The following is a 576,716-nucleotide window of genomic DNA, read 5'->3' as shown; positions in this document are numbered from 1 at the left end:
AGGAAGAAAGAAGGAAGACAACGTCACTCCATGTGACAGCAGCAGCATACAATGAAAACTCCTCTGTCACTCACTTAAGTGTATTTCATTCTACTGAGACAAATTCTGAATCTCTGCAATCTTGACTTCAAGCTATTAATAAAACCATAATTATGGGATTGCATCCTGGCTTGTTTGTAGCCTCCCTCCTACACAAGCCATAGAAACAGCAGCGTCAAGGAGCCTTAAGTAGTAAGATCACTGTGTGGGACAGTGGGAGGACAGAGGAGAAGGGTGCTGAACAGAGGTGGGGGGAGGGTGTCTTCATTCTGTGGCTTCACTGAACCCCAGACAGGTAATGGGAGAAGCATCCCTTCCCCTAGAAGCTGGAACAATGACAATGAAGAGACAATTATACAAGTGGGAATGCTGGACAAAATTAGGCCAGGAGGGGCACCATGCAGTTCTCTCTGCTTGGAGGGCTCTTCCCTGCCCCTCCCTTTAGGAGAATTCTTTCTGCCTTGAAGGATCAGTTCAGTAAATATTCCTCCAGGAATCCTTTCATAATCCACCTTTTTCTATCTGTCTCCCTTCTTCTTCTCCTTCTCCACCAGCAGGTGCTCAGAATTCATCTTGACTTCCTCTGTGATGTCAACTGATATTGCAGTTACTCCTCATCATCAGTGCAGATGCTCCTGACTTACTATGTGTCTGATAAAACCATTGCAAGGCCGGGCGCCGTGGCTCATACCTGTAATCCTAGCACTTTTGGAGGCCAAGACAGGCAGATTGCTTGAGTCTAGGAGTTCAAGACCAACCTGGGCAACATAGTAAAACCCCATCTCTACTAAAAATACAAAAATTAGCCAGGCATGGTGGTGCACACCTGTAGTCCCAGCTACTCTGGAGGCTGAGGTGGGAGAATCACCTGAGCCCAAGAAGTCAAGGCTACAGTGAGCCCAGATGGTGCCACTGCACTCCAGCCTGGGCAACCAGGAAAAAAAAAGACATTGCAAGTTGAAAATATTGTAAGTGGAATATGCATTTAATACACCTAACCTCGCAAACATCATAGCTTAGCCTAGCCTACCTTAAATGTACTCAGAACACTTACATTAGCCTACAGCTGGGCATAATCATCAGGCAGTACAGTATACTGTGGAGTACTGGTTGGTCACCCTCATGGTCACATGGTTGACAGGGAGCTGTGGCTCTCTACCACTGTCCAGCATCACTAGAGAGTATCTTACCACATATGACTAGCCCTGGAAAAGATCAAAATTCATAATTCAAAGTATGGTTTCTACTGAATGTGTATTGCCTCCACAACTTCATAAAATTGACAAATCAGAAGTTGAACCGTTGTAAGCCGAAGACTGTATTTAAGTGTCTTTGTTTATTGTTGTTTGTCTCCCACATAGACCAAGACAATATGAGGTTGAAGACCAACCTCCTTCACCCCTATGTAGCACCAGTACTAGGCACAGTGCCTCATTCAGAGCGTAGAGCAAGTCTTCATGCATACTCTTCCATCTCCCTCAAACACTTCCTATTTTTCCAATGACCTACTTCCCTTAACCTAGTTTACTCCTACTTGTTAAGATGGAAACAGCAGTCTCCCTACCCTGTTCACGAGGCACTCCCATAGTGACATTTATCACCTTTTGTCCCACTCTGACTCACTCCTCTGTCCTAGGACAAGGAGTATCTTATTTGATTGAAGTGTTTGCGAGAAAGTGTAAGCATGCCCAGTCCAGTCCTTATCTCACTCCTATTATCTCAATACGAGTCATACTTTGGATTATAACAAATATATCATTTCCTTGGAAACTCTTCCCTGACCATAGAAACTTGGTTGGGTCCTCCCATACATTATATAGGTTTTTATTTTTCCTTCATGGCACTTATTCAATAACATATTTGTTTGTAAAATTGCCTTCTTAAGCTTGTTATCATAGAAAATTTCAAATATATACAGAGGTCGATAATAGAGTATGAATCCCCCACATATCCATCAACCAGCTTTATCAGTTACCAACCTGTGCCCAATTTGATTTCATCTCTACCCCACCCCACCTCTACAAACCCAAACAACTTTGAAAAAAAAAATCCCAGACATCACATTATTTTATATGTAAATATTCAAGCATATATTTTTAATAGATAATCACCTCTTTTAGTTTTTTACTTAACCCATTTGTGACACTTTTTTATTTTAATGATTATTTCTACACACACTCACTTCTTCCCTGAGATTATAAACTATGCGTCAGAGAATGCTATAGTTTGAAGGTGTCCCACAAAATTCATGTGTTAGTAACTTAATCCCCAATGCAACAGTGTTGGGAGGTGGAGCCTAACTGGAGGTGTTTAGGTCATGAGGGCTCCACCCTCATGAATGAATTAAAGCCACTATAAAAAGGGGTTGTACGAGTGAATTCTTTCTTCTGCTCTTCTGCCATATGAGGACATAATATTTCTTCTCTCTGGAAGATGCAGCAATGAGGCACCATCTTGGAACCAGAGACCAAACCTGCTGGTGCCTTGATCTTGGACTTCCCAGCCTCCAGAACTGTGAAAGAATAAATGTCTGTCTTTATGAATTACCGAGTCTTAGGATTCTGTTACAGCAGTGCAAAAGAGACTAAGACAGAGACATTGTCTGTTTTGCTCTGATTGCATATAGGCACATATTAAGTGCTTAATAAATCAAATGAACAGGGAAATTAAAGGCAATACAGAAAACCATTTGCAACTTGGGGGCCAGCTGGCTTCCATTCCCCTTCTTTTGATAATAATACTGAGAATTTTCCTCAACTTTCCCTGTGATTCAAGAATGGCAGCCTCCATCCCTGGCTCCAGGAGTATGGCACATGGCTCAGGTTTGATAAATAAGAGCAGGGCAACATCCTAGCCAACATAATTGGCTTAGTAATGGACACATGATTCAATCAAAGAACAATGCAATACAGGGAGACTTGCTGGGCAGATAGGAAGGAGGCAAGCACTTTCTCCAATTAGACGTGAACCTGGAGAAGGAGAGGCTAATGTCACTGTAAGGGCAGAGTGTATTTAAAAATGAACCTGACATAGAGAAAGCAGAACAAACAGATGGAGAAAGAAATCAGGCCCTGCAGAAGGTACTTGAGTACCTGAGTCAAACCTTGCTGGAGTCAAACCTACCCGTGAATTTTTAGTTATATTGCTCAACAAAAACCCTGTTGGCTTAAATGAGTTTGAATTACATTTTCCAAGATTTTCAATGGAAGTTTCCTGTATGACTACAGGGGAAGGGGGAGGGGGGGAAAGCATAATTAGAAACTCCAACATCACTTGAATGATAAATGAAATATTTCTTGGTCTAATGCTTAATCTAATACTTAATATATCTTGAGTTCTCATGGCAGATCAAGCCTCTAGGCCTCAGATTCCTCATTTATAAAATAAGAGCAATAAGTGGTCTCTAAATCCCCTTTGACCAGGAAATTATGTGTTTAGTATAGAAAGCCAGAGTGATGGATCTGGACGTTCTTGCTGGAAATAGCACCTGCTTACTAGCCTATCTTCGTTTTTGTTTTAATTAATTTTAAAAGCATTTTGCGTCTTTCAGGAAGAAAATAACTTCCAAAATGAGAAAGACTCCTGCTCAGTATTTCTCTGTTGCACAGTAGATACTCTGTAGGAAAAGTAAGTCTTTCCTCATTCACCGTGGCCCAAGGTTGTAATATCAGCATTACGAAAACACATTCACATATTAGGCATGATCAACAGAGAGCCAGAGATAAGCATTTTTAAATTTTCTCCAGCAGAAACTTTGCCCTCTCCAAGAATAAGCTCACTCTAACTGCCATGGAAATCACTTGTTTCCTCTTAAATACGCTTATGTCTTTATTTCACGCTCCTCATTTTGAAATAGCATAACAATGTTCACCTGGTTGACAGACAAATCTCAGAATAATACATAAAGAAAACAAAATTCAGCTATATTTAGATGTCTCTTGGCTTTAAAATCTGACATCATTCTTAAATTCTGTTAGGTAAAAATATATTTATGGAAAGGCAACTGAGAATTTACTTTTATTGAAGGTGGTCAGAATAAACTGGGGTGGGAAAAGAAAATGGCCTCAGGAAACATGGGGATAGGTCCTTTGATGATTGTCCTCCCATTTTCTACCTACCCTCCCACCATGTCAGAAAGGAATACACCTAGACAATTAAATAGTCTACTTCCCTTTTCTATTTCTTCCACAGGAAGATGCATGGGCTGGAAATATTGGTCATTGGAAAGACACCTTCTCTGGTCTCACTGAATCTGTTTTATCTAAATTTTTAGTTGTAAAGATTCATACAATATACATAAGTGGCAATTGGAAAATATAGATATCAAAATCTTAAAAGTAGGCACGCTCTTTGTGTTAGACAGCACACCCAAGATTTCTCCAAATGATCCTTGCCTCTTGGTATTCATCCCTTCTTACTGTTCTCTCCCACAGTGAATTATGTACCTGTGACTGCATTAGTGTCCTATTGCTGCTATAACAAACTATCACAAACTTAGTGGCTTAAAACAACACAAATTTATCCACTTAGAGTTCTGAGGTCATACATTCAAAATGGGTCACTCTGGGCTATAATCAAGGTGTCAACAGGAGTGTGCTTTCTCTGGATTGTCTAATAATCTGTTTCTCTTCCCTATTCCAACTTTTAGATGCTGTTTGCATTCCTGGCCTGGCTGCCTCCTCCAGCAAGCAGTCATTCTGTTATCAGTTCTGTAGCCACATCTTCATCTCTGACTCAAATTCCTCTGCTCCATCTTTTACGTATAAGGACCTCTGTGATGACATCGGACCTACCAGGATAATGGAGGATAATCTCTCCATCTCAAAATTCTAATGTAATTATACCTGCAAATTCCCTTTTGCCATATAAGATAATGAATTCACAAGTTCCATGTTTTAGGACATAGGCATCTTTAAGGGGTCATTTTACCTTCCACAGTGACTGATAAAATATGGCAGAAGGAACAATGTGTGATTTCCTTTGCATTGCAACTTCTGTTTTGCTTTCTGGAATGTTTTGTTCTGGGGAAGTTAGCTGCCAAGTTTGAGGACGCTCAAGCAGCCCTGTGGAGAGACCATACAGGGAAAAACAAAGACTTCTCTGCCACAGACAGCACCAACTTGCCAGTCATGTACGTGAGACTCCATGGAGTGGGTCCTCCAGTCTTAGTCAGATCTTCTGACAAACACAGCTCCAGCCAGCATCTGACAGCAACCTCATGAAAGACCCTGCCTAGACACTCCTGAACTCTGACACAACAAGAAAGGATTATTTTTTAGTCCACTAAATTTTGAAATTATTTACTATGTAGCATTACAACTAATATACTCTTTTACTCAGCTATTCCAGTGCAAAGAACAGTCAGTTGCATATAGAAAGAATCCTGAGGAAAGAATCAGTTATATTGCACAAATCAATTACATATAAGCACCAAAAATTCTGAATAGAGAAGCTCATCATAGTTGTTTATTTAGCGAAACATTAAAAGCAACCTGAATATTTAGCTATGAAAGATTGTTTAAATACAGTAAGACACATCAATATAATGGATAATCATGTATCACTAAAAATCATGGCAGGGTGCGGTGGCTCATGCCTGTAATCCCAGTACTTTGGGAGGCTGAGGCAGGAGAATTGCTTGAGCCTAGGAGTTCAAGGACAGTCTGTAGTCCTAGCTATTTGGGAAGCTGAGGCTGGAGGATTACTGGAGCCCAGCACTTCGAGGCTGCAGTGAGCTATGATGGTGTCACTGCACTCCAGCCTGGGCAACAGAGTGAGGCCCTGTCTCTTAAAAAACAAAAAACAGTAATGTTGTAGAACAGTGGGTTTTCAAACTTTTTCTGGGTAGAAACTTTTGTTTAAATAAAAAGTTAATAAAAACCAGTATAAATAAAAGCATTCTTTCAGGTGGATGCTCTGGTTGAAGTATGTTTAGCTTCCCAGAGCCAAGCCCTGGCAATGTTGTACTCCAGGACACCTAGGATTCTGAGAGCACCATTTGAAAGCCTGTGTTAAGAGAATCCTTAATGACACCTGAATCAAAATACCAACTGAAAAAGCAGGTTATTGAGAGCACAAGATCCCATTTTTGTAATACATTCGTCTGCTTTGCCGGCTTCATCTTCGCCACTCTGCCCTTGATATCTATGCTCTGGCTTTCTGGTTTTTTTCAGGTCTCAGCTCAAATGACATTTCCTCAGTAAAAACTGACTTGCCCACCCCTTCTCTTCTCCCAGCCCCACCACACGAACCCAGACTGGATCAGGTCCTCCTGTTTGATGACCTCACACTCTCTGTAGTTTTCCCCCCACCACTTATCACCATCATTATTTCATTAATGGCTTTTTCTCACATGAGACTGCCAATATCCAATAGATGGGGTTTGTGTGTGTGTGTGTGTGTGTGTGTGTGTGTGTGGTAGTTCTAACAGACTAATACAAAGTTATAGACAGGATAGCTTAAACAACAGAAATGCTCTGGAGGTTAGAAGTCCAAGATCAAGATGTCATCAGGTTTAGCTTCTTCTAAAGCCTCTCTTCTTGGCTTCTTGCTAAGGTTCTCAGTCTAGGTATGTTTGTGTCTTAATCTCCTCTTCATATAAGGACACCATTCATATTGTATTAGGGCTGTTATGGACTGAATGTTTGTGTCTCCTCCGAATTCATGTTGAAGCTCTAATGCCCAATGTCATAGTATTTAGAAGTTGGGCCTTTGGGAGGTGATTAGGTTTATATAGGTCATGAGGGTAGGGCCCTCAAGATGGGATTAGTGTCTTTACAAGAAGAAGAGATCAGAGCTTTCTCTCTTCCCACTATGTGAGGACACAGCAAGAAGGCAGCCATCTGCCAGCTAGAATGAGGGCCCTCGCCAGGAAACGAGTTTGCTAGCACCTTGATCTTGGACTTTCCAGCTTCAAAAACTGTGAGAAATAACTGCATTGTTTAAGCCACCCAGTTCACATCATCTTGTAGCACCAGAAAGTGAAGAAGTGCTAAAACAACAGCAATTAAAAAAAATGGGGCTACAGCAAAGGAGCACCGAATCTGCCCTGAAGGAGCTCCCAATTGCCAAAGGTGGAACAATTTGAGCAACAAAATAAAGCAGTATTGGATTATAACCCAAAGTATAAAATAAATATAAGAGAATCCATACTGATGTAACTAAATTGTTGCAAAAATAAACTGAGTAGAAGAGACAAATCTTCCTTATAGAAGAATTCTCAATAGTGTATGTAGATATACCTCTCCCTTTAGGAAGTGGAGTTTGATTTCCACCACCCCCTGTTTAGTATTGGCTAGATATAAGAGACTCCTTTTCAAATAATAGAGTAGAGAAAAGGAAGATAGCAATTTTGCAGTGGAAGCCTGGCAGACACCACCTTAACCAAGTGATGAAGACTAATGTAACCAGTGATGGTATGTGGATATCATCTATCCCTGATATGATGTGACAAGAAGGCACTTTGCCTCAGTGGTGGTCTTTACAAAAACCCATCATCCCAGTCTAATCATGAAAAAAGAATCAGACAACCCCAGATTTGGGACATTCTATTGGGTACCTGGCAAATATTCTTCAAGACTGTTAAAGTCTTAGAAAAGGAAAAAAAAAAAAAAAAAAAAAGGAAAGACTGAGGAACTGTCACAGACCAGAGAAGATTAGTGAGAGAGGATAATTAAATTCAATGTGATACTCTGTATTGGATCCTGGAACAGAAAGAGGACATTAATGGAAATCTGGTGAAATTCAAATAAAGTCTGGAGTTCACTTAAAAAAAGAAAAAAATGTCCATCAAGAATAGAAACTTTATTCCCACGTGTAACTCAAAAAAATTTTTAAACTCACAATTCCCTAGAATCAAGTAATTTATCTGCTCAATATACCAATGGGAAGAAGGGGTAATAACCTCACCAAACCCACAGGCAGTCCCTATTACAATCCAAAGTAACTTGTTGGAAAATTCAGCTCTTATGCTATGTGCATTAGAATCCTCCTGATAGTTCTTGTGTAAGATACAATTTTAAAAAATGCATTCCTTGCCATTCTCCCTTATACATGCCACAACCAGAACGCCAGTACAGTCTGAAGCTGTATTATATTAAGAAACTATATTATTTACTTAAAAAAAAACTTAAAGCTTCAAGTTGAATTAACTGAGATCTAAAACCATTCAGCTAATATACTCAACATTAGCATAGCTTTAATCCCTCTAAAGGACATAGTCAAGAAGTACAAAACTTCTAAGACAAAAATGAGTAAATGATTTTTTTAAAAAAGAAAAAGTCGCATATAATCTTGCACAATTCTATCAAGAGAGGTCTTCTGTAAATTTACACTAATAAGCAGGCCAATATTCTTTCATTTCCATGGTACTATAAAAAGCCTCCAAATTTAGAAACTTTTAGAGGACTATTTCAGGGAGGGAGATACTAAAAAAAAAAAAAAAAAGTTCGTATATTGTCTTTTGCTCAGAAAATCCTTTATGTTGTCCAAGCTGCTGTTCCCATTTTCTGGGCCTTTCCTTTCGTAATTCCTTAAATCTATCTTTCTCCTCCTTGTAAGATCTCAGAGCATAATTAGAGGGCATATGTGGCCCCACCTTTTATGGAAATAGCTATATTCCTTATTTGCATGTGTTTGGACCCATTGCCAGCTGTCCATAAAAGCAGGAGGGTGACCATATCTCCTTGTTATCCAGACAGATTTTGTTCAAAGCCAAAGATTAGGAACAGTGCAAATGGTAGAAAATAGCTTTTTTTCTCTGAAAAAATACAAAAGCAGTTTAAAGTGAATGGAAATTAGTGGATCAGTGAACTGGAAGGAAACGTTATAGCCTCTGAAATAGCTTTGCTCCCACCCAACTTTGCATAACAATATTCAATTTGCTAGTAGGCAGCGCGACTTCCAGTTGGCTTCCCAGTCCAAATCAGTAGAGTTCCCCCTCTGCAGTTAGATTTGTGGGAATGAAATGCACCATGCAACCAAACATAGTTAAACCTTCCAGAGAGGATTTAAAAAAAAAAATCCTAGCAATTATTTCTGCCATTGACAGGTGTAAAATGTCTTCCAACAAGAAAGTGAAAAACCACAAATGTGCTTTTGAAATATGCATCACAAGTTGCATGTAAATAAGATATACTAGGAGTGTATTTGCTTCAATTTTATAAAGCAGATATCTGCTGTCCTAAGCAAATAGTTCAAGTTGTTTCCAAAATACTGAGGCAAAATGCAGTAGAGGTAGCATTTACACACTCATTAGTTAGAGAGGAAATGCATCTGCTTTGGAAATTGCTGTTCACTAAAAAGCAAGTTTCCCTAGCAACAGCTACATCGCACAACTCTTAGACCACTTCCAAGCTATGAAAAAAATTATAGGGAGTTATATAAAAAGATTTTTATCAAATATTTTTTATTTTTGTCATGGGAACATTTCCTTTAAAGCTGAGATATGCCTAGGGAAATTGAAACTTGCCTCACACATCCCACTTGTACTTCTGAAAATTGGATGTATCTAAAATTACTCCTCCTTTGGTAAAGGCAAATCAATGTCTAAGAGATAAAAAGCCATTCATTGTATATCATCAGATGACAAAGGGAGAGGAAAAGAGAGAGGAAAAAGAGGGAGAGAGATGCTATGTAAAAACAAAGAAATAAATGGGGAAGGGATACCCACCTCTGGCACCATCTCAGTATAGGATATGATTGGCTTGGTCACCCCTGACTCCAAACTTTTCTTTGTGGCTTTTCTTACTTCCTTCTTTAACTGAAGAATTGTTACAAATGAAAGAATTCCCAATTGGATAATAACAGAGTCAATAGATAGAGACTCTAAATCCCATAATTCTGCTTACAGTTAGTTAATCTCACTCCCCATGCCTCTTAGCTGCAAGGGGTAACATCAAGGGAGGAGGTGGGCATTTCTCTTGCCATTCCTCTGTCTGAAGGCTCTCATTATTCTGACAGGCATTTAAAATTCTCTCAAAGTTCATCCAAACCCCTTGGGGAATACCTTTATTTTCCCAGGAAATAAAAAAGCTCTAAAATATGTATTTCAGTCATGAGTATTAAAATATGCCTAAAAATAAGGGGGAACATCTGAACTTGCTGGCATTTCTGGATTGTTCTGATATGTGTGTGTTGTTTTAACTGAAATGCTGCTTGAGAACAGAGCATATTTTTTCTTAGTGAATGGTTACTTGGGAATACCATATTTGAACTTATTTCATTGCTGACTTCTGTCTTAATCCCATAAATAATAGCTTGTTTGAGATGTCTCTTAATTATACCAGGTATCATTCAATACAGCTTATCTCTTCCTGAAGGATCATTTTCAGTCCAGGACCTCAAGCAGCAGGCATGAGAGAGCCAAGACAGTAGGAACAGTCTTCAGCCTACCATTTTTATGGTATTATGGAATGAAAAAGAAAAAGAAAAAGAAACAAAGCAACAAATATATAGATTTAAATTCAAATACACCATTTTGAAAAAACCAAGATGATATTAGCAGAGGAAGAGGGAGCTAAGACATTCCCAGGTCTTGTTCTGTGCATTGTACCTATATTCTCTCTTTGGTCCTCACATCAACTGCCTAAGAAATTATTACAAGCCTTTTTCAAATGAGGGTTTTGAAACTCAGAGAAGTAGTGGTTTAGTTAGCATCACATAGGAGTGGTGCAGTAAAGTCTGTCTGAAATCAAAGCTGTGTGCTTTCTGTGTATCTCTCTGTCCCTTCAATGGCAGGGGTTGTAGTAGTCAGCTGTTCATTTTTTCAACTGGACTTTCCCTTGGCAGAACTCACAAACTGTTGAGTCTTTGTTCTCTTTAGCCAAATTAGTTTTTTAAAGATGTAAATTAATTGCCAAATTTAAAGCCAGAAGTTTTCATATAAAATCCTAACTTCAGGATTCTCCTTAAAAATAAAAACATAAAAGGATCTGACGGCAGCAGGAATCCCTCATGGTATCTGTCAACCAGAGCCGAGGTAGGAATGTGCTCTTCCTTCAGGGTTGCTAGTGCCCAGGTCACCCCAGCCTGTCACACACATTAACTGCCTGGCTCCCGTAGGCATGTGAGCTTGCATCCCTGGATAAACAGTATCAAATGAAGCTACCTAGTTTTCACTGGACATTGTCTACCAGCAGGGCCAGTGCCTTACAACTTGGAAATGGGCACAGTGGGTATGACCAGGAGCCATAAACAGAAGGAAGGACATGGAACTGAGGAGCAAAATTGAACCTGGGGGGTTGTTTATATTTGCTCATCGTCTAACCAAGAAAGATAATGGGCTAAGATGTTTGAAAATTAACCATAAAGCACTTAAAAACCCATCTTCCACTGAATTATGATCTTCTAAACATTTCAGCTAAGGAGATAGTAAGAGCACAGGCCCAAGAGTCCAAAAACCCAAATTCACATCTTCACTCAGTAATTAGCTTACCTTGCCCTCTGTATGCATCACTAAGCCGTGGTGGGCTTCCAGTCCCATATCTATAAATGGAAAGAACTGGGATATCGTACGGTCAGGAGCTGTGCCAGTAATATAAATAAAGGCAGACAGTGATGGGGGCTGGGTCTAACCAGAGGACACCAGGGGGCAGCTGCTCCACTCCAGACCATTGTCACCTGGGAGATCTGGGCTTTGTGTTGCCAGATTGCCCCACTTTCACTGTAGCCAGAAATATGTATGAGTCTGTGTTTTATATTTTAATTTGAAATATCTGACATTTGAAACCATTAAAAACTAATTCAAAATTTTAAAATCACCACTTGTGCCAACCCTGGGCAGGTGAAACAAAATGTCTCTGGCTGGACTGGCCCCCAGGTTCCCAGTTTCCTACCTCGGGCCTAAACTCTAGCAGTAGGATTCTGTGATTTTAAGTACTGAGTAATCATCTTTGGGAAGAAGAGAGGGGTGTAGGTGGGTATGTTTTCAGTGGGAAGGCTCAAGAAGATGAAATGTGTGGCATTCGCTAAGTGGCCCATCTTGCCATCCTCCTTTGAATCTTGCATTTCATGATCACGAAGCAAGAGATGTGGGCAGATGCACTGTTTGAGCATCACTTACAGAGACTGAGTGAGGAGACGTTGTTGGAAAGGAGAAAAAGAAGCAGAAGGTGGAAATTACTCTTGAAAGAAGTATGAGAATGCCACAAAGAAGGAAGAACATTTTTAAAACAGGTACTATGCGCTAAGTGCTTTATATATCTCATTTAGTCCCTAAATCTTTTGTTTAGTGCTGGCATTCCCCATCGTTATAACAACAACAATTTACCATGCATTTTTATGTACCAGGCACAGTACAAAGTAATTTAGCTCATGCCTTATCTTACCAGTGCTGTAACAGGAATTTTTTTATGGCCAATATACAGATGAGAAAATTAAGACTTTGATAGCAATTCAGGAATATGGCCCCAAATCTATAGCTAATTAATTAGCAGAAGGATTTCGTGGGAAGTCTCTGCTTACACAGCATTTGCTCTTCACTGTTTTCTACTTCTCTAAGAAGTCAGGGGACTGATTGAAGGTCGCATTGCCAGGAAGCAGAGTCCAGATTCCATTGCAACGTTGAGTGCTCACAAGTCTGGTTACCTTTTCTGCTGTCTCTTCCCTGGTAGCCCCATGCCAGACACAAGTCCCCAGGGTGCAATGCACTTGAAAACCGTTCCCTCAAATTCTTTACTGAATTCACAACCCCATCCTTTTTTTCTCCTTTCTGGAACGCAGTGTACACAGTGTACATATCCCTGGCTCCCCTTGAGTGAAAACAACACCAGGCTAAGGTAATTAGACAACATTTAATAATCACTGTTTCTCTTTCTCTAATAAGACAAGAATAACACAGTACTTAATTAAAAAAAAAAACAGAGAGAGAGCATCTGTAAAAGAATGCAAGTACATTAAACGTCGTTTCTATTCAGTTTGCCATTTGCTTCTCATGTGAAAAAAAATATATAGACACTATTTTCAAATACAAACAAATCCAAAAACAAGTAAATCATAGAAACTGTTTTGGGCTAGGTAGTGCCCACACCAGCACTGCAACTGATGAGTACATTCCACATTCCAGGCACTGTCCTAAGCACTTTGTATGTGTTTTTTCATTTCATTCTCACAACAACTCAAGTTTTCAGATGTGGACACTGAGATACAAAAATACTAAGGAATATGCCTAAAGTGACACAGTTCGTAAGTGGCACAGCCAGCATTCAAGCCCAGGCATGTGCTCCCAACAAGCTAGTAACAGCCTCTAGAAATTGGCAAGGGACAGAAAGCATGGCCTAATTTGACCAAGTACATCACGTGTAGGATTTGAAGATTTCTCTCTTTTTTTTTTTCAGTTCTTTCCCATTCTTCAAAAGCACATGATACTGTACTCTTAGTGTTTAAACTATTCCAGTAGAATCTCCTTAATATGTATTAATTCTTACAAATCAGTAGGGCCTATTAAATACAGTGAATTGTTTGATAGATTATCAAACAGATACTGAAAATCATAGACTCTTTGGACATTAGGGTACTTGGAATTGCATATTTAACAAAGTAAGTGTTAACAAACCAAGATATGTATTTATATGAGGCACGGCACACAGTATCTGCTTAATAAATGTCTGTTGAACGAATAACAGCTGGGTCTCTTTAAATTCAATTTATTCATTCAACAAATATTTATTATTCAGTGCCAACTATGTGCCTGGCACTGTTCTAGGTCAACACCACAGTGAGCAGAACAAACATTCCTGCTCTCATGGAGTTTACATTCTGATAAAAGAAACAGGAAATAAACACAGTAAGCAAGATATTTAATACATTAGGTAGTCCCAGAAACTAAGAAAAAACAAAGAAAGTTTATAGGGAAAGTTGGGGGTGGTTTGCAATGTTAGATAAGGTGGCAAAATAGGACATCCTCGACATGCTTTTAAAATGGTGACTTTGGCAAACATTTGTAAACATCACTATTAAACATTCAAAATTTTAGTTCTTCTATGTGTACAGGAATATATATTCAGTTAACCATTGTTGGGTATTTTTAATACCCAACAATGTGTGATTTTTCTGAACTCTACCAGAATAAATTGTAGAAAGTCACAACGCATGATAGAAAAATAGAATACGTCTCACAAATCACTAAAGACAGCTCTTGATCACTATTGTTTTGCTTTTCTATATCAATGTCTGACAAATGGGCTACCATTTCAAAACTGGATATATCTTCAAATGAACTCTAAATAAATAAGTGAAATTCCATCTGAAGCCTCCTTAAAAATAATATACTCTTGCAGATTCCTGTTGTCCTTGCTTGACCCCTATGCAGCCTGAGTAGCATTTGAGGTGGAGACTGCATGACACGGTCTGTCACTCACACACAACAGTCCTCAGAGTCAGCAAAGCAAATCATGATGCAAAGCACTATGGCCACCAAGAAGATAAATTAGTTTTGATATTTTTTCTCTCTAAAATGTGAAGACTCACTAGTGAAACAGTTTAGGAATAACTTCACACTATGAAGGCCTTGAAAGTAGATAGTATGGAATTGAGGTTAAAATTCAGTTTATCACTACACAACTATCTGGGGCTTATACTATATAAATGAGAAAAAACCCTAATCACCTTCCCAAGGTTCACCAACCTTACCAGTGCTAAGTACAATGAAATTGCACACTGGGCTCAGCAAAAACGTTTAAAGGTTCTTTTTCTCAATTTTTGTTATTTTATTTCTCCACAAACTTTTATCAAGCTTTCAGTCCGTGACTTTGTCTTCATTTGTTCGTTGCTTCCTACAACGTGCATCCTTTTTAAAAATAAATAAATATTTGGAATTGTTTTGCTTTTCTAAAACCTGCTAAGCATGGGCCAATGTCTACCCCCTTTGTCACGTATTTCAGTTATTTACCTGAAAGACACAATATACTCATTTTCACACACAATATATGGCTGCATTCTGATAACTGAAAATGTCCAACTTACACATTTAAAAATATATCCCAGGCCGGGTGCGGTGGCTCATGCTTGTAATCCCAGCACTTTGGGAGGCCGAGACGGCGGATCACGAGGTCAGGAGATCGAGACCATCCTGGCTAACACAGTGAAACCCCGTCTCTACTAAAAATACAAAAAATTAGCCGGGCGTGGTGGTGGGCGCCTGGAGTCCCAGCTACTCGGGAGGCTGAGGCAGGAGAATGGCGTGAACCCGGGAGGCGGAGCTTGCAGTGAGCAGAGATGGCGCCACTGCACTCCAGCCTGGGCAACAGAGCGAGACTCCATCTCAAAAAAATAAAAAATAAAAAATAAAAATAAAAATATATCCCAAATTTACTTATCTGACCATTAAGCCTTCTAAATCCATTTAAATAAAGATCACATATTTACTATCTATAAAGTTCTTAATTATAATCAGGCACAAATGCATTAAAAGTGAAACCACTCAAGTATTCGGCCCTCACTCCTTCAGTGCTATCCAAGATGCTTCACGCCAGCCTAACAGCTAAATGTCACAGTTCCATGCCAAATACATCAAGGACTTTCCTGGCCCCAATGTGCCTTTTTCAGAATGAGCAATATTTCAGCATCATCAGAATTAACCATCCACTAAATTCAATTTAATAAGGCTGCATCTTCCTCAGTGTTTCACCTTCATGCACAATTTATTATAATTTCATATGAAAAGCTACACGCTCAGAGTATATATTCGCTATCATACTCTTCAAAAGAAAGTCCTTCTCTGGAGCAGTTTTAGACTCTGGATAGCAATTGTTGTTGGGTGTCTTCTCAGAGCATCTGACAGAGTTCACATTGAGGAAGAGATTAAAAACAAAATGTCAGGGTTTACCAGTTGTGAGAAATCTCCAAATTCTCCTTCAGGCCTTCAGCGATGAGATGAGAAGCCTCAAATAAAGACTCCCAGGGCCTTTCTGAATGCAGTCACTGTCCCCGGTTCTCCAGAGCTCCCCACACAAACTGACAGAGGCAGGGAAGACAGCCACTTCCCTGTGTAATTTCAAGGTTGGACTGGAAATGCACCTAGCTTGCATGTATATCTTTTCTTCACTTTTTTTTTTATAACTTTCTTCTGGTTTATAAGAAAAATATGATACTACAGTTGTATCTGCTTTTTCACATAAAAAGTGAACAAGAAAGAAGTAAACTGTAAGTGGAAACTCTCAGGTAAAACCTAATATAGGTATTAGATATAGTAACAAGGATGTTAGGCTGCTCCTCTACATCATTTTCTTGGTCTATGATTAAAATGGTGCATCTCAGGTTGTTTTAAATTCAGGATAAAAGCTAGCCTGAGACTTCATAGGCTAGTCTTAGTTAGACGGAGATGGTACAGATACAAAGCTCCCACGTTTAAAAAACACAAGAGCCTTAGGGATGGAGGCGGGGAACTGAATCATCTCCATGCTGGTCTAATTCATTAGGTCCATCACTTGTCACAAACTAAATATGCTGGCTGTGTTCTCATCTTATAAAAAGGCTTATGTGTTTCACTGGAAAAGCAGAAATCAACTACAGGAGTGTTACTTTTCAACAGTAAGTGTGCAAACAGGTATGTACAGTGGGCCAAGGCAGTGCCCCATCCAGCCAGGTTCCCATAAGTGTTGCTATGATGTTATGGTACCCTCCCTAGTCTCACACATTGAACAATAACTCGAATACATCACAAGATCACTTGTCAATCCTCCTTGGTTAAATGGGTCTTTATTTTTAGAGAACAATGGGGATTATAGGAAACTGGAGGCCTTCCATCACAAAACTATAAATAGTTGCTGTTAAATGCAGCCCTATGTTTTTGGTTTTCAATTTTAAAATGAAGAGGATATTTGAGAGGGGTTATTCGTTTGTTGGACAGTTTATGATGCCCCAGTGATGTCATCTTATCTAGGTGATTAAGGACTTATTTAGTTTTCCAATCAGACAAATCGCTAGCTCTCAACAGGAATTTTAATCAGAAGGATTGTTAGCTGTGCTGAGATTGTCCCCAGTGAACAGAATATGACTGACCTTTCCTCCACAAGAAATTTAAATTTGTATCATTTGGCTGGTTAGGAGTTCTGCCATTTCCCTGTGGATCAAGATTAGAGATGAACTTTCAGGTTCAGTCATACATTAAAAACACAAACACATAAGCTGTGAAAAGCCAGAAGCAGAATGATGTCTTTCCCCTGATGCAAAGGTCACTGCTGTTTTCTCTCATTCATTCCAGCTGACCATAGGTTTCTATGCTTACTGCCCCCATTTACCAAGCTGAAATTGGAAAATAGTCACGCTTTTGGGTCCTCAGCATGGTCACTGCATTAATATTATCTACTATATTTAACTTTTCTCTCTCATTTGTATGTCAAAGGAAAAATGATTTCCCTTGTGACAGAATAGACCTTCAATGACTTTTTTTTAAAATGTGTAAATGAGGTTATATTTATCAGAACAGTTCTGGTTTAATCTAGAAAGTTCCTGGCTTGTCTCATGAATAAAAAGGAAAAAAAGTCCTCAGTAAATATTTCTTAGAGAAACCTGATGTTTGAAAAATAAGCAATTTCAGGGCACAAACTCATACAACTCCTGTATCAGGTATTAATTAAGTAGATTAGGGAATCACACAGAAAACAGATCCCTTACCCCAATACAGTCAATTAAAAAAAAAACTTAGAAAATAACAGGAAAGTTAGTTACCATGATCTCTAATATTAAATTCACAATTGCTTTTATATTTCCAAAACTGGATTCATAAATTGATGTAATTATGAAACACAGCATCTATTTAATGATCCACACCACATCCTGACTTGGGACTGAGAAGGGAGAAGATGGAAGGTCTCAGCCTAGAATCATACCAAAACATGAAGCAGATTTAATAACTAAAAGACTTAAAATTAAAGCTTTATTATACCTTATTTAAAAGGTAATGCCTGAAACCAAAGTAAGGCTACATTTTCACCTCAACATTTAATCGCTAACTTACTTTTCAATTTAATTTATTTAGCTAAACTACATCTGATTCCAAAAGGATATGCACTTAATTATCACTACATATCAAGAAACATTAAAAAATACTGTAAAAGTCTAACTGGTTGTAACTAACCTATACATTTAGACCTGGAAGCAATTTAGAAATGCTTTTTAACATTTATATATATAAATTATGTAATTTTATTATTTCACAATCTGAGTAAAGGATGCTTTGTAGTTTAGCCATGGAAGGACAGGGTGTTTTTGTTTGTTTGTTATCAAAGAAATTTAAATTAGTGGGCTAAAGGTTGTTCTACCTTGATAGGTTTGATTATGCATTATTTTTATAAATTGCCTTCACCATTAAAATGAAGTACAAATATGAAAGAGAGAAAACTTACTTCAAAATTCAGCTAGAAGCAAACGCACAATGAATAGACACTCTTCTTGGAAACTCAATTTAGATTTGACATCAGCCACATCACTTCTATTGCACAATATTAAATATAAAAGATATCCTGAAATAACTTGTTCTTTAAAGCAAGAAAGAAATGCCCCAAATTGTTTATAAACTGAGTTTTCATGGTCAATGACATGCCATGGCATTTTTTCATGATAAAAAAATGAAAATTCAATTAAAATGAATGATGCAAATATCCTTTATTACTTGTCAAAGGTGAATGGATGTCTGTTCCTTTATCCTAAGTAAGCTGGAAAAAAAAAAGGATTCCACCACTGTGCTATGCAGTTACATGTAAACCTAGCCCACATTCTCAATGATTAAAAGAAACAAAAACAAACAAACAAACAAAAAACAACTGGGTCTCAAAGACAGTAGCTCAAGGTGATACAGCTAAAAATGTCAGCACCAGGGTTCAAGCCCAGAATTCAAACCCAGGTTTGGTCTGATTTCAAGGCGCATGTTCTTTCAGTTGCATATTCTGCTTGGTTTCAGATTGTCCTGGCTCCTTCTTGTCATGGAGCTTTCAATGTGATAACCAACCTTTGCAGTGCTGAATAGCAGAAATGCATGCAGAACAAAGATAATTGCTTCCCTAAATTCATATTGCTCTTTCTTGGGTGGTTTTCTTGCACAGCCCTACTCTGGGAATTCTGGGAAGGACTTTCTGGTTTCTCTCGGAGGAATTACAAGACGTGCCCAAGCTAAAAGTGCATGCAAAGAGATTTTAAAGTCATTCAGCATAATTGTCCTAATCCACAAAATCCAACTACAACACAATCAAATTTTCGAAAAGAAAAGATTGTGTGGGAGATAAACAAATTAAAGCATAAGGTCAGGCTTTTATAAGGTGCTCCAGATCCTATCACCTTGCTCTAATTTCTTGCATATTTCAGCAGTCGCTTTTTTGTGTGACTTCACAGAAATAACAAGACATTAAAAAAATCCCGAGATGGTTACAAAAGCACTGTTAACACACACTGTGCATCCACGTTGACCCCACAGTGCTGAGAACATTGAGATAAACTTGGAAGTCTGCAATTGAAAAGCTATTTTTAAATCTAAACCAGGTGATAATTTTCTTTAAAAAAAAAAAAAAAAAAAGGAGGAGGTGAGTGTTACTGAACGAACTCATATTTTTTTCTCAGTTTCCATATTGTTTGAATTGCTCCTTTCATTTCTGACACTACCAGTTTTGTAAGGGTTTGAACAAATCTAGAACAATTATCTCCAAACCCTCATACATAGGTTAATTGTGCAGAGATCTTTTGTCCACATACTTTAAAAATATTAAGTGAAATTATTTATTTGTAAAGATTATCTCTTTTTAGAACAATAATTTCGGTTTCTTCCTTGAATCATACATTAATAATAGTACATAACTAGTATCAAATTGTCAAACTGATGATAAAGCTATCGTGACAACCCAACTCCATAATACCTTTGGTTATATTTACACAAAATAAAAAGCATGCAATATTTAACTCAAGGAAAACAGGTATGCTTCTGACCATTTACTCTCATCTTGAAGAGCCATCTACTACCTAATATGGTTTAGTGCCCAAAGCGTTCTATGCATACCATAGGTTCTTAATATATCATTTGAATAAAACTAAGTACTTTTAATATAGGAAATGGTCAAAGGAAAAATATGTATACTCTATAATAGTAACTGATTTCAAAACAAAGCACTGATAGGATCAGTATGATGCATGGCACCTATTATCAGCAGGCCTTAGGAGGGGAAAAACAAGACTTCCCGGGTATGCTAATACAAAGACTATGAATGGGCAGCTATTTATTATACAGCCCACATAAAGAAACTTGTTAGTACAAATTTTTGATGGAGCCACCAACTGCATCCAAGGTTGTTATAAACTGTGATTGCATAGCTAAATTGTATGAATGGAATGCTGCTTTGAAAAGCCTTTAGGTACAAAATGTTTTGTGAAAACTTCTGTAATTCCAAAAAGATCCAATCACACGCTCACAAAGCCCTCCTCTGCCCCAATTTTCCATTGCCACCACCGTTTTTATTAAAACTAACAGCTACAGAGGTGTAGTGAATGAAGATTTAACAGACAGGCTATTTGGCTTTTTTTTATTTGCAACCAGATAAATAGTGATTGTGTGTGTGTGTGTGTGTGTGTGTGTGTGATTTCTCCATCTTTTAGATACATCATGACACCTTAAAGGGAAGAATTAATCTCATTTTGAGGCTTTGCCACAAAATGAAGAATTCTACAGTTGTGCATAAAAAAGACAAATTTGTTTTTACTTCAGAAGCAATGAAAAAGTAAGCGGCACCAGTCACAAGAGATTTTTGGAAAAAAATATCAAAAGATAGTTAATATATTTCTTTATGAAAAACAAAGACAAGCTGAATTCCCAGCAGTCTTTGTCAAAGTCGGTTTACACAGTGGCTAGACAACAAATAGGGGCATTGTTGACAACTCAAGAAAATTTCAGCAGAAATAATTGAAAATATCCCCCCTGGGTTCTCTATTTACCCTAGGCAAAAACAAAAAAATACACACTAGAAACCAGATCAGGCATTGAGATGACAGCAAAACAAGTCTAATGGGGAGATGTAAACACATAGGTTATGATACGTAGACTAAAAAAGAAAAAGGAAATATTTTCTTCTTTATAAGGACAGTAAGGAAATAATGAAAATGGATCCCTTTTCATATTATGTAAAAGTAACGTGTAATTGTGCCTTGCAGCAAGTTGGCTGTAGTTAACTATAGCAAAGTTAACTACAGCAAATAATTATTTCTGGGGTACTACCTAGTTTGATGAGAGCCAGCTGGTACTAAAGATGAGGAGCAGAATGTATGGGTTACCGGAAAATAGCTCCCTGGACCACATCTAACCCAGTGCCTTAAATGCTGTGATCCAGCAGCCTGGGCCGAGAGGGTTGGGTCAACTTTGTCTCTTAGAAGTTGTGGCAGCCATCAGGAAACAGACAGGAGGAGTAAAAAAAAGGTGAGGGAGAAGGGAAGGAGGAAGCCACTTTCTAGACATACTTTCGTCATTCATGTTATTTACGCTTTGGTTGCCAAAATTGCTGACAACAAAGTGTATCAGAACACAGTCTTTGGTTTTACTGCCCCCTCCCCCTAGTATAGTATGCATAGTATAGTATAGTGTAGTATAGTATAGTATGTATAGAAACTATATGAACCTTTTACCTGTCAGTGCAAGAGAATCAACCTCTGGAGACATATTATGTATGGGTGTCATGGGCCAAAGAATAAGATTAGGAATTCTGCTAATCCTCTTTAAAAAGGGTGTTTAAATAATCAAAGAAATGTGGATAAGTAGGAAGCTCTGCTGAGTAAAGAGGTATCACGCTCTAAAAAGACATGACTAAAAAAACCATTGCCAAGAACACGACCTCACTCCAGGCACAAATAATGGATTCTGCAAATGGGATATTCAGTAAATGTTTCACTGCATGGTTCAAGAAGTCCCCAACAAGAAATACAATGAGTGCCGAAGAAAAGGTTCACAGATGCAAACCTCAGACACCTATTGAGACAGGTGGGTTCTGTTCTAGTATCTTTTATTTCCCAACATACCAAGTCCTCAGATTTGGAACCAAAAGCAAATCCAAACAATTAAAGAACCACTGCACATGATAGAAAATTACTAGCAAAGATATGTAGAATAAGAATAAAAATAAAACTGTCCATAAATATCTAAAAATGGTCACTTTTAAAATCTTGCTAAATCTCAAACCTATGTTCAAACATTAAATAAGATAAAATTCCAAGAAGGTAAATTGGACTCAACGAGAAGGACTTTCATGTTATAATGGATTATTGCCAAGGCAGGAGATCTCTTGAGTCTAGGAGTTTGAGGTTACAGTGAGCTATGATTGCACCATTGCACTCCAGCCTGGGTGACAGAGCAAGACCCTGTCTCTAATTTAAAAATAAAATATAACTTAAAATGATTTGTCATAAGTGTTATGTTTATGTTATAAATGGCCATTTAGACCAGTGGTTGTGAAGCTCTTATGAGATTTTTTTTTTAGTTTAAAACATTGAGTTAATATCTCCAATATATGTTATTTATGTATTTTATGTATTTACTACTATACTAGCTAACTACATAATGTACACATAAAATAAAAATTTTAAAAGGATAAAACAATTTTATAAGCACATCTAATATTTTCTTTCCATACCCAATTGGATCATCTCTACACCCCCTGGCATGTCAACACACACTCAGAAAACACAATTTTAGTTCATTAATTAGGTATGAGGGACAACATATATTCACACATCATACACGTATACACATTTCATTTTATCTTTAAAATGCTTAAATTTAAATATAGTGCTTTTATTTTACTATCTAGAATTTTTTAAAAGCAGTTATGAGAATAAAAACATGGCAAATTAAGGGTTTCAGATTCTGTTTTTATTACTACAAATGGTTGCTCTTTATTTGGCAACTATTACGTCACAGATATTTTATATTACGTATACCTAATTCTCATAAGAACTGGGAAGTAGAAATTATTTTTCCCATTTTATGAACAAATAAAATTAAGGCTTATGTTGATTAGCCGTATCTTGCAAAAAAAAAAAAAAAAAAAGTGGTGGAGCCAGAGTGGATGAGACTTTATCTTTAAAAGCACAAAATCTAAGCTAGGCACGGTGACATGTGCCAATAGTCCCAGCTATTTGGGAGGCTGAGGTGGGAGGATCTCTTGAGCCCAGGAGTTCAAGGCCAGCCAAGGCAACACAGCGAGATCCTATCTCTAAATAAATATACAAAACCACAATCAAAATGGTCACAACTATCGGACATTTTATATGAAGGTTCTAGCATTTTAATATTTATAAGTACCTTTATTTGTAGCTGGCCCCTTAAAGAGAGAAAAATTGAGCTGCTGGCTTCTAAAAATTACTTTTAGATTAAAAAAATAAAAACAGCCCCCAAGTATTTCCACTTGCTGCTTTCTTTCCCCTACCCCCGCAGCAAAATTATCTTTTTACATCTTCAAAAGAGGCCTGCAGAGAATTCTGGAGGTAATGACAGTGGTTAGACACACTCAGCCCAGGGTTAAGAGAAACCTTAGAGCCTCAAGAGCACTGTTCCGCAGAACAACATCCTCTAATCTTAAAAGAGAACTTGTGGAGTTTGGGAGCTTGCAGAGCAGGGCATTCTACTCCACACTGGGAAAGAACAAAGGCAGTGGAGAAAAAGAAAACTGGATTCCCTCCCCTCTTCTCACCAGGTGAATTTTGCAGTGGAGCACCTCTGACTTTCTCTCGGGGCCCAGAGTTGCCAGTTATGTCCCCAAATAGGGCCCAAAACTGGCTACCTGGTCCAAAAGCTTGTCTTCCAAAGACAGCAAAAAACTATTATCTGTGCAAATTCTGGAGCACCAGAGACCCACAAAAGATGAGAGGCTCTTTGAGGCTGGGAAGTCACTTGAAGGTGAAAAGGTTGTTGGATTAAGAGAAATGCTGACTGCAAAATTTTATTTGGCAGTTTGAATACCATGATTGGAAATTTCACCACTGCTAAGTTCTTCAGATAACAAGGGTCAAGCTGTATTTCCTGTTTTGGAGATTTTTAGAAATATAAGTGACAGACAGACTTCTGTCCAGGTTGTTTGGATAGTAGGCAAAGTAGAATGGAGTTGTGTGTTCCGATATAGGCATTCTTTTCTGCCTGGTAGGCCCCCACCCCTCCTACCCACCTTGCAAACTCCTCTTCATTTTCCAGGCTCAAGCATAGTTCCCTGGTGAAGCCTTACCCACACATGAGGTGAAATTAGCAACTTTCTCCTCTCCTCAAAAGTCGTAAAGTTGTAAGTCTATGTTTATTGAGAAGCACTTGTTTAAAAATGTAACTATTTACTCTTGACTATGGGTTTTGGATCTTACTCCTGCACTATTCCCATGACTTATGCCTGAGGCTGGCACATAAAAATATATCACAATAAATATTTGGTGGATGAGTAAATAAAGGTTGAATCCATGGACTTTAAAGAGCATCAGTCCCCACAGATAACTTGCTGTAGTTTAGTCTTGGTGGTTCTTGAAAACGATGACTTGTTTGTATACATTTTTATATAAAATCCATCACAGCCCTCTGAACATTCCATTTATAACTTTCTAATATCACTTCATCTAGTTGTCAATAAACAAAGAAAACTTATCTCGTTACTAATTGGGTTGTATATCTAGCATAACACAAATGAGGTATCTCATATCTTTTCTATTCATAAATTAGGAAACATTATAATCTGTAGCATTTCCTACGGTCTCTGCAGAAAGTCATGCTTTCAATGTTTATTCTCTGGTATCTACCCTGGTCAAAAGTTTCCTCTAAAAAATTCAAGGAAAGGCCAGGCGCGGTGGCTCACGCCTGTAATCCCAACACTTTGGGAGGCTGAGGCAGGCGGATCACAGGGTCAGGAGATCGAGACCATCCTGGCTAACAGGGTGAAACCGCGTCTCTACTAAAAATACAAAAAAATTAGCTGGGCATGGTGGCAGGCGCCTGTAGTCCCAGCTACTTGGGAGGCTGAGACAGGAGAATGGCGTGAACCCGGGAGGCGGGGCTTGCAGTGAGTCGAGATCGAGCCACTGTACTCCAACCTGGGCGACAGAGCAAGAATCCGTCTTAAAAAAAAAAAAAAAAAATCAAGTTAAGATTTAAAGAAAATTGAAGAAAAAAAATACAATCCCCATCTCTTTCACTTTGAGAGCCTGTCCCAGAAAACATTTAAGAAATGTACTTCTAGGGAGTGGGGGGAAGGTGACCAGGCAATGTTATACCAGATGCAATATAATAGGTCATTTTCTCCTAATAAAAAAAGTCAATTCATACTATTTAATGAATATCTTTTTGAACTGACTAGATTACCTTATATTGCCTACCCCTAAACAGTATTTCAATCCTATAAATATCCTGATCCCTTAAAAATGTTTCCACGTAAATGCATTAAAATCTTAGATCAGCATGACACTGAAAATATATGCAAAAACTAAGAAAAGAAAAAAAGCCCAAATTGTGTTTTTAAAAATGCCCAATTGAAAATAAAATACATAAATCCACCAACTAATTCAGGGTTCTATTTGATCATTTCAAAAGATAATCTACATTAGGAAACTTTTTGAGCAAAATACTTTCCATATAATTTTCTTATACAAATTATATCAAAAATATACATTTTTAAATGTGCTTCTGACACTAATTAATTAAATAAACCTCTCTCTGTCACTCTCACCCCACCTTGCCCCAGAAAAAAAGGGAAGGGTAATGCAAAGGGAAAAAATATCACTTAAGTATCCATTTATTTATTCATTCTCTCACAGCTCTTGCCTTCCCTGCCTGCTAGCTCCAAGGCTTCAGTTCTTTAACACTACCTCTCCACCTTAACTCTTCTCTTCTAGTTCTCTTCAGTTCATCTCCGCAGCCTACTGAGGAGACGGGGAGTTAACACCTGAACATCACTAGCATTCCCTGGTGCTCCTCAGATTCAATTATTTTGTTAAGATGCTGATTTTCCCGTATTTGTCATCTCCCCAGGCTTTCCAATGAAGGTACTTTCAAGAAATATATCTTTACATGTCAACTTTTATACAGATCAGCAATGTAAGTTAACACATCCAATCAGCCAGCCAGGCAGAGAGAAAAATAAACAAGATTGTTCTTTCTTAAGACTTCAGCTCCATGGGATTTAAGCTCCCCTCTCTTAAATTGTTAGTCTACAAAATATGTGCTTGGGGTGCCTCTTATGCTATCTTTCCGCTTTCCCAATAATAAGCACGTTCTTGAAGGTAAAAACTGTCTTAAGCCCTTCTCTTCCCAAAGTACTGGCATGTGCTCAGTAGATGCCTTATGGGTCACAGTGTGGGACCATTCTCATCTGTTCTCTGGTTAGAGGACAGGATCCAGAATGGTCTACAGATTGGTCTACTCCAAAAGCTTCAGACTATTTTTTAAATTTACCTTGTAACCCACTGCAAGGGGTGTGGAGATGTGATAGGCAAAACTCTTATGTAATGCTGATCAGTTCAGTAGCAGCTGCCTAAAGTGCTAAGAAAGATAATGCATCCACATCTGGACTCTAGGGGGACTGTGCTCTGATAGATTAGTGATGTCTGCCACATGCATAAGCGAGGAGCACGGTGGTCGGCATGCTCAGTATTTGCCATCCCAGCTCCAACCCCTTAGCCAAAACCTGAACTTCTTTAAGTTCAAAAACTTCTTACTGTGTAAGTTCCTTTCCCTAACTGAGGCATTAGGCCAGGGACAAAAGATGATTCAAAGTCTTCCAAATATATATTTAATGCGTAATCCTTTTACATGAAAGTTTGGTGAAGAATAGTTTTCCTGGCCAATCAGGCTAAAGGTCACTATCATGAACCCAGCGTTCCCTCCTCTTTCCACCGGATCACCATAAGAATCCTCTCTTGAGAACATTCAGAAGGAACTTTCAAAGTGCAGGTGGCTTTTTCACAAAAGCAAAAGCATCAAAGCTCTTCTCTCCAGAAGCGACTCCAGCCAGGATCACTTAAGGATTCCACCAACTGCAGCTACTCTCTTCCAATCTAATAGATGCTGAGTTCCCTTTTCTCCTTCTGTGCTTTCCCATACATCTATACATCAAGCACAACCCCACGGTCAGGGGTGACAACATTCAGACTTGGTTTCAGACTTTCTCTCTGAAACCATTTAATAAAACGTTGCACAGCCGGGCACGGTGGCTCAAGCCTGTAATCCCAGCACTTTAGGAGGCTGAGGCAGGAGGATCACCTGAGGTAAGGAGTTTCAGACCAGCCTGGCCAACATGGCAAAACCCCATCTTTACTAAAAATACAAAAACTAGCCAGGTTTGGTAGCGGGTGCCTGTAATCCCAGCTACTTGGGAGGCTGAGGGAGGAGAATCACTTGAACCCAGGAGGTGAAGGCTGCAGTGAGCCAAGATCATACCACTGCACTCCAGCCTGGGCGACAGAGCAAAACTCTGTTTCAAAAAAAAAAAAAAAAAAAAAGGAAGAAGAAGAAGAAAAAAAAAATCTTGCACAAAGTCATTTCACAATGGCAAGAATACAAATTCAACATCTCTCCAGGCTAAAGAAAGAAGTGTCCTTGGGGGCTCAGCAAACTCAAAATAACAAATCAAGCTCATTCTTCTTTTCTTCTGTTTCCAGTCTTCTCAGCCAGAAAAATCCTTAACTTTTTTCCAATGTAAAATATCACAGAAGTCCATTTCATAATTCTTATCTAAAGACGTATATTACAAAGTGAAGTGCATCATTAAGTGCTGACAGCCTCCACTTCCAGCTTCATAATCACACTTATTATATTTCCAAGGCAATCTTCCTCATCAATTTCCATTTCTCTAATCAAATTACATTGTTTAAAAAGGCAATTTTACTTAATACTTGCTGTCCTCTCTGCATTACAGTAATGTACATGCTTGCTCTCTTTCAACCCCAACTCTTCTAGAGCATTTATGCCATTTATAAACTGTGACAGTCTCCCCTCCTCTGTTCACTGAATGAGAACCACTTAGACCAGGGTCACTTAAAAGTTCCTTTAAAAAAGTTCAATGATTATAATAGAATAAAAGCCTTTCTGAGACAAATATATGCTAGAATAAAAAACTAATAAAAAAATAGGTTGCTTAAGATTTGAAGAAATATTTTCTTTAGTGGAAGACTTATTTGCCTCTAAAACTTAACTCAGAATCCTCAAAAAGCTTCTCAAACCTCAAATATTGAAATCACCTAAATAAAGTATCCCAGGGAAGGAAAAAGACACAGTGATCACAGATGGGCATTATAGGGCATAAGAAGCAATGGACAGGACATGATGGCTCTGGAACAATAGCCCAGCTGGGCTGGAGTCCAGAAGATCTGGGGGTTCTGAACTGGTTTTTACATGTTAAATCCATCCCCATAGAGCCTCTTCTTCCATGACTACTGACTATGGGAGCCCTGCACCCAGAGGTGTAAAATGCAACCAAATGGAAGTCAGAAGAGCAAAAGAAGCTCACCTCAGATTGAGGCAAGGAATGAAATTTTACTGCAACTTTATGCATCATCTGAGCTTCAAACAAACGGTACTTTTGCAAAAGAAGAAAAAAATTAAAGTTATATAGTGCTGCAATGTTTAAGGGCAAGAACAGTAAGATAATATCATCAGGTATATTCTGGCCAAGTGTGCCCCATTTAGTGTGGAATATTAAATTGAATAAAAAATGAAAAAGTTAAAAAATAGAAACCATGTCAAAAGGGATTGTTTTTCAACTAAAAGAGATCCAGCCTACCCTTTTTTTAAAAAAATTGGTTCTTACCTACCATAGGCTACAATTCCATGGGGTGCAGAGAAAGTAAGACTGAACTAATAAAGGGGTTCTGCAAACACATTGTGAAAATTACTGGCCTAGAGTTTTGAAACTTTCTTTCTAGAAAACCAAATTTAAAATTATATATCTTTACTAATCAAAAAAGAGTAAGTATGCCATATCTTATACTATTAACCCCCCTATTTTTGCCACAGAGTTTCACCTGTCTTTCAGGAAAAAACAAAACAAAACAAAAAAAGCTACAAATTTTTATTTAGCTATTATTAAGGAACGTAGGCACACGGACAGAACAGGTCTCATAGGTAACCAGTTGTGTTTCCTAATAGGGTGAATACATATCATTGCCATGAATACATCTTTTATCATAAAATGCCAATGAGCATCAAAAGTAAATGGTTTGATTGTTGTTGTCACTGTTTTGTTTAAGAAAAATAGGGCCTTAAAATAAGTGCTTCAGTGGAATTCTTGAACAGTAAGTAGCCTGTTGATAGTGGACCTAGTTTAAAGCACCACACAACAATGTGTGTTTACATCACCCCTTTATTTCATAGTTAGAAATAATACAGTTCCACAGGGTAAATTGTCAATAAATAATGGTGTTTAATCATTAAACATAAAAATCCCACTCTTTGGCATCTGACAGGATTCTATTTCTTGTCAAACTAATGACTGTATAGATATAGCTAATCTTAGTGATCATTCGTCAATACAATATGTTACAAAGGTGCAATTTACTTTAAAATATACAACAGCGAAACATTTCCAGCCCAACGAGAAATCTGATCAACTTAGTAAGATATGGGCCAACTTCCCCAAGGCTCTTTCACGTAGTTTGCCTTAATGAAAGTGTAATAAACGTTGATTAAGAGTTCCTAGGGTTTTCTAATACTTACTTTGCTCTAAATAGAGTTTGCCATTCATTCTGGCTAAAGAAAAATCACAATTGCACCAGGAATGACCCACTCATTAATTAAAAGGTGTTCTTATTTTATAAGCAAGATTGCTAATACCTAAGAAACTCACAGACCCCAAAATAAAAAGCAGTTCTGTGCTGCCAGAAATCCCAATTCAGTAATAAATTGCACCTTTAAGAGTCAAAAATGAGGGAAAAAAGAAATGGAACGTTTACAAAAGGTAAGTTACATACATTTTTTTTTCAAAATATATTCAAGAATAGTTGAGCTGTATTTGTTACTAAACCCAGGGCATTATTTCTTTAGCAACAAATTAAACCAGTGCAATTGACATAAATTGTTAAGTAATCCAGGATTAACCCATTAAAACAGTAGAAGCACGTTAGGCTCCTACACTAATCCTAGAAACTGGAATTTCAGTGAGTGCTTGTGTTACACAGAACTAAAACTGCAATGACCTGATGCCATGCTGAATGGTATCACTTCATACTTAGTTTAATCATTCAATAGTACAAATCATGAGTTCCTCTATTAAACTATTATTCACTTACAGAAAATTCAGATGCAAACAGTATTATGCCTATAATCCACAATTAAAAGAATCCTTTCCCATTTAAAGTTCCAGGTGAATTTTAAGTTAGAAAATAAGCACTAAGGAGAGTTTTTTCAACTTATGAAAACGTCATATTGGAAACTTTCTGGAAAAGTTTCCCCCGCCCACCCATTGTAAAATAAATACTTTGTATCCCAAATTTAATTTTATTAAGACACACTTTAATAACGCTATAAAGAAATATTTTACAGCCATAGAGATCAATAACTTTCCATGCGGAAATAAAAAATTCATTGCTCAATAACATTATTGAGGCAAGTGAAGAAAGATTACTCTCTTGTCAATCTGAAATGTTAATTTTTTCAGTGCAAAACCAGTTATAAAATATTTAAACTCAATATTTAAAAATAAAAAGTGGTCCAATTCAGCAATGTTCAAGTTCTAAATTTCATAAAACAAATCATTACATACATTTTATAGTAAAATACAGAGATTCAAGAAGTACTTGAGTACTGAAGATATAAATTTCTAATGAATCATATCAAGTCAGCAACAACCAAGCAGGTAACATTCCCAATTTGAGTGTCAGAATCATAAAGATGAAATTACTGTACCAAAGCCTTTTTTTCCTAGCTAAAAAGCTATACAAACTAACAGTCAACATTCTGTTTTCTTTGCAGTTGCGTGCTCTAGAATGATATCCCCCCCCCAAGTACCTGTGATTTCATTCCTGTATTCAAATTTGACCCAAACAATTTTTATGTTCCAGGAACACTTAGCTGATATAACCATCTATAGTGTGAAGAGTCATGTACAGAGTACAGCAGTGGGTTTTTTCTAGCCAAGCGTAGGCTGACCTAAATTGGTTTAAGCTCTCTCCAAGTCATTCATGTATTATTCCTAGCAAACACACGGTCCCCTCGGAGGGTTAGGTGTTGAAGCTGGTACTGTAGCACTTCTGTATCAGCTGGCTCCTTGATCATTTTATCTAGATTGAGGTAGTCCAGAGATTTGGAGTGAGCCCTCTTACCTTTAAGAAGACAAAGAGGCAGAGGCCCATGGAGGGCCTTGTAAGGTTCATAAGGTAAAGATTTAGTGCACTTGTCTCCTGAGCTTGGCATCCGCCTTCGCCTCCTGCCATTGACAGCTGGAATCTCGTATGGCTGGTAGTACCTACTTCTGGTTTTATACAAACGAGAGGAACGGGCAAGTCCTGCATCTAGCTGTTTGGAGCGTAAGGATGGCATGGCTTCTGCTTTGCTCTCTTCACCTCCTGTGCACTTCTGAGCTAACTTCAGGAGTTCCTCGCCAGTCGTGAAGCCAACCAAATAGTTAGAGTCCATGTGTAGGATCTGGTAGCCTGACACGGTCCTCCGCATCGGGGAGCAGGGTGTGCTGGAGCAGCGGGGCTTCTCTGCCTCCGCCTTTCCCGGGGAGTTGGCCTCAGCCCCAGGGAAGGGCAAGGTGGTCAGGGTACTTCTAGACTCTCCATTAATATCGACTTCCATTTTAAGCACCAGTCTGCACAATCCTAAAAGTAAACAGACTTAGATTAGAAGAATATAATGCACAGAGACTTGGGCCAGGCCAGGTCCTTTTAGAAGGCTCAGGGAGCATGAAGTAACACTTGCCTGAAAGACAGTCAATGTACCACTGACATGTAACTATGTCTACTAAACGTTTCAGAGCGGGCATGAAATGACAATACCTCTCTGCCTTTAAGAACTGAAAGGCAAGTTAAATTAAAGTCTGATGTACTACCAAAAAGTTCAGATGGAGAAGCAAACAGAAAACAACAACAACAATACTTCTCTAAATTCCGCACTCTATTCAATCACATAAAGTTTATTCCTTAATGCAATATCAAGCGAGTCAAATACAGATCTCAGCATTAAGCAAATGAAAGCCATCATACATAGTTTCATAAGAACACACAAAATATTTCTGGCTTGAAAGTTAAATTTTTCCATTATTTAATTTAAAGTAAGTGCTTAGCTCTTGACACCTGCAATTCTTTTCAATTTGTCTTTAAGGAACATATAATAAAGTTGATTGAGCTGACGAATTTCTGCAAGGAATCCAATTTAGACCTAAAAAACTATTCTTAGAGTATGAGGAGTCTTAGGGGAAGGTTCCCCCAAACCTTGTAAATGTTCTTCCTTCCATATCCCCAATGAATTAAAGAATATCATTTTGTAGTTTAAAAGTAATCCTAAATCCAATATATCACATAATTTTTAATACTAAAAATGTATAAAACATCAGATGTCATTTTAATTGACTACTTAATCATAAAATACACCACAGGCTTGACATTCTGTTTTTCAATACCCAAGACGTTGTACTTTTCAATAGTTTCATAAATGGCAGAATAATTCACAATGAATAGTAATATTGTTCCTTACGATTATTACATTACATAGTTTGGAAATCTCCATTGACAAGAAATAGAACAAATGGCGGCTAGGTTCCTGAAAGCTACAGATAGATCAAATTTGGGAAGCTAAAATACTAAGGGAAATAGTGACAGTTTCATTTCTGAGAAACTATTTGTACTTGCTTTTTAATTGGAAGTAGATAACACGGTTTTAAGTATCTCAGATTGCTAATCAAAATGACATCAACTGATTTTAAGATGAAAAATTTACTTAAAAATTAAATAACTCTTACGAATCTTCTCACTAGACAAATAACCACTTCCTATTGAAGTATTTCTTAAAGTTTGGGTATTCATTTAAAATCCAAGCAATTAGAAAGCTTTAAAAAAAAAAAACAGCACTTTATTCCACCACATGCATGTTCTAATTTCCTTCATTAGGAGATTGTGAAGTTACCAGATACCACGCTGTCCTTCCTATGATCCCCACTGAAAACAAACATTTATTACAATATTTGAGATAAAGCAAATGCCAAAGGATCTATATAGTATTACTCACTATTTATTCTCAACCTTAGACTATTTGCCATTTTTATTTCACCAAAATACTCTAGTCCCTGAACCCTTTTAGATTTAAAGTAATCAGCTTTATTATATTTTTAATGTAAATATTTTTATTTATATTATTTATATAAAATAAATTATATTTGAGGAATTTATTTCTCTGTTGATAGTACTGGAATATCAGGTGACTACCAGCTACTCTGATATGCATATAAGACTTCTTAGCTAATAAACTTTAGAGAGCCATGTGAAGCCTCAACAAATTTTTATGCTAAACAAACAAATATTTACTCGGAGTCGAATGACAAATTTATCCTTCCTTTCTCACTAATTTTGTAACCCAGAAAGAATGCAAGAGGACATAGCCAAGGCCTCCAACCTACGTAACCTGACTGGCAGCTACAGGTAGTAGCTGTTTCTCTGATATTTCATCCTGAGAAGGAAAGGAGGGTCAGTGAGGCAAAAAAAATAACCAGGGCCATTGAGGAAAGGGCACACACTCACACCAAGACTGGGCACCACACTCAAGGAGAGTCACCAAGGCAGTGACACTCAAGCAGTCTGTCTACTCTGAGACTCTGGTCTAGGTCTCTTTCAAATCTGGCACTCCATGACAACTCTTGGAGTCCCACCACGCAGCTTACTGCATTCTCATTTAGTATATTACAAATTTCTTTAAATCTATGACTTCAGACCCCACACATTCCAAATTGGGTAATAATTCATACAGAGGTGAGGCTAAAATTCATCTTTTTTGTCTACGAGGGAAAAAATTTGCTAAGTAAGTTAATAATGCACAAAGTTACAGTAATGAGGAGGAGGCACAGGCTTCTGAGGGCAACAGAATCATCAAAAGTTTTTCCCCATACTAAGCCAATCCTGCTGCATCAAGGTAAACTGTCAGAAATTCTGAGAATCCTTGGGGGTTGAAGATAAAGCCTAGAAGGAGACAACGGTTTAGAGAAATAGGCAGAAATAATATATTAGCTAGAAAATACCTGGAAGTACCTGCAAAATTAGAAATGTGAAGACTTGTGTAAAGGTCAAAATCTGATTTGATAAGAAATAGACACTATTGTTAGACAAGTAACTCATCAGTTAAGTTTCCAACAGCCAATAACACCATAAAAAAAAAAAAATCAATTGGCTTGGGAAGAGAACAATCCAAACAGGATCTTCACACATCAACCTGGTAGACAATGATTTAACCTAGGTTGTTAAGTAGAAGATACAGATGTGGTTTAAGAGCTCTGGAAATTTCAACCAGGCAGTCTGGTGTATGAAATCTACCATATTTTACTGAGGTAGACAAAACATTCACTATGGAAAACAGAATCTAATCAGAAAGTTGAAAGAATAAGCATTTCTAATATCCTCCAACACAAATACTCAGTGGAGCAACTAAAGCCAATGCAAAACAGGTCAGTATTCTAGGGAGATTCCTGCGGGAGAGTCTCAAGGCGCAGGAACATGAAAAGGCTGACTTTAAATATATATAGCTGCTATGTGCTGAACTTCTGATGAGCAATTCTCAGAGCTGGAAAACTGTTTGCACTTTTTGGCTATCAAACATCAGTATTTTTGCTCCAAACTACAAATAGTGTATTCTCAAAACTAACAGCTCATTGGGTGGTTCATTGGTCTCTGCAATATACTGCCACATGTACAAGAACAACTTCAGGTCTCGATATTCACGTAGGAACATGAACGCTGGAAACAAGACTCTCACAAACGGCTTCTGTTTTTCTAAAGGATTCGTTTTACTTATATATTGCCCTTCTACACACATCTACTATGCTGCACCAAGAAAGCTAGGTAGAGGCTGGATTTCAGAAAAGACAGCCCTCAATGTCAAATATTTCATTTGTAGTTGGGCTGAATGCTGAATAAGCAGCATACCTCCCATTCTTCTGTGTGACAGAAAACAAAACTTCTTATGCTACTACATTCCTGAGAATTTCTTGACTAGATTTACATATTGAAGCAAGATCCTGAGAACAGTTACAGAATCAACTTGCTCAGGTTATTTTTACAATGGGCAGAAGCTCTTTAGACACTGTCCCATCTGCAGAGGAAGAAGTCTGGGTACCTCCTAACTCCAGAATTCTGGAAAAAAAAAAAAAGACACTAAAGACAGTAAAAACTGAACAGTCTCAAAGTCAACCTATCTTGATATACAGATGTCCAACATTTTCCACAGCAAAATTTCTTACTGAAAGACATCCATCAGGAAACTCAGCTATGGTGACTATAACTAGAGATGGCCTGTGTTTAGCAGTATATTCTTCAGGTTTTACCATGAAAAAAACTGCTTACAGACTTGTTATTTTTAATAAGTCTATGCATGACTCAGCATTTTGTTTCATATTGTCAAATAAACCTTGTATCCAAAAAGCTTGCTGCCAAGATAAACAATTACAAAGCACTCTCACAAATTACCACTACAGGTACCATGCAACAGGTGCCACACTTCCCACTACATCAATAAGAATAACCTGTGAGTCAAGAAATCAGGTCTAATGCCAACTGCTTCATTCCAGAGCACTAAAACCCAGAGATCAAAGATACCTTTCTTGCTTCCATTAATGCCTTTCATATATAATTTAAAGCAAAAATAGACTGTAAATAGAAAATAGAAAAAGTATTAATTTTATAATTACAGAAGCAGCAAAATGTGGAGAGAAGAAGCTAAAACAGAAAATGAAACAAGAATAGAAACGTCAACTTGTAATTGAACAATGCTTTTGAAATTGAGCTTCTTAAAAAGTACCAGGAACAATACAATTTTTCAAATGACACCTAAGGTCTTCAATATCTAATTCCCTCACAATCCAACCAGTAACAATAGCACCAATGTATTTATAAAACATGAAAGATTTGGCAACGTTTATAGATGCTTCTATATTGCTGAAATTTACGTGGATCCAACTAGATGACATCAGACAAAGGTAACAATAATTCTTTAAAAATGTACACAGTACATTTTTAAAGCATTGGGTACAGAATGAAATTGTAAATTTTGGCTAAAACTAAAGCAAATAGGTCCAAATCACAACACATGTATAGGAGAACCTGGTGCACCAGGATAAGCACGTTCAAAAGCCTGTAACCCTTATAGAATCTGCATAGGTCTGAATACTCTCTGAGAGGCCAAACCTAAATTTGGAGCATAAATACCAATACTTTCAAAATATAACCTAAATGCCCTTGGCTCCTTAGACCAGCTTTGAAAACAGGTGGTAAATTTGACAAATGGTATAGAAAGAATTCTTTTTGAGAAACACCGTATCCTAATACCTGTATTTCATTTAAGAAACTCAAAAAATTAATTGCTTCATTAGCTTTCCTATATATAGAGTTCATTTATACATCAGCAGCATGCCTGTTAAAAAAAATTCCAACTCCCCAAACCTTTAGCTGAGATGTCAAAGGCATGAAATTCTATTGTTAGACTCATTCCGCCAAGTTTAATATTGCTCTTTTTTGCTGTCTTCTCTTAAAACACCTTTATTTTTCTCTATTACAGACTGAATTAGTTTATCAAACATATTTTTCATGATAGGAGGGATATGGTAAAGGTAGGGTACAATGTAATTCTCATGGAGAGAAAGAAAAGCAAAGGTTCCAAAAAGCTGAGAATGTGACTTAACACCAAGATACATCCAGATATTGCCCACAGTCAGCTCCTATGCTATAGGGTGTCTGAGTCAGTGACACACTCCTAGAAACAAAAATTATTTCACTAGGCTCTAAGCCTGGGGCACCATCCTACTTGCTAATTTCTTTAACCATACACAGAGATATCTCAAAGAGGTCTTAGAGTCCATGAACATTTTTTATAACCACCTTTCCCTTCCAGAAGATACTTTCTATCTTTTTCTTACCTCAATAACCTGCTCAAGTGATTGTTTTTCCTTGTTATTGTTTTGAAACCGATAAAAGCAATGCATGCAAACTGAAAGCTCTCCAGTCCAAATAATTCATATTGATGTACTATAAATGGCAAAATCATTCTTCATCCCCTACCAATGCCGGACATATCTTGAGGAAACCCCTATTAATATTTTGGTATATCCTTCCTTTTTCCGCGTATTTACAAATGTAAGAGTGAGTGATTACTTCTTTCTACAATGAAAACATGCAAGAGTACACATAGGCACACATGAATATTTCTGCAGGAAATTCCAGAAGTAAAAATGCTGAGTCAAAGAACATGTACTTTTTAGATTTTTATAGCAAGCACCACAAAACCTTATTAATAATGTTTCTGGTTTTTATATGGATATTCTTTTATATAACTAAAAATTAATGTAAACACTTTTAAAGAGTATCATCTATACACTCACCAGAACAGTGCCTGTTTCTCCTCTTATTGCTTAGAAACAGGAATTATCAAAAGAAGAAAGGAGATGATGTACTTCCTTTTGTTTGATGTGTTTGATTTTTCCAAGAAGAAAAAGATAAATGAAAGGGACATGACTGCCATTCTTTGACCTCAAATCTCCTGATATTATTCTCACTTAAAACACTTAGATACCTCTTTAAAGAAATTTACAAACTAAATGTAAACTTTCCTTCAAAAAAGGAAAGATAACATTTCATTCATTTATATATATTACAAAAATATATACAGTGTACATTTCAAAAGCATTAGGTACAGCATTCAATACCCCAATACCAGTATTCTGGCTGAGACTAAAGCAAACAGGTCCAAACCATAACACACGTGAGTGGAACCCCGTGCACCAAGAAGAACAGTCAAGAAAGTAGACCTGTATAAAATCTGCACAGCTTTGAACACTCTTCAAGAGGCCAAGCTTCCTATCTATTTGGCACAAAGAGCAACATTTTGAAAATATGATCTAGATGCCTTAGCTCCTTAGACCAGCTCTGAAAATAGCTAATAAATTTCAGAACTGCTATACGAAGAATTCTTTTTGAAATTGCATTCTGAGAATTTTTAAAAATAAGATTATAAAAAAAATTCACTCCCAGTAATCAAAACACTGCTCCATATGCTTTCACTGTTTTTTTTAGCAACATACAGCAATACCATATAAGAGAAAACAGATATCAACATAACCATTTTAAATATGCAGAATAAAAATGTCATCATGTTAAGAAAATCCTTTTCAAGAAGTACTTGAATCAAACCATTTCTTATAGAGCCATTTTTGGGGAAACAGGGTCTCCTAAGCATGGCTAATACCAGTCTAGTGATATCATGATATCTAGAGCCACCTATTTTTGTGTTTTTTGTTTGTTTGTTTGTTTGTTTAGACACAGGGTCTTGCTCTGTCACCCATGCTGGAGTGCAGTAGGGCAATGATAGCTCACTGCAGCCTCAAACTCCTGGTCTCAAGCGATCCTCCCACGTCAGCCTCCCAAGTAGCTGGGACATAGGTGTGCATCACCAAATCTGGTTAATTATTTCTTTTATACTTTTAGAGATGAGGTCTCACTATGTTGTCCAGGCTGGTCTCAAGCAATCCTCCCTCCTTAATGTCCCAAGTAGCTAGAATTACAGGTGCGAGCCACCGCCCCTGGCTAGAGTGGTATAGTTTTAATGCCAGAATCATCTTGGACATAACCTACCTGGAACATCCACCTTGAAATATAGAGAAGACACTGAAACCACCAAGACAGGGTCCTGCCCAGAGCCACATAGATAGTTAATGCCCATAATTACAACCCAGGCCCCCTGGCTCCAAGTCCATGTTGTGCTTCTAGCATGTGGTTCCCAAACTTGTCTACACCAGAATCATGCAAGGAGCTTCAAAAACTGCTGATGTCTGTTTTCCATCCCAGATTTGTGATTTAACTGATCTGGGGTGTAGCCTGGGTTCTGCAAGTTGTAAAAGATTCCCAGGTGATTCTAATATGCATATAGGTTTGGGAACTTGTCAGATAGAACTTATCAGATAGAAGAGTTTCACTCTTTTAAGTCCCTCCTTTGTTTTTAATCAGTAATTACTGTATAGTCATGTTGGTGAACATAATTTTTGGCTGCTTATAATTGCTAACAACCTACCCCTAGGCCTTCTAATTTACTGTTCCTAATCCTCTGTGGGCTGGAAATATCTGCTAACCAAACGTGTTAAAACTGCATATAAAATAAAAATAAATCTGTGCTGAATGAGAATCGGGCTCCTTCATCTGCACACACTTTGGCGTAGTTATTTTAGCTACTTAGAAGCCTTTGTCAGGTGCAGCTACGTTAGAGAACAGTTTGGCATTTACTTATAAAATTGAATAAATGTTCATTAAACAACACAGCCACCATACTCATAGATATCTAACCCAAGAAAAATGAAAATACACGTCCATACAAACACCTGAATGTGAATATTTATGACAGCTTCATTCACAAACACCGAAACTGGAAACAATCCAAATATCCATCAACAGGGAAAGAGATAAACAAACTGCAGTCCATCCCTACAATGGATACCACTCAGCAATGAAGTGGAACAATCTGGGGAAACATTAAGTGAAAGAAGCAGACATTACACCTATATACTACATGTTTCTACTTACGTGGCATTCTGGAAAAGGCAAAACTATTTGCCAGAATCAATCATTAATTGCCAAGGCCTAGGGTGGGGAGAGGGGATAACTACAAAGGGGAAAAAGGGAATTTTGGGGGGTGATGAAAATGTTCTATTTGTTGACTGTAGTGGTCATTACATAACTGGATACATTTGTCAAAATGCATCAAACCGTACACTTTAAAAGGACGGATTTTACTAAGTTATAATAAACCTGACATTAAAAATAAATGAACTCTTTGTCACATATTTCCACGTTTCAGATGGTCCTCCAAATTTTAAATTTTTTTGTACCGTATAATTTTGGAATCAAAAGGAATCTTAATAGTTTCCCAGTGTATGTTTGAACACCTTCAGTGACAGGCAACTCACTGCCTCCCAAGATGACTCATTTCACCTTGTGCAGCTCTGCTAGAATGTCGATTTATTTACACATATATCTGTATGTACATGCATATATACAGTCAACCCTGTCTCCACGGGTTCTGCATCCATGGATTCAACCAATCACAGAGAGAAAATATTTGAAAAAGCAAAAAATTACATCTACACTGAATATGTATAGACTGTTTTCTTGTCATTATTCCCTAAATAATACAGTACAGCCACTATTTATGTAACATTTACATTGTAATAGGTATTATAAGTAATCTACAGATTATTTAAAGTATACAAGAGGATGTGCATAGGTTATAGGCAAATACTATACCATTTTTGTATCAGAGACTTACGTATCATCAGATTTTGGTACCTGGGGGAAGTCCTGGAACCAATCCCCCAAGGATGCCAAGGGACAACTGTATAAATATAGGTATATACAGAGATAGATGGATAGACATAGATACACATACATTCCTGTAGTTTCTACCCATTGCTCTAGTTTTGTGCTTTATTTCTATTAGCTGAGTCAGTGACCAGGCCACATTGTTTTTTATTCAATATCCTCTCCAAGTACTTTGTACTATGGTTTTCAAACTTCTTACTCTTTTCCTCAAAACTGAAAATTTTAGTAACGTTTCCAATTTTCCAATGTTCGAAAATGCATTTTCATAAATGTAATAGGTTTTATCTACTTAATGAGATTAAAGTATTTGTTTTTCCCTACCATTCCTTTGAATCATTCTGCTGCTGACTAGAAATTTAGAAATCACTTATTATGAAACTCCGCTTTCTCTAAGGATTATGATCTCTTTACATAATTCAAGGCAAGGATGCACAAAGATAATGGCCAAGTAGAATGACACACCAAAGCATGAAGTCACACTAATATAGTCTTAAGGATGCTAAAGAGCTACCATAGCTCATTATGAATTTCTTTTTTCCCTTCAAAGACTTCGAGACACATGGACAACTATGTCAGCAAAGATACACAGATGACACACTGAAAAAAGACAACTAAAGGAAGAAAACAGCATTGCATATTTTTAACCGTTTAAATTCAGGGTGTGATAAAAAGAATGTCACATTTTCAGTGAACTGCTGTACGACTAAGTGAAAATAATGCTCCTTTCAGACACCTGTTGGCTCATTCTTTATGTATGATAATATATAACCAGAATTTTTTGCAAATTATTTCAGCAATGTTTGGAGATTAATGTTTTTACTAAAATTTGCCCCAAATTGGAACAGTTACCTCTAACTACTATACTTTGAAATATTATTTCATAAGATCTTTACGTTGAAGAAATTTAAAGGAAGGAAAACTTAGCCAAACATTTCAAATAAAATAATGTTTGCATATTGCAACAATAAGTTCATTTCTCACCATTAAAAATTTGTAATTATAGTATACATATTTGCAATAATACACCAACATTTCACATTCACTTGATTAACTGACATTTCACATTCACTTGTTTATTTATGTAGTCTTTAAAAAACACATTATGGTATTGTGTTCATACAACTGTTAACGAACGGAAAAAGCAAAATATAACTTACCAGACTAAATCCCAGAAGATGTCACTGTACAATTTCCAATGAGTCCCAAGGGAACACAGACATAATAATTTTTCTGTTCTACTCCAGGTACTAAACATGAAATACAAAAATAAACCTTTAATTTAACAAGTAACACAACTTATAACATGATATCAATTCTAACTGCAAAAGAGAATAAAACTAGCAGGAGGTAGTAACATCAAGTATAGGTTATATAGGACCCAATAATTAATTAATTCAATTGATGTTGAGTTTGTTCACCTAAATGCATCCTCAAACATTTTATCATGTGTATTTCTCTGTACTCTGTTACTTAAATTCTACCTAGAGACTAGGAGTACCTAACTGGGCTAAATAAAGAGACAAGAAAAAGTAAGGTAATAAGTATTGGTTTCACCATCCTAGTCCTATTCATGTGTTCAACCGATTCACAGTACTCTATGGAAAAAAAATAATGCTTAGGCTAGGATCAAAAGCACAGGCCATAGTTCCTAGCTCTGGCCTTGCCAAGAACTCTGCCTCTTGACCCTGCATAAATATCAATCTCTAAAATGTGGACCGTAATAACCCCCCTTCCTCCCTAATACAGTTGTTAGATGGATCAAATGAAATGAGGTAGGTGAATGCTTTACATGCTGCAAAGCTCTTTACAACGTGTGATGCTATTATTATGCAATTAATTTTTGGTATCGACTCATTGTAGCCATAAAGCAGCAACAATGTAAATCTTTCATAAGACTGATGCGAGGCAAATGATTAGAAGTCTCTTGGATAACACAACAAAAAAAGAGAGTGACTGAAAAAGCACTTTTTTATAGTTACCACCTTACTTAAGGTTTCTAGCATCTCCTCTGTGCCTTCCCTCTCTTACCTGGGAAGTTAATGTGTAAGAGAATCTATCTTTATCTCCTACCTCCCTAGTTAATAGGGTTAATTTGCTGAGACGAGGAAAACCCTCCAAAGTCCTTTTCCACCTGTAAAAGTTTCTTTGGTTGTTGGTTTTCTGTTGGGTTAAACAACAGAAGCAGTTGGAGGGGTGTCAAATGAAGCGAGTAGATTCATTTTATCTATGTAGGTGCACAGAGCCCAAGAAGTGTCAACAGTACAATACCTTATCAAACAAAAGACAAACTGCAAGAAAAAAGGCAAGGAGTTTGTAACTTTATTACTTTCCCTACCAGTACAGGAGAGTTTTATCCAAAGGAAATAGATAATTACTGAGTTTAATATGTGCTTCTTTAGCTTGAGAAACTGGAAGGAGCCAATGCACCAAGAACTGTCACTCCAAGAAACTAGCATGTTTATCAGCCTTTGCAACTTCTTCAGATGTAGATAACAGAAACACTCCCTTTCATGTATTTTGCCACCAACTATTCTCAAATTGGGGAACCAAAAAATCTTGAAAAGTAAGCCTTGATTCTACCCCACCAATGAAGCCTCTGGTTTTAACACACAGTAAATTGTAACAAAAATTGTTACCTACAGACAAAATGTTTATTTAATATAATTATCCCAAAGAATTTCCCCAATACTAATAACATTCATCTGCATTTCTTATTTAATGGATTTTTAATGGGAAAGAGGAGTTCTAAAAACGAACATTTCTTTAGCATCTTCCTTATGTCAAAAGTGATATACAATTTATATCATTTAATCTTAACTACTCCATGAAGAAAATATTATTATCCCATTTTTAAAGTACTCTTTAGTAGTAGCCCTATTTTAAAGTACTCTTTTAAGTGATACTACATGAGAGTCACAGCAGGAATTGGAACCCCAATTGGTCTGACTCCAAAGATCATTTACTTTACACTCTGGCCTCTGTTCAATGATAAGACAACATGTATAGCCTTTTACACAATAATCATGATCCCGCAAAATGTATATCAAGTAATTTCTATAAGTGAAAATCTATTTTAAGTGTATGGGTAGGCACTTTATCTAAAAGCTTTATTGCCTCATTTGTGAAATGGTTGGGGGAACTACTTAGCTGCATGGTTATTTCCAACTTGAAAAATATTAAGATTTGGTGGCACATCGTGGAAAGTCTTATACAAAATCCTTCTGAATCATGGACTCTTTCTCCTATGAGCTTCTATTTTCTAAAATCATAAATTATGCGACAGAAAAAAAGGTATCAACCAATACCGTCTGGTTATATGGTTGGATATCAAATACAGTTATATATTTCCGCTTTATTTCTCAAGACTACATCTATCACAAAGTGGGATAGATTTCATTTATACTTTTATAAATGTCAATTTAAAACAAGCAGGAGGAACATTAGAAATATCTGAATGTCTTAATCCTAAAGAATAGTTTTGACAGTCTTAAATCTCATTCAAACTTTCATATAATTTGCCTCATGTATTTGGTGACATATTCTTCTTTTTAAGCTTTTAAATGCATTAGAAAAATATTTACACTTTCAAAGAGTTTCTTTTTCAACATCAAAAGAAAGAAATCAACTAAAACTTTAGTCTGGATTTGAAAGCAGAGGAGCCTTGAAGACATTACCCAACTCTTGCACTGGAGCTGATGTGTAAATCTAGGAAATGATCGGTAATTTCATAGTAAACAAAGAGTAGTAACTGATTATTCCTATTATGCCAGTGCCAAGCCAAAAATAGAATATAAACACAATGTCCAAGGGAGCAACACAAGAAAACCAAGGTGCAGAAGCTCCATTACATTCTCACTTTTTCTAATTTTGACTCTGCTTCCTGCTTTGTGGGAGGAGGAGGAAGAGCAGGAGGAGGAGGAGGAAGAGCAGGAGGAGGAGGAGGAGGAGGAGGAGGTATATGGTGAAAAAGAGGGAAAAATAAATAAAAAGAACAAGACCAGAAACTAACTAGTATAAGATTATACGTTTTCTTTAAGACATAACCCATAAAGAAATCTACTACAAAATTACAGTAAGGGTTCTACCCCCATCTCCCACTTATAACAATTAAAAGATTGTAATATAAAAATTCCCAAAACATGTACCTTTCAAATAACACACATTTTTAGAATACTTTAAAAATCTATAATTCTCTAACGCTTGCAACTGATTTTGGCCAATGTTCTAAACACTGAAGGCTTGGAAAGATATCAACAGATTTCCTCTCCAAAACAGTCAGCAAGAGGAAAAGGAATCCATGTGAAATTCTTAGAAGATAGACTAAATGCTGCATAAAAACAAAGACTGAAGTAAATAGAGCAAAGGCTACAAGATATAATAAATGCTTCCAGTTATAAGAAGCTGAAACAGAATGCAGTGGGACATTATCCCATAAGCAATAAAAATAGGAAAAAACCAAGCAGTGGCCAAGAGCTGCCCACAGACTTCTGGATAAGAAAGTCATGGGTGACTAAGCAAAAGACACCCAACATTTCACTGCAAGTGGAGCTTCTACAAATAGAAAAGTTTGCAAACATTAACTACCAAATGTATCGAATTTCTCAGGTGATAGTTATTATCACAGGTAAATAAGAATGCCTTTCAAAAGAAGAGTGACTATATATCTCAATTCATAGTCAATACCCTGGCATAATTATTGAAAGCAACCCCCTTTAACTCTCAAAAGTGTCTCAGTTTGGCTGTTTCATTTGTTATCCTACTCAAAAGCAACATGGAAAGGCAATGACTTTTTTAAAAAGGGAAACACCCTTCTGCTTGAACGGTGAATTCCCATACAGGTCTGAGTTCTTTCTTCGGGTGTACCCACTTAGATATTCACTTATTCAGTCATTCAACAATGTTTCTTAAGTCTTATTATATATCCCCACACTATGCAGGCACTGGTGCACATATAAAGAGATGGCCTGAGACTGGGTCAGAGGGGAGGGCAGACATGGAAATAAATCCTTCTAATAACAGTAAACCTGAATGGCACTAGGAACCCAAAAAAGGGAGTGCCTTTCCCAAAAATATACAAAGCTCCATTTGGAAATGTTTATGTCCATACAAAATTCGTAAACACACAAAAAAGTCGTGAATCTCAAGCTTCAGCACAGATCACTAACAAAACAGCAGTAAGAAAAAATTTAACAACATTGATCACAAATCATAAGACTATAAATATGAGGACCAGCACATAGCCCTTTCAAATATTGGTAAATAAAAATCACATTCATCATTAAAGTTTATATTATGAAAGGACAAATTTTAGGCAGAGAAATTGGTACAGTAGAAGCTGTGAGTTCTAATTCTAGCTATCAAAACATTTATTTTCATTTTTTTCATGGCCCTAACCTGAAGCCCACCAAAACATTTTCAAGAAAGAAAAGAAAGAAAGAAAGAAAGAAAGGAAGAAAGAAAGAAAGAAAGAAAGAAAGAAAGAAAGAAAGAAAGAAAGAAAGAAAGAAAGAAAGAAAAAGAAAAACAGGTAGTATTTTCAGAGTGGCTATTTAAGAAGAGACCACTAATGGAAAAGCACTTGGAAAAAAAACATCAATTTTTAAAAATTCTTTCAAAATAGTGAAAATATTTTGTAACCACTAATCTCAAAGACCACTAAAAACAAGTAAAAGATGAACCAAAACATCTCTGGAGGAATACTAACTGAACACTAAGCAGAAATAAAATGGCTTAACTGTCAAAGTACAACACAACAATGAAAACAAAATGTTTAGCTGCACCTAGATGCTCATCTTAGAGGCTTCTTTCAAATATTCTTACTTTACCATTTGCAACTTGCAAAAAGTAAGTCATCAATACTCTTTAAGAAGAGTTAACTAGGGTGTGACTTTTCTGAAACCATCCTTGACCTTACAAACAAACCATTAACCTTGCCAACTTTGTAAGATAACCCATAATTCGTTCAGTAAGACAAAAATGTGTTTCTCTTTCTAGTATCAGTTCTTTTAATAGCAATCCACCCCCTTAAAGTGCAGCACTCATTATCTTTCCATTTCTGCTAGTAAAAATTAAACCTAGGTTACTAATATCTTCTTATCACGTGGTGTCATCCTTCTACTTTTAGAAAAATACTCAGTTTCACTGCAAATATGACCGACAGTAAGTGGAACTAAAGGTCAACATGCAGCCTTTACAAGAAATTTGTCTCTTAGGAAGTATCATCAAAATGGAACAGGTGTACACTGTGGAATTGGCTAATCTTTGGGAAGGCTTAAAACCAGGTACTCATTTTGATAGGCTGGTGACAAAATCAAAGTTCTCTCTGGAGGAAAGGAGCTGATCCCCCACCTCACCCCCAGCTACAAATCAGCAAAGAAATTTTAAACCCTGTACATAAAGCTTTATTACTCTAACCATATTAAGTACTTTTGAGTTAATTTTATAATAGCTCTCTAAAATACACAGAAATATACAAAGAAAATAAGCAAATTCATTGACTGTTATATAATATCAATAAATATATCTTATACACTGAAATAATTACTAACACTTTCATTTGCAATTAAATAAACTGTTAGCAAAAGCATATTCTATACATCAATTATTATCAAATTAACAGGTCTCTGTATTCATTAACTCTTATATTCCATCCTGTTCATTTTACTTTTCAGTTTATAATGCATTCACAGTTACATAATTAAAACACTGAGGATTCTGTGACACATTCATTAAACTTAATAGTGTAATCATAAATCGCGGCCAAAAGCTTCTGCCGTAATAACCAATACTATATTTTGAAATGACTGGGAAAATAAACTTTGCAAAAGGGTCATTTCTACCTCTATAGTGTCAATCCAGCATTACAGGATTTGAGAAAATAAAACAACTAACAACCCTAAATTGTAGGTTGGCTCTTCGGAAAAAAAAAAAAAAGGAAAATGAGTCTAGTAACATCAGAAATATGCAAGAATTGTTCTTTCAGCTAGGAGCGGCAAGCACACTGTAAAATGCCTCCATTCTTCCTGCTCAAATAAAAAGTTCCCAGCTCCAGCTTTACCTGTGCACCACACACACACAAACACACACACACACACACACACACACGGAAATCTTGGTTCCACCCAAATCAGTAACCCACTGGGTTGAAAACTGAGGTGGAAGGAGAGGCAGGGAGTCCCTAAGCGTGTGGAACACTAGCAAGGGGAAAAGGACGGGGCCATCATTCCCTTCGCGTTCCCATCTCCTTTCTGGCGGAGACCTGCAGATTCCACCACTAGAGAGAGTTTGGCAGCTTCACAATGGGGCCGCGTTGCTGGAGGTCTGACTGCCACCCGCCTCGAAACCCCTCTCCTCCGCTTCCCACCTGCCCCAAAGTCCACCCGCGACAGGTGGGGCGAGGGTGGCAATGCCCGACATCTGCCGCTTAAGCTTCTGGCTCGGACCGGGCCCCAATCCACACGCGCACACACGGCCACAGCCGGCCAGTCCACCCCCACTGCACCGGCAGACACTCGGAGGGCGCGGGCGGCCTCGCACGCGGGTTGCAACCAGGACGAGGAGGGTCGGCGAGATCAGACCGCCGGGGCTCGCCCTGAGGTGCTATCTGACCCGGGCAGTCGCACCCTGAGCGCGGCCGGGCACGCAGCCAAAGGTGCCGCCGGCCGGGGAAAGCTACTTCTCAAAGGGGCCTCCAGGCCCGCTGCCCCGCGGTGCGGGAACAGCGGCCAAGGGAGGGAGCGAGCGAGCGTGCGCGCCAACGCGCCCCGACTTCCGCACCGCGGCACCGCGGGAGAGGCGCTCCGGGTCGCCGAGTCCCCGCACCTCCCCAGCGAGCGCACGACGCGCGCACACGGGGGCGCACGCCCCCGCACACTCACACGCGCTGCACACTCACGGCGTCTGCGGCCCCACCCCTGTGCCAGGGAACCGCAAGCTCCCCGCACCCCGCGCGGGCCCCACCCAGTTTACCAGACCCCAGTCCCCTTCGGGTGCCTGGGAACCGGTCCACCAAGGCCAAGGGACGCTGGGGCCGCCCCGCCGCCCATCGCAGAAGCTGGTCCGGCCGGGTTTCCCCAGCACCGCGGGCATCGTGCGCCCGGCCCAGACACGAGGCGGAGAGGAAGGGGCGGCGCCGCGATTAGGGCTGGCACTGGGGATCGGAGCCTGGGGCAAACCCACTCCCCCAAGCCCCCCATAACCACCACCTTTTCTGCAGCACAAAAGGTTACAGACGGAGCCGTCGTCCCCGTGCAACCTACCGATGGCCCAGGGCTCCGCTGCCTCCGCCGTGCCCGGGGCTGCGGAGCGGGAGACAGGGGCGGGAGAGGCGCAGGACTGCGGCGCCGAGATCCAGGCAGAGGCCGCCAGCCGAGCCAGCCGGGTACCCTCTCCTCTCCCACCGCGCTCGGCGCCAGCTACCGCCCTGCTTAGTCCCCGCCCCCTCCTCCGCCTCCTCCTCCGCCTCCTCCTCCGCCCGCCTTCCCGCCTCCTCCCTCTGGCTGCAGAGGCGCAGCCCGTCAGCGCTGAGCCCGCCTCCTGCGCCCAGCTCTCAGACACCCGGAGGAAGGGCGGGCCGGCTGGCTGCAGAAAGGCGCTAAGAGGCCAGAAGAAGTTGGCGGGGGTGGGCGGGGTTGTTGACTGGTGGTGGGGAGGAGGAGTCGCAACACCCGCTCTCTAGTCTAAACCCAGCACTCCAACTAAAGAGCTCCAACTTGCGGACCTGGGAACACTCCGGCTTCCTCAGTTAAGTGGTGTGCTGATATTTGTCACTTGTGAGTCTCTGCTTAAAGGGCTCAGCACTAAGCAAAAGTACAGAAAACTAGAAGGCCATGAAATTAAAAATTATAGGATCAGTCTACGAAAACTCGTAATACCCAGTGAAGGTGGCGGGGTGGGGCGGGGGGGGGAGTTCAAATTCAGATTCTGATTGGATTAACTATTTTTTAATTTGCACAAATGTTGATCTTGTCTATTATTGTAATAAATTATTTTCTTTGATGAAGATTTGCTTCTCTCAATTCATGTACATTTCTGCCGAACTGGTTAAGCTCAGCAATAAGAATATTTACTGGCATGCATATCCAAATTTACATCTCTCAATAACCATTCTGTGAGGAAGTAACCAATTATGATCCACATTTTAAAAATGCAGAAAGTTTAGGTCATATGCCTACTGAGTGGCTAAGGCTGAATGTGTACGCAGTCGGTGAACCCCAAAATTGTTTATAAGTGTTATAAATTTCGGTACCAGTGTCCAATCAAGAGAGTTTTATTTTTTAAAAGACAAAATGCTTTATCTTAACATAAAAGACATAAATCTGGAGTAGATTAATATAAGTTTAAACGAGTCTTGATTCACACTTGTTCCAGAATCTACATATGTTCCTGATAATATAAAGGCAAAAAATATATAAACACCTCTAGTCCAACAGAACCACTCCCGGAGGCCGCTCAGCTATAAGCCATTTTATGCTACTGCTTATGTGCCCTAAAATAAGTAAAGGAAGGTAGAGGGAAGAATAAGTTTTAAGGAATGTTCCCTAAACAATTTTACAAAACATCAGTTACTTTTTTTCCCGACATAGATTTGCATGTAATTTCAAAAATATAGAAGCTAGCACAACATAATATGAATAAATAAATGAAGAAACTTTTTTTGCATCAGTACATTAGGAGAATACACCGAGAATTATTTCCGATTATAATCTGTTTGACACAATAGTGTATTGTCCTGATGATCATTCTCATAAAACCACCTCCAAAACATTGTATATTTTATATTAAGAGACTTAATTTCATTTCTTCCTGTCTGAAATCTTATAACTTTTTCAGAAGAATGTCTTGTACTTGCCCTTTGCGCTGAGAGTTTGGCAGTGTGCTTTGGCCAAAAGCAATAAAGTTCCCCTCTTAGTTTATTAGGCTCAAGGCTAGCTCTCTTGAGGGCATTGTCTCCAAATTGCCTCCCTCCCTGGGTGGTGTTCTATGCTCCCATCCTAACCCTGAATCTTCACCCAATCAGAACCTAAGTCAGTTCTTGAGTGTCACAAAGAACACCTAATAAACCAATTCACCATGCAGTAATGGTTGATAATAGCTTTATGTGTGGCTCCATCAAGGATATGTTTATGCCACCTAGAGATACTGACTGGGTATTGTCTTCACTCGGATTGGATGTGGGTTGCAAGTGCCGTGGCTGAGGGGCATATAAGAGGTGCAAGTTAATGCAGAATCCCTTCCCAGAGCTTTTTAGTGTTTTAGGAAGATCTCTTCAACCTATAAAGAAAAATGGCATTCATATAAAGGGTTAGGCCCAAATGTAGAATAGACCCAGAGCCCTGAAAGGCCTTCTGAATTTGGGGACTCAGAAGCTCCATCTCACACACTCCTTGTGTAAGTTATGTCTTTGCCTCAAGGCATCCTTTCCAGAAAATCCCTTTAAAATGACTTTAAAATGTCAGCTGCCTGGGAAATATTATACTACGTTGATGTAAATGATGTCGGCTAGCAAACAACCAGCTTGAGAGAACAGAATAGGTGAATTTGATAACAACATAATGATGTAAAACAGAATCTACAAAGACAGGTGTGCAAGAAATACCACATTACCTTCTTTTCTATAAACTCATTTGTTTCAAGCAGGGTCTAACCAGGAAAACAGAAACCATTTTGAGTATCTACAGAAGTAATTGAATGCAAGAAATTGGTAACGTAGGTGATAGGAAAAGTCAGAAGCTAATCAGGAGATGGCACAGTAATCCAGAAACTAGCAACTGCGACCTCTAGCTGGAGAAATAAGAGAAGAGGCAGGGTTATTGGAGTCCAGGGCCCAGGCAGCATGGCCAGCCTGGTGAGAGCTGCGGCCATAGAGGAGAAACAACCACTGCCAAAGAAGCAATCTAGGGAGGGAGAAGGGGGAAATGTACTATACGTTCTCCTCTCCTGCCCTCCAATCTCCTTCCAGTGCCTTGCATTGGCCAAGTCTGATACACCTGCCATGGGAGCCAGGGAAACAGCCTACGGGGATCAGCCCTTTGAGACACTGAGGAGACTAGGAGAAGAACATAGAACGTGAATCTGCACTTGATTTTATTTCTCTTTAAAGGCCTTACTCTTTTGTAAAGTTCTTCCCTCATTCCCTCGAGCAGGGTCAAAGTTCCAAGAGCATATGCCAGACCAGACCATGAATGGGTGATGATGGCAGGGAGTGGAGGGGAGGTCCTTCGGATTGCAGTCATCTGTCCACAGAGGTTTCCTTTGTTCCTTCCTGGAGCTGCCACCTATGGTTCCATGATACAGTGCACAACCTGCCTATAGACGAGACGGCCCTGCCCTATACACTGGTTCCCTCCCTTTGGCTCCGGCACCACACCTGAGGCCAGAGGAATTTCCTAGATCTGGGACCATCCTGCTAAGCCTCACACATCCTCGGTCATTTATGTTTAGGGTATTATGGTGGTCCAAGTTCAGGGCTCAAATCCCACTGCCTTGGGACATACTGACTTCTATCCTCTTCTTTCCAGATACAAGGGAATCACTTCTTAAGGAAAATCCTTCCTCTTCATTTTTTTTTTCCCAGACACTCTGCCATTGCCAGCAAACTCTATTCTGTCTCTGGGGGCTCAGGTTGTTTTCAGTAAGAGCCAGAATGAAAAAATGATCTGCAGGCAACTCCTCTCTACCCTGCCACATCTCTCCCGAAGGCAACAAGGGGGTAAATACAAGTTGGAAAAAAAATCATAAATTAGTATCTCAAAATATTATCCAGCCATAGAAGTAAGAGACGGTTAGTATTGTGGACCAAGCTGAGGAGGAGAAAGGTGGAAGGAGCTTACTTTGGAATATGTTGAATTTGGTGACTCTGTGGCACATCCTCATGGAGGTGTCAAGCAGAAGGCCAGATATGTGGAGTGGGCGCTCAGGAGGGAAATTCAGGCTGCCCTTCAGCTCTTGCTAGACCACTTCTAACTCCACACTCACATTCTGCTTATTCATTATTTAAGCCTGTACATAATTGTTTCCTGTGGAGCATTCTTCTCCACCCCTCCCTCTCAGTCTAATTCTTTGCCATTCCTCAGATTTCATGTAGATGTCACCACCTCTAAGAAGAGTTTTCTGATTCCTACTGATATTTCTCATTTCCCTGGCCTAATACCACACAGTGCTGAAATATACTATCTCCCCCTCTAAACTATACATTCCCTGAGGTCTCAGACTATGTCTAACCCCCAAAGAAAGCCCAGAGACTGACATATAACAGGTGCTCAGTAAATATTTAGCCTATTTTTACTGCGAGGAGTGGGAGAAGAACCTGTAGTAAGGTCTGCTGAAGCCAGCTTGTATCTTGTATCTGGCTCAGAAGTACTGATTGCTAAATTTTCAGGAACTTTGCAAACTGGTTGTTAAATCATCAGTAGCTTGAAATCAGCTATGGTAGGAGTATTTACACCATAGAAATTGGCAAATTCTATAAACAGGGCTTCCCATTTCTCTCTAATCTCCCCACCCCCCAGAAAGCCAGTTTACCAGCATACCATTTGATAATCTTCAAAGGGCCCCTCCTGTGTGCGGAGGAGGACAGCAGTTCAGAGAATTAAAATCTGTGCTTTTAGAAATATTCTTTCATAGAAAGAAAATGTAATTAAATTCCATAATTTGCATAGAAAAGCCTATTTAACTCAATTATATCAATAAAAAAAGAAGATAGAAAATAGAGGAAACAAAAATATAACAGCATTATAAACAACAGAGAAATCACTTCTCAGTTCCAGCTTGCTGTGGGACCTCCGGTTGGTCACTAAATTATAAGCTTCTTAAGAAACTTGAGTTGTGTTTATACGTGTATCCTTTACAATATCTAGACTGGCACAGAACAGGTACTCATAAACTACCACTTGAATCTGGGCAAATTAAACTTTACTTCTGTTGGCCTCAGCCCCTTCATTCATAAATTAAGAGGTGAGAGAAATGGTTTTCAAGAGGGCCCAAGTAGCACCCCCTTTCCTGCCCCATTCCAAACAAATTGAGAAATAAAAGGCATAAAGGTGGCGCCAATTGTTTCTGTAACATTGGAGGACATAGTTTAATGTACAATTACAGTGGTTCTATTTTTTAAATCCCATAATTAGACTGATATACCTACCCAATAAGAGGCAAAACCGGGCCAGGCAGGCCTCCTCACATCAAAGCCTGCCAAGGTAAGACTTAGGTTTTAAGGAACAGAGAACACCTACTCCCACGCAGGCACTTTATTGCCAAGAAGGTAATGAAAACAGCTAGGTTGAGCATGCCCAGTTTAATTCTCCAATGAGATACTCTCCTCCTGCCTTGGGAAGGATATAGTGGAAAGGAGGTAGATCAGGTATGTAATTACCAGTGATACTTTCTCCATTAAGAATGAAACATTAGGAGTGAGGAAGAAGTCCTCCCCCTAACAATAGTCTTCAAGGTCCCTTCCAATTCTTATTTTTTAAGACATACTATGTGCCACACCTGTGTTAGAGTCTGGGAACCCATAGACAAGAGAAGATACAATCCTGTACTCAAGGACTTTAAGACTAAGTGAATAGGCAGACAAGTAATTATGCAATTACAATGTGATGTCACAATATTTCATGATTCTCTGAAGACAATTCTATGGGAAATTGAAGTCTAAGATGTCAAACAATTGATGCACAAACTTAATCAAGGTATACCAAGACCTCTGGCTTCTTCCCAGAAAGCTGCTAAATATCAGCAAGGACATGGCTAGAGATCTTGATTCTCGCTTTTTTTGATGTTTCTATGAAAGAACCAAGAGAGATTTCTTCAGCAGACAGTGTTTCCAATGAGGTAAGAAAATTACATTTGTATATCAGCCTTGGCCTATGATTTCTTTCTTGGGAAAAGCTAAAAAAAACAAGTCAGTACCCCTCACCCTCAAACTTACCTTCTGCAATTCATAAACACACACACACACACACACACACACACACACACACACCATCCTATACAGACATTAGCCAACTCAGGTCTACAAAAGCTGGGCAGGCAGTAAAGACTGGGCACCAACCCTTGTCCATGAGCCGAACCAATTCAGGATTCTAGAACCATTTAGAGAATCGAAGAATTTTTCCTTCAGGCAGAAGCCTAGAACAGTTAACATCAGGATATTCCTTGTCATAGCATGAGATGGGAATAGAGACCAGGCTCTATCTGTAGGAGTCCTGTAACTTCCATTTTATTGCCATAAAATAGAAACAGAATATGGTAATTTCAGTGGCTCTCAAAAAAGCCCCCTGTATTGCTAACTTGCTATACTGCATATAGCTGTGTGTAATATTCTGTAAATTTTTATTGAAATCACTGCAACAAAATAACACATGCAAGGTTATTCATTACATTATTATAAGAGAAACAACTTAAAATTCGTTAATTGGAAACTGATTAAAGAAATAATGATACAACTACTTAATAAAATATCATGCAAATATTTTAAAATGAAGAGGCTTTTTATAAACTGATACAAAGTGATCTCTAAAATATAATAGTAAATAAAAGTATGATGTAGAGCAAAGCGTTTTGCATGCTATAATTGTACAAAAAATGTGATGAAAAGAGTTCAATATGTCGAAATTAAATGGGGAGACTTCTCCTGGAAAGGAGTAGATATACTTTTCCCTATTCCTCCTGCAAAGTACAACCAAGAGTTGAGAAAATTGAGTTTATAATTTTAAAACTTCCAGAAAAGCAATTTCTGGGCCTAGATGGTTTCATTGAAGAATTCTACCATACATTTAAAAAAGAATTAACACCAATTCTGCACAATCTCTTCCAGAAAATACAAGATGCATGAACACTTCCCAGGTCATTTTATTAAGCTAGTCTTATTCTGATACCAAAACCACAAAAAGAGAAAAATCTAAAGAACATTATTTCTTGTGAGTGTAGAGGCAAAACGCCTCACAAAATATCAGCAAACAGAATTCAGCAATAAATAAAAAAGAAATATACATTATGACCAGGTGAAGTTTATTTCAGGAATCCAAGGGTGGGTCAATATTCAAAAGTCATTCATTGTTACCCACCATAGTTGCAGACTAAAGAAGAAAAACTACATGATCTTATAATTTACAGAAAAGCATTTAACAAAATTCAACACCCATTCATGATTTTTTAAAAACTCATAGAAAAATGAGAATGAAGAGGAAGTTCCTCAATTTCATAAAGAGTATCAACAAAAATCCTCAGCAGACATTATATTTAATGGTGAAAGAGTGTTTTCCCCCTAAGATTCCAGAAAAAAACGAAGTTGTTTGTTCTCACCACTCTTATTCAGCATAGTGTTGGAAGTTCTAGCCAGTACAGTGAACAATAAAGCAAGAAAATGAAATACAAGGCATACAGATTGGAATGGAAGAATAAAACTGCCACTGCTTGCAGATGATACGATAGTCTATATGAAAATCCCAAGGAATCTAAAAAAAAAAGTAAATAAAAATAAAAAAACATAAAAATACCTAAAACTAAAGTGAGTTCTGCAAAGTTACAAGAGACAAGGTAAACATACAACAATCTAATTATGATAAAAATGATTATCATTTATAATCACTCAAAAAAAGATAAATAGGCTGGACACTGTTGCTCATGCCTGTAATCGCAACACTTTGGGAGGCCATGGTGGGAGGATTGCCTGAGCTCAAGAGTTCGAGAACAACTAAAAATCAAAAAAATTAGCTGAGCATGGTGGTGTGCACCTATAGTCCCAGCTACTTAGGATGCTGAGGCAGGAAGATTCCTTGAGCCAGAGAAATGAAGGCTGCAATGAGCTATGATCACACCACTGCACTGTAGGCTGGGCAACAGAGTGAGACTTTGTCTCAAAATAAATAAATAAATACTCAGGTGTAAATCTAATCAAAGATGTACAAGATTTGTGTGCTGAAAACTACAAAACCTGGATTAAAGAAATAAAAGAAGATCTAAATCTAAATAAATTGGGAGATATGTCATGTTCATGGATTGGAGACTCATTTAGTAAAAACATCAGTTCCATAATTTATATAGAAAGGCACAATTCCTATAATGGCTAAAATAATCTTGGCAAAGGAAAATAAAGTGAGAGGAGTCAGTCTACCCTATTTCAAGACTTACATACCTATCATAACTAGGTGTTAATAGAGGAATAGACATATAGATAAAGGAAAGAAAATAGAGAACACAGACTCATGCAAATATGAAAAATTGCTTTTTGACACAGGTGCAAAAGCAATTCAATGGAGGAAAGATAGACTTTGCAACAAATAGTGCTAGAAGAACTAGAAATCTATAGGCAAAAAAAAAAATTGAACCTTAACCCAAGTCTTACACCTTATAACAAAAATTAACTCAAAATGAACCAAGAACTTAAATTTAAAATATAAAACTATAAAATTTTAGGGAAAAAATAGAAAACCTTGGGATCTAGGGCTAGACAAACCGTTCTTAAACATAACACAAAAAGCATGATTCATAAAAGGAAAAATTGATAAATTGGACTTCATAAAAAATAAAAATCATTTGCTTTACTAAAGACCCTGTTAAGAGAATAAAAAGACAAGCTAAGCTAAGGGCAAGGCATAGTATCTCACGCCTTTAATCCAAGTGCTTTGGGAGGCTGAGGCAGGAGGTTCACATGAGACCAGGAGTTCAATACCAGCCTGGGCAACATTGCAAGACTCCATTTCTACAAAAAAAAAAAAGAAAGAAAAATTAACCGGACATGGTGGGATATGCCTGTAGTCCTAGCTACTGATGAGGCTGAGGTGGGAGGACTGTTTGACTCCAGGAGTTCAAAGCTGAAGCGAGTTATAATTTTGCCACTGCATTCCAGCTGGGAAACAGAGTGAGATCTGGTCTCTTAAAAAAAAAAAAAAAAGACAATCTGACTGAGAGAAAACATTTGCAGAACACATATTAAACAAAGTAGTAGTATCTAGAATTTATAATTAATGGCTTCAAATTCAAGTTAAAAAAGCAAATAATACAACTTGAAAATGAGGCAAAGATACAAGGAGATTTCATCAAAGAAGATAGATCAATGGCAAATAAGCATATGAAAAGATTTTCAAGATCATCAGCCATTAAGGAAATGCAAAGTAAAACCACAATGAGATACCACTATACAACTATCATAATGGCTAAAATAATAAAAATAATGACAACAACAAATGCTGATGAGGATGTGGAGAAACTGAATCACTCATACATTGCTAGTAAGAATATAAAATTGTTCAGCCACTCTGGAAGATACTTTAGACAAGCAATCTGGAAAAAAATTAATATGCAACCACATACAACCTAGCAATCACACCCTTGATCATTTTTCCTAGGGAAAGAAAAACTTAAATTCACCCAACAACCTGTACACAAATGCTTAGAACATTTAGCCTTATTCATAATATACAAAAATTGGGAAAAAAACAGATGTCTTTCAACAAGTGAATGACTAAACTATGGTGCATACACACCATGGAATACTGCTCAGCAATTTAAGAAAACAAACTATACATGTAACAACCTGGATGAATCTCCAGTGAATTACAGTGAAAGAAAAAACCCCAATCTTGCAAGGCTAAAAACTGTATGATTTCATTATAACATTATTCCATTATAACATTATAGCATCACTGAAATGACAAAATTATAGAAATGCAGAACAGATTAGTGTTTGCCAGGGTTTAAGAAGGGAGTAGGGGTGGAAAGGAAGTGGATGTGGCTATAATAGGGCAACATGTGGGATTCTTGTGATTCCATAAATATTCTGTGTCTTGGCTGTATCAATGTTAATATCCTGGTTGTGATGTTGTACTATGATTTTGATATTGTACCATAATATTAACACAGTATCATATAGTCCTATACTATAAGTTACCTTTGGGGGAAGCTGGGTAAAGGGTATATAGAATCCTATTATTTCCTGTAACTGTATGTGAATATACAGTTATCTCAAAATAAAATGTTTTTTAAAACTGAAGAAAGATAAAAGCAACACATATGCGTATTTAGAACATATCTCTAGAAGCATAACCAAAAAATGGACAATATAATTTTTTGTTTTTTTTTAATCGAGCTGGAAGTGACAGAGGCTGTTGGAAAGGATTTGGGGGTTTACCATGTCTCCACAAAATCTAAGAAGGAGGTGATGTGGTACAACAGGAAATAGGCACAGATGGCCATTGACTTTTAAAAAATATTTTTCTTCCATCTTTTGTTTTAGATTCAGAGGGTACATGTGCAGATTTGTTATATGGGTAAATTGCGTGTCGCTGGGGTTTGGTGTACAAATGATTCTGTCACCCAGGTAGTGAGCATAATACCTAATAGGTAGGTTTTCAATCCTCACCTTTCTCCAACCCTCCACCTTCAAATAGCCCCCGGATCTATTGTCCCACTCTTCGTGTCCATGTGTACTCAATGTTTACTCACTTCTAAGTGAAAACACAAGGTATTTGATTTTCCATTCCTGTATTAATTTATTTAGGATGATGGCCTCCAGCTGCATCCATGTTGCTACAAAGGACATGATTTCATTCTTTTAATGGCTGTGTAGTATTCCGTGGTGTATATGTACTGTGTATTCTTTATGCAGTCTACCATTAATGGGCATCTAGGCTGATTCCATGTCTTTGCTATTGCAAAAAGTGCTATGATGAACATACATACGATTGTGACTTTATGGCAGAATGATTTATATTCCTTTGGATGTATACCCAGTAATGGGATTGCTGGGCCAAATGGTAGTTCTAAGTTCTTTGAAAAATCTCCAAACTGTTTCTGCAGTGGCTAAAATAATTTACATTCCCACCAGCAGTGTGTAAGCATTCTCTTTTCTTCCCAACCTTGCCAGCATCTGTTATTTTTCAACTTTTTAACAATAGCCATTCTGACTGGTATGAGATGGTATAGAAGAATCAATATTCTTAAAATGGCCATACTGTCCAAAGCAATTTACAAATTCAATGCTGTTCCTATGAAACTACCGATGTTATTTTTCACAGAATTAGAGAAGACTATTCTAAAATATATGTGGAATCAAAATGAGCCCAAATCACCAAAGCAATCCTAGGCAAAAAGAACAAAGCCAGAGGCATCACACAACCCAACTTCAAACTATACTATAAGGCTACAGTAACCAAAACAGCATGATAGTGGTACAAAAACAAATACATAGACCAATGGAAACAGGTTAGAGATCCCAGAAATAAAGCCACACACCTACAATCACCTAATCATCAACAAAATCAACAATAAGAAGCAATGGTGGAAGGACTCCTTATTCAGTAAATAGTGCTGGGATCATTGGCTAGCCATATGCAGAAGATTGAAACTGGACTCCTTCCTTTCACCATATACAAAAATCCATGCAAAATGGATTAACTACTTAAACATAAAACCTAAAATTACAAAAACCCTAGAAGAAAACCTAGGAAATACCATTCTGGACATAGGCCTTGGTAAAGATTTCATGATGAAGACTCCAAAAGCAATTTGCAACAAAAACAAAAATTGACCAATGGGACCTACCTAAACTAAAGAGCTTCTGCACAGCCAAAGAAACTATCAACAGAGTAAACAGGCAACCTACAGAACAGGAGAAAATATTTGCAAACTATGCATCCAACAAATACATAATATCCAGAATCTAAAAGGAGACCTAATAAATTAACAAGCAAAAAACAACCCCATTAAAAAGTGGGCAAAGGACATGAACAGACACTTTGCAAAAGAAGACATACGCATGGCCAACAAGCACATGAAAAAATGCTCAACATCACTCATCATTAGAGAAATGCAAATCAAAACCACAATGAGAAGTGGAAAATATTAGTTATCTTTAGGGAGAAACAGCTGATGGCCTGGGGACAGGGTTGGGAGGTAAACTTTTCATTATACATTCTTTTGTATGTTTTGAATTTTGATTATGTAAAATAAATGCCCATTTTAAAAAATTAAAATTTTAAATGTCAATGAAACATTCTCAACCAAAGCTTGAGACTTTCCAATTGCTAACAGTCTTGATTAATCTGTTAACTTTCTAGTCAGAAATTATATGAAGTTTTTTAGCTTTCTAATAATGAAGCTACTACAGTATTGCAACTTGTTACTCTTCCCAAGCACTTAGCCAAAACCTTTATCTTTTGAAATTATGATTTCAAAAGATCTCTATACTCATCTCTATACTCATTCTTTTCCTGAAAAAAGGAAGTTAACAGAAAAAAAAAGCTTTGTTCCTATTGCTGTAAAATATTTGCACATTTATGGGTCAGTTGAAGCAGCCTTGACATCTTATCATGTCACTCAATTACTTTACAAGATACAATGTGATACAAATCTCAGATGATAGCATGGACTTTGAAAGCATACAATCTAGGATTTCTAGACATGTGACATTGTTCAAATTATCTGACCTATCTAACACTGTTTCCTTATCTAGAAAACTAATATTCATTTTTCCAGATTGCTTTCAGTATTAATATAACTTATATACCTGAAATGTGGGAGAGGCTTAAGGAGAGCTAAAATTATAGAAAGCAAAAGGCTTAGTTCTAAAAAACAGAGACCCACCAAGACAACTAATAGTGGGAAGGCTTTATGGACACATACGTCAGAAAACAAGGGCACCTGTGAGGTAAGCTAGGGAGAACAGACATGGCTCTATACAGCAATGTAAAGTGTGTCCCATCTTTCCATATTATACTGCAGTTAAGAAATAGTTTATGTTCCTTAACATGAATTTAGACTAGAGAAACAAACATATTTAGGGTACAATTTAAAAGGGTTTTCCCCTCTCTGTTGTAGTGAATTTTCTTTAATAACTCCAAATTCTTCAGGGAAAACTTCCACCCACACAGCAGTGATGACTGCTGGTGCTCTGAGGGAATTACGGCACATAGTAATAAAAGATGTATAGAATTTCTACATCAGCAACGTGAAGTCCAGCCCAGCACCCTAGTATGGAGAACAGATGGAGTTCCAGAAGGTAGAAGCCCATACCGGAACTGGGGGCAGTGGAGGGGATGCCATGTGGAAAATTGGTTGCCAAACTGAGGCCTCAGAAATGAATGTGAAATAAACCTTCTCCTTCACAAATATTGTAGAGAGAGTAGAGCCTATGAAGTTGGAGGAGGTTGCCACACGGATTATACTCAGTAGACACAAAGCATCTCAACTTACTACAGGAAAACCACCTTTAATGAAAGCAACCACAGTTCCCACATTCACCTCTCCCCTTCTTTTCTTGGGTGCTTTCATTAATTGCAAGTAAACTTTCAAAGTCAGAGAACTATCAGCCGTATAGCCACCTAACGAAATAAGACAACAAATAAATGTGAATTCATTTTAACAAGTGAATGCCTATTAAATCAGTAGATCAACACTGGCAAAATGCTGTATCTATAGTGCTCCCACTTTAATTGAGGATGGCACCAACAGAGCCCCAGTTCCTCAAGACATCAAGTGAGTGTACATAAAACCAAACTTATGAACATATAAGTGACATTTCCTTAATATTTCATATTTCCATATTGCTTCAACAGCCACATGTTAGATGTGTTTCTGAAATAATGTTGGTAAAGAAGAATTATTCAAAATAAATATTTTACCATAAGTTTCCAGTTGCTATTTAAAACTCCCCACAATAACATATAATAACTTGAACATTCACGTCTCAAAGTATTCTGCCTTTGTCAATGCATAATTTACATGCACTAAAGTTCAAACTATAATTTAGTTGAAAGGACAAACCCAGAACTTTCACATACACATTTAATAACAGTACACATAATGTACGCTACAAGGTGATTATCATATCTCAGACTTCTTCCAGTTCTGAGAGACTTTTATATTTAAGCGATCATCCTACCTAAGCTTTCAACAGAATTCATGACTAGAAGACTCACAGGGACATAATGGTACGGATCCTGATGTTCACTAATCTCAATCTCGCTACAGTTATTTATGAATAAGATAGTCGTATTACCTTCTTCTGTTACACGAGACAAAGGCTTGGAAGTGTTAAGAGGTATGCAATTAGGAAAGATGAACTAGTGTTCAAAATCACCTTGCAGTTTCTTTTCTCTCTCATCCTAGGCTACTGTTTGTGATTGTCTAAATAAAAGGATTCATCCACGCATTCCCTGGAAAAATTTACTACCCAAGTTCACACAGGACAAATTTGGAGTAGAAAATCCATTTAATTACTTCTCTTGGGAAATATCGCTTCTGGCAGAGAAACTAATGTGATATTAGAAGGCTGCTTATTCGGAATTTGTGTAAGAACTACACATACCACGTTGGGTTTGAGCAAATTATCAGGGTCTCTTTGTTGGCCCACTGGAGTCCTTTTTCCTGGGAAATGCTGAAGACAAGAGTCCTAAACTGTTCCCAAGCCCAGGTTTTCTCTCCTCCAAGTTACCCTTTCTGTTCTTTGAACATCTAAATATTTACTCAAAAAAGACTCCTTACTGTCTTACAGAGAGAGACTCTGTATTAACCTCTTTTAACATCTGACAGCTTCTAGCCTTTTAAGGAAGTGATACCTCCACCTATCACAATTTAGCAAGTTTAATCTATTATACAAGTTATCATGTTAACTACCATTAGCAAACAGTAGGACAACTGTGACTTCCTTACAAGGCATTGTGATTTTTGTACTATCACCTTACTGATTACTCTTGAAATGTAAGCCCATCTTTAATACTTAACATCCACAACATCCACAAGTTATAAAACTGCTTTTTGGTTCATGTGTTCTTCAGTAACAGTAAGTAAAAAACTGTCTTTAGAGACACTCTACATATTTTTCAACCCTTTTGTCATCACCAGGAAAACCTTTGCAAAATGAAAACCTTTGTTTCTCAGTGGTAAATCATCATAGACAGAAAGAGTTGGTTCTTGAAATCACACTGTGTGTGCTTTAGGTTGGTCCTTAACTCAAACCTGGTGTGTATTTGCGCATGTGTGTGTGTGTGTGTGTGTGTGTGTGTGTGTGTGTGTGTTGGGGGGGCTGGGCGAGAGAGAGAGAGAGAGACAGAGACAGAGAGAGACAGAACAAAACAGAAAGACAGACATAGAGAAACAGGCAGAGAGACAAAGAGACAAGAGATAGTGCTACATTCCTGGAGTGTAAACATCTTTTCTTCCTTTAACCTAGCGTAGCTTTATCATATCTCTTTAGTCACAGTTTTTGTTCTTGCCTTTCCGTTGCTGCAAATCCTGGACTGGCAATTTTCTTTCTTCCCACAACCTGGTCAGATACAGCCAATAGCTTTGTGGTCAGATTCTTTGCTCCCTGAAATCTCCTAACCCTCAAGATATTCAGCACAGGCCTGATAAGCATTGAATCACTGCTCAGCAATCCTCCAGGTCTTGTGAAAAGCATAGGTCTGGGACCATAGCTTTTTTTTCCTTTCTTTCATCCACAATATTATTCTGTGCTAGTACATAGTAAAGTGCTCAATAACTGTTGAGAGAAGGAAAGGAGGAGGGAAAGAAGGAAAGCGAGCACATTTGGCAAGTGATTTGACAAAAACCAAAAATCTGGGTACTTACATTTTAAGACATGGTATAAGAAAGTTGATAGAAAGAAAATTCTGATACTTAGGCAATCCGATCCAAAACTTTGCTGTTTTGTGTATTTGTGTGTGTGTGTGTGTGTGTGTGTGCGGTGTGTGAGAGACAGAGGGAAATACTAACACCAGTTCCGGGGTGGTGGTGATGATGATGATGATGATGATGAAAATGATAATTCTTTCTTAACTGAATTTTAATAGGAGTACCAAAAAATGAGAAGAGAACAAAAATTGTGGCTGGCTGTAATATACTACTTACCATCATCTACATGAACTGCTTGCTGTCTGAGCCAGGTTACTTTGCAATATAATTATCATGATAAACACACTTACATCTTCCATATCCCTCCTAAATGTGTTTCACAAGGTTCAATTTCCAGTCTTATGCTGTTTTTAAAACATATATTGTTTTTCTTGGAGATTTAAGAATCAACCATGATAGTGCCTCTCAAAGTTCCTTAAGTATACAAGTTTAGTAAATATTGAATGTTTGATGAACTAATTAAATATAAGCTCAAGGCTAAATGGTGATTTTGGAAATTACATATTTAGTATGCATATTTAGTGTAATCTTTCAAACTTAAATAGTAGAAACCTTCATTATTCTACCTCCTCTTTTTCATACTTCTTTCCTCTCCATTTTTTAAAGCTTACATCTTAACTTTACTATTAAAAAAATTAACTGTAATCCCAGCACTTTGGGAGGCTGAGGCGGGTGGATCACTTGAAGTCAGGAGTTCGAGACCAGGCTGGGTGACATGGTAAAATCCCATCTCTACTAAAAATACAAAAAATTAGCTAGGCATGGTGGGGCATGCCTGTAATCTCAGCTACTCAGAAGGCTGAGGCAGGAGAATCGCTTGAACACTGGAGGCGGAGTTGCAGTGAGCCGAGGTCTCACCATTGCACTCCAGCCTGGGCAACGAGAGTGAAACTCCGTCTCCAAAAAAATAAAAATAAAAATAAACTCTGCAGTGAGCTCAGTCCTCTGATAAACCAGAGTTTGTGAGTAATAACAGCATGATATTTAAATTATGAAAAAGTAGATAAGAGATAGGATTATTTTTTATTTCCTGATATTAAATCATTAAACTTGTCTTAGTCCATTTTATGTTGCTGTAACAGAATGCCTGAGACTTGATAGTTTATAAGAAAATAATTTTAGTTAGCTCATGGTTCTGTAGGCTGGGAAGTTCAAGAACATGGCTGTGGTTTCTGGTGAGGACTTTTGTGCTGCCTCATAACATGATGGAGAGGAAGCAAATATGTAGAAAGAGAGAATACTTGAGGGATGCCCTGGCTTATAACAAACCACTCTCTCAGGAACATTTCTGTGAGAACTAATCAGTCTTGTCAGATGGAGAACTCACTCACTACCAGGAAAATAGACACCAAGCCATTCATGGGGGATCTGCCTCCATGACCCAAACACCTTCCATTAGGCTCCATCTCCCAGCACCACCATATTGGGAATCAAATTTCAACATTAGTTTTGGTGGGGACAAACAACCCATATCCAAACTGTATCAGTGACTAACTTTATTTTTAGTTGTCTCTAATTAGTGTTACACAAATAATGCTAACTTCAATGACAAGATAATTTTGGAAATAGAATTTATTTTATTTAGCATTTTCAACTAGAGACTATACAAAGAGTGGTGATTTTCATAAATAGCAGCAACTTTCTGGCTATGGGATCAAAACCAACTTTTTTAAATATTGGAAGTTATTTTCATTAAAAGGCTTTTACATGAATATATAAATAATTTGAGAAACAAGATTGTGCATGGATTCATCTTTTAAAAATATTCCTTGAACAATAACTGTTTCATGTACCTTGTTAATAAATTAACTTTGAAATCTCTACCTTTTAGATACCATGAATAGATTCTTCAAAATAAATCTAATCCACTTAGATGGATATAAAATCCCTGTAATAATACTGTATGAATGTATATATACATATATGCAGTGGTCTTTTAACATTTTGGGCACCAGGGACTGGTTTTGTGGAAGACAATTTTTCCACAGATGAGGTGTGGTGGGGGGATGGTTTCGGGATGAAACCGTTCCACCTCAGACCATCAGGCATTAGTTAGATTCTCATAAAGAGTGTGCAACCTAGATCCCTATTATGTGCAGTTCACTATAGGGTTCTTGCTCCTATGAGAATCTAATGCTGCTGCTGATCTGACAGGAGGGGCAGCTCAGGTGGTAGTGCTTGCTTGCTGGCTGCTCACCTCCTGCTGTGTAGCCCAGTTTCTAACAGGAATACACATATCCAGGGGTTGAGGACACCTGCACATATGTATATTGAGTATATATAGAGGGAGAGAGAGAGAGGGACAGAGAGAGAGAGAGGTATGATTGTGGCTACTGTTCTTACTGTTTTTGTCATTGGGTTCCACGTGTAAGAAAGCCTTTTGACCAGGTATTTTTTTGTTTAGTCCAAACATGTATCAAAGGGAACCTATTATTTTTATATGTAATCAGAGATAAAATGTTTACTATATGCCATTGAAAGAAATTTTATATAAACTGGATTTATTTTCAACTAATATTTATTGAGTACCTAAGTATTGTTCTAAATATGTTTATATATGTCTTATATATATTATATAAAGAACTAAAAACAGTGCCTGACATTTTAAAAGAACACTTTGTGTCAGCTATTATTGTTTATTGATTTACTGAGGTACAACTAAAATATAATAAACTGTACTTATTTAAAAGTCCAACTTGATAAGTATGAACATATGTACACACTCCTTAAGCTGTCACAACAATCAAGATAATGAAGATATCTCTCAATCCCAAGAGTTGCCTCCTGTGTTTTTTTTCTCACAGCTCCCCATAATTCTCTGAACCACCAACAGCCTTTCCCCCAACCCATCCAGGCAACCAGTGATCTGCTTTCTCTCATTAGATTTGTTTTTATATTCTAAAATGTTATATAAATTAAATGATATAGTATGCATTCTTTTTCACCTGGCTTCTTACACTCACAATTATATGGAGACTAATTCATGTTATTGCATGTAGTTATAGTTTCTTCTATTTTAATACTAAATAGAATTCCATGGTATATCCATATCACAATTCACCTGCTTACAGACATTACAAATAAGGCTGCTACGAACACTCCTGTCCAAGTGTTTGTGTGTATATGCTTTTATTTATCTTGGGTGTTACCTAGGAGTAGAATGACTGTGTCAAATAACAGGTATATGTTTAATTTTTTAAAAAGCTGCCAAACTCTTTTCCAAAGTGGTTGTACCATTTTACATCCCCACCAGCAGTATATGAGGATTCTCGTTTTTTTTACTTCCTTGCCAGCACTTAGTATCATCAATATTTTTAATTTTAATAACTCTAGCAAGGATAGTGGTATTATATTGTGGCTTTAATTTACAGTCCCCTAATGACTAACGATGTTATGCACTTTTCATATGTTTATTTGCAATCCATACATCTCTTTAGTAAAGTATACATTGCAAACTTCTGCTTATTTTCAATTGTATTTGAGTGTTTTTAAAAAATATACTCTGGATATAAGCCCTGTATCAAATATATGATGTATAATCCTTCTCCTGGATCATAGATTGTCTTCATTTAGTTAATAGTTTCTTTGGAAAAGCAAAAGTTCTTAATCTCGATGAAACCCAGTTTAAATTTCAGAATCATCTTATTTCTATAAAATAGCCTCCTGTTATTTTGATTGGGATTGTGTCAGAGTTATAAAACATTTTGGGTATAACTAACATATTAATGATAGAGTCTTCCAAACCATGAGCATGGCATATCTCCCATTTATTTAGATCTTCTTTAATATCTCCTAGTGCTATTTGATTGCTTTCATGGTATAGGTCTTGAGCATTTTCTGTCAGATTTACCCTTAAGTAATTCATATTTTTTGTCTTGTGAGTTGTATATTTCAATGACAATTTCTAATTTTTTCTTGATAATTTATACAAATACAACTGCTTTTTAAAATACTGACCTGGTGTCCTGCCACCTTAGCAAACTCACTTTGCATTCTAGAAGAATTTTGTTGAGTACTTATAATTTTTTACTTAAAAAATAATTTTTTCTGCAAATAATTTTTATTTGTCCTTCCTGACATAGATTTTTTTTAAAATTTCCTTTTCTTGCCTTATTGCACTGGCTAGAATCTCTAGTAAAATGCTGAATAGAAATGATGCTAGTGAACATCTTTGGTTTGTTCCTAATTTTAGGGGGAAAATACTGTCTTTCACCAATAAATATAATGTTAACTGTAGGGTTTGTCATTCTTTATTAGATTGAGGAGGTTCTTTTCTAATCCCAGTTTTTGAGAGGTTTTATCATAAAGAGATGTTGAATTTTGTCTAATTCTTCTTCTGCATCTATTGAGATGATCATAATTTTTCTCCTTTAGTCTATTAATATGGCAATTTACAATGTTTGATTTTCAAATGTGATTCCAATCTTATATCCTGAGATAAACTCCATTTGCTCATTATATAGTGTCTTTTTTTAAAGTATTATTGGCTTTGATTTGCTAAAATTTTGTTTAAAATTTTGTATCTATGTTCATAAAGGATTTTGTATCTATGTTCATAGAGGATGATTTTCTTGTGTTGTATCAGAGTGGTTCTAGCCTCACAGAAAGAGCTGAAAAGTATACCCTTCTCTTTGGATTTCCAGATGACTTTGTATTGGTATTCTTTCTTTCTTAAATTTTAGATAAAATTTACCAGTGAAAATTTTTTATGGGAATATTTCAAGCTAAAAATTCAATTTTTAAAATAAATATAGTACTATGCAGGTGATCTATTTCTTCATGAGTGGCAAACTTTGGTAGTTTGTATCTCTCAAGGAATTTGTTCATTTCTTCCAAGTTGTCAAATGTATTGGCATTAAATTGTTCATAATAATTATCCTTTATTATTCTTTGAATATCTATAGGACATCTAAGTATGTACCTTTCTCCTTTCTGATATTTTTAATTTGTATTTTCATTCTTTTTATGCCAATTAGTATACATAAAAGTGTATCAATTTTGTTGATCTTCTCAAATAACCAGATTTTGGTTTCATTGATTTTCTCAATTGTTTTTCTGTTTTCTATTTCATTGATTTCAGCTCTGATCATTGCTATTTTCTTTTCTCTGCTTATTTTAGGTTTAACTTGCTCTTCTTTTTCCTAGTTACTTAAAGTGGAAGTTGGGATTACTGTTTTGAGGCTTTTATTCTTTTCTAACACAGACCTTGCCTTCTAAGCACTGCTTTAGCTGCATCTTACAGATTTTGAAATGTTGTATTTTCATATTTATTCCACTCAAAATACTTGCAAATTTTTCTTTTGATTTCCTTTTTAACTTGTGGGTTTTTAAAAGTGTGTTATTTTAATGTGCAAATATTGAAAAATTGACTAGAGATATTTTTGTTATTAATTTCTAACTTAATTCCACTGTGTTCAGAGAACATACTTCATATAATTTGAATCATTTAAAATTCATTGAAACTAGTTTTATGGCCCATAATATAGTCTATCTTAGTAAATGTTGCCTGTGCAAATTAAAAAGAATGTGGACTCTGTCCCTGTTGGGTGGAGTGTTCTATAAACATTGGTCAGGTCAAGTTGGTTGATGATAGTGTTTTTCAAGTCTTCTATGTCCTTACTGCTTACTGATTTTTTTGTCTTTTTTTTTCCTATCAATTTTTCTGTTTGATGTTTCCATATGGTTAAATTGAAGTGAAATACGATTGACTATGTGATGTTCTGTCTTCCTCAAGGTATCACATCTGGAGACACATCTGTCCTTCACTGATGATGGTAATTTTGATCATTAGGTCAAAGTGTTGCCCAATGTACCCATTCTAGAAGTACTGCTTTTTATTAATCTGCCTTGCAATTAATAAGCAATTTATGGGGAAGCACGTTAAGATCATGCAGATATCCTACTCCTCATCAACACTTCCTCCTGGATATAGCACCTGCTGATGATTCTCATCGTCTTCAAATAGCTCGGGGAAAAAAAGTATATATTTGCCTGCTCTTAACATTATGTGTTTGTATGTGTGTGTGTGTGTGTGTGTGTGTGTGTGTGTGTGTGTGTGTGAGAGAGAGAGAGAGAGAGAGCACTCAAATAGGATAAAATGTTAAGAGTAGGTGAATTTGGGTAAAGGTTAAGGAGTGTTTGTTCTTTATACTGTTTTTATTTTTGCAATATATTATATGTTTAAAATTCTTTCTGTATAAATTAATCACAAAATTTATTGCAAATGTTAATTCACCTTTAAATAATACATATATGCTTTAAATATATCTTTAAAATATGTATAGTAGATATTATATAATAAATATATTATACATAATAAATTATATATAATTTAATTTATTTTAAAATATATAATATAAATATATAATTTAACATGTATAATATGTATTACATATTAAACATATATTAATGTATATTATATATTTAATATATTATACATATATTAATGTATATTATATATTTAATATATTATACATATATTTATATATTCTTTTAATTTATTGAAAAATAAATATATTAAAATACATATTGATATTTAAATATATAAATATATATTGTATATTTATATTTTTCAATATATATTTTTATATATATTTATAGGACTTTTTTATATAAAAGTTTTATATCTATCTTTAAAGATACATTATATCTTTATAATCTTACAAATAAATATATCTTTAAAAATATATGTTTACATATTCTTCATACAGATATACATAGTTAAATAATAGTTTAAACCCCAAATGATATTACCAGAGATTAAGGAGTGGAGGAGGACAAGTATGAGGAAATAAAAACATTCTCATCTGTTAAGGTAGACTGAGTCGAAAGTCAGTTTCAATCTTGACTTCCATAATTAGAAACCTCTTTGTTCAAGAGTAAGTACAAACAAGAACGGAAAACCATACAAATCAATGCAGAAGATAAAAGCAAAAGAAGCCTATTCTTTGTATTGAAAGAGTAAAAACTGGCACTGAAACATAATAAAAACTTAAAACAAGATGGCAGACATTAGAACAAACATTATAGTTATACAAAGATTTTTAGAGACGTCGGGATTTTAAGAAAATGTTCATAATATAACATTAAGTAAAATGTGTAAGATGTGAAATATATTCAAAATGACCTCAGTTATGTTAAACACACACGCATATATTCAACATGGAAAAAAGGACTATAAGGAAATAATCAGTGTAGTTGTTTCTGGCTAGTGGGATTTTACATATTTTTTACTTGCTTAGTTATAATTTTATGTTTTTGAAAATTATCTGTAGTGTGCACAAATTACTTTTATACCAAAATATGAGTTATATTTTTAAAAAGAAAAATATAGCCTTTTCCATTCCTATTTCTGAAGCTAAATCTGATTAAATGGTGCAAGAAATGACATCAAGACCTTCTGCCTAACATTTTTCATGAAATATGTAAGTCTGCCCCTCAGGCAACATTGCTGAGGTAACATGTTTTATCACTTAAGTTGTTTTACCTAGAACACTATCCTCCACATCGATTTTAGTTTCATCTTGGGTATATAAAAGGTTATATCAAGAAGCTACAGGTATAAACATTAATGTCAGTCACTTTTGATTAAGGTGAAGAATTGTCTCCCATTTCAGAGGACACAGAAGAGGGGGAGTTTTCTCTTTATATTTGCAGTTGAAGTTTGCACTACTCAATGGTATGGGATCACCCTCAGCAGTGTCTTGTGTTCCACTTGATGGATTTGAAAAGGCAGCATACAGTGTGGGCACTGGAGTCAGGTGACCTGGGCTGGCGTCCTGGCCTGTGAGTTAGTAAATGTATTCATGCCTCAGTTCTCTTATCTGTGAAATGGGGGTGACAATAATAGTACCTACCCTATAGGGTTATTTTGAGGATTTCATGAATTAATATTTGTAATGTGCTCTGAACAGTGCCTGCCACACAGTGAGCGATGTAGAAATCTTAATAAATAAAATTCACTATTACTAAATTACAGACTAAGGCACTTCTTCAGTCTTTTGTTCCCTATAGTAACAAGAAATAGTTCTGAGTCTTGCCTTACTCAAAATTGTGAAACACTTCATTTCTCCATTAGGCTCCCACTCCCTTTTGGCCTTCCCATCTTTTGGGTACAGTGATTTTCAGTCCTTTCTTGATTCTTCATCACTTCCTCAGAAGTTACGTCTCCTCATGAATGCTGCTCTCTTGCAGCTCTGCTCTCTACTTCAGAGGACTGTGGCTGGTGATAATTTCCACACTAACTTACTTACTGTTGCTCCATTGCACAGGGCCTTTCTGGAGACAAGACCTTCATCTGTCTTTTCCAGAATTTTGCTAAACAGAACACTAGTCAGAGGGATATTGACAAGCATGCTGAAAGAAAAAGTATTCTGACCTCCTATAAAGTTAGTAAATACACTGGGTTTAGCAAAATTAACCTTTGCAATTTCAAAGACTCCATAATATGCTAATATATATATCCAAGTGGGGAGGACAAAGTGTACAGCATTTTCCAAATAAAAGTCAAATTAGCCTTTTATTTCTTCTATATATTACTATTAATACCTGGAAGTATTGGCAGAACATCACATTGAAAAATGCCGCCTTTACTGAAAGGAGTGGCATTCTACAGTGAAAACACCCTATGCCTATGGTCTTGTGGAAAAGAAATGTTTCTGAAGGCACGATTCAAATTACTCCATTTTGCTTTCGTGGCCAGAGCTGGTTTACCACCATAATCCCAGAAGTAATCCAATCTCCCTCATGCTGCCACAAACATCATGCATGTACTCATTCTACAAATACCTAATGAGGGCTTGCTAGTACCAGGAGCTGTTCTGAACAAGCACCTCTGACTTTTTTCCTTAATTGAAACAAATATTCTTACCTGTTGTTCTTTCTGCTCACAGGACTGTGTGCTGAGGATAGGAAAAACTGAATCAGGCATTCAAGAAAGAGATTTTCCCCTCCCTTTGGGCCCTAGAGGGCTGAGCCAGCCCCGAGGTGTGGATGGAAGAGTATGTGAGTTCTGTTTGGTCCACTCTTCCCAGTACACTATTTTGGCATGTACACCTTCATTCAGTCCTCAGTAGGAGGGCTGTATGACTCAGAGCCAAGAAAGTTACAAGGGCTGATTAGAAGGAAAATTATGAAAACAGAAAATACCATGTTAAGCACATTATACATGTTAAATCTGTTTTCACTCTACTTGAAGAAGACAAAGTATTTTCCTGTCTCTGGACCAGACCCAAGCAAGTTACAAGGGCTGATTAGAAGAACAATGATGAAAACAGAAAATATTTACCATGTTAAGTACTTTATTCATGTTAAATATATTTTCACTCTACTTGGAGAAGGCTAGGTATTTTCCTGTCTCTGGATGAGAACTTAGGCAGGTCCCATAATAGTTTTCATAACTTCAGTAATAACATAAATTGTCTAATCCCCTCTAGGTACAAGAATATTCTTGTTTTTGTAATGAAAATGTTTGGTGCAGTGTAACAGTTAACGTTCCAAAGTCACTTCAGAGTGAGCGTTCCTTCCCTGCCCCAGCATGGCCTGCTTTGGACTGAAAGTCGGCAGTGAAAAAGCTGGGACTGGTCGGGCAGATTTCTTCCCTCTTGCTCTCCATGAGTCTTATTTCAGAGTTGGAGTTGGGGTAAGGGTGGGAGGAGAAGTAAAGAACAGGAAAGTTTTACTCGTCTGGCACAGATCTATCCTCTGGGACCACCCTGGGGTGATCTCTCCGTGCTTATTGTTTCTCTGGTTGACTCCTCAAAGACACTGCTGCTGGGGCCCTTGGACTGTGAGGCTGGCAATACCTCGCCCCAACCAGAAACCACTGTTCTTTCCACATGCCCTGTGCATGTATCTGATGGCCCATCCCCTTTATGGGTATCACATTGTCCTTTCAGATAGGGATTCTTAATACCCTTGGAGTTTATTTCTGGTCTGTGAGAAACACTTGTGCTTTTTTGCCGGTTAGCCATACAAGTGTACATTACTTCCAGTGCAGCTCTTTTCTCTTGGCCCTGTGCCCTCAGCCTTAAGCAGCCATAACCTCTCACAGTTTTCATGTGCTTCATTGCTAGGGGTCTCATGTCAACAACTCCCAGTGACTCTCTTGAGGATCCCTTTCTCATTTAGTTGAGAAAAAATATTACCCACCCTGCACTATGGTGATTATGCACAGTTCTCCAACAACTTTCTCTCAATAAGTTGTCTTTTAAAAGAATCCATTCATTCACCTGTCCATATTCTTTTATATGCTTGAGGCATGTATTGAGCTAAAGTTTGCAGTTGTTGACCATCCCCTTTGCAAGTACTGCATCAATGGTCTATCTAACACATTGCTACAAAATGTAGAGGTACTCTGAATCTGTCATTTCATTCTGGGCCTTTGGGGATTCAGTGAAAACTGATGTAGAGATTTTCACTTTAACATCCTGGTACACAATCTGTCTCTGCTTTTAAATGATAGGGGTTCTTTGGTTAATCACTAGATTCTAGTCAGTAGAATATAAGCTTCATAAAGGCAAGGATTTCCGTCGTTTTTCTAAGATGCTATCTCCCCAGCTCGTTGAACAAATGTGACGTATAGAAGGAATTCAACAAAATTTTGTTAAATTCATGTAGTATTTTACATATAAGAAAATTTAAGCTTATAAAAGATAAACTTTTCAAAGATTATTCAGACAGTAAACTATAGATCCAGGATTTGAATAGTGACAGAAAGTAACTAATGGTGACAGTAAGTAATAAATCAGATGTTTTATTTAAACTTTTATTTTGTGAATATTTATGTGACCTGGTATTTGCATAGAGATTTTAAATTCATCTTATTTTCATAGAAATCTTCTGGAATTTGGTGGTCCTGTATTTCAGACAGTCATGCTAGCGCGTCTACTGGACTACATAGCTATCTAACCTTGGGTGGCCACACTGTCATCTGGTGTTAGATATATGAATTGCAAGTTCATTGTCACTATATTACAGGCTGTTAAGGAAATAATCATAATTTTCTAAACTTTACATTCATCAACTCATTTAATCGTCATAACAACCCTATAAAATAGGTTATGTGCCCATTTTATGGATTAATTTACAGAACCACAACATGATTCCAGGCTATCCAGCTCCTAAAGTTACTTTCAACTCTTATATTCTACTATTTCTCTAATGTAGGAGCATTCAAGATTTTTAGATTCAGGAATCCACTTCTGAGTTAGCCAAATATATTTTTATTAGATAACAATAGTATGCAAGAGATTTGACTAAAACATGAATCAAGTACAAATAGACAGAAAAGTTATTCATGGTTATTTTCCTTTGTTCTTAATTCTTAATAATGCTCTACTTATTGGACACAGATTCAGGGAAAGTAAACTTTAAAAGCACAGAATGAAATATTGAATTTTTATATTAGTTTTCTAGATCTGCCAAAACAAAATACCCGACTGGGTCGCTTGAACACAGAAATTTATTTTATCAGAGTTCTGGAAGCTAGAGGTCCAACTTCAAGATGTTAGCAGGTTCCGTTTCTTCTCAGGCTTTTCTCTCTGCCTTGTAGATGGCCACCTTCCCACTGTACCCTTATACAGCCATCACCCCTTGGTTTTTGTGTGTCTGTGTCCTAATCTCTTCTTATAAGGACATCAGTCATATGGATGAGGGTCTACCCATATGACCTTGTTTTACTTTAATTATCTCTTTAAAGGTCCTGTCTCTAAGTACAGTCTCATTTTGAGGTACTAGGAGTTAGGACTTCAACATATGAATCTGTGGGGAACACAATTCAGCCCATAAGAAATTTTATTCTAAAGGACTATCATCAACCAGATCACTCTATTTCAATAATGTCTAAGGACCTCTGCTTTCTTACTCTTTGCTATGGTTTCAACGCTTTTGTTCCCTCTAAAACTCATTTGTTGAAAACTTAGTTTCCAATGCAATAGTGTTGGAAGGTGAGACCTAATAGGAAGTGTTTAGGTCATGGGATCTCCACCCTCATGAATGAATTAATACCACTATAAAAAGGGCTTCTTCGAATAGGTTCTCTTTCTCTTGTTTTTCTGCCAAAAAAGAAGTTCCTCCTTTCTGGAGGATACAACATTCAATGCACTATATTGGAAGCAGAAAGACCAAGTCTTAACCTCCTAACACCTACATCTGAACTTCCCAACTTCCAGAAATGTGAGATAATAAATTTCTATTCATAATAAATTATCTATCTGTTATTGTGTTATAGTGGTACAAAACAGATTAAGATGCTCTTCTACAACCTGCTTATTTGATTTTATGGGGTTATAAACAAGTCCATTAGCTATCTAGCTAATGCTGGAAGGAGGGTAGTATGGTTTGGCTCCATGTCCCCACCCAAATCTCACCTCGAATTGTAATCCCCATAATCCCCACATGTCAAGGGCAGGACCAGGTGGAGGTAATTGGATCATGGGGGTGGTTTCCCCATGCTGTTCTTGTGATAGTGAGTGAGTTCTTACAAGATCTGATGGATTTATAAGCGTCTGGCATTTCCCCTGCGTGCACTCACTCCAGTCTGCCACCCTGTGAAGAAGGTGCCTGCTTCTCCTTTACCTTCTGCCATGATTGTAAGTTTTCTGAGGCCTCCCCAGCAATGCGGAACTGTGAGTCAATTAAACCTCTTCCCTTTATAAATTACCTAGTCTTGGGTATTTCTTCATAGCAGTGTGAGAATGGACTAATACAGAGGTGAAACTGAAAACTATTATACTATTTACTCACATAATTTTCTTCTTCATTTCTTAGTATTTTACTGCTGATCCAAGTCAGAAAAAAAATCAGGTATTTCACCAACTATAATGAAGCCTACTTTTTAATATTTATCATCACTAATTCAACAAGCAATATGCAAGAATTCACATGTGATACTGTTGTAAAATAATGAGCCAGCTGGAAACATCTACTTTTTTATGTTTAATTTCCATTTTTTCTTTGTTTCGAATTTTTTATTTGTGATTATTGGGGTACATGTACAGGTTTGTTACAAGGGTATATAGCATGATGCTGAGGTTTAGGATTTTATTGATCCCATCACCCTGATAGTGAACATAGTATCCCACAGAAAAATTTTCAGCCCTTACCCACCTCACTGCCTCCCCTCTTCTGGAGTTGCTAGTGTCTATTCTTCTCATGTTTAGGTCTGTACGTACTTGATGTTTAGCTCCCACTTAAGAGAACCTGCAAGTTTTGGTTTTCTGTTTCTGTTAATTTGCTTAGGATAATGGCCTCCAGCTGCGTCTGTGTTGCTGCAAAGAACATGATTTCATTCTTTTTGTGGCTGTGTAGTATTCCATGGTGTACATGTACTACATTTTCTTTAAGCTACTGTTGATGGGCACCGACATGGTGATTCCATGTTTTTGCTATTGTGAATAGTGTTGTGACAAACATATGAATGCAGGTGGGTTTTTTTGTAGAACAATTTATTTCCTTTGGGTATTAATCCTGTTAATGGGGTTGCTGGGTTTAATGGTAGTTCTATTTTTCGCTCTGTGAGAAAACTCCAAATTTCTCTCCTTGGGGGCTGAACTAATTTACATTCTAACCAACAGTATATAAGTGTTCCCTCTTCTCCACAGTCTTGCCAACATCTGTTATTTTTTGACTTTTTAATAATTGTCTTCTTTTGAGAAGTGTCTGTTCATGTACTTTGCTTCTTTTTAAATGGGGTTTATTTGTTTTTCACTGGATTATTTAAGTTCCTTATAGATTCTAAATATTAGACCTATGTCAGATGCATCATTTGCAAATCTTTTCTCCCATTCCATTTATATTTATATATAAACAGAGCAAATGAGTCTTAAATATTCTCTCAATTCATATGTTGTCTGTTTGTGTGTGTATATAAGTTTTTAATATATATAAGTATATATATTTATATATAAACAGAACAAACAGGTCTTACATTTAAATCTTTAATCCATCGTGAGTTAGTTTTTACACACAGTAAAAGGTAAGGGTCCAGTTTCATTCTTCTGCATGTGGCTAGCCAGCTAGCCCAGCAATATTTATTCAGTAGAGAGTCTTCCCTTATTGCTTATTTTTTTCAAGTTTGTCCAAGGTCAATTGGTTGTAGGTGTGTGGCTTTATTTCTGGAGTTTCTATTCTGTTCCATTTGTCTATGTGTCTATTTTTGTACCAGTACCATGCTGTTTTGGTTGATGTAGCCTTGTAGTATAGTTTGAAGTTGAGTAATGTGATGCCCCTGGCTTTATTGTTTTTGCCTAAGTTTGGTTTGGCTATTCAGGTTCTTTTTTGGTTCCATATAAATTTAAGAACACTTTTTTTCTAATTCTGCAAAAAACGACATTGGTAATTTGATAGGAATAGTATTGAATCTATAGATTGCTTTGAGCAGTATGGACATTTTAATGATATTGATTCTTCCAATAGCATGGAATGTTTTTCCATCTGTTTGTGTCATCTGTGATTTCTTTCAGCAGTGTTTTGTAGTTCTCCTTGTAAAGATCTTTCACCTCCTTGGTTAGATGTAATCCTGGGAATTTATTCTTTGGTGGCCATTGTAAATGAGGTTCTGGTCTTGATTTGGCTCTCAGCTTGAATGTTATTGGTGCATAGAAATGCTACTGATTTTTGTATGTTGACTTTGTATCCTGAAACTTTACTGAAGTCGTATATCAGGTCTAGGGGCCTTTTGGCAGAGTCTTTAGGGTTTTCTAGGTATGGCATCATATTGTCAGTTAAGATCAATAATTTCACTTCCTCTTTTCCTATTTGGATGACTTTTTCTCTTGTCTGATTTCTTTGACTTGGACTTCCAGTAATATGTTTAATAGGAGTGGTGGCAGTGAACATCCTTGTGTTGTTTTAGTTCTTCAAGGAGATGCCTCCAGCTTTTGCCTGTGCAGTATGGTGTTGGCTGTGTGTTTGTCACAGATGGCTCTTGTTATTTTGAGGTATGTTCCTTCAATGCCTAGTATTTTAAGGGTTTTCATAATGAAGGGATGTTAAATTTTATTGAATGCTTTTCTGTATCTATTGGGGTGATCATATAGTTTTTGTTTTAACATTCTGTTTATGTGTTGAATCACGCTTATTGATTTGTGTATATTGGACCAACCCTGCATCCCAGAAATAAAGCCTACTTGATTGTGGTGAATTAACTTTTTGATATGCTGCTGGATTCAGTTTGCTCATGTTTTGTTAAGGATTTTTGCATCTAAGTTCATGAGACATATTGGTATGTAGTTTTCGTTTTGCATTGTGTCCTTTGCCAGATTTTGGTATCAGGATGACACTGGTTTCATGGAATGAGTCAGAGAGGAATCTCTCCTCCCCAGTTTTTCAGAATAGTTTTAGTAGGATTGGTACTCGCTCTTGTTTATACATATGGTAAAAATTGATTAGGAATCCATCTGGGGTTCCAGAACTTTTTGGTTGGTATATTTTTTATTACTGATTCGATTTTGGAACTCGTTATTGATCTGTCTAGGGTTTTGATTTCATCCTGATTCAATCTTGGATATGTGTTTCTAAGAATTTATCCATTTCCTTTAGATTTTCTAGTTTGTGCACATAGATGTGTCAGTAATAGTCTCTGAGGATCTTTTGTATTTCTGTAGGATCAGTTGTCATATCACCTTAGTTATTCCTTATTGTGCTTATTTGGATCTCTCTGTTTTTCTTTGTTAATCTAGCTAGGAATCTATCAACCTTATTTATCCTTTCAAAGTACAAACTTTTCATTTTGTTGATCCTTTGTATGTTTCTTTGAAGGACTCAATTTCATTTAGTTCTGCTCTGATTTTAGTTATTTCTTCTACTGGCTTTGGGATTTGTTTCTACTTGATTTTCCAGTTCCTATAAGTACAATGTGAGATTGTTAATTTGAGATCTTTCTATCTTCTTGATGTAGGTTTTTAGTGCTATACACTTTCCTCTTAACACTGCTTTTGCTATATCTCAGGTTTTGGTATGTTGTATGTCTATTTTCATTTGTTTCAAAAAGTGTTTATGTATGCCTTATTTTTATATTTACCCAGAAGTCATTCAGGAGCAAGTTGTTTAGTTTCCATGTTTTGAGAGTTTCTCTTGGTGTTGATTTTCATTTTTACTATGCTGTAGTCTGAAATGCTTGGTATGATTTCAATCTTTTTTGAATTTACTGAGATTTGCTTTGTGACAAAGCATGTGGTCAATCTTAGAGTATTTTCTATGTGCACATGAGAAAAAAGTATGTTCTGTTGTTGGTGGGTGGAGTATTCTGTAGATGTCTATTAGGTTCAATTAGTCAACTGTTGAATTTAAGTTCAGAATTTGTTAGTTTTCTGCCTTGATGATCTATCTAACACTGTCAGTGAGGTGTTGAAGTCCCCCACTATTATTATGTGGCCGTTTAATTCTTTTCCTAGGTCTAGAAATAATAGTTTTAGAAATCTGAGTGCTCCAATCTTGGGTGTGTATAGGATAAATCTTGTTGAATTGAACCCTTCTTCATTATGTAATGCCCTAGTCCTTTTTCTACTGTTGTTGATTTAAAAAGTCTGTTTTATCTGATACAAGAATAGTGACCCCTGATCTTTTTTTCCATCTGCATAACAGATCTTTCGCCACCCCTTTACTTTGAGCCTATGTGTGTTATTACATGTACTATGGTGATATGTGTCTTTTGAAAGCAACAGAATGATGGGTCTTTTTGTTTGTTTGTTTGTTTTTGTTTTCTTTTCTTTTTTAAAATAGAGACAGGGTCTTGCTATGTTGCCCATGGTGATTTCAATCTCCTGAGCTCAGTCAATCCTCCTGCCTTGGCCTCCCAAATTCCTGGGATTACAGGCATGAGCCACTGTGTCTGGCTGGGTCTTGTTTTTTTAATCCAATTTGCCACTCTATTTCTTTTCAGTGGAGCATTTAGGCTGTTTACATTCAAGGTTAATACTGATACGTGGGGATTTGTTCTTGTCATAGTGTTGTTAGCTACTTGCTTTGTAGTATCAATTGTGTAGTTGCTTTATAGGATCCATGGGCTATGTGTTTATACATGCTTTTGTGGTAGTGTATTGTTCTTTTGTTTTTATGTTTAGTACTCCCTTAAGCATCTCTTGTAGGGCTGGTCTGGTGGTGGCCAATTCCCTTAGCAATTGCTTGTCTGGAAAAGAGTTTATTTCTCCTTCGCTTACGAAGCTTAGTTTGGTGGGATATGAAATTCTTGCCTGGCATTTATTTTCTTTAAGAATGATAAAAATGGGCCCCCAATCTCTTCAGCCTTGTAAGGTTTCTGCTGAGAAGTCTTCTGTTAGTCTGATGGGTTTCCATCATAGAAGTGCACTGTTAGTCTGATGGGTTTCCTATCATAGCCTGATATAGTCCTTTTCTCTAGCTGACTTTAAGACTTTTTCTTTTGCATTGACCTTGGATAGTCTGATAACTATGTACCTTGGAGACAGTCATTTTGTATAGTAGTTCATGGAGTTCTCTGGATTTCCTGTGTCTGCATCTTGACCTGTCTAGCAAGACTGGGCACATTTTCATGAATTATATCCTCAAATGTGTTTTCTAGGTTGCTTACTTTCTCTTCTTCGCTCACAGGAATCCCAATAAGTCATAGATTTTACCACTTTACATAATCCCATATTTCTTGAAGGCTTTGTTTTAAATTCTGTTTTCTTTATTTTTGTCTGAGTTGATTTGAAAGAGCAGTCTTTGAGCTCTGAAATTCTTCTGCTTGGTCTAGTCTGTTGTTAAGGGTTCAAACTGTATTTTGAAAAATCATGTAGTAAATTTTTCAATTACAGAAGTTCTGTTTGGTTATTTCTTAATACAGCTATTTTATCTTCCAAATCCTGCATCTTTTTTCTGTTCTCCTTGTGTTGAATTTCAACTTTCTCTTGTATCTCTTTTAGTTTTTTTGTCATCAATATTCTGAATTATTTATCTGTCATTTCAGACATTTAATGTTAGGATCCATTGCTAGGGAGCTAGTGTGATCTTTGAAGGTGATGAAACACTCTGGCTTTTTGTACTTCTGGAGTTCTTATGCTGGTTCCTTCCCATCTGAGGGAGCTGACACTTCTTTTTCTGAATTGTTTATAATTTAGATGGAGTTTTTTGATATTTTATTCCTTTTTTGCCTTGAGGTTATGACTGTGGTGGATGTTGTGTATGATCTGTTAAAACTTCAGACAAATTAAATTTAGCAGCGTTTAACTGAGCAAGAAAAAACAAACAAACAAACAAACAAAAACCTATTCACAAATTCGGCAGCCTCCAGAAACACAGCAGATTCAGTGAGACTCCAGGGATGCCTCATGGGCAGAACAAATTTATAGACAAGAAAAGGAAAGTGACATACAGAAATTGGGCGTGAGTTACAGAAATAGCTGGACTGATTGGCGTTTGCCTTATTCTAACACAGTTTAAACACTTGGCAGTGTATGAGTGGTTGAAGTATGACTGCTGGGATTGGCCAAGACTCAGCTATTGTTACAGGTGCATACTGCTAAGTTAGGTTGTCAATCTTGTCTACCTATTAAGTTAGATTACAGTTCATCCACAAGGTCTAAACTACAGAAGTATGGAGTCCTTCTCCGGCCGTATTAACTCTGTTTTAACAGATCGATTAGCTTTGTTTCTGGATGCTGTTATGGGAACAGGGCTCTGTAGAGTTCCTTGGTTGCAGATAGCTTCATATGATGGGTTTTTCAGACTTGCTTGGTGTAGCAATGTATTCTTATTTGGTGGTGTAATTCAGGCTGCAGTCCAGTAGATGGTGCTTAAGAGTAAGAGATGAGCTGGCAGGAGGCTCTTAACTCTGCTTATGCACGCCTTCAGCAGGGGTGGAGGCAACAGAAAAGCACGAGTGCCCTCCCACCTCTTCCCCATACCGTTTGTCTTCATCGGGGGTGGAGCCCCTGGAAAAGCCTGAGAGGCACCTCTTTCACCCTACACTCCCTGGGACCCAGCAGGAAGAGGCGCTGCTATGTCCACGAAAGTACACTGGGGAGGCTGTCTGGAAGTGAGAGATGACCCCCATCTCCAAGTCTGTTCCCAGGCTTTGGTGTTGTGCCCTTTGGTGGCTGTCACAGCACTCATAGTTCCTTTGACCCCAAAGGGACTTTGGCGGGCTGCACTCCCCCTTCGCTTAGTGGCAGTTCACACGGAGGGTTAGATCTCCAGGTGAGTGGGGTCCACCTCCCTCCTACTCCTTGCAGCTGGTGAAGCACTCTCCCTCAACTGACCAAGGAAGCAGTCTGAGGCACCCATCAGTGACCCACACAGACCTGCTTCAGGTCGCAAAGCTGTCCCTGGCTGCAAGTCATGCTGCTCAGGAGAAACGCAGTAGGCTTCTGCAATTCTCCTCCCATTCCAGTCTTGGGATGAGAGAGAGCTTAGTTTCAGCACCCACTGCTAGGCACTCTCCAAACTCACTGCCCATTTCCGGCTGTGGGGACCTTTCCCTCGCTCCAAAGCAAATGCTCCAATCTCTGGCCCAAGACTAAAATGCCTGCCGTGGCTACCATTGCCAGGTTACCAAACAACGACCGACTTTGTATGAGCCCAGATTTAAAAAAGTATCCTCGGCCGGGGGCGATGGCTCAAGCCTGTAATCCCAGCACTTTCGGAGGCCAAGGCAGGTGGATCACCTAAGCTTAGGAGTTTGAGACCAGCCTGGCCAAAATGGTGAAACCACATCTCTACTAAAAATACAATAATTAGCTGGGCATGGTGGCGGGCGCCTGTAATCGCAGCTACTGGGAAGGCTGAGGCGAGCGAATCGCTTGAACCCGGGAAGCGGAGGTTGCAGTGAGCTGAGACCGCGCGATTGCACTCCAGCCTGGACAACAGGAGCAAAACTCCGTCTCAAACAAAACAAAACAAAAAAAGTGTCCTCTCAGTCCCAGGTCTGGAAAAATGCCTGCAGCTTTTCCCAGTGTCTTTCCCTCTCGGTATCTCAGCCTCTCCCCAAACTAGCTCCCGGGCTTGGCAGAAACAGGGTGCTCTCCCTTGGCCTGGGCTGCACAGATCACTAGCGGAAAGGCGAAACGCAAGGGGAGACTGGCTGTTCCTCTCACATACTAGGGCTTCACACATTATCAGCAGAACGCCGACGTGGGGGCTGCTTGCCCACCTTCTCCACAGAGTCTGGGGTATCCTTTGCTATTCTAGTGAACTGCTGCTTCCCTTCCTCAATTAAAGCTCACAGAGTTGACCTTTATGCACTATGTTGCTAATTCCAAGCGGAGGAAGCCCGCTGAAAGCCTCCAATCTGCCATCTGGGGCGCTCATGCTCCACCAGCCATGTTGGGTACCTCCACCTCCTCCACGCAGGCCGCAGGCCAGTGTGGCTTCCTCCTGGCCCGTAGGCCCCCCACCCCTGTGACTTGGACCCAACCAAGGGGCAACTCCAGCTCAGGGATTGCAGGGCTGGGAGGGGGCTGCACGCAGTCTGTGCAGGAGCCTGAGGGCCAGAGGGGGCAAAAGAGGAAAGTGTGTCACAGACTGGGAGGGGCAGGGGAGAGACATTTGCCTTATTATGTTTTAGTTATTTCTCCTAAAATTAATATTTCTGTATTTGAAAGGTTTCAAATAGAACAACTCACCTTTACAACATCAGGAAACATGATTACTACAGATCATTAATCTAATGTCAAAGCACATTTAAAAAAATGAGTAGGGCAAACATTCTTAGATCAACTTTTAATGCTATACTAATTATTTTCTTAATAGTTTATATCTTTAAAATACCTTGCAATTTACATGGCCATTTCTCAGTTTCTTCTAATCTTCAAAACATAATCTGAAGTATTCCTGTTCTCATTTTACAGCTGAGGAAATTGAGGCTCAGAAGGGTGTTTGCAACGTGTCCAGGCACATAGTTAATAAGCAGCAGAGCCCAGATTGGAACCATGTCTGATTCTAATGCAGAGTCAACCTATTTTAAAGGCTTTCCTAATGTTCATGCTAATATCAATTTCTAAATTAACTTTCTTTCCCAAGAGATACCTTCATGAAAAAAGGATTTCATGGTCAAGTTGTTGGTGGAGGGAAATATTGCCCATTAAATTTGCCATTAAAAGAATCACAGACATCATTTTTCAAGGCTGCAACGACTCCTGCATTAATGAAGCCTTTTAACTTTGTTAAATCTAGGCTTATTCCTTGATTCCACCGATCACTCAACTTTTTTTTCCCCAGTAATTGCTACTAACACCAAGAGGACCTACATTAATAACTTTCTAAAAGAACAGCTTATTATCAACCATTCAAAAGGCCTGGGTGCTACCAACACTACCTGTGGGCAAGCAGTATTTCAGATGTGAGTTTAGCAAAAATTAGAGCCAGAAAGTAGTCTTGAAATAACAGAAAATGTATGCCTTTGTTCTTTAGTTCTAAGTTAAAGGACATGGTACACTATAAATGCCATAAAAGTAAGAAACATTTCTAAACTTTTATCTGAGACATATAGTGCAATCCACTATCAAAAAATGTGTTAGATGCACATTTATTTCTCAAGTCAGTTTAACCATAAACAATGGTTTATAAGAAAACTGAACAAGTTAAGTCTACTTTCCTTCTCAGTAAGCAGCACAGCACTGGGGTATTCTGCTGCAGAAAGATCATTTGAAAAACCTGCTTTATGATTAAGGGACTTCTCAACATCATCACTTAATCACTTGGCCAATATCCCATATAGAGGCATATTTTCTTAAAGGGCCACTTGCAAACCAATGATATATTAGAGAGTATTTAAATATATTTGAAAATAAATTATCTTGCAAGTGGAGAGAGGAATAATTATTTTCTATGGTAATTTTCTGACAAATCAATTCTCTTTCTGTTTTCTCCCTCTTTTCTATTCATTTATTAACCTATTTTTATTGATCCAAATTCTTTATTTCAGAACTATATAGTAAAGGAATATCAAGAGCTGAGCAGAATGGGTAGAAATGGATAAGGGTCATTTACATCTTCTTTAGTGCAACAAAAGCACTAGGACATTTGGACAACCTCAAATATAATCCCTCATATAGATGCATATTAATTTGGCAGATTCTGCTCCCCTCCTCCCCACCAGAATGGAACAGAAAAAATCCAAGAATCTCTTATTACAGCACATTTCAGTCAAGTCTTTTAGATAAGTATTTCATATTGGTAGTAGATTGTATTCTTGGCTCCATGAATCTTCCTTGAGTAACTGCTTGTGATAAAAAGTCAAAAACAATTTTGAACAATTCAGTTTGCCTCTAAACATTTAGTTCTTGCTTGCATGAGTGCCTAAATATACATGCCCACCCGCCCAGCACCACAACTCCCTCACGCACATTTGCCAAATTATTTCTCTTTCCAAAAACTGAATTCCTTTGGTAAGAAAATTTGAAAACCCAGCAGTCAGACAGAAAGTCTGAAAACAACTAAACTACTTGTAAACTACTAAATTATAGTGAACTTGGATTTAATCCTACAGTTTGCACTCTACTCTCATCCCTAAACCTTGAAATTTCACCTTGCTGTAACTGATGTAACTTTGTTCCTGAGGAAGGGGCACCTAGCCTATTGTAAACTGCTACCCTTGAGTTGCTTTCATAGTGGCAATTTTTACTGATGGTCAGCTTGTATTGTTGGAGCAAATAAATGCTAACAGCAGCTAAGGCTGAAATTTCATAAATGGCCTTTCACTTTCTTCCTTGAATTAGCCTAAGTGGTATCCTTTCACCTGTTCTGCAGTATTGAGGAAAAATATTATTTTACTTTTCTGATGTGCTTTGCAATTTGCCAAGCACTCTCTCATATATTATCTTATTGTTGCTTATCTCACACACACACAAACACACACACACACACACCTGGCAAAGCATGAAAAGCAGATGCTATTCCCAGTTTTACCAATGAGGCAACTAAGGTTAAAGGAGGGTAAGTGGGCCGGGCGCAGTGGCTCACGCCTGTAATCCCAGCACCTTGGGAGGCCGAGGCAGGCGGATCACGAGGTAAGGAGATTGAGACCATCCTGGCTAACATGGTGAAACCCCATCTCTACTAAAAAAATACAAAAAAAAAAAAAAAAAATTAGCCGGGAGTGGTGGCGGTGCCTGTAGTCCCAGCTACTCAGGAGGCTGAAGCAGGAGAATGGCGTGAACCCGGGAGGCAGAGCTTGCAGTGACCCGAGATCACGCCACTGCACCACTGCACTCCAGCCTGGGCAACAGAGCGAGACTCCGTCTCAAAACAAAAAAGGAGGGTAAGCGATTTGCCCAGGGTTATGTACCACTACAGAAAAGGGATAAGACAGACAAGACACCCAGATTCTCATTCAGTTCTCTTCCCATTACCACACTACAGTTAAAGAGTTAACTGGCTAGCCACATGCAGAAAACTGAAACTGGACCCCTTCCTTACACCTTATACAAAAATTAACTCATGATGGATTAAAGATTTAAATGTAAGACCTAAAACCATGAAAACCCTAGAAGAAAACCTAGGCAATACCATACAGGACATAGGGATGGGCAAAGACTTCATGACTAAAACACCAAAAGCAATTGCAACAAAAGCCAAAATTGACAAATGGGATCTAATTAAACTAAAGAGCTTCTGCACAGCAAAAGAAACTATCATCAGAGTGAACAGCCACCTACAGAATGGGAGAAAATTTTTGCAATCATTCATCTGACAAAGGGCTATAACCAGAATCTACAAGGAACTTAAACAAATTTATAAGAAAAAAACAAACACCCCATCACAAAGTGGGCAAAGGATATGAACAGACACTTCTCAAAAGAAGACATTTATGCAGCCAACAGACACATGAAAAAATACTCATCATCACTGGTCATTAGAGAAATGCAAATCAAAACCACAATGAGATAACATCTCACGCCAGTTAGAATGGCCATCATTAAAAAGTCAGGAAACAACAGATGCTGGAAAGGATGTGGAGAAATAGGAATGCTTTTACACTGTTGGTGGGAGCGTAAATTAGTTCAACTATTGTGGAAGACAGTGTGGTGATCCCTCAAGGATCTAGAACTAGAAATACCATTTGACCCAGCAATCCCATTACTGGGTATACACCCAAAGGATTATAAATCATTCTACTAAAAAAAGATGTGTCTGAAAAGACACATGGACACATATGTTTATTGCAGCACTGTTCACAATAGCAAAGGCTTGGAACCAACCTAAATGCCCATCAATGATAGACTGGATAAAGAAAATGTGGCACATATACACCATGGAATACTACGCAGCCATAAAAAAGGATGAGTTCACATCCTTTGTAGGGACATGGATGAAGCTGGAAACCATCATTCTCAGCAAACTAACACAAGAACAGAAAACCAAACACCACATGTTCTCATTCATAAGTGGGAGTTGAACAACGAGAACACATGGACACAGGGAGGGGAACACCACACACCAGGTACTGTTGGGAGGTTGGGGGCTAGGGATAGCATTAGGAGAAATACCTAATGTAGGTGATGGGTTGATGGGTGCAGCAAACCACCATGGCACATGTATACCTATGTAACAAACCTGCATGTTCTGCACATGTATCCTAGAACTTAATTATTATTATTATTATTTTTGGGACAGAGTCTTGTTCTGTCGCCCAGGCGGGAGTGCAGTGATGCGATCTCGATCTCGGCTCACTGCAAGCTCCGCCCCCCGGGTTCATGCCATTCTCCTGCCTCAGCCTCCCCAGTAGCTGGGACTATAGGCACCTGCCACCACGCCCACCTAGTTTTTTGTATTTTTTAGTAGAGATGGGATTTCACTGTGTTAGCCAGGATGGTCTTGATCTCCTGATCTTGTGATATGCCTGCCTCGGCCTCCCAGGAACTTAAGTATAATTAAAAAAAAGAAAGAAAAGAAAGAGTTAAGATGTAAGCTGAATAAATAAAAAACAAAAATGAACTATATTTCTTGAATGAAGACTATTGGTATCCAGTCAAGTTACTTGAATTTTTGTATACTAACTAAATACTGCTTTTAATTTGGAAAATACGTCTTCAGTTATTTGTATCATGAACTACAAAAATCCCTAAGAACTATAGCCACGTAGCAAGGTTTGAAAGTTAAACATAAATAAACCTGAGAGAGAAATGTACAAAGGTTGGGCAACTTGAATTCTTTTTCTAGTTTTGTCAGTGACTTACGTGTTTCCTCTCTGGGTGTCGACTGTCTTATCTGTCAAGTAAGAACAATAATACATACTTTGCTAACTTCCCAGGGCTTTTTGTAGAACTCAGCAAAACAATTTATGATGCAGCTAAAAAGAATGTCTCCATACAAATAAAGGGCCAGCAGTTGATTTGCTTGACTGCTTTAACGTTAATTTATTTATTTTAGAGACAGAGTCTCACTCTGTCACCAAGGCTGGAGTGCAGGGCATGATCTCGGCTCACTGCAACCTCTGCCTCCCAGGTTCAAGCAATTCTCCTGTCTCAGCCTCCCAAGTGGCTGGGATTACAGGTGCCTGCCACCACTCCCAGCTAAGTTTTGTATTTTTACTACAGACAGGATTTCACCATGTTGGCCAGGCTGGTCTTGAACTCCTGACATCAAGTGATCCTCCCATCTCAGCATCCCAAAGTGCTGGGATTACAGGGGTGAGCTACTGTGCCTGGCCAGCATTTTTTAAATTGTGTGTTTTATTTCTGGTAAAATGTATAAAGTTCTGAAAATGTAATTACATAACTTTATGTTCCTTCCTGATCTTCTAATGACTACCCTCATCTATGATTTTGCTTCTACTTTTGTTTCTCATAAAGTTGTCATGGAAGGTGAGATGTACACACAAAATATTTAGTGGCTCATTTTTAGTGTGATAAGAATGAATCAGGTCACTAGAACTTATCAAGTCTTTAAAAAATAATAATAAATCAGGAATCAAAAGTTTGGCATGTTTCAATCCAAACAGATTTTGTTACAAATTAGTCTCTTCCAACTGAAAACAGAAACAAAACTAGGAATATATTCTGTGCAGTTTTGGCAATTAGCTTATTAGTAATACAAGTAGAACAATGGGTCAATGAAGCTGTCTTCTCATTCATACTAGTTCAATGTCATATCTAAAAGCTGGCAAGATTCCAGAAAGGTAAAATAACTTTATATATGGATTACAAAAGCCTGTTAGTGAGACTACTCATTTTTATAATACCAATTGTTAAGCTCTAGTTAGATGCAAAAAGCACTGTTCAACTTTCAAATGCTTAGCCTGGAGAGCCTGGGGTGTTTGCCATTTGAGAAAACTTAGAAGTAATTTGATACATAGCAATTTTCCAAATCTTGAGACTTTTCAAGGGTAGAAATGGTAAATGTGGAATTACAAGTTTGTTAAGGAAGTTATATAACAGGATATTGACATCATGGTGTCTACTTTCCTTTTTATTATTTTAAGTCATATTTACAGCTACTTTAAATTTTATTTATTTCCTTTAATTTTACTTAATTTACTTTGCAGAATATTTTTGAGAATAAATATTGTCTCTTAATCTAGAATTTGAGTATTGAGACTCAGATAGACTTAAAAAAAATAAATTGGTTATCATGTAGCTAGCAATTAACATAACTAGGAGTTGAATTGTACTATCTTCAAAGCCCACACTTTTTCTACTATTCCACACCGTATCCTTTTACAGCTTTTCACCCCATAATTCTACCTCTTGTGATTTACTGCGATGAAGTAATGTATCAGAAGAAAACAAACAGTGGGGTGCAGGGGAGGGGAGGGAAGAAAGGAATTTAAGTGCTTTACAATAAGGGATATTTAAACAAGTTACAGTACATCACTTAATGGACTATTATACATGTTATAAAAAAATAAGATTTCCCATTAAATGAAGGTTGAACTTGTGCAATTTATCTATACTTCCTTCCCAAACCACTATACACCAAGAAAAAAATAAAATAATATTAATAATAAGCTATAAAGAGAATGTGAATAAAAATAATATCACATGAGGGATGTCAACAAATTTTTGGAAAGTAGAAAGCTCAACACATTGTGATAATGAATTTAAAGAGCAGAGGCAACTGCAACCAAAGACACTGCAGACAGGGACACCAAAGAAAAGCAAACTGAATGCTCCAAGAAATGCCTAAAGGCTTGGGGCATATGGTAACTGGGAAGCAAGGATGATGGCATGGAACTTGAATGAAAGCTGTGTAAGGGACATCAGTGGTTTCTAGGCTTACCCTTCCTCCTTCCTGGAAAAACACTGTGACCCTGTCACCACGTGATTCAGAGGAAGGTACGGGCAGAGAATCTAAAACACACATGAAGTAAGACAGGAAATTAGGGGAAGCAACTTAGAGAGAATTTGGCCCAAACTGGAGCAGAAGGAGGTGACCCTGTTAAATGTTTTTTAAATGGCCTCAAGGGCAGTTTGGGGACACAAAAAAGATTAGAGAGTAGTCTGTCTTTTAAAATGTTTAATTTACTAAAGTTACAAATTCAAAGATAACATTTTCTATTTGTAAATCCAGCAAATTTTAGTAGCTTTTTGAAGGATCTTTTGATTGATGTTCAGTTCCATTTTCTTGATGAGTTCATAATACCCATTTAAGCACTTTAAACTGCATTATAAATGCTTTAAATGTCAGAAAACCATTCCTAGGTGCTCATGGAATTCTTATAATGTGAAAATAAATTAAATTTGATTTGAATTTTAAATCAAATTAAATCAATTACATGTTTTAAAATTAGAATCACAAGGCTGATCTGTTAGCTACAGTTGGCTAAATTTTTAAAAATATTACAATTAGGCAAGGTGCCATGGCTTACACCTGTAATCCCAGCACTTTGGGAGGCCGAGGTGGGCAGATCACTTGAGGTCAGGAGCTCAAGACTAGCCTGGCCAACATGATAAAACCCTGTCTCTACTAAAAATACAACCAAAAATATCAGCTGGGCGTAGTGGCGTGTGCCTGTAGTCCCAGCTACTTCGGAGGCTGAGGCAGGAGAATCACCTTGAACCTGGGAGGTGGAGGTTGCAGTGAGCCAAGATCGTGCCACTGCACTCCAGCCTGGGTGACAGAGCAAGACTCTTGACTCCAAAAAAAAAAAAACAAAAAAAACAAAAAAAACTTAGTTACATAAAAATACAAAAATGTAGTAATTCTTTAATGCAAGAAATATTGTTACTTTAGTTTGAATCCCTTAAATATTGCTCTATTTAATTCTCAAGCTTCCCATTGTTAGAAGATAACTCTTTCCCACTAAGGAATAAATTATGTTACCCACCACCACCACCACCAAAATTTTGAAGCTACCACTTCATGCCATTATAGTGGCCACCTTTTCAGCTCAAAGTTTCTTTTTTTTTTTTAACTTATATTTTAGGCTCAGGGGTACAAATGCAAGTTTGTTATATAGGTAAATTATATGTTATGGTGGTTTGGTGTAGAGATTATTTCATCACCCAGGTAATAAGCATAGGTAGTTTTTCAATCCTCACTCTCCTCACTCCCTCCACCTTTACGTAGGCCCTAGTGCCTATTGTAATTCTTTGTGTCTGTGTGGACTCAATGTTCAGCTCCCACTTCCAAGTGAGAACATGTGGTGTTTGGTTTTCTGTTTCTGTGTTAGTTCGCTTAGGATAATGGCCTTCAGCTGCATCCATGTTGCTATTAATACAGAGCATATCATCTCATTCTTTTTTGGGCTCGGTGGTATTCCATGGTGTATATGTACTATATTTTCTTTATCCAGTCTACCGTTGATGGACATTTAGGTTGATTCCATGTCTTTGCTGTTGTGAATAGTGCTGCGATGAACATACACATGCATGTGTCTTCATGATAGAATGATTTATATTCCTCTGGGTATATACCCAGTAATGGGATTGCTGGGTAGAATGGTAGTTCTGTTTTAAGTCCTTTGAGAAATTGCCAAACTGCCTTCCACAATGGTTGAGCTAATTTACATTCCCACCAACAGGGTATAAGTGTTCCCTTTTCTCTGCAACCCTGCCAGCATGCTATTTTTTTACTTTTTAATAATAGCTATTCTGACTGGTGTGAGATGGTATCTTGTTTTGGTTTTAATTTGCATTTCTCTGATTAGTAATGTTTAACATTTTTTATACGCTTGTTGGTGACATATATGTCTTCTTTGGAAAGTGTTTGTTCATGTCCTTTGCCCACTTTTTAATGGGGTTATTTTTTGCTTATTTAAGCTCCTTATAGATTCTGGATATTACACCTTTGTCAGATGCATAGTTTGCAAATACTTTCTCCCTCTCTGTAGGTTGTCTGTTTACTCTGTTGATAGTTTCTTTTGCTGTACAGAAGCTCTTTAGTTTAATTAGGTCCCATTTGTCAGTTTTTGTTTTTGTTGCAATTGTTTTGGCCTGAGCAGGGACTGGATTCATGTTCTTACTGAGAGCATTGTTTATAGTTGCTATGTTAAGCATTCTATGACCCAAAAAAGGAGGTTGTTGTGTAGCATGAATGCCTTAGATTCAAAATATACATCGTCTAATTCTTCTGTCTACTCAGAGAAATCTTCAAGTTTGCCACCTCTATCTAATTGGCTATATGCCTTACTGGATTTTCAATTTTTTTGGTCCTTTTTAAAATATAAATGTCTCCATGCCTAACATTAGAAACTGAATTTTATGAATCCTTCATTCATTTCAAATTCTTTCAGTGGTTCTGTGTAGGGCCACACAACTCTTAACAATAATAACATGACATTGATTGATTTCTGAGAATCTGCCATTGTTTTTTCCTAGTTTTTTGGGCCCAGCTTCCATTAACAAGCAACAGGAGGAAATATTCAGGGAGAAAAAAAAGATGCAAATGGTTATCTATAATGTTGAAAATAATACTGAGCTCTACTTTACACATTCATTGAAGAATCTAAAGAATCTGAAATATGTATACAATGAAAACCAAATAAATAATTAATTCCAAGCAGAAACAAATATGGTATAAGAAATGACCGTAATATACTACTTGGCTCAGCAATAACAATATTTACGTAGCCATTAATACTATAAGCATTGATTAATGACTTAATAATATTAAATTATTGGAGGAAAAAGAGGAAGAGTAGAGTTTAGAAGGTTAATTTCTTACTTACCAAAACAAGAAGTCAATAAATAATATCTAAAATTGGTAAATCAAAATATAGATGTATAGCATTACTATATAGAAACATGGTGGTAAATATCTGAAGAAAAAGCTAGTACTCTTAAAAGGAGATCCTTTTAGAAAATGGGACTTGAGGTAGGTGTGGGTATAGGTAAAGGGAAAAAAAGAGGCAAGGAACCAAAGCACTTTGACATACTTTGGTATGTCACTTAATTCTCAAGCTTCCCATTGTTAGAAGATAAACAAGTCTTTCCCACTAAGGAATAAATTATGTTACCCACCACCACCACCACCAAAATTTTGAAGATGCCATTTCACATCATTATAGCGGCCACTTTTTCAGCTCAAAGTTTCTTTCCCTTTTTTTTTTAACTTTTATTTTAGTTTCAGGGGTACAAATGCAAGTTTGTTATATAGGTGAATTACATTTGACCTTCTAGATTATATGTATGTATTACTCTAATAAAAATTTTAAAATTTTTAGAAAAATGCCAAAATTTTAAAGTGATATTTATGAACTTTATAAATATTTTGTAACATAGGAAATATTGTCCAATATAAAGAATTTAGGAAAGACAAATTTTTTCACAATACAATGATTGCAACTACATTAACATGCCTAAGGGTAATGGAAATAAACAACTAAAAGGGATAATGGAAAAATGAAAACAGTTTTACTTGGGTAATGAGATTACAGATGACTGAAAAAATTTTTAACTTTACAATAGTAGCTTAACATCACTTTATTTTACAAAGCTTTTATAACATACACAATAACATTTTAGAATACACACTTCCTTTGGGATTCTATTAGCATTTTATGAAAAATCTAAGAGAGTCTATTAAATAGCATCCTTATTTCCAGCAGTTTATACTCCAATATTATGAAATTCTTTAAGTTCCCTAAATTAAAGCCTTCCATTAAAGGCCAGCCCAGGCACATTTATGAAGTCATCATTGAATGCCTAACTTTGCTTTTAAAAACCTCTTCCTACCCTCATGTCTTATTCTGTTCCCTATATGCCAGAATAACATACCACCATCTAGTTCCTCAGGCAACAACTCTCCTGGGATGCCAACTGTTTCCTGTAGTTTACAACTTGTTTTAAATTGTGAGAATGTCTTCAGTGTGGTTTCCTATTGCGGGAGTCATGTGTGTGCCCTGGATTGTGAAAGTGTCCTCATGGTATGTTTTGGCATTTTATTTCTTTTATGGACCTATAGGGCTTATCAAGATAATGAGAGGGCATGAGATTTTATATTTGTGGTCCAGTCAAGAGAAACCCTTTCCTGCTCCCTCCTTTGTGAATGGAGCCCAATTCCAGCAATCTGTCATGCATATAATCTACAACCTAACCCCCTGTTTATCTCTTCCCCTAGCTATAATTCATGTTGACCAAAAAAACAAAACCAAAACCAAAACCAAAACCAAAGGTTGAGGTACCTTTCATATCCCTTGGACAGGAAGACTTTAAGCTTGATTTAGCCGTTGATTCCTTTTACATTCAGATAACTAGTTTTAATTCTTGCTTTTCACCTGTAACATATATTTCCAAAATAAATATTTTATCTATATTTCCAAGTTTTTGTAACAAAGCAGTTAATTATGTGGGTTATTTTGCCATGAACTTTATGACTGCTTTTGAGCACTTGGTTCCTCATTAGAAAGTAAATTCCCTGGAAACAGGACTTTTCATATTTGTATCATCAGGGCTTAGTGTAGTAACTGGTTTATAACCAGCATTCAGCACACATTTAGAGAAGGAATGCCTGTTTTCAGGTCACTGTGAGAAATGCATATGATTAACTATGGGGTTAATGGCAAGATTAATAAAGCTGGCCTTCAAAGGGCATTTGCATTTTAGAAGGGGCTACCTGTGTGTTTACCTGGGAGTTCTCTGAGCTTTCTCAATGATATTTTTAAGGTAGAATCTCCAAGGCTAACATTACAAACACTATATCTAGTAAGTAGGTGAGAGTTTTTGAGCAGATAAATTCCTCCCAAATTCCCACACCATATTTGGCAACTAACTTTTCTATGTATATGGTAGCTTCCTGGCTTCACCCAGTAACATGTCATCTGATCCCTATGATCACTCTAGTTTTCTAGGGACAATTTTTTTTGAGGGAGGAGTGGTCAAAATGAGTTATAATAAACTGTTAAGATAAAATGAGTATAAGGTCTAGTCTTTCTCATAGGGTAAGTAATGTTTTTATTTGTGGTTGCAGCATTGGTCAGAATGGAGGGCAGAAAGCAGTAAGGAATGAAATATTCTTAGAATCACAACATTATGGACTGTAAGAGATAGGTCAGAACCCAGATCTCACTTTACAGATTAGTTTTACAGATGTCAGTTTAAACAACCACTCAGACAAGGGTAATAATGCATATGCAGTGGGAACACGAAACACATCCTATACACTCAGATTTCCACTCACGGCCATCTGCCTTTACAGTCTAGAAGACTACAGCACCTCTAAATATGTATACTAGTTGTATGTAATTCTTTTCTTGCAGCAGAAATATTTCCATAACTGTATTTCATTTTATTTAGGCTAACACAAAAAAATAGTTTGCATTCACAATATCAAACAAAATCCAGAACTAAATGTATTCTGGATAATAACAAAAAGCTATTATGCAAATAAATTGTCTCATGCTGATAATTCTCAAAATTGTTATTATAAGTATTATACTATTAACTGTATTAACCAAGTAAATTCCTCAAAAGAGCATCCAGGGAACAACAGAGCATGATAATGGGAATCAGTACTAACTTTTAGGGTATGTTATTTACCTCAATAATTGTTCAAAAAGCACTTGTTGACTATGAAAGAAAAGGGAGCTAGGAATAGTAGAGGGAATGGTAAAGATTCTAGAGTCTCCCAGATAGTCTACCACTACATAGCTCTACCATGTAGTGGTAGAGCTGAGATTAATACCCAGGTCTCCTTTCTCCCAGCTCCTTATTCTATCCATTAGAGCAGACAACTTTGCTCTTTTCTGAAGAGGCTTCTCAAAAAGTGTAGAGAAAAAATCATCATAACCTCATGGTTAAATATAAATATTTTCAGAAGCACAAGGTTCATTGTCAAAAATGGAATTAAAGCATCTATTCAATGATCTATCCTCTTGCTCAGCCTGTGGAAAGCATATGGTAAGATTTTCAGCCACATGATTCCAAACTAGACATTTATCACTTCTTACTGGAGTTCTGAAATTACTCCATGCTTTCCTTGAGTTGTGAATTGATCAGTTTTCACTTTGAAAAGTAATTGCTTTTCCCACTGGTGAAGTCAACTCCATTCGCTTCCAATATGAGTGTGGCTCATTGATTCTCTCTTTGTGGCTTTTACATCTATTTCACCGAGGAGGCAGGTATGGCAGTGGGACTTTCAAAAAGGCTTCTGGATGACCAGTGAAGAATCAGTTATATAAAATTGTGGTAGTTAATAACATTTGGGACTCCCAGGTCTCATTTTATTGTCATGACTTTTGAGTACAGGCATTGTTGGACAAATCAGCATATCTATGTGGCATGAAAAAAAAGTCGTAATGATATGACTTCCAATTTATTCCCCACACATCAGCGATGCTGCTTTTTGTTAACAGTAGAGCCTGTGTTCTTTTGTTCTCTGTCTCACCCCTCCTCTGCTTTCTCTTTTCTCCTAATTTTTCCTTCATTCATCCATCCATCCATCCACCCACCCACCTTTATCATCAAGCTTTCTATTCAGCATTGACTAACTTAAGACAAATCTATGGCTTTTAAAAGCAGCAAAAAACTTTCTGAAGGCATATTCATTTTTCCTTTTTTTTAAAAAAATCCTTCCATATATCAAGTACTCCTGAAGCACTAAATGTAGAATGACAAAAGAGACTGCTTTCCTTGTCAAGTTACATCTTTCTAACTGCTTTAAAATGGGTATCTAAACTGTACATCCACTATCCTACCTGGGTCACACAATGGTGCCACTCATACCACACAAAATGTAAGATAGGTGGGTGGGATGGTATCCTTGATTTTATTTAAATACTTTTTTTTTTTAAACACTGCTTTGGGAAGAACTGAATTCTCTTATTTTAAAGATTTTTAAAAGGAGAAGATGCTAGAATAACCTTTATTTTTTGGTTTTTGGGGGGTGTCTGTTAGATTGTTACTAGGCAGGCTGTTGCCCTGGCAACAGGAGCAGCCATAAAAGAGCATTAGGAGCTATCTTGTACATCTTTGACTATAAAAATGCTGAAGAGGCCTGGTTGACATCTGGACTATATACAACTCTATTACAACAAAAACAAATAGTCCTTCAAATTTGGTCTTCACTTTATAGTTTACCAAATATTATTTCATTTGATTCTGACAACACTACTGTTAGCAGGACAGATATTAACTTCATTTTTAAAATATAATTGAGATGGGCAGTCTAAAGAGAGGCAGGCTTCTTTTGTTCTTCTTCCTCCTCCTCTTCCTTCTTGTCAAAGAATATTAACCACAAAAGAAATGATATCCAGTTTGAAAATGAAGGAGAAATTAGGTCTTAATTTAAAAAATTATCATCAAATATGAAGAGAAACATAAACTATCTTCAACAAAACTAGAAGACACTTTAACCTCAACCCCAAAATAGGAGATAGAGCTGCCAGGTGCAGTAAAGGTCAGATAGCTCCATATCGCAGCCAAAGTCATTAGACCAAAATACTCCAAAATAGATGACATAATCTGAGACAGGGAAAAAAAAACAACAACAACTAGTTCCTTCTCTAAAACAATGGAAATGGGATGAGTGTCAGTAGTAGGGGATTTCCTGGATATTGTCTGGTACAGTGGCAGGAGGGGCAAAGCTGAAGAAGAAAATACATGCATATCACATTGACAAGCAGTAGTCTGTAGACGTGGCAGACAGGAGGAAAGAGACTCCAAAGGTGGTAACCCTGTAGTTGCCAATCTTTGTTGACTGGAGAGAGTAAAAGGCTACAACAGCTCTCTCAGACCCACAATCCTGTCATAAGGAGATTCACTGTCACCTTGGTAGGATTGTGTGAGCTTAAAATGCCAACCTACGGCCGGGCATGATGGCTCATGCCTGTAATTCCAGCATTTTGGGAGGCTGAGGCAGGAAGATCATGAGGTCAGGAGTTCGAGACCAGCCTGGCCAACATGGTGAAACCCAGTCTCTACTAAAAATGCAAAAATTAGCCAGGCGTGGTGGCGGGCGCCTGTAATCCCAGCTACTCTGGAGGCTGAGGGAGGAGAATCATTTGAAACTGGAAGGTGGAGGTTGCAGTGAGCTGAGATCATGCCACTGCACTCCAGCCTAGGCAACAAGAGTAAAACTCCATCTCAAAAAAAAAAAGAAAAAGAAAAAGAAAAGCCAACCTACCTAACATATGAAATTGCATTTTAAAAAACAACAAAAACAAAACAAAAACAAACAAAAAAGAAATTGTATCAAATAGATGAGCCAGAAAGAAATTTATCTCATATAAAGGTAAGTAATACTTGAAAATAAACCTGCACAGTGTTCATGCACAAACACTTCAAGAAAAGGAGAAATGGAACAAGCAGAAACAATTAGCAGATAAAAACCACTCAACAGGAAAGAATGAATCAGCTGAGCACATGAAAAATGTGACCAAATATACTGTCATAACTCAAAGAACTTAAGGAAATAGAGTTCATAAAGAAATGTAGTTGATCAGAAACACCATAGCAAAACAACCAAAGGAAATGCAACATAAGCTAACAAAGTTCAGAAAAGAAATGAAAAGGAAAAAATAATCAACCAAAACTGTGCAGTAGAGGAAAAAATACACTAATTGGATATTGTTCACAGCAAGGAGTCAACAGATAGGATCTATATATATATATATATAGACTTTAAAATTAAATATAATTCAAAATCATAGTGAAGGAAAAAACCATTAGCACAACAAGTGAACTATAGCAAATGTGAATAACATAATGCAAGTGTAGTATACAGCATACATTGCTGATTATGTATCCATTATCCATGCCCTCACTATCCAAAATGATGATTTTGGTCATATATCCTTCTTTTCCACAGAATCATGTGCTTTAGGGCAGTGGTTCTTAACTAGGGTCAATTCTTCCCTCACAAAAGACATTTACTAATGTCTGGAGACATTTTTGACTGCCACAGTTTGGAGGCGATGCTGCTGGCATTTAGGGTGAGGAGATATGTTCCAGGCCAAAGTCTGATGTGTGATCTTTCAGGCCTGACCATAAGCAATTACAAAGGCTTTGCCTGACAGGCTTTGTAGGGGAAAGGTGCCCTTCCCACATGAGATTTAAACACAGCCAGTCTCTGGAGGGAGTTGTATCTGGTGCTCAGGACCCCCTGGGCTGGCCATGTCTATAAACCTAGCTGCATTCCTAGACCAGGTACCTCCATGCTGAGTCTTCCTTATCAGGGGGCCTTGGTTGAGACACTTTTCAGGTGCCTCCACAGAGACCTCGCTATTGGTGGGCCTTGACTGAGACACTCATCTCCACTCTGACTCAGTTGTTTTCTACTTCTAACCCTTCCCTGCTCCCTGTCCGCAGTCCTTGAGGTCCATAAGATGGCAGGAACCTTTTGTTCATTGCTCCTTAGCAGTGAAACAATTTCCTCTGCCTGGACTGCATGTCGTCTGATTGACGCATGTCCAGTGCTAGTCCATGGTAGGGGAAAAATGGAACAACAAGGAGCTGGCCCTACTTTCCTTTTTGGTCTCTTGCTTATAATTTTATCATAGTAAGTGAATAAAGATGTGATTGTTATTTTCATTTCAGCTACTTACCTTAACTGACTCTCAACACTTCACAGCTAGGTACAGAGATCCTACTAGACATGCTGCTATGCATGGAACAGCTTCCTATGATGTAGAATTTTATGGTCCAAAATGTCAACAGTGCTGAGGCTTTTCGGAAAAACTGACTCCATCATCTGCTCTAGGGTCAGTAAGGTCATGGGAATCTCCTGGAGTATTCTATTTATCTAGGGGTGAGTAGATGATCAAAGAAGTTGGCTCAATCACACTGAAGTAGATGGCTTAATATTAATATTCCAGGATTGGGACAGAACTTCCCTCAATTTTTATTGTGTTGGACATGAACAAAAAAAATATGTAGTCCTCACTGAAACCGACAGCAATTATTGTTAACACGAGAGAAAACAACTTTGGGATAAAGTTTATACTATGCCAGAGGTGACAAGGGAGGTCACTTGGGCTTTTGATGACAATATGGCTAATGCAACTGTGGCTGAAGCCAACCCCACCTTTGGACCTTCAGAAATGTGTAATAATACATTTTCTGATGATTTAAACCAGTTTCAATTGGAATTTTCCTACTTGCAGTGGAAAGTATTGTTACAGAAAGACAAAAGAATTTTAAAGCAATAAAAAAAGCAAGCACAATCTAAAAGCAAAGATACATTACATAAAACAGACTACACTAATCTATTAAGTAAAAGGGATCTTAAAATTGAATCACAAAGCAAAACCCAATATATACTATATTAAATAACCTAAAACAAAGTGACACAAATACCAAAAAGTAAAAAGATGAATATCAGGCAAATGCAAGCCAAAATAAAGCATAGGTCATAATCTTAATATCTGACAATTTATAGAACAAAAAGTATCCAATGGACAAAAAGGACATTTTAATAATGATAAGGTAAAACCTATAATGAAAATCTAGCATTCATGAATTTATATGCACCAGAAAACATACCCACATACTATATAAAAAGTAAAGTAAAAACCATTGATAATAAAAGGAGAAATTGACAGTGATCCCTAAGCGAAAAGATGTTTTTCTCACAATCCATGACAAAGCACATGAACCAAAAGAAAAGCAGTTTATAAAAATCTCAATGAGATATCATCTTACAAATGAGATACCATCTCACGCCAGTTAGAATGGCGATCATTGAAAAGTCAGGAAACAACAGATGCTGGAGAGGATGTGGAGAAATAGGAACACTTGGTGGGAGTGTAAATTAGTTCAACCATTGTGGAAGACAGTGTGGCGATTCCTCAAGGATCTAGAACTAGAAATACCATTTGACCCAGCCATCCCATTACTGGGTATATACCCAAAGGATTATAAATCATGCCACTATAAAGACACATGCACACGTATGTTTATTGTGGCACTATTCACAATAGCAAAGACTTGGGACCAACCCAGATGTCCATCAATGATAGACTGGATTAAGAAAATGTGGCACATATACACCATGGAATACTATGCAGCCAAAAAAAAGGATGACAAGGACATGGATGAAGCTGGAAACCATCATTCTCAGCAAACTATCACAAGGACAGAAAACCAAACACCGCATGTTCTCACTCATAAGAGGGAACTGAACAATGAGAACAGTACTTGGACACAGGGCGGGGAACATCACACACTGGGCCTGTCAGTGGGTGGGGGGCTGGGGGAGGGATAGCATTAGGAGAAATACCTAATGTAAATGATGAGTTCATGGGTGCAGCAAACCAACATGGCACATGTATACCTATGTAACAAACCTGCACATTGTGCACATGTACCCTAGAACTTACAGTATTAAAAAAAAAACTCAGTAATATATTTAGTTAAGGAGCTATAATTCACATAGATTATATAGTACACAATACTAAATAGATTTTTTAATGTGCTCTGTTCTCTGAAAATAGAAATTAGATCTTCCACAAAAATTGACCTATATAAACAACACTTTACACAGTAATATTTTGGTACCTACGATTATGTACAGAGGGAAACCTGTTTCTATGTGGACTCCAATCACAAATGACTCCTTCTGAAGGAGTGTAAAAATTATTCCCATGAGCTGGGTGTGGTGGCACGCACCTATAGTACCAGCTATTTAGGAGGCTGAAGCAGAAAGATTTCTTGAGCCCAGGAGTTCAAGGCTGTAGTGAATTAAGACTGTGCCACTGCACTCCAGCTGGGGTGACAGAATGAGACCTTGTCTAAAAAAGAAAAATGTTCCCACTGGCAAGAATTCTGTTGTTTTGATATCTCCCAACACAGGAAAAGAGAATTAGAGAGGGGCTAAAACTGCTGGGCCACTCTAAGAGAAGAGATCCCAACCCCAACTAAGAATATAGGCAGTCTACACTGTCCAGATAGTAAGGCAAGGATAAAATGATGTAAAGTTAATAAACACTGTACACTATGTGTAAAGCAAATTCTTATAAATACACAAAGACTGAGAAATTTCTACCAAAGTATGAATACAAAACAAAAATGTGAAATCTTGGTTCAAACTGGCATGGCACTAGTTAACAGTGGACATTTAGGTCAGACAGAGTCAACCCAAAAAGAAATCCGGGTGAAAACAGAAACTTTTTCCTTGGCTAGTGAGTTTTAATTGGATATTTCTTGAAGAACTTTAACTTTTCTCTCATAATTTCCATCTATTGCCTTTGTGCTCTATGTTTATGCTAAGCACACTGCCACATGTTTTTGTTACTTTACTGTATTCCCTTCAGCCTCTATATCTTGTCTATCACTGACATAAGGTGTTCAGCACACTTTTCTTCACCCAAAATTGCTGTACCACGCCCCCCAAATTTGCTAGTATTTGAGAATGGACTACGTAACTCATTTAAACCAGGGCAGCAGAATCTGCCAGCACTAGACTTCAAGGGCTAAGTTAGGTCTGAGCCTATTATATGGCTTTTAAGGGTGAAGGAACTGAATAATACATTATGAAGATTAATATCTCAGGGTGACTAGACAATTCTTCATGCTGGGCTAGTTCACCTCTTTGGGATGGAGGACTGGGCTCTAAGAAGAAATATCTTCTAGTATTTAAAACCAAAAAATCCCACATCTTCTCAGGACAGAATCAAGTGAGAAACAGATGCTTCAGTCAAACTGCCACTAAACAGTGATAACTATAACATTTTGCTCTGATACAGTAGACTTTTTATTTGTTTTGGAAAGTGATTCTAAGATTTTTACAAATAGAGTGTCTAGTCTACAGAGCAATACTACTGAGTTTGGTGACTACAGGAAAGTAATAGTTCTTGCATAACAATGGAAAAAGTTAGTTGTACTGTACTTTCTAGTTTGGAAAGTAATATATTGCTATGTATATAGCCAATAATAAATTTTATTTAATATGTAAGTACTAGTTAATAAAAAAATTCCTGATTTTTTCTACTTTGAAAACTAAAAAGTAAGAGATAAGAAAATTTTAAAAATTTACCATTTAAGTCTCTTTGATTCTGGAAATATTTTAATTAGGTTCCACTTTAAAAAAAAAGTAGCTTCCTTATGACCTCCACAGTGAGTACATTAACTACATTTTCACAAACAGAAAACTTACATACATTCAACTGTTTACAAGACATGTCTCCATATAACACATTTACATTCATGTGAAATCTATGAACTTCTTTAATTGCATATATTTATGACTCTTACATCTGGTACCTTTTAAAACAGCTAACATATAGTATGCTTATTTCCTATAAGTTAATTAATATATGACTATTTAAGGTGAGAAGAGTCTCATTTGAAGAATTACAATAGTTATATTCATACCATGGGAAATCAATAGTTTTTCTAAACATAAATTTCAAGCTAAAGCTTTAGCAATTTAAGTTATTTAACTACCAATGCATGAAATTCTTATCAGATTGTCCCATTTGGATTACAGTTTAAGTCATTTCAAGCTGTTCACAATTATTTGTGCATTGGTGGGGGGGAAAGCACCAAGGATAATAAATTGATTTTTCACATCACAGATGAAATCACAGCGCAATGATTTCAATATCCCTTCAAAAATCTAATCATTTATAAAGAGCATTTATTTCAAATGCTCAATCTTTAAGCTTTCTTAGTGTGATCAACTGATACACTAGGGATAAGAATGGAAATGGTTAAAAACAGATGCTATACATAATACTTACTAACTTAACAGAATTCAGATTTCTCCTAACATTGTTGATTTCCATTTTTGAACTGACTTCTTTAGATCTAAAAAGAACTCTGAAAGTAAGTGTAACATTTATACACTTGTCAACTATACTTAAAAAGAAACTCTGAAGGTGCCTTTCTTGTCAAAATACAAAACAAAAGTTTTCCTGATGAACAAGGCACCTTGTATGGTAAGGAAATATATAAAGAAAATATTTTCTACAAATTAATATATAAATCTATGTGCACAAAGGTGTAGTTCTCCCAGCTGCATATGTAATATTTTAAATAACACACAATAAAAAAATTCAAAACACAGATTGAAAAAATAACCCATGTGGCTAATACTCCAGTTGTTAAATATTGCAGCATATATGTCACTGTAACAATTGGGAAAGATATTCTAATCTAAACGGTTAATGAAATCTCTTTGGAAAGACACTTTAAAAGTCCCCAATATGTAACCCTGGCTGTCAAATTTCAATCTAGAAGTTTTAACAGCTAAGATGCAATCCCATGAAAATAAAAGTGTGCACAAAGGCCAGCTCATCAGACTCTGCAGTACATAGCATTACTGCTGTGACTTTGGTACGAGCCTGCTGGGCTTTTATGTTCCTTTTCATTACTATGTGCACATGGTAAACATCATATTAACAACAATCGATTTTTATCACTATAAGTTTTGCTGCTCACAGAATGCTAACAAACATTGTTTTAAACATTTCCAGATCATGACAACAGTTCCTTACCTGAACATAAACAAAGAAAACCTTAGATTTAAAAACATTTTTAAGTGAACACATAAATGCATAAGGAGAAACATAAGAACATACTATTTTTATAAGTATAAAAAGTTCCAGCTTCTGCTAAGATTTCATTTCTTTTTCCCAGTGTTTTTTTTGTGTTCATGCGTTTCTGTTTTGCTAGTTATATTCTTTTTCCGAGATGAGGTATTAGGAACAACTGCACTAGAAGGTCCACTTGTAGCTACATAAAACAAAAACAAAAAAAAAAAACTATTGCTTAAATTTACACAAACAATCCAAGTTCAAATAATACTGCTGATTGACAAAACAATTCTTGTTATAATTGTGATGTAAATGAAATGTAAAAATTTAATATAGCATTTTTAACCTTTTACTTTTCAGAATTCAACACAAATATAGAAAGGTAATGACAATGGGCTGTGTTCACAAAATTAATTTCTCATTTTACTCTACATGCTTCCTAGGAAATGAATATATTTTCATAATTTTTAACTACCATCCATTGTGCTAATGATTTTTAAATTTATACTTCTGGCCTGGGCCTTTTCCTTTAGCTCAAGATATGTATATACAACTGCCAATTGAAACTTTCTTTAAAGATATCTGACGAGAAAGACAAACTTAATATGCATAAACTGAACTCATCATTTTCTCTACAAGCATCTATTTCCTCTTGTATCTTCTATCTTATCCCTCTCTAAAAAGCTAGAAGGTAAGAAAACTAGAAGCACGCTTGACTTAGGAATCATCCTTCTGTGTCTAAACCAACATGAAGTCTTCATGAATTATCAAAAAACTATTCTAGGCCAGGCAGGGTGATTCATGCCTGTAATCCCAACACTTTGGAGGGCCAACGTGGGAGGATCGCTTGAGCCCAGAAGTTCAAGACGAGCCCTGGCAACATAGTGAGACCCCCTTCTCTACAAAAAACTTTAAAAATTAGCTGGGTGTGGTGGCACACACTTATAGTCTCAGCTACTCAGGAGGCCAACGTAGGAAGATTGCTTGAGCCTGATAGGTTGAGGCTGCAGTGAGCCATGATTGCACCACTGCAGTCCAGCTTGGGTAACAGAACAAGACATTGTCTCAAAAGAATAAATAAATAAATAAATAAATAAATAAATAAAATAAAAAACCATTCTAGGTGGCATTACATTATTACATTTCTACTATGGATGAATAGATGTATGGGTAAGCTTCTATCAGACCAATCTTCCCACAGATAACAAATATACACTCTGTACTAAATATGAGGAAGAACTACCTGAAGATACTAAATAGTGAACAAGAGCAGGCCGTTACTAGATAAGAATCAGCACTTGGAAAAAGGGAATAATATGGAATAACATTCCCCTTCTTTTTAGCCTGAGGACAGGCCCTAATATGCACCATGTACAATGGCTACAAGTCCAACATAAGAAGCAGAAGACAAGTATTGCAGCAACTACAGCTGCTAGAAAGTAAGGTGGAAAATCTCAAAAAGGATGAGCCCACAATTCTATTTGTAAATGATGGTCAAATGTATGGCATGAGCAGAGTAAAGTCCAAGGAGCCCAGCTAAAGCAAAAAATGAACTGAAATTTTTGCCAGCCACTTCACGGAACACCATATTTTACAATCTGAGCTCAGCCAAGGCTAACTCTTTGTTTAAAAACAAACAAAACAATATTTTTTGGAGGAACATAACAGAAATAACAAAATCCAGAGTTTCTATAACATACCATTCACAATGTCTACAATATAATCCAAAATTAATATACTAAGAAACAGAAAAACATCTTTCCTGCTGAGAATGCATAAATTGATACAGATCACTTTGGAGATGAGTCAGATTAACAGACAAGAATTTTAAAGCAGCAATTCTAACTATGCTCTAGGACAAAGAAACATAAGTTTATAACGAATAAAAAGAGAAAAATCCCTGCAAAAAAACTATTTAAAAGAATCAAACAGAACATCTAAAAGAATAAATATCTGAAATAAAAGGTCTGAAATAAAAACTAGATGGGTTTAACAACAGAATGAAAAGTAGAAGTAAAAGTAAACAACAACCAAATCAACCAAATCAACATCAACCAATGAACATCTTTTTTGGAGTATTACCAAAAAAGAAAAAAAAAAATAGACATAAATATGCCTTAGTCAACCTGCTGAAAAGCAAAGATAAAGAGAAAACATTGAAAGCAAGCACAGAAAAACAACCCATTGCATTTATGTGGACAGTAATTCAAATTAACTAAGTCTTCTTATCAGAAACAATGGTAACCAGAAGACAGTGGAATATCATTAAAGTGCTGAAATAAAAAATTTTCTACCCAGAATTCTCTATTCAGCAAAAATTACACTGCAAGAATGAAGGCAAAATAAAGCCATTTTTCAGACACAAAAAAATGAATAGAATTTGTTGCCAACAGACCTGCAGATTAAGAAATGCTAAAAAACTTCAGGCTGAAGGCAAACGAAACCAGATGGAAACACAGACTTCAAGGAAGGAATAGAGAGCAAAAAATATGGCAAATATATGGATAAATATAGAATCTTTTTCTCCTCTAAGTTTCTTTAAAATACATATGACTGTTTAAAGCAAATATCATAACACTGTATTGTAGTGTTTATAATATATGTGGAAGTAACACATAAGGATAACTATGTGTAAAGAATGGGAAGAGGGTAAGGTAAATGAATCTATACAGTGGCAAGGCTTCTACATTTTACTTTCAGTGGTACAAAATTAACCCTAAGTAGATGGTGAAAAATTAGGAATATATATTTAGAGCAACAAAAAAAAATGCAAAAAGATACAGCAAAAGTCCATAGAAAAAGTTAAATAAAATTCTTAAAAATATTGAATTAGTACAAAATGAGGTAGAGTAGGAAAGAATAAAGGTATAATAATCAAAAGGAATAAACAGAAAACATAAGAAAGTAGTAGACTAACCTCAACATATCAACAATTACATTAAATGTTAATGAACTGTAAACTGCAACCATAAGGCAGATATTGTTAGAATGCCTTGCATAAATAAAGTTTGTTGAGCTATATCACATCAGACAAAATAAAACAAAACATTACTGGAAATTAAAGAGAAAAAAGTCATGATAATAAATGAGTCAATTTATTAAGAATATCCAATAATCAAATATGCATCTAATTATGTAACAGAGCTCCAAAACACAAAAAGCAAAAATCTACCAAATTAAAGGGAGAAACAGACAATTCTGCAGTTGTGAGTGTAATCGCTCTCTGTACAACTGATAGCACAATCAATCCCTTCCTTGAACACCCCTCTGCCAAAGAAAAACCAAATAGTAAAGACAGACTATCTGAACATTATCAACAACCTTCACCTCATGCATAATGATAAAATAGTGTCCATTAGGATCAATGAACTATAAGATAAACATTTGGGTTTTTTTTTTAGTACACAAATTATATTCAAAATATTCCAGATGTTAAGCCATAAGTCCCACATTTAAAAGACTGAAATCACACAGTGTATGTTTTTATAACTGCAATGGAACTAAATAAGAAATTGATTAAAAACAATAAAAAAACCCTGAATATTTGGAATTTAACCAATATACTTCTAAATATGCAATGGATCAAAGAAGAAATCACAAATAAACTAGAAAGTATTTCTAACTGAATGATAATGAAAATACAATATAACTTTTGTGAGACTCAACTAAAATGCTTAGAGGGAAACTTAAAGGTTTAAATGTTTGAAATAGATAACAATCAATGACCTAAGAAACTAGAAATAGAGGATAAAAGTAAACCCAAAGTAAGTAGGATGTAGAAAATAATTTTTAAAATAATTAAAATAATTAATTTAAAATAATTTTTTAAAAATTGTGTTTTAAGGCTGGGTGCGGTGGCTCACACCTGTAATCCCAGGACTTTGGGAGGTTGAGGCAGGCGAATCACCTGAGGTCAGGAGTTCGAGACCAGCCTGGCCAACATGGTGAAACTCCATCTCTACTAAAAACACAAAAAAATTAGCCAGGCGTGGTGGCAGTCACCTGTAATCCCAGCTACTTAGGAGGCCGAGACAGGAGAATCGCTTGAACCCGGGAGGTGGAGGTTGCAGTGAGCTGAGATCACACCACTGCACTCCAGCCTGGGCAACAGAGGGAGACTCCGTCTCAAAAAAAAAAAAAAAAAAAAAAAATTTGTGTTTTAAACATAAAACCAACAGAAATACAAAGAGCCAAAAGTTGGTTCTTTGAAAAAGTAAACAAAATTGATAAATCCCTAGTGAGAATGATCACAAAAAAAAAGTAGAACACAAATTACCAGTAACATGAATAACAGAAGTTATTACCACATTCATTAAAAAGATAATAAAAGAGCAACAATTTGACAACTTAGATAAAATGAACAAATTCATAAAAAAATACAGCTACCAAAAGTATCACAAAAAGGAAACATAAATTCTATCAAAATTAATTGATATAAAATTAATTCTATCAAACATTCAAGGAAGAAACAAAAATCTTATAAAAACTCTTTCAGAAAATAGAAAGCACTTCCCAATTATTTTATGAAGCTAGCATTACTCTGATACCAAAACCTGGAAAAAGGCATTACAAAAACAGAAACAAAAAAAACTACAGACCAGTATCCTATCTTTCACAAACGCAGATGCAAATTTCTTCAAAATCAAATTTAACTATCTTTTGTCAGCATTTTTCTATCTTAACTTCGTGGCACATCTGATTGTACTGTCGATCCTTCCTGAAATGCTCTCTTACCCTGACTTCCAAGATATTACTCTATCATGATATTCTTTCTGTTTCTCTGATCCTTCTACTTTCCTGGTTGATGATCCTTCTTTTTCCCACTTTCTTATCCCAGACAGTGACATGCTACTCTGTTCATTTGTCTTACCCTATGTTTTTTTCCTCAGAGAATTTTATAGACCTTCATATATATAATATATCATAACTGAGTAGAGTTCATCCTAAGGATGCAAGGTTGACTTAACATTTGAAATGTCAAATATAACACCATTTTTAGTTTATTACTTAAAAATGTATATGAACTAATGCATTTATTATGTGTCTAAAGAACAATGTACTATGAGTCAAAATGCATTCAAATCCTAGGTCTACTGACTACTAGCTATGTAAGCTGGGATTAAGTTACTATCTCTGTTACTTTTTTCATCTGTAATGGACATAAGAATGGTATTGACCTCTAAAGGTTATGGTGAGAACTATGAGAATTAATAGAAAAATGCTTATAATATAAAGAACTATACAAATGTTAGCTTTGTGTGGCATATGGGATGCATCACAACTTATGTTTAAGATACTTATTCAATTGTCTGTTGTTTCACATACTTATTAGTTGGAATGTGCAAGGTTCAAATCTGTAAGATTTGTGGTTTAAGATATTGCCTCTGACTTATAAGGCCTTGTAATCTGATAGAGTTATAATCTGGTATAATAGAACAAATCAGTAGCACAGAGTGTTATTGAAGTTCTTGTTTTGATAATCATATAAATACATTATCAGTGGAAGAGGTTGGGTTGAGTCTTCAAGGACGTGAGGTAAAAGGGAAAACATTTTAATAGAAAAAAATGGCATGAATGCTAAGGGAATTTATTTGGGGAGAAGTAAAGAGAACACTGGATACAGTATAATAATTAATAGCAGTTACCATTTAGTAAGTGTTTACAATGTGTGCCAAGTACTTTATATACAAGATTGCAATCATTTCTGACAGTTATATGAAGAAGGTACTATTAACCCGATTTTATGACTATAAGACTAAGGATCAGAGAGGTTAAGTAACTTGTCCAGAGTCACATAGCTAATAAGTAGCAGAACTGAGATTTTAATCTAGGTTTCTCTGACTGTTAAGCACAAACTCTTAACCAAAAGAACATTTGAGAGCACTAGAGGAAAAGAATGAAGACATCTGCAATGAGGCTGTTGTCAAAGCCTTGGAGGTATATGAAATTCTCTGAGGAAAAAAGATATATGGTAAGAAAAATGAATATCATGAGTATCATGTTCTTGTCTGGGATAAGAATGTAGAAAGAAGAAGGATGATCAAACAAGAAAAGTAGAGGAATAAGATAAATGGATAGAATATCACAATATAGTAATAGGGTAAGAGAGCATTTCAGGAAGGGTCAAAAATACAATTAAATGTGCCACATAATTAAAGTAGAAAAATGCTAATAAAAATTAATTTTGGTAGTCACATAGTCAGACTGAGAATGGAGAGATGAAAATATTATCAGGAAAGAGAAATTTTTTTTCTTTTTTTAATACTTGAGACAGGGTCTTGCTATGTTGTCTAGGCTGGACTTGAACTCCTGGGCTCAGGTAATCCTCATACCTCCACTTCCTGAGTAGCTGGGATTGCAGGTGGGCACCACTATGCCTGGCCTATAGAAATTTTCATGTAAGATGATGCCTTAAACTCAAAAGAAAGGCAAAAGAAGACAGTCCGTAAATTAGTTTGGGGAAAAGTGTGACTGTGAAATATATTTTGTTAACAGATGTGGGGAGAGGGGAAGACAACAGACAAAAAACAAATATATATCAATTGACTACAATAATCGATTTTTAACCCTTAGGATCATTACGCTCTAGGGAAGTGCAAAGATACTAATTAAAAACAAATTTGACATTTAAAAAGCAAGTTACTATTCCTCTAATTTCTGTGCAAATCCACAAACTCAACACACACACCCCTTACCTGGTTTGCTGCTTGCTTTAGTGCTCTTTAAGGTAGCTGGTGGTGTTGGGAGGATCTTTGCAGGTGTATACGTATTTAAAGATACTTTTTTTCTCATTATTGGACTGGAACGTAAAGCTGTAGAGGCTGAAAAAAAATAAACAAACATGTTAATTTAATAATTTCCTGCCAATTATCTCTTAACATCATAGAAAGTTTCTTATAATTTAGTGACCCTACGAATATTCATAATAACAGAAGAAAATGGTCAAGGTAAATTCAGCAAAATCACCTTTTTTTAATAAAAAGATAGTTCTGTTATGGCCTTAGACAAATAGATGTTTGTTTATACTGTAAATGATAAGCATTTAAATAGTATGCACCAAAGGAATGCCAAGAATAGAGCGACAGACTTTATCCTTTCCTTACAGAAACTGAGGTTTTTAAGGCATGGAAAAGAGCTAATGGCATAGTTTTCTTGCCTGGTAACAGAATCAGTAATCCCCTCACCAGGCGTGGTGTTTCATGCTGGAATTACAGGCATGAACCACCGTGCCTGCCCAGGGACTAGGAGGATAAATTTCAACTGGCTAATACAGAAAAATAATTTGACTTATTTATTACTTATAATTTAGTTAGGCAAGGCAGGAGGATCGCTTGACCCCAGGAGTTCAAGACCAGCCTGGGCAACACAGGGAGGCCTCATTTCTATTGAAAATTTAAAAATTAGCTGGGCCTGTGGTTCCAGCTACTCGGGAGGCTGAGGCAGAAGGACTGCTTGAGCCTGGAAGGTTGAGGCTGTAGTGTGCCATACTTGTGCCACTGCACTCCAGCCTGGGCGACAGAGCAAGACTCTGTCTCGGGGGGAAAAAAAACAAAGAGACAGAGTCTCAAACTGTTTTTGTCTTAAAAAAAAATAACAATTACAGATTCAGGGATGTTTCATCTACAAATATAATGGTATACTAAACTATCATATTTAGGAATAAACTAATTAAGTTATAAGTAATAAAAGATACTATTTTCCTATATTAGCCAGTTGAAATTTAACTAAATGAGAGGAAGGGAATTTTAAAGTTGAGTCTTTCCGGTTTTCTTTCTAACTAAGGCAGAGAAATTGAGAGGTGTAAAAAGGAGAAGTAGGGATAATTCTTAAGTATGGAATCCTCTGGGCAAGGACAGGCCAAAGTAGGGGAGAAGGAGACACTACTGGCATGAGCTTCTAGACTGCCTAAACAAAGGGAGAGGCAGCATGCTTTTGAAAACCAAGATGTGGGCTAGTTATGGCAAATGTGCCTTTGCTGGTTGACACCTACAATGAATGATTATTCATTTAACTGAAAGAGCTCAAAGTAGTCACTAATGAAAATAAAAAGTAGTCACTAATGGAAATAATCTAAGAGATAAAAAGTCCTTAAAACATCATAAAACAACCTAGCTTTACTTAGCCCTTTTCTGCTTGCATATTTTTACCCTACTCTATGAACTTCCATCACTAACTTATCCTAATTAATATACCTACTCCTTTTTCTCCAATCTGATATTGTCACTTCCCCATTGTAAGCTATCTTTTAGTATTAATATTTATTAATTTTGTGTTAGATGAGGAAAAAAACTTGGAAGGACAGACAATGATTAACAGTTCCTTTTCCCTTGTTATAAACACCACAAAATGAATATAATTGTATGTATATGATACTACAGCTTGATAACTCAGGGAACTAACTGTAAATAATATAAATATCCTATAATTTAATAAATAGTATTCCTACAGTTACTCTATAAAATACATGATTCAAAAACTTTCATCATAACTGGCACCCTATTTTCTTTGCTATTCAAAAATAATGAGAAAAATAGAGGCTTTAGAAGACCTGGATTTTAGTCTTGCTTGACCACTAATTTATTGATTTCCTCAACTGTGTCTTTCTACGATTTTTTCTTTAAATAGTAAAGCTGTTCTTAAGTGAAATCTTAAATAAAATAGACCAAAGGAGATACTCTGGTTGAAGCAGCCATGAAAGACACAAGCCCTAACTATTCAGCATCTTTCTCTTCCTCATGGAATTTCCAAAGACTCTTGGGAATACAGTTTGAAGACCAATGAACTAGATTATCTCTAAGGTTTATCCAATTCTATGAGCCACATTAAGTACATTTACTTTCTCATCTAGTTCTGTTAGTAACTAATTGCATGAAATTTTAAGAGAGCTAGAGGGACTGAGGTACAATTTGTATCCATGATATACAGAAGAGCTAATTAGAAATTAGCACAACTGGAAAAAGAATCTAATATCCTTTGCCTCATTAATATCCTTCAGTAATACACTCTGATGAACTGAATTCACTAACTACAAAATGAATCCATCAAGAGTACCACAGAACAAACCTTAAAATATTATCTTTTTGTAAATATTCTACTAAAATTATCCTTTCATAACAAACATGTCACTACTATTTCTATTACCTTCAAATCATTCATTGCAAGTCTTCTACAATCTAAATAGTGTTGAGATCTACCCCTAAACTCTTATTTACTAATTAGAATAATTCTTTAATCTCTATTTTAAGATTTCAAATCCTTGCCCCAGGGAAGCAATGAAACATCATTAAGGGTGAAGGGGTAAACTAGAATTTATTCAGGTTCTCTACTGCATTCTGAGGTAACAGCATTGTCCATTCTAGCAGGTTATAGAGAATATAAAAGGAGATTACCACCTTCATTTTCCTGTCTCTGACGTTTACCACTTGGAGAAGTTATTTCATTTGAAGTATTATCAATTCTCATAATCGGACACATTTATATGCAAATTTTTAAGTTAAGACCTACTTCCTAAAACCATCCCTAAAGTGAAGTATTTTAGAACACTCACCAGTATACATCTCTATTACTGTTAATGATTGAAAGCTGGCCTCTACTACCAAAAATGGAAGAAAAGGGAAAGGTCACTACTTTGTATAAATGCAGGGGGTATCATTTAGACAAAATATAAAGAGAATAGAGCTCTCTAGAATTATACGATGTGATGGCCCAGGAAAGAGAAGAGAATGACAGTCAGACATAAAAGTGGCATTCATTCCGAGAGCTCTAATATCTCATTTTATTATTGAGCAAAATTTATTTACAGCACTCAGAAAAAGAGGAATGATACACAAAGAAAGTTTGTCACTTTCTAAGATATGACTAGAATAGTAAGATTCTTAGCTCTAAGCAAAGCACTCTCTCCCAAAACTAACTCTTTCTAAACTGGAATTTCCAAAGTACTGAGGAATCCTATAGAGCTGAAAACGACAACTGGCAGCTGACTTCTCACACCTAAAAAGGAAGCCCTGAGCATTTCCCCAAATGATGTCCCTCAGAATAGAGCCACATGATATTTAATGTGTTACCATAAAAGTGTTTTCTAAAAAATAAGTTTTGGAAAATCTGGGTTATACAGCTTTCTTTACAGAAGAACGTCAGCCTTTTATATGCTAATGTAGCTATACCTCTCCAAAGGGAGGTGGGATATAACATAGTTTCTAAAACTTATTTAACCATGAACATCTTTTCTTCAAACACACAAATTAACCTCTTCAGAATGTTTTCTGAGATACACAATTTGAAAAATTGTTGTCCTAATTTGCTGTCTTTAGTTAAAAGCTCTTTCTAACTACTTACCAAAGGTAGTCAGGAGATGAGTGTGTATGAATGGGTTAATGTGGACTGATATTTTGCAGTTTTAAAAAACTTTGCTATAAAATGATATACAATAGGAATATGAGATTTCTAGCAAACATAGTTTTAACAAAAGACCACAACCCTATATTTTGTTGACTTCTACTGCTATTGGTTTTTTGTTTTTTGTTTTTTTTTGGTAAGAAGAAAAGATTTTGGCAGAGTAAAAAAAAGAGGTACAGTTCACATTACACCAAAGAATTCCTAATAATGTCCCTTTACACTCCCCTTTGTACTCCTACTCATTACCACTACCTGCTTTTATGTTGTTATAATTCCTGTTATACTCAGATAGTATGTAGTTGCCCAGCAACTAAATAATAACAATGAAAGAAAAATTTCCTACAAATTTCAGCGGTCTTCCGTGGAACGTCAGATGATGGAGAAGCAATGGAAGCAAGAAATTCATCCACTTGCTTTAAAGATAGGGCATTATGAAGAGTTTCTAGAGGACAAATAGATGGCACCATGGAATACAATTCAAAGCCTAGAAGAGAAAAAAACCAAAAACAAAAAATAAAAGATGGATATTTTAAAAATCAGTAATTAGAAAGGAAGACTACTGCTTAGAACTGGACAGTTTAGGTCTTTTCAGTCTATCACATGCAAACACACAATATCTCTGAAGTCATGACACCAGATGCTATGCAATATGGAGCTGGAACAAGATGTGACAAAGATTTCTTTTTAAATGTAATCACGTAGTATCGCATGCACACAATTTCATTCTATATTGGTAAAATCTAAGAATAATACTTTAAAAAACCTAGGGAAAAAAAAACAAAGAAATACAAGTTTTCAGTTTTTATTTTTTGAAGTCAGGTCTATTCAATAGGTGAATAAACTGATGCCACATGATGTATCCCTGATGCCAGGACGCTAACAGTAAGTTCTTGTTGAAAAATTATATAATTACTTGTGAATAATTATTTTAGATACTTTTCCAGGTGTGCCAAGACCAATGATACTCTCTAGTATGAACCCCAAACAACATTCATTCATTCATGCTGGAATAAAAATTCCAAAACGTATTTCACCTACCTTTACTGAATTAACACATAATTATATTACTAGGAATCACTGGCTGTGTAAAGTTAGGCCAAGTAAAAAGCAATACAAATACAAATATGTTCCTATTTAACAATGGCACAGAAATACGAAAATTTTATGAAACAATCATGCAAATATGTATTAATACCATCAGTGAAACAAAAGCACTTAAATACACAGTTTATGTTTTTAAACAAATAGGATATAGGTTATTCACTTTTTTAAAAAAGAAAATTGCCTGTTTATTTAAACTTCATTCAACTGAATGGCTTTTAAAATTGCTTTCATATACTGTTAAAAATAACGAGTCTTTCTGCATCTACTCTTCCAAAAATTCAAATTAATTTCCCGCAGTTAAATACTTATAATACTCAAAGTTTTATATAAAGTCAAATATCATTAAAAGTACAAAATTAACCTCAGACTGCAACATTCTGCTTCAATAGGCGTGTGCTCATTTTTAAATTGACTGATGTTTGATTCATTTAAATATTGAAGGAAATATTGACCCAAGAACTGCCTAATTCTCAGTTAGAATAAGGAAACTTTGGTTAAAAGAGAATCTAATCTTCCTAGGAAAATAACCAAAGGACTTGCAAAAGTGATATGTCTGATTTTCAGGTGCAAACCAAAGCATGACAGAACATTACACATACTTTAAAAACAAAAACAAAAACAAAACTATACTATAACAGCAACTAAAGCACCTAAATTAAGCACTAAAGAAATTAGGCTTGCACAACTGTTACATTTTTTAGAAGTACAAGATTCATGCAAATGAGCGCAAACCCTTTCTTTGCATTACACTAAACTTAACGATGAGATCTTTTCTTCTTTCCTCACAAAGTTTATAAATCTTTTATAGCAATTATTTTATTTCATTTGCCTGCTAGATTTTATAACAGGCAAATGACAATATAATTAAGTTCCTCTAGACTACATTTTTTTCCACTTATCTTTAATAAACTTTTCCTTTAATGCACAATGAAAGGGTTAGCGCAGCAATTTAAAAAGCCACCCTGCTGACATGTTTAGAAGCTATAAAAACATACCACTGGAGCCTAGAAATTCCACAGAGGAAACGGACCAGCACCTATAGAGGTGTAGGTGTTCTGCACAGAGGCCCAGAAAATAAGGTAAAGCACTGTCAGAAGATACTTGTTTCACCATGTTCCTTGAACTAAAGATGAAGGGAGGGGTAAGTCCATGATATGTGTTAAAGATGGAAATAACATGAAAGTTAGGGGAAATAAAAAGTAAAAGGAAGAGTCAAATGACAATTCATAGGACAGATAAGACAACACAATATTAAAAAAGGAAAAAAGGAAACCTTAAAACTCAAAAGAAATATTTGTAGAATAGAAAAGAATGCACCTTATGTGCATTTGTATGTGCGGAAAACCCACATTTTTAAAAAAGAGCCTAAACCAAAGGAATATAAAATTACTCTATTTTCTATTAAATTTAACATAAATATTTTTCATTTTTAAAAACCTTCAGTTAAACACAGATTCTCCTAGATAATAATACCTCAAATACTGGTTTTAAACACACAGCATTCAGTACAAAAACTATGGTCTTAAACCTGCAATGTCTCTTCTTAGAATTTTTGTGGCTTCTGTTTTTCTTGTGACTTCTGTGTTTCTTCTAAGAGGTTCTTAGGCATGCGGTTTCTTTAGAAGCTGCAGCTGTATCAAATAAGAATCACTTTCTTCAAAAAGTAGCATTTAAATAGCTACAATGAAGGGAAAGCACATTAAGCTTTAAGGCTAAATTTTTACTTGTTGAGGATGAGATCTTCTTATTCCACCTTCAAGAATTATTAGTGCACTGTTATTTAGATGTGTTGTTAAAGGATCCAGAAGGGGGAGAATGACCATAAACTTGTGTTGAATCCTTTAGCTTCATAAAAATTTCTGAAAGATCTGACTTGAGTTTTTGAAAGACTTACTTGCAGTTAAAAAGAAAAAGAGTTCCAGGGATAAAAGTATCTTCATTCCATGTATAATACAAGCAAAAATCTGTAAGTGCTCTTTTAAATTCTTTGATCCTGAATTATTGTAAAATGATCAGTAAATATTCCCTCTTGCCCCACAATATCAAGCTCTATGTTAGAAGTTGTAATGGCAATAATTCCTTTTACAATAATGGTCATGAAACACTTTCCTATTCAGCCTCAAAAATGGAATTTAACAGAGCTGGGTTTCTAGATCTTAACTTAATCTTCTTCCTATCAGGAGTCCTCTAAATTTTAAGAAAAAGCAGTGGTACTAAAAGGAATTAGTTGCTTGATAATAGCAAACCACATTGCTACACAAGAACAAAGTGAATGCTGGACAAAGTTTTCAGAGTGCTCCAGACCGAACAGGGTTTTGCTTTAGAAAAATAGCCAGGAACAGACGATGTTATACAGTGAAATATGCATCACCAGGTGCCCAGGAATTTTTCAAAGACACATCTTATTTGGCTATTTGACATGGGTGGCTCTGTATTTTTGTTTAAATATCTCAATAAAACAACCATGTGATCAGAAAATTAGGAAGAAAAAAGTTATTGAGAATTAAGAAAAATTAAAGAATACTAATTATAATTTAAAAATTTGTGTAGACTGATCATCTGAGAAATTAGATGAAATTTTCAGGTGTTAATTTAGCATTAAAACTCATCATCATTGTGGTCATTAAAAGTTTGATGAGTAATGTTAAATTATTATGTGAATTACAGCTGAAAAGGGAGCTAGACAGTATCAATAATTTGGGTGAATAACAAGTTGGAATTGTACGCCAATTGACATTAAGGATGAAGAAATGAATGATACTGTATACCCCACATTTTGAAATAAAATAAAAATAAAAAAGGGATGAAGCAGGGGAGTATCTTTTAAAATAAAAGCAAAACGTACCATTGGTTGGGTGTCGAGCAAATGAGATAGAAAACCTTTTAACAGCAGAACCGCGTGTGGCGTCTAAGAAAGAGAAAAACAGGTACCTGAAATTCGTAACAGCTACAAAAAGAACACTTAAAAGAAAGAGGGGAAAAACAAATATATGAGGAGGTTAGAAAGGTGACATGCAGAAGGGACAATGAGAGAATGTAATAAGGTAAATATTGGTTAAAAGAAGTTAACTAGCTTGATGACAGAGGAAAAGTGTCAAATGAAATATACAAAAGAAAGAAAAGCAAGATGAGCTGGCAATTCTGGTAAATCCATGTTTTACTGTCTAAAATAAATTTGTTGATAAATAAGAAAATGTTTTAAATAAAGACGATCCTGAAAGAGCTAGAGCCACTTCTCTTAACAAAAGGGACACGCTTCCATGAGCCTTAAAAAATTCTTAATATTAAAACTTAAGGTATATTAACAACATTAAGAGGATCTCCTTCAGCTAGTGATCCTAAAATATTCTCATCCTGTGTTTATTTTTATAAAAATATTGCCAATATGATATTGTCCTCTACTTATAAACATTCCACTCACTTTAATTAGCTCAATAAGTAAAATAAGTGTTAACAATAAATAAAAGTTTAAAAGATCAAAGAAACGCTTGCTCTTTATAATATAATCAATTATCTAAAAGAAGAATACACATAATACTCTTCTAAGTTTTCCATTTCAACAAACTTATTGTACAAGTACTGTAAATCTAACTACAATTAACTGTCTGATGAAACATGGATCCAAGTTGTAGATAACAGAGAGCACTGATAGTCATTTAGGCAAAAGATGACAGGATTTCACTCGAATCAGTCAGTGGCCTTAGATTTGCCTTTGAGAAATACTGCTCATGGGTGTGTGCATGGGTGTAGGTATGAATCTGTGTGTGCATGTGTGCACATACCATCTATGCAGCCAGAAGAGGTCAGCTTTTTACGATGAGTACGAGCATAATCCTGTAGGTTAGGTGCGCTTGAAGAACCCCCGAGCACCGAGGTGCTAAACAGGCCCGCACAGTGAGACCCTGATGGGAGTTAGAGAAAATACATACACAACGGGTGTTCTTCCATTCACATTGGGAATTCATGCAGCATGCAATTAACATGGCTCTTACCACATATAAGGCAACCTTTGGAAGTGCCTTGAACAGGCTCACAATATTCTTGTAATTTCCTAATGAGGTCAGTTTTAATACAATACTTCTAAACACCACTATCATTTATCATAGGTACAAATGGGGTAATTTAACATTGGACAAAATGTTATCTTTGAGAAAAAAAATATGTCCATATAATAATTAGACATATACATCCTAAAGTATTAAAAACACTGCCATAAAAATAACTTAGGACAAGAAAGGACTCTGTTAATCAATTTCCAAGGGCAAGCCATATTTAAAGAAAAAAAAAAAAACACTCCTTCTAGCACAAATTAAGTCATATAAAATCAGTATTTTTAATGTATGTCTATAAATGACAAATCTTTCCTGATGCCCCTGAATTGAGAATTACTACTCTTTCTTATGAAATAAAGTATATCAAAATTTATTTATTTGTGAGACCAGGTCCTTTTCAGTCATTCAAGGCCTAAATCACTTTAAATACTTAACAAGTGACTTAAGATCTTAATTAATAAGACTCCCAATGAAAAACATTATAAGCAAATAAAACAGCCAGTATAAACTGATGCTCAATTTGTAGCAAAAGTTTTTACATCCAAATAACACTTTCATCACTGGGGAAGGATTAAATAAATTTCTATAAAATATACTATGATACATCAATAAGAAGGAGTAATATATAAATTTCTATAAATATACTGTAGGAATATTAAAAACTATCATTACAAGCTATATGAAATTAAAGAGAGATCCTCAAGTATGTAGGTATCAACAGTTCATATACTTAGTACAGAGATCACAGTACATACATAAACTTACAACGAGATCTGTTTATGCCTTTATTAAACCTATTAGGACAACTATTTACAGAAAATAATACGCCACTATTTCATAGTTTATCAACCATGAGCTTCAAACCAAATGAGTTTAGAAAGGTCTTTTTCAATGTTGCTTTGAGTGTTAGCAAAGAACCAATTATGTTCTATAGGTTAATAAAGACTGAGACTGCCACTGTGCATTAGTTTTGCTTGGTTTTCCTTACGAGCTGCTCAAAGGAAAATTAATATATTCATATAGGGTTTGAAGTATTCTGTACTTTAAAAATATTTTTAACCAGAAAAATGGAAAGTCCCTTTCTGCATGCAATAGCATCTTTTCATCTTTATCAACTGGGAAAATGAAGTTTCCTTCATAAATTAACTTACAGAGTACAAGATTAAAAACTAGCATTGGCAAGTGAACTAAGTGGTTATCATTGCAGGCATCCAAAAGGGTTATGTAACAAAATTAAATGCTATCTCTTCTTCATTTTATCAAAACTTTATTTTGAGTTATACAACTCAACATTTCTGAATTAGTACACATTAAATAAAAACTACAGCATAGCATTTGGTCATGCTTTCACCAAAGAGTTTTACATGTGTGCACAATAGTGAGTTTAAGAAGGGTATGGAACACAATTTCCTTTACACCACATACCTACAGTAGGATTCTGCTTCTGTTCCACAAGAGTTCTTGGTGTTCTCAGGTAATTAGCATTTTCAGATACAACCTGCATAAGGAATCCAAAATAAATGAAGTAAAAGAGTAAAATAAATTCATAAGTCTATACTTCATATGCAGCCTGTTCCAGACAGACAAAGGTTAATAAGCTGTATGATAAATATTAGTAGAAATACATAAAACATGAAAGATCATGCAAGATCCCCTTTTGAAGGGAGTCCATTTCATGAGGTCCTTGCAATGAAGTGGTGCGAAGCAGGCATTCAGAATGAAACATCATGTATGAAACAAGACAGATGAAAAGAAGCAATTAAGAGATTGATATAATTTCACTCTTAAAAGAAGCCAAATGCCCACTCTTAAACAGCTCCTGTATTTGAAGGGGGAAAAAACAACTACAAACAAAAGAAAGGACAGACAGAGACTCTTGAGATCACCATACAATTATTGATCCATGCATGGGCTTTATCAGAGTAACCTTTAAATATTCACAGCCTTAATGGATACCATAATCCCTTTTCCTATAGTCAAATGCATTATATTTCCAAAAGGAAATTGCTGAAATTATCAGAAACCTCATGTGTGACAGTAGACCTTCCAATGTAATAGAAATCATATATATTTTAAGTTTCCAAATGTCATCACAGGAAGTCCTTCTGAAGTCATTTTATTTTGACCCATATTGTTGATGGGCACATATGCAATTGTTCCCTCTTAAAGAGAACATTAAAATATTAAACAGTCCAAAGAAAAACAGACTATGTATTCCTTAAATTAGATACTTCCAAATAATGGAATAATGAGGAAGAAAATTATCAATATTCGATATATCCTGCTAATTAAAACTGGGCCACATAAATTCTGATATTTTAAAAAATGTTTACCTTCTCAGCAAATTCCAAATTGAATCTAATTTTTTCAATTATGGAAGAAAATATTAATACATTTTCTTACAATCAAATTACATAATTTGTTTCTGAAAGTTTTAAAAGACAAGTCAAAAAAGATTTCTTTCATTTTTAAATAATTTTATTAACAAGGTGAAATTCCAGGAGAATAACATCTATTGATTGTTTTAAAATCCTGGATATTTGGAAACTTCTCAGTAAAAATACTAAACACATGCCATGTAAGTGATTTCTTTCCCTTGAATATTGGCAGATATCATTAAGTATTTTTAAATGAACTCAAAATTAAAAAACAGAAGGATTTACTCTGATGTGAAATACAAGGGATTAGATGTCCTCAAAGACAGCTGTTTGTTGCTCTGAATGCAGGGAGGAAAAATGTTTAATGAAGTAAAGTTTAAAAACCTGTTGCCATGAGCCAAAAATACTGGATGTGAAAGCCAATGATTTGGGGGAGACAGGGGAAGAAGTGATTTGTTCCCCTGATCTGCGTCTTCGACGCCCAGTACCCACACCACTGGTATAATGCAGCCAGGTACCAGTACCCTCTGGGCTAGACACACTCAGGGGGCTCTCTTCCTGGAAGTGAGAAAGGGGGCAAAAAAAAAAAAAAAAAAAAAAAAAAAAAAAAAAAAAGCAGAGCATGCAAAGTTAGATACAACAGAGCCAAATGATCAGAAAGAAAAAAAAATACAGTTTGTTCATATTTGCTTATTAATTTTTTTAAAAAACCATTACACAGCAATTTGGGAGCCAAATATTTCACTATTTGAGAATTTGATAGGAATGACTAATAAATCTAATTGTATGTGATAACAACTATGGAAATATTTTATTACCTTAAAAGACATAAAATACTTATACTGCTTCATAATTGTCCCTTCCCTGTTAAAACTGGAAATATTTTAGTAAGTTTCTTTTTTTAGCAACTTTTAAAATATACAGGTTTTCTGCTTAATTTAAGATATTCAAAAGATTTTGTGCTATTTTGGGTGAATTTTTCAACCCGAGACACTAAAGAATTGTGCAAAGGGTCAAAGGGATTTCAATATACATAACTTAGAAAACTAAATCTGTCTCCCTGATATATTTAAAAAATTCAGAAATCATAAGATGGACTCAAATTGCACCTGTTTATACTTTCAAGCTATCTATTTGCCCCCTCCAGAGATATTTACAGATTCAGTAGGCAAAACATGCAGCAAACATTCTCATTTTACATGTTTGCATGTTCAGGTTTCAGAGAGTGAGGACAGAGTAAAATCTACTTGCACAAAATGAAGAGAACAGTCTTTTTCTCTGTGTGTCTTTTGGAAGTACAAACTTCTTATATCCATGGAGATGATGGACGCTGGAAAAAGTCTTCAAGATTTTACTTGAATAATTTACCTTATGGAAGTAAAAGTTTAGCATGGCATAGAAATAATCTCTTGAAATCAACTAAGTATTTATGAGAAAAAGGTTTATAAATGTGTTTTGCGTTTTAAAGATTAACAAGGGCAGTGATTTTGTTAGAGGTTTTATAAATATAGATGAGTTGCAAAATGAAGACTTACAATACATTTTGCTGTATTCAGTGTTATATAGGCTTTTTGGAGGGCAGAGGAGAGGGTTTAATGGTGAAATTCTGAATAATTTGATGAACTATAGATTGCTTATTCAATAACACATCAAAATCACTGCCCTCACACAAATAGTAGTGTAGGTTATATTAATTAATATAGCTTATTTCCCAAATTTTCTGAAATTAAGGATACCTGAACATAATCCCAGATTTTTCATTTTTTCCATTAAGTTATAACAGAACAAATAATTCCAAGTTCTATAATTGTTAAATACCCTCTTTAATAACCCTTTTCTTTTGTAATTAAAATATCACATTCAAGGGAACCTTAACGACTATATGATTTCCATTATAAAGTTATAAGGATCTACTTTATGGACAGATTTTTGCCTATACAAAATTGTCAAACTGGAGCACATATATATTTGAAATTTGAGAATCATAAAACACATATATTTGTATAATTCGGGGCTGTAGAAATGAGCACAATTCTTTTCATTGTTTTTATTCTCACCCATTAAATGCTAAAAAATGCTATACCTAATTCTTCAGAACTGGCATATTTAAATAATGCTTTATTCTAAAAGTTGATGGTTCTATCTTAATTTCTTCCTTTACACACATATACACATATATATGTATATATGTGTGTGTATTTATTTATTTATTTATTTTTTGAGACAGAATCTCGCTCTGTTGCCCAGGCTGCAGTGCAGTCAGGGGGGTGGTCTCGGCTCACTGCAACCTCCGCCTCCCAGGTTCAAGTGGTTCTCCTGCCTCAGCCTCCCAAGTAGCTGGGATTACAGGCTGGCACTACCAAGCCCAGCTAATTTTTATATTTTTAGTAGAGACGGGGTTTCACCATATTGGCCAGGCTGCTCTCGAACTCCTGACCTCAGGTGATCCACCCACCTCGGCCTCCCAAAGTGCCAGGTTTACAGGCATGAGCCACCACGCCAGGCCCCTCTTCCTTTATACTTTTACTAGAGCATTTAGAAAACAGTTAGAAGCACTGACCTCAATCAGTGCTGGGAGACTCATCCTACAGAAAACAGAGATAACCCCAAATAAAACTTATTTAAAGTATTAAAAATGTATACAGGTGCTAAAGCTTTATTTAACAAGCTTCATTCTAACTGCTAAACTTTCCTTTTAAATGTTACTTTATTAATTATTTAAATGTTTTTCTATTAGAGAGCATAAGAATTATTCTAACCTATTTATAGATCTTAATATAAAGGTAAAATTTTTTATTATATTATCAAACATTCAAATTCCTATATAGACTTTGCAATTAGGCTAACAATTTAGAATTTCATTTCTTTACCTATAGTATCACTTGAATCAGTTATTGCTAAAGCATCTCCAGCAAATGTTCTCTACTTTTTTTTTTTTTTTTTGGGGAGAGTCTTGCTCTGTTGCCCAGGCTGGAGTGCAGTGGCGTGATCTTAGCTCACTGCAAGCTCTGCCTCCTGGATTCACGTCATTCTCCTGCCTCAGCCTCCTGAGTAGCTGGGACTACAGGTGCCCGCCACCATACCTGGCTAATTTTTTTTATGTTTAGTAGAGACGGGGGTTTCACTATGTTAGCCAGGATGGTCTCGATCTCCTGACCTCATGATCCACCCGCCTCGGCCTCCCAAAGTGCTGGGATTACAGGCATGAGCCACCATGCCCGGCTTGCTCTCTAACTAAAATTATTCTTGATCCATTAAATCAGGCTTTTAAAAAAAATTCATTATTGAAGATCAACCTAATGTAAATATTCCTAATGTAACAAGACAAAAAAAAAGCATTCATTTTTCAAGTTCCTAGAAACAGCTTATTTTATATTTGCATCCTTTTTTTATGAAAACTATATGTAAAGCTCAACATTCTAAAGCTAATCTATTTTTGAACTGCCTCTATATTTTTTGTAATTTATTTAAAAATAGATTAAATAACATTTAAAAATTTGTTGGTTTCCCAAGCTCCACAATTAAAGCTGTATTTTCTTTTCTGTTTTATTAAAATATAGTTAGTTTACTGTATGAAAAATGTGTTCTGATACATATACTTACATCATTTGTAGCCGTCTTCCTAGATCTTGGAAGTGGAGACTTCCTGTGTATATGAATTGGCTCTGATACCATTGGTTTAAACAATATCACAGCTCGATCAACTTCATCTCTTTTAGAAGTATGTGGTTCATCATCATTATCAATTTTAAAAGGTCTCCTGCCTTCATTCTGTGAGCAAAGAATATAAAACACTTTTACTATTCAGATTTAAGAAATCTCTTCTGATGAACAGATTCAACTACCACTGGTAGAGGTACTTGAAATACATATACAAGTTTGTTTACTCAGATGAATTAACATTAATTGAACTCTTCTAACAGCTTAGTATTATGCTGTGTACTATGAGGGAAAAGGCAGAGTCTCTGAGTTCAAAAATACATATACTCTATGGAGAAATTAAACAGTAAAATGACAATTAAAAAACCACATAAGACAAAGCGTTTAATTACATTTCATCAAGTGCAAGAATAAATAAACAATAATAATAAATGACAGTAAGAAATAATAGAGATGAGCTTTGTTATATAGGAGTCTCATCAACCTGAGCATGAACTAAACAGCACTTGTATTTATATATTTTAGAATATTTAAATCTATTCCAAACATTTCTAATAAATGTGATAACTGCATTAAAAGTAATAATCATTCAGTGACTCATTAAGCATTTACTAAGTGTATAACATGTGCCATGAATTGTTCTAGGACACAGATGAATAAGACACAGTCCCAGATTGCAAGAATCCTCCAACACAGTATGGGAGACAGGCAAGCTAAAAATTTTTATATCAAATATCCAACTATAAGATAATGCATACGTTGGACCATAGTAATACAGTAAAACACATATTTTAAAGCAATAAGAACGCACAAACTAAAACTAAATGCAACTACATTGATGAGCCTCATAAACATAATATTGGCCAAAAGAAAATAAACTGAGTACATAAAAACCCTCATCAAATTAAGGGTTACAGAGAATAAAAAGGTACTTCTTTAATCAAATAAGGGATATCCAAAACTTGAAGGGCTCATCACAGTTAATAATAAGACACTGAAAGATAAGAATGTCCACTATCACTAAATCTATTCATCATTCATAGATGATGTTATGATCATATACATAAAAAATCCAGATGACTCTAAGGGTAAATTATTAGAATGAATAACAGCATATATCAAGTTATAAGTTTGCTAGCTATAAAATTTTTATACAAAACTGAGTTAAAATTTAATATGACAAAAACAAAAAATGAAATTTAAATAAATCATAAATGAAATTTAATTTATCATAAATAAATCATTTATGACAGCATAAAAAACTATAAAGGAACTAGGAATTAATATGACAAAGATGGTGTAAAACAATTATTTGGTGCAAAAGTAATTGTGGTTTTTGCTATTATTTTTAATGAAAAAATAATGATTTTATCAAAAAATATAAAGTATAGTTAAATAAACTCAGAAATATACCAAGTCCTTAGACTAGAAGACCCAATACTGAAAAAGTATCATTTTTCTCCAAATTGATCTGCAGAGTAGTGGTAATCTCAATCAAAATCTCAAAGAGTCTTTAGAATATTATAAAATGATTATAAAATTTATATGAAAATGCATGAAACATGAAATATTTAACATAATCTTTAAGAACAACAAAGCTGGAGGAGTTCTATACTCAATATCAATATTTATTATAAAGCTATAATAATTAAGACTGTGGTACTGGTAGAGAGAGAGACAAATAGAGCAATCAAGTAAGACTAAAAATTCAGAAACCAACCAATCAAAATACAGACACAATATATGTCTGCAGTATCAGATGTAGTACTATAGGTGGCAGAAAAAGTATGAACTCTTGAATCTATGATACTGGGGTTTAGTTATTCATAGAGCGAAGACAACAAAACTGGACTGCACATCACATGTACTACATCCAAAAAAGTCAATTTTGGTGAATTAAAGGTTTAAGGTTATCCATTCTAAACACGGCCTTAAAATTCAAACAATCTAAACAAAAGATAAAATTCCTAGGTATTGCAATATGCATAAAAGTACAGTCTATACAAATCACACTTTAAAAAATTTAAACCATTTTCCTGCTTAGAAGTTAAAATAAGAATTATTTATAGTACATTATAAAAATCTCTTATAGAAACCTCATGAAAATCTAGAACTGTAGTAACTAAGCACTGAGAGTTCCACCTTCATTACCTCTCTGGAAGCTGGTCTATATCCATAGCCAGATGGCAAATTTTTGTCTTCTTCACAACCTTTGGCTCCCGGACTAAAGTGTAATTCAACATGAAAGCGTTCTTCTGAGGAAAGATCCTAAGAAATATGACAGAACATTTTCAAAATGAGAAACTTTAAGCTCTTTATTTATGTCTGGTAAAACACAAATCAAGAGCTCTGTTTACCTTATTAGGATCCTCATAAAGCATGATAACAATCTGAGTCATGTAGTTGAGCTCATTGACAACGTTTAAATAATCCATAGCTCGTTTCCACTGTTCATCCTTTGATTCCTGAACAAAAGATACATGTGGTAATCATTTTCTCAAACTGTGTTACTTGAAAGTCACTTTATTGTCACTATGGTAGCTTGTTTAATCCTAGTGATACCACATAAAGTGAATACTTATCATATGCAAAATTTTAAAAAATAATTCCACTACATTTAAAAGTCTTAGTATGTTATTTAAGCTTGTTTTGATAAAATATTTTTAAAATCTCTACAAGTTTGAGTATCCCTAACTTGAAAATCCAAAATCCAAAACCCTCCAAAATTCAAAACTTTTTGAGCACTAACATGACACTCGAAGGAAATACTCATTGGAGAATTTTGGGTTTTCAGATTAGGGATGCTAAACCAGTAAGTATAATGCAAGTATTCCAAAATACAAAAACAATTCCAAATTCCAAAAAACTTCTGGTCTCAAGCACTTCAGATAAGAGATATTCAACCTATATTAGAAGTTCTAGTGGTAACCTTTTTTAACTGCTTATACAAAATGAAAAATAAATAATTTCTTGAAATATGACAAACACTAATGAATTCTGAGGGTAAGAGACCGTTTTTAACTTTGTCAGGTTCCAAAGTACCTAGTATAGTATCATATTTCATAACCACAGAATACTATCCTATAACAGGAATGCCATTTTTTCCCACCATCATATAGTTCATGTATGCAATATAGGCCTATCAACAAGTATCCCTATTACACTGAAGTGATATTCAAAAATCAGAAGAAGGAGGCATATGTAAATTCTATTGATCTTACCATCTCCTTCACCATTCCTCCATCTTCATTCTGAGAATCATTGGTCTTTAAACATGTAATCATAGAGCATCAGAACTGAAAAGGATCTTAGAGAACATGTACTACAAGCATTCAAAGTAGAAAATTCTATCTGAAAAGGCAAAACTACTCAAAGTAAAGTCTATAGTCAACAGTTAACAGGATCTACTTAAATTATACGTACATCACAGATAAATTTCCTTTGTTGTATACTATGTAATTACATTACAAATATATAAAAGGACAACATTTCCTTTTTGTATACACTAAGAGTATACAATATTATGGACTTTAGTACAGAATGCACCTTGTTTTAAAAGCAAATTATAAGACCACACATTGACTGTATGCTTTTTAAAATTCAGCGTGTATTTTATTTCTGTTTTAGACATTATACATTCCGTGTGTGTGTGTGCGCACATGCATGTGTGCAAGTTTAGGAGGTAGTATGTGAAAAGATGTATTTTTTTCAAAATTGATAAGGGAAAACATAAATTAGCATTACTGAGTTTCACTAAATGTAAGTTAGCACAAATGATGAGTTTAAATACTGAAAATTTTCATTAGGTGAACAGATAATTGATCTTGTGATTTTGTGATACTCCAGTATTAAGAACACCATTTAATATCTAACTCAGTGTTGCAGTTATAGATTTTGCTAGGTCTTCTCTAATAAATAGATAAAATTAAGTAATATTTAGTAGTAACTTCCAGAACGTAATTAATATGTAAGAAGACACAAAAATATCTTTTTAAATTAAGGCCCCATTACACATATTCCTGAAATCTTATTTATAATCTTAGTTCCTTAACAAACTTTACAAATAATTCTACAGAAAGATTTTACCCCATCCATTCTGAATAATTAAAAATTACAAAGGGGAATATACTGAGTAAGATTTTAATTATATTACTTACAGATTCTTACAAGGATAATAAGAGTTGGGATAATGAAAACAAAACATTTTGGCAGACTTTAATTTTCATCTTAGTAAATACATGTAATTATTTTTCCCCCTGGAAGCACTGATTTTTAAAATAATGAAGTTGTTCAGTTTTTGTTTTAGAAATGCAGCCTGAATTCAATATATGCCCAAAAAACTCTAGATCCACAGCTACCACCCTAGTCCAAATGACATCTTTTTGGACCACTGTAATAATTTCCTAACTGGTTTCCTCATACCCACTTTCACCTATCTGCTGTCCACACAATAACCAAAGCCACCCATTTCCCTGCTTAAAACCTTTAAATGGCTTCCCAATCCAATTAGAATACAAGGCACTGGCTCTTCAACCATATCTGCTGTCATTTTATCCAATACTTACTACTATTCTCCAACTACAGGCTTTCTATCAGTTCCTATATTACTCATGATCTTTATACCCTCTATGTATGTCAAAAAGGACCATGTAAGAGATGTATCGCTCCTCTTCACAAACAATTCCATCAATACTACTGGATATACAAGCTTTTTTGCCTTGCTAATTAAGGGTCATTTTTTTTCCCACTAATCCACATACTTATGTAAGGATGTCACTTTTCTATTCTTTAGTGGGACAAAGAAGAAACAAAAAACCAGAAGAAAGAACATATGGATTTGGAATTTTAATTGGAACAGAACTTTGAAACACCCTTAGGATCACTTTGATAATAATTACTCTCAAGGACCAGTAATAAGATTGATTAGGAAACAGACCTATACCAAATCATCACTATATATGTCACTGCCCTTCTTTTAAAAGTACATTAAGAAAACAAAATTGAGTTTTCTTTTATAGATCACTTTCTACACAGACGTGCACAGATGCGTATACCAATATACGCACAGAAAAATAAAAGAACATTCTTATCTTTTGGCTAGTTTAGAGATGACTGATTTAGATGAGATTCTGGACTTCAAGTAGTATTACTCTATTACAGCATGGCACTGAGTGGAGGGGGTGGCACTGAGGGAGATGTGAATTGAGTTTTGTATGTGGGAAGAATACAAATTACTGTGGCAAATAGGTATCACTGTGGCAGATTTTGTCTTTTCCAAAGATGGCTGACATACACATTCAATGCTACATACTCTTCTTACAATAGGACAGGGACACTCAGCCCATCTGGTGCTGTGGGTTGTTTCCTCTCCTTCTGAACCTGGATGAACCTCTGTGATTGCCTCAACCAAGAGAGCGCAGCAGAAGTGATGCTACATGATTTTAGAAGTTAGGTCATAAAAATGCCATGCACTTGCACCTTGCTCTCATAGGAAGCTCACTCCTGGAACTCAGGTGCAATATTTTGAGGAAGCAGGCCACATGAAGAGGCCAGATGTAGGTGTTCTGCTTGATAACCGCAGCTGAGGTCCCAGCTGACAGCCAACATGAAGCACCAAACATGAGAGAAAACCCTTGAGATTATTTGAGACCCAGCCACTGTCTGACTACAACCTCATGAGACTCTAAGAGAAACTTCATAATTGATCCTAGTCAACAATCTAAACTGTATGAGATAAAAATGAAATGACTGTGGTTGTTTTAAGCCACTAAGTCTTGGTATGTCATTACGTAATAGTAGATAATAGTAGATAGTACATAATAGTAGATCAGTGGTACAATGTCTAACCAAACACCAAGTTCCATCAATTCTGACCCCTAAATGACTCAAATTCATCAGGCTACTCTTTACTGCCACCAGTCTATAAAATCACCTAAAATACTTTATATTATTGTTTGCTTAAATGTATCTTCTCTGAAGAGAACATCTTTATCCCTAAAATCTAGCAAAATGCTTGGTATATAGTAGTCCCTTGAAAGACGACATTAAGTAGTAAAACTTAAGGATGAATTACTAAAATTTCACAGTAAAAATAGCAGTTAGTGATTTAATTACAAAATTAAATATATTTGTTAGACTGAAATAACTTATTCTACTTACATTGCATAAGGCACCATAGCGAAGAATAGACAGCAAAGAATGTACATGACTTTCACTGGTAAAATATAATCTAGTACGAACATGACGTTCAGGAGACAGAACACCTCTAGAATACCTAAAATTAGAAGCAGACAGTGTTCAAACATAACCATATAATCAAAAACTCACTAAATATTGAAATTATTTTCTAAAATTAAATGTAATTTCACTAGAAGTAAAAGACCACAAAAATCTATTATTCTTCCAACCACAATAGAGAATTTATCTTAGTATATATTCTTCTAACATGACACAAACTATAACTAACTAGGACCTCTGAGAGTAGTCAAAGAATAGACTTAATATTAGTCAAGTACACTGTAAATAGGTTATTTTATCTCCTTTAGTAGCAATGACAGAGGTTATAGACCTAAAGATGCTCACAGACATTAATGCTGCTAAATGGGGTACACATTGATGGTCCATGTGAACGATGACCTATATTCCCTTTTCCCCACTCACCTTAGTTTTCTCTAAAGTGGAGCCAAAAATAACTTTGGTTGGAACTTAATAGAAATACCTAGGTAATACTATTTTCACAGTATGCCAATGACACACTTCTGACTTCATAGGACCATCAAAGTATAATTTAAATTTGAAGTATGCAAAAATAGATGCCTAGAGATTTAAATAACCAGTACAGTTTCTTACACAGGATGAAGTTTATTTACAGTGTCATCATCTTGTGTCCTCTGAAGGTCTGAGCGAATTTTTCTAACCAGAGGAGTACAGTAGCCTTTGGCAATCTCCAGTTTTTCAGCTTTAGTTATACCATATTCCTGAGCAAAAAATACATGACATTAGAAAAAGGATATAATGACAAAGTACTCTAAAAAAATACACTCCTAAATTAGTCTAGTGAGAGACAAATATTTTATCAAGCCTTTTTTGAACGTTGGATAACTCCGAGTTTGCATTTTTTGCAACTGCAAATGTATGATTTTCAAACTATTAAGTATAATTGGAAGGATTTTGTGGTGGAACTGAACAAAAGCCAGTAATTTCTGAAGGCGGAGAATGAATGGGTGAATGTAATTTTTATGACTAGTATTCACTAAATCAGTGGTTTTAAATGTAAAAACAACCCTAAAAGAAAGGTGGATTAAGGCCACAAACACTAAAGCACAATATGTAATAAATATATGAAAAAAATTAAACCTTGAGATTTCTGTTTTTCCAAATGTCAAAGATTTAAAAGACTAACACATTCTTCAAAAGGCTTTGGCCAATATTTTTAAAGTTTTAACTGGAAGTGAGCAAAGATTCCATGAAATTATCAAATTTAATGACATAATCATTATGAGTTAATTGGATTTGTAAGGAATTAGCACAATGTGAAGTGTCCAGAAAACATGGCAATTTTAAGAGTAATTGCAATGAAAATTATAGTTCAAAGCAGTAGAAGAGGAGAAAGGAAGAAGGCAGAAAAGTGGGGGTAGAGTGGGAAAGAGGGAGAAAAGGGAAGAGGAAAGAAACACATATACCTTCTCTCTCCAAGTTCATTCTAGGATATTTCAACTTAAAGGCTATTTCCTGCTACTAGATACCTCCAGAAAGATTCACATGGAATAACATCAGTACAGACAATAGATCTCAAAACTGCCTAATAAAGAAAATGCTGACTGATTACAGATGAAAGACCTAGGAAAACAGGACTTCCTGTGGTCATTTACCTTAAACTAAAGCTAAGGTGGTTCAATAATCTTGCCAATGTAGGTGACTATATAGTGAATATGCAACTGTGTATTTATGTGTAAACAAAAGAAAAATGTTGGAATTAAAAAATCATCAGGGAAATAATTTTTTTTTAAATTTGTTATTAGCAAGATGTGAGGAAACAGGGATTTTCATACACTGCTGGTCTGGGTAAAAACTGATTAAAGATTTCTGGAGCTACAGAAATGATCTTGAATGAATGGAAAGACATGTGTAAAGAGAGTGAAACAAATTTTAAAAGTCTAGATTTCCAAAGACAAGTTGGTTAAATAAATTATTCTTACATTCACACCACTCAGACATTGGGAATAATAATGTATATATAGCCTTATTGGCATGGAAAGAAGTTCTTTATGCTAAATGAAGGAAAAAATTAGGTTGTAAAATAGTATGCTTTTTCTGATTCAGTTTTCATAAAGAATGTATTTGCTATATATACGCATTTATGGAAGCAATTATATGTAAATAAATTTAAGGAAAGAGGCCTTTAAGAATATTCCAAAACATTGATATGTTTTTCTTTTGTTGGTAATGTTATAGTAATTTTTTTGCTCTATCTGTATTTTCTAGTTTTATCACAAAGATATATTACTTTTATAATCAAGAAATTTCTCTCTTCAAAACAGTGACACATTTTGCTCATCTGCCTCTATCAACTAGGACCAAACAATTTTTTAGATATGCAAGTCCTCATATGTAGTTTCAATATTTGTGCCACAAATAGAACTGATTAAAATACCAGCTAAGGCGACTTGAAAGCTTTCTATGGTGATTTCAATGAGAATGTCATTGAACTGTCTTTGGGAAATGCTACTATAAAGAACTGTCTGCATTTCATAATCTACAGATAACCAAAGAAAACATCTTTAAACTTCAATTAATATGTGTCATCTCAATTAATATAATTTTAATATCAAATTTAGTCTTTAAATGTTTTTATTTACCACTATACCATCATGGCTATAAAGCATCATTTTTAAACCAGGGCCCCAATTTTCTGAGGATTAAGCCTGGTTAAAAAGTGAAAATTTGATTCTATTGTAGCATAAACACCTATCAGAACTAGTTTAACTGTTAAAATAACTAAAATAGACCATATGCATCATTTAAGCCTAGAAATGATTGGAATTACATAATTCACATAGCACAGACATAAAAATTAATCAATCAATGTAAGAGTAGAAACTGATTTTTTAAGGCATAGTATCATTTTGAAGTACACCAGAACATATGTATATACACTTCTCTTTCACAGTGGTACCCTGTTAATCTACATTAAATTATTCTAAACAAGTTAAAACTTTGTATTATTTGGCTGAGTCAAGTCTTGAAGCTGGAAATATTATTTGCTTGAGAACTATGTATGCAAAATTTTATTTTTTTCCATTACAAACCACATTTTCATTATAAATTACTGCAAATATGTTTATAATTGTTAGTTATATTTTTGGTGATTGAAAATACCTGCCTTCTGTCCACAGTTTTTGTATTTATGAGGCCTAAAGTAACAAAGCAAGATAATATTTATTGAACTGATTCAACACTCTGAAAAAAAAAAATCCAAAGTTTCTCTTACAATAAAGATTGTCATATGAAAAAGTTAGGGAGATAAACCCAAAGTTGTCCTCTCCTCAATTTATAAAATAATCTCAGGACACCAGGGAAGCATATAAAAAGACCTTTTGTTTTAAAACTATGAATTTACCAAAAATAGAACTGATTTATGTAAACTTGGGCATAATTTTATCTGAAGAGTCAAACGATTTAAAAAATAACTTATCCGAGAAAAATAATTTTAGAGTTGTCTTCAAATAAATTCTCAGACCGTCATGAAAATCTAACCTAATTGCAGCAAAGAGAATCACCATAACATACTGAGAACAGCTGAGCTTGAAGAATTACTTTGATAGATACAAATGGTGACTCAACTCCTTCGTAACATACTAATCTTTAGTGCTTCTTCTGGTATTTAAAAAAATTTATTATGAATTTATTTAAGTTACAAGGACATGGTGAGAAATGTCTTCAACTATATAAACAATACACCTGAAATACATACACCATGTAAGGAGGAGAAATGACCATCTACAATACTGTTAACACTTGAGTTTTCTTTTCGGCTCAACTCTCAGGGACTAATTTTTCATTCCCAGTTGTAAAATATTTAGTATATATAATGGAAACAGTAGAGGGGTGAGATTAAATAAGCAATGCAATGGCACAGACATGGTTATGCTAAAGATTAGACAAAGCATTGTGTATTTAGCCTCTGAGTAGGTGATACATTTAGATATACTGACAGCCCACCTTGAAAAGTGCTTATAGCTGCCATAAATATCTTAAAGTCTTGTATTCACAGCTAATTGTTAAAAAGCATACTTACAAAACCAAAACATTTTTATTATGCAAAATAAAACTTGTCTTTTACAGAATAAAACTTAACCTTTTTCATTTGCTAAATGAAAGAAATTGTCAGGGAATGAGTCCTGTTTCCTAAGTAAATGTTTCCTAAAGGCCTAAAGACGTATTCGTAAAGTCTGAGATATTTTCATACTCTTCTAAAAATAATTTTTAAAATCACAGATTCATACAATATACCTAAAATTGTCTATATTATATATCTGATCAAATATATAGTTCTCTTTCATGTTGAAGAAACAAGCTAATTGTTAACACGTATACAAATACCTATAGGTAAGTTGTACAATTGTATGAATTCTCAGTTTTTCAAAATCTATAGGTTTTCCTGTACTGTCTATGAATATTAGGAAAGGGACAGTTATTTTAACCATTCTTATACATGTGTATTTATAAGTTAGGCTTTTTGAACTTTTTTTTCATAATCTTTATCTTTTTCATGTATTTAATATTTTCCTGCTTTCAAACTTTATGTAGTCCACGGTTGGAATACCTGATCTACTCCAACCTCCTCTTTACAATATCCAAATAATCTTGTACTGAGTTGAAAAAAGGTCCAAAAGTGACATCTGGAACTTTGTTCTTCTAACATAGTCCTGATCTCAATATGTTTTGCCACTTACCCCTTTATTATCAATCCAATTCTCTGCTTAATTGCATTTTAGTTAATTGAATTCTTGTTACACCTTTATTTTTATTCTCCTATAATGAAAAGACCCATGTCCCCCAAAAGAACAACTACATATATCTTGACCTCTAAACATTATTTTCAAAATACTTTTGCATAAAGTAAAAAGACTTGCAAAAAATTTTATATAAGACCGTAATTCTTTATGTGTTACTCTCCACATATTTCCATATAGAGATGGCAGATGCAAAACAGGTGTTCAATAAATGCTTAATTGATTTATTCCATACTGTTTTCCATTCTTTAGTTTGTTCACATATTATTATTCTCTAAGAGTATCAATTCTTAAATTAAAAAAAAACTTTACTACCTTCTTATGGCAGTGAAATACTCTGTATGCTACTATGATGATACATGTCATTATAAATTTGCCCAAACCCATATGTACAACACCAAGAGTGAACCCTAATGCACTATGGACTCTGGGTGATGTGTCAATGTAGGTTCATCAGTTATAACAAATGCACCATTCTTGTGGGGGACAATCATAATGCGGGGGAGGACGTGCTATGTATGGAGGCAGGGGCATATGGGAAATCTTTGTACCTTCTGTTTGATTTTGCTGTGAACATAAAACTGCTCTAATAAATATAGTCTACTAAAAAAAGTCACTGTAGTCAAACTATTAGAAAATCAAATAATGTGATCAATACAACCATAAAAACCTTAAAATATAAATTCATAATTACCTAATTTCCTGTTTAAAGTTACTGGTTTTCCAAGGACATGAAAACCAACTACCTTTTTATCCACCAACAGACATTTTAAAAGTATTTTTTCAATATTATAAGAAATTGATTCTTAAGAATGACTTACCTGAGGGATAACAATATCTGCTAATGCCTTCGAAAGCCTATATAATTCCATTGTGTTTTCTAATTTCAAGGAACCATTATGCTGGACATCATATTTTATACAGTCATATATGTCAGGGATTTTACTAATATCATATCTTCCATTCTTTGTTTTAAAGTCTTTCTCTAACTTGGACCATCTACGTAGCATAAGCTCCAATGTTTCACTATGGTAAAGCTGAATATCTAAAACAACATAACATTTTTAGTTTATGCAACTTAAAAATCTGATTTAGAATATATATTAATATGTTAATAATTAGAAACTTTTTAAAGTGTCAAAAATACAACTGTATGAAGTTAGAGAGTTACTTTAGGCATACGCTACTAGCAACCATATATCTTTTAGACTTAAAGGGTTAGGAACTAGGCTTAGACTTTTTCCATATATTATAGACTTTAATAACAATAAGAAGAAAAAGAGCAACAATTTTAACAAAGCTCTTTTAAGCTCATATATTTTCAATTTTCAATACTGTTATTCTTATTAGACTCACATAACTAAGTGAATAGGCAGACTAGCAGAGGAACATTAGACATTAAAAATAGTCCAAATGATCCATTTTCTGCCAGAAAAAAACCCAAGATGCCAAAGTTGTCTGAGTTACTAACCAAGTAAGCTTTGGGGCCAGAGCCTAGATCACTTTCCTGTTGCTTGCTCCTTCTTATTACCCTGTCTACTCACTGCTTAACTATATAGCAATGCTGCATAATAAGATAATCAAATGAGAATATTTTATTTTCTCTTTCATGCTGTCATGGATAAAAACCACTATAACTTAGCCATTATTTTTTTGCTTGATATACATTAACTCATACTATACATAGCTCTCAAGAGAGGCTTGATTTCTTACAACAAGATTGGTGCATCATATATTAAATGCTTAATTGAATAGTAACTTTTATTTGTTCTATGCTCTAAGAAAAACATATTTACCTGATGATTTAGGATCTTCCATTCGATGTCTGATTTGAGAAGTCAAACTCTGAATTAAGGAATAAACTTTATCACAGGTCTTCACAGGGTTTTTAATTAAATGCATTGATTTGATAAGAGAAATGCTTCCAGATGGAGTAAGCTACAAATGAGTAAAGTATATATTTTATATCTGGTTATGCCTAATTGTCTAAGAGAACAATATATATATACAAAATTTTCCAGTAGCTGGAGAATAATTCCATAGCAGAAATTAAAATGACCACAAAATACAGTTGACCCTTGAACACCACAGGTTTGAACTGCAAAGGACCACATATATGCAGGGTTTTTCCCTAAAAGTTACACCAAAATGTACTGTTTCTCCTGCCTCCCCTTCCACCTCCTTCACCTCTTCCACCCTTGAGACAGCATGACTAACCCCTCCTCTTCCTCTTTCTTTTCAGCCTACTCAATGTGAAAATAAAGATGAAGACCTCTAAGATGATCTATTTCCCCTTAAGGCATAGTAAATATATTCTCTTCCTTATAATTTTCTTAATAACATTTTCTTTTCTCTAGCTCACTCTAGAATTTTCTTAATATTTTCTTTTCTCTAGTTCCCTCTGTTGTAAGACTAGAGCATATAATACATATACAAAATACTGGGGAACTTCCAGAAAGTATGTGGAAAAATTGAATTAAAAGATAAAAGTAAAAAACTTTATTTCTCAACCTAAGGTCTGTCAGGGTCAAGACACTTTTGTAAGCGATGATACCAGCCATTTAGTCTATTCCTAAAATATGGAGGATCCTGGGAATTTACCCACGTCAATGCAGACTTTTTACATTATTAACTGAAGAAAAATGAGTGCCCCTTAAATATTTTTTTAAGATTAGGAAACAAACAGAAGTCAGAAGGAGCCACATCAGGACGACAAGGTAGATTCCTAATGATCTCCCACTGAAACTCTTGCAAAACTGCCCTTGTCTGAGAGGAATAAGCAGGAGCATTGTCATGATGGAGGACTCTGTAGTGAAGATTTTGTGGGTGTTTTCTACTAATGCTTTGGCTAACTCTCTCAAAACAATCTCATAATAAGCAGATGTTATTGCTTTTTAGCACTCCAGAAAGTCAGCAAGCAAAATGCCTTGAGCGTCCCAAAAAACTATTGCCATGACCTCTGCTCTTGACCAGTCTGCTTCTGCTTTGACTGGACCAATTCCACTTCTTGGTAGCCATTACTTTGATTGTGCTTTATCTTCAGGGTCATCCTGGTAAAATCAGTTTCATCTTCTGTTACAATTCTTCAAAGAAATGCTTTGGGATCTTCATCCCACTTGTTTAAAATTTCCATTGAAAGCTCTGCTACTGTCTATAGCTGATCTGAGCACAATGGTTCTGGCACTCTAAGCAGAAAGTTTGCTCAACTTTAATTTTTCAGTCAGAATTGTGTAAGTTAAACCAACTGAGATGTCTATGGTACTGGCTATTGTTTCTGCTGTTAATTATTGGTCTTCTTCAATTAGGGCATGAACAAGATTAATTTTTTCCTTGCAAAATTGATGTGGATGGTCTGCCTTTGAGGGCTTCATCTTCAACATCATCTCGTCCCATCTTAAAACGAGTTATCCATTTGTATACTGCTGATTTCTTCGGGAAACTGTTCCTATAAACTTTTTGTAAAGTGTCAATGATTTCACCATTTTTTTCACTTAAGCTTCACCATAAATTTGCTGTTTGTTCTTGTTTCAATTTTAGCAGAATTCATGTTGCCCCTCGCAGGGGCTCTCTTCAAACTGATGTCTTACTCTTGTTAGTGCCTCAAACTAAATCCTGTTCAGACATGTCATAACAAGATAATACAAGATTATTTTAGTGTAAAAAAAAGTTGAAATTTGTGTATAGTTTTTTCATAATGAGCATTCATATATGTTCATTGTTCACATTATTGCTAAGGCTTCCAGTCAAAGGTAGGCTTAACTTGGTAGTTAAGTTTTTGCAGAGTCAAAAGTTATACACGAATTTTTTTACTGTGAGGGGGACTGGCACTTCCAACCCCAACATTGTCTAAAGGTGAACTGTATAGTAATGAGATCAAGGAGGAAGTAAAAGACTCAGAATTCATGTTAAAAAATATTAAACCTTAGCTGTCTTATCAATAAAGAAAATTTAGCAGCAACACTCTAACTTAATGGAATTTGATGACAATCTGCTGACTCTGTTAACATGTGTAAATATGGTTCTGACCACTTGACATATATTTACATGTAATAACTCTAGGCATCTATTATTATCTTTTCCCAGATGAGTGACTTACCTGAGGTTAAGCTACTTGCTTAAGATCAAACCACTAGGATGTAAAGGAGTAGGACTCAAATGCAGGTAGTCTGGCTACAGACTGGTGCTCTAAACCACTATCCTGTTATGCCTTTGTAATGAATTTGTAATGAATTTTTTTGAATAAAAGCCATCAATAAAAATATAGTTCCACATTCCAGTTTTGACATTTAGCTTGGCAAGTTATTTAACCACATTAAGTAAGTTTCTACAATATAAAAAATGTCAAGTGCAATTCTACTTCTGGTTATAATAAACTAGGTAGTTTGGACCAATATATCCACTGAAGGGAAGTAAAAATTCTGGGCAAAGAATATCTATATGTATGCTTTAAGGAATCTGTGAAATAACAAGGTGGTAAAGAATTATGGAAGCAAAACTCAAAGGTCAGTGATCCAGAAAGTGAGCCTAGAATTTAAGGCTGTTTCTCCACTGGAAACATTTATATTTATGAATATAATAAATGACTCCAGTCAAAAGAGTGCATAAAGGAAAATATACGGCCTAGGGTGCACATTTTGTAAAAGACAGAACATTAATAACTTAGTAAGTATTCACCTGGTGTTATTAATTTCGAGAATCAGAAAAATAGCAAAATAAAACTAGAGAGGTAGAAGAAATAAAATATTAAGCAATGAGAATTAATCAAATGGAAAATAAGCATATAATTCAGAGACCTAACAAATCTTAACAATGGTTCTTTGAAAGGACTAATAAACTAATCAACCATGGTGAAACTGATCAAGAAGAAAAGGAAAAAAGTATAATGTTATGAAAGAAAAAGGGAAATCTCTATAGATCCTACACAAATTACAAAGAAATTATGAACAAACTTCTAAAAAATATAATTTAATAATATTGACATAAACATAACTGAGAAGTACTAAACTATTCTGAATTCCATAATTAGAAACTTTCCCACAAAGAAAACACCCACAGGATTTACCATACTATTTACTAGTAAAGCTTACTAAAAATTTAATGAAATATTTGTACATATACTATTCTCCTCAAATAGGAAGCATTCCCTAACTAATTTTACAAGACTAGCATAATCCTGACATTGAAATAAGACACAACAAAAATAAAAAAGTAAAGGCCAATCTGACATGAACATAGATTCAAAATTCCTAACCAAAATTTCAGCAAACTAAAATCAGTGATATGAAAGAAAAAGATCATACATGGAAAAGCTGAGGATATTCTAGAACCAAGGTTAGTTTCACATTCAAAAAACTGTAAGATATAATAGATGAAAGAAAATATGATAAAATTCAGTACGTTTTTATAATGGAAACTCAGCCAAATAGAAACAATGAAATTTCCTTATTTTGAAGGGCAGCTATATAAAATATCTACAGAAAACTTTATATTTAATGTACAAGTGTTACTAGAAATGCTACTTTTATTTAATATTATTTTGAGGGTCCTACCTATGGAAAGCAAGAAAAAGAATTTTTAAAAAACAAAGATTGGAAAAGAAAAAAAGTATAGATGTGCAGTTAAAGAATGAAACAAATCTAGATAAATTATTAGAACTAATGAGTTCGACAAGGTTGATGCCTATAATCTCAATATTTTAAAACTAATTATATTTCTATATAGCAACAACAGAGAATAAAACTTTTAAAGAGGGCCCATTTATAATTGCACAATATCAATCACCTTAGCCTAAATCTAACAAAGATGCACAAGAACTCTGTGAAGTAAATTATAAAACATTATTGAAAGATATTAAAGAATATCTAAATAAATGAGCTACACTACATTCACAGATTGAAAGACTAGAGAAAAAAATGTAAATTTGCACAAACTACAGATATCATACAACCTAAATAAAAAAATCCCAACAGTATTTTTGACCAGCTTGTTTTAAAATTTATATGAAAATGCAAAAAAAAAAAAAAAAAAAAACACTTGAAGAAGGATCCATTTGGGGTGTTGGGAGGTATTATTCATTGGCACACGGATCAACAAACAGAATACAGGGTCCAGAAACAGATCACACATATATAATAAATATGGTACTTCTGAGTAATGGGAAAGAATAGTCTTTTCAGTATGTTCTGCTGGGACACCCAGATGTATATATAGTTGCAGGGGAAATAACAACCTTGACATTCTTAGCTCATAGCACACACAAAAGTCAATTTTATCTGATATACAGATAAATGTGAAGAGCAAAACAGTAAGTTTATAGAAGATATATATATCTTATGGCCTCTTCTCCGAAAAAGATATCTTAAACAATATATTAAAATGCATTGACCCTAAGGGGAAAAAAATGAACTTGGAAATCATGAAAAACTATAACTTTTGCTTATCAAAAGATATTATTGGCTGGGCATGGTGGCTCATGCCTGTAATTCCAAAGCCTTGGGATGTCAAGGCAGGAGGATCACTTGAGGCCAAGAGTTCGAGACTAGCCTGGGCAACACAGTGAGACCCAGTCTCTACAAAAATTTAAAAAGTTAGCTGAGCATGGTGGCGTGCACCTGTAGTCTCAGCTACTCAGGAGGCTGAGGCAGGAGAATCACTTGAGCCCAGGGGTTTCAGGCCACAGTGAGCTATGATCACACCACTGCACTCCCGCCTGGGTGACAGAGCAAGACATTGTCTCTACAAAACAAAAAAACAAAAAAAAAAAAAAGAAAACACATCATGACATCATTAAGGCTCAGAGTAGGTGGTGTTAACTTTATGTTATCTACATGTAACAAAGAACTCATATCCAGAATATATAAAGAACTTCTACCATCCAAGAAGAAAAACATAGACAATTCACAGAAAAAGGACAAGAGACTTGTCCTCATTCAAGAGGATATCTAAATGGTCAATAGACATTGAAGCCACAATAAAGTAAATTCTAGGTATATCCACCAGAATGACCAAAATGGAATCATCTGAGAATCCCAAGAATGGAGAATATGTGGAGCAATGACAACTATCATTGACCTCTGGTGGGAGTGTAAATTAGCTCAATAGCATTAGAAAACACCAAAGGCAGTGGCAACAAAAGCCAAAATTGACAAATGGGATCTAATTAAACTCAAGAGCTTCTGCACAGCAAAAGAAACTACCATCAGAGTGAACAGGCAACCTACAGAATGGGAGAAAAGTTTTACAATCTACTCATCTGACAAAGGGCTAATATCCAGAATCTACAAAGAACTCAAAGAAATTTACAAGAAAAAAACAAACAACCCCATCAAAAAGTGGGTGAAGGATATGAACAGACACTTCTCAAAAGAAGACATTTATGCAGCCAACAGACACATGGCTCATCATCACTGGCCATCAGAGAAATGCAAATCAAAACCACAATGAGATACCATCTCACACCAGTTAGAATGGCAATCATTAAAAAGTCAGGAAACAACAGGTGCTGGAGAGGATGTGGAGAAATAGGAACACTTTTACACTGTTGGTGGGACTGTAAACTAGTTCAACCATTGTGGAAGACAGTATGGCGATTCCTCAAGGATCTAGAACTAGAAATACCATTTGACCCAGCCATCCCATTACTGGGTATATACCCAAAGGATTATAAATCATGCTGCTGTAAAGACACATGCACACGTATGTTTATTGTGGCACCATTCACAATAACAAAGACTTGGAACCAATCCAAATGTCCATCAATGATAGACTAGATTAAGAAAATGTGGCACATATACACCATGGAATACTATGCAGCCATAAAAAATGATGAGTTAATGTCCTTTGTAGGGACATGGATGAAGCTGGAAACCATCATTCTCAGCAAACTATCGAAAGGACAAAAAACCAAACACCGCATGTTCTCACTCACAGGTGGGAACTGAACAATGAGAACACTTGGACACAGGAAGGGGAACATCATACACTGGGGCCTGTTGTGGGGGTGGGGGTTGGGGGGAGGGAAAGCATTAGGAGATATACCTAATGTAAATGACGAGTTAATGGGTGCAGCACACCAACATGGCACATGTATACATATGTAACAAATCTGCACGTCGTGCACATGTACCCTATAACTTAAAGTATAATTTAAAAAAAAAAAAGAATGAAAAGACAAAAAAGAAAAAAAAAACAGTTTGACATTACCTGCTAACATTGTAAATAAGTATACCATGGTCACAATAATTCCACTCCTACAATATACCCAAGAGAAACGTATGCTCATTGCACAGGTGCCATACCAGGATATTCATGGCAACTTTAATCCTAACAGTCCAAAACTCTAACAATAATAGAAAGCATATATAAATTGTAATATGTTCATAAAGTAGTACATGGATCAACAAACTATAGCCTGCAGGTCAAATGTGGCCTGTTACACAGGCCATGAGCTAAGAATGGTTTTTACATGCTTAAAAGGCAGTTAAAAGAAAACAAAAACAATATGCAACAGAGACCATATTTGGACTGCAAAGTCTAATTTTTTTAAATAAAATATTTACTATCTGGCCTTTTACAGAAAAGTTCTGCCAACCCTGAAATGGAATACAGCAAACACAGCAATGATTATTAACTAACTATGACCATTACTTAATATGGTTGAATTTCACAAATAAAATATTAAATAAAAGAAGCCAAATATAAAATAAAACATGTTCTATGAACCTTAAAAAATAGCCAAAGTAAATTAATACTGTAGAGCCATTATAGAAAACAGTATGAACATTGCTCAAAAAACTGAAGACAGAAAAACCATATGATCCAACAATCCCAATACTAGGTATACAGCTAAAGGAAATGAAATCGTATATCAAGGAGATATTTGCATTCCCATTTTTATTGTAACACTGTTCACAATAGATAAGATCTGGAATCAACCTGTCCAATAACAGATGAATGAATAAAGAAAGTGTAGTATATATACAAGATGAAGTATCATCATCTAGCCTTAAAAAAGAAGGAAATCCTATCATTAGCAACAACATGGATGAACCTAGAAGACACTATGTTAAGTGAAATAAGCCAGGCACAGAATGACAAATATGTATAATCTCACTTATATGTAGAATCTAAAAAAGTTAAACTTAGAGAAGCAGAGTAAAATGATGGCTACCAGAGGCTGGAAAAGGAAGGGGTTGGGAAGATGTTGGTCAAGGGATACACAATTTCAGTTGGACAGAAGGAATAAGTTCAGGAGCTCTATTGTACAACATGGTGATTATAGTAATAGCAATATGTTTTATCCTTGAAAATTGCTGAGAGTAGATTTTAAATGTTCTCATCACAAATAAATAAGGATGTGAGGTAATACATATGTTAATTAGCTTAAGTTAGCCATTTCACAATGCATATATATTTTAAAACATGTTGTGTCATAAACATATATAATTTTAATTTGCCAATTAAAATCAATAGATTTAAAGTTAGAAAAAAGCCAAAAATTAGACTACACTGGTTAGAGACTATACTTATTATTCAAGTAAGTATTCTGGATATGAAAAGAATATAAAAAGTCAGGACAGTAGTTTTTTTGAGGAGGTAGGGAATGGGTTGCGATTGAAAAGGGGCATACAGAAGCCAAAGTTGTTCCAATGTTCTATTTCTTTACCTGGAGGATGATAACATGTGTATTTGCTTTATAATACAATAAGCTCTACATGTATGTTTTATGCACTTATCACTTTTCTGTGTGTGTGTAATATTTCACAATATAAGAGTTTGCTAAGACCCACCTTTTCATAATCTTCAGCAGTAAAATCTCTGTCTTTCTGAAGTATTTCATGAAGCCTTGCCTTCACACGTTGCTGACAACTGCTCAGAGAGTCACTATCACTATCCAAAAGACCGTTCATATTTGCACTTTTCACCATTTGAACAAGAATGGGTGTAAGCTCTCCTTCCAAAGCTAAAAGCCCCTAAGCATATTAAATAAAGAAAACACGAATTTAAAAAATTAATACGTAAAATAATATTTTGTTACATACTGATTTTCATAAAGTATAAGTTAAGTTTATCATAAATAAACTTTATTAATACTACAGTTCATTATTGTCATTTTAGAGTTTTACTTGAAAGTTCCAAATACAGAATTTTTAAATATTCCTTGGTTAAAAAAATTTTGGTTTTTTTTTGAGACAAGGGTCTGACACTGTTGCCTGCGGTAGAGTGCAGCGGTGTGATTTTGGCTCATTGCAGCCTTGACCTCCTGGGCTCAGGTGATCCTCCCATCTCAGCCTCCTGAGCTGCTGGGACTACAGGTGTGAACCACTACACCTGGCTAATTTTTATTTTTTTAATTTTTTTGCAGAGACAGGTTTCGTCATGTTGCCCAGGCTTGTCTCAAACTCCTGGGCTCTAGTGATCTGACCACCTCAGCCTCCCAAAGTGCTAGGATTACAGGTGTAAGCCACTGCGCCCAGCCAAAAATGTTTTAAGATACAATATTAGATTAAAAACTCTAATAATTCTAAAAAAAAATTATTTATACCTTTGCAAAAGCAGCTGCAGTCATCTGGACTCGTCCTTCATCAGAGGCATATATTTTGAGGTCATGTCTGTAGGTGCTATGTAATCTAAGTAAACCACAACCAGGAAATCCTGCATAATCTCCTGAAAATAAATCCTCAAATCACTTCAGCTATATTTTCATTTCATTGTATTTCTATAAATGTTTAATAACATCACAAATGAGGATTTCAAAATACAATTTATGAAATTAGTCAAATTAAAGAAAACTCTAAGATTTACCTTGACCTCCAGGATACATACACCTGAAGGCTCTTCCAAGTTCTTCAGCCTGGACCCTGCCTGCAGGAGTTAATTCACCTCCCCATTTTAGAACCAAAAGTAAAGATGGTTCTTCTCTTCGGCTGTCTATGACACATATGAATGAATAAAACAAATGTTAAGTTTATTTCTTTAAACAGACTTAAGATTCATTTTTTTCTCTGTGCTCTCTTCTGCAGTGAAATATGGCCCATATGTAAGATATTTTCTTCCTTAAATGCTGTTGCATGTATGTTCCTTAATGCCGTTTGTAGGCAGTTGCTTCTGTAAGGAATACTCCCTTGCTATACCTGTTTAAATCTTACTGAAATTTGAAAATCTCTCTCATACTTTAGAAAAATGGCTCCCAATTTTCTTCAGGGATGTAATGTTTCTCCCTTGCCTGCTCTCATAGTAATTTTTTCATTGTACTTAATTTAGTTGTGCTATGTCTGCTGGATTAACAGCTCCTTGATGCCCGAATCCAGGTTTTATCTGCCTTGCTATCAAGCACCCTTTGCAGTGCTGTCCCATGAAAGAAAATACCTTAGTTGAAGTGAAGAAGATATATATATTTTTTTGTTTTTTTTTTTTGAGACAGAGTCTCGCTTGGTCGCCCTGGCTGGAGTGCAATGGCACGATCTTGGCTCTACAGGCGCCTGGCTAATTTTTGTATTTTTAGTAGAGACGGGGTTTCACCATGTTGGCCAGGCTGGTCTCGAAATCTTGACCTCAGGTGATCCACCCACCTCGGCCTCCTAAAGTGCTGGGATTAAGGCGTGAGCCACTGCGCCCGGCCAGATACATATGTTTTTAAGATTGGAAATCGGTGATTTGCATCATTTTTAGGAAGATGTGAGATGACAGAGCCTAACATTTATTCTAATTTAAATTTTATGCAATCTAATAAATTTTACGCAAACAAAAGGTATTCAAGAGCAGCTTTTTAAATTTGAAATTGTGGAATCTCTGCATGTTACACATCAGAGTATTTTCTTGAACAAAGAAAATACCATAAGTTAATGAGTTTCTGTACTTAATTTTGACCTACTCCTTTTCATGGTATTAAGATCTGTGTTGGGTTCTGAAAAAAAAAGTAATTCAAAAATAAGCATTATAAGCACTAAAAGAACTTAATAATCATTCTTTAAAGGTGAGAGGAAATCACCCCTTCCCCTGCAGCAAGTTAGCGGTTCTGTGAGCTTTGTCATGTAGACCAATATTAATTTATGGAAAGAAAGTTAGTTACCTAACTTTTTAAATTATTTGCTTATAGAATGTTTTTGATGATAAATACTAAGATATAGAAAATTAACCTGTATTACTATTAACCACAAAATGTGATAAGAGCAATATATCAAATGTTAAACTAAATATATAAAGATTATTATAAATATGTGTCTGCATTTAAGATAATCATTAATTTTTGCTACTATAAATAATACCACTATGAATATCCCTATAGATAATCTTTCCCTGAACATCTGATTACTTCTTTGGGTTAGATCCTGATAAGCAGAATTCAGGTCAAAGCATAAGTACATTTTCTGAAGTTTTTGATATATTGCCAAGTTACTTTTCAAAACACTGTGCCAATTTATACTTCTACTATAGACTGAAATCCTGTCTCAATGAATTCTCATCAGCACACTTTATTACCAGTTTAAAACAGAAACGAAGAAAACACTTTGCCAATATGATAGGCAAGACAGATTATTATTACTATCATTATTATTTTATTGGTCATCTGCATTTCTCTATGAAATGACTTCCCCAATCCCTACCCTTTTCTTTTGTAAGGTAAATGCATTTATGAATGTGGATACTGACTGCTCTTAGGAGACCAAACTTGTTTAAAGACTTACTCTGGTTTACTGGGTGGAAGAAAATACCCATTTATTTTAGAAACAGGTTAATTGTATATTTTTTCAAAGTCTTTTTGTACTTCTTGGCCTTTCTTCTTATATACTCTGCCCTCTACTATCAAAAGGTGATGTAAGGAGCCCATTAAATAACACTTAGTTATAAACAAATAAGTTTTCCGAAACAATCCCGCAGTTAAAAGGAATTCCTATGCAGTTTTCAGAACAATAAAATCTATCCTTTGTTTAAAGAATAGGTAATTTTAAAATTGTATCCTTTATTTAAAGAAAAGGAAGCACAGCTAAGATAATTCCACTTTATTTTTCCTCACCATGCCATTCCCTAAACTACTAAGCAAAAGATGGTCCAAAGGTAATCAACAGTGAATAACAAGTTACTACATATAAAACTACTGTATAAGCATTAAGAATAACATACCCTCCTCTTCACTAGATGTTTTAGGACAACCATGAGGGAGATAGGTCAACTGAACCTTACGATTTATTCCAGAAAAATGACCATACCTGAAAAATAAAATGATAAACAGAATAGAACATGTAGGGAAAAACTAATTCTCACATATTCATGCTCCCTTTTATTTGTAACCGCCTGTTTAATTCTTCGAAATATTCTATCAAAAAAAAATTGTACCATATATAATCATTCTAACCACATTAAAAACAAAAATGTTTTTCTAAAAATTACAGGCGTGGGTGCCATGGCTCAAGCCTGTAATCCCAGCACTTTGGGAGGCCGAGGTGAGTGGATGACTTGAGGTCAGGAGTTCGAGACCAGCCTGGCCAACATGGTGAAACTGTCTCCACTAAAAATACAAAAATTAGCCAGGCATGGTGGTGTGTGCCTGTGGTCCCAGATACTTGGGAGGCTGAGGCATGAGAACTGCTTGAACTTGGGAGGGGGAGAGGTTGCAGTGAGCTGAGATCACACCACTGACTCCAGCCTGGGTGACAGAATAAGACCCTGTCTCAAAAAAAAAAAAAAAAAAAAAAAAAAAAAAAAAAAAAAGACAACTCTGAAGAGATAAAGTACAGAAATATGTAAAAACACAGATGTATGTGTTTTAAGAAATAAAGGAAATAAGATTGTAAGAGATTAAAAATGTAAAGCTGTAACAGGAATATTGGTGGGTATCCATTTTACTTGATTAAGGCAAAATTCAAATTTTTTATATTTAAACTGCAATGAATCTATGGTCAAGTTAGCAATGTGGCCTTCATTCTAAGCAGTATTTCACAGAAGACACAAATTTGATGTCCTTGTTTAATCTTCTCACCAAAATTAAAACTAAAGCTAAAACCTTCAATACAGCAATCTATTTTTTTCACATTAGATTTTCCTTCATGTCTCAACTATAGTAACAAAGAGTAAAAAGATCAGACTGTGAAAGTAATTAAAATGGAAAATCACATACATAAAAAAGAAGAGCTATATGTAGTACCACAATTAAGCGTTTCAAAAAGATACTCACATCTCTAATACAGTCTTAAGTTGTTCAAGTTTTGGCTTGTTTTCTTCAATTTCAGAATCATTATTTTGCCCTAGCTCCATAAGAAGCTGTCGTGCAATATCTAGCACTTCCTATAAAATAAATTAATAAAAAATTGAATTTTTATGTAATTTCACCACTAAAAAATTTAAAATTAAACAAGAAAGCAAATACACTTGCCTGTAACTGTTTTGGTTTTTTGAGTTTTAATTTCCCTGATTTATATCCATCACACTTTTCAAAAAGATCAAAAAATCTTATAAAAAAGACAGAACACTGTTAGTCACTTGCAATAATTAACATTACCAATATATGTTTAAACTAACAAATAATAAATGATAAGCTATGGGACTAGAACTTGGGATCTAAGGATTTCAAGTACTGTGTTTCCTCTTTCACTGTACATGTTGCTGCTCAACTTTGATTGATAAAACTTAGTACTTTCCTAAATGATACCAAACTAATAATCACCATACTACTTTTCAAAGTTTTTTCACGGAAACCAAACATACAATTATAGTTCATAATATTATATATTTTCTGAAGTCATTGCATATACATTGAAAATTACTTGTGTCAACACATACTTAATGGCTCAGGGTTTTCAAATTTTATCATCTCCAAACCAAACACTGGATAGAAATAACAGAAACTTTCATTCTACTAATTTTCTTCTAAAAGGCTGAGGGATTACTCACTCTCAGAATGCAATACAAGAGAGTGATAAGCAAAGATTAAATAGAACACCTTTATGACAATAAATGAAAGCCAGGGCAGACTGATGATATTTATGAATATTGCCACAATAATTTTAGATGCTAATGAACATATTTTAAATGGATTTTGTACCCACCCACTGGTTTAAATATAAATGGCCAAGAGACAGTAGATAAAAGTTTTTCTATATGATGTATTAATCAAAAGAGTTGATCACTTATCAGAAATCTTAAAATTGTATCATGCATGTTAAATTATTCATCTGAAAACATACTTCTGATGTCTCACTTCCATTTTCATTTTTTGTTTTGGTGTTCGATCCCCATGACGTATAACAGCTATGACACATCTAAGTTCCATCCTAAAATGAAAAAATATATATGTTCTTAATTCTCTAAAAAAGATTTGTGTTGTATAATTCAGATTAATATGAACATTTAGTCATCTATTTAAAGCCATCTTTTACCACTTCAAGATCTTTCCCATGAAGAATAATACTTATAACAATCTAGTTTTAACTTTATGAAATAAAATTCAAAAAGAACTTAAGAAGCTGGGGGAGGGAGGTGATATTAAGCTATATAGTAGAATACAACCTTTTCTTCTCTAGAAATGGCTACATTAACTCTGGGATAAAAGTAGATGGACTACAATTTCTGAGCTTTCTTATATATCTGATCCATAGCATTAGGTCACTACAGACTGAGACTTCATTAAATCAAAATAAAACTTTACATGATGGTTGCTATATTTATATATTTGCTAAGTTTTGCCCATGTAAGGAGAACAAGTATTTACAACTCAAATTACTGGAAGATAAAATCATCTTAGAAGCATGCTAGAATTCAGAGGTATAATCTAGTGTGTGCTGAAGTGTGAACTGCAGAACATAACCCTGCAGGATTATCAATTGAGTTACCTGAAAAAAATTTTATTTAACACTTGCGTGTTAAATCAGTATGAAAAATGCTGATTAAAAACAAAATTAGTTCCCCCCATCATCAGTACATCTCAGGATATTTAACATGTTAATATAAATATCTAAGTTGTGAAAAAAAAGCATTCAGTCAACTGACATGAATTTAAAGGAATAATTTTCAGTAAGAGAATGTTATAAAACATTTTGGCAATACTGGTATAATTATGCAAGATATGACTTGAGAGAGCAAAAGTTGTAAGACCACTATGAACCTTTAAGTAACATTCCTATTGGTACCTTTTTTATTTTTATGGCTTGATTAAACAATTCTATAATTATCCAGGCATGTTTCAGTAGTTTATTTGTAACAATTAGTGGACCCTTATAAATACGTATAATCTACTCCTCTATCTTCAAGCTGAATCATATGAAATCATACACACTAAAGTGTCTAATCATCATTCAGAAATTTAATTTTTATCCTAATAGCACAGATGGCAAGGAAAACTCAATTTCTAAATGAAAATAATTCAGACTTACATAGTTCCAGATGTAGTTGGTACAATTGGGATATCTTCAGCTTCTAAGGGTATTGACCATGGAATATGAAATTGTGGAGCAAGTTCTCGCATTACAATATTTCTTCAAGACAAAAAAGAAAAGATTTAAAATTAGTACGTTTTAAGACAAAACTGGGTACTTAATGAGGATGAGAGAGAATCATAAGAGTTAAACTATCTAGTGATTACATCACATAAAAGATAACCCACAGAATCCATTCTGATCAAGAAAAAATAAAAATCAGCAGTTCCAAATTGATGTATTAGACACATCAATGGGATTTCACAAATTTGAGATTATTTACTTTAGTTTTAAAATATCAATCAACATTGGATTCAAAGAAATCACTACAATTACATCACATCTAACTACATACATTCTGAAATTCAAGATTGTCTCTTCTGTGTGGCTACTGATAAATTCTTATCACTTTATTGAACATCTATAATGCTACTCTAAATATTGTGTTCATCTTAACAAATCACTACTATACTAATAGGGTTAAAAATGGAAAAATGTTTACTTTTTGGCTTTGTTTAAATTTAGCATTTATTTATGCTAAAATTTAGTAAACTCTCCCTTACATCACTTTAAGGGTAAGTTTGTAAATCTTTGAAACATACTGTGGGTTAAATGTTCTTAATCTGAAAATCTGAAATCCAAAACACTTCTGGTCCCATGCATTTTGGATAAGGGATACTTAACCAGTATAAAAGCTAGCTCCAATTATCGAACATTTTTTAATGTAAGTTTCCTATGGATTTGTCATATATACCTGGAAATGTCTTAAAAATAGTTATTGCCTTGCTAGTCTTCTGAATCAAGGTATAAAGAAAACAGGTTGAAGAATATAAAAATGGCATTTCTACCTACAATAATTTTTTTACATTCACTTGATAATCTTATGAAAATATCATCAAGTAACATATGCTTGTAGAATGAATTGTCATGCAAAAGAGTCATGAATTCTAAATATTTCTATTTTACTCTGTTTATTTCATGAATGTTAATTTTGTCCATTAAGTAGAAGAAAACCTTTTCCACTATAACTACATGGCAAAAATTTGAGGAATAAAGTATTCTAACAAATAAACTTTTGACTAATAATCAGCATGTTATAGTATTTGTAAACATATGAAGTTAAAGGTTTTCATCTATACTGATCATAAATTAATCTGTCTTTGATAAGCCAAAGTATAATTCAGGATCTGGCATAGTCTCTGGGGGTATCATTTTATGAACACTGATCTTTACTCTAGAATGCTTAAAAACCCTGATCATTTAATGTTAACAGTTATTTGGTTTCTGAATAACTAGTATATGAAGGTAAAAAGAAAAATTTAAAAATTCTTACCCAAGTATTTTTGCACAGTCATCATAATACTTCATGGAATTTTTCACAAAACTGAAGCCATTGACATCACAGACATAGGACTGTCCATTGGCCCGTAACAAATCAAAGCCACAAACTGTTTGCTATTTAAAATAAGTTATAAACTTTAAGGTTTTATTTAAATTATTAAGATTCACAGTTTTCTAGTCCTATCAGAACATATCAAATTTTATAAATGCTTAAAAGTATATTACTATATAGTGGTTTACTTCATAATAAGAAATGAAAGAAATTACTTATTTATAACTTGAGTACTCTGAAAATACATTATAGAGGCTATATGATTATTTAAGTCTTTCATCATAAAGTAGATGTACAACAATAACGCATAAGGGGCTACAGAGGCCCAAAAATAATATATTTGATCACAAAGTTCTTCAATTAACATTTAATTTAAAAACAAAAGCAAAATTTTTAAAGGATCTGATAAAAAAAAATTGGCTCTAGCAGAAATTACACCATGTTAATAAAAAAAAAAAAAAAAAAAAAAAAGGAGGATGGACGTGGAGAATAGTTTTGAGGACATATTCCAGAGGAAATCTTGTGATCTGTTTTGTTTGGTTTTGAGAGGTAGTGTCGCTCTGTCACCCAGGCTGGAGTGCAGTGGCACAATGTTGGCTCACTGCAACCTCCACTTCCCAGGTTCAAGGAATTCTTGTGCCCCAGCCACCGCAGTAGCTGGGATTACAGGTGTGAGCCACCACAAGGCTAATTTTTGTATTTTTAGTATAGACAGGGTTTTGCTATGTTAGCTAGGCTGGTCTGGAGTTCTGGCCTCAAGTGATCCACCTACCTCAGCACCCCCAAAGTGCTGGGATTATGGGTGTGAGCCACCACGCCCAGTCGAAATCCTGTGATCTTTTAAACCCCTAATACCACATATTCGTGAACACCTGTAATAAATTTACTTTATCTGGGTGAAGAAAATGGCCAAAAGGCATGAATTTGCCACTCAGGCTCTAAGAACTTTCTGATCTACATTTTAAGTTCAATCATCAGGTATTAGTATAATGTGATTTTTTGTCACAGCTTTCAGAATCCTGGCATAATAAAAGGATTTCTATAAAGCTATTAAAACTTATTTACAGGCTAACATTCCTTCCATGAAAGACACTTCAAATTATTAAGGCACAAAATAATTATTTATTATTTAACAACCAGTAATATATACTAGTCTTTAAGATTTCAAGAAGGTAAAATTTTTATCCTTCATTAAAGGAAGGTTGTAGTACTTCTATTTAAATCTTTACTATACAGTAGTTAGGAAGAAACTTAACAATATAGATTGAGAGAATTAGTCAAATGTCAGAAGTAAAAAAGTTTTTTTCAAGAAATGGTTTTGGCCGGGTGCAGTGGCTCACACCTGTAATTCCAGCACTTTGGGAAGCCGAGGTGGGCAGATCACGAGGTCAGGAGTTTGAGATGAGCCTGGCCAACGTGGAGAAACCCCCTCTCTACTAAAAATACAAAAATTAGCCGGGCATGGTGGTGGGTGCCTGTAATCCCAGCTACTCTGGAGGCTGAGGCAGGAGAATCGCTTGAACCCGGGAGGCAGAGGTTGCAGTGAGCCAAGATCCTGCCACTGCACTCCAGCCTGGGTGACAGCGAGACTCCGTCTCAAAAAAAAAAAAAAGAAATGTTTTTATATTGTTTTCATGAACATAGACCACTGAGAACTGTTTTCATTCAACAAAAAAATCTTACCAATTCTATGAAAGTAACACTTAAAGCCAGTTTCAAAAAGTATGCTAGACAATAACCCTAAAACACTGATCAGCTGAGTCATTTCTGAATTTTTATTTTATTTTTAATTTCTGAATAAATTGACCAGGTTTTCTTTTATATAATACAAAAGAATATATTGGCACCACAAGAATCCCTTGAAAAGTACATGAACCATTCAGATGTATTAATTACTTTCTCGGTTTACTTCTCCAATTATAAGCACCAATAATGTCTTAGTCAAAAAAGAAAATTAGAATTTACCTTTATAAGGATCTATAGGCCTGTATAACATCTTACCTTAAAAGCAAGGCAGACTTTCCAAGCAATTAATTTCTCTCGTGCATTGAGAATAACAGGGTATCTTACTTCTTTTCCTTCACTGTCTCGTTCCACCTTGCCATCAAGTGCTGGAGATTTTCGAGCTTCAGCATGGGCATAATCTGGACCCACTGTATAAACCTTTCACAAATGTTTAATAAATGTATAAATATATATATGTATGTGTGTGTGTGTGTGTAACCAACAGACAACAAATACAATGAAAAAATTACTAAAAAATAGTTCAGAATCCAGGCTAGTAGACACATCTTTCTATTTTACATGCCCAAATTTTCAGTTCATTGGGAAAGGTTGTAAGTAATCATTATATAGCAAAATTGGTAAAGTGAAGTTTCATTCTCTATAGAAAACTATTATATTGAGTATTACGAGGGAATACTAGGATGTATACAATGTGATCGCTCTCCTCAAATTGTTTTAGTTTAACAAATGAGAGATGCAAATAACTATAAAACTTACAGGAAAAAAAAAACCTTCCAAAAGAACATCTTTAAAAGGGTGAGGGCATAATCTGAGTGCAGGTAAGAGAAGAAAAGTAAAGGAAAGAGGCATGAACAGCATGATGTATTCAGGTATCGGCAAGTTATCTGATGTAGTTTATACTGTAAGAAATGAGGTTTATAAGACAAAGAGAGGACAGACTGAAATATCTTGTATGGCAGGATTATGAATCTGGTTATTATCCTGTGGTCAATAAGGATCCACTAGAGAATTTTTAAGGATTCATACTCAGATTTATACTTTAGAAAACATTCTGGTTAGAGAGAGAATGGCTGAAGGTAAAGCGATTAAGACCTATTTGTCACCAACTAAAATGACAGACATGTTTTATATCACATCACAGTTGTCACAGATCTCAAAACCTCACTTACACTAATCACTGCTTGGAAACTGTGGTGGTTATTAGACCTTTATCCCTGGTATCTTATTATTTAATGCCCCTTTAAAGACATATTATGTGTAACACAAAGTTGGTTTTTAAATATTTTATTATATTTGAATAAAATTTGTCTCCATCATAATCTTACATGTTTAAAGCATTTAAAAACACTACTCTTAAAAAAGAGTCCATAGGCTTCAGACTGCTAAAGATGTTGTTGTTACAAAACATGAGGAATCCCTAATCAAAAAGAAAGAGATCCAGAATAAAGGTTAGATATAGCTAAAGATTAACTACTTTTTCTGATATCATTGGTAAACTTGAAATATAAAACTAAAATCTATTTTAATCAATCCTACCTTAACATCAGTACCATCTGTGGGCATAAACTCTTCATATATATATGAGCCTGTTTTTCGTACATTGCTTTCTGGAGAATAAACACTACTTCTACTGCCAATCTGAAAACAAAAGATGTCCATCGATATAAAAAAGCAAATTATTTCCCTCATTTTTATGATAAAATGACAAATAGTTTATTTACCATCTATTTCCATCTTAGACATTTTCAAATACATTTTTTAATCCACAAATATTTAACAAAACTTACTATATACTTGGCACTATAGTAGTCTCTATTGTTACCATAACTTATATATTAGAGAACATAGAAATACAATGAACATTAAGAATTATGTTCTTAAGATTCATCCAGGTTGCTGCATGTAACTCAAGCTTGTTCATTTTTACTACTCTAGAATTTTCCATTGTGTAAATACACCAGAATTTATCCATTCTCCTATCAATGTATGTTTAGGTTGTTTTCCAAGCTTTGGTGATTACAATAATGTTGCTTTCAACATTCTTATGTGTCCCAACGGCAAACATGTATGAGTGTTTCTAAGGTATATAATAAAAGTGGAACTGCTCATTAATAGAATGTGCTCATATGCAACTTGTGAAGATAATGAAAAATCTTTATCAACTATTTTAACAATGTAGGGTCTCATCAGCAATGTGTAAGTTTTCACTGTTCTACATCCTTGTTTACACTTGTTATTGTTAGGCTTCTTAATATCTGCTACTTTAATGGATGTTAAAATGGTATCTCACTGTGTTCTTAATTTGAATTGCCATCAATTTCTATATGTATATGCATTTTACATTCTGATACATTGCTAAATTATATTGTTAAGAGGCTACATTGCTTTGTATTTCTGCCAACAATGTTTGGTCTTGTGCTTATTTCTCAACTAGCTCAATATTTTTTATCTTTGTCAATCCAAAAAGTAATACAATGTCATTATATCTCAATTTAATTTGCATTTGAGTACAATTAAGTATACTTTCATGTACGTAAAGTTATTAGTGTTACTTTTTCTATGAGCTGTTATTTTTCTGGGCCATTATTCTAAAAGACTGCTACTGCTTAAGTGAATTTCTAGTTTGACAGATGTACAAAATGGGAGGGAAAAGAAAAGTCAAGTATCTTTCCTGGCATTCTGCAGGCAGAAATTCTGCTTAACAACATTAAATAACTAAAATGATGCCATGCTTTTCTAACAAAGTATATCAGTTTCATAAATTTACCTCTAAATGATACATTTTCAAGAGTTCAATATTTAACGGTAATTAAATGCTTGATTGCTTTTAATAATACACGACAATGTACAAAGAAGAGTATTCATACAAAAGTTACAAAGGTGTTACCTTTCTAAAGAGTCTTTGACTTCCACCACCAGCAGAAGTTGGGTAATAAATGTAAACATTGTGATCTTCTGCACTGACTGGCTTTTCTACAAATGGCTTTTGAAAAACTTCCCCATTTACTTCTACATGATCTTCCCCTTCAATCAGATTACATTCTATAAAACAAACACGATTGCAAGAAATATCACATATTCTTATTATATTATCAGGACACCACATTATTATCGAGGACTTTTTCACTAAAAGACCATAAAAGAAAACTTGGATAATGTACTTACTTGATTTTAATTATCCATGTTTATGTAAATAACATGTGCCAACATTTATGATACGTATGGCATTAAAAGCTATAGTTCTTCAAAATTTTACAGACTTACCATTTCACACTACCACACCACAGAATTCAAAGTTAGATGTGAAATTATTATATCAAGAAAGACTGAGAAGTAACTCAAGAATGCCACCATCTTCTGAAAACTGTGAGATTACTCATATCACAGATATCGTAAAACATGAAGTTATTTAAGTTAGAAAGTAGCTTATATGCAAAGTAAGCCAGCAATTCAATTAGAAAGTTAATTTTTTACCTCTAGACAAGAAAAGTTTCTTGTTTCAGATGATGATTACTTTATATCTTTTTTAAATGTTATTTTTAATCATCATGGGTACATAGTAGTTGTATATATTTTTGTGGTCCACGTGAAATTCTGATACAGGCATACAATGTGTAATAATCAAACTGGAATAGTTGGGGTATTCACCACCTCAAACATTTATCATTTCTTTGTGTTAGGAACATTCTAATTTCACTTTTAGTTATTTCAAAATATAAAATAAATTATTGTAAACTATAGTCACCCTATTGTGCTACCAAATACTGGATCTTATTTATTCTATCTGTGTTGCTATACTCACTAACTATCCTCACTTCATCCCCGTCATCCTTGCAACCCTTCCCTCCAGTAACAAGTATTCTATGCTCAAGCTCTAAGAGTTCATCTTTTTTTTAAGCTCCCACACGTGAAAACATGCAATCTTTCTTTCTTGCCTGGCTTATTTCACTTAACATAAGACCTCCAGTTCCATCCATGTTGTTGCAAATGACAGGATTTCATTATTTTTATAGCTGAATAATATACCATTATCTATAGGTACCACATTTTCTTTATCCATCCATTAATGGACCCTTAGGTTGTTTCCATACTGGCTATTCCAAGTGGTGCTGCAATAAACATGAGTGCAAATATCTCTTCAATATACTGATTTCCTCTTTTTTGGACATATACCCAGCAGTGGGATTGCAAGATCATATGGTAGCTCTATTTTTAGTTTTTTGAGGAACCTCCATTTTGTTCTCAATAGTGGCTTTACTAATTCACATTCCCACCAACAGTATTCCCTTTCTCCACATCCTCACAAACATTTCTTATTGCTTGTCTTCTTGATAAAAGCCATTTTAACTTGGATGAGTTGATATCTCATCACAGATTTGATTTGCATTTCTCTGATGATTGGTGACGTTGAGCATATTTTCATATACCTATTGGCCATTTGTATGTCTTCCTTTGAGAAAAATCTGTTCAAATCTTTTGCCCATATTTTAATTAGATTTTTTTTTTCCTATAGAGCTGTTTGAGCTTCTTATATATTCTGGTTATTAGTCCCTTGTCAAATGGGTAGTTTACAAATATCTTCTCCCATTCCGTGGACTGTCTCTTCACTGTATTGTTTCCTTTGCTGTGCAGAAGTTTTTTAGGTTGATATGATCCCATTGGTATATTTTTGCTTTGGTTGCCTGGGTTTCTGAGGTCTTACTCAAGAAATTTTTGCCCAGACCAGTATCCTGGAGTGTTTCTACAATGTTTTCTTTTAGTAGTTGCATAGCTTCAGGTCTTAGATTTAAGTATTTAATCCATTTTGATTATGTATATGGAGAGAGATAGGGGCTTAATTTGATTCTGGATATAGATATCAAGTTTTCCCAACACTACTTACTGAAGACACTGTCCTATCCCCAGTGGACATTCTGGTCAACTTTGTCGAAAATGAGTTAACTGCAAATGTGTATATTTTTTTCTGGATTCTGCATTCTGTTCCATTGGTCTATATTTTGATGCCAGTACCATCCTGTTTTGGTTACTATAGCTTAGCAGTACAACTTGAAGTCAAATAATGTGATTCCTCCAGTTTTGTTGTTTTTGCTCAGGCTGGCTATGGCTATTCTGAGTTTTTTGTGGTTCCATATAAATTTTAGTATTTTTTTTCTATTTCTGTGAAGAATGTCTTTGCTATTCTGACTGCATTGAATCTGTAGATGGCTTTGGGTAGTATGGCAATTTTAACAATACTGATTCTTTCAATCAATGAAAATGGAGTATTTTTCCATTTTTTTGTGTGTTCTCTTCAATTTTTTTCATCAGCATTTTATGGTTTTCATTGTAGAAGAGATCTTTCATTTCTTTAAGTGAATTCCGAGGTATTTAATTTATTTGTAGCTATTGTAAATGGGATTACTTTTTTTTTTTAGTTTCTTTTTCAGATTGTTTGCTGTTCGCATATAGAAATGCTATGGATTTTTGTAAGTTAATATTGTATCCTGCAACTTTACTGAACTTGTTCTAATAGTTTTGTGGTAAAGACTCTAGGATTTTCTAACTGTAAGATCATATCATCTATAAACAAGAATAATGTAACTCCTTTTTTTTCAATTTGGATGCCCTTTATTTCTTTCTCTTCCCTAATTTCTCTGGCTATAATTTCCAGTATTATGTTGAATAAAAGAGATGAAAGTAGACATCCTTGTCTTGTTCCAATTCTTAGAGGAAATATTTTCACCTTTTCCCTGTTCAGTATAATGTTAGCTGTGGGTTTGTCATATAGCGCTTTTATCACATAGAGGTAAGTTCATTCCATACCCAGTTTTTTGAGAGATTTTATCATGAAGGGATGTTTAATTTTATCAAATGCTTTTTCTCCATCAATTGAAATGATCATATGTAGAGAGTATAGAGTTGGATCTTATTTTTTAATCCATTTAGCAACTCTAAGTGTTTTGTTGCAAGAATTCAGCTCATTTGCATTCACGTTATTACTGATAGGTAAAGACTTGCTTCTGCTATTTTGGCATTTGTTTTCTGAGGTTTCCATTATTTTGTCCTCCCTTCCTTCCTTCCTGACCTATCTTCCTTTGTGGCAAAGTGATTTTCTGCCGGGGCATGATGGTCCCCAGCACTTCTGGAGTCTGAGACAGGAGGATCACATGAGCCAAGGAGTTTTGAAACCAGCCTGGGCTACACAGTGAGATCCTGTCTCTACAAAAAATAATTACTTGGGTCTGGTGGCTTGTGCTTGTAGTCCCAGCTACTCAGGAAGCTGAAGTGCGAGAATCACTTGGGAGTCGAGGCTACAGTGAAAAGTGATCACGCCACTTCACTCTAACATGGGTGAAGAGCAAGACCCTATCTCAAATACTACACATATGTAATTCTCTCTGGTAGTATGTTTTAATTTCTTTTTATTTTTTGTGTATCTGTTACAGGTTTTTGTTTTGTGATTACCATAAGGCTTACAAATAACATTTTATTACAATTATTTTAAATTGATGACAACTTAACTCTGATTACAAAGAAAATAAAAAGAAAATTTTAAAAACTCTACATTTTAACTCCATTTCCCCCCATCCATGTTTTGACTTTTTGTTGTCTCTATTTTTATGTTTCTATACTCGTAAAAAGTTGTTGTAGTTATTATTTCTGACAGGTTTGCCTTTTAGTCTTCTTATGAAATATATAAGAGGTTTGTACACCACAATGACAGTGTTAGAGTATTATGTATTTATCTGTGTACTTGCTATTACCAGTGAGTTTTACACATTCAGATGATTTCTTGAATTTTTTTTTTTTTTTTGAGACGGAGTCTTGCTCACTCGCCCAGGCTGGAGTGCAGTGGCGCCATCTTGGCTCACTGCAAGCTCCGCCTCCTGGGTTCATGCCATTCTCCTGCCTCAGCCTCCCGAGTAGCTGGGACTACAGGCGCCCGCCACCACACCCGGCTAATTTTTTTTGTATTTTTAGTAGAGACTGAGAGGTGACAGCGTGCTAGCAGTCCTCACAGCCCTCGCTCGCTCTTGGCGCCTCCTCTGCCTGGGCTTCCACTTTGGCGGCGCTTGAGGAGCCCTTCGTCCCGCCGCTGCACTGTGGGAGCCCCTTTCTGGGCTGGCCAAGGCTGGAGCCCACTCCCTCAGGTTGCAGGGAGATGTGGAGGGAGAGGCGCGAGCGGGAACTGGGGCTGCGGGGCGGTGCTTGCGGGCCAGCTGGAGTTCTGGGTGGGCGTGGGCTTGGGCTTGGCGGGCCCCGCACTCGGAGCAGCCGGCCAGCCTGGCCCTGGACAATGAGGGACTTAGCACCCGGGCCAGTGGCTGCGGAGGGTGTACTGGGTCCCCCGGCAGTGCCAGCCCACCGGCGCTGCGCTGGATTTCTCACCGAGCCTTAGCTGCCTTCCCGCAGGGCAGGGCTCGGGACCTGCAGCCTGCTATGCCTGAGCCTCCCACCCACTCCATGGGCTCCTGTGCGGCCCGAGCCTCCCCAACGAGCACCACCCCCTGCTCCACGGCGCCCAGTCCCATCGACCACCCAAGGGCTGAGGAGTGCGAGCACACGGCGCGTGACTGGCAGGCAGCTCCACCTGCAGCCCTGGTGCGGGATCCACTGGGTGAAGCCAGCTGGGCTCCTGAGTCTGGTGGGGAGGTGGAGAGTCCTTATGTCTAGCTCAGGGATTGTAAATACACCAATCAGCACCCTGTGTTTAGCTCAAGGTTTGTGAGTGCACCAATCTACACTCTGTATCTAGCTCTCTGGTGGGGCCTTGGAGAACCTTTATTTCTAGCTCAGGGATTGTAAATACTCCAATCGGCACTCTGTATCTAGCTCAAGGTTTGTAAACACACCAATCAGCACCCTGTGTTTAGCTCAAGGTTTGTGAATGCACCAATCGACACTCTGCATCTAGCTGCTCTGGTGGGGCCTTGGAGAACCTGTGTGTCGAAACTCTGTATCTAACTAATCTGATGGGGACGTGGAGAACCTTTGTATCTAGCTCAGGGATTGTAAACGCACCCATCAGTGCCCTGACAAAACAGGCCACTCGGCTCTACCAATCAGCAGGATGTGGGTGGGGCCAGATAAGAGAATAAAAGCAGGCTGCCCGAGCTGTAACACTCACCGCGAAGATCTGCAGCTTCACACCTGAGCCCAGCAAGACCAAGAGCCCACCGGGAGGAACGAACAACTCCAGACGCGCTACCTTAAGAGCTGTAACACTCACCGCGAAGGTCTGCAGCTTCACTCCTGAGCCAGCGAGACCACGAACCCACCAGAAGGAAGAAACTCCAAACACATCTGAACATCGGAAGGGACAGACTCCAGACGTGCCACCTTAAGAGCTGTAACACTCACCGCGAGGGTCTGCGGCTTCATTCTTGAAATTAGTGAGACCAAGAACCCACCAATTCCGGACACAAGACGGGGTTTCACCACGTTAGCTAGGATGGTCTCGATCTCCTGACCTCGTGATCCACCCACCTCGGCCTCCCAAAGTGTTGGGATTACAGACGTGAGCCACTGCACCCGGCCCAGATGATTTCTTATTTTTAACGTCTTTTTCTATCAGATTGATGAACTCCTTTTAGCATTTCCTGTAAAAGATCTGTAAGATCTTTTTCCTATCCTGTCCTATAAGGACAGAAAAATTCCATGATACTGGTAATTCATGAATCCCTCAGTTTCTGTTTAGTAAAGTATATTATGTCTTCATGTTTGAAGGATAATTTTTTTTTTTTTTTTTTTTTGAGACGGAGTCTCGTTCTGTCGCCCAGGCGGGAGTGCTGTGGCGCGATCTCCGCTCACTGCAAGCTCCGCCTTCCGGGTTCACGCCATTCTCCTGCCTCAGCCTCCCGAGTAGCTGGGACTACAGGCGCCCGCCACTGCGCCCGGCTAATTTTTTGTATTTTTAGTAGAGACGGGGTTTCACCGTGGTCTCGATCTCCTGACCTCGTGATCCGCCCGCCTCGGCCTCCCAAAGTGCTGGGATTACAGGCGTGAGCCACCGCGCCCGGCCTGAAGGATAATTTTGCTGAATAGAATATTCTAGGTTGGAAGTTTTGTTTTTCCTTCAACACTTTGAATGCCATCACACTCTCTCCTAGCCTATAAGCTTTCTGCTTAGATGTCAGCTGCCAGTTGTATCAGAGCTTCTTTACATGTTATATACATCTATTCTCTGGGTGCTTTAAGGATCTTTGTTTATCCTTGACCTTTGAGAGTTTAATTAATATATGCCTTGAGATAGTCTTATTTGGGTTAAATCTTCATATTCTTCTATGACCTATGCATATTCGTATCTTTCTTTAGGTTTGGAAAGTTCTGTTATTGCTTATTTCAATAAACTTTCTACCATGATCTATGTTCTCTTTAAGAGCACTAATTCTTGGATTTGTCCCTTTGAGGCTATTTTTAAGATTTTTTTTTTTTTTTTTAACATTTTCCCTTCCCCTTATTAACTACGTAGGTCCCAAAGTTCTTAAAGAAAAACGAAGAAAGGAGTGGGCTAAAAAGATGAAAAGTGCTACCTGGGAAGTTTGTTCAAGCTCCTCTCTCAGGTCTCTTTAGTCCTGTAAGTGTGTTTCATTCTTTTCCTCTCTTTCTCCTCTGGCTATGGATTTTCACATAGCCAGTTTTCAAGCTCACTAATTCTTCTACTTGATCCACTTTGCTGTTGAGAGGCTTTGATATATATTTCAGTTTGTCAACTGAATTTTTCAGTTCCAGAATTTTGGCTTGTTTTGAATTATTTCAATCTCCTTGTTAATTTCTCATGATACAATTCTGATTCCTTCTCCATGTTACACTGAAGTTCTTGAGCTTCCTCAGGACAGCTATTTTGAATTCTCTGTCTGAAAGGTCACATATCTCCATCACTCCAGGATTGGTAACTGGTACCTTATTTAGTTTGTTTGGTGAGGTCACATTTTTCTGGATGTTCTTGATGCTTGTAGACATTCACTGATGTCTGGGTATTTACAAGTTAGGTATTTATTTCAGTCTTCACCGTTTGGGCTTGTTTGTATCCATCCTTCTTGAGAAAGCTTTCCACATATTCAAAAAAGACTAAGTGTTATGATCTAAGCCTGAGGTCACTGCAGCTGTATTAGCACTAGGGGGCGCCCTAAGTCCAGGAATGCTACAAACTCTTGCTGACTCCTAGAGGCACCACCTTGGTGGACTAATTTTTTGGTTCTTATGAAGGTGCATTCTTGCATGGCTAGTTTATAATTTGGTGTTCCTGTGGGGAGTGGGACAATCACTGGAGGGTATATTTGGCCATCTTGTTCTGCCTCCCCCCTAGTTTTTAATAAAAGATGGTTTAAGGTATGATAAATTCATCAAAATTCCCCACAATACTAAGTGTGAACAGAAATGTTAACTCAAGACAAACACGTATTTTGCCTTGTGACTAAGTTAGGTATAGCTTCCATGCTATGTTTTAGATAACCAGAAAAAAAGGAGCAAACAGTGCTTTAAAATATTAATAAATACTTAGAAGTACTGTTGCCCCTTGTCATACGCGGTGACTGGTTCCAGGAACCCCCTCGTATACCAAAATCTTCACATACTCAAGTCCCACAGTTGGCTCTGCAGAATCCATGTAAATGAAAAGTTGGCTATCAGTATATGTGGGACCCACGAATTCCGTATTTTCAATTCATGTTTATTCCATGAATAAGCAGACCAGCACAGTTCAAACACATGCTGTTCCAGGGCCAACTGTATTTCCAAATTCTTGGCCAGTATTTAGTTTTTGGCATTGTAGCATGAAGTTTCTAATACTTAATTCAATAGTCATAGATAAATCACTTGTTCACCTTTAATCAATACACATTTACTTGTATGTAATTTCAAAATTCTAACTCATGATTCTTAGAGATATGTCAAAAGTAGGCCAAAGAAGAGAAGGATAAATAATTCCTAAATTATTAGGTAGCCTTTTAACTCAGTGTCACCTTTTAATTGAATATGTTTGTCTGTTTAGATTATTTTTTAAAATGGAATAGAATACTATGAATTCTTTAAATTCCTTCCAGTTAATTATTGTAAGAATGTGGCCCAAAAGTATGTCAAGTGGCAAAGGAAGCTTACCTAAAATCTCTTACTCTTACCTTTGGGATTATTTGGGTCACGGTTCAAAATAGCATAACGAGGAAGTAAAATACCTTCAGCTTGAAGAATACTATATACTTCTCTCCTGAAGAAAAAGGGAAACATCCTTATTGTTTTATTGCTCCATTTCACAATGAATATATTATTGTAGTTTTCTTAAAAGACATTATTGTTGTTCTATAACTAAAAAGGGTATATATCTCAACACTTTTTATTTTTTAAATAAACAAATGTCACTTCGAATATTCAAAAAAGGTATTCTGAGGAAATATTCAGCAATAAGAACACAAATTTATGCACAATTCTTTTCTAGCTTATTGAGAAACTAATTATTAAAACTGAGAACATAAATGTATTTTAAAAATGGCTGAATAAAGTTGATATTATCACAATGATAGAACATTACCTAAGCATTAAAAGCCTTATGCTTAAATAGTATTTAATGACATGGAGAAATGTTCACAGCATACTAGAGAAAAGTGATTCTAATTTGGTAAAATGTGATTGTTATGTATGTATTGTTTTCTATAGGAAAAAAATATGATAGATACAGTGACGATTAAATGGCTTTCGGTACGCTTTTACTTTTCAAACCATTTAAAACGAACATACATTTCTATAGCTATAGCTGTATATATAAAAACACATATATATGAATTAATATGTAAATGTAGAGAAAATGTTTTAAATTTTAGATATTAATAATGTTACTCTCTGGAAGAATAGAAAAAAATAAAGTGAAAAAACCATAAGGTCTCATATTTACAAAGCATTTTTCATACACATAAAATCTCATATTGTAATGGTAAAACAAGAAAATAGAATGCTGGTGAGATTATGAGAATAGCTATAGGAGTGAAACATTGATTGAATGAAATACATAAATACACTCATATTTTATAATTTATTAGAAATCCATGCTTTTTACCTGTTAAATGAATGCTAAGATATACAGTATAATATTTTTCAAAATAGGTATACTTTACCATTTAAAAAATCTAGTTATAGGCCGGGTGCGGTGGCTCACACCTATAATCCCAGCACTTTGGGAGGCCGAGGCAGGCGGATCACAAGGTCAGGAGATCGAGACCATCCTGGCTAACACGGTGAAACCCTGTCTCTACTAAAAATACAAAAAATTAGCTGGGCGTGGTGGCGGGCGCCTGTAATCCCAGCTACTCGGGAGGCTGAGGCAGGAGAATGGCGGGAACCCGGGAGGGGGAGCTTGCAGTGAGCTGAGATCCCGCCACTGCACTCCAGACTGGGCGACAGAGCCAGACTCCATCTCAAAAAAAAAAAAAAAAATCTAGTTATAATGAGTAAAGTCCTAATTTCATCATCAGTCCCATGACAGAAAAAGTGCTCATAAGTTTGAATGGTTTAGTAGGCTCTGGAAATTAAACAATCTCGGTTAAGTCTTTGTCCTACTACGTGGGGAACTTGTGACTTTGGGTAGATTAATCAATCTTCCTAATTATCAAGATTCCTCATCTGTAAAATTAGGTAATAAATAACTATTTCTGAGTATTATTTTGAAAGTACAATGAATTAATAATGCAAAAACACCTGATGCCATGTCAGTGTACAGTAGGTACTAAATTAATGTTATTTTTCCTTCCCTTAATTCAGCCAACTTCACCACTCACCTATCTTGTATGAGATACTGCATATTCAAGTCATTGATTACAAATGGATTCCTGAGTTTTGCATAGGCAACCGCTTTGTCCAGTGGAAATCCTAAGAACACATATTATTAACATATTCTGTATTATCTCAAGATAAGCATCTATACTTTATTAACTTGAATTGATGCCACCTCCCATAAAAGATTCATTTCATTAACACATAACACCCTTCTATAAAAGGTATGGAATATATACATAAACCTTGATTTAACTTATATATTAAATCTTATTTTTTCATAATTTGATTAAGGCACAACAAACCAGTGGTTATATAACCAAATTTGGAGCACTGACATGTGAGTGAAGGTCTGACTAGTCAGTCACCTGAAATAAGGTAAGATTCACCTCATACACAAAGAGAAATCTATATGTAAATAACATGGGTGTATCAGAATCACCTGGTGATTTTTAAAAAATGTATTCAACATCTCTTCTTTTCACTTAGATATTTTGATGCCTACACACATAAATTAGCTGATATTCAAAGACTTATGTGCCTTTAAAAACAGTGGGCCAGGCATGGGGGCACACGCCTATAATCCCAGCACTTTGGGAGGCCGAGGCAGGTGGATCACCTGAGGTCAGGAGTTCGAGACCAGCCTGGCCAACAGGGTGAAACCCCATCTCTACTAAAATTACAAAAAATTAGCCAGGTGTGGTGGCGCACACCTGTAATCCCAGATACTTAGGAGGCTGAAGCAGGAGAATCACTCAAATCCAGGAGGTGGAGGTTGCGGTGAGTGGAGATCGTGCCATTGTACTCCAGCCTGGGCAACAGAGCAAGACTCCATCTCAAAAAAAAAAAAAAAAAAAAAGCTACAGAAGCAAAACTTAATTCATATATGACATATATGCTCAAAATATATGAGCAGAATCATGCTATTGCTAGGTCAACATTAAAATATTAGAAATTAAGTCCCTAAAACTTGTAGACTGGTAAAAGTACTAATTACAATGAAAACAAATCAAATAGTAGATATAGTGAAGAACAGGTCCCCTCCCCCAAAATCTAAAAAATTTTAATGATTGTATTTTATTCTCTATATTGGCACTAATGCCAGGTGCAGTGGCTCTTGCCTGTCCCAGTACTTTGGGAGGCCGAGTTGGGAGGAGTGCTTGATGCCAGGAATTCAACACCAGCCTGGGCAACATAGCAAGATCCCATCTCTACAAAAAATTCAAAAGAATCAGCTGAGGGTAGTGGTGCAACCTGTAGTTCTATCCTTCAGGAGGCTGAGGTGGGAGGATCACTTGAGCCCAAGAGTTTGAGGTTACAGGGAGCTATGACTATACCACTGCACTCCAGCCTAGTTGACACAGCAAGACCCTGTCCTCCAGGGGGAAAAAAAAAATTGACACAAAGTCTCCAATTTTATCCATCAATACACATCATCAGTTGTATACCGTAACAGTTAAAGACATAAACCAGCGTTCAAATCCTGGTTCCATCTCTCACTAGCTATGTGACCTTGGGCAAATTTATTTAACGTCTCTAAGCCTCTGGTACCAGCACAAAAGAGTAGTATACCAGTCTTACCTAGTAGAGTTTTGAGGAATTAATAATAGTGTGGATATAAGGCACTAAGCACAGTACCTGGCATAGTAAGTGCTCAATAAATGTTACCTGTTATTATTCCTTAAGAGGCAATATTTTAATAAATATCTATGGAAAAGGATAAAAATCAGCAAGCATACATAACTTTAGTATTCAACTATGGAATACTAAGTATACCTGTGAAGAGACTATATTTTATAGTACTACCAGAATAGTTAAGAGAAAAAGTATTAAAACATGCTGAAATTAAAACAAAAAGCTGTGGCCAGTTAAATCAGATTTATTCCTAAACTCCTCTTAGTTTTTAAAATTTAAATACAGATACCTTATATCAAGAACCACTTAGCCACAAATTACAAATCCTGAAAGTTTTATAAAGACTCTCAGAATTCATCGCTTGTAAAGATGTCTCAATGTCTATGATTTGAAGCCTCCTTACAGAATTCAGCAAATAGAAAACACCTACACAGTTTCCTGCTTTTGTTTTTGTTAAAGAGAAACTTTTTCCCTACCAAGAGATGGTATGTGGAATATGACATTAGCTATAACACCCAGTTTTTACAGGCAAATATAACACTAATAGGAAGAACCATGTGAGGGTAAGGGAAGAATGCTTTACTCTCAAGGAGGAAGAAATTTTAAGGTTCTCTAAAATGAGCAGCCTGAGTCTTTGAAGATCAGTGTCTTGACTTCTCTATGAAATAATGAACATCAATTTAGGCTATGGTAGCAAAACCATGCTCCATCTTCTTCTTGCTGAAGTAAGACTTTAACATAGCTCAGGAGAACATATTTTGGTAACAAGTGATGATTAAATATGAATACATTTACAACTGAGAGCACATCTTTTCAATTAATAGTTCTTAGTGGGAAATTCACTTAATTCACAGATTCTTAGGCTATCAATTTTCAGATGTACCCTCAGCAATAATTTTGATTAGTGGAATTTACAATGACATAATACTTAAGCTGAAGTGATATTTCAGTTTGATTAATAAGATATAGCAAGGAATGTCTAAAAATCTCAAATTATTAAGTTCTTAAAAATAAAGTATGAATATGTATATGAAAAATGATAGATCTTGTTCTATAAAGCATAGAAAGGGGCTTAAAGTATTCAATAATTCAAGAACTTGTCCTAAGAAACTTAGAGATGCAAACAAAAATATGCAGTGAAAAAGATCACACAACCTTATTTTTAATAGTGAAAACTGGAAACTTTCCAAATGTTAGGATATTGGATAAATTTAAATATGTTATGGTATATCCACACAATGATATACTATGCCACCATTAAAAACCACATTATCTAAGAATGACATGGTAGGGGAAAAAAACTTCTTGATATAATAGTGAAAAAGGTTAAATATAAAATTACACATACACTATGACACTAAATTAAATGATAATACACATAGAAGACAAACACTGGAAAGAAATATATCACAATGTTAATATTACCTGTCCATGAAAGTGAGTTAATGTTTATTTTTCTGTTTTATCTCATAGTCTACAATTAATATGTATTAGTTTTATAAACAGAGAGGATAAAGGAGTTTCTCCCCCACTCCCCTTAATACCTTTAGAATGGAAAGAAATAAGACAATCACATAAAGGCCAGTTTTCCACTGGTTCATTCAAAATAACCTCCTCTTCAAATACTACTACTGTGATATATTTAAATAAGGAGATCCGTTCAAGAATTTCCTTCATTGGTTTGGATTTGGATTTCTTTGCCATGGAACATATTCCAACCACAATCTGCCTTTCTGGTGGCTAAAACAAAAATGAAACAAAAAATCGGGTTAACTTTACATGAACTCCAAAGTACAGCTATCTTCATTTGTTTTCCAAAAGTAGATAAGGCATGTGATTAATAAATAAAAGTGACACATTAACAAACAAAGGAATTTTTAAAAATTATATCATTGTTATAATAAACATTTAAAAAACAGTTTTCTACAAAAGTCTGGAAACAAATTTAAAAACAAAAACACTTTCAGAATAAATATGGTTGCTATTTTCAATGAAATTTCAAACTAAGAAAGTACCCCCTCTTTAACTACCTCTAGCATTTATTTATCCTCCTCACACCAGTAAAGTATAATAACAGTCAAAACCCATCCACTCTATGTAGAAAGATAAAGAATTCTCTTGCCTAAAGTAAGACATAGTCCTGACTACAAAGCTATAAGTATTAAACTATTATTGTAGTTTGCACTTGAATATTAGTTGGTCACTGATGACAACTTGGAAGAAAATTTTAAAGAAAGCCACACTGCTAACAGAGGTGTCAAGTCTCTTTGCCCCTCCTGTCTTCATAGTCAAAACTCCTACTCATTGGTGTTACTGATCTCTGGCATCCTCGTAACAGCTCAAAGGCCACAATTCAGCCTAAAACTTAAAAAGCAGGATATAGAAACTGATTTATGAGTAGCTCCTAGATTTATAAAATTACTCAAGATTCATTTGGTGATCTTTGCATTTAAGTGCTTGAGAGTTTTATCAAATATACAAAAGCTGTGTTGAGGTTCTCATTTCAATTTTTCTTTCTTGCATGATACTTTATATATTTCATACAACATTATAATCTAGGCTTGAAAGTGCTTTTCTGGGCTTTTTCTTAATATAACTAAAAATAAAATTGGATAACATCAGAATTAATTAATTAATTTTTTTTTTTGAGACAAAGTCTCGCTCTGTCGCCCAGGCTGGAGTGCAGTGGCGCAATCTCAGCTCACTGCAACCTCCGCCTCCCGGGTTCAAGCAATTCTCCTGCCTCAGCCTCCCAAGTAGCTGGGACTACAGGCATGCACCACCACACCCAGCTAATTTTTTTTTTCGTATTTTTAGTAGAGATGGGGTTTCATCGTGTTAGCCAGGATGGTCTCGATCTCCTGACCTCATGATCTGTCTGCTTCGGCCTCCCAAAGTGCTGGGATTACAGGCGTGAGCTACCACGCCCAGCCTAAATTGTTCTTTTTTTATGCCTAGAACAGTATTTCTGTATTGTCTCCTCAAACTCATGAAATGTAGAGTTCAAATTGTACTAGAGTTGATTGGTAAATCAAATAGATTATAAATGCTAACTCTCCTGGAATCTTCTGTATTTATCCCTCTGAACATCCACTTTTATATGCCCTTATTCAATGCTTTCCTGATCAAAAGTTTTGGTACAGTTCATTATAATGTTCCTAAAGTAGATTTCCCCAGACAACAAATGTACTCTAACCTAACATTTCACATTGCTTTACAATTTTTTTAAATGCTAATATATTGTCTTATTTATTATAAATCTATTTAATGAATATCTGCTCACTGGCTAAGATGAATGGGAACCATTCAAGTTTAAAATGTATAAATAAACTTACATTCTTAAGGCACAATCGCAGAGTTTCTCTGTTAGGTAAAACCTTAAAATCATGAAGATAATTTTTTAAACAGATCTGAGGTATTTTGTTAGGTTGAATGTCTAAAAAAACTATAGTCACATCTTTGAAGTCTTAAAAACAGGAGAGAAATCTTAAAAACAGGAGAATGATCTGGAATAAATAATTTTATAAATATAAAGCTATACATCAAATGAACTAAATCAAGCTTCTGTAAAGTGATAATAGTGCATCATACTATGCACTGAAGATTAGATATACAGAATTACCTGTCCTTAACAGGGAACACAGTAATAATAAAATAAATTGTGATACATGGAATAGAAGTACAGTTGGCCCTCCATATCCATGGGTTTTACATCCATGGATTCAATTAATCATGTATTGAAGATATTTGGGGGGAAAAAAAGCATCTGTACTGAACATATACAGACTATATTTCTTATTATTATTCCCTAAATGATACAGTATAACAACTATTTACACAGCATTTATATTGTATTAGATATAAGTAATTTAGGGATGATTTAAAACATGGGTAGATGCAGCTTACATGTAAATATCACATAATTTTATAAAAAGAACTTCAGCATCTGCAGATTTTGGTATCCACAGGGAGTCCTAGAACCAATCCCCCATGGATATTGAAGGACAACTGTATATACAGCAACGTAAAGACACAGTAATGAGGAAGAAGTATTCCAATCTGTGATGGGAAAAAGAGCAAAGAGAATGGAAAGAGTCAATGATGTGAAATCTGGGGAGGGTTTGGAAGAATGAAAAATAATTCACAAGGTATCCCAAAATAAGGTCATTTCAGAGAGGTAAAAGAGTACATACAATAGCAAAGACGCATGGTATGACAATAAATATGTGGAAATAAAAATTTTGATGTTACTAAAACATAGAGGGTAGAAAGAATGGGAGAGAGGTATGGATGTAGATATAGATGAGACATAAAAGCCTTTACATGTAAGAAGCCTGGCTTTGATCTGCTAGTGGTGTTCATACCATGTTCAGAAAAACTCTAGAAAAAGGGGACAAAGGTAGTAGAGGCTGAGTCAATAGTGCTTTCTAGTTTAAGTGAGCCAGAGACGCTCTGCTTTCATGTTTTACTTATAGGACTTCTAGATAAAACTTCAGATGAAGAAAAGTTTGAGCTGGTAAGAGAAGCCTGCCTGAAAATCTAGTTTTTCAGGGGCAGGAGGTAGCAAAGGTGCTCTGCGTTGAAGGTTTTAAATGAGTTAACAGTAGAGTTTGCATTTCAGATATGTGTAACTCCACTGTGAAAGATATTGTTAATATAAAAAGGGGCTTAAAGAGTCATCTAATCAATATTTTTGGTTTGTTTTTACTATTTTTACAAAATAGAACAGGTTTTTCTCTTAAAACTAAATTCTCTTTCCAATTAGAAATATATGAAAAACAAACACATACTGTAGGTCTGTATTTTAAATCAGTATTCACAGTAAAGCAATCTCTACTTAAAAAATTAAATGATGAGTAAGAAAAATATTGGTCTAATGTAACTATAGCAAAATGAGCATAATAAATATATATCATTCCTAAGATCCAGTATGGATAGAACATGATATCAGAAAGAGAACAAGTTTTAGACACACACACAAACACATAGATACTTTTTAGGTAGCCTACCCTTCTAGCCACTCAGTTTTCAGACTTCTGAAGTTAATAAATATGAGTATCTTCGGTTCAACCAGAACTCACATTGGTAACAGAAGCTTAATGAATCTATTTAAGTAATCCTTCTTCTTTTGTAACTTTAAAATTATTTCCTTCCACCTATCTTCAATTATTTGTTATGTATTTCTACATACAAGAAAGCTTTTGGATTTATGGCCCAGATTACTGTTTCTCTTTGCCACTTTTGTTACCTAACACTGAGTTACACTATGCGTATCACTGAAAGAAACTAAAATAGGCATCATTAAACAACATAAAGGTTTGACCCATAACTGTATTTATTGATTCATCATAGATTCAACAACATCAGTCATGAAACAAAATATACTTTTTCAGTTCAAAAATTTTCCAACAAAAAAAGACTAACAGTGATTAGTAAAAAGCCTATACTGTATTGGTCTTCTCTCGCCAAAGGAAAAACAAACAACTTACAGAATCATCTTCCTCCTCATCGTCTTCATCTGCATGGTGGAAGAAATGTCGATAATTTCCAGGATTTATTTCTGTATCTTCTGGTCCAACGAAGAATCTGGGGGCTTCACTCATTTTTATTTTATTTGATGTAGATATAATTGAAATGATTTATATTAAAACTGCCTCTAAGTAAATAGTATCAGAAGAAAGCATTCTCCATATATTAGCTGACGCACAGGTCTGTGACAGCTTGTTTCTGCTTATACAATCACTTGATATTATGATGACTGTTGGCAAATACTCTTTTGTTCTTAGATATCATTGCTTCATTGTTGATATCAAAGTTGTTGTTGCAATTCAAAATACAAAGACAGTGAAGTTACTGCTTTCTTGAGTTGATACAGCAATCTTCTTACCTAAAATGCAATGAAAAAACTAATTTTGGAGAGTGCACTCCAAAAACATTCATGTAAAAAATAATTTTTAATGACACTTGTAAAATCAGCCCAATAACTTGATGTATATTGTCAAAATGAAAATACATTTTCTCCCATAAGAAAATTACTTATAATAAAAGCAAAAAAATTAAGAAACTAAAACTGATCTTCAGTAATATACATCTTAGCAATTTGACAAACATATGAATTAACAAAAAGACTACACATTAAATTCCTCATCCCAAAATAGCTAAACTAATTAAGAGAAAATTACTCAAATTATAACAAAATTATATTAAAGCTAAATCTCTTAGCACATAGTTATGAAATATCTGAATGGAATGGAAAAGAACAGACAAATGGAATGCAGCTTTAAAAGCCACTGACAAATATTAATCTGAAATTACATTAAGTCAATTTGTAAAAGTTGTCTGTAAACAGTTTTTTTAGGGAACATAACAATTCTATATTCTGGTCTCATACATAAATGAACAAAAAAAGATTAGAGTCAGAACAAGATTTCATTTAACAGCAGCTCTTAAACATGTAGAAGTCAAAAACTCTTTAACAAATCTAATAAAATCTATGGATCTCCTCCCCAGAAAAAAAAAGTACATGTGCACTAAATTCTGCAAGAATTTTATGTGATTCACTGACATTCAAACTCTTCCACATAACCAGGCGTCCATGAGTATCAGTTAAAGAACTATCATAGCTGGACTCATTGGCTCACACCTGTAATCCCAGCTACTTGGGAGGCTAAGGTGGGAGGATGGCTTGAGCCAAATAGTTTGAGGCTGCAGGGAGCTATGACTGTGCCTCTACACTCCAGCTTGAATAACAGAGAAAGACTCTGTCTCAAATAAATAAATAAATAAATAAATAAATAAATAAATAAGAACTATAAGAGCAGTAGCATCTCAAAATATTCCTTACCATAGTTGTTTACATGTACTTGCTTCCTGGTCATATTAAAATTAATTATATACCAAGATGAAACTACATAACAAATGCTTCATTTGATTACTGGTAGTACAATAAATTACTTGATCAAATATTCTTAAAAGTCAAACAATATGCTAGGTAGAATTAAAAGCATAACTCCAAAAGTTCTATTCCTAAAGATCTAATTCCAGTATAACTTGGTGACTCCCCAGTAGACATTAAAATCAATTTGCCCAGTCAGCCTTCACTTTAACCATCTTTAAAATACAGCGTTACATTTAAAATAATTTGTAATTTAAAAATAAAAGCAGAAATAATTTACTTTATAAATCAATGCCTTTTGTTCTATTCCTCTGTACTGTTTAACATGTAAAAATGTTTACTGAAAAAAAAAACAACAACAACAGAAAGTTTCCAGTGGCTGTAAAACTTCATGTTGGTGGATAAGTTGATCTCAGTTCTGTTTCCTATCAAATGGCAAATATCTCTTGGTTTCTTTCAATTTTTTTACTCTTTCCATCTAAAAACAGCTCAAATATTTCGATAATGGAAGGGGAATGTTCTGGAGTCAGGTACATCTGTTTTAATCTGTCAGTGCTTAACTAGTGACTTGTGCTAGTTGCTATTAGTCTATAAAAAAGGGAGTATAGTAACACCCTGTAACCCTGTAAAGACTAAGTGAGATAGCATAAGTGCTTGGCGTATATTAAACACTCAATAAACCATAGTTTCCATGAACACTCCTGTAAACCAAACTCCCTACTGACTCTAACATGTAAATCTAAAAGAATGAATTGTTCATTATTTGTTGAAATGAATATAGTTATCCAACAAACACTATTTACTTATTATAGAAGGCATAGTATTAAGTGCTGGTTATATAAAGTCAAAGTAAACATGGCTCTTTTCCTTAAGGAGCTTTTAGTCTAGTAGGAAGATAGCCAAATAAATTGACATTTTCTGTTTTAGTGTGATAAACCACCAATAAAAAAGATAATAGAAACATGTAATAATGTAATAAATGTCTATCTACTTCAGAATGGCAATGATAGGAAATGCCAGGTCCAGTATGTCAATGCAATATATAGGTATGTACTTATATGTATACATACATGAATATGAGTGTGTATACACACATTTTATGACATTATTTTAAAACTGTATTGTACTTCCTTCTAGTTAAAGTGTTCTAACAAAGTGAGAACAATACTGTTTTAGAGGTAAAGCTGAAAATTAATTTTTTTTAGCCTTTTAGAGTATTCATTGGAAAAAGTCTGGAATACATACAAATAAAATTTAAAGAATCAGTTAATAAGTCCATGACACAATGGCAGAACTAATGGTTGTAGCTGTGCAGACCTATTGGGCTGTGTTTCCTACTATTCTGTGATGGTTAATACTGAGTGTCAACTTGATTGGATTGAAGGATGCAAAGTATTGATCATGGGTGTATCTGTGAGGGTGCTGCCAAAGGAGATAAACATTTGAGTCAGTGTTCCGGGAAAGGCAGACCCACCCTTAATCTGGGTGGGCACCATCTTATCAGCTGCCAGTGCAGCTAGAATATAAGGCAGACAGAAAAAAAAAAAAAAAACGTGAAAAGGCTAGATAGACTAGCTTAGCCTCCCAGCCTGCATCTTTCTCCTGTGCTGGTTGCTTCCTGCTCTTAAACATCAGACTCCCAGTTCTTCAGCTTTGGGACTCGGATTGGCTTCCATGCTCCTCAGCTTGCACATGGCCTATTGTGGGACCTTGTGATCGATCGTGTGACTTAATACTACTTAATAAACTCCCATTTGTAGCTATATCTATCCTATTAGTTCTGTCCCTCTAGAGAACCCTGACTAATACATAGTCTTTTCAATATAATTCTCCCACATTTTTGAAATACTTTACAAAATATGTGTGTAAGTAGAAATCAACTTTCGGGGAAAAAAAAGTATGTATCCAATAGATTTTTTTTTCCCAAGGGTATGAATTAATGACTGGTCTGTCCCCTTTTGTTAACTTATTCAAGTTCTGTTTAAGTCTGTAATGCTGTATGAAGTATATAGATATATGTCCCTCATTTGATTATGACCTTAGGTCTGAAACATGTCTCATTCATTCATTTGGTGAGGGACTAGGTAAATCAACAAATAAATACATGTTAGAAAGACCTCTTTAATAAGGTGACATTTAAATATAAATTTAATTTAAATGAGAAACCAACCATGGGGTTATATGGTGTGAACATTCCAGGTAAGAAACATCAAGTATAAAGCCTCTAAAGCAGAAGTATGCTTGGCATATTTCCCATGTTCATGAAAGAGTAAGGTGGAGCAGAGCAGGCAAGCAAAGGAAAAATGGTAAAAAATCATGTCAGATAAGTAGCTAAGATGCACACAAAGGACTGAGAAGCCATAGTAAGAATTTTCAATTTGTTAAATGTGATTGCACTGCATTTAGGGAAGCTGAGGCAGGCGGATCACTTGAGGCCAGGAGTTCAAGACCAGTCTGGCCAACATGGTGAAACCCCGTCTCTGCTAAAATATAAAAATTAGCCCGGCATGGTGGCATGCGCCTGTAATCCCAGCTACTCAGGAGGCTGGGGCAGGAGAATCACTTGAACCCTGGAGGTGGAGGTTGCAGTAAGCCGGGATTGCACCACTGCACTCCAGCCTGGGCAACAGAGTGAGACTCTGTCTCAAACAAACAAGAAAATAGAAGGAGATGAAATACAGACAAGTTATACAGACAGTTATTTTGAAGAGTTTATAAAAGATGGACAGAGGAATTGGACCTCTAAAGGACATAAAGTGAAGGAAGCCTTTCTTTTTTTTTCTGTTATTCCACTTTAGTATATGAGAGATACTTAGAGATGTCATATAAAAAAAAAAAAACTGAACAGGCTAGTGGTTAAGAGCATGGATTCAGGGGTTAAAATACCTGGGTTTAAAACCTGACTGACTCCAATTAGCTGATCTTGAGCAAGTGAGTTAACTTCTTATGGCCTCAATTTCCTCATCTGTAAATTGTACATAGCTCATAGGTCATTTTAATGATGTTATATGTAAGATAATATACTAAGAGTGCTTGTATCCCAACGTCTAGGCTATACTCCACATCACTTAAATCAAAATGATTGAGAGTAGAGTTCGGGTAATTTTAAGTCTTCCCAGGTAATTCCAATGTGTAGCCAAGTTTGAGAACCAGTTTTTGAAAACAAGTACTATAGGAAATTTCCTATAATAAAAAGGAGATAAAACCGATGAAGCAGAATTTTTGTCTTCTGGTGGTTGGCACATCTCAAGTATCCAATAGATACTCCTCTACAAAACTTGCCTTAACAATTTACAAGACCTTCTCCGAATCATTCGTTTTGACCTTTGGTCACATATAACCTTGTTATTTAACAGCTTGGGTTATGTATATCCCTCCACAACATAAATCTCAAGGGAAGGAACATTTATTAGGCACTGTTACCTAGTAAGTACCTTACTTGTAAATTCAGAGCCTCCCAACATGTTGTCTCACCATAAATGAATTGTAAGTATGCCAAGAAATTAATTGCCTCAGCCTTTAAGGCAGCTGTTATACCCTGGCCAGTTGCTTCCAGTAGCACTCTCTTCAGTTTCCCCAGGATACTGTACAAATACTACCATTTTCTAGGTATGCCTTAATATGAAAAAAGTTGGGAAGAAATTACTTACTACTTTGTGATTTAACAATCTCACAGCCATCCTGGAATTAGAAATATATTCTTCATTTTATAAATGTTTTATGTATGTAGATATGTGTCCATTTTGTCATTATAAATTAAGACTTGAGGTTCAGAAAGTTCAGGTAATTTGATCATCATCACAGAGCCAATAAGGGTTGCAAATGGAAGTCAAACCCAGGTCTGTTTAAACCAAAGGCCATTATACTAAAGAGCAAAAATGAGGACTCCACAGTCCTTATGACAGCATGGCAAATATAAATTCTCAGAAAACTAAAAATATAAAATAAATTCAAATACATTTCTGTCACCTAAGTAGGATATATGTCGTAGTACAAGAGGAGATTTTTTTTTTTTTTTTGAGATGGAGTCTCGCTCTGTCCCCAGGTTGGAGTGCAGTGGCACGATCTCGGCTCACTACAAGCTCCTCCTCCCGGGTTCACACCATTCTCCTGCCTCAGCCTCCCAAGTAGCTGGGACTACAGGCACCCACCACCACACTCAGCTAATTTTTTGTATTTTTAGTAGAGACGGAGTTTCACAGTGTTAGCCAGGATGGTTTCAATCTCCTGACCTCGTGATCCTCCCGCCTCGGCCTCCCAAAGTGCTGGGATTACAGGTGTGAGCCACCGCGCCCGGCCAAGATGAGATTTTATGAGCATCATAAGAGATGCAGGACATTCAAAATGGTTTGTATTATTTCACTTAAAGCGCTGATACTTGAACGAAGTACAGTTTATACATATAGCACTTCCATATTATTTAGCATTTTGATCAATGTTCAGTCATTAATTTCAACATATGCTAACTGTCTGGGCATAAAGATACATACATTATTCAAATATCAGTGTTGAACCTTACTTTATTTTTAGAATTCCTTCTATAGCAGTGGTCCCAAAATGGACTGGTTACATCAGAATTATCTGGTAGACTTGTAAAAACACAAGTTACTGGGCTTATCACAGATTAGGAATTCCTAAACAGTAATTCTTAACTAGAAAAACTGTATTTTTACAAATGGATGAGCAGCCAGGTTTGGGAATCTAACTGTACAAAAGACAAATATCCCTTAAACCTGATTTCTAAATCTGAAATGAGTGTTATGCTACTAAAAATGTCCACACTCAATGCAGTAGTTCTCAAACATTAGCATGCAACAGAATCACCTGTAGGGCTTGTTAATACTAATCTCAAAACTCTGGGGGTGGGGCCCAATATTTTGCCTTTCCAAAAGTTCCAAGGTGATGCTGATGTTGCTCGTCGTCCTGGAATCACACTATGAGAACAATTGCTCTAGACTCAAAACTGGGTTTGAAAACTTTTTCTGCAAGTTGCTCAGCTCTGTGTCCTTAGTCAAGTTATTGAACCTCTCTAGTCATCATCTGTAAAATGGGATTATGAATCTCATATATTGTTTTGACAATTGCAATACAGATGCCACAGCAAATAGCACATATTAAGCACTCAGTAAATGTTAGATGTTTAATATTTTGTTAAATGTTGTTATGACAGTTTTCTAGCAAATTTAATTGGCAAGGAACAAATATAAATAACTCAATTTAGAATGTATCTACTTACCTCTTGTCTAATGAAGCCACAGAAACTCCCGTTTGCCACTGCTGTTGTTGGAGACCTCTTTACACCTTTTCTAGTCTTACCACACTGCTTGAGACTATCATGAACACTACTGCCTGGGATAATCATCTCTTCCATACCTTTACTGGTCACGGCCAGAGCTACCTGATCCTCAAAATAACACCCTGGATCATCCATCAGTCCCACCTAGTATTCAGATCCCCCTTACCTGAACTTAATATTTCCAAGCCATCACTGTAGCCCTTTTCATGGGTTCCCTCAGGAGCCCAACTATAAACTAGTAAATCTCTGCTCTCAAAATCAGAGGAAATGGGAGCTCCTGCTCCTGCTGCTTAGCCTAAACGCAAACACATAACCAGTTTTCCTGAAATTCCAAAAGCATTTTCCAATGGAAACACTGTTATAAATGGTGTCTCCTTTCCACCAATAGTACATCCAGGTAATAGGGAATAAATAGGCTTCTGCAGGCTGGCAAAGGCAACCTGGCTCATTTATAAGATTACACAAAAAAAGCCTATTCCAAGTTCCACACAACCTTCTTGTTGATTTCTTTTTCCTTCTTCAAACGTTCATTTAATATCTTTTTGCTGAACCTGCATTTCCTTCTGCCTGGAATTCACTGCTCTCCTTGAAAGTTCCTATCCGCCATTCAAAAACCAACTGAAAGGTCTTCAGTGAAGGTTTTCCTGAGAACTATCACACTTCTGTTAGGCCCCAAATACACATAAAAACCCTCTCCCATCTTCTATGTTCCGCAGCATTTTGGATCTATCTTTTCACTTATCTGTTTCCATCAGGGTTGGGTTTTTTCCTCCCCAACTTTTTATTATGAAAAATTTCAAATATTCGGAAAAGTTGAAAGAACAGTTTGTTAATCATCTATATGCCCACCATTATACTCACAATTGCCAACATTTTGCCATATTTGCTATTTATACACACAGACACATACACACACATACACTTGCTGTACCATTTGAAAGTACTAGATATCAACACACTTCAACTCTAAGTACGTTAGTATGTATCTGCTAAAAATAAGAACACCTTCCTACATAACCACAATTCCTTTTCCACGTGAGAAAATTAATAGTCCATAACATTGTCTATATTGTGGTTGCATGGGAGCTTTTAAAGAATGAGGACCTAATCTATATATTCCCACTACTTAACTTGGTTCATAGCACTTATTTGGGTAATCAACAGATGTTCTACCAATTGTTCAGTTTAATACCCTCACAACAACTACTCTGAAAGTCATATGAATTTAACATTTAAAACAGCAACCTTTGATTTTAAAATTTTCTGCAAATCAGTTTAGTCATTTGCTTTAAATAAACCTGTGCTGCAGTAAGTACAGTATTCTGGGTTCTGCACTACTTAATTCTGCATCACAATGCTCCATAAAGACAGAGATCATGTCTAACTTTTGTCAGACATATAAGTAGGTACACCAAAATTTTTTAAATGAATGGATACTTTCAGACACTGAAAATGTTAGTGAAGAAATTGAAATCGAGGAAGAACAGGACAGGACAATAGAATACAGATTTTGAAGGCAGACAGATCTGGTTTTTAACACAGATTCAAACGTTTACTTATAACAAATGTTTAATAGAGCAAGTTGCTTGACTGTTCAAAGCCTCCATTTCTAACTCTGTAAAATGGTGATAATAATCTAACATACCTCCTGGAATTGTTGAGAGGAATAAATGACAAACTATGTAAAGCACTCGGCACACATAAGACTCAGTTAATGGCAACTATCGTTATTATTTTATCTATCTGAGACAAAAAAATTATCTATTTCATTTAAGAATTCTCAATAGCAAAACAAAATCCTGTCCCAGTGTAGAGCGAGGATTTTACGTGCTAAGGTCAGCTATGCTTCCCACTTCCACAGTTAAGCCTTCCAGCAAGACAACTACTAGCCAAAGGACACCAAGAGTCGCAATCTCCCAGGAAGTGGTCAAGAACCTCGTGAATGAGATCCAGGGATCATCACCCTGGCCCCTTCTTCTTCAAGGCGCAGAAGGCTGCAACGACCTCCAAATGACTAGGTGCGGCAGTGCCCTGCAGCCTCGGTCCCTACTATGAAAAGCTGCAACACATGAGGCTTTTGTTATTTTAAAGTGGGTGTGGGGTTGACAGAGAGAGGGATAAAGACTAAGGCAGAAAATTTTTTAAAAAGCCACCTCTACCCACAGCAGTCCCATAACTCGAGGCTAATCACTTCAGTGGAGCCAGGCACAGCGTGGGGTAGAAGCTCAGCGGTTCCCTTTTAGCTGATCTTCAATTTCTGGCGTCTCGAACCCAAGAAATGAAAAAGGGAAGCCATGGGGGAGCAGGAGGAGAAATCAAGGCGCGAAAGGACCCTCAAAGCTGTACTGTCACTCCACGCCCAGGCTGTCATTCTCTCCAGCACAAGCCCCTCGGTGGAGCATGTGTTTAGGGTCTGCAGAGCACAGGAGACAAAGCAGAAGCCCAGCAGCCGCCTCAACCCTGGCATGATCAGGTTCCGCATCTCCGGTTCTCCTCCGGTTTTGGGCCCTCACCTGCCACGAATGCGGTCGTCACGCGAGCAGTTGTGAGATGGTCAAGCCCATTCAGGTCTAGGTTACCCCCTTTCATCCCGGAGGCAGGGGTGAGGTGTTTGTCAAGAGACTTCAGTTGTAGGCGTGGACGTAGGCTACTTCCTTCAGTAACAGCTATAGGGCCACATAAGGGAACCTCAGGCTACTACACCTCAGGAATCTCCGTCACGCCTCTTCCCCGCCCTCCTCGGGTCTCACGCCGAAACCTCACCGGGCGGAACGATTTCCGGCAAGAGCCAAATGATCAGTCCTAACCTTTCTGACCGTGGTTCCAAGGTTCCCCAAAGGACTGCCCTCTAAAGGACCCGGGTAGTTCCGCTTCCGGCAGCGCGAGATAAATCACGAGAGGAAGCTTAAATCTGTCGTTTGAATTTAGGACCACCTCGGTGAGTGGTCGTTCTGGTGTGCTGTGTCATACCTACTGTTTTTTAAAGTGAGGCGTAACCCGACAGTAATTTCAAAACCATTCGCCTCGACCGGCCTAAGGAAGGGTTTAATTGAGTCTGTGGGGAGATTTTGCGCAAGCGCCTTTGAGATAGGAGGGCCTTGGGCGTTGCGATGTCCCGCGCTAGCTGAGCAGAAAGGGCGAGTGCTGTTTCGGGCCTGGGGAGGTGCCTACTGGGTGTAATTGAGTTTTACCAAACGGTCATTTTCCTGCTGATTCTGAGTGTGGTTGGACCTTGCCCTTAAGATTCCGTTAACGAGTCGCCCAAAGCTTAGGAAATGCTCCCTCACAGCGTTTGAGACTAAGCACTTTTGGCCGGCGTTGAAGAATTCTCCCCATTACTTTGATCAGTCATTTAATCAGAAATTTTGCCCCAAATTTAAATACGTGGCGGGGAGAAACGTGAGGTCAAGAGGGAATCCTGTCACGTAGTTTTAAAAGAAAAATGTCCACTTTATCTCAGTGTAGGTTTTTCTTAAATGGGCATTTCTGAACCAAAGTAGATACTTTTTAAAGTGGAAATGCATTTATCCCATGTGGCTTCATGTGAATGCATATGGCGATGAAGGCATTTTTTTGTTCAATGAATTTGTACTCTGAAGTGAACCAGATTACAGAGAAGTGTATTTAAATTTACAGGTCCTTGACGTTGCATAAAATTGTGCGTGTCCATTTTTTGGAGCTTAAAATAGAATAATTCAAATGTCAGAATTCCGATCCAAGTTAACATGTTGATTGAAAATTGCAGATTTTAAGATGGAACCAGCGGGTATTATAACCTTTTAGGGGCTTAAATTGGTGGCTTTGTTTTTAACCCTTGGTGAAACAGTTAAGTCCTAATCTTGACATAATACCTAACTGCCTTACTTTATTGAACACAAAATTATTAAAGGAATTAAGCAATGAGTTGATTTTATTTGCTTTTATGGAGGGGACAAAGTGTATAAAGCTTAACCAAATGTGACCCTGACATTCCTCTTGCAAAACTACAAGTTGTAATCAATCACTTTCATTTTTTCTTATTCCTACATGTTTAAGTACATTAAGTAATGATTTTAAGAGAAATTCTTGAAAATATGAGCATATCCAAAGAAGTCCCAGGACAGTCTTTCTTTATGTAGTAGAAACCACTTAATCCCCCTTGTAAATGATACCTTTACTTAGCAATCAGAGTATAAGAAGATATTTATATTTGTCTCGAATATTACAGTTTCAAGCCATTTTCTCATATGTATGGGCTTTGAAAAAAAAAAAACAACTTTCATTTACGTTACTTTTGTATATGAATACCAATTATTAGCAGTAAAACTTTTAACTACTTCAAAGGCTATGCTTTTCGTGAACTGAGTTTTCTTTCTTACGCATTTTCTATTTCTCCTTGTCATCTGTCTCTCTACCTCCAGAACCAGCAGTTTGTGAACTGCATTAGACTGTTATATCGTTATAAAAGGATACAATTCGTGAGTCTTCTGATTATTTTCTTCTTAGCACTGAAGCTTTATAAACATTGCTATAAAACATTAACACCATTAATGAAAGGAAAGAGATTTTAAAATATTTTTTCATGTAGGTGAAGATTTTGGGAAAAGAAAGGGTTTTATGTTACTTTAAACAGCCTGATATGGATGATAATACTTAGATATGATAATAATTATACATTACCATATACAAAGGACTTTTAATCATCCTCGTAATTGCAAAAAAGGGATAGATATTATGTCCTTTTCCAAACATAGATACTAAGGCTTAAGTCTATACCTTCTTAGACACAGTTTACTTATAGTGCCATGTATGTGAAAGTGAACTGTAATGTTTTCAAAAGTGAAATAATTTACCTCTGGAATATTTGCTATAATTTTTAATTCTCCTTTCAGGAAATGCAGGTAATTCTTTATTCATTCACAAATAGTTGAGTGTCCACTGTGTTCTGAACATTATGTTAAACAATGTAAACATAAAAAATTAATAAACTCTTTCCATTCCTCATTTATAATCTAAATTATTGATTACAAAAATCACTTTATAATTTGTGTAACAGAGGCCTGAACCAAGTATTATAAAAGCTAAGGATAACAAGTAATTGACTTACTGGTATAGCAGGGGGGAAAAGCGTGAAATTTGAAGTAAGAGACACCAAGTTAAAAGTGTCAGCGCATGTACTCACTTTATTACCTTGAGTAAATTGGACAATCTCTGAACCTCCATTTTCCTACCTGTAAAATGGATATAAAACTAATACCTACTTCATGAAGTACTGTGAGGATTATCATAGTAAAATACTGCATAACTATTTGCAGCTGTAGTCGTGAGTCACTTAGCAATGGAATAAATTCTGAGAAATGCTTTGTTAGGCAGTTTCAGCATTGCACGAATACAGACTCTACCTACATGAACCTAGATGATATGTGTGTGTGTGTGTGTGTATATTTTTTTCTTCATATAGAGAACCAAATGTCCCTGCACATTATTGGGTATCATTTATTTCTCCTACTTGATCTGCAGTGCTAATATCAAATGACCTATATCAGGTTCTATATATGCTCTGCTATCATCTTACGGGACCAATAGGCAGTCCATCCTTGACCAAAACATTCTTATGCAGTGCAATTGCGTTGGCATTGTTTTTAAAATTTTTAATTTTTTAAAATTATTTCCTCTTCCTATACTTTTGGCTTTTCCAGATGTCATATAAACAGAAATATAAAATATATAGCCATTTGTGTCTGGCTTATTTCACTTAGCATAATGATTTTGAGATTTATTCATATTGTTAGGTCTATTTATAGTTTGTTCCTTATCAATCCTTAATAGTATTCCAGTATGTGGATCTACTGTAATTTGTTTATCCATTCACCAGTTGATGAACATTTGTTTTCAGGTTTTGGCTGATATGAATAAAACTTCTAAAAACATACACTTACAGGTTTTTAGGTGTACATATTTTCTTTTGGGTTAGTATCTAAGATTGGTATTGCTGGACCATATGGTAAATTGATGTTTAACTTTATAAGAAATTGCCAAACTGTTTTCCAACATGTTTACATCATTTTCTATTATCACCAGTAAGAGCATCCTTGGTAGTACCTAGCATTGTTAGGTTTTGTTTTATTTTTGTTGTTGTTAGTGTGTAGTCATATCTTATGGTAGTTTTAGTTTACATTTTTTATTATCTATTGATGTTGAGCATTTTTTCATGTGTTTATTTGCTAATCATATCTCTTTAGTGAAGTGTATTTCCAGGTTTTAAATTGGGTTGTTTGCTTTCTTGTTAAGCTTCGAGAGTTCTTTATAAATTCTAGAAAAAGTTATTTATCATATGTATGTATTGCAGATATTTTATCCCAGTGTTATTTCTCTTTTTTTAGCAGTTCTTTAAGGAATAAAAATTTTAATTTTTTCTTTATGCATAGCTGCTTTTTCTTTGCTGTCTGGGAAGCCATTACCCAACCTGAGCTCACAAAGATTTTTGTTGTTGTCTTCGAGAAGTTGTATAGTTTTAAGTTGTACATTTAGATCTGTGAGCCATCATGAATTAATTTTTACATATCATTTGAGGTATGAGTTGAGGTTCATCTTTTTTCAAAGGATGTTTAATTGTTACAGCATTTGTTGAAAAGATTATCCTTTCTTCATTGAATTACCTTGGCACCTTTGTTGAAAATCAGTTTACTATAACTGAGTGGCTATTTCTGTCACTATTCTGTTCGATAGATTTAAGGCTGTCATTTTGCCATTATAACACAGTCTTGATTACCATAGTAGTATAGAAAGTCCTGAAACCAAATAATGTGAAATTCTTCAACTATATTCATTTCTCAAAGTTGTTGTAATTATTCTGAGTCCTTTAGCTTTCCATATCAATTTTAGAATCAGCCTGTCAGTTTCTGCAAAAGAGCTTGAGGGTTCCTGATTGGGACTGCATTGAATCTATAGATCAATTTGGAGAAAATTGGCATTTTGTCCCACTTTTTCTCAGAGGTAGAGTGGGAGTTACTCCAGCTTTCTGCATTCTAGTCAGAAGCCTATATGGGAATGTTTAGTGGCATTTCAGAAAGAAATAATTTTCTTCCATGGTTATATTCACTATAATATCTTTATTGGAAGAGATCACAGGACGAATCCCTCTATTTGTGAATTGGATGTCATCCCCTGCTGCCATCTCAGGACATCATACCATAAGTTTTTTCTCCTTTGTTTTCAGTGGTCTTTCTAGAAGCCCTTCCATTAGCATTAAACTTTTTGGGTTACTCCCTTGTCGAAAGCAAAACAATCTTGTTCAAAAAAAAAATTGTTTTAATTGTAGTAAATCACACATAACATGAAATTTACCATCTTAACCATTTTTAAGTGTGCAGTTCAGTGGCTTTAAGTACATTCACATTTGTTTTACAACTATTACCACCATCCATCCCAAGAACTCTTTTCATTTTGTGTAACTGAAACTCTTGACCAGTTAAATAATAACTCTTACATTCTCTCCTCCTCACCCCCTGTTCTATGCAACCATCATTATTCTTTCTGTCTGTATGTATTTGACTACTCTGACTACCTCATATAGGTGGAATCTTACAGTATTTATCTTTTTGTGACAGGTTCATTTCACTAAGCTTAATGTCCTCAAGATTCATCCATGTGGTAACGTGTGTTAGAATCTCCTTCCCTTTAAAGGTGTGTGAATATATACACCGTATTTTGTTTATCCATTCAGCCATTGATGGACACTTGAGTTGCTTCCATCATTTGGCTGTTGTGGGTGATGTGGCTATGAACATGACTGTCAAAACTTTTAACCCCACTAGAATGTAAACTCAATGAAGGTCAAGAGAATCTACATCTTGTTTATTATCCTGTCTCCAACGTTGTAACTGGCACATAGCAGTTACTCAGTCACATTTTTTAGATCAATGAATGAACCTTATATCTGTCTCTAGCAACTATCTTGTAGCTCCTTGCCTTTATAGCTAAGCCCAAGTTTCTAAATCCACTTTCTGAATTTCCATTCATTCCTTGTGTCATTTCAGTCTGGTTGCCAACTGCCCTGCTATACTGTAACTATACTGTATACTGTTGCCAAAACCACTAGCTACATTATGGTTCTTATATCACTTAGCCTCTCTGTGTACTTCTAAGAAGTCTGTATTTCCCAGACTTCTATTACCAGAACCTCTTCTGGCTTTTTTCCTGTTTCTCTGGCTAGTCTCATGTCCCTAAAGATTTACAATATATTTGGGAGAGAGACATATAAACTAATATATTCAATAGAGTGTTTCAGATTTTATGATAAAGGTTGACACATATTACTGTGAATGTACCAATGAGGGTGTGCACAATTCTCCCTGAGATTGGGGATGTGGTCAGAAAGGATTCATGGATGAATGAACTCATTAATGTGAACGTTGAAAGATAAGGATATGTTCACTGCACTTCCTACTGTGTACACTTTCCATCTGATCCTTCTTCCATTGCCTTAACTTCACCTACTTTTTACATGCCGAGTTCATCCATGAAGAATAGAACCTGCTTAATATTGTCATCTTTCTCCCTAAGCCAGAGCTTCAGACAGAAGTGATCCCAGATTCTTCTTTGTGTTTACTCCACACATCTAGTCAGTTACAGTTCTTATATAATGTATCTATCCATTTATACTGACACTGCTTTGGCTCAGAATTTCCTCATTTCTTGCTTTAATTATACAGTAGCTTCCTAGCTGACTGGTACAGGTATTCCTGTCTCTACCCCAATCTCTATTCCATATTGGTGCACAATACACTTTATAGAATAGAAATCTAATCTTGTAACTCCAACTCATTCTTAAAATTTTAAGTTATTCCAGGTTGGAGTGGTTAGAAGACACTCTGCAGGAAATTACACCTAGCCAGAGTTTTGAAATATGATGAGGGGCTGGAGAAATAGCAATAAAAGTTCATTCCAGGCAAAAATATCAATGAAAAGGTGTGAGCACACTGCATGGGATGGTTGAAGAACTGTGGTTATGTTTTGAATTGAGAATGCCAAGAGAAAAAGATGGAGAGATTGATAAAAACCATATCTTATAAAGCCTTGTATACTGGCAGAGGTATTTAGATATCATTAGTGCCATGGTCTTAATGGTTGTATTCTCCCAAAATTCATATGTTGAAATCCTAACCACCAAGGTGATGGTATTAAGAGGTTGGACCTTGGGGCTGGGCGCGGTGGCTCACACCTGTAAGCCCAGCACTTTGGGAGGCTAAGGTGGGTGGATCACTTGAGGTCAGGAGTTCGAGACCAGCCTGGCCAACATCGTGAAACCTCATCTCTACTAAAAATATAAAAATTAGCTGGGCATGGTGGCATGCACCCGTAGTCCCAGTTACTCGAGAGGCTGAGGAACAAAATTTGCTTGAGCCTGGGAGGCAGAGGTTGCAGTAAGCTGAGATCATGCCACTGCACTCCAGCCTGGGCGACAGAGCGCAACTCTGTCTCAAAAAAAAAAAAAAAAAAGAGGTGGAACTTTGAGGAGGTGACTTGATCATAGGTCAGAGCTCTCATTAATGGGATTAGTGCCTGTATTTTAAAGAGTCTGAGAGAAACCCCTTTCCCCTTCCCTCATGTGAAGTTACAGTGAGAAGACAGCTGCCTATAAGAAAGTGAACCCTCAGTAGACACTAAATTTGCTGGCATCTTGATCTTGTATTTCCTAGCCTCCAGAACTGTGAGAAAGAAATTTCTGTTTATAAGCCATCCAGTTTATGGTATATTTGTTATAGCCGCCCAAGTGGACTAAAACAATCAGGAATGGCAAAAGATGTATTTCGAGTTAAGTGAATATTTTGATAAGATTTGTGTTTTAGTGTGACCTCTGTGACTGCAGTGAGGACAGGGACCATATTAGAGACAGAGGAGGCAAGGTCAGATAGAAGGTGAGTGTGAGCTAAGGCAGTGGCAATGGAATAAAGTTCAAGGTTCTACCTCATCTACAATCAGTGCTTTTCCTCCTTTTCCAGGTGAATCTGGGTCTCTACACATCTGTTTTGATAGTACTCTTTGCATACATCTGTTAAAACACCACTCTAAACTGTATAAATGCTGATTTCCTCCTCTTTTCCTCTCATTTATACCATAAGCTCCGTGAGGACAGGGATTTCATTTTATTTAACTTTGTATTAGTATCATCTAGTATATATAAGGGTTTAAGAGCTCAGTAACTGAATGAGCAAATTCAAGGTTATATGGATGAACAGGCAAAAAACTATTAAAAAGGGTAAAGCATGGAAGTTCTACAGTAGGCACAAAGAAGATTAGGAGAGGTCAAGATCACTTTAGATTCAGAGATCATGGAACACTTGCTTCATTGAGATGCTAGAGCTTGATTTTGAAAGATGGGTAAGGCTTAATCAGGTGGAAGGATATACCATTTAGGGGAAAATGATGTAAACCAAGGTATAGAGAATGGTTGGGGATATGGCCATGGGTATAGAAAGGAAAGTAGTGAGAGAAGAAGCTGTATTATGTTCTGCCAGGTTGTAGAGGGTAGGCTAAATAGTCTAGACCTTAGCCACTAAGTGGAAGATAATGCCCAGAGGCAGTCTCATGGTGTCCACTCTGTCAAGTAAATCATTTGTAAGATAAAAATATGCTAGGGATAGTCTAAATTAAAGTTTCAAGGTGACTATGTCAAATAACTACACCTTTAAGTCTTAGTTCTGTTGAGCCAAGACAACTCACCCATATAAAAATGAAAATAATACACTTGTGAAAGCATTTGTGAAATATGAAAATCTGTAGGAAATAGATGGTTTTTATGTCTTCTCCCAATGATGTTTATGTCCCTCTCCCTAACATAGATATATGTTAGTCTTCTCCCACTACTTTGATGAGAAAAAAACAAACCAAAAACCTTAAAGAGCTCAGTCTCCAAAGATTTTTGTAGTGCTTTCCTTTTCTCCTTGTCCCTTGTACTATAGGTTTACTCTGAGGAGAGCAAATTTCTCTATTTCGATCTACTTTCAATTATTCAAAAGTTAAAGATTTCAAAGCAGAGAAGTTAATTTCAGTAAATAGACCTTTTCTGAGAAGTTTTTGTATATTTATTATAAATAGGAAAACCAACAGTGTCCTAATGGCACGTTAACTTAATATACTGAAGACTTCATCTTACATTAGATAGAAAAATTTTCTGGTCTCTCCAGGAGGTAAATGGGTAGGGGGAGGAAGACAAGAGATGGTAGGAACTTGGAACCAAGAGGTTTTTAAATATAAAAGCAAAATACGGAAGCTACTGTGGATTATGCAGACTCACATTTTTTTTCCAATGGCTGGTTTGTTTTCTACCAGTTCTGGTTACCCACATCCCTCTGTGTTTTGGGGCCTGTACTTCCTCTAAGGTGTGAGAGTTTGGTCTTTTCCTTCTGTGGGCTTTTACAGGCCTGAAAAAGCTCCTCCCCTTTTCTTTTTAAGGTCCTTCAGGAGTTTTTGCAACCTTTACTGGTCTCTAAAAGGAAGGAAATACACAATTTTTATCTTCCTTTTATAAACCTCGTCTTCCTACAGATACCATCCTCCCAACTGGCTAGTATGGGATATTTCTAGATTTTCCTTTGGATTGCTTAGACGATTTGTGACATTGATAGTTCCAAAAACTATTAAGGGAAAACTATAACAGGAGGTTATATGTAGTATATTATTAATTTTACAGTATGTATAGTCTATATATTGATTTCATCTAAACTGAGAAGGGACAGGTTTCTGTCCCTTAGACTTGAAAGAATGTGTTATCATTGTAGTATAGAGATGAAAATAGAGGACACAAAGAAAAAATGATTTTGGTTTCTTTTTTTTTTAAGAGTTGAGGACGATTAATGCAGAGCTAGAATGATAGGCAGGCAAATGGATGGGTAGACAAACAGGTTCTATATTCCCAACTTGAAACGACACAAGGCTTCATGAATTGAAAATTGATTAGGAAGTAAAAGTTTGCCATGGAGTCCTGGCAGAGGAGAGAGTGTAGTGAGGATGACATGGAAAGTAAAGGCATCAGGAGGTCTTATGTGGCAGATTGGAGGGCAGTAGGGTGCCACTAGTGTTTCACCACAGATGGTTTGAAAAGCACTGACCTGGAGCGACATGAAACTTGGTAACAATAGAAGTGGCTACAGGACCAGAACAGAGTATACGCATGGTAAAACTTCTTGATACCTTTACTGTTTCCATTTAGTGGCTATTATGACTATAAAATATCTATGAACATTTTTGTACACATATTTTGATAGTCATAGACTAATTTCACTGGAATATAAAATTAGAATTGCCAAACCTTTAGGGTAAATTTGTGCTCAGCTTTAGAAGAAACTCAGTTTTCCTAGGTGGTTGCAACATTTTATCCTCCCACAATGTATGAGAGTTCCAGTTGCTGCCTGTCTTCACCAACACTTGGTGTTGTCTTTGGTTTTTAATTTTAGCCTGTTCAGTAGTGTGTAATTCTAAGTCATCGTGGTTTTATTTGCATTGCCCTGTGGAATAATGATGTTGAGCACATTTTCACGTGCTTATTGACCATTGGATATTCTCTTTTATGAAGTGCTGTGTAGAAATTTCCCCCCATTTTTTGAATTGGGTTTTTGTCCTTTTCTTTTTGATTTTTAGAAGTTCCTTGCATACACTGGGTCTGAGTCCTTTGTTAGATATATGTATTACAGATATCTTCTCCCAATGCGTGTCCTATGTTTTCACTTTCTTAATGGTGTCTTTCATGAATACACATTTTTACTTTGATAAAGCCCTATTGTTAATTTTTTTTTCTTTTAAGGATAGTGTTTTTTTTTTGTGTCTTATTTAAGAAATCTTTGCTTAGCCTAAGATTTGAAAGATCTTTTCCTATGTTTTCTTCCAGAATCATTGTTATTTATCTTTCACATTTAAGTTTATGATTTATCTGGAATTAATTTTTGTGTAAGATGTGAGGTAGGTAGTTAAGGTTCATTTTTTCCCCTAATACAGTTATCTAATTGTCCAACATTATTTATTGAAAAGACCACCTCTTTCCTCATTGTGTTGATATCTTCATTGTAAACGTATTGACTTTACATGTGTGGATGTAATTCTGTACTCCTTGTTCAATTACAGTGATGTATTTGTCTGTCCTTATGCCAATTGGCTTGTCTTATTTACTTTATTTGTATAAAAAGTCTTAAATCTCATCCATTCATCTTTGAGATGATTCAGAAACTGTGATAGGCTGCATTTGTTTGGTTTGGGATGCAGCCATCTATTAGAAGATGAAAAAAATCATGTATTTAATAATCAATTGGAAGTGAATTAAACTTAGAACAAACTGATTGTCTTATAATACTTTATAGAGATAATTAACCTGTTTTTTAGGTTATGATGGGACTGTGTTAACATTTCAGAACCTTTTCTTTTAAATTGACATATACTTTATGTTAACCTAAGGTAAGAAATGTACTGTTACTCTCTCTGGAAGTTAAAAGTAGATCAGAAAGACGGTTTTACATTTGCAAAGAGCTGTGTCATAGGGAAAGTGAATTGGTAAGCTGTTTAAGCCATGACAATAGGCACAGTCTGTTTCTGCTTTGTTCCAGCATTCTCTTTCCAGTAAATACTCTTAGTCTCATCCCTAGATCTTCCAGTGGTCAGTAAACATCTTTTTTTAAATGTAATTTCAAAATTGTAAGATTTATGTCAGAATCCTAGCAGGAAACAGAAGACATTCTGGTGGGATTTTAAAGAAAATTTAATGGAGCTCCTTTCTATAGACAGACAGTAGCAAAGTAAACAACATGGCACCTGGAGACTAGCAAAAGCAAAAATAGTTACCACCTTAGGGCTGAGGTGACAAGAAGAAGAAATAACCATGAATATATTTAGAAATAATATAAAGCTATATTTCTTCTCTTATAACTTATTTATTTAAATGTCACATGACAGGATCCTCCTGTGTTACCATCCTGTGAATGTAACATTTCAGTTGATAGCAATGAAATTTTAAGCAAAACTTTTTGAAGTGTACTGGTTCATTTCCTTTTTTCTCAGTATGTGGAAAATTTTCAGCATTTCTTATCAAATGGAAAGAGACAAGATAATTTGTCATGGGGTATATCAAAAATAGCATTTGAGTATTTTTGTTCATATACATCGCTGTTCCTTTCCTGTACTGCAATTATCTCCCTCACAAATAAATTCTGGGAATTCTCGGTTCATATGTAAATAGAAATATGACAGAAGTCTTAACTGAAATAGCAATTCAGTTAGCTTAAAATTTAAGTTATCTTTTTAAATACCTTTTACCTAGGTTCACAATGGTCCGTAGTGGAAAAAATGGTGACCTTCATCTTAAACAGATTGCATATTACAAACGAACTGGTGAATATCATTCAACTACACTGCCAAGTGAGAGAAGTGGCATAAGAAGAGCAGCAAAAAAATTTGTCTTCAAAGGTAAAATTAATGTTCAAATTTTGATTATTGAGTTGTAGATTCTTCCCCACATTCTTCCTTGTGGAAGTTTGGGAATTTCTGTAGTAGTTGGTTGTTGCTAAACAATTACCAGTTGAATTGATGATGCCACTCAATCAAAAGCAAAATAAAAATTACACTCAAGCTAACTGAAGGCCAATAAGCGTGAAAAGGGTTGTTTAAATTATAGACAGAATATGATACCATGAAAGAAAACAAAACATTTTTCTAAATTAACAACTTCTGCTTTTACCCTCTCGTGGTCTCTAATGGTGCACTTTCCAGCACTGTTGCCAATTTCAATGAGGAACTTTTTTGATGCTTAATATGAAAATGTTGACAAAGTTAACTGGTTTGTTTACTAAAATGAAAACTGGAAGGAATTAACTATATTTCTGTGATCATGTCCCCTTGAACCCCACCACTGCCATTAAATATTCTCAGGATCACATTCATTTTAGGACCCTTGGATCTTCCTGAATGGATTAAATATTTGAAAGGCAGTGGGATATTTATCTTGGAAGGTCATGATAATTTTTGCCTCTTTTTCCCCTTATAAAGGGGAAGAGAAGTTTGGGATGAGATAAACAACAAGTAGTCACCAGATAATTGAATGAATGTTTGTGTTACAAATGGGAATTTTGCCTCTTAGGCTTACCCCAAAACAGGTTAATAAAACTCTAGGATAATAAATAAATGTCTGCTTGCATCTCCCTGTGTATATCCCTACCAATAACTCCCTTATACTTAAGATTAGGCAGACCTATTACCTCTTAAACTAAAGTGAGGATTCTTTCATTCATATATTTGATAATTTATGTAACAAATGTTAACTGGGTTTCTGCTGTGTGCCAGTCACATTCTAAGCCTTGGAGATACATTGATGAATAACATAGATAAGGTTCCTGCTCTTAGGTTGCTTATCTTCTAATTCTAAAAAATAAGGAGTGTTCCACTCATCAGTTGGCTTACTCATATTAGTAGCTGAATGGTGTATTTTGGAGTTTGAATTGCTAGCCCATTCACATTGGAAAGGTAGATGGTGATTCGCTTCATACCCTGGTTACTTCCTAGCTGCAGATTCTTCTCAGGTGTCCTCCTAAGGAAACAGAGAATTGTCTTGAGGATTACAGTTTTTTCCACTTGCCCGCTTCACCATCCCTACCTTCTCAAATATAGAAGAAGCTGAGAGAGCTGTTTGCTTGCAAAAATACAGTGATGATAAAACATTATTTTAGAAAATTCTGTTCCAGGAAGTTGTTTTTCTGTACATAATTTATTTGCTAATCTATGCCATTTTTAGGAGGTGCCTGCAAAATCTTCCTACTTTGAGTACTCCCAGAGAGAGATAATTTCATATTTCCGTACTTATTACGTGCTTTGGTGAACAAGCTTGCTCTACTTATATTGATAGCTACAGAATTATAGCAGCTACTGCCCTTCCTAAGTATCTAGTAAGTGTAACAGCTAAGAACCTTTGTGTTGTAGCATCATTAAAAATAAATATTCTGTTTTAAATGCAGTAAGATTTTACAAAACAAAACAAAAACCTTCATGGTTTAAAGAGAAGGCTATGATTCTCTTAAAACTACGTAGATCTCTAAAAATTGCAATTCTATCTTTTGGTATCATTTATTCCAGAAAAAAAGCTGTTTTATGTTGGAAAAGACAGAAAACAAAATCGTTTGGTAATTGTTTCAGAAGAGGAAAAAAAGAAAGTCTTAAGAGAATGCCATGAAAATGACAGTGGAGCTCATCATGGTATATCCAGGACCCTCACTCTGGTAGAATCCAATTATTATTGGACATCTGTGACCAATGATGTCAAACAGTGGGTATGGCTTATGTATTTAGAGTATTATGAATAATGTCTTTCTGATAGATACTTAAAATTTATTATTTCTCCAGATTTATTCTGGGTATCACCTCTCATTAAGTATTTTTGGCAATCACTTAAAGGGAGTTGTATTTCCCTTCACAGTTATTTTAAATCACTTAAGTATAATTTGAACAGGAAAGAAGCATTATTTAAACACTTGAAAATACCATATTTAAATAAGAGATTATTTAAAAAATCAGATTTGTATCATTGAACTTTTTTGTGTAGGCAGAATTTAAATGGAGCTGGAATTCATTTGACTAAATCATTACTTCTTCAATGGCAGTCATACAAGGTTTTCTTAAGGGGAGAATATGTTCATAGTAAGTCAAGCCCAGTATGTGCTCTTATCTTTTGTGCCTGTTCCATTTTGAGGTAGAATGTCATACATGACAGAAACCCAAAACCAAATATAACCAAAATCAAATTTTGAGGATAATGAAATAAGTCTGAGTTTTGTAACTTTATGACCCATTGGGACCTTCAACTTCTAGTAGAAAATTCACCTATAGGAATTTTGGGGTTCTTGCTGGAAGTCAGCTGATTCTACTCTTTCCAGTGTACTGTATGTCAAATGGTAGGAATTCCTTGGTATATCTGTGAGATCTCCTTAATAATTGTAGTAGTACATCAAAAAGAGTGGCATTTCAAGCATAAAGAATTAAACCAAAATTTCATAAGTATAATTTGTGAGTTATCAGTTTGTGGGTCTATTCAGGTATTCCAAAGACCTTCATAATTTATATATTTTTCCTGCTGTGCATTTTTTACAAACATTCAGTGAAATCTTTGTCAAATTGTTATCACTGGAGAATGAATATGATTTTTGGAAATAATCAGAAGTTATTTGTGATAAAATCCAACAAATAAGTTTAAATTGGAAAGTGAAAATTTTGATCAAAAGTAACTGTGACTATAATGGGATTAAATGGCTTTTAAATTTTTCTTCAGAAGCTAGTTTGAAAGTAGTTTCTAGAGTGGAATTCCAGAGATACATTGAGAAATGGCACCCATCCATAAATTGATCAGTTGATCTTGTCTCACCTCACTCAAATGAAAGCTGCAGGACAGCATGGGTTTTGTGTATGTTTATTCTTTTCCCACGATTGAGAGAAATTGCTCCATCTATACATTTTATATGAATGAAATTATATTTCAATAAATATGGTTGGAATAGATTAATGAATAAGCTTCTTAATGTGATAACTTTAGAAGGAAACATTTTATGTATATAGAAATTATTGTAAATTTACATACTGATTTAATAGGAAACTTAAGATCTTTTTAAGTATTTAATAAATATTTATTGAATGTGAACCAGATTTATGTTCCATGTGAATAAGACCCAATAAGATGGTCATTTGGTAGTATAGTCTTCCCTCAGTATATGCAAGGGATTGGTTCCAGCACCACACTCCTGTCACCAAATCTACTCATACCGAAGTCCTGCAGTCAGCCCTGTGAAACTCACATATACAAGAAGTCAGCTTTCTGTATACTTGAGTTTCTCATCCCTCCCTATCAATAGAGTACTTTTTATTTGTGTTTAGTTAAAAAAAAAAAGCCATGTATAAGCTGACCTTCACAGTCCAAACCCATGTTGTTTGAGGGTCAGCTGTAGTGGCTACTACAGTTGTTTGTTGTTGTTTTATTTGTTTGTTATTCTAAATAGGTTTAATCCAGTGATTCTCAGTCCAGAAGTTTCTCCTTCAAAACACAAAGTATACCTATTAACCATTTTAAAATTCAGATTTATAAGACTGCTTTTATATTGTGTTGAGTGTTAACATTTGTATGTGTTTTCTTTATTGTGTGCCTGTTGTAGGTATATGCTTGTCAGCATTGCCAAGTGGCAAAAAATACAGTTATTGTAGCACCGAAACAGCACCTTCTCAAGGTGGAAAATCCATGGAGTTTAGTTACTGTTGATCTGATGGGGCCTTTTCATACAAGCAACAGAAGTCATGTATATGCTATAATCATGACAGATTTGTTCACCAAATGGATTGTGATTTTGCCTCTATGTGATGTTTCAGCATCAGAAGTTTCTAAAGCTATTATCAATATATTTTTCTTATATGGACCTCCTCAGAAAATAATAATGGACCAAAGAGATGAATTCATTCAACAGGTAAGACAAATAAACTACTTAGGTCTGGGAGCATATCTTACTTCTTTTCAGTGTCCAGAACCAGTGCCCTCTGCATTATATTACAGAGTGCTTAATAAGTTCAGATAAATTTCTGTAGGTATAGAGGTATGATATTAAATACTACAAGGATAGTTGTACTGGAAATTAGGAGATTAGGATTTTAATACTTACTGTGGGTTATTGTAAACCTATCTTCAGATATCCTCAAATTAAAATGAGGAGGTTGGACCAAATAATCTTTATTTACTTCTAGATTAAAAACCCATGATTGGTTGGGCCTGGCTCATGCCTATAATCCCAACAGTTTAGGAGGCTGAGGTGGGTGGATCACTTGAGCTCAGGAGTTCGAGACCACCTGGGCAATAGGGCGAAACTCCATCTCTACAAAAAATACAAAATTTAACTGGGCATGGTGGTGGGCGCCTGTAATCACAGCTACTCGGGAGGCTGTGGCAGGAGAATCACTTGAACCTGGGAGGTAGAGGTTGCAGTGAGCCAAGATTGCACCACTGCACTCCAGCCTGAGCGACAGAGCGAGACTCCATCTCGAAAAGAAAAAAAAATTAGCCAGGTGTGGTGGCACACACCTGTGGTCCCAGCTACTCGGGAGGTTGAGATAGGAGGATCACTTGAGCCCGGGAGGCGGAGGTTACAATGAACTGAGATTGTGCCACTGCACTTCAATCTGGGCAACAGAGTGAGACCTTGTCTCAAAAAATAACAATAATAATAATAACACTATGATTGACAGGTAAAGGGAGACTTAAATAAATGGAAGAATACATTTTCTTCATGAATAAGAATAGTCAGTATTGAAAGGTACTTTCTCCCTTGCTCTGGCCTTTTCCCAGTTAAAATTAACCTGAAAGGATAAGCAGGGGAGAATATATATGAAAACTTTTTATAAGAAATACAACAACTGCTAGACTTAAGGCATATGTTAAAACTTTTTGTAATTGACAGGGTATATGTTTAAGAAAAATCAGAGATAGCCAGACTTGGTTGAAAGCATCTTTGATGGCTCAGTCCAAAAGAAATACCTAAAGTTAATATGTATTAACTAGTAGATAGGACATGTGCCATGGCACCCCAGGATTATTCCCAGTTTCCATAATTCTCTAGGAGGACTCAGCATATAGTCATACTCATGGCTAAGATTTATTCAGCAAAGAGAAAAGACACATTGGGAGAACCAGGTACAAGTTTCCAAGATCTCCTTCCCCAGTGGAGTTACACAGGACGTGTTTAATTCCTTTAGCAGAGTTGTGACAACATAAGGAAGCTCACTAGAGTCTCAGTGCCTAGGGTTTTTACTGGGCGCTGGTCACATAAGCACCTTCTACCTGGCATGTACAAAAATTCCAGACTCTCAGAAGGAAAGATTGTGTTTGGTCTTATAACCAAAATCTAAGCTCCTAGACATTAGCCAAGGTCCAACCTTGTAAGCATGCCTTTCAAAGAACAGCAGTCACAGATCTGCTTTGTTAATATGTTAAAATTAACTGTCAGGTTAACTCTTTTCTTCACAGGTCCATCCAAACAACTTAATAAGTATTTATGTTCTAACCACTTAGTAGCAATTTAAAATACTCATAAATTGAAAGAAAATATATTTTTGTTCCATTCTTTTCTTTTTTTTTGAGACGGGGTCTCATTCTGTCACCCAGCCTGGAGTGCTGTGGCACCGTCTTGGCTCACTGCAACCTCCACTTTCCAGGCTCAAGTGATACCCCCACCTTAGCCTTCTGGCTAATTTTTGTACCTTTTTTCTTTTAGAGACAGGTTTCACCATGTTGCCCAGGCTGGTTTTGAACTCCTGAACTCACATGATCCACCTGCCTCGACCTCCCAGAGTGCTGGAATTACTGGCGTGAGCTACCGCACCCAGCCCTTTCATTTCATTCTTAACCATAATTACTTGCTAATGGGTAATGTGTACCTGTTGACCACTGCTTAACTTCTCAGACCTTGGGATCATATTGTACACTGCCACCCTCATTTCCTGTTTCACACTGATTTTTACATAGTAACTGCTTTTTATCACAGCATTCGATGAAGAAAACAGTTCTGTAAAGATATGATGTCATCAAACAAATTGTAACCTGATCTAATGTTGAAACTGAACTACCTTAAACTGGTAGTTTTCATGGTGTCAAACAGATGTTAAGGGGGCAACTTGGCACAAAGTTTGGTAACAATGGTTTAAATGATAAAGCTAGTGTCACAAATGTGTCTAGTAGAGGAGGATCATGTAATTAATTAACAGGTAACAATTTGCTAATTGTTTAAAATTATATCTGTAATATGATTTTAGAATCCAATACCAAAAGTATTTTCAGGTAAATTAAAAGAATTTTAATTTTTAAAGTAGAAACAGAAAAAAATATATTTGACATTTAATCTCTAGAAATGGAGGTCACATTCTAAACCTAGGAATAGTGGTATAAACTTCAATGGAAAAACATTAAATTTGGCTGCATAATAATAGGAGATTTATGTGGTAAAGTAATCAACATATAAAAGCCAATCTTGCAAATAAAGCAAGATAATTTTGTAAATGAAGGCAAGGTAGTCTTGCCTGCCTTGATTGACATAGCAGTGGTCTGAGCAATGGAGTACGTAAAGGCCATCCAGTTTGGGGGAAGGCTATTGGAACTTCTATTTATATTTTTTAAATCCCAAAAATAAGAAATGAAGCTTTATTAATAATGTATACGATTGATAATAGCATTCTGACTCAATCAACAAGACATGTATGTCACACATGCTATGTGAAGGTATCCTGAAAGAAAAGTGAGAATCCACATGTTTCCTCACCCATACTTTTGCTTTCAGCAGTTGAATGAAAGTATGGATATCATCTAGCATTCACCACACTACTCACAAAATGGCCAGGGAGCTTAGATTTTTGCAGTGAAAGCAGATAATACTAAAAGGCAAACACCCATCATCAACCACAAGAAAGTGATAGCGCCGGCACGTCTATTTAACTTCCAGCTCTTTGTTAGACACATCAATGAGATGAATACAAATATTAACTACAATAGTCCCCATTTATCTGCAGTTTTACTTTCTGAGGTTTCAGTTCCTATAGTCAACTGCAGTCCAAACATATTAAATACAAAATTTCAGAAATAAATGATTTAAAAGTTTTTTAATTGCACACCATTCTGCGTATAGTGATAAAATCTCATGCTGTCCTGCTCTGTCCAACTGGGACGTGAATCATCTCTTTGTCTAGCATATCTTCATTGTATATGCTACTCTCTCCCCATCATTAGTCACTTCATAGCTGTCTTGGTTATCAGATCAAATGTAGTGGTTAGTAGTGTGTATCCAAGTTACCCTTATTTTATTTAAGAATGCCCCCAAAGTGCAAGAGTAGTGATGTTGGCATATTGTTAATCGTCCTATTTTATTTTTAGTTGTTAACCTCTTACTGTGCCTAATTTAAAAATTAATCTCTATCATAGGTATGTATGTATAGGGGAAAACATAGTATAAATAGGGTTAGGTACTACCTGCAGTATCAAACATTCACTAGGGGCCTTGAAACATATTCTCTGAAGGTAAAGGGAGACTATAGTTATCAGATCTGATAGGAAATTAGGCATCAAAATTCAAAATTATCAAGAATACTCTTTGAAATATCAGTTCACTTCCACTTTTATTGATGGAGAGCCTTACCCTAAGTGCATATAATGTTTCAAGGTATTTGCTAATGATAATATGAAGCCATTATGATTAGCTAGCAGTTTTTCCAGTCGTGTTTAAAGTCATTTGATAACCAAACCAGGACTTTGAAAATTTTTCTAAAGGTAACAATAGGGCCAAGCATGGTGGCTCATACCTCAGCTTTTTGGGAGGCTGAGGTGAGAGGATAACTTGAGACCAGGAGTTCAAGACCAGCCCATGCAATACAACAAGACTCCGTCTCTACAAAAAAAAAAAAAATTTTTAATTAACTGGACGTGGTGTTGCACACTCATAGTCCCAGCAACTCAGGAGGCTAACGTGTAAGGATTGCTTAAGCCCAGGAGGTGAAGGCTGTAGTGAGCTATGGTTGCACCACTGCATTCCAGTTTGGGCAACAGTGAGACCCTGTCTCAAAAAAATAATAATAATAATAATAATAGGCTGTGCTCAGTGGCTCATGCCTGTTGTAATCCTACCAGCCAGATTGCTTGAGCCTAGGAGATCGAGACTAGCCTAAGCAACATGGTGAAATGCCATCTCTACAAAAAATGCAACAATTAGCCAGGAGTGGTAGGGCACACCTGTAGTCCAGCTACTTGGGAGGCTGAGATGGGAAGATCGCTTGAGCCCAGGAGGTTGAGATTGCAGTGAGCCAAGATCATGCACTCTAGCCTGGGTAACAGACTGAGACCCTGTCTCAAAAAAAAAAAATAAAAAATAAAGGGTAACAATAAATATTTGCAGGCCTATTTTGTGAGATTGCTTAAACAAAAAACCAAAAAAGCGACATATGATTGGGAAAACTTGTTCTTTTTGCTGTGATTAAAATGGCTTCACTATTACACAGAAAGCATAACGATGACAGTACAAAATGAACTCTTTTGTCAGCAAATACTGATGCAGAAAACACTGCTAAATATTATAACATAATACACAATGTGGGAGGTTTATTGTATAGTTGAATAAAAATACAGATGTTTCTAATGGCTTAGCTTAGAGTATTTGCTAAATTGTTCCAATAAAATGCACAAAGAACTTTTTGTAAACCTCTGAAGGAAAGAGAACAAACATATTCAGTAGGAAAATTAATTTTTTTAAATGTCTTACAGAAAACTAAAATTGTAAGAACTGACGGAATATCTGGTTTGATGGTTGGGGGGCTGACAGAGTAAGGATGTCAAGATACCATTTCACAAATGGATTCCCTGGATCATTCCTAGGCAAGCTTTTGAAACAAAGAAGTTAAAGCCTTTTTCAAGGGTCATTTCAAACCATTAATCAAGACTCAGATTGAAGCTGACCCAAATGACACCTATTCTTTGGGATTTCTTTCTAATTTTGAATTAAAAATAGTCACCCTGAATTAGTATGTATATCAGCTAGGAAGTGTATTCAATCCAAGTAACAGACTTCCTTTCCCTATCTCAATATATTAATATATATTGTATATATATTATCCCAATATATATTGGGAGTGATTGAGAGTCACTCCTATTGTATTCACAACGTGGCTGCTGGAGCACATGCCACAATGCCTACATTTCAGTCAGAAAGAAGGGAGAGAGTGTTGGGCAAACAAAGCTAGTACCAGCTGAGTTTGCCTAACAACTTTTACTTACAACTTTTTGGCTAGAATTATGTCACATGACCACCCCTACCTGCAAGGGAGTTTGGGAAATGTAGTTTTCTTTTTATTGCTTTCCCCTCTTGTATTAACTTTGCCTATTTAGTTATTCTGATACTACTCGTCTGAAATATTCTTTTTTAAAAAGACAAATTTATGAGCCAAAGGTTTACTCAACTAAAAATAATAAGGAAAAAAAAAGTCTGAAAGGTGAGGTAGGAAAAAAATATTATTTTATATTTAATGGGTTTACTGTTAAAAGTTTTGTAAACTCATTTTAAGTGCTACACATAATATAGTAACACCAATAATAGTAGTTATAAGTTAAAAGTTATAAAATGCTTATTGCCAATAACTGTTTTACATGCTTTTTAAACATTAACTTATGACCTAGTGGGTTGTTTTTGAGACACTGTCTACTGAATTAAAAAGTTACTTGAGGGCCGGGTACAGTGGCTCATGCCTGTAATCTCAAAACTTTGAAAGACTGAGGTGCATGGATTGCTTGAGTCCAGGAGTTTGAGACCAGCCTGGGCAACATGGTGAAACTCCATCTGTACAAAATATTTAAAAATTAGGTGGGCATGGTGACACATGCCTGTAGTCCAAGCTGCTAGGCAGGCTGAGGTGAGAGGATCGCTTGAACCCAGGTAGTGCAGGCTGCCCTCCAGCCTGTGCGACAGAGCAAGACCCTGTCTCCCACCGCCCCCCACCAAAAAAAAGAAAAAAATTAAACTCAAAGTTAACGTTAAGTTCTGTTCTTCCATTTCCTTGTTGTATGTGTGTATTTGGCAAGGCACTTAATCTCTCAAAGCTTCAGTATCTTACCTTTAAAATGAAATTAATAATACCTCAAAAACTTGTAAGGTTTAATGACAATAATGTAAAGTGTCTAGTGTGATGGGACCAGTGTGTAGTAAAGACTCAATAAATGGCAATCACTATTTTATACATAAAATTTTACATATTTTATGTATGTGTTCATATAGAATGTTATGGTCAATAAAAAAGCAAGATTCAGCCAGGCGCAGTGGCTCATGCCTGTAATCCCAGCACTTTGGGAGGCCAAGGCAGGTGGATCACAAGGTCAGGAGTTCAAGACTAGCCTGGCCAATATGGTGAAACCCCGTCTCTACTAGAAATACGAAAATTAGCCGGGTGTGGTGGCGCACACCTGTAGTCCCAGCTACTCAGGAAGCCGAGGCAGAAGAATTGCTTGAACCTGGGAGGCAGAGGTTGCAGTGAGCCGAGATTTTGCCACTGCACTCCAGCCTGGGTGACTGAGCAAGACTCCATCTCAAAAAAATAAATAGATAAATAAAAGGCAAGATTCTAATTCTTTTGAAGCTTTTTTTTAAGTCAATGGAAAAATAAAACACAAATTTTAAAAAGCCACCTTTGTTTTATATATTTTTCAGATCAATATTGAACTGTACAGATTGTTTGGCATAAAGCAAATTGTAATTTCTCACACCTCTGGAACTGTTAACCCAACGGAAAGTACACCTAACACAATCAAAGCATTTCTCTCCAAACACTGTGCTGACCACCCAAACAATTGGGATGATCACCTATCAGCTGTTTCATTTGCCTTCAATGTAACTCACTTGGTATGTGCCTTTTTATAATTCTGTACTTCTGAGTTATGACTATTTCTTGGCCAGATAAATGTTTTATTACAAAATTGACGTTTATTTTCTTTAAAATAGGAACCTACTAAAAATACACCATATTTTCAAATGTTTAGTCGAAATCCTTATATGCCTGAGACTTCAGATAGTCTTCATGAAGTGGATGGTGATAATACAAGTATGTTTGCCAAAATTCTAGATGCAATTAAAGAAGCTGATAAAATAATGGAGAATAAGACAACTTCACTGGGCCAGGTGATTCTATTCAATAGAAAAACTGTAATCTAAAACTTTATAAAAGTTATATTTATTTTTAAAATTTCAGCATATACATGTGTGCATGCACACACACACACATACTTACTTGCCATAATTTTTTATCTATCAGATTTTTCTTGTCTTGATTAAATAGTTGGTTTACTAGCTATGAAATGCTGAGAGGCAATAATGAGAAAGCTATGGATTTTGGAATCAAGTAGAGCTGGATTCAAATCTGTAGTCTTAACTGCTTTTGAGTTGTTTGACTTCGGCAAATTACTTAACCTATCTTAGTTTACCTTCTATATAAAGTAGGAGCTAATAATACTGACTTTGAAATGTTTTAAGAATTAAATAGAATTCATACCTACCTTTTAGTAGCATCTCAAGTACCATTTTGTTACAATATTCTCATTATTTGCATTTACCTTCAAGATATTATAGCTCTTTCATCTCTTTGTTCTTTTTCTTTTTACACTTGTAGATGGAGAACAACAATTTGGATGAACTAAATAAAAGCAAGATCATTGTTAAAAAGAAACCCAAACAATTAAATCCATTTCATTTAAAAGTGGGTCATGAAGTTTTAAGACAAAGGAAAAATTGGTGGAAGGATGGTCGTTTTCAGTCTGAATGGGTTGGTCCTTGTGTCATAGACTATATTACAGAAAGTGGATGTGCTGTCCTGAGAGACAACACTGGGGTTAGACTGAAAAGACCTATCAAAATGTCCCACCTTAAGCCCTACATAAGAGAATCCAGTGAACAAGGTAAATATCTGTCACTTCTCTACATTTTTATTGCTTTAGGTAAGGAGAATAGTTAAAAATAACAGAAACCTTTCTCCCCTCTTTTGTTAGGTTTTCTTTTCCCTTCTTCATAAAATTTGTTACAGTTTTAGCTATCCCAGGTAGTCTGTTTTATTACAGTGTCTCTTCTGGAACTGTCAGGCCTGTGAGATTTTTTTTTTGAGACAGAGTTTCCCTCTTTCTGCCCAAGCTGGAGTGCAATGGCGCGATCTTGGCTCACTGCAACCTCTGCCTCCCGGGTTCAAGCAATTCTGCCTCAGCCTCCCGAGTAGCTGGGACTACAGGTGGATACCACCATGCCCAGCTAATTTTTTGTATTTTTAGTAGAAACGGGGTTTCACCATGTTAGCTAGGCTGGTCTTGAACTCCTGACCTCCCGTGACCTGCCCGCCTTGACTTCCCAAAGTGCTTGGATTACAGGCATGAAACAGGGTGCCTGGGCATTTTTATTTTTATTTCTAGTATGTTTTTCATAGTTTATGTGGGAGATACTGAACTTGTTTTCCTCTGAAGGAAAGATAACATCTTAACATCATCTCTGTTTTTGCTTTCTCAATGTTTTGTTTGTTTGTTTGTTTGAGACAGAGTCTCATTCTGTCCCCCAGGCTGGAGTGTAGTTGTGTAATCTCAGCTCACTGCAACTTCTGCTTCCTGGGTTCAAGCAATTCTTGTGCCTCAGCCTCCCAAGTAGCTGGGATTATAGGCACATGCCACCATGCCCAGCTAATTTTTTTGTATTTTTGGTAGAGATGAGGTTTCACCATGTTGGCCAGGCTGGTTTTGAACTCTTGGCCTCTAGGGATTTGCCTGCCTTGGCCTCCCAAAGTGCTGGGATTGCGTGCATGTGCCATTGCACCTGGCCTTACAAATGTATTAGTCACTTCGTGCCTCTTTTTGGCATGAAAAACAGCAACTGTGATCATTAATGCCAAAAACAAACATACTGTCCAGAATCTAGTTGTGAGATAAATATTAGGGTACTTTAAAAATGACATTAATTTTTAATATTGCTTTATAGTTAGGTCATGGTTGGGGGCCAGGTGTGGGTGCAGAGTGGGGAATCCTCAGAATGCTATAAGGTGCTGTAAGAAGAGGTGACAGCACTCTAAACAAGTTATATTTGCCCCTAAATTTGACTCATTCTGAACAGTCAAGATACCCTAGTAAAGTGATGTTTTTGCCATGGCTTTTAGATTATGTTCCCCACTTTATCAAGGCTTTTATTTTGTCCTAATGTGTCTGCTTCCTAGATCTTCTCTGAGGTGGATAACTGAGAGAGAGTTAATGAGTAACTTAGCCAGGTGAAACATTAATATTATTTGGATATAAGTAACATTTAATGGAAAATATATTTATAACAATATAAACAAGTTATATGACAGGCTTTAGCAAATATTAATAACAAAAAGAGTAACAACAACAAATAACCTACACTTACCCTATGCCTTTTCTTGAGTTCTAAAGCCCATGTGGGCTGCTTAGTAATGATAGCTCAACTCTGCTTCTAATCTGGGTTACAACACTCATGTTAAAACCTCTTAGTACCTTTCCTTCTTGTGACAGACCGAGTTGTTTAGTCAGTAAACTTATCTTGAACTACATTCTAATCCTGAAAACTCACAAGTGCTTTCGTTCTCTTTGTTAGAAGATAAAAGCTTGCATTGTTTGTACCTCTTCTCAGTTCTGAGCTACCTTTAATGATCTCTCTCTTCTGCAAGTTAAGTAGGGAAAAAAAAGGTTATACAAGTATATGTTGTTCTAGCTTCTTTAGCATGATTTTCCCCTTAATCTTTGACATTCATGATTTGCTCTCTTCTAAAGTGTTAAGCTTCTTTAATACAAAATTTAATTTAAAATTTTGCTAAACCAGGATCTATCAACATTTTGTAATTTGTTCTTGTCAAAGAGTTTCTCAGAAAAGAAGTCAAATATTGTGCTTCTTCTGAACATTCAGAACTCAGTATTTCAGAACTCATCTTCTCTGTTTGAGAACAGTCTCTAAACAGAGGCAGTATAATATTTGCCTCATACTTGAATTCTTTGCACAAGATTCTTCCAGTAATATAAGGACAAATAATATTGCAATATGACTACTGGTGTATGCATAAGGAATTTAAGACTAATTAGATGAGTCTGTTTTAGTTTTTCTTGTTAACTAAAGGAACTACTGATCTGGCCATCCTAGAATCTGGTTCTTATTGCTTGATCCTTTTTTTACATTTTTCTCATTTGTAGAAATTAAAAGTAAATGTGATTTCTGCCATCTTTTTCCTCAATATTACATACTTTCTTGAAAATCTTTTCCATGATTTTCTTGAAAATCACCTCACAAGTTGATTTGAAAGAGTCCTTGAGCTGAATTAAAGCAAACAAAATGATTTTGACTAATCATTGAAGTTTTTATTTGACATAAATTTTGACATGCTATAGCCAAAAGAACTATAAATTTATTTGTCCACATTTGTCATTGCTGCTCTTTGCTAGCCTTGAAATTTCATAGCTCTGTTAAAAACTCACTGTCTAAAGTAGATATACTTCTATTGCCAACTTCTTATCCATTCTTATCTAGAACTAAATGTAGAGTGAGCACATTCAGTACTAGGTATACAATATTTTTCATTGCTATTTTAAGCAGGCCTGTTTGTTTTTTTGTCTAGTTCATTGCCAAGCGCTTTTTCAGACTATTTAGACCAAGAAATCTTAAAATACCATAGTGTCTTTTTGTAATCATAATGCTCCTCTTTGAAAGGAAAAAATAATCTGACATAGATTTTGCACAGTTTTGAATTTATTTTGTTTGTGATAGATTTGGATCTGCCTCACCCAAGGTTTTAGCCTGATTTCCCTTCACAGTTGAAAGCCCCATTTGTGAAACCATTTTCATTATTGTATAAGTTTCCTCTTGTTGCTGTAACAAATTACTACAGATTTAATGGTTTAAAACAACACACATTTATTATATTACAATTCTGAAGGTTAGAAGTTCAACATAGATCTTACTGGGCTAAAATCAAGGTATTGGCACTGTTGTGTTCCTGTCTGGAAGCTCTAGAAAATAATCCATTTTCTTGTCTTTTCCAGCTTCTAGAGGTTACCTTCATTTCTTGGCTTGTGGTCCCTCTATCTTCAAAGCCAACAATAGTGGGTTGAGTCCTTCTTACATCACCTTACTCCAACCTCCTCTTCTGCCTCCCTCTTCTATATTTGAGGACCCTTGACCTTGGCCCTGCCCAAAAAGTCCAGGATAATCCCCCTATTTTAAGGTCATCTGATTAGCAACCTTAATTCCATCACTACCTAAATTCTCCTTCACCATGTAAGATTACATATTCACAGGATCCAAGGAGTAGTATGTTGACATCTTTAGGGGCCTATTATGCTGCCTACCACAATTATGGTCTGCATTCATGAAACAAAGCAAAGCACAGTCCCTATAGTGTCAAGACCATGATCTTGACGTTAATATAGTTTATGCAGAGAGCCTTTTTTTGGCCTCTTAGTTATATCTTTTTTTTTTCTTTCTCTTTTTTCCTTTTTTTTTTTTTTTTTTTTTTTTGAGACAGGTTCTTACATGGTTGCCCGTGCTGGAGTGCAGTTGCACAATAATAGCTCACTGCAGCCTTGACTTCCTGGGCTCAAGCAATCTTCCCACATCAGCCTCCCAAGTAGCTTGGAATGTAGGCATGCATCACCATGCCTGGCTGAGTTTTTCGTTTTTTATAGAGACAGGGTCTTACTATGTTGCCCAGGTTGGTCTCAAACTCCTGGACTCAAGCAGTCCTCTCACCTAGACCTCCCAAGTGTTGGAATTACAAGTGTGAGCCATTGTGCCCGTCCAGTTATATAATTTCTTAACCAATAGTTACTCAGTTATCTGTTGACAGTATTAGTTATTATAATGACAGTGATTTAGTATCAAGTTATAGTTATTATTTTATCTTGAGAAAGGATATACTAGTATGGCAGCACATTCTAATAGTTTGAGGATTATCAAACCATATATAGGATTAGTTTAGTCACTTCTCTTTAAAATAAGAAAATTAAGTAGTCTGAAACCTTTATCTTTTTTTTTCTGATTGAAGAAATACATTAATCTAAATCAGACTTTTTTGAAGCTGTAATTTGTATTTATTTTTCTCAGGGAAATTTAAAAATTGATTTTTTAATTATTATTTTTATTCCTTAAAACAACATTAAGGCTGGGCACAGTGGCTTATGCCTGTAATCCCAGCATTTTGAGAGGCCGAGGTAGGATTGCCTGAGCTCAGGAGTTCGAGACCAGCATGGGCAACATAGTGAAACCCCGTCCCTACAAAAATTAGCCGGGCATGGTGATACGCACCTTTAGTTTTAGCTACTTAGCGGGCTGAGGCAGAGGATCACTTGAGCCCGGGAGACTGAGCTGCAATGAGCCAACATTGCACCGCTGCACTCCAGCCTGAGTGACAGAGTGAGACCCCATCTTTTTTTTTTTTTGAGATGGAGTTCAACTATTATCACACAGGCTGGAGTGCAATGGTGTGATCTTGGCTGCCTGCAACCTCCGCCTCCTGGGTTCAAGCAATTCTCCTACCTCGGCCTCCTGAGTAGCTGGGATTACAGGCGCCCACCTCCACACCCAGCTAATATTTGTATTTTTAGTAGAGACGGGGTTTCACCATGTTGGCCAGGCTGGTCTCAAACTCCTGACATCAAGTGATCCACCCGCCTTGGCCTCCCAAAGTACTGGGATTACAGGCGTGAGCCACCATGCCTGGCTGAGACCCCTGGGATTATAGGCGTGAGCCACCATGCCTGGCTGAGACCCCATCTCTTTAAAAAAAAAACCTACATTAGAAATGGATATCAAAACTGCTGATTAATACCTTCCTGAAATGTCTTGAAAATATTTTAATTTCAAAGAAACTAAAGACTTATTCAGTCTTGTCAAAACCAAAATGATGCTTTCATCAAACAGATGTCATAATCATAACTAAATTAATGGAATGAGAAAAGATAAATACTTAGTGAAATGTACTGTGTAATGTAGCTGACTAGAAAAGACCTTTAATATGATATGTTTGCTTACTCCCCGCCTCTGTTTTGAGGGCAGAAAGTTTAATCATATTCTTTTCTGTATCCCTAACTCATGATTGTTTTAGATTAGTGTTGTCCAATAGATGAATAATAATACAAGAGCTATGTAATTTAAAATTTTCTAATAGCCACATTTTGAAAAGTACAGAAATAAATGAAAATAACCTTAATAATATATTTTATATAATCCAGTGTATCCAAAATATTACTTGTTCAACATGTAAGGCCACAAGAGTCTCTTTTCTGATCTCTTTACTGAAATTAAAGAGCATTTCTCTTAGCTCCAGTAGATTTAGACCATAGTAGGAGTTGAAACATATTTGACCTTTGCAAATGAATGAGAATTTTTTTTGTAAACAAACAGGCCTTTGACATATTCAGAGTGGTTTTCTATGTGTATAAAGTGATTTATGTAGAATTTGCTGTGTGTAGTCCTTGTTCTCTACAGTTTTATTACAATAAGTTACTTTAAAGGTTAACTTTTTTTAGAAGAAAAAGAGTGTGTGTGTGTGTGTGTGTGTGTGTTCGTGTGTGACTTATTTTACTTACATACAGAAGCTCTCTTAAAATCAAGTGAGGTTGGTATGTCCATTTGTTTCTAACCAGTGTAACTAGGAGGTACTCAAGTTCAAGGTCTCTGAATCCATTTCAGCAAATTAAAATGAAAATTTCTAAGAGCTTTACATCTAGGCATATTTTTCCCTATTGACATATGTTTACTAGACATATTTTTCTAAAGTAGTCCTACTTCATCTGTATGAAAAAACTTTTACAGACAGAAAACCTCCTTCATTAATCCTCTGAAAGAGTCTTTGGGCATTTCTTAAATGCCTATGGTAACTGCCATCACTGATAACTTTGTAGGAATGTACAGGCCTTGAACCTATGGAATTCTCCATGACTTAGTAGAAAATTTCATCAGCAACATGTTTACCCTATCTAACCTTTTAATGTTCTCTTATAAACTACCGCCTAGCCTTCTCTCGTATTAACAGTAGGGTAGTTGCAAACTTTGATGTTAAACCTCTAGCAACACATTCTGAAAGTGTTTCAATGTTATTGATCATGTTTTCTTCCCTCTTGCTGCTATTGGGTATAACACATCTCATGTGTTGCATGATTTTCGTTGTTGTTGTTGAGACAGAGTCTCGCTCTGTCACCTAGGCTGGAGTGCAATGGTGCGATCTCGCCTTACTGCAACCTCCACCTCCTGGGTTCAAGCAATTCTCTCACCTAAGCCTCCCCAGTAGCTGGGATTACAGGCACATGCCACCATGCCTGACTAATTTATGTATTTTTAGTAGAGATGGGGTTTCACCGTGTTAGCCAGGTTGGTCTCGAACTCCTAACCTTAAGTGATCTGCCCGCATTGGTTTCCCAAAGTGCTGGCATTACAGGCATGAGCCACTGCCTGGCTGCATGATTTTTATTTTATTTTATTTTTTTTTGTCTTTCAGAATTATGGGAGAATAAATGGCCATACAAGCCCAAGCCCACTTATGCCATCTTTTGGTAGAGAGAATAGCTTTGTGTGATCTGTTAAAGTTTATAAATTGAAAGTTGTTAAATGCATGAATTTCTGGGGTTGAAATAGGTTCAGTGAGCTATTTGTAATAATGTTATGAGGGTGAGTACAGTAGGATTGATTTTCAAAATATACTACCAAATTCATCTGTTCTGAGACACTTCCATTGGTCTCTAATCTAAATAGGCAATTAATCTTCCTTTTGCTTTTTTGGTCTTAAAATTTGAGGGCTCCTTAACCCATTAACATCTTCAGGAGACCAACCTAGGCAACACAATTAGCCAGGCATAGTGACATGTGTCTATGGTCCCAGCTATTTGGGAGGCTGAGGTGGGAGGATCACTTGAGCCCAGAAGGTCAAGGATGCAGTCAGCTGTTATCACGCCATTGCACTCCAGCCTGGGTGACAGAGCAAGACCATGAATGAATGAATGAGTGAATGAATGAATGAATGAATGAATGAAAAATAAGTAAATAAAGATAAATAAATATATCTATATCTATATTCTGATGTTTTGGGGGAACATTTAGAAAGAGAAGGTAGGGATCCAGGAAGTTAATCAGCTTTGGTAAAAGAGTTTCTTATTGTAATGAATTCAAATATCAGAAAGGGAGGAATCCTTTTATACATATTAGTCTGTGTATAGAAGATTTGCCATCAGTTTAACATTCATTTTAAACATTTTTTTCTTGATGGTGATGATAAATTTGCTCAACATACAATAAAACACTGACCAGGAAGACTCCCTGTCAGTACTTCAGTATGGCTTAGGTAGACCTTAAAAGTTCCTAAGAATTTTGGTATCAAATTAGATTTAAATAAGCTAAGCTTTTTAAGCTACTCCATGGCAGCCTGCCTTCTTACACATTATCACATAAGCCTCAGTTGGCATGTTGTTTTTAACTTCATACTGTAACAATTTGATGATATTATCTTTCCAATATGGGTTTTATAAAGATTGGAAGATTATCTCAAGTTGTAAATGCAAGGATTTAATAATTCTATTTGTTAAAATAATTATATGACCCTATTAATTCACCCAGAAATGCTTTACAGAAGCATATTAAGGATAACATTATCAAAAATAGTTTTATAATTTTTTTTTTAAGACAGGGTTTTGCTCTGTCACCCATGCTGGAGTGCAGTGGTGCCATCATGGCTCACTGCAACCTCAATCTCCCAGGCTCAAGTGATCCTTCCATCTCAGCCTCCTAAGTAGCTAGGACCATAGACACCCTTAACCACACCTTGCTAATTGTTTGTATTTTTTGTAGAGAAGGGGTTTCGCCATGTTGGCCAAGCTGATCTTGAACTCCTGGGCTTAAGCAATCTACCGGCTTTGGCTTTCCAAAGTGCTGAGATTACAGGCATGAGGCACTGTGCACAGCCTTATTATTTTATTTTTAATCTATACCATAATTCTCACTCCTTCTATCCCGTTGTCCGCATATATACATATCTACCAAAGACAGGTTGAGGGAACAGGAAAATGGCTGTTTTAAAATCCTTGACCTTTCCTGCATTGTTTATGTATGAACTGTCAAATTTATATGTCATTTTTTTATTCTTTGACATTCATATTTAGTAGACAGTATAACTCCCTAGAAGTTAATCTTGATAGTTAATTTTTATTACTTGGGATTTTGTTCCTCACTTAAAATTGTTTAATTAAAAAATATGTTTAATTATAATTCTAAAAGTCAAATGTATGATTTTTCTTTTTTCAGAAAGTCTTTATCTCTTGCAAGGTTCAGTAGTGGCAGATCATGACTACATTGGATTGCCTGAAATTCCGATTGGAGCATATCAAGCAAATATTCTGGTGGAAGATGCAACTATTGGTATAGTCGATAATGAATTACTGACATCAAGCAAGGATCGTGAACTATTAGAATATAGAAATACGAAAATCTCTCCATTGATAGACGATCATAGTTCTCTTGAAAAGCAGACTTTCAGTCTGTTGGACTCTTCAAACCAGGTTCTTGAATACTTAAGTTAGTAAATACCAAAATTTATTTAAATTGTTTGTTTAGAATATAAATTCTTAATGATATCTTATTCATTAAAAACGTTGTATAGAAGAAGTATCTTGACACATTCTTAATGACTATATTCTGAAGGTTTATTTTATAGTTCTTATCTAAAATTATGCCACATTTGAATATCAGTATACGTACATATGAAGGCAAAGGAAGCATGTAATATATAGAATTCACTTTTTCTTCTAAAAAGAGAACAGGCAAAGCACCCCTACTTCTTGGGAAATAAATTCCAGCCCAAATCTCTCAAACCTTTGTATGGTTTTGGCACCGTTTCTAAGTTTTAAATTTTCTGAAATTCTCTACCATTTAAACAGTAAGTTTGAACTACCTTGAATGGAATTGATAAATACTGAATCAACTGTAACAATGAATGAAATGAAGCTTCTTTCTGTTTCATTAGAACTTCTAAAAACAAGATTGTATGAAAAAATATAGGGTTATTTAATAGGCTTTCACAGAATATTGGTAATTTCAAATTATCTAATTGGTTAGATAGGGTCAGGATTAGGGTCTGAAACTATGTATTGGTTGGGAAACAATTTGTTTATTTTCATACTATATATTAAAGATAAAACCATCGACCAGGCATGGTGGCCCACACCTGTAATCCCAGCGCTTTGGGAAGCCAAGGCAGGATGATCACTTGACCCCAGGAGTTCGAGACCAGCCTGGGCAACACAGGGAGACCCTATCTCTACAGAAAAATGTTTAAAAATTAGCCAGGTGTGGTGGCACATGCCTGCGGTCCCAGCTACTCAGGAGGCTGAAGTAGGAGCATTGCTTGACCCCAGGAGGTCGAGGCTGCAGTGAGCCGCGCTCATGCCACAGCTCTCCAGCCTGGGCGACAGGGCAAGACCTGTCTCAACAACAACAACAAAAGTATCCGTTAAGAATTTTTTCTGCAATCATAAAATCATAAAATAACCAGTATCAAAGATTTTAAACTGTAATTTCTATGATATTCATAAATATAAAATAAATATTGTTCAATAAATATTTATTCTAAAGCACTATGAAAAGAACTGTGGGAAAAGTAAAAGATGAGTCAAACGTGTACCTCATTCTTATAAAGGACTTACTGTCTGGTAGGTAATAAACTATGTAAGCCATGTACAGCACAAGTTAAGGCATGCTAAATTGCAGAAGACAGGTGTAGATAATGTACTTAGGGAGGCAAAAAGAGAGAAGTTGTTTTTACATAGGAAATTTGTGTTTATCCTTATGGAAGAAGGATCATTTAAGCTTGACCTTGAAGAATGTATAGGATTTGGTAAATGGATACAAAAGAATTAGGGGAGAAGTAATACACAGAAATGGAAAAGTATTGTAATGATTCATAAAAAGGCAGGGCTTCTTGTTGTCTACACTGCCTCGGGTATAAAGTGAAGAAGCAAGATAATGAGGGATAAAGCTGAAAAGGTAAGTAGGAAACCTTATGGAGAGCTTTGAATACTATTAAGGATTGATATGTGCCCCTCCCAAAATTTGTGTTGAAGTCTTAACCCCCACCACCTCAAAATGTGACCTTATTTGGAAATGAGGTTGTTGCAAGTGTAATTAGTTGAGATCATATTTCAATAGGGTGGGCTCTAATACAGTATTACTGGTGTTCTGATAAAAGGGGAAAATTTGAACACAGACTCAAGGAGAATGCCATGTGAAGATAAAGGCAGAGTTTAAGATTATGTTTCTATATGCCAAGAAATGACAGAGATTGCCAGAAAACTACCAGAAGTTAGGGGAGAGGCATTGAATACATTTTTCCTCATTCCTCAGAAGACCAACCCTGTCAATACCTTATCTCAGACTTTTGCCTCCAGAACTGTGAGACAATAAAATTCTATTGTTTCAGCCATCCAGTTTGTGGGACTTTGTTACAGTAGCTCTAGCAATAATACAAATGCCTGGCTAAATTATTTCTTTTCTGAGAGCAAAAACTTTGTATAGGAAACTGTCATAATCAGAACTGTGTTTTTGGAAGTTTAATCTGGCAACTAGTAAAGAACAGATTAGAAGAGGAGAAAACAAGGCATGGAGATTAGTTGAGAGGACTTCGCAGTGATGACGAATACTAAAAACCTAAACTGGGCCTGTAGCATTGGTAATGAATGGAGTCTGTCTTAAGATCAGTACAGAATATCGCACATATTATATTTCACAACCATACTGAACAGTGATGTGATATCAAAGATGGAGACCTGGAGTATTCTGATTACTCATTTAAGAAGAAAGATTATGTTTAATATAGGCTAAAGGAAAAGTGTTTAGGGTAGGGTGTGAATCTAGGACCTCATCTTATACCACAGACCAAATAAATTTCAAACAGAATTCCAGGAAGAAAAAAACAAAACTTTTTTTAAAAAAGCGTAATTGTATCAAACAGTGCTACCTATCCTGCTTTCCTCAGAAGAGCAAAGTTTAGAAAAGAGTCATATTAGAATATCTTTTTGGTAAATATAAGTGACTTTTTCTTAGCTCAAATGAAGTAACTTCTTTTTAATGATTATCTGACTCAAAATCAGCCTCTTTTCCCCCCATTTCAAGAAGGTGATTAGTATTCAGAGTCATTTTAAAATAACCAACTCTAAACATATTTTTTTTAATTTTTGCTTCTCCTAAGTAGTTTCTCATTAAACAGACTTTTATCCTGTGTTTATTAGTCATGTTAGGCTAGATTATTCTGTGTCTGCAAACCACTTCCAAAATCTTAGTAATTTAACAAAGCTTTATTTCTTGGACACCCCACATATTTCTCTTAGTTCATCAAGGGCTTGTCTGCATTTTCATCACCACTGCTGGATGTGGGGCCATGGTTCCCCATCTCTGGAATAACAGCTCACCATGACAAGGGAAGGAAAACATGAACTGAGCATTAGATCTCAAAAGTTGCTGCAAAGTTATGCACATCTTTTCTACAAAGGTGAAACATAGCTACACAGTGCTAATTGGTATGGGGTTTCTTTTTGTGGTGACAACAGTGTTCTAAACTTACTAGCGATGGTTTCATAACTTTGAATATACTAAAATCTACTGAAATGTACAATTTAAAATGGTGCTCCAGGTAGGCATCCACAGTTCCAGGCTCCAGGACAGTCCCTGTGGTTCAGGGTCCAGGTCTTCCCCAGTAGACCTCAGAGGGCAGGCTGGCCCCTGAGGACCCAAGCATCAGGCCAGCCCCCCATGAGGACCCCACTAGATTGCCCACCATGAACCTCTAGACTGGCAGACTGGTGAAGGGCTTTCTCTGCCAAAGCCAGTCTATGAAGACTGGAAGAGGTGCCTATTTTTTTTAATGTGCAGGTAGCAACACAGACTGCAAGAATCCTGAATAATCAGGGAAACATGATGCCACCAGAAGAACAACAACAAAAAAGCACCAGTAAATGACCATAAATAAATCGCCATCTAAAAACTGCCTGAGAAAGAATTCAACACAATTATCTAAAACAAGCCAAATGAGCTACAAGAGGGCACAGACAACTAACCAAAATCAGGAAATTTACATGAAGAAAATGAGAAGTTTAACAAAAAGAGAGAAAACATATTTAAAATTAAACTTTAGAACTCAAAAACACAGTAACTGCACTGACAAATTCAACAAAGAACTTCAAGAGCATACTTGATCAAGCAAAATAAAGAATCAACAAGCCGAAAGACAGAGCCTTTGAAATTACCTTGTTAGAGGAAACAAAAGTGAAGAAAGCCTATGGGCCTTTGAGACACCATCAAGTAAACAAAAATGTTCATTATGGGAATTCTAGAAGAAGCAGAGACAGAGAAAAAGGAAGAAAGCTTTTTAAAAGAGATAAAGACAGAAAACTTTCCAAATCTGGAGACGGAAGTGAACATCCTTATCTAGGAATCCCAAGGAACACCACATAGAAGAAGTATAAAGAAATCTTCACTGAAACATAATCAAGTTCTCAAACTTATAAAGCAGCAACAGAAAAGCAACATTACATGCAAAAGAACCTTCATAAAACTATCACCAGATACCTTGCAGACCAGGAGAGTGGAATGAGATATTTAGCCAAAGAAACTCAACCAAGAATACTATACCCAACAAAGCTGTCCTTCATAAATGTAGAAGAGACAAAAACTTGCCCAGAAAAAAAGCTGTGGGAATTTGACACACTAGACCTGTCTCACAGAAAATTCTAATGGGAGTTCTTCAAGTTGAAATAAAAGATGCTAGCTAACAACATGAAAACATATGAAAGTATTAAACTTACTGTAAAGGTAGGAACATAGTCAAATTCAGAATACTGTAATGGTGGTGTGTAAATTGCTTATAACTCTAGTATGAAAGTTAAAAGACAAAAATATTTCTTAAACTAGCTACAATAATGTGTTAATGGCTACACATTATCTAAAGATGTGATATTAATAACAAAACGTGGGGAGAGAAGAAATTTTAAAAGTGTAGTTTTTGTATGTAATCAGAATTAAGTTGTTATCAGGTTAACATAGACTGATATAACTATAAGATGTTTCAGATGTGCATCATGGTAACCACAAAGGAAAAACCTGTAGTAGATACACAAAAAGGATAAAGAGAAAGGAGTCACAGTATACCGCCGCAAGACATTGTTATATCACAAAGGAAGACAGAAAGAGGAAGAGAGGGAAAAGGACCTACAAAACAGTGAAAACAATGAACAAAATAACAGTAGCACATCCATAGCTATCAGCAGTTACTTTAAATGCATTAAATTCTTCCATCAAAATACAGAGTGACTGAATAGATTAAGAAAAACAAACTCTAACTATATGGTGACTAGAGGAGACTTCAGATTAAGGATGCACATAGACTAAAAGTGACAGGATGGAAAAATATATTCCATGCAAATGGTAATCAAAGGAGAGCACAATGGCTACACTTACATCACACAAAATAGACTTTAAGTCCAAAGCTTTCACAAAAGACGAGGTTATTATATAATGATAAAGGGGTTAATTCATCAGGAAGATACTGCAATTGCAAATATATATACACCCAACATTGGAGCACCTAAATATATAAAGCAAATAGTAACAGAATTAATGAAGAAATAGCAATACAGTAATAGTTGGAAACTTTAATGCCCTACTTTCGCTAATGGATAGATCATCCAGGCAGAAAATCAACATGGAAACAGCAGACTTGAACAGCAGTATAGACCAATTGGATCTAACAGATATATGCAGAACATTCCTATTCATTAGTAGCAGAATACACATTCCTTTGACGTAAGTACAGGACAGTCTCCAGGATAGGTCATGTTAAGCCACAAAACAAGTGTTAATGAATTTAGGAATATATTAAAAGTATATCAAGTATCTTTTTTGACTCAAGTGGTATGAAACTAGAAATCCAAAATGGGGAAGACTGAAAAATTTGCAAGTATGTAGAAATTAACATAACTCCTGAACAACCAGTGGGTCAAAAAAGAACTCAATACTGAAATGTAAAAATATCTTGAGACAAAAGGGAAACAAAATAACCAGACCTTATGAGAGAGACCAAAAGCAGTTCTAAGAGAGTAGGTTATAGCATTTTTTTTAAAAAGAAATGACCTGACTCTACATCTCAAGGACTAGAAAAAGAACTTAAGCACAAAGCAGAAAAAAGGAGATAAATGACAGAGCAGAAATAAGCAAAATAGAGACTAGAAAAATAGTAAATGTCAATGAAATGAAGAGTTAGTGTTTAGAAAACATAAACAAAATTGATAAGCCCTTAGTGAGACGTAAGAAAAAAGAGAAAAGACTCAAAATTATAAATGTGAGAATAAATATGATCACTGATATCAGCAAAATAGAAAGGAGCATAAGACTCTACTGTGAAAAATTATATGCCAACAAATCGGATAACCTAGAAGAAATTGATAAATTCCTGGGAATATACAAACCATCAAGATTGAATCATGAAGAAATAGAAAACCTGAACAAAGCAATATAACAAGTAAAGATATTGAATCAGTAATCAAAAACCCAGCAAACAAAAGACCAAAACCTGATGGTTCCACTGGGGAATTCTACCAAACATTTAATGACGAATTAACACCAGTCTTTCTCAAACTCTTCCAAAAAATTGAAAAGGAAAAAACATTTCCATACTCATTGTGCAAAACTACTGTTACCCTGATACCAAAGCTAGATAAGGAAACTACAAGGAAAGAAAATTATAGGCCAATATTCCTGATGAACATAGATGCAAGTATTCACAACAAAATACTAGCAAATTGAGTCCAATAATACATTAAAAGGTTTACATACCATGAACAAATGGAAGTTATCCCTGATGTGCAAAGATGTCTCAATATACACAAATTAATCAGTGTGATAGAATTGAATAGAATTGAAGGATAAAGTTATATGGTCATCTCAATCAATGCAGAAAGAGCATTTGACATAAATATTTTTTCATGAGCATTTGACATAAATATTTTTTCATGATAACATCTCTCAACAAATTAGGTATAGAAAGAATGTACCTCAACATAATAAAGGTCATGTATGATAAGCCAAAGCTAATATCATACTCAGTGGTGAAAATCTGAAAGCTTTTAAAGACAATGGTGCCCACCCTCATGACTGCTATTCAATACAGTACCATTGTTTCTCCATATCTGCAGGTTTTACATCCATGGATTCAACCAATCATAGATGAAAAATATTTAAACAAAATAACATACAATAAAAAATACAAAAATACCTATTTAACATTTAGTTATAAGTAATCTAAAAATTAAACTATAGAGGAGGATATGCATAGGTATTTCCAAATACTGTACCATGTTATATAAGAGACTTGAACATCCACAGATTTTTGTTATCCTTGAGGGGTCCTGAAGCCAATCTCCTGCTGATTCCAAGGGACAACTGTATTAGAAGTCTTAGCTAGAGCAGTTAGGCAAGAAAAAGAAAAAGGCATCCAAATCAGAATGGAAGAAGTAAAATTATTTGTTTGCAGATGACATGATCTCATATATAGAAAATCCTAAAGACCCACCAAAAGCTGTTTGAACTAATAAACTTAATACAGTTACAGGATACAAACTCAGTGTACAAAAATCATTATTGTTTCTATACACTAACAACCATCTGAAAAAGAAATCAAGGAAGTCCCATTTACAATAATGCAAAAAAATACTTTGGAGGTGAAAGTTCTGTATACTGAAATCTATAAAACATTGAAGAAAGAAATTGAAGAATATGCAAATGAAAAAATATCCCATGTTCATGGATTGGAAGAATTAATGTTTAAAAGTTCATACAACACAAAGTGCTGTATAGATTCAGTGCAGTCCCTATCAAAATTTCAACAACATTTTTCACAGAAATATGAAAAACAATTCTAAAATTTGAGTGGGACCAAAAAGAATGAATAGTCAAATCAGTCTTGAGCAAAAAGAACATAACTGGGATTAGTGAGGCCAAGATGGCCGACTAGAAGCAGCAGCAATTGGAGGCTCTCATTGAAAAGAACCAAAATAGCGTCCGAATCCTGCAATGGCAAATAAGATCCAGGTTCTGTCATCAGGACTGACTAGGTGGCTGGCACGACCCATGGAGATGAAGGAAGATCTGTGTAGTGTGACGGCCCACCTGAGAGCCACATGGGGCAGGGGAGCCCTCATCCACAGCCAAGGAAGGCAGTGAGTGAGCATGCTACCAAGCCTGGTGAACCATCCTTTTTCCACGGAACTGTACAGCACCACCAGGACCTTGGGTTCCAACCACAGAGCCATGCAGATTCTCAAAAACCACTCAGCTAGAATCTGCCTGTGCCTGCTGAGTTCCTGAGGGGAGGGACAGCTATTGCCACTTCTGTGGCTGCCTGCGGTCTAAGCCATCTGAGCTCCTTGGGGAAGGGATGGCAGCCAACACTGCAGCTGCTAGCTACCTAACACACTAAGCTCTTTGTGGGGAAGGGCAGCAGCTATCACTATAGCTCTGGGCTGCACTTTTACCCTGCTGGATCCAGGGAGGCTGGATGGCTGGACCCAAGAGGTATCCCCACAGCCCAGCACACCGGTTGTGGCAGACCACGGCCAGATTGCCTCTTCAGGCCAGACCCTGATACATCCCTCCTCCTTGGGCAGGACTTGCCTGCAGGAACTCCAACAACTCCAGCCCAGGGCTCACAGACAGAACTCTGACCTCCGTGGGCCTGAGCCCCTAGTGGAAGGGGTGACCATAATCTCCATGGACCAACAGACTTAGTCTTTCCTCCTGCTAGCTTTGAGGAATCCAGGCAGCCCAGACGAGTGGGTATTCCCTCAGCACAGCACACCCCATCCACTAAGGACAGCCAAATTGCTTTGTTAAATGGATCCTGCTTCCTGTGCCACCCAACTGGTTGAGACCACCCCAACAGGGGTTGTCAGACACCCTATAAAGGAGCATTCCTACTGGCATCAGGTAAGTGACCCTCAAGGTCTGAGATCCCAGAAGAAGGAGCAGGCACCCATCTTTGCTGTTCTCCAGCCTCCTTGAGTGACATCTCCAGGCATGGAAGCAAAACAGATGACTAAGGCCTGAAGTGAGCCACCAGCAAACTGCAGCAGGCCTACAGAAAAGGGACCTGACTATTGAAAAAAAAAAAAAAAGCAACAACAGCATGAACAAAAAATGTCCCCACAAAAACCTCATCCAAGGGTCAGCAGCCTCAAAGATAGAAACTAGACAAATTCATGAAGATGAGAAAGGATCAATGAAAAAAACACTGAAAACCCAAAAGACCAGAGTGCCTGTTTTCCAAATAATTGCAACACCTCCCCAACAAGGGTGCAGTACTGGATGGAGAATGAGATGGATGAATTGACAGAAGTAGACTTCAGAAGGTGGGCAAGAACAAACTTTGCTGAGGTAAAGGCTCATGTTCTAACCCAATGCAAAGAAGCTAAGAACCTTGATGAAAGGCTACAGGAGATGCTAACTAGAATAACCAGTTTAGAGAGGAACATAAATGACCTGATGGAGCTGAAAAATAAAGCATGAGAACTTTGTGAAGCATACACAATATCAATATCCAAGTTGATCAAGCAGAAGAAAGAATATTAGAGATTGAAGACCATCTTGCTGAAATAAGGGAGACAGCCAAGATTAGAGGAAAAGAATGAAAAGGAACGAACACAACCTCTGAGAAATATGGGACTATGTAAAAAGACTGAACTTATGACTGATTGGAATACCTGAAAGAGATGGGGAGAGGGGAACCAAGTTGGATAACACACTTAAGGATTTTATCCAGGAGAACTTCCCCAAACTAGCAAGACAGGCCAACATTCAAATTTAGGAAATACAGAGAACCCCACTAAGATATTCCATGAGAAGATCAACCCCAAGACACGTAATCATCAGATTCTCCAAGGTCGAAATGAAGGAAAAATGTTATGGCAGCCAGAGAGAAAGGTGAGGTCACCTACAAAGGGAAGCTCATCAGACTAATAGAAGGCAGATCTCTTAGCAGAAATTCAACAAGCCAGAAGAGAGTGGGAACCAATATTCAACATTCTTAAAAGAATTTTCAGCCCAGAATTTCATATCTGGCTAAACTAAGCATCATAAGCAAAGTAGAAATAAAATCCTTTTCAGAGAAGCAAATGCTGAGGGAATTCATCACCACCAGACCTGCCTTGCAAGAGCTCCTGAAGGAAGCCCTAAATATGGAAAGGAAAAACCAGTACAAGTCACTGCAAAAACACACAAAATATAAAGACCAATGACACGATGAAGAAGCTGCATCAACTAGTGTGTAAAATAACCAGCTAGCCTCATGATGACAGGATCAAATTCACACATAACAATATTAACCTTAAATGTAAATGGACTAAATGCCCCAATTAAAAGACACAGACTGGCAAATTGGATAGAGTCAAGACTCATCAGTGTGCTGCATTCAAGAGATCCATCTCACATGCAAAGACACACATAGGCTCAAAATAAAGTGACGGAGGAAAATTTACCAAGCAAAATAGCAAAATAGCAGGGGTTGCAATCCTAGTCTCTGACAAAACAGACTTTAAACCAACAAAGATTTAAAAAAAGACGAAGAAGAGCATTAACATAATGGTAAAGGGATCAATTCAACAAGAAGATATATATATATGCACCCAATACAGGAACACCCAGATTCATAAAATAAGTTCTTAGAGACCTACAAAGAGATTTAGACTTCCACGCAATAATAGTGTGAGATATTAACACCACACTGTCAATATTAGACCAATGAGAGAGAAAATTAACAAGGATATTCAGGACTTGTACTTAGCTCTGGATCAAGTGGACCTAATATATATCTACGGAACTCTCCACCTCCAAACAACAAAATATACATTCTTCTCAGTGCCACATGGCACTTATTATAAAATCGACCATATATTTGGAAGTAAAACACTCCTCAGCAAATGCAAAAGAACTGAAATAATAACAGTCTCTCAGACCACAATGCAATCAAATTGGAACTCAGGATTAAGAAACTCCCTGAAAACCACAAAACTACATGGAAATTGGACAACCTGCTCCTGAATGACTCCTGGGTAAATAATGAAATTAAGGCAGACATCAAGAAGTTCTTTGAAACCAATGAGAACAAAGAGACAATGTACTAGAATCACTGAGCTGTAGCTAAAGCAGTATTAAGGGGGAAATGTATAGCACTAAATGCCCACGTCAGCTAGAAAGATCTCAGGTCAACACCATAACATCACAAAAGACCTAGAGAAGCAAGAGCAAACAAGTCCAGAGCTAACAGAAGACTAGAAATAACTAAGATCAGAATGGAACTGGAGGAGATAGAGAAACAACTCTTCAAAAAAATAAATGAATCCAGGAGTGGTTTATTTTTTTGGAAAAATTAACAAAATGGAACACTAGCTAGATAGTAAAGAAGAAAAGAAAGAAGAATCAAACAGACACAATAAAAAATGATAAAGGGGATATCATCACTGACCCCACAGAAATACAAACTACCATAAAATATACTATGAACACTCCTGTGCAAATAAACTAGAAAATCTAGAAGAAATGGATAAATTCCTGGATACATACACCCTCCCAAGACTAAACCAGGAAGAAGTCAAATCCCTGAATCGGCAAATACCAAGTTCCAAAATTGAGGCAGTAATAAATAGCTTACCAACCAAACAAAGCCCAGGACCAGACAGATTTACAACCAAATTCTACCAGAGATACAAAGAGGAGCTGGTACCGTTGCTTCTGAAACTATTCCAAACAATTGAAAAGGAGGGACTCCTTCCTAACTCATTTTATGAGGCCAGCATCATCCTGATACCAAAACCTGGCAGAGACACTACAAAAAAGAAAACTTCAGGCCAATATCCCTGATGAACATCCATGTGAAAATCCTCGATAATATACTGGCAAACTGTATCCAGCAGCACATCAAAAGGTTATCCACCATGATCAAGTTGGTTTTATCCTTGGGATGCAAGGCCGGTTCAACATACGCACATCAGTAAATGTAACCCATCACATAAACAGAACCAATGACAAAAACCACAAGATTATCTCAATAGATGCAGAAAAGGCCTTTGAGAAAATTCAACATCCCTTCATGTTAAAAACTCTATAAATCAGGTATTGATGGAACATATCTCAAAATAATAAGAGCTATTTATGACAAACCCACAGCCAATATCATACTGAACAGGCAAAAGCAGAATATTCCCTTTGAAGACTGGCACAGGGCTTTGAAGACCGGCACAAGACAAGGATGCCCTCTCATCACTCCTATTCAACATAGTTTTGGAACTTCTGACCAGAGCAGTCAAGCAAGAGAAAGACAGAAACGGTATTCAAATAGGAAGAGAGAAAGTCAAATTGTCTCCGTCTGCAGACAAGATGATCCTATATGTAGAAAACCCCCTCATTTCAGCTGATAAGCAATTTCAGCAAAGTGTCAGATACAAAATCAGTGTGCAAAATTCACAAGCATTTCTATACATTAACAATACACAAGCAGAGAGCCATATCATGAGTGAACTCCCATTCACAGTTGCTACAAAAAGAATAAAATATCTAGGAATACAGCTAACAAGGGTTGTTGTATTAGTCTTTTCACACTGCTGGTAAAGACATACCCAAGACTGGGCAATTTACTAAAGAGGTTCATTGGACTTAACAGTTTCATGTGGCTGGGGAGGTTTCACAATCATGGCGGATGGCAAGGAGGAGCAAGTCACATCTTACATGGATGGCAGCAGACAAAAGGAGAGCTTATGCAGGACATCTCCCATTTCTAAAACCATCAGATCTCGTGAGACCCATTCACTATCATGAGAACAGCATGGGAGAGACCCACCCCATAATTCAATCATCTCCCACTGTGTCCCTCCCACAACACGTGGGAATTACGGGAGATACAAGATGACATTTGGGTGGGGACACAGAACCAGACAATATTATTCCCTCTCATATCTCATATCTCCACATTTCAAAACCAATCATGTCTTCCCAACAGTCACCCAAAGTCTCAGCTCATTTTGACATTAACCGAAATGTCCACAGTCCAAAGTTTCATCTGAGACAAGGCAAGTCCCTCTGCCTATGAGCCTGTAATATGAAAAGCAAGTTAGTTACTTGCTAGATACAATGGGGGTAGAGGCATTGGATAAATACAGCCTCTCCAAATGGGAGAAATTGGCCAAAACAAAGGGACTACAGGCCCCATGCAAGTCCAATATCCAGCAGGGCAGTTAAAGCTCCAAAATGATCTCTTGACTCCATGTCTCACATCCAAGTCACACTGATGCAATAGGTAGGTTCCCATATTCTTTGGCACCTCCACCCCTGTGGCTTTGCAGGGTATAGCCTCTCTCCCAGTTGCTTTCACAGGCTGGCATTGAATGTCTTTGGCTTTTTCAGGCACACGGTGCAAGCTCTCCATGGATCTACCAGTCTGGGGTCTGGAGGATGGTGGCCCTCTTCTCACTGCTCCACTAGGTGCTCCCCCAGTAAGGACTCTGCACGGCATCTCTGACCCCACATTTCCCTTCTGCACTGCCGTAGCAGAGGTTCTCCATGAGGGCCCCACCCCTGCAGCAAACTTCTTCCTGGGCATCCAGGCATTTTCATAAATCTTCTGAAATCTAGGCAGAGGTTCCCAAACCTCAATTCTTGACATCTGTGCACTTACAGATTCAATACTGTGTAGAAGCTGATAAGAATTGGGGCTTCCACCCTCTGAAGCAACAGCCTGAGCTGTACCCTGGCCCCTTTCTTCCATGGCTGGAGCAGCTAGAACACAGTGTACCAAGTCCCTAGGCTGCACAGAGCAGGGGGGGTCCTGGACCTGGCCCACAAAACCATCTTTTCCCCCTAGGCCTCTGGGCCTGTGATGGGAGGGGCTGCTGTGAAGACCTCTGAAATGCCCTGAAGACATTTTCCCTATTGTCTTCAGAATTAACATTCAGCTCCTCATTACTTTTGCAGATTTCTGCAGCCAGCTTGAATTTTGCCTCAGAAAATGGGATTTTCTTTTCTATTGCATTGTCTGGCTGCAAATTTTCCAAAGTTTTATGCTGTGTTTCACTTTCAAAACTGAATCCTTTTAACAGCACCCAAGTCACCTCTTGAATGTTTTGCTGCTTAGAAATTTCTTCTGCCAGATCCTAAATCATCTGCCTCCAGTTCCAAGTTCCACAAGTCTCCTGGGCAGGGGCAAAATGCCACCAGTCTCTTTGATGAAACATTACAAGAGTTACCTTTGCTCCAGTTCCCAACAAGTTCCTTATCTCCATCTGAGACCACCTCAGCCTGGACCTTATTGTTCATATCACTATCAGCATTTTTGTCAAAGCCATTCAGAAGTCTTTAGGAAGTTCCAAACTTTCCCACATTTTCCTGTCTTCTTCTGAGCCCTCCAGACTGTTCCAACCTCTGCCTGTTACCCAGTTCCAATGTTGCTTCCATATTTTCAGGTATCTTTTCAGCAATGCCTTACTCTACTAGTACCAATTTACTTCATTAGTCTGTTTTCACGCTGCTGATAAAGACATACTCCAGACTGGGCAATTTACAAAACAAAGAGGTTTACTGGATTTACCGTTCCACGTGGCTGGGGAGGCCTCACAATCTTGGTGGAAGGCAAGGAGGAGCAAGTCACATCTTACATGGATGGCAGCAGGCAAAAAGAGAGCTTGTGCAGGGCAACTCCCATTTTAAAACGCATCAGATCCTGTGAGACCCATTCAGTACCACAAGAACAGCATGGGAGAGACTCACAGCCATCATTCAATCATCTCCCACCAGGTCCCTCCCACAGCATGTGTGAATTATGGGAGCTACAAGATGAGATTTGGCTGGAGACACAGAGCCAAACCATATCAGACATGAAGGACCTTTGCAAGGAGAACTACAAACCACTGCTAAAGCAAAAAGAGAGGACACAAACAAATGGAAAAACATTTCATCCTCATGGACAGGAAGAATCAATATCGTGAAAATGGCCATACTGCCCAAAGTAATTTACAGATTCAGTGCTATTCCCATCAAACTACCATTGACATTCTTCACAAAATTAGAAAAAAAAAAACTACTTTCAAATTTATATGGAACCAAAAAAGAGCCCATATAGCCAAGACAATCCTAAGCAGAAAGAACAAAGCTGGAGGCATCACACTACCTGACTTCTAACTACACTAAAAGGCTACAGTAACCAAAACAGCATGGTACTGGTACCAACACAGACATGTAGGCCAATGGAACAGAATAGAGACCTCAGAAATAAGGCCACACATCTACAACGATCTGATTTTCAACAAACCAGACAAAAACAAGCAATGGGGAAAAGAGTCCCTATTTAGTAAATGGTGCTGAGAAAACTGGCTGGCCATATGCAGAAAACTGAAACTGGACCCCTTCCTTACACCTTATACAAAAATTAACTCAGGATGGATCTAAGACTTAAATGTGAAACCCAAAACCATAAAAACCCTAGAAGAAAACGTAGGCAATACCATTCAGGACATAGGCATGGGCTAAGATTTTACGATGAAATTGCCAAAAGCAGTTACAACAAAAACTAAAATTGACAAATGGGATCTAATTAATCTAAAGCGCCTCTGCACAGCAAAAGAAACTATCATCAGAGTAAACAGGCAGCCTACAGAATGGGTGAAAATTTTGGCAATCTTCCCATCCAACAAAGGTCTAATATCCAAAATTTACAAGGAACTCAAAGAAATTTACAAGAAAAAGACAAACAACCCATCAAAAAGTGGGCAAAGGATATGAGCAGATGCTTCTCAAAAGAAGACATTGATGTGGCCAACAGACGTGAAAAAAGCTTAACATCACTGGTTGTTAGAGAAATGCAAATCAAAACCACAATGAGATAACGTGGTGTATATATACCACATTTTATTTATCCAGTCTGTCACTGATGGGCATCTGGGTTGGTTCCATGTCTTTGCTATTTTGAATAGTGCTGCAATATGTGTGCATTTATCTTTATAATAGAATGATTTATATTCCTTTGGGTATATACCCAGTAATGGGATTGCTGGGTCAAATGGTATTTCTGGTTCTGTGATATGTATGCATACAAAGGAATATTTTTTCAGCCTTATATGTAAAATCTAAAATACTATGCAGCCATAAAAAGGAATGAGATGATGTCCTTTGCAGGGACATGAATGAAGCTGGAAGCCATCATACTCAGCAAACTAACACAGGAACAGAAAACCAAACACTGCATGTTCTCACTCATAAGTGGGAGTTGAACGCTGAGAACACATGGACACAAGGAGAACAACACACACCAGGGCCTGTCAGAAGGGTGGCTGGTGAGGGAAGGGAGAGCATCAGGACAAATAGCTGATGCATATGGGGCTTAAAACATAGGTGACGGGTTGATAGGTGCAGCAAACCATCATGGCAGATGTATACCTATGTGACAGACCTGCACATTGTGCACATGTATCCCAGAACTTAAAGTAAAAAAAAAATTAAATTAAAAAATAAAAGAACAAAGCTGGAGGCATTATACTACTTGACTTCAAAATACTGGCATAAAAAGAAACATACAGATCAATGGAACATAATAGAAAGCCAAGAAATCTATGCATTTATGGTATATCTTTGACAAAGTTTGCAAGGACACACAATGGGAAAAACACACTTTCTTCCATAAATGGTGCTATTAAAACTGGATATCCACATCCAAAAGAATGAAACTGAACCTATACCTCACACCATATACAGAAATCAGCTCAAAATGGATTAAAGCCTTAAATCTAGGGCCTGAAACTGTGAAACAATTAGAAGAAAACAGGGGAAATACTTCTTAACAATAGTCTTGATAATTATTTTTGTACATTATCTCAAAATGAACACAGGCATCGAGAGCAAAAATAGACAAAGATTGCATCAAACTAAAAGCTTCTGCACAGCAATGAAAACAATATGGAATGGGTGAAAATATTTGCAAATCTTGCATCTGTTAAGGGGTTAATATCCAAAATTTCTAAGGAACTCTGTTCAATGGCAAGAAAACTAATAACCAGATTTAAAAATGGGCAAAGGGCTTGAATATACATTTTTTCAGACAAGACATAGAAATGGCCAACAGATGCATGAAAAAATGTTCCAACATTGCTAATCATCAGAAAAATACAGTTTAAAACCAAAATGACGTATAGTTTTACACCTGTTAGAATGGCTGTTGTCAAAAAGATAGCAATCTCTGGTGAGGATTTAAAGACAAGGGAACCCATGTACATTTTTGGTGGCAGGGCGCAATGGTATAGTCATTATAAAATACCCTATGGACGCTCCTCAAAAAATTAAAAAACTAACATATGACCCACAATTTCCTTCAAAGGTACTGAAATAGGTATGTTGAAGGGATATCTACACTTCCATGGTCATTGCATCATTATTCACAATAGCCATGATATGGATCAACCTAAATGTCCACTAATGGAGGTATGGATAAAGAAAATGTGATATGTATGCATACAAAGGAATATTTTTTTCAGCCTTATATGTAAAATCTAAAAATGTTGAACTCAGAAGCAGAGAGTAGAATGGTGGTTCCCAGGGGTTGGGAGTGAGAGGAATGGGGAGGTATTAGTCAAAGAATACAAAGTTTCTGTCAGAATGAATAAATTCTAGAGAGCTAATGTACAGCATGGTGGCCATAGTTAATAATACTTTATTGTACATTTGAAATTTGATAAGAAAGTAGATCTTACGTGTTCCCACCACACAACCCACACAAAAGTTAATTATGTGAGGTGATGGATATGTTAATTAGCCTGATTATAATTACTTCACAATGTATACATACATTAAAATATCACAGTGTACATTCTGAATATTTATAATTTTTATTAATCAGTTTTACCTCAAAGCTGGGAAATACAGAAAGAGAAGTTATGAAATAAAATAATTCTAGATTCAACAGCAATTTATATGAGAAATAATAAAACAGCCATAGAAACTACTTTATGGTTATCTCAATTACTATTTATCCTAACAGCATTACATCCAGACCATTGATGATATTTATTTATGTCACTCCTGAATATTTTTATGAACTTTTTAAAAGTGAGCTTTATGGTAGATGAATTATGGCTTATAAAGCTGTTAGAGTCTAAACCACAGATTGGAAAAAATTAACTAGCCATACAGCCACCCTAATACCAAAGACAGGTAGGTAAGTGCAGCCCTACCATATTCCTGGAAGGAGAAGCAGAATATTAGTTGATAGCTTTAATAGCTGTCACACTCATCTTTTTCGTTTTCTTTTTTCTTTTTTTTTTTTGCAAATTCTGTTATAGGCAATTTATTATCAAAGTTCGTTTTACTTTTATTCCCTGATAAATAGCCAATATATGCCATTCAAAGAAATCGCTGATTTTATTACTGAAATTTCAGAATTCTAATGCAGAGATTCCAAATACAATTTTTACATTAACAAATATGCAGAGAAAACACTCAGAGATTTGTTGTTGTTGTTGTTCTCGTTTTTTGTTTTTTGAGATGGAGTTTCACTCTTGTCACCCAGGCTGGAGTGCAATGGCGTGTTCTCGGCTCACTGCAACCTCTGCCTCTGGGTTCAAGCAATTCTTTTGCCTCAGCTGGGATTACAGGCGCCTGCCACCACACCTAGCTAATTTTTTTGTATTTTTAGTAGAGACAGGGTTTCGCCATGTTGGCCTGGCTGGTCTCCGACTCCTGACCTCAGGTGATCCGCCTGCCTTGGCCTCCCAAAGTGCTGGGATTACAGATGTGAGCCACTGTGCCCAGCTGAGATTTTTATACATACAGTCTTTAGCTCTAATGTTTATGTTTGCAGTGCCCTGTCAAGAGTAAAAATGGAGGTTCACATACTGTATACCTGAATATTTAGGAGGTTTAAATCAAGCTAAGAAACTTTTCCTACCTCAGCAAATATACCTAAGGTTCCTAGGATTCTTGGACTCCTTAGAGCCCCACACTAGTGAATGGCAACTTAGGGAGAACTGGTCTCTGTCTCAATCCTGTTCCTTCCCAAGGATAAGTGACCCCAGCTTCTGTAGAGGTGCCCCTTGACCAGCCCAGGCCTTTTAGAATAAGCTTTCTCAATTGTTCATCCACCCTCTGTAGACAGACCAGGAAGGAGCTGAAAGAGGTTCTCCAGGTGAAGAAGAGTATATCTCAGGGCCCTGAGATCTTACCCAGCAGGGAGTGGCATGAGCTACAGGAGGATACAGCCTAGTTTTCAAGAAAAGGGTCCAGAATGGGATCCCTCTTGCCTGGATTTAAGGGAATTTTTCTGTAAGTATGTAACAAAATTTTGACCAAAAAAATCTAGAAATGTCTTTATGAGGTTTTGTATGACACCTTGTGGTACTGTTCAAAGCATTATATAGAAGGAAATGGAGATGCTGAACTATAGTAAATGAAGATTCTATTTTGAATGAGAATAATTTCCTTGTTTAAAAAGTTATTTTAAAATATGATTACCATTTCAAGTATAAAATCTTATTATATTACCATTAAAAAGAGTAACTCACTAAGATTTATAAAAGAAAACATATTACATTTTTAAACTATGCAATTCATTTATACATTCAAAGAAGATACACATTAAATGCCTACTATGTTCCAGATACTGGCACTGAGATTATATCAATTACAAATAAAAATTTCTGCCCTCCTAGAACTTATATTCTAGTAGAATAATGAAAAAGTGACCAGTAATTCTTAGGAATACATTTCTTCACCTACATCTAATCTGAAAATTTTACTTGTAGACTTTTGCACAGACATTTATTGGGATCCCTATCTTAAGCCGTAAAAAGCGTAAGTATTCCATTCTGCTGATTTTTGACTGCTCAGAAAGCTGTAACAGAATATTTTGCTCAAATGTCTAAAAGTGACTGAGTCACTTCCAGTTTTGGAGTTTCTAATCATTATAATTAATAAAAACCAAAATGTGCATTAAAAAAAGTAGTTTCAAACTTTTGTTTTATACAAATGCATTTATTATTGAGGGAGAAATGTTAGCTTTATGCATTGTTAATATTAAGCAGGGAAAGATTAGTTAAGTGCCATTAAATTAATAAGTATTTAAATTGGTAGCTTAACCAGAGCTTGAGGCCTGGGCCAGATGATTCTTCTACTTCTAATCTGTCGGTGTCCTCCTCACCCCTTCCCTTACTTGCTACCCCTATTAATGCTTCTTCCTTTGTTTCCCCAAGCACATTTTGTTTGTTAGTTAAAGAATATTAGGCCCAAGGGATTTCCCTTATCTGAGCACCTCATTGTCTAAACTTTGAAGGGATTTGTCAGAAGCAGACAGAGGAGAGCAAATTATTTGGCGTGGTTAGTAGCTGGAGGAGATCACATGTCAACTTCTCCCCTACATCCCCTCTAAGCTTCTATTAGTTCCGAGAGAAGAGGCCCCAGGTGTTGAAATGGAGAATGCGGAAAAGGCTAAAGAGTAGGGAGTCTGGATTCTCTTCACTTCTTCAGTAACACTTTCATATAGTGGTGGAGGGAAAAATACTAAATGGAATGGTTCCCTTCCTCCAAAATCATGTTTTCTGATTGCACAGTAATATATAACTTACACTCTCTGGGTTTCTGGGCAGTATTTTATCCTGCATTTTTTATATGTCCATTTAGAATTTCATCCTTATAAATATATACATATATTATTAATTTTTCAATTTTATGTGATGAATAAACAGTAATAAAATAATCATAGGGATGGTTTATGTGACTTGCTCACAGCTTGAAGCAAATCAGTGGCAAATCTGCCTAGGCTTTAAGAATAGAACTTAAGAGTCAGTCTTCCGTTAATCTGTACTGATCACAAATACGTTAAAAATCACAAATTTTGGCCAGGCACAGTGGCTCATTCCTGTAATCTTGGCACTTTGAGAGGCCAAGACAGGCAGATTACCTGAGCCCAGGAATTCGAGACCAGCCTGAGCAATGTGGCGAAACCCTATCTCTACGAAAAAGACAAAAAATTACCTGGGCATGGTGGCATGAGACTGTGGTCACAGCTACCTAGAGGCTGAGACGAGAGAATCACCTGAGTCCAGGAGGCTGAGGCTGCAGTGAGCTGTGATCGTGCCACTGCATTCCAGCTTGGGCAACAGAGTGAGACCCTGTCTCAAACAAAAAACAAATGAAAATCCCTGATTTTACTTGAGGTAGTTACAAAAGGGGTAATGTTTTTTAAAAATATATAATGTGAAAAAGGTATAATATCCTGAATATATAAAGAACTATGACTCAATACACAAAAAATAACTCAAGCCCTTTATTAGATATTCCCCCCAAAAAAGATGTACAAATGGTTGATAATCACATGAAAAGATGTTCAACATGATTAGTCATCAGGGAAATGCAAGTCAAAACCACTATGAGATACCACTTCACACCTACTAGAATGGCTATCATATCCTACAAAAAAAAAAAAAAGAAATATGACAAGTATTGCCTAGGATTGAAATCACCTTTATAGAATTGTAAGTGATGAGAGAAAACTGCATGACTCTGTTTTGCTTCTATCCTCACAGGTTAAATTGGTTTTTGCTTATTCTAGCACAGAGGCCAAGATAACCATGAGTGGAATTAGTTTGGTAGTTACACTTTGAGGCAAGGAAAAATGACTCCCTTCCTTGTTCAGAGATTGAAGCTGCATTCACGAGGCAAGGTTAGAATTATGATAGGAGCTTGAACTTTGCTAAAGAGTAAGCATAAACAATGACCTGCCATTGCTTAGCTTGCTTTGCTATAAGTTGCTTACTGCCCCAGAGTCACTTAACCAGAGGTTGCAAGATTTGTAACTTCCCCAACTACTCACATAGATAACATCACTATTGTGAAACTTAATTAACTGGTCTTTGAGGTATTCTTCAGATTTAGCATTTTGGCAGACCAAGAGACACCACCTAGTCCTGAGACTCTCTCCTGAGAACTGACTCAGCTGCACAAAGACAGCCCTGTCTCAATAACCCTGTGATTTCTTCCCCACCCAACCAATTATCTGAGTTCCTCAGCCCCCTACTTGTCAAAGCACCCTCAAAAACCCTAGCCTCGGCCAGGCACGGTGGCTCACCCCTGTAATCTCAGCACTTTGGGAGGCCGAGGCGGGCAGATCATGAGGTCAGGAGTTCAAGACCAGCCTGGCCAATATTGTGAAACCCCATCTCTACTAAAAATACAAAAATTAGCTGGGCGTGGTGGCATCCATCTGTAGTCCCAGCTACTCGGGAAGCTGAGGCAGAAGAATTGCTTGAACCTAGGAGGTGGAGGTTGCAGTGAGTCAAGATCATGCCACTGCACACCAGCTTGGGCAACAGAGCGAGACTTCACCTCAAAAAAAAAAAAAAAACCAAAAAAAAAAAAAAAAACCCCAAAAAACCCTAGCCCTCTAGCCTCTGAATTCTCAGCAGGGGCAGATTTGAGAATTATCTCATATTCTTCCATTTGGTTGGCCCTACGATAATTAAATTCTTTCTTTGCTCCAATACCTACTGTCCTCAGTACACTGGCTTTTCTAGGCAGTGGGCAAGATGAACCCATCGGGCTGTTACAGGATATGGAGAAATTGGAAACTCTCATGACTGATAGGAATTTAAAGTGGTGTGACAGCTATGGAAAACACTGCCAATTCCTCAAAAAGTTAAACAATTACCATATGATCCTGTAGTTCCGCTCCTAGATATGTATCCAAAGGAATTGAAAGTAGGGACTCAAACAGATATTTTTATGCCAATATTTATTGCATCATTATTCACAATAGCCAAAAGGTGGAAACAATTCAAGGATCCATCAATAGACGAATGGATTAACAAAATGTAGCATATACATACAATGAAAGATTATGCAACTATAGAAAGGAATGAAGTTGTGATACATGATACAACATGGATGAGCCTTGGAGATATTATGCTAAGTGAATAATAAATAAAAAGATATTGTATGATTCCGCTTATATAAAATATCTATAATAGGCAAATTTTTATAGACAAAAGTAGATTAGCAGTAATCAGGGGCAGAGGGAAAGGGAAGTGGGGAGTTAATCTTTAATGCATAAAGATTACAAAGTTTCTCTTTGAAGTAATGAAAAAGTTTTGGAAATAGATACTGGTGATGTTTGCATAATATTGTGAATGCAATTATGTCACAGAATTATATACTTTAAATGGTCAAAATGGTAAATTTTATGGTATGTATATTTTTACCACAATTTTAAAAAATTAATAATATAAGTACCCCAAACCATTGAATTGTGAGTGGATGAATCGGGTGGCATGTGAATTATATCTCAATAAAACTGCTTAAAAATTTTTGTAGGATGCAACTAAAACTGCTCAGAGAAAAATTTATGTATTTTGTGCTTATATTGGTTAAAAATAAAGGTCAAGAAGTAATGAGCAAAGCATCCAATTTAATATGGTACAAAAAGAACAAGTGAATAAGCCAAAAGAAAGATTTGAAATCACAAAGATAATAGAAATTAATAGAATAGAAAATAAACATACACGCCAGGCACAGTGGCTCACACTTGCAATCCCAGCACTGTGGGAGGCTAAGGCAGGCGGATCACCTGAGGTCAGGAGTTCAAGACCAGCCTGGCCGACATGGCGAAATCCCATCTCTACTAAAAATACAAAAAATTAGCTGGGCGTGGTGGAATGCACCTGTAGTCCCGGTTACTCAGACAGGCTGAGGCAGGAGAATTGTTTGAACCTGGGAGGCAGAGGTTGCAGTGAGCCGAGATCACACCACTGCACTCCAGCCTAGGTGACAGAGTGAGACTCCGTCTAAAAAAAAAAAAGAAAAAGAACAAGAGAAAAAAGAAAAGAAAAGAAAAGAAACATACAATGATGAGGTGAACTAGAGCCAAAATTTGGTTTTTAAAGACACAAATGAATTGACACAAAACTCGCAAAACTAATAAAAATAAAAATAAAGAGACAATCCTACAGAATTTATAAATAAGCAATATTGTGATGCAAAAAGTGTTATAACCACACATGATGCAGATACTTATAGAGGATATTACAACTTTATTCTAATAAACCTTAATAAAATTGATGAATTTTAGAAAAATTTCACTTACCAAAGAGGTTTAAGAAGAAATAATGTCAGATGATTTTACCAAACATTTATAACAAGATTTAAGAAGTATGTAATTTTAACTTTATGCAAATTATTCATAGTGTAGAAATGAAACATTTCTTAATTCATGTTATGAGGGTGGTGTAAACTTGATATCAAAATATGGAAATGACAGAATGAGGAAGGAAAATAACCGGTTTTTCTCTTGGGAACACAAATACAAAGATGCAAACAGAACAATATGCATTATAACCAAATTGAGCTGATTCCCAAAATGTCAGATTGATTTAATGTTAGAAAAGATATATACAATTAATGACTACATTTTTAAAGAGACCTGGCAAGAGAGAGATGAAGTACACAAATGGTTATAACTGAAGAGAATTTAAGGAACTGTTCAAAAGGAACAAACCAAGGATGGTAACTAGCAATAGCCAGAAACCTCTACACCTGAAGGAGGAAATACCAAGTGAGAGATAGAGTTATGGCAGAGAGTCTAACCATCCCAAAACAATAACAAGTTGTAACTGTGAAAATTAAAAATTACTGTCAAACCCGTGACCAATGGCATACCACCCTCCCATCTTCTACTATTGCCTCATTAGTCAGCGATCATGGGAAGCCAGAGCAAGGGGGCTTGGAAACACAGGCAGCCAAAAAAATCAGCCTCCTAGGGAACAGAGCAGAAAAGGACAGAGAATTAATTTGAGGTGGGTAAACTGAGAATAACTAGTAAAACTATATGTGTTCATATATATACAATTATCTCCTTGGCAAAAGTTTTCTGCAAAGAGCTAAACTAGGTAGTAAATATTTTCTGCTTTTGGGGCTATACACTCTTGGAAATACAAACTTCTGCCATTTTAGGATGAAAGCAGCCATATACTCAATAAATGAGTCTATTTTCCAATACAATTTTATTTACAAAAATACATAGTGGAGCTGGATTTGGCTTGTGGGGTAGTAGTTTGTGGACCCCTAATCTAGTAAAGGAGAAAAAGTATTTGCTGAACATTACTATTCATTGGAAATTTTTTTAAAAACTATAGTACACAATGGAGAATTCATTGAAAACATATTTTTAAAGGTAATGACAACTTACAACTGTTTTGGTACTGGAGCCTCTATTCAGCATATTAAGGCAAGAAAAAGGAAAAATCATTAGGATTAGAAAGAAAATTGGCCTTATTTGTTATAGGAATAATTGTTCACATAAAGAATTCCTATAAATATAAATAAGCTAATATTAAAATGGTCAAAAGTGTTGACTAGGTACCTCATAGAAAAGCCAAATTGCTCATGCATTTATCTGTTGTTTTGTTTTTTAAATTTATTATTATTATTATTATTGCCTCTATATACCTACCTGAGACTGGGTAATTTATAAAGGAAAGAGGTTTAATTGACTCATAGTTCTGCATGGCTTGGGAGGCCTCAGGAAACTTAAAACCATGGCAGAAGGGGAGCAAACATGTCCTTCTTGACATGATGGCAGGAAAGAGAAGTGAGCAAAAGGGGGAAGAGCCCCTTATAAAACCATTAGATCTTGTGAGAATTTACCCACTATCAAGAGAACAGCAGCATGGGGGTAATCATTCCCATGATTTAATTATCTCCCACTGGGTCCCTCCAATGACATGTGGAGACTATGGGAACTACAGTTCAAGATGAGATTTAGGTGGGGACACAACTAAACAATATCACCTACTTTATCCTGAATTCTGCACCAGGATCCTAGCCTCTGTGGAATACATCAGGAGGGTTCCAATACCCTCTGACTTCCAGTTGGGTTTGGCCAATGGCGATTCCCATTGATGTTTTAGCAGAAGATCAGGCAGGAGGAGAATGAAGTTGAGATAGTTCTTCTCCTTGTTTCCTTACTCCTTCTGCCTGTTTCTTTCAAATAAAAGTCCCTGCTCTACAAGTCTCTGTTCTGGGTTTTCCAGTAATTTCTCCCTCCACTCAGCCTTTTAGACCTGGAGGTGAAAACAGCTCTATGGCTGATATCCCTGGTTTCTCCTATACTACATGCACATCTTTGCATTTAGTCCCTTTGATTATCTTAATTTGTCATTTGTTGCCTGTTGGCATACAGGCAATAATAATATTTTTAAATGCCCAATCTCATTAGGAGCCAGAACATAGAAATAAAATAATTATTAGAGATCATTTAAAACCTACTAGGTTGGCAATAATAAAAGTATTAGAAAGGTTGTAGAGCAGACAGTACAATCATACAATACTGGTAAGTGTGTAAATTGATAGCACTATTTAAAAAACAATTTCACATTATACAGTAAAATCAAAGATGCACAAATCTATCTCTACTCCAGGAATTTTGCACAAGAAGTTATCTTCAAGAATGTTTATAGCAGGATTTTTTTGTACTAGCAAAACATTGACAACAACCTAGATAAGCAACAATGGACTAGATAACTTGTCATATATTCATATGATAAAGTAGTGATAGCAGTGAAATGAATAAATTACAGCTGCCAAAGGGAAGCATTAATGAATTCAGGAGCACAATGGAGAGCAGAAAACTAACTTACAGAAGAGGGTGATGTGTGAAAGTTTTGAAGAAAATGAAGGGAGGAGCCATGTGTATACCTGGGGGAAGAACATTTCAGGGGGAAGAAACAGCAAGTTTAAAGATGCTGAAGTGTTTCTGGGTCTGGTATTTTTGACCAAAAGCATGGGGCCCAGCAAACTTAGAACGGAGTAAGAGGGAGTATGATAGGAATCAGAGAGGAAAGGGGATAGAGTAAATTGTTTCAAGCCTCATAGGCCATTGTATGGGCTCTGTTTTCAGTCTGAGTAAAATGGAAACCATCTGGAGGTACTTGAGAAGAGTGATGTGATTGATCTGCTCCATGTTTTAAGGAAATCAGTCTAGCAGCTGGGAAGGGAACAGACTGATAAAAGGCAATGGAGCACTAGTTAGAAGGCTGTTGCTAATAATTCAGGTAAGAGATGATGATGGCATCAATACCAATGGAAGTGATGAGAAATAGTTAGTATCTGTTACATTTTGAAGCTAGATTATACAGAATTTGCTAACATATTGGATGTAGGGATTTAGAGGAAGAGAAGCATCTATGATTACTCCAAACATTTTTGACTTACATAACTAGAAGGGTGGAGTTGCTGATAACTAAGTTGAGGAAGACTGGGAGAAGCAGGTTTGAGGAGGAAAAGGGGAGTTCAGTTCTTAACATTGAGTTTGAGATGCTTATTACACATCTAAGTGCATCTGTTGAATAGTCATTTGGATATAGGATCTGGACTTCAGGAGTTAGGAATTCAGCATTCATTTATGCACAGTTTAAAACTCTGAAAAAAAGAAAGACCCACTGCAAAAGCAAAAACAAAACAAAAAAACAAATAAAAAAACCCCTTGAGTTAATATGTGTCCCTTTAGGGAGGCTAAGACATTTTCTTGGCTACAAAGATCTGCACTTGTCCTTCATCTGCCACATTTGTGGTTAATAATTGCTAGGTAGTGATTTAAAGTTTCTCGTGATTTATTATACATACTAAATGGCATTATTTACATTCCTTGGCAGAACAAAGAGAGGCTCAAGTACGTTTCCTAACTTTATGAATGATGGCAGTGGAGCATTCTGCTTCCTGCCCCTTTCTGATGGATATAGCTGATGCTAACACATTAAAGGGACCACAGATAAAGCAGACAAGTTCTCAAGAATCTCATTGTCATCTCGCAGTGAAAACTGAATGTGGTAGAACAGGTCTCTGCAGTAACTTGTTTGCAATCACATATTACTTTGTCTTTTCCAATGAACTTACAACCCAGTGTAATTTATATAGAATATGTCAAGTTGGTCAAATATCACTTTTCTATTTTCACCTTAATTTGCAATTTGAAAACTGGAGAGAAGAGAACTTTTTTCTTCAGAATAAGAATCACAAGTTATTTGGAATATTTTCTATTCCACCCCACAAAGGAGGTTATTAGCCTTTAATTCTAAATCTTTCTTTGATTTCCTGGAGTGAATAATATTAATAGAACTTAAAAATCTTAGCATTGCATGTAATTTTTACTAAGACACCTGAATTATCAAGGTCATTGAGACACAGGGCTTTGCTGAAGCAATATGTCATTTCAGTTCACTCCAAGCAGAGGAAGTTGTGTTTGGTTCTAGTAGAGGATATGAGTGTTATTCCAACTGTAATGAATGACTGGAAGATCATATGTGTCACTGGGGAATACCGTGAGCATTTAAGACAGCAAAGCAGCAGAAAATAGGATGTTTTCTGATCTCTACTCACTCATAATTTAGCTCTTTCTATGGCTAGATTCACATCTTTCCCCTCTGGGAGGCCTTCTGTCCTTTCTTTAGGTTTTTAATCTCAAAGACTGCGGCTCCCTGAGCTGAGAAAGTTAAGGTTTGGAGCAGGGTTATCCTTGGCAAGGAGCAGCACCAGGCAGGGAAATTATACATGGACAGACTTCCACACACAACACAACAAAAGCTTTGCCATGTCTGTGGGCCTCTCCCTAAGCAGAGAAGTCAGTGTTGAGGGACACCTTCAGGAAGGTGGTAGAGCTGACCTAAGCAGGATATATACAGTGTGTTTTAACAGATATGAAACTAGGGAATTACCTTAGTGAGACCCTACATAGTAGTAGGAATAGTTCAGTATTTGGACGAGCCATGACTCAATTGTGGAAGCCATGAATGCATTTCCGTATGGCCTTACTGTGGCAGGGAGTTATCAGGCCTTTGGGACAGACAATTATTTACCTGAAGATGATAGCACAGTTGTGTTTTGTTTTTACAAAATGCTTTATTGAGGTGTAATTCACATTCCATAAAATTAACTCATCTAAAGTGAAAAGTCAGTGGTTTGTAGTATTCACAGAGTTATGAAAGAATTACCACAATCTAATTTTAGGACATTTTCTCACCTCAAAAAGAAATCCCATACCCATTAGCAGCCTCTCACCATCCACTTCAGCCCTAAGAAACACCAATATATTTTCTGTCTCTACAGACATTGCATCTATTGGCCCTTTCATATAAATGGAATCATACAATCTGTGGCCCTGGAGTCATTCTGAACCTATTCCAGTCCTGGGAGCTGCCTGATTTGCAAATTGTTCTTTGCTCAATTACACTGCTAAATTTAATTTGTCTAAGATTTTTCTTTTAACAGGTTGTATCAGAAGTGGGATTCAAAGTAGAGGTTCCAGTGACTGCCAGGAGCTTCAAGTGACCAAATGAGCTAACTTCTGGACCCATTGCATCCATTGCTCTCACACAACCACTGAAGATTGTGGGTAAGTTTTCTCTCTAATTCCAAATCTCCATGGATGTGTGTTTTAAGCTATCTCACTTTGAGCAAATTTTTGACCTGGACTGAGTTTGCAAGTTGTGACAGAAACTCAACTAGGTCCATGATCAAATTAGATCCGATAACTAACTAGATTGAATCCAGTTAGAAGCTTCAGATGTCTGGGTCAGACAGAAATTGTCATTAAATGACAATTACTGCAGGAGGGACAGACTTCAGCTTTCAGAAATTCACAGGGAATTTATGTTCTTTTTTTTTTTTGTACACTGAAGTAGGAAACAGTTATTGGCAAAGTTATTAGAACCAAAGCCAAGATTCTGTGAAAATGGGATTCTTAATTTCTGAAGAACTGAGTACTCCACCTTTCTGGCTGCACTTACCTTTTACATGGACTGTATAAATATTAGACCCCCAAAACAACAAATGCTTACAAAAATGACAAAATCATACCAAAGATAATTTAAAATTATGGTAAACATTCTAAGTGAACAACACTACATTTTAAGAAATGCATTTAAAAATGAAGCCTCCCGAATTAGGCTTACTCAGGGATGTCTATTGATATGCAGAAGCTTCTAAGAAGATTTCAAAATTTCTCTTGCCTCTTTTAGAAGAGACTTTACAAAAAAAGCAAATAAAAAGCTTAAATGGTTCATTGATAGGGAAAGTTGTGTCTGATAACCTTTTGGTTTAGTTATGTTACTGGAAAGTGGTCCTGATTCGGACCTCAGAGAGAGTTCTTGGATCTCAAATAAGAAAGAATTCAGAGTGAGTCCACAGTGCAAAGTGAAAGCAAGTTTATTAAGAAAGTAAAGGAATAAAGAATGGCTGGCTACTCCATGGGCAGAGCAGCAGCATGGGCTGCTGGTTGCCTATTTTTATGATTTTTTTAAAATTATGTGTGATATGGTTTGGCTGTGTCCCCACCCAAATCTCATCTTGAATTCTCGTGTGTTGTGGAAGGGACCTGGTGGGAGGAGATTGAATCATGCGAGCAGGTCTTTTCCATGGTGTTCTTGTGATGGTGGGTGAGTCTCACGAGATCTGATGGTTTTGTAAGAAGGGGTTTCTCTGCACAAGCTCTCTGTTTGCCTGCTGCCATCTGTAAGATGTGACTTGCTCCTCCTTGCCTTCCACCATGATTGTGAGGCTTCCCCAGCCATGTGGAACTATAAGTCCCTTAAACCTCCTTCTTTTGTAAATTGCCTAGTCTCGGGTATGTCTTTATCAGCAGCATGGAAATGTGCTAAACAAGGGGTAGATTATTCATGAGTTTTCCAGGAAAGGGATGGGCAATTCCTGGAGCTGTGGGTTCCTCCCTTTTTTTAGACCATATAGGGTAACTTTCTGACATTGCCATGACATTTGTAAACCGTTGTGGTGCTGGTGGGAGTGTAGCAGTGAGGACAACCAGAGATCACTCTCATTGCCATCTTGGTTTTGGTAGGTTTTAGCCAGCTTCTTTACTGCAACCTGTTTTATCAACAAGGTCTTTATGACCTGTATCTTGTGTCAACCTCCTCCTATCTCATCTTGTGACTAAGAATGACTCAACCTCTTGGGAATGCAGCCTAGTAGTTCTCAGCTTCATTTTACCCAGCCCCCATTCAAGATGGTGTAGCTCTCGTTCAGATGTCTCTGACAAGTTACTCTTACTCCCTGAAGGTGAAACGAGAACTGCATAAAATATAAAAAGGTGGTCCATCAGGTAAAGTAGGCTTACTTCTTTTTCTGAGATATCCATGCTTTAGTCCAGGCATAGAGAATGCTTTTTTTTTGTTCTAGTCTTTAATGTGCTCTACCTTGAACTCAGTAAGACCACCTATTAAACTAATTCGATTTCCGAAATACTTTTGTGTCAGTTAGCTGGCTATTTTGAAACCCTCTTGTAAAATAAATTTACAACAATATAGGAAATCTCCATTTGTAAGGGTATCTCCTTCATTCACTGGGAAGAGAGACTGAGTCATTAGAAACTCTCACAATGGAAAAGACATTGGTTTAAATTTATATAATAAACTTTACTCTGTTTAAGGTGCTTTTCCAGTGTCTTCGCTGGTCCTGTGCCTTACACCCTCCTTCTTTGCTTTGGGCAAATTTAGGCCACAAGTAGAAAGCTGTTGGGGGAAAGATGAATGGGGCCTTAAAAAAAGAATGGGTGATGGTTTGTGAAAAAGTCCATCTGGGTGTGATGAAGTCTCCTCTCCAGCAGTAAAAGTTGATCTTTCCTGGTTGCTGGAACTCCCAAGGGAGAAGATGATTGACAACTGAGCTCCTGTGGAAAATGTCTTTAGGAAAATGTTCTTGAGTTCCTGTCTTTAGGCTGGTCACAGAGGCTCGTGCCTGTAATCCTAGCACTTTGGGAGGCCAAGGCAGGTGGATTGCCTGAGCTCAGGAGTTCAAGACCACCCCGGGCAGCATGGTGAAATCCCGTCTCTATGAAAAATACAAAAATTAGCCAGGCGTGGTAGCAGGTGCGTATAATCTCAGCTACTCGGGAGGCTTGAACCCTGGAGACAGAGGTTGCAGTGAGCTGAGATTGTGCCACTGCACTCCAGCCTGAGTGACAGAGTGAGACTCTGTCTCCAAAAACAAAACAAAACAAAAAAACAGAAATTCTGTCTTTAGACAGATAAGAAGAATTCATAAAACCTCACTGATTACATATTGGTAACAATAATATACTAAAGCAACATATTTTCAAGTGATATTTTCTGAACTCTTTCAATGTCTGCTTTGTTCAATGAGAAATTCAAGCATAATTGTTAAGAATGAGTAAACTAGGTTAACATAAACAGCACAAAAATATGTAAATAAACGTCATAGTTTCAAAAATTTTTTCCAGCAATTTAAAACCTTAAAGTTCAAGGAGAACTACAAACCACTGCTCAATGAAATAAAAGAGGATACAAACAAATGGAAGAACATTCCATGCTCATGGATAAGAAGAATCAATATTGTGAAAATGGCCATACTGCCCAAGGTAATTTATAGATTCAATGTCATCCCCATCAAGCTACCAACGACTTTCTTCACAGAATTGGAAAGAACTACTTTAAAGTTCATATGGAACCAAAAAAGACCCCGCATCGCCAAGTCGATCCTAAGCCGAAAGAACAAAGCTGGAGGCATCACACTACCTGACTTCAAACTATACTACAAGGCTACAGTAACCAAAACAGCATGGTACTGTTACCGAAACAGAGATACAGACCAATGGAACAGAACGGAGCCCTCAGATGTAATACCACACATCTACAACTATCTGATCTTTGACAAACCTGACAAAAACAAGAAATGGGGAAAGAATTCCCTATTTAACATATGGTGCTGGGAAAACTGGCTAGCCATATGTAGAAAGCTGACACTGGATCCCTTCCTTACACCTTATACAAAAATCAATTCAAGATGGATTAAAGACTTAAATGTTAGACCTAAAACCATAAAAACCCTAGAAGAAAACCTAGGCAATACCATTCAGTACATAGGCATGGGCAAGGACTTCGTGTCTAAAACACCAAAAGCAATGGCAACAAAAGCCAAAATGGACAAATGGGATCTAATGAAACTAAAGAGCTTCTGCACAACAAAAGAAACTACCATCAGAGTGAACAGGCAACCTACAGAATGGGAGAAAAGTTTTGCAATCTACTCATCTGACAAAGGGCTAATATCCAGAATCTACAAAGAACTCAAACAAATTTACAAGAAAAAAACCAAACAACCCCATCAACAAATGGGCAAAGAATATGAACAGACACTTCTCAAAAGAAGACATTTATGCAGCCAAAAAACACATGAAAAAATGCTCATCCTCACTGACCATCAGAGAAATGCAAATCCAAACCACAATGAGATACCATCTCACACCAGTTAGAATGGCGATCATTTAAAAAGTCAGGAAACAACAGGTGCTGGAGAGGATATGGAGAAAGAGGAACACTTTTACACTGTTGGTGGGACTGTAAACTAGTTCAACCATTGTGGAAGACAGTGTGGCGATTCCTCAGGGATCTAGAACTAGAAATACCATTTGACCCAGCCATCCCATTACTGGGTATATACCCAAAGGACTATAAATCATGCTGCTATAAAGACACATGCACATGTATGTTTATAGCCGCACTATTCACAATAGCAAAGACTTGGAACCAACCCAAATGTCCAACAATGATAGACTGGATTAAGAAAATGTGGCACATATACACCATGGAATACTATGCAGCCATAAAAAATGATGAGTTCATGTCCTTTGTAGGGACATGGATGAAGCTGGAAACCATCATTCTCAGCAAACTATTGCAAGGACAAAAAACCAAACACTGCATGTTCTCACTCATAGGTGGGAACTGAACAATGAGAACACCTGGACACAGGAAGGGGAACATCACACAGCGGGGCCTGTTGTGGAGGTGGGGGTTGGGGGGAGGGATAGCATTTGGAGATATACCTAATGTTAAATGACGAGTTACTGGGTGCAGCACACCAACATGACACATGTATACATATGTAACTAACCTGCACGTTGTGCACATGTACGCTAGAACTTAAAGTATAATAAAAATATATATAAATAAAATAAAATAAAACCTTAAAGTTAAGTCCTCATAATAAATCTGAGTCATTTCTAAATTAAAATATGGAAACATTTATTATTAATCATAAGTTTAAGTTTATGTACTTCAATATCTTGTTTTTGTATAATACAGAGAAACTAAATATATTTGGATCTGTTAATAAATATAAAAAATTGAGGAAATAGAGATTTCTAAAAACTATAAAATGATTTTCATCTATAACTACTAAAATGAAATAAGATAATTCAAAACTACTTACAACCTAGGTTTTTCACTGGAAATTGAAGTTACTAAGAGCTAAAATTTTAATTAATGTAGGTAATTAAAACTACTAATAATAAGTGAAACAATTCTGTATGCAAAGCGTACAAAAAACACCATATTTTTTGGTGAGAATGGTAATAATAAGGAAAGCATGAAAATGTAATTTTTGTTTAAAAAAAGTGATTTTTATCTAGTTTAGAGGTTATTTAAAGGTTGTTTCAAAACGGAGGAACAAAGAAAGAAATGATATAGACAAAATTGAATGGATACAAAAACTTTTTTAAAAAAGAAAGAAAAAGAGTAAAAGAAAATCTTGTATGGTTAAACTAAGATTGAATGAATTAATTAGGGTTAATATCAAGAGTACACTAATACAAAACTAAAATTTGGTTTCCTCTTTTAAACAATATTTTTGTGTATTATTAATAAGAAAGAGTAACTTTTTTTTTACCCTTCGAGTAAACAAAAAAATAGTAATAATAATAATAATAACAATAGGGGGCAGAGAGGAGATAGGAACAGATTTTTTGTGTCTCATGCTGTCTTTATTAGGTCTTTTGATTATTTAGAAAACGGAGTCTCCTCTCTCAAAGAGTAATGGTTTTTGATTTTTAAAATGTTTTAATTATCACCTTGGCAAAATGAATAACTATTATTTTACAGTGACTTGTAATCCTATTTTGATCAAGTGTTTTGAACTTTTGACATATTTGATAGGCTTTCTAAAATCAAATTTCAAAATGAAAATTAATTCTTTTTGACTTAAAACTGACTTTGGGATGTTCCAGAGGGCCCTTGAAGCATATGAAAGAGAAAATAAATAGACATATTTGATACGTTAAATTATCTGAGAAGCATTGTCAGATAAGAAATGATGCCTAATCTTCTGAGTTATATTTTTCTAGATATGTTATTAATGTGTTCCAATATTATATTGAATTTCTAAAACTCTGATATGTCTTTGTATGTGCTATCAGTTATAATTATGGTTATTATGTTAAATTATTGTAGGCCACAGAAATAGTCAAATTTTCTTATGAATTGTGTCATTAACCATGACCATTTTAAGCCTTTATTGACCACAGTTAAATGCTTAATTCTGATGCTTTTTCTGAAACCTCTTTGTAAGCAAGTATAATCCTAATGTGTTGTATCTTCAAGGAGGTTCATGGAAAGAATGGAAAGGACATTAACAAGTACAGGTTTCTGGGAATTCTTACCCAGTCAATGCTATTGAAATGGGTAAGAATTCCCAGAACTCCAGTGAAGAGACTAGCTTATAAAACTGTTAACCCAAGAAGGACAATAATTAATTGAATACTGAGAAAATACTTTGGTAGATTTCCTTTTTTTTTTTTTTTATTATACTTTAAGTTTTAGGGTACATGTGCACATTGTGCAGGTTAGTTACATATGTATACATGTGTCATGCTGGTGCGCTGCACCCACTAACTCGTCATCTAGCATTAGGTATATGTCCCAATGCTATCCCTCCCCCCTCCCCCCACCCCACCACAGTCCCCAGAATGTGATATTCCCCTTCCTGTGTCCATGTGATCTCATTGTTCAATTCCCACCTATGAGTGAGAATATGCGGTGTTTGGTTTTTTGTTCTTGCGATAGTTTACGGAGAATGATGATTTCCAATCTCATCCATGTCCCTACAAAGGACATGAACTCATCATTTTTTATGGCTGCATAGTATTCCATGGTGTATATGTGCCACATTTTCTTAATCCAGTCTATCATTGTTGGACATTTGGGTTGGTTCCAAGTCTTTGCTATTGTGAATAGTGCCGCAATAAACATACGTGTGCATGTGTCTTTATAGCAGCGTGATTTATAGTCCTTTGGGTATATACCCAGTAATGGGATGGCTGGGTCAAATGGTATTTCTAGTTCTAGATCCCTGAGGAATCACCACACTGACTTCCACAATGATTGAACTAGTTTACAGTCCCACCAACACTGTAAAAGTGTTCCTATTTCTCCACATCCTCTCCAGCACCTGTTGTTTCCTGACTTTTTAATGATCGCCATTCTAACTGGTGTGAGATGGTATCTCATTGTGGTTTGGATTTGCATTTCTCTGATGGCCAGTGATGATGAGCATTTTTTCATGTGTTTTTTGGCTGCATAAATGTTTTCTTTTGAGAAGTGTCTGTTCATGTCCTTTGCCCACTTTTTGATGGGGTTGTTTGTTTTTTTCTTGTAAATTTGTTTGAGTTCATTGTAGATTCTGGATATTAGCCCTTTGTCAGATGAGTAGGTTGCGAAAATTTTCTCCCATTTTGTAGGTTGCCTGTTCACTCTGATGGTAGTTTCTTTTGCTGTGCAGAAGCTCTTTAGTTTCATTAGATCCCATTTGTCCATTTTGGCTTTTGTTGCCATTTCTTTTGGTGTTTTGGACATGAAGTCCTTGCCCATGCCTATGTCCTGAATGGTAATGCCTAGGTTTTCTTCCAGAGTTTTTATGGTTTTACGTCTAACATTTAAGTCTTTAATCCATCTTGAATTGATTTTTGTATAAGGTGTAAGGAAGGGATCCAGTTTCAGCTTTCTCCATATGGCTAGCCAGTTTTCCCAGCACCATTTATTAAATAGGGAATCCTTTCCCCATTTCTTGTTTTTCTCAGGTTTGTCAAAGATCAGATAGTTGTAGATATGCGGCGTTATTTCTGAGGGCTCTGTTCTGTTCCATTGATCTATATCTCTGTTTTGGTACCAGTACCATGCTGTTTTGGTTACTGTAGCCTTGTAGTATAGTTTGAAGTCAGGTAGTGTGATGCCTCCAGCTTTGTTCTTTTGGCTTAGGATTGACTTGGCGATGCGGGCTGTTTCTTGGTTCCATATGAACTTTAAAGTATTTTTTTCCAATTCTGTGAAGAAAGGCATTGGTAGCTTGATGGGGATGACATTGAATCTGTATATTACCTTGGGCAGTAGGGCCATTTTCACGATATTGATTCTTCCTACCCATGAGCATGGAATGTTCTTCCATTTATTTGTATCCTCTTTTATTTCCTTGAGCAGTGGTTTGTAGTTCTCCTTGAAGAAGTCCTTCACATCCCTTGTAAGTTGGATTCCTAGCTATTTTATTCTCTTTGAAGCAATTGTGAATGGGAGTTCACTCATGATTTGGCTCTCTGTTTGTCTGTTGTTGGTGTATAAGAATGCTTGTGATTTTTGTACATTGATTTTGTATCCTGAGACTTTGCTGAAGTTGCTTATCAGCTTAAGGAGATTTGGGGCTGAGACAATGGGGTTTTCCAGATATACAATCATGTCATCTGCAAACAGGGACAATTTGACTTCCTCTTTTCCTAATTGAATACCCTTTATTTCCTTCTCCTGCCTAATTGCCCTGGCCAGAACTTCCAACACTATGTTGAATAGGAGTGGTGAGAGAGGGCATCCCTGTCTTGTGCCAGTTTTCAAAGGGAATGCTTCCAGTTTTTGCCCATTCAGTATGATATTGGCTGTGGGTTTGTCATAGATAGCTCTTATTATTTTGAAATAGGTCCCATCAATACCTAATTTATTGAGAGTTTTTAGCATGAAGGGTTGTTGAATTTTGTCAAAGGCTTTTTCTGCATCTATTGAGATAATCATGTGGTTTTTGTCTTTGGCTCTGTTTATATGCTGGATTACATTTATTGATTTGCGTATATTGAACCAGCCTTGCATCCCAGGGATGAAGCCCACTCGATCATGGTGGATAAGCTTTTTGATGTGCTGCTGGATTCGTTTTGCCAGAATTTTATGAGGATTTTTGCATCAATGTTCATCAAGGATATTGTTCTAAAATTCTCTTTTTTGGTTGTGTCTCTGCCAGGCTTTGGTATCAGAATGATGCTGGCCTCATAAAATGAGTTAGGGAGGATTCCCTCTTTTTCTATTGATTGGAATAGTTTCAGAAGGAATGGTACCAGTTCCTCCTTATACCTCTGGTAGAATTCGGCTGTGAATCCATCTGGTCCTGGACTCTTTTTGGTTGGTAAACTATTGATTATTGCCACAATTTCAGGTCCTGTTATTGGTCTATTCAGAGATTCAACTTCTTCCTGGTTTAGTCTTGGGAGAGTGTATGTGTCAAGGAATTTATCCATTTCTTCTAGATTTTCTAGTTTATTTGTGTAGGGGTGTTTGTAGTATTCTCTGATGGTAGTTTGTATTTCTGTGGGATCGGTGGTGATATCCCCTTTATCATTTTTTATTGTGTCTATTTGATTCATCTCTCTTTCTTTCTTTATTAGTCTTCCTAGCAGTCTATCAATTTTGTTGATCCTTTCAAAAAACCAGCTCCTGGATTCATTAATTTTTTGAAGGGTTTTTTGTGTCTCTATTTCCTTCAGTTCTGCTCTGATTTTAGTTATTTCTTGCCTTCTGCTAGCTTTTGAATGTGTTTGCTCTTGCTTTTCTAGTTCTTTTAATTGTGATGTTAGGGTGTCAATTTTGGATCTTTCCTGCTTTCTCTTGTGGGCATTTAGTGCTATAAATTTCCCTCTACACACTGCTTTGAATGCATCCCAGAGATTCTGGTATGTTGTGTGTTTGTTCTCGTTGGTTTCAAAGAACATCTTTATTTCTGCCTTCGTTTCGTTATTTATCCAGTAGTCATTCAGGAGCAGGTTGTTCAGTTTCCATGTAGTTGAGCGGTTTTGAGTGAGATTCTTAATCCTGAGTTCTAGTTTGATTGCACTGTGGTCTGAGAGATAGTTTGTTATAATGTCTGTTCTTTTACATTTGCTGAGGAGAGCTTTACTTCCAAGTATGTGGTCGATTTTGGAATAGGTGTGGTGTGGTGTTGAAAAAAATGTATATTCTGTTGATTTGGGGTGGAGAGTTCTGTAGATGTTTATTAGGTCTGCTTGGTGCAGAGCTGAGTTCAATTCCTGGGTATCCTTGTTGACTTTCTGTCTCGTTGATCTGTCTAATATTGACAGTGGGGTGTTAAAGTCCCCCATTATTAATGTGTGGGAGTCTAAGTCTCTTTGTAGGTCACTCAGGACTTGCTTTATGAATCTGGGTGCTCCTGTATTGGGTGCATATATATTTAGGATAGTTAGCTCTTCTTGTTGAATTGATCCCTTTACCATTATGTAATGGCCTTCTTTGTCTCTTTTGATCTTTGTTGGTTTAAAGTCTGTTTTATCAGAGACTAGGATTGCAACCCCTGCCTTTTTTTGTTTTCCATTTGCTTGGTAGATCTTCCTCCATCCCTTTATTTTGAGCCTATGTGTGTCTCTGCACGTGAGATGGGTTTCCTGAATATGGCACACTGATGGGTCTTGACTCTTTATCCAATTTGCCAGTCTGTGTCTTTTAATTGGAGCATTTAGTCCATTTACATTTAAAGTTAATATTGTTATGTGTGAATTTGATCCTGTCATTATGATGTTAGCTGGTGATTTTGCTCGTTAGTTGATGCAGTTTCTTCCTAGTCTCGATGGTCTTTATATTTTGGCATGATTTTGCAGCGGCTGGTACCGGTTGTTCCTTTCCATGTTTAGTGCTTCCTTCAGGAGCTCTTTTAGGGCAGGCCTGGTGGTGACAAAATCTCTCAGCATTTGCTTGTCTGTAAAGTATTTTATTTCTCCTTCACTTATGAAGCTTAGTTTGGCTGGATATGAAATTCTGGGTTTAAAATTCTTTTCTTTAAGAATGTTGAATATTGGCCCCCACTCTCTTCTGGCTTGTAGGGTTTCTGCCGAGAGATCCGCTGTTAGTCTGATGGGCTTCCCTTTGAGGGTAACCCGACCTTTCTCTCTGGCTGCCCTTAACATTTTTTCCTTTATTTCAACTTTGGTGAATCTGACAATTATGTGTCTTAGAGTTGCTCTTCTCGAGGAGTATCTCTGTGGCGTTCTCTGTATTTCCTGAATCTGAATGTTGGCCTGCCTTGCTAGATTGGGGAAGTTCTCCTGGATAATATCCTGCAGAGTGTTTTCCAACTTGGTTCCATTCTCCCCATCACTTTCAGGTACACCAATCAGACGTAGATTTGGTCTTTTCACATAGTCCCATATTTCTTGGAGGCTTTGCTCATTTCTTTTTATTCTTTTTTCTCTAAACTTCCCTTCTCGCTTCATTTCATTTATTTCATCTTCCATTGCTGATACCCTTCCTTCCAGTTGATCACATTGGCTCCTGAGGCTTCTGTGTTCTTCACGTAGTTCTCGAGCCTTGGTTTTCATCTCCATCAGCTCCTTTAAGCACTTCTCTGTATTGGTTATTCTAGTTATACATTCTTGTAAATTTTTTTCAAAGTTTTCAACTTCCTTGCCTTTGGTTTGAATGTCCTCCCGTAGCTCAGAGTAATTTGATCGTCTGAAGCCTTCTTCTCTCAGCTCGTCAAAGTCATTCTCCATCCAGCTTTGTTCCATTGGTGGTGAGGAACTGCGTTCCTTTGGAGGAGGAGAGGCACTCTGCGTTTTAGAGTTTCCAGTTTTTCTGTTCTGTTTTTTCCCCATCTTTGTGGTTTTATCTATTTTTGGCCTTTGATGATGGTGATGTACAGATGGGTTTTTGGTGTGGATGTCCTTTCTGTTTGTTAGTTTTCCTTCTAACATACAGGACCCTCAGCTGCAGGTCTGTTGGAATACCCTGCCGTGTGAGGTGTCAGTGTGTCCCTGCTGGGGGTGCCTCCCAGTTAGGCTGCTCAGGGGTCAGGGGTCAGGGACCCACTTGAGGAGGCAGTCTGCTGGTTCTCAGATCTCCAGCTGCGTGCTGGGAGAACCACTGCTCTCTTCAAAGCTGTCAGACAGGGACATTTAAGTCTGCAGAGGTTACTGCTGTCTTTTTGTTTGTCTGTGCCCTGCCCCGAGAGGTGGAGCCTACAGAGGCAAGCAGGCCTCCTTGAGCTGTGGTGGGCTCCACCTAGTTCGAGCTTCCTGGCTGCTTTGTTTACCTAAGCAAGCCTGGGCAATGGCGGGCGCCCCTCCCCCAGCCTGGCTGCCGCCTTGCAGTTTGATCTCAGACTGCTGTGCTAGCATCAGCGAGACTCCGTGGGCGTAGGACCCTCTGAGCCAGGTGCGGGATATAATCTCGTGGTGTGCAGTTTTTTAAGCAGGTCCGAAAAGCGCAATATTTCGGTGGGAGTGACCAGATTTTCCACGTGCGTCCATCACCCCTTTCTTTGACTCGGAAAGGGAACTCCCTGACCCCTTGCGCTTCCCAAGTGAGGCAATGCCTCGCCCTGCTTGGGCTCGCGCACGGTGCGTGCACCCACTGACCCACGCCCACTGTCTGGCACTCCCTAGTGAGATGAACCCGGTACCTCAGATGAAAATGCAGAAATCACCCGTCTTCTGCGTTGCTCACGCTGGGAGCTGTAGACAGGAGCTGTTCCTATTTGGCCATCTTCGTGTTTGTCCGGTAGATTTTCATGCTACATCATCTAGAACTGAATTTGTTAAGATATGCAATTTGAATGAACTCCATGATCCAAGTCAGATTACCTATAATAACTCATTTAATAAACAGTGCTATGCACCTGAATTGGAGAAATAAAATTTGTACTTAAGAGGATATAAGTCCAATGTTAAATGTAGACTCATGGAGAGCCTGGATGAACACCTGGTCCTTGCTGACTCTTTAAAGCTTCCATTATTAAAAGCTCTGCACTCTATGCCTCATCATGGAAGAGATAAAATGGCCCAAATTATGAAAAAAATATTGGTGTATTGACTGCCCTAAAATTTCTAAAATGATTTATGACCAATGTTTGGTTTCTCAAACCCACAGTCCTGGGAAGACAGTCAAACTTCAGGTACATTTCTGCTACCCGATGAGCCATTTGAACATTTATAAGAGGATTTCATTCAATTGCTATTTTCAGTGCTCATTTTCTGGTTGTATAGAAGCTTTCCTCTACAGGAAGGCTGATGTTACAACAGTAGCTAGAAGATTATTAGAATATTTGTTTTCTTTACGGGGCATTCTTGGAGAAATCTCCTGTGATAGAGCTACTCACTTCACCGGGCAAGTTGTAAAACATTTAAATATATTACAAATACAATAGCATTTGTCAAAGCTAAGTGAATCTACTGGATTGCCTTTGTCAAGGTGTTGCGAATTAGTGACGATCAGATCCATTTCCAGTGGAAAATGTATTAAAATCAAGCTGACTTTTTATGAAATAGTGACTGGAACGTCTATGACCCTAAAAATAGCACATCGTATATCTCCTGCTCCTAAACTCTGACATGACTAAATGCTGCAAGACTTCAGTGTTTTTTATCCAAGTGTATTTTCATGGGTAGAGGAAGTTTTCATAATCCACTGACTGCAGACAATCAAACCCTTTTCAATCTAGAATCCAGAGAGTCTGTATCTTCTGGAAATGACATCAGAGAAAGACTGCCCTTGTGACCCACATTGCAGCAAAACTTTGGGACCTTAAACTTGGGTCCACATTTCATAACTCAAACAGACCCCTCAAGACTCTTGGAACTATATACCCATTGGAGACCTTAACATAAACATAACAAGGTAAGTTTCTCCCAGGATGCAGATGGCATCCTAGATGTGGACAGCTTTTCCAAGATCACAAATCAAGACTTCCCTGTCATCATGAAACTCTTACTTTTCTTAGTTGTGTTGTGTTTTGTTTTGTTTTGTTTTACTTATGCCTACCTCTTTCACTTGGCAGAATAATGCTGGAAGTAAAATTTCACAATCAATAGCTTTTGTGGGCAACTTGATGGGGTATTGAATTTGCCTTGCTAAACTCAGATCTTTACATAACCTAAAGGATCCTTTGGTTAACCCATTGGGTAACTTTGGCAACATCCCAACATAACTTGTTCAAATTGTACTAGTGGTAAGATTTCTAGTCCACTTGTTCTCACTTTAACTCAATAATGAAATGCAAGAACCAGAACCAATGAGCATATCACAAGATAGACTTGCACCAAAAGCCTAAATGGAGTTTATTACAAATTGACTTATGTGCCAGGGACTTTTATGCTTTTTTAGCCTGTAATAACTCCACCCCAGACTCTGTTGAGAAACAGCTAACTTCACCATTGCAGGTAATGTATCACTGAAAATAAAACCAGAAAAGGGGCTTTGTGTGCACCCATGGGGTATACTTTTATTTGTGGTGCATTTTACAGTGAATCTTATACATGGGCAAACATATGTCTTGATATATGGAAAACAAAGGGACAAAGTGGGCCAGGAATTTTATTTTTTATTTTCATTTTTTGAGATGTGGTCTTGTTCTGTCACCCAGGCTGGGGTGCAGGGCATGATCATGGTTCACCACAGCCTTCACCTCCCAGATTCAAGCAATCTTCTTGCATCAGCCTCCCAATTAGCTGGGACTACAGGTGTGCACCACCATGCCTGAATTTTTAAATATTTTTCTGTAGAGACGGTGTCTCCCTATGTTGCTCAGGCTGATCTCAAACTCCTCGACTTAAGTGATCCTCCTGCCTTGCCTCCCAAAGTGCTGAGATTACAGGCATGAGCCACCATGCCTGGCCTGGGCTTGGAATTTTAATGATACATTTCTTGTTCCTTAATCATTCAGAAACAAAACATTTGTTTGCTCTTGTTAGCCTACATCTTAACTTAAAGAGAATATTACCGGAAGGCTTATACCCTTCTGAATGGGCATACTTTGTTAAGTCCCTTTAATCTATGGCTTGGAGTAAATATAAATGAGGCAAGGATTAAAAATTTATCCCACATATAGACTCTGTAGCAGATTCTACAGCAAAGACTATAATTGCACAACAGACTTTTAAAATTTATCTTGCTAACATTGTGCTAGATAATAGAATTGCTCTAGATTACCTACTGGCTAAACAGAAAGGAATCTGTACAGTTGCTGACACTTCTTTTTGCACACAGGGATGAATACATTAGATGTTATAGACTCAGTCACAGGGAATTAACAAACAGGCTGCTTGGTTAAAACAAGTAGACTCTTCATCTGGCCCATTCTTTGATTTATTTGATTTTAGTTGGTTTGGTTCATGGAGACCCTGGCTAAGGAACATACTCCCAACTCTTGGTGCTATCCTTCTGATAGTCTTAATAGTAGTCTCATTGGTCTGCTGTATTCTCTTAAGTTTTAAATATATGCATGTAACCATATGTAGATCATCCAATGGTCTGTCAGACTGGAACAATTAAAACTCAAAAAATTTATGATCATGAGGACACCATCACCTATTAATGATGTGCTGAGACAGAAAACCCAAAATGATGGTAACTGAGAGTAATGGTGATGCCCTAAGTTTTGGTCACACTTTCACCTTAGTGAGAAACTGACCAAAAGGGGCAAATTATTAAACAAAATCATAGCAGGCCATTATTTTGGATTGAGCTCCTGCACTAAGTCCCAAGAGACCAGACTAAACCAAAATGAAGTCACTCATGCTAAGTGCCATATAATTAAACTGGAAATTTAAGGAAAGCGATAGATCCCAAAACAGATCATTTTTTTTCTCTTGAAAATGGGATATTCCAGTACAATAAGAAAGTAGCCTCTGCTCCAACCCTTACAAAAAAGTAAGCCGAAGTAACTTTATGTCAACCAACTTGTATTTCTATTGTTCTGTTTCGTTGTTCCCACCTTACAAAACCTACTGTTCTGCTATTTCCTAGTAGAATTTGAGACCAAATAAGTCCATCTACAATGTTGATAGAGAGTGATGTCAATGCTTAAAATTTTGATCAAACTCTTAAAATTGAGAGATTGACCAAAAGGGGGAATTGTTAAATTAAGTTTGGCCAAAATCTGCTCATGCATATTTTAGATTTTGCCTGAAGGTTTCTCTGTGCATCGTGGACTCTAACCTAACTTGATGTATAAACCAACTGTAACCTATTCTTGTAACAAGTAGCCAAGTCCCAGCCAATCACAGCAGCTGAACTTCAGTCATCCATAGGCAGCTAACTGTTCAAACCAGGTTCAAATAAGGCAAACATTCAGACCATTTGGCAGCCCTGGAATCACTCTGAACCTATTCTGGTTCTGAGGGCTACCCAATTTGCCAATCATCCTTTTCCCAATTAAACTCTGTTAAATTTAATTTTTCTGAAGGTTTTCTTTTAACAAAACAGCCAAAACCTAGGCCCCTAGGATCAAGTAACATTTTATCACTAAACATTCTTTTTAATTATGATGTGGAACAAAAGCCCTCACCAGAAGCCAAGGTCATCCCCGTGAACTTTCCAGCCTGAAGAACCATGACCTAAATAAACCTTTTTTCTTTACAAATTGCACAGTCTCAGATTTTCTGTTACAGTGACGCTAAACAGACCAAGACACCATTCTTTCTATTCAGTTCCCACTGCCAGCCTCCAAGGTTACTTTACCTCAAAATTTTATTCAGTGGCCTTCCTGACTCCAGTTTATTTTCAGTCACCTTTCCAATGGAGCCTTCTGTCCACTACCAGTTCACTTCCTTAATATTTTTGTTATGTCACTACCCATTTGAAGACAACATGTAACTATCCCTATTTCTTATCACATGAACAAACAAACACAAACAAAACCTGATATCACAAAGTTTACTCTACTCTGGGCCTGCCAAATAGTGGAACACTATTTCTCAAAATATTCTATTCCCTTTATCAGAACACTGTTCCACGGGTTTACTATGTTCATGTTCATTTATGCCTCTGTTCTTTACTCATCGCCATCACCTGGAGTTTCTACTGTATCTTTTTTACCATTCCACTTCATATCTTTCTTGTTTTTAGAAGCTCAGTTCTAATCCTATCTACCTCAGTAAATCTTACCTGATATATTAGTGTGTTCTTGCATTGATATAAAGTAATACCCAAGACTGGGTAATTTAGAAAGAAAAGAGGTTTACTTGGCTCACAGTTCTGCAGGCTGTACAGGAAGCACAGTGGCTTCTGCTGTTGGGGAGACCTCAGGAAGCTTTTACTTATGGCAGAAGGCAAAGGCGGAGCAGGAATCTTACATGGTGGGAGGAGGAGCAAGAGAGAGAGTTGAGGGGTGGTGAGGTGCTGCATACTTTTTAACAAGCAGATATCACAAGAACTCTATCACAAGAACAGCACCAAGGGGATGGTGCTAAACCATTCATGAAGGAACCGCTCCCATGATCCAATCACCTCCCACGAGGCCCCACCTTCAGCATTGGGGATTATAATTTGACATGAGATTTAGATGGGGACACAGATCCAAACCATATCACCTAACAATTCCAATCATCGTAATTTTCATTTTTCTGTTCAAATTAATTACTCTCTGTACTGTATAATGTATACTGTTATAAATGGTTCTCTACTCGTTTCTTATTTGCTAGTCATTTCTTTTCAATAAGGCTGTAATTTTTTTAAGGGCAAGAACCATGTTTTACTTATAATTCTGTACGTTACATAGAGCTCATCACAGGGTAGGCTGTGAATGAATATTCATTGCCTAGATGACTGGTTTATTAGTTTAATCAAGAGATAATGCAACCAACTTAGGTCAACATAAATTTAGCCAGGAAGCTAATTAGACAGAAGACTATACAGTAATAGATCACCATTTAACCTTTTTGACAGTCACTGGGTTTTAAAAATATTCCTCCTATTTTTAATACGCAAACCCAGCACACTTTAATTATTTTCTTTTTGGTGTGTTAATAGTGACTCTTTTGGTGAAGAGAATACAGATACTGTCAGCATCTGTGTGACACCTGAGTTGCAGATATTTTAAAATATTTGGATGCTTGGCATAATGTAGACATAAAAACTGAAAGACTGGCAGTATTTTAAATTATTCTACTTGAAGACGGCCATCATCCACTAAATAACACCTATTTTTGAATGCGCAAATCCACACAAATGTTTTATTAAGTTTACCACCAGATGTCAGTCATTCACTGCAATGGTAATAACTACCCTGAAGAACTCTTTATGAAAAATCTATGTATGTGGATATCTCCCTCATCTTTCCTTCCCTCACCGACTCTTCCACTCCTTCTTTCTATGACTGTCAGTCTGTTTATTAATCAATTGTCAATTGATTATCTATTTATTTATGTATTTATAATCCACATATCTATTCTAATCTATCTAAATAATGAAAAGTATATACTAGGTATTTTGAGAAAATAACATCATAAAACATCTAAGTATTTACATATACAATATGAAAGTGACACTAAAATATTTTATACACTGTGATCTGGAATTCAGGCTCTTTTCAGCCCAGTAACTTTGAGACCAATGCAATACTATGCAGCCTTTTTTCAGGACATACTTTCACTTCTCACTTAGAATCTTTGTTTTTTGAAACTTTTATTGGATTCTTATTACTCTGGAATTAAATTCTTACTGGAAGAGCATCAATGACATAATAAGAAAATTATACAATATTTGATTTTTAGATAGGTACTAGGGTGATTTAAAAAGCTAATTTACTACTAAAGAACTATGCAAAGAAAGTTCTCCACTACCAACTTCTACCTACAACTTTTGTTTAAAATTTTTTCTGTTTTCTTGAACATTAACATACACCTTCTGTGATTCCTCATTCTGAACTTTGTCAAATATCTGACTTTACATCCATCACTGAACTTAATGAAGTGAATTTATGCTTTATTTTCCCTTTAGATTGTGAGATACTTGAGGTCAGGGAGCTTAGCAGATATCCATCAATAAACAAATGTTATTTTCTAAACATGAACTGTGGCCGGTCTGTAGTGGATTGTCTGTTACCTACTCAGCAACCGTTTTCTTTTTTCCTACCCAAATTTTGTTTAAGTGGCTAGCACTTCTCCATGGGTAGAGCCATGGGCCATTCTTTGCTATGGATTAGCTCAGAAATGGCCACACAATGCATGTGACCGAAACTGTCTTAGAGGCTTCAAGGAAAAGTTTCCTCTCTTGAAATAGTGAGCTGCAAGGACTAATGGGTAAGTTATTGCATATCTGTTGTCATTTCTGAGAAAGAAAATACTAGTGTTCTTGTGTTTCTGAATCCTTTTGGGGATTGATACAGATTTGGGGTGCATAGGGGAGTCTCTCTCTTTAAATTTTTATAGATATCAACTAGAGACATTTTTATATCACATAGAAAGAACATTCTAGAGAATAAAGCCAACACTGAGGAAAACAGAGCTGTGGGCTGGAGATACAGATAAAGACATAGAGAGAGACAGACACACACACAAGCACACAAAGAGAGAGAGAGAGAGAGATTAAAATTAAATATAAAATTAAAAACTTCCCTTTGAAAGACAAGGCTGAGAGAATGAAAAGGTAGTCCACATACTAAGAAAACATATTTGCAAATCATATGTCTGATAAAGAGCTTTTATCCAGTATTTATATAGAACAATACTCCATTTCCTAGGAATTCAGACTAACTTGAGATTTTATTTCAAGTATAATTTGTTCTTTTCTTTGTTCTGTTCAGTAAAGAAAACACTTTTTTACTTTTACTAACAGCTCTCAGCATATTAACATGTATGAAAAAAACAAGTATGTAAAATGCAGTTACATTCCAATTCCTTCTCATGGTTTTGAAATATTTCTAGTTTTATCAGCCTGGCTTTCCAGCCCATCCACTACTGCTCCCCTAAACTAGCCTGAGTGTTATGGAATATAGCCCTGTTGTTAATCCCCTACTATAACAAGCATTTTCCGATAAACCTCCTCTGCTTACTCAAATACTATCTTTTTTTTTTTTTTTTTTTTTTTTTTTTTTTTTGAGACGGAGTCTCGCTCTGTCGCCCAGGCTGGAGTGCAGTGGCGGGATCTCGGCTCACTGCAAGCTCCGCCTCCCTGCAAGCTCCGCCTCCCGGGTTCACGCCATTCTCCTGCCTCAGCCTCCCAAGTAGCTGGGACTACAGGCGCCCGCCACTACGCCTGGCTAATTTTTTTTTTTTTTTGTATTTTTAGTAGAGACGGGGTTTCACCGTTTTAGCCGGGATGGTCTCGATCTCCTGACCTCGTGATCCGCCCGCCTCGGCCTCCCAAAGTGCTGGGATTACAGGCGTGAGCCACCGCGCCCGGCCTCAAATACTATCTTTTTTATGAAGCCTTTCTGCTCTTCAATAACAATTTGATAGCATTTTACTTGTTTTCTTCTTATGCCTTAAAATCTAATTAGTTATATGCTATTTTAGCTACCTTACTAGATTACAGACATTTAAGGGATCTGTGCTTTTTTCATCTTTGTATTTTGCAGATAAACTTAATTAATGCCTGTTGAATGAATCCTTCACCTTTCAATTTATTTATTTATTTTTTCATTTATTTATTTATTTATTTATTTATTTATTTATTATTATTATACTTTAAGTTTTAGGGTACATGTGCACAATGTGCAGGTTAGTTACATATGTATACATGTGCCATGCTGGTGTTGGGTTACCTGGGTACCATATTTTATCACAGATGTGAGAATTGTGGTTTTGTTTTTAAGGAGGGATCTCTTTCTTTCAAATGGAGGCCAAACAGGTCTCAGAACAAGACTCTAGAAATTTAGAACTCCAGAAGATTTCTAAGAATTCTATGACTTCTGGGAAATACAGTACAAGAGAAAATAAACTCTGAAAATTCAAAGTGCCAGAAACTAAATTAACCTAAAGAGGCATTGGGATTAGTGTAACTAGATTAGTTAATTCTTTTCTTTGAGCCTCATTAAAAAAAAAAAAAAATCTATTAATGTATGACTGAGATGCCCAGCCAGGGACTACATTTTAGTTTTGTTCTTCTTTACAAAAAAAAAAAAGCCATTAGAATATAAATCTCAATACAGGTAGGTTATTGCCCTTTAACACTGTATCCTAAGAACTTAGTTTTTGTTTGTGAAACTTTCAGCAGTGTTTGCTAAATGACAAACAGGTGTCAGAAATCACCTTTGAATCATGGAAGGAAGTGCCTCTGGCTAGGTAGGGTTGAGTACTTGAGACTCACTAGAGTATCTTTGGGAAAGGGATACAGAACAAAAATGGCCAGCCCATCTCTAGTAAAGGAGGACTGATGTAACTCTGGGTTTTGAGGTTTAAGAGCAGAAGCTCCTGACCCCTAGTATGGATTATATGAAGGAAAAGCAGGTGGTGGTTTTGTGTCCATGAAGCACAGATATGAGAATCAGCCCTGACCCAGGACTCCTGAGCCTGTGTGTGAACTAAAAGAACCTAGCACTAAAAAGATCGGCCCTTAGAAAGCACGTACAGCACTCAGGGAGGGCGGTCTGAATTACGGCAGCTAGCAGGGGAGCATGTTTTTTTAGGACTGGTATATTAATAGATAACAATCTTCATCAGTGACATCATGAGGCAGCAAGAAGCAATTGCAGCATGGTTGCCTTACACTTGAATATGCCCTTGTTGCATCTGGAAATCTACTGCTGATTCTATCCATGCCTTTTGAAGGGACATAGGTTTTGTCTTTGTTTTCTTGGTTTTTGTTGTTGTTGTTTTTAACAATTCCAGAGGAGGGAAAAGATGGGGAAGCCAACCAATGAAAGGTGATAATTGACTTTCTGCCAATAAGCGAGGTAAGGACTTGAGTAATTAAGTAGGAAAACAAGATATTCGACCATATTTATACCGTGAATTTTGGGTGCATGTCATATTGCTTACAAATAAAATGAGGAAATTGTTTTATGCACCTGAATGAATGCTGCCAAATTCTCTTAGGGTGGGAGAGTAAGAGTCTCAGTCATTTACAGAAGAATGCCAGCAATTAAGTAAAGATGAAATGATGGAGTTAGAAAATCATTATTTGAGAACTCCCTCAAAATTATGGATTCAGAAAATGGTTGAATACCTAAAACTATTGGGTAAAATGTCGTTAGGGAACACGATACTCATATGGTCTCAGAGTGTTTTCTCTCAGATTACTTTCTAAAGACAAAGTGGAAGTGGAACATGTACAATGAAGAGATTTAGTGGACACAATCTTACTGAAGTGACCACATTTGGTATCATCAATAATGGGGGGAAAACGACATTATGTGCCTCCAATATGAAGCAGTGGAAAGTAGGAAATGTCACAATTATGAGGCAACAGCCGTATGAATCTAGACAGGGAGACATTGTGCTAGACAACTGACTTGGACTCTTCAAAAATGTCCATGTTTTGGAAGGAAAAAATGATACAGAATTACTTTAGGTCAAAGGAGACAAAAGAGATATAAGCAGATGCATTGTATGAATCTTAATTGGATCCTGGATCAAAAATCAAAAGCTCCAAAGGACTTTATGGGGACATTGAGGGTTTCCATATGAGCTACATATTGGTTGATAATAAAGAATGTGTTAAGTTTACTGAGTGTAGTAATGGTTTCGTGGTTATGTAGGAGAATGTCCTAGTTCTTGGGCAATACATATGGAAGTATTTAGGGTGAAGGTTATGATGTATGCAGCTTCCACCCCAAGTTCCTCCTGTTGTCTTTATTTAAACAGTTTTTTTCTAGCTTTAAGGTATAATCTGAATACAAAAATTGCACATAATGCAACTTATTTTCAAATGGTTCAGCGAAAGTAAACAAACTAGTGTGTATGTACACATATGTGTGTGTATCTATGAGAGAGAGAATGAAAATATGGCAAAATGTTAAGCACTATAAATTTAAGTGAGGAATATATGGGTGTTCACTGTAAGTCTTCAATAATTCTGTAGCTTTAAAATTTTCAAAGTAAAAAGTGGAGACAACAGAACACCGTAATTTGCTTGCATGTTTGTTTCACAATAAGTAGTATTCACTGAACATCAAATTTTGGTTCTTGATCACTTTGTCTCTTTTTTTGACTGGATGTTTCTATCAACCTTTTTCTGGGTAGATATCATAGTATAAAGATAGCTTTTAAGCCTCAAATCTCTACTCTTGGACGTGTATGTATTTTTTGGTTTTCATTGTTATTTTAACAAAACAAAGTTTAACATTTCTTCTTGTATTCAATATTGTTTGTGGGACCCCTTGAGGCTATCTTCATAAATACATTAGTATAGACTTAATTATAAAATGTCTCTTTTTAATGTAATAATTTAAACATTACACAAATAGCTATTACATTAAACCCCATTATCTGAGAAATATTATGGTTAAGTGTTAAGGTCCAATATAACAGTAATGAATATCCACTCTTTTTTCTTCCATAGAATCTGCTCTTATTCAACTAGCAATAGTATCCTATGTTTCCTTGGGGAAAACCAATCTTTCTGAATCATCAATGTAGTTACTGTGGAACGTGACTGTGTCCCTGGCTCCATGGAGGCTTGGCTAATCCAGCATCACATTTTCCCTGGCCCCAGTGACTGGTTCTGGGGTTGGCACATTGCTGTAGTTTGGATATGGTTTGTTCTGACCTAATTTCATATTGAAATTTGATCCCCAAGTTCAGAAGTGGGACCTAATAGGAAGTGTTTGGGTTATGGGGGCAGATCGCCCATGAACAGATTAATGCCCTCTTTTGGGGTGAGTTCTCACTCTATTAGCTCCCTCCAGAGCCTGTTGTTAAAAGAAGACTGACACCTTCTCCTCTCTCTCTTGCTTCCTTATTCCCCATATGATTGCTGCATATGCTGGCTCTCCTTCACCCTCCACAGTGAGCAGAAGCAGCCTGAGACCCTCACCAAACGCAGATGCCAGTTCCATGCTTCTTGTATAGCCTGCTGAGCCATGAGACATATATACCTCTTTCCTTTATAAATTACCCAGCCTCAGGTATTATTTTATAATAACACAAAATTGACTAAGATACACACGAACCAAATCAGGCCAGTTAGTGTATTGGAACTCTTTGGAAAGAGAAACCATATATGTCAGAGTAAATGCTGGTAGCATCTAAACCTAGAACTGTTGGCTGCCACCTTTATTACTGATGGCAGCCGTGGCCGGTCTAGGAGCAGGCTGCCATGATGCTGGCTGCCATGGGGGAGGCGGAGTCAGGACTGCATGCTCCCTGGAACACAGGAGCCAGGAACAAGCAGAAGCCCCGCCCCCTTCCAAGTTGGAGGGGGCTGTAACCACCCAGCCGTAGCTGTGGACCTAGACATCTCTGCACTGTTGGGGACCTAGGAAGCCCTTCTTGCCCCCACAGGCTTAGAAATACCTGCTTTCACTGCCTGGCCTTTCCCTGCTCCTGGCACCCACTGCAATTTTGGAGCAAAGATGAGGCCAAGCTCAGGTGCTGTCATGACCTGGCTGGGTGTGTGCATGCTAGGAGCAGTGCTGACATGCCAGCCCCCTGCCACTCTGGCCCCCTCTGGATTTTGGGTGCTAATGAGCACAGGAGGGAGGCTGGGAGGTTGCTGAGGATGGCTTGGCACAAGCCTGCAGGTGCTCCGGGCACAAACAGTTTGGGTGAACAGCAGGTTGATGGCGGAGGGAGGCAGACAGGCTTCTGGGCAGAAAGGGGCAGGTCCCTGGTGAAGCTCCACCTTCAGGCCTGGGATGGCATGAAGCCTGAGGCCCAGAGTGCCAGTTCCGTGGACCAGAGTGAGAACTTATGGTGCTTTATCTGACTTGCCCGTGGCTGCCCATGGACCAATCAACATGTACTTCCTCTCCTCCAAAGCCCAGAAAAACCCTGGACTCAGCTGTACTAGGGCGTCAGGATGACCTTCCTGCAGAGAGGAACTACCCACTGTGGGTCTCCTCTCAGCTGAGTTGAGCAGACATTGGGAGGACATGCCTGCAGAGAGGAGCTACCCACTGTGGGTCTCCTCTCAGCTGAGAGCTGAGCAGATGTCAGGATGACCTCCCTGCAGAGAGGAGCTCACCCACTCCAGGTCGCCCCTCCACTGAGAGCTGAACTCATTGGGATGAACTGCCTGCAGAAAGGAGTTACCCACTTTGGGTCTCCTGAGAGCTGTACTCTTGCTCAATAAAGCACATCTTCACCTTACTCACCCTCCAGATGGCCACATACCTCATTCTTCTCAGACATGAGACAAGAACTCGGGACCTGCCTAATGGTAGAACTGAAGAGTGGTAACACAAACAGAGCTGAAACATGCCCCTTGCTTACCACGTTGTGGGTGACAAGAAGGAGAGAAGAGAGAAGGAGGGATGAGCTGTAGCCCTTCAGGGAGCCCAGACCTAGGAGCACCCGAGCCAGGGTGTTGACACCCTCTTTGGGGCTCTGCAGTTCCTGGCCTCTCCAAGCTTCTGGGCCCCACTGCGTTCCCCAGTGCCCACAGTGGAAGCCATTTGTGGTATGCCTGGTGCAGCTGCAGCCTTGCAGGGAGCCAGTACCTGTGCCAGCACTGAGAGCTACCTGCCCTGCTACAGCCAGCATACCTGGCAGTGCGCAGTGGCCGGACCCCATACTCGCTCACTCATGCACCCCTTGCTGCTCTGTGCCTGGCTTGCCCTTGGCAGGCATGGGATCCGGGCTGGATCCTCTGACATTACCACATATGTGGAGAGTCTGAATGAAGGTAAACCCTATATAGAAGCAAGCCAAACTGAGAGGGAAGCCAAATCCTGTTTGTTTCATCTGAGTCTCTGGATCTAGCCATGCCTGGGCTTTTCAGTTATATGAATCAAACAATAATATTTTTTATTGATAAATTGTTATTTTCCTCATTTATTATATAGTAATTCTTAATAACAAGAATTTATAACAAGAACATGTTTAGTTCTTAAACCTGTTTGAATTTGTTTGTGATTACTAAAGAAGCCTAAGACAATGGTATGTAAAATAATCAAATCTAGAACTCAAAATTTCAGATCTTTTCTGACCTTAACCCAGTGTTCTTTGCAAACTCAAAAGAATGGCTAAGACTGGGCCATTCTATTGAATAGTGCTGTCTCCTTATCTGGAAGTATAAGTGAGTTGTAAGAACCAGTGCAATTGTGTTGTTCTAGCTACATGCATGGTTGACACTCTTCCAATTACAGAGGACAAGTTAATTACCAAATAAACAAAGCAGAGAATCACAACTACAGGGAGTTTTCATCATGAGAAATCTCCTGCTGAGAAGGTAAAATTATTAGGCAAAGGAGTACGAGGCTAGAACTAGCATCAGAAAGGACTCAACTTACCCATCAGTTTTCTAGACAATATATGTATATTTTGAAGGCATGAAGAATTATATAATATTCTTTTTTTTTAAGTCAACAAATCTTTATTAAACACCTGCAGTTACTGGAAGAAGGCCATGATGCTGGACACACTGTCAAAGTCTATCTTCTCCACAGGGTTCTTGGGCTTAATGTTCTCTTCCTGGCTACAGATGAAGATCTGCTGGGACTCATCAGCCCTCCAGGTGTATTTTCTCATCCACACCTTCAGCTGGCTGTCCGACAGATACCCAGGCATCTCGGCCAGCAGCCAGTGGTCGATGTGCTGGTAAGTGATACCCACGACAGGGCAGATACACATTCGGACAGAGTCTTCAAAGCCAGTTATACCTTCCAAGAGGTCCACGTTTTCATCCAGGGCTTCCCAGAAGGCCTGAAAGAGGCTGGTCTCCAGCAGGTCCTTGAGATACAAAATCTGTCAGATGGCCACTCTTCTTGATGTGCCTGGCCAATCATGCACTTACACGGGGTGAAGTTGGTATGTGGCAGGTTGGTGAGGGCCTTCAGCTGGATCTGGGCAGTGTCCGTGGTCTGAAAAAACACTGGGTTGGACTGGTACAGCTTCAGGACAACTGGGTTGGCTTCCAGATCATAGGCAGTGTCCTTGGCCTGCATCTCCACGTAGCACTCCAGGGTGGCCAGCTTCTCAGGATTGTTCCTGTTGATACCCTGGAGCAACATGCCCACATTGGCTCTCATCTGCTCAAATATCACCATGACTGCTGTCACCTTCCACAATGAGGGCTGGAAGCTAACACCAGACTGGCACGGTGTCCTCAAATACAGCATTCTTATATGACTTATTCATTTTAAGGGAGTTTGTATAAAATGCATTTTTGTTCAAAAACAAAAAGAGTTCTATTGTCATACTTGTTTTTTATAAGCTCCTATTTTGTATTATATCTTGGTATATCTGAATAAGAGCACTTTTTTTAAACCAGGTTTTCATTGGTAAATCCTTTCTGTATGATAGTACAGTGTATACTCAATTTTGAAACCCAGAAAAATTCACGTCCTTTTTTTATATCAGTACTTTGGATATGTGATAGACATCTTTGTGTTTTGGTGTTTCAAAATTTTTAAGGCTATGAACAGGAATCATATTTACCATCATCAATGATTAAGTTCTTTTAATTAAATCATGATACTATAAAAACACTCCAAATAGATTTGCTTATTCTAGCCTTTAGATGTGATTCAAAAATAAAAAGGAGGCCTCTAGGGAGGCCACTAGTGGCCTTTCTATGCACCTAAGTTATTTCCCTAGTGGAATAAAGAGCATCAGGGGACTAAAGGAAGAAGCTGCTGCTAAGTTCTGGCCCTGAAGATAATTTGCATATGGGATTTTTCATGAATTGAGTTTGAGGCACTGGGGTTGATGACTTCTAGGCCTAACCATCACTCTACAGAGACCACATCTTTGAGAATATTAACTTCCTGTGCCTAAGAATGTTTTAAAGTTCAGCTACTCTCTGTAGCACTATGTTTCTTGGAGATGAACCATGGAACACCTGAATTCAAATCACCAGGAATGCTTCTTAAAAATGTAGATTTCTAGGACCCACCCAGTGCAGTGAATCAGAAACTATGGGAAAGGGACCAAATTAGTACTTCTAAAATAAGTACTCACAGTTGATTCTTACCCACATTAAAGTTTGAGACGTATTGCTACAGGCTACATCAACTTTGAGCTACATGTAGGTGACAGTCTGGGAAACAAGCACTAATACAGATTCTATGGATTTAATTGTCATTCAGTTTCCTAAATATTTGATTTTATATAACATCTGGATGAGAGTTAAAAGATGCACGGTAATTTTGAAAAATAATATGCTGATTTAATAAACTAAAGAGGAAAGCTTAGAACAAAAGATTTTATGCAAATGATAATTCAGGGCCAATTCAGTGAATGACAAGCTATTCTTTTAACTCTCCCAAATCAAATTTTCAAGGTACTTTAATAGAAGAAAAAATGAAAGCACAGCTGTTTCCCTTTGCTTTTTTAATAAGTCATTTATGCCCATTTTAATTATCCAATTTAACACATTCAACAATTAAGGCATTCAGATTTTGGTGCTAACAGTCATATCAAAACACCTCAGATCCTGTCTTCCCCCTCCAAACATCTGTAAACTATAATTTATGTGAAAATATAGCTATCCACTTATTGTAACTGGCAAGATAGAATAGCTATTCTCGAAGACAATGGTTTTCAACTGTGACTGCACAATAGAAACACCTGGACAAATTTAAAAACATGAACCATACCTGTATTCCATTGTAAGCCAACTAAATAAAGATCACTGGAAAGAGTGAGTGCCCAACAATTTTTTTCTTAAATTCTCCAGGCGATTCTACTGTGGCCAGGCCTAGGATTCACTCCTCTGGGACATTTCTCAGGCAGTGCATTCTCTGACTCGATAAATGAAGTTCAGCCAAGAATAATCAGTGGAAAGATTGCCTGAAGTCAATGTCATTCATTACTTTCCAGGCTACCATCTTTAATTAACCCAGGTTGGCAGAATAAAGGTGGAGTGCTAGGACAGGATTGTAATGCCCTAGCAGACTTACCGTTTCCAAATTTCCCTTCTGTACTCTCATGTACTTTATGATTAGTCAATTATATCTGTATTATTCCAACTACTATGATGCCGGAAAAACAGGTTGGCATTTTTGAAAAAGAGTTTTAGATTCCTATCATTTTAAAATGGAAAATTATCTGGTTCTTACTAACTTGCATTGACGAATTACGAAAAAGACGTTTTAAAACTAATCTGCAATCACTGTAAAAGATGAATATATTCCTATGGATACATGGAAATTGTATTTTATTTTAGAGAAAGGATCTCACTCTGTAGCCTAGGCTGGAGTACAGTGGATTGATCATAGCTCACTGCAGCCTTGAATTTCTGGGCTCAAACAATCCTTCTGCTTGGCCTCCCACAATCCTTCTGCTTGGCCTCCCAAAGTCCTGGAAGTATAGGCTTGAGCCACTGTACCTGCCCTGAAATTATTTTTTAAAAGGAAAACTATTATTAGTGATCCCTACTGATGGATCATTTGCATATGTAATTTGAGACACAGGTATCCACTTAGCTGTGATTACCTTTTATTAAAGTATTTATCCTCTGATTGATATATAGGCAAAAACCCTCTTTGGATTTTAGAAGAGCCTGACTTTACAAATTTATGTAAACTCAGGCTGGTTTTTAATTTATATTGGCTAAAGTATCTTCTAAATTTTGTACAATACACACATTTCTTTTAGTTGAAGACATCGAGTAAGTTTCACTAATATTTGTGGGTTTGTGTAATTATTATAAAAGTTGTATGTAAAATCTGCAAATACGCAAAAACTGGAAAATACACTGACAGCTAATGCTCTGAAAACACTTTATTACACAAATTACATTCAGATTCTGAAAATAGTGTTCTAACAGTGTAACCATCTAAAAATAAGACATCCCAAAAACACACCAACTGAAGAAAATTTAAAAAAGAATTTAAATAGAGACTTTTTTATTTCCTTCATTGCAATATAATGTTAGTGATTTTAAAAAAATAGGAGATTTAGCAGCTTTGTCGTCATGTAGCACAAAGTTTCTCTTTACTGCCACAGGCTAAGAATGCTGAACAGGAAAGGCACCAAAGAAAGACACTGGCAATGAAAGTGCTATTGGGAAAATACTGTGTTCAAGCAAAGAATGGGGTTATTTACATCCACCAAAAAGTCTCAAAAGTGTAAATGGGCAAATCTTCCATTGTTAGATTAGAATTATGATGGAAAAAGAGGACGGTTTCTCTAGTCTATGTTCATATAAAGACAATGGCACTGTTATGAACTTTTAGGAAACTCCTCAACTAGAAACAGAAGCCAACTTAACCAAAACGAAGTAAATAAAGTGTGTACAGTCCCACACAGACTAGTACAGTTTACAATTAAATACACAGAACTTTAAACGTGCTAAAGGGAAAGGAATCTGACATTCTGGGTAAATCTTACTCAATCTAAATCAAAGCTTGGTTTTCAGGAGGAGGAAGGTGCGAGCGCAGGCAGAGGTGCTGAATACTCCTCTTCTGATTCACTTCCATCATCCTCTTTCTCTTGGTCACTGCCCTCAGTGCTAAGCCGGTCAAACCCTTTTCGACTGTAGCCCTTACGGCTTGCAAAGAAATTACCAAGGTTTAAGCCTCCACTTCCCTTTCCTGAAAAAAAGCAAACAATAACAGAATTGGGTAAAGTTTGCAGCAATGTCTGTTACCTTGTAAATTCTTAAATGATAAAGTCAGAAGGTGGGGATGGGAAAGGGGAGATTATTTTATTTAAAAATAAAATAGAAAAACAGACAGAGACGTATCCTACAGAGCCATATAGATGCTACTATTAAAGAAGAAAAACAAAAGCTCCCAAGTATTATGTATTTCTGCAGGAATATTTCATATTCACTTTCACCTCCTGCTTTTCTCTAGCTCTCTATCCAGAACTAGCCTCCCTGGAGCAGCTCCTCATTTCAATGACTTTAAGAAAAGGTCATCTTTACTATGACAAACATTGACATGCCAACAGGAGTGACAGAAAATTTGCTGAAGACAAATGAAGCCAGGTAAAAGGCAGGGGAAGAGAATTAGATAATGCAGAATGGGAAAAATAAAACTGGGAAATCTGCTGCCAGACCCATGCACTTCAGTTTAGTTTATGGTGTGCATTCTGTATTTACTCTGGGAGATGCTAAGCTGCATACAAGGTGCTTTATCTTCAGAGACAAAATATGAAATATCTCCTTGCTTTTTAAAAGACATGTGCTTGTTGACTTTGAACCAAACATGAAGGGTTCTAAAAGGTCATAGGCATACCTCTAAATCTTCCCAGTACTCTTCCTGAACTCGTCTCGAGTTTGTGTTCAGAATCTGCTAAAAAAAGATGGCACATTTCAAAATGAGTCCCAGTCATCTTTCTCAACCCATGCACTCAACTTCCAACTTAAAATAGGAACTGGTAAATGATAAAGCAAGGCCTGGCTCTTGTCTGTATGCAATTCTAATTTTTAAGAAAGGCGGTATATTTCTGAGACATACATAAAGGGCCCAAGCTGGGTTTGACTCCTGCCCGTGTCTCTTACTGGCTGTGCAGTCTTGATAAATTACTTCTCTGAGCTTCAGTTTTCTCCTCTGACAAAAGAAAGGTCAAGGAGAATCCCTGTCTGTAAGGCTGAGATCAGACACTGCATGTGACACATTTAGAACACTACCTATAGATATACAGTAAATGCTCAATAAATCATAGCTATTTTTTTAATCAGGAAATGTTATTAATAATTTATAAAATTTTTCCATCTTTGGTTATGACAATTTAGGGATATTTGCCTTCAGCTTTACTCTTTCTACTGACAGTACGTATCTTGCTTGAGAAAGCTTTGGATCCATGTATATCGTTTCTTCTTTATGTAAGACATAAGTGAAGGGAAAGCACATGACACCCTGAGTATTTTCCAAGCATAGTAGGTGACCTAAATGTTCCCAACAGGACTGCCTATCTCCATAAAGGACAGACTCTCTTTCCTTATGGGGAGACAGAACTCCCAATGGGTTTCATTTTTTCCCTTGCTGTGTCTCTCCCTGTACTATTTCCCAGGCTTCATCACTCCCTCAAGGGCTATGGTCAGGAAAGTCAGGCCTGGGGTTGTCCTGTTAGGTCTTTAACCAGGACTGAAGTCAGCATCATGGAAAAAGATAGCGCAGATGAGAGGAAAGGGAGAAGACAGTGATGTGGAAAGAAATAGGCAAGAAGGGAAGAAGAATCTGGTAAGACTGTTAGAAAGCCAACAAATTAGATTGTAAGTTCTGCAAGGACATTCCTTAGTTTTGTATCCCCATGTGCCTAGCACAGTGTCTGATATGGAGTCAATACATAATAAGGAATGATGAATAAATGGAAGGTCCATTAGGGTTTTTAATAACCTTAGACTGGATAAGATCTATCAAGAACAAATTCAGAAAAAAAGTGAGAAGCTGATCTACTACTACTACATATGAAACTGCAATTTTTCTAAGTAAAACACGGTCAAATAATGGCAATTTTCTAGGGTTCTACCTGGGTCTCTACCTTCCTAACACATTCCTGTAAAGTCAGCATCATGTAACAGTGCTGTGTCACATGTGCTTAACAACAAACAGGAGAGACCAAATCTTCCTTATTCCCTAGCCACTGCTTCTGCCAGATTGGGTTGGTTACCACAATTCCTGCCACCTTCCCCTAGGCCCCACTGTTCCTACTACTCTGTGTATTTATCACTGCACTTACCACCCTCTACTATAACTTTTTTGTTTCATGTCTCTTTCATATGTTATCTATTCTGTGAGCTCGGTTGATTTATTCATTCATTCTTTCAACAACAATTTATTAAACCACTAGTATCAGAAACTATTATTTGTGCTGGGGACATATCAGTACTCAAGATATGGATTCTTGCTCTTTTGAAGCATCTATATAACACCATGAAGACAATGACTATGTTTATTTCTCTTTGCCCCTACTTATGACAGTTCCAGATCTGTAACATGGACTTAATAGAAATCCTTTTTGGGAAGAGTTAACTATATTTTTATAGAGATTTATTGATGGCACATGAAAAGCAAAATAAAGTCTAATAAAAATTCCCTTTTACAACATATTAAACTGAATTTTCTGTTTTCTGTTTCCATGCCTTTTTCTGTGTCAGGGCTTTGCCAAGGGCACTGAATCCCTGCCATGGCTGCCTTGACCTGAAATAGGATCAGATGCTGTTTCTTGATCAAATGCTCCCCCTCTCCCTGATCCATGGATTTCTTCCCACACACAGCTATAGACTTGCTCTAGGACCTGGGGACCCAGCCAAGGGACTGCTACTGAGCGGTAAGAAACATGAATTGGGTTGTTTATTTATTTAGATGTCCTAAAATAAACTCAGCTCTTGGATCCTATATTGTGATAATGATTTCATAAAATACTAACTCTGGTATTGGACTCTGCCTTGTTCAGTTATGGAAGGCTGATGAGCTAAATTATGACTATTCAAAAACTATCAAATGGTTTGTTATAGAATTAATTTTTCTTGAAAACTAAGGTTTAAGACAAGTGTTTTTTATAACTTCTTATGCCTTTTGTTACTTTATTACCAATGATTATTCATCATAACCATTGGTGGTATTGAGTACTTCCTAGGTTCCAGGTATCCTGATAAATGCTTATGTACATTATTTCATCTTTGTACAACCTTGTAAGGTAACTATTTTATCCCCACTTTTTTATGAGAAAACTGGTCTGGAGAGATTAAGTAACTTGCCCATGGTCATGTAGCTAGGAGCCTAATGGGAGAAAAACACAACCTGAAAAACTGACCCAGGTACTTTGAGGACTGGGCCTCTTCCTAACAGCAGGTATCTCCTCCTCTGATCCTTCAGCTAATTTATACTGACTCTACTACCTACAATTTCGTATGGACTCATTAATTGGACTTAAGCCAATTGCTAAAAGATAGTATTAAAGGTTATATTTTAATCTAACTATCCAAATTTCAGAGTCTCCAGATACTATTTTGTACTGTGATATTAACTAGGGGCAATATTTGGAACATAGACAATAATGTCAAAAATGGTAGAGAGCATTAAAAACAAAAAAACAAATACAGTGAAAAAAATCCCAATCAAACTCCTGAGGATAATTAGGCCAAACACTCTTTCAAAGGCAGGTTCCAAGTTCACGGGGCTCATTTTACTTGCCTCCAAAGGCCCTTGATTTTTTCCACCGAATAAATATGGCAATGGCCAGCAGGACAACCACCGGAATAACCAGAAGGGTTGTAATGAGAACAACAGGCACTCCCGAGCCTGGCTCTTTGATCAGTTTCTGTTTCTCTTGCATCTTCTGCAATTCTGAGGAGGTGGGTTTGTTCTCCATTTTGGTTTCAACAACTGCCTCGGCTTCTTCAGGGAAAGAAGAGTTCACAATATTCAACTGACTCAAAGATTTCAAAACCCCCTTACCCACCCCTACCCAGTCAAATCAATAACTGTTCACAAAGAACTTGTTGACTCCAGTGTACAGGGGTTTCATGTTTTAATACCTGAATCTACCAAACTGGCAGCAGGCATTGTGATTAGTTATTTCCACTGAATGGTTTTTCACCTTCAAATTAGTTTTCTTTTGTTCTACTTTTAATATGCTCTTTAGCTATAATTCCACAGAATATATATCCTTTTGTATTTTTCCAAAGGTAAAATTAATAAGACAGTACTGTGTAGGGGAAAGAACTGGTGTGCATACTGGAATCAAACAAACCTGGGTACAAATCCCAATTCTCCTATATACTAGCCGTATAACTTTGGGCAAGTTACTTAAATTATCTGGGCCACAGTAACTTCATCTATAAAACTGTAATAATAGGACCTCCTTCATAAAACTGTTGGGTGTAAATGTCTGTCATAAAAAATGTATATAATAAGTGTTTGTTTCCTTGTATCTTTAGTTTAAAAATATTTTTCATGTTCAATTAATTTTTGGTATTTCACATGGACAGCTGCACACATTAATGCTAGGATTACAAAAGAAAAAAGGAACTATGTGCTTTTCAGGCTCTTTTATATTGTTTTCAGCAAAATGTGAGTACAGACAGATGAACTGTATATCCTTTTGTTACTGATGAAAAGAACAACTATTATAATAACTAAAACTATTCTGTAACATTGGCAGGTACTGGGTAGGTATCAAGCCTAAAGTACTGTTTGGGAAATTGATGCAATGAAACTATATAAGCTGCTGCAGTGATCTTAATAACTAATGATATGAAAATGAGGTTGAGCCTTGAGACATCCTTGCCCTACAAGAAGCACATATGTGTATTTGTATAGAAACTCTAGTGTACAAAGACTAGTAAGAATTTGCCCAGACTAAAAGTTACAACCACATTTGCAGGAAGACTCACAGGTCATACATTTCTGAAATTTCGACTTCTTGGAATGCCCTTCTGCCCTACGATACAGAATGCATTGTAAAGCCTCAAGAAGATTTTGACAAAATGGTAGGGATAACACAATCAGGAAAATCTTTGGTTAATGTTTAGTAGGTATAGATTCAGCTTAGTAGTTTACTGGATACTCCTCCAAATAAATGTTTCCCAAATCATTTAAGATGCTGTCAACATAATTTATAATACAAACAGATGGTAGGTTCCAACTCTTTGCTTCAACGTTCTGAGCCAGCCTCTTTGACAGTCTCAGTGATATCTATTGAGTACTTACACCATTGTCAGGCATCGTTTCCTTTAATCATCACACCAAGCTCATGAGTAGGCACTATTATTATCATCACCATTTTGTAGATGACCTCATAGTCCTCCTTTCCTTCCCTGTACTATGGCTAAAGGGAGACCATCCTTTGTTTTCTTTTGTCCACTCAAGTGACTCTTGAAACTTGAAAGGGAGGGAAGGAAAGGAGTGGTTCATAGACCTAGAAATGGTTCAAATATAACTTTTCTATGTCTAGTTTCTGAGGGGAATACAGATGTGATTTCTATTCTTTCTGACCACTCATTTGTCTTTTTTTTTTTTTTGGTTGCTATAGGAAAGATATACAAAATTGCTCTATATTTAAGCTTATTCTATATTTAAATAAGAAAATTGCAATAAATAGATCATGGGAGTAAAAAACACAGGCCAAAGATGTAGGTTGGCATTTAAGAACTTGTTTCTTTTGGAAGAAGGATTTGTTCTTGTTTGAAGGTGGGTATTACCAGAGTAGTTACTGCCTGTCATTTAGTAAGTTTATATGCACCTAATATACAATGGGTATACTAGGTCATATCTAGTTTCATGGATAAGGCAGAACCAGAATTGGGCAACATTAAATGGAAGGAACTGTGGATGATACAGGTGAAAGACTAAAAGAATCAGTTTAGCATTCACAGAAAGTAATGAGAATGAGGCAATGAACTTACTAAGATATAATACATACACAGCACTTTAGAAATTCTTGATTTTCACATCACTTCTGATATTTTGAGTGTTATCTACTAAAAATACTTAAACAGTCCAACTTTTGGAACTGGCTGAAATATATTTAAGATTTAAAAGATGCTCTACATTTTTAAAAAGGAGGCTAAAAATTTAAAATGTTCCATTCTAAAGAAAATAAACAATATTGCTACTCTTCACAAGAGCATTTGTATGTGGGGTAAAATGCCTAAAACAATAGTTATAACTTAAGAGTCTAAGAATTCCACTGAAAGCCTGAAGAATAATCCAAATTCTGCCACTTTCACTCTTTATCCTAAATTCTTTTATTAAAAATCCCAGTAATTTGGAGCATCTATGATGAATGAAGAGTGAAGAAGCTCTAAGATTAGCCAGAACACTAGGTTTCTGGAAAACAGGAGGCACCTAGAATGACCATTCTTTTGTCATATAAAATGCCAGGTGTATTCTGGGTAGAATGAACATGCCTTAAAATCTTATAAGAGTGCAAGCCCTTGTAGCATCTCTATAGATATTTGGAAATAAACAAATTTTCTAAAAGCTGATGTATGACAGTTTTTCTTCTTCTTTAAAGCAATGCGTTTAGAAATGGAGGTTAGCTACATTCCTGTGTGAGTGCACATATACATGTATGTACAAATCTGTCTCCCCCTAACAGAAGAGAAGTCTAGAGACCACTTGGAATTGGAATAACTTGGACAGGAAGGGAAGGACATTCTTAATACAGCAATTGTATCCCAGTTCATCACAGACAGAACTGAAGGCTGAAGGCAAATGGCATACTAGGAAGTAACTGGTTACGGGACATGAAAAGTGCATATATCACCAATGAGATCATTCTTTTTTTTTTTAATGTGTTTCCTTACAATGTGTTGCTTACCATAAGGCCTAAAAAGCTAACTGCACTAAAGAGGTTTTTTTATTTTTTAAAAGTTTTATTGAAAGTGATTGGCCATTATCATCTTTTATTTGGGGGGGTGGGCTTGGGGGTGAGAGCTATGCTTTGGTGAGATATTGCTATACCTGTTTTATCTCTAGTAACTTTATTAGAAAGTTTAATCCTTTTCATCAGTTTTTTTTTATCATCTGAAATTATCTTATCCTTACAACTTCCTTAGAACACTGGTTCTGAAACCTTTTTAATAATAATTAGTTATATGACCATTCATAGTAGGGATAAGTGTTATCAAAGGCAACTCAAATTTGGGGATTAAAAATTAACATGTAACTACAAGGCTATTAAGTCTGAAATTGTGTTTTCCCTTCTCTTTTATAAAGGGTGGTTTGAATTAAGTTTCAAGATATTGATAAAACATAAGATCTAGAGATCCAGCATGATTTACATTCCCTTTGTAATAAGAACATAATCTTAAAGGTTTAATGAGAGCCATATGGGTTCAAGGAAGAAGAGACAACTTCATTTGAGTTTGGGTTAACTATTAAAACTGGACTGTCAAGGCAAGACATTTCAATAAAATTTACTGTTTGAACTGCTGGGTTTGACCACAAACCACTTCCACAAAGTCGGAAGGTTTCTGACCAATTGGACTCAGTGGTGTGCACACAGGAGAGAGGAAATGGCCTATATGACAGCATTATTCATCCATCATTGACCGGCTAAGATGAGGTCAGTATGGCTAAGCTGTTTTCACCAGGCCAACCAGTACCACCTAGAATTTTTTGGTGAGATCTATTTAAACAGAAATGAGTTGAGACTATTTTAAAATTCTAGAGGTTTCAGAGTAAACTATAACCATTCCCAACCTGCAGTTCTTGGGAGAATTTATAGTGAATGAATTGGTGGTATCAGTCTCTCCTCAGCAGTATAGCAATAGTGGTTAAGAGTGCAGGCTTTGGTACCAAATAGATTTTGGTTTAAAGCTTGACTCTAAAATGTACTATCTTAGTAGGAATTCTGATCCTCAATTTCCTCATATGTAAAATGGGGATAATAGCAGTTATTACATGGTTGGCATAAGGATTAAATGTAATAATTTCTGTATAGCCCATTGTTTCTGCTCTGTAAGTGATAGCTACTATTAACAACATGATCTTTCCCAACGTCTTTATTCCAGGGCAAACAGAACTTACCAATAATTATATATATAGCAAAGACATAAAACTAGGGGGACAGGAACCTTCTTTAGTATATGAGTGTGATATGAATGCCACTTAGTAGTGTCACTTGGATCTCTACAAATGCCAAACAATTGCTATTTATTTTATAATATTTTATTACCCCTTGAGCTGGCTATATTTTCTTATCTGTCTGCATAAAATCCTTAAACTCCCCCTTGCTGTTGCTGCTTTTCATTTCTTTTCCAGCTGCTTTGATGAGAAAAGAAAACAAGTAAGCCTAGGTTTGTGTCTGAATGTCTAGGTGAATCATTTGTAAAGCAACTAATAATGGAATCCCCTTGCTACTTAAATATTAGGTAACATGAGCAACTCATAGCGAGTCCTTAACTGGAAATGACATGTCAAAACCCTGCAGATGCTAGAATGTACAAACATAAACTGATCCTAGGAAAGAGACAAAATAAGTTGACAGGGACTCCATATGAACCCAGTGGTTGCTTACCAATAGCTAAATCCCATTTCCTTAGTCCTGATATTATATACCAGTGATATACTTATTTGTATATGTGTTTATGTATGTAAATTTCCCCCTCTCTCCTTATAAGGCTATAAGGTCAGGTGCAGTCTCATTTCCCTTAGACCTGCTATAGTGCTTTACACACAAAAGGCCCTCAGTAAATCGTGGAAGCTGAATGGTACTACGATAGAAGCTAAAGAAACAGCTAATCTTTCCATACCATTATAGCACTGACCCACCAAAGATATTTTTCACTCCTTTATATTAGGGCCTATTAAGAAAAGGTTTTTCCAATATGCCAAATCATATTTTTTTACTTGCCTGGGGTTAATGTACTCCCCAAAGTGGCTGACTTTTTTTCTTCTCGGAATATCTCTGGCTCACTAGTTACAAAGTTTTTGTATCCTCAATCACTTTCTATCACTTGAAATCAGTAATTTGAGCTCATTATGACTGCTCCATTTATCAAAAAAAAAGGGAAGTGGCAACATACAGGTTTAAAGGCTCAGTACATAGCAGAAGTCACTGATAATTTACCAGATTATATTTTTAGCCTGGTAATTTTTTAAGTTGCAATCAAGGGCCATAAAAGAATTCAACACAGCCAGACTTTGGTTTTATAGTAATAAGAGGAATCTGACCAACCTTTGATTTCCTGGACCTCAATGCCAGCCTTTTTAACTGATCGATGTTCCAATTCTGTAACAACACAACAAGGAGAGAGAAAAGTCAGAATCTCCAAAAAGAACATTTGAAAATTTAACTTTGATATTAATTTTACTCAGTAGAAAATATTTCCTTAATTCATCAAATGCATTATTATATTAGGAAAGAGTTCAATACAAACCACTAATTAGGTGGTCCATGAATCCTGGATAAAATCTCCTAGGGAAAGCTAAAATATTTCTAAGGACTTCATATTTACAATGAGTTATTTCTTGTAGAGTTCATAATATTGTATTATTTCTGAAAGACCAAGCAGATCTGCCTTCATGTGGACAATATCTTAGACTGATTACTAGTTCTGACATGTTGGGTTAGCAGTCTTCTAGTTGATGTTAATGGATTTGACCAGTTAACTACAAGGATGCAAATAAATGAGACACCGATTTAGTGTTCAGTGGCAGTCTTACTGTTCCAGATATACTGTTTTCCAGATTTACTGCACTCTGCGCTATGCAGAGGGCTTCTCTATTTTGAAGCTGAATGCCATATCGCTGTGCTTTTCCATCAGGAGATGTACCAAAGTCACTTGGGAGGACTTTCTAAAATACACATAATATTATTCCTCTTCTTTCTGTAGATCTTGAGTGGGGACTGGCCATGTGTATTGTAACAGTCCCCCCCCGTAGGTAAATCTGACATGCATCTTCTGAGTTTCAAACCACTAGGGTGGTATAAAGCAGGGGTCCCCAAATCCCGGGCCATGGCCTGTTAGGAACTGGAACGCACAGCAGGAGGTGAGTGGCAGGTGAGTGTAACCACCTGAGCTCTGCCTCCTGTCAGATCAGTGGTGTCATTAGATTCTCATAGGAGCCTGAACCCTTTTGTGAACTGCGCATGCAAGGGATCTAGGTTGCGTGCTCCTTGTGGAATAGTTTTATCCTGAAACCATTCCCTCTGCCCATGGTCTGTGGAAAAATTGTCTTCCATGAAACTGGTCCCTTAATGCCAAAAAGGCTGGGGATCACGGTATACAGGGCCTCAGATTGAAATATTAATGAGTTCAGGAATCATGTTCCTATCCATAAAATTAAGATATTGGTTAGATTTTCTTCTGAAGTCTTCTCCATCTTTCAAAGTATTTTTGCATTTGTTTTTGTTCTGAAAATCCACACTTTAGTCATGCAGTTGGGGGTTATCCATCTATCTTTGCCTTATTGTCTGACCCTGCCTTCTGGATCCTCTTTGACAATTCGGGTGGTGAGAGAGCCACATTTGCAAGGGAAATGTGAAGCTACTGCTGGAGTGGCATAGTCCATGGGCATCTCTGCTCACTCAACCCTAACTTGGTTCTTTTTACACAACTGCAAACGTTATCCAAAGGATAGTTCTGACTACAAAAGTTACCAAATTAATTGAGATCCAAGCCCTATATCGTATCTGATTATGTGTTTGGACTCCTGATTTTACTTTCCATTGCTGTAATTTGTTTTCTTGCCTTTTTATAATTTATGTTTTTCCTTTTATAATTAATATTTTTCTTCATCAAGTTTACATATTGTTTTTTTGTCCTTTATCTAAAACTACCTGTTGAAGCTCCTGATACCTCAAATTTATCATCCCCAATTATTTTCCTTACTCTCACCTTCTGCTATTTGGGCCCTGCCATGTTTTAAAAGTATTTCTGGACATTGAAGTTGTTTGTGTCCTATCAAGCATTTGGTACACTTCAATTTAAAAAATTTATTTGTTTTAGCATATTAGGGGTTAAAAGTTAGTCTGCTTTTTAGAGATGAAAATGATGTCCAAATTCCAATTAGAAAACTCCAAAACTAGTTGGCAGGATCCTGATGGAGCAAATCTATACTTAGACAACATTTTGAGTTACATGAAAATATAGCAATTCAGTTATTTGGGAAAGCTGAAGTCCAAGCAGAAAATTCAAAGTGCTTCTTCTTTGAATATTTCCAAATATTCATATTTGGGATAATATGTCTCAAACGGATGCTGGTATCTCTAGATGCTCAGCAGCTACTGAGAGCTAAAGGGCCATATGGGGAATGAGGCTTTATGGAAAGAAGTCAGCCCCTCTGCTTTGCCAAAGCCCCCTCTCTCCTTCTGGAACTAAGCTGGAATTAATGTTGACTTTTAATGTAACAGACAGTACTTCAGGCATCAAGAATTTCCTGTGGAAACAAGGGGATAAGTGCCAGCAAAAAAATCGTTTCTTTCCACTTAATGGACACCAAATAGGTCTTTTAACAACTGCTTTATACTTTGATTCCTACTCTCATCAGTAAAAAGATAAGGAAATGCAAATGTTTTTGTTTCATATGCTTTTAAGCAATCAAACTGAGGGAAAATGTGAACAATAATACTGTGAAAACCATACTCTCAGTCAAGGTGAACTTCCACACGGTGTTGGTATGAGCATCTCCAATGTACACAGTCCCATCTTCAGATGCAACAATATCATGAGGCATATCAAAGTGCTGCCAAAATAAGAAGCTACACATTAGAGTGGTGAGCCTTTACTTGAATCCTTCATGAAAAGACAGAAAAACAAAGCAAAGCCCACAACAAAACAACAAAACATATTACTCAAACCAAAGCAAAATATTTCCTATTGAAGCAACCCTAGGCTGAAGGGAGTCATTCATTCATTCATTCATTGGGTACTGACTCTTCCAGGCATAATTCTAAACATTGGGAAATGCTAAGGAACCCCCACTACTGACTTTCAATTCTTTTAAGTGTGAAAATTTACAGGTATATTATTTTTTACAATACTGTTTACTTGGTGTTGCATTATCTGTCTAGTTATTTATATTGGTTTTTGCCTACATGTTTCTTCTACCTTTTAATAACTATCAAATTTGCTTTTTTAAATTTGTACAAGTAAAAAAGTCTAGGTATTAATTTTTATTATTCCCATCAAGCTATCATGTGCTACCTTAAAAACTATTTGTATATTATTGATAAGAAAAATCATTTCAGAGATTTGGGACATTTAATTTTTTGAAATGTACACTAAGAGATACGTAGCAATGTGGGGTTTTATACTCTTGAAGTCTTATGTTTGTGATGTTTTCAGTCAGCAAAGGAAAGAAATTGAGTGTTACCTCCAAGTACTTCCTGGGCTTTTGTCCCTACTTCAGATGCTCTGTATTTTAATATATCTTTCTCTATTTCAAATCATTGTCATCTCCATTATGAGGACACAAGAGACAGGGGAGATCCTTTTGTGACTTTCTTTTGGGGATCACCAAACTAGTTCTTGGAAGAGAAGCCTTAAATTATTGTGCTGCTGACATTTCCATTGTCTCTGGAAGCCTCCAAAGGTGCCCTGGGTCTGGCAGTTGGCAGGATATAGATAACATCTTTCACCTTTAAGGCCAGAAGGCCTGCCTGGATACACAGTTATCAAAAATATGACTAGTGAGTATCCAGACCATGGGCTTATCAGCCAGCATCTGCCTAACCCTGATGTGCTGATTTCAAAGGGTACTAATGAGACAAACTACTGTTCCTAGCTCAGTTTAGGCGGGGCAGAAGAATACATGCTCTGGAGATACTATCGTACTTTAGAAATCATCAAGTTTATCACACTGAAAAGAAAAATGAGATAGCCATGCCAAGGAGGCTCATTTTTTTTCATACTTTCAAATAAGCTGTGACAAATATGTAGAGGAAAACACAGAGCCAGAAATCAAAATGCTGCCTTGCTGAAATCCTGCGGGCTTGTCATTAAATGTTCATCTTTTTTGGGAGGTTCAGTTAATGGATGGCAAAAGACTACCAAATGATAGGCCACTCCTGTTCTATACCGTAATATGTTCTTAGAAATTTCTTTGTAAAACATATGGTTGTAGAATACTTCATATTTTCTGATAGGAAAAATATAATGATGGGGGAATAAAGGTGAGGAGGGAATGTGTAAACTATTCACTGGCTAAGAACTTTGCTTTAAATAAATCACAATATGTCATAAATTCAAGGCAACAACAATAATAAACCTTTATTAGTGGCTCTCAAGTGAGAGAGCCACTAATCTGTATTTATAGCAGAACCTTGGTCCCACTGATCCATGAAGCCAAGGGTTCTGCTAGAAATACAGTACTTTGGGGCCACTATAGGAACTCAGGGGGAGGCGTGGTAGATGGGACTCTGTCTTCTTGCTCATTATGAAGACTCATTATGTCTTCTTGCAGTCAGAAGAACTCAGTTGTAATCTTTTCAATGAACTGTTCTAGTGCTTTGTGTCATTTGAAACAAAATTATGTGGTTAAATTTTAGGACCAAGCTTTAGTATTTTTAGAGCTACACAGACATAAAGATCTTCTAATCTAGCCTTTGCAGACTCTTCTTTTGAGGTACCCCCAGCAAAATAAAATCAACATGACAGAAGCATGATAATATCTTCACCAGGCATCTGGTGACAAAGCCTGGAGCAAACTGCCTTCAAAATCTTGTATTTTATTTTAAAAACTCGTAAGGAAATTCGTGTTCTACTCCATAGCATAACAATGTTTGCTTCAACATAGTAAGTTTAAATGTACTTAATATTAAGTAAAACAGTTCTTCTAAGTTGCACAATGTTTATGTTGTGGCTTAATATAGCCCTTGGCATACCAATGTGTACTTCAGGAATGAAAAGGTTAAGCAGCACATTTCAAAGTCAGAAAGACCTAGGTTTGAGATCCACATATGCTACTCCATGTAGCTTGAACAAGTAATTTAACTTAAGTGAACTTTTCAGCTCAAGTATTGTCATTTTAATCATCACTGTGAAGGTTGGAAAAATGACATAAATCTGGGCTCACTTTTTTTTCTTTTGGTATGGAAGGATGGGGATCATTCTCTTTCTTTTCCATATGAGCTGCCACACAGAAGACGACAAAAAATATGCCTGTCCGAAGGGTGTGTATAAAAGCAGATAATGAGGGACCACAAGTCTGTCCTTTGATTACAGGGGGAATGACTTGGGGAATGACAATGTGTATTTTTCTCTCACAGCTTTTTGATAGCATTTGATAGAACCATTTTCTTTATTGTCCTACTGTCTAAGCTTCCCTGCACAGACATAAAAACAGAGTCCCTACATTCAGATGGAAACATCTCTAAAGAATGTAATAGTAGAAGATGGAGAACTGAAATGTAAGAGGAGATAAGGAGTGGGTATGCACAAACAGAAGCACAACCCCCTTATGTAAAACTTGACCTTCATCGTGAAGAGGAATCTCTTTTTACACAGGAGTCAACAGACCATATTATTTCCTTCACCCAAAATTAATCTTTGTGATAATAATCTATTTAATGAAAATTCTGAGAGATTTATAAACTGATTTCAGTTTACTGTGTCAACACAGAATATATTTATATGTTTTGGTGTAATATCAAGTCTTGTTTACTGAAAGGAAAAGCAAACTTCATCTTGGAGTGAGACTCTTTTCAAGTTTGCTGAATTGACCCACATATTGTGACTCATTCTTTGCCTAACATCTGATGAAAGCACAATGCTTTGGAAATTTTAATTGAGAACTCTTCAGATTTTTATGACGTTAAGGCTCATTTAGCCTCTTGCTTAGCACTTAGTTTTTATTTCTAGATGCATATTTAAATTAAAAGTTAATATCCTGGTTGACACAGTACATTATCATTAAAAGAATGAGCAAGGCAAACACTCCACTAATACAAAGCAAAGAACTGAAAGTTAAGCATCTCACTTCCTTTACCAACAGATATGAGGAAGTTAGTTCAAAGGGGCACAACAATGAAGACTGGATAATCAATAAGGATCTGAAACACTATGGAATAAAATATTTATTATCAGTGTAATGAATTTCTTTCTGCAGGGTTGCTATGCTTTGAGATTTCATTGCCTATTGCTTTTCTGGTGAAATATTTCTAGAAAAATCTTATTTGTTTATATAAATAGAAACCTAAAGAAAGGAATGTATACTGGAATCTTTAGTTTAGATTCATTTTGGTTATATTCAGATCCTGTTACTATGGCTTAAAGCTCCAGTGAACAAAAGGCTGTGTCTCTTTCACCCTTTTACCCTTATTCACCTTTATACCCTTAGTACCTAGCATAATGCCTGATACAGAGTAAGTATTTAATGCATATCTCTGGAATAAAATTTGATAAACACCAGACTAGCTGTCAGTATTAGACTAATTTCTATTAATAAAACATTGAAGCATTTTACTTTTACCACCGTTACTCAACATAGTACTGGAAGTCTTAGCTAGAGCAATCAGACAAGAAAAAGAAATAAAGGACATCAAATTGGAAAGGAAGAAATCAAATTATCCTTGTTTGCAGATTATATAATCTGATATTTGGAAAATCCTAAAGACTCTACCAAAAAAACTATTAGAAGTGATAAATTCAGTAAAGTTGCAGGATACAAAATCAACATAAAATATCAGTAGCATTTTTATATGCCAATGTGAACAATCTGAAAAAGAAATAGAAAATGTAATCCTATTTACAATAGCCAAAAATATTTTTAAGTACCTAGGAATTAACCAAAGAAGTGAAAGATCTCTACAATGAAAACTATAAAATGCTGATGAAAAAAACTGAAGAGGACACACACAAGAAGGGAAGATACTCCATGTTCATGGATTGGAAGAATCAGTATTGTTAAAATATCCATATACCCAAAGCAATCTGCAGATTCAATGCAATCACTATCCAAATATCAATATTCTTCACAGTAATGAAAAAAATTCTAAAATTTATATGAAATCACAAAAGACCCAGAATAGTCAAAACTAACCTGAGCAAAAAGAACAAAACTGGAGGAGTCATATTACCTGACTTCAAATTATACTACAGAGCTATGTAACCAAAACAGCATGGTACTGCCATAAAAACAGACACATAGACCAATGGAATCGCATAGAGAACCCAGACAAAAATCCACACACCTACAGTGAACTCATTTTTTTTTTTTTTTTTGAGGCAGAGTCTTGCTCTGTCCCCCAGGCTGGAGTGCAGTGGCACGATCTTCGCTCACTGCAAGCTCTGCCTCCCGGGTTCACGCCATTCTCCTGCCTCAGCCTCCAGAGTAGCTGGGACTACAGGCGCCCACCACTATGCCTGGCTAATTTTTTTTGTATTTTTAATAGAGACAGGGTTTCACCGTGTTAGCCAGGATGGTCTCGATCTCCTGACCTCATGATCTGCCCGTCTCAGCCTGCCAAAGTGCTGGGATTACAGGCGTGAGCCACCGCGCCTGGCCCAGTGAACTCATTTTTCACAAAGTTTCCAAGAACATACACTGGGGAAAGAACAGTCTTTTCAATAAATGGTGGTGGGAAAACTGGATATCCACATGCAGACGAATGATACTTGATCCCTATCTCTCACTTTACACAAAAATCAAGTCAAAATGGATTAAAGGCTTAAATCTAAGACCTCAAACTGTGAAGTTACCACAAGAAAACATTGGGGAAACACTTCAGGACATCTGTCTGGGCAAAATTGTTTTGAGTAATACCCCACAAGCACAGGCAACCAATGCAAAAATCAACAAATGGGATCGCATCAAGTTAAAAAGTGTCTGCACAGCAAAGGAAACAATCAACCACGTGAAGAGACAACCCACAGAATGAGGAAAAAAAATTGCAAACTACCCATCTAACAAGGGATTAACAACCACAATATATAAGGAGCTCAAACAACTCTATAGTAAAAAATCTAATAATCCAATTTAAAAAATGGGCAAAAGATTTGAATAGACATTTTTCAAAAGAAGACATACAAATGGCAAACAGACATATGGAAAAGTGCTCAACATCATTGATCATCAGAGAAATGCAAATCGAAACTACAATAAGATATCATCTAACACCAGTTAAAATGACTTTCATCCAAAAGTCAGGTGATAACAAATGCTGATGAGGATGTGGAGAAAAGGGAACCCTTGTATACTGTTGGTGGGAATGTAAATTAGTAAAACTATATAGAACAGTTTGGAGGTTCCTTAAAAAACTAAAAGTAGAGCTATCATACAAGCCAGAAATCCCATTGCTGGTTATATGCCAAAAAGAAAGGAAATTAGTATATCAAAGAGCTAAATAAACTCCCACGTTTGTTGCAGCACTGTTCACAATAGCCAAGATTTGGAAGCAACCTAAGAGTCCATCAACAGATAAATGGATAAAGAAAATGTGGTACATATACACAATGGAGTATTATTCAGCCACAAAAAGAATAAGACTCTGTCATTTGCAATAACATGGATGGAACTGGAGATCATTATAGATGAAATAAGCCAGGCACAGAAAGACAAACATGACATGTTCTCAATTATTTGTGGGATCTAAAAATCAAAACAATTGAACTCATAGATGTATGGTACAGAAGGATGGTTACCAGAGCCTGGGAAGGGTATGGGACAGAGAGAGAGAGTGTGTGTGTGTGTGTGTGTGTGAGTGTGTGTTTGTGTGTGTGTGTATGTGTGTGTGGCGGGGGGTTAGGTGGCGGTGGTTAATCAGGATGATGGTTATTCATTCTGATTTAAAAAAATCAAAATAAACAACAAATATTTTTATTTTGCAGGTTTTACTTGCCACATGGCTTGAGTATAGATAAAGATGGGAATTATTGGGTCACAGACGTGGCTCTCCATCAGGTAGTCTTCCTTTTGGTAATATTCAAATTAGAAGCTAACAGAGTTATGCTTTTGAAGAGCTCTGGAGTTGTAAGGGTTTTTTGTTTGTTTGTTTTTTCTTCTGTCACCCAGTAAGTTATAACAAGAAAATAGAGATTTAAAAAAATCAGAATGAATAAGACCTAGTATTTGATAGCACAACAGTGTGACTATACTGAATAATAATTTAATTGTACATTTTAATATAACTGAAAGAGTAAATTGGATTGTTGTAACACAAAGGATAAATGCTTGAGGGGATGGATACCCAATTTTCTATGATGTGATTATTATTATTTTAGCACATTGCATACCTGTGCTAAAATATCTCATGTACCCCATAAATATAAACATGTACTGTGTAACCACAAAAATTAAAAATTAAAATTTAATTAAAAATATAATATTGAGGCATTTTAAAGTTTTTTAAATTAGCAAATCTGGTATCTTAAAAATAACATAACATTATAAGTGTCAAGATATAAACTTGGTTCAGTAGCTGATGATAGTTGTATTTTGATCCAATTAAAACCAATGAATCTTTACATGTTTTGAAGAATAACACTTATTTGTAGCATTTTAGCAGGCTGAATTTTCTAAATTTCATATACTCCAAGCACATTCATACAGTGTAGAGAACATTCTGATCACTCTGGCAATCATACTGCAGAGTAAGTACACTGAGAAGACAGAAGGGCCATGGGCACACTGAACACAGTTGCTGTGTTTATAAAAAGCACGTTAGAATAAACAGTGGGAAAACACTTTTGAAGCCAAAAGTAGCTTTTAGTTTCTTAACCAAATCTTTAGAACTTGAATAAATTCCAGGAAGTGCTATTTTCAAGTCTTGTTGCTTAGCACAGTCATAGCAATAAAGAAAGCAAACAAGATGTCTGTTGGGTCTAAGAGAACTTTAAGAGTACACTTAACATGTTGTGATGTTTTCTCTACTTGGATGAAACCAGAAAGCGACTGATTTATTTTTTGTATTCTAACTATAGTGAATTTAAAAACCTGCCATCATATGCAGGTGCAGTTCTACTAAGAACCTTAGAACTGCACACGTGCTAATTTGCATCTGAAGAAATTGATCTAGGAATAGACAAAGACATTTATTCTAAATAAAATATAAAATAAAAAATAAAATAGAACACTCCCATCAACCTTGCTAAGAAAGTTATCACATCTTCTTAAAAGTTTTTCTAAAGCTATTCAAGTACAGATTGAATGCCAAGATTTATATTTTAGTCTTCTTCTCATGAAAATTGAAACCTAGACAATGTGTGTAAATACCTTGCGCACTGGCTTGAAGATGTCTATAATTTCCCCATTGGAAAAGTTCATCACAAATCCTTGTACAGGTTCTTGGTCCCCAAAATGAGGCTTCCCATTCACTGCAAAGAGCAAGCCTGCAACAGCAAATCCAGTTAACCTTTCTTTAAAATATGGGTAAGAATGGACTTCTAATATATCCATGTATATTATGCAAAGAATAAATTTAGGGTCAACCTGGTCCCTACAATTGGCAACAAAAGTAGAATATAAAATACTTAGTGTCTCCTCCTGAGTAACCAGATCAGTGGCAAACTGGTTAGAGGACTAACCTCCTTGTGACAGGAAAATCGGGAACTGAAATGTGTGGTCCACTTGGAAAACCAGTAGAAATCAGAAATACATAGATATTGATATATAGATATAATACACATATATAGCTATTACAGGCATCCTAAATAGGAATTGGGGAAAGTCAGGTTATTTAGGCCAATAATTTTGGAGTCTCAGATCTTTTAAAAAATAAGTAATATTTGCCATAGCTACATGGAGAATCCAAGAGAAAATCAAAGAAAATAAGTGAAGTTACAGTCTATATAGAACAATCTGATTTTAAACAACTAGAATTTGAAAATGTGAGATGTATATTTCAGATTATCAAAGACATATTTTCCTTAATTAAAAAAGACCATCTTTTTAATTTTCACACCATGAATACTTTTTGTAGTAAAATTATATTTCTTAACACAATACTGTTTATTCAGAACAATGAAAATGGTGATGTTTACGTTAAATAAACAATTCAGATGATTGAACCACTACATTTTCAAAGAATTAAAACATAATAAATTATACACAATGCTAAGCCACCATTGAAGATATTTTCATCATTCTTGAAGGATTATAGTTTTCTAGGATGTACTATAAAAAACACTATAAACATCAATTACTATTGTGCAAAATTATAGAGAAAATTATCTTTTGCTTAGATTCTGTTCTTAACCATATTCCTTCTCAACTGATAATTTTCTTCTTATATTTAATTTATTTTTGTTTATTATGAACTTGATCACCCTCTTAATTAAGTAAAGGGTCCTGACAAATTTTTCTTTAAATGTGCGGCAAACCAACCTAAAGAATGATAGTTGTGAGAACCTCTTATTACTTTTTCTTTATTCCTTGAGGAAGCCAAATTTGCTCTCTATCAATCACCTGAGTCCCTTGATTTTATGTCCTAAATAATTTGGGGGGCTGCTTGGTCCAGATAGTAGCCATATGCAACTTATAAGAAACATAAATATTACAGTAATACCTATAAATAGTCAATGCTGCTTTAATACAGGTATAGATGTTTTTATTAAAATATGTTGTGCCCTTTAATTGTGAATTTTTCAAAAATTCCTCGTTATTGATCTCATTTCACTTCATTGTGAAAAGAGCATATTTTAAATGTTTTCACCATAAAACATAAGTATGTGAGGTGATGGGTTTGCTAATTAGCCTTACTTAGTCATTCCACATTGTAAACATACATCAAAATATCACATTGTACTCTACAAATATATACAATTACTATGTCAATTACAATTTAAAAAAATTGTAATTGTATGTAAATTTCAGAAATTAAATATATTTTCATTATTTAAAGAAAATATGGTAAGTTGTTTTGTAATATAAGTTATATGTATTTTATTAGTCTGAATTATTTTTCAGATTTTCTTAGAGTCAAGAAAATCTATTTTGAAAATGAGAAAAAAGTTCAAGATTTTATTGATTATTTATCCTGGTATTTAGGCATAAGCCACACTTATTTTTACATATTTTATCTTTAAAAAAATTGGTCACTACTGTTTTTAAAAATGTGAAATGAGTATTTTGAATACTGATTTTATCAGACATATACCATTTGTCGATGTGTGAAGACAAATATTAATTATTTAATACTGGAGCAGATGATCATAATTAAGATAAAATGAAAATCAATGTTTGGGAACATTTTTAACCCCTTACAAACAGGTGTTAAATCCTTTGAGTTCTTCATTGTTTCTGTACAATGAATAGTGGTACCTTAATCAAAACTGAGTTAGAACACACTAACAGTTGTAAGATACTTTTAAGATGTGAAATATATAGCAAAGAAAATTTATAAAAAGAGCACATTAAGATAACACAATTTTTAAGGATAGAGTACAGTAGGACAGAAGACAACAAACATATTAAGATGAAATACCTGGTATATATGAAATTGCAAATACATTTCTTCCAAATGATGAATGCTTAATCTCTCTCACAAATTCTTTGGTGTCAGTTTTAAAACACTGGATCCGACCATTTTCCCGGTCTGCCACACATAATTGGCCCAAAAGAGGCACAAGAGCCAAGCTGTGAGGAACAGTGAACTGGCCTGGCAGAGGACTGCTCCCTGAAGACTCTGCAGAACAAAAAAAAGCCTTAGATACACAATGTTAAAAATCACCCAAAGTTTGACTCTCTAGTATGTTTCTAAATTCATGATAGTAAACCATTAAATGCCTGGAGCCAGGGGAAAGATAAGGTAAAGCAGTTTATAAGATTATTTTATAATGTCTTTTATCCACAAATACATTACAGATTTTCTCCCTATTTGGATAGTTGTTTGGTGGATACATTATTTTCCTTACAAGACGTGTGTGTGTGTGTGTGTGTGTGTGTGTGTATGTATATGTGTGTGTGTGTGTGTGTGAGAGACAAGCTAACTGGATGCATACAATGACCCAGGTTACAATGACCCTGTAGGGGACAATTACAGCTTAAAGAATGTGAGTGTTGGCCAATATTTAGTTCCCAGTGATACTGGCTAAGAATTACAACTGGAGATTAAGAGTCTTATTGGGTACCTTCTCCCCACTGTGTGATGAACTTTCCACTTGGTGAAAACTGCACAATCCTGCTGTTGCAGTAACCATCTGATACATAAATGGCTCCAGTGCCTGGATCCACAGCCACATCAGTGGGTTGACAGAAGTGATTCTGGTCACTGCCTGGTTGCATGCTCCTTCCCAGGATTAATACAGGGCCTTCTTTATTGTTTGGATCCAGTTTGAACACCTTTTTAAAAAGGAACAAAAGCCTTACCTACTTTTCATGGTTATTAGTGACTTACACCCACATGACTAAGACCACTTTCACAAGCAATTGGAGTAGAAGCTCCCAGAGACTTATTTAAAAGAAGGTATTAATACTTGTTAGAACTGAACGGGATCCTAGAAATCATCTGGTCTGGTTCCTTCATTTGATAATAAAGCCTATGAAGATTAAATGATTTGCTCAAGGTCACGCGGTTAATTAGTAGTGAATGGAGACTAGTACATGGATACCCAGTTCTGTCCACCCTGATGTTTCCTTTTTGTCTTTCCTTAGATAATACTACAATGCACTCCAGATAATACATGAGCAATAAATGTTTACTGAGATGATGTTTTCCAAGTTATTTGCCACCTATTCATGAAAAGCATATTACGCTTGATATAACTTCTTTTAAAAATAACACAAATTTCACTTTTTATATATAAATATACATTTACTAGAGGCCTAGCCTCAATTTATAGAAGATTAAGGTAGTTTAAGAAAAAAACATAAAAAAATAAGTAAAAAAATAGAAATAAGACTTAGGCCCAGACACGATGGCCACACCTGTTAATTACAGCACTTTGCAAGGCTGAGGTAGGTGGATTGCATGAGTCCAGGAATTCAAGACCAGCCTGGGCAACCTGGCAAAATCCCATCTCTACAAAAAATTTAAAAAAATTAGCCAAGTATGCTGGTGTGTGACTGTGGTCCCAGCTACTTGGGAGGCTAAGGTGGGAGGATCACCTCAGCCTGGGAGGTGGAGGCTGTAGTGAGCCAAGATCGTGCCACTGCATTCCAGCCTGAGGGACAGAGTGAGACCCTGTCTCAAACAACAACAACAACAGCAACAACAACAACAACAACAACAACAAGTTAGGAACAGAGGAAATAAAGGCAAATACAGACAGTTAAGAAAATGGTTGGGAGGGCCCATGTAGTTATTTGAGTGAAGCTTCATATCTGGTCCAAGGGACAAATGTGACTTCATCATTTACATACTAGCTTTCCCTAGCATTGAGTTCTAAGAGAAATATTTCAGATGTGGATTGTTATGGACTGAATGTTTGTGCCTCAAATCCAAATTCACATGTTGAAATCCTAACCCCCAATATGATGGTAATATGAAGCAGGGCCTTTGGGAGGTAATCAGGACAAAAGGGTAGAGTTCTCATGAATGGGATTAGTGCCATAAGAAGAGATAACAGAGATTACTGTCACTCTTATCTCTCTGGCCATGCAAGGATACTATGAGAAATTAGCAGCCTATAACCCAGAAGAGGGCCCTCACTAGAACTCAACCATGCTGGCACCCTGTTCTTGAATTCCAGACTCCAGACCTGTGAGAAACAAATTTCTGTTGTGTATAAGCCACCCAGACTATAGTACTTTGTTATAACATGCTGAACTAAGACATGGCTGCTCTATTTTCTTGTTATAACTTACTGGGTGACAGAAGAAAAAACAAACAAACAAAAAACCCATACAACTCCAGAGCTCTTCAAAAGCATAACTCTGTTAGCTTCTAATTTGAATATTACCAAAAGGAAGACTACCTGATGGAGAGCCACGTCTGTGACCCAATAATTCCCATCTTTATCTATACTCAAGCCATGTGGCAAGTAAAACCTGCAAAATAAAAATATTTGTGTTAATTACACATTTACTCTCAAGGCATATGTGACAGAAATTTTTCTAATTAATCTGTAAAGACAATGCAAAGTTATAAATTGATAAATGTATACTTGCATTATTATAGAAAAGAACAAAATGAATAGTTAATAAAAACTGTTATAATGAGATCTCCTTGTGACAAACCTTAGGTAGTATTTAATAGTATTAAAATTTATAAATTAAGCCTACATATAAATTACAAATGTTTATTATAAAGTATGGTATATTAGAGAAAACAGTATCAGTTTAAAAACAGGTTCTGAGGTCATAAGTGTTAACATCTTACAAATATGTATAAAACTGACTTAAGAAACATAAATGGATTGATATAGTTTGCGGTTAAAACATGTTGCAAGGAAATGTAATGTGTTAATATAAACTATTAGACATATAACTCAAAGGCTTTAAAGAGTGCCTATTAAAGACAGTAAAACCCACAGCACATAACCTCCAGCCAACATGGGCTGTGAATATCTAAGCAAAGTGAAATAGTGAGCTAGATAAACATTAGAGAAGGTTAATCTGGCAAATCAATCTTAATGATCTAGGTAAGGAACCTGGACTGAGCTAACAGACACATGGACAATACATTGAGGTGGTTTGGTCCAATGATATCCGACAATCCAATAGCTCTGTTAGCTTCTAATCTTAGTGTAGTGTTGACAATACAGATTTTTTTTCATAAGCCATAACTGTAACACTCTGATTTTGACTAATTAGCTGAACTAGATCCCTGTTTTGACAACTGAATGTGAGGATTATGATTTGCTTTCAAACAGATACTCCACCGATGGCCAAGTTGATTTAGCAGTAGTTTTTCTGCCTTCCCCTTAATTCCTTTCTGGAATGAGGGTGCTTCTGGTGAATAAATAGAGCACCAATGAAACAGGTTCAAACATTTCACCCCTGACACACAATCTTGAGAATGCTGTTAAAAAATTCTAAGCATCATTATTATCATCTCCCAAGCAGCTGCACTCAAAACGGTGGCTATCCACCTTGCGAAGAAGCTAGCTTTCCCTGTGCTTAAGCAGATGGAGAAGGGTATAATTCCTGAAGCTGTCAAGTTACAATGGTTCAGGAGATCTGTAAGCAAGTGCCTCCCTCACTTCTTTCAATGACCATAAATATCAGTCAACTTTTTTTTTTTTTTGGCTGCCAAGTGCCATCTCGAAATAAGACTAAATAATGAGCAGTTTTCAAAGCCAAATTACATACGCATGATAAGGAATGCTAAAAATGACATTTGTTTAGTATTCACTTTGAGACGGAAAAAGAGAAGCTCTTTTACTTAATGGTGATTACTTGATGAGTTTGGTTGTCCTGAAGAATTTTTCTGCTGAAGAATTTTTTTGGATCATTAGATCTGGCTGAGCAGCAACTCACTTAATCAAGTATGTAAGATATATATTACATATGTAATATGTAACAAGCTTGACTACATATTAAAATCACCTGGGAACTTAAGATTATTAGCCCCACTCTATACAGAATCTAAATCTAATTTTTTAAAGGACAAATTGACAAATTTTAATTGTATACATTTATGGGGTACAATGTGATGTTATGACATATGTATACAATGTGGAGAGATTAAATCAAGCTAATGAACATATCCATCACCTCAAATACCTAACATTTTTGAGGTGAGAACATTCCAAATATACTCATTTAGCAATTATGAAATAGGCAAGGACCTGAACAGACAGTTCTCAGAAGAAAACATACAAATGGCAAACAGATAAGTGAATCTAAATATTTTGAAGCTTCCCAGATGATTCTAATATTCAGTCAAGATTTAGAAACACCTATGTAGAAAATGAAAGATGGGATGGCCCAGTTAGTTTTCTGCTTTCTCAAGTGCAGTTATACAAAACACTCGAATTTCAAGACTCTATGATACACTTTATACTCAATATATGTAGTACAAGTCTTAACAACATAAGTCATTTAACTCACAGATTTTTTCCACTGGACTGGAGTACTGCAGCATTATTTGGATCTATGACAAGAATAGTGTCTTCTTCAATTGGTCCGAGTCCTATTTGCTGGTAAACAAACTTGCTGTCAAACGAGCTAAACAAAAAGCATTAAATAGGACATGAAACAATCATAAATTCCAATGAAATTGAGAAATGCAGACCATTCACATAAATACAAAATCAAAAGAGCTCAAATGTATTTGACTTCACTCTTTGTCTGCCACATTTCAGTCATTTGGATTATAATATACCCCATTAACCTGTAGAACCATGCTACTCAGGGTGGTCAGTGGAACGGAAGCATTGGCATTGCTGGGAAATGCAGTTTCAGACCTACTGGACCTGAATCTGCATTTTCACAAGACCCTTGGGTGGTTCCTATGCTCACTGGGGTTTGAGAAACATTGATCAAGAACTCTTAATGTACCTGAAAAATTTCAAAAGCTCTTCAAAAGAGTATGCAGTCATTCAATAGACATTTTCTTTCATATTGCAAAAGAAAATATGACTTATTTTAACTTTGTCATTAATTATAATAATAGCTGGAAGAGCAGTGATCAAAATGTTCGTTATTATACTTTAGGTACAACATGCATATACATATTATAGAGATATAAAAGAGGATGTTCAAAGTATTTAAAAGTTACAAAACCGAATCTATCCTCGAGACAAAAATATGCTTAGAGGCATAAAACTTACCAAATAACAGCTATTCTATAACTACAAAATGAACAACTATGCAATAATTAATTAAAAAACTTAAATATGACAATTTCTGCTTTTAAACTCAGTACCTTTTAGATTATTATAAAATATTATGGACATATATTCATATATATATACTTTCAAAATTATATTTCCATTTAAATTGTTAGTAATATAATTTCTTAAATTCACAATTATCACAGACATGGTACTTATTTCATTTTCTGTTTGGGAAGTTATATGTCAACAGGGATGAATGACAAAGATAAGCTCTTCTAATCTAAGCTTCTGTAATATAGAAGTAAATGTATGAAACAACAAGAAACCAAGTTATCTTCTCAAAAAAGGATTGGATCAGTACATAGTTGAGGGGGGTGTGTGTGTATGTGTGTGTGTGGGTGTGTATGTGTGTGTGTTTATAAATATACATATCAAGTCAATAAATGACTTATGAATATTTCTGTAAAACAGAATTGCCTTTATAGCATCAGGCAAGATTGTGAAAAAAGTATTAATATTTTGTAGTGCAACTGGTTAAGCAAAAGAAGAATCTGAATAACATTAAATATTTGCTATTATATATTTGCAATTTGGGAAGGTAACAGACTGCTTGGATCTGTCATGAATCCATTCATCAGTTGGCTGCCATATTTATGGAACTTATGTAGAGTCTCAGTACTCTACATAAATAGGAGAACAAAAAAAAATTCTTAAATTATATTCTTTGGCCATTAAAAAATACACCACACAATTATCTGAGCTACTTGACTGTTACAGTCTTTTGGGTATAGTTTTCCTGAAAGACAACAATAAGTCCCTGAAGTAGTTCTTATTAATGATGCATTCAATTGAACACAAAATATTGATTCAGCTTTGTCAATCTAAAACTTCAGTAATACTCTTTATATATGCTATTATATGCAGTTAAAAACCACACAGTGGTATCTAGAAAAAAATAAATTTATGAAATGGAAGTATCATCATTAACAAAACAGATTTCATAAGATATTTATGGGGTCATTATCAACTGAAATGTGAAATTTTATTAGATAGGAACCAATGTAAGAATACTCATAGTATTATTAAATTATGGGAAAATGGTAAAGGGAAAATATGAAGTCACTCTTGCTAGTATGAAACACCAAATAATTTATCCTATATCTGAAAGTTTATTTTCAATATGAATTTATTTACTAAAAACATCATAACTATTCCTCTGAAAAACATAGGTACTGGATTCAACCATTAATAATCTTTTATTTTTCCAAGGTGACTATAATAATGACTAACAAGTTCAGCACATCTGAGACTCAGTATATTGTAACCTTCACATTCATATGTAATAGGTTAAAGTTTCTTCATTCACTATCTCTTTTTAAGGTTTGATATGGTTTGGCTGTGTCCCCACCCAAATTGTGTGGTGTATTTTTTAATGGCCAAAGAATATAATTTAATAATTTTTTTTTGTTCTCCTATTTATGTAGAGTACTGAGACTTTACATAAGTTCCATAAATTCAAGTCTTATTTTGAATTGTAGTTTCCATAATCCCCACATGTCATGGGAGGGACTTGGTGGAAAGTAATTGAATCATGGGGTGGTTACCCCCTTTCTGCTGTTCTCATGATAGTGAGTTCTCATGAGATCTGATAGTTTTATAAGGAGCTTTTCCCCCTTTTGCTTGGCACTTCTCCTTCTTGCCATCATGTGAAGAAGGACGTGTTTGCTTCCCCTTCTGAAGCAATCTGCCTGATTGTAAGTTTCCTGAGGCTCCTCCAGCCATGCTGAACTGTAAGTCAATTAAACTTCTTTCCTTTATAAATTACCCAATCTTGGGTATGTCTTTATTAGCAGTGTGAGAAGGAACTAATACAGGAAATTGGTACCAGAAATAGGGTGCTGCCATAAAGATACACAAAAATGTGGAAGTGACTTTGGAACTGGGTAATAGGCAGAAGTTAGAACAATTTGGAGGGCTCAGAAGAAGACAGGAAGATGTCAGAAAGTTTGTAACTTTCTAGAGCCTTGTTGAATGGCTTTGACAAAAATGCTGATAGTGATATGAACAATGAAGTCCAGGCTGGCATGGTCTCAGATGGAGATGATAAGCTTGCTAGGAACTGGAATAAAGGTCTTGCTATGTTTTAGCAAACAGACTGTTGGCATTTTGCCCCTGCCCTAGAGATCTGTGGAACTTTGAACTGAAGAGAGATGATTTAGGTGGAAGATGATCTGGTGGAAGAAATGTCTAAGCAGCAAAGCATTCAAGGTGTAACTTGAGTGCTCATAAGAGCATTCAGTTTTATTAATTCACAAAGATATGGTTTGAATTGGAACGTATGTTTAAAAGGGAAGCAGAGCATAAAGGTTTGGAAAATTTGCAGCCTGATGATGTGATAGAAAAGAAAAACCCATTTTCTGAGGAGATATTCAAGCCAGCTGCAGAAATTTGCATAAGTAACGAGGAGCCAAAAGTTACTTGTCAAAACAATAGGGAAAATGTCTCCAGGGCATATGAGAGGTCTTCACAGCAGCCCCTTCCATCACAGACCCAGTGGCCCAGGAGGAAAAAATGGTTTGGCTAGGCCTAGGGCCTTGCTGCTCTGTGCAGCCTCAGGACTTGGTGCCTTGTGTCCTAGGACTTGGCTAAAAGAGGCCAAGGTATAGCTTGGGCCTTGGCTTCAGAGGGTGCAAGCCCCAAGCCTTGGCAGCTTCCATTTGGTGTTGAGCCTGTGGGTGCACAGAAGTCAAGAACTGAGGTTTGGGAACCTCTGCCTAGATTTCAGAAGATGTGTGGAAATGCCTGGAGGTCCAGGAAGAAGTTTTCTGCAGGGGAGGAACCCTCACTAAGAACCTCTGCTAGGGCAGTATGAAAGTGAAATGTGGGGTGAGAGCCCCCACGAAGAGTCTCCACTGGTGCACTGCCTAGTGGAGCTGTGAGAAGAGGGCCACCATTCTCCAGACCTTGGAATGTTAGATCCACCCACGGCTTGCACCATGTGCCTGGAAAGGCAACAGACACTCAATGCCAACTGTGAAAGCAGCTGAGAGGAGGTCTGTACACTGCTCAGCCACAGGGATGGAGCTGCCCAAGGCTGTGGGAGCCCACCTCTTGCATCACTGTGACCTGGATGTGAGACATGCAGTCAAAGGATATCATTTTGGAGCTCTAAGATTTGACTGCCCCGCTGGATTCTGGACTTGGATGGGGCCTGTAGCCTCTTCATTTTGGCTGAATTCTCCCATTTGGGAGGGACCTGGTAGAAAGTAATTGAATCATGGGGGTGGTTACCCCATGCTGCTGTTTTCTGATAGTCAGCAGGTTCTCATGCGATCTGGTGGTTTTATAAAGGGCTTTTCCCACTTCTGCTCAGCACTTCTTCCTGCCATCATGTGAAGGACGTTTTTGCTTCCCCTTCTACCTGATTGTAAGTTTCCTGAGGCTTCACCAGCCATGCTGAACTGAGTCAATTAAACCTCTTTCCTTTATAAATTACCCAGTCTCAAGTATGTCTTTATTAGCAGCATGAGAAGGAACTAATGCAAGGTTTAAGTCTCACATTCCTCATTATTCAGAAACATTTCAGTGCTTTGTAAAGGCACAATGGCAATCTAAATAATGTGAAAATTATGCTTCTGCTATTAAGAGTTAAAACCTTTCCCCCTCTTTTTTTAATGGAAATTTTAGTTAAGATAATTGTAGATGCATATTCAGTTGTAAGAAATAAAAACAATTCTGTGTGCACTTTACCCAGTTTCTCCATTTTGCAAAACTATATATAACATCACTACATATAATAAAACTATATATAATATTTTCATTTATTCTTAGTTTATTTCCTTGGAATATACTAGTACATTACTTTTCTACCCCATCCCGACCTGTGGAATATGAAAAGTTACTGATTCATAATTCCAATTCATAATTCTTGCCAAGTGCTATCTACTTTATATGTAGATTGTGAGTTCTGACTCACCACTGACAGCTAATAATAGTGGCAGTCCAAATGCCTATTATATATCCTCGTATTAGACCTCAGCACACATAATTCCACATCTTCCCCTCTCTGCAGAATGACAAAACATTAGGGAAACCTGATATATTTACTTGCCCCCATGGTTTCTCCAAGAATGGGATGCAGTATTTCTGTAAGATAACTGCCCCTTTGATCTGTCTTGTCATTCATGTAAATATTCACCATCATTCCTAAATCTCTGGTCATATTATTTTAGGAAATAGCACTCCTACAATTTATTGATGAGGAGAAAGTAAAAAGGTTTCCCTCCCTCTCCAGGAGCATACACTGAACTTCTGTAACTTAAAGCATTTCTTATAGGTCCAGATTATTTCTCTAGATGCTCAAATATTTCAAAGTGTAAACTATAGGTTAAATTACTCACTGACAGCCATGTAAGATTAGAGTCTCAGAGTCACAGACCTGAAATGCTGGGCTTGGCTTCCAAGAAAACAAGCTGCATTAAGGAGTAAATATAAATAACAGACCCACAGTCCTTGTGCCAGTCAGGTCAAATGGAAATGTTGCAGTTGATAAGTAGGTAAGTGAAAAACATCCTCTATCAATGGCATTGTTCTGCACTGCACACAAATGTAGAAAAAAATGTGTCAAGTAATTGATATTGTGCTGCCACAAACACTGTTTCTGTATGGACATTTATATTCATAATATAGAACTTTCAAGTTTCCAGTGGTGGCAGCAAATAGTAAAATTAACTAATTTGAGGATCATCTAATTCTATTTCATTATCCACTTTTTGGTGTTGTAATAGAAAATTTTGACATAGCAAATGAAGGAATGAGAAGAAAAATAGCAAATGAAGGAATGGGAAGAAAAATAAGGAACAAACAAAATAAGACAGAGTAAGTAAATCAGAGTAATTTTTTTTTTTGAGACAGGGTCTCTGTTGCTCAGGTTGGAGTGCAGTGGCATGATCACGGCTCATGGGAGCCTCAACCTACCAGACTCATGTGATCCTCCCATCTCAGCCTCATGAGTGTAGCTGGGACCACAGGTGCACACCACCATGCCTAGATAATTTATTTTTTGTTGAGATGGGGGTCTCCCTATATTGACCAGGCTGATCTTGAACTTCTGGGCTCAAGCAATTCTCCCAACTCCACCTCCCAAAGTTCAGATATTTACAATTAAAAGTTGGATCCTTAAAAAAAATTGTCTTGCAACATATCAAGATATCTTTCCCAGTATCTTGTTACAATGTAACAACTAATTATCTGGGTCTTTTTAGGTTTCGTTTGCTATCACAAATTACACTCATGTCATCTATATGTATAAAGGGCATTTTATGTTTGCTTAAGACTAGCTACTTTTCCATAGCTTTATGATTATTATTCATATTATTACTATACTTTCACTGTTAAGAATATCAGTGATAACACAAATTCTAGAATTTACTGATTAGAGAATCTGTTCATTTAACTACCACCCCTCAAAAACAAAGTAAAAAATGACACAAAGCTAACAAAACATAACAAAATCCAAAGATAAAACACTCTACTTATATATACAGCTCATTTAAATGTAGTAATTTACTTCCATAATGTAAATAACAAATAAGAAAAACCCAGAATTCTTAGGAAGAATGTAGCTTTAAAGGAATTAATCACTACATAATAGGCCTGACCAGTTCATTTAAAATCATTGTGATGTTTTTTAACAGACGTCTATATGTTTAAACTGGCAGCATCAAGGGACATTCATTTACTCAGATGATTGGTTGACCAGTCCTAATCCTTTCACTTGGGATGGCTGGAGCTTCACGGAACTAACAGCTGGTCCCTGACGGTTACATGGGGCAAATAATAAAATAAATTGACATCTTTTCTCAAATGAGAAAATCACAGTCCCCCTCCAAACACACATGTTAAACTTGCTAAGTAAGTAGTTTATAAACTCTTGTAATTCAAAGAAAGGTAACCCTTGAACAGTTCACAAATGGCTGTCAGATTATAGAGCTGGATACACCGTTGCTATAGCAAACTGCTTATTTAGTTTTCTAAAGCAGCTACTCCACATTATTTGCTGCAGAGAGGTCTTTATTTCAACTACATTTAACTTTTTACAGGCTATAATAATACCCTGAACATTTCACACAGTGCCTGGAGCACTTTTGATTTTTCTTTGTTTCTCTGGAAAAGCACTCAGTTGAAAAGACTGAACTGTGGCCTATGGGCTGGAATTCATCAGTTCTTTATTTTAGCAGTTTGAATTCTCCATTAATGATTTTTCACATTAGCAGCTAATCAAACAGTTTAGATAAGGCTGGGAAGAAATGCTTTGCTATATTCACACACACAAAAGAGCTAGAGTAAGGAGAAAATAAAATTCTATGCCATGAATCAAAATTAAGGGAATTCAAATTAAATAACAGCAACTGAAGGAAGATATGAAATATAATATAATTATATAAATTAAGAAGCTAGAGAAATAACTGTAGGTTTTCATGCAAGAATATAAGTGAAAATGTAACCTCAATGTTAGAAAAGCAAAGATATACAAAGGCCAGAGACTCTCGATGGAATATAACTTAATATTATGTTAAAAACACTTACTTCTGAAAATAGACACATTGTAAAAAGTCCCTGTGAGGCAGGAAAAGAGATGGGCAGACAAAAAAAATTCAGTATGACTATTTAGTGCCATTTTAGGCCTAGAACTATAAATACCACAAATAGATAGGAAGAGAAAAAAGAACTAGGTATCATACATCCAGGCTCTGGATTCTATTCAGTCAATAAGGCCACTGGGGACAAGTGACTTAACAAGGTGCATTTTGTTACTTAACAGTATGAGATAATTATTAAAGCCCTCACTTTTTAGGCAAGCAACTGAGAATCAGGGAGTTCAAACGTCTTGATGCAAGTCTCAAAAACAGGAAATGGTAACCAAGATTCAAATCCAGGCCTCCTATCTTCAAAAAAACGTGATTTTCTCTTACTAGGATTGACCTGACTGAATTGGTAAATCTCCCACCAGTTATCAAATTCAATGTGTACTGTAGAAGAGATGGAAGAACAGTCATATAACCAAGAAGAACTAGAGAAAATAGCATAAAACTGGAAGAAAAAGGCTCCGGTAAAGTGTGAAATTGCGATATGAGAAAGATAGAACACTGAAACATTCTTTTTTGTAGAACCCCTTATAGTTTTCCCTCAGACATGATGGTACAAAGGTAACAGACACTTTTGAGTTCTGTTCTCCAGGGCCAGTTAAACCCTAAGGTAGGAAAGAAATCGCAGAAGTTGAAGCATAACCCAGGCAGATATCTTAACTGAGGCTCCAGAAAACTAGCGAAGCAAATCTTGAACTGATTTTTCTACAAGTTAGGAAGCAGACAGATTTCTAAAACAATAGATCTTGGCAAAAGTCCATAAAGTATTGATAAAGAGATGGTTTGTGAGCTATCTGGGGGGAGGAGGGAAGAAGATTCCTAGAAGACTATGAGTTCTCTACAAACGAAACTTGCAAAACCAACCATTCAGCTATTCAAATTTTATAAACATCATCTATGAAGATATAAAAGGCATGCTTATCAAAGAGACCTAATACAAAGCTGGGAGAACTAACACAAAGTCTCTGGCTAATTAAGATTAAAATAATGTCTGTAAATTGAAACAATGCTAAATGTAATAAAGTGGAACATAATTGGAATAAAGCCCTGAATTCAATATTTTTAAAACACTGCATAAGCATAAACTTCCAGTAAAAATATCAGCACAATTTTTGACACATATTTGGAGATTTTCATAGATTACAAATTCTACATAAGGCAACACAGTGATGTAACTGCTAAAAAAAGGGAATACAATTCTCTTATACTAACAGATGTGTAGCATACACATCAAGGGAACTAATTGTAACACTGATCAAATAATATGTGAGGTACTATGACCACTTCTAGGCGAAACACTTAAAGGGGAGAGAGACCAAAATTCCTTCAGTTGAAATAAATCATGTCAGCATAAGATTGCTTGAGAGCTTGGAGAATATTCAGTTTGCAAAAGATAAGGCTTTCTTCAAATATGCAAATAATTGACATGGATAAATGGGAATAAATTAATCCTGTATTACTAAAAGGTGAAGTAACAGGACTCAGATTTAGGTAAAATAATGAAGAACTTTATAACATCTAGATGGGTCCCATAATTGGAAAGCATGTCTCATATCTAGGGAGTTTCTTAGCATTGAAAAAATTCAAACACTGGATGATGGTTGAAGTTGCTGTAGAAGAGATGTATACATTAGGTGGGAGGCTGGAGATAAGCTCTTTGATGGACACTTGCTGTTTTGGGAGTACATGTTTATTGTTGCATTTTGTGATAATGAAACCTTACCTTTTTCTAGTTGACCCAACATTTTGAGCTCCACTGTCAGCCCATTGCTTCAGATAATGTTGACTCTACTCCCACATTTCATGAGCAGAACAAAAGACACAGGCTAAGCCACAGACTCAATTTTATTCCTCTGCCCAAAATAACTGGTTTAACGTGCAATGAGACATGATCTAGGTCAGACGAAGGAATGCTATAAAGACTAATTTTAGTGAGTTTATGTTGACTTATCAGGCATATAGACTATCTCTTCTGTGACATTAGGATGACAATGTGAATTGAACCTGCAAATGGAGAGGAGCAACAGAATGAATCAAAGACTGGAAATGGAGCCACCCCACAGAAAAATGAGCTGTAAAACAGATCCTGATGATGTAATTGGGCTACTATATTCCTTGAAGTTTTCACTTATACAAACTAATTTTATCTTTTCCTAAGTTAGTTTGTATTGAGTTTTCTCTCTTATTTGTAACAGAAAGAATCTGAAGTTATACTAATTCCAAGATCCCTTCCAACTCCAAGAGAAGAAATGATAAATGAAATAAGAAATACAACTTCTAACATCTATAAGTTAGGGGCAAGACCCATAGTTAAGTTAAGTGGGTATACGATGTGAGTTCTGCATAGTACACCCCAACCATAGCTCAGGTACATGAAAGAAAGGCCAAGAAACACTTTGAGTGGGGTGGCGATTTTAAGACAGAAACTCAGGAACAGTTATTACTGAGGCAAAAGCTACCCAGTTCCTGCTGGGAAGCATTTAAACTTTAAAGAGCTCTAGCTGCCATGCTGCCCTAACACCAGGGCAGACAAGAGACTCTTTAAAGTTTCATTACACCCTGCTGGCAATAGGCATTTCTTATTTCAGCTAGAAGAGAAGCGATATTGAAGTAAGGGAGAAAAATGGAAATCATATTGAGAAAGGGAGTGACTATCATCTTTCAGGTCAGAGGTTTATCATCATTATAATTTTGGTTGCTATGTATATTTAGTGTGTTTAAGTCAAAGAATAAGGGCTGATCAGGGTTACCAGGTGGGAATGAAGAATAATGGTACTTATAAAGACAGCTGATGCAATGATATTAAAGAACCTTTGGGTACTGAGTATTAATTAGGAATTATTATTAAATCCAAGTACTGTCTGATATTTAAAGAATGATCACATCTTACGAACTATGGGATATAATGTGCTTCAATTTGATTTAGAATATGCCCTGGTCTTATAGAACCTACAATTCTGTGAACCTCAGAAATATCAGAATGGGAAAGATTTCAAGGAAAATTAATACAGGATTTGTCACCATCCAACAGTAGTAACAAGAAGAATGGAGTTTCCAACTAATTTATAATTTGTATTGTCCCTCACCTGTACATCATAAATTCCACAGGAAGGTACTTTTTCTTTGTATAATCCTTGGATTTTTAATGAAGGACAAAAAAAACCCGATATACTTCATCCAATTTATAGAATGTGACTTAGGAATGATGGCCATGCATTACCATTCAAAGAATGGAGCCTGAATCTAATTTGTTCTTTGAACTAATCCAAATTTATTTTCCTAAAAAATAACTAACAGAGTAATCTACTTCTAATTCTACTCAGAGAGCTGAGTGCCAGAAAAGAATTTCTTTACAACCATGGATTGCAAAGTCTGCTAAGGGCAACAGGCAATACCAGGAAGGGAGAAGGAAAGAGAGAAAAAAAAATAGTTTTACATCTGAAAGACAAAGATGAAGAAGAGCAAGGAAACAGAGATTTAGTGAGTAAAATCAGCAGTTTCCTCTGAAGACATCTTGCATGTTCAACTGCACCCCTTTGTAGATGTCATTTATCAGGGCAAATACTCTGGGGCTTTGCCAATGAAACCAGAATCTATTTCCACAGGATCCTGGTTACCTAGATGCTAGCACAGCCAGATAAGCCACAGAAAATGCTCTTAGGTGGTTCCTGTTTCATAGTCTTACTTCATCTTCCACCCTAAACTGGACTTCACAGATCCCTTTTTCTATTAAACTATTCCAGTCTCTGCTGTTTACTTGGAAATGAATATCACATTAAAATGAAAAATTGGCCTTTGTCCAATTTAGCTTTAGTCAGCTGAAACAGTATCAATGGGAGAAAATGATGCTGTAATTTTCTCCTCTGGTAAAATGTGGCTAGAAATCCATGCAGAAAATGTAGCAATATTCATTAAAATGAAGAATATGCTACTATGAATAGTAATAGTTTGCTTTTAAAAGCACTTGTTAAAATACTATTAGATGTTCAATAATGACTAAGACGATGCAACAGAGGCGTATGAATGAGAATGTTGAGTTTGATTATTTACTTTGAACTCTGAAGTGATCTTTTTCAGATTCCATTTTCAAGTATGACAACTGGAAAGGACAATTAAACAGTAACAATGCTACCAATGTATTCTGAAATGTTGATTGAATTTCATCTTCGACTGCACAAAGAATATTAGACATTAGACATATGCATACGTGACAGAACCAGGTTTAACATAAATTTAATCAACATCTCTGAAACTGGAGAAAACCAATTGAATTATACATGTAGATCCTCGATTTTCCAAATGAGACCCATAGTTATATGTATGAAAAGAGAAGATATATTAGATGTAATTGATAAAAAATCTTAAAATTTATCTCCCTATGTAAATTTGTATTGAAATAAATGAATAATGGCTATTCATTACTTAAAAGAATTAAAATAAGCTGCTAAATTGTGGGGTTTAGCTTTTAAAAATTGTTTAGCTAAATTGTGGGGCAAGCTTTTAAAAATACAATCATGAACATGCTTACAATTCCATTAAAAGCAGTATCATAAAGTGGCTAAGTGGGCCAACTCTGGAGTTAGATGGGAAGCAACTGAAGCCTGGCTTTGCCACTTGCTAATTTGGGCACAATACTTAACTTCTCTTGGTTTCTACATCTGTAAAACCTGAATAATGATGGTAACTCAGAGGAAACACTCAATAACCGTTCTATGTTTTTACTAAAAATCCCTCTAAGGAGGTAGAAAAGGAAAATCCAGAGGATAAAGCAGGAGTAATAGATAGTCCTAGAGTTATTCTTAAGCCTTTGATGCTCATGAAAAGAGCAAATTTGAGTAATAAAAGTAGTCTATATTAAAACCTTAAGGCCAAGTTACTATTTCTTCACATGTAGTGGCCAAACTGCCCCAACCACACTGTCCAGGACAATGGTCTTGGCATAGTTCTGCACCCAGGATGTGAAAATAACAAAAGTGCGTTGTTATAGTCCATCAGCAACCTTTCTTAGTTGATCACTTTTCATAAGCACTCTCCTTGAAGTCTTGAACATTTTCACTAAGGTACTGGCTTAACTATCTTTAATGTTATAGATAGATAACAGGAGGGAGCAAAATGGTAAGTGGGTAGAATCACAGATTGTTACTGTCTTCTTTCCATAAACTATTTCATGAAACTACTTTGTTTTAAAGCACACAAGACTTCCTCTCTGCTACTTACTACAGTCAGACATTAAAAGGACAAATACATTTTGCTCATAAAAGTCAAATTCTAAAAAACCTTTATAGTTCTCTCACCATTATTCTTAGTTTAGTGAAAAAATTATGTACACTATTTTTATTTTCATTTGCTTATTGAAGAAAAAATATTACTTACTTTCCATCCCAGACATGGTCACCTCTGTGGAAAATCACCAGGTTATTCTTAGGGTCTAGAGCCACCCCAGAAACCTGGCCTGGTAACAAGTATACTCCAGGCCAATCCAGTGCCTCTTCCATGTGGAAATCTAAAAGATATATCCACACATTTAGTGTAAAAGGGAAAGGTCGAATTGCCTCATGAGGATTCATAATAGTTACAAGAAGCTCATGCAATAACATCACTAGATGCAAAGAAATAAAAAAAGACAATCAAGCCGTGCTCTACATAAATTATACCACATGCACATTCCAAGTAGCTTTCTGAGTGATGAAGTGACTGGGAACTTGCATTAGGACTGTTTTCTTCTCCTTTTGATAAGATGCCTGTAAAGCCAGCTAACCCAAGTCATTAAAGGGTAAATTTGAGACAGCCTTCTTCTCAACAAGATTTTTACTTTACTCTCTTTGGAAAATACGACAACATACATGGCATTTTAATACAACGCTTTTAAATGTTTTAAATAAATAGGAAGAATGGGCAATAAGCCTGGCACTCTGTGTTCCTCTGTCCTTTTCCCTCATCTATCTATCTATCTATCTATCTATCTATCTATCTATCTAATCTATCATCTCCTGAGTAAATTCTGGATATTCAGTATAAAATAGCCCCCATAATAAACCACTCATTGATTATTCCTTGTTACACAGAACTAAGATATCAGTCTCATTCTCCTAATTTCAGTGACCCTATAAGAATAGGACTCTCTCTTTCACTGTTCATATTTGGTTTCCTAAAATGAGAGAAGAAAAAAATGACAGAAACTCTGTGACTGAATGATTTCCAAATTATTCTTATTTCTGATCAGAATATATCTTCAGAGAATATCTGGGTTTGCATGTGTGGGTGTTTTGAGACAGGGTCTCACTCTGTCACCCAGGCTGGAATGCAGTGGTACAGTCACAGCTCACTGAAGCCTCAACCTGCTGAGCTCAAGCAATCCTCCCACCTCGGTCTCCTGAGTAGCTGGGACAATAGGTGTGCACTACTATGCCCAGTTAATTGAAAAAAAATTTATTCGAGAGATGGCATCTCACTGTGTTGCCCAGGATGGTCTCCAATTCCTGGGCTCAAGTGATCCTCCTGCCTCAGCCTCCCAAAGTGTGGGGATTATAGGTGTGAGCTACCACAGCCAGCCTCACTTGTGTTAATCCCTTTTATAAACACGCTCACGGATAAAGGGGTACAATGTATATATCTATACTAATTGAGGATATACAGTTATGAAGATGACTATGAAAGCTATTGTATCAGCGTTGATATTTCTGTCCCTCCCAAATTCTTCAACAAAGATTCTGAGGAGAAAAGCAGCAATTTGAGTCTCATTCCTCCTTGCCACTCTGAAGGATGTGGCAACATGCAGTGAAATCCTCAAAGACGGACATTAAAGACTGGGGGGAGAAAGAGAAGCTCAAAGCTTATATGATCAGCTATGAAAACTTGAAAGGATGCTTGTGTGAGAACAAGCACTTCAAAATAATTCTGTCAACTACAGAAAAGTACCTTTTCACCCAAAATATTTTAAACTTTGTACATTTTTTTAATAAAAATTAACAAAACATAGCACAATAGGATGCCCAGATTAGTTCAACCTTTGCTGAAGCATCATCTTTCCTTCCTTCCCTTCCTTCCCTTTTTTCTTTTCTTTCTTTCTCTTTCTCTTTCTTTCCTTCTTTCTTTTCCCTTTCCTTTCCTTTCCTCCCCTTCCCTTTCCTTTCCTTCTTTTTTTTCCCTTTCCTTTCCTTTCCTCCCTTTCCCTTTCCTTTCCTTCTTTTTTTTCTGAAGCATCTTCAACAACTATTCCCTAAGCGTATTTTCTATGTAAGGTACTATGGTAGAATCTGGGAACGCAAAGGAATAAAACGTGGTTTTTGGCCTTAGTAAATAAAAGGATATAATAGGGCTATAATAGGATAGGAATATGACAGAATAAAATGTTTTTAAAACCCAGGAACCCAATACTTATGACACAAAGTAGTACAGGAATATAGGAGAGGGCCCAGAATCCTTCCCAAGGATAGGGCTGGGATAGGGTAGGATTAAGGTCTACTTAAAAGGTTTCCCACGGGAGCAAACGTTGGTGTATGCACTTAAAGGTAAGGTGGAATTCATTAAGTGTAGAAGTGGGCAGAGAATATTTTGGTCAAAAAGAATAAAAGTGAGGATGTTTATAATTGCAGAATGTGTTGTAAGATTTTGTAAAATAATCAGGAAAGGATACGTGTGTATGTCAGGTGGAATGGGGGGCTGGGGACTGGATTAGCTGACCCTGATTTCTGATTTAGACTGGAAAATGTGCTGATACCACATAAAGGAGGCTGGATTTAACAATGATCATATAGTGTGTAGCTGTGGTGTCTTGACTTCTACTGAAAATTTTGAGGTACATTACAAGTACTTTATTAGCAGCAGTAAAGCACAGAGGGAATAATTTGCTTTAGAAATATTTTAGAGCATATGAAAATGTCATTGTCACTCATGTGTATTGTGATATGCCTTTTGGAGAGAAGGTGGGCAGAATGACAGCTGGTATGCCTGAATTTGCAAATAATCCTAGGTATAGAAGTGGATGTGAATGGAGCTGCTCAGATGAACAGTATCTATCATCTATCACCCTTGCTTGTCACAAAAGGGAGAACAATTGCAAATGGCTGCTACCGGCAATTGGGAGCCACTGAAGGTTTAGAAACATGTTTTATTGGTACGAAATAATTGTACATATTTATAGGGTACATGTGATATTTTGATACAAGCATGATCAAATCAGGGTATTTAGAATATACATCACCTTGAACACTTATCATTTCTTTGCACTGGAAACATTTCATATCTTCTCTTCTAGCTATTTGGAAATAGACAATATATTGTTGTTAACTATATTTACCCTGCTGTGCTATCAAACACTAAAAGTTATTTCATCTCTCTACATGTTGGTACCCATTAACCAACTTGTCTCCATTCCCCTGAATCTTTCCCAGGCTCTGGTAACTATCATTCTATTCTCTACCTCCATGAGATCAACTTTTTAAGCTTCCACATATGAGTATGAATATGGTATTTATCTATTTTTGGCTTATTTCACTTAATATAATGACCTCCAGTTTCACACATGTTGCTGCAAATGACAGGATTCCATTCTTTTATGGCTGAATAGTATTCCATTGTGTACATACACCACCTTCTCTCTATCCATTCATCTGCTGATATATTCTTAGGTTGATTCCATATCTTGGCTACTGTAAATAGTATTGCAGTAAACATGGGGGTACAGTTATCCCTTTGATTGACTTCCTTTCCTTTGTGAAAAATGTCATTGGTATAATGATTGCACTAAATCTGTAGATTGTATTAATCTGTTTTCACACTGCTGATAAAGACATACCTGAGACTGGGTAATTTATAAAGAAAAAGAGGTTTAATGGACTTACAGTTCCACATGGCTGGGGAGGCCTCACAATCATGGTGGAAGGTGAAAGGCATGTCTTATATGCTGGCAGACAAGAGAGAATGCAAGCCAAGCAAAAGGGGTTTCCCCTTATAAAACCATCAGATCTCGTGAGACTTATTCACTACCACGAGAACAGTATGGGGGAAACTGACCCCATGATTCAATTACGTCCCACTGGGTCCCTCCCATGACACATGGGAATTGTGGGAGCTACAATTCAAGATGAGATTTGGGTGGGTACACAGCCAAACCATATCAGGTAGTATTGTCATTTTAACAATATGATTTTTTTCTGTCCATGAGCAGGAAATATTTTTCCATTTTTTTGGTGTCATTTTCAATTTCTTTCATCAGTGTTTTGTAGTTCCTGAAGAGATCTTTCATCTCCTTGGTTAAATTTATTCATCAGTATTTTTTTAAGCTATTGTAAATAGGACTGCTTTCTTGATTTCTTTTTCAGCTAGTTCATTATTGGTGTATAAAAATGCTACTGATTTTCACATGTTGAGATTTTGTGTCTTGAAACTTTACTGAATTACTTTATAAGTTCTAAGACTTTTCTTGGAGAAGTCTTAAGGTTTTTCTCTATATAAGATCACGTCATCTACAAAGAGGGACTAATCTGACTTCCTCTTTTCTGATTTGGGTGCCTTTTATTTCTTGTTCTTGCCTGACTGCTTTGGTTAGAACTTCTAGTACTATGCGGAATAGGAATGGTCAAAGTGGCCATCCTTTGTCTTATTCCACTTCTTAAAGGAAAGGCTTTCCTCTTTTCTCCATTCAGTATGTCAGCCATGGGTTTGCTCTACGGGGACTTTATTATGTAGAAGTATATTCCTTCTAGGCCTAATTTATTGAGAGTTTTTGTCATGAAGAAAAATAGAATTTTAGCAAATGCTTTTTCTGCATCTATTGATATGATCATATGGTTTTTGTCCTTCATTCTGTTGATGTGCTGTACCACATTTTTTGATGTTGAACCATCCTCATATCCCAGCAATAAATTTCACTTGCTCATGATGCATTATCTCTTTGATGTGTTTATGAAGTTGGTTTGATAGTACTGTGTTGAGGATTTTGCATTTATGTTCATCAGAGATACTGGCTTGCTCTTTTCTTTTTTCACTGTATCCTTATCTGGTTTTGAAGTCAAGATAATGCTGGTTTCATAGAATAAATTAAGAAGAATTCCCTTTTCTTCCATATTTTGGAATAGTTTGAAAAAATTGTTATTAGTTCTTTATAATTTTGGTAGAATTCAGCAGTACCATCTGGTCCTGGGCTTTTCTTTGATGGGAGATTTTTTTCATTACTGATTCAATCTCATTACCTGTTATTGGTGTGTTCGGGTTTTCTATTTCTTTCTAGTTCAAGCTTGGTAGGTTATATGCATCCAGGAATTTACTCATTTCCTCTAGGTTTTCTAATTTATTAGCATACAATTGTTGAAAACTGTATGCTAATACAGTTTTCATACAGAAATCAGTATATCTCTAATGATTCTTTATATTTCTGTGGTATTTGTTGCTATGCCACCTTTTTCATTTCTGATTTTATTTATTTGAATCTTCCCTCTTTTTCTTGGTTAGTCTAGCTAGCAGTTTACTCATTTTGCTTATCTTTCAAAAAGCCAACTTTTTTTTCATTGACCTTTGTATTTTTTTAGTCTCTATTTCATTTAGTTCTGCTCTTTTTCTTTCCTATTACTAATTTTGGGTTTGGTTTGTTCTGCTTCCTAGTTCTTTGAAGTGCATTGTTAAGTTGCTTATTTGACATCCTTCTACTCTTTGATGTAGGTATTTACTGCTACAAACTCCCCTCTTAGCACTGCTTTTGCTATATTCCATAGGTCTTGGTACATTGTGTTTCCATTTTCATTTGTTTCAAATTTTTTTTTTTATTTCCTTCATAATTTCTTCACTGACCCAATAGTTGGTCATGAGCATTTTGTTTACTTTCCATGTATTTGTACAGCTTCCAAAGTTGTTCTTGTTATTGAATTCTAGTTTTTTCCTTTGTGGTCTAAGAAGATACTTGATATAATTTCTATTTTTAAAATTTTGTTGAGACTTGTTTTATGGCCTAACACATGGTCTATCCTGGAGAATGTTACATGTGCTGATAAAAAGAATGTGCATTCTCCAGCTGTTAGATAAAATGTTCTGTAAATGTCTGTTAGGCCAATTTGGTCTAAAGCGCAGTTTCAATCCAATGTTTATTTTCTGTCTACATGATCTGTCCGATGCTGACAATGGTTGAGGTCCCCAACCATTATTGTGTTGGAGTCTATCTCACCCTTTAGGTCAAATAATATTTCCTTTATATATCTCTGTGCACCAGTGACGCATATGCATATATATTTAGAACTGGTATATCCTCTTGCTGAATTCATCTCTTTGTCATTATATAATGATCATCTTCGTTGTTGTTTGTTGTTTTTACCATTCTTAAAGTCTATTTTACCTGATACAACTATAGCTACTCGTGCTTGTTTTTGTTTTTCATTTGCATGAAATATATTTTACTATTCCTTCACTTTCAGTCTTTATGCGTCTTTACAGGTGAAGTGAGTTTTTACGAGCAGCAAATAGTTGGGTTATATTTTTCTCTCCATTAAGGCAGTCTATATAAGTGAGAAACTTAATCCATTTATATTCAAGGTTATTATCGGTAGGTGAGGATTTATTTTTGTCATTTTGTTAATTGTTTTCTGGTTGTTTTGTATAGCCTTTTTTTCCTTTCTTTCCTATTGTTTATCATTGTGGTTTGATTTTTTTGCAGAGGCAACACTTGAGTCCTTTCTCTTTCTCATTTGTGTGTCTGCTCTGCCACTGAATTTTATTCTTGTGTTTTTGTGATGGTAGATATTGTTGTTTTGCTTATAGAGGTAAAATCTGGACTTCTTTATGCATTTGTTGTAGGGATGTTCTAATGCGAATGAATTCCCTCAAGTTTTGCTTGTCTGGGAAAACTTTGCTGGGAATAGTATTCTTGGATGAATTGTTTTTTGCTTTTAACACTTTGAATATATCAATTTACACTGTCTCCCGATCTGTAAGGTTTAAGCTGAGAAAGTTGCTGTTAGTCCGAAGGGGGTTTCCTTATATGTGACTTGATGCTTTACTCTTGATGTTTTTAGAATTTAGTCTCTGTTTTTAACTTTTGAAAATTCCACTATAATGTGTCTCGGAGAAGACCCTTTACGTTGAAGCTATTTGGGGATCACTGGGATTCCTCTATCTGGATATCTGTATCTCTTTCAAAACGGGAAGTTTTCAGCTGTTATTTCATTAAATAGGTTTTCTATGCCTTTGCCCATCTCTACACTTTCTAGAACAATATAGAACAATAAAAATTAGGATATTTGGTCAGTTTACAGTGTCCTATATATCATATTACATAGGCTTTCTTCATTTTTAAATATTTTTTTTCTTTTTAAAATCTCAGGATTTTTTTTTTTTTTTTGGACAGTCTCACTCTGTCATCCAGGATGGAGTGCAGTGGTGCTATCTTGGCTCACTGCAATCTCCACCTCCTGGGTTCAAGTGATTCTTATGCCTCAGCCTCCCGAGTAGCTGTAATTATACGCACACGCCACCCCGTCTGGCTAGTTTTATTTTTATTATTTTTAGTAGACATGGAGTTTTGCCATGTTGGCCAGCTGGTCTCAAACTCCTGGCCTCAAGCAATCTACCCGCCTCAGCCTCCCAAACTGTGGGATTACAGGCATAAGCCACCATGCCTGGCCTTACCGGGTTATTTTAAAAGATGTCTTCATATTCAGAAATTCTTCCTTCTGCTTGATCTAGTCTATTGTTGAAGCTCTCAACTGTATTTTTTATTTCATTTGATTAAATTCTTCAGTTCCAGGATTTCTGTTTCACTCTTTTTTATAATATCTCTTTGTCAAATTTCTCATTCAGATCATAAACTGTTTTTCTGAATTATTTGTATTGTTTATCTGTGTTCTCTTCTATTTTACTGAGCTTCTTTAATATCATTATGTTGAATTCTTTTTCAGGAATTTCATAGATTTCTTTTTTGTTGAGTCTGTTGCTGAAGAATTATTGTGTTCCATTAGAGGTATGTTTCCTTTTCATGTTTCTTGTGTCCTTACATTGATACCTCTATATGTGGTATAACAGTTGCTTCTTCCAGTTTTATAGATTGGGTTTCATAAGGAAAAATGTTTTTCTTTATAGATGAACTATAGTGTTGGTTGAATAGGGTGGTTTGGTTTTACTTCTAAGTGGACACAGTAGTCTCTGTATGATTTCTTTGGCTATAATCAGCATCAGTGGTGTCTCTGAGTTCCTCAGCAGCTTAGGCTGCAGTTTTTAGCAGAAGCTAAGGAGGCTTTGCTGAGGACAAGGACACAAGGTGGGTTGATCCTTGGGCCCCACTGGTGGCAACAGTGAGCTGAGCATGACAGGCTTTAGGCCCCTAGGTGGTGTAGGCAGGTATCAGTGGTAGCAGGTCCAGGCAGCTTACTCAGGTTCTGGCAGTGGCAGTGGTGGGCTGGATGGGCAGTTAGGTCCTTGGGCCCAGGGGTGGCATGCATGGCATTAGTAAAGGCAGTATCAGCACTGAACCTATCCTCGGATCCCCAAGTCATACACATGGACACCAGCAGTGGTGGTAGTGGGCTGGAAGGACCAGTCCTCAGGCCCCCCTGTGGCTCATGCAGGTGGGTGCTGGCAGCAGTGGTGATGGCAGGCTTGACAGACCCATCCTTAGACCCCTGGGAGGAGTGCACAGACACCAGTGGTGGTAGACAGGGCGGGTGAATCCTCAGATCCCTGGACAATGTGTCTGGACTCCGGCAGGCTGGGTTGGTACCCAGGCCTCAATGATGTGGGCAGGCACTGGCAGGGGCAGTGCTGGGTGGGGAGGAACTGTCTTCAGGCTCTCTGATGGTGTATGTCCATGGGAAATTTAAAACATGGGGTGACATGATTAATGCTGTATTTTTGAAAGTGAACTCTGGAAACAGAGTATAGGCATTAGATTTAGAAATGACTAGATAAATCAACAGATGGATAAGTCATTCCCCCACCAAATGTTTAAAATGATTTCAAAGTTGCTTGAATCTCAGATTGCACTTCATTCATTCTTCTCTCATGTAGTTGTCAAAATTCGGTACTCATTCACCACTCCTGAAACTTCTAGATGGGCTCCAAGGGGAACTCAAAGCTCACGACAATGCAGATATTTAATTGCTTTCATCACGTTCTCAGAGCTCAGAACTGCTACAACTAGACAGAATTCTTCAAGGGCAAGGATCATCCCTTATTCATGGTTTTGTCACCAACTGTCACACAGGGCCTGGCCTACTTACTGTATGGCCTCATAAATGCATTAAAGTCTATGTTTTAGTCTCTACTTGTTTATGGTATCAATTAGCATTCAAACTCCCCTACAACCTTATAATTCATCTGTACTACCTTTTCACCCATAGCAGAATGCTGAAGATACTATGAGAATACTCAATGAAAATGCTAATTGGCTGATTACTATCAATAAAGACAATAAACACATATAATGGCTTCTGGAACCTTTCTATTCAGTGGCCTGCCAACTAGGTACTGGGAGCTAAGTGCCCATGAAGATGCAGAGTTACTATTCTTACAGAAAATATGCAACGTCTAAAAAATTGCATTATTTTGGGGCCAAATATGAATTTCATAAAATATTGGAAATACTGTTTAAAGAACTTTAATCTGGCTATGAATGATCTCAACTATCATATGCCCTTAAACTGGTAAGTGCTTGGAAGTCTGCAAAAAAATATGGACGCATAGGTTGTTTTGAGCCTATCTTCACCAATTACAAAAACACTCATTTGTCACATATTAGAACCCCTGTAGGCTGGAAATTTTCAAGAAGGAAAATTAATGTAAATATCTAGAACATATTTATGAAAATATACACCTTTAGTGAATTTTCAAAACAGTAAAGATGATGTGTAAAAAAATGTATGAAGTCTAACACCATGAGCAACCTGGTTCTCTTAGTACTGAATGTTTGGAAAAATTATATTACATTATTGTTATTTTATTTTAAATTGTCTTTGCACACTTACATTACTTAGCCAAGTGTTCAAAACTTTCAGGATCTGAGTCTCTTTATTAACCAGAAATTCTAGGATAGTTAAAGAAAAACTTCATGGTTTTTTTCTGTGAATATTAGCTAAGTTAATTAATACTTTTGCTTCCAGTGTCACCATATTTTTAATTATCAGGTAGTTAAAGGCTATTCCCTATACGATGAAATGATCAAGAATAAAGGCATTGATTTAGGACTAGTGTGTATGTAAGTGGAATTAATATTGATTATTGTTCCAATTCCTGCTCATCACGACATGAGAATCAGAGAATGCTAGAACTGTATCGGAATTATTCCACATAACTGTCTTCATTTGACAGGAAAGGAACTTCAGCCTTGAGCCAGACTTTAGGCCTCAATTTCAGGGATAATTATTTTCTAATCCCCAATTAAGAACAATTTAAAATCCTTATTAAAGAAATTATATGATAAAATATATTTGAGTTCTACCTTAAACACTTTTGATGATAGAGAAGTTAAAAATTCTAGTTCAGATTTCTCTTGGTTATTATTTAAGAAATGATTCAATACATGACTAGTTAATGCTACAGATTTCCAGTGTTAGCCTAAAAATTAAATACAAATTTCTTACCCATGACCTTGGGCAAGTCATTCCCAACTTTGTCAGTTGCTCTAAATTCAGATAGCAAATGATAGAATTATTTCAAGCTTGATTGCTTGTTTTTAAAATCTGGAGTTGAGAACATGTTGAGAACATATTACTGGAAACAATACTTTTAGAAAAATAAGGTAAATATACATTACCTATTGATCCTAGTAGCTTTGATACAAATTTGTTTTTGTTTCTAAAAGATGATTAAAAAGTTGAAAGAACCCCTGAAATCTTAAAATATTTTTCCAATGACATATAACACTTTTTATGATAAATAAATTATATTATTCTATAAAGAATCCTTACGTCCTTACATTTATTATAAATAAAGGTTAATGTACAGCCGCATATCCTGCCATATATTCAGAAAAAGAAATTACTACTTTTAGAAAAAAATTAAATACTGCTATTAAAATTGCATCAATTAATCATGAAAAAGATTAATAAATTATACTTTTCCAGAAAGAGATTAATATTAGTGATCACTGTTGCATTCACATGAAATTATTAATAAGTATTTGAAAGGGCATTCATTTATCTGTGTTACCTAAAGACTAACAGACCTAAAGTTGAGGAAAAAATTCAAACCCAGAACTATGAATTAATTTCAGTGTAACAAGGCTCTTCACATTTAATTTTAAGAAATAGAACTGAAAAAAATCACTAGAAGACTTCAACAAAAACAAAATATGGTGCTTGCTTTTTCTGTACTTGTAAATTTTCATCTTTTGAGAAAAGGATGTCTTATTTTGGTCAGGGATTGTTATTCATCAGAAATGCCAGCAATAACTATAATTAACTAAAACTATTGTAGAAATATTTATACCAAAGTAAGAAAGAAAACAAGAATTAATTATAATGCTTCATTTAATGGGAGTGAAGTGAGGAAGAGATTTACCATATAAATAGGGGCTCAAAAGCATTAGCAGTATTCTTTTCCTTTTTAAAATTTCTTTAATTGCAAATGAGATTTTCATATTGGTCAAACTGGCTGAATACTAATCAGGAAACCATGACCAATACACCTATAATACCTATAGTTATTACAATTGTAGCCTGAGATAATCAGATGACTAGAAAAAATCATCTTCCTATTTGTATATCTAGGGTGTTTGTGTGTATGTGTGTGTGCGTGTGTGTGTGTGTGTGTGTGTGTGTGTGTGATGCAGAATAACAGAGTGATTAAGAAGCAAGACTTGGGAGCAAGTCTGCCTGGCTTTGCATCTTGGTTTCTTGAGCTGTGGAATTTCGGATACGTGACTTAACCTTTCATCACTTTCTTCCTTTCTAATGAATCAATGCATCTAAAACACTAAGCTTGGCTCAAAGTAAGTGCTATGTATAGGTGTTTTTTTTTTTTTAACCATTCTCCTCCCCTCAGAGATCAAAATTCAGCCAACTGAATGGTTTATTTTACCCTGAAAATTCTGCAAGACTTGAACCTAGAGGTAAGACTATGGCTGAAATATAAGAATGGACTCTGAAATTAAGTATAAGTTGTTCATAGAAATGAAGAAAAAACTAAATGTATCATAAGAATAATTGAACACCTTCTGAATCCTCTTATCTGATCAGAATTGTCACACAAATACAGGTGTATTTTCTCACATCCAGAGGTTTGTAATACAGACTGAATCAGGCTTCCACATGCAAGTATGTGGTAGTCCAATCAAATCTGCCACTAGAATAGTTAGTTCTACTTTTTAAATGTTCAATGAGTCTAGTTTCCAGAGGGCAACTAGAATAAAGATACCTAAGATTTTGTTTCTACTCTATTAATGCTATCTCTATCTAAACTATTAATGATAGAAACTAAACTATACTAAGTTTAAAAAGAAGTACATCTGCTTCTTAGTTTATTGAGGTTAGCATTTTCACACTGTATGTCATATATCACATGCAAATATCAAGGTAGATCAATGTATGTGATCAGATGTTTGAAGAGCCACAAGTTCCCACTGTGATAAAACACTGCCAAGTCACTTTTTTCTTAACTTATCAACTTAGAGTGCCAAATTTTGCTGCTTTCCTGCATACTGCAAGAAAATTCTCTGTCTCACAAATGCTGCTTAAGATCAAATAATCAATATTTATACTTTGGTATTTCATTTTTAAAAATCTCAATCTAACATAACATGACAGTAATGGTAGCAATAATAGTCACAATTGTTAATGTACTATAACATTTTCAAATGCTTTCTGCATGCCGACACTGTTCAAAGCACTTTGCATGTATAATATCATTTGACCCTCACTTGAACTCTGCGAGGAGTATACTATTATAATCTCATTTTATAGATGAGAAAACTAAAGCCCAGTGAATTTTTTTATACTTGCATAGAGACCACATAGAAAACTGTATAGCTGGAATTCAAAGCCACCAGGCAGTCGGGTACCTGGACTTGCAATATTCTACATTATACTGACTCCATGAAGTAGTTTCCAAATTTGATTTTGGCCACATACAGAACTGCTTTTGGGGAAGCTGTATTTTGTGTGTGTGTGTGTGTGTGTGTGTGTGTGTGTGTGTGTGTGCGCACATGCATGTGTGTGTTGGGAAGCCTGTGACTATTACCTCCTACTTGATGGGTCTCCTTTCAAACAACAGTTTGAAAACCTCTGGTCTAGTGTATCTGAACTTGTCCAGGAAGTTTCTGTTGCTAATGCTGTTTTCACAATTGTTCAGAGTTTTCAGATCTTCACCAAAAGTCATGAAGATAAAACCTAAAAAAAATGCTATTCGCAGATATTTGTACTCCTAGAGATACAATAAGACACAGTATTTAACCGTCTTGTTCTGGGGAACGATAAGGACTTTCTCAGCTGGGCTAAGTCAGAAGATATCATTCTATTGTCTTCTTCATGTAGCTTGGTGACCACTGATATCCAACCCGTAACGAGGTGGAGAACCCAGTTTTAAAGGCAGATGCCAGGGTGGAAAACAAGTGGAATCCTGACCAAACTAAAGGTTCAGAAAATAGTATGGTTTTTGAAACCCTCAGGTGTTCCTAGGCCTACCATATAGTCACACCCACATTTTTGAGCTGATCTATTAATTTCACCTTTGAACCCTCAGGTCAACTGGATGGGCTTCATCATCATATTACAGTTCCAACATATAGACCAACTGATGAAATCTAAAATACTGCTGCAGAAAACACCATTGTATTAGATTATGCTGGTGTCAACAACTGGGGACATCAGATCAGGGTTCTGAATAGAAATCTCCATCTTCTAAGCAGTGAGGGTCCAGTGTTCTTGGGAAGTTTATCTTAATTGGGCAAGCTCATTAGGATCTCTTTGATTGAGCACAACTGTATTGAAATGTAAGAAACTAGAAGATGCACATTGGAAATAATCAAGTCCAAGTTTCAGATTTAGATCTGTGACCTCATTCAAACAGGTTAACTTCTGGCTTCAGCTTCTTTATTTGAAAATTAACAAGAGATGTCAAAGATATCTGAAATAAGTATGAGCTATAATATTAAGCAACAGACCAGCCTGACATTTTTGTTTTTATAATAATCTCATATAAAAAGTTACTTTCTTCTATGCAGCAAATACAATTCCTTATAGTAAATTAGGCACTTAGGGAAACAGTTAATTCCTCCGACCATTAGGCTCATTCTCAGCTTTGCCTGGAGAAGGGTATGAAAGAAACAATGGAAAATTATCCATCAAATTTATTCTCTTTGACTATACCCTGAGGACTAGACATTAATTAGATTACTAATAAGTTTTATTAGGGCCTTATATGCTAATAACTTCCTACTTTTTTTTTTTACAAAATGGAAGCTTCCTGAGGATAGGTTTTCCTCTGGCTTACCCAAAGGAATGAAACAGCATCGATTAAAGTTAGATATTACACTGCATTACAGTAAATGGTGAAAGAGAATTAAGAAAAAGCCTTTTAGAAACAGCTTACCTAAATATGAGTTTTTCTGTTTTGCATTTTATTTTTTAAAAGTTTTTGTAATTAGAGTAGGGAAATAACATTAAATTATTTTAGAAAGGAAATACATGTTCCTTTATTAATTTGCAGTTGTGCTGTATGTTTCTATGACTCATGTTATTCACGTCAGTGACATTCACAGGAAGGAAATTTCCCTAAACAGATACTAGAGAAGCATTTTTCTCTTGAGCACTACCATTTGACCACTTTGGAAAGTATGAGGATATTTGCCAAGTACATGCACTTGGGTATTTTAAGGATTTATTTCGTAGAAAAACTGAGTAAGTTTCAGAAATGCAATATCTTAAGTCAAATTCTGACTGGGACACTGACACTCTTGATGCCTACAAATGACCATGATATCATTTCAAATCTAAGAATAACAAAGACAAGTCATGGAATAAATAAAGCATGCTGCAACTCACATTTCACACATGAACACAATTGTATTCCCACCAAAGAGGCTCTTTTCCCTTTTATATTTCCATGTTGTCTGGGTTACAATTCACTGTCCTTAAAATATAAGTTCAGGCAGACATTCCTGTGTGTTTTGAAATGGATAGGGGCATGATAAACTGCAAATTTCTAGGCATCATACTCAGAAATGCTGATTCAGTTGTTCTTTGATAGGATTCAGGGTCTAAATTTTTCTTACGCATCCTAGGTGATTCTGAGGCAAGGAGGTCCAGGGACCACCTCATGAGAAACATAGTTTTATTTGTCAAATCCAGAATGAGTTAGAGCAGGGCTGATCCTGTTTAAACATGAAAAGTTAAAAATCCAGGTTCCAGTTAACATCTCACAGAAACCATTAGGCCAGTACCAATGGACTATGCTTTGAAACTCTCATGTGAACAAAAGGCACTGCATGCTAATTTTTTTTCAATTATAAATAAAAATCAGCTGGGTGTTGAATAATTTATGGCCTCCTACAAAGCTGAATTTGAAAACATCAAGCTGGCAGCCTGTGCCATTCCAACCCACACATGGACAGCTGCCATGCACGCATATCCGTTACTTTTTTGGAGATTATCTCCACATGCTGTATTATCTGGCTTTCCACATTAGCAAGTAACATGAAACGCAATCAATATCACAGAGGCCACAACACAATTAAAGACAAAGATGAGGCATCCATAGCTTGCTGGTACGGAAACCTGAAGGGAATAAGGTATTTTCCTCTACTTATGGAAGCCTATTTGGGCTAGAAATAAAGATAAATCTGATAGTTATTGACTTAGTAGAGGTCCCTTCAGAAATACTCAACTTTCCAATTAAGATTGTAATTTATAATGAAACTTAAGAAATCAAAATCATAAAAATGGTTATATTTTACAAGTCAACTGGATGAGAATGTTGAAAGTGTAAGATTCATTTGAGAGGAATTTAATTACCTTACAAGGAGACAGTATATGAGCATTTCTTAAACTGGGACTTTACATATCAGGTTTTAAATTTTCAATGTATTTCCATTGAGCAAAATGAAAAATATTCAATTGTAAGAATTTTTATCCTGAATTTCATATGCCTCCTTTCCCCAAATGATCCAAATATTTTTTGGTCCTTGTAGTTCTGGCTCACCAATAGAACAGACACTAAATTTATGCAGTAATAGACCAAAACCAAAACAAAAAAAAATCTTCAAAGATGTTATCTGATAGCCCAAATCTGAGTAATTTTTTTCTAATGATAAGTCCTTTTCATTGATGAATTTTTTCACCCATTAATTCTTATTCCCTTCAGGTTTTGCTAACGTGGATTGTAGCATTTCACACTTTACTGCTTAAAAGAAACCCTACACGCACCTCCTGTGTGTTCTGGTTCCCAGGTGCCTTCACCAGGTGGGGGCTGCTGTAATGAGAAAACTCTGCTCTCTGGTGGCCTCAAGGTAGATACTAGTCTGTGGAATTTGTGAATTCTGTCTCTGACAAGAATAGCATTACCCCTCTCATGTTCTGCACCCTCTCTGGCATCAGATCGACCAAGATCCTTTTTTTGGACTACATTTGCAATCTCAGCTACCAGGTCTGACTCTGATTCTGCCTTTTCTGTAGGATTATATTTGTGCACATGAACAACATCTTCCCTTTCTCCTAGCAGCTTGGAAAGTAGTGAATAGAAATCACCTGTGGAAAAAAGAGAAGAGATAAGGGCGTGGAGGGTAGATAAGATTGCAAAATTTACAAAATTTGGTGCTTTAAAAAATATCTACTCATTTCTCATAATAAATAAGAGAGAAGTTTGCACTCAGACTTTTAAGCATAGGAGGAAAAAAAAGAAAAATTCCTAGACCGATGAAATACTTTATTTCATATATCATCTATTTCTTTATGTATAACATCTATTGACATATTAGTAGAAAAAATAATGCTTATGTAATTGCATGGCACATTTCAATAAATGGTTTTCAAAGTATAGTTTGATACGGAAATTAAGAGCTCATCAGATTTCTAAAATAAAATATCATCAATAGCTACATTAGATAACAGCTATCTGCACAAGAAACTCTTTGCAGTTGTCCTTTAAAACCTATTGAAGTGCAAGCCACAAGAAATGAAATATACATTTCTTGAGCAGGAAATATACATTTCCTGTAAAACACAAGTAAATACGTATCCATTTGACAACTGGGAAACCTAAATTTTATTATTATTTTGTTAGCAGTGCTACTGTAAGCTCTAGTTGTTCCTCTTAAACAAAAAATGAGCAAGTGAGAAAAATAATTTTTTGAGCAAAGGATACTTTTAAATCAGCTTCAAACAAAGGAAAAGATTTTAATAAACTGATATCATTAGGGTGATTCATCACTAAAATGCATTCTATGCCTTCCTGTATTAAGGAGTAAACTTGGGTATGAGACTCCAATTCTATGAAAGCAAATTATTTGTAAAATATTATCACATATACAAAATATGACTACAGAAAGTTCATGAAGTATTTTAACCCTCATCATTTCCACGATGACTTCAAATCCATTTATATCAACTGTGTGAATGGTAAACATATTCTCAATGAAAACACAAATCTGCTCTCCTACACCAAACCCAAGGGCAACCACCAGTTCTTCCTTTTCCTCATCCTATACTAGGTGCTGCTAATGATGAAATTACTTACGACTATGGAGTCCTGTTGCTTACGTTTTAATTACATTTACAGCACAATTAGAAAACATTTATAAAATCTCTTTTCATGACCATTAGGAAATGAAAATGATAACTGGTTTAGCCATGATGTATTTCACTGAAGAATATATTATTAAGAAAGTGGTGCAAGGGGAGATGAAGTCTTTCCAAAATGATGCTAAGAGATTCTGTCATGTTTACAAATAGTCTTGGTTTAATGTTTCAAAGTAGGTTTTCAATTCTTGCCAGTGAAATCAGCTTATCCCAGGTGAAATCTTCAATCAGAAAATAATTACCAAGTAATAGGGCCAATCTCAGTAAAATAAACAAAGCAAATTATAAGTCAACCAAATCTGTTAGGGCACAGTGGCATTCTGCCTCACAGAAGAAAAATTAATACAGTTCATTACTGCTAAATTCTCGTGTACCACACATTAAATATAAATAGTTTCATATGCTTGTACAATGAAACGTCTTATTTAGGAAATAAAATACAAGAGTATTTCAGGGAGAGATAAACCATTATTTAAAAACTTGAGGCTGGGAGTGGAGGCTTACATTTGTAATCCCAGCACTTTGGGAGGCCCAGGCAGGAGGATCGCTTGAGCCCAGGAGCTCGAGACCAGCCTGGGCAACAGAGTGAGACCCTATCTCTCTAAGAAATAAAAAAATTAGCTGGGTGTGGTGGCATTCAATTATAGTCCTCACCACTTGGGAGGCTAAAGTGGGAGGACTGCTTGAGCTCAGGAGTTCAAGGCTGCAGTGAGCTATGATCACGCCACGGTACTCCAGCCTGAGTGACAGAGACAGACCTCATCTCAAAAAAAATTAAAATTAAATAAAAACTTGAATCCATATGTTTAAGCTATTATTGTTATTGAGACAGGGTCTCTCTCTTTCGCTCAGGCTGGAGTACAGTGGCACAATCTTGGCTCACTGCAACCTCTGTGTTTAGGGTAATCTTGATGGAGGAAGACAGGTTCAGAACTATGCATAGTCATTCAGGTTTGTAAGAGGAAATCTAAAAGCTGTGATAAAATACCAAAGGTAGAGCACTCCAGTTCATGTGAATTTATCATTTAAAATTGTTATTGGGTTAGGAAAGCAAAAATTGTTAAAATAATGCAACAGGCTTGGCTGCACACAGTTGCACAGGCCTTGCCAGAATAAAGTTTCAGAGCAGAATCTGTACAAACATCTTGTTACATGAGAGAGAGACCACTAGATGGCTATCTCTTACATTCCTATGTGCAAACCAGAAAGAGTTTTTTCCTCTTCTAGTGTACTAGATATAATATGGAATCCTGAAATGTTAACCAATTTTCTTAGTCACATTAAGATGTTTATTTAGAAAATACATCTAATGAATATAACAGATGGAGTAGAACATAAATAAAGCAAGTTGGTGGTCCTGACCCCTGTGTCATCTCTCAATGTTTCCTTTTTCTTTTCAGTTTATGTTCCACTCATATTGGCTTTTCATTTCCTTGAATATCAACTCTAAGAAGATATTGTTTCTTCTGCCTGGACCACTCCCTCCCCACTAATAAACTAGCTCCTCAACTTTCAGATCTTAGGTGTCACATCAAAAAAGCCTTTCTTGACAATTCAACTCAGGGGTCTCTGCTGGGTGCACCTATAGCACTCTGGTCTTTCCCTGTATGGCAACTCCTCAATTCAAATACACATCAAACCCTATTTCTGTGCCCCTAAGAAATAATTCTACTTTGTGCCTTTAAGTAAATTCTACTTAACTTAATAAAGATAGTGACAATAACCTTTAGAAATTACTTTGTAGATTTAAAGAAGACAGCTAATATTAAAATACCCAGTCCAGTACATATCATAAAGTAGGTGTCACTAAATTATAGCTATTATAATTACTGACTGAAAAAACAAACTAATTGCAACATGCATCTGCTTCAACCTGTGGTTTATATAATATTTTAAAAATCAGCTCCTTTTTCCAGTCAAACATTTGGATTTTTGTAATAGAAAACAAAAAGCCCTTTTAGGACTGGGCACGGTGGCTCATGCCTGTAATCCCAGCACTGGGAAGCCAAGGCGGGCGGATTACTTGAGGTCAGGAGTTTGAGAACAGCCTGGCCTACGTGGTGAAACCCCATCTCTACTAAAAATACAAAAATTAGCCAGGTGTGGTGGTGGGCACCTGTAATCCCAGCTACTTAGGAGGCGGAGGCACGAGAATTGCTTGAACCCCAGAGGCAGAGTTTGCAGTGAGCTGAGATCACGCCACTGCACTCCAGCCCGGGAGACAGAGTGAGACTCAGTCTCAAAAAATAAATAAGTAAAAAAAATAAAATTAAAAAAAAAGCCCTTTTAGGTTCCTAGCCCTCTATTTTCTTAATAAGTCACTGTGGCTACTACAGCTAATTGGTTACTGGCTTTGCCAAAGGAGGCTGTATCTGTACCTTCTCCATCTCTTTTAGCGTATCTTTGGAAAAAGAACTCTCTCTACTCCACTGTTCTGAATGCCATTCCTCCAGAATTCCCTAAAGCCTCTCCTGTCTTCTCTCTTTTCTTTTTTATTAATAAATACAACTTCTTTACCTCATATCTGACTCACAGGCTATACATACACTCACTTAGGGCTTGAGTTGTTGTGGAGGTGGGGAGAGACTCTCCTCTAACATAACATATCCTTCAGGCTTTTCCATCTTCTCTCTTCCTTTACAAGCTCCAACACTGTCCAAAAGAATTTTCTGTAATAATGGATGTAATCTATGTCTGCACTGTCCAACCTAATAGCTGCTAGACAGACACATGGGGCTGAGTACTTTGTAAATGGCTAGTGCACCTGAGAAACTTAATTTTTAATTTTTTACTTTGAATTAATTTATATTCAAAACATAAATATTTTCACCTAGTGTTTACCATATTGGATGGTGCAGGGCTACTTGCTGATTCATTCTTCCTTACATCCTTTTCCCTCCCTAAATTGGATGCATTTCTTTCCACTTCCTATTTCACCGTTGTATGACTTCTCCAAGAGGTAAGGGATCCTAATTGCCAATGCTAATAGACTCTTTATTTTGATCTACTGGGAGGCTGTAGCCCTGTTGAAAGTTCCCTTCAGAACCTCTCTCCTTATAATGTTGTTCTTTACAGGTCTTCTCCACCTATCATCTGTGCTTCCTCTTTTTACCGTCCATCATGTAAAAAACGCTGGTGTTTTGGGAAGTCTGTCCCTGAAACATTTTTCCCCTGGCTAAAGCCTCTTCCTACTAAGTGATCTCAGTCACTTACAAAACTTAAGCTACCACCTCCAGGCACATGACTACCAAGCCTGGAGCTCTCCTAACACCAAACTGGTGTTACAAAACTGTCTTCTGGAAAATCCCACTTGGATGTCTGTCTGTCTCATTTGAACTTAAAATGTCTAAAATGGAGCTCTTAATCTTCTCGCCATATTTTAACCTTTTAATAGTGTCTCTCTTAGTGATGACACTTTTTTGAGTAAATCAACTCAGAAAACTGTGTTCTTCTCTCTCTAACCAGTGAATCACAAGGTCCAACCTAGGCTGATTTGCAACATCAACTTTTCCCTCCTTACCACCAGTACTCATTTGGGAATCTTATCTTTTGATTGTCATAGTGAAAGACTCTTCTCCTTCCTCAGAAAGGACCCCCATCTCTGCTCTGGATGACAAAATCTGTCTAGGATGGTATTAAAAGTGGCTCTACCTCTACGGAACTGATGTGTGATTGATGGCACCCTACCCACCTTGGACACTCCTGGGTTATATCCCCATAGCTACCTTTTCCACAGCTCTGTTCAGCTATATATTTCTGAGTGGTATTTTCTTTTCTTTTTTTTTTTTTCCACTGGACTAACTTTGATTTTGATTTGTGGCATTTTTTATTATACTTTAAGTTCTGGGATACATGTGCAGAATGTGCAGGTTTGTTACATAGGTATCCACGTGCCATGGTTGTTTGCTGCACCCATCAACCCATCATCTACATTAGGTATTCCTCCTAATGCTATCCCTCCCCTAGCCCCCTACCCCCCGACAGGCACTGGTGTGTGATGTTCCCCTCCCTGTTCCCAAGTGTTCTCATTGTTCACCTCCCACTTATGAGTGAGAACATGCAGTGTTTGGTTTTCTGTTCCTGTGTTAGTTTGCTGAGAATGATATTTCCAGCTTCATCCATATCCCTGCAAAGGACATGAACTCATCCTTTTTTATGGCTGCATAGTAGTCCATGGTGTATATGTGCCACATTTTCTTTATCCAGTGCAGCATTGATGGGCATTTGGGTTGGTTCCAAGTCTTCGCTATTGGGAATAGTGCTGCAATAAACGCATGTGTGCATGTGTCTTTACAGTAGAATGATTTAAAATCCTTGGGTATATTCTGGGTGGTATTTTCTATTTCTATTCTGGGACTCCCTGCTAAGGTGACCATATAATTTGTTTCTCAAACTAGAATACTTTTTAAAAGGAAAAGGGTGTTAATAATATTTATACTAGGCATAAACTGGGACAGTCCTAGAAAAATGGAGACGTTTGCTGCTTACCAATTGTTGACAGAGTTAACATATTCAGAACAATATAAACTATAGAAAATAATAATAGCAGCTAAAATTTCTTGAGAGCTTAGCATGATCCATTCACTTTGCTGAATGCTTTATACGGTTTAATACGTTTAATCTCTATTAAATTGTTATTATTGTCCTTATTTTATATGAGGAAACAAAAGGTACAGTACTAACCTGCACAGCTGGTAGGAAATTGAACTGGGATTTGAAGGAGACGGTCAGAATGACAGTTGCCCTCCAAACTGCTCACTAGACTGGATTCAGGTTTCCCTGTCTTTTCTGTACTGGCCATTACACTTTTTCCTATACATTCTTCTCAAACTTATCAATCTTACTATAAAAAACTTAATTGTTTTTCTTTTTAAATTAACCATCTTCTGAGCTCAAGTGCTAGGTTTATTCTTTAACTGGGTTTCTCTTTGTCATATCCTGGTCTATCTTGTCCATATCGTAACACAAGAAACGTGCAAACTGGTCAATACATACATACCACAGCGATTTGCACAAAACTAGCTTAAAAAATGACTAGTTTTTGGCTGGGCACTGTGGCTCATGCCTGTAATCCCAGCACTTTGGGAAGCCAAGACAGGCCTATCACTTGAGGTCAGGAGTTCGAGACCAGCCTGGCCAACAAGGTGAAACCCCATCTCTACCAAAAATACAAAAATTAGCTGGGGGTGGTGGCGGGCACCTGTAATCCCAGCTACTCAGGAGGCTGAGACAGGAGAATTGCTTGAATCTGGGAGGTGGAGGTTGCAGTGAGCTGTGAGCTGAGATAGTGCCACTGCACTCCAGCCTGGGCGACAGTGCAAGACTCCATCTCAAAAAAAAAAAAAAAAAGGCCTAGTTTTCTTTGATTTGAAAAAATGTACCTTACATGTATGACCAAATTCTTTAAGATGTTCTAAAAATACTTTCTGTATATTTAAATTATCTCTGGGAAGGGAGAAATTACAAGATAGAACTATAGTTTTATATAAAAAAGTCCCTCTCATTTCTTATTTCTTGTCATAGTTCCAGAGATTAGTACTTTCCCTATCCTAGCAGATACTCAATAAGCAATTCTGGGATGAATAATAATTTGTTAAAAATGTCAGCCCTTGCATCTGCATTAGCAGAGATAAAAATATTTCCTTGATGATTTTAGGCTGCAGTAATTTCCCATTTTTAAATTTTATTCCCTAACTTTTGATTCTTATAAAATACCCAAATGCTCTAGATCTTTTAAGGAATTCAATTGTGTGAGTTTGGTATATGGAAAACACAACTATAGTAGCAGCTAATGTGTGGAGAAAAGGAATGCAGCATAGTACATGGGAATCTAATAACACCACCAATTAAAGTTCCTAAGTTGTGTGCTTGCATTAACTGCTTTGTGGATCAATGGACATTTTTCTATTATCAGGGACCACTCACTATTCCCTGCTCCCAGCATGGAAATTTCTCTGATGTACTTTCAGGAATATGGTGAGAAAAACTAAAATAGATGAAATATACATTGAAAAATGGTCCTATGAAGGTTTTTTAAAAAATGCTTTAAGATTACTGGATAGAAAAAAAAAAGTATCTAATTTTTTAGAAATTGTAAAATCTTAATGAGGCAGGTGCTATTATTTTTTAAAAATGATCAAATACCTCTCAGAACTTTCCAGAATATAAATTCCCATTTCCCACACACATTACTAGTTCTTCATTACCTAAAAAAACCCAGCTCTTGTTACTGCTTATTGTTCTGCAATTTCTATAATATAAGGAGAGTAAATAGGATGTTCAGCAGCAGTTTAGCCACTGACAAAATATGTCAAGTAACCAAGTTAACATGATTAGAGCCATGGAACATAACTGATTAATGAGAGGATATGAGGAATGGAAAAATAAAAGCATCTCTTTTTAGAATTTAATAATTTGTTTTATGACTTAGTCTTAACTGATTTTCCCTTCGGGTTAAAGTCAATTTGGTTTATTGATTGTTTACTTATTACTGTCCCACAATATTTATTCTCTAGCCTTAGAGAAATAAAACACATGACCATGGTGACCAGCTCAAGGATCACAAATGAAGTGAACTTTATTATTTCTTCCCCTTATAGGGCTCATTTGATTGAAAAGCAATCAGAAATCAACTTTTCTTCCTTTTTAAGAAAACGAGACAAATATAAAAAAGGAGAAGATAGAAGATGATGGTTTTCATAACTACCATGCACACAGATCTATATTGGAAAGCCTAACTGTGTGATAAATGATCATTCACATCTGCCTATTCCGTTATTAGGAAACCAATTCAAAACAGCATTCAGTCAGCTTCCCAGAGCCTTGGGGGGTATTTAGAATTGTGTTTGATAGATGAGTTCAATAAATAAAGACTTGTGAAGTGCTCATAAATCATAAGAAACCAATAAATTTTTAGTGAATAGGCATACAAACAAAAACTGTATCTTCTTTAAAACAGCAAAGTGGCATAGAGAGTGCTTGGAATTAGTTAAGAAGATGTTACTAAAATTATTTGTGTTTTATTAGAGGATCAAAGGAATGCCCTATTTTGAACAAATCAATGAAATATAAATTTTAGCTACCATGCCCAGCCTTTATTTAACTCTTCCCATAAACTGTTTACAACTGTAACTTTAGCAGGCTTTGACAGTAGACTATTGTGTTTTTAACTGGCAACCTTGTTCCCTTGATTCTGCTTATTTGATAAAACATGCCAATGGTAATTCATTTTTGTTAGCATAAAACCACTGTGAAATTACTGTTTCACAGAAGGTGTCCGAAGACCTTTAACTATCTGGGGTCATGGGGTATTTTCCCTCAATAAATTATATTTTTGTCATATTCTCTCTGCCTTGGGAATACAGTAGCTTATGCTGACCTTTGAGTAGAAAGATTGATTATATGAGGGCACAAAGACTACAATGAGGAGATTTTGGAGCAAACTGAATAAAACATGTTAAAGGCTGTTTCTGCAGCCAAATAAATGTTGTCTAGAGCATAATACATAATAACAAGGACATACTGTTATTATAGATTTTGATTTTCAATTCTGCCTGGAATTTAAGACACTGAATCTTCCCAATACAACAGACGTAAGTTTCAACACTACATCTAGACTTTGAATATTAAAGAGGTGAGACACTCAAATTCAGAACTCTTAAATGTAATTGTGTAGACTTTTGCTTCCATCTAGTAAGCTTCTTAGTTTCAAGCCCATATTCTTTGCTTAAACAATGGTTATAGAAAGTTCAGGATGTTTATAGCTTTGGTATAGTGAACGCATATAAGAAATTATAATGCATAAGAAATAAAGAGAACTTACAAAATGTGTTAGTTTTCTAAAAGTGCCAACCTTAATATATGTGAGGTGTGTGTGTGTGTGTGTGTGTGTGTGTGTGTGTGTCTGCTTTGGAAGACATCAGTGTGAACTTCCTCATTCTATATAGTCTCCTAGGATTCATTTCCTCCATGCAGAATCACTGCCTAATTGAGTCTATTGTATAGTTTATTGTACTTATTACATATATAGGTAATTCTTCACTCACAATGTCTTTGAAGGACGGTGACATTTTAGTTTGTTTTAAATATCCATTTGTGTTTTTCTCCCTGTAGGCAGACATAATCAACTCATTCGCAGATAAACTCCCTTATATGCAAATGGGTTATTTTCAAATTGATATAGGCAGGAATATGCACGTATTATGCAGCCATTAAAAATCACTCTTGCCAATAATTTTTACCACTGGAGAAAATATTCAAGGTATATTTTTTAAAAAGGGCTATGAAATTGTGTATACATTATAATTAAAATAATGTGCTTTACATATGCATATATTGAATATGTAAATATATGCATAATATATATTTCACATACATATATGTACTCATGTTTCTGGGGACTACGGATGATTTCTATTTGTATATTTATACTTTACATAATTTCCTTATCTTTTATAATGAATATTATTTTAAAAAATCAGTCAAAATAAGCATTATTTTTAAAGAAATCCCTACAGACTCAATTAAAGCCTCATTAAAATGTTTCCTATTGTTGCATGATCCAGGACAACATGATAAGTAAAACTGTCATATAATGATGCTTTTGTGGTGTCTCTGTAATTACATCTTTTGAGACAGAATCTGAGGTACACTTGCTTTACACCAGATTTTGTTCTACAGAGAGCAGATGTAGACAAAGATATGGTGAAAGGTTAGTGTGTTTGTGAGAAAGCACAGACTGGATTTGCACAACTTAGATGTCAAGACATCTAGTTAATTTCTAGTTAATTTCTAATCAAGATTAATATTCTGGCAAAACATCAATAGCTAGCAATTTTTGAGATACAAATTTCAAAGAAAATATATTTCTCCTGGAGAAACAGAGTACTAAATAAATCTGTGTTTTAATGATCACTGGCTTTCTTTAAAGATCACTAACTTTCTTTGAATTTTTTTCCTCCATGTTAGAGATAACTCCCACTTCCTGTTTATTTGTGGCATGGCTACATTTCTTTCTTTTAGTCTATGGAATATGATTATTTCTATCTCTCCCCTCCTTCTTTTTTTTCTATCTTAGTAAAGGTCATTTCTTCTTTCTAACATAACATTTATTACATATCTTGACTTATATCTTTCTACCTGTTTTCCAATGTATTAAGATAGGAAGTAAATATATATATATAATACTATATATAGTACAATTTAAATAGCATTTATTTAATATATATATGTATGTGTGTATGTGCATATATACACACATATACACTATATATAGTATTAACCAGGTGGAACTATCTACATCACTTACAGAACTATCTGTACCCACTAACAGGTATAGAGCTTGTCCATGAGTACATATCCATCGATGGTTCAAGTCTTTTCTTCCTACCCCACATTGTGCTGTTTTCTACAGGGGTTTCACATCTTCTGTAGGACCAACATAGATGGTGTCTGTTAGCTTGTGGCTAGCACAACCACAATAATGTGGGCTTTTGCTTATTGGGGCTAAAAAGTATTAAAATAATTGTACAATGTAAAGAAATACTACACAAATTGTTTTGGCCAGAACACCAAATAAAGTGATAAGTGAAGTTTGAGGGCTTACTTTAAAAATTAACATACATGGCATAATTTATTTGAATAATTAAAGCCCCCTTATTAGCTACTTGGTCAAGTTGACTTTCCAAAGAATGCATACAAATAGACACTTTGTGCAAACAAATATCTCTAAGAAGAATGAAATACTCTTTCAGCAATGAGATTTGCCCTATGTGTTGTAAGGAGACAGACTAATCTCATTAGTGCATCACATGAACTATGTGTACAAATGTGCATTTGGTACATTTCTGTATTTCTCTTTTAATTCTAGGCTGGTGGTCCCCATAGACTGGTAGGATCATACACAGACTATGCTAGCCATTGAAATGGCTTTTGGTTAGGCTACTGTCTTTACCGTCATTAGAGATGACATTTTAATGGGCCCACTAATTTCAACATATGAGTAACAGCCTATTTTCTGCAATATGAAAATTGATAATATCAGAATGCTTTTTTATTCTCAAGTTAAATACCTTTAGTTACAGCATTTTTATTCACAAACAGAAGAAAATAGAAACTGCAGGAAAATAATTTCTTATGTGTCCATAGAATTATTCTCGGGGACCAGTAAGAGTTTGGGTATATTTGTATATTTGGGTATATAGATAATGTTCACCTCTGAATATTATATATATGCTATAAAACACAAAAGGGTAAATGAATGGCAAGGTATGAAAGTATTTTAAAGAATCTGGTTTGTAGGCGTATATAACACCTCCTACATCCTACTATTTGGAAAGAACAGATGAAATATAACCTTTAATACCGCTTCACTAACAAAACCCCTGGGTTTTTAACCTTTTAGAAGTGTCAGTGTTTCCCTTGATCAACTTGACTAACTTCAAAAGGAAACCATAGTCCAACTGCAGTTTCCATAGAAACATACCATTTTATAAGATGCATCTATTAAATGGTGGTATCTCATTCCGTATTGTTTCATATATGTTGTTATTTGTAAATGTATTCTAAGACAAAATTATTTTAAAGACATACATTTCAAATAGCATTTGAAATGTCAAAATAATTCATTGAAAGTCTGAACAAACTTCATAAGAAGTTACAGTAAACACTCTGAATACCACTATATTTAGGCTGCTATTACTGGCTTACTTACAAATATATAAACAGGATTGATAAATTTAGCTATTTTAAATTACTCAGCCATTTAGTGCTTTGAGCTAAGCTGTATTTTTTTGAAGGTCACTTTGTTAGAATGAGATATTATAAAACATCCGCTGTATAATTTAAAAACCTCAGGATCACAGTTTACTTTATGCTTCTTTCAGAATGCATTTTCCCCTTTCTAAAGTCTCAATTGTTTAATTTTGTAAAAACTATTCATACAAGAGTGATATTTTTGAACTAGACCTAATGTAATACATTTTGAAGAATTCCAATAGCAGCTAGCAATAAGAAACAGGAAACTTCTACATGTTGCTAATAGAAAAATCCTTTCTATTCCTATTTGTGCTGTCAGTAGAAGTGGGTTTGCATTAACATGAAACTAACGTTTAAAAACGTGTATCGTAGGCCAAAAACAACTTTTTAGGATAACAAACTCCAAAGCCTAACCCAAAGCACTACCTTCCAAACAACTGGCAAAAAGCCAAGATTCAGGGAAGTAATTTTTTAGTACCAGCACATGCAGTATATGACATACAAGCATCAAACATTACCACTTTCAATAAACAGAACAGGGGAAGAATGATGCTTTTTTTAAACTCTGCAGATGGCAACTTAACACAAAACTATAGATGTATAAGACAATAATCGCTCCTACCTTGATGAAGGCAGAGAAGAATGACTTATAGAGGTAAGATGTGGATTTAATTCTTAATTTCTTTTTTTCTTGAATCTCAAATCTACTTAATGAACATACCATACAAAATATACAATAATTTAAATGGTTAAGGTTATTAGATTTCAAAAGCAGCCTGATGGTTTTTAATGATTATGCTTGCACTTATTTGTACTATACATAAAAATTATAATATTAAATGAAGTAAAACAAAGACAGAAAATGAAACAGCACTAAATTATATGAATGAATTTTACTTTCAAAGCTAAAGTGCAATAATTGACCATTTTCTCATGAATTATGCATTGTATAAAAATAGCAATACATAGTGTTTGAGGCAGATACAGAGAGACATACAATATCTCAGTAACTTTACAATTTGGTTGCCTACTTGGAAATTGATACTTTTATAGGACTAGTTATAGAAATAAGCATACATACCCTGGTCTAACACTTCTTCTTCTTCTCGTTTTGGCTGCTGTAGTAAAGGAATCTTATCTTTATATTCTGTTTCTGTAAAGGATCAAAGAAGCTGAGCATAAATTTGCAGTATGTATTACATACTTAAAATAGTTTATTGGAAATAGTCCATCAACATAAAAATACTATTCAGGGTCTTGTGCTTATTACCGTATTAAGAATTTATAAGACAGAAATGCTCTAATTCATAAGCTCCCCACCCCCCACCCCCCAGCACAACCTACCAATTACAAGACATCTGACTTAATAACTAGGTCAACTACCCTTTCAATAATATATAAATGATACAGAATTTTCAAAATGCATTGACAAAATGACTCATATTTGTTTTCTTAAATTAAATTTAGCACTGTTTTAAGAACATTTAAGAACACTTTAAGGCATATTCTATAAATATAGTAGAATCTTAATAAATGGCCAGAATGCTATGCTAACTTCTCTCATAAAATTTCCACTAGAAAGAAATAAGAAGCTGCTCTAGCGTGTTAAGACTGAACTTGCAAAACTCAATCAAGTCTCAGCATACTTCATGCGATAAAACAAGGAGTAGACTTTGCAATTTTAAGTTAAAAAGTGACAGTCAATATGACCATTTTGCAGAGGAACTATATATATGTTAAATAACAATTCTGAGAATTAGATAAAAAAAGTCAAGACTAGCAATGCTTCACAAATCAATAATTGTTCTTTGCCTGAAGAAGCCCATTAAATGGATAATTTAAAGTATGGCTGGAGATGATAACCATTTTCCCTGGCAAACTGTAGTGATCTTTAGAACATGGTGCATAAATTCATAAACTGTGTAAGTCATTACTGGTTAGGGAAGGAGTTAGATGAGGAAATGAGAAAACATGAATTAAGTGAAAAAAGGTCTACATTTATGGGATTGGTCCCAAAATGAATCTGTTTCATCCCTGGCTGAGATTTTCCTCTTTAACTGTTCTGATGGGTACATGTCAGGGAGGGGAGATAGGATATGAAAGAGAAAAATGAGAAAATAAGAAATATGTGTGTACATGTGACTGGTAGAAGAAGGGAATAAAGATGATTTTAAATATCATCAAACAAGATACATACAAAAATATAAAATACAAAATCATATATTACTTTATATTAAACATCAATTATTACCTTTATGATGTTCATGCATCATAACCATATCAGACTTCACGGGAATTGGAATGTTGGCCTCTGGTGGTATGGTTCTGAACATATCTGGAGCTACATTCTGGGTACAGGTCATGAAAGAAACTGCATGCTTGGCTTCCATGTAATACATAATGTATAAGTTGCACATTTCATCACTAGACGTGCCACTGCAGGCAAAAAAAAGATATAACAAATCAACTATTCACATAAAACACATGCTTAATGCAAGAAAAATGAAGCCCTTAGATCTGCCAGCAATGGATTCAAAGGTAGAAATATTGTGCATTTATTTTATAGCTTTCATTAAAACCCATCACAGTTTTCAACATCAAAAGCACATTGTCAAAGGCATATTTCCACTTAACAATGGAGTGTCAGTTTGCAGGCACACCATGAACACTACTAAATACCACTGATGAAAATGGCATTTTAGTAGATGAGGGAATATGGTACTTTCTTTTCTCTCTTGAATCTTTTTATTCTTTAGTCCCCTCCTATTTGCTAAAACTCATAGACTGGGAAAAGTTATTGTTCTCGTGGAAAATCTTTATTATTTCCTTAACAATGGTAAAAATCAGAAACCTTCAATATAATTATCATATATTATTTATTATAAGTCTTTAAAAATGGCTTTTCCTCTTAACATCAAAAGTCCTGGACCTTGTTTTTGGTTAACTGCCTCCTTCCTTACAGCCAGATGAATCTAGAATCATGTGTCCCCACTAAGACATTCAAAGTGTATCCCTGATGTCTGACTTGGCAACTAGGCTTTTATAGCAGGGTTGAAAAGAATGCCTCAGGAATGACTCAAAATGAAATCAGCACTAATCTTTTTTAAGGGTTGAGATGTGACGGAAGTAGTGCTGTACAGTTGAATGACTCAATGTTAAAAATAGATTTTAAAACAGTGGATATTTCCAAGAAAAAAGTTCCCAATGATAGAAAAAATATCTAATAGTTTACAAAATATGTATTCTGCTTCCTTACTTCACATGGGTTATTATATATTTCATTCTCTTTAGCATTATTAGGAAGGAACCATTTAAGTACACCTTCACAAGACTTTTACATAGCAAAGTTGTTTGGGCAAAGGAACATGTCCATTTTAGTATTAGTATTGACAATTTTTAGCAAGCCTACACTAATAAAAAAAAGCTATGAGGTAGGTTATTTGCTGTACAGAAATACATCAGTGTTGATTTTTCCAGCAATGTCATGCAGCACTCACTTTCTCTCCATAGCAACAGTATGACATCAGCAAGGGAAGGAAAAAAATAAAAATATTTTTCAAACAGGGATTTGATTTCTCTAAGCTTTGAAAATATAGAGCCCTTGAGAGACCACAGGAATAAGCCCCTGCCATGGGAAGCTCTGTTTATGCTTTAGAAATCATTTGGCTTCTTACTCTCTGAATCTGATACCTGTCAGTGTAATTGCCTCTCCCGTGAAATATAAGCAAATAGTGAAGTGCAAAGCCAAACAAACATCTGTTCACTACACATGTCTTCATGGTGTCAAAACACCATTCCTAAGAATTACATTTTAACAGCCTTGGAGTTGGTCAGTATGTGCTATAAAAGGAATGGCTGTTGCAAAAATAATAAACTGGAGCCTCCCGCCATATTATCCTTCTCTTTCCTGCTTTAAAAAAAAGGAGGTATATGTAGATCAACTGAGCAAAAAGGAAAAAGGAATTTTAGATGTGGCTCTAGCTTTAAAAACCTTTAATCATCTTGCAGAGAGGAAAGGCAAAATAATCATTTAAGCATCTCAAATTAATGAAAGGAAAAACATTTTAAATTCATATAATAATTCATGAAACTTGCAACTCATCAATGGATGGGTCCTTCCATATTTTCTCTTTTTGGGAATGCCAATACCCATGTTTTCACTGGAGAAGGTATACCCACCCACAACAGCATATGTAAGAAGCCAGTATCCTGATTTTTTTCCTTACTAAAAAGCTACACACAATGAAGTAACTATCACTGCTGGTCTAAATATTGTTGGTCCCTTGGGCCAGTGTGTTCTCTGTTGCATAAATGGAAATTGTTTATTCTGTGAGCTATTATATGTTTTTATAAAATACTTAGAGAGGGAATTCTAGAACTTTTTTTACTCTTCCTACTAGAGTAGTATTTCCACAATTATTACCACAAAACTTTGGTCCTTGAAATGCTTACAGAAGAGTTGAGAAAAACTTACCATATGGCCTGCCGGGCACGATGGCTCACGCCTGTAATCCCAGCACTTTGGGAGGCTGAGGTGGGTGGATCATGAGGTCAGGAGTTCAAGACCAGCCTGGCCAAGATGGTGAAACCTCGTCTCTACTAAAAATGCAAAAATTAGCTGGGCGCAGTGGCAGCTGCCTGTAATCCCAACTACTCAAGAGGCTGAGGCAGGAGAATTGCTTGAACACAGGGGCAGAGGTTGCAGTGAGCTGAGATCTCACGCCACTGCACTCCAGCCTAGGTGACAGACTGAGACTCCGTCTCAAAAAAAAGAAAAGAAAAGAAAAAAAAAAGCAAACAAACAAAAATCTTACCATATGAACAAATGAAAATGTTGGGCTATACAAGTTAAACAATGTTGTACTGCCTGATCCTTTAATACACAATGTGCTCATGACTGTATGGTGGGGTGGGGGGCGTGGATACAGTAGGTTCTATTCCCTAAATGAATCTGACCGGGCTCCTTTGTGTTGCTGTGTGTTCCAGGGCATAATTTAAGAAAAGCTGTACTGTAAGACTTGCTCTTACGTAGGTAGAAACAAAATGCTAGTATTGTTTAAGAATGACCAATCAAAAGGATTTCTTCAATAGAGTAGTGTGCATGTAGTAAAGCTATATAAAGCTATTCAAATGAATATACATAGATATGCATACAGATGTGTAGCTAGAAATGTTTCATAACATGTCTTATCTGTATAAAGACAGGTAAATATCTATGTATATTCTATCTATATCCTTCTATCTGTCCATCTGTCCATCCATTCAGATAAACACATAGTTCAAGCTTTCAGAAAAATCCATTAGAGATTTAAGAAGCAACTAATACTGCAAAGCTTCAAAATAACTAATATAAAATATCTTGTTAATATATATTTCCTCAAAGATAATTTTGGTGTTACATGTATATTTGGAAGGATTTGTTTTTAACATACATTTGAAAAAAAATTGTACTAAAAGTAAAAATTTCATTTCAAACAAGTGAAAGGTAATTAATCTGAGAACAAGGAATTAAATTGTGCAATGTCGGCTAAATCAGGACAATAATTTACTCTTACTAAATTAAATTCATTATTATCACCAAAAAGCAGTAAGTAACAAAAAACAAAAGAAAATTATAGATCGTAATTATGGAGAAGAATATGAAATAAAAAGGTGGCATAAGTTTAGAATAATTATATACTAATATTGGAGACAAAGGCAGCAATTACTATATTAGAAATAGTGTGTACCAAGGTACAAGGTTACATGTTTGAAAAACACATGTACTTAAGTATAGCAAATAAAGGAAAATCAGTAACTTTCTGAATAATGTAACTCTTTGTCCTCTACAACTTATGATCACACTTTATTATTTTAAATAGCATATTTGAGAAAATAAAAATAAAAACATAAGCTAAGGTCGCAGGTTATTTCCTCAAAAGTGAATTATCTTACCATGTACTGAATTAACTTTTGAGAAAAATTATGCATATATGTGTAAGAGTATACATATATGTATGTGTGTACACACATGCACATATACATACACACACAATACACTAATTCAATTACACATACATTATGTGTTAATTTGATACACATATAAATGTGTTTGCCTTTACACACGTGATTTTCTGAGACATATTAATCAGCTCACCAATACAGTTCATTTGGGGTACCAATTCTATGATTCAAAATTGAATTTTATCAAATAATTTAGGAATCTTTGCTATCACAAGGAAAATTTCATTAAAAGAGCTGAACAAAAAGAGTCATACTTTATTCCTTTCCATCTATAATTAGACTTGTAGTCAAGGTAACTCTGAGCTCCTATGTGACAGAGAAACTATCATATGCTAAAAATGTCAGGAGTCAAATCATCCTTAGTATCAGCATCACAGTTTGCTTATTTTATTTTACAATCATTCACCTTTCATTCAAAAACAAAAAATCTCATTTTAAAACAAATTGCTTTCTGTATTCCTAAGGGAGTATTTTGACACATGTACCCTTAATTTCCACCGAGATCAACATATGCAATTCAACTCTGCTAATCTGAGTGATTTATGAACATGAGAAAGTAGGAAGGGAGATTATGTCCACTGAATGGCCCTTTAAACATTCTCCAATGCCAGTGTGATTCCTTAAAATGATGACTGCTGGCATTACTTACATTCCAAAATTACAGTAGTGCATTTATTTCATCTTCTTGAATAATAAAGTGCTTATGTGATAACTTCCTGTTTTATACTGGCATACTTAATATAAATAGCTTTAGGTCTGACATAATGTGTGAGCCTGAAAATTGGAAGCCCTTGATAAATATGTGTTGAATGAAGGAAGAATTAATAATCCTGCTTAATAAATGTTTACAACTTCATATGACATAGCATGTTTGCCCTAGTATATTATACTACTGAATAATGAGTCAGATCAAATTTTTGTACTCAATTGATCTGTGGGATTTCTGAAAATATTTATTTATATCCATATCTGTTTATCCATCTGTCTAATCTATTTACCTAGGTTCCATGAGAGCTTTTATTAAAATATATTATATTAGAAAGATATGTAATACAGATTTAATAAAGCACCAAGTAATCTGAAATGTATGACTTAAAAACTTCCAAATATCATTGTATTCCATGTCTATACCGCAAACACTCCACTAGCTCAAGAATTCTTCACCTCTACCCCGTTTATATTCAACAAATGTTAGGCTTGAAAATAGGCAAAATCGGTAATAGTAATTTTAGAAAGAAATATAAAAACTTCAAAGAAGTCATTTTACAAAACTGTTAATCATTTCTTAAAAAGTTTCGTGGTGCCTTTAAATGTATACATTAAGAAGTTATTTATCATGTAACTTTATCTTTGCATGTAATATATTTAAAAATGCAGATTAAAGTGCTATGTTGGTATCCATGAACATTCATATTTTAATGAAATGACCCATTCCAAATGAAAGGTATGACCAACAAAACTGACCAAATTGGTAAATATTGTCTACCTAGTCCCAATAATTAATATTAAATTTTAGCATATAAACTTTTAGCCTGATTAGCTGACTTAATGAGCTTAATTGGCTGACTTAATTAAATTCTGTTTTTATTTAAACTTGACTAAACATTTGAAACGAATTTAGAGAAGTATCATCCTGAATATAAAATATGTAATGCAGTCAAGCACAAAATATTGCTTCTTCATAGAACAATTAGTAGTACTATGTTGTCAGTATATATAATACTTTGGTGCAACTTTATTTAGGCTATATTATTCATATTTACTATTTAAAAATAAATATAATATATGGGTAAAACATTTTACCATTAAGTATATTTATTAATATATCTCATATTAAATATACCTACTTTTAAAGTAGTTTTTATTATTAATATTACTTTTGATTGACAAATAATGGTAAGCACTTAATCATATGTTCTCATTTATAAATATGAGCTAAGCCACACGGAGGCAAAGGCATAAGAATGATAAAATGGACTTTGGGGACTCAGGAGGGAAGAGTGGGAGGGGGTTAAGGATAAAAAAAACTACATATTGGGTACAGTGTACATTGCTTGGGTGACAGGTGCACTAAAATCACAGAAATCCCTAAAGAACTTATCCATGTAACAAAAAACCACCTGTTCCCCAAAAACTATTGAAATAAAAAATAATTTTGTAATATAAGGTACAATGTGATTTTTTAATATATGGATACAGTGTGGTACTATTAAATCAAACTAACAAATCCATCACTTTGCTTACCTATCTTTTTTTTAATATTTTTTTATTTTGAGACGGAGACAGGGAAACATTGCTCCTGTTATTTACTCTATAGCCCAGTCTGAAGCGCAATGGCATGATCTTGGCTCACTGCAATCTCTTCCTTCCAGGTTCAAGCGATTCTCCAGCCTCAGCCTCCCAAGTAGCTGGGATTATGGGCATCCGCCATCATGCCCGACTAATTTTTGTATTTTTGTAGAGATGGGGTTTCACCATGTTGGCCAAGCTGGTCTTGAACTCCTGACCTCAGGCAATCTGCCCGCCTTGGCCTCCCAAAGTGCTGAGATTACAGGCATGAGCCATTGTACTCGGCCCTATCATTTTTTTAATCATGAAATATTTGACATTCCTCTCTTAATTATTTTGAAATATATAGTGCATTATATTGACTATAGTCATTCTTCTGTGCAATAGATCTCAAAATCTATTCCTCCTGTCTATCTGAAACTTTATGTCCTCTGATCAACAATTCCTATTACCTCCTTTCCCACCCTTCAGTAACCATCATTCTATTCTCTATTTCTATGAGTTCAACTTTTTTAGACTCCACATATAAGTGAGATCATGTGGTATTTGTATTAATATATCTGTGCCTGGCTTATTTCACTTAATACATCCTTCAGATTCATCCACCTTGTCACAAATGACAGGATTCCCCCCCCTCCTTGTAAAGGCTAAATAGTATTCCATCATGTGTATGTAAAACACATTTCTTTATGCATTCATCCATTTATGGACACTCAGGTGGTTAAATCCATCTCCTGTTTTTACATCGTGGTATTTTAAGATGAATCCCTGTTATGGGAAAATCAGCCTCTACTTTTAAGTGCTGTTCATTAGTTACCCATGATTGTTCTACCCAAGCAAAGTTTTCTCCAGTTCCAAAATTTCTAGCTTAATACAGTTAAGCTTGATTTTGGTAGAAGAATCACTCAACTGTAAATCTTCCTAGTAGGCTACTGTCAACGGTTTTTCTGTAAAACCTAGTTTCTATGTAACCATAGAACAGAAAGGTTTAAAACTTGAAGCTGAGAGTTCTCGCAGTACATGGAGGAGGCACCTACTGGCCCCAGCCTATCCTTAGTTAAGTGTGATTTATACCTATGTGTGCTTCACGCTCGGGGCTCAAATCTGTGTCCTGTGGGAATGTGTGTTTGTATGTGTGGGTTGGAGGTAGATGGGAAAAGAGAAGAGGGAGAGGAGATATATGGATTTACAGAGTATCATTTAATTTAACCGACATCATAAATTACTAGTTTATTTCACTGGTCACATTCTCAACTGTGATCCTGTAATCATCTATGGAGGTTTTGCCTATTATTTTATAAAACAGAGACACATTGCTGTTGTTATTTGTCTAAAAATAAAAAGCATATTAACTGCTATGAGAACATTATCCATTATTATGAAAACTTTTATTCATACTTAAATGTATTAAAACTTGTCTTACTTGTTTGTCATTCCACTGGTAAAAAAATTGCCTCTGTAGTAGAAATTAAATATTCAGAATATGGACTCACCCAATAAGTTAATTTCCTATAATTCCTTTCTATTTCATTTTTATTACAAAATGGTGTTTCCTTTAGCCCACATGAGATTTGTGAAAGGATAAATTAGTGTAGTCATTTTAGGGTATTATTTTAAAGCAAAATGCACATTTTAAAAAAGACAAGAATTATTCTAGACTCATGGAACTGATAGAGGCCTCCAGAGATCACTTTGGCCTCCCATCCTAGTACTATAACAAGTCATTAATTTCTATGGCAGATATTACCTCACAGACAGAACTCAAAAGGATAGAATTTGGCCAAAGTAACAAACCTCCCCGCTGCAAACTGTAAAGAGCCCTCTAGGCAAAAAATTCTGTTTTTTTCCCACACTTAAAACTTGTAAGTCAATGCAGGTAATGTGTTGAAAGGGATTTTTTTACTGCTCTATTTACTTACTACAAAGGTTAATAACATAACCTGGGGCATTTAAGTAAACTACCTATGGCTCTGCACTGACATAAAATGAACAACTGATGGATACCCTCTGAATCATGTTACCTCATGTAAAGATTGTTAAGAAGGGACTCGTTATGCTCTTTCTTTCAAATCTAGTTATGCCTCCTTTGTCAGTCTTTTTCTTACCATCATCGTTTCCCATAACTCAATAATAATATTGCTTTCCTGAAGTCTCTTTGCCAAATTTAGCAAATTTATCCAAAAGCAAAGCTGTTGGAAACTATTTCTGTAACAGAAATTGATAAAGGTTTATTTGTTTTATCCTTAGCCTTAAAGTTTATGCTTACTTATATAAAAAAGCCATTTAGAGTGACATAAAAATTCTTTTACACTATATCAAATGCTCCTGCTTTCCTTTTTAAACCTGCCTTAGTACCTTTTCCCTTTCTCCATACAGCCAACAGTTAGTGTTGCTATCGCAAGAATCATCTTTAGGGCATCTAAAGCATATTTTCAGATGCTTACTTTCTGTAACTTCTCTTTGATTACGACATAAATGGTTTAAAACTCTAGCTTCCAGATGGCATCAGTAAATATTTAAAAGTTGTTTAACATAAAAAGAAGTCTCCTTGATTCTTTTCTATCAAAAAGCATGAAAAGAAACTACCTTTCATTTTTCATTTAGGTAAGTTTTTTTTGAAAGAGTTCATAGTGCTTTGAAAATTTTATGTAGTGTTATAGAATATAATTATTTCAAGGAGGCTCAGTATTTAAAAAATTATTTAAAAGGCTCAACATTCTTTTTTGATAAAGTGTTGCATATTATTATCCTTATTTAGTAGACTAAACAACTGGAAATTATTAAATTCACGAGAGTTTTAACATCATGGTTCTGAGTATTTAATAGGAATCACCAAATGTAGACCCCGTGAACACAGGGCAAAAAGGCACTTGAGAAAAAAAATTTTCATTATCATTATATTTTCTTTATTAAGATGAGCCTCAGAAAGTAATATGAAGTCTTTGATAACTGTAATATTTAGAGGTATGATACCGAAGGTTTTGAGGAAGTAAGAAAAAGAGTAGCACAAAAAAATGAGCACATGTTCTGGGGTTTATCTGAATCAATCAGCTTTGAAATGATAAAATGCCACAGTTTGTTGTAATTGTCCATGACAGGACAAAAAATGTACAATTTATTCACAAAGATAGCTGTCACCTGTAATCATGCCTTATCCCAATAAAATATCTTTAAATAGTGGAATGTATAGAATCATACCCAATGTGTGTGGCTTCTGTCCTTCCTTCACCAGTGAATACACATCTTGCAGCCAGTAGGTCACCAAAACTTACATCAACTGGATGCCCCACAGGGTAGAAAGCCTACCAAAAAGACAAACACAATGAATCATTAATATTACCAATAAAATCCAGAACTACATGTTTGACTGTGTTGAGGTATGTTCCTCCTTTACCCCTTTTTTGAGGGTTTAATCATGAAGGGATGTTGAATTTTATCAAATGCTTTTTCAGCATCCATTCAACTGATCAGAGGATTTTTGACCTTAATTCTATTGATATATCACAGAACCCCATGCTTTAATAATGTGAAGCTTGGTACACTCTGGGTAGAGAGGATGAAGACAGACAGTGAAATAGACACACACACACACACACACACACCCACCCACATACACAAATAATCACTGGATAAAAACAGTTCACCTTTAATCATCGGATAAAAACAGTTCACCTTTAATTAATAACTTCTACTTTATGACAAGAGCACCAAACTTTGAAATAAACAAAAAAATACTATTAGCAAATGCATCCCATAAAAATCAGAATAAATGTGATAATAGAAGAGCTGTCTGAAATACTGTCTTTGAATAAATGATGGGATGTGAAAGGCCACCAACATGGTTTGACCATATTGAGAAAACTGACAAAGAAAGCAACAAATTGGAAGTTGCAAAAAGGAGGTTATACAGCTCAGTTATACAGTTAAGGCAGATTTAGAGATTTTTAGAGAAATTCACAAGAGTTGCATAATAATTTTTAAAAATTACTTTCTGCTGGTTAATATTTTTTTCTCTCAAAATTAAACTAGATTTTACCCACCTGTGGCAGCTGAGGGCTCTGCCGTCCAATCAGTGTCCACTGTCCATTTCTTACTCTGTATCCACTTACTACCTTACCTGTAATAAACACAAATTTTAATCATTTAATATAATAAGGTATTAGAAAAACAAAAGGCATATTTACTTTCCTACTTTAAAGTAGAAATCTGAGTATTTTCAGAGCTGCAAAGACTGAGTATCTTAAAAAAACAATATGATAAAACAGCATAAAATATTTCAAGGTCTTATATGAAATCACTTTCATTGAAACAGACTTAAGGTCAAACACAATTTGCATTTTAATTTATGGCACCAGGAAGCACAATGGTAAATATTTATAATTTAACATGTAAAGTTCTTACCTAAATGGTGAGTGTGAACTCTATAGGCAAAGACATGCATTGGATAATTTTTATAATGGCATGAAATGTCAGAATTCACCACTGTGGGAAATGAAAACACAGACAAAAGTCACTATTCAACTGGAAAATGACATTATTCTTATCTAAAATTATGCATAGGGTATTCACAAGATGCTAGGGACTGAGGTTTTCTTATGACTTAAATACACAGATATTAAGCACTTATTCTGTGCCAGCCACTTTACTCACATGAATTAAGAACCCCTTGCCTTATATTTTTATTTTATTCATAAACAGAATGACTAGAACCAAATCAAAATACTCTGTTAGTGAAAACATAGGCTTAATTTGTTACCTTTAGCTTGAAATTTATCCAGTTGAGAAAGCTTAAAAATTGGTTTTTATTTTTGGAATGAAAGAATTTTTGAAAAATTGAATGCAGACACCTAACATCACTACATTGACAGTTCCTGTTGAGAAGAGGCCATTTCATACTGTTCCTTCCTTATAGTCTAACACAGTAGCTATTCAATAAATATTCATTTTATAATAGATGAAAAAATGGTAACAAAGAGACCATACTGGTCATTAACTTTAAGAGATTCCCAGCGAAAACAAATGAACAATATTTCATATGGCACTTTCATCAGAGGATCGTAAAATATATTGATAAATAATAATATACTTATTCTCATCGCTTCTAGTAAGCTTGGGAGAATCAGCTATTATCATCCCCATTTTGCAAGTAGAGAAGTAAGCCAACTATATCCAAGTTTAAAGACTAAGTTGGTGCTGGATTTGCTAGTCGTTTAATTTTTAAATCTTTCTATGTAGAAGTTTATGTCACTGCTCATTATGCAGTGTGTCCTCTGCATCTCAAGAATGGATGATTTATTTTTAAATACTCAAGATTTATTCTTTAATTTATATAATACACACCTACACAAGGGCCTCAATTCCTAGCATCTCAATAAAGAATGGAAAAGTAATAAACCACTGGCTTGGAATAATACAAAAATCTATTTTAAATCCAAGGACAATAAAGTATTGGTTCATTTTTCCAAGACATAAAAATATTGATTATTTTTAAAGTTTATAAAAAATACAGTATAAATCCATTTCTACAGATTAGGTAATGAGGTAATGGTAAATATTAAAAAATCATTACTCACCTTTTTCTCCTGCTGGGATAACAGTGTCAACAGACATCATAAGGTACATGCCAGCAATTAAAGGCTGTCTGCAGAAAAAAATAACATTTTTCTAAAATACCTGAAAAAGTCAAAATGACTGTTTTGGAAAAACAGCATATACCTCAATACTTTGGTTTATAAAATGTGATGCTTTTGAAAATTGAAGTAGAAAAAGAGGAAAAATTTTTCTTCCTTAAAAAATACTTTTTCATGTGAAGGCAGACTCTAAATGGTTCCTGTGATAGCTAACTTTACGTGTTGACTTGGCCAGGTGCCTGGTTGTTTGGTCAAACACCAGTCTAGGTGTTGCTGGGTAGGTGATTTTTAAATGTGATTAACCTTTAAATTAAACTTTGAGTAAAGCAGATTATTTTCCATAGTGCGGGTGGGCTTCATCCAGTCCATTGAAAGTCTGAAGAGAAAAGACTAAGGTCCCCTCAAAAGGAAAGGATTCTGCCTGTGAATTGCCTTTGGACTCAAGAATGCAACATCAACCCTTCCTTGAATTTCCAATTGGCTCAATGGATTTAGGACTTAATCAGTCCCCACAATAGTGTCAGCCAATCCCTTACAACAACTCTTTCTCTTTCTCTCTATTCTATTGGTTCAGGTTTCTTTGGAGAACCCTGACTAATCAGCTCTCATGATTCCTAGCTGTGACATTCATGCCCTGGTCTAATCCCCTGCCCTTTAATGTGGGCTAAAAGAAGTGTAGTAACATCTTTTTAAACATTTTTAACATTTTTTTTATTTCCATAGATTTTTGGGGAACAGGTGGTATTTGGTTACCTAAGTTCTTTAGTGGTGATTTCTGAGATTTTGGTGCACCCATCACCCAAACAGTATACACTGAACTCAATTAGTAGCCTTTTATCCCTCACCTCCTTCCCATCCTTTACCCTGGGAAGTCCTCAAAGTCCACTGTATCATTCTTATGCCTTTGCATTCTCACAGCTTAGTTCCCACTTATGAGTGAGAACATACAATGTTTGGTTTTCCATTCCTGAGTTACTCGGTAACTTATCTTTAACAAATAGAATATGGCAAAAGTGATGGTATGCCATTTTGAACATTAGGTTACTGAAAGACTCTGGCTTCCATCTTGCATGCATGCCCTCTCTTCCTTTTTTTGCTTACTTTCTATGATGGAGGCCAGGTGCCATATCATGAGCTGCCCTGTTTATAGCCCACTTGGCAAGGATATGAGGGCGACCTCCAGCCAACACTCAGCAAAGAACTGAAGCCTGCCGACAACTATGTGAGTGATGTTGGAAGTGGCTCCTCCCCAGTCAAGCCTTAAGCTGACTGAAGCCCCAGCCAAGATTCTGACTACAGCCTCTGTGTGAGAACACATGCCTGAGGATCCAGCTAAGTGTGCCCAATTACTGACATACAGGAAAATGAGACAATACATATTTGTTGTTTTAACCCAGTTTAGGTTAATTTTTACCCACAGATAATTAATACAGTAAACTTCCCACTCTAAGTTCGCAAAGATGTTAAAGTTGCTGCTCCTCTAGGAAAAATGGAAGTACTTACGGCAGACGTGTGAGGTGTAAGGACACACCAGAACAGTCCTTGTTATTATCTGAAAACACACATAGAAACACATATCTTAAATATGATAATGTAGAAAATGGATTTCCAACTAGTAAGATAGAAATGATTATAACCAAATATTTTAAAACACAAGTTATGTTTCATCTGTATGGTTCTTTATGATTTACTAAGTACTTTCATATCCAGTAATTCCTTTAATTGCCAATGTATCATAACAGCAAAAACAAAACTATCATTTCATGCAGTCTATGGTATTTCTTGACTCATCAAACTGACCAATATATTGACTTTCCTGCAGACATACTAGATACTAGAAAGTTGTTAATACTCTCTATGCATTATCTGTATTGTTGAAAAACCCAGAAAAGTTGCTGAACTAAAATAGTTTGCTCCATGCTGCACCAAACAAAAGACTTTTTTATTTTCTAAGAAGTGTAGTTCATAATTTAGGTTTTCATACACTTTAGGCATTGCTGAAGTCTACTGACATTCATATATTATTTCAAAATAGAATTTTATTATTGTAGAGACTTTAAATTTCTTCCAGTACAGCTTTCCACAGTTTGACCTGAAGAGCCCATATGCTTGCACATATACACAGTGAGAAGTCCCAGTGGGAGCAACTTGAATGCCCTCAAACAAGGTGGTCTGGAGGCCAACAGGGGTCCTGGATCAACAGCTGCTCCTATAGCAGGTGGCAGTTTTGATAAGCAGCATATTTCAGCCTCAGTGTTTGGTGTGAAGATTATGACCTCCAACACGATCCTTGCCACAGTGATGCATTATTATTTCCATAACCTCTATGCTGATCTTACTTCTGTGAACTCAGAAACTTCAGCTAGTTTTGCATATTTCCCTGATGATTTGCAGTGTGCTCTGACTTTGTCCTTCTGTTGTAATACAGTGCTTGGGCCACAAGATATGAAACCTCCTAAGAATTAATTGATTTCAATTCATTAGGCTATATATAAAATCTGTCTCTGACATGCATCATCATAAAAGCATTTGACAGTTAAAACGTTTATTGCAATAAAAATTGATGCTTCTGCTAATATTTTACTACATAAAATGAAAAAACAAATCAGTACTCAGACAGTTAAGAACTGTACAGAAAATGAACTCAGAATATCAAAATCATATATCCTGGCTGGAAAAGCCAGCTGGATAGACTTATTCTGTGACTAGAATAAAAGTAAAAAGGAGAGAGGGGGGGAGAAGAATAGATAGGCAAATTAACTCAGAGCCAAAGACCACAGAAATGGAATCCCACTGCTTAAAAAACAGATGGGAACTGTCGTGAATCAAAAAACTAAAATAGTCAGGTAAGAGGATTGAATTTGAAGGAAAGGCAGAAAGGAAGCAAAATATATTTATATATATTTTACATATATTTAGTTTATATATAGTTTATATAAGCTATATGAACTATAGATTTACATTTCAATATAAATATTGAATTTATATTTCAATATAAATATTGCACATTTCCACATGCCAAATTTGTCAAATAGAAGGTTTGGGATTCATTTGTATTTTTCAATCCTGCACAATTATTTGATCATAGGATAGTGCCTTACAGGACCATCATCAGTTTTCAACGAAGTGCTCACTGAGTTCCTTTGTCTAAGAGAAGTAAAATCTAGGTACTTAATACTCAATAGATTAGCACTAGTGATCAACATTTATACCAGTAAGAAACTCTAAGTAGTCTACAACTGAGATAACTTAGGTAAAGAACTTAGCACTCTATTTAGAGCATAGGAAAAAATCACTAAATGCTTAGTTATTATTATTCTATTGGTATATTCCAAAAAATACAGTACATGAATATTTTATTTTTAAGAAATGTATTTTACAGTTATGAGTGTGAAATTTCTTTAATGAAAGAAACTGAAGCACATAAAATTTCTCCAAGTAATAAGACAGGACTAGAAGAAAGCAGGAAAAACATGGGAAAATTAAAAGAGTAAAATAGTTAAAAAAATGAAATTAGAATTGAAATTTGGTATGTTATTGTGCAAAACATGTTCTCAGAAGGGTCTGAACTAGCTAGATACAGAATAAAATCATAAGTGAAGCAAAGAAATTTTAGTAAGATAAATGCCATGGTCTGGGTAAAAGGAAATTCTTAAATTAGAGGCCATGGGACCGTAAAGAAGTTGATAATGTTTCAGGGTCCTTCCATGACTTTTAGTAACAATGCACTCCTTGACCAGTCCCAAGACAACCTTATTTTTTTTCTGAGTTTTGGGCTTGAAGTCAGTTCGACGGGATCCTAGGTTTGTAGAAAAGACAGTGAGGTCATTTTTGTGTTGATCATGAAATTATTCTTCCAATGTACATTCAGTTATTCTGTACAACATTATCATGCAAAAGTCCTAACGGCTGTTCTTTTCAGGTGGTTTCATTTATTCTTATTTTAGTTTTATTATTCCAAAGTAAATATTCTTTCTTTCATTGGGTTGGGCGCCAGGTTAACTCTCTCTCAAAGGTACACAGGCAAATACCTGGCCTTTAGCTACTAATGTCCTGTATTTACAGAGAACTGAACCCCAAGACATCCCTGTTAAAAAGATTTTTCATAGTGGTTGTTCTCTTGCAATAAAAATAATTTTAGTGTAAGGGTTTTCAAGATATGGAGATGAAACTTCATTCACTAGATAGGTATGAGGTAAAACTGAGAGGGATATTTCATTATGTCACTATTCCATTATAATGTCATATGCATGTACAAGAAGCTTTTGTAATGTTGAGGACATTTACAGTGGAAAAGTTGAAATAATAATTTTTAAAAAGAAATGTAAAATAGCCAAGTCTGATAATGCCTTAGAGGCCATCACAACATAGGACAATATTGTAGTGCTGGTTGTTGGGTGGTAAGACTTCCAAAGAGTAGTCTGATAATGAAAGAAATGAGTATTTCCAGATACTGGATGAGACTTGAAAATAGCATTCAATCAGAATCTAATTTTAAGGAAGATGAAACTGAATGACTGCTTCACAAGGGTCTGGGCTTGCCTTTGAGAAACTGCTTTCCTCTGCTTAAGCAGAGATGTATAACCATGCCGAATTATTTTATCAGATATATAGACTCACAGAATCTCAGAACCGAAAGGGAAACCAGACATGATTTACTCAGAGAGTGTAAGTTCAAATCTTACACTTTATGGATAGGGAAAAAGAGGTCACAGAGATTAAGTGTGTTGCCTCTTAAAGTAATTCAGCTAATTGGTGACACATCTGAGTATCAAATATAATTCTCTAATATTAATGTTTAATAAATGCTATTTACTAGAAAAAAAGGCAAAAATAAAAAACAAGGGTTCTATATCTTAGAGACTTCCAAGGTTAAAATTCCTAGGAAGCTAAGATAGAGGAATTAAGCAAAAATGGGTAAGTAACCAGTGGTACTTAATTAAGGACATCCACTTAAGTAGGAATTCTCTTAATGGGAGGTGAATGCATGGGATATGAGGTTATTCATCCCAAACTATTTAGCTTGCTTTTCTAATAATAGCTTGTAGTTCCTGCTTGGATTCTTAGCTAAGTAGTAAATTATGTGGAATAATGCACGATAATAACCTACTACATCTTACGTTCTTAGATGATCTTAGATGGTTCTGTTGGTCTCTCCTAATTTTTCCTCTAGAGATAGTGCTCTATACTTTATGAGCTCATCTTGTCCTGGTTGTTTCCTGCTTCAATAAAAAGACAGATTAACCGCTGATCCTGAGGGAACCAATGTATTGTTATAAACTACGTCCCACTAATTGGGAAAGTCCTTCAGAAAGACATTTGTAGAGTGATTTTCAATTCACCACACTCTTCTATGAAGGTGAAGGTAAAGGTTAGAGCACACTCATTTCCAACTATTCCAAGCCACCCTTTTGGATAATGGATTCTTTCTTTAAGGAGGTACTAAAAAGTATGCCTGAAACCACTGCCAAGTCTTAGGAAAAACAAAAAGAAGTAACATCTTCAATAATAAAAATTAGGCTGGGCATAATGGCTCATGCCCATAATCCCAGCACTTTGGAAGGCCGAGGCAGGTGAATCACTTGACCCCAGGAGTTTGAGACCAGCCTGGGCAATATGGTGAAACTGCATTTCTACAAAAAAAAAAAAAAATTAGCCGGGCATGCTGGCGTGTGACTGTAGCCCCAGCTACTTGTGAGGATTGCTTGTGCCTGGGAGGTCGAGGCTGCAGTAAGCCATGATCACACCACGGCACTTCAGCCTGGGTGACAGAGCAAGACTCTGTTTCAAAAAAAAAAAAAATTTAGAAAATTTGGAAGCAAATAATTCTAAACTGTATCGTATCTTCCCACCCTCCCAGAGTGTTCTGAACTAATTTAAAGGCCACCTTCTCTACTTTCTCTGTCTTGAACATACAAACAAAAATGAATCAGGGACATCATTTTTATATTATCACTAAATGCAAATGACTTTGCAATAATACACATACATAGATGTTGTAATAACTATTTGACTATTAAGCTGTTTTGATCTTTACCTTATGGTTCTTTGTTCTAAATTAATAACATTAAATTACTGGGACAGGATGTTTTGCTGGGGCTAAATCATGGCTCCCAAGGTGATCAAGCAGGAGTAGGAGATTATTTGGGGATTAATTTCTAAAGTTGAGGGAAATTTCATATAATTATAATTACTTTGAAAATCCCGTAGGAGAATAAAGAGTGAGGTCTCCTAACAGATCCAACACAGCCAGTTTCCTTAGCATTGGAACAGATTGCTGTCAGCTGTGTCAGTTGGGCCATGTTGTTTTTTTAAAAAGATATTTCTATACAGTTGGGCTGTGCTGTTATATAAAAAAGGTCATTTCTGTGCAACTGAAACTGCTGCAGAGAGATGGGACATAGGTATGAGAGGCAAATAAAAAATGAACCCAACTGAGGGAAAAGCGGATCCAGATCTTGTGTTCACTCTGGGCTCTATTAGAGACGTTGAATGAAACTCTGGTTTTAATGAAGCTAAGACACAGCTCTTTTTTTTTTTTTTTTTTTTTTTTTTGTACCATCTGGATTAGAAATGCAGGTCCTAAAGTCAGTTAACAGTACTCAAAAAAATGGTGGTCATCCAAATTAACCAGAAAATTCATATATTAAAGTTTTTTTAAATTAGTTCCTTTCAAACAAAATCTGAGTTACCAGATTTTTTTAAAAATTAGTTCCTTCAAAACAAAATCTGAGTTACCAGTCCTGAGCATGAGGACTCTCCAGTTACAGATACATCGAGATAAAATAGTCTCCATTCAAAAGCACCGACACTTTAAGCTGTCATGGCAAATGTGTATCTGCTTAGCAAAATATAAGTGAAATTGGGGGACTGTTAATACATGACACAAGCTACACTGAGGTTTTCCTGGAGGCTGCTGAAAGCTGGGTTAGCAGATGACCTTCAGTGCTAAATAAACCAGCACTATGGGAAAAAAGAATCTTCAAAAACAATTCCTTTTGAAGCTGTCACTGCATTGAGTTAGCCTCTTTTGATTTTGTATTCACTGCTATGGGACTAGAAATTACTAGCTTCCATTTGCCTTGCGGCAAGGAAGAGAAAACGCATTTATCCATCCTGCAAGACGACGACTTTCACAAATGATGGCCTGTGCTGTTCGCAAAAGAGATCAAATGGAAGGCAGGAAGGCAGGCTCTCCAACCTGCTTTTATAATTGCTGTGTGTGTGGAGGATGTTATGGCACACCTAATGTAAGAGCACTTTCCTGTTTCCATCTTTTATGAATGCAAAAAAATATGAGTCTACAGTGAAGTTATGATTTATACTATTTTATCTCTCAAAATTATGAACCTGCTCCAGAGGCATCCTTCTAAGAAAGTAAAATTAAAAGATAAAACCCACCAATCCTAGATAAAGTTATTTTTTTAAAGTACAGTGCTAAATTTCAAAATTATTGATTGGCTTTAGAACTCTTTATTGAACTCTGATACACAGAAAAGTGCACAAATCAGAAAGTACAGATCCAGGAAACTTAAAAAACTAACACCCATGTAACCAGCACCCAAAAATCCTCCACTCACGTCCCCTTCCTGAGGCATTAAGTTTTAAACCTTTATATTTATGTATATACCATATTTAAACATTCATTTGTCTTCTGAAAGAGTTGTCTTTTGGCTAAAACCAAAAGAAACATTTAACTAACTTGTTCACTTGCTTCATGGGCTTTGGTTGGGCAGTTTTAAATATTATACTTGGTTACTAAGAAATATTTACTTTTTTTATTTCCTCTTTCTTCTAGTCAAAAGGCCTACTAACTGCTTACCTCTGATATCACTTTCTTACCTCTGATATATATCACTTTCTTACCTCTGATATATATATATATAGCTGATATATATATATAGCATTATATACATAGCATTATAGATATAAAATATATATAGCATTATATATATATATACACTTTAAATGTTAATCTGAATTTCCTTTTGCGTTGTCCCAATTATTATCTGTTTTTCCCTGAGTCCAGAATGTAGCTGCAAAAGTCTAGAAACCATAAAGAAAGTACTAGATAAAATAAATCATGAAATGAAAAGGGATTGAAGAGCTTTGATTTTAAAAAGTCCTTTTAAACACAATTTAAAATATAAAGCTGAAAACTATTTCTCGTATAAAATTCTCTATTATAAATTTTTGAATAGTCTTGAGGGTGTTTTCATATATATGTGTGTGTGTGTATGTGTGTGTGTGTGTGTGTGTGTGTGTGTGTGTGTATGTATACATATATAAAAGGTTTCCTTTCATTCCCATTGGAATTCTCAACTATTTTGTGCAACAATGTGTTGTCTCTCTTTTGTTTTACTTAAACCTCTAAAGACTCATGATAAACAAAGGGAGGGTAACCTGGCAGCAAAACTATCCATTTTGTTGGGAACACAGAAAGTTTATATTCTCCAAAAGCTATAATTTAATAAGAATATATATATTTTTTAAGGTCAACCTAAAATCAGTATCTACATTTTCAACCCAATCATCTTAATCTATTTACAATACTATTCTGTATTGTGTTTTGGTTCCTTGGTGAAAAAATAAATCCAAAGTATCTAATTTACATATAACTATGTATGCATGTAGTCCCTGGTATTAATTAGGGAATACACTTTGAACATTATACCTCATACATTTGATTTAGTATTAATTTTTCAGTCATTCAATATGTTTATGTAGTAATGTAGTATGAGGATTAAAAAAGTAACATAAGGCACTTCTAAATTGAAAAGTAGTATATAAATGCTAAGTATGATTACTATGTTAATGAAAAAAATACTGAAACCCTTCAGTGACCTGAATTCTCTCTCAACATTCCCTTGGAATTTTGCAAGACTTTATACTATAAGACAAAACGTCAGTGTAGAAGGGTCTGTGGCTACTGACCAGATTTTACTTTACTTTCAGTTATTATTAGGGGTACATCACAGTTAAATTGTGAAACAAGGATAAGACGTACTTGCAAAGAAATGAGACTCGAAAAGTGTGGGGGAGGACAGATGACCCCATGAGAAGAAAGAGTTTTGAAAGTTTTTAAAGATGGAAAAAAGAATAATTAATATGTAATGAAAAGAAATGGAGATAAGGTGAAGGGTTTCCAAACTGGATGAAAAGAATAATGTTTCTATTGGGAGAAATAGGAAGGCTAGAATGTTCTCTTCTGGGTCTAGGGAAGGTTTGATTTTATTTTGCTAATAGAATATTCTGTCCATATTATTAAACATTATATTTGAATGGTTTTCATCAAATGCTTTTTTAGGTCATGTATCTATTTAGGGTATCCTTTTCGTTTTACAAGTAAAACAGTCAATTAACATAAAAGAAATTAGTACTAAACGGGAAATGGAATGTGCAAATCCCAGCACTTCTAATGATTCCTTCTTTTCCCAGAATTCCTAGAACATAATAAACAAACATGTCAGGGCCATGAAGAGAGCAGTGGGGAACAGCGTGAAAGGCAGGAAGCCTGTGGGAGTGGGAGTGGTTAGTGAAAAACAAACCTCGTTTAGTGTTGTGAGTGCCCTGAACTACATTTCACTGAAACAGAATTGTAGCTCCTAATTTTAGACTGTGCCAGTGAGCAAGTGACTTTATTTCTCCTCTTAATTTACTTGGGTTAAAAATTTAATGCTATTTGCCATTAATTCAAATGGAATTAATTAGATGATGACTATGTAGCTCTGACCAGCTTTTAAAAATGAGTTAATAATTATGAGCGATTAAAAAAACATGAGTTGCAAAGGGATCAATAAAGGTAAAGCATAAGGATTTCTCAAAAAAACTAGAAGAACTAAATGTAAATCTGAAAAACTAAATTGCATGTAGGAAAGCTTTTCTTTTCCCAAAAAAGACATCACTTACGCTCTGCTCAATGTTGAATTACTTTTTTAAAAATCCACGTTTTAAGGGATAAAAAACATTCTGAATATATTCTTTAAAAAAGAAGTATAACTGTAGTGCTTTACATATCTTCTCATAACCCTATGAATGAAAGTGTAATTCCTGATACATAATGGCCATATTTAGGTATTAAAATAAACAGGTGTCCCATGGAATCAATGAGATGACTGAGGATCATTTGTCTTCCATACTAAAGATGATTAACAAAGTTGAAATGCAGCAAGCTAGAGAATCAGAGAGCTCACAATTATGTGAAGAGGCTGCAAGAAAAAAATACTGAAGGATAATAGGCTTCTTTCAGATCATTTGGGAGGTACTAAATAGTCCTAAAATCATTCGCATGACTCACATCAAGCTGCTTGTGTATAATGAAGGTTAGAGAAGAACATGAAGAATATCCGATTACAATTCTGAAATCAGTGGGATTATCAAGCAACCTGATTTAGAAATATCTCTACATGATAAGGGAAATGGATTACTTCAGACATGAAAATGAAAAGGCACAAATGAGATGAAGTAAACCACTCTGATCTTTATTAATATTAATTCTACTGTGCATGAGTTCATTTCACTTCATAACTATGGCTCAAAAGACTTTTAAAAACAGTGACTCTATTACTTGTTTTACATAGTTAGAGCATGAACTTTGTTACATACACAAACTAGAAAACCAATATGAATTAAATTGTTTTGGTTTTTAATAGCACTGGACTACCTTAGGCAAGTCATGCAACCTTTCTGAGCATCGATCTTCATTTCTGTAAAACGGAAGGGTGAGGCCTGATGATCCCTTTTAGTTAGGCTGTTCTCATTCTGTCACTCTGAACTCTGTTCTCTGTCTCTGATTTTAAAAACGAGTGCTTTATAAACAAATGAGTACATGACACATAACATCCATTGGTCTTACTCCTTTTCTTTTCAGAAGAAGGAAAAAAACGTCATGCTTTCCTGTTCGACAGTGCTTTCTCAGCCCATTTCAACCTCTTCCCCTTAACTGAAAAGGCCTGAGAGGCCATGGCGTTTCGTGCAGGTTGAATGTTACCTTCTTGCCAATCATTTCTCTTTCAGATTTGGTTTCATGGACCTCTTCCTTTCCATTTCTAGTGTCTGTCAACACATATATTCCACTTTAAAATAAAAAATGTAAAAAAATGAAGGAATATAAATTATTTTGGCCCATTCTTCAAAAAGATATATCTAAATCAAGTGTGAAGAAGGAACATTTTTGCACCTGTATATGGGGAGGGGGATCTCTGAGAATGTCAGATATGCATTGTAAGTGGCTTCTATTAAAGAATTTTAAAATCCAAATGCCAAATTTTGTGAAAAAGTTAAGAAAATAAATTCTTCTTCGAATTTCTAAATGAAATAAAGTGCTAGAATAACCAGACAGTAATTAAATGCATTTTCTTCTTTCAAAGCTCCCCTTTTCTTAAGAGAATTGAGATTTAATTAAACTTATTTTGGTAAATGCAAATTATTCTGCTCATGTCCTAGGCCCCAGGAGATTGCCCTGACACACCTGTTCTACAGGAAAAAAATGCAGGAGTGACTTTAATCCTTGCTAGGAAAATTTGAGCGCCAGTTGTCAAAGTTTAGTTTGCATAAAAATCAATGAGGCAGGTTGTTAAAATTTCAGAATCCTGGGCCCAGTGATATTCTAGTAATACATTGGCTCTGTGAAAAAAATACACACTACTGGTGTGTTTATATGTTTGTTACAGTTTTTACTGGCAAAAATGTGCAGCAATTTACAAATAATAATAAAATATACAATACTTTTCATTATTAACTCCATATAAGCTGTTGACTCTCACATAATTCTTTCCTTGACTTTTGCTCTACTTTTTATAGCCCACTGATGGTTGTAATTGCCATGAAGTAGTTCAGACAAGAATGCTTGTTAATATTTTTGTTTAGTGAAACAAAAATATTTGTTTAGTGAAATAATATTTTGTTTAGTGAAACAACAAAGACCTATGTTGGAACTTGCACATTAAGGATGTCAGTAAAATCTTTGGTGTAATGGGTAACAGTCTGCAAATCCTGGAAGAATATGTCCTAAATTTTTGGGGGCATTTACAGTAATCCACATTGCCAACATCCTCTCCATCATTTTCTCAGGTCTAGACAACCAGCAAAATAATAGACAGAACTTTGACTTGCACTATTTGTCAATTTCCATGGTGTAAATTTTTCCACCATAGCTGATTTCAATGTAAATTTTCCCACCACAGCCAATTTCAAGCTACCAACATGACATCACTGCTTTAGGAAGAAATTAGCAGTAAAATAACACTTTGTAGTATTTCCACCACACAGATACAACAGATGCAAATACCCTCAAGTGCACAGATAATAGTAAAATTAGTAAAATAATTAGGAAATAAAGATTTTTGAGTATTTCTTGCCTTTATTTTTAATGATTGCGATATTTAACAATCAGCTTACAAAAACACTGCAAATTACCAATTGGCTCTTGTGAGCCTATCTGAGCCAGCTCTGGCTGCCTATGCTCTACCTTCTGTGCATCTGATTCAGTAGGCCTAGTTTGAACTAGGAACTTTCATTTTAAAAAGTACCCCAAGGACAGTCTGGTGCAGACGGTCCTCTGATTAGATTTTGAGAAATCCTGATCTAGACTATATAACTTTAGAGGTAATTCTATTAAGATCTTTCAGTTAATTCTTATCTTTTAAATGAAACATTATAAGGAGTCTGTTTAAGTAAACACTGAGTAAAATTTTTTAAGTGTGAAAACATCTAGTGCAGGCAAGGATATGGGACTTGCTCATTGCCCAAGGATATGGGATTGTAAACTGGAAAAACTGTCGAGCGATTTGGTGGAACCTGTTAGGATTTAGACACTCCATGACCCCAAAATCTCATTTCTAGATATCTGCCCTGCAGTAGCAATACATGGTTACCTAAAACATTTCTAACATTGCTTATAATAGCAAAAAAACTCAGAGCATCTTTAATAGACAATAAGATACACACATTAGAGTATATCCACACAAAAGAATACTAGGCAGCCTTTATAAATCATGGAAGAGCTTTACATGTGCTGCCTTAGAAATATGTCCAGGGTACACTGTTAAGTGAAAAGCAACAACAACAACAGATGCAGATCTGTGGGAAATGTGATCTAATTCTTGTCCAAAAAAAAAAGAAAAAAGTACATATACACATATCTGATACATTAGTTTATCTTCCACATATAGAAATGCTGAGATAAGCTAATGAAAAGTTGGCAGACATAAGCAATAGCTGGGGTGGGGAGGAATTAGGTGAGAAAGGGAGGTATGATTGAAGAGGGTTTTATCAATTTTTTTCAATAGTAGGGGTATTACAAGGGATTTTCAACTTTTCTTTTTAATAATTTTCTATATTTTCCAAAAGAGGAAAAATAAAGTTCAGAAGAGAAGATTATTTTAAAGGGAAAATGTGCAGATACATCCAGAGTCCTCCAATCCTTTTTAGTATTTTAACTGAAAACTCAAATATGAAGAAATAATTTCTTTGTTCTAATACTGGAATTTATTGCAATTCTGAAATCTAAACAGCTTTGGAAGGCTAAAGTTTTCTCATTAAGTTTTGGCAGCAAAATCTGACTTGAATGAATATGATGATATTTATGTTTTATTCCTTTTTGTGTGAATATTTAAACATTTGTTATAGAAACATTAGTGTATCTACATAGGGATGGTGCCCCAGATTCACAAAGGTGATAGAGTACATGATTTATTCAGTTGAATACCTTTCAAAAATATTAAAAGCTCCTAATTCCAGACCACATCTGCCCCCAAGCATTTGCATAAAGGTTTGTGTCCCTATCCCCATCAAAGCATACCAGAGAAATTGGAAATGGGAGTCAGGGAGAGAAAAAAGGAGAGTTGGTAGATGACATGAGTATCACAGCCTTGAGAATAAAGAAGGAAAACTGAGGTAAAAGTGTATCCTTCCTGGAACCATATTTCTGACACATTTCTGGATCTCCCAGGGGTGAGGCTTGTTTCAGCAGGGCTGCTGTCTCTGGAGCTGAGAACTTGGAAACGCAATATGTGCTCTGGAATGAAAGATCATGGTAAGAACTAACATTATGGTCTATTCTGGAAAGGGGATTCAGATTGATGGCTGATGTACACGCCAGGGCCCTATTCAGGGAAGGCTAGGATGAGTGCTTAGATGGTGCTATTTATGTCTCCCTTCCACTGTAGAGACTCAGTTGCTTTTGGACGTCTATGTCAGCTGAGGTTGGAGGAGCAGTAACAATAACCTCCCTCCCATGTTTGCAATTTCAAGGGAGATTCTTAAATATGGAAAGTATTCCGAAATACTCTAAAATACATAGGCTTAAATATCCTGGCCCATAGTATTGTGCACTTCGCAGCGGAGTGAGTAAAAGCAGGATTAATGTATCTCACTGGAAAGCAGGTAGGAGGAAGCTACTTGTGCAGATTGAGAGAAGACAACAGGGAAAGCAACAGGGAGCAATCTGATCCAGTTTCCCACTCTCTCTGCAATTAGGTGTCAGGAAGTCAGGAGCACTCAGATGCTTACACTGAAGTCAGAACAACCTGCTTTATAGTGGAATGAAATAATTTTAAGCACAGTTACCTTGCCACTGATCTCTGCTCCATCTTGTTCAAAATGCATTAGCAAGGGATTTTTCCTGAGCTCACAATTTCAAAGCTTTTTCTAATAGCTTCCTGGCAGTAGTCTTCTAAGAGGCAGAGATACAGCTGGAGTCACAGTGGAATCAGAATTCCTCTGGAGTCCTCTGTTTTTTCTTCCTCCTGCCATGATTACCATTCCTGGCTCTTCACTCTACTACTCTTTCAGTTGTGGTTAGGTAGGAACCCTTTGTATGGATACATGTGTATTTGTGTGAATACACAGATGCACACCCTGTGTTCAGGAATATCCACCTGTCTGGAACTAAGCTTTGCAGAAACCACACCCGAGTGGATCACAGCCAGCATGGAATAATGCAAGAGGGCAAGGAAAAATCAAATCTGATGGTCACAAAGTCCAGGCTGCAGTGTTCCCATGTTTTTATTGTATTTTTTAATCCCCATTTTCCAGATGATCATGTTTTTATTTAAAAAGTTTCCCTTAAGGGCTGCAAGCCAAAGTCTATTTATGCTAACTGATAATATGAAACTCATCTAGATTCCATATCTAACTGATAATATGAAACTCATCTAGATTCTGTATCTAACACATAAATTTAGAACAGGAAGAAGGGTGCCTATATGATATCAATCCGATAACTTGAAACATCTAAACTAGGTGTGATCTTGCCTGCTTTCCAATCCCCTCTCTCATGGCACTTAACTTTGTACTGGCTCGCATTATTACGGTTATTATTTTAAGTGTACTTATGCTCACTGGACGGGAACTCTATGAGGGCAGACTTTTGTTCTTACTCATCTTTTCCTCCATGTAGTGCGTTGTGTGAATTAAAATGAGTTGCAATGGTAGCTTGACAACAAAGGAAGCTACAGAAAATACAGAAGAACAGATAGGAGATGGCAATGAGCCCAGTTACATGGAAAAACTCTACGTACTCCTAAAAACTGGAAAGAAATCATAGCACAATCATTGATATTCACTAGGCTATCTCAAAGTTATGAAGAAAAGGGAGAAGGGGATAAGGAGAACTAACATTCATTGCCAATCTGTTCTGTGTCAGGCACAGCTGTAGGCATTTAACATGTACCATCTAATTTAACTTCCTAAGACACGTAATATACTCTATTTTTTATTTTTTATATATATATATTTATTTATTTATTTTGAGATGGAGTCTTACTCTGTCACCCAGGCTGGAGTGCAGATATATATATACAATTATATGTATATATATCTATACATACACACACATACATACATATATGTGTGTATGTATAATATATACATATATATATACATTTATTTATTTATTTATTTTGAGATGGAGTCTTACTCTGTCACCCAGGCTGCAGTGCAGTGGTGTGATGGCTCAGTGCAACCTCTGCCTCCCGGGTTCAAACGATTTTCCTGCCTCAGTCTCTCTAGTAGCTGGGATTACAGGCACACACCACGACAGCTGGCTAATTTTTGTATTTTTAGTAGAGACAGGGTTTCACCATGTTGGCCAGGCTGGTCTTGAACTCCTGACCTCAGGTGATCTGCCTGCTTCGGCCTCCTGAGATTACAGGCGTGAGCCACTGTGCCCAGGAAAGACACATAATATATTCTAAAATGATTTCTATCCAAGATGTTTTAACATTATAGTACTTAAAGGGTTAAAACCTTAGCATTCTGGAAAATTTGGCTATTGAAAACAATCATCCTCTGAGTGTTCTAACTAGAGCTTTATGATCTGATTTTACTAATATAATCCCCAAAGTTTGGAGATGAAACTTCTTAGAGCTTACATAAAGGAGAGTTGAAAATAGGATCTCCAGGCTGTATTCACTTAATTTAGAATGTAAATATTAAACACCCACTCTAAGGAAAGCAAAACTTTTGGCTATACTTCCAGGAACATACTAAATGTACAAAATGCAGGTGTACATACAGGGCTGTGAGAAAGGCATGGAAACAAGCCGAGAGAGACAGAGAGAGAGAGAGAGAGAGAGAGAGTGTGTTGTTTGTTGTTAATAATATCTGCTAGTTTTCCCATATGCGCCAAGAGCTTAATGACAGTAAGTGGATTATAGTTTGGAAGTCTTGACAATCCAAAGACAATCAGGGCAATACATTTGGGAAGAGACCCTGACCTTCATTCTAAGAATATCAGTTCCAACTTCAATAGGTGAGTTCACAGGATCTTCAATTTGAGAAATGAGTTATTGTTGGAGACTAGTAAGCTAATGCCAGAAATTCTAAAAATGAGAGGAGAGCTTTCTTAAGATTCCCCTAGGCCAAAACATCGAGAAGAAATGTGGCAGCATTCAGCAACAATCTCAGGAGAATTTTCACTTCGGAACAAGATTTCGCTGAAAAAACTGGTCAAAAAAAGGGGGAGAGGGAAACCTGGAGGAATCCCCAATTCTCACTATTCTAATTTCCTTAAGGGCAGGAAGTTGGTCTTGCAGTTTATCTTTGTACAGCTGAACTATGAATAACAAAAACTGCTGTGGAGAACACGAAACACAGCTTAACTAGGAAACTTCTACTGGCAACGTGACACACTCAAAACAGTTCTGTGTCTAAAAATAATGAGAAACTACAACATCTTTGAAAAGTAACCACGTCCTTTTCATATTATGTGTAACTAGACAAAATATTGTATTTAGGGAAATTTATCCTTTCATGAGGACTATAATGATAATAGCTAACATTTATTGACTACTTAACCAGGTACCTTTATTTATATAAAGGTATGGTACCTTTATGATACCACTATGATACCATTTTACAGATGAGGAGAGCAAAGAGAGGTTTAGAAACTCAGCGAGGGTAACAAAACTAGGATGTGCCATTACCAGTCTGCCTGGACTTAGAGTTTGGTCACCAAACCTGGTACCATACATACTATCACCTACGTGGGACATTCATTTCTAATTAGAGTACATCCTATTTCCTATGGAATATTAAGTTTTAGAAAATTTAAAAGTCTATACATTTTTTAAAAAGTCATTCTGGCCTTCCTAAGCTGCAATCCTAGCTCACTCTGGCCACCTACAGCCCCATACTTTCTTCATAAGGCTAGTAGCTTTTCCATGTACTCAAGCCCAAGACTGAGCGGCATTAGGAAATGAAAATCCAGTCAGGTTACAGCTTGACTGAAGAGCATTCTGAGTGCTTTAGGAATCAAGTCCTAGCAAGGATCTTTATGGCTTGCTCCCCACCTTTGACCTCTCTTCTAATTTCTTGCCACTTTTCCCTATGCATTTCACATTCCAGCAACGTCAGATGACCCAAAGTTCTTTGTGTCTAAGATGCTGTTTCACTCCCGTGTCTCTGCATCTACTTTTACCTTTGTCTGGAACCTGTCTTCCCTCCTGCTCTGGCCTGGGAGCTCCTGATCACCCTTCCATACCCTGCTCTGGGTCCAACTTCTGGAAAGCCTTTCCCAGACTTCATACCTCTCCACTTTCAGGTATACTTGTACGCTCCTGTCTCTCTGCAGACTTCAGATCCAGTATGCATTATTATTATTGCCTATAAACACACTCCTTTTGTGCTTGTCTCACCTACTAGAATACAATAAACTCCTACAGGCAGGAAGACTAGTATACCCAGCACTAGTATAGGCTTGACACTATGGTTGATATGGCATTTAATACAATTGATTGTTTTTGAAGGATTATTTTACAGCTTCACATTCTGTGTAATTTCCAAAACACCAAACAAACAAACAAAAAAACAAAGTAAAGCAAACATTTTATGTAATCCCATAGAACTCACTCTAAAATCACAGCCAATCTTTTCATACTAAGGAAGATCACAGTCTAAAACAGGGATGGTCCAATCTTTTGGCTTTCCTGGGCCACATTGGAAGAAGAATTGTCTTGGGCCACACATAAAATACACTAACACTAATAACAGCTGATGAGCTAAAAGAAAAAAAAAAAAGAATCGCAAAAAACATCTCATAATGTTTTAAGAAAGTTTATGAATTTGTGTTGGGCCGCATTCAAAGCTGTCCTGTGGCCTGCAGCTTGGACAAGCTTGATCTAAAACATGCCCAGGTATGGCTTCAGGTTATACTCTCTCAGATACTCTACCACATTCCCACAACTTTTAGAAGATGTTTTGCCTTCATTTCTGGTGCTTTATTAAAGAAAGATCCTAAGTTTCTCAATTGTCTAAAACATTCCCTGTGTGGAAAAATGCTCATACCCTTAAGCCAAACATTTCCCCACTTTTCAGTAGAATATAATAATTTCCTAGTAGTGTTACTCTGCTTCAGATTTACAATTTATATACTTTAAAATATCACCAATAGTTTTAAAACCACGAAATAAAATCTTCCCTGACAATGGCACCAAAAGCAGTGCTGTGATTATATATGTATGTGTATAATTGTGTGTTTGTTTATATATATAATATGTACATAACATAAATATTTAATGCATTTTTTATAATTAGAAGATAAAATGATACAATTATTTTCCACTTCTAGGTGCATCTGGAGATAAGTATGAGATCACAATACAGAAGCTGCTGAAAGCAGAATACATTCCTATAGTAAATCAGGCATATAGAGATTCATATTCTTTTTTTGGCATGAGGTGTGAGTGGGAGTGCAGTACACTAACTGGAAGGTATTGAAGGAGTTAACAAAATGCTTCTATTTGTGGAATTTAAACATGTAATTATAAAGGCAATGTTATAACATTTTAAAGGAAAAAAAAATCACCCAATCCTACCTTTCTTATTCATCAACCATTTCCTTTTTTTCTTGGGCTTGACAATCCTGGTAAGCATACATGAATTTTATATAGTCTGTATTTGATCTTATTGTTGGCTATTTTTGTTGTTATACCATTTATTTAACCAATGTCCTAGTGAGGGCCATTTGAGAACTTTCCAGTTTTTCATGTGCATGAATAACTGGGTAGATAGAGTAGCATTTTTAAGAAAAAAAATCTTTCTTTAGGACAAAAGCCTAGAACAAGACTTTAATACTATATATTAAACATACATGAAATGGTAAAAATGCTTTCCAAAACATCATACTAAATTTATAAAGCCTCCTAAAGCACATCAGATTCATCCAAATGCTGGACAATTTAATATCCACCACTTCCCAATTAATAAATATAAAACGATATCTCATTGTTTTAGTGAGATTTGATATTTTCCCATGTTTTTACTTACTACTCTAAATAAAGCTTTAGGGACCTGATAGTATCTACTGAATGAATTACATGAGTGAAATTTTTGCTTACATTTTAATAATATTACAATAAGTTATATGAATTATAGCACTAGTAATCTTTCTACCCCATATATCTTTTAGAAAAACTTGTTTTTAAGAGAAAATAAAAAACTACTATTGAAAAGTTAAAATTTCTTATCTGTCTCTTACAGCAAAGAATAATTATATGTTTACATATTAAAATATCAGTACTTTTACTATCCCTAGATTAAACATAAATTATAAAACAAAATTAACTCCTTATAAGAAATTATTACAGTAACATATTTTTAAAAACAAGCATATATCATGTGTTTTCTCTGGAGTATCAATGCAGTATCTGTTAGGGGTCCTTACAACGCTGAGGGGAATTAGATTGAAAAGTGAAGTACAGGGTTTTATAGAGGGTAGAGATTAGGGTTTGCGGGAACCTGCGCCAGTATGATGAGCTACTTTAGTTGTGGTGATCTGGAAAGGTCTGCTTGCCTTTTTTGAGGAAATTAAAGCTTTGTCAATACTTTGGAAGTCAGCAGTCTCACAATCTGTCTGTTCTACTGAAACCAGCATGGTCAATTTTTAGAGCAGATAATCTCTGTCTTTGTTCCCCAAACACAAATATTATTTATTTCTTTGTTTTCAGCAAAACCTTCTCTCAGCACTATAGAGAGTTAACAGTTTAAGATTATGTTCTATTCCAAAAAATGAAAAGTTATTTGTGTATAACTCAAAGCATATTTTTAATCTAAAAATAAATTTTATTTCTAAGTTAGGTTCATAGGCTGGTCCATTTATATATATATTAATTTATATATATTTATTAGTGTATTAATAAATATATTAATTGATAATATATTTGATTATAGTACATTTTCAATGACATAAAATCATTCTTTCAACACCCTTTTCCAGAGGGAGACTGCATTTACTGTCCTCGTTCTGAATGCTGGCAATCTATGGTCCTTTCTACCCCATGGGGCTCTCTTAGCAAAGGTCCTAAAGGGTATTTCATAGGCAGAGATGGACATCTACTTCCAAACTTAGTTGCTGGAGAGATAGCTAATGTATTTGGAAAGGGAAACATATCAGGTTACTTAGAAATATACTGTCAAATTAGAGAATTCAGGAGAATATATATAAGTCAGCAAGACATAGTAGAAAAGCAAACAAGACAAGGAGAAATCTTAATATTTACACCTGTGAACACAAGAGTGTGAACCCGAATGCAGTTGGAGTTTGACTAAATGCAGCAGCAGGAGTAACAAGCATTGATCTTGGTTGCCTTGGGAACAGGGCCCCTTCCTCATGCTAACGATCTATAGTAAGGAAAGGGGCATTTAAATAAAGTGCATAGCGATCACTGGTAGAGCAACAGGTGTCTAGGGGAGTGTTCAGCATTATCTAAAGGGTGGCTGGGGTCTGTGCCTTACAGCAGTGGACAATGGATGAGTTCATGAAGTGCCACGTATGGATAGATAAGGAATCGACATGAGCCTGAGTGTTTGAGAACCCCTTTGGTATTGCAGAACCTATAGACTCTCGGTGGCTTGCTCAGAGCAACATAAATATAAACAACCAGTACCTTCCTATGCTTTCCAACAGTGTTGCTTGGAATGATCCGCACTCCTAATAAGAGCAAGAGCAGGCTGATAAAACAATACACTAGAAGGCAAGAGAGCTCTATAAAGTCAGCATAAAAGAAAACACAGTAGGATGCACAGGTGCATAACAGAAATGACTTCTAAAATAAAAGTCATTCCTTCAACAGTTCCAAATTAAAGGAAACAAAAGCTGTTATCCCCTAGTGGGCAGAGGGTGTGGGCAATTCTTTTTAAGATGTAGATAATAGTTTGTGCATGTATTTTAAACAATATAGTACTAGAAGTTTTGCTTAGTTCCAACACTTCAAAACTTACCTCTAAAAGCACTAATATCCCCATAGTGTACCTGTAGTACAAAGTATTTACTTCCAGTCTCTCCTCCAACTCTGAATCCAACACCTAAAGATTTACAAAAAAGTTAATATATTAGAAATGAGCATCTAAAATGGAGTTAATCTCAAATTGCTGTTCTATGAACTCCAAAGGGAAATAACATATAACATATAAAATTATATTATATGAAAACAGAAATATACCATTGACTGATAATTTCTAATATAATCTGTCATTATAATCTCCTCAAAACTATGATGAAATTCTACTCATAGTTCCCACTTCAGAACCAGAGTAATCACTTACACTTTAAGAGGACAATTCACTCATTTTGAAAGAAACAGAGCAAAACAAAATTCTGTCTCTATTGATTATTTAAAAGACATACATTAGCCGGGCGCGGTGGCGGGCGCCTGTAGTCCCAGCTACTCGGGAGGCTGAGGCAGGAGAATGGCGTGAACCCGGGAAGCGGAGCTTGCAGTGAGCCGAGATTGCGCCACTGCAGTCCGCAGTCCGGCCTGGGCGACAGAGCGAGACTCCGTCTCAAAAAAAAAAAAGACATACATAAACCCATTCTCCCATTTTGTTTTGTATATATTCATATTTATTTTATTTTGTGATTGAATATAGGAAATAGACCTCTTAGGAGCATTTAAGTGGCATTACTTTTCTTCTGCTGTGAAAAGAGGTATCTACAAAAATGTCATTGAGGAAACCAGTTACCAACTAGATTACTGAAGTCCATTATCTCAGTGATTTTTTGGAATCTGAATATTCTTATTAGTCTTACTGTTAATAAAGCTTGCTAGTGAGCTTTAAAAAATCTAGAGAGAAAATATTTACAGGCAGAAGTATACTTTTTTTTTTTTTTAAACAAATCTCCTCTACCAATGTATGTCAACAAATCTATGACAGACCTCCCTGTTAGTTTCAAACTTGTTTGGTTGCAGCTGCCTCATATGGAGAGAATTCTGAGGCTCATTTGAAGTGCAAGAAATCAGACATCATTTAATGATGCTGGCAATGAGTAAGGGAGGAAAGAGAGGTGCATGTGTATCACGAGATCATCCATGAACCACGACAGACCTATTCTGTAACAGACCCACACACACCCTTTAAGAAATATCCAGGTAATAAATGAGAGTCTGGTAGTACACTCACACATTGAAAGCTATGTACAATTTAGAGGTGCAGTCAGAAAGCCAGCTGAGGTCTTGGCATCACATTAGATACCTAGGTTCCAGGACTGTAAAAAATTCTTTGCTGAAACAGCAGTTTATTTAATTCCTAGCTCTCTTGGCTCATGAAATGTGTCTGCTGTCAAGAACCAATGTGCCTTAGGTCAAAGGTGGCTTGAGGTATCCTTGGTTATTTTCTAATTTTATCTAAACTGTTGTGTGGGCAAACTACTTACCAAAGAGAGGCAGAAAAAGAGTAACTACCTAAATGAAACCTTTTCAATACAAAAGAGGTAATGCAAGTACTTTCACTGTGAAGCAGCAATACAGAACACTGTCAACACTGGTTAGAAAGGACTATAATGAAAAGTACTTTGGAAACAGAAATTAAGCAGCTGAACATAAGACCACCCAAGAGGCTCTGACATACCTTTGGGGAGCCGGGTAGGGGGAGCATTTCTCGCCCAGGCATACAGAATATTGGCTTTATCTGTACAGGTTCCTTCATCACAAAACCTGAAGAAAATAAAAAGTAGTATAAATGAAGATTTAAATAGTGAAATGCATAAATTGCTCCCCATGGTGGGAGGTGATGGGGGAAGGTATTTGAAACCAAAGTACATCAATATATCATCATTGCATGATATTAGCTTTAAGATCCGAATAAAGACTGGAGCAAAGAACTATTACTGTGTGAAAAAAAGCACATAAAAGAGGAAACTTTTTTTTTTTTTGCCTGATATGAAACAATCCTGTGAGGGAGATATATAATTTTTACTTTGATATGTTCATACATGGAATGTACTCTATGTAATCAGGTAGAAAAGCAAGCATTACATAGACGGTCTGTATAAACCAAAGCTAATGCAGCAGAAATCTGGACTAAAAAAAGTGTCATACACATTTCCCCTTTGGCGATCACTGTTGTCAACAAATCTGGCCAAAGCAACAAACAGTGCCTACAGTGCCTACCATCAGTGGGGTGAGCAATACAAGTGTGTCCCTTTTAAGAGTTTTTTTGTTTTTTTTTTTTTTTTTTGAGACGGAGTTTCACTCTTGTTGCCCAGGCTGGAGTGCAATGGCGCGATCTTGACTCACTGCAACCTCCGCCTCCTGGGTTCAAGCGATTCTCCTGCCTCAGCCTCCTGAGTAGCTGGGATTACAGGTGCCCACCACCATGCCCGGCTAATTTTTTGTATTTTTAGTAGAGAAGGGATTTCACCATGTTGGCCAGGCTAGTCTTGAACTCCTGATCTCAGATGATCCACCTGCCTCAGCCTCCCAAAGTGCTGGGATTACAGGTGTGAGCTACTGCGCCCAGCCTCTCTTAAGAGTTCTTGATCTTATACATGCATGACATTTTGAGTTTATGAATACTGGAATGCATTAATAAGTTGTATCATATTATGCAAGTTACTTAATTTTTTTTAAGTTACTGAATCTTACCAAGCCTTAGTTTTCTCTCACGGAAAACAGGGATAAGTACACTTACATCACAGAGTTATTCTGTAAATCAAATGAGACTTTATAAACTTCAAAGTACTATTCCAGGGCAATGCATTATTTAACAAAACATTCACTTTATCTGAAGATTCACTGTTGACAGAGAGTGTTGCAGGGTGAAAAGAGCACCCAGGCAGAAAGACAGATCTGGAGTTCAATTTTAGAACCACCCCTTAGCAGCTCTGTATCTTGGGCGTGTTTATAAGCCCTCAAAGGCCCAGTTCCTATATGGAAACCTCTGTGATAGGGCTGTTGTGGTGATGTGCATAAGGCACTCAGTGCGGTAACTCAGATATTTGGTAGATCCACATTAATAGATGGTAGTATGTCTGACTCCAAGCCACCATTTTTTTCCCATTACAATATATCTCAGCTTTTTCTATTATTGAATTGGATTTAATCCAAACATTGTTAGGCTACATTTTATGTTGATTTGTGTATTTGTGTTTTGAAAACTGGGACCAAAAAAGGTGAGTCAGGTGTGTAGGCAGATCTGAAAAGCTTGAAGACTATAAAGGACAAGGACAAATACAGCTTCTTGGGACGGAGGTTGGCTCACACAGAAAAAAATGTACACTGCCCCTGACCTGGATGGGAAGCAAAGGCAGACTGTGATAGATTCCTAAATAGGTTAGAAACTGAAGCCAGAAACACAGAAAACACCCACGTTGCACATATGAAAACCACTGGTAAGAAGTTGCTTCAGACTCAGAGGCAGGGACTCTTACCGTATTTTCTGCTTCTAGCCAGAAATGAGGTTGGAGGATAGGCAATGAGTGCAGACAACTGTATTATCTGTCTGAATTAAGGGGTGAGGGACCCAGAACCAGGAAGTCTTGATAAGGTTATACTTAGCAAAGTGATCTTGCTTCTATAAATCAGGCTGTAGAAAGAGATTGTGTAATGTGTAATATAAAAGACATCAACTAGTGGTTTCTTCCTGTTCACTGTCAAATACAATATACTTATGATGACTGATCATTACCATGTGAGAATTGTACGTTGGAAGAAATGTCTGTGACATCCTTGTGCCAAGTGTGCTAAAAGGCTCAGGATGTTGGATGATGCCCAAAAGCAAAATTTTCCTTCCTGGCCTCAGCTATAATAGTTAAAGAAATGATATTGTCAAATGTGTTGAACTTTGTATATCACTGCTGTTAGCTACTAAAATTTAAAGATTTGGGTGGCAATTTTCATAGCTTTCAACAAAGATCATAAACATTACAAATGCCTATAACCAATGTGATGACAGTCTTAGGTTAAACAAGATAACTGTTTCCTCTGATATGCAAGTTGATTTTCAATGGATGACTAGAAAGAACCAGATTGAAATATAACAGAGAAAACTGGCTTAGTAACTTTTTCTAAGTTATACATTTGATTATGTCATTTGTTGGCTCAAAATCGTTCAAATGCTTCCCAAAAATAAAATCAAAATAAAATCCAAACCTTGTAGCATAACACGTAAGACCTTTCATGATCTAGACATTGTCTCCAGACAACACCCCCTTTTTTAATCCTGCCAAGTTGCTTCCAGTTTCCAATCTTCCTTATTTCCATTGCTCTCTTTGCCTGAAATATCCCATCCCAGCTGTCTGCCTGAAAAACTTTTATTCACTTTCTCCTTCAAGATTCAGTTCAAGCCTTCCTCCTCAGGAAAGTGTTCTCCGACCCCCATCCACCTTCCATTCCTTAACTATAGCACTCCTCATCCTAAGTGTCAGCTTACTTCTCTCTCTCCACCCAGACTGTGAGGACTTCGAGTACAAGTATGTAGGATAATATCTTCATGCTGAAGTCCCGGCATGAAACAAATGTTTGGTGAAACTTACCTCTCGGTGAGTTTTTAACTTTCCATGTACAGAGACTTAAAGAGCTGAATTAGCTTAAATTGTATTGCACTCTCAACTTCATGTTATAATATTTTATTGAAAAAAATTAGATTAAAAATTTAAAATATAAACACCAATAAATTTGAATTATTGTTTGCCTAGTTTTTTGAACAAATCAGCTCATATAAGAACACTGCCAGCAAGTTGTAATTTAAAGTTGAATAAGCTCAGAGAGTTTAAGTAACTTCCAAAGGTCAAACAGCTAAACCATGACTTAAAGCTCTGGCTGTCACAGTCCCTTCTATCTCAATTCTTGACACTGATTTATGGGCAGAGAATGATATTATGTGGAGATAAGCTTTGATTATTACTGTCATCCTTGAACTAAGTTGCAATTTGTGCATGCAATTCTAAAATCAAATTTGAGATAAAACAAGTTGTTTGTGACATATTCACAAAGAGACAATGATTTTATATTTTATTCTCTTATCAGGTCTGGTAAATAAGAGCTTCCAAGCAAACATTGGTTTAATTTTTAAAACCCTGTTTTACAATAAAAAATATATTAAACTCAAGACTGAGTAAAGAATGACTCACTGGAGGACACTGGGGCATTGGAACTAATCCTAAAACTCAATGGGAGGACTAAGAGGAAAAACAAAAGGGCGAGAGAACTGAGTTCTATAACTGATAACATATCAGAGTGGTAAATATTTCCATTTCCCATTTTAAATGAAAATGGCATCATATTTTCTCCATGTAAAATGACCAAAAAGAGAAAGATGGTATAGTATATTTTGGCTTCCCAAAAAAAAGGACCTATGGAAGTAGAGGGGATTTTTACTATTCTTACTAGTAAAGAGAGCCTTAAGGCTGGGAAGCAATGTAACTCTTGATCAATGGCTGTTGTAATTTCAGGCCTCATCAACCAGGTTTCTTTTTCTTATCATTCTAGCAGCTTCTCCTATAAGGCTCCTCCAGACTAAGTCGATTAAATTGTGGAAGGGTTCACATAGCTCCCTTGTGGTTTCTTAGTATTCATAGTAAAAATGATGAGAATTAACATTTGAAAATAAAACTAGTCTGGATTCTTGGACCTTTCCTATAGAACCTTTTTCACGTCTAATCCACGGGGAAACCATTCAGATGGCATGAATATTTTCTGACTGTGCCAAGCACTGAAAATGGTAGCTTGTCATTTCGAATTATCCAAATACAGCATGACTGACTGTTAAAGTACTCTCTGGTTGTATCTGTTAAAGGCTATTTAAAATCCAAGGTTACTCAGGGAATATCAGAACTGATAACTCGTTTCTTCTTTTGGCTAAAAAAAAAAAAAATTGTCATGCCCTCAAGTTAAGTCTGTATAGCCTTAAATTCCAATTTTAATGCATTACATATCTAACAGAACCACAACCAGGAAAACTGATCTAAAGTTAGAAAGTTTTTTAAAGAAACACAACACAAAATCAATAGCATGAGGGGATGGTCCTTACCTTTCAAAATGCATTCAGTATGAGTCAGATATTCAAATACTATTACCTGTTCTATAAACCCATAGAATATTTTCCCAAATTCAGACAATCCTATGTGAACTTCAATGCAATGGACAGACATTAATATAGTAATTAGAATGATACATAATGAAAAAGCAAATTAGAATGGTGATTAAGAAATATCAGCCTGATAAATAGCATCACAGAAACTACCCACTGTTCCTTTGCTCCAATAAGGTTAGACAGGCAGTAAGTCCATAAAAGCAGAGTGTGTGTCTGTTTTATTCATACCAAATTCTCCATGCCCAACAAAGTGCTTGGCACATAGTGAATGATTAATATATACTTTATCAATAAATGAATAAAAATAATAGCTATCCCTTCTACATGCCAGACACTACACCAAACACATTACTTATATTACCTCATCTACCCTTCATGATGGCCCAATCAAGCTGCCAAGATTAGTAGCCCAATTTTACAGATGAGAAAACAGACCAATACAGGTTACATCATTTAACCAATGTTTATTACCACTACCAAGTAGCAGAGCTGAGATTTGAAACCAAGATGTTCCGATTTCACAGTTCTGGATCTGTGCTAAATACAACGCTGCATTATAATATTGCTACTGTATTTAACATAAAGTACTAGTCTTGTGAGGAAAAATGCATTTGTTTCTGTTGAAACAGTCAAAAGGGTTCCAACTGTAACATTCTATTTTATTAAAGTTGACACTAGTCTACAAAGAATTGGGCAATTTCTAAGGAACTCCTATTAACACCTTTAATCCAAGTACCTTAATATTATTAGCCAAGGAACATACTCACCAAATTGGTGACTGGAAGTTAGAATCAGAGACCAACTGTGTTTTAAAAATTGATCCGTTATACTATCCCAATATGCGATATGATAGGAATCTATTACAATATTAAAGTGGAAAAAGGGAATGGATGCTATTAATTTTAGCCTATCAGTAATTTATGTCTAAACATTGCTACTGCACTCAATGACACATTTTACAGTGCTTAAAACAAGAGACAGTGTAGATTTGGGAGATTCTGTTATTTTTATTTATACTGACAAGGATGTTACATATATTTAACTTTAGAAGTTTCCTACGGCAGAAAAAACAAAGAGAGGATTGCAGAAGACACACTGAATCCTGCTGTATATAGTGTATGGATGACAGGGGCCAGGATGTGGAACAGGAGCATAAAGACAGCATATGCAAATACTGTTCTCAACCAAAGAATCATTATCACTGGGAGGGAGGCAACAAAGCTGTGGGCTTATTTGGAAAACAACATCACCTTTAAAAAACAGTCATTTAAATAAGTACCCAAGCAGAGTATCTCTCATACAGGCATATATATATATATAATGTTTTATCTCCTTTTTCTTCTCATCAGCAGCTGTAACCCTGTGGAGATAGTGGCATTTAAAAAGACACAGCAGGTGGTTAATAAATAGAAGCAGTTGAAAGGGATTTAAGCTAAAGCTTCATAAGATGGTAAAGCACTACTGCTTTAGCTTGAGAATGATTCCCAGTTAGAACAGCTGGAAATAGCCTCATTTAACCAGCTTGGATTTTTTTTCATCAAAAAACATCAAACAACCTGTAGAAGCCATCTTTGGTTTGTTAAGATTAGTTGGTCCTAAGTGTCATTAGAAATAGCTTTAAAATCAAATATTAATAGGAAGAACTAAAAATAATTTTAGCTATGTATAGAAGATCACACCAAAGTATAACACTGGATACATAAGAAGCCCACTCGTTTTAATCATCCAATATTTTAAACACAAAATCTTGGGGTTTGCAATCCTAAATTGCTTTAAACCCTATGTCCTGTGCTCAGCAGAATAAAAAATGCACAAGCCTACAATCTCATATTTAAAAAAGAGAGCACTCCAGAATTACCCCAAATGCCAACACAATTTGTATAAACAAAATATTATGATTTTCAAAGCCTGAAACTCTAAGTAGCTAATCACTTATCATTTAAAAAATTGATTAAGAGTAAAAACAGAATGAAGTAATTCATAGAATAGATGAATACAATATTTAAATTTCCAAGATATCCTCAAAATTTACTATTTAAGTAAATTTAAATTTACTTACTTTAAATTAAACTGGGTAATTTAAATATAAAAATTTACTTAAATAGTAAATTTAAGCACCTTCATTTCATTTCATTACTGACTCTAACAACTTCAAAAGAGCATCTGCTCACTTAGAGCTTAGTTTAGGCTCATATTCAGCTAATAAATCTAGGGAACTTAGAATTGTCATGCTTTGAATTAAGTCTATAGAGCACAAATAGAGTGCAACAAATCATGCCATTGATATGCTTGCTCTAATCTTGGTGCTATTATTTTCTTTTGGTCCCTAGATAGGGTTAATTGTTTTCCTCCTCCAAACGCCTGGGAAGAAGGCATTGGGGTTACATCTGACAGGTACTGTCACTTTCTTTACATGGGTCAGCAGAGCTGCTTCTTTTCCATCAGCTGGTCCTTATTTGCAACCTCTAGAGGTATGTTAATTTGGAATTGAGCACTAGGCCCACTCTAACTATAAAGGGACCACCCTACAGTATATTAAAAGGTTCAAATCAACGTATGCAATTTAAATGCACATGCATATAATTAACTAGACACATTGCCAATGTGAGCTGCTAATTTGGAATGAGTCACAAAAGGCTAGAATGTGTGCAGAGGAAAAAAACTTTAAAATTAAAATCACTATATAATGAAAACTGCTTCATGCTGTGTCTACTATTTTTATATAAACTTAATATAACTGTAAATATATTTTAATGAACAGTAGAAAGAGGCAATTACAAAGAGCAAAGGAGGGCAGCACAACAGTGAAACATCATCAGAATAGCTATTTGCGTTAATATTAAAAATGCTTCCTGAAGATAGAAGATGAATTATAACTTCATAATTTCAGGGGAAACATGTTTTCTATATTAAAGACACCTATTTGCCAACCTGCTCGCAATGAAAATGGAACACTGAAGTGTAAACAGGAGGAAATCCTAGCTAACAAACAGAAAAGAGGAAATCCAAGTTTGACATTTTGATGTTAAAATAGCTTTTTCTTCTTTCCTTAAAACAGCTTTGTATTTCCTTATAAGTTTCCCTAGAGTGTGAATGACTTCTGGTTATTTTTAAGCATCAAAACTGTTATAGGTATCATCCCCAAAATATATGTGAAAGTTTAGGAGTCTTCATTTAAGTGCTGTCTATGTCTTAGAATAATTGAAGAATAGATTTGCAACTATAAAATGAGTGTGATCAATTCCATGACTCAAAAAATTTTAGAAAAATAATGCAAGACGTTTGACACTGATAGATTTTTGTTGTGAGTACTATAATTCAGATGACAGGATAAGATGTTAAACAGCTGGAAAATATCCACTGACTATCTTCAGGGCTGAGCCTGTGAGGCACTGGGGGTGGGGAGTGAAAGATGTTTCTGTGAAGCAACTGAAAGTTCTGGCTGTGAAATATCCTGTGAGCTCTAATTCTTTAAAGTATAGATTTTGCCAAATATTGGAAGATAAATAATGTATACCATATTTAAATAAGAATATAAGGCCTGTGGCTGGGTGTGGTGGCTCATACCTATAATCCCAGCACTTTGGGAGGCCAAGGTGGGTGAATCACTTGAGGTCAGGGGGCTCGAGACCAGCCTGGCCAACATGGCAAAACCCCATCTCTACTAAAAATACAAAAATTAGTTGGGCATGGTGGCACGCGCCTGTAGTCCCAACTACTGAGGAGGCTGAGGCAGGAGAATTGCTTGAACCCAGGAGGTGGAGGTTGCAGTGAGCTGAGATCGCACCACTGCACTAGAACCTGGGTGACTGAGTGAGACTCAGTCAAAAAAAAAAGAATATAAAATAAATATATGATATATAATATATATCATATATTATATACAAATATACATATAAATATGTATTATAATCTTTATATATATATAAAGGAATATATATATATATATATAAAAAGGCCTGATTGTGGAAGTCAGAATCATTAGAACAGTTTTACTTAATGTATGTCTTCTAGTTCACATATTGAAAAGATCCTACTTTTAAATGTTAGACTTAAACGTGTTGGGCTTGGTTAAAAGATGATGAATAACAGCACCAATTGTCCTTGTTTTATGATTATAAATTCAATCATAACAAGTCTACAAATTAAGTGGGGCTATGGGATACAAGGCAAATATTTTAAAATCCATTTAAAATGATATGGGTATAGTGTTATTAAGAATTGTAATTACTCAATGATGCAACTGACTGGCAAAACACAGTGAGCTGCTTGCTTGAGGTGAGTCAAGCAGTACACACACTTCCAGCTCCTAGAAATAATGCTTTTCCAATCAGACTCAGCATTTGGATGCAATTTATATTCATAGAATTATGGAATTTTAGAGCATAGAGAGGCTTTAAAAATGGCCTAGTATAAGTCTTTTGCAAAAATGAAGACAAGAACTCCATCTCAGATGGGCTAAATAACCTACCCAGGGAATCCAGCAAGTTAGTTCACTGCTCTTTCCTTCTACTATGTTGACTTTCAAGTAATAATTTTAGCAAAATAATATACTTAGCAATTACTCTACTCAAAATTTCTGTTTTCACTTTCATTTATATTTTTCTTTGAAACTTCTTATTCCCCAATGTGGAAGATTTTTGGTCAATATATCTTATAGATTTAATTTCAGAATAGTTTATTTAAGAATACTAATAAATATTTTAAAGGGGCCAAAATGAGGTTTTTGTTTTATTCCCTTAACATGAGAACAATGAGCTTGGCTCATTTTAGATAATTTTTCCTAACAATTAGAACTGGAATAGCATTTAAGTGTTGTGTTATTTTCTCACTCATTCCCTTAAACCAAGGTGCAGCAAAAGCAGACTTTAAAAGCTTACATTCCTTCTAGCTATTTTCAATGAGTCCAATTCAAAGGTAAATATTGGTAATTTCAGAAGAAATTGTTTTAAAGCATAAAAACCAAAGGATGTGATTTACTGAATAAGATTCAGGAAAAGCTGTCACAGAATAATCTTTTAATCCCAGAATTTTATTTACAAAAATTTACTGAAGAGTATAAACGGGAATGTTGATATTGAAGGGTATTTACTGTGATTTGCTGACTCTGTTTTTACATAAACCCAGTCACATAGGTTGGGTTCCTATGTGATATGTTCCTTTCATCAAATAACTTAAGCCTATTAACAAATGCTTTGACGGTACTTGGTCCATGGAGATTTCCACTAATTGCCCTGTGTTTTTAACAGTTCCAAATACACATTATATTGTTTATTACAAAAACGACAAGAGAGCAGTTGCTGCTTGACTCACATCAGGCTAATGAATGTTAGGATGCACAGAGAAAGGTCCATCAGTCTACATGATTATGTAAGGACAGGACCTCAAAACAGATTCCTCAGTGCAAAGCAAAGCACACCAGTCATTTCGGACTATTAAATGTGTGACAGTGATTCTGGGTCTACGTGAAAATAAGAAGCTTAAAAAGTGTGGCTATTTTCAGAGTTCAGTGATCTTCAAGAATGCCAAAGAACAAAATGAGAGGGACAATCTCAAACCATAATTATGCTGTAAACTTATGGGGGTAGAAAACATCTTATTTTTCCTAGAACCTCCCAAGCATCTGCTACAGCTCTGGCATATGACAGGCATTTAATAGAGGTTTACTGATTGTTTATGGCATGATATTAAGACTCACCATAGTGATTCAAATACTTTCTAATAATATCTAATTGAATTAATAATTACTTGAATAAATAGAAGGCAGTGTGGTAAAATGAAAATAACTGTGGGTTTGGAATCAGACAAGCTAGGGTTCAATCTTTATCTTGCACCAGTTTTGTTACTACCGTAAACAACTTACTGAATCACTTTGAGCTTCAGGCTTCTTGTCTGTAAAGTGGAAATAACAATATTTGCTTTGCAGAGACATTAGGATAAAATGAAATGGCAAGCCTACATCACCAGTCACAGTGTCTGGAGAAAGAGTGCTCAATAAACAGAACCATGATGCTCTTCGGGTAGAATAATGAACCTTAAAAAATTAATATCAGAGTATCAATAATCTATATTTTCAGACTTTCTTTACAAACCTTCTGCACCTGGACATATACTGTATAACAATATACATATATTGAATCTGTTTTATTTTAGATTCCAGGGGAACATGTTACATGGTATATTGTGTGATGCTGGAGTTTGGGCATCTATTGAACCCATCACTCAAATAGTTAACATAGTATCCAACTGGTAGTTTTTCAACTCTTGCTCCCTTCTCTCCCAGCCCCTTTTGGGGTCCTGGTTTCTACTGTTTCCATCTTTATGTCCATGAGACATATATTTATTAAGTCAGTGACAAAGGCTGATAGATATGCTCTATAGCAGACTAAATAACTGTGATAAACCATGATAACCACGTGATGACAATGAACAATGTTCTTTTTCTTAAAATGTTCTGCCTATTTATTAACTAGTTGTAAAATACTTGCACAGATACACTTTGCACTTGTAAAACACATTTTCTACACCCTTCTATACTGTAAACCCATTATCCTTACCAGTAACTTCCAGTGGATGAAGGCATATTGCATCCAAAAAGTAACATGTGATGGACAGTATCCATGCTGGCTCGAGGCTTGAAGTCAACTGTTACGAGAAAATAATACATGTATGTGAATACAAGTTACACTTCTGTGCACCAAAGTCATAAAATACATCTTTGAACAGTTCAAATACCTGTATAACAAAGATGTTTTGATGTTCTTGTGATCAAATGCCCTGTCTGTATAAATTATCTTGTTAAGGATAAGCATGACTTGATAATTTGATTAAGAGTAAAAAGGAAAAATAAGGCTGAATATCACACCCACATACACACACACACATTTTTAAAATGGAAGACCTCTTTTAAAGTGGTGAGGGCATTATATGGGTATTAAATGAAATCTGCAGGCTATGTATTCACAGTATATTTCCTTTTAGACATCAGTACAGTGCTGAGTATCATAAAACACTGCTCAACATTGTAGTGAAAAAGAAGCCACAGTGAGTGGTCAAAATATGAACACAAAAATTCATAACACAAATTTATGACCATCTTAGAATAACAACAGTACGATAGTCACTGGGATGTATATGAAGAAGCAATTTACCAGGAAAGAAAAATAAAAGTGGAAAATGTATCTTTACAAAAATACGAAAGACATAAAATTACTGTCCTCAATAAGCATGGTATACTTGTTAAAAGATATTAGAAGTTATGGAATGACATTTCTCGTTTTCTCCTAATAATAGTTGTTGAAAGACATTAAAATAAACAAGTGCATAATTAAAAGAGAAAAAATTAAAAATATATTATTATCTATGAACTCCCTTTCCTAGTGTGGGTTTGGCTCATCCTTTTGCGTTCTCATCAAAATGCTGTCCAGTATGAAGTAGCTGTTTACGAGTCACCTTTGCACATAAAATGCTAAATAGCCCCAAAATGATCTTAAATCTCAGGTGTGTGCAAAAATGCATCTTTCAGCTATTTTGGTCTGTTTGATAAAATTAAGAAAACATCACTTATTGCTAAAATGTGTATGTGAGACATGAGTACTTATAAAACAAAAAAATGTTCTACACCAAACTATAGCACCATGACTCACAGTGTGTCTGACCAAAAACATAGCACTATGTGCCAAACCTACTGTGTGCCATCTTGGCTTATAACTTTCAGAAGAGACAAACCTTTCTTTTACTGCAATGAAAGTAAGAACTTGAAGCCTAAAAATCAAATCTTGAAGTTTTCATGTCATCATTTAAAATATTAATGAAGAGAGAATGGCCAGAAAATGGACTTGCTATAACTTGAGGCTTGGTTTTCTATTACCAAAGAATATAGTAAGCACAAGGGATGGAAGAAGATGCTTTGGAAGGAAAGAATCACTTGGGAGTTACAGCCGTTCACAATTCATAGAAAGTCCTTATCATCATGAAGCCGAAGTTTGTTAGCAAGAGAAACAGAAGAAAGAAGAAGGATTCTATATCTATAGACCACTGCCAGGTTGAGTGCAGGATTTCCTTCCTCCCTTCCAGAATCCTACCAGGGATCTTTCCTGGGGCAGAAAGAAAATGGAAAAAGTCCTGAGGTAGGAGTACTGGTCTTTTATTCACCTTGATTTTATTTTGGTATGTGATACGATTTTTAATCTTATATTCATTTTTATTAAACTGTTTATACTACTTTATGAACATCTATAACTGTTGTCTAATTGTATCATCCTCCTCCCCCTCCCACGTTTTTAAAAAAATATTCCCTCTGCCAATGCATGAGAGGTTATCTGACCCCTCTGCTTTTTCAGAACCTATGTAGATGATTACATGACTTCCTCCCCTCAGAAGATCTTATTATGGGTGGATAAATTTCCTATGACTGAATCATTCTTGGAATTTTGGTAATATGCCAACATGGCCAAGTGCAGTTTATTCCAAGAATTAAATGGTTGGATGCAAAACAATGTTTCAAGCACCCGCTAAAAATTCAGGTGGAAGTATCCAGCAGAGAGTCAGAATTCTGTGACTCTTGTCCTAGAAAGAGGTCAGAGAATTACATATTTGGGAAACATTCAAAAATTGAACCCTGAAGCTGCGAGGATGGATGAAAGTACCAGAAAGGGTAATAGGAATCATAGAGAAGGCTCAAGACAGAGTTTTGGAAAAAGCCCAGGGCTGTCAGGGTATGTTTAGGAGACACCAACAGTATCTTTTTTATACTAATGCAATGTATATGCTGCTGTTAAACAAGGCAAAGACATTTCTGGAAAAAGAAGGAGCTATTAGTAATTTTTAAAAATGAAATATTAATAAGCAAAAGATTCAGGTAAGGGCAAGGAAGACAGCTGTTGGTAAGGGAATAGATCATAAAGACAACAACATATAATCTCTGTAGCTTTTCATTAGGAAAGAAAGAAAATAGTTTGCCTGGGCCCTTGCTTATGTAAGAGACTCTTCTAACTGTCCTTTGTAAAGTAAACTGGGCAAATCTTAATTAATCAAAGTATAAATTCTCTAACTATTTTCTGATTTTTTCTCCTTCTGACATACATTTTTTCCTGACATACATTTTAAGTACCACTTATTTATTTGCTCTACTTTGAACTCTAACTAGGTATGTGTTTAATTTTTGCTTCTAAAATGAGAAACAACTGTCTTTAAGTGGTAGAAAAAGAAAATTCTTCAGAGTTTCCTTTCACAAAAACAGATTCTCACTGACTCACATATTTCTCCAGAAACTCCAGATCTAATTTAAATGCTAAGTATATTAGAAGTACACAGCAAAAACAAGCAACTAACCATCTTTTTTCATATCCTAAAGAAAAAGTATAATATCTAAATATTTATATAATTATAGCTCAAAGTACAATTCATTGCAAGTTGAAATGAAAACTACCTCCAGCAAAAGGAATGTCAAATCAAAATGTAAATCTAAAACAAACAGTAGATGCCTTAAAATAAAGCAGCACTTGGACAATTTCACTGAAGGGCTGCTGCCAGTAGTGAGGAGCGGCAGGCTGGGAAAAGATTGGTCTGACAGGTTCATTTCAGGGGTTTGCTCCATTCCTGCTGATTATGCCTGGCTTTGCAAAATAAGACCCCACCCCTAGTGAATTCTAGGTGTGCTGGGCACAAGACACACATAAGACTATGCAGGAGATGTCAACACAACACAATACAGAATATGGAAAAATACTTTAGAATAACATCTTAAAAAGAAATGTCTCTTTTCTTTTTCACCCATCATACACCAAAGAAATAAAGGATCCAAGGGGAAGAGAGCTAGAGGATAATAATGGAAACAACTGCATTTCAGTGTGCGATTCTGACAGGCAGAATAAACAAAGACAGCCTTGGGATGGTGACAAACAGTGCAAAACACAGCCTCAAGAGAATGCAAAGGAATATTATATCCGGTAAGATTAAAAGTGCCACTGACTCTTCTAACTCAATATTAAGATGACAGTTGCTTAAGTGGAAATGGTACTTCGGTCTCAATGGGAGCTAACAGTTCAGATTGCCTGATGTATGAGATCAGCGAACATTTTATAGGTGAGTAAGTCCTGGGAATGAAATACCTTTGAAGGACTAAGACTCCAAAAAAGTGACTCACACACAGTAATTAAAGGAAATCTGATGACACTGAAAGCACAGAGGTTGGAGGGTTTCTCAAAGGATAATGTCGTCTGAAATAAAAGACCTGAAACCATATGTGTGGATGACATGTTGAAAAGAGAGATGTCTAGGTCTAAATCCTGGAGTTCTAAGCAAAATTTCTCCTCATTGCATGGGGTGTTTGGGATTTATGGGCTTTTTAAGCTAACATCAGACTATAATCAGGGCCACAAAATTCTCTAAGAACGTGACCTGGGGGAGAATGTCATTTAGTTCTCCATTTTTCCCTTCTAAGTGGATATCCAAGTCTGCACGTCAAATTTTGATTCTTCTGCCAGACTTAGGACATAGAAAGATTCTGAAGAACACACATAACCAAGTAGAGAAACCAGCAATTTTGGAGATATTCATGTATATATAACCAGCTCTAAATTACCATTGGAAATGGCAGGAACAATTATTTTTAGCCAAAAAATATTCTGTAGAGGAATACTACAGAGCATAGATAATTGACCTATTGAATAAAAAAGCACCGACTTGCAAGTTTGGATCTGAAGAACTTTGGCATTCTAGAATTGTTGCTTGTATGTATTAGGGATAACTATTGTTAACTTTCTTTTTTCCTCCCAATGTAATCGTGTTATACACTGTAAATAGCTTAGCTTGCATATCATGGGTATTTTTACATGTTATTAAACAATTTTCTTAAGCAGCCATTTTTAGCCTGGACTTTAAATTATTACCTATGGAACTTGGTAAAAATACAAGTGCCTAGAGTCAATCTAGATGAGTCCCTTCTCGCCTCCCCCATCAACATCTTGGTCAAATCTCCAGCGGTTATTCCCAGGTAAGTATATCTTTTAAAGGTTTCACGGGCGAATTACCAGTAATTCTGACTATAGTCCCCATTTATAGTGACTGAATATACTCTATTATGTGAGCATAGTTTGAGTTTAACCAACTCATCTTAGTTAAATTGGGATTGTAATGCTCCTTTAAATGTACAGGACAAAGAGCAAAAGCAGGTTTCTTTTAAAATAAATTCATAAAGAATTTCTAAAGATAAAAATTAGTTGATATTTTAGAATTATTTTATTCAAGGAGACCACTGGAAGGAACTCTGTATTATATCATGTGAGTTTAGCTGTATCACCTAAAATCGTTTTAGTGCTGAGATCTGAGGCAGGCATAGGAAGCCTCTAGTGATTGTGTTCCTATCTATGATAAAGAGTCAGTATTCTAAGACTGTTTGTATTTTCAAGCCATATTTAATATTGAGAGAATTGGGAAGGTGTGAGGTTCAAGAAAATATAATATAAAAGGTATGTCATGAATAAAAAAAATTACAAACCCTAAAATCTTACTATCAACATTTCTTTATTTCCAAAAAAATAATGATTATGCTTCAAAAACTGCTCAAAGTAAAGATAGTAATGCTCTAAATTGCAATTTAAGTTTAGGATCAATCAACCTTAATGTTCATAATCTTGCAGTTGAGCCAAAAAGGTACAGAGAAATGTAAAGCTCACAGCATCATAGTCTATTTTCCAGCATGCTAAAAACCCACCACAATGGCATATTACATTATCTCCTGCAAGCTTTCCCCATAACCATGAAGCAATTCTGTACTAAAACAAAGACCTTTTCCTGGAACATTTTTTTTTTCCAGGGCAAAGACTATTTATTTATTTATTATTTTTTTTTCTTTTATTATTATACTTTAAGTTTTAGGGTACATATGCAGATTGTGCAGGTTAGTTACATATGTATACATGTGCCATGCTGGTGCGCTGCACCCACTAACTCGTCATTTAGCATTAGGTATATCTCCCAATGCTATCCCTCCCCCCTCCCCACACCCCACAACAGTCCTGAGAGTGTGATGTTCCCCTTCCTGTGTCCATGTGATCTCATTGTTCAATTCCCACCTATGAATGAGAATATGCGGTGGTTCATATGGAACCAAAAAAGAGCCTGCATCGCCAAGTCAATCCTAAGCCAAAAGAACAAAGCTGGAGGCATCACACTACCTGACTTCAAACTATACTACAAGGCTACAGCAACCAAAACAGCATGGTACTGGTACCAAAACAGAGATATAGATCAATGGAACAGAACAGAGCCCTCAGAAATAACGCCGCATATCTACAACTATCTGATCTTTGACAAACCTGAGAAAAACAAGCAATGGGGAAAGGACTCCCTATTTAATAAATGGTGCTGGGGAAACTGGCTAGCCATATGTAGAAAGCTGAAAATGGATCCCTTCCTTACACCTTATACAAAAATCAATTCAAGATGGATTAAAGACTTACATGTTAGACCTAAAACCATAAAAACCCTAGAAGAAAACCTAGGCAATATCATTCAGGACATAGGCATGGGCAAGGACTTCATGTCCAAAACACCAAAAGCAATGGCAACAAAAGACAAAATTGACAAATGGGATCTAATTAAACTAAAGAGCTTCTGCACAGCAAAAGAAACTACCATCAGAGTGAACAGGCAACCTACAAAATGGGAGAAAATTTTTGCAACCTACTCATCTGACAAAGGGCTAATATCCAGAATCTACAATGAACTCCAACAAATTTACAAGACAAAAACAAACAACCCCATCAAAAAATGGGCAAAGGACATGAACAGACACTTCTCAAAAGAAGACATTTATGCAGCCAAAAAGCACATGAAAAAATGCTCATCATCACTGGCCATCAGAGAAATGCAAATCAAAACCACAATGAGATACTATCTCACACCAGTTAGAATGGCAATCATTAAAAAGTCAGGAAACAACAGGTGCTGGAGAGGATGTGGAGAAATAGGAACACTTTTACACTGTTGGTGGGACTGTAAACTAGTTCAACCATTGTGGAAGTCAGTGTGGCAATTCCTCAGGGATCTAGAACTAGAAATACCATTTGACCCAGCCATCCCATTACTGGGTATATACCCAAAGGACTATAAATCATGCTGCTATAAAGACACAAGCACACGTATGTTTATTGCGGCACTATTCACAATAGCAAAGACTTGGAACCAACCCAAATGTCCAACAATGATAGACTGGATTAAGAAAATGTGGCACATATACACCATGGAATACTATGCAGCCATAAAAAAGGATGAGTTCATGTCCTTTGTAGGGACATGGATGAAATTGGAAATCATCATTCCTGGAACATTTTTAATCAGAAAGAAAGCTTAATAGTGAAATTGTCATTAATTCCTGCTAGTATGGACAATGATGTACCATTGGTAAAGAATGCTTATGGTGGTTTATGAGGACTTCAAGCTGCTGCCACCAAATTAACTAAGAAATAAGACACCTGAGCAAACCTATATATTGAACATCAATTTCAAATAAAACAATCCTCACCTCTGAATAAAGAAATTTCAACACACAACACAAAAACTAAATTTCTAGATGATATCTCTTTTAAAATTATGATATATATCAAAGAATCAATAGACTTCATCAGCCAAGCTATGCAAGATAAAACAGCATAAGCTTTACTAAGCCCTGTTTTTGTAATGTCATTCCTATAATAGTCCACTATTAATTTCCTACAGAATCAAGCCCATACCCTTAGCCTTTTAGGGCTATGCGTAACATTGTGCCAGTCCTCTAGCTCACTACATTTCCAATATGGCAATCTTTACATCCACTCCTCATTCTCATTAGGCAACTCCCTCACTTAATAATCACAACTACTAACATTTACTGAGGGCTTTCCATGTGCCAGGCACTCATTTACTTCTCAATGACCCTATGAGTCTGGTTCTTTGTCCTCCCAAATAGATGAGCCTTCAGGAAAGAGAAGTGAAGTAATTTGTCCCCTAGTAGTATAGCTAGAAAGTGGTGAGGCTGGGATCTGAATGTGGAGTGTTCTGGCTCAGAGCTTGCTCTTTTAACCACTATATGATACTGTCTCTCATACTTGTGCCCAGTGTGTTTGGGCTCATACTGTGGGCCACTAAAATATTCACCCCTTTGCATATTCAAATAGGTCATCTTCAGAGGTCCAGATGAAATTTTGCATACCTTTATCATGAAGTTTTCTCTGACTAGACCAACTCATAGTGATCTTTTAAGAGTTGACTACTAAAGTAGTTCCTGCTGAAATAGCTAGCTGGGAGGAGGTGGTAGGTTGGGGGAATGAAGGATTTTAACATTTCTCCATTAAAATAGCTATATCAACATGTCAATTAATTTTTGGTGATCATTAGATGTACCTAATTGAAGACATTAGAAATGGCTCCTATTCATCTCTCACTGTTTTTTATTACTTGAGAAAAGCTGAGGAGATGTTGGACGTTGTCAATTTGGAAACATGCGTACTTGGGTGACCAAAGGATAGAAGACGTTTAAGAAACTCTGAGACTCTGAGACAAGGTATATAGCAACAACTTCTCCTTCATGATTATGACCAAGAAAAATGGGCTGTATCCACTCATCAAAACCTCTACTATATATGTCTTATTTCTGTTTTTCATCATAGCTCTTTCCAAGTAGCTTTCACTAAGAAACTAAGTGTTTTCCAGGGTGATTGGTGGGAAATACTCAGTCATCATCTGTGAGACAGAGACTACTCATTATTTATGTTTGAAAGAAGTCCTAGTTGAAGACAGAAGAGAAAGGATACTTAGACAACTCATTGGAAGCAGAAAGGTAACAGAATGATTGCATGGGGATGAGGACTCACACACATGTACACACACATATGCATACATACACAGATACTCTCCTCTACTTACTGCTGCCAAAGCCATAAAACATGGATATACGAGCAATGTACCCTGCCCAGACCTCGGTCTTTATGTCGTACTATCTAGTGACCCATAAGCATGATCAAAATTGAATTGTTCATGCAGTTCTCAAAGTATCTGGACATCACTTGATCATGTGCTTTAAGAAAGGTCATATTTTGAACTATTCAAATCTAACTGTGCAATTCTGCAAAAGAAACTGTTCTACATTCAAGAGAGAAGCCCAAGAAAATGAAAAACAATGAATCATTAGATTAATTTCATCTGTTTCTAAATTCAATGGCTTCTATCTCATTTATGTAGTGCAATTTGATAGATAGGGACCTGTCATCATTCACTAAGGAAAAGACACAATTATTTACAGGTCATCCATGTGAGGGAAAGCAAGTGGATGAAGATGACAGTCAAATTTCTTGGCTGAGTGGGCTGCTGTCAGAGCCAATTCCGCTGAGTGTCTGTAAAACACCTTTTAGACAGCACCACAGTTCAGTGGTCAAATGCAGATATTATTATACTTTCACCCATTCAAATTCTATGGTTTCTTATTAAAACAACAAAAAAAACACACAATGCCCTAGGGAAAGCTATAATTTTGTTCAAAATATAAAACATATTTTTATCTTCATCATTGCAGTTCTTCAAACACCTACTGTAATTCACATTCAATAATTAAATACAGATATATAGACACATCACACATGCTATATGCTCATATGTAAATATAACAGGCATATACACATATGAGTTCCATAATGACTGTGATGGTATTTGCTCAAAATTTAGAAGTATGTTTAAGATGGGTTATATAACTAGCATATAAACATAAAGCCAAAATAGTGAGTTATTCAAATCGAATTTTGACTTTTAATGCCATCAAGAGAGTCTGTCCTAGTATTAATAATGTAAATTGTATTGTCTTTTGTAATTTTCTTCAGAAATTTGAAAAGTTCAAGGAGAAAGTCCTTTTTATATGTTTTAACACTTTTATTCTTGTCTAGAATTCTGCTAGCCTGTGACTTCCTTAAACAGGCATCATACTTCACATCCCTATTACCCAATAACTTATATGTAGCAGAATTTTAAGTTTGCTGAATTCATGCACAATGGCTTTTCATAAACACAAGCAAAACAATGATTCCTTAGATTAGAATATAATTCAAGGTAGAAAGGTAAATTATCTACTGTTTGAAATGCTGAGTCAGAAAACGGCCAAAATCCTTATTTAGTATTCACTCGCGCATTCAGCAAGCAATTATTGAGTCGGTGCCTATCCTGCTGGAATACAAAAATTTAAAGAGGCACAGATAATGAAAACAGAAGGTATAAAATCATTAAGTGTCTTAAGGAAAGAATAAACAAACAGAATGACTATGAGAAATAAAAATAATTAAAAACAGAAAAGAACGAACAAAGTATTATGGGTTTTTACAGCTCTTCATTTGCAACCATGTCTAATCTCAGGATAAGGCATCCTGAGATCTGGAATTTGGGACAATCCACAAAAAGGCTATAGCTTCATTCTCTATGCCATCAGAATCCCTTAGAATGGAAAAAGCATAGGCTACCCTATAGGCAAAACTTTCACTTTGGGAGTCTGGAAAAGCTATGTATGGTCACTCTCCCAACATATAACTATCCAAGCCCCTTTCCTTCTACAAATCTTTAAATCTTCATGGGTATTTGTTATTTGTTTTGTTAAGATGGTTTGAGGTTTATTTTTCCTTTGGCAAAACTGGCCAGAGTGTATCCAGTAGGGAGTGAAGGTAAAGGAATGAAAGAATAATTGTATTTGATGTGAGGAAGAAAGAACGGTGCTGCTCTTGCTATATTTCAGCTCCACCTATGCACTTGATAACTTTGCTCATTTCTCCCTTTGTATCACTATCCCCACACCAAAATCTGAAGTACGACTAGGTTAATACATAGCTAGTAAAAAGCTTGGGCAGATTCCTTAACCTCTCTGACTTTCTGTTTCCTCTTCTGAAAATTGGCTTAGGTTATGTTTAGCTTTCAGTATCTTACAGTGTCTGGCAGGCTCTTAGTGAACAATGGCAGGTAGAGATGATGGTAACGGTCCAGCCGTTACATAAATGAGAATTCCATACAAACTATTGTCTTAGCTCCTCATTAAGTCACAGATATAGATGTTTCTGTCTCTGTTTCTCAAGCTATGAAATGAGACTATCTATACAGGATCGTCCTAAGAATTAACGAGATAACGCATGCAAAATTTCCTTTACTTATTCTTTTATATAAATGATTATTTGCTAATTGTCTCTAGTTTTCCATTTTCCAGTTCTAATTTGTCTATACTTAAACTTCTTTGGTTGCTGAATTATGTAAACAACAGTAACCACAAACCACCTGGGCATAGTTCATTAAAGGACTCACACAGAAGATGAAACAACCCATTGTGAATAGGGAACAAAAAATTTCAGTATCCATGCAATCCTCCAAGTAATAAACAAAGGAAGAAATACTGAAAATAGTTATTAATCTTACAAGACCTTTTAAGGACCTTATAACTTGGAATAGTTTAATCTTAGAAGAAAAGTGCCTAAGAAAGTATGAAAACATTTAGCACTCTGGTTCTAATATAGACCTTTATGTGTTTCCTGTGAATATTTTACTTGACTGAATATACTCACTTGTATTTTTTCATTTTAAATTATGTGAACGTAAACACATTTATAGTAGGAGAGCAATAACACACAGGATATATATTTATAGTCCTTACAGTCACTGGTTCTAAAATCATATACTACCACCAATCTCCAGAAACAAACCTATTAATGTGAGATGTGTAATACTGCTGTAACACATGACTACCATATTTACACAGGTGTGTAGGGTGGCCTTCTCTTCATAGCTGGTGTGAAAACAGGACTCAAAACAACCCCTGAACTTGGACATAGAAAATATAAATTAGGAAAAAAAAATTCATGGGAAATTCCTTTTGCGAGTAAATATTATTTTCTCTTAGGTGGCCAAGTGTGTTAATATGAAATTAAGGAAAGCTTTATGGCTAGGATTTTAATTATGAATGTATGTTCTAAATAATATTTAGTGTTACTCAAAGCACTACAATTAGAAACTTAAATTATTTTTGTCTTTAAAGATAGTTCAGGATATAGAAGAACTTGGCTTCCTAACTTTTTCTTGGTAATGTCCAAATATTATACAAAACAACATCATCAATGTTTAACTTTGTATGGTCTTTCATTCTTAGGAATTAACTATGCAGCAAATTTTGTTGAGAGTGTTATTAAAGGTTGTATTTGCTGTTGTAATTGCCACCAATGTGTGTGAATAAAAAATGCACATTGCTCTGGCTTTGCAGGTCTATAATGTCCATTCCTGTGGGAAACACCTCATAAAAATTCATCCTCAGACTGCCCCAAGGCTACTGTACACATTTCACAATTCACATAATAGCCAGTTCAGACAGCCCACTTGAAGATTAGTTTCAAGGGACCAAAGTACTACTACCAACACTTTCTCTCCAAAATCAACATCTCAAATGTTTTAAAATGAAGCAGAGAAAAGCCAAATACATGAATAATTTGCCAATCACAGCTCTTCCCTAAACAGTTAAATGTCTGTCATAAGGGATGTTTAAATGGAAACAACCTAGAAGGAAACAGATGGTGCTTTGTCACTTTTCCTCTCTGATTTAAAGGCTCAGTTGGGGAAGAATCTGTCATTTAAGCGTTCTCTTATTCTATAATACAAACAACAACATAAATGTTCTTTCTTCCATTTCTTTTCTTTTCTGGCTCTCCTTTCCCTTCTCATCCCTTCCTCCCTCTCTCCTTCCCTTCCTTTCTATCCATCTACCTGTCTGACAGGTAAAATCTTACATTCACCAATGTTGATTCTAAGTGCAGTCGATTTATAGCATGAACCAGCAGGTAAATAAACTGTCTGTTGAGTGGAGTGGAATTAAGCATCCTGCCACAGACAGAAAGCCAATACTATACAAATGGGACCACACAGTATTGGCGGCCATCAACATCTGCATGCAACTCCTTAATTACTATTACTCATGAATCTCTCCAGATACAGTTTATAATCTTGCCTCTCAGTGGCTCTCTCTAGTTTGTTTCTGCATTAGGCATGATAAATGCATTTTAGAAACTGACAGTAAAAGATTAATATGCTCATAACCCTCAAAGAGAACCTTTCACTGATTTCAAATCACTGCCCTCCATTAAACTGCTACTCCCCCAATCCAATTAATACTTACTCACGAAGGCTTCCTCATCCACTGGTATTCGCATAGACATGCAGAAGTATGTATCGGACTATTAAAAAAAAGATTAAAAAATCCAAATTAAACTGTTGCTAGTAAGGAAGAAATAATAACTATTAAAACGTGGCTTCTATGACTGTAAAAAGTAGTCAGTGAGGGTAGTTTTCCTTCTGAGGGCTGAGTGGCAGGTTAATGGAAAGGCTAAGTCCAGAACTTAGATACCCTAAAAGTTTGTCTAAGACTCTTTCCTAAACAACTTTAGATCCTATTTATAAAGCCAATCATCATGAGTGATATTTCTAATACTCTCTAAGTTAAAAGGCAAATTTTTAGATGCTTTTATAAAAAGAGTAGAACAATTTAATGCATTTGATTTTAAAATGGTAGAAGTTAGTTTTGACCATCTTTGCTATTTGCAAAATTAAATATTTAATTTCCTGAATCACTTTACAAATGCCTCAAATATTAGAGAAGTACAATGAATAAAAGTTGGTCTTAAAATTTATTATTTTTGGTTGCCCTCCCTTACTTTAAATTTTTTTATGTAATACATTGAAGAAATCAACATTAACTCAAGCTATTATTTCTTTTCTAGTTATTGGTCTCATCTAAATGGTCATTTTTTCACTATCAAATATATTAACATCAAGAAATTTTAGTGATAAAAATTACAATTTAAGGAGAATGAGATTCAATGTACTCCACTTCCTTAATGGAAATCCATACACAATAAAGTATGTGCTATTGTTAATAATATGCCCAATACAAATACAGGCTGCACTCTTTTAATAATTCATGCTTCCTGGATTATTACTGCACAGAGCTGGAATGATCAGATTCCACTAACATGGATAGAAATCATTTGGCATTTCTAAACCTAACAATTAGCACCAAAAAATTGTGAATTTTGTACCTATGTTTCTACTTGTGTGTTAAAAAACAAGGGGGTTCAAGTACACATCAAACAAATATCTTAAAATTTGAAAAATTACTGAGATGTGATCTATTCTTAGTTACTACTTTTATATATGCCATTTTCTTCTCATTTCAGCATTGTTTCATTTCTTAGAAGTCTTTATAATAGATTCAACTTTATTTTGCTAATAAGGATTTGTGCTGATTTTGTCTACCCTCTTCCCCCCGCCCCCCCCCCACACACACACATTAAGAGACCTGAAGAAACACATTAGCACAGTTTCTAACAGGTCACAGCTGCACCCCTCATGTGATCCTATCACCCTTCAAGGAGATGCTTCCAGGAGATTTTATTATTTGTTCTAGCCAAAACCTGGTAACAAGCATAAACCCTCTCTTAGAGCAGTTACTTCAGAAAGCTTGCAACTGTAAATCCTTTCTCTGCTCCTTTGAGATGTAAATCTTCTACCACCCAAAAATGTCTTCTTACATTCAGGGAGATAACCGCACAGCTCTCAGTCCAGTGGGCACCTTGTTCTAATCGACACCACTGCCTCCTGTCATAAAGATACAATAAGTTTGCTTCTCCTCCCAAATAACAAACCCAGATGGCCCAGCCACATGGACCAGCTCCCTTTCACATCCTTCAGTGCCTTTCCCTCACCACACCCCAGCTTCTAAAAGGTCTCCTCCCTTTTGTTTTGTCAAAGTTAGGTTCACTTCACACTGGACCCACTTCCCTACTGCAATAGTAACTACTGAATAAAATCTATTTTACCACTTTAAGTGGTGTTGGCTTATTTATCTTGGACACCAAAAAGTGCAGGAGCTGGGATCTGAATATATGCACTCTGTGCATTATACTAATATATTCAAGATCATTCCCAGCAATGTGACAAATAATGACTTAAAAGCAAATATAAAAACAAAAGTAAATTTAAAGCAGCTAAGCATATATTTATAATGAAAAAGGATCAAAAGGTTATGATGAAAAGGAAACAGAACTTCTTTTTAATTTGGAATAACAGGTTTCGATTTTACTCTATCTTTGATTTTATTATAAGTTATCTCATTGTTTTTGGAATAGGGAAGTTATAGGCATACATAGATATATCAAATTCAGCAAGTTGGTTCTTGATTTAAAAAATTAAGTCAATGATGGTCACATATAATACAGAGAATAAAGGAACCTGCTATTTATACTTATAATTCATCAGATCCATACTATAATTATTATTTTTTACCATCAGCCACCCAATTTAAAATGAGAATAATTTGAAAATGTCTTTCTTCTAGCAATTTGTATTTTTTGGCTTACAACTTGTCTAATAATGATAATCCATTCCCATTTCCACTATTTCTTTCCTAAGTTGTTAAAGCCAGTTGAAGAAAGAGAGAGGTGGGGTAAAGGGAGGGTAGGGGAGGGAAGTGGAGGGGAGGGAAAGGAAGGGAGGAAGGAGACCCTCTGCAGGAGACAAGTATCATACACAATTAGAAGTTTCTATCATAGTTATTTTCCATGATAACACTATTCGGTAGGTATTACAGACACCATTTTACGCATGGAAAAATGAAGCTGAAGATGGTAAGTAATTTGTTTGCAGTTAAAAAACAATCTGGAAATTGGTGAAATGAAATTTGTACCAGGTTATTAAAGCACTTCTCTTCTACTATGGAAAGATAGCTGTTAAAAGGTATTTTTCAAACCTCTCTAAAAAAATGTTGTCAGTTCTTAGACACAATTTTAGTTGTTTAGTTGATTAATGGGAGAAATAAGGGAATCAAAGTAACATAAAATTTAACAGGAAGTTTTAGTCCAAGTACCCTACATTTTCAATAGCACCTGAGAACATTTCATAAAAGCTTGGTGACTAACTGCAATGAACTAGATTAGAGCCACAGCCATTTAATTTTGTCACTATTTTGTTTCTGCAAAGTTATTTGAAAATATATACATAACTCAGATCAATGTTTCTCTGAAACACATTCTGAAGAGATAAAGACAGCACCTTATTGCCCATTATAATAGTCTTCCTATGAACACACTGTCCTAGTAAGGATGCTTCTATAATTCAACCCAAACTACCAGCACAACCATTCACAATTTTCCATTTATCATCATCATGAATCCTCTTTTTCTCTCTGTGGAAAGAACACTGTATCTGAGCTTGGTGCCAGGGGACTGTCTGTAAAATACTAAAGATTCAAACTGCTAACATAAGGCTCAGATATACAAAAAGGGAGAAATAATATGAATCTACATAGCCATGGTGCCCAGTGCTATCTATTTTGGCACATCAGCCGAATCTGAATCGAGAGGGATATGATATTGCTGATGCCTTTTTACTGATGCTACTGGGAACTATCCAAGAAAAGTACATTTTTCTGACAAAAGAAGATAGTGTGCTAGAAATAAAAAGGCTTTATTACTATAACACTCCTATAATATCCTATTACTCCCCATTTTTAACCAAGAGTTAGTTCTCTCATAGCATTCTTTATTTTGATTTAGTTGTTTGCGAATAGAGATGTAGTGGTTTCTATGGAAAAGGACGTTAATAAAATCAACTGCTTATTTAAATTATTATGAGACAAACAAAATCTCTGTATATTATTACATATGAAAACTGTTCACATAAAACCAGTAATTTTTGTTTGGGGAAACCAAAGATATCATTCCTATTCTAGTGTTGAATACTATGATTTGATCCTGATTGAATAATAACCTTTTATTGTACAGAATCCTCCCAGACTACCTTTCTTAAAGACTATTCAATGTGATGACACAAAGAGGTGTACAAATAGATAACATGATGCAGTTTTATCTGGTTATGGCCCTTTTGCTTATTTCTTTGGCTATTTGTAAATTGGTTGTTCCCTGTAAATAGGCCATAAGTCATAGAAATATTATATTGTGTATAGTATGGTCTCTGGTAACTTTTCTAAGTCATCACTTATTAAATAACCAAAACACCAAACAATAAAAATAAAAATAACTGTGAAAGATGATGGAGAGATTAATTTGCTTAACTATAGTAATAATTTCACCATGTATATGAATATTAAAACAGCATGATGTACACCATAAATATATGCAATAGGAGTAATCAAAACCCAGAACCAGTGGAAACATCTTGTGGTGGCAGTTGTGACTTTGTACCTCAGAGTAGCTAATCAGAAAGTTGGTAATAGTCTCTATACCAACCCCTGATTGTGTACATTTTAAATCCAACCCAGACAAACTGGTAAGGAACCCTAAAGTCCTACGTTTCCACATATTACTCATTTAGGGTTTGAATAACTGCATTTTGGGAAAAACTAATGGAAATTTCAAGAGCGTTGGTAGTTCTACCCATCCAACAAGGAAAACGTATGGAAAGTGGTCAAGCCTCTTTGGCCAGAATTTTGATTATGAGAGGAAGAAAATAATTGGAAAATTATTTTTCAAAGTTTTATTTTATGTGATCCAACTATGTAAAAGAATCAAATCGCTGTCTCCCAAAGTGTTTTTAATGCATGCATAGGAGGCTCACACTAACTCCGTGGTGTTTGTACTCTCCACCTCATCCTAGTATAAAAGGAAGCTAGAGCAAAAGAAAATTATACCAAAGCATAAAAGATTTTCTGAAGCAAAAAAACTCAAGTTTAAATAATCCATCTCTCTGAAGCCAGAATTTAAGACACTTAATAACAGATAAAATTCCTTAAACTATCACTATTATATGTAGTCTATCCTTGTTTCCCTTTCCCAGTTTTCTTTTTCTTACCATTTAATTTTTTAAAGATGTTACCATATTTCTTAGGCTGTGGAAGAAACAGTCATAGTGAAGATTTTATGTTAAAACGTTCCCAAATGATTCTCCAAAATGCTTCGCTTTTGTCCTTACCACTATACTAGTTCCATCCCCTATCAACATTTTTCCCAACCTAGAATGTAATCTTGTAACAGTGTCTGTCTAGCATTCTAGGTATTTAGAATTATATCTGACACATACTGGGAGCTCTAGAAATAGTTGTTGAATTTTGCACTTATCTACTTCTTTTGGTGGCAATAAACTCACAGTTTAAGAAAGGCTGTATCATAGATGCTGCCTAATTAGGGTTTTATACAGATCACTTTTTCATATGAATTTTATCCTTCAGTTGATTCATCCCAGAATCCCATTTGCATTTTTAAACTATAATCACACTGTGGCTGATGATGAGAAGAATCTCAACACCAAGTAGTTCAAATGGAAGTGACTCTCCTGGCAAGCGCTCTTCTATGGGAATTACAAATCTGTATGAGCAAACGATGAGGGAAAAATATTTTGGTGAGGGAACAGCTGTCTTAGAGCTTTCACATACTTTCACTTATGAGTAAACAAAAAGGAACATACTAATAATCTACTATCATTAATTGCCTATCATACAACAGGGTGGCGATAGCGGTGGAAACCTCCTTGGCTTCCCTGTGATGGGGACTCGGGAGTTACATGAAGGAAACTGTGCTATTCTGAACAGGGAGTGCTGACGATCTCCATTACTCACCTTTCCCAACTTTAAGCTAGTGGTTCATGCTTTTCATCAAGTTCCCCTGAATACGGAATCAGTCAATCTTCTGAACCTGGTGCCAACATTTATTCACACTGATGTTCCTCTCCTTTAATACAAATGATTAGAAACTAACTGTATGTATCAAATCTGTTTGTGGACACTTCAGAACAGCAAAGGCTCCTCAATGACTACCCCAAACACCATATTTCTGTGCTAAGTGGCTTATATTTGATACTGAGACAATACAGCTTCATAGGAGAGAAGCTCTAGACTTGAATGGGTCTGTCCACTATCTTACTGCCAAAGTTGCATTCTATTCTCTTGACATTTATAATGAACCATCAGAAAACAAAGTGGTCTTCTCAATTTCTGTGTTTTTTTCCCCCCAGGCCTGTTCTAATTCTAATATATCTTGCCATAGTCATCTCATTAATACTTGCCTACCTTTAAATCTCTTTCAATGGCTGCACAGAAAGCCATTCTTCTACCCATCCATTCATTCACTTAGCAAACATATATGAGTAATTCCCAGGAACCAGACACTGTTCTACATTCACAAAACTGTGAGCAAAAGTATACATAGTCTCTGCCCTCATAAAACTTAGTCTACTAGTTTAGCAAAGAAATAATTACACATAAATGTTAAATTTTTACTGTTTTAAGTGCTACAAAGAAGAAATATAGATTGCTACAAAAGCTAATAATTCAGAGGAAATGCTCTAGGTCAAGGGGGGTTGGCAATGTTTTAGCGTAAGAAATAGTATTTTCAAAGGCCGTGTAATTAGACAGAACTTGGTGTGACAGAAAAAACAAAAGCCAGTACACACAGACAGAGGAACATGTTTTAAATTGGACTGGGCATGTAGATGTGGCACACAATGCAGGGCCTGTAGTTCATTTAAGAATTTTGGTTGTTTTGTTTTTCATGACAGCCACAGAAAGCCACAGACATTTTTTTTTTTTGTAGGAAAATGACATGGAAATTAACCAGATGAGGTTAGTGAAGATGCCATGTAACTATTCAGAAAAATTGTAGCTTAAAGCTAGGTGATGACAGTAGAGAAGGAGAAAAGAGGGCAGATTCTAGAGACATTTAAAAGGTAAAATAGACATGACTGGGGAGTGGATTTGAAAGGAAGGTAAGGAGGCAGTGTTGAGAATAACTCCTGGATTTCTGGCTTGCATAACTGAATGTATTGGTGATATAATTCACTGAGACATAAAACACGGATGACCAGGTTTGAAGAAGATAATGAATTTGGCACTGAACATGTTGAATTTGAGCAGCTTTTGAAAATCCATCTGTAAATGTCAAAGGGGCAGTTGGGTCAAGGTCTGGAGTTCAGAGGTGAGGCTTGGCCTAAAGATGTAAATTTAGGAAACATAAAAATTGGATAGTAATTGGGCAATGTGTGTAGAGGAGGCAGCGTATTGAGAGTAGACAGAAAAAAGGGAAAGAGAAGTGACAGAGCTGTGAACTGGCTGGCCAAGTAACAGCGGCCAAGGAGTTCAGAGAAAAATCAGGGTAGCCACATGCCTTGGAAGACAAAGAAAGAGAAGTTTTAAGGAGAGGGTAGTTGACAATGTGGATAATCAAAATCCATAAGTAAGCTGTGTTCTTATAGGCATGTCTATAATACAATATTAATATCTGGACATCTACCTTTTGTGTTAATATCCCTAACTTATTAATATTTTAAAGAACTCAGTTCTTCTTCTCTGTGGCTCCCCCTAGAAGGACTGAGACCCTGTGGGTACTCTTCTCGTAGTTCAAGCTCTTCCCAAGACTATGTAAAGCTCTAGCCACACTCGCTGTCCATGGTATTTACCCCCAGGATCTCTAGTGCTGTCATCTACACTGACCCCATTCAAGAAATGCCTGCAGCAATGGTACATAGCAGTCACCACAAAGTTTTCCCACCAGTTCCTTTGGTGATGATCACAGGGACTAGGGCAGATTGAGAAACAGGAAAGACAAAACATCAAGGGAAAAACAAACAATAAAAACAGCGACAAAAACCGAAGAGCTTGAGACAACAAAAGAAAAAGGATGAGTCAATAGGTTAATTTAAAAATCTCAAATAGTCAAAATAAAATAAGGTAAGGAAAATTATTTAAAGCAATGTTGATATTACACAGACTCCAGCAAGAATATGCCACCAAGTAGAGAATTTCAATGGATGCTTGTTGACTTCCAACCCTGGAAACTATTTCTGTTCCATAGACTAGTGATACCAACACAAACTTAGGAACCTAAACACCTAATTTACCCTTTCAGCACACAGTGATTTTAACTTCTTATGATGCACTGGGAACTAGTGAAGTGATATACTACAAAAGCAGATACTTTTCACATGAAAGAGTAAGAAAAGAATAAAAACTACAATGTTAAAGTAGATGACTTTTAGAAACAACCCAACAGACTTCAGCATATTTATAAATGTTACAGTTCTGTGCAAGGTTTTGGGTTTTCAGGTTTTACATATTTGTAATACTAGTATTTTGAATGTATTCACATTCCTCTCCCACATAAATCATATTTGGTTCCCCAGCAAGCATTCTGTTATGGCTCCAAGGAGGTTGGCAGGGCTAAAGCTAAGCTGGGAAAGGGAGAAAGCATGACATAGGGGAATACCTTTCTAAATAAAAGGAAGAAGTAAAAGAAATTCCTCTGGCCAAATGGAGGTTAATTTCATAATCACAGTTATTGAAATTGACACCAATTAAGGAAACAGAGGCAATGAATCCCATTCATTTAAGACCTCTTCCACTGCCCAAGGCCATTCATGTAAGACCTCCCTTTCCATCAACCAAATACTGTACTGACAAATAAAAAAGGGAAGAGGAGGTATAGCTTACTAAAAAGTTGAGGTGACTGTCTTGAACCAGAAGAAAGTGAGATACCTTTAACTGATATTTTGAAGGTTTTCTTCCCTTGATACCCAGAGGTCACAGGTGTAATAAGCTAAATTAGATCAATTTTTTAAAGTAAAATATTTATTTTCTTTGCCTACTTGAAGAATAGTCTATAAACTGTGAGACTCTGCTACATATATAACAAACGACAATTTGAAAATTAATGTATTCATGTATTATTTGCACTTTTACTATTTGTTACGCATTGATAACTGGTATCAGCACCATATAACATTGCCTGAAATGGTTCCTGTTAAAGACAGTATGTAAAATATGCAAATAATCTTGTAAAACTCAAATAAATGTATGTACTCATGGCAACTATTAGCAGAATTTTCAACTTGAAAGATGCTTAAATTTTTATTTCATTGCTGGTGACACTTAAAATTGGTACAATGATTTTTAAAAAGCAAAATGGCAATGCACTGTTATGGCTATGAAAGTGTTTATCAGAAATAGCTCTTTTCTTTATTGGGATTATTGTGCATACAGTCATCGGGACATATCACAAAGATAATACTAAATTAAACACATGGCATCTCAGTCACATGTAAGAGGTCTAAGAAAATGTTTACTATCACTAAGAATGCATTTGGCTGCAAATTGCAGAAGACCAACTTAAAATGACTTAAACCAACAGAGATGTAGTCTCTCACATAATGAGAAGTCCAGAAGTAGAACAAATGCAAGAATGATTATTTCATCCAGCAACTAAACAACGTCATCAAGTAATCAGGTTCTTTCCATCTTTCAGCTTTGTCATATTCAGCATGTTGCCTTTATTTCATGGATTTGCCTCCCTTCATGATCACAAGATGGTTGCAGTAGCTTCAGTATGTCGTTGTCACAATGCCCAATGCAATTTCCAAAGGCTAGGGGAGGGAAAGTCTCTTCCTTAAGGTCCTTTTCAAGAATGACACTTTCCCAGAAGCACTTCAGCTCCAAAAGACTTCACCTCACATCTAAATGGCCAGAATTATACCACATGCCCATCTCTAAAGCAATCATTAGGAAGAGAAAAGGAATGACCAGAATTGGCTTAGTCTAATCAGGAAAGGGAAGGCCAATGCTGGAACAAAAGGGAATTTCTCTTAGGCAAGAAAGAACAGGAGATGTCTGAAAAGTAGGCAAACAATAGGTCCTGACAGCATTCTAAGTTTATTCATCAGTAGATAATTTTCAGGTAACCAGGCCCATTTCAATGTATTGACCTGTTCAGAATTTTTGAAATCCTTGTCTTTTCATCTATCATCAATTAAATATACTCATCTAGGCAGTTTCCACTGAGTCTCTTAACTAGCTACTAAGATATAAGAAGACAGAATGATAAAATGCCCATTCCCAGTTTAGCAAGCCTGATAATGTTGACAGAAATAAGAGATGGAAAGCCAATTCAATTCTAAGTTAATATGAAGAAACTGTGCCTTCTGAAAAATTATACTTTTTTCCTTTCAAAGGAGAGGTGAAACAGACATGGGGTACTTATGTTTAGTGATGGAGTCATATATTTAACCATAATGGTCAAGGGCAAAGTTATTCTGCTTCTCCCTACCTCCCTCACAGTGATTCTGTGACCTATTCATTTCCCTTAAACTTCTAACTCATAAAAGAAACGTTTCAACAGATTTGCATCCTTAGCTTTGAACTTTTAAGAGGAACTATAAAATCAAATATAAAAACATTCTTTGGCCTGCTCTTGGATTTTCCTTTATATGTCGTAAACATTTCTACTTCAGTATTAGGCAATTACAACAAAACTCCTTTTTTGCTAGTCCTGCTATTGGATTGTGTTTTAAGGGGTGACGCCTTGATTTATTCTTCTTTGTGTTCCCAAAGACTACCTGACATAGGAACTGGGTATGCAGTGAATGTTAGTTGAATTAGTTTGTTGAATTTTGTTCTGTTTCATGACTAAAAACCTTTTATAAAGGATTTGATCCTATAAAAACAGCTCTAGAGCATTGAGTCATTTTTTCCTTTAAGCATTTTATTTATGCTTTTTAAGTCTATCAAACTAAATTTATCCCACTGCAATTTTGCAACTTCCATTCAAAGATAATATTAATAATTCAAGAAAAGGAAGGACTCTACAAAGGTTGTCTTCTAAACTCCCAGTGGATACTTGTCACACAGTTAATGGGGTTATTAGTATATGAACCAAATAGCTGTAGGAACTGCAAATGCCCATTTTCCAGATATGTTTTTACCTGTCATAAGTTAATTTTACATTAGAAACATAAATACTACATTTTAGTACATTGTATTCTTCCCTAAACCTCCTCGGAAAATTCCTAATTTCAACAACAAAATTACAATGCTTTAAAATCGGCTTTATTTTCTTATGTTTTCTCAGGCTTACAAATACACATGCACAAATCCACACATCATGGTAAGTACAATTAAATTAAACAATTCTAAATTATCATCAATATATAATTAGATTTCTGTAGTCCAATGACCATGAGTAGGTGTTACAAGAAAAGTTTTATATCTAGCAATTATAGAACAAAAATGATGTAAGCAACATAAAGTGTATTTAAAGGTGATCAAATAGCTTACGAGGGAAAGTTTCCTTGTATAGATGTATTTCCACTGACAAATTCAGAAGGAATGAGAAGAATACTTATCATACGTAACTTCTAATTAACCACGGCAATGATGATCATTTATGGCAACTAAAAGCAATAGATAATAAGCTGACAAAAGACTTTATAATGGATTATCAACCTCACATTTCCTCATTAATAGGTAGTATTAACATTACAAGAAGAGAGACAATCAGATTACCTTCTGCTGGTAATACATACCACCATCTATGAAACATTCTTGCCAAAAACTCTAATCTAAATCTGATCTAGCCTCTAGATGCACCAGCACAAAAAAGAAAAAGAACAGAGAAACATGTTAAATGATACTCTAGTGATGCAATCAGCAAAACCTAAAATGTATGATACTCTATCGAATAAATACCCTGATTTCTTCACAAATACATTACAAGGAAAAGGAAAGAAAAGGATCTTTAAGATCTTTTTTGCTATGTATGTATTGCTCCAGGGGCATAAAAATAGATATAAAAATACTCTTTTCACTCAGAAACTTTAGAATCTAATGGATGAGACAAAGTCTGCCATTAGGAAATGGTGAAGTGTTAAGCCTTGTTGTAAGGACTAAAAAAGTAGTAGGAATTCTGAGACGGGAGAGACCAAAGTGCTGACTTGGTCCTAGACAGGCCCAATAAGGGGACCAAGGAAACCGCTGACTTGGTTCTAGACAGGCCCAATAAGGGGGCTAAGGAGGAGGGCCACTTGGCCAGACTTTTTCCCCTAACAAGATCATGCAGAGTCAGAGACACAAGATAGGAATCAAAAAAGATGATATTCCTTCCATAACCACACTGTATCATTTCTATAATGAAAGCATTAATTTGCTATAGTTAATATTTAAATGATATCAATGTTCCATTAAAAAAAATAGAAGACACAAATAAAGGGGGCAATTCAGAAGAATTTAACCAAGGAAGCAAGGACAAAGACGGCTAGGTTAAGGGAAGCATGCAGGGATGTTAAAACACCCCAGGGATTTATAAAGCAGCAAACTGTACCACCCAAAAACCTAAGAGCCAAGAAGAGGAAGAGTTACCAAAACCAGAAACTGTTATAACCATGAGAGATGATAGGAGCTATGGCATCATTAGAGAAACCCAGTTACTGCCAACCTGCTGCCTACCAGAAAAGGAACCAAGGAAATAAATACTCTGACCTCCTTATCCTCCTGCTGCCCAGTCTTCTGCCAGTTCCTCCCACAAACTAAAGCCACTGAAAGCCAGAGAGCAAGGGAGCCCATTAATGTAGTCCATAAAGGTCAGCCTCCTGGAGCGTGGAGCAGGCTGAAGAAGGGTGGGAAGGACATCTGGAGAGGCCAGTGGAGAATATCCAGCACATAAAATACATCCCTGTTTTTATACTTCTCTTTGGCAGTTCTTAGTATTTTAAAAATTATAAAGTGGAAACCTCAAAAAACAAAAGGAGTACTGAAATTTATTAAAAACTTTTATTTTAAAACATGTTCTTAAAGTCCTAAATCTGTCCCCCTTTTACATTTAGTTAATGTTTGCATTCTATTCCATGGATAGGATTACATTTCAAATGGTGCCAAGTGTTCATGTGATTTTAGCATATTAATTCAATAAAATTTTAATATTTGTAAAAAGGGTATTTTAAATAAAAGCATTATTTTAAAGAAAAAAAAGGAAACAAAAGGAGGTAACCAAGACTTCTCTCAGCATCAGAGAGGCTCAGAAAAGAGACATTAAGTTTTCACACAGGAAGGGAGGAATTCAGATAAACAAAGTTAAGAGGAAGACACTTGGGGGACCTGAAAATACAGCCTGAACCAAACCCTGAGATGGGAGTAAGTGTGGTGGAGGCAGGGACAGTCTGGTAACTGGACTATTAGGTACAGAGGTGACATTTTAGGGAGTTCTGAGAAAGGAAATTGAGTAGACTGAATAAAACCAGATAATAAAAGGCCTTGGGAGATAAGGAGAATTTAGATTTGATTTGAGAATTTTGTCTAATTTAGAGAATATTAATTTGATTTAAATTAGAATTTAGATCTGTTTAAATGTGATGTTAGTCATGCTGAATGAGAGGGGTATGGGGCATGAAATTATAGGTGCAGTCCTTTAGGAGACACACTGGTGGAACTGAGAATGTGCAAGGAGGATACAATGGGCAGGGGGAAGCAATGGAGCTGGAACAGACCAGGAAGTGTTGCTGTCTGGATTAAGTCTATAATTGGAGAGTAGCAGTGGAAATTCGTCCATTCATCCACCCATATGCCCCGTATGTCTGTTTATCCCTGAAATACATATTGAGTCGGCTACTGCCATACACTGGAATAGACTGATGAGATACAATGATGAGCAAAACCTGATGTGCTTCCTGCCCTCCATAGTCTGCAGTCTGGTGAAGAAATATAGGCATGAATTGAATAACGATGCTAACAAATGTGAAACTGCATTTGTGAAGGTTACCCTGAAAAAGAGGCATGGGGTGCTAGGAGAGCTACCATAGCACTCTAAAAGGTGGAGGATGCGGGGAACAGGAGGAATAGGGGGAATTGGAGGTGGTCAGGAAAAGCTTCTTTGAGAAAGTGATGCCCAGGCTGAGATCTGAAAGATGAGAAGGTATTTACCAGGTTAAACAGGGAGGGAAGAGTAAACTTAGCAAGAAGACAACATGGGCACAGACTTGAGAGGAAATGTAGTAAGTGCAAGGAAATCAAAGAAACCAGTGCAGCTGGAACAGAGAGGAAAAGGGAAAAATTTGAAAGACATTTTGAAGGAAAAAAATTAAAGTAATTGTATACACCTAGAATTTAGACCACTAAAGAGGTAAATAGTCTAATGTGGTTCCAACCATGTTAACCAAGAAGATGAAATATTTACTACACTATAAATTTCTTTGAAGTCTAACTGCCTAATCAAGCTTTACTTGCTAATGTGCTCTGTGCTTTGACTGAAGAACACAACTGTCTTAGTCCATTTTGTGTTCCTATAACAGAATACCTGAGGCTGAGTAGTTTACCAAGAAAAAAGGTTGGCTCATGATTCTAGTGGCTGGAAGGATCAAGATTCGGTAGCTGCATCTGGTAAGGGCCTCAGGCTGCTTCAACTCATGAATAAAAGCAGAATGGAGAAAAAGCTTGTGCAAAATCACATGGTAAGAGAGGAGGCAAGAGAGAGAAACAAAGGGAGGCACAATTTCGAACAACGCATTCTCCTGAAAACTAATCCATTCTCACTCACCCCCATGTGAGGGCATTAATCTATTCATGAGAGATCTGCCTCCACGGCCCAAACATCCCCATCTCCCAACAGTGCCACATTGGGAATCAACTTTCAACATGAGTTCTGGTGGGGACAAACCACATCCAAGCCATAGCAATAAGCATTAAATATCAATCCCTAACAAATATTTCTTAATGTCTACTAAGTACCTGGCACTCTGCAAGGCACTGAGAATATAGTCCTAACAAGATAGACAATCTTTTTGATACTATATGGGTCATCATCCAACTTACTTTCCTACCTGTATTGAAGAACAGAAGAAATAACTAGGTGTAGATTCAAGGGAGATCAGTTAATCAACAGATACTCACTGAGTACCTTCTATGTGCAAGGCACAATACAGAATACTGTGCAAACAATATCTTTCCCACAGGACAGACAGAAGCTGGCTTCTTGTAAATACAGACTGTGATGTTTGCTAAGTTTGAGTATACACTAACCAAAAATATGCACAAAGATGAGTAAGATGCAGTCATTGGTTTCAGAGATCCTTTAGTGCAAGATATTTAAAACATAAAAAATAATCACTATAATTAGTGACAATATAATGGTTCTATAAGAGTGATACAACAGGGTGCTCAGATCAGATCACTGTGAGAGGGTCAGGTAGGTTTACAGAGAAAGAATACGTATTCTGTAACATTACAGTGACAGATATTTAAATACTGAAAAATGAATGTAAAGAACAATGGCAACATAAAAGCCTAAGAGGAAAAATGTTGTGGCAGACTGGTATTTAAAAAAAAGAAGGGGTGGAAAATCATTTCAGTCTTGTTAACATTTCAATACTCCGCAAAATTACTATAAAAATATTATATATGCCTGAATTAACTCTATTAATACTCATATGTACATTATAATATCTTTGGGATTTGCTAGAAGGTTTGAATTTATCTCGCAAAAAAACCTCATTCTCAATAATTTCTGGAACTGACTTCCACAATGAAGAGATCATTCTTAATTTAATTAATGTTATCCTTCATAATAAATGTAAACAGGACAGCAAATCACAGGTTTGCTAATCTCTATTCTCTATAAATTCTTAACCATGATAAATATCTTCTGGAGGATTTGCTTTGCAAATGCAAGGAAACTATCTCAGATTTATACATTTATAAACTTTTTGACAATTGATATTTTTGAATCGTGGGGAATGCATGTTCAAGAAAGAGGCAAGTGAGAAAATAAATGATACAAGGTCTTCCAAAGAACCTGCAGTCTTCAAACAACAGTAGACTTGAAAACATTAAAACAGTGCTAGATTTGGCTTTTGTTTGCTTCACTGGTGAATGCTGTGGGCGGTAACTGTATGAAACACCTTATTCATTTCAACTGACTCCTGCCATAATTGACTGAAGGACTAGAAGTTCCCTTACACTCAGAAGCCATAAGCTTCTAGATCCCAGCTTACTGTGCCCATTAAATAAAGGTTAGATAGTAGAACAGTATTCACCTCTGGCAGAGTTAAAGAAATGAGTAAGACAAATTTTTTGCTCTTGACTATAAACTATTTAGGGCAGGTACTTAATTTCCTCACCTCTGGCCACAATTTTCTCCATTTTGTATCATGGAGTGGTTATGACAAGCTGAGAAAAAATATAGAGACTATTTGTTAACTTCTAAACTTGTTTGACCCCACTAAGGTCACCTCTTCAATACTTGCATTTACTCAGGCTACCAATCTATCTTCTTTCTTACATCTACTGTGTCTGCCTTCATAGTCTGAGTCAAATAGATGAAACTACAACTGCAATCTGTGAATTCTGCCTTAGCATTTATGAAAAATAGATAAAATATTTTAAAGATGTCCAAAATGAGGAGGCTAAATATTATAACTGATAACGTCAACTGTAGAAATGGTAAGATAAACAGAATTTTCATTTTCATAGCAAAATGATCATTCACAGATTTAATTTAGCACAGCTTACCACATGAAATAATTGTTATTCCCATAAATAGTGAAGGCTAAAATGTTCTAGTGATATTTTTTTCCTGCTTGAATCTACTTTGATGGCAGTTTTTGTTAGGAGTTTGTTGTTTTGTTTTGGATTTTATCTCCAATACTTAAAAATAATCAAGTAAAGCTTTTATAGTTATATATATATATAGTTATTAAACAAGGTTGCTAAAGTGTTAACTGTGTGTGCTTCTGAAATCTATGAAAGGAAATACTCCAATCTCTCAGAAACATCATTTGCCCTTTGTAAATCGATGTTGCCATGGCAAATGTTTTCATTTAATACTGGATTCGCTGAGGGTGGGAGTATGACACATTGTACAAAGAAATGTACTTGCTATTTTTATATACCCTCCTCTTTAAAAGTGCTGTGAGCTTTGTTGAATGAGGTGACTTTTGCCTGCTAAGACAGAGCCATTTCTCTAATGTGTACATCAGATTCGTCCCTTTATACATGATTAAGGAGAAGACATTATCTATGAAAAGCAATCTGTGCCTTGAAAAAGTATGTTCTGCACTTTTGCTTAAAGAATGCAACATTCATGTGGAATAGTTCCAAATGCTTTTCTTGAAGAGGGTTATTGAAATATTAATTCAGACTACATAAATCTGAAAATAAGTGAAACAAAGAGAATTTTTCTGGTGGCTAATAAGTGCAAAGAGAATCACTTTTGTTGCTAATGTGGAAAAGATATGCATGGTTGCCTTCCACAAATATCTTCAGACGGACTATAATAGAAGAATGACCTTCTACAAATCTGGATCTATTTGTTTCCAAATGTGTACCAAATTTCTTAAATTCTTTAATTAATCAGGCTCTTTTAATAGCACCGGTGCAAAGCAGGGGAATAGGAATGAAACATTTATCAATTAGAGGCTCTGTATGGAAAATCCCTCTAGAGATTTTTAAAAGTAGGGAGTTATATCAAAACACATGATATCTAGCTGTATCCTTTTTGTTGGTGATATTGTTTTTTCTTTATTAATTTTTAACAACTATAAAATAATAGATGATCTTCTCAATGATAAAATAACATATATTCCCCAAATTTTCTGTTATATTCCTCCATTGCTACCTCGCCAAGGGAACCAGTGTTTTTAGGCTGATGTGACTCTTTATAACTTACTCCTTGCTAGTTTAAAACTATATAACCAAACAGACACATGTATATTGGGATTTTTGTTATTATTTATTTTTATTAAGATAGGATCACACTTAGAGAAAAAAGGAAAATGGCAGATAGGAGGCAAGATTAACACATGATCATCTCAAGAGACACAAAAAAGCATCTGACAAAATCCAACATCCCTTTATATTTAAAACCCTCAGCATAATTGGCATAGAAGGGACATATCTTAAATTAATAAAAGCCATTTATGACAAACCAACAGCCAACATTATACTGAATGGGGAAAAGTTGAACACATTACCCTTGAGAACTGGAACAAAACAAGGATGGCCACTTTCACCACTTCTGTTCAACATAGTGCTGGAAGTCCTAATCAGAGCAATTAGACAAAATAAAGAAATCAAGGGCATTCACATCGTTAATCAGGAAGTCAAACTGACACTGTTTGCTGATGAAATGATCGTATACTTAGAAAACCCTAAAGATTCATCCAAAAAGTTCCTAGACCTGGTAAATGAATTCAGCAAAGTTTCAGGATACAAAATTAATGTACACAAATCAGTAGCTCTGCTATACATCAACAGTGATCAAGCTGAGAATCAAATCAAGGACTCAACCCCTTTTACAATAGCTGTAAAAAAATAAAATACTTAGGAATATATTTAACCAAGGAGGTTAAAGACCTCTACAAGTAAAACTACAAAACACTGCTGAAAGAAATCATAGGTGACACAAACAAATGGAAACACAGCCCATGCTCATGGATGGGTAGAATCAACATTGTGAAAATGACCATACTGCCAATTTACAAATTCAATGCAATTCCCATCAAAATACCACTATCATTGCTCACAGATCTAGAAAAAAACAATCCTAAAACTCATATGGAACCAAAAAAGAACCCACATAGCCAAAACAAGACCATGCAAAAAGAACAAATCTGGAGACATTACATTACCTGACTTCAAACTATACTATGAGGCCGTACTCACCAAAACAGCATGGTACCACTATAAACACAAGCACATAGACCAATGGAACAAAATACAGAACCCAGAAATAAACCCAAATACTTATAGTCAACTGATCTTCGACAAAGCAAAAAAAAACATAAAGTGGGGAAAGGACCCTATTTAACAAATGGTGCTGGGATAATTAGCAAGCTACATGTAGAAGATCAAAACTGGATCCTCATCTCTCACCCTATACAAAAATCAACTCAAGATGGATCAAAGACTTATATCTAAGACCTGAAACCATAAAAATTCTAGAAGATAACATTGAAAAAACCCTTCTAGACACTGGCTTAGGCAAAGACTTTATGACTAAGAACCCAAAAGCAACTGCAACAAAAACAAAGATAAATAGGTGGGACTTAATTAAACTAAAAGGCTTCTGCACAGCAAAAGAAGTAATCAGCATAGTAAACAGACAACCCACAGGGTGGGAGAAAATCTTCACAATCTATACATTTGACAAAGGACTAATTTCCAGAATCTACAAGGAACTCAAACAAATCAGAAAGAAACAAAAAGTCCCATCAAAAAGTGGCTAAGGACATGAATAGACAATTCTCAAAAGAATATATACAAATGGACAAGAAACATGAAAAAATGCTCAACATCCCTAATAATCATGGAAATGCAAATCAATATCACAATGTGATACCACCTTACTCCTGCAAGAATGGCCACAATAAAAAAAATCTATAAAATAATAGATGTTGGTGTGGATGTGGTAAAAAAGGGAAAACTTTTACACTGCTTGGTAGGAATGTAAACTAGTACAACCACTATGGAAAACAGTGTGTAGATTCCTTAAAGAACTAAAAGTAGAACTACCATTTGATCCAGCAATCCCACTACTGGGTAGCTACCCAGAGAAAAAGAAGTCATTATACAAAAAAAGATACTTGAACACTTCGCAATTGCAAAAATATGGAACCAGCCCAAATGCCCATCCAACAATGAGTGGATAAAGAAAATGTGGTGTATATATATATATATATATATATATATATATATATATATATATATATATATATATATATTCCACGATGGAATACTACTCAGCCACAAAAAGGAATGAAATAATGGCATTCACAGCAACCTGGATGGAACTGGAGACCTTTATTCCAAGTGAAGTAACTAAGGAATGGAAAACCAAACATCATATGTTCTCACTCATAAGTTGGGAGTTAAGCTATGAGGATGCAAAGGCATAAGAATGATACAATGGACTTTGGGAGAAAAGGTGGGAAGGAGATGAGGGATAAAAGACTACACACTGGGTACAGTGTACACTGGTCAGGTGATAGATGCAGGTAAGTCTCAGAAATCACCACTAAAAAACTTATTCACGTAACCAAAGAAACACCACATGTTCCCCCAAAACCTATTGAAAAAAAAAAAAAGATAGGATCACACTTTTGCACATGACTCTGTGGTTTGTTTTTCTCACTTAATATATAATGGCAATATTTCTAGGGCAAAAGATGTAGTTCTAACTCAGACTTTCATTTATTGCATAAAATTCCATAGAATGATCTCCCAAAATTTTAAGGATATGAGTAGTTTTACTTTAGAAGATAACTCTACTTTCCTAAAAAGCTTGTAGCAGTGCACCCTCCCACCAGCAATGTATGAAACTGTCCCATGTATTCCCATCCTTAAAAGCTCTGTATATCATAGCTCTTTTGAATTTTTGCAAAATTAATGGGTAAAAAAAAATAGTAACTTTTTTCCCTTAATTTATCTGATTATTAACATGAACGAATTTTTGTCATTCTGTTACATTAATATTCCTAATTTACTTTTCTTTTGGGCTGCTTGTCTTCTTCAAAATCTATAGGAACTCTTTATATACATAGTATTTTAACTCTTTTTCTGCCATATGCGTGTTTTTCTCAGTGTTTTTGGTTAAATAATTCTCATCTTTAGAAGTCTCTGTGTGTGTGTGTGTGTGTGTGTGTGTATGTATAAAAATTATTTTTTAATTTTCCAGTCTCTTCTACAGTTAGTGGTCTGTTAAGTTTTTAAATATCTTCTTATATAAATTTCAGTTATTTTTCTAGAAAACCATCCATTTCCTCAAGATTATAAAATATACTGACACACAGTTGCACATAACAGTGTCTAAAAATTCCTTTTATCTTTTCTAACTTTTAATAATGCATAATTTTTGGCATTTAAGAAATGCTTGGCTTGCCATGAGTTTATTTTAAAGGACATTTCAAAGAAATAATTTATTTTGTTGATGTTTTCCATTTTTAAACCTATTTATTATTTTTAGCTTGTATCACTTCATTTCTTTTTATTGATTTTAATATTTATCTTCATTTCTTAAGTTGACTTTGTATTTGTATTTTCATTCTATTTTTCATTTTAAGGCTATTAATTTTTCTCTGAGTACTTCATTAGGGTCTCATGGGTTTTATTATCCAGGATTTTCCTTACTGGATACTACTAAAGAGTCATTACTCTCTAGACCATTTAAAACTTCAGGTTTGATCTTCTCCTTGTTCCAGGGATTGTGCAGAAAAAATGGTCCTTAATTTCTAAGTAGCTAAGTCTTCCATGACATCATTTCTTGGTCTATTTCTAGTTTTATTGAATTATGAGTGGACATGAGTTTAAAAATTCTAATTATTATAGTCAACTAAAATTTGTTAATATCCTGCTATGTAATTTTTATAAATATTCTCTATGTATTGGGAAAGAATTTATATTCTCTTCCCCAAATATAAATTTTATCTACATTTATATGTTAGATTATATTTACTATGTGTTAAATGCAGTCATATGTCACTTTTTTTTTTTCCTTGAGACAGATTCTCACTCAGTTGCCCAGGCTGGAGTGCAGCAGCACACTCTTAGCTCACTGCAACCTCCATCTCCCAGGCTTAAGGGATCCTCCCACCTGAGCCTCCCAAGTAGCTGGGAAAGCAGGCATACACCACCATGCCCAGCTAATTTTTTTATTTTTTGTAGAGATGAAATTTCGTTACGTTGCCCAGGCTAGTCTCAAACTCATGGGCTCAAGTGATCCACCTTCCTTGGCTTCCAAAGGTGCTGGGACTACAGACGTGAGCCACGGCACCCAGCCAGTCATAGGCCACTTAACAATGGGGATATGTTCTGAGAAATGTGTCAGGCAGTACTGTCATTGTGCAAACATCAGAGTGTACTTACACAAACCTAGATGATATAATCTACTACACACCTAGGTTATATGGTATGGACTATTACTTCTAGGCTGTAAGCCTGTACAGCATGATACTACACTAAATATCGGAAGCAATTGTAACACAATGGTATTTGTATATATAGGATACTGTATTACACCATTCTCGCATTGCTAATAAAGAACTACCTGAGACTAGGTAATTTATAAAGAAAAGAGGTTTAATTGGCTTACAGTTCTACAGGCTGCACAGGAAGCATGGCTGGGGAGACCTCAGGAAACAATCATGGCAGATGGCAAAAGGGGAGTAGGCACGTCTTACATGGCCAGAGAAGGAGAATACAGCAAAGGGGGAGGTACTACACACTTTTAAACAACTAAATTTCATGAGAACCCACTTACTGTCACTGGAACAACAAGGGGGAAATCTGCCCCCATGACCCCATATCCAATCACCTCCCACCAGGCCCCTCCTCCAACATTGGGGATTACAATTTGACATGAGACTTAGGCAGGGACACAAATCCAAACCATTTCAGGTACTTACTATGAATGCAGCTTGAAGGACTGGAAGTTTCTCTGGGTGTGTAGGTGAGTGAATGTGAAGGCCTAGGACATTACTGTACACTACTGTAGACTTTATAAACACTGTACATTAGGCCACAACACATTTATTTAAGCATTTTTCTGGTTGGGTGTGGTGGCTCACGCCTGTAATCTCCCAGCACTCTGGGAGGCCGAAGCGGGCAGATCACGAGGTCAGGAGATCGAGACCATCCTGGCTAACATGGTGAAACCCCGTCTCTACTAAAAAAATACAAAAAATTAGCTGGGTGTGGTGGCAGGCGCCTGTAGTCCCAGCTACTCGGGAGGCTGAGGCAGGAGAATGGCGTGAACCTGGGAGGAGGAGCTTGCAGTGAACGTAGATCTTGCCACTGCACTCCAGCCTGGGCGACAGAGCGAGACTCCGTCTCAAAAACAAAAAACAAAAAAAAAAAGAATTTTTCTTTCTTCAATAATAAATCAACCTTAGCTTACTATAACTTTTTACTTTATAAACTTATTAATTTTTAAACTTTTTGACTCATATAATAAAATTTAGCTTAAAAACAAACATTACATAGTGTATAAAGATATTTTCTTTATGTCTTTATTCTATAAGCATTTTTCTATTAATTTTTTTTTTTACTTTAAACATTTTTGTTAAAAACTAAGACACAAACACACACTTTAGCCTAGGCCTGCACAGGTCAAGATTATTTAATAGCACTATCTTCCACCTCCACATCCTGTCCTCCTGGAAGGTGTTCAGGGGCAATAACATGCATGGAGCTGTCACCTCCTACAACAATGCCTTCTTCTCAAATACCTCCTGAAGGACCTGCTGGAGGCTCTTTTAAAATAAACCTTTATTTTTTTTTTAAGAAGTAGAAGTAGTACACTCTAAATAATGATAAAAAGTATAGTATAGTAAATACATAAGCCAGTAACATAGTCGTTCATTATCAAGTATTATGTACTATACAGAATTGTATGTGCTATACTGTTACATAACTGGCAGTACAGCAAGTTTGTTAACAGCAGCATCACCACAAAAATGTTCCTGATGAAGTTATGAAAGCTACATCACTAGGTGATAGGACTTTTTCAGCTCCATTATAATCTTCAGTCCCTTTGATTGAAACATCATTATGAAGAACATGACTGTATATATAAAATTATTCTATTGACTGAAATATTCAAATATTATATATTTGCCTTTTGAGATCTATTTGATACACCAAATATCTTACAGAGGGATATTTATGTATTAATAATTATAGAGGGATTATTCCTTTATAATTATATATAGAGATTTTAACCAACTTCACTGAATTTTTTTTCTTTTTTTTTGAGAAAGGGTCTCACTCTGTCATATAGGCTGGAATGCAGTGTGACAATCATAGTTCACTGCAGCTTCAACTCCCTGGGCTCAAGAGCCTCCTGTCACAGCCTCCTGAGTAGCTAGGACTACAGACACACACCACCACGCCCAGCTAATTGTTTTAAATTTTTGTAGAGATGGGGATCTCTCCATGTTGCCCAGGCTGGTCTCAAACTCCTGGCCTCATGCAATCCTCCTGCCTCAGTCTCCCAAAGTGTTGATTACAGGTGTGAGCCACTGCATGCAGCCCAATTTGAATTTTTATTTTAAATGTTTGACAGTGATGGTATCTTATGACTATAGTGTATAAATTTTTCTCTCTTAGCAAATTGTACCTTTAATAATTACTAGTTTCTTTTAAAGACAAAATTATAAAAGTTGAGGTTCTGAATACTTCATCTGTTTACAGCCGTATTTCTAGAATGGTAGCTTTACAGGAATTCTAAACTTTTGTTTCCAAGTCTCTCTCCCTACCTCTTGAACTACATTCTTCAAATCCTGCTGCCTCCATAAATATTTTCTAAATAAAGCAAGAGAGAAATGTAGATTCTAACCTGTTTCCATAATGTGCTCTAGAAAATTATGATTGCAGTCCTGACTAAAATATTGTTGCAATTACTCTCTTTATTCCCAGGTTGATCCTCTGTAATTCTTTATTTCAAGTATTCTAATGTATTTATCATATAGGGCCTTGCATTAGCTACTTGCTAACATTTCTTAACTAATCCATTGTAATGCAGTTCAGGGCAGAAATGTTAATAACTAAATTTACTGAGCATTTACTGTGTTTTACACATATTAATTTACTTAACTGCAATCCTATCAGATAGGAACTATTATTATCCCAATTTTACAGATGAGAAAACTAAAGTTATAGTTTAAGTATCTTGCCTAAGGTCTTGCAGCCAGCAAGTGGTGGGACAGAGTTCTGATTTGTTTTGTATCTATAATGACTGATAAATATTATCTCCTTGACTAAACCATAGCCAGGCTCCTCCAAGCCCTCTTCTTGACTAGGCCTTCACCTTGGCTTACAAAGACTTGAACAAACACTAACAGTTTCTAACAGCTCAATGCCATATCCCTAAGATGACTCTAGCTCCGCTTAAAGTGCTTGCTTGAGAAGACAAGACTCAAGGCTGCCAAAAAAATCTACTGTTTGCTCTAGCCAATACCTGAGAATAGAGCCTTTGCCTTCCAGTCTCTGTGACGGGATGGAATCATAGCTTCAGTAATTTCCAGCTAGCAAACACAGCTGGCCCCATCGGGTTTACGCCAACTAACCTTTTGTAATGTTTTACTTCCCTGACTCTACTGAGCCCCCACATACTACTTTTTCCTACTCCCTAATTCTCCCTTTAAAATGCCCAGTTACTTCTGTAAAATCCATTGTTGATTAAAATCTGTCCCTACCACTTTAGGAGTGTCCAGCTTTGTTTATCTATGACACTATTTATAACACAGAAATGAGGGATGAGAGACACAAAAGTGGGAAAGGAGGCCAGGAAAGATGCAGGGCTTTGGAAGGAGCTATATAGTCTCGGGCTTTAAATGTGAGTGGTGCAGGAAACTCTTCAATGGTATTAGTAGAAGAGCAATGTGCTCTGACTTCTGTTTTAATAGAATCTTTGTGGCTGCTGAGTGGAGCACAGATTGCAGGGGTACACGGGTACAAGGTAGGTCAGTTAGGAGGGATATTATAATAATCCAGGAAAGAGAGGATGGTGCTTGGGCCAGAGTTGAAAAGATGGCTGTTGTGAGAAAAGGCTGGAATTTGGAAGATATTTGGAAGACAGGATGAAAAGAATTTACTAGCATATTGTTTACAGGCTCTGAGGGAGAAAAGAACCATAAATAAAGACTCTAGTGTATTTGGCCGAGAGAAATTATACCACGGGAATTGCCATCTAGTGAGGTGGAGAGCTCTGAAATACGATATTCCAAATAAGAGAACTCTTGTTTATAATCATTTACTCATGAAAACTGAATAGGTAACTAAGGAACAAAGATCAAAGCACTGTTAACCTTGCATTGGTATTTTTATTCTTTCTGTTCTGTAAGTCAGAAGACATTGTTCATGAGATGCCAAAGGTTAAATCCATTTATTAGCCTAAATGGCATATTCAATTGTTTCTATCAGCGACTGGGAAACTTCAGCCTGTGGGCTGGCTGCCTCTTCTAGTAAACACAGTTTTCCATTGAGACAAAGCCAAGCCATTCATTTACATAGTATCTATAGCTGCTTTCTAACTACAACAGTCAAAACAGAACCTATATGGCTCACAAGTCAAAAATATTTATTATATGACACTTCTTTAAGAAAGAATTTGCTGACCTCTAGTTTAGATTTAGACAAGAATAACAACAAAAAAAATTCTTCATTGCAAAGCATCTTTTAACAGCCAAGTGACCAAGAATATCTTGCCAGAATTCAGATTAGTAGCATGTCTTTCTACATATGCATTAGAAGATATAAGAAAAAGTTATTCAAGGATTTAGGATGGGCTGGGCACAGTGGCCCACACCTGTAATCCCAGCACTTTGGGAGACCGAGGCAGGATGATCACTTGAGCTCAGGAGTTTGATACCAGCCTGGGAAACACAGCAAAACCTCATCTCTAAAAGAAATAAAAAAATTAAGCCGGGTATGGTGGTGTGTGCCTGTAGTTCCAGCTACTCAGGAGGCTGAGATGGGAGGATCCTTTGAGCCCAGGAGGTTGAGGTAGCAGTGAGCTTTGACTGTACCACTGCATTCAGCCTGGGTGACACAGTGAGATCCTACCTCAAATAATAATAATAATAATAATGATAATAATTTAGGATGAAGCCAGTAACATATATTTTGTTTAATAAAAGAGAGCTTATATTCTACAATATATGTAGAATAAAAATATATGTGTGTGTGTATAGACACACACCTGCACACATAAAAACACATATACTAAAATTCTGTGGGAGACAGATCATTAACAGATTGGCAGCACAGAATTACAAAATGAACCATGGGTTTCAGATTCAAGTAAATCTGTATTTAAATCCTTGTTCTCCTATTTACCGGCTATTTGCTATGAACACGTTATTAATCTCTTTTAGTTTCAACTTTTAATATAAAAAGTGGGGATAATAATGCCTTGAACACAGACTTTTTATGGGAATTAATGAGACAATGTACGTAAAGTGCCCAATATAGTAGTGTTACATAATGAATACTCACTAAGTATGTTTTCTCCTTTAAAATATTTACTAGGAAAAAAAATAAAAAGCAAAAGGACTCTGAACCTTATTGAGAAAATAGGTGATCATAAGGAGTCTTTTACACTGTAGCTAATTTTAAAATATTCTCAAGCATCATGTTAATTCAAACATACTCAAAATTGATTGAAAATAATTTTCAATTTCTTATTTTTTATAAGAAATAAAAAATCTGTTTCTCATTTTTTATAAAGAAAGGAAAAAATGGTCAATGTATACTCATACTTGCAGTTCTGAACCCAGATATGTAGCATGTTTCTATTATTAAAAAAAAACATTGTTAATAGTTCAATCGTATCTTCCCTAAGAGAACGTTAAATAAGTTTCAGTAAAAATAAAGAGGAAGTATCATAATTTAAACTTAAACAATTGACAGTGGATGACAAGTGACTTTAATTTGTCGTTTACAAAAGCCATTTAACATTTTTGTAATCTACTTAATTCATATACTTGACACTTGCCGACAAAGCAGAGTAAATATACAAATAGATCTAATCTGAGATTTTGACATGTATTGTTTTAAATGACATCAATCCTGAGCTCTCAAAATAGAAAGGGAAAAAAGAATGAATGTGTCACAGCTAAATAAACAAAAAAAGGGCTTGGTGGCCATCCTTTCTAATAACGATGCTATTTTCTTTGCTATTAGCTTTCCCATTGGTAAAATGAAGATAATATTAGTTTCTCAATTTGGGGAGGGAGGAGATACAGCATTTTATTTTGTTGCTCTCTTCACAAATCTTGTAATTTTATACACATTGCATAAGTCTTTCTAAATAAAAAGTAAATGCTAGTCTAGAATTAGGATGTTTCTCAATATGCCTCCTTCAATAGGAAGATCACCATGCTAGTTTTATTTTCTCTGAAAGGAGAAAAAAAATAGAAGAAAACGAAACACTAAAAGCCACGACTCATATTCATTTTAAGACAATGACAATGCAATCAATCTTCACCCAGGATTCTTCTTTCTAGAGGCTGGCCACTGGAGCGACTTTTATCTTTCACATTCGTGGCAGATGTTGTTTATGGGTCGCTGCACCGTTTCCCATCAAGTCCCAATGTGGTCTCATAATTCTTAACACTTTCCAGGCAGCTCTTCCCAATCAAATGTATTTGACTCAAGAAGTAACCCTCATTTGCTATGTCTATTCTGCTGTACAGATTCAATTAGACGAGGGTCGGGCCTGTAGTGGTGGACAGATCACAGCACTAGGGAAGGTAGGCTGGACCATGGCTGCTGACCACACAGAGGTGATAAGGAAATCCATGGGGCTCCTGGAGTTGGATGGGGATCTTCTTTAGGCACTTCCCAGCAATCGCACAGCTGCTTCGCGAAGAGCTTGGATCCATTTTCTCAAAAAGAGTATAATAGATATCCCACCAGCTGGTGCCCAAAAGGCTGTTGGTTTTCTCCCCTTCTGCAGTGAGGTTTAAACTCAAAGTCAAGCTAGCCTATGAGGGGAAACAGAAAAATGGTGGTGTGGGGTGTCTCCCTTCCTTTTATTCTTATGTCCAAGAGAAAGACTGAAATTTTAATTTCAAAAGAATACAAATATTATATACTAACAACTAGAGAAAAGATAAGGAAATCACAACCCCTAAAGTACTAAAAACTTATTCCAGTAAAGTATCATTTTTTTCTGGAGTCCTTGCTAATTTTTTTTTTGTAACTTTTATTTTAGGTTCAGGAGTACATATGTAGGTTTGCTATACAGGTAAATTGTATGTCATGGGGGTTTGGTGTACAGATTATTCCCTCACCCAGGTAAAAGCATAGTAGGCTGTAGGTAGTTTTTAAATCCTTTCCCTCCGTCCACCCTCCACCCTCAAGTAGGCCCCGTTGCTAATTTTACTCTGAGTTTTTAGCACTGACTGAGGATACGTACATCTTTTTTACACAATGATGGAATTAAAAAATATATAGACCTAACGTTATTGTAGCCTGAAAACTAGACAAAAGCCAAGCTTCTGAACAACTAAGTAACATACATACAAAGTCTAATTTAATTGGCATTCTGAATTTAATAAAAACAATTCTGCATTTAACTTGTATATTACCTCTGATAAAACAGATATTCTGAGCAACTGCCACTTATAAATGATGTTATGATTATGGTTTGATATTTTAAAACTGATTCCTTACAGGAGTGCAGAAAGAAAAGCCCATGAAAGCTGGGTTCTTTTTACAGATTATACATGTATTGTGGAGGCAAGGGAATCTCTTCCTCATGTTAGAAAATGAAGAAGTTAAAGTACGTTACTTAACGTTTTCTAATGACTGTTAATTTGAGAAAACAGCAAAGTGAAACACAGTGGGAAGATTTTGAGAACATTTTGTAGGAGTATTTTGTTCATTCTGGTTTCATTTCAACGACAACATTCTTTCATCAATATTTTAAAATAAGTAATAACTTAAGATTCTAATTTCAGGTTTTTCAACCTGTTGCTCTGGGGTATCTGCTGTGATTCTTAAACTCAGAATTGTTCTGATTCCTGGCAATAGATATATGTGCTTAGATACACAGGGATAGGCTGCTTTCTGATTTCAATGCATGATCTGAAGAGTCCTTTAAAAGACAAATGCTGAATGAGACAAGAATTTGCAAGAGGTTCAGAAAGGGTAAGATGTATTTCTTCACAGTTCTCAAATCATCACTGCCAAAATAAGGGAGGAAAATGATTACACTAATGACAGCCTAAAACATCTTCATTGAAAGAAATTCAATTAATATAAGGCTTTAAGAAATTAGGCTCAAGGAAGATATTTAATTTGGTAAAATCATTTAGTTTTTGCAAATTTGTTTGCACTTGTAAGTTCTTAAGCTAAGAACACAGAGGACCTAAGTTGAGCAAATAGCAAATAAATAGAATGCTACATAAACCTAGGATTTGAAAGTACTTACATTAGATAAAAGTGTTTTTTAAATAAGGTCAATGTATAAAGTCCTTAGGAAAGTAGACACTGAAAAAAAATCAAGGCTTATTTCAAATATACATATATATATATAATATATATAAATGTATTATATATAATATATATATTTTATATATATATAAAATAAAAGGTTTCAAACCGATGAGAGTTCTTTTAATAACTTCTCCTCCAAGCAATATAAAGATGTATAAGAATTTCTGAGAAAAGCATATCTATTCTCAGTGTTCCTTTTATTCTCTTATGATAGGTCCATTTTTAATGAAAACAACTACTTATGAATACTTAAGGACACTGAAAGATTTACTTCTTTGAGTACTTTATCCAGGTTTCTCTTGCCTAGGTTTGTACTTTCTATTTTCTTCATTTGGTTCACTTTCATCTCCTTCACAATTATTGCAATGTCTTAGCTTCTCCATGAAGCCATTGCTGAAAGCCTAAGGGTTAGCAATTTCTTTCTAGTGTCAAGGTGCATTCACATTTCCCTGAACACAAGTAATAATAATATTAGTATACATTTTCTGAGTTCTTATCATGTGCAAGGCAACTGAACATTATGTCACTCAGTCTTCAGAACAACCTTGGTAGTGTGGGATAATAAACTATTATTATCCTTTCTACAGAAGAAGGAACAGGACTAGCCAGTTAAGAAACAAATTTGAGTTGAGACTGCAAGAGCTGAGGCCAGATGCTGTCAGCCCAGCCCCAATGCATCTGTTTAACCCCTGGATTTGAGTTAGATTTAGGCAATAAACATTATGGAAAACCATTGTAATTATACCTTTATTTATTTTGAAATCCAACACCAAAGGGATAGTTAACATGTCAAATTGATATCACCATACTATGACCATGAACTGGCAGTTTATCAAATTCTTTTGTTTTTTGATATGAGAGTTGGTGACAGCAAAAGTCCAGTGGGTCCTGGGTGAGAAAGGGAATCAAATAAGAAAGAAACAGTGCTAAAAGAGGAGTCTCAAGATATCACCACTTCATGGCTCTGCTGGATTTGAAGCCAGTGCCATGGAACACCAGATCCTGACTTTATCTCTATGATAGGCTATTTAAAACCTGCCTACTCTTCTCTCTAATCTTCCCAAAGGCTGGAAAAACACCTATTAACAGAGATTAAACACTGATTATCCATTTCTAAAAAAGGATGGAAACTATTTTCAAATTTTTTAAGTCAGAGAAGAGACAGAATAAGCTTACTTTGATTATAAAATTGATATTGCAACAGATAATAAACCACTTTTCCCAGACTCACTGGATCTAGTTTAATGGGAGAAATTTTTAATTGCCACTTTAAAGTCCTGTGGTATGGCAGAATGGCAACTCAGAGGCCTGACATGACTGGATATCCTTGATAAGACACTAATCTAGGCTTGTATTCCATCTGTAAAATTAGTTAGTTGCACTATCTGTATTATGTCTAAGGTTCTTTCCACCTCTGTTCTACATCTGCTTGTTTCTCTATCTAAGCCTACCTAACAATCTCAAGTTTTCCAAAGAAAGGATACACATAAGATGTATTGATATAGCTTTCATTATTGCCAAAACTTAAGATGTACTTTATTTTAAAAAAATCTTGTGGAATGAATACATTTCTTTAATCAACATGATGTCTCTCAATTCCCAACTCAAGTTCTTCTCTGTTCCTTCTTTAAATTTTGTTGCTCTTCTTGATTGTCTGCGATCAAAAAAAAAAAAATCCTCTGCCATTTAACTCAATGTCTTTCCTTGTTTTTACATTTTCCTTCAACCTCTATTCTTTTATGATTTTTAGATGTTCTTTCTTCATAGTCTAGTTATTCCTGATTTTTTTCCTTTTATTTTTGTTCTTGATCATTCCATTTTCTTGGACCTTTTTTTCATTTTGTTTTTCGGTCAACTCTTCTTATTTCCCTTCTACCTTTTGTTTCTTCCCTCTAATACGTTTTCATTATTCTGTCTTGCTTTTTTTCACCTCCTTTCCTCTTAAGGACTTGTGTAAAACTTTGGTTTTATCTTCATTTTAAGAAAATAATACTTTCTTCAAAAGTACTTACGGCATCAGAGCTCTTGGTCTTCCTCACTAGAACACCAAATTCAGAAGGAAAGAGGTTCTGAAGGTTCTGTATCCACCTCTTCCTGGGCATATTCAATGGATAGTCTACCATTTCTCATAAAAGTTTACAAAGTATAAGATCTGTATGTCAGCTGAACCAAGTTACATACTCATGGCACATGGTCAACAGAGAGTGATGGGAAAAAAATGGAAGAAATATTCAACAAGCAGTTCTGAGCTGTCAGGCAGAGCAACTGAATCATTTACCCAGTAGTTTCAGTTGCAAGTAAGACAAAACCCAACTCAACTTTATTCAAACCAGAAAGGCTAACATAACTGAACACTGCATAAGTAGTGACGTCACCAAGCACTACATTCTTTCAATCTCTCTGCATTGCCCTCTATGGTGTTAGTTTTATTATAGGCATGGCTCCCTCATGAATTCAGCAGACCCTAGCAAGACAAGCCTACTGCTCACATGCAACAGAAAAATACATTCTCAGCAAAAGTCCTAAGATTTGAATGGTCTAAATCACACACTTTCTTTTGAACCAATCATTGCGGAAAGGGAGGCGGGATACAGTCAATTATCAATCACGGTCCATGTGTTCCATCTCTGGAGTCTGGGTAGGAAGCTCTTGGGAATCACATAGTCTCAGAGAAGGAGCAAGGAGGCAACCAGCTATTTGCTGGAAAGGCAACCAGCAAATATGCACTGCATGAGGCCAAGGTGAATACAGATAGTGCAAAATAAAAAGCAATTATTTAAACAATGTATGTTCTTTCCCCATGGAGTTATTTTGATAATTATAGGATTATAAAAATGAACACATTTTACTTTATGAAAATGGAGCTCCTCCATGACTTTTTATAATCAATTCCTCTAAGATCTCTTTCTGAGATTACTGACCCCATCACAGTTGCCCATTATTATTGTTAAGTAATTTAAATGTTATTACTCTTAAATAATGAGAAGAAAGAATAACAATAATAATGAACCAAACAAAAGACTATTTGATAAAATAATGATATTCTTGTGGGGAAAGAGTGCTTGAAAACCCAATTAGTGGATATTTTAAAAAAAATACATTCAGTTCAAGCAAATACAGGGGGGAAACCCAGTTTTAAAAGTGAGAAAAGAGGCACACTTCATAAGTGAGCAACTGTTGTTCTTCTCTCCTAGTCTCAATCTCATTACACTTTTTGCGGTTAAATACTAAATAAAAAGCTTATGAAATTAAAAGCTAGCACAGTAACAACTGAATGCATGGAAAGTCATCTGCATGGTCATTTGGGGATGAGGAGGAAGTGAAAGTCATTTTTACAGTGGTAGTTAGTTATAGACAATCATACACAGGTCTTCAAATAAATGAATGCCAATTCTTAGTCCCAAAAAAAGGCCCATGTGTATTCTCTAAAGCTTCTGGATGTCAATTGCAAAGGGAATTCTGCCTAATAAGTAGAATACGAATACTTTATTTTCCTAGTACTGAAAATAAAATAAAAAAGAAAAGAAAAATAGAATGTTATCTGCAACAATGAGTCATCAGCCACTGCAGCTCTACAATATCCAGGTCTTTCCCTGTCTCTGCAGCCCTTCAAAAGGAGAGGACTATCTTTTAATGACACACATAAATCCCTGCACTGCCTGGCTGCAAAGCATAATTAATTCTGGCCTTTTTATGCTTAATGAAACACCTTGCACACATGACAGCAGTGGGTTTGAGCTTCTTGCGTGTACCTAAAAGAGGGAAAGCCCTAGCAGCAACCTAGTTCTACACAAAATGCTCTATAAGTCACATTTATATGAGCTTTGCCATTATTTCAAAATACATCTCTTACAACGAGCAAGTCAGGTTAAAGAAAACTCACAATCAGCCACCTGTATGAACAGTTTTCTTAACTTTTAAAAGAGTGGAATGTTTTGTTTTTCAAATTCTTAGCAGTAAACACGTTTTTATTTCTTGACTTGTGGTTGCAATAAAAGGATATTTAAACAAACTAGCTTAAATGCAGCTGCTCAATATCATTTTCCTTTATTAGAATAATTTTTCATATTTTAATGCGTACTTGCATGCTGCATTACAGAGGCTATTACTCCACAGAGAATCTCAAAATGTAAATTTTCGACATTCCATTTCAAACCACAAATGATAATATAAGTAAAATTTTAAAAACAAAATTTAAGTGAAAGATTCACCTTGAAAGACTTAACCCTCTTTAAAATATTCAATTATTCTAGCCTTAGCTGGAGTCTTGAAAGCAAATGCCTACGTTTAAAGAAGTTCCTACAGCTGTAAATGCAGTTTCCTTACTTTAATTATAGATTGTATCCAGAACAAGTGAATAATGAAAGACAAAATTCCTCTCACCTGTTTAGGTGTAACCCCAGGCATGCGAATATCCAATGCAAAATCTGATGAATCAATAGGAACTACGGGTCTGGTGGTACCAAGACATTCATTGGAAAATGGTCTGGTAGTTTCTTTAAACCTTAAAAAAGAGGGCAATTTCAATATTCTTGAACATAATGGAATCTAAACTCAACATGAGAAGGGGAAAGAAAGGAATTCTATGACCTTAAAGATGATTGATTTAAACCCAATGAAAACTCTAAAGATGTGATGACTACACAATGTTCGTAAACATACTCAGATTTTCATTTTATAGTCCAATAACAATATATACCTAATTTGTAAATAAAATATAACCAATGCAATCAACCAGGCTACATTTAAAACTCCATTCAATAAAAACTTGTTTTTATTGAAAATTTATAAAAAATTATGTCATATAAAAATATGTCAAAACATATATCTGTTTCAAGTTAATGAAGATATAGTATTAATACATTACAAATTATCACAGGCATGCCAATTTTCTAATGGCAGAAATATTAACCATGACCCAGTAAAAATTTCTGTAACTATTTTCAGTGTCCAGAATTACTAGCTAGAAACAAGAAAGCCAACCATAATCTTGCTAGGAGGCAGAGCTGTTAGGAGGAAGAAATAAAAGACTGCGATGTGAATTACAAATGTACAAGTACATAAATATTTAATAAAGTAATTATGAGGCGTTTGTATACAGCTCAGTGTTTCCTTGTGAGCTATTACAGTCTATGATCTGCTTCTCCTCGACACTGATGTATCCTTATATTTTATTCTTCGAGCTGTTATAAACAAGCAGGCATTCAAAACTAAGCGAATATATTGTAGTTCCTGAAATACCTCCCCCAGAGGGAGTGATTAGTTTTGGAAATCACAACTTCTAATTGGAGTTTTGAAAGCCAGAACTGCTTGGCTACAATGCAGTGGGCTTTTTCTGCACGGGGGACTTCACAAGAAGTTACTGTGGTAAAATTCCAAGTCATTCCAGCAAAGAACATCAACCCCGTCTATTTTGCCAACACTCAGGTTCATAAAAGTGATTACATTTCTCAACAGCATGCACAGAAAGCACCCGAACAACGAACACCCACCTCTTAAAGACAGAAAGTGGGCTTCGGAAAGCCAAACAGCTGCTTGGAAAAACAAGGAGAACTAGCAGGCTAGGGACGCGGCCAGCCATGTCCACGCCGATACGACCCCGCCGGGAGAGGACCGGGCAGCGCAGCGCGGGGCTGGGGCTGGCGGTTGGGCAGCGGCGCCGCCAGCAGCCGCTACTTCATGGCCCGGGCACGGCGGGCGTCCTGCGGCGGCCACACACCATCCGCCAGCGAGAGCAGCGAGCTGGCCGCGGCGAGGCGTCTCGGTCACGAGCGGCGGGCAAAAAGCCGTGGGCAGGCGGGACTTTTGTCCGGCCCGCAGGCGGAAGCTTTCCTCCCTCCAGCGCCGCTCGCGTGCCCTGGCGCTGGGGCTAGACGCGCGGGTGCCTTATGACTCCGGAATGACAGGGGCTGTGAGGGGTATCACCCAAACCCGCGTCAGTCATCATTCAGAACCTGCAAAAATAGAAGCAGATAATGGATGACTAACACGTTACAGCATTTGTCCTCAGCAAATCCCAGCTGAGGTTCTTTAATACATTAGTAGTTTCACAAGGTTGCGCCCAAGCCTGGGGAAAATGCTGGTCTGTTGAGCTCCCTCCCCCACAGCCAGCCCCCAAGATTTCAGGAACCCCCACGGCGCAGCCCCTGTAGAGCCGGTGTTCTGTCTTTGCTTGCTCTTCCTCCCTTGGACCCACTCCTGTTTTCTTTTCCTACTTCTTCCCCCCTTTATCCCTCACAGCCACCCCAGTCTGAATTTCTCTTTACTTCCTCTATCACTCCTTTCTCTCACCAAAAATGCTCTAAATACCTCTCTGCTGAATGTAAACATCACACAAATGACCGGCTAAGGCGCAAGGAAAAAAACAAAACAAAAAACGAAGAGAGGCAAAGACAAAGCACTGGATACCACAGTAATCAGATAGAAAAAGACTTTTGAGAACAAAGGCATGCTTATATACATGCATCACAGAGCTACAGATCCAAGAGGAATGATATCTCCTACCAAGAGCTCCCAAGGATCATCACAGAATTGCCCAAGTTCTCAGAATTATTTTAAAACAAACAAAAACTCTACAGCTAACATGATACACAAGATGTAAATGCCCATTTAAAAATCCTGCATCTCATAAGCAAAATAATAATTTTGTACTCATAAGGCATGCCTTCCAAAAGATATCCTTTCCTAAGTTTGGAGTTTTACAACATAATTAGAAAGAGTAGGGAGAATCTTAGCTGCCCCCCAAATGAATTTTATCTTCAAAGGTTATGATCAAGAACGTCACATTAATACAAATGAGAGGCCATGAAGAACTAATGTTACAGCTCAACGTTTTATAAGAGGACTCAACTAGGTTAAACTTGAAAATATTCATATTTTGACTGAATATATTTAAAACTATGTTATCAAACCTGCAAATTTTAGTCTGAAGGCATAAATTAAAACTGTATAATTCACAATATAAAAATACTGTACTTCCAAAGAAAGAGATTAAAGTTTTATTTTAGTCAGTAACTATAAACATCGTTCCAAGAATCTCAAATGAATTTGATGGGAAGATGTGTAACAGTAAAAAGAAAAAATAAGGAAAAATCATATCGGAATGTTTCACAGTAATACATCAGCCTCTGGAAATCACAAGATAGTGAAGCTAATCTAAAACAAAACAAAACAAAAACCTAGAACCAAAACAAATAAAAAAGCACTAACCTTAAATGAAGTGAGATTCTTCATGATAAGTGCTTTCTAGATACCATATACCAAATATAAATAAAACCTGACTTAACATCCAACCAAATCAAGGATGCTTGAGGCTCACCAGCAGTCAAGGGTCAGCTAATTTACATAAGCAATGACATTTTTAAAAGACTGACAATATTTGTTTGAACTTTCTCTTTGGCTTGCTGTTTGGGCTTTCAGAAACAAAAACCTTCAGCTTTATCCTTATCCTGTGGGTAAAGGAAAGAACTCCTTCTGGAGGAAGAGAAACAATTGGCAGGAAGGCTATGCTATTGCCTTTGCTAGCAACAAAGTATAATCCTATCAAATGACAATACTTCACATTCCCTGAAGTTCTTTAAAAAAAAAAAAAATATATATATATATATATATATGAAGAAGGGATTATATTTTAATATTTTATTCAGAACAGGATTCAAGGACAGTCCCTCTTCCAGTTGGCAAGGAGATTTGGTATTACACAAACACTTGAAAACAAATTAAGTATTAAAATTCTCTAACAGGAACACACCCTTAAGTACTAGCCTTTGAAAAAAATATTCCACTTATCTCTTTGATTTTATTACCTTTGATGTCCCTAAACCACCCACTTAAAGAAAAGGGAATTAAAGTTGTGGGTAGAAGCAAAGTTGGTATTTGTAGCCATGAATAGAACAAAAGGTCTTATAAAAATGAAAGCTAATTATGCTTCTTGTTTCTGGATGACTTGTAAGCTAAAGACAAAATACAAATCATCAGATCAAAAAAAAAACATGTCCACCTATTTTATTTTTTTTATAATTCTGGATAATGTAGAACATATAATAATCAAATTTTATTAGTATTCTTATTTAAGATTTAAAAATTTTAAATATATTTCAGATATTTCATTGAGATAATTCCTTCACTCATCCAAAAAAAAAAAAACCCTTAGTTTCAATACTTTATACAAAAGATTATAATACATACTGGAGTTTTATAAAATGAATAAAACTAAAAAAGAATATAGTCTATTAAGGGAGATGAGAACTCTACACAGTAACATAAGGTATATTTAGAATGTAGTATTCTATATGAGTACTATAAAAAGAGACTCAGAATTTTGAAGAAGGAAAGAATCCTCAAAAGGAGGGCAAGAAAAAAGAAGAGTAAAAGCAGTATTCAGTGGAAGGGGTGGCTACTGAGCAAGCCTTGGAGGACAGTTAGAGTTTCCACTGTGGGAGGTGGACAATCAGCATTACAGGTACAGGGAAATGGCAGGAGCAAAGGAGCCCAGGTGGGGAACAGAGTATGTTCATAAAGTAATAAAATTTCTGCCTCCTAGACTCAAGCTGCAGGCCCAGATTTACTATTTTATTTGTAATACAAAGCAAATGTTCTGTTTACATATCCATAAAATCTTCAGGTAAGAATGATTTATAACCTATACCTGTATGGATATTAATTCCAGGAGGAGTATTAGTAGGTAGTTAAGTACAGCCTAGTCCAGAAGACCATAAAACTAATTTGGCTCTTACAAAGTAGGCAGTCCATTCCCTCTAATTTTCATTTTTTTTTAAAAAAAAAAAAGATAGCTGGCATTTGTTACTGGTCAAAGAGCCAAATAAATATATTAACCAATTTGACCATTCAGTCGTGTATTCATTTATAAGAGACCCTGTACAGCATAGTGGATACCTGTAAACTGAAGGAAAACTGCCTGATTCCTGGGTCCACTATTTATTAGCTGTGTGAAACTAGACAAGTACCTAACCTCTCTAGCTTCAGTTTCTTCATCTGCAAAATGGATGTAATCATATTACCTACCTCGTAGGGCTGTTGCCAGCAAAAACTAAATTAATACCCTTAGAACAGTGCTAGACACATAATAAATATTCCCTATTATTGTTGTTGCAACAAATATATATTGAATGCCTGAGACTCTGAATGCTGGGGACGGTGATAATCAAGACAGATAACGTTCCCACTCTTATAGAAATTACTTTCTGGGGGAGAGAAACAAATAAAAATGACTACCAAACTGTAAATTTCATTTTCTTGTAAGGGGATTTTATGCAGTTTCCTTGAATGACTTACGATTAAACTGATGAAAGGGCACATATCCATTCACATAGCAATTTGACTTCTGAGGATTAATTCTTAGGCAAAAACTGAACAAGGCACAACTATGTTTATAAAAATGTTTACTAGTATTGTTCGTAATAACAAAGACCCGGATGTTTATAATGGCAAAGAACTGAAAGCAATTTAAACGTCCTTCAATAGGAGATTTGTGGAAAAAAAAACTTATAGTTACAAAAACCAGAATGCTATGCACCCCTTTAAAAAAAAAAAAGACAATATGTGTCTATTTTTAAAGCCACAGGCAATTTTTTTTTTTTTTTTTTTTGAGACAGGGTCTTACTTTGTCACCCAGGCTGGAGTGCAGTGGCGCAATTTTGGCTCACTCCAACCTCTGCCTCCCAGACTCAAGCAGTCCTCCTGTCTCAGCCTCCCGAGTAGCCGGGACTACAGACATACACCACCATGTCCTGCTAATATTTGTATTTTTTGTAGAGACAAGTTTTTGCCAAGTTTCCCAGGCTGGTCTCGAACTCCTGAGCTCAAGTGATCTGCCTGTCTCAGCCTCCTGAAGTGCTGAGATTACAGGCATGAGCCATCATGCCTGGCCTCCAAAGGCATATTTTATAACATATTTTTGGCATAACTTAAAAAATTTTTAAAGAACCTGAAACTTATAGAAATGCTGCAAGTATAGTACAAATAACTTTTTTCCGTAATCATTTTAGAGTTACTGACCTGATGCTCCATCATCCCTAAACACTTTAGTATAACTTCCTAAAAACAAATATGTTCTACTACATAACCTCAATAAAATCATCAAAATAACAAAATTCACATGGATACATTACTAACATCTAATCCTCAGGTTCCAAACTTTGCCCACTGTCCCAATAATGTCTTTTATTAGTAAAATAATCCAGTTCAGAATCAGGTGTTCCAAAGAGAGCTGTCATATCTCCAGTCTGCTTCACTCCAGACAGTTTCTCAGTCTGTCTTCAGCTTCTATGACCTTGACTCTATGGAAGATTACAGGCTAGCTATTTTGCAGAATGCCTCTCAATCAGTGTTTGTTTTATGTTTCATTAGGACCAGATTCAGGTTATGTATCTTTGGCAGGAGTATGACAGAAATGATGGTGTGTTCTTCTCACTATATCTGTGTTAATTGTCCATTGCTGCATATCTAATTATCCCAAAACATAGTAGGTGAAAACAATAAGCATTATCTTGCAAAGTTTCTGTGTATCAGGAAAAGCTTAGCTGCGAGGTTCTCTTATGAGGTTGTAGTTTAGATGTGAACCAGAACTGCAGTCATCTGAAGGCTTGACTGGAGCTGGAAGATTTGCTTGCAAGACAGCTTGCTCACATGGCTGGGAAGTTAGTGCTGGTTGTTGGCAAAAAAACATGTCCTCAATATGTGGCTTCTCTCTCGGGCTACTTGAGTGTCTTCACAACATGGCAGCTGGCTTCCCCCAGAGTGAGCAGTCTTTTATTATGTAGCATCAGAAGCCACATACCATCATTTCTCTAACATCCTGCTGGCTATACAGGTCAGCCCCACCCACTGAAGGAGAAGACCACCCAGGGCATGAATAGCTAGGTGGGGAGGACCATCTGCTTGGAAGCTGGCTACCATAGCATTTTATTAAGTGGCTATGATTGTGACTTGTCTCATTACTGACAATATTAACTTTGACCATTTGATTAAATTGATGTCTTCCAGCTGTTTCCACCATACTGTTACTATTTTTTTCCCCTTTATAATTAATATGTTTTGGTGAAGCGGTTATTTTATTATTTTTTTTTTTGAGACAGGGTCTCACGCTCTGTTGCCCAGGCTGGAGTACAGTGGCATGATCTTAGCTCACTGCAACCCCTACCTCCTGGGCTCAGGTGATCATCCTACCTCAGCCTCCCAAATAGCTGGGACCACAGGTATGCACCACTACACCTGGCTAATTTGTTTTGTATTTTTTGTAGAGACAGAGTTTCACCACGTTTCCCAGGCTGGTCTCAAACTCCTGGACACAAGCTATTCCCCCACCTCGCCCTTCCAAAGTGCTAGCCTTTGACATATTCCTATCATCCTTTGAACATTTCCTTGCTTTCTGCCCCTTCTCCCACCTGGGCTCAAAGCCCTGCACAAGACCTTCCTCTTTGTGTACTTTATCTCACTTGCCCTTTGTGAACACCTTATACCAGGCTGCACACACATGGATGCCCTCCTCACCTTGTCTGGGCTCTGATGCTCCATGCCAGGTCACCAACCCCATCACACGGATGCCTCCTTACCTAATATGGGCTCCAATGCCCCATGCCAGGCCACCCTTCCTCAATTTCTACCCTGCTTTGCCCTAGATAGTTGCTTTAGGACTGAACCGGTCAGGAAGAAAAAAGACATCAATTTTTGAACAGCAAATTATAGAACAGCATACATATAGAGAGTCGTGTGTCACTTAAAAATGGGGTTATGTCCTGAAAAATGCATTGTTATGTTAGGCCATTTCATCCTTGTGTGAACATCATTGGCTGTACTTACATAAACCTAGATGGTATAGCCTATGACACACCAAGGCTCTATACGGTCTACTGCTCCTAGGCTACAAACCTGTACAGCATGTTACTATAGTGAATACTGGAAACAACTCAAACATAATGCTAAGTATCTGTGTATCTAAACATAGAAAAGGTACAGTAAAAATACTGTATATAAGATAAGAAATGGTACATTTGTATACGGCACTTATAAATGGAGCTTCAGGACTGGAAGTAGCTCTGGTTGAGTGAGTGAGTGGTGAGTGAGAGGCCTAGGACATTACTGTACACTACTATAGACTTTATAACACTGTACAGGAGATTTTATGCAGTTTCCTGTAAGCTATACTAAATTTATTTTAAAAATATTCTTCAATAATAAATTAATCTTAGTGCAGTGTAGCTTTTTACTTCATAAACTTTTAAAAATTGTTTAACTTTTTAACTCCTTTGCAATAACATTTAGCTTAAAAAACAAATGCATTGTACAAGTATATAAAATATTTTCTTTCTGTATATCTTTATTCTATAAGCTTTTTTTAAAAAAAAACCTTATTAAACTTTTTAAGCTTTTTTGTTAAAAGTGAAGACACACACACACACACACACACACACACACACACACTAGCCTGGGCCTATACAAGATCAGCATGATCAATATCAGTTTTTCACCTCCACATCTTGTCCCACCAGAAGGTCTTCTGGGCAATAACACATGGAACAGTCATCTCCTATGATAGCAATGCCTTTTGAAATGCCTCCTGAAAAACCTGCCTGAGGCTGTTTTACAGTTAACATTTTTTTTGTAAGTAGAAGGAGTGCACTCTAAAATAAAGACAAAATAGTATTGTAAATGCATAAACCAATAACACAGTCGTTTATTATCTTTATCAAGTATTACGTACTATACACAATCATATGTGCCAGACTTTTATGTGACTGGTAGGGCAGTAGGTTTGTTAACATCAGCATCACCACAAACACATGAGTAATGCATTGACATTATGATGACTACGATGTTACTAGGTGATAGGAATTGTTCAGCTCTATTATAATCTTATGGGACCACCATCACATATGTGTCGTGACACTGAGTAAAGCATCATTATGAGGCATGTGACTGTATTTAAAAGTCTGAAGTAATATAACTTAAACTGTTGCATTTCCAGAGATTTTCTATGGAGATGGTTGGGGAAAAGGTGGAGTTCATTGTCTTATTTATATGCTTTTGTAGTCTTTTAATTTTCACTGGCTTGTATTACTTTTGTAACTAGAAGAAAACAGGAATATATGCATTTTAAAATATTTTATTAAATATGGTTCGACAGATTTCAATTTACATGTTAACTGCTATCTGAAAGTTAGGTAATGTTTTGATAAAAGAAAAATTCTTCCTCTGCTTAGCAAGAACATTACAAACTAAATGTTATGGTGGCTATATAGCTGTAATGCAGAGCTTCTTAAGTTCAGCACTATCAACATTTTGGGCTGAACCATTCTTTGTTGTAGGGGCTGTCCTGTGTATTACAGGGTGTTCAGCGGCACCCTTGGCCTCCACCCACTAGATGCCAGTAGCATTCCCCTCAGTTATGGCAATCAAAAATGTCTCCAGACATTGCCAAATGTCTTCTGAAGGGTAAAATCACCTGGTTGAGAACCACTGTTGTAATGTGGCTCATTAAGATGAAGCTTAACTTGTAAATCAAATGCAATTCCATTTTCTTTAAGTACATATAATAAGAAATAAATAACTTAAAAAAGTGTTTGCAAAAATGGAACTTCCAAATAATGGGGGAAAATATCCTAAAGAATAATCATAACAACAGTTAACACTTACTGACTCATATGCCAGCACTGATTTTGCGTGTATAATCTTGCTGAATTCTTATGACTTTGAGATATGGGTTATTAATTCTGTTTTATAGATGAGGAATCTAAAGCTCAGAAAAATTAACTTGTTCTGGTTACACAGTGATAGAGCAAGAATTCAAATCCTAGCCTGCTGACTCCAGAATCCATGCTCTTAATCCATACTCTTCAACACAAAACAGACCCTCCATATTTATTGGGGATATTTTCTTCAGGTATAACAAATAGGTAAATCCTTTGAATACCATTTTCTTGCAAAATAATAATAGCTCATGTTTATTGAGCAATTACTATATGCCAGGCATTGTACTAAGCAGTTTATATAAATTAGCTCTTCTGAATCCTCACAGCAACTCTATGAAATTTGTACCATTATCATTCCTATTTTACTGAAGTGGCAACTGGACACAAAGCGAATTGGTAACATGCCCATGGTACCCAGCCAGGACATAAACACAGGCAATCTGACGCCATGGTTGAAGCTCTTAACTACGCACCTAGTCTTTTTTCCATTCATATACTAGGAAACATTCCCTCTTCAACTTTATAAACATTACTCATTTAGCTAATTCAGTAGGTAACAAATCGAAGTCCTATGCCTATGGTTCAAATTGATCCAAAAGAAGATTTGGTTTGGCCTGCATGGGTTTTTTCCCAACTCCTCCCCCATATTTGAGCTCTGAATAAACATTTCAAAATGAAAGATTTCATATAAAACCCAGATTTCCACTCTCTTGAAGAGCCATAAAAATCTGGCATCACTGGACTCACATTTCCACACAGCAACAATTAGCTGAGCCAAGTAGTGACTCCCTTTTTGACGTGGCCAGCAATCCGCAGACTGCCACTGTCCCCACTGCTCCCTATCTGCTCTCAGTCTCTGAGGCTAGGAGTAGCTGTTAAAACTGCTGCTCAGCTCTCAAGTGCAGTTGTTTGTTCATTTGTTTTTTGCCCTTTCTATTTTTTTTATAACTGGCCAGCTTTTCTCATTAACATTACTAGCTGAAACTTTAAAATCATCTGTGTTGTGATCACTGAGGGACACCCTTGCTCTAGGAAGATAAACTTCACCCTAGGTGGAACACAGGGTTTACCACACTTAGGTGTACCAAGTTGCTGTTTTTTGTTGTTGTTGTTGTTGGTTTGTTTTTTAAGGCTCTCTTCATTAGCAAGACCTAGCAAATTGAATGGTATTTTCTGCACACAGATTTGTTTGGGATTCATGTCTTCTAACATGCAGCCAATTTGAAGTATCTTTCCCTTGCAAGTCAAAATTGGCTGGGTACCTATTAGAACATATATGCTGAAAAAAAATCTCAGGGGTACCATTCAGCATATGATTCTACTGCAATAAGAACTTGCCAAAAGTAAAAAATTTTATTTTATTTTATTTTTTGTTTCCATGATCAGTAACAGACGCCCTTTAAATATGTCCATTAGTCATCAAATCGCTCAGCCCTGTAAATACTTCCACGGGGAAAATAACAAGACATATAATTCTTAATTAAATTCCTCAGCTTTGACTAATACAAATGTTGCTTCCTAACACATGTATCAAATTCAATGCTGGCATATTTTACTGTAAAATAAAACAGATCCCTGTCTTCCAAATAGCACACATCTTTTTACTCTAAAGACTGAACTGTCAAGTTCTCAAGAGATGGGTGAACTGCAGCGGAAAGCATTAACCACTACAGATGATGCCAGAGAAGTGGACCACTTCTTTGTATCCTAATTTGCCTACCAGGTACCTTATTTATTTATAAGCTCAGGACATTACATAAAATTTAGTTTCACAAGAGCACAAAACACCTCTTCAGCTATCACCTACTTTCTCCTTGAAACATTGTTGAGTCAGGGGAACAGACTTTTGGGCTGGTTTTGCAGAGCTATTTGGTGGACAACCTTCTGTGAACTCTGCCTTAACTCATGAAGCAAGTCAGTCAGCAGAACCTAGACTTAGAGACTATGTCCGTAATATGCCATTTCAGAAATTAATGGACTTTGTTCCTCTTCAGTAAAATTTTTCAGGAACTAGTTTGCGAGTAATGTCAAAGACCTCACTACATTTCAAATCTTGGATGTTTTTTTCAAAAAAAGTGTGAATCATAGATTGACCCACTGATTTAGGTATTGAAAGATCTTTTGCATTAATGCTTTGTACTGCTTCTTTTGTGGGTCTTTGTGTTACTAGTTTCTTTTATTTTTAGGAGGAAGTTGGTATAGAATGGAGGGAGGGTAACCGCATGTAAGTGCAAATATTTAGTGTACCGGGCTTCAGTGGATGTGGTCTGAAGGTGGGGATCTGCCTTTCCTTCTGTTTTTCTTGCAATCAATCAACACATTTTTAATGAGATGTTTGTGACTTTTTTTCCTGTTTGATTCCACATCCTTAGGCATACTAGTTATTCCTGAAGCATTTTAATATATATTTTGTTAAATGCTTTCCAACGACTTCAGAGGCAGGAGGTATTAACTACATGCAAAAACCAGCTCAGACCCAGACCATGCAGTTACAAAATAAGTATTCTCTTTCTTTAAAAGTCTATAGGAAATGTCTAGATTTTCACTTAAAAACAACAGTGACCTTTGTCTTCTGTTTCTGGTGCTATCCATACAGAAGTGTTTTCTCTCATAGCATAGTTGTATTTTCAAATGATTCTTATGTTTTCCATTTCAAATGTTCAAATTTGTACAACAAAATGCATAAACACACTCTTTCCTATTATAAAAGTTTTGCTATCCTTTTCTTCAAGCCACTCAGCTGTATTATTACAGTACTTAAAAGTGAAATCTATAATCATATAACCCTATTATAGAATTGAAAAACATATGGAAATTTTTCTTAAAGATCATCAAAGAATGTCAAAACATTCTCTCATTTGAATAATTCTGCTCAATTGGGTTTAGAATCCCTTAGAGGGATTCTGCAAAGTGTAAACTACACACTGCCCTCTCAATTCATCTCAACTAGATAATCTGGAAGTCATTAACAAAAGAACAAAGTTGCTTAAAAAAACATTTTAATGTCTTTTATTTTAGGGCAGAGAGGCTAAAATAAAATTTAGCTTAATCGTAAGACAACCATTTGAATTTTTAAATATGCAATTCACCACTGAAAGTACAATGTACTGAAGTAGCTTATATGCAGATATCTTAATTTCTAGTCTATAGCACTAACAGTTTTCTTTGATCAGTGTCCCCAAATTCCCCATGAACTATCAATGAAGAGCTTCATAATTTTCTTCTGGCTGAAAATGATCAAAGCATTCTTATGTTTGTTAGAATTCTTTGATGCTGATGCACAAACAGGTGGTGAGTTTATTTCATTGCTATTAAACTGTTTCTTGCTGTCTTGAGCTTAGGAAGAAGTGGTTTATTTTAACAAGGTGCTCACAGAGTGGCTTGTTCTTTCCCAGTTTTTAATAATTTTTACAAGGTTTCCCACAGTGACTAGCAATATGCACCCTGGAATGGAAAATGAGAGCTTAAAAAAGATGAGGTCCATGATCCTCCAGGCCTAAGACACATCCGAGGTGGACTTCCAGGAGTATCAAGGAAGTGAAGCCCAAGCACACCCAGTTGATCTTATTAGCTTTCTCTCTCCATTGTTGAGGCTACATGCCCTAAGCTTGAGTTATATCATAACTAAAAGTTGAGTTTTTAAGTCGCAGAAAAATGTGAAATACCCAGCATTTGCCAATTTAAACCAAAATAAGGAGGCCCGCAGGCAGTATAGTATAGAGAAGTCATTCCCATTTTTGAAATATAAAAATCCCTTTTTAAAATGAGGACATTTCATGGAACTATATATTATAATGACGCTATTAATAATTAAAATAATATTAATAGTTTTTGAGTATTTGCAATATGCCAGGCAGCATTTTAAATACTTTCCATGTATAATTTCATTTAATGCTCATGACATCCTATAAGCTAGGTCTAAGTACTATCTACATTTTACAGATGAGCAAATAGAGGCACAGAAGTCAAGGAACGTGTTGCACATCATGTTGCCAGCAGTAGTGGGGCAGGGACTGAACCGCAACTTTGGCTGCCTTCAAGGCAGGATCTACCAACTTGATAGAGGCTGTACTTCTGGTATTTATTAGCAAAATACATAAAGGCTAAGCTGAATCATTACTGAATCAGTAATGCTTTTAAATAAATTTTTACTTCATGTCACATATAATTCAAACCAATAGTACACGTAAGTGTGAGAAGTGTTATTGTTTCACATCGCACAATGCTCATTTCCTGGCAGTGACTCTGGGCTTCACCCTAAATCTGCCTCCCCTGTGGATTCTGAGCCAATGAATGAAAACCACTGGTGTAAAATGAGGGCGCAGACTTGAAGTCAGAAGTGATAGTTCTAAGTCCTAAAGGGATTCCCTTCACATTTCTTAACTTTGGTTCCCCCTGTCTAAATAGATGGTATTGATAAATGCTCTACCAAATGGCTACTGTGAGAAACAAAAATAATCTGAGCAAATTCTAAAAAGAGTAAAGCACCAGAGAGATCACAAGTTGTTATTAGTGTTTCAGGTTTAGCGTTATCAATGGATAAAATATAAAATCTTTCTTTTATTTTTCTAAATTTACACTGTTCATTCTGAACCTATATATATTTCATCTTTATTATTTCAGAGTACTAGAACATCTTCAGACGTCAGGCACTTTACAATTATCTTTGAAGAGTCAGGGAAAAAACAGAGCTAAAAACCCAAATTAAAATACTCTTCCTAACACTAAAAATAAAAACAAAAATGGTAACTCTCTCACTTAGCAAAAATATAACTAAAACCTCAACCTAAATAATCTGAAATATGCTTCACTAATCAGGAATAACAATTTGTATTCCAAGGGAATAATCAATGTTATGTCAGGATTATTAGGAAACATTTATTAGGTACTGGCACTGACAGGTACTATATGTCTTAGCCTCAAGTTTGTGTTGCATGACTTAAGAAAACTATACAGAAGCAGTCTGGCAGAACCAACTGCCAAAAGAAATCAGCAGTGAGGGTCAATTATGTACATTTATATTCCAAAAGTGGCTGGATGTTTCTGGAACAAATGAAATATAAAATGGTGTGCTTAACTAGGTGCTTAGTATTTGAATTACACAAATAGATTCTTAGTAATACTTGCTTATTTCCTTAGAGAAATACGGACAAGAAATGTACCTTATTGTTGCTAAAGCATTTTAAAAGATCAAATGTATTGTATGACTACTAAGTGCTATAGGAATACTAAATGCTGTATGTGTAATCAAGTTTACTATTTTTTACTTGATTCTATTGAATTTAGTATTCATTCCTAAATAAAGGGCTTATGTAAATTATCTTGCTGGGAGGTAGTTCCTTTGAAGTGGAGTTTTAAAAGTCAGCATATATGCATAAATTTTATTTTATATTTTAAATTTGCTTCCCATTATAATCCACATTAATTTCTATTGTCATAAAATTACATCCCTCTTTAAAACACTGAAGAAATCATACAAATTAAAAAAACTTCTTTGATCCTGGTGCGACTAACTCATAACATTATGTAAAACTCTGGATAAAGCAAACAACATACTTCTAATAATCCCAACCAGAAACCGTTACCCTTTTGAAAGGTTATGTTTTTAAAGATTGAAAAAAATAGAAACCAAATAGAAAAAAACAGAGCATTACTCTTTTAAATAAACTATTCATAAAGATACAAAATTTACACATTTGATAGAGATCATATTTATTCTTTTTTCATATTTATTCTTATTTAAAAATATATTAAGGTCATTGTCAAAACCTGTAAAATTCCATTGACAAAATAAAGCTTTAAAATAATCAGTAGTCCCCATAATCAGTCCAGAGGTATATCAGATACTTAAAAGAAGCTGACCATTTTATTTTTCAACATGATTTTCAAGGATGTATTCAAAATTAATGGCCAATGCTTGACTGGCCAGTCATTTCCACCATCATAATGGCTGGTGCAGATGACTGCATCATTGATTCAGGGATAGATACCAATGGGGAAAGCAGCTTCCACATTGGTTATGCTGGGTATATATCTAGGAAAATAAGAATATGTTGTACAGATTACTGCTTTTTTGGCATAGTAGAATTTGCATTTTGTTCCACAATACCTTCATCTACGGTTAAATAGAAAAGATAAGTTGAATGACAGAGATGAAAGAATGATATTATTAAATATTAATGCATTCAAATATAATGAGAAAACACACTTTAAATTATTTGATCAATTAAAACAAGGTTAAGAAAAAAACACAAAGGTGAAAGTCCTTTCTCCATAAATAATAACATAGCACTAACATGCCGTATTTCTCTTGAACTCAAGGCTACAGAGTTATTTTAAGATATTAAAACAATACTATTAATTGTTTCATTCTGATTTAGCCAAATTAATATGTTAAAATGGCCTATTTTCCTTGTTCCTAAAACTTTGCAATTGTCTCATCTTTTCACAAAATGCCAAAAATGTGCTTGCTATCAAAAAGGTCAACATCTTTTATCAGTAAGCTTTATCTTAATCAAATGCTGACTTTAAAATCAGAAAAATGAATGAGTTAAGCAGTATTATTTGCCTAAAAGAGAATAAAATTTATGATAAATTTTCCCTTTCATTTTTATATTTAAATCACTATTAGTATTACATTGTAATGAGATAAAGGCTCATTAAGGCTGCCTTTGTTATGTAAAAACAAAACACACTAGAGGGAATATTCTTTATTGAGTTCCAATTATCCTCCAAGGATATACCAAATGAGATACCATTAAAATATTTAAGTTTAATTATGCAACGTGTTCCAATATATAATCAAAATACATATACACACAACCTAAGTATTCACTCACACTCCTGAATCTTTTGTATTTAAATTTTTCTCCTAAGGAGAAAGTCAATAGTAATAAAATTATAGAAAAATTCTAAGGGAAAGCAATCCCACTTTTATGCACATAAAATAATATTTTCTAAATGAATCGTGCATCCGATTACTGAGCAGAGTTCTCCTCACAGTCAGTTTTAGGTTTTCCCAATCCCTCTTTCCTCCTGTTCCAGCAGATTCAGTCAATAAACTAATCTGCTTTTTGTCTTCCCAAAATAGAACCTACCAATATGAGTTTCCTGTCGCCCCACATTTGTCCCACCAATTAATTAATTTGAATTTGAGACCAAATGGTAGTCAGTAGTTACTCCTGCTCTTTTTTCTACCTCTAGATTTCTTTCTTCTAGATTCTTCATATCAGAATTTCCCAGATATCTGGTTTTTTGCAGGGCGTTGTATGAGCTGTAAAGAAGACATGGCTCCGTTCCCCACAGCTGTGCAGCTTGAAGTACCACCACCCCGCCAGCCGCCCCCTCGACTACCCGCGCTTGGTGGGGAAGTCAAGTACTGTCCACCAAGTGGCCATGTGATCTCCTTTAGCCAATAAGGAGGAACAGAAGTGAATTGTGTCCACTCTGAAGTTTTAAAAGCCTGTGTGTGATTCACCACACTCTTTTTCCCTCTGCCAGTGAGCAGTGATGCTCACAGGGAGGCTCTTCTAACTGCCTACTCACACAAAAAGATGGAGGGCAAGTTATGGAACAGCCCTCTAATAGGGACTTAAATTTAGAAATTACTCAAATATTTACATGAAAAAAGAATGTTAAAGCAGACAAGCCAGATAACTCTAAGGAGCAAATTTAATTATGTTCCAACTACTCAGCAGGATGGGGGTTTATGAAGAAGTTTATATCAGTTACAGAGAAGACAGAATATGAATTTCAATACCTTCATCCATGCTTACTTCTACTCAATGCACTATGTTTGCTAAGGGCTAAAAAACATCCTCAGTTCAGAAGAAAGCTCATTTGTTTTTTTTCAACCCAGCAAGCATCAAGCTTCATCCTGCACATTCCACTGTTATATCCCCAAACTTAGCACACAAAAACACATTGACATACTTAGTAAATGTTAAGTGAATGAATGGGAACAAGGAATAACATAAAGAAATACATGACACAGTTCTTCAGGATCTCATAGTAAAGTTTAAGGAAAATGGCGCATACCAAATTTGGATATATATCAAGTTTTGAAATAGAAAATAAATGTTTAAATGATTTTTAAAATGAGAGTAATATATACACATAGTTAAAAGTCAAATAGTACTAAAAACCTACAATGAAAACAGCATTCCCTTGCCCAGCTACTCCAAATCCTGCTCCTGAGATGCAATTATTTTCCACTCTTTTAGCAGGGTGTTCTGGTACTGACATTCATTTTCCCGAATATGTTGATATTCTAATTTATCAATTTCACAGTTCCATTAATTATCTATTGACTTCTTACTTTGGAAGATGAGGATTTAAGTCTCCTATCACATCCCACCAGCATTCCAATAGATTCATATCACAATTTTTGGTTAAATTAATATTTAAGTTGCTAAACTATATAACTAATGCTCTCCACTGAACCAAGTAGTGTCCCATGATTGTTACCTTTACTTATGCACCTTTTTCTTTTTCCTTTTTTTTTTTTTTTTTTGAGACAGTCTTGCTCTGTCACCCAGGCTGGAGTGCAGTGGCGCGATCTCGGCTCACTGCAATCTCCGCCTCCCGGGTTCAAGCGATTCTCCTGTCTCAGCCTCCCAAGTAGCTGGGACTACAGGTGCATGCCACCATGCCCAGCTAATTTTTTGTATTTTTAGTAGAGACAGGGTTTCACTGTGTTAGCCAGGATGGTCTCGATCTCCTGACCTCGTGATCCGCCTGCCTTGGCCTCCCAAAAAGTGCTGGGATTACAGGCGTGAGGCACCGCGTCCGGCCACCTTTTTCTTTTTACTAGAGTTCTGGAACTGGAGCGCGGTTCCAGATCCGTGTTGAGAATATCTTTATTTTAGCTATATCCATGATTGTGTTTGGGTGGATAGGGGTTTATATAATGACAATCCTTTCCCCCAAGAATTTTAAGGATATTGTCCCTCTGTCTTCTTATAGTCCTATTGTTTAGAATTCAGGTGCCATTCTGATTTTTTATAGTTTATTTGTGATATCTCAATCTCTTTCTCTCTCCATTCTCTGGAGGCTTTTAAAGTTTTCTCCTTGACTTCTTGTTCTGAACTTTTATTGATGTGCCCTCATATGGGTCTTTTCTCATTCATCTTGCTAGGCCATTCTAATCTGAAGACTTAAGATACTGATTCTGATAAATATTCTTACATATTCTTTGACAATTTCTGTTCCACATTTATCTCTATCATCTTCTTTAAAACTCCTATATTTAGATGTTGGACCTGCTGGAATGATCCCCCAAATTTCCTGGCATTTCTTTTCCACTGTCTCTTTGTTTTTATCCTTCTTTGTGAGGGATTTCCTCAACTTTACCTATCAACTCTCTCCATTTTCTAGTTTCAGTTCTATTATCTGTTCCTCCCTACATTGTTTCAGCTGAGTTCTTTTCTCTCTTTTTCAAAATTCTCCCTTTCTCCAGACACCTCCCTAAAAAGTCTGATGATTTGTGACTGTGTATTTGCATTTCACAGTGAGACACTAAAAAGCTGTCTGGTGCTGCTCTGGAGGAGGCCTGAGCATCAAGTTGGTCTTTTCTTTGTGGGACGCTCATAAGTCAGTATATATAGGGTTCCCCTTTCCACAGTGAGGCTTTTCAGTTATCCAGGGAAGAATCCATCCATCTGCTGAAGGGTTAACCCTTTCATGTAAGGGCCATGTGTTAGTCATCTTTGTTGCCTTTGCCGTGTACAGTAGGCACCAACAGTATCTCATATTTCTAAAATGCAACAGTTTATAAGGTATATTCACAAGATTCCCCAAAATAATCAGGAGAAAGCAAAACCGGTATCAACATCCTCTTCTTATAACTGGGAAAAGTAAAGAACAGTCAAGTTCTATGACTTCTGCTTAGAGAAAAAAAAAAGAGGAAGAAAGAGAAGGACATGAAGAGAGAGAAAGAGAACACATCTGGTAATCCAAATAAATTTTACAGAATTCTTTTCCTTAGGCATTTCCTCCTTCTGACACCCACAGAAGATCATTCTATATATTCTGCAAATCCCAGCATGAAGAACAGGTTTTTCAGGAAGATCATGAAGGCTACTTGGAACAGAATCCTCAAAAACCAGTGTTTTTCATTGGCAATAATCAATAATATTTTCACCATGCTCTTATTCTTGCTATAATAGAAATAATGTTTTGTAAGATAAATTCTCAAAATAGGGCACAATGGAAGAAATTGTAGGATGTAGTGTGTATTTAAAGATAAAACTTTTTAGTTCTCTGACCGATTTCAGTTTTAATTGAGTTTCTTTAGGATATTTCCACCTAAATAAGTTTTCCTAGGAAATTTTGCCCCTTATCATCTGAAGTACTCTCACCGGAATAGTCTTAGGAAGTAGTTTAGAGAGCGGAATGATATTAACCTAAATGTAATTTTACTATCTTTAGCTGACTCAAGTAGATAAATTTTCACAGCACAAGGAATTTTAAATATCGAATTTTCTTTTATATTTTACTAAATTTTTTTTTCCCAAATAAAGAGTTGCATTCACTGCATCAACCAAAGCAAATATTTTATAATGATCCCAGTGAAACCATGCCCACTCAAATAACTGAAGTTGTCTTCTTACTTGGCAAAAAAAACTTTTGAGATGGAGTTTTGCTCTTGTCACCCAGGCTGGAGTGCAGTGGCATGATCTCAGCTCACTGCAACCTCCACCCACCGGGTTCAAGAGATTCTTCTGCCTCAGCCTCCCGAGTAGCTGGGATTATAGGCACATGTCACCATGCCTGGCTAGTTTTTGTATTTTTAGTAGAGACAGGCTTTCACCATGTTGGCCAGGCTGGTCTTGAACTCCTGACCTCAGGTGATTCCAGCAGAAGGGTTTCTTAATACAGGGCAAGATGCTGCGTCCTGAAATCTGAGTACCTTAGACCCTTTGAGTGAAGGATAAGGAAAAATGAGTGCTTAGGAGCTTAGTAAAATGGGACTCGGGAGAAAGAAAAAGATGGTCTACTTCTAAGTGGTAGAATCAAAGCAGCAGCACTAACCACACTCTCCCAGCCTTGAAAGGTATGACCCATGTAAGATATGATGACCCTCTTCAGCCATAGCTAATTGTCCACTTGACTTAACTGGGTCCATCCAAAAATCTCTCCCTGCTAATTTGAAAAGAAGAAAAGGAGATGTTAGTTGACTTGAAAATTCATGTAGAATCAGGGCCAACTTGACATTAGAGTAAGCCAAAGCAAAGCTACGAGCAAGCTAAAGTGACAGAAGAACTGAGAAGCCAGAACATCACTTTGTAAATCAAGAGAAGAAGGGAGCAGGCACAGAAAGAAAAGAGATAGAGATCAAGCAGTGCCATAAGACAGCACGTGACCAACCTTAGTTCTTGACTGTCCTCTTCCATACCCAAAGTCCTTGCTATATAACCTGCCTTATTCTGGGATGTCCATGAAGTGGCCTGCTCTTTCACTTGTATAAACACTTTTTATTTGTGGGTTTCTACTCCTTGAAACCTAACAGCCTGACTGAGACAGGCAGCTTCCAGGAGGAAGCTGTATCTGAGCTAACCACCAGGTGTTTACCAGGTGGCAGTGGAGAAAAAGCATCCAAAAGAGAGGAAACCGCTTATAGATCAACCTTGAGGCAGGAGACAGCAAGTTGAGTTTTTAAAATTACAAGTAGTTAAGTACAACCAGAACACACAGAGGGATGGGAAATAAGACCAGAGAAAAGGGCAGGAGCCAATGCACAAAGGACCTCGTGATCCATGCCTAGGGATTTATCTTTATCCTATAGGTGAGAAGATCCCATGTGTGTTTTACAAGCTCATTCTGGCAGTGACCTGGAGGCTGAAATGGAAGTTGGGGGCAAACTGGAGGCAGGTGACCAGTGAGAATGTGAACTTCTCAAGGGTAGCTGTATATTTCATTGTTATTTTTCACCATCAGGGAGTAGTTTAAGGGAGGAAGAAAAGGAAAAAAAGCATCAACTTGCTTCTAAGAAATAATTCAGCACAATTCAACACCCCATGAAACACAAGCCTGGTTAGTGGTATAGTTAGTATATACTTCAGGCCTGATGTTTTAAAGAAACTACTACAGCCTAAGGGCCTGTTGACCCATGAGCAAATGCACCACCAAATGTGAGCTAGTATATGATAAAACATAGATCACAAAGGAAGCTTACATTTTGAAATACCACATAATTTCACACTTCATTTCCCCAGTTCTCATCCTCATTTATTAATTTCCCATCATAACATAAAGCCATATCAAGTTTTAGTTACTTCAGAAAACCTGGCACCTTGCATAAAGCCTGATAAAAGCACTAATAATTAAATAAAGACTTTGAACGTAGGGCATCTAAAACTCTTCAGCACGATGTTTTCATGCTATTCAGTAACACAAAAAGAAAACATTTGTACCCCTGAATAAATGGAAGTATTGGATGTTCTGACCTTAATTAGTTTAGATAACAGGACAAATCGAATCCCCAAATATTTAAATGAATGAAAATGGAGCCATCGGATTTTATGACAGTCTAGGCTGTAGAAAAAATAAACTTCCTACCTTATCAGTAATTTTCCTTACACATGAATGTAGGAAGTGAACATTACATTTATAGCAAACAGCTGATATTCTAGCAACTGACCACACGGCATCACTTTAACATTATGCTTTGACTCTTGTTTTCTCTTTCCACACTCAAAATGCCTGTCAATTGTCTCCACTTATCTGTGTATATAAATAAAGCATATCCTGTTTTCCCTTATGGCTAGATCCCCATACTTAACACTATAGCCTGACAACGCTTTCTTTGTCTCTCATTTCATGTGCCCCTCCTCTCATCTCATGTGCAGCATCCTAACCACATCTGAAACGCTGTTTGTTATAAACCATTTTAAAAGTCACCTTAGTTACAAACAGCTGCTCAATGTGTGGCCCACGGACTGCAGCTTTAGTATTACCTGGGAGCTTATTGGAAATGCAGTGGCTAAGGCCTACTCAAGACTGAACGAGGAACTGTATTTTATCAAGATTCCCAGGTGATCTTGTGATGTTTGAGAAGCACTGCCAGATATTTTGGATAACACAGGTTGAGAGGAATTTGACTACAACTTACAATCTGATCTCAATTATATCTGCTAGTCTGGAGAAATGGCTCCCAAGTCCTGTATGTAAAAACTACTCCTGTTCACTTCAAGAGAAGGGCATTCCGAGGAAGGTGGCATGGGTTGTGAAACAGACAAATTTTAAAGGTCCTTAGTTTATATCTAAGCTCTGCTACTCATAAGCTGTGGAACCCTGGACAAGTTACTTAACCACACTGTTGAGTTTTGTGTTACTTTTCCCTTGTGTTTAAGAGCCCATTCTTTTTTTTGTTTTTATTTATATTATTATTATATTTTAAGAGAGACAGAGTCTTGCTCTATTGCCCAGGCTGGAGTGCAGTGGTGTGATCATAGCTCACTGCAGCTTCGAACTCCTGGGCTCAAGGATCCTCTGACCATAGACTCCCCAGTAGCTGGGACTACAGGCATGAGCCACTATGCCCAGCTGATTTTTTAATTTTTTGTAGAGATGGGGGTCTCGCTATGTTACCCAGGCTGGTCTCAATCTCTTGTGGCCTCAAGCAATCCTCCTGCCTCGGCCTCTCAAATGGCTGGAATTACAGGCATGTTTTAGATCATTGTAGACTCACATGCAGTTGGAAGAAATAGTACAGAGAGATCCCACATGCCCTTCATTCATTTTCCCCTATGGTAACATCTTGTATGACCATAGTACAATAGCACAATTAGGAAATCTGTTCTCCATCTCAAAAAGCTTATTGTTTCAAGAATGTTTTATAAACAGAATCATATAGTGCGTAATCTGAGATTGGCTTTTTGCACTCTGCATCATCCCTTGAGATCCATCCAAGTTGTTGCATGTATCAATAGTTCATTCCTTTTTACTGCTGAGCCTCCTTACATAGTACAGATGTACTAGGTTAACTGTTCACCTTTTGAAGGACATTTTGGTTGTTTCCAGTTTTTAGCTTCTACAAATAAAGCTGCTATGAACATGTATATACAGGTTTTTGCATGAACATAAATTTCCATTTCTCTGGGATAAATGTTCAAGAATGCAATTGTTCTTTTTTCCAACATTGTTGTACCATTTTAGATTCCCACTAGCAATGTATGAGTGAACCATTTCTCTGTATCTTTGTCAGTATTTGATGTTACTATTTTAAAATTTTAACCTGTGTGATAGGTGTTTAGTGATACCTCATTGAGCTTTTAATTTGCATTTCCCTAATGGCTAATGATGTTGAGCATCTATAGAAGGCTTATGTGTCATCTATAGATCTTTCTCAGGGAAATGTCTATTCATGTCCTTTGCCCATTTTCTATTTGGATTGATTTGTTTTTACTGTTGAATTCTGAGAGCTTGTTGCATACTATAGGCATAAGGTCTTTCTCAGATTTCTGGTTTGCAAATATTTTCTCCCACTCTGTAGCTTGTCTTTACATCCTCTTCACAAGGGATCTTACAGAGAAGATGTTTTTAGCTTTGATGAACTCCAAGTTACTAGTTTTTCTTTTTATGGAATTTAGTGTCACGTCTAAGAACTTTTTATCCAGCCATAGGTCCTAAAGAATTTTCTCCTATTTTTTCCTTATAGTTTTATTTTTTACATTTAACTCTGTGATCTATTTTGTGTTCGTTTTTGTATAAGCTGAGGCTGGGTTGAAGTTCTTTGTCATTTGTTTTTTCTATTTTCTTGGACCATCAGTTTTAAGACGTAGTCTCAATTTAATAGTAACTTTGAAGGGAGGAATAAAAAGAGATTCATTACACTAAATATACATACTCAATGTGAGAAACCACAATTCCAGTAACATTAAAGTGTTTTATCATGTATGTCACATTTAGTGGTGCATTTACTCATGGGTCAAGTCCTTAGGCTCTGGTGGTTTATTTAAAACATAATTAGGCTTTAGGTTAGGATACTGTACAACAGTACCACTGATCAAGCTGTAGAACTTTCTTTTCACCTAGTGGGCTGACTTGCTTCTTAGAGCCATGTTAGGACCTTGCTTCTTAAAACCACATTTTTCTCCTCTTCCTCTTCCCTTGGAATAGTTCCTGATGGTGGGATAAGAATGTCTCTAGATTATGGCGAATTTACCAAATCCTAACATTGTTGTATATATCAAATGGAGAAGTTATGTTTCTCTCAAAGTATGGCTCATAAAAATTATTCAATGCAGACTGTGCATTAATTCTTTGCTTTTTCTCCCATTCCTAATTGTTTTGGTTCAATAAATGATACATTAACTCATTACACTGTTGTTGTTTCAGGCTTCAAACTAAACAGCAGTACTTGAGTAAACTGTCAAAGACTAACTCACACAACACCCATTCCTCAAATAAAGGTAACTTCTCTTAATAATTTTGTACATATTTGTGTTAGTCTATTCTCACGCTGGTGTTAAAGACATACCCAAGACTGGGCAATTTACAAAAGAAAGAGGTTTAACGGACTTAAAGTTCCACATGGGTGGGGAGGCCTCACAATGATGGTGGAAAGCAAGGAAGAGCAAGTCACGTCTTACATAGATGGTGACAGGCAAAGAGAGAGCTTGTGCAGGGAAACTTCCCTTTATGAAACCATCAGATCTCATGAGACTTATTCGCTATCATGAGAACAACATGGGAAGGACCTGCTTCCACAATTCAATTACTTCCCACCAGGTCCCTCCCACAACACATGGGAATTTAAGATGAAATTTGGGTGGGGACATAGCCAAACCATATTAATATTCTTCAGTCTCTTTTCTATGCATTTACACATATGTGGAGATATATATATATATATATATATTTAGGTTGTATTTTTGTAAAGTTAAATTATTGATATTTTTTCTTTGTGTTCTATGCGTTTTCCTTTTGTAAGTCCTTCTCTCATCTGGAGTTTAGGACTTACAGAATCAGAATTATGGTTCTAATTCATTTTTGTCGATAATGTTTGGACCCATCTGAAATATATTTTTGTGTATGATATGCAATAGGAAGAAACTTTCATTTTTCAGTTACTCAATTTTTGTGTATAGCCGTATTAAATTCTATCCAGATAGACTTGCCACATGCTACTTACCTATAAATTTAGGCATATTTTTCAGATGTTTATGCATTTTCATTGATCTAACTATCCATTTTGTTGTCAGGTTTTAACTTTGTAATAAGTACTTCTTGACATCTGAAAATTCAAGTTCCCCTTGTCTTATGTGTCTGTATTTTGTTGCTTACTATTATCTCCAGCTTCTATTTCAAAATAAATTAATGAATCTATATTTTCGAGTTCAAGAAAAAGTCTTAGTGAGATTTTGATTATGACAAAATTTATAAATACTTTCAGGGGTGCTCTATATTTTTGCAACTCTTCATTTATGTTCATCTGTAAAGTTATAACTGCAGATTCATAAATGGTTGGGAATGCTCCAGAAATTTTCTTGAAGCATTAAAATTAATGCCTCTCTTTCAAACCTTTAAATGTCTTTAAGTCTTTATGAATATACAACAAATCTGCTAGGATATTCAAAGGACAGAAAAAATGCAGACTGCACATGTTCTGATAACTACTTTGTGTGTGTGTGTGTGTGTGTGTGTGTGTGTGTGTGTGTATTTGTAGGTGTTTGAGAATGAACAGGTGGAGAAGCTAGAAAAACAAGACTTAATTCTGGGTCCCAGAATATATAAACAGGATGCTATTACTCTAAGTGCAGAGGACAACTGTCATATAAATGTAAATCAAAAATACTTAATCTGGAGAAAAGATAGTAGTAACCCAGCAATTATGCTAAGTACAACTTATTAGCATGAGTTGCCTGAAAGAATTAGGCAATTCCATTCTAAATAGCTGAATTTTAATGAAACTTACTATGTATGCTATTTCTTGTTTCTATACTAGTTTGTTTACTCTTCTTAATGACAAAATTTTCTTAAACAATCCAGCTCAGTGACACACTATTCCTATACCAAGAGACAAAGTAAAATCACATAAAGAGTATGTTTCTTCTAATCTTCCAACAATTAAATCAGATTAGTTATTAAATAAAAATACCCATCTATAACAGACACTTGCCTTGCAATATCCTTTTCCCCTTTCACCTTCATCACAAGAACTCTAATTTTTGGCTGGTCATATTACTGCTCAATTAAAAAAGGACATGCCCAGCCTCAACTGCAGATATACGAAGCCATGTGTCAAAGTTTTAAAGTTTTGTGTGCTCTTCTTTGCCCCTTCCTCTACCCTGCTGGCTAAAAGGAGCATGTGATGATTGGAGGCTTAACAGCTGTATTGGACCATGAGAATGGGGGCTGCATCATGAAGATGGACGAGTGATGAGCTGCAAGAAGGCTAGGTCCCGTAAATATATGGAAAATATATCACCTTATCTTCAGAATTCTTTCATTCATGATATTGATTAACTTCTATTTTATTGAAAATATTTTCACTAGTTTTGTTCTATGCAGCTAAACTCAATCCCAAATTATATATTTTACTACTACTACTATTACATAATCTATATACCAGTAAAAGCAAAATTTGTGAAACCCAATTTATTATAACCACATTTGTATGGAAATTCCTCTTCAAATTATCATTGCTGTAAGAATGCACTATGTACAAGTCAATACATTTTAATTGATGAATTTTTGTCACAAAGCTTACAAGACAAAATAATCATAATGATTATTCTCTAGACTTCATTTTGCCCATGATTGTTCATCAATATAAACACTTTTGAATGGAAACAAAGATTATACGATCATAAACAACAAATGAAGATAATCTACCTTTCTTGCCTTTTAAGCATCATCATTGAAAATTTAGTTTGCATAGGTGTTTCTATGTTTCTAAATTTGTTTCTAAGAAAATACAATGTATTAATTTAATTGTACATTAATTTTACATATAAAATTACATGTAATACATAAGCATATTAATTTTAATTAGGTATGTAGATAATATTTGAACTTTCATTTTTCTTGTTTTATTGCTCTGGTTAGAACCTCTAGTATAATGATTAATAGAAGCAGTGGGAGTAAGCACATCTTATTTCTAATTTCAAAAGGATGTGTCTAATGTTTCAGCATCATATATGATGTTTGTTGTGGGTCTTGGCAGATAACCTGTACCCAGTTAAGAAAGTTCTTTCTATTCCTAGTTTCTTAAGAGTTTTTATAATGACAGGACACTGAATTTTATTAAGTATTTTTGGTAAAACCATTAAAAAATAATTTTTTCTCTTTTAATCTATTAATGTAGGAAATTACCTTAATAGATTTTCTGATATTAGGCTACTCTAACTCACTGGATAAAATTTCTTTGGCTATGATACATGTTTTAAATACATAGCTCGATTTAGTTTTCACCCAAGCCTCTATAACATTTCATTTGAAGCCTCTGTGATTTAAAGACAGAAAGAAGGATGCTCTACACACCTTATTCAAATGTAACTGGCACAATTTTTTTTTTTTTTTTTTTTTGAGACTGAGCCTTGCTCTGTCGCCCAGGCTGGAGTACAGTGAAGAGATCTTGGCTCACTGCAACCTCCACCTCCCGGGCTCAAGTGATTCTTGTGTCTCAGCCTCCCGAGTAGCTGGGATTACAGGCACATACCACCACGCCTGGCCAACTGGCACAATTATCTAAATGATACACATTCACTTTCAGCCTCTAAATGCATTTCAAAAGTACCAGGAATAGAAATACCTCTAGCTTAAAGAAGATCTCTATAGAGTTTAACTCTTTTCAGTAACAAATTTCTGACATTTTGGGAAAAAGAAATAATGATTCTACATGGAATCCTTGAATATAAACTTTGAAAATACCTGGAGCTTGTTTTGATAGAGAGTAAATGAAATTTTACATAGAGAGGGCTTCTGGGATATTAGTAATGTTCTATTTCTTGACCTGGGTGGTGGTTCTGTACAGGAGTTTACAGCTATTGTTTAAGCTGTCTAAGCTTTATATACGCATCTGTGTGTATGATATATCTCCCAATAAAAAAGTAATGAAATTTTCTTTAAAGATTTCTAGGAACTCCAACACTTAGGTGTACTTCTCCCAAGATTCAGGGAATTGGAAATGATGTCTCAAGGATTATTTCCAGATCTCTGATTCTGTATTTATTACATATTAGTTAATCCATCACTGTCAACTCTCCATATTAAAGAATATTTAAAGGTGAAAAACCAGAAACTCTTCCATCTTAATCAAGATTTTAATGCAGAATTAGACATTCATGATATATGTGTCATTAATGGATTAGAATATGAAGAGAAACTAACTCTGCCTTCTCCTCACTGTTTCCTTCTTATTTTTATTTACTGCTCATGAACAGAAACTCATTATGAAACAACTATTCCCTCTGAACTCACAGTAAAACAAAAACAGGCATCTACATTGAGAGTACAATTACAGTGATACTATGTTTTACTTAAATAATAATATTTATTTAAAACATACACTCAACTAAAACCTCAGGAGTTTAAATAAGTTTTTATGCCATACATGAAGAACATAAAAGTTAAAACATTATTAAATAATCTTCAAATCTTTCCTTCCCTTCTCCCCACATATTCAGCTGAATTTATCTTTTACTGTATAATAATTGATGTTTTACAAGAACAATATAAAAGTAGACTTCAAGTGTGGCTATTTTCACAACAAACAAACTTGGGCATTGGTGTTTTTTATATTCTTCCCCTTCTGGAGTAATCAATGTCCAAAGAACATGATGGCCATTCTTTAAGATTGGTATTATTAAAAATGATGAAATCACATGCAGACTTAAAAGACTCTGCCAAAAATCAGAGAAAAAAAATGCCATGATATTTGGAGGCAATGACTGCTAATCCACAAATTGATGATACTTATTTACATTTTTAAAAATTAACAAAGAGAAAATGGCAAACAGTTCTGAAACTAAAAGAATGAACTATAATCAATTTCTTTCCATATTAGAGATGAGCAAACAAATAAAACCATGTGCAACTAAATATTCGAAATGTAAATTACTTTTTAAATGTTACGTTAAAATGATGTTTAAAACTTTTGCTGTGAAAAATTATAAATATCTATACTGGTTTCTGCATATGCATGATGCCATCATCCACATAAAATAATTTTTAAGGCTGTGGTATTTTTCTCAGAGTTATGTTATAATTTAAGGTGAGCCACATAATTGATTGCATTATAATGAATCATACAGATCTTCAAATGACTTACCTAATTTCACTTTGTAGCTTAAAAGTGCACATATAATTATGTTGTTTTCTGCATGTTTCCCATGTTTCTCCTGATTAATTCTAAGTATGGTTCAGCATCCTGCTCTCTTAGGTTGAGAAAAATATAAATAGTGAAAGAGGGGAAACTAGTGATTAATGTACCTTTTAAATTTTACTTAATTGACAAGAATGCATTAAGTTACTTAAATTAATCCTTATATCAGATTTTATTTTTCCATTTCATCATTTAGGTATCAGAAAGGAGAGGAAATATTTGTGGGTTGAAGTTATCATAAAAGCAAGAAGTGTAAGTTTAAACAACTTATTGATTTGGTTAAAAAATACAACACAGTTATTGAAACTAATTGGCTTCAGACACTGTGTTAGCCTCTGGTAAAACAAAGGTGAATAGAAATTATTTATTCCTACCTGGCTTTTATTGAGGGCAGGTGGGCTGTGGCATTTTGGAAGGGGACAGAAGACAAATATTGCAAGGCAATGTGAGAAGGCCTATAACTGAAGCAAATAAAACATGTTGTGTGGTACGAAGATGATGAAGCAGGAGGCTGGTGTAAGGCTCAGGAAAGCCTCTGAAATACATTATAATTACTGTATTCTTAATGGGAAGTAAGAAAAGGGAGGCATATTAGGCAATGTCAATCTCACTATCTTTGGCATATCCCTAAGGGAGGGAGAAGAGGTAAAAGCATGCCATTGGCTTCAACTCTGGGCAGATGGAAAGTGGTAAATGCAGCCAAGCTACTAGGAATCTGTGGGCTACTGTAAAGAAAAAGAGCAGGAGAAGAGAAACAGCTAGCTCTTATCATTTCAGGCTTCAGCCTTCCTGTGAGGTGAGCAGCTTTCCCTCACCCTGTGAATACACACAATTTTGCACCTCTCTCTCTCTCTCTCTCTCTCTCTCTCTCTCTCTCTCGGTTTCTTTCTTGGTCCATCCATAATTAACATTTTCATTTGTTTAAATTGTTTATTGTCCACATTCACTACAAGATAGCAAGTTCAAGGGAGCAGAGAGCTGTATTTCTAGCCCCTAGAATAATGCCATGGCATATAGGTGGCACTAGATAATACTGTTGAATGGATAATTTAAAGGAGGGAGGGAATAAGAAGGATGTAAACAGTAGTTCACCTAAAAAAAGGAGAGGAACAGAGAACCATAAACTCCTGTCTCAGATGTCACCCATGGCATCAATCCCTCAGCTACCTCAGAACCATTCCCTACCAAAAAGTTCAAAACAATGTTTCATCTGGACTCAGTGGTTCACATCTGTAATCTCAGCATTTTGGGAGGCCAAGGTAGGAGCACTGCTTGAGGCCAGGAGTTCAAGATTAGCCTGGGCAACATAGTTATACCCCATCTCTACAAACAAAACTAAAAAACAAAAAGGAATGTTTCAAAAGGACTATGCCTACCACATATTCTACATATTGCAAGAGTTCGTCAGACTGATAGCCAGAACATCAGTTGCATATTACACATACTGTCATTTCAACAGAAAAGTGAAAAAATATATCTTTAACAGGGAATATTATAATTGAAACATTCAAATAAGTAGATTTTTCAACATAAAATATTAATCATTTCAACAGTCATATTTGTAAGAGAGAATGGATTGCTATTGTGTGAACCATAAGTTCAAATTCCTATCTTGAGCACTTAAATTTTTTCACAAACATCTCTACATTAATCTGCCTTTTTTGCATTTTACTGCTACTATGTTCAAAAATTCAATCTCCCAGACAAATGGCAATTCGAGAACGCAATTCAAGTGATATATTATTCCCTTTGACTAGAAAGGTATATTTGCCCATTCAGGTTTTTTTAAGTCAAATTTTGCAACAGCTGTTACATGATATATTTCTGAATACAAAATACCACATCCTGCTTTCTCAACTACTATAATATATAGCAATTTCTGCAATCTCTCCCTCCTTTCCCTGAAACATATGAAATATACTTTAAATTTAAATAAAATCATACATAAATGTTATTTATGCTATTTTCTTTGACATAACTTGAATATTTTCATTGTATTCAATGCTATCTTGTAGGTTAAAAGTAAAATGTCATGAGCCTCATTATTTAAATTTCATAGTGAAATCTTTTTTGCCTGAAATATTTTGACATGTATAAGGCAACCCTGTATCTAGTATTACTGCTCAGCAAAAATTAAGTATTTTTGGTATTATAATTTCCCTCACACTTGTGGGGTTCTTCCAGTTTTTGTATACTTTTTTCTATTTCATTTTTAGGTATGTGAATCCTACAAAAAGAAAAGGTGAATTTAAAAGGAGAAAATGTTCCTGTTTTTAAGTGTTTTCGTTTTTAAAGAATCAATAACAATTAAATTTTCTCAGCTTACAACACAGCCACCACCAATGTCAGATATACTCTTAATGAGTCTTTGGCTAAGTATTCTTTAAGTGTACCCAAAACCTCTTCTCCACAAATACAAGGTTATTGATTATTATTTAGTTTGTATATATTCACCAAAGTCAATATCCTGAAAAGAGAAGGGATCACTACATGACTCTGGGTACGTCTTATAAACCTCAGAGCTGTTACTCATTCAATGTAGGCTATTTTGAGGGCTAGGCATGAAAATATATATAAGAAAGCCCTGAAAACTACAAAATGCTATATACATGCAAGATTCATATTATTATTATTATTACCAGTAATGACTAAAAATTGTGAAACATGTAATTGACTTTTCCTTCCCTTCCATGTAAGATTTGAACCACAAGGGGAAAAGAATTCAGACCGAAAAATCAACAGAAAGGACCTCTTTGTACTTGGTCTCTACATACAATACTTGCAGCATTAAATGCACAGTAGGTAGATAGACACTATCTTTGTGTCCAGGTTACTGTAACTGCCTCCTGACTCATCCCCCTGATTTGCCGTTGGTACCTTACAATCTGTTCTCAATACACAGCAGTCAAAAGGCCCTACAGAACCTACCTTTCCACCCCTATCCCATCCCAGGGATCTCTTCCCTCCACCCTTCCCTTCCTGGTAGTTCTCCCAGCACAATGGCCTCCTTTTCTTTTCACAGGCAGGCTCCTACTTCAGCATCTTTGCACTTGCTGTTTCCTCTGCCAAGAATATGCTCACCCAATGTATCCATGTGGTTTCCTCTCTCACTGCCCTTCAGATCTTTGCTCAACTGTCACTTTCTCAGTGAATCTTCCTTGACCTCATTATTTAAAAGTGTAACCCTTCCCCAGGCTCCTGGCATCCCAACTCCCCCTCTATTGCTCTAAAGTATTGAGTCCCATTACAATATGACTTGTTTTTCTTATCACTTTAATTTCTGACTGAACACTCTATGAGAGAACGGATTTGTATATGTTTTGTTGACTTCTCTGTACCACCAGTACCTAGCACAGTGCCTGAAATATAGAAGATCATAAACAAAAATTTGTTAAATTAATTGATATACAACTTTGACATGGACAAGCTACCTGTAAACTATAATATTATAAACTCTGTTGAGTTCTGTACTCAAGTTCAAGTTAAATTTTCTAAAAAGAAGGGGGAAAGATTACACTCATAATGAGGAACAAAAGTAGAATTTTTCTTTTTTTAAAAAATCATCACAAAACAAAATAAACTAAAATATGCCTAGTATATCAGTAAATTGGCATTAAATTCAGGCAAGTTCCAACATATTCATAAAACCTTTTATGTGACCAAATATCAATGGAGGATAAAGAACACATTTTGAACCCATCTTTGATTGAAATTTTAAAATCCAAAAAATTAAATCAATTATATATGCCTTTGATTCTCCTCCATATGAAATCAATATAGAGGAGAATAAGATTCTATTATCTCTCCATTTTGCTTCCACAAACACATAATGTTTGTGTATTGGCCATTACACTATAACAGCTTATTGGAAAGTCAAAAATAGCCCAATGTAGGATCTCTTCTCAGAAAATGTGGCTTCCTGGGGACAGGGGTAAGGAATCCAACATTGTCCTCTTTAGTAATTCTGGAATCCATGTATTGGAACATGAAGAAACTAAGTCTCTAGCTGTCTTTCAAGTATTTGTGAGGATGGACCAAATACTTTTAAAAAATGCTGATTTTTTCTAAGAAATTAAAAACTTACAAACAAGATCTGCTAAAAAGATTATTTTTACAGTAGCTGTTTCAGGATTATGCTTATTGAGCCCTGGTGTCAAACATACTTTTATGCTATTTTATCTCAATGTCCACATTGAAATAGAAAAGTGGAGCTGTCCTTTACATGGAATCTGATCCCCACAACGTGTTCTTTCCCTTCCACATTATTCTGTAGCCCTGATGACCTTCATGTAATAAGTTTTATATTTTAACTGTTTCCTGTATATCCTTATTGTTTCTACAAAAAAGCCCCTTGAAGGCAGATATCTTCAATTAACAAAGACTCCATTTAAGGAGGATGAATCACTGTTTATAGCATCATCCAAGAAAAATAAGCAAAAATATTTATAAATAACACAAAGCAGAGCTCAGGCACTGACACAATATTATCAGCCATGGCCTCTAAATTTCCCCAACCAATAGAAGGTAAACAGGAAGAACTACTGGCAAAGATATGATGTGCACAAAATTTGCCCTTAGGGTCCTCAGCTTCTCATTTATTCACTTTTTCTCTCTTTTCAGTTGTCCTATGTATTTCTATTTTGTTGTTATATTAATTGACATTTTCAGGTATTGACTAAATGTCAGGCAAATTACTCAATTTTTAAACCTATTTTTCTTTTAATCTTTCTAATAATACAGCTCATGAAACAGTATTATCTCCATCTTACAGATAAGAAAACACTGGTCTAAGTGAAGTCAAACAGTCTTGATTTTAATTGTTTCAAGGTGACAGAAAGTCTCTAAGAAAAGATTTCAAACCAGGACTGTCTGCCTCAAAACCTGTGCTCCTAGTCACTTAGCTGTTCTGCTCTCCATTTTGTCCAGTATTGGTTCTGTGCACAGGTTGTGTGGTTTATCACATTTCATGTGAATATGTTTCCTGGGACTTATTCCTCCAACTAGTTCTTTCAGGAAAGTTATATATATATATATTATTACAAAATAAAGGGCAGTACAGCAGTCCCTGCTTTTCTGAGGTTTCACTTTCTGCAGTTTCAATTACTCATAGTACAGCACAATAAGATACTTATGGAGAGGTGCCATATTCACATAACTTTTATTACAGTATATTGTTATAATTGTTCTATTTTATTGTTATTGTTGTTAATCTTATACAGTCCCAATTTATAAATTAAGCTTTATCATAGATATGTATTTGTAGGGAAAAACATAATATATATAGGATTCAGTACTATTATGGTTCCAGGAATCTAGTGGGGTGTCTTGGAAGGTATCTTCTGTGGATAAGGGGGAACTGCTGTACATAGGAATCAAAGAAAATGGGGATATTAACTGGGAGGAAGTGGACATGCATGCCCCCTGAAACTACAATGACCAGCTTGGCTTTGTCCTAGCTATGGGTACGATCAATGTCAAATCTGCCTTAAAAGGATGCTAGCTCCAATAATATTATAGCTTTATTTTTGTTAAAACAGGAATCACTGTGCGTCCCCAAATAATTGACACTGCTAGATACAAAGTAGGACTCAAATGCCATGACACACTTCAAAGTTTGGACACTTGTAATCATAATTTGGACATTTCTGAATTTTCAGATTCTGAAGAACCACTGCACAGTATAATGAAGGGAACGGCTCTGAGACCATCCTTGAAGGCTGGATTTCAATGGAAGATAAAACTTTGATACCACTGGTTATTTAGTCAGTAAGGTGAAAACATGAGTGTGGCATAGGAAAGATGAATGACTGGTGTAGTACATGTATGAGACAGGGGCGGGCGGGGGAGAGAGAGAGAGAGAGAGAGAAGACTAGTTCCTATAAAAAATGATAATACTGTAACAGAATGCCATAACATTTTCTTAGCATCTTAACATACTTCAAAAATTGTACCACATTAGCATAGTAGTAAATTTTTTTCTAGTTAAAGTGAATACTGTACGGAGGCAGAGTAATCATCATTGTTAGAAATTTACTGTGTGCCAACAATGTTAGCCAGGGAAATACACAAACTACATCAACTGGGCTTTAAAAACTGCATGAAATATAGCTATATCATTCCTAACATCATGATACAAACAATTACTCTCAGCTATTGATAAACATATTTATATTTCACACACATGGATATTAGCATGTTTTGGCAGTTACCTATAAATAATTCAAGCTAATTCCTCAAAGATTTAATCTATGTTAAAATGTGTCCTTAAAAAAGCTCATGGCATACTTTGTAAAAAAAAAAAGGAAAAAAAAAGAGCTCGATAATGAAGGGTCATACTTAAAAGATATGCATATGAAGCTACATTTCTCTTTCACACATCTTTTCTATGTTTTCAAAGTTGAATAATAAGGATGATATTTTTAACAAGATAATTTTTACTTTCTTTGCATATAATAAAAATGTCAAAAGTCTTAATTTTTCATGCCTACATAATGGATTACAAGGTTATAAAAATGTATTCAAGTAACGGTTTCCATGAACATTATAATAAAGTGACTAGGAAAAAATGAAAGTGAGACTAGAAATCAAAAGAACCAGGTTCTAGTCCAGGCTGTGCCACAAACTAGCTACGTGACTTTGATTTTATTGAAGGATGTCAAATTTATGGCCTCCAAGTGACCAAAATTCCCACTGAACAAAGCTGAAATAGAGATTAAAACTTATCTGTCTTTGGGTTAGTAACTACTACAAACTTCATATTCTGACCTATTAATTGAGAGAGCTGGTTTCTGAGTTACCTTGTAACTCAGACTCTCAGATAACCAAAAACAAAACAAAACAAAACAAAACAAAACATCCAAAATACAGAGTCAGAAGTCTAATGTTCCTATCACATTTGTGAGACTTGTTTAGGCAAACATGCTTAATTTGCCAAGTACAGAATTCTTAATTAATAGAAGACAAACATTATTCAGCAATCTAGACAGCATACCAGGGGAAATAGGCATGGGCCACATTCTTGGCAACTTGGGGACTTGATGGTGTTAAATCACATGTTAGGGTGTTAATTGGCTAAAATGATTTAAATGCTCCTTGTGAAAGTGAATCTGATTTCTAATATCAAACCTCCTTCAAAGACCTCCACCACTCCAGCTTAATACCCAGAACTTCCTAGAATGTCTTCTCATTAAAGGAACTGAGCTGAGGGTGTAGTAAGAGGAGAGTCATGGAGAAGAATGAACAAGCAGTTACAAGTTCTATATGAAAAACCCTATGAAAAGCTCAATAAACAATGATGAAGGTACTCAACAATACATTTCAGTGGTGAGATGCCCTGACCTGTATAAAGTAGTGAGATTCAGTACAGTGGTGAAATAAGCCACAACCTAGCAGATACCGTAGTTTTGTAGAAAAGTCTAACCAACAGGTAGAAACCATCCACCTTAATGACTTCAATCGTCCTGCTGTGAAAGACAAAGAAAAAAAACAATTATGCTACTCTTAAATGAGAAAATGGGGACGCAATGCAGGTACAGATATAAATATTTCTAGGTAATATTCAAAATATTTAACAACTGGTATTACATTGGTGATTAATCAGAATGAATGCCAGCCATGCAACCAGTTGTCACACCAGTGCATGGCAGCTGCACATAAGCCCCAGTACAGGCAGAAATATTTACCTAGAGCAGGTAGACCCCCAAAACATCTATACGTGTTGCTAGGTCTGTGTAATATTGACCCTTCTACCTGGTATGACTCTAGGGCCCAGAAAATAAATTATGTATTCTTTCTAGATTCTGAAATTTTTTAAAGGTCATATACAGAGACAGTTTGTATAAATTTGATAAAAGATATCTGCAGAATTCTCAGACTCTAAGATCTGTATAATATTGACCCATCTATCTGGTATGATTCTAGGGCCCAGAAAGATAAACCATTCTTTCTAGATTCTGAGATTTTTAAAGATAATATACAGAGACAATTTGTATAAAGTAGATAAAAGGCATTTTCAGAATTATTTCTCACAAATACAATTTTCTAACCACAAAAAACTCCCATTTGCGGCCAGGCGCAGTGGCTCACGCCTGTAATCCCAGCATTTTGGGAGGCCGAGGCCAGCGGATCATGAGGTCAGGAGATCGAGACCATCCTGGCTAACATGGTGAAACCTCGTCTCTACTAAAAATACAAAACAAAATTATCCGGGTGTGGTGGTGGGCACCTGTAGTCCCAGCTACTCGGGAGGCTGAGGCAGGAGAATGGTGTGAGCCGGGGAGGCGGAGCTTGCAGTGAACCGAGATCGCGACACTGCACTCCTGCCTGGGTGACAGAGCAAGACTCCATCTCAAAAAAAAAAAAAAAAAAAAAAAAAACCTCCCAGTTGCTCACTTTCAGCTTTCTTATTTAACGACTATATACTAAATATCCAAAAAAAGGTAGCTGTTTATATGAACATATTTTCAAAATTTAGCAACTTTGTTAATTATAACCATTTAACGTTGGTGTACCGAGAATACATTTTGTACGTATGACTTTCGGTCAAAATTTAGAGTACACAACCTGTATCCCAACAGTTGCATCTTTATGTTAATAATCATTTACTGAGAGGGCTGCATCTTTATATTAATGACCATTTACTGAGTGTTTAGCAAGTGCTAAACTCTTTGAATTGTTATATATCTTTAAGTCTTTAAAATAACCCTATGATTGCAGTCCCAGCTTCTCGGGAAGCTGAGATGAGGATTGCTGGAGTGCAAGAATTTGAGACCAGCCTAGGCAATATAGCAAGACTCTGTCTCAAAAAAAAAAAAAAAAAAACCCTGAGGTAGGAATTTCTTATATGCAAATGCAATTGATTAAGTCATATATATTTTCAGCCTAGGCTGAGAGCTGTATTCTACTACTTTGGAGATTACATAGTTTCATTTGTTTTGTAAAATAAAAAGTAAACAAGCCAACAACCAACTCTTACCAAGGCCACAGCTACATTAGCTCTAATCCTAAATCTCCCACACTGACATTTACATTTCTATCTGCCATGAACCATGAAACTAAACTTTATTGGGCACCTTCTATATGCCAGAGACTGTTAGATGCAATGCAACTTCATGTAACCCTCGCTACTGCCCTAGATGTGTATTATTAGCCCCATTTTATAGATTAGAGAAGCAAGAGAGGGTAAGTAACCTACACTAGGCCAATCAGAGCACAGATAGCAGTTAAGGGCTCTGATGCAGCAGCTAGTGTTCCCTAGAGCACACCACATGGTCCCTATAGCACAGACACAGCCAGTATTCATAGGACCAGAAGCCATCAAGATGAAGTAAATGTATAGTCAATATAGTATATCCAAGAAGAATAGGATATGAATATAACTTTTTTTTTTTTTGAGACAGAGTCTTGCTCTGTCACCTAGGCTGGAGTGCAGTGGCAAGATCTTGGGCTCATTGCAACCTCCGCCTTCTAGGCTCAATCAATCCTCCCACCTCAGCCTCCTGAGAAGCTGGGACCACAGATGCACACCACCACGCTTGGCTATTTTTTTTTCTTTTGTATTTGTAGTAGACAGAGGGTCTCGCCATGTTGCCCAGGCTCGTCTTGAACTCCAGAGCTGAAGCAATCTGCTGGCCTCGGCCTCCTAAAGTGCTGAGATTATAGGTATCAGCCACCGTGCATGGCCATGAATAGAACATTTAAGAAAGAATTGAGAATAGTTTCAAAAGGAAAAATTAAAATAAATATCAGCTTTATACTACATTAATATTTGTTTTTATGTAAATTACTCAATGAAGTCCAAGAGTGGTTTTTAATGCTAAAATCATAGTGAGCTTCACCATCCTGGCTAACAAGGTGAAACCCCGTCTCTACTAAAAATACAAAAAATTAGCCGGGCGTAGTGGCGGGCGCCTGTAGTCCCAGCTACTCGGGAGGCTGAGGCAGGAGAATGGCGTGAACCCGGGAAGCGGAGCTTGCAGTGAGCCGAGATTGCGCCACTGCAGTCCGCAGTCCGGCCTGGGCGACAGAGCGAGACTCCGTCTCAAAAAAAAAAAAAAAAAAAAAAAAAAAAAAAATCATAGTGAGCTTCAAAAGATATTGTAATTTTTATTTTACATTCCACTGGAATCCTAGCTATAAAAAATCACGCCTCATGAAAACAGACTTGGAATATTTCAAATTTATAGACATTTTCTTAAAGTAAGAATATTTTAACAATATTCAATAATCATTTGTATTATGAGGATAAAATTAAAAACAGAAGAAAATATTAGAATGTATCAGGAAGGTGTATAAAAAAAATACTAAAATGTTATTTTATTTTCCTAGGATCATAGTGGCTCAGCATACCTACATGGGTTGAATATCCTTTATCAAGAAAATGTTTGGGACCAGAAGGGTTTCAGGTTTTGGATTTTTTTTTGGATTTTGGAATATGTTCCATTATATTTAGTTGGCCATCACTAATCTGAAAATCTGAAATCAGAAATGCTCCTCCTTTGAGCTGTCAGTACTCAAAAAGTTTAACATTTTGGAAGATTTCAGATTTCTGGATTAAGAATGCTCAATGCATATTGTCCATCCAGGGAAATAAGAGCTGTCTCATAGAAAGAGGATAGCAAAGAGAAGAACCACAAACAGTTCTTGACTTTTATTCCTTTAATACTGAATTCCAAACAAACTAACTGGTTCAGAAGGTTTTTAAATATCAACAAATATACTTAGACAGAAAATATTTCTTAGCATTCTTTTCTTTAAAAGTACTAAAAATTAAGGGTACTACAAGGAAAAATTCTCTTATAAAAGCATCTATATGTATGCTAAATTTAGGTGACTCATCACATTCCTTCAATAATATCATTGAAAAATAAAGGTGGGGAGCAGCTAATTTTTACTTCCTCAAGACTGAATACTTCCTGTTAAAGTCTTTGAACTTCCTAACCTAGCAGACAGAGAGAGGTCTGAGGTCTGCATTTTCCATTCCAAGAGTGGCAGTTACACTGTAAGACCTGTCAAGGAGCATAAGATTACTAGCTACAACATTCAGAAACAAATTTGTATCCTTAAGGATTGCAGTTACAACAGAGTGCTAATCCCATTACCCAAGGAAAGGTTTGCAGCTGACTCTCTAAATGGATTTTAAGAGGTAGGGGATCTCTGGTGCATCTCAAATACGTCCTCTAGATAGGGCACCAGCAGCTCTTAGTGCCCTCGAATGTTTTTTCCTCTCAAAATTTAAAAAAATCTACCGTATGTCTACAAAGTCATACAAGCTCCTCGGTTGTTTTATACCAAATCCACCAACAAAACAAATTATATTTAAATTGTTATTAGCGATAGCAAATTATAAACAATGAAAGGACCCTGGATATCCATTTCTACTCAAGTCCCTTGAATCATAAAGCTCAAAAATTACATACAGAGCAGAAACTATCTGTTTAGGGAGAAAATGTCTCATTCCACATAAATACATAGATTAAAAGTTATTTGTAAGAAAGTATATGGAGTAACAAATTTTCAAGTAAAAATAAATACGGAAGTAAGTTTTTAAGTAAGTTAAAAAAATAAAATTTTATTATAACATTTTAAATCTCTAGATGACATTAAGTACATTTTTAGAGATTTAGTAAAAATAGCAAGTAATAGTAACTAAGATTTGAGCTCATACTTTGTTAACAATCAGTTTGCAAACACTGTATTCTTATTATCCTCATTTTAAAGTTGTGAAAAACAAGGCTTTATTTTGTTAAGTAATTTATCCAAAGCCGGGAAATTGTAGAGTTAGAAATAAAACCCAGGTTTTACACAGCACAAGTCAGTTTCATGAACAATCTCATTTATTTCTCATAATACTCTAACTCTAGAAAGCAGTATTATTTTCTTTTTCTTTTTTAGAGATGGGGTATTGATCTGTTGCCCAGGCTGGAGTGCAGTGGTACAATCATAGCTCACTTGTAGCCTTTAACTTCCGGGCTCAAGCAATCCTTCTGTCTCAGCCTCCCAAGTAGCTAGACTAGAGGCACATGCCACCAAACCTGGCTGTTTTTCATTTTTGTACGGATAGAATCTCACTATGTTGTACAGGATTGAAGTAGTATTTTCATTACTCTTATTCTCTGTATTGAAACTGAGGATCAAAGAGGTTCCATGACTTGGCCAAGTTCACACAACCCATACTCCTGGAGCTTGAACTCCAGGCCCGTTTCTCATGACTCTATATTAAATGTTCTTCCCAGCATCGCATGTTGACATTAAAATCTGGCATTTGATATTTGATCTTATACATACGCACACAGTAAGCAACCGGGTTCCCTCTAAGATTATCTTTGATTCTTTTCTGAGTTTATTCTCCTGGGCTATTAAGAATATATTTGATTTGGACAATATTTAATTTCTCACCCAAAGATAAATTTTTTAGTTTTAGATTGAAAGCCAGCGATGTTGAAGTAAAGGTATTACAGAATCTAAAACCACCTGGATGGATCTAGAGAGATCCATTATCCAAGTTTTCTTTGAAGCTCTGAAAGAAAATGTTTGATTTTTAAAATAAAAATATTAGCCATTTAATTTGTATATTTGAAAATGACTTAAATTAGATTGTTTCTTTTTCTGTTAAGTTACAAAAGAGGCTGAAATGTTACAGGTCAGGAGCCTACAAAGGTACCATAACATTAGTGCTCAGGTAAGAAAGGTGCTTTCGCATTAGCTATTCAGTTTCTTGGATCTTAGGAAGCCAGCACAAGTCTGTCATCAATGTCTGTGTCAGTGGTGGGTTATTTCCCACTTCCTGACCATTTCAAAATCTTGCAGGGTCTCTAAAGCCTAATTTAGGAACTACATATAGGTTTTTAGATCTGGCAATAATATGCTAACTATGTGGTTTATAATATATAAAATTTTATTTAGAGTGAGTCCTTATTTTAGAAAATTTGCATTTCCAGAGCTTGTGAATTTTTTAAGTGATTTGTTTCTACGTCCATAAAACTAATTAGGAAACACTGTCACCTGTATTTGATATTGCTTTGAAATCTCATTTTTCTCACTAAAAGCAACATTTAGCATGTATTGAGCAGGCAGCATAAAAACTTTCACAAATAGAGTGGTTATAGCAAAACAGAGTAATGTGAGTAACAGGAAAAGTAACCAGATGCAGCTATCACAGTTATACATGGTACCAATTAATTATACTCAGCTTTTTAATCACTATCAAATATAGTGTAAGTGTTGGGAAAATATTTAAAGACAAAAACTTGGAGATTCTGTATTTGGTATAAGGAAGTTTAAATACAAAATGACTATCCCAGTGACTATCACATATTACACCTTCCATTTGTACATAGAATGACTAAGATAAAACAATGTAGCTATAAAGTTTTGGCTGATTTCATAAAATTGTATTCTTCATAGGTTTATTGAAATGTGATATGAATAAATACTACAGATTTAGAAATGTTCGCAGAACCCTCCTCGCCACGGAATTTGGTTCCGTATACTATGCTCATGAACACTTGCCTCATATTTTCTTAAATATTTATGAATAACATAGTCTCGAACTCAACAGCCTTTTTCTTGCAATAGCTCTTCTTCCAGATGCAGCATTAAGTATGGTCTTGAATTAAGGATCAATAGCATCTTTAATGCTGCTTCCCTAAACCATCCGCTAGTTTTGTAGGGCTTCAATAAACCAAATGTCATCTTACATGTTTCCATTTCTGGTGCTCTTTAAAACAACAATAAATAAGCTGAATTAATGTTTAATAAACATACAAAGAAAAGATTACATAATGAAACTTTGAGTATTTTTCTCCTAAACGAAGAAGGGGGCAGAACTAGTATCTTTTTCATGGTCAGGGTCTATTTGAGATACAGTTAGTTCCCTTTCTGTGACCTGCATATAACAAGTTCAGACTCTGCTCTATGAAGTGAACATGAGAACAGGACTATTAAAAGTTCACTTATGAGCATAGATTACAAGTGTTTACAGTACATAAACTCAGGACTACTGGACTTTAGAGCTTAATTCTGGGTCATATTTCAGTTTCTTTCTTAATGCTCACTCTTAGAAGAAAATGCCCATGGAATAAAAGAAGGTCCATAACTCTCATTCTTAGTTAAGTAGGTTCTAAGATTACTTGGTTTTAATTGCTCACTCTGATTATAGTTTGACATCTGTTCCAGCGCTCCTTTCAGGAATCAAGTCACAGATGTAGGAAAGTCTGAATCACCCAGTTATTCAGTCTTTCATGTCTAATTATTTCCCACACCAAAGTTATATGTGATGGTCACATATTTGAAATACTTTAAGGAGAAAAAACTTTTAGGCTTTGATTTTTTTTTTAAAGTAGGGGTTTACCATTAATTTTTACTTATTTTTTTAAAAGTTCTTCCCTGAAATTTAGCAAGATTTTTATAGCAACTTATGACTCTATTTCAACTCAGTGTTGCTAAGTAAACATTGTGATTTTACTCTATTCTGTAACAACTTTTGACAGTATTCAAACTCTCAGCTTTGGTGACAAAATATACAAACATCAGGAACCTAATTCTGAAGTGTTAGCTAAAGCCTGAGACTAAGACAAGGGGATTCAGGCTCCCTCAGTCCAATGCACTTTCTGCTATCATGGTTGAAGGTCAGAGATTCACTTTTCCACATCCCACTCAATACCTAGCTCAGCTTCTCAGAAATCTTTTTCAACTGGGGGAAAAAAACGAAATAAAACTTATTTTCCACTAAAGGAGTGCTTGTCCTTACTTTGTTTCTTGGTTGCACATCAGTCCTTTAGACTGGCCATAGAGGGTGGGGGAGGGCCATGGACTGGGATGAGTGGGGAGGAATCCAGGTGGGCACATGTGTAGCAGGAGTCTGTGTATGGGTCAAGGTGAGTGTGTGCCAGGGCAGGTGACTCTGCTCTACAAAGTTGGCTTCCTCACCCAGGATCTCCAATGGTAATTTCCCTTCTCACTGCTCTTTCCTGCATTTGGTTTAATTGCTCTTTCTAAGGGTATCTTCTCAGTCTTCCCTGCTGCCCCTTCCTTGGGTTTAATCCTGGGGAGGCATTAACTCTTCACACTTAGGGCAGTTCTGGGAACTGGGTCTGTTTTAATAACACCAGAGTATAGCAGGTCCTCAAATAATGTTTCCTTCAACTTCATTTCATTATAAGGTTGATGAGGAGAAAAAAAAAATCGATTCCTGGCTAGGGCACTGTCTGTGTCTAGGGCACTCCTCATGTCTATGTGAGTTTTCTTGGGTACTCTGGTTTCCTCTCACATTCCAAAGCTGTGCATGTTAGGTAAACTGGTTTGGCTAAATGGTCCCGCTTGGAATTAGCATGAGTGAATGCGTGTATGTGCTCGTCGGTGGGATGGCATTCTGTCCAGGGTGGGTTCCTGCCTTGCACCCTGAGCTGCCAGGATAGGCTTTGGCCACCTGTGACTCTAAATTAGAATAGGCAGGTTGGAAAATAAATAGATGAATGAGCAAATGAATACAAATTATTGTCAAATAAAAATGTGTAAAGTAGATGATAATCATACAAATGTACAACAATAAATGATGCAAAATGAAAGTGCTCAGGGGGCCGGCCATAATCGTTATTATTTGGTTTTTATCTGCATGTTGGTAGGAGCTGTGCCTGACAATTTTCTCTTTGAAGACCTTTATCTCTGGATTTAACCCATCACCACTACAACTACCATCACTGATTGAATCCCCCAAATTGGGTAAATAATTATCTTACTTGCTTTTATTAGTCTTTCTTAAATGTATGTATAACTCACACTTATTTCAATGTTTAATGTGAGAAGCAATTTAGGTTTTTATTTAGAAGTTTGATATTGTTTTTGTGACCAGAAATATGCAGCAGAAACTTAAATTTGCTTATGGTAAAATTGCTTTCATTATATATTATTTCACTTAAAGTCACAGTTTTTCCAAGAACCTATGGGGATCTACTGTGCGGTAATCTGGAGCCAGTCTGTCCAAGTAATCCCAATCTCTCTACTGGATTAACTGGGTCATTTTAGGCAGTTTCTTCATTTGCAAAATAAGGTAATTATAACAGTACTTTCTTCATAGGTTTGCTGTGAGAGTAAAATGAAAAGGTGCTTAGAAAAGTGTCTGACACACAGTAGGTACTCAATAAATGTTGGTTATTAACCAAACGACATTTAATAAAGTTCTCTGGAGATCCATATTATATGTATAATCATAATAAGGGGTATTTGTACAAGTGGGTATTTGTAAATGTAAACTATATAGAAAATGTCAACACAAAATAAAACTGGCCCAGAAAGAAATAGTTTGGGAAGGAAGACAGCGCCAGTTAGAGGAAGAGGACTTGAGTGAGTGAGTCTGTGTTCAGGTGTTCTTAGACATACCTCTGAAGTGGGGAACGTTCTCCTTTCTCTGAACTTCCACTTTCTTTATAACACTTATTCCAATCCTTCATATCAAAATTATCCTCATTCTTTCCCTCATGAGCATGTAAGCTCCTCAGGATAAATGGTTTTTACATAAGCTAAAACTTCTCTTAAAGAAGGTTAAAACTCTTCTTTCTCCCTTCCCATCTCCAATCCTTACCTTGAAAAATTCCAAGCTTGAATAGAGGTGATGATATAGTCAAACAAAATGAAAATCTAATTCAGAGTTTATCTTTAAAGGTACAGAAGATGAAAAATTTCTATATATTCATACTATGTTCCTTCTTTTCTGTTGGTTCACCTCCAAAACTCATCTTCTCACTCCAACTGTGAAGTGATTAGCTTTACCAATCTAATCCTCAAATTCTTGCCAAAATCCAAGTCACTCTTGCCCTTTCTTGTAAGTGGGTTTCCACAGGAACCAAAGCAATGAGTGTATTCCAGGGTTCTTCAGAATGTTTTTAAATTTAATTCCTTTATTCTTTGTTCTAACATTCTGTAGAATAAACTTTAATTCATTCCGTTTTTCCCATAAGTACTACATAGCATGTTTTCATCTTGTCAATTATAATTACTTATCCATGTGGACAGGGAAGGTAGAATTCCAACCAATTTTTCATTATTATTTCATTATATACAGAATTTATGTTGTTATGCATAATACATGTGTATTCCTCACTAATCTAGATTATACGTTTGTGTAAGTACCATATATTGCAAAATGTTTCTAGGACAATGAAATAGTTATCTTTTTTTCTTCTTAAAAATACCATTTTTCCTATGCTTCCAATATCTTAAATGTATCTTTTTCTACATAATTATCAACCCACATTCACTTATCTGCATTAAAATTGGGTGAGCATAAATTTCTTTCCATTTCTTACCATGATATCCAAGAAGTACCATTTATCATAATCTAACAGTTATAAAAATTTTAAAATGAGCATATTCTTTTGAAACTATTTTAATGTTAGGCTTAAGAGAGAATATATTGAAGTAGTTCCATTTGTGAGTAGCTCTTGCATGAATGGTTCAACACACAGGACCCTGATTTGAAATCATCTCTAACAACACACAGGACCCTGATTTGAAATCATCTCTAACAATCTCACTAAAAACAAAATGCCCCATCAGCTCAATTTATTTAGAAACTTTAACTTTTCCAAGATGTGGTGATTTTATGCTATGTTCTAAATATTTTAATTGGAGAAAAGGAGTCATGAATTTTTTAAAAACACAATTATTAATAAATATTTCATTAAATTGCAAACCAACAGTGATAAAAATATATGTATTTTTTGCATAAATTATTTGATGCCTTCAGCTAAAGGAACATACTCTACTTAAAGTATCATGCGATGATGGGGAAATTCTACTGCGACCACCCTCTCTAGGCAGACTGAAGGCAGATGGCGCTGATGTGTTCAGCAGAGAGGAGTGTTGATCACAGAGTGTCTGCCAATCAAACACTTGGGAAAGAAATGAGCTCCATCTGTGTTTTAATTATGATAGCATAACCATCCAGGGTAACTGCCAGAACTGCACATTTTCAGAGTACGAGACATACCATGTACTTTCTTTCGTAAATGAAAGGAGAAATCCCTATATATAGTACTGGCCAAAAAACAAAAATATGAGCACTGTTGATTAAGAACAAAATCTGTGGTAGAATGACTCTCCTCTCAAAAATATTTCTATTTTATTGCAGTGCAATGGTTTACATTGTTTCTTTTAAGGCAATGCTAATGTCTGTGAAAGAATTAAAGTGAAGAGGCAATACCTGAAAAAATAAAATATTATACACAAATATTTTGGATATCTAAGAGTCACCCTACTAAAATTCAATAAGGTGAGAAAATTTACAAATTTATAAACATATATAAATATATAAATACAAATTTATACTATTATATGTATATTTGTGAATATATTCATATTATCACACCAGCACTTTCAAAACTTTTCTAGCAAGTGACACCCTGCTCATTTTCACCAAAACGATGGTAGGTTGTTTCATTGTTGTTGTTCTATTTTGTTTTTCTGTTTGCTATTATTTTCATAAATGAATGTATTCTGGAACTCACCATATTTCACACATATTTCATCACTTGAACAGAAAATGTGCAAGTACAATTATAATGTAAGGTTTGCACTTCCACTTTGGAGGGTTTCAGGATCTGTTTGACTGCAAAGTGCAAGCAAGCAGCAAAGAATATAGGAGAGATTAAAGAGAAACAGCTCTCGTCTGTCTTTCTGTTTTGTATCCTCCCAGCTCAGTTATTCTCTTTCGCCCTCTCACTACCATCAAATATTTTGGCATCAAGAATTAAAGAGTAAATTCGGAGATTCATATCAATCTCAACAGTTCGTTATGTTTTTAAGTTTGAGAAGAGGTGTGTGTGCACAAATATGATGAAAAGATTTCCAAACTCTAAATGTGCATTCATAACAAAAGAAATTGATTCATTCAAGAAGCATTTATCAAGTGCTTATTACATATTGAGATTTGGAACATAAAAGTAAATAAAGATGACACCTGCTCTGAAGGATCTGAGTCTAGCAAATAACTGAACATAAAAAAAGGCCACACATATAACAAGACCTTGCATGACTGGTGGCACAAAGGAGGGAAGAACTCATCTTGCTGGGACTTGGGGAGACTTTCAGAGGGATAAGTAGGCTTTCTCTGGAACAAATGAGGCAGAGGGAAGGGCATACTGGACAAAGGACATCCTGAGCAAAGACACATGACAGTTCATAATGCTTCCTCATGCCTACTTATTTCTTGGGAATGGTGATCTACAGTGTCATATGCCACCAAGACGTCACTGGGACAAGGTCTGTAAAGGGCAGAATAGGTTTAACCATTTGACAGTTACATAACTGGTATGCTACATTTTCCTTTTTTTTTTTCAACTGTTAATTTTTATAAGACTAGAGGCCACATCTCACAATTGTTTTTGAAAGGAACTGTGTGTTCTCTATGTAACAGGTTATTTACTACGCTAACTTACTAAATTTGGAGTAGAACATAATCCATTATACTCTTTGTTATGTTGCTACATTGAATAAAGTGAATAAAGCAAAGCCTCCTGCCCTTCTGCAACTTATGTTCTGGTGGGGAAAAGCAGAAAAATAAATGTAATTAATAAGAAAACAATATGTTATGTTAAATTTGACAAGTGCTAAGATTTTGTTTTAAAAAGCAAGAAAAAGAGTTAGGGGTTATTGGGAGCAGTTGGGCAGGGTAAGGTCATAATTTTAAATAGGTCTTTTTTTTTTTTTTTTTTTTTTTGAGAAAAAAAAAGTTTAAGTAGGTTTTCGGTAAAGGTTTTACAAAGAAAAGACCTGAAAGAGGTGACTGCACAGGCCCTGCAGACACCTGGAGGAACAGCACTCCAGGAAGGGGGAGGAGCAATTAAAAAGGCCCAACATGGAAATATGTTTGGCTTGTGATAGGGAGAAATAAAGTCAAAAGGTAGACAGGGACCAGCTTTCTAAGACATGGCTTCTGAGGACTTGGTTTACTAAAAAATAAGATGAGAAGCCTCTGGAGTGTTTTGAGGAGAGGAGAGACATGATCTGATAACATGTTTTGGAAGAATTACTGTGGCCACTCTATTGACATTAGACCGCAGGAGTCAGGAGACAAGTTAAAATGCTGTTACACAAATCTAAGCAAGAATTAATGATAGTGCCATCCAATAAAAATATAATGTGAACCATACATTTAATTTTTAATTTTCTGATAGTAATTTTGCTTTTTTCAGAAGCAAAAAGGCAAAAATGAAATCACTTTAAAAATATATCACATTTAACCTAATATAACCAAAATATTATTTCACTAAGTAATTAATATAAAAATTATTAATGAAATATTGTACCATCTTTTTTTCAAATTACATCTTTGAAATCTGGTGTGCATTCACATTTTGAGCATATTTTAATTGGGACTAGCCATATTTAATTACTTAACAGCCACATGTAGCAAGTGGCTACCATATTGAGATAGTACAAAACTAGAGTGATGAAGTATTTCTTTTTAAATTTTAATTATAATAGTAAGTCAAGGGTAGCAACCTAATGTTCAACTACAAGGGATTAGTTAATAAATTGTGGTACAACTAAGTAACTACTAACAGCTAGGTTTCAAATAATATTTAAGAGTATATAAAACATGTTCACAGTAAATGAGGGAAAAAGAGGAAGAAAACAGCATACACAATATGATCTCATGAGTGAGAGTGAGAAATAAACATGCATCCCCATAGGAGCCTGGACAAATACATACCAACATGTTAATATTGATGATTTCTGGGATAACTGAGATAGGAAATAGAAGAGCAAGTTTGGTAGAGGGAAATGACCAGGAGTTTGGGACATATTATTTGTAGGATGCTTATTAGATACCCCAAGCAGAAATATATTGTCTAGAGCTCATGAGAGAGGTTCAAATCAGCAATATGAATTTAAAAACTGTCAGCATATGGATGGAATTTAAAGCCATGAGACTTAATAAGAGAATAAGATCATGAAGAGAGTGAGTTTTAATAGAGAAGAAAGTAGGACTGAACTTTAGGATACTCCAACTTTTAGAGTCAGGAAGATCATGAGCAAATGAGACTGGAAAGAACAGTGAGTTAGGGTGAAGGAAAACCAGATGAATGTGGCACTTTTTGGAGTACAGAAAAACTACGTGTCCCAAATGATGCTGAAAAGTCAAGTCAGCGGAGGACAGAGCACTGACCACTCTCTTGACCTGAAGCCACCCGTGATCCTGATGTGAGTGGCTTTGAAGGAGAGGAGGGTTCTCAAAAGTGGGTTCAAGAGTTACCAAGAGAAAAAGAAATGGAAACAACATGCCCAGACTGTACTTGAGCAGTTTTGCTACTAAGGGGAGAAAAGAAATAGGGGCATTTGTACCAGTGTGGCATCACAGTCCTGTGTTCTCATCTTCTCTCTCCTCCTATAATGTAAGTTCCTTGAGGCAGAGAATGCCTTAATTCTCTGAGCCCAATGCTGCTTTTGTGGCAAAGAATTAAAATGTGTGTCCAGTGGTAAAATAGTAATTTTACACAGGCTGGCAGATGACTTAAACTATTGGATTAACATGAGAGTTAAACTCATGATTCAGATCATCAATAACATAAAACCTCAACTCGGAGTAAACACTTCTGAAAAATAACTGCAATCCAATAATTACTGGCTGTCAGGAGGCATAAGTATAAATTTCTGGATGACTCACTGAAACCTTTCAACAAGAATGATCTTTTTCTTTTTTCCAGATCCCAAGTTTAAAAACCGCTAAACCCAACATTTCTTTGACATTATTGAAAAGATGAAAAAATCTCAAATACTGAAACTTTAAACTAGATAACCAGTGCAAAATCTGCTATGATACAAAAATATATAGGCTGCAAACCAAATTTATAAAGGAGATTGTTATAATGAAAACTACAGTGACTAGAAAAATCAGTTACTCTTCCAACTTTCAACACTTAGTACTAAGTTTGGACAAATGCCAACTTATTGTTTCTGCACCACCAGTCTTTCAACAACAGTTCAACCTAATCAGAAAATCTTCATGGAGCTAACATGTTAGGAGATAACTCTAGATAACAATCAAGTCAGATATACGCTGATTTTTGGCATAAGAACAACTTCCTCTTTAGGTTTCATTTAGGAAGCACAAGTTTTTTCTGAATAGGGACTTCATTTTAAAAGTTAAGCAAGAGAGAGGGAGAAATGGGGGCCAGAGGATGGGCAGGATACTGGAATAGCTACAGTGATATCAAAGAAATGTAAGTAAGGTTTGGGGGTGTTTAAACTTGGATTCTAGCTAGCTGAAAAGGATAAACTAGTAATTTAATGCAGAAGGTTCAATGTGTAAATATAGTAATCTATTTTATTCACCATAAAATGCCTGATAAAACACTCAAAAACATTTTGCTGCTGCTGCTTCTTTACCTCCTCCTATTGCCCTAACACGATTCCAAAATCCCAACACAATCTCGGTGCTCTGTTTCAGTTCCCTTTCTCCTGGTTTCTATCTTTACTTTCTTCGCTCTATAACCAACAACATCCTTTCCTTCTGCCCACTATCTCCTTTATTTTACCTAACTTGTCCCCATCAGAAGGAAATACTGTTAACTGTAGAGGCAAGGATCTGCAGTGGGGAAATGACGGGGAGACCCCAGTGTGTAGCATAGTGTTTTACATTCAGTGGGGGTGCAATAAATAGGAGTTGGTTGCTTAAAATACAAGTTATAGGGAGACTAAAGGAAGATAGAGGAATAAAAGTAAAGAGAAGGACTAGGTTTAGAACAGCTCATTGTAAAGTAACTGTGTGTATGGGGGGTGCGTGTGTGTGCATGTGTGCTGCACACATGGATTTGTATAAGAAAGAGGGGAAAACTCTATCACAGAAAGAACACAAAAGAAAGATATGTGAGTTTTACAGTCAGGCAAGTGTGATGGGGGTTGGGAAAGCATAGGGCAGAGATACAAAGCTTAATGGAATAACTGCAGATCTGCCATCAAGTAAATACATCAATTTAGAATTTTAAGAAAAATATACTCTTTCACTGAATGCAAATAAAATGAATTTATGAAATCCCAACTGCAATTTGCTGCTTGGCAAAAATTACCATGAAAATAAAACAATAATAGCTTTTAAGTAATAAGAAAGTTATCCTCTATATACATATCAATATATGTATATATCAATATATATGTATATATCAATATATGTATATATCTATATATATGTATATATCAATATATATGTATATATAGAGAGAGGGAGAGAGAGAGAGAGAGACGCTTTTGGCTTAAACTACTTGAGATCTGAGGTCACACTGTCCCTTGATTAATTCTGCATTGTACTTAGTGCACCATCACCCACGTGAGGGCATTCAATAGTAATTGCTTGGATTGTATTCTGATTGAAGAAGACAGAACTGACTTTTGGCAATAAGGTAAACAATGCCACCTGACTCTTGTACTCTAATAACACCATTAGTAAATCATATTCCTCTGTCATTTTCTCTACTGAGACTCTTGGGAAGTTTTGAGCTTAAATTGCAGCATAAATTTCTTATTGGAAGGTTTGAATTTACTAAAATCTTTGCGTTAGTGAGCTCATTCCCTTGCTTATAAATACTAAAGGGGACCTGATGGTCTCCAGTTGCCATCCCCTCATGCACCCTTGGCATAAAGAAAAAGCACACGGGAACAGTTCTATTTCCCAGCATTGCTGGGGCTACATCCAGAAACCAGTCTCCTGCCCCTACCACAGACTCCTTAGTTTTTGTAAAATCATCTATGACAAACAGTAAGCAACAGGTATGGGGCACAGTCTTCTCTAAGCTTTTCAATCTGGCTAGTCCCCAGTGCACTGGTCATAGCAAACCCCCCACAAAAGATGGCTACCATCTGTTCCTATGGCTTCATGCCCTTTAAGGTATTGCTGCTTAACCTTTCTTCTCCCTATTTGCCCCAGGTCACAAGATTTTGCCTGCAGAAAGAGTACCCTTTATTTCCATTAATCCTCACTCCAAAGTAGACTGTTTTAGAGGAGTTAATGGAAAAATTGTTCCAGTTATAGAATTTCATTTCCATAGCAGACATTGGCAGAAATGGGGCATTCCACAAATTAAAGTAAAACAACTTTCTTCATAAACAGTTTCAATAATTGCATGTCTTTCTGCAAGTTTCGCCCTCATTTAAAGATGGAAGTAAAATTAAAGCAACAATAAATTAAAGAAAAACAACTGAATCAGTGAGATTAAGTGAGAAAGATCAGTGAGAAAAATGAGGAGAGCTTGCAATGGTTCTCTGATCTGCAATGTCTTTGGAGTAGTTACGACGTAGGATAACTTCCTAGTTCCATTGCTCACTTGCTGCATGACTTTACTGCCATCATTGGGAAAAATTCCCCCTGGAAATAAAACTCTGTACTGGTTTTCAATATAGTTGGTGAGAAATCAAGATCTTTGAAGTTTCTGATTTTGAAGTCTGCTTCTATTTTATCCACGCCCACTGACCAAGAAAGATTCAAAATCTCAAAACTCTCATCTCCATTAGTTCCTTTATCTCTGATTTCTCTCAAAGGTAAACTTTAAAGATAATTTTTAACAAAGTAAAGGGATTAGTAAAGCAACTGAGTCAGTTCAAAATGTTTTAAAGATTAAACAATCTCTTCTATCACAAAGAAGGCAACAGCTCTGTGAGGTTTTTTTTTTTCAAATAAGCAAAATAGATTTCATCTCTTCTCTAATTTACTGTAGTAGGATAAAATACATATTAAATTGAATATTCTGTATACTTTTTAAAAATATTCAAATGTTTAAAGGTATTTGGGTTTTGTTTTTATTTACGTGAGCACTTGCATTAGTATATACTATTGATAGATAAAAGAAACTAAACATTGAAATGAGCTTACTATGTACATAAAGAAATAACTAAATGTATATTTTATTTATGGAGGTATTTTTGATAGATTGCTATTTCATTATTTATTAAATAAAAGAGCCAGCTGATTTTCATGTTTAACTTCATTGTTAAATAATATCTCTCCTTTAATGATGGTATTTTGATTGACAAATCAATCTCATAATGACATAAAATCAGATTTTTTAAACATAGAATCCTAAGGTTGCTGTACACTGTGGTATGAAAAAGAATCAGTGTAAAAATAATTACTTCCTGCAAAGAAATGTAATTTTCACAAGCCATTGTCTAAGCAAGGGTCCTAAGGTACTATTTAGTTTTTCTCCAGGAAATGATTCCAAAAATAAAAAAAGAATATGTGTAGGAAAACAGTTGGTTTTCTTTCCATCTCCTTTTTTTCAGAGAACCACAGCAAAATGTAAATCTAGGCTTTCTGTCCAAAACTAACATACTACAGTAGTCTCTCTTCTGCATCTTTACCACTTGTATTTAGCAGAAGTTAAAATACAGCTACTAGATATAAATTATCTTACGCTTTGTGTGGATGGACCCATGTGCTATCATTTGGCTTAAATGTATGATTAACACAGGATGTGAACAATAAAAGAAACTATTTTTGCAGCTGTTGCCCTCATGTTTAAAGTTATTGATTAATGTATATATTGTACCTTTCCTAGGAAACTGTATAGGGCATAACTGTCAGATTCATCTGCTAGGTTTTGTGACTCATATGGCTTAATGCCAGATCCATAAACGACAGTGTTATTCAAAACTCAGGGTTACTAGATTTCACATTTGGCTCTCTAGTGGCCCAGGTATTACCCTTCTGTTTCTAAAGAAACCCCAGCTGATTCACATAGGAGTTAACTAATGGAAATTTTGCAGTCCCAAATCAGTTTTGTTTAATTAACTTCATCTGATGTGAGCCTCTCAATAAAAATATTAAACTAAGAATAGTGTCACTTTACGAGACTCCCATCTGTACCTAAGAGTTTTGAACATTTGAGTTGGTGAAACATTTCTTTCTAATCTGAATTTCCCACATTAATTATTTTGAGGCATTTTAATATCCTTGGGGATGATTACATCCAATGAATTAGGTCAAAGTTTCATAGTCTCTATTGGCAATCACTAGTTTAATTTATGATTTTCAGCAAAAATATCAGATGTGTGAATTTAATGTAGATTAAATCAGCCATGCATTTTGTTATCCTTCAATGGCGGGTAGAATAATGGCCCCCAAAGATATCCATGTCTTAATTCCTGGAGCCTGTGAATATGTTAACTTACATGGCCGAAAGGACTTTGCAGATGTGATTAAGTTTAAGGGTCTTAAAACGGGGAGAGTCTCCTAGATTATCCAGGTGGGCCCAATCTAATGACATGACTCTTCTAAAGTGGATAAATTTCCTGGCTGCAGAGAACCAGAGAGATGGCAAAGTGAAGATTCAGTCTGTACTTGCAAGCTGTAAAGATGGAAGGAGGTGGCCAGGAGCCACGGAATGCAGATGGCCCTAGAAGCTGGAAAAGACAAGGAAAGGAATTCTCCCCTAGAGCCTCCTGAAAGGAGATGTAGCCCTTCTGACACCTTGATGTTTCAGTGCAGTGAGACTTGTGTCAGACTTGTAACCAAGAGAACTGTAAGATAATAAATTTGTACTTTTTAAGCCACCAAGTTGGTGGCAATTTGTTACAGCCAACAGTAGAAAACTAATAGTTATTATGCTACTTTCATCACTCTTGTAATGGGAGAAAATAAGTTTAAAGGTTGGTTAGGAAAAAGTGCTCAACTCCAACTAGAGAGTATGCTGCCATGAAAATGAAAACTGGCCTGTAGAAGGGTGGGCACCAGTTCCAATCAGCCCTCGCTCTGCCACTGAGTGAACACAGAAAACTGAGTAAAGCACTTAACCAGTCCCTCACAACCCAAGCTTCTCCTACCACTGGACAAAATGTTTATTTCCAAGTCCATGTTCCCCACAGAACTTTTTCTAATTCTTTTGGATAGTGGTTTGATTTAACTTTTTTTTTTCTTTTTTTGAGATGGAGTTTCGCTCTTGTTGCCCAGGCTGGAATGCAATGGCGCGATCTCGGCTCACCACAACCTCCGCCTCCCAGGTTCAAGCAATTCTCATGCCTCAGCCTCCTGAGTAGCTGGGATTACAGGCATGCGCCACCACGCCTGACTAATTTTGTATTTTTAGTACAGACGGGTTCTCCATGTTGGTCAGGCTGGTCTTGAACTCCCAACCTCAGGTGATCTGCCTGCCTCAGCCTCCCAAAGTGCTGGGAATACAGGCCTGAGCCACTGCACCTGGCCTTAACTTCTTATCTTTCTAGTGAGAGACAAGGTGATCCTTTTTCTGCCATATTTCATTTATCTCATGCTGGAAAAGTCTACAGACCTGACATTTCCATATTTCAGCAAAAACAAGTTTAAGTATCTGTAAAATTTAAAACATCCTTATTAGAGCATAAAAATAAAGTAAAAACTTTCCTAAACCAATTTTAAAAATCACTGCCTAAAACTACTTGGAACTACTCCCTGATTCAAGCATGAAGGAAACTGTAATCTTTATAGTACACTCTTTATAGTGCTGCTCATATCAATCAAGTCAGCAAAAGTGTATTTTCGTGGATATTTTAAGGGTTCAAAATGGCAGAAATATTTCGTAATTATTACTACAAAGAGCTAGTTATTGAAGAAATTAAATTATGTCACCCCACACATTAACATGGCAAAGAACAAAAACCTAATATAATTTAGCTTAGACTATATTATTCTTGTTTCCAACATAAGTATTAGGTGAGTGTTTTAATGAAAAGGTTTTAAACAGTATAGAAACAGTTTATATTGACTTACTTTCTTCAATATTTAACCTATTATAATCTAAATTAGGTAGTATCATAATTTTTCCTACTTCTTAGGAACTATTTTCTGATAGCAATGAACAAGTAAATTTTCAAACACAAACAGGATTAAGTATTCAAAATAGTGAAGAAATGAAGTCAAAGCATTTAGACTATTTTCAGGGCAGAAAGAAATTCAAAGACTAAGCATTACGATATTTAAGATAAGACATATCCTTCACTTAAAAGCAATTAAATTTAAATTTTTAAGCAATGTTTCACCCTCTCTCACAGTTGTACTTCTCACTGATTCTTTGTAGAAAGGCGAATCATCTCATGCAGAAATAAAGCAAGTTAGACAGAAGGGTATATTTAAAAAGGCTTCAAAAATACAAGAAACAAAATGCAAATTTTAGACATTTCTCTAGGGAGGGACAGTCTAAACCATTTACCCACCTGTCAGCAACGCCATCTGCCTACCTTCCACACAGAATAAACGTTCAACTATATAAAGAAATGGGAGCCTTCTCCAGTCCATCCACTCTACTCTTGTTCTTTTTCTCTGCAAAGCTATCTATTAATTAATTAGAAACTGCTGTTATCTACCACTTCCATTAAATTTAAGGGTTTTTTTGTTTTTTGTTTTCTTTTTTTTTTTTTTTTTTTGGTAGAGACAGGTCTTGCTTGCTTTATTGCTCAGGCTGGTCTCCTGGGCTCAAGCAATCCTCTCACCTCCGCCTCTTGAAGTGCTGGGATTAGAGGCGTGAGCCACTGTGCCTGGCCAAGTATTACATTCTTCACAGAATGTACTACTGAATCATTCCTTGGGAATCAAGAAGAAGAAATAAATGCAAGACTAACTTTATGGGCAGAACTCTCAGAATGAAGAGATTCAGAAGGAGGCTGATAGAGAGGAACCGGTCATGTGTCTCATTATTTATTGTTTATTGATAAGGCATACCGTCAGAGAAAAACTGAAACAGCACTAACTTCTCAAGGAAAATATTCACGTATCACTGTTCTGTCTGAATGTTATAAGTGGTTCTACTATATTCTTTCTGTAAAGCTGAACATAGCTGGATTATCCTTAAGAAGGATGGATACATATTCAAGGAAAACTTTCATGAAGCACTAATTGCATTCATCACAATAATAGAAGCATTATTTTTACAATCAAATTGTGTGAGATATTGAAAAGCTATAAAAGTGTGGCATAACTATGGAATGATGATTATCACTGTACTTTGAACTTCATACATCTCCCCTTCACCAACTAAATCTTTGTCCTACATATTTTAATTTCTATAACATGCAAATTCTCAGCATGGTTCTTCTTTCTAGTATCTTCCCATACCATCTTAGATATTTCAAATGTTAATATCATTTAAACTGGGTAAAACATATCAAATGCCAATACAATATACTTACACACTTTTTAAAAATTAGCCCTACTTGCCCTGTGACACTTGTCAAAATATTTTAAGGAAGTTACATATTTCGAATAGTTTGAAATAAAAAGCTATTGCTGTTTACCAGGGAGAGTAGCAGGCGTTACACTGTGCATTCAGTTTTCTTTATAAGCCTACCCCACATGTGCCTGCCCACACACACCTATGCACATACACACACACACTTTAAGTACAAACTACAAATCTGTTCTAAGTAATTGACTGGATGCTCCCATTCACTATGATTTCAGTCAGTAGTATATCTTAGAAAGCAAGAAACCTGAAACAGAATAATAGAAGCATTTAGTAATTCTTCAATATGCAAAACAAGGCACTTACCTTCCATTGCTACAGATGTCTGAAATCACACTGGAAAGCGAGCAACGAGAGAGAGGGGCTTTATTGTGGGGTGAATCATCCCCACGTAGATGATCTGAACAACCCCTGTATGCATACTGACATCATCAGGAGAGACTTGGAGGCAGAGGATACTATGGTAACCAAGCAATGTGCTGGGAGACAGAAGCCTTTAATTGCTTTAACAACTTCCTGGGGCTCCAGCTACCAGGCTTGGATTTGCTAAGTAGGAAATGAAGGTTGTCACAGAGGCAGCGGGTGTGACACAGAGCAAGAGGACTCGATGAATTCTGAATCTACTAATTGCGATGTGACTTTTTAATGACAAACATCTTTACATGATTCTATTAGCATCATTCCCCTCACATCTGAAGCTCTGACGAAGGCACAGGTCAATAAATAATGCTCCCAGGTAGCAACAGTCTAAGTATTCATATATGGCTTTCTCATTTAGCTAGCATTAACACTGTCACATTACAAACATCCTTATCCTTAACGGTGAATACTTCATTTCCTTTCAAAAGAAAGCTCACATCTATGCCTTTGGAGGTCAGCTTACTGAAAACAATGAAAACTGACTCTATTTACTTCTCCATGAGGTGGCAGCTGCCCAGTCTATTTATCTCCTAAATCCTTGCCAATACATCACTTATCCAGAAAACACCTCCAGCGAATTGCCTAATTATGACACCCAGACAAAATCAGAAGGTATCTGTTGACTACTGCCACAGTTTTCTGGTTAAGTCTCTTCCATCACAGGCAGAATTACTTCTACTTCTAACAATCCTCCAAACTACACATAATTTAAATCTCCCTTTAAACTATTTGTCCTTCTCTGCCTCTGTGACCCACATTCAGAGGAATACAGCCTCTCTTTAAAATATCCAGTTTAAAGTAATTGCTTAAAATAACAATGTTTCAACATCAAACCAAGTCTATAATGAAATACTACACTTATTTGATCAGATGCAACACTTTAATAAGTATATAATTTATCATCTGTACTAAGAAAGCTATTGTTTTCTTCTCCATGAATATTACATTGACATGTTTTTAAACAATACTGAGGTCTAATTTTGCTATTGCAAATACTGTAATTGTAAAGATAAGCAAGTAACTTACCAGATCTTAAGATATTCATATCACAATCAAAAATGAAGGTTGTCATTCCGTACTGTATATTTAGATCTCAGCTAGTTCAAAGAAACTATTATTATCTCTATTTCAATTTAGATGAAGCTAAGCCTACCTTTTAATGTTTCCCTTGTGAGTAAATAGTGCGCAAACGTATAACAATAATACTGCTTACAAAAATAGTAAAATGGATTACAATAGCACCAATTTACAATCTGGAATATGTAGAAAATTTTAACTTAATTGATAAGTTGGGCTTTTCATTCCCATATAGATTAGAAAAAATTCTGAAAGCAAAACAGTAAAGTCAGCCCTCACAAAAACATACAGTAATTCAGATTTTCTAGATTCAGGTAAAGTACAAAAGCTTTCCAACAAAATGGAATTACTCCTATTCTTTCATTTGTTCTTCTGAGATCCTGAGTTTGAGAAGCAAAAATGCAGTTTACTATAAATTAACAGTACAAAACTCTGTGTGTGTGTATGTGTGTATATATATGTATATATCACACATATATTCAAATTTTAAAATAAATACATGTATTCATCTGAATATGCACTGAAAAATGTCCAGAAGATACACACCCAGGACATTTGGCCAGAAGTGTTGCTTCTAGCAGTGTCAATTGCAGACTAGGTTTGAAGGAGAGTCTTCCAATGTTCATATTATATGCTTTTAAAAGGTCTTTAACTATGAATATGAGTTACTATTGTAATTCAAACAATGGAAATTCATCGAACTCTGTTCTGGGCTTGCAATCCTGGCTTACCTGCCCTCAGAGAAGGCCAATGACAGCTTCAGTGGTCTAGGTCCTAACAGGCTAGCCAGACTATTTTAAGGTTGTTTCAAACAACTCTTAAGAGGAGATGACCCACCTGTCTAAACAGAATTAGGGTGGAAAAAGCAAATAAAGGTTATCTAGGCAATACACACACAAAAAGGGAGCACTTGTTTCGACTTTTCCAGAGATGTAACAATCATAAAGAACAGTCCAACAGTAAAGCTGCTTTGTTAGATGTTTTTTTAAAAAGGTACCATTTCAAAAAGAGCACATCCGAAAATAAGACCAAACCAAGAGGTCTCTAACACTATGAATGGCTGAAGGAAATATGGAAGACCACCAGCAGAAACAAAAATCAAGTGTGAGTGAGAAAAATGGCCCCACATGGCCAGATTATGTGGCCTGTTAGAGAGGCTTGCATTAGAGAAAAGAGGCCTAATTTATCCAACCTCCATTCCCTAATTCCAGGCCTCATTTAGTTTTTATTTTCCTCTTAATTTGCAACACTGTCACAGTGTCTTGTACTAGTTAGTGTTCTATTTCCTTCCACGACTTCACTAAATATTTTGGTCAGCGTGATCTCACCACCTTATTAGAGATCATAAACTATTTCTTGAATTGATAACTTCCAACAAAATTACCTCTTCCTTTGATTCTCAAGGACAGCAAGAGACAGACCTTGTGAAGTACACACCCACAGAAGCATGAGGTCCAGAGGTTAGAAACGGACCTGGAGCAGGGGCAAAACCTACCCAATAGCAACACTGGCCCCATCGAGCTCTGACATGTTCTTGCTGGATAACAGTACACCTTCTTTTATTCAGAAAAAAACACTTCTTTCCCAAGAGGATCCTAAGACTTCAAAGACATCCAAACAATAGTGTAAATTCTCAAACTGAAAGAAAACAGTAGTTAGAAGGGAAGATGAGGGGCCAGGTGCAGTGGCTCATGCCTATAATCACAGCACATTGGGAGGCTGAGGCGAGCAGATCATGAGGTCAGGAGTTCAAGACCAGCCTGGCCAATATGGTGAAAGCCCATCTCTACTAAAAATACAAAAATTAGCCAGGGTGGTAGCACGTGCTTGTAGTCCCAGCTACTCAGGAGGTTGAGGCAGGAGAACTGCTTGAACCCAGGAGGCGGAGGTTGCAGTGAGCTGAGATCACACTACTGCACTCCAGCCTGGCCAACAGAGAGAGGCTCCGTCTCAAAAAAAAAAAAAAAAAAAAAAAAGGAAAATTCCCTTTCATAAGAAACAGACAAACCAGCACTATTTCCTAAAGAAATAACTCTATCAGTTTTCAAAAGTATTATAAATCTCATCTCTCTCCCAGTCAGCCACCTTAAATTGATGTTTAGAGTTGAGCAAGACCCTGAAACTAACTTCTTTCTTAAACTAAGTGAATTCATCATGGCAAGTGCCAATTCAGAAGCAAATGAGGGTTAAAGTCCCACCTGAGAGAGGAAATTTGGCCAGGATTTCTAAAGCCCTGACTGTCAGCTACAGCGGCCATTCTTCTGGTTCCTCTAAGTCACTTTTCTGAGGATAAGGCAAAACACCCCTAATCCTGATACAGCTTAGCCTCATAATCTAGGTTGAGCTTCCTCCTAGTCCAGATGAGCAACAGTCATGGTTCCTCTGATCTTGATAGAACACTTTTTCTAAATCCAGTTAAGATGTTCCAAGGACTGAAAAGTGACAGTGGGATGTGGGACTTTATTATGAGCATTTGGATTTCAATATGTTAATTAAAACTAATTCATACTGACTTAATGAAAAAGTAGTCCAAGAACTTCTAATGACAAAAGGGTTGTAACTCCCCATCACCCTTAAATCCAGTTAGCAACCAAATTTCCCTGATCCTTCTCTTCCTGTTCCATTCCCACTACTGCCCCTCTAGCTTAGGTCTTCTTTATCAGGCATCTTATAATGTTCTGGCTTCCCTGACTCCAGTGTCTCGCCCCTTTAATAATTCTATATATCACTTTGTCCTTGATGCATCTTTATAAAACACTGCCTTGACCAGGTTACCACCAAACTCCAAAACTCTAAAAGGCTCCCCCGTGAGCTGCTAAATCAAGTGCACATTTCACCGTTTCAGCGTAAGCCCATCTTTACCAGAGAGACCTCCTGATACTTTAAGCAACAACTAATTAGACAATCTGATGCACAAATATGTCCCCATACTTTCCCTCCTCCAGGCCTGTGCTCTTACTGTTTCTTCCTCCTGGAATTCCACATCTATCTCCCCATCCCCCCCTGCAACCCTCACACTTCTCCTGTTTCTCCTCCCTACCATTCCAAACCCTATCAGTTCTTCAAGACCCATCATCAGAAGTCAGCTCCCTCTCAGAATTTTCGGTGTTCTTAACCTTGAGAACTGCACTTAAAACATACTTTTGCATAGTTATTTATCAAGTTGCTTATTTTCCTACTCTCTTTAATCTTCTGAAAGGTAGACACAAAGTCAATATTCACCTCTTATTCTATACATAGCACCGTGCCTTGCATTTGGCATTCCCTCAATAAATACTTATTCAATAAATAAATACAAAATTTATTATATCCTATTTTTCTAAGGTGCTTAAAATTCAATTTTTTCAATCTTTTAAAGAACCCAGTGTGGTAGGGAAAGGTAGAAATCAAAATTTCACTTTTAGAAATGAAAAACAAAACAAAACAGAGGCTCAAAATGATTCCATGGTTCCTCCTGTGTCACATGGCTTCTAGAGTCCCTGATGCCCCAATCTGCTCCTCACCTGGACCTCTACTGCTTCTCATCACAGCCAGAGAGCAGGTGTGCTCCCATTCCCTCACAGTGAATCCACTGTTTCTAAAGAATTAAGGCTGGAATGGCCTTAATTTTTCTCCCTTACTTATGTCCTATGGCATCATTACTCACCTCATCCTAACATTCTCCAGGCAACTTACGAGGGATGGAAGAAACATCTCTTGTTACCCATTTCTCTTACCTACATCTAGCTACCATCTTATCCTACTCAAAGGAAAAAAAATACCTCGTCTGACTGCTTTGGTGATTCAAGTTGAGTGCATTACTTTTCCCTTCCTTCCTTCCTTCCTTCCTTCTTTCCTTCCTTCCTTCCTTCCTTCCTTCCTTCCTTCCTTCCTTCCTTCCTTCCTTCCTTCCTTTCTTTCTTTCTTTCTTTTTTTTTGGACACAGAATCTCTCTCTGTTGCCCAGGCTGGAGTGCAATGGCACTATTACAGCACACTGCAGTTTCAACCTCCTGGGCTCAAGCAATCCTCCCACTTTAGACTCTCGAGTAGCTGGGACTACTGGCATGCACCACCACACCTGGCAATTTTTTAATGTTTTTTGTGTGTAGAGATGGGGTCTCGCTATGTTGCTGAGGCTAGCCTCCATGACTTTCCTAAACATCACTTCCTCATTTTCAAAAAGGGAAGAACAATAGTACTACCTCATATGTAGTTATGAAGATAAAGATAATGCATACAGTACTGGCACATCACAAACACTCCATAAACGGTAGTTATCATAATTAATAATAATAAACAAAACTACAGATAATCGGATGACACCACCTTCTTTGAGAGGCTTCATCTGTATTCTGGAACAGTGTTGTAACTGGGTGATACAGAAATAGAAACTGGCCAAGTAAGGGCCCTTAAGAGTTTGAGTAATTAAGTGGGGCCTCAGTTTTTTTAATATTTAAAATAAGGATGTTGGTCTGCTCCAATACAACATGCTATGTGCTATGAAAGTATTCTATGGCAATTCTTTGACCTCTCCCGCATAAATATCTGCCCTCTTCTGCAACCAACCCCAGCAGAGTGCCCCATGTATGGGTCCTTTTCTCAGTCTATGTAATAGACTGAAGCTATGCAAAGTTTTATCCTTAAAGGATTTTAATTTCACTTTCATTTAAAGGTCCAGAACTACATCTTTATACTAGCTCTGAACTCACCCAAGAGTTGATTAACTTTAATATTTTCCCCAAACTAAACACAAATTATAAAGCCTTCAATGTTTTGAATCTAAAAATCAAAGGAATTATACATGATGGCTTACTCTAATACCAAAAACTTACTTCAACATTTCATGATTCTAATTTTGATTATAAGTCCCAAAGGAAGAGCTGGATTAAGTTCTAATATACTTTTTCTAAAGAAGCTAGTTTAAGATAAGTTCCCATTTTCGTCTCTCAATTAGTGGAGTTTAAAATACCTTTTCCCGGCCGGGCGCGGTGGCTCACGCCTGTAATCCCAGCACTTTGGGAGGCCGAGGCGGGTGGATCACGAGGTCAGGAGATCAGATCGAGACCATCCTGGCTAACACGGTGAAACCCCGTCTCTACTAAAAATACAAAAAATTAGCCGGGCGTGGTGGCGGGCGCCTGTAGTCCCAGCTACTCGGGAGGCTGAGGCAGGAGAATGGCGTGAACCCAGGAGGCGGAGCTTGCAGTGAGCCGAGATCGCGCCACTGCACTCCAGCCTGGGCGACAGAGCGAGACTCCGTCTCAAAAAAAAAAAAAAAAAAAAAAAATACCTTTTCCCTAGGATACAAATAAGGAACTTTGAGGGAAATGTAGAGCATTTTTGTGAATCTAACCATGGATATTGTTTTCATGAAATAAAAGGAAGCATAAGAGGGGTTAAGGATGATGCCTGCAGCCTAAGAAGACCAGCAGAGCCGACAAGATCTGACAGCAGGATGTGGGTTATAACGCTTCTGAAGGAAGCAAGGTTTTTTTGTGCAAGGGTTTTACAAAGGGTATTCAGGCAGGACTGTGTTTGGATTTAAATTAATCAGCCAGTCAGTTCCACAGTGCTACGATTCCTTCTGTTTAACTGATTAAGGCAGGTTTACTGGCAGTTCCCAAATGATGTCAATAGCTTCTAAAAGGTCAAATGCAGCCCACATAAACCAAATGTCCTAGAATAAAAAGCATCAATAATTACTCCCCTATAATCTGCGGGCTGTGAATTATCCCATTTGAATCGAATGCCCTGATTTTTTCTTTTCCTAAAAGCTGAAAGATAATTTATATGTTTTAATGATATAAATTACAAGAAAACCTGTTTTATTTTATACTATGTCTAGTTAAAACAATATAAATAGCTCAGCTTCAGTATCACATGGTGAGGTGAGGTGGAACCCTCCAGTCGATAAGGACTAAGTTAAATATAATAACTTGTTACAGTAAGCAAGTTAAAACCAAAGCAATGTTATTAATGCAAACTCACAAAAAGAAAGCTACAGTTGTAACCATTGTCAAGTAAGAAATGCTCAGAAAACAGCAAGTATATAAAATATATATACTTATATATTTTCTAAGCCATGTGGAAAATTCCATCTGGGTTCAAAACTGGATTCTAGCCCTTTGGGAGTTTCTTTAAAATCTGATGTTTCATTGTTTTTTCCCAAGCAGTAGGGGATTTCATGCATTCCTGTAAAATATTAATTACACATATCTTGGGCACTAAGTCTAAAAGGAAAAGGGAAGAGAAGATAAGCCCAGGGTGATAGAGTATAAAGTGATCAGGACCAGCTCTTGTCTGTCTATGTCCAGACCAGGGACTCAAACAATAACTGCCAGCCCAGGGACTCAAAGGGAGTTCCAAGAACTCAGCGTAGCCCCCTCCCTCCCATTAATGTCCCTGACCTTCATTTGTGAAAAAGGAAGCAATGTTGCACAGTGTTTTAGAGCACAGCATGGGACCTAAATCCCAGCTCTGCCACTTCCAATCTCTGCGATCTTGGGCAAGCTACTTAACCTCCCTGGGCCTCACTTTTGTCACCTATAACATGAAGGAAAAAAGAATGACACTTCTAAAGGTTGCTGAGAGCACTTCTAAGAGCCAGGCAAGGCCACTGCTCTTAGAGAACTTGTATTTTAGAGTGAGAGGTAAAACAAGGAAAAATTAAAGAAATAAATTACAATTTCGTATACATGCAAAATGGCTCTGAAGAACCATACCACAGAGTGACTGGATAAGAGACTGACTGGATGGGGGAATGACTGAGATACAGTTGGCAGAGAGAAACCTCAGTCTCAGAAGAAATGACATTTGAATAAGGGGAAGGAACATGATGCATAAAAATCGAAGAATAGAAGCTTCTAGGCATAGAAAGCAGCAAGAACAAAGGTCCCAAGACAGAAATTAGCTTAGAATGTTTAAGGAACATAAGGAAGCCCAGTGTGGCTGGAGGACAGTGAATAGTGAGTACAATAAGTTTAGATACCCATTAGACAATGAAATAAAGGAGCCAGGTAATTAATGAATGCATGAATGGAGCTTGTGGTAGAGGATAAGACTGGAAATGTAAATTTGGGATTCACCTACTTAACACAAATCTCTGTAAAGCATTCAACACAGTCCCCAAACATTGTTGTGGATAACCAATCTCTCCATCCTCACCTTTGCAAGTATGTGAATTGATATTTTCATTAGGGAGGCTGTCAACAAAATAGAAAGAAGAGAAAAGACGGGTAGAGTTGAATTAGCTCAGGGAGTGCAAATATATTTCATGTTCAATGCCAACCTGTGAAATAGTAGGGACTTCCTGGTGTTGTGTGTTGAGACGGAGTCTGAGGCCATGTAGGAGCCTGTGTAACAGTGTGTTCCCTTATATGCAAAATATTATAAATGATAAAGATTTCTAAGGCTCTGGAACTGGCAGTTTTTGTTCATTACCCGTTTCATTTTGGCACTTTTCTCAAAATAATAGTATAAATTCGATATCATTACTATACCTACGCTATAGCTAAGAAATATGTGGCTGAAATAGAATAACTTATTTGCCCAAAGGGACCAGCCTTGAAATAGTTAAAACTGATTGGGTGTATCCAACTCTGGAGACAATGTTCCCACCTAATGTGTTATGCATGAAAATTTGCAAAAATAAGCTCCTTTTTTGTATCTCCCTAACCACAGTTTAAGGGTCTTTCCACCTGAGCCTGATACATCTGGATGGAGTATGGAATGTCTTGTACAATCATCACTCAGTCTGGCATGTTCTCTGGTTTCTAAATATACACGTTGCATTGTGAAGCAAGCATCCAGGCACTATTCTTTTGATGATGTTAGTGCAAAGCATCCTGTTTGTTAAAATGCCAAATCCGATGTGATTTAGTGATTAAGTAATCTTGTAAGCAAGCTGACATAATTTTAGAAACTGTCAGAATTCCAGGTTATTTTAGCAATGGTTGCATCACCTACCCTATTCTTCAGTTGATGGTTTCTTACCTAGCTGCTTTTAAAAACAAACACACACATTTTCTCAAAAGAAGTTATTGACGTTGCTATGCTACTTCATCCACACAACAGCAGATTCATATACATTAATTTACAGGAATTTTTAGTAATTTCATCCTAAGCAATAGGATTTTTAATTTTAAAGATTCTAGGACAGTGAGAAGTAAAAACTCACATAAGTTATAGACAAAACACGATACAGACAGAAAAGCTAAAATATTTTAAATCCAGAATTACCTTCTTTTCCCTTCACCCACCATGCTTTCCTTCCTATCTTTTTTCTGTGAGAGGGCTTTATAACAGAAAAAAATGTATTCCTATACTACATTGAATTGATTCCAGCAAACTAACCAGATTTGCAATTTTTATTAGCAAGAGCCATAGGCAAGAGCAATAATACACTATACCTATCAGTGGTTAGTTTTATTCATGAACCCATGCTGGGTGAAGAAAAAAAGAAGTAAAGCTAACTTCAAAGCATTATCGAAAGATGATTAACTCTCTAGCCACAAATGAGAATCACAAGCTACTTTGATGCGGGAGAATTTTTAGTGCCTAAATTTAAAGAAAAGACATCTACTATACAAGTTTAACCATTCAAAAAATTCAATAATATACCTCCTTCGCATGCTGAAAACCAGTAATTACCTAAGGGAATAAATAAAATTAGAACTCAGCTTCAGAAATTATGCTTTAAATGCAAAGCTCACAAACAATATTCCTCCCTCATCATATAGTCCAGTGGCAAAATGCCAGCTCTAATATATACAGTACGAGAAACAGAACTCTTTACATTGTGATTGTCTCCCATCACCCATACCACGAGGTACTTTGGGCACTGATCTGGCTGCAATGCACATCTTTATCTCAAAAATTCCACTGAGTTCAAATTTGAGTGTTATTCAGTGTGATACACACTGACAAAGACTATGGTTCTATAAAAATACTTGTGCCAATACTTAACTTGAAGCTAACATTGACAATGATCTGAAACTGTTAATCCTGGGGCCCTAAGCAATCTCTGTCATTATATATAGTATATGCCATTGTCTATTTTCACACAAAATTTGAAAATTATTCTTTAGTATGTATAATTCTTAAAGTTGTATAAAAATAGGCCATAGAATATACTGTATGAATTTCAAGAGAAAATGGAAATTACTAAAGAGAAAAGTGAGTAGGTTGAAGTGTGTTATTATTAGTAGTAGTAGTAGTAGGAACAATGGCCTAAGCATACAGGAAAGGTGGAAGGCTAATACCATGTACTTTATATGGCTTCTAACATGTAAATACATTTGACCTGATACTATTTTAAAAAAATGTTTGTATTTAGCAATCTGATTATACTTAAATATTCTTAAAACCTAAATGCTGGAACATTGCCAATTTTCTCTTCTCTTTCCTACCAAAATGACATATCTCTATCAATAATTCTTTGGAAAAATATTCAAGGCACTCTCAGAAAAATTATTGTGCTTCATTATGCAAAATGGAAATGCAGCTTTAAAAAATATTCTGCCTGACATTCAGTTCTGTATACTGCTACAGCAGGTCGAAAGCCATTAGCCACCTGCTGAAAACACATACTAGGAAACAAAATGTCCTTCAAAATCATTTTGCATAAGGTATTCTCTAAGCAAAAGGGTGAGGTTATATTCTAAATGTTTATGAATGTGATGGCTCAGAAATACACTCACCATGACATATTAATTTTAAAATAATATTTAATAATGATCTTATGATTTAGAGCATTCACATTGGATTTTTAAAAGCACCATGTCTATTATGAGAGAAATGAAAGTTACAGAAGATACATAAAATAACCAGTTCCATGGCTGTTGTTGTCTCCTTTTCCAATAAAAATAAGAGACTCATTATTATTCCTGGGATTCTTAGGACAATCTCTTTTATGCCAGTAGTCTTCTGAAGAATGACCCAACAGTCCTTTGGTATGTTAAAGATATTCTTTAAGTCTGTTTTTTACAGAAGAAGCAAAACACCAGCCCTTGTGCTGTTGCACATTCAAAATAATTCACAATTCATTTTTGTTTAGCATTTTGAAACTTGGCAATGAAGCATATGGCTCTCTATCATTATTCTATTATTAGGTTCCATTAGCAATAATTAGATAAATGGTCATTTAGCACTTTGTACAACCAGGTACTGAGTTAAGTGTTAGACACACCTTAATGCATTCAATCCATGTAACGACTTTATGACACAGGTAATATCTATTACCATTTTACAAATAAGAAAACCAAGGCACAAAGAGGTTAAGCAGCTTGCTCATAGTTACACAGATAGCAGATGACTATTTCAAAAAGGGAAATTTATAGCTTCCCTCATGTAAGATGAGGGAATGTGAGCTTCTGAATGTGATGAGCAAACGAAAGAAAATGAAGGAGGCAAAGTACAAAGAGAGTTGAATGAAAGGACTGAATTGAAAGAAATGCTTTCTCTTTCACAATTTTCTCTAATCTTATTTGGCTGACTGTGGTGCTCAAAAAAATGACAATAAACAGGTAAGAGAATTATAATCTTACCAAGAGCAAAGATGACTCCTACCAGACTCCTACCAGACACTAGGAAGATCAATTTTTCTTGCCTTATTTAAAAGGTGAATTTCCACTGTGTGGAACTGCAAATATCCAATCTCATTGCCCAAACTCTGGGATGACATCTGGGAAATAAATAAACATTTTGGTACCATGTCAGATTCCCTGGTTGCAGAGGCACAGATCGATCTATGAGTCCTAGACTATTGACCGACAAACCTGGTTCCTAACATGGATTGCAGGTGACCTTTGGAGACTGACTTCATGAAGGGCCCATGGAGCTCACAGACTATTAGCTACAGAGGGTCCAACTCCACTGGTGTTGCCCTCATTAACTTGAACAAATAAAAACTTGTTTGTACAGATCTCAAATTACCTCCTGTTACAAATGTCCAGTGCCTCTTCCAAGGGCCCAGATCCAAAAATCTGTCAACAGATCACAGGAGTTTTTGCTGAGGCTGGTGCATATTCTGATTTGTTTGGATCATTTAGAAGCCTTTAAACAAAATATCACAGGCCTCTAAATCTTCAAGTATAAACTAAAAAAAATAACTCATGGTTAATAAACTATGAACTCCAACAAAATGTGTCTGACAAAATGGAAATTGTAAAACATTTCAGGAAAAAATGCACTAAACTCTCTGATAATGAGGTTGGAAAAGATTCCCTTTTCCGCACCCAAAACAAAGGAATGAAAATCCCTGCTTTAAGTGAAGAGAGTTGCCATTTATTTTATGGCTGAAGACCAAATTATACATATTTTTGTGACTTTCCGTTAGGGATCAAGGTCAATCACCAGATTTTTCTCTCACACCAACCACACGGCAGCAGCACAAATACGTATGTTCCTCATCCCTTTCACTGTGAATTTTTAATTTTGGTTTTCCCTCTCAGAGCAGCTAAGATTTCTTCATTTGTCAAAAGGGTAGCCATTAAGAAAGTCATTTAGTTAATAAACAAGGAAATTAGCTAGCCTGATACAAAACAGATAGTAACAACACTAACAGCAATCTGTACACGCAAATTAAAGCAGCGAGAGTTGCTCTGATAAGCACTTTTAAACTGTTAGTGGTACTCCAAAAACGGCATCACCAGTATTAGAGGTTAGACAGCAGTTTAAAACATTTCTTCCTGTCTCATTTGGTTCCTGCAAAAATCTCAATAGTAATTTTTGAGTTTTACCTAAGGATGTGCAGAGAAAGACATCAGTAGAAAGAGGAAACAAGAAGTATCAAAGTAGGATAACTCATCTCCCATTCCAAGCACTTTTCTTTTTCTTTTTCTTCTCTTCTTTTTTTTTTTTTTTTTTTTTTTGAGACATTGTCTCACTTTGTCACCCTGGCTGGAGTGCAGTGGTGCCATCATGACTCACTATGGCCTCAACCTCCCGGGTTCAAGTGATTCTCCTGCCTCAGCCCCACAAGTAGCTGGGACTAACAGAGCCCACCACCACTCCCAGCTAATTTTTTTATTTTTTGTAGAGATGGGGTTTCCCTATGTTGACCAGGCTGGTCTCCAACTCCTGGGCACAAGTGATCTGCGAGCCTCAGCCTGCCAGAGTGCTAGGATTACAGGTGTGAGCCACCGCACCTGGCCCCAAGCATTTTCCTGCATCTTCTTTTGTTACTCTTTGGAGCAACCAGCTAATGCTTGTTTAAGTTTGAGGAAAGCCAAATAACCTAAGTAAACAACACAATGGACACAGGACTTGTAAATCTCATGAAAGACAATGCCAGATTTTAAAGTACATAGTCATCAAACAAAAAAATTAGCATCAGAATGTTCATAGCCACATGTAAATGTTCTATATTTTTTAAGCTGATAATCTCTATTTAATTTGTACATGTAATAATTTTTTGGTGGTGGAATCAGCATAAATATAAATATCACTGTTTCATATTGAATCAAACTATCTTCAGTTTTCTACAAAAAAAATAAATCTTTTTTTTCACCTAACCTTCCTTGGTACAAAAATTAAATCTTTCTTAATATAGAATAGGAAGAATCTGCTAATTCAATAATACTAATTTCTTTTTTGCTGATTAAAAAAGGAATGAAAAAAATCTCCTCATCTAGTCACTTCCTATAAAATGCTTGAAATGCTTTGTTCACCATTGGCTTTAATAATTCCTTCCTTCAGTTGGTGGAAAATGTATCTGAATCAGTAAGAATCTACTTCTGCCAATTCCTTTCAGGAAGACAACCTTCCACCTACTGAAATCACACCTCCACTCCAGGCTGTAGCCATTCCCAGCCTCCCTCCTTCACCTCAGTGGGACCTTGTTATCCTGATCCGCACAGCATTATGCTGAACTCCCAAGATAAGGGGAACAGAAAATAACCAGTAACAGGTATACATGTTTAAACTATCATTAAAATAGTTCTATAAAATAGAAAGCCAGAGTCTCAAGGGGGTAGCTGGCCAAGGATAAATAAACCACTTCAAGTATAATATAAATTCAAAAGTGTTAAATAAATAATAAATTTTACTTAAATCTACCAAATAAAAAGATAAGTAGTTATATAAATATGGTCAATACATTTTTTAAAAAGAAAAAAATATGCATTTAATTTGTTAAACCAAAATACTCAGATAAATATAGCATAATATATTCAATACATATTTCACATATTGCTGACTTTAAAAGTTTTTTATTCTAAGTATAAAAGTAATCTTCTCTTACTATAATCACTACAAATTGATAAATTAATTGTGTATATAAACTTAGGATAAAATACTTGCTATAATTACTTAAAGCATTTAATATTTTCAAAAGTGTTTTAAAATCTGTTCCTGGCTCAGTTTCTTAAATGACCAGGGATATTTCTATATTGCTGCTTGTCTGAGCTTTGAAAAAAACCAGTACTTAAAATGCTGCATTTAAGCAATAGCTGTTTTAGTTAAATACATTCTAATAGTTCCAAAATTTCAAACATTTCCACTGACAAGTGTCTTTGGTTGTTGTTTTGTTTTGAGACAGTGTCTCACTCTGTCACCCAGGCTGGAGAGCAGTGGTGCGATCAGGCTCACTGCAGCCTCCACCTCCCAGGCTCAAGCAATCCTCCCACGTCAGCCTCCCAAATAGCTAGTACCACAGGTGTGTGCCACCATGCTCAGCTATTTTTTTTTTCATTTTTTTTTGAAGAGACAGGGGTCTCCCTATGTTGCCCAGACTGCTCCCAAACTCCTGGGCTCAAGGGATCCTCCGAATCTGCCAAAGTGCAGGGGTTACAGGCATGAGCCACTGCACCCAGCCCAATTTACAAGTCTTTAACTTAAACATTAGAAATGGAAAAGCCTAGGCACTTTGGACTTAATTTACACGGAGGGAATTTTAAACGCAAAGAATCTTCGGTGTTCTATAAAAAATTCACACATTCAGAGAAGGTATCTTACCTAATTTTTAAAGGAAGAAAGGAAAAAGTATGAGTAAAACATTATTTTAGTGGAGAATGTTGTGCTCCTATGAGGCCCAAGATTCATAACCAACCATGATGCCAAAGGGGAGATTTTTTTAGAGGAATGAAAAAATTATTCCAATGTTACTTGATCAACACTAGACTCCACTAGGAGGCACTCTGAACTTACGTGCTACTGTATGACCTAATACTTTTGTGTCACTTTTTGTGTGTGTGTGGCTGCAGAAAGCACATTTCCTGCTCATAATCAAAGTGTCAGCCAGTAAGAGACCACCATAATAACTGTGGTAGGAGCCTCAAAAACTGAAGCTGTATTCTGATTTGTAAGAAAACCAATGGTAATCATGTGTTACAAACTCTTCACTTGATAAAATGATGGTTTCAGGGTTCCTTTAAATAGGGAAGACTTCTAATGTACTGAGAAGAGATTCCAAATTACAAATACTAAATTTGTCATCAGCCTTTCATGTTATTACACTGCCCCATTCCAACTCTTCACAATGCCAGTCAGTGGCAAATGGGTTACCATGCATTATGTTTTTAAAAGCAGAAAAGAGTGCACACAAAGTGCCCAAAGGCAACCAAAAAGACCTTAACAGCCAATTGCTTGGCAAATAGATAAAGAAGAAAAAAGTTTATGTAATTGCTACCTGCTTTTTATACAAACACATGTATTTCCTGGAACATGGTAAATGTTTGTTTTGAAAGTAACCTCCATAGTCTTTCCCCACGTCGTTTATCAGTACTGGATTGGAGAGCAGTTTATGACAATAAAGATTTCATTTACCTTTAATATTTTTCTCAACATTAAGATTTTAGATTACTTTTGTCACTTCTTATTCCCTCCAGCATATACACAAACCCACATATACACACACATTAATGTTAAGCTTCATATGTCTAAGGTGAATTTCCTAAATTCCATACATACCATGTTTAAATATAAATTACAACCCCCAAACAATAAATGGCTCTAATCTCCACTTGTGAAAAAAAAGAAGGATCAAAGAGTTTGTCAAACACTCTGCTGTAAAGAACACAAATCTGAGCAATAGTCCATTTTTTATGTTCACCCTTATTAGTATGGGTACAACTTCTCCCAATGTTTGTATATTGCCCAGTAAAGATGACATCTGGTGTTGTTTCAACAATATTTGGAGTAATGAAGCAGATCCAAATTAAAATGTTCCCTATAGCTATATTTTCCTTCAAGAAACTCCTACGATGTCCTAGATAAAACCCTAGAAACAGGCTATGTGAAACTACCTGGTTTATCTATTGTAAGACTAAATACAACTAATTAATTGACAGGATTTCAACCCAGGGTTGAAAGAAGGGAATTTACTACAGTATGCCTATCTTGCATTCAGAAACAAACCCCAAATAAAGTTAGCTATCTAAAGAGGTTTTTTGGTTTGGTTTTAAAATTTATTTTATTTTTTCTTCAGTAACACTTGGCAAAATGTTGAAAACAGAAGAATCTGCTGGAGAAAAAGTAGTTGCAAAAGAAATAAAATACAACTGGGTTAATGTCTTTAACACATAAATAAGTCTTACAAATATAAAAGAAAAGAGGAAAACATCAACAGAGTAACCACATGTAGAAGTAAAAATAATATAAAAATGTTCAAAAATAATATAAAAAATGTTCATGTTATCAATCCAAGTTATAACGTATTCTTGAATTGGCAGTTAAAAAAAAGAAAGCTAATTTCAGGCTGGGAAATGGGTGTTCTCATACAGACTGCCACAGAAATATAAACTGTCACATGGCTTTTTTAAAGAACAATTTGGCATATACGTATCAAACACATAAAAATATCCACACTCTTCTACTTAATTTTACTTCTAGAAATTTATTTTAAGAAAGTAGAGATAGGAAAAAATTAATCTAAAAGTATTTTCATCAGAGTGTCATTTATAACAGCAAAAACAAATTTCTAAGATCCCAATAATAGAGGACTGATAGAGGCATAAAATAAAATGTAATGCAGCTACTTAGATGCAGCTGTAAAAGAACATTTAGTGACAGGAGAAAATGTTCACTATCTAATGCTCAGTGAAAAATATTGCTCAGTTATCTTAATTTTATGTCTTATGGTTTTGAATCTCTGTTTGTATATGTGCATATATGCATGAACAGAACAGCAGAATGGCTGACACACAAACAAATGATATCAGTGCTTATCTCTGGGTAGTAAAATAATGGGTAATTTAAAAATATTGTCTTCTTTGTGCTTATGTTTTTTTGCATTTGACAATTTTTCATAATGAACAAGTATAATTCAAGAAAACAATGGGGGGAAATATAATTGCTCAGAAAAATAAAATTATGTGACTTCTTATATCTGATGCTCAGTTTCTGATAACTAGAATAGCACTGCTGAGAATAATGAAAATAGTGTTCTGTAAGAGGCTAAAATTGATTCTATGCCCACAGAAATGAAGAGAGAGGCATCGCTTCTCTACCTGGCAAAAGTATCTCTGTCTAACCTAATACCATATGAAGAAGCTCTATCTAACCTAATACCACACTATTAGGATAGGTTTCTCATCACTTAGATCTATTCCCAGGATAATAGTCAAATCATCCTCATAAGAACCACAGGCTTATTGAAAGCTACTGTCATTGTAAAATAAGCAGTAAGATGGCTACAAGCTCTGCTGTGATCTCTCTAAACCTCTTTGTGCATCTATACAATGGGAATAATAGCACTATCGATCCTAGAGGCAGTCTTTCAGCCAAACCAATTGTCCATCCTCAGATAAAGTTACTGTTTTTTTATATCAACAACAAAAATTTGCGGCATAGCCAGGACACATTCGTTTCCATAATCTCCTATGTCGGACAGGACATGTTTTAATTATTTGTATTTTAAATGCTGTGTTTTCTATCTGTTCACTGAGCATGTAAGCAGACTTTAAGAGTTGCAGTTAAGCTGATTATTTTGCACATGAAGCTATGTCTATAATTTCCTGAATAAACAAATAACAATCAACAAATATTTACTGAGCATCTTCCATGTTCCAAGAATTATGTGAAGTACTGAAATAAAATATTTTTTAAATATGGGCAAATCATTCCCCAGATCACATACAAGATAAGAAAATTGTATTTTTCCCAAATTTAGTCTAATGATAACTACTGAATATTTATGAATATGAATAATTAGCTAACCCTTACATTTGTCTTGTTAGTTTCTTTTCTAAAGGACTGGAAGCATTTTATTACTTTATAATGCCATTTTAGTAAGTTTTGCTATTTTATTGTGGCAAAGTATACATAACATAGAATTAGCCACTTTAACCATTTTTAGGTATACAGTTCAGTCCCATTAATTACAGTCACACTGTTGCACAACCATTACCACCATCCATCTCCAAGAACTTGTTTATCTTCCCAAACTGAAACTCTGTACCTATTAAATAGTAACTCCACATTCTCTCTTCCTCCCAGCCCCGAGCAACTAGCATTCTATCTTCTGTCTTGAATCTGACTACTCTAGGTACTTCAAGTAAGTGAAATCATACCACATTTGTCCTTTTGTGTCTCGCTTATTTCACCTAGCGTAATGTCTTCAAGGATCAGCCATGTTGTAGCACGTGTCAGAATTTCATTCCTTTTTAATGCTGAATGATATTACATCATATGCATATTCCACATTTTGTTTATCCATTCATCTGCTGACAACCACTTAGGTTGTTTCCACCTTTTGGCTATTACGAATAATGCTACAATAAACACTGGCATACAAATGTCTATTCGAGTCTCTGCATTCAATTCTTTTGGGTACATATCCAGAAATCAAATTGCTAGATAAGTTTTGCTTTTAAAATTCCAACTTCCAGTAAACATGTCTTCTGATTTTTAAAAAATCAATTATCCTCAAATTCAGTCTCTATACTGAATTTTTAACAGCCAAGGATCTATTTCATTATCTTTCACCACATGCTTTTAAAACCCAAATTAAAAAACAAAAGTACTGTTTATACCTATGACGTAAGGTATAACTCCCAATAATGCCAGTATTAGCTAACTTTTCTCTATCAAAGTCCATCTCTCTTTGGTAATGTCATCCATAAATACTCTTCCAGTTTCTTCACACCTAGCCTCTGACCGTTAGTGTCAACCAACAGAGCACTGAGCCACCAAATTTCTGTCACTGCATCTGACATGTTCCCCTGACAATGAACACATTTTATCTCCACTTTCAGATGACACATATGTATTTTAATAATGCCACCACAACACTCACAACTTTGTTATTAAAATAGTAGTTACTTAATAGGAAGAATTCCAGCCAAATGGAATAAGAACAAAGCAATATGTCTCAGGTAAAAGTATGACCCTCCTCCAGCATAATATTTAACTTCATATCATCAAAAATCAGATGTAACACCACTGGCCCATAATACAGATGTTATGATCTGTTACTCAGTGGTGTCAAAAAAGGATTCCACTATACTTAACAAAAATTAATTTGTGAGGATCCTTTGTGCTTTTTAAAATTATATAAAAATAGGTAAGGCATTTCATCTCTATTGTGAGTGGAAATATAATCTAGAGATACAAAGCAACCATTTTAAAATTCTTAAATGTGAATTACTGACCAGCTGAGGAGAGAAACGTAGTTTCTATCAAAAATAAATAGAGTTATTATGTCTTGCATACATTCCATAACTTTATGACACCAGTGGCATGACAAAGCTATTAAAGTCTTTCTGACAAAGTAAAGACCGTAATAACTCACTGCCACCTTCATCAAAGCTGGTGAATTATGGAGTATATGAAGGGTAATTACCCTTCAAATAAAGTATGTGGGCAGTTTCTTATCATAAATGTTTATTTTAAATATATAAATTATCACACCTTGTTAACAATTCAAAGCAGGCTGTGGTTAAATTATAAAAGAAAATTACTTCAGATCTGCTCATTTCTCATCCCAGGTATCAAATATATGATGATTTCTGTTACTAGATTCCAGTAAGTTGTACTGAAGTAAATTGGAGCTGTGTGAGTGCAAGTGAACTGAAATAGGACTTTCCTCAAGTATTTTTACGGTGAGGAATAGCAAAGGATTTTTCACAGATATGATACTATTTTAGTTCTTAAATCAAAAGCAAATTGATCTATTTTGCCAAATTTGCCAATAATGATAGCAGCAACCTGGAAATATCTACCATACATGAATAATTTAATAAATCCCAAGCCAGAGACTCACTATAATGGCTTAGAGAACTCCAGTTCCATAGATGGGAGATATGAATACTGGAAATACCCAACATTTCCTGAGAATAGCCAACATTTTTTTCTCTGAAATGCTCTATAATTGGTTGGATTTTCCATTCACTCACCAAGGGATTCGTAACTCTGAAGGAACTACGGGTCCCCTAGGAAGTATCAAATACAAATTTCCTTGCTAAGAGCTGCACAATAGTTTTCTTCCAGGAGTGAAGCTGACTGGGGTCTTGTTCAAGCTGAGTTTAGGCATTTAGACCATACAGTAGCCTATTTTCTGTACCTTTCACTAAGCCCAGGAAATCTGTCCCCATAATTGGGCACAGATTTCCTGGGCTTAGTGAAAGGTATAGAAAAATTTACATTCACATTTTAGCTGTTAAAGGAGGCAGTTTTGTCCCCACAGTTGGGACAGATCTGTCCCCATAGTTGGGATAGATTTCCTGTGCTTAGTGAAAGGTACAGAAAATATGTCTCAGGTCCCAGAACATAAGAACTCTAGACAGCACGGGATAATGGTAGCTACATTTAGAACATGGCTGGAACATGCTCAAGTCAGAAGAGCTGTGTGGGTCTGGCGGGACCTAGAGATGCAAATACCAAGAACTACATCTATTCTTCTTCTGCCAGCTCCCAACCCCACTTGAAATAGATTGAAAAATAAGGATGGTAAAACTATTTTGAGGAGGATAAATAAAATGCTAAGGATGAAGCATTTCTCCTTGGCCTTTCCACCAGCATAATGATTTCTAAATTAAGAGATTTTAAGTGAAATTCAGATCATTATAATTCAACAGCAGTAATGAACAGCCTTAATTTACAAATCTCAGATGGGAGAGTAAGATTTTTTTCTGCTTCCAGAGGTGTTACCTTCTTCTCATTACAGGGGTCAAATATATCTGCTGGGATTTATCATTATTATTATTAATTATAATCAGCCTTTGCTTGGTAGTTATCTTATTTATAACTTTTGATATAGAGTTTTTAAGATATATTCTTGACCTCTATACCACATATCAAAAGAGTAGTAAGTTACTTGTTTCTTTTCAAGTAAATTATTGATTTGCTACTGACTATGCTCAGAATGATGAATGAAGTAAGATTTCAAGCTGTGAAGAATCTGGAGCCCAGTACCTTTCTGACCCGCAACTTTGACCTAAAAAATGGCATGTGTCTAACTTGGAAAGTAATTTTTAGTTGCTATTTATTTAGAAATTATACTACATTTGTGATGCCTTTCTCCATTTTCTCCATGAATGGTTCAAAATTTAATTCCTAGAAATCACTAGTTTATAATCATTCCCTTTGATGTTCAGCAGTTCATAAAACTAACAGAAACCACATTAAAAAACTCAGAAACTGTTAATAGCAACGATTTAGAAAATAAGACTAAGTAGAGAATAAAAAATTGATATTAATAAGAGCTTACACTAATGATTACGAATTAAATTCTAGGCGCTATTCAAAGTACTTTTACAGGTTTTAACTCATTCAATGCTTACAAAAAGCCTGAGATGAATAATACTAATTTCTCCATTTTGCATATTAGGAAATGAAGACGCTCAGAGTTTAAGTAACGTCTGTTCAAAGTCACACCTTCTACATGTGGACAGAGCTCAGTCTGGCTCCAGGATCTGTGAGCTTACATGACACAAAATTGCCTCCTTTAACAGCTGAAATGTGAAATGTATTCTTGCTTGTGTCCTCTCAGTTCTTTCTCTGAAAATGAATGTGTTCACTGTACACTTGACCCAAGAATGGAACAGTAAATTTACAAAATGCAAACTTTGCTTTACCATAATTCTGCTAACATATTCCATAAATTCTAATAATTATTAAAAATAACTTCATATAAATGATCCAATGTAAGAGATTATAGTTTGTGTAAAGTTCAACATCTTTGGCTCAATTTGAAATAAAACGAACATGTTAAAAAAATAATTTAGTACATATATAACCACTTGAATGAATGATTTTTAAAAAGTTAAATACAATGGTGAGAACTTCCAACACCACTCCTTACTCCCCATTTGTTTCCAAAGTTCCAGAAACCAAATTTCCAACGAGACAAAAACATCTCTTACTAGATGCTTGAAGACACCTTATATTCAATACTTTTATGGTTTCCCCCAACTTACACTTTCTAAACACATTTCTGCCTTGTTTCATGATGTCACTTAACTAACTCAGAAAGAAATTATATTTTCTTTGACCTCACTCTCTCCCTCAACCTCTTCAAGCCAATCAGTCACCATATTTCACCATTTCTGTTTTTGAAACATCTCCTGATCCCACCACCTTCCTTCCTTCCTATAACCACCACTCTAGTTCTTATTGCCATCTTCTTACCTCCACATGATACTTCTAAAGGTAACAGCTCTAACAGGTTGCCTTACCCTCTGGTTTGTCCCTTATTTATTCAGTCTCCCACGTATCTACCAAAGTTCTTTTGTAAAACACAAAAGTACAAAGCTTTTTAAGTTTCCAATTGTTTATAACAGAGGTTCTCAAACTTTAAAGGGCATGAGATTCATTTGAAAGGCTTGCTAAGATACAGATTGCTGGGGACTCCCCCCTCCCTTTTCTTATTAAGTGAAACTGGGAAGGGGCCCAGATATCTGCATTTCTTACTAGTTCACAGGTGGTGTTAATGCTGCTGGGCTAGCATCACTACTTTTTAGTGTCCCAATCAGTGCTGTGCATTAAAACTACTTGGGATACCTATGTAACAAACCTGCATGTTCTGCACATGAATCCCAGAACTTAAAGTATAAAAAAACAAAGAACAACAACAAAAAAGTCTATTTGGGGAAGTTTTATAAAATGACTTGCTGAATCCTAAACCAATTATATGCGGGCATTGCTTTTTTGTTGTTTTTAATCCTCCAGGTGATTCTGATTTCCTAAAGTATGGAGAATCACTGGTGTTTAGTAAAAAGTTCCAAATCCTTAACATGGCATTTAAGACCACTCACCTGGTGTTTATGCACTTGCTTTGCCTAAAAATTCCTAGTAAACGAATAACAACAATAATAAAGTTTGCCTATCTAAAAGCATGTATTCCCAAATGATTTTGTGTGAATTAAATGAGATAATATATAGTAAATGCCCGCCAGTGACTGACACAAAGTCATGTTTCACATAAATGTTAACATCAATTCAATTCAACAAATACGTTGAGTATATTTTTAATTCAATTCTACATATATGTATGACTCACCCTTAATATGGAAGAGGCTACATTCTCTGCTGGGAATATCTGGTTAGATAAGACAGAGATGGTACCTGTCCTCAGAAAGTGAACAGCACAAAAGTAATCAGAGTTTAAGGTAATGAATACCAAACGTTAGTGACTTTTGTAATAAGTACTGTACAAGGAGGAGGACAGGGTCATATGAGAGCTTACAACAGTGATACCTAAATTTTTCCAAGCTTACGGTGCCAAGGAAACCTGAAATCTAAGGTGTGTGGGTGCAAGGGGGGAAACTGAAAAGCGCATTCTAGCCCACCAAAACAGCTTGACCCAATAGCACATAGGCAGGAGCAGCTTAGGTGTGCTAGGGACAGAAAGGCTGGTATGATTGGAGCTTAGAGGTTACACAGGGAGAAGAGGAGCACCAGGTAAGAACAGAGAGAAAGATGGGGGTAGATCAGCCGGGCGCGGTGGCTCACGCCTGTAATCCCAGCACTTTGGGAGTCTGAGGCGGGCGGATCACAAGGTCAGGAGATCGAGAACATACTGGCTAACACGGTGAAACCCCATCTCTACTAAAAATGCAAAATATTAGCTGGGCGTGGTGGCGGGCGCCTTTAGTCCCAGCTACTTGGGAGGCTGAGGCAGAATGGCGTGAACCCTGGAGGCGGAGCTTGCAGTGAGCCGAGATTGCGCCACTGCACTCCAGCCTGGGTGACAGAGCGAGACTCCACCTCAAAAAAAAAAAGATGGGGGTAGATCATGAAGAATTTTGAACTTGATCCAAGAGGAGAGGGAAACCATTCAAGTGTTCTACAATTAGGTCTTCCTGAGGCTGTCACCCTCCAGCTGGTATGCTCCCTGACGGCAGGCGCTGGGTTCTATTCATCTTCCCCTTTTCCATTCTAGTTAAGTGGCCCTCATACTGCTGCATGCACATCCCAAGGGATACTCAAAGACATTCCAGTATGCAAACTGGCACAGAGGTAGTTTAAAGAGAATTAATTTCTAGATCTTTGGTCTTCATATATATTCGTTCCTAAAATTGTACTGAGACTGAATTTGGAATCTGCAAATTATTTTCTCCCACCCAGGCCTTCAGGCTTAGTTTTACTATGAACCTTGTCTTACGGTGGGAAAACTTCAGTGGGGACCAAATAAAGGGATGATTCCAAATACTGGTGTTGGTATTGAAAAAATCAATGATTCTAGGCAACACCTTCTATTGCAACTCAGATGAGTTTTAACCTTTGCTTTCACTGAAATTGAAGACAGATCTAAGCAATGGTCATTTAAACTAATTTATGGTGATAGAAAACTGAATCATATTTGTCCCAGGATATTCTGGACATAATCAAAATTATTTATTGTTTATTTGAAATTCAAATTTAACTGGGCATCTCTATTTTTTTTTTTTTTTTGCTAAATCTGGTAATACACCCACATTTTCATTTTGAACTGGGCCCCACAAACTGTGTAGCTGATCCTGGTCATGACAACAAATATAAACATTCATTTCATGAGAGAAATAACTGGGTAATTATATATGCCACCAGCTAAGATCATACTCAATGAAAATACCTCTTATTTGAGTTTTTTTTCTTTCCTGCCCTTGCAACCCCACACAGAAATACACCCTGACATACAATTTTCCTGCCAAGTTTCCATCTTCAAAGTGTAAAAGTGGTACTGCCAACTGGGAAATAAAAACTTGAAAATGAAAGGCCATTAGCATCTCAGATACACCAAAAATATGGGGAGTATAATAGAAGGAAAGAAAACTTTGAAAAGGCAGATTTTTCACAAAAGCAAAATTTCTCAAAAAAAAAAACTGATTGACAAAAAAGCCAACATGTTGCCTGTACCAGTTTCACCAGTAATAAATAAAATTACACACACACACACACACACACACACACACACACAGAGAGAGAGAGAGAGAGAGAGAAATGGAGAAAGGAAGGGAGCAAGTGCTCTGGGTACTTAACTGATTCTGACTTTTCCACTACCTGGAACTTAAGAACCAAATATTGACTTTGGGAATATCTCTAAATCCTATGACGTGATTTTCACTTTCAAATATTATGTTTGAAAGATTTGCATGTACTTCTCACTTCTCAATAAACATAGATGTTTTCCTTTCAAGTATCTTTCTAAAACAAGAGCCAAGTTTTTTCCTTCTCCTCTATAGCTGTCAATCATATTTATTATTTGTATCTATTTCAAACTCATTTTGCAATAAAGGATTTCAAAATCTTCTCTCCTTCCTCTGGGGGGAAAACAAAGGGTGAAACAAACAAGGAAGATGACTTTGTATAATCCTTTCAATTTAGATCTGGATTCGTTCCGGCTATGAACTTCATACCAGAGTTCTGCTTTAAGTGCTTCAGATATGGACAAGATGAAAGAAGCTCTTATATCCTATAAAGAGCAAATTCACCTTTGGTGTAAATGTTGGAGAAGTGTGAGGTATGATTTACTCTTTGAAGAAAACATAATGTGTTCTAAAGTGTTCAGGTTTGAAATTCTCCAAATGTTGAGCTCCTAGGAATATCCATTTCATGAGCAAGGATACAAAACCAATCCATCCTTATTCAGTTCAAAGTTTAAGGCTGGAGTAAGTAGTGGACAAGAACACGGATGTGGACTGCAGACTGGCTGTTTTCAGATCGCAGACCAGCCACTTACCCTTACGACCTTGGGCAAGCTTTTTTAAGTTCCTGATGCCTCATTTACATAAGGGAGATGATTATAACAGTATCTGTTTTCATAGGGTTGTTATAAGCATTAAAAACGTGTAGTTCTTAGAAGAGCACGGCTAATCCACAAGAAGCACCATGTAAATTGTTGTTATTACATTAGTATTAAAAATATTTCTGGGCTTAATCTATGAATGCAAGTCCCTGTATATAATAACTGACCTTCTCACTTATTTTTCCTGGCATGCATTCTAAAGATCAAGGTTTTAAAGAAAAATGTTATTTTGTCTTTTATTTCCTATCAAGACTTAGAGCTTGCAGAAAGCTAAAAATATTTTATAAATATAGCCTGGCTGAGCAGCACTGCAATGTGGTAAAAGGAACAGCACAGGGGACACCAAAGCCATGCATTAAAGTCCTGATTCACAACTAAACTGTGAACTGCACTTTAGCATTTAGGTTTTTACTCACTTGTAAAATGAGAAGGTACCCACTGAATTTCTATTACTTCTTACAAAACTAAAATTCTGATTTTGTAACCTTTAACATGAATGTCAAACTTGTCAGAAAGGAATTCAATGAACTCTTACTTGCCAAAGGACCTTCTTGGAATAGTCTTTCTTGAAATTCTAGTTCTCCTATGCTCTCATACTACAAAATTTATCACCCTATACTGTACATAATTTCAACCCTTCTAAAGCCAGGCAATAATATAATCCCAGTGTTAAATGACCCAAAAAAATGAGTAATTATTAAAAGCTTTTCTTACTGGCTTCACCTGGCCCAAAAATGTTAGCAATATCTACAAGTATTGTATGCAATGTTTGCATATTAATCAATACTGTATCATTCTCATGACAGATTTTTGGAGCTGATAGAGATCTCAGAGTAGTGCTTTTAAACCTGGGGCAACTTTACCCTCCAGGAGACATTTGGCAACATCTGGAGTCATTTTTGGTTATCACAACTTGAGGAGTACACTGACATCCAGGGGGTAGAAGCCAGAGATGCTGCTAAACAGCCTCCAATGCACAGGACAGCCCCCACAACAAAGAATTACCTGACCCAAAATATGAAAGGAGAAAGAAAGAAAGAGAGAGAGAGAGAGAAAGACAGAGAAAGAAAGAAAGAAAGAAAGAAAGAAAGAAAGAAAGAAAGAAAGAAAGAAAGAAAGAAAGAAAGAAAGAAAGAAAGAAAGAGAAAGAAAGAAAAAGGTGCTGAGGTTAAGAAACCTGCCTTAGAGCAATGATTTTTCATGGGATGCAGTACTGCCCCCTAGTGTGAGATTCAGAAATCTGGTTGTCAGGGCTGGTGTGGGGAGAGCTGCCAGCAAGAGTAGGCAGGAGTTCAGTCGGGAGGTACACCATGCAATGTGCACGACCTTTTTTTAATGAAGTACGGCACCACATCCTACTTAACTCTCAAATGTCCTACAAATCACATAGGTAATAAATGTCTTTATGATGAGCTAAGCTTACGACCCAAATCCATTTTACATAAAAACACAAGTATTTTTTACATGGTTTAAAACCCCTTATGTTTAGAAATGAAGTTACTACATGAATCAAGAAAGACAATATTTAGTTTTATTTGAAATTTTGCCAAGAATTGCTCATCATTTTGGAAAAATCACATCACCAACAACAATGCCAATGGTGGTACAGTAGTCTTCCCTGATCCTCGGGGCATATCTTCCAACACTCCCAGTAAATGCTTAAAACTGTGGATAGTGCTGAATCCTATATATGCTATGTTCTTTTAAAATTTGATAACCCAGATGGCTAACAGGTGAGGTGGGTAGCATATGTAATGTGGATACAGTGGACAAAGAAATAATTCACATCCTGGGTTGGATGGAGCAGGGGGCACACGTTTTCATCATGCTATTCAGAATGGTGTACAATTAAAAACTTATAAATTATTTGTTTCTGGAACTCTCCAAATTTTTGGACCATAGTTGACCAAGGGTAACTATATTAGGATTCCCTGGAGGGTCAGAACTATTAGGAGATATATACATATATATATGTGTGTATATATATATATATATATATATATATATATATGTATATGGGAGTTTATTAAGTATTAACTTACATGATCACAAGGTCCCACAATAGGCCGTCTGCAGGCGAGGAGCATTGAGAGCCAGTCCAAGTCTCAAAACTGAAGAACTTGGAGTCTGATGTTTGAGGGCAGGAAACATCCAGCATCCAGCATGGGAGAAAAATGTAGGCTGGGAGGTTAGGCCAGTCTCACCTCTTCACATTTTTCTGCCTGCTTTATATTCACTGGCCGCTGATTAGATTGTGCCCACCAGATTAAGGGTGGGTCTGCCTTCCCCAGCCCACTGACTCAAATGTTAATCTCCTTTGGCAACACCCTCACAGGAACAATACTTTGCATCCTTCAGTTCAATCAGGTTGACACACGTATTAACCATCACAGTAAATGAAACCACAGATAAGGGGGGGAATACTTTATCTGAGTGGTCAATATAACAAAGACATCAATCTGCATTTGTAGCTGTCACACATACTGTTATTCTACATATAGGATCAAGCTTTTGAACACTTCATTAGGTCTTATGGTGTAATCATAACTAAACATTTACATATTGAATGAAATACACATTATCTTATTATAAATTACTTATTCCTGTATTGCTCTTTTATATTAAAGTTAGGAATTATATATATACATATATATATATACACATATATATACACACACATATATATGCATATTTTTGAATTACACACTTAGGCAGGTTATATTACACATAAATTTCATTTCTTGGTAATAAAGAGGGCACTGCAAAACATATGCTATGAAAAAGGAGACACTGGATCCAATAGGGTTGAGAATCTTTGTATTATAAAGTACCTCACTCAATTCCTTCACTTTGCAGAAGACAAGTTAGAGGCACAGAGAGAAGCCCATCAGGTTTTCTGACGGCAAATCCAAGGAGTTTTCCACAACAGATAATTCTATTCTATTCTGATCTTATATTCATACTATTAGTAGATCTCTGAGAATTAAGGACTGCCTGATTCAAATGCACACAAAGTATTCCCTCCAAAAACACAAACGGGTAAACCTGACCTGTATAGCATCTACATATAAAATATTACCATGGGAACCACGACAACTACAAACTGAGAAAACTGTCATCACCAACCCACCAGAAAACTAAGCTTCGTTCATTTGGTTGCTTGTCTATGCAATCTTCCATGTAAAAATGAAGTGAATGAAAATAAAAATGACTCATTTCAGAGGTTTCTAATTTGGTAAGATTTAATCACCACAGCTCTCAAGTTTCCTCTGGAACAAAATGCCACAGACCAGGCTTTGGAAGGAAAACAATAATAATAATCTACTTGAGCAGTCCCATGATTCATTTTATCCATCATATGGGGTCTAGTTTTTATTTCATTCTAAATGCCAGGGAGACCAAATGCCAGTTTTGATTATTCTGAATCCTTAATATGATTTTTGGTAATGTTACAGTCTCCTTCCTGAAACCTTAATTTTTCCTCTTGTTTACTTGTCAGGTAAACATTAATTGAATGCTCCTTGTCTAAAATACTATATAGAATGCTCTGGGCAATTTTAAAGTAAAGACAAACTGTTTGCCTTTGACAATGTTACCATCTTATGGGGAAGATAGAACGAATATAAACATATAAATACAAGTATAGGGCAAAATCAAGGACCATGCAGAAGTGCAAATGCAAGTATTACAGGGGAACACAAATCAACTCTTCAAAAAAATACATGTGGGGAGGTGAGAGGAGAAAGGCAACTCACCCGCCTCCTTTTTAATTCTCTATGGTGCAGGCTTTCTCCTTTAATTTTTTTTCTGTCTAACAGGGGTCCAAGAGGTGCTTACTTGATCTCTAGCAGGCTAACCCCAAGACGGCACAATGCCATTCAGGTGTTTTCCACAATTCCGCCTGCAGAAGGAATGATCGCAGGTCTCTCAAGGGCAAACCGAAATTTGGCAGGTGACCTTTCATTTACAGCATCACAGAAGAAAAATACATAGAACCACCCCATGTTAATCGCTAATCTAGCAAACCAACTTTCTCTCTTTTTATAATCCGTAAAAACAGAAAACAATAGCTTAAATGACCTCTGCTTTGTAGGGAAAATTAAAAAGGGCTTAAGCCAATATGCTGTCTATTTCTGGGGGGAAATAAAATACCTCTACAGAGGAAAACAGGCCCGGGAATGAATGGTGACATTCCATGTTCCTCACATATTCAAGTATAAATCACTTACCTCTTAGCTGAAGGGCTGTTTTCTTATCGTGAATTTTACCTACAGATTCCTTCTGGGAAGAAAGGGCCTCGTTTGGGCTAATTTTTAAATTCTCTAGTAGAATCCCTCTCTCAGACAATTAGGTCTTTTTTTTCCAGAAACTCCCACTTAAATACTTGATTTTACTAGAAATTTTATTCATTTAACTAATATTTATAGAGCACCTGGTATGTCCCAGGAAACTGTTGTGAAAATCCCAACCTAAGGAGCTTCAATTCTAGTGGGAACAGATAATAGGGCTGGGGGAGTAAATTATATGTTAGATAATAACAAGGTTTATGGGGAAAAAGGAGAGCAGGGCAAAACAATCAAGTAGTAGAAGTGAATGTTTGCAATTTTAAACAGCATAGTCAAGGCAGATCTCAATGAGTAACAATGAGATTTGAACAGTCTTCAGTTCCTAAAAAAACTCCCCTTTCTCTCTAGATTATATCCATTCATAATGTTGCTTCACTTTTTCCATATTTATATTACCCATTTTTATTGCTACATGGTGATTTTGAAAAAGATCCATTTCAAGTAAGATAAAGTCCCATGTTTAGAAAACTGCCCTACAATACAAATATCCCTGAATTCCAGTATTAAGTAGTTAAGAATAAAAAGGTGAAATTATAAAACAATTAGAATAAAAAACTTTTCTGCATACTTGCAAAAACAAATCAGAAAATACAAGGAAGCAGGGGGGAAGAAGCACCCATTTACAAAATTTAAAAACAAAACCCCAAAAACACCACTAAATATGAAAAAGTAACCCTGATAAGAAATGTGTGACATACAAAAGGAAAACAAAATTTTTCTGAGAACTATAAATGCAGTTATAGTTACATAACAATGTGAAATACATATTGTTGGCCAGTATTGTAGTACTATAAAAAGGGTTCCAGAGATCTTCTGCAGAACAATGTGAAGAAACTTAATACTACTGACCTGTACATTTAAAAATGGTTAAGAGAGTAAATTTTATCTGTTTCTTTACCACAATTTTTTAAAGTTCTAAAAATAGACAAACCTGACAAAAACAACAATGGGGAAAGTGTTCCCTATTTAATAAATGGTTCTGGGAAAACTAGCTAGCCATATGCAGAAAATTGAAACTGGACCCCTTCCTCACACCTTATATAAAAATTAACTCAAGATGGATTAAAGACTTCAATGTAAAACCCAAAACTATAAAAACGCTAGAAGAAAATCTAGGCAATACCATTTAGAACATAGGCATGGGAAAAGATTTCATGACAAAAACATCAAAAGCAATTGCAACAAAAGCAAAAATTGACAAATGCAACCTAATTAAACTAAAGAGCTTCTGCAAAGCAAAAGAAACTATCCCAAGAGTGAAAAGATAACCTACGGAATGAGAGAAAAGCTTTCCAATCTATCCACTTGACAAAGACTTGATACCCAGAATCTACAAGGAACTTAAAGAAATTTACAAGAAAAAAACAACCCCATCAAAAAGTGGGCACAAGACTTGAACAGACACTTCTGAAAAGGAGATTTATGTGGCCAACAAACATATGAAAAAAAGCTCAACATCACTGATCATTAGAGAAATGCAAATCAAAACCACAATGAGATACCATCTCATGCCAGTCAGAATGGTGATTATTAAAAAGTCAAGAAACCACAGATGCTGGCAAAGCTGTGGAGAAATAGGAATGTTTTTACACTGTTAGTGGGAATGTAAATTAGTTCAACCATTGTGGAAGACAGTTTGGCAATTCCTCAAGGATGTATTACCAGAAATGCCATTTGTCCCAGCAATCCCATTACTGGGTATATACCCAAAGGAATAAAAATCATTCTATTATAAAGATACATGAACACATATGTTTATTGCAGCACTATTCACAATAGCAAAGACATGGAATCAACCCAAATGCCCATCAATGATACACTGAATAAAGAAAATGTGGTGCATATACACCATGAACTATCATGCAGCCATAAAAAGGAATGAGATCATGTCCTTTGCAGGGACATGGATGGAGCTGGAAGCCATTATCCTCAGCAAATAGCACAGGAACAGAAAAACAAACACCACATGTTCTCACTCATAAGTAGAAGCTGAACAATGAGAATGCATGGACACAGGGAGGGGAATAACACACACTGGGGCCTTTCGGGGTGTGGTGGGGAGGGAGAGCATCAGGATAAATAGCTAATGCATGTGGGGCTTAATACCTAGGTGATGGGTTGATAGGTGAAGCAAACCATCATGGCACACGTTTACCTATGTAACAAACCTGCACGTCCTGCACATGTATCCCAGAACTTAAAATTAAATTAAATTAAAAAAATAAAGTTCTAAAAATAGACAAAAATTCTTAAAGTAACACAAAATTCTTCATATTACACCAAAGTACCAACACTGCAGACCAAAGAATAGTGTCATATTGACAACCTTGCTTTAAAAAAAATTTTTTAGGCCATATTCCATTTAACCAAATTATCTAAAGTACAATAAAAGTGGTATTTTAAATCAATAGGGAAGGAATAATTATTCAATTAATGATGTTGAATCAATTTGTAAAATCCATGGAAAAAATACATAGATAATATATCATAACATATATAAAATTAAATTCCAGAACTAAGTAGTTAAGCATAAAATGTGAAATTACAATACAACTAGAATAAAACTATAGGTAACTATTATCTGACCTCACAGCAAGAATATTTTTATAAAAATAAAAACAATAGAGGGAAATGAAAGAAATAAAAAAGAGAAGACATTGAATTTATCTTCACTAACTGAAATAATTATCTTTAATAACTGACTTACACAAAAATTAAAACATTAAGTATGTTAAAAAATAATCCACCATTTATAAAACCAAAAGGCCAACAAAGAGACAAAATGAATTGCAAAATATCTGACAATGGGTTGATAACCTTTATAAATAGTTCGCATGTATCAATACGTAAAGAACAAATAACACATATGAATACAGAAGTCACAAAAGAATAAAAAAATTAAGATGTTCAATAAGCACCTGAAAAACTGTACCATCTCAATAGTAATTAAAGAAATAGCAATACTTATGTACAGACTTCTTACCCTGTATCATACATGGCTTTTACTGTTGTATGTCTGCTTTCTATCTGCTTTCTAATTCCATCCTCCCACAAGTGTTTTAGGTAGAAAGAAAATTTTCTGCTATTTTCCATATGAAAAAACTGACACAGAAAGGTCACATTCGAAGGCAAGGTAGTCTCACTTTGGAGTGGCTCTCTTAATCCCCACACTATACTGCTGCCATAAATAAAAATGAGGGAACATTTACACACTTTTGGTGGGAGTGTAAATTAGTTCAACCATTGTGGAAATCAGAAGCAGTATGGCAATTCCTCAATGAGCTAAAAGCAGAACTACCATTTGATCCAGCAATCCAGTTACTGGGTATATACTCAGACGAATATAAATCATTCTATCATAAAGACACATGCACATCAACGTTCACTGCAGCGCTATTCACAATAGCAAACAAATGGAATCAACCTAACTGTTCATCAATCAGACTGGATAAAGAAAATGTGGTGGGATACACCATGGAATACTATGTAGCCACAAAAAAGAATGAGATCATGTCTTTTGTAGGAACATGGGTGGAGCTGGAGGTTTTAACCTTACCAAACTAATGCAGGAACAGAAAACCAAATACCTTATGTTCTCACTTATAAGTGGGGGCTAAATGATAAGAACTATGAACATGAAGAATGAAACAACAGATACTGGGGTCTACTTGAGTGGGGAGGGAGAGGAAGAGAAAAGATAACTATTATGTACTGGGCTTAATACCTGGGTGACAAAAAGTCTGTACAACAAACCTCTGTGACACGAGTTTACCTATGTAACACACCTTCACATGTACCCCCAGAACCTAAAATAAAAGTTAATAAAAAGTAAATAAGTTAATTAACTAATGAATTAAAAATAAAAAGGAGAAACCTTTTTACTGTATTAAATGTTGTCTAGGGCTGGCCTCCATAACTAGGCCCACAAGCCAAATGCCCTGCTCACTGTTTCTGCACTGCCTGCAAGCTGAGAATGAATGTTTTTTTACATTTTTTAATTGTTGAAAACAAATTTTAAACAGAGCAATACTTTGTGACACATAAAAATCATATAAAATTTAATTTCAATGTCCCTAAATAAAATTTTATGTATTGTCTATTGTTGCTTTTGTGCTATAAGAAAAGAGTTGAGTAGTTGCAACAGAGATCACATGTGGCCTACAAAGCCTAAAATATTTACCACCTGGTCCTTTACAGGAAAAGTATGCTAACTCCTAATACAGCATATGGTAAACTGTGAACTCCTCTACGTTGTCACTGCACTGTAAATAGCAATCAAATACAATACAAAGCAACAACTATATATCTTCATACTTATGGACCCAGTACTTTTAGTTTATTACAACAAAATGTAAATTTCATAGGAATTTGTATGTAAAAACAGTGTAGCAACTGTGAACCCAGGAAGTCTGACTCTAGGCCTCCTAAGCTCAGGGCTGGGTCTAGCATGAGATCTGCACTTAAATATTGAGCCAATGTCTTGACTCCCAAGGAAGTAAAATAGTTTTCCAAGTTTGTCAAGTAACACCCATTAAAATTGGCATTCCTGAAGTCCTATTGCTCTGAACTGCCAAAACCTTGATATTATTACCACCAAGGTATATGACATATTATTTCAAAATACATTGTTTTGATAGGTTGAATCATATGAAACTCCAGATATTTGAAAATCTGTGATACATTAAAATCATGAAATTAAAAGGTAGACACAGTTTGAACATAAAATCCATCCTAACTATAGATGAACCCAAAATTGAAGTTTACTTTCAGCAAAACATCAACATCCGTCACATAAATTAATGTAATTTCTCAAATTGTATTTGTGTTATAGTTTTGTTGGCATTTAATTTGTAAATGTGTTTTATTTTATAGCTGTATAAGTGCTATAAACTAAGACATTACTCCAACTTTGAATATATTTAAGTAATACTACGACAAGTATAATTAAGTCAAACTGGAAGTGAGGGTATTTTCCTTTGAAAGGGGCCTGTATAGTTTACTTATTTGAGAACCATGTGCATATCTCTTGAATTGCACAAGCATCCTAGCACATAAGTTTGAGAAAACACAAAATGCAATCCCCTTTTGCTCTATTTCACAAGCTTGGTGTTGGTAGAGAACCACAGAGGGCAAGAATCAGGATGAGGAAGACAGCACAAAACAGGCCATTTTCAAACACCCTCACATGCAAAACAAAACAATTACCTTTATAAGCCTCAATTTTCTCCTCTGTAAAATAGGGATGAAGGTTTACACTGCAGGGTTATAGAAAACATTAGAGGTACTCTAGGTAAGGTTTACAACATACAATAATAATGATATCCAACATTTATTAAGCAGTTAACCCTGTGCCAAGCATTTTCTATGCATTTTATGTGCATTAATCTCAAAGAATAATTACAACCACCACACTGTATGAAGTGACACCAATACATCCCTGTTTCAAAAAGGATAAAGCTGAGGCACTCAGAGCGTTTTTCAGTAATTTGCCCAAGGTCACGCAGCTATTATAGTAAGAGGCAGAGTTAAGACTTGACCCAAATGTCTAATGCCAGAAGGAAGCTGGTTTTCTTCTCCACTCTACAAAATGACCTCAACAAATGGGAACAATTATTATGATTCTGATGTCTATAGTTTACTAGGACAAGAAAACATAAACATTTCTTCTTTTAAACCCAGCCACAGCCCTTCTAGCATATCACAGCCCCTCTAGGGGCAGGTAGGTGGCAGGGGGATCCAAGCCACTGGGGTGACAAACCATTACAAAACATTATTTTCAACTTGGCACTGGACTTCTCTCTATAAAATCTGGGGCATACAGAGCAACTTTATTTTTGAAAGGCTTCAAAATTCTAGCCAACAACAGTGTAAACATCCATTTCCTCCTCTCAAGAATTTGAAAGGTCACTCCTCCAGTTTCCTTCCTTTGTGATCCTGTAGTTGAAAATGCTAGACCAAGCCACCAGACATGAAGACAAAGTATTTAGGAGAAGAAGCCAGACACATCTTCACCAAGGTTGTTGTACAGATGAAAAACTGCTTGGTAAACATTGCAAAGTTGGTAGCTTGAATACCAGGAGGGCTGTGCTTTCAAAACTAAGACTACTTTCTTCCTATCTTCTATGTTTCCCCTGTTTAGAATGCAGCACTAACAATAAACTTCAATTTCATTCCCACTTGGCAAATGGGTTTGTTTTCACTTTGAAAAGACAACCAAAATGATTACTATAACAGAACTATAGAATGTTTAGCAATGGAAACCAAAGAGGTTATTAGGTGACATAGTTCCCAACCACCCCTAAACTCCATGCCCTGGAATCAAGTATATATTGTAATGAAAAATAAAGGTTTTAAATTTACAGTACTGACCTCTCTCAACTTTTCTGAAGAGAATCTAAAATGGCCAATAGGAGTTTATAACTCCCAAAATGCTTAACGAAAACTGGCTTTTTTGTTTTCTCTACATAGCCGCAATCTTCAAATGGTGCCACTGTACAAAATATTATATAACATGCTGTAACAGCAGGTTTAAAAACAAATATAAACCCCTTCAGGGATCAATACAGCTCTTATCACCTTAAAACAAACAAACGAAAAACCTAGAGACACAATCAAAGCTATTTTTCATGGACTACAGAGAGTATTTGGGGGAAATTATTAACTATTATTAAAACACAGTTCCAAACTCATTCTGTGATGCCAATATTACCCTGATACCACAAACAGACAAAGATACATTAAAAAAAGAAAACTATAGGCCAATATCCCTGATGAACATTGATACAAAAATCCTCAACAAAATAATAGCAAATAAAGATCATTCATCATGACCAAGTGGGATTTATTCCAGGGATGCACAGAAGATTTAACATACACAAATCAATCAATGTGATATATCATCTTAACAGAATGAAGGACAAAAACCATATGATCATCATGATTGATGCTGGAAAAGCATATGATAAAATTCAATGTACTTTCATGATAAAAACTCACAGAAAACTGGGTCTAGAAGGAACACACTTCAACATAATAAAAGCCATATGTGACAGACCCACAGCTAGTATCTTACTGGATGGGAAAAAACTGAAAGCCTTTCCTCTAAGATCTTTATGACAAGGAGGCCCACTGTCACTATTGTTATTCAACGCAGTACTGGAAGTCCTAACTAGAACAATCAGACAAGAGGCAGAAATAAAGGGCATCCAAATTGAAAAGAAAGAAGTCAAATTATCCTTGTTTGCAGATGATATGACCTTATACTTGGAAAAACCTAAAGACTCCACCAAAAAACTAATAGATCTAATAAACAAATTCAGTAAAGTTGCAGAATACAAATCAATATACAAAAGACCAACATACAAAAATCAGTAGCATTTCTATATACCAACAGCCAAACAATCTGAAGAAGAAATTTTTTAAAATCCTATTAAAAAAGCCACAAATAAAATTCACTACCTATGAATTAATCAAAGATGTAAAAGATCTCTATAATGAAAACTATAAAATATTGATGAAAGAAATTGAAGAGGACAGACACATACACAAAACGGAAAGATATCCTATGATCATGGATTGGAAGAATCAATATCGGTAAAATGTCCATACTACCCAAAGCAATCTACAGATTCAATGCAATCCCTATCAAAATACCAGTGAAATTCTCCATAGAAGTGAGAAAAAAAATCCTAAGATTTATATGTATTCACAAAAGACCCAGAATAGCCAAAGCTATCCTGAGCAAAAAGAACAAAACCAGAGGAATCACATTAACTGACTTCAAATTATACCACACAGCTCTAATAACCAAAGCAGCATGGTACTGGCATAAACACAGACACATAGACAGAGGGAACAGAACAGAGAACCCAAAAAGTGATTCAAGCATCTAAATGAACTCATTTTCAACAAAGTTGCCCAGAACAAACATTGGGGAAAGGACAGTCTCTTTAATAAATGGTGCTGGGAAAACTGGATACTCATATGGAAAAGAATGAAACTAGACCCGTATCTCTTACCATATACAAAAATCAAATCAAAATGGATTAAAGACTTAAATCTAAGACCTCAAACTATGAAACTTCTACAAGAAAACATTGGGAAAACACTCCAGGACATGGGTATGGGCAAAGATTTCTTGAGTAATACCCCATAAGCACAGGCCACCAAAGCAAGAATGGACAAATAGGACCACATCAAGTCAAAAAGCTTCTGCACAGCAAAGGAAACAATCAACAAAGTGAAGAGACAATCTGCAGAACGGGAGAAAATATTTGCACACTATCCATCTGACAAAGGATTAGTAACCAGAATACATAAGGAGCTCCAACAACTCTGCTGGAAAAAAAAATCTGATAATCCAGTTAAAAAATGGGCAAAAGATCTGAATAGACATTTCTCAAAAAAGACATACAAATGACAAATAGGTATATGAAAAGGCGCTCAACATCATTTATCATCAGAGAAATGCAAATAAAAACTACAATGAGATGTCATCTCACCCCAGTTAAAATGGCTTTTATCCAAAAGACATGTAGTAACAAACGCTGGTGAGGATGTGGAACAAAGGGAACCTTTGAACACTGTTGGTGGGAATATAAATTAGTTCAACCACTATGGAGAAGTTTGGAGGTTCCTCAAAAAAACTAGAGCTACCATAAGATTCAGTAATGTCCTTTCTTTGGGGTATATATGTCCCACTGCTAGGTATATACCCAAAAGAAATGAAATCAGCATATTGAAGAGATATCTGCACTCTGATATTTACTGTTCACAATGGCCAAGATTTGGAAACAACCTAAGTATCCATCAACAGATCAATGGACAGAGAAAATGTGTTACATATACAGAATGGAGTACTATTTAGCCATAAAAGAGAATGAGATTCTCTCATTTGCAACAACATGGATGTAATTGTAGGTCATTATGTTCAGTGAAATAAGCCAGGCACAGAAAGACAAACTTTGCATGTTCTCACTTATTTGTGAGAACTAAAAATACAAACAATTGAACTCATGGAGATAGTAGAATGACGGTTACCAGAGACCGGGAAGTGGAGAGGTTAGAGGGGGAGTTGGGATGGTTAATGGGCATAAAAAATGGAAAGGATAAGTAAGATCTAGTACGTGATAGCACAACAAGGTGACTGTAGTCAATGAGAATATAATTATACATTTTAAAATAACTAAAAATGTACAATTAGGTCGTAACACACAAAAAATGTGTGAGGTAATGGATACCCATTTTACTCTGATGTGATGATTACATATGGTATGCCTGTATCAAAATATCTCATATGCCCCATAAATATATATACCTACTAGTTATCCACAAAAATTAAAAATTAAAAAAATTTAGAAAAATTTTTAAAAGACATGGTTAGGTATGAATCAGAGTGGAAAATGTTAATGGTAATAACAGTAGTTAACACCATTATAGTAATTATAGAACTAGCAGTATTCTTTGTCACTGTCATCACAGTAGTAGACTGAGTGCTTGCTGTGCACTGGTCTCCACTCTAAGTGCATTACATCGATGAGCTTATTAATTCCCACACGACAAGCTTGCCAGAGTGACACAGGTCCCCAAGCCAGAGTCTGTGGATTCAAATCCTGGTCCCAGCACTTACAACCTATATGACCTTGGGCCAACTACTTTAACCTCTGTGAGCCTCATTTTCCAACATCTACTTGAGAGTACACCAAGAGGAAATTTATTTCTACAACAGCAGTGAAATCTAATATGTCTTCTTCCTTAATTTTTTCTACAAAAAACAATAAGCAGAAATAAACAATCTATGGCTGTTTTTCGTTTAGTGAAAATCTTGATGCAGCAATAATAATGAAGCAATTTAATGAAAGTACAGCAATTAAGAATCTAGCTATTTGGAATATAGGGGCTGTACTAAGAAAGTTCTTCTGGTTGACAACAAAACAGCAACTTTTCTAGATAAAGGTCAAGTATTCAATTTCTATTCACTAAATCTGGGTGAATTCCTACAATAGGCTTCTTAAATATGCTCTATGTGCCACTCTGTTAGGAAACTTAAAATGGTGAAACTTTTAAACTGGCAAGCCAGGTACATAAGGAAGCAAAACAGCAGAGTCAGATACCTTCCTCAACATCAAGCAAAGGCTGTCCTAACACCAGAATAAGAGGCCAGATGAAGATTAAAGCATGCTCATCTGATAAAATGGGACATCTTAATGCCAAATCTGGATAAAACGCCACAAAAGGTGCACTTATATATTCTCCAACATCAACCGTTCAAAATGTGTCCAACTCTTTTCTGCACTATCAAAAAACAGCAATGCAAAATAAAAACAAAATGAAAACTGATGAGAAAAAATGTATATAATATTAAAGAAAGTTTTAATTCTAAGAGAAAAGTAAATTTTTATAACCAAAGGCTAGGGCATTTAATAAGATAAAAACCATAAACCCTTCTGGTTGTTTAACAGAGGGAGGTCAATCTGTTTCATGAAACCACATGTGGCCTTCCAGAAAGTCAAAGGGTCTGCAGGAACTAGATTTTACAGACAAAGAAAAGAAAAGAAGAAAGAAAGAACAGAAAGTCAAAGGGGAGCATGATGGCAAAAAAAAAAAAAAAAAAAAAAAAAAAAAAATCCACAACTGAAGCAATAAAATAAATCACACAAAAAGTCCACATAAAAATTATACGAATAAATATATGAATTGCATATTTTTTCACTAATGTCAGTATAAAAACTGAATGTACTATTAAAATTTGGAGGAAAAATTAATGAGTACTTTTGCTCCTTCTCTTGGCTGGCCTGCTGTACTCTAATTTAGACCAAGTTAAAATTAACAGGAATTGTTGAATTCTAAAATAAGTTATGTGAATGTTCAGAATTTCACATGCAACTTTTATCAAGTATTTCATTTATTTTTCCTTATATCAGGTGTCCCCAGCCCCCTGGCCACAAACTGATACTGGCCTTGGTCTGTTGGAAACAGGGTTGCACAGCAAAGAGGTGAGCAGTGGGCAAGCAAGCCAAGCTTCATCTGTATTTACAGCCACTCCCCATCGCTCACATTATCACCTGAGCTCCACCTCCTGTCAGATCAGCTGCGGCATTAGAGTCTCATAGGAGCAGGAATCCTAACGTCAACTGCACATGAGAGGGATCTAGGTTGCAAGCTCCTTATGAGAATCTAATGCCTGATGATGTGTCACTGTCTCCCATCACCCCCAGATGGGACAGTCAAGATGCAGGAAAGCAAGCTAGGGTTCCCACTGATTCTACATTATGGTGAGTTGTATAATTATTTCATTATATATTACAATGGAATAATAATAGCAATAAAGTGCATAATAAATGTAATGCACTTGAATCACCCCAAAACCTTCCTCCACCCCAGTCCATGGAAAAACTGTCTTCCATGAAACCGGTCCTGGTGCCAAAAAGGTTAGGGGCTGCTGCCTTGTATCATATGGGAAACTAGCTCTACATCTAATTTACCATTTAGTAACACAGAACTAATTCACCACATTTGTGATTACCCTTTCTTGTATGTGTATTGTATCATGCCGATATGGGTTGAGTTGTGTCCCCATAAAAAAAAAAGATGTTCAATTCTTAACTTCCAGTACCTGTGAATGTGACGAATTGGAAATAGGGTCTTTGCAGATGATCTAGTTAAGATGAGGTCATTAGGGTAGACCATAATCCAATATTACTGTGTCCTTATAAAAAGGGGAAACTTGGACACAGAGACAGACACACAAAGAGGAAGACAGGAAAGATGATGTGAAGACACAAGGAACCATGTATAGGCCAAGGAACATCTGAGGCTATCAGAACAGGTTCTCTCTCACAGCCTTCTGAAAGAACCAACCCTGCCAATATACTGATGTTGGACTTTTAGCCTTAGAACTCTGAGACAATACATTTCTGTGGTTTAAGCCACCCGGTTTGTGGTACTTTGTTACAGCAGCCCCAGGAAACTAATATGCAGGTTGTAGATGAAGTCGGCCCAAGCTTGCATGGTGTGGCTGGAAGCTTAAGAACCCTCACAGAGTTCCTGCAGCACACACTTACATGACTCTACACTATGTGAAATGGTGTGAAGAACCTGCAATTTAGATGAGGATATGGACTACACCCACCTAAAATATTAAAAATAATGTCGTACATTTGCTTAAAACACTTTGTACATGTTTTATTTCACTTTTTCTTCACAACTACACTGAATGAAAGAAGGGAGGCTTGGTATCTTCATCTTATTGACAAGAAACCTGAACGTTGACTGTTTTGGCCAATGTCACATATATACATGGCAGGGCAACTACTGGTGCCAAATCTTTTCTAGGAAAAATGAATACAATCATGAATATTTTAACTTGGAACAATGGTGGCACTTTAAAAGTAGAGCTTCTTCAAGTGACTCAAGGAAGGACAAAAATAACATCACATAGACTGAGTAGGCTGAGGGGTTCTGTGATCCAGGTAAGCTGGAATAAATCAGAAGAAACTGGTGGAAAAAATAACTCTTGAAGGAAGTGATGGAAATAGGCCAATAGAAAGAAAAGAGGCTTCATGATGAATAAAAACAATGCCAAAAAAGAAAAGAATAAATTATGTGGAAAGCCTAAACAAACATTAAAGGGAAGCCTTCAACTGAATAAGAAGTACAGAAAGGGTTGCAACAGCATGTGGGGTTGAAGTAAGATTGGGGACTTTTAGCTGGGCTGATGAAGGGATTGTCATTGACAAGACAGACAAGCAGTTACCACTGACAGTTTTTGAGCACGGTTTGCTGTTGTGGTAAAGGAAGCTGTTCTAGTAGCTGTGTTAAAATCAGTTTAGTGGCGGAGCAACCTGGGATTGTAGTTGATATAGTAAGGGACTTTGAAAAACTGATCAGGACTGAAGATAATGACCCCATATAGATGCTTTAAGTTTTAGCTACCAGCAAGACATTCTTAACACTTTTCTTCCCTCACGCCCCGTATTTCTGGACATACTGGCCTTCTTGGTATTCCTTGGTGGTGGAGGTATAGAGGCAGAGTTCCTTTGTTCCAGCCTCAATATCTTATACCTGTTACCGCTGCTTCGTAGAGAATCTTTGCACAGTTAGTTCCCCGACTTCATCTGGGTTTTTGCTCAAATGCTACCTCTTCAAGAGGTTTTTGTTGACCATCCTGTGTAAGAGGACCCTCTGCTATCATTCTCCATTCCCTTATTTGCCTAATTTTTCTTTACAGGACTTATTAGTACCTGAAATTATATATATATTTATTATATATATGTTTTTAATATATATGTTACACTTAATGATTATCTGTCACTCCCATTAATAAGTAAGCTCCATGAGTCCAAGGACATTTTATGTACTGTTCAGAGTTTTATTCCTAGAGCCTGGCACAGAGAGTAGCATAAAGTAGGGAGTCGCTAAATATTTTTTGAATAAATAAAAGAAAACCCCAACTTATTCCCGAGTTCAATTAATGGTATTCCCCCCAAAACACTTTCGATCTATCTTCACTGCCACTTCCCAGTATCCACCACCAGACTGGTACACACTGTCATGTCAAATTAAATTAATGCAAGAGCTACCCAATTTCACCCCACTGACATGCACACCCCAATCCAACTCACGCCCCCACAGATGATCTTACCAAAACACAAATCACATCAAGTCCCCAGCTCCGACCTAAAACACTCTCCTATGTTCTTATGAGGAAAACCAAATTCTTCATGTGGCCAGCAAGACCCTTTGTGGACTGGCCGGCCACCAGCCAAGGGGTCCAGCCTCACAGTAGCTCTTCTCTCCCCTTGATCTTCCTCAGTTACTTGATTTCATTCTGTTCCCTTCTGTAAAGGGCCTCTGCACAAATGGCAGTTCTCTCTGCTTTCTGGAACACTTTTCTTCCTACCCTATCTCACATTCTCCTACTCATACTTCAGATATCAATCAAGTGTCACTTCCTCAGGTTCCTATTATATAAGCCCACAAAATTCTACTGTTCTATTCAGAGCATTTACCTCTGCCTGTAATTATACATAATTATTTGTTGTTGTTGTTGTTGTTGCTGTCGTGTGTAAATTTTATTAGGGATTGTCTTCCTCCTATACTCTTCACTCCATGATAATGCAGACCAGGAATTTTTTGCTCATTATTGGATCTCTGGGGTCAAGAACAGTGCTAGGTACATGGCTGACACTGAATGAATATTTGTTGAATAAGTGAAACCCAAGAGCTAGAGGTCACTGTCAAATACATAGATAAAAAATTTTTCCACTAATACTGAGGTAAAGCTGGAGGCAAAGATATTAGTGAAAATCTATAATAGGACTTAGAGCTATTATTAAAACAGAAGGAGAGTGGAGGAACCCAGGACAATGCAAGCTGAAACAGTGCTAACTATCTACTGGATAATCATGGGACCAAGAGAGTCTGTTTAATTAGGGAACTAGACAAGAACTAGTTCAAATAATTTACTGACACCAGGTAGTTATGACTTAGGTAGTGACAGTAACTAGGTGAAAGGTTACATTTACATATCCTATTAACAGCTCCTTGACTCATCATCAGTCTGCTCTGGAAACATTTATCTGTGCAGAGAAACCATTAAAACTTTCCTCTCCTTGGCATTTTCTATTATAAAAATTCTGCAAAAAGTCCTTAGTTCCCTGGAAAATGTTTTAAAGGCATTTCACTCTGGTCGATTAGGCATACAGTAATAGCTAAGTGAGGCAGGGGCCACAGAGGAAATGGCATATAATAGAAAGAACCACTTCGCTCCTGATTAAAGTTACTCATGTGCAGCTTGAGAAAATGTACACACCAGAAAGCTCTGAGCACTACAGGGTATCACGGGTTAAAGGACAAGGCCTAATTTTTTTTTAACCCTCATTGTTACCGCTTTATTCCCCAAACACTAGAACCAATATAATTCTAAATTCTCCCCAGGGAAAGAAGGAGTTTATTAGCTTACTTTTATTTCCTTATTTCAGGCTTCTTTTAAAATAAGATGTAGCATTGATGAGCATGAAAAAAAAAATCTAATATTGCTTCCACTCATTGAAACCCATCAGTGACTCATGCAATAAACAGCAAGTCTCCTGGTTTTGTTTCTGAAGAGGGCACACCAACAGTTTCAACAGCATACTCCAGTTTTACTGGAAACAGTTCTCAAAAGATGACTTACCACACCCTGCCTGAGAAAGGACAGCATGAAACTGGGGAAAATTCTGATCTTCAGAAATACAACAGACAATGAGTATTTCCAATTTCATGCTGTTTATATGAAGAGAACAGAGGCACAAGGCAAGACAAGCCTGAAGCACAGGTAAGAACTGTGGCAAATAAAAGAGAAAGGAAAAATGAAAGCACACTGAACAAGTGACTTTACCAGATTCAGCAGGGCTGAGGAAGGGGAATTTGGGGGAGATAACCAGAGTTTTCTACCCCTACAAAAATAAGATTTCAAAACTCACAATTAAAAGAAAAAGACATTTAACAAAGTAACGTTTTTAAACTAAATGGGGAAAAATCTCACTAGTTAACAAATGCCTGCTTTATGCAAGGGACTCTACCTTTATACAAACCCTAATAGCATATGACCTCGGCTCTCCCAGAATTCACTGAATTTGAAAGGAATGTCTATGAAAATAAGGATTTGTTGATGTAATTAGTAATGTAAATAACAGGTATACATATAACCTACAAAAAGTTTTCTTTAAACACTATAGAAGCCTCCAGTTACATGCAACAATTATCATGCTATTCAAAATTAACTAATATCTTCATAAAAGTTCCCTTCAAAAGAGTTCTAAAAGATAACATAAGTGCTTAAAAATAATAAATTCTATCTTTAAAATATTCTAAACTTCAGACTTTTAAAAGCTTGAATTAATCTTTATATAAGTAAAATGTTACTGCACTACAAATGAGTACTATTTTAAAACAAACTTACTTTGGCATAAATAAGTGAAATTCTCAAGATATGAAATTTATAAGGCATTTTTAGCCACGGAAAAAGCAGGTAGTAGTATGATTCTTCCATAAGGGCCTCAGACTTTACTTTTATTTATTTCTACCACTGTTTTTGTTTTGCTTATGTTGTACATGCAGCAGTGAACTGTACACTCAATGCAGGTAAAAACCGTCCTTTGTTACTGCAACTGTTGGCTGGACCTATTATTCTTTGTGCATTTGCTTCCCAGTACTTGTGGCCCACACTCTCTACAAAATGAGCTTCTCCTATCTGATAGGGAAGCAGATCTGCTGCTTTGATTGTTTCCTTAATTCTGCGGTGTCATTTAAAGTTGTACTTTAAAGTATTATGTTTTATATTTTTTGAGTCCAGTTCCCTCCTTTCTTGAAGCTACCCTCTTAAACTCCCTGAACAAGAGCCATCTGGAAATCTTGTTCCTGTCCTCCATCCTTTCTGTGAGACCACACCAGCACAGCTGGGTTGCAGCAGGCACTGCCGAGGTGCTGCTGGACTGGCTATGCTCCAGACCCTCACTGTTAACATGCAATTCTTGTCCTTTTGTGTTAAGCATGGTTAGTAGACAAAGCTCAAGACAGTGTTCAGCAGTTCAATCTCCTTTGGGCACAGATCCTAATCTCACAATCACACATGATTTGAGTAACGCTGTTTATATGTAGAACTTCTGTTGCTACATGGTCCCAGTCTGCCCAGTCTCCAAATTGACAGTGTAGATACTTTTCCACTTTTCTTTTCCCCAAGAGGCCTGAACTAAGTACTGTATAGGTTATCCAAACAGAAATATTTTCTTTGTATTAAAGGGACTCCTGTGAATCTAACATGAAGTCAAACATCATTTTTATGCTGTCGAAATCAACAACTTCTACTGTCTCTACTCACTCACCAACACAAACAAAATTTGAAGCTTTAAACCAGCAATGTCCAATAAAACTATCTGCAATGATGGAAATTTTCTATATCTTCTCTGCCCAGTACAGTATCCACTAGCCTTGTATGGCTATTAAGCATTTGAAATGTGGCTACTGCAACTGAGGAATGGATTTTTAAAATCGTATTCCATTTTTAATTAATTTATACTTAAATTTAAACAGACAATGTGGCTAGTGGCTATCAATAATTAAGGGTCTGAGATTTTTATCCTACTTGCAGGCTAACGAAATCAGGGTGCCACAGTTTCATGGGGATGCTGGAAGAAGACAGAAAATTCTAGGGTGAGAAACAAAGGACTATACTACTCACAAAAATATCAGTAGCAGTAGTATCAGCATAGTTGTGCCAATGTCCTGAAACTCAGTTCCCCCCATGTGATGTGAAGCAGATACTTGATGATCTGCATTGTCAGAGGGGAACCCTGAGCTTAGGGTACTTGAATCTTTTAAACTGGACAGTAAAACCTACCTGCCCTTTGCTTCAGAGGGAAAGAATACCTCTATCTTCCAAAACTATCTACCATACAAATGTCTTTAAGAGAGTCTGGGATGAAAGCAGTAAATGCCTTTGCTCACAAGACATGCAAAAGTCTGAGTGACTAATGGAGAATTGAATCCCAACATAGGGGTATCATACATATCTCTGAAATCCACTCATCTCCCACCTGCTTGAATACCTTGCTTTTAGCCACACTTAATTTCTTCCTATGACCACGGTAAGCTTCCAAATGGTTATCTTTCTTCCACCACTGCCTCCTCCCACTCATTCTCTATACAGTAGCTAGACTGCATCTTGTAACACAAATCTCATCTTGTTTCAGTCTTCAATGTCACCCACTGTCCTTAGAATTAGGCCACCCCTCCTTAGCAAGTTCCACAAAGCCAGTGCTTCCCTTGCTTGTCCGTTTAAGGTTTATGCCTTTAGCCACATTAAACTCCTCTCAGTTTCTTACATGTAGAGGTCATAAAGTGGTGGCCCTAGGTTGAATTCCAACTACAGATTTGTCTGGTTTGGCCCACAGAATAGTTTTTAAAACATTTGGGTTAGTTCATATTTGGGAGATTTCATATTTATAAAATATGAATTTTAAGCTCCTCTTTAGAAATCAAGGCATCTGGCAACACTTGGCCTGCATCCCAACCTGACAATACTTGGCTGAAATGAGTATCTACTTTTCCCTTTAGACAGCTTGGATTCTCCAGATTGCCACGCCTCTCCCTCCTGCTCTTACCTATGTATTGTTTAACATTTTCTGCCTGACTTCCATTCTAAGGCATCATGCTCCCTTTGGTCTCTTTCAATCTTCCCACCTCTTCAGCTGCTAACTACCACTCATGCTTCAGGTCTTCATGTATTCATGCTGCTAGGAAGTTTTCCTTCACCACCACCAACCCAATTAGGATGAGATGATGCACTGTGTGACATTCACCTACCCAGGACCCTGCTATCCTATCTTCTGAGGTTCTCTTCACTACCCTTATCATGGCATGAATCATATGGCATTATAATTTTTTAAAAATTTTCTTTATAAATTTATAATTCTCTGTTTACAGATCTGCATCCCTCTCTAGACCTTTCAGTCATAAGAAAGTGACTATAACTGTCTTGTATACCATTGTATGTCAGTGCCTAGGAAAAAGCCAAACGTTTAGTGTGGGCTGAATAAACACTTGTTGCATAAATGAATGAAAAAAGTTAGCTGAGGAATGGCTATTTCAAAATATTGGGGAAGAGTGTATTTATATTTTTATATATGTATTCATTTTTAAAATGTGGACCACTGAAATTCCATTCCTTCCCCCCTCCCCCTACCCTGGAGAAACTAAAATAACTACTTGAGTCATAGAGCAATAGCTGTATACTGGCAATGTGCTAAGAACCACACATGGATTAGCTCATTTAATGCTGACAACAGTCCTTTCAGGTTAGTATTTCATTATTCCCATTTTGGAGAGGTAAACATTCAACCCCAGATAAAATGAAGGCCTTATTCTCCACAACACAGTAAATTGTAGGGATACATGATGACTGAAATTTCTGCCAGGATACCTGAGAGCACATGACACCAACAGCAGCTTTATTCACAGCCCATCTTTTGAGCTATTTGTATGTGGTTTTAATAATTAGCTTTCGCATTCAAATGGTAAAGAAAGTTCTTATACACACAAGAAGCATTTATGGCTATTATACCAGATGACACGGCTTCCAGGGCAGTAAGAAGGATCTTTAATCTCATTTCACAAATAGAAAAACAAAGGTATGGAACAATAAAGCCAAGTGTAAAGTTAACATTATGTCCCTCAGGCTGCCCCTCAGCCTGCCATGCCTTAATGTGAGAGTCCAATCAAAGCCTCAAAGCCCAGTATGTAAAGCCTAATAAATTCTGCACATAGCAGATAGATAAATTCTTCCTAGGAGGAGGAAAAGAATCAGAGATGTCACTGAGTCACACAAAATACAACCTAGACAGAAAGTCAAGATCCCTGGTCAATCTTTTCCAGGTGGAATTCTTGCTCATTCTTTGCCCCAAGAAAAAAAAAAAAAAAAAAAAAAAAAAAAAAAAAAACAAAATTCTAAGTCTTTTTTTTTTTTTTTTTTGAGACAGGGCCTCTCTCTGTGGCCCAAGTTGGAGTGTGGTGGCATGATCACAGCTCACTATAGCCTCAACCTCCCAGTTTCAAGAGATCCTCCCTCCTCAGCCTCTTGAGTAGCTGGGACTACCGGCGTGCACCACCACACCTGGCTTTTTTTTTCTTTTAATATTTTTTGTAGAGAGAAGGTCTCACTATGTTGCTGGTTTCAAACTCCTGAACTCAAGCAATACTCCCGCCTCAGCCTCTCAAAGTGTTGGGATTACAGGCATGAGCCACCACACTCAGTCTCACCAAGTCTCGTAACTTTTAAAGTCAAATTTCCAGAGTCACTTCAGGACCCACCAGGCCTTAAGGTCCAGCTTATTAAAAATCTTACATTAAATCTCTGTATATTTTTTCTAGGCATTATAATTTCCTTCCTCAAGGAGTTGAGAAAAAAACTGTATGTGGGAACCACAACATACAGTTGAAGGAAGTTAGAATTAAAATTTCTATAGCTTTTAACATTTGATTAGCACATCATACATGTGTAGAATGTTTTCCTAAGCTTTCATTCTAAAAACACAGAATTCATTTTATTTCCAAGTGCACCTTGATGAAGTAGGAGCACATGGCATTTTATTTTAGAAAGCAATGTCTTAACAAACTTGTTATTTCTTCCAATTATGCAAACTCACCAAATGATTTTTTATCTATTTATTTATTTAGTTTTATCTTTTTTTGAGAGAGTCTCACTCTGTCACCAGGGCTGGAGTGTGTGGAGTGATCTCAGCTCACTGAAACCTCCACCTCCCAGGTTCAAGCGATTCTCCTGCCTCAGTCTCCCAAGTAGCTGGGATTACAGGTGCCTGCCACTATGCCCAAGTAATTTTTTGTATTTTTAGTAGAGATGGGATTTCACCATGTCGGCCAGGCTGGTACGGAACTTCTGACCTTGTGATTTGCCCGCCTCGGCCTCCCAAAGTGCTGGGATTACAGGCGTGAGCCACCGCAGCCGGCCAAATGATGATCTTAAAGGGCCTTTGATAATGCATTCTTGACCTCATTCTACTTGCCATGTATAGTCATTAGAAGACTGTTCATATAAAAATATGAAATAAAACTACATAGTCTTTAAGTTACCTTGGAAGGCCCTTCAGGACAAGGAACATACTCTATATCTTTATATCTTTAAAGCATATAGCAGAGTGCATCGCGGAATGAAAATGCCTATTAAGTCAGGAATGCAGGAACGACAGGGCTTACCATTTAATATCAATTCTAAAGCTGATTATTTATTTTTGAGACAGGGTCTTGCTCTGTCACCGAGGCTGGAGTGCAGTGGTATAAACACAGTTCACTGCAGCCCTGACTTCCTGTAAAGCTGATTTTTTAGGCCATTTACTTGCTTTATAAAGTAACTAGAATGGCATGAACTATGCTTTTTTGTGCCTGTGATTATAAACTGAAAATTTACAAACAATATGTCACATGTTATTTGAGCTAAATGTCTGATTTTACTAAAATGAAAGTATCCTTCCTGGATTATTAGAATTAGCAGTAAATTTAAGTTTGCACCTAGAAGAGAAAAGCGATTGTAAAGAATGTAAAACATCTGAAGCAAACAAAGTCCAATAAGATCTTCCTTCTACTTGAATTTCTATGACCACAAAGGCACAGGATGTAAGGTCCATAGCTTTGTACACAGGGATTGGTGGGGACGACACGATTTCAACTCTGAACCCCAATGACCAGCTCCAGGAACACATGCCTTTTAGCCCCGCAAAGCTACTGACCAAATCACCCAGAGAGATAATCACATCTCAGCCAAAGGACCTGAACTCAGACGATCAGAACACAGGACCTGCCATCAGGCAGCTGCACGAGACAAGAGACCGTGCTCAAAATCACGTAATACCCTAAGTCATCCCAAGGGAGCCCCACAACTACCCTCAGCGGCAGGCAGAGCTGACGCATATTTTGCAGATGACAACATACAGGTTCCGATGGGGCGGGTCCCAAGGCCACAGAGCTGGGAAGGTGACTGAACCTAGACTTAACTAGTATCCCAAGTGGTGGATACTTCCCATTCTGCCTTGGAGATCGCCCTTCGCCCGCGTATTACATTCGGAGGCTGGCAAAACGGCAGGAAGAGAGCAAAGCTGGGCAAGGACGGGAAAGAAAGAGGGGAAGGAATTTCCACTGCTTCCCGGCACTCGCCCCCACTCCACACCCCAGGTTGCTACTCCGCGGCGGCCTCTACTTCCCCAAACTAGACTGAAGGGCGGGCGGAGAACCGAGGAGGCTTTCTAGGCGTCACGGAGAGTTCTCCAAGTTGGGGGCAGAAAAGGCGAATGAACAAATTGTACCCCCTAGGGAGAGGGCACAAGGAGAAGTGCGGAGGTGAGAAGGACCGGAGGGGAGGACGACCCCTCACAAACTGGCCAGGGACTTAATAATGGTGATGAAGGGTCGTGAGAGAGGTTTGGGAAATGCGAGAATAGCTCAGTCCCCAAAATCCTCCCTGGCCGCATCGCTGGATCCCCGCCCCATCCCCCCACCCCCGACCCGGGCAGCCCGGGAGAAAAAGCAACAACCTCCTGGGGCACCAGGAATTGGTGGCAGCAGGATCCCGAGCCCAGGCCCCCTTCCGCGCCCCCACCCTCACCCTTGCCCTGACCGCCTCGCAGTGGCGGCAGCAGCGGCAACAACACCAACCTGCGCGACCACGGGCTCTGTCCGGGACGGAAGCCGGAGCCTGCGGGCGGCGGAGCGGCGGGCGGAGTTAGTTGGAGGCTCCGGCTCCCTGGGCGGGGACAGGCTGAGCACGCGGAGGCAGCGGCGGTGGCGGGGGCTCCCTCTCCTCGGCGTGCGCCGGGCCCAGCCGGGTCCGCCGCTCGCCCTCGACTCCTGGGGCAGGTCTCAGTCCCTCCCCGGGGGCGGCTCCCGGGCCAGCCCCGCGCTCGCCTCCTCCACGCCGGCGGCCTCTGCTCCGCCCTGCCTCTTTGGGCGCAGGGGGCGCGGAGCTTGGGAAGTGGAGCCCTGGCGAGTCCCCAGCGATTGCGCGCAGCTTCCCGGGGTTTCCCTGCGGGGGTCGCGTGTGCTGGGTGTCTGAACTCACGCGCGGGCCAGAGGTAGCCAAGAGCTGGAACTCTTGCCCAAGTGCCCCGGGGAAGGGAGTGAAGGCCCGGCCTGAAAGTCTCTGACCCTCCCGAGTCTCGTGTCCCTAGAAGCAGCCTTGCGAGGTGGCCACGCCAGCTGCCCTGAGAGAAGCAGAGGAAAATGTCCGACTCTCCCTCCGCCCAGCTTCGCGCCAGAAGAACGTTTCCCGAGAGAAGGAAGGACCCATTGACCCCCAGCCCTTGCTCCAGCCTGGAGACCTGGCTGAGTGCATGGAACTGGAAGGATGGCAGAGTACCGGGGCTGAAAGCCTGGGAAATGTGCTATTTCTATTCACACCACCCCCTTGCCCGGCCCCTGGATTCAGGCCACCTCGCTCAGGTCTGCGCAGTGCTTCCCAGTTCACACCTCCGACCCGAGGAGGGAGGTCGGTATCCCTTTCTTAGCCTGGCTTCCCGCCTCCATCTGCATCCCTTTCTGCTAAACCTTTTTAACCCGCAGAGTGCCCAGCGCGCACACACCGATCACTTCGCCCCTAAACTGCGGGCAGGGAACTCTGGAGCCACCCACATCCCCAGCCTCACCCCAAAGCAAGAGAAAGCAGGGAGCCGCGCGTGGGGTGGTGGGGGCGGGGCTGGAGAGTTCCAGTAGGAAGGTTTTATACCCAAGAGGCTTGATGATGTGCAGTACTGACCCCACACACAAATTGATATGCGTTTAATTGAAGGCAGGTATTTGCCACTGTCTCTCCCTGTCTGCAGGTAACCGCTTGAGTGCGTTCACCTCGCCTCTTCCATCCCCAGCGCCAGCCCAGCCCCCTCTCTTTCTCCCAGAGTCCCATCCTCCTCTCCCTCACCTCTCCCATCCCAGCTCCCTGCAGCGCGGGTCCCGAGCTGCTCCAGATCCCCAGCACCCAGCTCTGGTCTTTCCAGACAACTCCTCCCCTTCAGAATCTGGTGTGGTAGCAGGGAGGTTGTGAGAAGGGACACTGAGGAAGATAAAGAAGGAGAAGCCAGTGGACTGGGAAGAAGGTAGGAAAGTGCGAACCGAAGGGGTACACCGGAGAGGAGCTATGGGAAATGAGGCAAAGCCTTCAGGCTATAGGGGGATTCCCAGAAAGAAAATCATTTTCTCCATAGGGAAACTACCGATGCTCGCTGTAGACCAGTTGGAAAATCTGTTGTACACCCTCCCAACAGAATTCCTAGTGAGCAGTGGCCAGACTGGTCAGGGCCTAGAGCATGTGTCCAGGAACTCCATCCACTTCCCAACCCAAATTCCAAGGCAGGCGGATGACCCTCATTTTGGAAACTTGATTCTGAGAAGGTGCGAGAAGACACCGAGCTGAGTCTGTTTACGGATCCCGGGCTGTTCTTCATCTTTAGGCATCTCCTAAGTCACTTTATCTCTTCCTCCTGGTCTGGGTTGTTAAGGAAAGCAAGCACTTGAGACCCTCCCTCAAATACGTCTCTCCTCTGTGTGTGTGTGTGTGTGTGTGTCACAGAGAGAAAGTTTGTGGTGTGAGAGAGAGAAGAAAATGTGGAGGGGCAGGAGTTCTAGGCTATGGTGTTTTGTTTCTCTTTGTTTTCTTTCTTCAATTCAGTACATTTTTGTGCCAAGATGATTTTCTTGTTCAGTGGTGACTATATTTTTGCCTTAAATGTGGGAGAGTAGTTGGGACAACACTTCTAAATGTAACCTGACGGTAACCTCTCACACCCTCAAGGTCCTGGTGTGTCTGGAATTGGTGAGTTCTTGGTCTCACTGACTTCAAGAATGAAGCCGCGGACCCTCTCTGTGAGTGTTACAGTTCTTAAAGGCAGCATGTCTGGAGTTTGTTCCTTCTGATGTTTGGATGTGTTTGGAGTTTCTTCCTTCTGGTGGGTTCGTGGTCTCACTGGCTCAGGAGTGAAGCTGCAGACCTTCGTGGTGAGTGTTACAGCTCATAAAGGCAGTGTGGACCCAAAAAGTGAGCAGCAGCAAGATTTATTGCAAAGAGCAAAAGAGCAAAGCTTCTCCAGTGTAGAAAGGGACCCCAGCGAGTTGCTACTGGGGCAGCCTGCTTTTAGTCCCTTATCTGGCCCCACGCACATCCTGCTGATTGGTCCATTTTACAGAGAGCTGATTGGTCTGTTTTACAGAGAGCTGATTGGTCCGTTTTGACAGGGTGCTGATTGGTGCGTTTACAATCCCTGAGTTAGACACAAAAGTTCTCCAAGTCCCACTAGATTAGCTAGATACAGAGTGCTGATTAGTGTATTCACAATCTCTTAGCTAGACATAAAGGTTCTCCAAGTCCCCACCAGATCAGCTAGATACAGAGTACTGATTGGTGGATTTACAAACCTTGAGCTAGACACAGGGTGCTGATTGATGCATTTACAAACCTTGAGCTAGACACAGAGTGCTGATTGGTGTATTCACAATCCCTTAGCTAGACATAAAGATTCTCCAGGTCCCCACCAGATTAGCTAGATACAGAGTGCTGATTGGTGCATCCACAAACCCTGAGCTAGACACAGAGTGCTGATGGAGCAGGGGGCAGCGCTAGTCTAGGAGGCTTGGGGAGGTTCGGTAGCGCAGGAGCCCACAGCCTTGGGGGAGGCTCAGGCATGGCGGGCTGCAGGTCCCGAGCCCTGCCCCGCAGGGAGGTAGCTAAGGCCCAGCGAGAAATCGAGTGCAGTGCCAGTGGGCCAGCACTGCTGGGGGACCAGGCGCACCCTCCGCAGCTGCTGGCCCGGGTGCTAAGCCCCTCACTGCCCTGGCGGGCGAGGCCGGCCGGCCACTCCGAGTGTGGGCCCGCCAAGCCCACGCCCACCCGGAACTCTAGCTGGCCTGCAAGCGCCCTGCTCAGCCCTGGTTCCCGCCCTCGCCTCTCCCTCCACACCTCCCTGCAAGCTGAGGGAGCCGGCTCCGACCTCCGCCATTGCAGGAAGGGGCTCCCACAGTGCAGCGGCGGGCTGAAGGGCTCCTCAAGCGCGGCCAGAGTGGGCGCCAAGGCCACGGAGGTGCCCAGAGCAAGCGAGGGCTGCCGGCATGCTGTCACCTCTCACTGGTTGGCACAGCCAATTTTAGCTGTGCTGTCAGACGCCCAGTAGTGCACCTCACCTCAGAGCCTCAGACTTACAGCCTCAAGGCATTCCATTCTGTGTGCAGGCCAGCTTGGGCAGTGGAGCCAACCACCTCCACTTAGGTGAGGAGAAGCCTCCCTTTTCACTCTCCTCAGGGCTCCACCCCACCTGAGGTTGTCTCTGCACTCTGTCATTACAAAACTAGTCCTTAGTGTCCCAGTTTTACTTTCAAAAATACTATATCCAATTTAATTTAAAAAATCTCTTTCTCCGCCCCCCGCTTGTTTCCTCTAATGCTCAAAAGGCTAGGCCATTGAAAGTTCAAGAGGGTAGAAATTTCTCTTTTTCTTCTCATCAAAAGAGAAATAGTCCTTGAAAGAACCTTATTAAACTTATATCCTTTCTGAATATGGTAATCCCTTGGTATTGATTATTTTAATTTTATATTAATGGTATGATCTTACTGCAAAAGGTGACCAGTCAGCTGATGAGGATAAAGGGTCTAGTTTCTTCCTGGAGAAACTCTGACAGCTAAAAGAATGGGAGGGTTTATTTACAGACAGGAGAATTGGTCTCCGTCAGTGTTGCAAAGTAGATGGAGATGGACATTCCTTTGTAAACGTCTCTCTTTTTTCAGTTTTATTTCATAGCAGCCTTGTCCAACTAATACTGCCAGTTCTCCAAGTCAGTTTGCCTCACACAAAAGTGTTAGGGACTTCAGATGCTACTTCCTACTAGTGTTTGCCTTGAAAAAGAGTGACATTTCAAGCAGAAGTGAGAGAGTAAAGGAGGATTCATGGAAAATATTTCCTGTACCCTTTAAGACTTTTCTCATAGTCATTTTATGTAAAGATGGGTCTGATGGACAGAACTTACTCTGAACAACTTGGCAACTGTTCAGGCCTACAGGCTTCTTTGAAAATTAAAAAAAAAACAAATGCACACTTTCTCATTTCCCAGCACTTCAAACATGATCTAAGAGTACAGAAGGTTACATTCAAGTAGCAGAATAAGCTTCAAAATGGTTATATCAAACAGTCAAATTTGCTTATGCATATTCAGAACGACAAGAGAAAATATTAATTTCAATTTAGAAGTCATCAAAAAGCACCTTGTGGGCAATATAATGAATAGCCCCATGTTAAAGTAATACATGTTTGTTCTTTAACAAATAAATTTTCCTCTGAAATATAGACATCTGTCATGGAGTCAATTATCTTGCACAGCATGTGCTGTAAAAGCACATAAAAGCAATAATATACTACATTGCTTATTTGAAATCGATCAGGAATAGGCAGCTCCATGCTGGCATGTCTTTAATTTCATGGTGTTAAGAAAAGACTATAGAAGTATGAAATAGCAAACCCTTTCCTACTGGAGTACTAATTCAATTACCTATCATGATATATATAGGAGGAAAAATTTTCCTCATTAGCTGGCAGAAACACTATGGGACTATTTTCTCGTCTTACTCTGCTAACCCCTGTAGCGAGAGTGTGAACATAAAGTTTCCTTTGAAAACAAAGGGATCAACACACTCTGATCAGCTCCAGGGGTGTGCAGAAGAACAAAGCTAGAAATGATATTCTAAGGACATAAATTATCATTTAAATGAGGTGAACATTTATGAAATTTATGCATCAAACAGATCTCAAGATTTGAAAAGTGGAATAAGAGGTAGTTAGACCAAGTTGAACCTCCTTGATGTAATGCAAATGTGAAATCTCTTTCTCTCTTTTCTCAGGCCAACTCACATTCTCCCCTCTATCACTGCATGATGAACACATAAATAAAACAACAAAATATTTTCCAGAAAGCTCTGCCAGGTTAAGTATACAGAGCCTTCTTGAATATCCCATATTACTTTCTCTTGTGACACTTTAAAATAGATTTGAAAAAAAAAATCTTAAGGGGAATATTTTAATAGCTTCCCGGAGAGTAGAATGTATTATCGTTACAATACAAAGGGTATCATTCATTTTTAATTCCTTGCTCCACAGGTGTTCCCTGCCCAGACTGTGGTTGACACTTAGAGGGCCTAATTATGATTCATATATCCCACATTCCCCAGAAATTGGCCCCTCTAACTTCACACAATGCTGTTATTCAGAGGAGAAAAATACGTTTCAGTACTACTGGCTAGACATAATGATTCTCAATCTTGTCTACATATTAGAATCACCTGGGAAGCTTTAACAATCCTGCCACCTCAGCCCTGCCTCGGACTGGCTTCAGACCCAATAAACAAAACTCTCTGGGGGTGGGGCCCGAGGATAGGTGTTTATTTAATTCCCCAGGTGGTTTTTATGTATAGTCAGGGCAACCATCTGTAGGGTATAAACACTTAGCAAGTAAAACTATTCTTTGTTAAAATACTATTAAATATGAACTACCTACCTATTAGATGCAGTTAAACTTTTTTTTTAATTAAAAAAGTTAATTTGGTTTCACAAGGTAAGTTCTCCATGCCAAGTTATGTTGTCTCTACCTACCTTAGGTTTCTGGCTGTGCTAGCAAGGCTGATTCACAAGGAAAATCCATGACTTTTCAAAAAAAGACACAGCAACATATCCATGACCTACCCTCATTTTGGTGGATCTGTGACTGGAATCAAAGCCATAGATCACTGCAGGAAAATAGACATGGGGGAAATTGAATCTTACAGGTCTTAAATTCCCACAAGTAATCCCCTTGAGCTATTAAGCCATTATCCAATTTCGCAGTTAAAAAACAGATACATGCTATAATTAATTCTTTCTATAAAGTCCAGGGTTTAGAAATAAAATAATTACAAGGACAACCAGGGTCATCAATTTTATGTAGATTCAGCACTAATGAAGAACCAAATATTTGATTCTGAAAAAGGAGTGTTAAAATGCTGCTGGCAGTTTCACACAAGTAGTTAATACACTCAGTATGCTTGTGGAATGAAAATAGCCTAACACAAAGAGAATACATGATAGTTTATATAAATAAGATAATATAAACCATAAAAACTTTGTCCATACATAGTTTAGTATGATGAGATAAGGTGGATTGAGGTGAAGTAGGAAGATACAAGAGGAAAATCTGTTGATAGAAAGTGGATATACTGGAGAAATTGAATAGGCTAATGTTATTTGACTGGACAGTTGAGATTACAAGGTCAAGTGAAGTCTAAGTAAATACTGCTTTTCTCTACTGCCTGATATGAAGAGATTACTAGCAGTCTAAGAACTGGTATGATGGTGATAGAAGCTAGAAAAATCATGGAATCACTACAATTTTCTGGAAATCAATGTCTATGACACTCAAAGCTCCAAAAGCTTTGATTTTTTAAATAAGAAATTTACTTAGTTTTTCACCAGATGGATGAATTTAATTTCCTAATAAAAAGGGAAGAAATCCCTCATATTTTTCAAGTGAAAAATGTACAAAAAGTATTTATGTGTATAAATTAAATTGGAAGGATTGATAGTTTCCTTTAAAATATTTGAGTGGTCTCAATTTTGTGAAATTTAGAAAATGCATTATACTTTTCTGGATTTTCCCAAATAAGCATGTGATACATTTACTGTTGGAAAAAAATGATGAATTTTATGTTCAAAGGGCATAATCTGCCTCCTTTGTCATAATCTATTTCTTTTCAATAACTTGAAAACTGAAAATGAAGTATATTTGCTACACAAATGTAAAACTACACAAATAGTTTTCTTGCTTATCATATTTGTATTCTTTTTTATTTTGCAGCTTTAGATTTGTGTCTCTATTTTAGGTTCATAATAGGATGGCATTGGAGATTTGTTCTCAACAAGAAAAAAAACCCAGATGTACAAAGAATGACATAGACTTTCCAGTCATATTTAGCAGCAACAGAAAACCACATAAGGGTATTGAAATTTTTTGGTTTTAACACAAATAGAAAAAAGCTTTTCAAATTAGCACACGGGAAGTCAGAATACCTGCTTCTCATTATTGTACATTTATTGGTAATAAGCTGTGTGACGTATACATTACTTCTCTCTGGGTGTCAGTTTTTTCATCATACATTGAGGTGTTAGCCTAGAGGACTGCAAGTTTCTTTCAACATAAAATTATTCTATGAGAAAAATAACATAAAAATTATTGCAAGGAAATGCCTTGAGATTAGAGCTCTGTGTTTCAGAAACATTGATGGCTAAAAGAAACAACCATTTTTAAATGTCAGTGTTTTCTTAATGCTTGACCCGCCAGCCATGATGCTGTTTCCTGTTGTGGGAGGTTGTTGTGCCTGGGAGCTATTCACCAGCAGGAGTTTTACTCTTCAAAGATAAGGGTCACAGCCTCCTCAGGAAAGGACACCTGAGAAATTGGCTGCTTGTATGCTTGAAGCAGCTATAGGAAGGGACTTGTCAAAGCATACTCTGGCCATTAGCAACCGGGTTGGTCCCAGAAGCAGAGAAATAAAAGAGAGATGGTCAGTAGGGGAATCATTGTGTGTGGGGGTATGGATGAATGACTCTGTGGACAGCAATAATGAACATCCAAGTTTATATTCCCTGCCTGCATTGTATTCTTTTTCTCATTCCTGTATACTGGTCTTTGCTGAGCTTAGAAGAGCAAAAAGAAAGGTGTGGGTCAGTCCTTGCGAAAGAGATGTAAGAGCTATTTGTTACCAGCCATGGCAGTAGGGAAATGTTGGTGACATGATCTGACTTACACAGGAGCCTGGGGTAGCAGTGCAGAGGGAGAAGCAATAAAGAACACCAGAACTAACTTGTGGAACATGTCATGATCCTTGTGAATTGCCTGGGAAGGGGAATCTGATAAAAGGCAGGTCTTCTTGTCAATCTAACTAGGTGGAAGATTGGATTACTGCGTGAGTATTAAAGGGAAAACACTGGAGGGTGGTATTAGTGAGGGCATTTGGGTTATAGGAGATCTTCTATTTGTTGAATGCCTACTATGTGTATTGTTGAATGCTTATTGTGCTATGCCCCTCACTTATTGCAACTTTCTTTCCAGAAAAAGAAACTGGAGAAATACACTAAATCAAATGGTGGGTTTCATTCATTCCTGGCATGGTTGCTCCATTAATCAATGCTCCATGGTTGCACATTAATAAGCATGTAGCTTTTATTTTCCATTTTAGTTTTTTTTTTTAAATCCATTGTAGCAGTAGATTAATGGCCTCCAAAGATGTCCATGCTCTAATCCTCGGAACCTGTAAATATGTTATCTTTAGTTACCAAATGAAAGAGAGTTTGCAGATGTGATTAAGATTAAGGACCTTGAAATGGGAAGATTATCCTGGATTATCCAGGTGGGCCAAGTCTAATCACATGGGTCCTTCAAAGTAGAAAAAGAAGGCAGAACAGTTGGCCAAAGAGATTCAAAGATGGAAAAGAGGTGGGAGAAATGAGACATGAGGTGGACCAGACTACTATGGCTGGCTTTGAAAATAAAGGGGACCACGAGCCAAGAATTGCAGGTGGGTCTAGAAGCTGAGAATAACTCCAGGCCAACAGCTAGAAAGGAAACAGTTTCCTTAGTTCTACAACTGGAAGAAACAAGTCTGCCGGCAACCTAAGTGAGGAAGGATATGGAAGCACCTCTAGAGCCACCAGAAGGGAACACAGCTCATCAACATTTTGATTTTCGCCTGGAGAGACACACTTTGGACTTCAGATCTACCGAACTGTAAGATAAAAAGTTTGTATTGTTCTAAGGTGCTAGGTATGTTATTTGTTAAAGCAACAATAGAAAAGTAGTATACCCACTACATCTAGTATGAAAGCTAAGACCCATGCCTCTTCACCTTTGGCTCTCAGTACCTTATACAGGATTGACATTTAGTTTGTGCACAGTCAACACTGCAGGAGAAAGGAAGGTAAAAACAGAGGGCAGGAGAGAGGGAGAAAGACCATAAGCCTTCATTTTCTATAAATATTTTTGGAAAAGTGAAAGAGAAATTCTATAACTAGTCAGGGAATCAATACCAGGTATGGAATTAGTGGGACAGAGGAGTGGGATGGAAGACCACCAGGTTGCAGCTCATATTTTGAGAAACTTACTGCATTGTACTTCTGAGTGGATAAATAGACGCTAGCATGCCTTAGTAGTTCATGCCTGCTATCCATCTACCAGGCCACCCTTTGCCAAAAAGCCTAAGAAAAGATTATTAGAATTGTTACTCTTTCATTCCAAATCCAAGTAATAGTTTTAGAGCATAATTGATTTGGAGCGTTTATCCTCTGCACTAGTATTGCCACTTCAAAATTGACTCTTGCAATAATCTTATCCAAATGATTGAAACATGCATCTGACCACCCATGCATTCCCTTATGTGTCCACAGTTATAATTCTAGGTCAAGTCTTTATTATTTGTTTTAAACATTTTAACTGGTGAAATATATCACAACTACTAAAGGGTATATAAAAGTACCTATGTTATATAAATATATATGTTAAATATATAGTATATATTGTGTATATTTATATTAAATATAGTGTATATTAAATATATATTAAATATAATATAATATAGTATATTGTATTAAACATATATACTGTATTTAATATAGTATATAAATCAAAAAGTGAATTCTTATAAAAACCTCCAGCTTAAGAAATGGAATATTGCTAGAACCTCAGAAGGCCCTGCCACTTCTTAGTCGTGCACTCCTCCTTTCCTCAGAGGTAAATGACATCCTGAACTTTATTATCATTCCCTTATAGGGTTTCCACATTTGTATGTATTTGTAAACAAAATATAGTCATTTTATGTTTTTGAAATTCATAAGCATGAAATAAGCAATCAATACAATTTGCAAAGAAGTTTATATATGTGTACACATAGAGATAATTAACAACATAATTAATATATATAATTCTCTTGTGAATTTTTTTTTCAGTCAACATGTTTTGGTGGTTCTTACATGTTGGTGTAGCTGTAGTTACTTATTTTCATTGGTCTGTGTGCATACACTGCAATTTATTTATTCTACTCTTAATGAATATTTGGGTAGTTTCCAGGTTTCTACTGATACAAATAATGCTTATATACATGTTTTGTGGTGCATATGTGAAGAGTTTCTTTAGGAATGTACAAAGGAACAGAATTGTTGGGCCATAGCATATGTGCCTGTACAGCTTTACCAGGTAATCCCAAATTGTTTTTTAAAGTGTTTGCTAATTTCATCCTTATTACTTTTCTAATTGAAAAGACTCTTAACTCGTATTTCTGCCTTCAGTTTTTCTCCAAATTAGTCTACCCTGTCCACTATCATTAGTCTGGTCTTCCTAAAATGCTGTTTTCAGAATATGTTTTCCTCACATCCTAAACTCCAGTTTTACTCAAGAACCCACTGTAACAACTTACTCTCTGCATCAGCAATCCCCAACCTTTTTGGCACCAGGGACTGGTTTTATAGAAGACCATTTTTCCGCAGAGCAGAAGGGGAGGGTAGGGAGAACAGTTTGGGGATGATTCAAACACATTACATTGATTGTGCAATTTATTTCTATTATTATTGCATTGTCATATATAATGAAATAATTATACAACTCATAATGTAGAATTAGTGGGAGCCCTGAGATTGTTTTCCTGTAATATGACAGTCCCATCTGGGGGTGATGGGAGACAGTGACAGATCATCAGGCATTTGATTCTCATAAGAAGTGTGCAACCTAGATCCCTCAAATGCGCAGTTCACATGAGAGTTTGCACTCCTAAGAGGATCTAATGCTGCAGCTAATCTGACAGGAGGTGGAGCTCAGGCAGTAATGCCAGTGATGGGGAGCGCTGTAAATACACATGAAGTTTCACTGGTTGCCCGCTGCTCACCTCCTGCTGAGTGGCCTGGCTCCTAACAGGCCACAAACCAGTACCAGTCTGTAGCCCAGGGGTTAGAGACCCTTCATCTACATCAACAAATCCAAACTCTTAATATTTTTCGAGGGTGTTCACATTCACTAGTCTCAAAAACTTTGTGCTAATAGGCTGATCTTTGTAGGTTTTTTTCCTTTAATGCATATTTTTTATTGTCTTCAAGCTTCAAGCTCATAAAATCTCCTTGCCTAGAAACCTTCCCTTTCCTCTCTGCACTTAAATACTACTCATGATTCAAAACCTTATTGAAGTCCTCTTTTTCTGTGATACCACCCCTAGCTAGTTCCATCTGCGTCCCCTGAAGTCTCCTAGCACTAAGTGTATGTTATTCAGTCATGCTTTAAACCCAGATTTGAGAGTTCATGGTATATGAGTTCCTGGTGTATGCAAGGAGAAAATATGAGGGCCTTAAGAAAAGTAAGGAGTTTGCTTCAGAACAATATAGCCATCAGTTACACGCCTTTCTTCAAGCAGACTGGGTGACAATTTGCCATGGGTGCTTGAAGAAGGAATCACAGGTAACCTAGTGGCTTGGACCTGTTAATCACCCCTGGTGTCTGTAATGTGCGATTCTATGAATCACAAGAGATTTAGCATGGAAAGCCCTCCACATTCTGATCTCAGCCTTCCCTTCCTCCTTTATCGGTCATCAGGCACTGACAGGACCATTTGTTCTAGTCCAGCTGATCTGCTTCCTATCTTCCAGAGACATCATTCTGCCTTTTTTCGAGTTTCTGCATGGGCACCTCCCTCTACATCAGGGACGTCAACACCACACCCTGCTGAGTGAAGTGTTCTCCATCCTCCGAGAATCATTTAGGAAGCCTTTCCAGACCACTTTAGCTTACTGTGATGCTCTTCTCTCAGAAAATTATTGGTGCCTCGCATATATTGCCTTATATTGTATGTGTAAACCTCAAAATCAGGAGTTATCACTTAAACTCAGCCTAGCACAGTGACGACACCAGTGATGTTATTTAAAGACTAGCTCTTGATTGACATATGATTGATACTGCTGAAATAACTCTGATCTGTGTTTCTATTTTGGTTCTGTAGATGGCAGATCCATTTTGCATTCAAAGAATATTATCTTTTCTATGCTGAATTTACCCTCATCAGCAAGATTTATGCTTGAATTCTTAACCGGAATATTGTTTTGTGATGATTATTTTTATTTTATTTTGTTTATTTTTTCTTCACTTTTTAGGCACACCAGTATTAAATACAGAATAAATATCAGGATTTGTGGTAGATACAATCCATGGATGTTGCCAGACTTCTATGTGTTCCCACAGTAGGAATACCTGGCATCTGTGATATTTCAATATGATATAGGTTTCCTATTTCTGACCAATCTTTAAGTTCTTTGAACATTTTCTATTGTTGTTTTCTTTGTTGGACCTAAGAAATACCTGTTTCTAATGCAAGATGGCATGACCTAAGATTATTGAAAAAATTGTATCTTCGTTTTCAAATCTTAGTATTTTTTGATGCATAAATTTTCTTTTAAGCCTAGCCTCATTTAAATGCTAATAGCTGCTTTCATGCGGCCAGTTTCTTGTTCTCCTCTATATACCCTCAGAGCTGATATGAGTGTGGAGATTCCATTCACTTCAAAGGAAGCTTCACGCTTGGATCTTCTCCACAGGGGTGCTTAGACTAAGACAAGAAATGATCCCTATAGCTTTTTTCTCCCTGCATTTGTGAAAAAAATAAAATGAAAATAAAGAGATTTCCCAATAGATTTATCATTTTAAGTAATTGAATCAGTACTCCATACTGGATTATTCATACACTATTGCTAGTTTATAATTATGAAAAGCCCTTTTTAACACTGGGATATTAAAGGTATGTTGGGATGGTAGAATATGCTAGTGTACCTGTTAGTTTCAAACAAACAGTATAGTGTGTTGCTTCCTTCATGTGCATGTATTGGGAATGGTCTCATGCTGTGAGAGATAATTGACTGCATGAGAGATAGACATACTTTATATGCAAAAAATATTTTAAATGGAGGAAAAAATATATTACTTTAATGAGGTCATTAAGTGCCCAATAAGATGTTTTTTCAGTGGTTTGTAAATTGCGATTAATCCTTTCTTCATCTCTGATCTTGGATCTTAATTTTTTTTTCTGTTTTTATTATGAGCCTTAGAACATGCATGATTTTTACAGCTGATTAGTTTGGAGATAGAAAATGATTATCTACATTTCCACTACTCCTTTTTGAAAAATAAAAGGCATTTTCCTTTATTTTTAATATTTATAATTAAGATGGTTTTCCCAATATTAGCATGCCTTAAGAAGACTTTAGGTGTAACCAAACTTAATTTGAATTGGAAAATGGTAATAAATATAACTATCAATTGAATTTTTATTACAATTTGTAAACCACTTTCACATACATTACTTCATTGGAAACTCACAGAAATTCTATGAAATTAAATTAATTTTATTCTTTTCCTTTTATACATGAGGGAACTCAGGATTATATAAATCAAACTCATCCAGGTACTTACAGATCTGAAAAGAGCAGAGCAAGGATTCCAACCCTGATTTTGTTTCTTTTAACCCCAAATTCTATTTACTATTTATTGTTGTCTATGATGGTATGTGTGTTATTCAAAACAGCAGGTTTTGAATCTTGTTTTTTATTCAAATAACTACATTGTATAACTATCTCTATGTCTCAGGTGAAGAAGTGGCATGTTTTGGAATAAAAATATGTATACAGTTTAGTAAAGAATAAAATCGAATGCACAGTGTCATCTACTTACATTAAACCTATAACAAAAATAAAGGTAATCATAATAAGTGTATTAGATGTTTGGGTAATAATGCTACAGGGATACTGTTTTAGACACTTTTTTTCTCTCAGAATAATCTAGTTTAACAGACTTTTCTAAGGTAATCATAAAGCCCATATTTTTATAATGAATTTATCATCTGATTCATCTTAATAAAAGGGTTACTGCCATTTCCCTTTGGACTTGCATGGACATTTGAGATAAGAAAGAACCCATGGTTTCTATGATGCCTTATGAATATCTCTGTCATATCCATAATATGTTTACTTCCTGGTTTACATCTGCTTTTATATACTAAATCTCAAACTAGAACTATTCTTATTGTTTTCTTTTTTGAAATATTTGTCTTTGTACATTTCTGGGGTGGTAAAGATATTTCAATCAAGTGTCCACAGGGCTAAATTGTTTCTTTTCTTTTTTTAGAGGTGGGATCTGGTTCTGTCACTCTGTCACCCAGGCTAGAGTGTGGTGGCACTATCATAGCTCATTGTAGCCTTGAACTTCTGGACTCAAGCAATCTGCCCTTGTTAGCTTCCTGAGTAGCTAGGACTACAGAAGCACACCACCACGCCCAGCTCATTAATTCATTCTTTATTCAACAAATATTTATTGGGCATCTACCATGTGCTACTTACTGCTCTAGGAGATGGTAAACACGAGTTGAACTAAAGAAGGAAAAGGTTTGTTATAACAGAGCAATGGGCTGTCAAAAAGTGATCCCTAGGGCCCTAGGGGTCTCATATACTTTCAGGGTGTCTATGAAGTTAAAACTTCTTAAATAATTTATTATGACATTACTTGCTCTTTTCACTGTGTTGCCATTTCAATGATGATACAGAAGAAATGATGAGTAAAACTGCTGGTGCCTTAACAAGAATCAAGTCAGTGGCACCAAACTGTGTTAATAATCATTGTCGTTTTTTATAGCTATACACTGACATTAAAAAATTAATGCCATTTTCACTTACGGATATCATAGATGTAGCAGTTAAACTAATTGTATTACATTTTACATGTGAATACCCTTTTTTCATGTTCTGTGTGACAAAATGCAAAGTATTCATGAAGCACTTCTTCTGCACACGAAGCACAACTAATTATTGTCTTGAGGAAAAGCACTTGTGTGATTATTTGAGTTGTAAGCTTAAATAGCCACTTTTCTATGCTGCACCATTTTTACTTGAAAAAAAAATTACTGACAGAAAAAATAGTTATTTAGGTATTTGGCAGATGTTTTCTAGCTAATGAACAATGTGGGCCTGTGATTTCAAGGAAAATAGAAGTATTTGTTGTCGATAAATACCAAAATTTGAAACAAAAAACATAATTTGGGAAAGCCTGTATTTGCCAATGCTTAAAGACAGCTTTTATAAAGTCAGCGATGATATTAACAAACTTTTTTTTTTGATATTCTATAATGGAAGGTGTCAACATGGGAAGATTTGCATAAAATAACTCAGTGAACAAATATTTTTCAAATTACCATTCACAATGTTATCAAGTAACTCTTGGGTGAAAAGTCTAGTTAAAATGCAAGATGGACCAACTGATTTTAACTAAAGAGTGCAAAATATTCATTGATATTATTAGTGATCTCATAATGTCACCAATCTTTAGGAAGCTACTTGTTGAGTTTTGGTACAGTATCAAGAAAGAATATCAGCAATTAACTAAAATGACTATTAAAAATACCCTACCCTTTTTCAACTATACATCCATGTAACACCACATTTTCTTTTATTCTTCTACCAAAACTAGATATCTTGAGAAACTGAGTACAGAAGCAAATAGGAGAATCCACCCATGTCTATTAAACCGCATGAAAGAGATTCGCAAATATATAAAACAATGCCACTCTTCTTACTAAATTTTTTGTTCTAGAAAATACTTTTTTTCATAAAACTTGAAATTTATGTTAACGTGTAATGGGTTTATCATTGCTAATTTTAAAGGTGTGATGAACGTTTTACATTTTTCTGTAATAACTTCCAATATGATAAATATTAATAGATATAATGTATATAAATGAGAACTCTTAGTGAAGTCAACTTAAAATTTTTAAATTAAACTTTTTATTATTTATTTATTATATTGGTTCACATACAGTTGTGAGAAATAAGACAGTACCATCGCACCCCCAATTTTTTCTGTAATGATTTCCAATATGGTAAATATTAATAGATATAAGGTATATAAACAAGAACTCTTAGTAGTCAACTTAATTTTTTTTTTTTTTAGACGGAGTCTTGCTCTGTCACCCAGGCTGGAGTGCAGTGACCCGATCTCGGCTCGTGGCAACCTCTGCCTCCCAGGTTCAAGCGATTCTCCTGCCTCAGCCTCCCGAGAAGCTGGGACTACAGGCGCCCGCCACTACATCTGGCTAATTTTTGTATTTTTAGTAGAGACGGGGTTTCACCATATTGGCCAGGCTGGTCTTGAACTCCTGACCTTGTGATCCCTCCGCCTCGGCCTCCCAAAGTGCTGGGATTACAGGCGTGAGCCACCACGCCCGGCCTTAAAATTGTTTTAACTTAACTTTTCATTATTTATTTATTATATTGGTTCACATACAGTTGTAAGAAATAAGGCAGTACCAACGCACCTCTTACCCACTTTCCCTGATGATAACATGTTGTAAAACTACAGTATACTATCATAATGATAATATTGACTTCATTGCAGTGAAAATACAGAATATTTCCATCATCACAGAGATTCTGCATGTATTTATTTATAGGCACACCCACTTCCCCCCCACCCCGCCCTCTCCTTAAGCCTTGCTAACCACGAATCTATTCTTCATGTTATGTAAATAGAACCATACAATATGTAACATTTTGGGACTAGCTCTTTACACTCAGTATAGTTCTCTGGAGAGTCATTCAAGTTACTGTATGTATCAATAGTTTATTCTTTTTAACTGTTGAGTATTCCATGGTATGGAAGTGCCACAGTTTGTTTAACCATTCACCCGTTGAAAGACATCTGGGTTGATTCCAGGGTTTGACTATTACAAATAAAGCTGCTGTAAACATTCGTGGAATTTGTGTGAACATATGTCTTCATTTCTCTGGGGTAGATGCCAAAGGGTACAATTGCTAGGTTGTATGGTTTTGCAGGTTTAGTTTTTAAAAGAAATTTACAAACTGTTTTCCATTAAATTCCACCTAGCAATGTGTGAGTGATCCGGTTTCCATGCGTTTTTTGCCAGCATTTAGTGTTGTCACTATGTTTTATTTTAGACATTCTGATGGGTGGGTGAAAATAGTCATTGCGGTTTTAATGTGCATTTTTCTAATGGCTAAAGATACTGAAAGTTTTCATCTGCATATTTGCCATTTGCATATCATCTTCAGTGAAATGTCTCTTTATTTCTTTTGCCCATTTTGTAACTGGATTGTTTGCTTTTTTACTATTGAATTTTGAGATAGTTTACTATTTAATTTTGACTATTATTTGTGTGTTTTTTATTACTAATTGTGGCTTCTAAAAAATCTTGCTTGGATTTTGATAGGGATTGATTAAGCCTGTAAATTTGGGGATAAGTAACTTCTTTGCTATGTTGAGTCTTTTAATCCACAAACATGGTCAGAGAACATATCCTGTATGGTTTCAATTCTCTTAAGTTTGTTGAGATTTGTTTTATGCCCAGGATTTAACCTATCTTGGCATCTGTTCCATAGGTACTTGAAAAGAGCTTGAAGTCTGCCATTGTTGTGTGAAGTGTTTTATAAATGTCTATTAGATCCTGTTGATAGATTGTGCTGTTGAATTCTTCTATATTCTTGCTGATTTCTTTCTAGTTGTTCTATCCATTATTGAGAGAGACGTAATGAAGTCTCCAACTCTGATTTTGTGGATTTGTCTATTTCTCCTTCCTTCCTTCCTTCCTTCCTTCCTTCCTCCCTTCCTTCCTCCCTTCCTCCCTTCCTTCCTTCTTTTCTTTCTTCTCAGTAATCTCCACAAATCTGTGAGCCAATATTTTATCTTATTGTTATGACAGTTTCAATTGGATTTCTGCCACTTACAATCCTAAGAGTCTTGGCCAGCTTTCTACCTGAAATGTGATTTAAATCCTAGACTATAGAGACATTCCAACTAATCATTTCATGATAACATTATTTCTCAAATTGTGACCTACAGACCTGTTCGTAAGGTGTCAAGAAAACTGTATATTAATTTAAGCATGTTCCTTTCAATTCTAACTTAAATTAATTAATGTAAAAGTAGTCTGATTAATCTGGATGATTCCCCTCATTAATTGAGGACAGACTGCCGTGTGATTTCATCACTTGTGTTTATCGCATCATTTTGTGAACCAAAAAGAAATAAATAGTGGTGGTTATAGTTAGAGTACAAGCTCTGGAACCTGACTGGCTGGATTTGGAAACTGACTGCCTAGATCTGAATCCTGGCAATACCTCTTGCAACTTATTCTACCTTCAATTATCAGCAATTTGTCTGTACAATAGGCAATAAAAATGATAGTAACAATCGCATAGGATTGGTGTGAAAATTAAAGGAGTTGACATGTGGAGAGCTCTTAGAATATTGTCTGCCATATAATAAATATTTATTAATGATTGTCTATTCATATTCATAAATAATGTGTTTGAGTCAAGTGAAGGGCATTAACATCAGGTATGCTATAGGTTTTGCTGTAGTTTGAATAGAGAAAAATGGTAGAAGAAATGACCTATTTTACACATGTACACGAGGAAATGTAAATAAGAATATTCAGAGCAGCACTGCTCACAACAGAAAAAAACAAAGGAAACAATCCAGTGCCCACTCATAAGAAAGTGGATGAATTAACTGCCGCATATCCACATAATAGAATATTATACAGTAGCCAAAATGGATGAAGTGCAGCACCATGCGGCAACATCATATGGATGGATTTTAGTGATATAATATTAAGTGAAAAAAAAGGCATCCAAAGAGAGAGGTATATATACATACACATATATATATTTCTCTTTCTATGAAGATAATAAATATATATATATTTCTTTTTCTATGAAGATAATGCAATAAAAATATATACTTTTTTGGAATATATAAACACTTAAAGGACTACATGAGATTATGTATATGAAGTAAAACTACATTAAAAAAAAATAAAGCATGATACACAAAGAATTTAGGATTATGATTGCTATGGATAGAAAAAGCCCAGGGAATGGAATGGGAGGGCCCTATCATTAGATGTAAATTATTGTTGGGGTCCTCAGTTTTATTTTGGGCAGTGAATTTAATGTTGTTTATAACATAAAAATCATAAAACCTAATTAACTTGATAAATAAATAAGTGAAAACTAAATAAAAGAGGACCATGAATTGATCAATGATGAGAATGTGTCCTGAACTAAGGACTATGATTTATCTGACTTGGTGCACCCAAATTTCAATGAGAGACAGAGAAAGAAAAGAAGATGTGTTACACATGGCACATATTACTACATACTTGTTGACGAACCTGGCTGCTAGAGCAGTGAGTATTATATTCTTGTTAGAAGGAGCAATTTCGTTTCAGCAAAACATCATCTGTTGCATTAAGCTAATGGTAACAATTTGAATGACATTAGGTTTATAATTTTGTTTACACATACTTTTTAACTTTATTCAGTTTAATAAACTTGTATTCAGTTTAATATTTGTCCCAGTGCTTACACAATGTGATTTCTAGCTAGTTGTAGTTTATACTTATATTAGAGATAATTTAAGTAACCATTAGAGAATCCATGAAATTATTTTTACTTCAAAGGGATTCCATTCCTTATTCACCTTTAGGAGGCACTGCACTATACTCTCTACAGTTCCTTTCTCAGGTTTCTTTATTCCAGAGATTCTCAAAATGTAATCCAGGGTTGCCTGACATATGCCAAGACCCCTTCTGGGTTATGTCACAGAAATTATGAAAGACCCCAGAATCAGTGAGGTTAACCTATAACAAGACATTTATTTGCTCTTATCACTCTCTCACAAGTGTACAATGGACTTTTCCAGAGACTATATGACATGTGCTATATCACAAGAGATTAACTGCAGTGCTGTAGGAGAAGCCAGAATTAAACTTAAATTCTGCCTATAAAGTCAAGCATTAAAGACATTTTCCAAAATGTAAAATGATGACACTTTTCTCACTAACTTTCTTTCATTGTAGAAAATACAGTTTTTCTCCCATAAATATATTATTAGAGTGACCAAGTAACGACAACAGGGGAGAGGGGAAATGAGAATATGGTCATAGATGGCTGCCCTTCATTTGGCAAGTCACCATGCTTTCCATGGCCTGCTGAGTGATGTCTGGTGGAGGGACTGTGGTCAGTTTGCCAGGAGGCCCAGAACATTGAGAGCAGGGTAGCATTTTTGTTTCAAATATATGTGCATGTAAACATACACACACACATGAACACAAAGACACACACACACACAGAGTGAAGAATGGTCAGATCACTATCAGATACATAAGAATCACTTTCCATAAACTCCTGGGGGGAAAACTGGATTTACTAGATAATCTCTATTTCAATATTTGATGAAAAATGAAATGTCTGGTTCTTTCTTCTTTTCTTTTGGCACTCATGTCACTGCAGTGAGACGAGCCATATTTTAAGCATTTATAAAACTTTCTAGTTTTATAAACTAGATTAAACCCCATGGGGATATAAATATGGATAATAAACTCAACAAGAAATGCATTTTAAAGGGAATTGTATCATGTGTGGAAGGTTGGATAATGAAACCTGTGTATGGAGGAGAAATATATATATATATATTTTGAGACTGAGTTTCACTCTGTCACCCAGGCTGGAGTGCAGTGGCGCAATCTTCGCTCACTGCAACTTCTGCCTCCTGGGTTCAAGTGATTCTCGTGTCACAGCTCCTGAGTAGCTGCGATTACAGGCATACGCCACCGTGCTCAGCTAATGTTTGTATTTTTAGTAGAGACGGGGTTTTGCCATGTTGGCCAGGCTGGTCTCAGACTCCTGACCTTAGGTAATCCACCTGCCTTGGCCTCCCAAAGTGCTAGGATTACAGGTGTGAGCCACTGCGCTCAGCCATTTTAGTATCTAATATGAGCTTAAAGCTTTTTATTTCATGAAACTAGTTAGCATCAGTACCATCCCATGCCCTGCTTTTTTGGCCCTTCAACTTTGTTGTTTCCTCAGAAAAAAATAGACACTGTTCATTTTTGGAAGATTTGGAATATTTTTAGACCTTTGAATCCCATTCCTCATGTAATTGACAAATTACTTCTGACTCAGAATTTTTAAAAGAAATTATGCTTCCTTGGGTACTTTGCCAGTAAACTTTGGTTACCTTTATTGTGTTTTATGTGATTGTTTTACACAGATATTTCTTCTAAGCATATAAATACCATCCACATAACTGAATATATGAGAGGATTCAGAGTCCCTGGCATGTGCAAAGCTTGTCACTTTTCTTTGTCCTCAACTCAGGCTGTCATTCTGTTTGATATCTAAGAAGGAATGTGTCAACGTGACTATTTTTTTCTCTTACTCTTTGGAGGTACGCAAACACAGAAATTATCTTATTTCAACAGAAGACCCCGCTGGCAACAAGAAAGCGTGAAAATCTTTAAAGATCTCGTTTAAGGATGGAAATTATCCCATAAATTCCTGCAGGCTTAAGAACCCTTCAGGATATTTTCTCTGGCAATCCCTCACACTTGCCTCCCCTCCTTTGCCCACCTCAAGCCCCCAATCCTAATAGCTCATCCTAAATTTCATTGCTTTTAGTAGAAAGAGAATCCTGCTGAGATCCAAACTTTCCATCCATCAGGGCACAGTTCTTTTAAGCTGATGTGCTGAGCTCTAATATCAAAGAGAGGAAAAAATTGACTTAAAAAGTCAATAAAATACCAACTATATGAATTCTAAAGCAGTGTTTAGGATTTCTGTATTCCATTACATTTTTGTATCTGCACAAACAAGGCACTGCAGATAAAGTCGAGTAGAAGAAGGTGCGATGCTTCTCATCTGTATCTACCATAAACAATCAGAGCAATATTTTTTTCTGTGAAGCAGTTAATACAGTAGTTTTCAGAATTCTAGTTTTGTTTTAAAATGCACTCAATGGAAAACTGAAGCAAATATATGGAAACGGTTGGAAAATGAGATTTAAAAAAATTGATACAGAATTGTAATTGCCCATCTAACTAAATGCTTTTCTTTCTGCCTCTTGTCAATGTATATTTTTATATTTTTGTCTCATAAATTCCATTCAAGTAGATGGACTTGAGAGCGATTGTTTTGATACTATACTCTTCTCTAATTATTTGAGAAAACAAAAATACTTTCACTTAGACAAAGAGTTTAATTGGTTCTAGGATCTCTATGTCCACAGATTATTTTGAGCTTCATTAGCAACCTGCTCCTTCCTGGGTCTGGTTTTCTTTTTTCATATAATGTCCATCAGAAAGATAAATCATCCCTTGTTTTTATTATGATAATTCAAGTTTATGTTGTTTTGGTCAAAATGGTAATGCATTCATCGAGAATGCCACATAAGAGATTGTTTATTTCCAAGATGTCCCTCTGAATTAACCTAAGAGCTTGAAAAGAAAAGTATGTTTTACCGATAAGGTTAAATAAAATGGTGACGTGTTATGGTAACACACTCTGCTCCGCTGGAGACTTGTTAACATAACTTAATTGTGTGTAAGTGTGTGTGTATAATGAAAATGTACATGACCTTGCATGATTTCTAAGCTTTTATTTATTAATTTTTTCAAAAAATCTTTTAAACCAAAATGTCAATAATCCTTATATTGATGTTGCAAATGAACCAAAACCATGTTTCTTCCCGTAAATTGCATTGGTTGGGGTCTTGGATTTGCAGTGACTTTTTAATGTACTTTCTTCTTAAAGTACAATCCTTTCTTTCTTTTGGAATATGCGTGTAAGATAAAACCTACTTTGTTTTGGGCCAAGGATAGATGGGCCAATGCAATTCCAATACCAGTCAACATTTATGGAGTGTTTGCAAGTGCAAATTGCTGTGAAGATTCATGAAGGGGACAAGAGCAAGAGCAATAGAATTAGATGGCTATGTGCAAAGCCTGGCTCCATCCTTACTATCTTTGAGAATTTGAACATGTTAGTGAATCTTTCTATTCCTCTATTTTCTTATTTGTAAAACAGTGATAATAATAGAACTTATTTCTTATGGCTGTGGTAAAGATTAGATGAGATAATGCATTCAAAGTGCTTAGCAGACTGTCTGGTACATAGGTGTCCAGTAATTGTAAACTCTAGTAGTAAGTTATGAATTGTTGATGTTACTCATTAACAAAAAGAGAGAGTCCTTACTATCCAAGAGTTCCATCTAGTGATAGGGGCCTCCAAATACCGAGCTAACTAATATCTTCCAAACCAAGAGTCACCTTCATTAGAGGAAGAACAAATAAGTGCAATTAGAGAATAGAGAGGTCCTGTGAAGGTCATATGGAGAAAAGGAAAGTTGAAAATGTGCTTAACACATTAGGAAACAGTAGACCTTTAACAGAAGAAGCAGAGGAAATACATTCCTGGAAGAATGAAAGATATAAACCAGGATAAGAAAGGTATTTATAGAACTTAGTCCAAAAAAAAATCATGCGGCTAGAACACATATTGACTGTTATGGTAGAGTGGACATTCCTGGTGTCAGTCCTGAGAAGAAAGAAAACTGAAGTTGACCCCTGGGAATGTAAGAGAGGAAACACTTCTCTCTGAATCCCACTGTGATATGGTTTGGCTGTGTCCCCACCCAAATCTCATCTTGAATTGTAGTTCCCATAATCTCCACGTGTAGTGGGAGGAACCTGGTGGGACATAATCGAATCATGGGGGCAGTTCCCCCCATACTGCTGTTCTCATGATAGTGAGTGAGTTCTCACAAGATCTAATAGTTTTATAAGGAGCTTTTCCCTGCTTTTCCTTGGTCCTTCTCCTTGTTGCTGCCATGTGAAGAAGGACTTGTTTGCTTCCCCTTCTGCCATGATTTTAAATTTCCTGAGGACTCCCCAGCCATGCTGAACTGCAAATCAATTAAGCCTCTTTCCTCTATAAATTACCTAGTAGTCTCAGGTATGTCTTATTAGCAGCGTCAGAATGGGCTAATACACAGTGCCTTGGTCTATTCCTGAGGAGGGCACATATTCAGATGTATGCTCCTGAATGCTGTTGGTTTCTGTGCAGAGTCCAAGAACCCAAGAAGATGGGACCCCGTAGTGGGCCA

At 36.2% G+C, this 576,716-nt stretch overlaps 4 protein-coding genes, 2 long non-coding RNA genes and 1 pseudogene across 104 annotated transcripts, besides 19 other annotated features; 3 read left to right on the top strand and 4 right to left on the bottom strand.

The window, feature by feature from the left end:
• Positions 1–29,027: 29,027 nt before the first annotated feature.
• MACIR (macrophage immunometabolism regulator) lies at positions 29,028–49,314 on the bottom strand. 9 transcript variants are annotated; one of them, NM_033211.4, is made up of 3 exons: positions 48,792–48,925; positions 41,691–41,780; positions 29,028–31,791 (listed from the first exon to the last, which is right to left on the bottom strand). In NM_033211.4, the coding sequence occupies exon 3, from the start codon at positions 31,766–31,768 to the stop codon at positions 31,148–31,150; it is 621 nt and encodes a 206-aa protein (NP_149988.1). In that variant the 5' UTR covers positions 31,769–31,791; positions 41,691–41,780; positions 48,792–48,925; the 3' UTR covers positions 29,028–31,147. The 9 variants fall into 9 exon arrangements, with proteins under 9 accessions (NP_149988.1, NP_001303898.1, NP_001303897.1 ...); NM_001316969.2 differs by lacking the exon at positions 48,792–48,925 and adding an exon at positions 48,502–48,658; NM_001316968.2 differs by lacking the exon at positions 48,792–48,925 and adding an exon at positions 47,897–48,264.
• Positions 48,165–48,544: a silencer, noted in NCBI's record as "silent region_16211". NCBI's record gives its function as "represses an Ori minimal core promoter by ATAC-STARR-seq in GM12878 lymphoblastoid cells {active_cell/tissue: GM12878}" and the evidence as "EXISTENCE:reporter gene assay evidence [ECO:0000049][PMID:35858748]".
• Positions 48,755–49,264: a silencer, noted in NCBI's record as "silent region_16210". NCBI's record gives its function as "represses an Ori minimal core promoter by ATAC-STARR-seq in GM12878 lymphoblastoid cells {active_cell/tissue: GM12878}" and the evidence as "EXISTENCE:reporter gene assay evidence [ECO:0000049][PMID:35858748]".
• On the top strand, positions 54,087–61,891 carry LOC124901037 (uncharacterized). The gene is made up of 2 exons (XR_007058894.1): positions 54,087–54,360; positions 61,348–61,891. It is a non-coding gene; the product is annotated as an uncharacterized LOC124901037 (long non-coding RNA).
• Positions 94,889–187,387, bottom strand: PPIP5K2 (diphosphoinositol pentakisphosphate kinase 2). Of its 30 annotated transcripts, NM_001281471.3 has the most exons (33): positions 187,200–187,387; positions 177,985–178,382; positions 174,040–174,235; positions 170,866–170,956; positions 169,219–169,304; positions 161,007–161,161; positions 159,656–159,757; positions 158,375–158,536; positions 156,314–156,435; positions 154,939–155,040; positions 153,754–153,840; positions 152,943–153,018; positions 152,745–152,854; positions 151,694–151,779; positions 149,375–149,500; positions 149,115–149,236; positions 148,360–148,542; positions 140,368–140,509; positions 139,393–139,616; positions 134,406–134,533; positions 133,716–133,830; positions 130,778–130,822; positions 129,914–130,021; positions 129,708–129,824; positions 127,500–127,667; positions 124,281–124,454; positions 122,944–123,016; positions 121,249–121,368; positions 120,312–120,374; positions 118,462–118,521; positions 116,706–116,846; positions 112,663–112,788; positions 94,889–106,166 (listed from the first exon to the last, which is right to left on the bottom strand). In NM_001281471.3, exons 2-33 carry the CDS (start codon positions 178,096–178,098, stop codon positions 106,054–106,056), a joined length of 3,837 nt encoding a protein of 1,278 aa, NP_001268400.1. In that variant the 5' UTR covers positions 178,099–178,382; positions 187,200–187,387; the 3' UTR covers positions 94,889–106,053. The 30 variants fall into 30 exon arrangements, with proteins under 30 accessions (NP_001268400.1, XP_005277591.1, XP_005277592.1 ...); XM_005277534.3 differs by lacking the exon at positions 118,462–118,521; XM_005277535.3 differs by lacking the exon at positions 118,462–118,521 and having other exon boundaries at positions 149,115–149,233.
• Positions 95,555–95,744: an enhancer, noted in NCBI's record as "active region_22860". NCBI's record gives its function as "activates an Ori minimal core promoter by ATAC-STARR-seq in GM12878 lymphoblastoid cells {active_cell/tissue: GM12878}" and the evidence as "EXISTENCE:reporter gene assay evidence [ECO:0000049][PMID:35858748]".
• Positions 165,460–165,961: an enhancer, noted in NCBI's record as "H3K4me1 hESC enhancer chr5:102477431-102477932 (GRCh37/hg19 assembly coordinates)". NCBI's record gives its function as "activates a minimal SCP1, AML or CMV promoter by ChIP-STARR-seq in primed H9 embryonic stem cells {active_cell/tissue: H9 hESC(primed)}" and the evidence as "EXISTENCE:reporter gene assay evidence [ECO:0000049][PMID:30033119]".
• Positions 186,987–187,046: an enhancer, noted in NCBI's record as "active region_22859". NCBI's record gives its function as "activates an Ori minimal core promoter by ATAC-STARR-seq in GM12878 lymphoblastoid cells {active_cell/tissue: GM12878}" and the evidence as "EXISTENCE:reporter gene assay evidence [ECO:0000049][PMID:35858748]".
• Positions 187,097–187,286: an enhancer, noted in NCBI's record as "active region_22858". NCBI's record gives its function as "activates an Ori minimal core promoter by ATAC-STARR-seq in GM12878 lymphoblastoid cells {active_cell/tissue: GM12878}" and the evidence as "EXISTENCE:reporter gene assay evidence [ECO:0000049][PMID:35858748]".
• Positions 187,317–187,576: an enhancer, noted in NCBI's record as "active region_22857". NCBI's record gives its function as "activates an Ori minimal core promoter by ATAC-STARR-seq in GM12878 lymphoblastoid cells {active_cell/tissue: GM12878}" and the evidence as "EXISTENCE:reporter gene assay evidence [ECO:0000049][PMID:35858748]".
• Positions 187,317–187,912: a biological region, named in NCBI's record as "NANOG-H3K27ac-H3K4me1 hESC enhancer GRCh37_chr5:102455480-102455980".
• Positions 187,412–187,912: an enhancer, noted in NCBI's record as "NANOG-H3K27ac-H3K4me1 hESC enhancer chr5:102455480-102455980 (GRCh37/hg19 assembly coordinates)". NCBI's record gives its function as "activates a minimal SCP1, AML or CMV promoter by ChIP-STARR-seq in naive H9 embryonic stem cells {active_cell/tissue: H9 hESC(naive)}" and the evidence as "EXISTENCE:reporter gene assay evidence [ECO:0000049][PMID:30033119]".
• GIN1 (gypsy retrotransposon integrase 1) lies at positions 187,550–221,688 on the top strand. 5 transcript variants are annotated; one of them, NM_017676.2, is made up of 8 exons: positions 187,550–187,624; positions 198,974–199,119; positions 200,779–200,972; positions 202,842–203,147; positions 209,907–210,098; positions 210,198–210,374; positions 210,862–211,147; positions 219,516–221,688. In NM_017676.2, the coding sequence occupies exons 2-8, from the start codon at positions 198,981–198,983 to the stop codon at positions 219,788–219,790; spliced, it is 1,569 nt and encodes a 522-aa protein (NP_060146.2). In that variant the 5' UTR covers positions 187,550–187,624; positions 198,974–198,980; the 3' UTR covers positions 219,791–221,688. The 5 variants fall into 5 exon arrangements, 4 of the variants coding, with proteins under 4 accessions (NP_060146.2, XP_016865088.1, NP_001304883.1 ...); XM_017009599.2 differs by having other exon boundaries at positions 187,550–189,143; NM_001317954.2 differs by lacking the exon at positions 200,779–200,972.
• Positions 187,913–188,414: an enhancer, noted in NCBI's record as "NANOG-H3K27ac-H3K4me1 hESC enhancer chr5:102454978-102455479 (GRCh37/hg19 assembly coordinates)". NCBI's record gives its function as "activates a minimal SCP1, AML or CMV promoter by ChIP-STARR-seq in naive H9 embryonic stem cells {active_cell/tissue: H9 hESC(naive)}" and the evidence as "EXISTENCE:reporter gene assay evidence [ECO:0000049][PMID:30033119]".
• Positions 221,689–236,662: 14,974 nt separating the features above from the next.
• LOC105379105 (uncharacterized) lies at positions 236,663–262,057 on the top strand. Its single transcript, XR_948633.2, has 4 exons — positions 236,663–236,768; positions 238,434–238,604; positions 248,592–248,715; positions 261,888–262,057. It is a non-coding gene; the product is annotated as an uncharacterized LOC105379105 (long non-coding RNA).
• Positions 266,289–266,583: a silencer, noted in NCBI's record as "tiled region #7406; HepG2 Repressive non-DNase unmatched - State 12:CtcfO". NCBI's record gives its function as "represses a minimal TATA promoter and a strong SV40 promoter by Sharpr-MPRA in HepG2 cells {active_cell/tissue: HepG2}" and the evidence as "EXISTENCE:reporter gene assay evidence [ECO:0000049][PMID:27701403]".
• EIF3KP1 (eukaryotic translation initiation factor 3 subunit K pseudogene 1) lies at positions 274,627–275,375 on the bottom strand (annotated as a pseudogene).
• On the bottom strand, positions 276,583–552,905 carry PAM (peptidylglycine alpha-amidating monooxygenase). Of its 58 annotated transcripts, none has more exons than XM_024446066.2 (27): positions 552,340–552,905; positions 441,404–441,865; positions 440,295–440,415; positions 406,275–406,332; positions 393,667–393,754; positions 382,646–382,731; positions 381,020–381,103; positions 360,803–360,851; positions 359,243–359,310; positions 358,071–358,151; positions 357,710–357,786; positions 356,868–356,971; positions 347,629–347,813; positions 346,459–346,530; positions 333,252–333,572; positions 320,117–320,170; positions 317,287–317,416; positions 304,539–304,655; positions 302,462–302,534; positions 300,677–300,887; positions 300,031–300,231; positions 297,822–297,937; positions 290,255–290,354; positions 287,845–287,898; positions 282,354–282,557; positions 279,450–279,506; positions 276,583–278,801 (listed from the first exon to the last, which is right to left on the bottom strand). In XM_024446066.2, the coding sequence occupies exons 2-27, from the start codon at positions 441,490–441,492 to the stop codon at positions 278,623–278,625; spliced, it is 2,979 nt and encodes a 992-aa protein (XP_024301834.1). In that variant the 5' UTR covers positions 441,493–441,865; positions 552,340–552,905; the 3' UTR covers positions 276,583–278,622. The 58 variants fall into 58 exon arrangements, 56 of the variants coding, with proteins under 56 accessions (XP_024301834.1, NP_001306872.1, XP_016864984.1 ...); NM_001319943.1 differs by having other exon boundaries at positions 279,450–279,503; XM_017009495.3 differs by having other exon boundaries at positions 282,354–282,554.
• Positions 278,599–279,798: an enhancer, noted in NCBI's record as "CDK7 strongly-dependent group 2 enhancer chr5:102363594-102364793 (GRCh37/hg19 assembly coordinates)". NCBI's record gives its function as "activates an origin of replication core promoter dependent on BRD2, BRD4, P300/CBP, MED14 and CDK7 cofactors, with strong dependence on CDK7, by STARR-seq in HCT116 cells {active_cell/tissue: HCT116}" and the evidence as "EXISTENCE:reporter gene assay evidence [ECO:0000049][PMID:35650434]".
• Positions 441,443–441,572: a silencer, noted in NCBI's record as "silent region_16209". NCBI's record gives its function as "represses an Ori minimal core promoter by ATAC-STARR-seq in GM12878 lymphoblastoid cells {active_cell/tissue: GM12878}" and the evidence as "EXISTENCE:reporter gene assay evidence [ECO:0000049][PMID:35858748]".
• Positions 545,450–545,599: an enhancer, noted in NCBI's record as "active region_22856". NCBI's record gives its function as "activates an Ori minimal core promoter by ATAC-STARR-seq in GM12878 lymphoblastoid cells {active_cell/tissue: GM12878}" and the evidence as "EXISTENCE:reporter gene assay evidence [ECO:0000049][PMID:35858748]".
• Positions 551,321–551,821: an enhancer, noted in NCBI's record as "H3K27ac hESC enhancer chr5:102091571-102092071 (GRCh37/hg19 assembly coordinates)". NCBI's record gives its function as "activates a minimal SCP1, AML or CMV promoter by ChIP-STARR-seq in primed H9 embryonic stem cells {active_cell/tissue: H9 hESC(primed)}" and the evidence as "EXISTENCE:reporter gene assay evidence [ECO:0000049][PMID:30033119]".
• Positions 551,660–551,749: an enhancer, noted in NCBI's record as "active region_22855". NCBI's record gives its function as "activates an Ori minimal core promoter by ATAC-STARR-seq in GM12878 lymphoblastoid cells {active_cell/tissue: GM12878}" and the evidence as "EXISTENCE:reporter gene assay evidence [ECO:0000049][PMID:35858748]".
• Positions 552,140–552,689: a silencer, noted in NCBI's record as "silent region_16208". NCBI's record gives its function as "represses an Ori minimal core promoter by ATAC-STARR-seq in GM12878 lymphoblastoid cells {active_cell/tissue: GM12878}" and the evidence as "EXISTENCE:reporter gene assay evidence [ECO:0000049][PMID:35858748]".
• Positions 552,829–553,354: an enhancer, noted in NCBI's record as "H3K4me1 hESC enhancer chr5:102090038-102090563 (GRCh37/hg19 assembly coordinates)". NCBI's record gives its function as "activates a minimal SCP1, AML or CMV promoter by ChIP-STARR-seq in naive H9 embryonic stem cells {active_cell/tissue: H9 hESC(naive)}" and the evidence as "EXISTENCE:reporter gene assay evidence [ECO:0000049][PMID:30033119]".
• Positions 557,550–558,116: an enhancer, noted in NCBI's record as "NANOG hESC enhancer chr5:102085276-102085842 (GRCh37/hg19 assembly coordinates)". NCBI's record gives its function as "activates a minimal SCP1, AML or CMV promoter by ChIP-STARR-seq in naive H9 embryonic stem cells {active_cell/tissue: H9 hESC(naive)}" and the evidence as "EXISTENCE:reporter gene assay evidence [ECO:0000049][PMID:30033119]".

Source organism: Homo sapiens, chromosome 5, assembly GCF_000001405.40.
Source record: "Homo sapiens chromosome 5, GRCh38.p14 Primary Assembly".
Lineage (NCBI taxonomy): Eukaryota > Metazoa > Chordata > Mammalia > Primates > Hominidae > Homo > Homo sapiens.
This window is presented reverse-complemented; position numbering and strand designations above follow the sequence as displayed.

Excerpts from the sequence above, each read along its gene's own strand:
- MACIR (NM_001377283.1), bottom strand. The coding sequence starts at position 31,768 with ATGGAAGTCGATATTAATGGAGAGTCTAGAAGTACCCTGACCACCTTG.
- PPIP5K2 (NM_001281471.3), bottom strand. The coding sequence starts at position 178,098 with ATGAGTGAAGCCCCCAGATTCTTCGTTGGACCAGAAGATACAGAAATA. Across the intron at positions 170,957-174,039 it reads TATTTCTTTCCATTCTAAAG|GATTTCCACTGGACAAAGCG; the intron begins GTATTAAGGGGA and ends ATGTGTTCTTAG. Across the intron at positions 129,825-129,913 it reads TTTATGAGGATCCTAATAAG|GATCTTTCCTCAGAAGAACG; the intron begins GTAAACAGAGCT and ends CATATTTCTTAG.
- GIN1 (NM_017676.2), top strand. The coding sequence starts at position 198,981 with ATGGTCCGTAGTGGAAAAAATGGTGACCTTCATCTTAAACAGATTGCA. Across the intron at positions 203,148-209,906 it reads GAGATGAATTCATTCAACAG|ATCAATATTGAACTGTACAG; the intron begins GTAAGACAAATA and ends TATATTTTTCAG. Across the intron at positions 210,099-210,197 it reads CCTTCAATGTAACTCACTTG|GAACCTACTAAAAATACACC; the intron begins GTATGTGCCTTT and ends TCTTTAAAATAG.
- PAM (XM_024446066.2), bottom strand. The coding sequence starts at position 441,492 with ATGGCTGGCCGCGTCCCTAGCCTGCTAGTTCTCCTTGTTTTTCCAAGC. Across the intron at positions 440,416-441,403 it reads CCACTTTCTGTCTTTAAGAG|GTTTAAAGAAACTACCAGAC; the intron begins GTGGGTGTTCGT and ends CTCTTTTTTAAG. Across the intron at positions 382,732-393,666 it reads TCATCCACTGGAAGTTACTG|GTTTTGTGATGAAGGAACCT; the intron begins GTAAGGATAATG and ends TATTTTCTTCAG.